We start from the raw sequence: 541,500 nt of genomic DNA, 5'->3' as shown, positions 1-541,500 counted from the left end.
ATTAATTTTATAAAAGTGTGCAGAGTAGTTCAGATTTCACTTTTATATATATCATTTCAAAGGAATTCTGATAATGCCTTTGTGTCTTATGTTCTGAATTTAAATACATTACACACTCCATCATGCATTTAGATTAGATTCCTTTGAAGTTGCTTGCAGTTTTCAGTGACAGTTGTAAAAGATTTATATTAATGGATGAGTCATCTTATTACAGTTGGTTCCACATTGAAATGGGGGGGGAGATTCCCATTTGGCTATATTTTATCATATCAGTCTTATTATCAGTTTATATTACTGTGTTTGGTAAACTGTATGGAGCTAGTTCATTTGGTTTCATTTCTAGAGATGGTTCTCTTGCAATACTGATTAATCCAAGGCATCTATTTTATATTACTGTTACAAAGATTTGCATGTATACCATACATACATACCATAAAATTGTTTTGTAAAAACAGTTTTATAAAATCTCATGTCACTTGCTCCGAAATGGTTTTTTAAAAGTAAACAATTAATAGTTTTTAGTCTGACTCTGCATTTAATAATAATTTTATAGCATAAATTATAATTCCTTCTACAAGGGTGAGTCAAAAAAGTAATGCACTATTCATAAAATATACCTTCTGCTAATTTTAAGACTACAGCACTGTGTGAGTAATTGCACATTGCTTATTAAAAAAAAAAAAAAAAACCCCTTCCCATTTCACTCAACCATTCACTCCCAATGCTTGTCTAGTTCTGCCCAAGTTGTTGACCTCCACTACAACAGATGAAAGTTTGTCCCAACTATCAACCACCTGCTGGCTAAAGGCAAATTTTTGCACATCTATTCTACAATTGTCTTTTCTTCTCAGTTTGAATTTATGTCCCCTCAGGTGAGTAATCTGAGCAAGAGGAAAGATCCCATCAGCATTGAGCTTGCTCAAACCATTCAAGGCCTTATACATACACCCCAATTAGATTACCTCGCAGGTGCCTAGTCTCCAGACGCTGCAATTTGCAGAACTTAAGCATTTCTTGGTAACAGCAACCCTTTGTTCCACTCATCAATCTTGTTTCCCTTCTCTGTACTCATTCCAGGAGTTCTACATCCTTCCTAAAATGAGGCCTCCAGACCTGTATGCAGTACTCAAGGTGTGGCCTGACCACTGCCTTATACAAGGGGACAATCACCACCTTATATTTGCTAGCAGAATTCCTGTATATCATTGACAAGACACCATGAGCTACTCTTGCAGTCTGTCTGCACTGCTCAGAAAACTTCATGTCTGACTGCACAATTACCCCAGGTCTTTTTCACTCTCCACTACCCTGAGTTTAGTACCACCTGGTTGGTACATTACTCTGGGGTTACTGCTACCTATATGCAGTACTTTACATTTGTCAATGTTTAGTTGCCACCTCTCAGCCCATATGTTCAACTTTGCCAGGTCCTGTTTCAGTAGTGTACTGTCATTAACAGCCGTATCAACCTTCATATCATTTGCAAATTTAGACATTAACCCTGATATACCTTCATCACTATCATTGATAAATACAGAAAACAACAATTGGCCCAACACCAAACCCTAGGGGGGGGCTCCACTAATAACATTAGTCCACAAAGAGCAGTGTCCATTGATTAACACTCTGTCTTTTCCCCCTCAACCATCTTTTTATCCATTGTAGCATCTTGCCCTTAATGCCATATTGCTCCAATTTGTACATTAATATTAGATAATAACAACAAATACAATGTAGCCTTGCTATAACATGTGTTGTAGGGCAGTTTTAGTGCCCACAATTTAAGTGCACTATAGCCAAAAATTAAATTTAATCTCCTCTAATTTTTTCCCCCTCTATTCAAGGATGACCTATTAAGCAAGCATTTTTATGTAAGCAAATTTTATTTTGCACTTTTTAAAATTTTTTATTTTGTTATTTTTATAGTTTTACTATATTGCTGTCAGTGGGTGAAATGGATTAAACATTTTAAATGGCAGATTTACTGTTACCTTAGTTTTTTTTAATAATGCTGAATTTTTTTTTAAATTTTGATAATTTAAAATAAAAGTAATAGCAATGCTTTTTATACTTAAAAATAAAATTTTAAAATATCCGGTTTCTTGTGATGATCTCATGCTTCTGAATGACCTTTGTTATTTATTACTGAATGACCTTATTTAATACCCCTGTGCATGCGCAGGTAATAAATAAAAACTCAGCCACAATCTAATGGCTGTAATAGCTAGGTAGTCATACATGAGAGTTAAAAAAAAAAAAGGTAATCCTTGAGTTATGTGATTAAAGTACAGTTGCGCCCCCCCCCCGTATCTGCTGATTCAGTTACCTGCAGTTAACCACGGAAAAAAAAAACTTAACATGTATTACTCGCGTGTCCAATACGATGCTTCCCTTTATTTTTTATAGTGTCGCATATAGTTTGGTCACCAACATTATAATGGTTCTTTAGAGATTTAACAGATGCACTGTTTTCAAACTTTTGAATAATTTCAAGTTTTTGTTAAATTTGAAAGCACAACTCTTGCGTTTGCCCATCATTTTTGCAATTTCTAAACAAAAAAAAAAAAAAAATTCCGACATCCCTGACAAATAGTGAAACAAAATTTGTCCATTTGCAGTGCGACGGAACACAACAATCAACTCGATGCACTAAATCAGACTAAACATTTGGTCTCTTTTTTTTTTTTTTTTTTTTGAGCAGTAGGTGTGAAGACATCGGGGGTTGCAAGATAATAGGTACACTAATCTCCTAATGATGATTTATAATGCCGGTTTTTGCCACTTATTTACGACTTGCAAAATATTTGTTTATACCTATTCTAGTTATTACTTGAATTTTTATGATTTCTGGTTGATTTTTTTAATTTTTTATCTGGAGTCTTGAAGTGTCCTGGTAAATCGAGTCTGCTGTACTTTATTATTACCATATTTAATGTTGGTAATGTCTTACTGTGTGTTTAATTTATCAATTAAACTTTATTATACGTATGTATGCAAGAAAATCACGTTATATATGGGGTCATCAGGTGTTCACTTATCCGCGGTTTCAGCCATCCATGGTAGGTCTTGGAACATATCCCTTGCAGATACGGGGGGTCTTACTGTATTTTAATCATGTAACGCTGATGATGCAAGGACAGGGTGCCTGGTTGCCAAGCTCTGTACACATAATCAAAGTCTTTCCTGATATGGTCACCGTTTTGCAGATTGCACCACGTGTCATGCCCATTTTTTGGAATCCTTCAAGGAGCTCAATGTCTTTTGGACACAGTGTTCCGATTGCAGTCTTACAATTTACTTATACAGTGGCATTATGACCTACATATCTATATAGGCTGTTGTTCAATAAATTATTGACAGGACATCATAAGCTTTCCTGTCTGCTTCTCAGACAATTTCAATCCACCATATCATATAATTCCTGGATCACTTTTTCTCCTCTACTGTTTTTAGCCAAACCTCTCCAAGTATGTAAGTTATTTGCTATTACCCAAATCTAAGACCTTGCATTTTGCTGCATTAAAACATAGTTGCTACTTTTTTGACCATCTTTGAAGCCTGTCCAAGTCATCTTGAAGGAGCACTGCTTGGCATTGATCATTAAATACTCTCCCAATGTTTACATCATCTGCAATTTTGATATTGAAACAACATTTCTCCAAGAACTGATCCTTGAGGAAACCTTGGGGTTTCCTCAAGGATCAGTTCTTCTGACTTCAGTGACAGGGAAAATCTTGGAGGCAATGATTAAAAGTGCAGTCAAGGAATATTTAGATAGAAAAAATTAAATTCTTAAGGACCCACAACATGGTTCTGCTAAGGAAAAATCATGTTTAACTATACTGGTTAGCTATTGACACACTTAAGCTTCTTGGAGAAATGTTTCACAGGTCATAAAGGATCAAGGTTTCCTTTATGACCTGTGATGTTACACCTTAATCGCAACCCTCTACCCTACAATCCATCATAGATTTCAATGTGTTCCAGCTTATACAGCAAACTCTCATGAAAAACTAAGTCAAATGCTTTGCTAATATCCGAATAAGCTGTCAAGACTGTTTTCTGCATCAAGCTTAAGTGTGCCAAAATAGCTAACCAGTATAGTTAAACATGATTTTTCTTTAGCAGAACCATGTTGTGCGTCCTTAAGAATTTAATTTCTATCTAAATATTCCTTGACTGCACTTTTAATCACTGCCTCCAAGATTTTCCCTGTCACTGAAGTCAGACTAACAGATCTGTAGTTACCCACTTTGCTCTTAGAACTGCCTGTATGTATTGGTCATACATTGGCATTTCTCCAGTACAAATAAACCTCTCACTCTCAAGTTCAGTGATGCCATCATATTTAACCTTAATTCCTGGCCACCCCCTTCAAACTCAACCTATTTACAGTACTCCTTCAAAATGACTTGGACAGACTTCAGAAATGGTCAGAAAAGTGGCAGCTATGTTTTAATGCAGCAGAATGCACGGTTTTACATTTAGGTAATAGCAAATAGCTTACACACTTTGTGGGGTTGAATTGAAAACAGTTGAGGAAGAAAGTGACCTTGGAATTATGATATAGGCAGATAAGAAATTTTCTGAGCAACGGTTTTCCTAACCACTGCTCAGAGAATTTCTAGAAAGCTATGTTGTAATGCAGCAAAACTGATATATGATAGCTGGTTACCTTCTCAAAGAAAAATGTTTAGTCCTGTGTGCAATTAAAGTTTCATTGATGCACTTTTCATTGCATCTCTAAGTGTGGCAAGAACATTACTGTTGGATAATTACTGCTGTTTATAAAGATTTAATCATCTCCTTGTGAGAATACACTGCAGAAAAATAATTCAATTGAATGGTCCACACTTTGCAAACCATTGCACTAGGTAGTTCTGCTCTCTGAGGTTGAGTTTGCTTCTGCTAGTGTCTATTGTGAAATTCATAATTTGCAATAAACTGCATTCTTATACCCTCCTTTTGGTTGGGTGGGCCATAATCGGACTTGCTTTATATCCAAAACTGCGATGCGACCAGAAAGAGTATATTAAGGTTGCACTGTAATAATTTGGAGATCTTGAAGTAACTAATATGTAATAAGCAAAATTGGGGCCAAAATCCAAGCCCTGTAGAAAATCAACAGGTGTATGGTGCACCAAATAAGAATTTGTCTCTCTTCTCCATCTCCAATTAAAAATAATTAATTATGCAAAGTGAAAGTGAATATTAAAATTCACATTGATATAATGCTAACAGTTTTTTATGAGATGCACAAAGTATACTCAGCAGAGGGTTGAACATAAAAAAAAAAGTTCAGTGAATTTAATTGTGTAGAATACTTGGTTTAATAACTGCTGTGTGAGACCTCATTTGAAATTTAAATCAGAGTTGTTTCTCTTAATAAAGTTAATGAAGCTAAAGAAGACTGCCACAGATTTCAGTGCTTTAATATTTATATAAAGTTAGATTTTGTAAAAGTAATATCTTTGAAGGTTAATTAATTTTATGTAACACACAGTTATTTGTGTTTTTTATACTTAATGATCGAGACAAAAATTCTACAGAGCTGTGGTCAGAAGTGAAACACTTTAAATCATAGTGATTTAACATTCAATGTTAAATCACTATGATGTACTGATTTAACATAACAAAGAATTTATTATTCTTGCAACTTTATGACCTTAACTGAATCCCATATTAACAATTCTTCTTTAATATAATATGAAAGCATTTTTTTTTTTTTTTTTTTTTTTTGCTGTATAATTCACCATTTTTGATTTTTTTATGTAATGAGTTCTTTAGTGTGCAAATTTTAAAAATCATCTATGGCAGACTACTTGAAAATATGCCACTTTGTTTATTTGTGGAGTTAATCTAGTTCCTTTGAGCATGTCCTATATTTTCAAGGGAACTTCATTTTATGCTTAGGGGTATAATCTTTGTTTTATGCTTATACAGGTAGTTCTTGACTTTACGAGTTAATTCGTTCCTAGCACACGCTCGTAAAGTGGGAATTTATTTCCCATAGACATAATGTTAAAAATAGGGGTTACGTTAACAATAATGAAATTAGTTAACTAATTAGTTTATGTTTAAACAATGATTGATTTATCCAAAGAAATGAAAATGTAGCCTGTAAAATCAAGCAAATTATAATAATAGAGAAATTATTTATGACTTACAAATGTTAAAGAATGTTTGTTCTTCTTCATCATCATCAACAACTAAATGCACACTCGTTGATCACTCATTATTGGCTCGGCACTCATTGGTTTATTGCACAAGGAGTCTTCTTCTTCAGAAATGCTTCAAGAGGCATTTATTTCCAAGATAATCTTCTTTTTTCTTTTTAAATTTCATAGCAAATGCATAAGCATTTTTTTAACGGAACGCACAAATTGCAACTAAGACCAGTTGCATGGAGTAACAAGTTTACAAAGCTTAAAAAAAAAAAAAAAGAATGAAGAGAAGATTCTGAAAATTTATTTACGTTTTTTATACGATTGAAGATTTCGGTAAAAGGGAAACACATTTCACCATAATAACATAAAAAACCACACAATTCCAGTTATCGGTATTTTCACAAATGCAATAACATCGAGTTTAGTATCCGTTTATAATTGATTGCACTAACAGAAAAGCCCAATAAACCGGAAAGTGCAAATTGTTTTTATTGTTTTATGGTCGTGACGTGCAGAAATGTGCTTTAGAAAAATATCACAAAGCTGTTCAAAATTGGTTCTTATAACAGAACATATGATAACGACGAAAATGTAGTGCATTTTAATGATTTGAATTGGTAATTAATACAACTTACACTATAAAAATGAACTTTTAGAGTTATCTAGCGAAAATTTCAACTTCCGAGGTCATGGAACGAATTACCAAAAAATGATGTGTTATTAGGTTCATATTATGATATTTTCACGATACGATAGTATCTCTGGAACAGATTAATATTGTAAAGCAGGATACACTGTATTGTATAGCTATGTGCGTGATTTGAAATGCAATATTTATGAATGTTTTAACATTCATTTTTTGCAATTAGTGTTCATATTTTCGAGTTTTTTGATACATGAAAAAAAAAAAAAACTCATAAAGCGGGAACTACCTGTAACTATGAAATAATTGTGCATTCTTTTGCAGTATCAGCATATGAAGGGGTGGGTTGTTTATTTTTGAGTAGTAAAGATATTGGTTACTGGAAATTTCTGATTATTAATATTTAAAAAATTGAAACGCAAGCAGATACAACTCTTTCATTGTGATTTGAATATAGTGAACTGATAAAAGTGAATTCCATTTCCTCTTTGTCATCCAACAACTTGTTTTTCAGCTAATTATTTAACTTGGCAGTGGTGGTGCAAATCTTATAACACAAATGGTAGCGCAGCACCAGACAGGTCCTTTTTTACTTTTATTTCTAGAAAAACTTTTGGGTGTTTTTGAATAGACCAGGAATTATACCAGTATTTCAGCTTTTCTTGAAAAATTGCAATACATTTTATGGACCTTTATTTTTTAATTTAAAAAATTTTTAAAGTTTTTTTTTAATGACTTGATATTTTCAGAAAATTAGACAAAATCTTAATTCTTTTGAAAATTAAAAGAACATATGAATCAAAAAATATAGACTCAGTACTAAGATTTTGATCCATTTTTTTGGTTAAAAGACCATTAAGTGCACAAAATTTTAAGCCTGTGCATGCTAGAATATTTCTGCTTATATGTAAAAATACTTCGAAAAAATTAAATAACTATAAATGTACATATTAGTTATGATTCTACATTTCAGTTTTCATATTTTTTTCAAAATTTCATTTCAAATTTGGTGCACTTTACAGTGCAACATGTGTTACCTACTTACCCTCCTTCTCATGGATTTGACTTGGCGCATTATAGCTTTAGATGCTAATGCACCAGAAAATCCTAAAACAAACAAACAAACAAAATCCTTCCCATGGAGTAGTGTCCTTTTTGAATGAATAACGTGTTACATTTATGCATTTTTAATATGTGAAAATGGTAAAAAAATATTTAAAAAAACAACTTCTTTTTGACCATAGATGTTTACTAACTTGTAGGAGTGGACAGGCAATTAATCTTGAACATGAAACAAACACAGACTTTAAATGTAGTAAACAGTTCCTACAATACTTTTCGAGCAAATGATAAAGGTCACACAAATGGTGGTAGGGCACCTGACAGGTATTTGGATTTAATTACTCTGCAAAAACAGTAAGCAAAAAAAATTGAGGAACTACTGCAGTAAAAGTTTGAATATATTTTAGGAAGCTAGAAATAAAAAGATGCCTGTCAGGTGCCATGCCACCACTGTCAGGTTAAGAATGTTGTCCACAGTTTACTTATACCTACATTTCATACATATGTACAAGGATTATAAGGTTTATCCAAAGTCTTTATTCTACACTGTAGTCAAGATGAACTTTGGTACTGATTGTTCCCTCTAGCTTTTATGTAGTGACGTCACATTCATCCAGTACTTTATGGTGCTAAAAATCATTATTTTAAACACACACACACACACATATATTTGAGAGAAAATAGATTTTTTTTACGTTGAGTAAAATTTGCACTGGCAGCTAAAAATATATATTAATGCATCTGGGCAGAACCTCATATTAATATTGGACAAATGTTTTTTTTTTATGTGGCTTTCAGAGTATTATAGTTTCACTTTTATCAGAGAGCCATTCATACAAGAGCCACTTTAAGTGAGGTTTCCTTGAGAGAAAAGCATACTTTTTTTTTTTTTTTTTTTTTTTACCAGTGTAGCAAAAGCCTGTGGCTTCCTTGCACTATATGGTGAATACCATTACTATATGTTTACCCTTATGTTACTGTGTACCATTAGATGGGAGATTTGTCTTTATTATAAAAATGTGTGTTCTGTTTAGGAATATAAACAGAATACATATTTTTAATAATGCTTACAATGTTATAAACTAGCAAACTTTAATTGAAAAGAAAAAAAAAATTAAAAAGAAAAATCTCCATTTACAGTAAGGTTCTAAAAGCATTTGTTAAGTCAAGCATACTGTTTGCAATCCAGTCTGTTTGGAAGTTACTAGGACACCCGATAGCATAGAACAGCAATCGTGTCCTCATCATCAGTTTTGAACTTTCTGCTTTTCAAGTTGGTCCTTTGAGGGATTCAAAAAAGTTAATCAGAACAGTAGGGTGATACATTGCTCTCCAGTCTATTTCTATTAAAGTTGTTTTGTTGGCTGTGTATGTGGATGGCAGTTCTTGTGCACAAAAACACCACCCATTCAGTCAACTTTTCAAGTATTTTGGTAATGCAGTTTCCAAGAGCTGAGGTGAATTGTCACTCCAAATCATATTCTGAATGTTAAGTTCTGGGGCAGTGTATGTGATATGTAAGTTAAGCACTAGTTTGCTTGTGTGCTAAATTATAATAATGGACCAAGTTTCATCTTAGATCACAGTGTCCTAAGGAGGTTTAAAAAATGTTCCTCCATTGCAATAGAACTGTAATAGGCTGAGTTTCTTAAGCAAAAGTTTGTCTCAATTTACACTCATTTGTTAAACAGAAAATGATTGAAAATGTTTATTTTGAATGGCTACAATATTCATGTACAGTGGCACCATATCCATTGGTGCTGCTTATTGATGATGATTGGCCTTGTGGAATGTTGATTGATGTGACAGCTGTTGGTGTTACATGCTAATAAAGGTTCATGTTTATAATATTCTTTTAGTCTTTGCTATACTGATGCACACCTGTGCAATAGTGCATACTTATAATGCAAGACAAATTTCTATGGAATTTATACCCTCTATTACAAACTTTATCATGCCACTTCCTTGCTGGTCAGTATATTGCTTAACTGCAAGTTGCCTTGTCATGGTTATGCATAAATAATAGTCAAATGACACATCACAGAGAAGCTAAATTCTAGCTGCCAGTCTCAACTGCCTATGGAGATAATTTATTCCAAAAGTTTAAAATTTTATGGGTTTAAAAGAAAACTTATAATCCAGTCTGAACCTCTTCCCCCATAATTTGAATTCATGGCCCCTAGTTTTAGTATCACATATAAACACGAACATTTTGCTTTTATTAATTTTACTGCCCTTCTCAGAGCTTTACAGATTCCCCCCCCCCCAGGACTTGGGTAACCAAGCGCTGAAGCTTATATATTCAGTCTTTCCTCAAACAGGTGCCATTTTATCAATCTTACTAAATGGCTGCTCTTCTGTGGACTTTTTCAAGAAGCACCGTGTTTTTAGGTGCATTCACCTAAAAACATGACCTTAGTTGCCTTATACAGTGCAATTATGATCTCACTAGCTCTACAAGCAAGTGTTGATAAATCATTGATGGGATACAATAAGCCCTTCTTGATGCCTCTCTACACTGAATATGGAATTTCACATTGGCCCTTACTATAATCCCAAAATCTTCTTCTGCTTCTGTTTTTTATTCAAGTTTATCTATTCCCCATGTGTTATCACATACATGCCTGTTTGTGGTACAAAGTATAACATCATGCAAATTTTTGTGGAGTTTATGCCCTCTATTTCAAACTTTAAAATGCTTCTCCCCCCCCCCCCCCTTGTTGCCTATTATGCTGGTTGACTGTATGTTATCCTGTCATGATTATGCATAAACAAGTAAAATGACTCTGGCAAGGAGAAACTTAAATTCTACCTCTGATGATTATAACTGAACATGGCTGTCATACATTTAAGTACTCTGAAAGAAATGCACAAGAAATTTTGAATCATCCTCTTAATTATGTCATTTCTTTATATATATAACTATTCTACTTGAAAATTAGATCCTTAGTGAAAGTGTTGTCTCTGAGAATTTGCACAAGGATGTTTTCATGTTTTTTTAAGAACACTTCATATTTCAAAATGTAACTCACAGGAGCTGGGTGGCATTCTATAAATGAATTTAAATATAATTCCATCTTTCCCCAATAATACAAAATTACAATAATAAAATTCTATACAATAAAACTGGATAAGAAAGCTTTAAAAGTCTGAGATGATAATCCTTCTTTAGCAAAACAGGGAAGATGAGCCAGAATCAGCTGGAGAAATTTCTCAGTATACACATACTGGTTGACAATGAACATAGATCCTGTTGATTGTTGCATCACTGCACAAATGCATGAAAGTGCAGAGATAATGTAAAATTTGAAGTACCATGCAGAGGACTACATACACAGTTTTCTTTTGTAATGTTACAATCTCTAAAGTAAGCAACTGTAGCCAGGCATGTGTTAATATGGTTGCAATTGCATCCAGAACCAGATCACATGTGGCAAAATGAATATTAATGGAACCTTTAGCCATTGTATTGTAGTGTTTTTGCTTGCATCCAAGCAATTAAATGCCTTGACATGGTTCTGACTAGTGAAATATTTGTCACTGTTGAAGACAGGTTGATCAGGATTCTTGATATATACGTTTACCTGAACTGTATGGCATCATTATTATAATGTGTAATTTAAGTAGCTAATTGATATGTGTTACACTGTTCATTTCATTGTCTGATAATGTTGATAACTGACAAATGAAGCATAGGGTACATAATAAAATATTTTGCTATGACATAGTGCTTGTTATTTTTATTTACAGGCGAACATTTGCTCACTTGTGATCTGCTAATTCCTTTTCCTCCAATTGCTTTTACTCTGTAGTCAATAATAATACATTAGCAATAAATTTGATGATGATAAATGGATGGCACCTAACTGGAACATGACATTTCATTTTGTTCAAGTTGGATATAATTTGTGCTTGCCATTTGAAAAACATTAATATTGTTTATTAAAGATCAAAATGTTTGAACAGTAGTTCTTGTTTTAAATTAACCAGTTTTCTTTGCTCTTCTAACATTTATTTTAACTTTTTTTTTTGCAGCATGAAAACATTTTAGTGCAAATTTTCAGTGGTCAACTTTGTGAGATAATTCTAAGTGTTATATAAAGTTTTTTGTTGACTGTCTTGTGGGGATTTTCCATGCAAAGTACTTTTCTTTCAAATTGTTTAAAATTAATATCACTCTAAAGCCTCAGCTATTTCCATATACTGTTTTTAATATTTCAGTATGGCATTTAGTTGATTGTGAAATTCACACATGTAAACTGATATGTAGCTTTGATTTATTTAGCTAAAAATTTTTTTGTAAATTTTTAGTTCTAGTCACAATTTAAGTTCTAGGTATTTGCCAAATTCTTCAAAAATATAGAAGATAATAATCCTTTATTTTCTTTTATTTTGATACACCTGTATTAAAACTATTTCTACAGTAACTTAATGCACTAATACCTTAAGTCAGTGGTCTCAAACTCAAATTGCATGCGGGCCGAATGCACGATCTGAAAGCAGCTGACGGGCCATACATTAGTTTGTCTCCATCTATATAGCAATATGAACTGTGCAGCTGTGCATCCAGCTAACCAACTAGTGACTGACTCAAGGAAAATATATATCAGAAGTACCAAGTCAATAGAAAAAATCAGAAACACCACAATACTGAAGCGCCACCAACTGTCGGCTGGTGAACTAAGTTTACTGATTGTACCAACGTGGGAAGTTCTCCCACCTTACCCCAGTCACGTGGCCTGGCATACAAGCATACAGTGACAAAGACAAAGCCCCAACCTATTCATTCTATCTCTTTTTCCTTCAATAGCAGTCGCGCACATAAGCTCAGTCCGTATCTCTATGTCTCTAAAATTATAAGCACCGTATTTACAACAAATACTAATTGAAATGTATTCGCGGGCCGTGTAAAATTGCTTCGGGGGCCGGATGCGGCCCGCCAGTTTGAGACCACTGCCTTAAGTACTTTTCATTCTAATTAGCTGAGGTGTTATTGTTGTATGGATTTGGAAAATTGGAAATGTTTATATCAAATGTCATATGTGCCTTTATTGTTATGAATTCTGAAAAGGTTCTAAAATTAGCTGTGAAATCATTTCCTTATTCTTGTGTTTGCTATGTTATTAAAATTTATTTTTAAATGAAGTGAATAACAACTTTCTTTGTATTCTTTTCCAGTTCAGCTGAACATCATGTTCTTGTATAGATTATTCTAGTATTGATTTGGCATTTTGTTCTTTGAAAGTAAAACCATGCTTGTAGTCATTCACTATTAGGCTCAAGTACTGTTATATCCTTTGTCTGTGTTTTTAGCTTTTTATGCTGTATTAAAGAATATATTACATATAAAATTATAAAATAAGCAGGCATAAAGAGGATATTAATCTGATACTTGCTTTACAAGTGCAGCTTACTGTTGGTTTCATAACTGAACCCGTTATAAATTAAATATTTATGATTTTATATTATTTGTCTGAAACTTTTTTGTGTGTAAAATTACTTTTAAGCTTTTTTTTGCAGACAGAAAATTTCTCTGTTATTATTTTCATTTTGCAATTGATTCTTCACTTACATAAATCAAAATATTGCAGAAGAAATCGGTTTTCTTTTGACATATCCCCAATAAAGTGCAATGCCACAACTTAAAAAGAAAAAAAAAAGCCTGTTATATAGACACAGTCTTATATGAATATATTAAATGTACCACAGCCACAACTGTATTTATAATATAAATACAGATGTAGCTGCAATGTATTTAGTCATTCACATATTTCAACTTTCATTTATTAATTATTTATTTATATTTTGTATTTAATTTTATGTTTTATATTGTGTGGTTGGGTTGCCTTTTTTGCATTTAATGTATGTGGCCACAAATAGTGGATATAAAAATTGTAAACATTCAACAAAACTTGGGAAAATTTATAAATAAATTGCTAAAGTAATCATAACATTTCCCTTTTACGATATTATGCAAAATGCATGTTCATATTCAAAATGCAAATCCACTAAAAGTTGTCACAGATACAAGTTTCAGTTGTAATTGCAAAATTTTTTTTTTTTTTTTTTTTTTTTTTTTAATTCAGATTAGTGTACCAGACTGCTATAAAAGGTTAAAATACGTTAATTTAATGCAATGTAAAAAAGAAGCAATTTTTCATGAAGAGTTATTCTTTCCAAAAATAAATTGTCTAAAATACAGAATGCCATCATTCTAAAATTTCTGTTAGTTCATATCAGTACATCACACTTGTTTACTGCTAGAAAGGGATAAATACTTTAAATTAATAATGTGTTAAAAAAAAAAAAAAAAAGTCCTGCAGTTTTTCATAATGTGAGATTATCTAAAAAACAGAATGCCATTATTCTAAAATTTCCTCTTCTTAACCAAATTTTGAGAAATGGATAAATGAGAAAAGGAAAATCAGCAGGTGACAGGAAAAAATTTTCCCATTCCTTGTCATGATTATCATTATTTATATAGATTTTTTATAACTTGTTAAAATACATATGGGGGAACACATCAACCACATTTTATTTATTTATGATTAATTAATTAATTTTATTTCTTATTTGCACTTCAAAGCCACTCTTTTCATTGTGTTAATTTACAGGACCTTTCAAGAGAAGGACCTCTCCCAGTTTCTGTATTAATGTGCAGATAACAAAAACATTTGTAACCTGGTACAATATAAACAAAGTTGATGGAAGGGGGGGGGGGGGGGTTTGTGGTATTGGCTCTGGGCAAGTGGAACTCTTAATAATCCAAATTTCCATTGCATAGGCTAATACTGACCAGGTATAATTAGCGTGTGTATGAATTTTTGCCTAAGGGTTCAGGAGCAAATGGGACTGGAATATCTTTAAGTGCCTTAAATACCATAAACTACCTTAAATACTAAATAACTATATGTGCAAAATTGATAATGAAAATACATTGGGGGGTTGCAGTCCAACATTAAGTTTTCTAGACATTGCAGATAGGCTGCTAGAATAGTTCATGTTGCTCTGTCAATGATATGCAGACACTTTGGGAACCTAGTCGGAGCAAAATTTATCCCCTTGTTTAAAGTAGCCTCATTGTAGGAAGGATGTAGGTCTTTGTTGGAAAGGGTGCAGAAAAGAACAATAAGTTGACGACACAAAAGGGTATTCCTATCAAAAAAAAAGACTGGGTTTATGTAAATTTGTTGTATCTGGAAACTAGGCATCTGTGTGGTGACCTGATTAATGTGTTTAAGCTCTCAATAGGTTGAGTAAACTAATTGCTGATATCAACTTCATCTCAGGTTACAGAACACACACACATAAACAGACATAAATTTAAATTAAAAACATGGTTGCAGAATAGATTGTTGTGAATATGCCTTCAACCAGAAATAACTGACTGACTGACTATTGAAATAAACTTACATGGCTAAAGATAGATTGGATAAATTAAAAAAAAATATATATACAGGGTGATTGGATAAATTAAAAAAAAATATATATACAGGGTGATTCACTACCAGTGCGACAAACTTGCAGGAGGTGTAGGGGGCACAAAGACGAATCGGAATCACATAGCATTGCAGGGTCCGAAATGCCTTCGTCATGCGGTAGAGGACGTTGAACGGGAGGTCACGTGAACAGCGATCCTGCTGGAAGTCAGCATTTGCGAACCGTTTCTGTTGAAGAAACCAAGTAGCAAAAGTCCTCCGGAGTGGATAATCCACGGGCTCCAATGATTGGATGCGTTGCAGATGGTATGAACTCATTTGGTTTGTTGACAGTATCCTCCATACAGTGGATTGGGAAATACCCAATTGTTGGCCTATTGCTTGAGTACTCGTACTCGGATTGCCTTCTGCAAGACGTAGGACATTCTCCTCATTGTCTGGCGTCGTCGTCGTTCGCTCTCCATTCATGGTACTTCTCATGAAACAACCAGTCTCACGTAACCTTCTGTGCACATGTGCAAAAATCGTATGATGAGGAGCACGCCTGTGCGGAAAACGTTCCTGGTACAAGCGCAGAGCGGCGCGCCCGTTACAGTCCGCAGCTCCATACGCGAAGTGCATGTCGGCCAGTTCAACGTTTGAATACTCGTCCATCCTACTGCCTCGGGAACCGGTTCGCAAATGCTGACTTCCAGCGGGATCACTGTTCACGCGACCTCCCGTTCAACGTCCTCTACCGCATGACGAAGGCATTTTGGACCCTGCAATGCTATGTGATTCCGATTCGTCTTTGTGCCCCCTACACCTCCTGCAAGTTTGTCGCACTGGTAGTGAATCACCCTGTATATATATGTTCTTGTTTATATTCCGGCACGACCACCAGGTCAGTGGAATTTACAATAATTCAGTCAATACAAAATGTTAATCATATTTAGCAGTCAGTCACTGGCTTGAACCCCGGTCCACTCAAAGAGCGTGTGCTACGGCACTTCCGCTCCTGACCACTCAGATACGTCTGGTAGTGGGAAACATGTTTTATAAGCCTACTTTCTTGCATCATTTTACTAATATTATATCTGACAGTTGCATAGCATAAAGTTGAAAATCTATCATTTCTAAGCAAAGCATCTTGCTAAAGGTGGGTGGGGAACTTGGTTAAAAATGCCAAAGAATGTGTGAATTCATCTTTTAAAAATGATTGAGTTAGTGCTGTTTATAGATATGAATTAAAGTTACATTTCACATATGAGTTAGCCTACGTGGCTGTGATGGTGTATAGCATATTTTTCAACAAAATGGAAAGCAACTTGATCATCCAGATTTTATGATTTTTCATCCTGAAATGGCGAGGTACACATGTAACCAGATCATATGATGTATTTTAGCAAAGGTGTGGGACAGCATTTCTTTGCGATTGCCACAATGAATACATATAGGTTTTTTTTGAGAGCACCATTTAATTCCTTCTATATGGCAGAGATGTGGAGACGTTTCAGCCTGCAGTTCCCATTTCGTTGTGCAATTGAATCCATTTCACACACAGTTTATTCCAAAGCTGAGTGAAAGTATAGATAACATTATATGATAAATTGAATTTAGTTCTGCTGCTGTGATCTTTGGTCACTTAAGAAAATATGATCTTTATTTTTATTATTTTAAACAACTGTGTATAACCAAATAATAATTCCAGATTTAAACACATCATAAACTATGTTTTATACTAAGAATTAGTTAGAATTTATAAGCAGAGTTCCCCAGGGGTCTGTGTTGGTCCCATTGTTGTTTTCCATATTTATCAATGATATTGATGAAGGTATATCAGGCTAATGTCCAAGTTTGCAGACGATACAAGGGTTGGTAGGGTTATTAATGACAGACAGTAAGGACAGCACGCTACTGCAACAGGATCTAGAAAAGTTGAGCAGATGGGCTGAGAAGTGGCAACTGAAGTTTAACATTGATAAATGCAAAGTACTGCATATGGGTTGCAATAATCCCAGAGTAACATACCAACTTTGTAGCACTACACTCAGGTTAGTGGAGAATTAAAATGACCTAGGGGTAATTGTGCAGTAAAGTATGAAGTTTTCTGAGCAGTGCAGCCAGGCTGCAAGAGTAGCTCATGGGGTTTTGTCAATGATATATAGGAATTTTGCTAGTAGGCATAAGGAGGTGATTATCCCCTTGTATAAGGCAATGGTCAGGCCACACTTTGAGTACTGCATACAGGTCTGGAGGCCTCATTTTAGGAAAGATGTTGAGCTACTAGAACAGAGAAGGGAAACGGGATTAGTGAGTGGAACAAAGGGTTGCTGTTATGAAGATAGGCTTAAGTTCTGCAAATTGCAGCATCTGGAGATTAGGCACACCTGCGAATTGATCTGATTGAGGTGCATAAGGCCTTGAATGGTTTGAGTAAGCTCAGTGTGGATGGAATTCTTCCTCTTGCTCAGACTCTGCACCTGAGGGGGCATAAATTCAAATCGAGGAAAGGCAGTTGTAGAATAGATGTGCAAAAATTTGCCTTTAGTCAGCAGGTGGTTGATTGCTGGAACAAACTTCCTTCTGTCATTGTAGAAGTTGAAAGCTTAAATAAATTCAAGGCTGAATTAGATAAACTTCTGGAATGAATGGATGGGTGAAATAGGAAGGGTTTTTTTTTTTTTTTTTTTTTTTTGGCTGATGCTATAGCTGCTTTCTTGCATCATATTCCTTTACTCATGCTAATTTAAACAAAATGGTTATTGTTATCAGTCAAGACCAAATTGAAACACATTCAAGTTTCTTTAAGAATGTTTACAATATATATTACTCAAATTTCTTTATAATTTAAAATTTGATTACCTGAATTATTTCTTCGTTATACTGTTAATATTAAAGTTGTTTCTGCATTTTTTTTATTTTTTTTAAGTATTGTATATTTATGTCAGCTTACCTGCACATTGCCAGTGTTGTATGGTTATTCAGATTATAAAAAGTAGGATTAAAAAGGTTAAGATGTCATTTTTCTTTAAATATCATATTTACAGATAATTGCAAATGCATCAAATTTTTCAAAATAATGTTAAAAATATTGTGACTATTTATGCAATTTTTCTGTTTATTATGTAAATTAAAAAAAGCTTCCTGGCCTTTTTTGAAAGTGACTTTATTATTTTTGACATAGCTGCCATCACTTCTCTTTTAGTGGAAAATCATTGTCATAAAGAACTTGTTATTGAGTTCTTAAGTTTGAAAAAAAAAAAATAAAATAAATAAAAATCACTTGCAATGCAAGCTGACTAGGGCAGATCTGGTAAGAGTTTTACAGAATGGCTTGAAAGATATTCAGAAATTTTTGTGAAGAGTAGTGAGGAACATTATTATGCACTTTTAAATTCTTCCTTGTCAGTATCAGTTCACTGTCTTCTGATTGCTTCCCTCAAGTGCAAAAAATAAATAAATATTTTTTTTTTTTTTTTTTCATAATTTGTACCAGCAGATTACAATGTTAAATTATTTTCTTCAAAAATAATTTAGCATTTTTTTAGATTTCCTCAAAAAAAAGTAAAATTTTATAGATCTTTGTTCACAAAATGACATGAAATTACCATCAACAACATATAAAAATGAATTTTCACATGTGCAACCAAAATATCAATTATTATTAAAACTTCTAGACAGTATAGGTCTAGAATTTTAATAAGTTTCTCTTATGTGATATTAGTTGTTTTTAAAAAATTCAGTTCTGGAACATTTTGACTCTACTTTATATTTATTTAAATAATATTAGTGATCATTATCTGGTTTCTGAATCAGTTTCTGAACATTTCATTGAAATACTCCTATTGAGTATTTCAATGAAATGTTTTTTTAAATTTCCATGAAATCATAAATTCCCGTGATTTTTTTTCAATTTTTGTTATATTGAATAAATCAGTCTAAAAACATTTTTGAATTTGTTTTCTGTGTTACATTTTGTCTAAAGGTACAGTAGTCAAATCCTTGTTCAAAAAATTCAATGAAACTAGGTATTTGTTTTCTGTCACCCAGTAATACAGAGAGAGAGAGAGAGAGAGAGAGACTGGTAGTGCAAATATCTTTAGGACAGAATGGATAAGCCTATTCCTCTCACCTCCTAGTTTTTGAGGTCAAGGCTTCATCTCTACGAAATAGGATTGTGGTCTTGAGTGCAATAGCAATCTAAGAACCCTTATTTTCAATGGTTGGGTAGATTGGTATCATAATGGGGTTTTTTTTTTCCATCAGTTCAAATAGTTAGCAAAGTGTTGAAGTAGTTGAACCTTGAGATAGAAAAAGCACAGAATTAATCTTTCCATTAAATGATAAACTGTTTTCTAGAATGTGCAATATTCTGATCAACTACACATACGAGGGTGCTTCAATAAAGAATCACCCTCACCCACTTCCACATATTGCAGAGTCATGATATTTTGTGTGCAGCGTCATACATATCTCTGTACTAAAGGTGTAAAATTTCAGCCCTGTGTCTTAATTTGTTTTTATCTTACAGAGCTGAACGTGTGATGAAGTAGCAATCATGGACAAAGTTGAATCCAGAGCTGTAATCCGGTATCTGTTCTTGAAGGGGAAATCTAAAGAAATCCACGAGGAGATGACTGCTGATAAGGATGAAGCCCCATCCTACTGTATTGTGAAGCACTGGCATAGACAGTTTAGTTGTGGTTGGACATCAGTAGAATCTGAGCCCATTCCAGGTCGTCCCCATTCAGTCATTGATGACAGCACGATCAGAAAAGTGGAGTCGTTAATCATGGAAGATTGCCGGATATCTGTGTATGAATTGTCCCAGGAGGTGAAGATTAGTGTGGGCTCTGTTGAAACAGTCTTTCATGACCATCTCCATTTACGGAAATTGAGTGCAAGATGGATTCCCCAATTATTGACTGGTTTCCAGAAGACTGATTGACAACAAAAATCATAAGATTGTTAGCCCTGTGCCAAAAAAAATGAGGAAGACTTTCTCTCGTCTGATCACTCAGGATGAAAGTTGGATACACCATTTCGACCCAGAAAGTAAAAAGCAGTCCATGGAATGACGACATCATGCCCCCCCCCTTCCCGGCCGTCGCCGCCGCAAGAAGAAAAGGGTCCAAGCATCAGCAGGAAAGGTCTTGCTGACAGTGTTTTGGGATGAGAAAGGCGTAATAATGACATTACCTGCTGAAAGGTAGAAAAATTACAGGTGCCTATTATGCCAACTTACTCAAAATTATGGGAGAAAATCAAAACATGTAGGTGTGGCATGCTGCCCAAAGGTGTGAGAATGCTTCAAGACAATGCCCAGTTCACACTTCTGAAATTGCAACAACACAGGCAGCCACTTGTGGATATGAAATACTGCCCCATCCAACCTACTCACCCAATCTTGCACCGTCGGACTTCTTGTTTCCTTCCCTTGAATCATTTCTTTGGGGAACCCACTTTCCTTACGATGAGACACTCATTTCTGCAGCAGAGTCATGGTTCAAAGACCATCCTCACCACTTCTACAAAAACGGTATATGTAGCCTCATCCATCGATTGGAAAAATGTGTAAATCTGCACGGTGGCTATGTAGAGAAGGACTAAAACCTGAGCCAAGAATCAACAGGCTAGCACCTCTGCAGCTAGGTCAAGGCAATTCTTTATTGAACCACCCTCGTAGAAAGCAAGTGAAAAGCATCTGGATAGGTGTGCACAAAAGAAGCAGAAATGAATACTATTAAACAGGTGTGCAGAAAAGGTAAAAAAAAAAAAAAAAAGATATTTCCATTTTTCAGAGCAGCACTTCTAACTAGTACACTGACAATGTATCAAGCCCAGTTACATTATCGAAATTTGAATATCTGTTCAAGAATAATTCATTGCAGAAGAGAAATGTTTCAAAAATAATGGAGTTGGTGAACTTTGGGCACTGTAGAGAAACTACTTTTAGCTCTGCACTATGAAACTGCAGAGCCAAAAGTAGTGTTGAACTTTGTGATATTAAGAAAATGGGTGGGCCTTCACATCTGCAGATGACTCAAACGAATATGGAATTAGTTTGTGAATGTAATGACAAAGTAGCCTCAACCAGAAACTACCTGATTTTAAAAAAAATTCGGCTTTCACCTCTGCAGATGGCTCTTCAAAAGAATTGTGTGCTATGAACCATCAGGCTGCCATGGATCTTGTATTTATAATTATTATATTAGCCATATGGTGCAAGGAAGCCGAGGCTTGCTGCACCAGCCAAAAAAAAATCTGAGTTACTCTGAAAGAGAGAAGTAGAAGGAAATCACCAAGAAAGAGAAGAATGATGATATCCAGTTCAGGACCTTGGGTGTGCCAAGTCCATACGAGATGTGAGCCCCTGAAGTTTTTTGAAAATGTCATCCTGAAAAATTTGAGAGTTGAAACCTATATGCCTTTCGGGTCCCATAGAACTTGAAAGTGCTGGATATGTTAGTATATTCCAGAGTTATCAAATACAGTAAGTGCCGATTATAGTGATCACTGGTTATTAGAAACAGCCACCCAATAGAATCAAATTTCGAAGAACCGATCCAAATCAATAAAATGTGATTCTAGTAAACATGAAAAAAATTTCGTTTACTAGAATCACATTTTCACTTATAAGAATCTATTTTGAACGCCTCTGTGATATTTTTCTAAAGCACATTTCTGAAGGTCACAACCATAAAACTAACAATTTGCAGTTTCCTGTTTATTTAGCTTTTCTATTAGTGCAATAAACTGGTAGTAAACTCGATCTTATTCATTTGCGATAATACCGATAGCTGGAATTCTGTGTTTTCATGTTATTATAGTGAAATGTATTTCCCCTTCGCTGAAATCTGCTTTTCATTTCTATATCTAAACTTCGTCTCACTTGCCGTGTGTTGTTTTAGTTCCAACTTGTGTGCGCCATGCGCTTTGTTATTGATTGACGCTTCTCTTTTTTACTGTGTTTTAAATTTTACTACCCAAAAAGAAATGTCAGTGAACAGAAAGAGTGAATTTGAGTGTAAAAGATAAGTTACGAATTATAGAAACGTACGATAAATTAAACTTAGGCAATATGTCTCAAAGGGAAGCGGAAGTAAAATTAGGAGTTGCTCAGTCATCTTTATCAAAATTGTTAACACTAATATGATTAGTGAAACCAGAAAAAGGAAGCTGGAGGGGAAATGCTAAACAGTAGTTGAAACTCTGTTCATTTGGTTCAAACAGGCCAGCTCATTTAATGCGCCAATCAATCGTAGCATTCTTCAGAATGCTACGATTGATTTTGAGCTAAAAAGCTAATGATTTTGCTCAAAAACTACACAAAGAGTTTAAGGCAACGGACGAATGGCTGACAAGATGGAAGGAAAAGCATGATATTGTTTACAAAAAACTTCACAGAGAAAAACAGGATTCCAATGGTTCTGCAGCTGACAACTGGTTGAAAACCTCTTAGCAAACCGTGTTAAGCACTTATAATCTTGAAGACATTTTTGATACAGATGAAACGGTTGTACTACAGGGCTACTGCAGACCACTGCATGATTTTTAAAAATCCTGCGTCTGCAGGAAAGATCAAGGACAGGATTACAGTTCTTTTAACATGCAACATGACAGGAACAATCAAGATGAAGCTGTTAGTTATCGACAAAAGTAAATCGCCTAGATGTTTTAAAGGAGTAAAACTGCCTGTTGGATTTGCCGACAACACCAGTGCTTGGATGACAGCTTCTTTATTTGAAGATTATCTTCGTAAATGGGATTTGAAAATGGATAAGAAAAAAAAAAATGCTTTGGACAACTGCCCAGCTCATCCAAAGTTGACTTTCAAAAACATTGAATTAGTTTGTCTACCTTCAAATACCACATCACTGATTCAACCTCTCGATCAGGGAATAATAAAAACCTTTTATAGAACGGATATGAAGTGAAGAATCATCCAGCCTATAGATGAAGATTTGGGAACATCCGATATCGCAAAGCAGATAACTGTTCTAGATGCATTTCACATGACAGTGCGTGAAATGAAGTTTCCGAAACCTGCATTAGCAACAGTTAAAAAAATGTGGATTAATTATTCATGATGTACAACTAAGTCGCAATACTGATCACGTTGAAAAGCCTGAAGACATGGGTGAACAGGAGTTTAATGATTAGGTGGACATGGTGATCTACAAGTTAGATTTAACAGATGAAGAAATTGCCCAGTCTGTTACTGATAATTTCGCCAAGGAGGAAGAAAATGAAGATGAACCCGAACGAATTCCAGTTACAAAACGGCAAACTCGTGAAGCTATAGCCGTCCTGAGGAGCGCGTTGGAAGAAATGGTGCAAATGATCGAATGTAAACTGTTATACAATATTTAAAAATCTATAGACTGTTAGTGATAATTTAAAGCAATCTAAAATAAGTGACTATTTTAAATTATAATCATATTATAGTGTTATGTTTAATTAATATTAAGCTATGTACGTAAGTATAAATTTACTTTTATTTTGATAACCTGGAGATAAATTTATTTTGTTCGGAACGTAAATATCGAAATATTCTTCAGATTTTTACGTTTCATTTAATTGGTGAACCTTATGGTTATAGGTGTAAAGTTGTACTTTATATCTTTATTTTTATAGCCTCTGGATAATATTTGTCGATCTTCGCTTATTAGAATCAAAATTCAGTTTGCAAACGTGATCACTATAACTGCGCTTACTGAATATCATCATCAGCCATTTTAAATCCACTGCAGGATGAAGACCTCTCCGGCAACTTTCCAGTTGCTTCTGTTTTGTGCAATGGCCATCCATTTATTGCCCATAAATTCTTGAATTTCATCTGTCCATCTGTGTTGTCTGTCAGGTTTTCTTTTAGCTCCTCTTGAGTACTATTCTGTTATTTTCTTAGTCCATTTATCATCATGTCTTCGAGCTGCATGTCCTGCCCAAGTCCATTTCAGTTGGTCTGTTTTGATAAGAATGTCCACTTGAGTTTGCTACCTAATCCATGTGTTTCTCTTATCCAACAGTGATTCCTAATATAATTCGTTCCATTCCTTGCTGTGTAGTTTTCACCTTTTCTTCCATTCTTTTGGTGAGTGCCCAAGTTTCACTTCCATAAGTCATGTTGGGGAGTATACATTGTTTCATTATTTTATCTTTCAGACAAATTGGAATATTGCTCCTCAGTATGCATCTATATTTCCTGAATGCTATCCATCCGAAATTTATTCTTCTCTTGATTTCCAGCCATTTATCATTATTACAGCTTAATGACTTGTCCAAGATGACATTCTGTATTAATGGTCGATAAATAGCACTTACAGCCATTCCCAGACTTAAGGGTTGAGTTCTGCGGAACTCTACTTAATTCGGAATTTCCCTAAATGTTTATGCAGCATTCGCAAATTCTATTGAAGCAAAAAAGAGGAGACAGAGATAACGTCGGCAAGTTTTACCTTTCAAGCATCGTTGCCAGGATTAACTCTCCAGCTCGATAAGAACGTTGCTGCAGAAGTTGAGGGTTGTGGACATTCAAAAGGGGTTTTTCCCAACGCTACAAAATTTCTCTGAATCGAACACTGGCGACTTCACCACGTAATTTAATGTTTTGGAAACCAGCACGATGCTTGAACCTATTAAACTACCCGTTGCTTGCCAAGAACTGGGCTTGGGGTTCCCGTATTTATACTTAATATCTTCATTAATATTTCTTGCTTTTGCTTGAACAGTCATTGGACTCAGGGGCACTTGTCAAATTTGATTTTCTATCCATATTATTAATAGCTTTTCCATCTTCAAAATCACTGTTGATCTTAAATACGTTGATCCTTTAACATGTTCTTTTATTATTATTATTAGCCTTTGGTGCAAGGAAGCCTGAGGCTTATGCTGCACCAGACATAAAAAAAAAAAAAAAATTCCCACGTTACCCTGAGAGAGAGACAGAAGTAAAAGGGAATCACCAAGAAAGAGAAGAATGGTCATATCTAGGTCAGAACCCTAGGTTTGCCAAGGCCATACTAGATATGAGCACTTGGGGATATTATACGCACACACCGTCCCTTAAAATAATATTCACTGTCGAAGTAGCAAGACCTAATTCCGTGCAATACTGTAGATGACAAACTTTGTCCTGCTTCGTAATTCTTAATTAATCATCTTTATTTCTAAATCAATTTTGTTTTGATTCCTAGCACTGCCAGCACTTGAACTTTCCGTTGGTCCCTTTCCCTTCATCATTGTAATAAGTAAATAGAAATGAAGAGACGATTCTAAAAATTTATTTATGAATTGAAAGATTTCAGTGAAGGGGGGAACACACATTTCACCACAATAACGTAAAAACCCACACAATTCCAGTTATCGGGATTAATGCAAATGCAATAAGATCGAGTTTGCTACCGGTTTATGATTGTGCTAACAGAAAAGCCCAATAAACCGGAAAGTGCAAATTGTTTTTATTGTTTTATGGTAGCAACCTCCAGAAATGTGCTTTAGAAAAATATCACAAAGGCGCTCAAAATTTATTCTTATAACAGAACATGATAACTATGAAAGAGCAGTGCTATTTCCAATAAAAAAAAAAAAAAAAGATCTTTTAGAGGGATCAATAGCTTAGTTATACAGGGTGTCTCAAAAATATTGGTACAAACGTTTAGGGGAGGTAGGTAACATCTAAAGGAATGTGAATTGCATAGGAACCCATAACCGGAAACGTCACGGGAAAGTAGTAGCAGAGGCACAAGAAGTGGCAAACATTTATTTGACATAATATTAACAGTGGAGTACGAGATGGATGCATTTCATGATGTTACAACAGATGTTCGAAGCTTCCACCATTAGACGCGATGCATGCTTGACACCGATGCAGCATAGATTGGCGGACATGGTCGAACACACCTGGAGTTTCTTTGACAGTAGCAGCAGCGCAGACGAGTCTCGCCACGAGATCCATTTCCGTCTCCACAGGCGATTCATACACGATAGATTTGAGGCTCCCCGCCCCCCACAGAAAGAAATCAAGGCACGATAAATCAGGTGAGCGTGGGGGCCAGGCAACGGGTCCACCACGGCCAATCCGTCGACGCCAAAACGCCTGTTCAAATTGTCACGAACACACCTTCCATAATGAGCAGGCGCCCCCTCATGTTGAAACCAAATGTTGCGTCTCACTGCTGGAACATCGTCAAGTAACCCTGGTAGAACTTGTTCAAGAAAGATCCGATAATTAGCGGAGTTCATGCGGGATGGGCCGACTAAGCAGTCACCGACCATACCTGCCCACGCATTTATTGCGAAGCGATGTTGTGCTGCATGGGGGCGCACACCGTGTGGGTTGTCGTGAGCCCACACATGAGCATTGTGCTGATTGAATAAGCTTCCTGAGTGAAATAAGCCTCATCCGTGAAATTCAAGTCTTGAACACTTTCTTGGAGAAACCACTGTGCAAAACCACACGTGCAGGATGATCTTGGGAGAGCAGTAACTGAACCCTTTGGATATGAAAAGGGTGTAAGGAATCGTCGTGCCAGACACACTGTACACTGCAACGAGACACTTCTAAGGCAGAGGCAACGGCACGTGTGCTGGTAGTAGGATTATTCTGGACGGCATTCAACACACTTTCTTCCATTGCGGGAGTTCGCGTCGAACGTGGTCTGCCCGCACTACTTCTGTTACCTTTAAATGACCCATAATTGCACAAATTTTGATGCACACGCGCAAACAAACGGTGGTCCGGTACATGTATGTCTGGGTAGCGTTCTCCATAAATTCGTTGAGCGGCTCGTCCATTGCCCTCTGCTAATCCATACACTAGGTGCATGTCTGCCAGCTCAGTTTGTATATCGATGTACTTTACGTGCGGCGTCTACTGCTTGAATGAGTAAACCAGAAATTTTCTCTCTCGCGAACTGATGAACAGCGCCGTGTACCGACTTACGGTAACGTTTTCGGTTATGGGTTCCTATGCGATTCACATTCCTTTAGATGTTACCTACCTCCCCTAAATGTTTGTACCAATATTTTTGAGACACCCTTATAGCGAAAATTTCAACTTCTAAGGTTTTGATAGGAATTACGAAAAAAAAAAAAAAAAAGTGATATTGGGTTCACATTACGATATTTCCATGATACCTCTATTTATTCCCATGGGATGCAAAATACGTTTCCACGATTTTTGCACTGGCCGGCAAAAACTTACGTAAAGTAATTTCCTTAAGTCGGGGAGTAGCTGTATATAGAATAATCATTCTTAGCCTGTGGCAATATTCAATAATCACCACTCCATTAGTAATGAATAAAATTTATTTATTTTTATATTATGAGGGCCATTGGAAAGTAAAGTATAATATTCCATAACCACAGTGATAAGACTTCCAAGTTTCAACTAGGTTCTCCATATAGATGATTTCTAGTTGCACAACAGTGTTTTTGTGTGGTTTGATGGAAGCATAAGACCACCTCTAATGCTTGGAAATTGATCAATAATGTCACTAAAATCAATGTTCTTCGAGATTCCTTTTCTTAGGTCCAGATGAAATCGTTCTTGTCCCAACAATGTTAGGTAGGAGAGAATTAACTTTTACTTCTGTATTGTATTTTACTGTGCATAATATATGAATTGATATAGCCAAGTCATTCAACCTGGAATAGGCAAATCCCACAGATATTTTTTGTTACTGTGATGCAATCAGCGTGTCAAAAGCAGTTAAGTGTGAAGTTAAAATTTTGATATGCAACACAGGTGGTAAAAGTTGCTATTTGCTGAAGAGTTTCATTTTTACTCATCCATAAAATTTGAAAAACATGCCGGTTGAGTTAGTATTACAATAGCGTGATCCTTAGGCAGGTTGACTTAGTATTGTAATGGCTAGACTCATAAAAATGTTTATTTGCCAAACTTTGAAGTCCATACTTAATCTATTTTTCAAGTGGCAATCGATTAGCACTGCCCACCAACATGGTTGCTCTATTTTGAATCCTTTCTGGAAGCTCTAGGAAGGGCTTTTTTCGAGTGAAGCCTCCAGGCTTAAATCGGAATACAATATCAATGGCATCTTATTTTTCATCCATTTCCCTACTTGCAACGCTAAGTATTTTGGACTAGGAGGCCCAATCTGGAATGCAGGCTGCCAATGGCCTGCCTCTTGATTTGGGGGATTTTTGAAAATCGGGAATGAATATGAACACTTTCCATAAGGATTGAAACTGAACCCTTTCTGGAGCATGCACTTAATTTCTCATTTTTTAAAAATTCTAATTTGACAATTTCATTTACAATTCCCAGAAGAAACTCGCTTCAAAGAACACTCAGTCAATCATTCAGCTGGGTCAAAAGTTTGTTTCCCGCTGGAGGCAGTCCACGATTTCCAATCAATTTAACTTGTAGGTTGAAATCATTCATAACGCAATCGCTTTGGCCTCCTGTTAATGTTGCCTGTAGAACTTTTTTTCATTCTCATAATCATGTTTTGTAACATACCCAACTATCAACTTGAAGCATTCCATAAGTAATGCTTCAAAGTTGCGATTTAAACGAGTTGCTTTAAACTAGTTTTTCCCAGTGATATGTAGTGGTTTTTGCACCCATTTCAATGTTTATGGACGTGCATAAGATAATTTCCGGCCGGACACACGCAAGTACCCACAGGGAGCAAGGAACTGTGATTTTTGTAATATCACTAACTTCGGTTGTACCAGTGGCCTAAAATAGTATGGTTCCTCAATGACACTAGCAAAAACCTTTATACCTCTGTTCAAATGAATTTCATCTTTCCAAAACAAAATTCTTCCATAAGATTTGTGAACACCTCATCTTTAAAATCCAGAGTTAATTCACAAGGTCATCATGCATTTATATCTCCTAAGGTCTCATGCATTTATATTATATCTGGGCAGAACAAACAAGAACGTTTCGTCTCTTCTTGAAACATTTTTCTGCAATGACCGTTTGTTTGGTAATTAATACCCATATAACTTATGTTATTTATTATTGGGCTTTAGAAGCATTGCGGATGAAAGCCATTTGCTCTGTGTATATTGTGTGTTCTGAGGTCGATGTTCTGTTTAATGGACGAAAAACCAGTTTACGGGTGTGAAAACCATGCAAACTTCGCCTGAGACCGACTAATTCAACCAAGTCGTTAAAAAGATTCATAAAAATTCCTCCTGTCGACGGGATTCGAACTCGGTCTTTCCATCCGGTGTGGGGTGATCCTACCACTTATGTTACCCGCGAGGGCACTAATAACATAAAAGTGATCCATGTTAGTACTGATAGCCAAATATGTCACATTTGTATCCATACAAAAGTGTATGGATATTGTACACATGTACAAAATCCATACACTTTTAAATCTCTGGTCTCAACAGTGTTGTTTCACATGACAATGTATACTACGCGGAGATGAGGGAAACGCCTGGTGCCGTTAGACACGAACGCACTTTACACTTACACTTTTTAGTGTAATGGTGAACAGTGGCATTTACACGACGCTCCACTTGATGTAGACGGCGGATGGTGATCGTAGGACGACTCAGCTGGATTGTTTATTATTAGCCATATGGTTCAAGGAAGCCTAAAGCTTATGCTGAACCAGCAAAAAAAAAAAAATTCATTCCCCGAGCTACCCTTAGAGAGAGAGAGAGAGAGAGAGTAAAAAGGAATCATCAAGAAAGAGAAGAATGATGATATCCAGCTCAGAACCCTGGGTGTGCCAAGCCCATACTCACTAGATGTGAGCCCCCGGGGTGTTTCCTCAAGCAAACATAATTCTTAAGGTAACCATAGATGAAGTAATTTATTTGAGGTAAGAGTTTTCTTTTTGATAGTTCATATATATTTTTGTGTTTTTGAGCGTTTTTCTGCATGGTGCGATCGTTATAGTACTAGCGATCTTACTGTCATTGACGCCTCAAGGGCCCAAAATTTTTAACCATATTAGACAGAAAACAAGTTATATCAGGGTTATCTTTAATAGGGAACTTAGATTAGTAATAGATTTAAGATAATTTCCTTTGTTCAAGACGATTTTCCCGCCAAAACTGGGAAATCCCATTACTTGGGTTATAATAGGTCTAATTTTGAACAGACACATCAAATTATTTTTCCCAACGGAAGAAACAATATAATATGGACAGAACGATTGAAAAGACCTAAATATGGACGAAAAAATGCAGAAACAAGGAGACAACCCTGACTTAAATATAGAGGATATCAGAGTTTTAAGGGAAAAAACCTCCAACAATAATGAGCAAATAAATAAAGACACTGAAGCATGTCCCTCAGGCCCCCTTGGTATGAAAAGGGGAGAATCAAACAGAAAATAGAGTTCAAAGATAGCAATGAAAATACAGAGAACACAATAGAAGAGGAAATAAGGTTTGAAAACATTAACCAAATTCAAGACCCAATCAAACAAAGGTGGAGTTAAAACTTCACCTAGACTTTCTAGGTAAAGCAAATAAATAGAATAGCGTCTGTAACAAGACTGCAGATCGTCAACTGCTGGAGTCTTGGAGCAGAGAGTCAGAGTTGAACACAGAAAACAGTTTTAAAAAGTGCAAACTGTGACAGAAGAAAAAAATAATTATAACGAGATCAACACATTAAGTTATGCCCAAGTAGCAAGGGCAAATAAAACAATGGCTACACAGCTGAAGGAGGTTAACAAGACAAAGCAAACATCCAGAAATAAAGAAATAAAAATTGTCATACTAAAAGTGAGAAATGTCTGACTCAGCCCACAAATCCAGTGGCTGTCAAAGAAACAGTGATGACAACTAAAGCTCTATGGACATAAAAATTAACAGTATGAAAGAAATGAAAGTAGGGTGCTACTGGAAGTAGCAAATAAAGAGGATTTAAAAAAGGTGGAGGCAATACCTGAAGTCACAAAATCTGGGCTTAAAACAGAAAAGCCAAAAGGAAAAAAATCCTCGTCTTAATTTTTGATGTACCAAAGGCAACATTAGAAAAAAGACCTAATGATGGATATATACTATAAAAACTTCAGTAGCATAATGACAATAGATGAATTTGCTGCTGAATTCCTCATATTCCATAATCAATCTATGGAATATAATTCCTTATATTCCATAGATTCTCTGTTGTTCAGGAGACATTTACCCATATAAAAGTGTTTTAAATGTCATAAGTATGGTCATACTGCCAGGGACTGCAGTCAAAAAGAATCTGTCTGTGCAGTCACTGGCCACGATTACAAAAAAAAGCTGCAAAAATAAGCCTCAGCAGCCAAAATGTGCTACCTGCAAAGCAGCATGGCTGACTGACTATGCACACAGCATCAGGGATGACAAATTACTATAATTATAATTAGCCATATGGTGCAAGGAAGCCTGAGGCTTTTGCTGTACCAGCCAAAAAAAAAAAAAAAAAAAAAAAAAAAATTCTGAGTTACCCCTGAGAAAGAGAGACTGAAGGGAATCACCAAGAAAGAGAAGAACGATGATATCCAGTTCAGGACCCTGGGTGTGCCAAGCCCATACTCACTAGAAGTGAGCCCCTGGGGGTAAATTCCCCTCCTATAAAAAATGGTAAAACTTATATAATCTAGGACCAATTATGGGCCAGAATGAAAATATAAACGTGACCAGGGCTCTAAATCTCGCCTAATTGAATGCTCAAATAGCAAGAACTGTTTTAGATCAGATCAAGCTCAAATTAGAAGAAAATGACATGGACAACTTTGTACTCCAAGAACCATAGACACATATGAGTAGGGTTCAAGATACCCAAGAAACTATAAAATCATAGAATGCACCTCTGGTGTCCCTTCCAAAAACTGATCTGTATAGGTAAAAACAAGCTACAGCACAATATGAATGTTGTTGACTTGCACAGTAGTAAGCATTCAAGAAATAAGAAATATATTGGGAGCAAATCTCAATTTGTCTGAAATGTAAAATAGTGAACCAATGTATACTCCCCACCATAATTTATGGAAGTGAAACTTGGTCACTCACCAAAAGAATGGAAGAGAAACTGAGAACTACACAGCGAAGAATGGAACGAATTATATTAGGAATCAGACTGTTAGATAAGAAGAGAAACACATGGATTAGGCAGAAAACTCAAGTATAGGACATTCTTATCAAAACTAAAGAACTAAAATGGTCTTGGGCAGGACACATAGCTCGAAGACATGATGGCCGATGGACTAAGAAAATAATAGAATGGTACCCAAAAGGAGCTAGAAGAAAACCTGGAAGTCAACAACGGAGATGGACAGATGAAATTCACGAGTTCGTAGGTAGAAAATGAATGGCCATTGCACAAAACAGAATGAACTGGAAAGTTGCTGGAGAGGCCTTCATCCTGCAGTGGATTGAAAATGGCTGCTGCTGATGATGATCGTGGGTTTAACTAAATTTTTGACGAACTGGAAAGACGTTTCGATGCACTCTGGGCCATTCCGAGCCCTGCTTTACATTAAATTATATTTTCAAGTTTTATTGGTACAAACTCGCATGCAAGCCTGTTATTTGTAATATCACAGCCACCGTAGCGGCTCAGATAGCAGCAGTACGTCTTTGAGTTGACAGTTGTTCCATCGAGGACAGTCAAACTCATTACATTTTTACAAATGTTGACGCGTCTGTGAGTGACCTTTGATTTATGGTTCATAATTCACCAGAAAGTTAATTTGAAGATAAAAAAAAAAAAAATAAATAAATAAAAAAAAAACAGCTTATTTCGAAAGGAAAAAAAAAAATCATACGTTATTACTGAAGTGCCTGGATTCACCTATAACCTTCAAATACCACAAACAGTGAGGTTACGTTTTGATTAACTCCGTTATCTGCTGACAAATGTATGGTATCATTGGCAAGTATAGGTAAAAATGTCGATCGTTTCGTAATATTCCACCTCCTTTTAAAACGTTTTCCTTTAACACTGACCACTTTGGCCAAGGCATCTGAGTTCCCCTTTTATTTAAATTAATTGATTAGTAGCTTGGGCAGTTGGTTTAACTTTTATTAAAGTCAGTTTATGCTTCAAAAATTATAAGTGAGCTGGTAAACTGAGAATTTTATTGTATATGTTACAGAAGAGTTTTAAGATTTAGATCAGAGAGCAGTTTTATTTAAAGAAGCTGAACGACGTGTATGTCATGGCCAGGGATGATTTGGGAAACCCAGATGCGAGAATTTGTTGAAAAGGACTTAGAGCAGTTGTCGGTCAGATTGGGGGGGGGGGGAATTGGAGTTTTGTTACAATTTTGCACTCTTTTTCAGTCTGAGGCTAGGGCGTATACATTCCTCTCTTTTGTCGACGATATAGATTTTATTTATTCATTTTATTGAAATAATGATAATGTATATATCCAGTAAAAATATCTTTAATTATAAATAAAATACTTTGGAGCTTTCAAGGAAGGGTGAATATGCCTCTTTATCAACAAATAGAATGGAAACTTTAGAGATAAAAATTATTTTAACGAACTGTGTGAGGACACGAGGCAGGCCATTAAACTGGTGTTCATTGTTGCTGCATGGATGTGTGTAGTCTCTTGTTTGTTATTTGGTTTTTAGGAGCATTAGCAACTAAGGCCATATTGCTTCGGGGATATGCGGTGGTCATTCTCTGACCTTTCCATATTTGGTGGTCATGGGCTCGAACCCTGGTCTAATCAAGAAGCGTATGCTACGCACTGCTGCACCGGGCAACGGAGGCGCCGTGTAGTCTCATGCCTTTGCAGCAGTTCATGGCTTTCGAATTACACAATATATTAAGTGACTCTAACCAGAGACGGTGGTGAAAGTTTCGGGACTGGTCAATTACTTTGTAGTGCTGCTTGGGATTAAGGTCATAGTGGGTCAACTGGAGTCTTTACGTTGGAAACTAGAGAATTTAAGTTTCTACTAGGCAGCTGCATGCATTTTATCTGGTATTCTAGGAGGATTTTTGAGATCTGGCCCGACATGCATGGAATGTAGGTGGTAGGCACATTGTCCTGAGTTGATGGCGTTCTCGGGTGGACTGTGAGCTCCTGCGCTTGTAATAAGCACTTGTGTTGTGGCTACCCAGTTGTGGCTACCCAACCTATGGGTTGGGTAATAAGCACTTGTGTTGTGGCTACCCAGTTGTGGCTACCCAACCTATGGGTTGGGTAGACACAACTGATCAAGTCTGTCCTCACTCTGGAAATCTTGTTGTGCCTAGTTTCATCTATGCTGGAGTGGCTCCAAGCCCTGGAGAATAGTGCGGGCAGTGCTGTTGAGATAGCTAGGGGCATGGCCGGATCTATAGTTTGTGAACTATCCGCACCACATTGGCTTACGGTATACTGAGATTTCTAGATGTGGGCCCACGCTCTTTATCAGGACATCAAAGAATGGGAGAGATTCGTCTACTTCTAACCCTAGAGTGAACTGGATGAACGCTGACAAGGAATTGAGATATTCTAGCAATGTTGCCTCAGAGCCACGTGGGATGACGGTGAAGATGTCATCGACGTATCTGCACCATGTTGTAATAGGTATTGGTGGTTTCAGGAATATCTGTTCACCCATGGCAGTGTCATGTACCTGCTGGTATAATCCTCAAAGGTAAAGATGCTGCCTGACAAGCACAGGTTGAGGGCGGTACAGATGTCGTCAGTGGACAGTGATGTTCTGTTTGGGCCATTTTCTAGAAACCTCTTGGTGGACTTTATGGCCTGGGATTGATGTAAACAGGGAGACTACATCGAATGACGGCATAACATCGTGTCAGTGGACAGTGATGTTCTGACGACATCGGTATGGCCCTCAACCTGTGCTTGTCAGGCAGCATCTTTACCTTTGCAGATTTCTTATACCAGCAAGTACCTGGCACTGCCATGGGTGCCTCTGTTAGTTCCGTTGTGGCCAACATCGCCATGGAAGAACAGATATTCCTGAACCCACCAGTACCTATTACAAGGTGCAGATATGTCGATGACATCTTCACCATCATCCCACATGGCTCTAAAGCAACATTGCTAAAATATCTCAATTCCTTGTCAGCATTCATCCAGTTCACTCTAGTTAATAGATGGATCTCTCCCATTCTTGGATGTCCTGGTAAAACACGTGGGCCCACATTAGAAACCTCAGTATACCATAAGCCAATGTGGTGCAGACAGTTCACAAACTACAGATCCAGCCATCTCAACAGTACTGCCCACACACTATTCTCCAGGGCTTGGAGCCACTCCAGCACAGATGAAGCTAGATGCAACGAGATTTCCAGAGTGAGGATATATACTTGATCAATTGTGACTACCCAACCCACATATTGGACAAGTGCTTATTACGAGCACAGGGGCTCACAGTCCACCCGAGACCTCCATCAACTCAGGACAACATGCCTACTATCCAGGCATGTCGGGCCGGATCTCAAAAATCCTCCAATACCACATAAAATGCTTGCAGCTGCCTGGTAGAAACTTACGTTCTTTAGTTTCCAATGTAAAGACTGGTCACCCCTCTCTTATGTAGCGGTGTAGTATATCGCATAGCCTGCAAAGATTGCGACGGCTGCTACATAGGAGAGACCTCAAGGCCGCCTTGCAGAACATGACAAACCGATTCGCCTTGCCAAGACTGACTAGTCCGCAATCACGGAACACTTCTAGTCGACCCACCACGACCTCAATCCCAAGCGGCACTACGAAGTAATTGACCAATCCCACACTGGCACCGCCTCTGGTTAGAGTCATTTAATATATTGTGTAATTTGAGAGCCATGAACCGCTGCCCTGGTATGAGACTACACCCCACCTCAGAAACAAAACTACACATATCCATGCAGCAACAATGAACACCAGTTTAATGGTTGAATGGCCTACCTCATTCCCTCGCACGCACAACTCTGTGTCCGTTAAAATAATTTTTATCTGTAAAGTTTCCATTCTATTTGTTGATAAAGAGACATCAGCCTTGAAAGCTCCAAATTATTTATTTATAATAAAAGATATTTTTACTGGATATATACGTTATCATTATTTCGTATCACTATGGATTCCAGTACAACAGGCCCATTTATCCTCATTCATTTTATTATTATTTTTGTTTAATTAGACAGCTGCACATCTTTAAAATGGCAATGTAAATTTATAAATTTTGTCTTAGGAAATATTAGGAGTGCAATATTCTCAAAGTGAAACCTTATTTGTGCCTTAGTAAGTGAAAGCTTATTAACCTTCTTCAGTGTAAATAAAATTTACACTGAAGAAGGTTAATTTGAAGACATTTAAAAAAACAGAACCAAAAAAACCAATAAAACTTGGAAATATAATTTAAATGTAAAGTAAACAGGGCTTTGAATGGCCCGGAGTGCACTGAAACGTCTTTCCAGTTCATGAAAAATTTAGTAAAATCCACAATACAGATAGCCAACTCCCATAGACGACAATGGTAGTACAAAAACGATGTCAGCACTGCCACTGGCCATCAGAGTAAAGATGCTGTTCTGGGAGATCTTTCGGGAAATTGGCCGGCTGTTCAAGATGCATCACCCCCTTCTTTCAAAAATACTTTATGTAATTTATTCATATTTGCAAAATAAATTTTTAGTACATCTAAAGCACAACTGTTAAAAATTAAATAATAATCACCCCCTTCTTTCAAAAATACTTTGTGATCTATTCGTATTTGCAAAATAAATTTTTAGTACATCTAAAGTGCAACTGCTAAAAATTAAATAATTATTCTGGGATGGCCACAGGAGTTTAATCAAATAACATTACTGTACTTTTACTAGAGAATATTCACTCCCTGGTCTCTCCAACATTTTGATTGATGTTACCCCAGAGTAACGTATCAACTCTGTGGTACTACACTGACAGTAGTAGAGAATGAAAACACCCTGGGGATAATTGTGCAGGCAGATATGAAGTTTTCTGAGCAGTGCAGATGGTGTGCAAGATTAGCTCATGGTGTCTTGTCAATGATATACAGGAATTTTTCAAGCAGGGATAAGGAGGTGATTATCCCCTTGTATAAGGCAATGGTCAGGCCACACCTTGAGTACTGTATACAGGTCTGGAGGCCTCATTTTAAGAAGGAAAACAAGATTGGTGAATAGAACAAAGGCTTAAGTTTTGCAAATTACAGTGTCGGAGACTCGGCACCTGTGAGGTGACCTGATTGAGGTGTAAAAGTCTTGAATGGTTTGAGCATGCTGAATACTGATGGGATTCTTGCTCTTGCTCACAATAATGCCTGAGAGGGCATAAATTCAAATTGAGGAAAGACAGTTGTAGGATAGATGTGTGGAAGTTTACCTTTAGCCAGCAGGTGGTCGATTGCTGGAACAAACTTCCATCTATCGTTGTAGAAGTTGATAGCTTAAATAGATTCAAGGCAGAACTGACAAACATTTGGAGCAAGTGGATGGGTGAAATTAGGATTTTTTTTTTTTTTTTTTTTGGCTGATGCTATATAAGTTTGCTTTCTTGCATCATGTGCCTTTACTAATGGTAACTCCTTTCTCAATTTTAAATTTGCTACTGTCTTTGTCTAGTCTAATAAAGGAGGTAGCATTCTCATATATTTTTTTCAAAATCATAATGTATGGGATATTTAAGCCTTATCTTTCCAGTACCCGAAATGTTGCTTTATGCTGTATGGAGTCAAATGCCTTTCATAATCTACAAATGCCAGACATAATGGCATTTTATATTCATTTGCTTTCTCCATTAGCTGTGATATTACATGAAGATGTAATAATCCATAGTGGAGAATCCTGTCCTAAAGCCGGCTTGCTCTTTCAGTTGATTCTCATCAAGTATACTTTATAATCTGTTAGTAATGACCCTTGTGAATAACTTGTAGATGTGGGACAACAAGTTAATTGGTTTATAATTTCCAATTTCTGATTTATCTCCTTTCTTATGCAGCATAATTATGATTGCATTATTCCACTCCTTAGGAGTCATATTTCCAAATGTATTCTCTGAAGAGTCTTGCCAGTTTGTGTCAATGTCCCTTCCTCCTAATTTTAACTACTCTACATTAACCTCATTTTCACCCGGGGCTTTTTGATTCTTCATTTTCCCCAATGCATGTTCTACCTCATCAGGAAGAATATCGGGTATGTTGCTAATTTTTGATCCACCTTCTCCACTGTTGGCATCATTCCCTTGTTCCTTATCTGTCTTCTGCTATTTGAATTATGCCTTCTCTACTATTTATAAGTACACCATCAGTATTTTTCAGATTCAGTATCATTTGTCTTTCTATATTACTACTCATGACTGCTGTTTTAAGTCCTTTGTTTTCCCTTAATGCTTGTTCTACTTTTCTTGTGTTAAATCTTCTTATGTCCTCTCTGAATCTCTTTCTAATGGCTTTGCATAACTCAGTTCACTCAATTTTGTATCTGTCATTGTTTACCTTGCTCTTCATTTGTCGGCTTTGGTTCATCATGACAATTGTTTCTTGATGAATTTTTTCAAGGACTAGGAGTTGTATTCTTCGTCGATATCTTGGTCCTGAAAGGTCTGCAGAAGCTCAAAGTTGTTCCTATGTTCCAGTACATACTGCTTTTTTCCCTCTTCTGTTATCTCAAAGACCTTCCTATTATTTACTTGAGTTAGTTTTTTCCTTTCTTACATCTACATCAAGTGCGCACCTTACCATTCTGTGATCACTTCCAACATTTACCTTGTTTGGAACGGTAACGTCGTTTGCAATATATCTTCTGTTAGTGAGGATGAAGTCAATTTCGTTAGTTGTTAATCCATTTGGGCTCTTCCATGTCAACTTTCTCTTCGTCCTTTACTTGAAATAAGTTCATTACTGGCATTCCTCGAGATTCTGCGAATTCCACAAGTCTTTTACTCCCACCAATTCCAAAAATTCCTATAGTTTCCATTTCTGTGCTGTTTTGTCTCTTTCCAGCCTTAGCATTGAAGTTCCCCATAATGATGGTGTAATGAGTTTTCCATTCATCTAGAAGTCTCTTAATTTCGGTGTACATCTTCAATCTCTTCATCATCATAGAGTATAGCTTCTGCTAATTTTTTTACGACTACAGCACTGCAGTCACATTATGCCAATGTGGTTCATCCCTTTCTTCTAGTGTTAACTTAAGCAAAGAATTATGAAAAGGCAGTTAAACATGGGTAATGCATCTCCATCATTTCTACAACCCAGGTAGTATGCATGTATCGTTTTATTATATCTCATATTGTGAATACCTTCGCAACAAGTTGCCCAGGTATTGCACTACTTCGAATAAGTAACGCTTCTCTGGTAGAGAAGACTACTGTTACTTACTCTCAGATGGCACCGTTTTGAAGCTGGTTGGCTTCATCATCGGTGGGTGGGCAGGTACCCTGTTGCAATAGTGACAACCAAGTTATGAAGTATAACTCCACAATATGAGAGATGCTTGATGGTGTGCATGGTTTAATCTAAATATATTTCTTGACTAAATGTCAATGAGTATGAAAAGGCTGTTTAAGCATCATTACCCATGCTTAAACAGCCTTTTCATACTGTTTGACATTTAGTCAAGAATATATTTAGATTAAGCAAAGAATTATTTGCATTCATAGCCAAAGACCTCTTATAGCCTCCTAATGCCCACAGTGACATAATTGCAGACTAGTTTATATTTACTGTAGCTTTGTGTCCCTTAATGGCATATAACAATCCCATGCATTTTTCTTACCCTGAACAACATGTGTTAGATGGTATAAAAAGCTACTAAGCTTTTTATACCAACGAAGACATTATGCCCTTGATTGTTTACCATTTTGAAACTGTCTAATACCACTGTAGTCTTCTTTAGGAAAGAGATATATATATATATTTGATTCTCCCATAGGGATCACCTGCATGCCTAGTTATACAAAGGGTACTAGGAAAGTTTTGCGATATGACGCAACAATGAATCACAGGAAGCTGCTTGTTGCTGCATGTTGAGACATGTTCATACGTGCATAGCAGCCGCCGCGCCAAGTCGATGGGCTCAGTTATTCATTAGTAGTGAGAGTGTAAAGTGCTTGCGATGGCATCGTGGTCACGAAATGAGATAAGGACAGTTTTGCGGTATAATTTCGTGCGTGGTTTAACCATAGACCAGTGCTTAGAAGAAATGACTCTTGCACTAGATGATGATTGTCCACATCGTACAACGACATTCAGGTGGTATAGAGAATTCCAAAGGGGAAATTTCACTCTGGAGGATTCTGAGAGGCCGGGAAGGCCACGAACGTCAGTTACGGAGGAAAACGTTACTGCTGTGAGGAAAATGCTTGACAAAAACAGGTGAGTGACCTACCAACAGATAGAGGATACTTTGGGCCTATATGCACCAGCAATTCGTTCGATTCTGCAAGATCATTTGCACGTGAAGAAACTTTGTTCTCTCTGGGTGCCGCATCAACTGACTGAAGAGCAGATGACACGACGTGTGACTTGGTGCCGGGAGATGTTAAAAAAGTTTGATAAGGGACAATCTCGGTATGTGAACAACATTGTGACAGGTGACGAGACTTGGCTGTACTATTACGATCTGCCGACCAAGGCTCAAAACAAAGTTTGGGTCTTTGATGATGACGACACACCCGTAATTGTCAGAAAATCCCGATCTGTAAAGAAGAAAATGATAGCTGTATTTTTCAAATCGAGTGGAATTGTGGAACGTGTCGTTTTGGACACGCAGAAGACAGTCACAGCTAAGTGGTATACTGAACAATGCCTGCCTAAAGTCATTGGATCTATGAAGAACCTGCGGCCAAAGTCAAGAATAGACACCTGGTACCTCCATAACGATAATGCTGCAGCTCACCGCGCCAAAGCCTGCACCGAATATTTGACCACGACAGGACTGAAACCTCGAGCATCCTTCCTACAGTCCAGACCTTGCTCCCTGCGAGTTTGCACTGTTCCCGCATGTGAAAATGAAGCTAAAAGGGAGGCGATTTGCCAGTGATGAGGACCTTCTACCGGCTTGGGACAACGAGTGTGCTTTACTCCCTAGTGAAACTTGGCAGAACTGGTTTAAAGATTGGTTTCGGAGGATGGAGAGGTGTATTGAATGTAGAGGAAATTACTTTGAAAAAATTAAATAAACAAAGCTGTATTGCAAAACTTTCCTAGTACCCTTTGTACTTCGTTTTCCAAGCTGTTGCATGTCCCAATAACAGCTGTGCAAAAAATCAATATTATGCCTACTTGCAGTTGCCATTCTATTTTCTGAATCTCTAACCCATGAATGATACCAAGTATTACATTTTGGGGATTTCATAAAAAAAAAAATCCTGAAGAGTAGGCACCTGCAAGGTGATCTGATTGAGGTGTATAAGGCCTGGAATGGGTTCTTCCTCTTGTTCAGATTAAGAACCTGAGGGGGAATAGATTCAAATTGAGGAAAGATAGTTGTAGAATAGATGTGGGAAATTTGCCTTTAGCCAGCGGGTGGTGGAACTGACTTCCATCTTTTGTTATGGAGGTTGATAGCCTAAATAAATTTAAGGCTGAGCTAGACTGGCATTTGGAATGAATGGAGGGGTGAAATTGGTGTTTTTTTTTTTTTTTTTTTTTTTTTTTTGGCTGATGCTGCATAAGCTTGCTTTCTTGCATTGTATGCCAATACTTTGCCCTTGAAAGTATTTAAGACTTTAAGCAAATCCCACATTAATATATTATGATCACTGTCACTAGTGTTTCCTTTATTTGAATATTCTTAATGCATGAAGAATCCTGCTGCTAATCAAATCAAGAGTATGATTTCTCTTGTTGCCTCTCCAGCAGGATGGTGTAGAAAACAGTTATCCAAAAATTCCAGAAGGGCAGTGCTGTTGTGCGAATGACCAACCCACAAGTTTCAGTAAATATTTGGAATATGAAAGTCCTCCGTTATAAGACATTCTGATTTACTAGTCCATTCTATTTGTCTGTGTGGCTGTTATAGTCATCACAGTCATTTGGACTATAACATAGTATACTCCTTTTCCTATTTTAGATTTTTCTGTGCTTATGTCCCACCAAACTGACTCAGCATTACACTAATTCTCACTTTAACTGGGTGCAGCTGAAGTAGGTGACCAATGTATGTTTAAAATTCTATGTGCATCTTAACCAAGAGCATAACTCCTTCCCCTATACTGTCTTCTCTGTACCTATTATACTCATCATTCTAGGTGTATCAGAAACACATCAAAGTGGCAACATGTTTCTGATATACCTAGAAAGTCTGCATTTAATGACTTAACCAGTATTTAAAATTTGTCAAATTTATTTTTCTATACTCCTTGCATTACTTTCAAACATTTGTGTGCCTGTTTTTGTTCTTAGTAACCCTAACACAGGATATATATTTGATTCTCCCATAGGGATCACCTGCATGCCTAGTTATCCTCCACTTCTTGTTTTCCAAGCAGTTGCATGTCCCAATAACAGCTGTGCAAAAAAAAATCAATATTATGTCTACTTGCAGTTGCCATCCTGTCTCCTGAATCTCTAACCCATGAATGACACCAAGTATTACACATTATAATGCTTTTCATTTTGGGATTTCATAAAAAAAAAAAAATCATCCAGCTAAAAATTCCTTATGGCTGGACAGAATGGGGAGGGGGTACTATTTTGGCTAATTATACCATTGACTTCTCCTTTTCTGCTGTATCATTTAAAAGGCATGAACATGAGTTACATCCACAGCACACTCAGGATTTCTAGGTATGCTGAATTTACAGAGCTACTTCTTTGACCTAGAGAAAATTAGTTGTTTCTTTTGTTACCTTAATTGAGGCTCTTTGGTAAGACTTAGCCTACCATCCTCCTGGGCACATCCCTGATTAATCAGTGAGCCTGTATCATACATGTATTATGAACTTTTCACATTTTCTGTATAATTCCCACCCCCCATTTAGCATTCTTTAAAATTATGCAGGTACATTACCAAATCTAATTTAAAAAATAATGATCAGCACTTGCCCCAAGAGAATTTTATTTTAATTCACACTTAAGTCCATATTTTATGGAAGATCACTTAATAAATTTTTGCATTAACCTTTGAAGTGCAGTATTATTTTCACTATCTTCCCCATGCCATCTAGCTTTATCAATCAAAAAAATGATTAGTTGAAATGTGATCCTCAAAAATTATTTATTTTCGGGTTTACACGAGCTAATATGTATAAAACAGCATCAGAAAACAGTTTAAAAGCTCTATTGTAATATTTCTTCCTGGAAAAGATTCACAAAACCTTCCATCTGGATAACTGACAATGTTTTTTTACTTCAGAGACCCTACTTTGAATTTCTTGTCTGTCCTTTTGTGGATAGGCAGAGATGCAATATATAAAATACCTCCAGAAATCTCTTCCTAGTAAATACAGTCTTGAAAAGTTTGATCCTGTCTGTCCATTATTCAGACCATTCTTTCTTTGTATTATTATTATTTTTTTTTTCATTTAGTCCCTTGTTGATAATAATCAAAAAAATTCCTTTAGTTAATTTAGTGAAAACCTAAATCCAGTCACACCATATGGAACAGTTCTCTTTTTGCTCCCTCAATTTCTTCAAACAGGTCTAACAGTTTCTCAATTTTGATCAGAAAGGCCTTTCCAGACCTTGACAGCAAGTCTATATACTTCACTCTAATACAGAGTATAAGTTACATTGCGACTCTATACGGGAAAAAGAAAAAAAAAAAAAAAAACCCCAGTGGTGCATGCCTTTAACAATTGAATATAAACATCTGCATAGTTTTTCAGATCGTTTTTATGAAGTATAAATGGATGGCAGTACATGAAATATTTTAAACTTAGAAATGCCGACAGTCACAATGGACTTGAAAAGGAGATGAAAAATAAAACAAATAAATAAAAAAAAATGACTGCAGTTAACTATTGAATATAAAAATCAGTTTAGTTTTTCAGGTTGTTTTATGAAGCATAAATAGATGGCAGTACAGTAACTGCATCAGCAAACTGGAAAAACATTTCATAATCAGAAAAACCAAAGTCTGTGCAGGTTGAGACATTTGGATTTAAAAAACAAACAAACAAACAAACAAAGAACAATAACACTGATTGCTGTTAACAACTGAATATAAACATAGATTTAGTTTTTTCAGATTCTTTACATGAAGTATAAATAGATGTCAGCACAATAATTGAGCCAGTACAGTGGGACTGATTAATTGATTGGTTTTTATGGAGCATGAGCGACTAAGGTCATGATGTGCCAAGAAGATCTGAACGAAAGAGTACTAAAAAAAAAGATACCCCCACCAAACAAATTCCAACTGGCATGCTGGACATAACATTGAGCCACAAAGGGGTAATGCATTTAAAAAACTAGTAATACTCGCCCCCGACACACACTTTCGGTATATTCAGTGGATTTTAATACAGTGAAAATACACTAAACAGTGCTGTCAGCCTACCTGGAATCAGTAACTGAATCCTTTCATTTTATTTGTGAATACCATAGACCAGAGGTTCCCAACCTTTCTCGGTTCACGGCACCCTTAGTGTCCCAGTAATTTTTTCACAGCACCCCTAAGCCAAAAGAAACACGTAACACAGTGGTTTTCGACCTTTTAATATATACCCATATAATAATTTTATTCTTTATATAGAGGTACTAAATAAGGCATCAATTATAGATCACCAGAAAATTAAAAAGATACGGTACAATGGACACCATACACCTTTTTATAATGAAATAAATGTATAAATTTCAAAAAAAAAAAAAAAAAAAAAATAAATAATAATAATAACAACTTTAAGTAACTTAAACTGAAATTACACGGCACCCTAAGAATGTTTTTGCGGCACCCCGGTTGAAAACCACTGCCACAGACTATCCGAGAATCAAAGGATAGCAAGGTTAAGATCAGTACCACTGCAATGAAAGGATTATTGCTTTTGTTGAGGAATGATGTTATACTAATGAGGGGTAATATTTATTTCAAATGCCAACTTTTCCTTACATGATCTCGCCCCATTCCTCTTGAAAGATTTTCAAAGATGTCTCATATGTCATTTTTTCGTTGCTATACAGAGCTCCATAAAATGAAGAAACAGGGTGAGCAGATGTTTCAATAAATTCTTCATGCCAAAAGATCCAGTGACTCCTCATTTTAGCTTCTGAATCATAGTCATCCACTGAACCAGTAACTGGATTGTAATTTTGTTTCATTTTTCCTTTATATTGTACTGTATGTTTAATTTGTTATTGTTCAATATAATAAAGACATACTGTAGGGTGGTAAAAAAGTTCTGAGAACAGGGTATATATAAAATAAATTAATAAATTACAGAATAAGTTTTTTGATAATTTAATATCTTATAAAGTAATATGAAAAATTTTTTATGTTGGTAGGTGGAAGAAAAATGAATATCCATCAAATCAACCATTGTTCAGTAATCAAATTTTTGATCAAAGAGGTCAGAATTGCTAAAGAAATCCATGAAAAAATGATTAGAGTGTTTGGGGAAGTAGCCACCAGTTATGCTATTGTTGCAAGATGGTTGGCAGAGAATGGGAGTCAGTTGAGGATGATCAAATGAAAGGATTGGCAATCTAAAGCAATCAATTATGAAATGGGGCCAACCAGCAACTAGTTGGCCATCTGAAGCAATCAATTATGAAACAATTGTCATTAAAGAAAAAAAAAAACTAGAAGAATTAAAGTGTCTCAAGCTTGAAAAAGCACTTAAAATTTCCTATGAAAGTATTTTAACAATGATATGAGAATTTGGGAATGTCAAAGTTCATGTAAGATGAGTTCCCAGAAACCTTTCCATTCATTACAATCAGAGAATGGGGTCATCAAAAGAGAATTCAAAATTAATTCATGCTGATCTAGATAGATTTTTATCCTATTTGGTGACTGGTGACAAATCTGGCTAATTTTTATGAATCTGAATCCAAATTATAAAGCCTGCATTGGAAGCACAAAGGGTCCCCAACCCCATAAAAGTTTCAGATCCAGCCATTAGCTGGAAAAGTGCTGGCCTCAATTTTTTTTTTATGGGACACACAAGGACTTTGTATTAATTGATTTCCTTGCACCTACAACCACAACAAAAGAGAATATTATGCTAGTCTTATATTAAAAGACTGCAATTCAGGAAGAAAGACGAGGAAAGTTGGGTCATCAGGTTTTGCTTCAAGTCAGGCTAAATATTCATGAACATGGATTTGAACAATTAACCCTCCCCTGCATCCTCTGTTGGAACCTCCTCTGGGCCTAAGTGACTATTATTTGTTCATAAATCTGAAGTCTCATGGAACTAATTTTTGAGATGATGAAGAATTAAAAGCAGCTGTGAAAGTCTGGTTTGAAGCCCAATCTGAAGAATTAAACCCACTGCAGATTAAATACGTTGAAAAATAAAAGTCTACGATTTTTACCCATCTTTTATACCCCACTGTCAAGACCATTTTGACCACCCTCTCGTATACATACTATACAGGGTGTCTCAAAAATACACAGCATAACTTCAGGAATGAGTTTCTCATACGTAGACAATAAAAATATTTTATATCAACATAGTTCCGGAAATGCTTGGTTTCCGAGTTTTGAAGGTCTGTTCACATCACCTTATAGTAATTGTTCAAAATGTCCACCTTCTGCCTGAATACAGGCCTCATATCGACGTTTCATGGACTCGTGAAGACGATGCCCAATTCCTGGCATGTTTCGTATTGTCTCACAACCTGCCACAATTCGATTGCGGAGAGTTTCCACATTAGTTTCCATAAGTGAGGAGTTGTACCACACTATTGCAAGAACAACTGGCAGAACATTACTCGCACAGGGTAATTTGCTGGTGACAAGGCCTGTACTCGTTGCAGATGGTAAGGATACAGTTGGTGTTCTTGCAACACTCTCCAAATAGGCAAACGTTGAACAGCCAGCTGCATTGCTATTTTGCGTGTGCTGATTCCAGGAGTGGCATGCACAACATCCAAAATCTCCTCCTCTACTTTAGGAGTCGTAGATCTTGATTGTCCTCTGTCGGCAGCAAGAGGTGTAAAGGTCCTGTGTTCACAAAGGTGGCGATGGATACCTTCAAACGTATTCCTGTCTGGACATCTTTGTTCTGGGAACCTTTCATGGTACAAATGACGAGCCTACAGAGCATTGCCGTCTGCCAAACCGTACATAAAGTGCATATCCGCTTGCTCCTGATTTGAGTACATGGTCGGAATGGAAAACCACCAGATTTTGTCAGTATCTTGTGATGAAGGAAATCGCCTGCGGGAGATAAGACATTCCGGTTAATAACTCGGGAACCAAGCATTTCCGGAACTATGTTGATATAAAATATTTTTATTGTCTACATACGAGGAATTCATTTCTGAAGTTATGCCATGTATTTTCGAGACACCCTGTATATTTACTTTTCTTTCGTATTATTTACATATGTATGTGTTGTCTCAAGTCACCATATTTCATCTGGAAAATTTTCACCTAATGAATGTCTTTCAAGGAATGCATCTCTTTTGTAAAATTGGTAATTAGTGTGTTTTGTTATTGGAAGCAGAAATACAATAATTGCAAAACATCTGCGAGATTTATTTCCCTACATTTCACATCTTTGTGCCAACATGTAAGTTTCATCTTGATATAAAACAGCACACTGCATGGATGTAGTAGAATGAAACATGTAATATAAAGATAACTGCTTGAGCACGTTTGCAATTGACAAAGATGGTAAATTTTAGAATTTGAAAATGAGAGAATAAATAGGCAATGATAAAGAAACTTAGATTAAAAAAAAAAAAAATGTATGAAATGTCATACATCCTAAGTTTGACTGTCGGTTTTTCATTGGTGGCAAAAATCAAATGAAAAGTTTAGGAAATCTGCTTACACTATGTACCATTTCGTCAGGTATGGCAGAAACACACAAGCACCCATGCCCTTTGTTTGCAGGCCTGGATATCTCTCGAATGGAGAGGAACTGTCTAGATGTGGGAACTGGTCAGCTATGTTCATTATATACAAGCCATTGAAAAGATAAGCTGTAGAGAAGAGGGAGGAGCAGATATGTTGCTTGGGGCTAACAGACCTGCTTTAGCCTTCAACACTATTGTTACCTGGCACGTGTAGGTGGAAATGTCCTATCGATATGGAATTTCAGAGAAGAGCAGTGGATGTTTCAGAAGGAAGTCAACCGTGCCATTTCTATATATGATGTCTCTTGGACTTTCGGGATGGCCAAGGCCTTTTTGAACTCTCCTTGATGGGCTTCATTATGTGAAGGATTGTGAACTATTATAAGTGTAAGTTGTGGCTTTTACTGACACTGGGATAAGTAATTAAAAATTAATATTAAATGTTATCCCCATCACCATCCAGAATTCCCAATGTGGCATCATGCAGTGATGCCACATTGGGAATTGTGGGGCATCACAACTCTACTAACCAAAGACTCAGAATTGGCTAGACTCACTGGCTCTGCCATGTTGGGAGACAATGCATTCCAGTGTTCAACTGCCCGCAACCCATAGGCAAGCTTCAGATATCTAATCTATTTTTCTTTTATTATTTACATATGTATGTGTTGTCTCAGGTTGGAAGCAGAGATACAATAATTGTGAAACATCCATTGGATTTATTTCTCTACATTTCACATTTTTGTGCCAACATGTAAGCAAGTTTATATTTGTGTCCCCTGGCTTGTGTCTTGCCTACGAGGGAGTACAGATTGCCACCTTCATTCATTTTACTCAACCCCTTCTGTGCCTTTACACTTAGGGCAAATCTTCTCTTAGATGCCTGGCTGTCAAATTGTGCAGACTTAGGTCTATGATTAATAGTATTAGTATCTGTGTAAATAACAATATCACTTTTTGTTCTTAATTTGTTTTTTCTTTTTGTTCATAATTATTCTATATTATCATTAACACTTAGCCCCTAGCAAATACACCATGGTCATACTTCACCTTGCCTTATTATATTTCGTTTTTTTAGGAGCATTAGCAACTAAGGCCATATTGCTCCGGGATATGCGGTGGTCATTCCCTGACCTTTCCGCATCCTCCATATTTGGTGGTGACGGGCTCGAACCCCGGTCTAATCAAGAAGCGTGTGCTACACACTGCTGCTCCTTCCCACCTGGCTACGGAGACGCCCAACGAGGTAGATGAAAAGTTGGTTCTGTGAGTTTGAAGTTGGACAGTAAATAGATGTTGGCTGGTAGCGGCACGTGTTCGGACTGTTTTGAAAGAGACAGCAGGAATTATAGAAGCCAATTCAGAAGAACAGTGCCCATGGAAGTATCTGTAGAAGAGGCATGCAGCAGAAACAGTACGTCTATGAGACAGCGAGTGGAGAGACTCTGTTAGAGATGAATCATTAATTAACCTAACTGCCCTCTTCTGAATGGAATCAAGAAGCCTGAGAGAGGTTTTGGGGACACCACCCCAGATGTGGGAACAATATTCCATGGCAGGGCGGATTTGCGATTTATACAGAGTGAGCAGCTGTTTGGAAGAAAAGTAACGCCGAGAGCGATATTATATAGTATATTTTATCTTACAATTGAGTGACCTAGAATTACAACTTCTTTTGAGGCCAGAGCTTTCCACTCCCATTTGTGTTCATGGGTGTTCTGTTCTTAAAGAGTTGTGCATAAGGGAAGGCTCCAGCATTGAGTTGGACACCTGAATGTGTGATGAGTTCTCTGATGTGAGTTAAGTTTAGCCTGCTTTTCAGACAATTCAAATTTAATTTTATTAACTTTGGCTTTTCTGAAATTTAAAATATTTAATTGTGTGATATTTAAAATTCAATTTTAAATGATCTGATGAGATCATTTAAACTACCTTGAGAAATCAAATGCAGCTATATCAATGTTGGTAGTTGAACTGTGCCTCAGTAGCCTTTTGTGATGCTGTAGCTAATAAAATGCATGTTTATGATGGATTTTCATTATGGGGCATAAATCACACAGCAGATTGTAAATGTGGGTACTGTATGGCATTTTTGCAAAACACTTAGATTTATTGATTAAACAAAAATCATCTTTAACTTTTCAGGTGTATTAACTGAAAATTGTAGGTAGGTGGCTCATACAGTAGCAGAGCTTTTCTGAATGACTGATTCTACACCAACAAGTTAGAGATACAACAAGAGAAAGAAAGCAATATTCTTTATCTGATTGTCAGAGCGACCTGTTATGAATTAGCAATCTCCAGAGAAAGGAGCTCCTAGATGGCATGATCATAATATACATTAATGTGGGATTTACTTAAAGACATAATTATTGTCAAGTGTAAGGGGAAGGCATATTGCTTTCATAAAGGTGAATACAATGGCCTTAGACAGTTTTTAAATTTTTTTCAGTGGAATCAAGTGCAAATTCTAAATGGGAAGCATTCAGGGAGGTAATCTTTGAAGCTATTAAGTTTTTTATACCAATTGAGATATTGTTCTAGGTTTAGATTTAAACAGATGTCATGAACTGATGAAACTACTACAGAAAAGGACACTGCAGAGGATTATTATACATATAAGAGTGTATTGAGAAAAGGAACACAAGGAGTACAAACTAATCTACAATTAGATCACTAAGGGGGTTAGGTTAGCTAGGGCAGATGGGTAGTCTTTAGCTAAGAATGTGAAGAAAAGTAGAATGGAATTCTTTATTTATATTAACACTAAAAGGAAAGGGATGAACTGCATTGGTCCATTAGATATGATTGCTATAACTATGATGATCCTGTATAGGTTTCTGACAAACTAAATAAATATTTTGCATCTATATTCAACAAGTGGAGGAGTTTTTAGGGATAGGAATACCAGAAATAAACAGTCATTATTGGGAACTAAATGATTGTGTGATAACTGAGAAGAAAGTGGAAGACAAATTGGTGAAGGAAAAGTAAATAAAGCATCTGGGACTGATGGGATATGAAAAGAAAAGTTAGTTAATGCATATAATAAATATTTAAAGACAGGTTGACACAGTGAAATATGGAGGGAGGGATACAGATGCAATATCGATGAATTTATTTGGCAATAGAATATAAAAAGATTTTTTTTTTCCCCTGGAGTTAGTGATTCCCGATTGACCATTCAGTGGCCAGTCACACTCTTATGATGTAATCTCTCTTTACTGGGCTTTCTGCTCATTGAGAGGAGTAGTATGTGACTAGGCAACTGGCAGAAGTTCCATAACATAATCACTGTGTAACAGTGTATTAATTGACAGTTATTTCTTAATGGAAATAACCTAAAAAGGAAACAATTCTTTTAACTTCATGATAAGGGAAATGAATATGGGAGCCAAGAGATTTTATCTTAACCTACTTTGAAAAAAAAATACCTGGTGCACTTTCTTAATTTTCAAAGAAAATTTACATTTTCCCCCCGTTTAGTTTAAATATAACAAATGTTACAATTATCTTCACTTTGATAACCAGCAGACAAAAAAAAAAAAAAAACAAGAATCATGTAACAACTCAATAGAAATACAGAATCACTGTTGGGAATGTGTTTAATGACTTGTATATAAGCTTGGCACTTGTGTGTTATAGTAGCACATTTAATGTTCATCTTCATAGTTGTCATATAAGAATGTTAAGCTCCCTACACCATTATGAGATACTACTGATTTTTTAAGCAGGAAGTTCAGGGATTTCTTCAAAAATGTCACAAAATATTTTTGTTTGTGTTTTAAATGTTTTTTTTTTTTTTTTTTTTTGCCACGAGCAGCCACTGTTCTACTTCACTGACCACTGTTTAGGCACATGTTCATAAAAGTGACGAGTCTTGTGAGATGAGGTGGTCTCCTAACCATTTATAATGCTGAAAATGTTTTAAGCATATTCATTTTCTCAGCATGATGGCCAATTCCAATGATAGTGCTCAATTATCTCATTCATTATTAGTTCATCAATCCTCTATTGCTGATACTGTTGATGGTTGCCCAATGGGCAAATTGTCATCCAGAGATTCTTCATTATTCTTGAGCTTATTAACACTTTTGCTGCATGCTTTTCCAATGACCATTTTGAACTGGGATTGAGTCAATCTGGATGGGGGGGGGGAGACAATTTTTAGCTTTCTTCTCACTATGGTTGATTTAGTCAGCCACCAACATTAAGGGTACAGCTCTAAAAGGGTGTTCACAGGCCGGCCACTAGTTAGTATACTGGACCAAACCTATTGGTAACTCTTTAGGAGGCTTCTGGATCAGCTAGTGTGTAATCTCGCTACCTCTACTCTGCCAGATAGTGACTGGAGGGAGTGTGAGTAGTGTGTGTATGCGGGGGCATTGTCGAGGCCACATTATGTCAAGGATCTGGGTATATTCTTACCATGTATAGGCCATATCCAAAAATTTCATTATTTCATACAGCATATCCCACCCACTTTTTCTTACTATTGAATACAACATGAATTGCCAAACTAATAGAATAAGCTTATCTGCGAAAAGATCTAAACCTCCCAAACACTTCCTAATTCATTTCACAAATATACGTGGTCTCAATTCTAATCTCAACGATGTCCATTTCCACTTGCAGTCTGCCAAACCCCATGTACTTTTTCTGACAGAATCTCAGTTATTGGTTGATTCAACTACTGCTTATCTCCGTTGACCAAATTAATCACCGTATGATTCCTTTTGCCTCAAAGGTGGTACTTGTGCATTTGTCCGTTCTGATATTCCCTGTCAGAGACTTGGCAATTTGGAATCTTCTCTGGCTTAAAATCTCTCTACCTCATTGTGTCAAATTCATCTGTTGTCTCTACTGTTCTCCCAACTCCACTAATCACTTGGATCTCTTTGACTTCCTCTCTTTGCAACTTGACTTTCTCCAGTCCAACTTTCCTAACAGTGAGGTAATTTTCCTTGGTGATTTTAACGTTCACAACTCCAGCGGGCTTTCGTTTTCTAGTCACACCGACCCAGCTGGTCGAGATGCTGAGGCTTTTGCAATTACTAATGAAGTTGCACAAATTGTTCATTTACCTACAAGAATACCAGACAATCCTTACCATACAGCCAACATGCTTGATCTTTTTCTCACAAACAACCCTTCTAAGTACACGGTTGAAGTGAAAGGTCCTTTAGGCACCTCAGATCACAACTTGGTGATTGTCTCTTCTCCTATGGAGCCTTTATCTCATGGCTATTCCCAAACTCGTATTGCTTGGCATTACAAGAATGCAAAATGGGAGGACCTGAGAGATTTATTTTCTTCTTTTCCTTGGTCAGATTACTGTTTCAAAACTTCTGATGTCAACATTTGATCAGACCGTGTCAATGAAATTATTCTTAGAGGAATGGAATCCTATATCCCACACTCCACTTTAAAATCTTGTCCTTTATCTGAACCTTGGTTTTCCAATAAATGTGCTAAGGCTGTTCAAGAGAAGAATGATGCATATCGTAATTGGCTTGTTTCTAATTCTTCAGTTTCATTTTCTGCCTACACCAAAGCTCGCAACAATTGTAAAGCAGTTATTAATCAGTCCAAACTAGAGTTTGAACAGGCTAAGAGTAGAAAACTTGTTTCTTGCCCTAATGGTAGCCGAGCATCCTTGTCTCTTGCCAAAGCTATTGGCCGCAACTTTTGCCCACCTCTGTCCAAACCAGATGGTTCTGTTGTCTCTTCAACCAAGGATAAAGCTGACCTGCTATCATCCCATTTTCAACTCATTTATTAATGATCTCGGTGAAACACCTCCCATCATTCCCAACACGCTCTATTCAATGCCTCCTGTGGTCTTCCGTCAAAAGAATGTCAGAAGGATTTTGACGAATCTTGATGCTAAGAAAGCTCTAGGTCCCGATGGTATTTCTCCACTTGTCCTCAAAACCTGTGCTCCTGAACTTACTCCTGTTCTTTGCTGCCTTTTTTTTCACTTTCTTATTCCAAAGGTGTTTTTCCTTCTGCTTGGAAATTTGATCATATCCAGCCAGTTCCTAAAAAGGATGTCAAATCCATCCCATTATCGTCCCATTGCAATTATTTCTACTCTTTCTAAAGTAATGGAGAAATCAATTAACCGCCAACTCAAACTACCTAGAAATCTTCCGTCTGATCAACAATCGCCAGTATGGATTCTGCCAGTGTCGATCCACTGGTGATATTCTGGCTTATGTTACCCATTTATGGACTAATTCAATGGAAAAGTTCAGTGAAACAGCTGTTTGAAGCAGTTGCTCTTGACATCTCAAAGGCTTTTGATTGTGTTTGGCATAAAGGTCTTCCAAACAAGCTTCCATCTTATGGTCTACCAACTGTCTTTTGTAACTGGTTATCCAGTTTTCTCTCTGATCGCTCACTGAGGGTGATGGTAGATGGCTCTGTCTTCTAACTTCTCCACTAATGCCGTTGTCCCCCAAGGTTCAGTTCTTTCCCCACTCTTTTCCTCTTGTATATTAATGACCTTCTTCCATTGACTGGAAATCCTATCCGTAGTTTTGCCGATGATAGCACATTGCATTCCACTTTCCATTTTGAGAAACCTTGCCCTGCTCAATCAGCTTCAACTTCTCGAATATCTGCTACCAATTCCTTAAATGCCGATCTCCAGTGGGGCAAAGACAACTTAGTTGATTTCAATCCTTCTAAAACTGAGTCTTGTCTTATATCTCCAAAAAGGATTCTTCTGCTCCTATGTTTATCTTTGGTGACACTTCAATTTCTAGGCAAGTTAATATATCTCTTTTGGGGATTACCCTGACTTCTAATCTCTCTTGGCACAAGCACATTACAAATATTGCTTCCTCTGCATCTAAAAAACTTGGTTTTCTCTTTTGTTCATGGGGTTACTCTTCTTCCAAACAGCTGTTCATTCTGTACAAATTGCAAATCTGCCCTACTAGGGAATACTGTTCCCACATCTAGGATGGTGTCCCCAAAACCTCTCTCAGGCTTCTTGATTCCGTTAATTAACGATTCATCTCTAACAGTCTCTCTCCACTTGCTGTCTCATAGACGTACTGTTTCTGCTGCATGCCTCTTCTACAGATATTTCCATGGGCACTGTTCTTCTGAATTGGCTTCTATAATTCCTGCTCTTTGTTTCAAAACAGTCCGAATACATGCCAACATCCATTTACTGTCCAACTTCAAACTCACAGAACCAACTTTTCATCTTCCCTGTTTATTCATTCAACTGCCGTAATACAACCCTGGCACACATATCTGACATTAGTCTATTTTGATAAGCAAATATAACCTTTCAAAATTGATGCATTCATCAAGTGCAATAATAATTTCATAATGTAGTGTCATCTACATCAAATGACCTTTGATGTAGATCAAATGACCTACAAGTGGCCTTTACTAAATTATGGCTGTAACCTTGGACAGCACTTTGAGATTAGATAAATGAATATTACTTAACATATATAATTACACTGAAAGGACAGAATTCATGATGTTCCTGGGCAACATGTCGCTGTCACCCCTCTTTCTAGTGGACAAACCCACCACTTGTATACAGGTGCACTGCATTCACATAGATGGTAATTAGATGTCAGTATGGATAAAAGTGAGTTAATTGACTTTGAAAGAGGCATGATAGTGGGTCACTCTATTGTGGAGGTGGTACAGAAATTGCACTATCCTCGTTCAACACAAGAGTGTATTGAGAATACGCCATTTCCAGAATAACATCTCACTGTGGACAGCACTATGGGCAGAGAAAGGTGGTGGATGAACGTGGCTGTCAACGTCTGCCTCACATTGTTTCAACCAACCGGAGAGCAACAGTGGCACAAATCGCTGCCAACTTCAATGAGGGAGGTGCCAGAAACATTCCCACCAATATCAGGCAATCATTAGCCGCAATAGGTTATGGAAGCTGCCAACCCACCAGAGTCCCATTGTTAACACCACGACACAGGACTCTATGCCTCAACTGGGCGAAAGAACCTACGCTGGACCTGGGATAATTGGAGATGGGTTTCCTAGTCTTGACGAATTCTGTTTCCAGTTATTTTGAGCGGATGGGAGGGTGCGTATCTGCCGAAAACCGCATGAAGCTATGCACCTGTCATGTCAACAAGGAACTGTTCAGGCAGGTGGACGTCGGTGGTCTGGGGTATGTTCAACTGGCACATGTTGGGACCTCTGGTATGTTTAGATGCATCTCTGAATGATCCATGTTATGTGTCCATCCTTGCAGACCATCTGCATCCCTTCATGGTCATTGTGCACCCACAGGGCAATGGACTCTTTCAGCAAGACAATGCGCCTCCCCACAGTGGTGACTAAAACATGGTTCGAAGAGCATTCCACAGATTTTACCATCATGGAATGGCCTCCCCATTCACTGGACTCGAACCCTGTGGAGCATCTTTGGGATGCTGTGGAAAGGTTTGTTTGAGCTTTGGATCCTCCATCCAGGAATGCAATGGAATTATGTACAGCAGTGCAGCAAGTGGATGGAAATACCTGTGGAACACTTTTGTGAACTAGTGGACTCAATGCCTTGCCGCATGACTGCCCTTATCTGGGCATAAGTTGGGCCTACCTATTACTAGGTAGGTATCCCATGATTTCTGTCTAATCAGTGTATTATCATTGTTGCTGAAAATAAATGGTGGATAAAGTGCTTCTTTCAACTGCGAAGTGCAAATAGCTCCTAGCACTCCTGGTTGTAAATGTAAAAACTACAATAGTAGTAGAAGGAAATATACATTTGTATTCTTAAAGATCACAATAGTTCCATAGCTACCCTGGGGGGGAGGAAGGAATGAAACCATTAGAGATGAACATGAATATATTTTTTTCCTGAAATAAACAATAATTAGATAATCAGAAAAATGCTGCAGCTGCCATTTTTTTTAAAACACCCTCAAATATTCTTTCATTTATGTGTCATCATAGGGAAACAGAAGTGGTGAAGTGTGGAGAGTCGCATTCAATGTATATACATTAATGAGATAAATTCAAAATAATAAAGTCGCCTTTAGTCATTATTTATAGAAAAATTAGCAATTTAATTATAATAAAACTGTACAGGTGTTATCTTCACATACTGTGTGACAACAGCTAGAGGTTGATATTTAATACTGCTGAGGATAAATGATGATGAATGAAATAAACTATCCTAAAATTATTGCAATAAAAATAATACAAATAAAAATAAATAAACTTTATGTCATTTTCAAATTCAAAAGTTTTTCAATAGTACACTATTTTGGTGTGTAGGAGAAAAAAATCTCTTTCAAAGAATAACATTAGTCTGTTTTGACAACTGAATACAAATAATAATAGCCTATTAAAAATTGCTGTGATTATCAAGTGCAATTATAATTTCAGTGTCACATACATTAAATGACACCCTACAGAAGTGGCTTGGGTATTAAATTTAGGCAGTAATCTTGGACAACATTTTGAAAATGGATGTATATTTAACATAATTTCAAAATAAAGTCAAAATAAATGGTGGATGAAGCTAAGTAATCAAAAATTACTGAGATATTAAATAATAATAGGGTGTCATAATTGTAGCATTGCTTAATGCCATCTTTGCAATTCAGGTTTTCATGACCTATGCAATATCCTAGGATACTCTGCTGTATTTACATTAGTTAATTGGCATAACTTTCATATTGTACACAGGAATAAAAAAAAAAAAAAAACAAATATAGTGGCAATACTCGAACAGATATTTATATCCTGATTATGGGGAAATTTTTATGAACAGTGAAATCGAATTCTGGAGGATCCTGAAATGATGAAACATTAAAAATTAGCTTCAAACATTTTCCTAAAAAAACAAAAATAAAAAATAAATAAATATTCTCTGTGTGGGTGTGTATGTTTACACATACCCACACACAGAGTACTATAAATTTTGCATAAATGAAACAGGAAATAATTGTTTGGTCAAAAATAAACCATCAACATTGTAAACATTTTTTTTTAACTAACACTTATTTAATGAGAAAATCACCATTAAAGATTGATGACATCACATCCAATCTGAGAATCTGCATTCATATGTGGGCAGTAAGTCAGCCACTCACAAAGTGGAAATTATTTACAGATGTGATTACAGTGGTTTCAGACAGTTTTCAAATTAAATGCACCCATGGGATGGACCAACTGATGATGTTACCAAAAGGAAATTCTAAATGGGAAGCATTTGGGGAAGTTCAAGAACCGGTACAAAAGTAATGCTTCCTAATTTTTTGCTTTTAAAAGTGGCACTGCAGATCATTTTGCGTGTGACTAAGTGTAGGGTTACCATCCGTCCTCTTTTAACCAGATTTGTCCGGATTTTTTGTCTAAATGTCCGGATTTTTATATTACATGCCATTTTTTTATGCAAGCTCGACAAAAACTACCAAGTTACGTTCAGAATCTTTTTCGGAATAGGAGACGATTTTTCAATTCGAATTTCCATGTTGACAATTAGGCGGAAGACCCCGACGACGCTCAGTTTAGCGCATTGAGATTGTTACCAACCCATGCCTGCTTCAGAATTTACGCACATATAAATTTTATATAGTCTAGCAATACAATATTTTGGTTTAGAGAGTAGATAATGCGTGAAGATCCGATGGTGTGCTAGAAAAAGATATACAAAATTACAGGAATTCCAGCATGTCAAACAAATATTGACAGTTAGAGGGACTGTTTTCTCTAGAAATTGATTGCAGCATATGAAAACGTGGATTTGAGCTGTGTGCACACCAAATTGATCGAAAGTTGCGTATTGTCCACTAAATTTGTTATACTTATCAACGATCCAATCAAGAGGCAGACACCAGTTTATTTAATACTAAAGTTTACCTTTTTTTAAAATACTGTTTTTCACTTTAATAACAAAAATATTTATTATCCATCTTTATACCTGTAGGTACTTTTCTGCAATTAGGTTAGTTTAGTTGTGAATGTAAAACATAACCTAACCTTAATAAAATTTATGCTTCACTAACTTACAATACAAAATATTTATTATTATTTCAATTATAAAAATTAATATTATAAAGACTACTTCCCCTAAAATGCCTAAAAGGAAGTGCATGTTTACAAAAGAGATGAAAAACAAATTTCCATGATTTGTATCTGGCCGAGAGGAATGGGAAGCTGAATGTAAAGTTTGCAGAATGGGGACATATGTTTCAGTAGCCAATAAAGAGGTTGGTGATTTGAAGCATCACATTGAAACTGAGAAGCACGAGAAAGCAGTTCAAGGTGAGGCCACTCCGGGAAAGGTTACAGATTTTTTTGTCAAAACTGTTGGTAAAATAGAATATGATCTGGCTGCTGCAGAGGGTACCTTTGCTTTTCACACTGTTAAACATCATAATAGTTACAAATCAATGGATTGCACAACTGTCATGTTAAAAAATGTATTTTTTGATTCTGAGATAGCAAAAAGATTTTCTTGCGCTAGAACTAAGACAGAAGCCATTGTAAACTTTGTACTTGCAAATCATTATCTTAATGTTACTGTAAAAACTTTAAAAGAAAATAAAATTGCATACTGTGGGGGTCTCAACTGATGGACGTTATCAAGGTTCTGAAAAAATCTTCCCATTAATTATTCAGTAATTTGATGTAAATGAAGAAGGGTTACAAACAAAATTAATTGAATTACAGAAGATGCCTAATGAGACTGCAGATACCATTTCTACGTATGTTAAAGAAACTCTTGAAAAAAAAAAATGGTTTGTGTGAAAAATGTATTACATTCACTGGGGACAATTGCAATACAATGTTTGGAGGACTGAGAAGAAATGAAGAAGGGAATAATGTCTTTGCAAAATTAAAGAAATTGTTGCATAAGAAGACTTTGACTGGAGTGGGCTGCCCTGCACATATTTTAAACAATTGTCTTCAGAATGCCGCCGAACTTTGGAAAGTTGATGTAGAGAACATTGTTTTTAAAATTTACCAGTATTTTCATAATTATACAGTCCGGACTGAAGAGCTTAAGGAATACTGTGAGTTTGTTGAGATTGAATATAGACAGCTCCTTTCTCACAGCAAGATGAGATGGCTTTTATTATTTCCACAGCTTTACAGGCTTATTTTCTGTCCCAAGAAAAACCTCCCATTGTGATTAAAAGGTTCTTTGAAAATGGATTTAGTGAGATTCATCTTTGGTTCATGCAATCACTTATGAGTGTATTCCATACACACATACAGTGAATTGAAAGGGAAAGTAACTCAGCTGCAGAAGTGCTAGATGTCTTTAGTCTCAGTGAAAGAAATTATCTCGAAACGGATGGATCACAACTTCATGCCATTAAGAGTAAAGGAAATGCTATACAAAAAATATGATGAAGGACTTGTACTTGAATGTGAAAAATTTTCCAGTGATACAAAAAATCTGTATAGAAATTGCATGGAATATTTAGATAAGTGGCTTCACCATATGGAATCCATTTCCTGTTTTATATGAATGAAAATGGATGCAGTACCAAGCTGGAACGATGTAGAATGTTCTATTTCCTACTTGATTGACAAAGGGGTAACAATTGATGATGTTAAGTGTTTTGACCAATTTAACAATTTGAAGAAATTTTTTTAAGGGTCAAATGAATAATAAAGACTTCAAAAACATGCGTATACATGAAAAGTGGCCAAATATTTTAGTAATTCAAAAAATATTGAATTCCATTCAGAACTGTTGAAAATTGCCCAGTTTTTCTTTGCACTTCCTCCTCACAATGCAAATGTAGAGAGAGAGAGAGTATTCTCTCTAATGCAAAGTCAGTGGACAAAAGAAAGGAATAGGTTAAATGTCAATTCTGTAAAAGGTATTTTGTTTTTGCAGTACAATTTCAAAAATATGTCATGCATTGATTTTTATACATATTTGAGAGGCAATCCAGAGCTATTGAAATAAATAATTTCTCAAGACAAATATGAATGTACTAATCCTAAACATCAGTAAATGTGGTTTACATTGTCTTTATTTTATTATTTGCATAATATATTTGTCCTCTTTTTTAATCCAAGATGAACTTTTTGTCCTCTTTTATTTGCAGCAAAACATGTAAATGTCCTCTTTTTATGAGTGCAGAAGATGGTAACCCTAACTAAGTGGTCACTAGAGGTCTCTAGTTTCAACATACTGAGTGGTGCTGTGATTGGTTTTGTGAGTGCGACACATGGATAGTTCAAAATGGTAGATGTATTAGTATTAGTATTAGTAATGGCCGCATGGTGCAAGAAAGCCTATGGCTTATGCTGCACCAGCCAAAAAAAAAAAAAAAAAAAAAAAAAATCCGAACAAAACAATGATAAAAACAAAAAAAAAAAATAAATAATAATAATTAATAAAAAAAAAAGTAAATTAAACCTATCATCCAATGTGCTTCCCTTACCCGAAGGTACTATCCAGATGACCTTTGAATTTCCCCACCCATGAAGGCAACTTATTCCAGTAATTTATAACTCGCTGGCTAAAATAAAACTTCCTGCAGTCCAATCTAAACATTTCTCCCCGTAACTTGAATTTATGTCCCCTAGTTCTAGCATCATTTATAATCTTGAAAATTTCGTCCTCATTCATTTTACTGATGCCTCTCAGAGCCTTAAACACCTCAATCAAATCTCCTCTAAGGTGTCTAGTTTCCAAACTCTGCAACCCACATATTTGAAGTCTTTCTTCATAAGGACGCCCTTTTGCCGATCTCACCAGGCGAGTTACCCGTCTTTGCACCTTTCAAGAAGCTCGATGTCTTTCTTTAGGTGCGGTCTCCATACTTGAACACAGTATTCCAAGTGTGGTCTAACAAAAGCCTTATATAATGGGATTATCACGTCCCTATCTCTACTTGCAAAAGTTCAATAGATCATCGATAGGACACCATGGGCCTTCCTTGCAACCTGTCTACAATGCTCAGAGAATTTCATGTCTGACCATATCGTAACACCCAAGTCCCTTTCCTCCAGTACTGGGTTTAGTTGAACTCAGCCAAATGAATAAGTTATTTTGGGATTACTGTTTCCCAGTTAATACCTTACACTTTTTTGGATTAAAGCATAGCTGCCATTTTTCTGACCATTCCTGAAGTCTATCTAGGTCTCTCTGAAGAAGCTCAGCTTGACAGTGATCATTAACTACTCTACCAATTTTAACATCATCTGCAAATTTAGACATCATGCCCTCTATTCCTTCATGAATGTCGTTTATGAAAATTAAAAACAACAGTGGTCCTAATACTGATCCTTGGGGAACCCCACTTCTTACATCAACCCAATCTGAGGAATAGCCATTTATCACAACCCTCTGCCTCCTGCCCTGAAGCCATCCTGCTATCCATCTAAGGATTTTCCCAGTGATTCCAACCTGTTCCAGCTTATAAAGCAACCGCTCATGTGGGACTGAGTCAAAAGCTTTGCTGAAATCTAAATAAACAATGTCGAAATTATTCCCTAAATCCAGCTCGTGAGTGACCCTTTCGAAATAGCGAACCAGATTTGTTAAACATGATTTTCCCTTTACAAAACCATGCTGAGTATTCTTGAGAATTTCAATTCGATCCAAATGATCCTGAATTCCACCCTTGATCATTGCCTCCATGATTTTCCCTACTACTGAAGTCAGACTGACAGGTTGATAATTTCCAACTTCAGTTTTAGAGCCACCCTTATGTATGGGAGATACATTTGCACTTTTCCAATCCAAGGGAATCTCCCCAGAGTCCAGTGATGCTCGCATAATTAGCCTCAATGGTTCAATGCATTCACTTGCCACCTCCCTTAAGATTATGGGGTATATTCCATCAACTCCAGGAGCCTTACTTGTCTGTAGGCTCGAAAGTTTTTTCATTAAATAATCTTTTGAAATTTCAATATCATTAATTACATATGTTTTAACTTTGCTCCCACAATTTACCATTGCCACAAAAGGTTTTTCATTTGTAAATATCGATGCATAATAACTGTTGAGTTCATCTGCAATGGCAGCTGGTGTTACAGATATAAGTATCAAGCAAAGAGTAGTGATTGAATTTCTTACCAAGGAAGAAGTCTATCAAAATCCATATGCATCTCAAAAATGTTTATGGTGACAATAATACAGATGTGAGTACAGTTAGACATCGGGTAAAACACTTTAAGAGCGGGGAAAGTGACATTGTTGACAAGCCCCGAAGTGGCCGGCCAGTAATGTCAGTGACACAAGACAAGAAAAGAGCTGGATTGATGCACTGATCAAAGAGGACTGTTACATCACAACATGCGAATTGTGCGATGCAGTAGGTATAGGGAAACCTACTGTGATAACCTTCATAAAGGAACTAGACAACAAGGTTTACACCTGGTGGGTCCAAAAAATACCAACACATGAGTAAAAGATGGAAAGTCATCTGTATGGAACTTTTCTAGGGCTACGAGAGTAAAGGAGAGGTTTTTATTTTAATGCATAGTCACGGGAAACAAAACCTGGGTCCACCATTATGACCCTGAAACAAAAAGTCAGTCCATGACTCTTCGTTTCAGGGTCTCTGCTATGGAAAAAGGGGTAGATAAGTGAGACAAGATAGAGAGCGGTTGACAATGGGCACTGCTCTTCTTTGACTAATGTTATTAGTGCAGTCCTCAGGGTTCAGTGCTGAGCCAATTGTTGTTTTCTGTATTTATTAATGACATTGATGAATGCATGTCTAAGTTTACAGGTGATAGTAAGGTTAGCTGGAATGTTAATTACAGTAAACAGTGTATGCTACCGCAACAAGATCTAGACAAAGTAGGTAGATGGGTTGAGAAAAATGCCAAATGAAGTTTAATATTAACAAATGCAAATTAATGCTTATGGGTTTTGGCAATCCTAGATTAATGTATTAACTGTGTGGTAGCACACTCAGAGTAGTGGAGAATGAAAAAAAAAAAACAAAAAACACTTGGTAATTGTGCAGCAAAATATGAAGTTTTCCAAGCAGTGCAGACAGGTTGTCAGGACAGCTCCTGGGGCTTTGTTAATAATATACAGGAATTCTTCCAGAAGGGATAAGGAAGTTATTATTTTGTTGCATAAGGCAATGTTTAGGTGACACTTCGAGTACAAAAAGCAATTATCTGTAATTGTGTTAGATTCTTATGAGTCACTCAACTAAATCTTAAAAGTTTGCAAGTGAGCTGGTATAAATCTGTTTGATCAATGACAATGAGGTTGGGACAATGATTTTGTTTGCAAGGATGCCAACCCATAGAAATATAAATGCTGAAATCACAAGAATGGTTTCAGCTTGTATACCTGCCTAACAATGCATATTGTGGCAGATCCAAATGCTTTTACATGGGAAGCATGCTTTGCCAGTTACGAGGATGTGCTTGCAAAACTGTTGGTGACTTGTTTTTGCAGAACCCACTCACAGTAGGACACATGGCATTCATAATCTGCAGTTCTTTTTCATTTGTAATGCAATGAATGGTGGACACTGCACGCGCACACATATGCTTGGTTTGGTTTTTAATGGTGCATTGGCAGCTGAGGTCGTAATGCGCCACACATATGCACTCACAGACACACACTAGTTGTTGGATCAGATGCCACTGTTTTGAGAACTGTTTCTTTCATGTCAGGCATTCGTGTTGAGCATGGCCTACTCTTGCCCACACCAACTGTAAGCACAATTCTGCACCTGCATTTTGTCAATACCGTCCCAACCTGCGTATGTTGCACTCAATATTGTCAGTCAATCCTCTTGTTTTCAAGCCTGTTAGCATTAGAAGAGGCATATGATGCAAGAAACCAAGCTTATATAGCATCAGCCAAAAAAAAAAAAAAACCCACCTTCCCTTCCCTTCCCAGTTCTTCCTTGAATTTATTTCAGCTATCAACTTCCATGACTGATGGAAGTTTGTTCCAGCAATCAACCACCCGCCAGCTAAAGGCAAATTTCCACACATCTAATCTACAACTTTCTTTCCTCAATTTGAATTTATGGCCCCTCAGGTGCATAATCTGAGGAAGAATCCCACTGAGCTTGCTCAAACCATTCAAGGCCTTATACGTCTCAATCAGATCACCTCGCAGGTGCCTAGTCTCCAGATGCTGCAATATGCAGAACTTAAGCCTTTCCTGGTAAGAGCAACCCTTTTTCCCCCTCACCAATCTCATTGCCCTTTTCTGTACTCGTTCCAGCAGCTCTACATCCTGCCTAAAATGAAGCCTCTGGACCTGTATGCAGTAATCAAGGCATGGCCTGATCATTGCCTTATACAATGAGATAATGAATCGCCTCCTTATTCCAGCTAGCAAAATTCCTGTATATCATTGACAAGACCCCAAGGGTTGCTCTGGCAGCCTGTCTGCACTGCTCAGAAAACTTCATATCATCATCTGTTTCTTCACAAGTTGGAGTTGCTTTTTATGTGAATTATACCTGACACATCTGTGTATGGAAACATTTTCAAACTGCCCTTTCAACAAATTGCTCAGTACAGAACTGACAACATCAGTCTTTAATTGTGAATATCTTGTTAAATAAGAGTCAGATCGAAAAACTGTTCAGAAAGGAGGGAATCATTTCTGATGTCAGTTATGCAGCATTAACAGTACATTCTATGTACACAGACATGCTATATAAGCCAATTCATTATCAGTTCGCAAATGTTATTTGTAGTATAAAATGATGGAAAAATCAATAAAGATTTTAATAAAGTTAAAAACAAGTTACATTAACTTATTTATGACTTTAAGTGAATATTTTTTTACCTGTCAATTATTTTCATTTAGAGTTAATTGCTATTTACAGGCTAAGCCCTATATAATGACCCCCCCCCCAGGAGAATGAGAAATAATGGTTATATTGATTGTTCATAAAATAAGCAACCAAACAAATAAAAGCTTGAAAATTTAAGGTAATTTTACTAATACAATATAGTAAAAAAAGGTAAAGTGCAGCCATTATCAACCCACTGCAGAATGGAAGCCTCCTCAACAATTCATGCTGAAGGAAATGGACCATAATCTGCCATGCTGGTCCAGTGCGTGTTGGCAGATTGACCGTATTCAGCAGTCAGGGACTTGAACCCCGGTCTACTCAAAGAGTGTGTGCTAGTGCACTCCCGCTCCTGACCACTTGGCTACGGAGACCTTATATAGTATACAGTATTAAACAAGAAAATTATGATTGTAAAATTTGCACTGAATTGTACACTGCAGTAAGGTTACAATTAAATTGTCAATTTCACCAATAGGCTACATATGTATGGACACTTAACAAGAGAACTCTTTCATACTTTAAACTAATTTGTCAAAACATGCTGTTTCAATAGAGCATGAAGGAACGCGATAGCAATTATTTCACTTTCGCAGTTAGGCTACGCTTGGGAAAAAAAAAAAAAAAAAAAATTGATGTACAAGTTCTAATCCTTGATAAGCATCTTTCACTGAAACTTCTTTTTCAACTACAGTAGGTTCCACAACTTCATCACTACAAATTTTAGAAAGTAATGGATCCATTTCAGACGTAATGGATTAAGATTAAAAATTCTTAATCCATTACATCTGAAATGGGTTCCTCTTCAATCGTGCATATCCTGAAACATTCAGTGTCCACATCCACTTCTGCATAATCTTTGAAGCTTAAGTTTCCCTGTAAGTTTAGGTGATGATGCACATGCTCAAATATTTCTTCTCTATTATCGGTCTGTTCTTCGCAATTAATAGAGGAAGAAACTTAACACATTTATCATTCAAGCAGTATATCCAGCATGTTTGAAGCATTTGGCAATCACTTTTTCATCAACTTCATCCCATGCTGAAACATTACCTGAGGATGTCAATTTCGCATTGAATTTTTCTTTCAAGAAATAGCACAATTTTATTTAATAGTATTCTTCAGTGGTTTTTCTTAAAAAAACTGGAGTACACCTTGATCAAGTGGTTGAAGAACTCACATCACATTTGGTGGTAGGTACTCGACAGTAATTGCATATAGGTTGTTTACTTGACAATGAGGAGTACTGTTATCCACAAACAGCAAAAGTTTTCTATTCTTCTTACTCATTTTGAAACCTAAGTCTCTGATCCATTCTTCGTAGATTTATGATGTCATCCATGCCTTTTGGTTTGCTCGTTACATAGTTGCAAACCTTTAAAGCATCGAGGCTTCTGAGCTTTCCCAATCATTAAAAGAGGAAACTTCTCTGTTCTCATATTTGCTTCTAGGAAAACAGTAATCTGTTGTTTGGCCTGTTTTCCGCCACTACATTTCTTGCCTTTAAATGTAAGTGTTTTTTCCGGTAGCAGTTTAAAGAAGATTCCAGTTTCATCAGCATTGAAGATGTCATTGTGGCTGTATATCAGAAAAACATTTTTAAACTATTTTCCTTCCATTCCTTTGCAGTGTCAATGTCCATGGCTGACTTTCACCACACACTTTTTTGAAAGACAGGCCATGATGAGTCAAATTTCTGGAACCATCCATCTGAACTTTTAAATTCTTTAATATCCATTTGATGCGCAAATGATTCTGCCTTAATGTTTAAAAGATTACCATCTACGAGAACGTTTTTTGCACACATAATCATTAGCCATTCCAAAAGTACCTTTCCAAGATCAGTATATTTTGCCTTTCGTGCTCAAATTCTACCCAGTGCAGCAGCAGATTTCTATAAACTTTCAATCTTTTTCTGATCTTTCAGAATGGTGAACAAAGTATTCTTAGCAATGCAGAACTGTTTGGAAATGCCAGTCTTAGAATGCACACCATTATCTACAGCTTGCAAAATCCTAATTTTATCTGTGATTGGCAAAGCTATTGGAGCAATACCAATAAACATACACTAGCTAATGAAATGACCTTCTAGCCGATGTTCATTTCGTTACCGCACTGCGAGAAAAGAGCATGGGAAATCTTAAAAAATGATTTTTCATGGTCAGACTGCAGCTATTTCCATATATTTGAAGTCTTCTGTCATTTTTAAACATGAATATTGTAATAAAAAAGTAAAAATTCAGATTAAGAGGTAGAAATTTATGGTCTTTATAGAGAAATTCTTTTATTTTCAAGGTCATTATACTGAATGTAAAATAGCATTGGGTTAATGAAAAATTGGTTGGGATCAACCACATAGGAAGTTATAACGTGATGGGACATTAAAAAGAGTGTTGCTATAAGGAGCTTCGACTGTATTACATTTTCACAATAATTATCTTTATTAATAAAGCATCACATTATGAAACCTCTGCTGGTTCCTATCACATGTACAACTAAACAATGATCTGGATATCAAACTATTCCATGAGAAGGCTACTGATACCACTACTCACATATAACAGCAACATTTATCTATACAGTTTGGTATCCAGTTTTATTGTGTGTAGTTGTATTTGTTCAAGAAACCAGCACTAGTTTCAAATTGTTTTTTCAATATAGTAAATTATCATGCATCTTAAAATAGCAATTGACTTTAAATAAATAAAATAAATGTAAAAAGATAAACTCAAAAAAAGTTTATTCATATAATTTATTTAAGCTAATAAAATTTAGCTGCTTTCTTCTGTGGTGGGTGCTGCATACTCTATCTTCTTAATTTTTCAATCTGAGAAATCATTTTGTTTAATACATTTTGTGCAATTTATGGTGAGTGTTCAACATTAATTCAGTATATAGAATGAAAAAGATTTACCAAGTGGCTCTCAGATGGACTGGCTATGTAGGCATCACCAGGAGGCCAACAGATATGCATTTTAATTTTTTTTTTTTTTTTTTATGTGAACCCCAAACACGAGAGGTATTAGAACCTATAGTACTTAGTACCGTGCTTGGGTTTGAGGTTAAGAAGACGAAAGAAGATATTTGTTGACATTGGACTTGAACTTCTGTAGATTGTAATTTTCAGGAAATACGTATGAAGGAAGGTTGTTCCAGAAAACAGCAGTTGAATGAATAAATGAGGAAGATGAAAAGTTGGTTCTGTGGGTTTGAAGTTGGACAGTAAATGGATGTTGGCTGGTGGCGGCACGTGTTCGGACTGTTTTGAAAGAGAGAGCAGGAATTATAGAAGCCAATTCAGAAGAACAGTGCCCATGGAAGTATCTGTAGAAGAGGCATGCAGCAGAAACAGTGCGTCTATGAGAAAGCGAGTGGAGAGAGATTGTTAGAGATGAATCATTAATTAACCTAACTGCCCTCTTCTGGATGGAATCAAGAAGCCGGAGAGAGGTTTTGGGGGCACCACCCCAGATATGGGAACAATATTCCATGGCAGGGCGAATTTGCGATTTATACGGAGTGGGCAGCTGTTTGGAAGAAAAGTAACGCTGAGAGCGAAAGAGAAAACCAAGTTTTTTAGATGCAGAGGAAGCAATATTTGTAATGTGCTTGTGCCAAGAGAGATTAGAAGTCAGGGTAATCCCCAAAAGAGATATATCATTTTGCCTAGAAATCGGAGTGTCACTAAAGATAAGCATAGGAGTAGAAGAATCCTTTTTGCGAGATATAAGACAAGACTGAGTTTTAGAAGGGTTGAAATCAACTAAGTTGTCTTTGCCCCACTGGAGAATTACCTGAAGATCGGCATTTAAGGAATTGGTAGCAGATTTTCGAGAAGTTGAAACTGATTGAGCAGGACAAGGTTTCTCAAAATGGAAAGTTGAATGCAATGTGCTATCATCGGCAAAACTATGGATAGGATTTCCAGTTAATGGAAGAAGGTCATTGATATACAAGAGGAAAAGAGTGGGGGAAAGAACTGATCCTTGGGGGACACCGGCATTAGTGGAGAAGTCAGAAGACAGAGAGCCATCTACCATCACCCTCAGTGAGCGATCAGAGAGAAAACTGGATAACCAATTACTAAAAACAGTTGACAAACCGTAAGATGGAAGCTTGTTTAGAAGACCTTTATGCCAAACACGATCAAAAGCCTTTGAGATGTCAAAGGCTTTTGACATCTCATTGCAACTACTTGTATTTCACCGAACCTTTCCATTGAATTAGTCCATAAATGGGTAACATAAGCCAGAATATCTCCAGTGGATCGACACTGACGGAATCCATACTGGTGATCGTTGATCAGACGGAAGGTTTCTAGGTAGTTTAAGAGTTGGCGGTTAATTGATTTCTCCATTACTTTAGAAAGAGTAGAAGTAATTGCAATGGGACGATAATTGGATGGGAGGGATTTGTCACCCTTTTTAGGAACTGGCTGGATATGAGCAAATTTCCAAGCAGAAGGAAAAACACCTTTGGAATAAGAAAGTGAAAAAAGGCGGCAAAGAATAGGAGTAAGTTCAGGAGCACAGGTTTTGAGAACAAGTGGAGAAATACCATCAGGACCTGGAGCTTTCTTAGCATCCAGATTCATCAAAATCCTTCTGATATCCTTTTGACGGAAGACCACAGGAGGCATTGAATGGAGCGTGTTGGGAATGGTGGGAGGTGTTTTACCAAGATCATTAATACATGAGCTGGAAGAAAAATGGGATGCTAGAAGGTCAGCTTTATCCTTGGCTGAAGTGGCAACAGAACCATCTGGTTTGGACAGAGGTGGGAGTAAAGATGGGCAAAAGTTGCGGCCAATAGCTTTGGCAAGAGACCAGAATGCTCGGCTACCATTAGGGCAAGAAGCAAGTTTTCTACTCTTAGCCTGTTCAAACTCTAGTTTGGACTGGTTAATAACTGCTTTACAACTGTTGCGAGCTTTGGTGTAGGCAGAAAATGAAACTGAAGAATTAGAAACAAGCCAATTACGATATGCAACATTCTTCTCTTGGACAGCCTTAGCACATTTATTGGAAAACCAAGGTTTAGATAAAGGACGAGATTTTAAAGTGGAGTGTGGGATAAAGGATTCCATTCCTGCAAGAATAATTTCACTGACACGATCTGAGCAAACGTTGACATCAGCAGTTTTGAAACAGTAATCCGACCAAGGAAAAGAAGAAAAGAAGTTTCGCAGGTCATCCCATTTTGCATTCTTGTAATGCCAAACAACACGAGGTTGGGAATACCATGAGATAATGGTTCCATTGCAGAAGAGACAATCACCAAGTTGTGATCTGAAGTGCCTAAAGGACCTCTCACTTCGACTGTGTACTTAGAAGGGTTGTTTGTGAGAAAAAGATCAAGCGTATTGGCTGTATGATTAGGATTGTTCGGTATTCTTGTAGGTAAATGAACAATCTGTGCTAGGTCATTAGTAATTGCAAAAGCCTCAGCATCTCGACCTGCTGGGTCGGTGTGACTAGAAAACGGAAGCCAGCTGGAGTTGTGAACATTAAAATCACCAAGGAAAATTACTTCACTGTTAGGAAAGTTGGACTGGAGAAAGTCAAGTTGCAAAGAGAGGAAGTCAAAGAGCTCCAAGTGATTAGTGGAGTTGGGAGAATGGTAGAGACAACAGATGAATTTGACACAATGAGGTAGAGAGATTTTAAGCCAGAGAAGATCAAAGAGAGGAGATTCCAAATTGCCAAGTCTCTGACAGGGAATATCAGAACGGACATATGCACAAGTACCACCTTTGAGGCGAAAGGAATCATACAGCGAATAATTTGGGCATCTGAGATGAGCAGTAGATGAATCAACCGATAACTGAGATTCTGTCAGAAAAAGTACATGGGGTTTGGCAGACTGCAAGTGGAAATGGACATCATTGAGATTAGAATTGAGACCACGTATATTTGTGAAATTAATTAGGAAGTCCTTGGGAGGTTTAGATCTTTTCGCAGATAAGCTTGCTCTATTAGTTTGACAATTCATGGTGTATTCAATAGTAAGGAAAAGTAAGTGGGACATGCTGTATGAAGTAATGAAATTTTTGGATATGGCGCACATGTGGTAAGAATATACCCAGATCCTTGACATAACGTGGCCTCGACAATGCTCCCCGCATACACACTACTCGGACTCCCTCCAGTCACTATCTGGCAGAGTAGAGGCAGCAAGATTATACACTAGCTGATCCGGAAGCTTCCTAGAGAGTTACCAATAGGTTCAGTCCGATGTACTAACTAGCGGCCGGCCTGCGAACACCGTTTTAGAGCTGTACCCTCGAAATGTAAGGAATATTGGATCTCGCCACGACGTTCATCATAACCTCAAAAGTCATCAATCATACTGCATGATGGAAGAGATAGGGAAAGGTTGACCGGAACTTAGCTCTAGAGACTAAACATGGGTTCCACCATTTCAAGCCTCCAATAAGCAAAGTGGTGGTATTTCACCGGTTGATGAGAGTCATCTACCACCTAGTACTGCCTGGTAACATAGAGGGGTGGCGTTCCTCCATGTGGTGTGGGCGCCACACCTCGACCCCTGCTTATGTTGGTTCACACCTGGGTGGTCACTCACCATGTACTTGTGCATGGAGGTTATACCCAGGATTACTAACAGTCCCACCATCGTGAAGGTGCAAGCAGAGGATCTGGCTGTCACAGACCGTCCGGACTTTGCCGAAATTGGGTCCACTTGACTTGAGTGTCACCTGAATATCAGTTTCATCAGCGTTTTAGACTCCCAGATAGCAAGTATAGCTTGTCTGGCATATCTGAGAGAATGTCTGTGACATCCTCAAGGACTAGATGTTTTCAATGTTTTCAAACTAATTGTTTTTAAATTAAAAACTAAATTTAAGTTTTAAATTTAAATTAAAAATGTTTTTTTAATGTTTTCAAAAGTCATGATAAGAAAATATTATAAATATTAAGAGTATCTTATATAATGAACATTGTCTGTTATTATTATTTGTTTTTTTTTAGGAGCATTAGCAATTAAGGCCATATTGCTCCGGGGATATGCGGTAGTCATTCCCTGACCTTTCTGCATCCTCCGTATTTGGTGGTCACGGGCTCAACCCCTGGTCTAATCAAGAAGCGTGTGCTACGCACTGCTGCTCCTGGCTACGGAGGTGCCTAACATTGTCAGTGTCTGTCACTTTGTAATAAAGTAAGTCAATGAAAAGTGTTATATTGTGATTGTTCAAAAATATGGAAAAATTATAAATATAAATACAATGAAACTATAAAATCTGGATTGACTGAAATTCTCCATTGCTAATTATCAATGAACTGTAGATCCTACTCTTGAATAGCAACAGACAATTCCATTACCTTTAATAAACTTTCCTGTGCTGTAGATTAATTATCATCATATCAAAGTGGTTGCAGTGCACTTTTAGGGTTAAGGTGAAATCTCTATCTACCATACTAGCATTCAAGGAAAATAATTAGAAAAACAGTTAATTTAATATTCCAACAGTATTTTTTGTTGCTGTTTTTGTATTTCCATCAACATAGAGACCAATCGAATTTCACTACCCCCTACCATAAACCAACTGATGTTGCCACTGCATAAAACTATAAATAAAATCACACTGCCAATGGCAGGATAAGCAGAATAAAGCTCCCAGGGTCCTGCACAAGTGAAGGACCTTGGAAAGTTCCAGTTCTGTTCTAGTTCCTCTCTGAACTAGAACAGAGCTGGAATTAGTAAAACAAACCTTTGACAAAAACCATCCCAGACCCATAATCTATAACAAAACTATCACACAGGTATTAAAGAAGAATTTAATTCAAGAACTATTTAATCCAATAAAGGGCAAGAATGTTAAAAAAAAAACTGCACTCGTTATGCACATGCAAGAGAGTAGTCTGTAATTAAGGGATAAAGCAGATCCCAATTCTTTCTCCCCCTGAAAATGAGAGGCAACATCTTTAAGGTGACATGTCACTGTCCAAAATATCACACTGAAAGATGAAAGCCAGATTATAGGAGCATGCCAAACATTGAGCTGGGCTACACGATTTAGTACATTCTATATCACTCATCTGATTAATCCTGACATCGTGGGTGTAGAAAATAACACAGGAAGAAGGTAATGAGTGAAGACTTTCCACATCCATTTCCATCCAATAATATAAATTGAAAATAGGGTAAGGGAAATCCTTCCGGCTAGCTATTTTCTAATTCTATCAGAAGGGATGCCCTCCCACATTTAAGTTACTTCTTCCTATCTTTCCCTTTTCCTCTACTTCTTCCTGCTTCCTTCCTCCATCCTCAACAACAGCTCCGATTACCTTCTACACAGTTTTCAAATTTTTACTTTTGAAAAGCTGGTGATTGGGTTACTGTAAGCAGCTTTTTTGGGACTAAATAGGGGGAAAATGTGAGTTTTTTCAGAAAAAGCTGGAGAAAGCCAAGTTTCTCAGAAAAAGCAGAAGCTTTTTTAATGTCCACAAATTAAATTTCACAGACAAAGTACACCTTTTACATTAAAACAGGACTGTTTACCAATACATTAAAACATTAGCTTTTTAGGATTTTTCTGTCTGTGGATTTCTATTAGACATCAACTGATTACGATTGCTTGAAGAAAGATATTGTTGTAAACTCTGCCCTGTTCAGAAATGTTGAATCAAAATTTTGTTTATAACAACAGCTATGCCTCAAGATTTAGCTCTCAGGCATTTCCAAAGCTTCATTAAAAAGAGGTCAGAATTCAGTTAGATATTTTTACTTAGCTGAATATTCTCTCACAATCAGTACTGCTATAAGAATTGTTAAAATGCAAATCATGATCTGGGATAATTTGTTATACATAAACTCGTGATATTTTGCACCCCTGAGAATTTAGAGGTGCTGAATTTTAAGAACTAACTGAACTTACTGACATCTGGAAATACTTATTAAAACTAAAAGTTAGTGATAATGCTTATTATAACTAAAAGGTAGTGGCAACAGATGTAAATACATGAACTCCTCGATTTGCATAATACTCGCCTTATGCAAAGGCGAGTATTCGACTTTGCATAAGGCGACTTACTTCGACTTTTTAAGTAAGTTTTTGCCGGCCGGTGCAAACTGAAAAAATATATAGAAATGTATTTTGCATCTGTAGGGATAAATGGAGGTATTATGAAAATATCGTAATGTGAACCCAATAACACATTTTTTTTTTTTTTTTGTAATTCGTTCCAAGTCTTTGGAAGTTGAATATTTCGCTATATTACTAAGCTATTTATCTCTCTATAAGTCATATTTATAATGGAAGTTGCACTACACTTTCATCGTTATCATATGTTCCCATTATAAGAATCAATTTTGAACACCTTCGTGATATTTTTCTAAAGCACGTTTCTGGAGGTCATGACCATTAAAACAATAAAAACAATTTGCACTTTCTGGTTTATTTTGATTTTCTGTTAGTGCAATCTATTATAAATGGGTAGTAAACTCGATATTATTGCATTTAGAATAATACCGATAACTGGAATTCTGTGGGTTTTTATATTATTATGATGAAATGTGTTCCCCTTCACTGAAATCTTCAATCATATAAAAAACAAATTTTCAGAAACTTCTCTTCATCACTATTTTCGTATTACAGTGATGAAGGGAAAGCGATCAACGGAAAGTGCAAGTGCTGGCAGTGCTAGGAAATAAACAAAATTGATTTAAAAATGAAGATGAAAATGATTAAGAAGTACGAAGCAGGACAAAGTTTGTCATCTATTGCAAGGGAATTAGGTCTCGCTGCTTCAACAGTGAATACTACTTTAAAGGACAGTGCACGCATAAAAGAACATGTTAAAGCATCAACGCATTTAAGATCAATAGTGATTACAAAACAGCGTTCAGGTGATATATCGAAGATGGAAAAGCTATTAATAATATGGATGGAAAATCAGATTCAGAAGCGAGTGCCCCTGAGTCTAAAGACCATTCAGACAAAAGCAACAAGTATTTATGAAGATATTAAGGATAAATGTGGCAAACCCCAAGCCAAGTTCATGGCAAGCGATGAGTGATTTAATAGGTTCAAGCATCGCGCTGATTTCCACAACATTAAAGTATGCGGTGCAGTCGCCAGTGCTGATTCTGCAGCTGCAGAGTAATTTTGTGATGTGTTGGAAAAAATTATTGATGAAGGTGACTATTCAACACAGCAAATTTTTAATGTTGACGAGACTGCTCTGTACTGGAAAAGACAATGCCAGGTTTCAAGGCTTAAAAAGATAAGGCCATGCTCTTGCTTGGGGCTAATGCAGCAAGAGATTACAGATTAAAACCAGTGCTTGTGTACCATTCTGAAAATCCTCGTGCATTTAAGGGCATCTATAAAGCCACCCTACCCATGCATTTCCGAGAGAGCATGGATAACAATATCTCTCTTTGAGGATTTGTTTAAATGCTGCTTCATTCCCGAGGTTGAAAAATATTGTAAAGACAACAACGTTCCTTTCAACATTTTGCTTCTATTAGATAATGCTTCTGGACATCCTATGCATCTAGATGATTTCAATTTGAACGCGAGAGTCATTTCTATCACCAAACATGACTTCACTCATCCAACCTATGGATTAGGGTGTTATTTCGACTTTAAAAGCATACTATTTATGCACAACGTTTGCTCAGGCATTGTCTGCAGTAGATGGCGAGAAAAAGTTTACGTTAAGAGACTTTTGGAAATCTTACAATATTTACCACGCCATTTTAAACATTAATTTGGCCTGGGCGGAAATTACTAAAAGTTGTTTAAACGGCACATGGAAGAAAATATGCCCACGGCATGTAAAAGGCTTCAAAAGATTTAAAAAAGACGATCATATAAAGAGGTTACAGATAAGATTGTAAAGGTTGCAGAGCTACTTCAGTTGGAGGTTGATGCCAAAGACGTGGAGGAGTTAATAGTTAGTTAGTTAGTTATTTGGTTTTTAGGAGCATTAGCAACTAAGGCCATATTGCTCTGGGATATGCGGTGGTCATTCCCTGACCTTTCCGCATCCTCCGTATTTGGTGATGACGGGCTCGAACCCCGGTCTAATCAAGAAGCATGTGCTACGCACTGCTGCTCCTTCCCACCTAGCTACGGAGGCGCCAGGAGTTAATAGAGGAAGAAGAGAAGGAATTATCTAGCGAAGAACTTATCAACTTGCAGCCAGCGATAGTGAAAGAAGAAAATGCTGACGAAGCTCAAGATGAACCAAATGAGGAGCTGAGATGCTTCATCACCAGAGAGATGGCAATGGCACTTCTTGAAATTGCATCGTCAATGGCGAGGTTTGAGACGATGGATCCTGACAGCGAATGATTCTTAAAAGTTAACAGAGGGGTGAATGATATGCTTGCTTGCTACAAGGAAATCTACGATGAAAAGAAAAACGCCACCGTACAGTCATCCATTAATATGTTCTTTTATAAGGTTGAGTGGCCTACTCCTAAATCTTCACAGCCCTCAACCTCCGTAGCGGTGTACTTATCACCTGAAGACATTGATTATGGCAACGATGCTCGAGAGGTAAAACTTACTGACGTTATGCCTGTCTTCTCTCGTTTTCTGTAATTTTATAATTTTGAAATTTTTTAAATTGCCCGCTTTTGTAATTTTTCCTGTGATTGAGATAAAAAAAAAAATGAACAAATATAATAAATAATTCTATTTACATGTTTGGTGACCATTTCTTTTTTGATTCAATCAATTCAGCGAGCACAGTTGTGAGTGCTGCACAAGTATGGGGGAAATTCTGACTTATGTAAAGTTCTGCAGAACGCAACCCTTACGTAAGTTGGGAGTGGCTGAATAGTTCAAATTCCTAAATTTAAACAAAGGCCAATAAATAAACTCACACAGTGAATGTTGTCATGTACTGTAACTTCAATTTTATCAGACAGGGTATCAATGAAGATGCTTCAGAGAAAAAAAAAGTTTCAAACTAGAGGATAAAAAATATATCGAATGTTCTTCTTAAATAATATTTGCGAGATATGTGGAATCAGACATATTGTTTGTGCATGTCAGTACGTCACTGTTTATGGAAGAGATCAACCATACATTTAATGAAGCATACATTTTAACAGCTATAACAGATCACCTTGCTAAAAGGTTATTTGGTCATTCGCTTAAAAGATGAAACTGCAATAGCCTTTGAAAGTCCCTCATAAGATAGCAGGCGGTTTCTAGTGAGAACAGACAGATTTAGCTATATATTACAACTTTTAAAACTCTGGTTCGCATATCGCATGGCAGCTCACATTGAACAACTTCTTTACAACTGTGTTATTTGGGTGTTGTCACTAGAGATCACCTGCTATACGATGAGGGACAAAACAATCTTCAAAACAGATTGTCTTAGCAGCCTCATCTTTTAAACAAATGCCAATTAATTTTTTTTGTGAGACCATTTCTTTGAAAGTAGTATTAAAATATTTTCTGTTATGTATAAAGATCCAAAAATGCATAGAAGACCCCTGAATGTGGTAGAACATTGCAGATGATTCTAGAGTGTTTTGTAATAATATAAATTGAGGAGTGAGAATTGCAACTTATAAATTCAGAACCTGTCATTCAAAAAGAGTGTTTGGTGTAAGTTTTGTGATAAATATGGCAAGAATTATTAATCTGTATAAAGAAAGTTATTTCATGAGAAGTATTGGCAAAAAACTAGGTGTTTCATTTAAAGGAGCACAAACTACTATTCAATGATTCAAGCAGAACAGGCAGTTTTTTAAGGACAAACCATGATCAGCACAACCATTCCTGATCATGACAACAATAGAAGCACAAGACAGACCGTAACACTGATTTCTAAACACAATTGATAACTTACTGCACCTGAAATCTAAGCTGAGTTCAATAGGAACAGCCAAACTCCTGTGCCTACATTCACTGAAAAACTGTCTTAACAAGCAGAACTCAATGGTTGTGTAGCAATCCAAAAACCCTTATTAAAAGTGTAAAATAAAAAAAAATAAAAAAATGTTGTTTTGGGCTAATAGCCACCAACGTTGGGCAACTGAAGAGTGGAAAAACATACCACAGACAGATGAGTCTAAATTTGAAATTTTTGGATCCACGTGTAGAGTTCGTGTAAGATGGTCAATTGAAATAAAAATGGCGCTGTATTGTTTAGTGCCTACAGTCAAGCATGGTGGTGGTTCAAATATGATCTGGGGTTGCTTCTGTTTTACTGGACTGGATGATGTCATCAGAATTGAAGGAATTTTAAGAAAAGAAAGCTATAAAAACATTCTTGAACAAATACAATATCCTCTGGACTTCAAATCTTTGTGGAAGAAATTTTATATTACAACAAGACAATGACCTGAACACAGCTCTAAGCTGTGCAGGGACTTTCTAGCAACTAAACAGGTTGGGGGGGGGGGGGGTATTGCAAATTATGGTGTGGCCATCCCAATCACCTGACTTAAAACCCAATAGAGCTTTTACATGATCATCTAGACCAGTGCTTCTCAAACTTTTTTGGATCACCATCCCCCTAAAAAAAAGCCCTGGAGAGGGCTTTTTTTTAGACCACCAATATAAAGTGAAGCTAAATAACTGAAATGAATATTTGTCTGTTTGCCTCCAAAAACGTAAATGCAGCCCTGCTGCATGTATGTGTGTGAATTATAAAGAAAACTATTTACTGCACTTTATTCCTTCTTCGTAAAAAATTACAACTACATAAATAAAGTCAGTTATAGTCACTTAAATTAAAGTTAATTACGTAAATAAGTCACGATATTAATGGAAATAGTTAATTATATTTTAATATTTAATGCGATGGATGAGCTTGGTGGAGATTTATTAGCTTATCAATATTAGGTTTAATATCTGTAAGTAGAATTCGTAAATCGCCACGTTTAACAACATCCAGACAATTTCTTTGTTTTGTCAGCAATTGAGATACAGCACTAAACCGGTTTCGACTAGATATGATGTTGGAAAAGAAATAAGTAATTTTTTTACAATTCTCCACAATGCGGGATAATGGTCAGGGATTTTCTTTTGTAACCAAAATTCCTGATATGAATTTTGAAATTTTGGCTTCAGTTCAACTTCATTTTGTAACTCAATCAATTCTTCTTCTATAAAACATTCACCATCATCATTATTTAAAAAAGGATTTATAACCCAATCTGGAATTTTCAAATTAAGAAGATCTTTGAACCTTTCCTGCATATCTCTGCGCAATATTTCTAGATGATTACAAAAAGTTAGTAGAGTTTCATCAGCTATTTTTTCTTTTTTCTCTATTTCCAACAGATTTGGAAATTGATACAATTCACGTCGTCCTACGTTGCGCATAAAAAGCTCTAATTTTGAAATAAATGCTGAAATTTGAGTTTTCGCCTTAATTACATCTTGTCCTTGTAAATGTAAATTCATTGAGCTGAATCTAGTAAATAAATCTGCAAGATAAGCAATATCAGTTTTCATTTTCTTGAGGTCATTACTAAGGAAGTTGTTCCTATCTTCAAAACACTCGACAACAGTATCAAAGAGTTCATAAAATCTTTCAAGACAGATGCCTTTTGGCAGCCACTGAACCTCGGAGTGAAGTATAAATCGTTCAAAATCTTCAATGTTTTGATCACAAAGCTTTCGAAATATACGATCACTCAAAGAATGTGCTTTAATTTTGTTTATAGCAGTAATAACAGTTTGCAGAGAATTGTGCAGTTGATCACCAAGTTTTTTCGCAACTAAATGCTGACTGTGAATGACACAGTGAACAGTAATAATATTTGGCACAGCATTTTTTAAATAAGCCATAAAACCCTTGTAATGGCCAATCATTGATGGTGTTCCATCTGCCCCCCTTCAGGCCTAATGCCCCCCAGGAGGCAATATAGCCCACTTTGAGAACCACTGATCTAGACTATCCAAATCCATGAAGTCTGCCCATCTTCATGAAATTTATGGGAAACCCTGTTGTTATTCCAAGCAATCTTTGTAGATTGCTTGGAATAACGTTTTGGTGAAAAATCAGTACAGTTGTAAATATTAATCTTTCCATATTTTTTTTTTTTTTTTTGCTGTAAATATTTTAATGCTTAATAAAAAATCTTGAAATACTTGAAAGTCAGGGACAGCAACACCTGTCTCACACCTCTTCCTACCCTAACTATTACTTTTTTGTCTCTCCAGTATATTCTATTAATCGTTCTTCTGTTCTTCTAATACATTCAATAATTTACCCAGTTTCCCCAATCAAAAGCCTTCTCTAAATCTATGAAACACAGAAGTACACCTTTGTTCTCTTCCAGATGCCTTTCTGTTAACATTCTTATCACATCTATTTCATCCTTTGTCCCCCTCCACAAGAAACCAATCTATCTTTTCTTCATGTTTTCCTCCTTATCATCTTTTGTTTAATATTCTTAGCATTATCTTTGTGGCAGTCTATACCAAACTTTGGAAATATTGGGCATCCAGTGTCCATGTCCTTCTGCATGAAGATCTAAGACAGGTTCACCTGAGAGAGCACTTATCAATATTCATGTTCATTAATGTAATATTGTTTGTCTTCTTAGCTGGAGCTGAATCAATTTTCAGTTTTATAATGTCTGATGGTGTATATGATGCAGTTGGTGGAATTATGATTGGAGTACTGTTGGCTCCGTCTACTATCATCTGTTCCTTAGAGGTCTGTTTTGAGGATGAGGGGTGTATTGATCATACCCAATCTACAATGGATATGGAGGGAAATGAGACTCCAGTTTGTGTTACCACTGAATGTGATTTTTGATTATTTCTGAAGCAAAACGAATCTGTATGATTTCTTTCGCTTCAAAGCTAATATTTGTGCATATGTTCATTCTGATCTTCCCTATCAGAGACACGATAATTTGGAATCTCCTCTTTCCAAACTTCTCTGGCTTAAAATCTTCTCGTTTTTTAGTCTCATGGATCCAGTTAGCCATGTGTCTAGAACACACATCTATTTCATCAGATGCTGATGCTTTTGCAATTACTAAATGACCTAGCACACATTGCCCATTTATTTACCAGAATACCAGACAATCCTAACTGCACAGCCAACGTGCTCGATCTTTTTCTTACAAACAACCCTTCTAAGTACACGATCTAGGTGAGTGGTCCTCTAGGTACCTCAGATCACAACTTGGTGATGGTCTCTTCTCTAACAGAGCATTTCTCTTGTGGCCATTTACAACCTCATGTTGTTTGTCATTACAAGAATACAAAATGGGATGATTTGCGAGATTTATTTTCTTTGCTGGAATTACTGTTTCAAATCTTCTGATGTCAACAATTGCTCAGATTGTGTTAGTGAAATTATTCTTGTAAGGATGGAATCCTTTATTCCACACTCCACCTTAAAATTTTAACCTTTATCTAAACCTTGGTTTTCCAATAAATGTGCTAAAGGCTGTTGAAGAGAAGAATGTTGCATATTGTAATTGGCTTGTTTCCAAATCTCCAGGTTCATTTTCAGCCTACACCAAACCTCACAACAATTGTAAAGCAGTTATTAATCAGTCCAAACTAGATTTCGAATAGGGTAAGAGTAGAAAACTTGCTTCTTGCCCTAACAGTAGCCGAGCATTCTGGTTTCTTACCATAGCTATTGGCCGCAAGTTTTGCCCATCTCTGCTCCCACCTCTGTCAAAACCAGATGGTTCTATTTTCACTTCGGCTAAGGATTAAGCTGAACTGCTAAAATCCCATTTTTCTTCCAACTCATGTATTAATGATCTTGGTAAAACATATTCCACCATTCCCAACACACTCCATTCAATGCCTCCTGTGGTCTTCAGTCAAAAGGATGTCAGAAGGATTTTGACAAATCTTGATGCTAAGAAAGCTCCAGGTCCTGATGGTATTTCTCTACTTGATCTCAAAACCTGTACTCCTGAACTTACTCCTGTTCTTTGTCACCTTTTTTCACTTTCTTATTCCAGAAGTGTTTTTCCTTTTACTTGGAAATTTGCTCATATCCAGCCAGTTCCTAAAAAGGGTGACAAATCCATCCCATCCAATTACTTCTACTCTCTCTCTAAAGTAGTGGAGAAATCAATTAACTGCCAACTCTTCAAACTGATCAACAATCGACAGTATGGATTCCGTCAGTGTCGATCCACTGGTGATATTCTGGCTTATGTTACCCATTTATGGACAAATTCAATGGAAAAGTTCGGTGAAACACAAGCAGTTGCTCTTGACATCTCAAAGGCTTTCTTCGATCATGTTTGACATAAAGGTCTTCTAAACAAGCTTCCCTCTTATGGTTTGCCAACTGTTTTTTGTAATTGGTTATCTAGTTTTCTCTCTGATCACTCACTGAAGGTGATGATATATGGCTCTCTGTCTTCTAACTTCTGCACTAAAACTGGTGTCCCCTAAGGTTCAGTTCTTTCCCCGACTCTTATACTCTTGTATATTAATGACCTTCTTCCTTTGACTGGAAATCCTATCCATAGTTTTGTCAATGCTATCATTGGCAAAACTATGGATAGGATTTCACTTTCCATTTTGAGAAACCTTGCCCTGCTCAGAGACGTGGTGTCACACAGATATAAGGAATGCAGAACTGGAATTTGGGGAGTACAATGTCTACAGAAAGGATAGGAAGGGAGGAGGGGTTATGCTATTAGTTAAGAAACACATAAAATCCAAGGAAGTGAAGCCAGTCGACATCACTGGACAGTGCAGTGTCGAGTCAGTTTGGTGTGACATAAGCATTGGAAGATCAAAATTGAGAGTAGGAATGTGCTATAGGCCTAATGACTCTGATGAGTATAATAAAAAACTGTACAGAGAAATAGAGTGGGCCAGTAAATCAGAGAGTCTTATAATGGGGGATTTTAATTTCCCAGATATTGACTGGAATTTGGGGGCTGGTCACTCACACACTAGCAAGGCTTTTGTGGATTTATTGGATGATTTTTCTACATCAGCATGTTCGGGAGGCAACTAGAGGGAGTAATACTCTTGATTTGATTATCAGTAGTGGTTCTTCATGCATTAAGAATCTGCAGATAAATGAACCACTAGGTGGCAGTGATCACAGTGTTCTGAAGTGGGAGTTACTCAAAGAGGTAACTACCATTAGGGGTAAAGGGAAGGCGTATTGCTTTCGTAAAGGCGACTACGATGGACTGAGACAGTATTTAAATTCTATACAGTGGGATCAACTGATGATGTTACCAACAGCAAATTCAAAATGGGAAGCATTCAAAGAACTTATCTTGCAAGCTACTAGGCTTTACATACCAACTAAGAAATATTGTTCAAGGTTTAGGCCTAAATGGATGTCAGATGAACTAATGAGGCATATGGCAGAGAAGAAAATGCATGGGATACATACAAATTAACACGTGACACAGAAGCCTATGATAGATACAAGTTGATCTGTAACCAAGTTACAAAGGAGGTTAGGCAGGCGAAGGCAGATTACGAGAGATCCTTGGCAAGGGATGCGAAGAAAAACAGCAAAGAGTTCTTTACTTATGTAAACTCTAGAAGGAAGGGGATGAATCAGATTGGTCCACTTGATATTGATGGGTCAACTGTTGATGATCCTGCTCAGGTAGCTAACAAACTAAATGAATATTTTGCATCGACATTCACACATGAGGAGTTATTCAGCAAGGGGAATGCCAGAGGTGTATTCAACTCTAGCAGTAAGCTAGAGAATCTTGTAATAACTGAGTAAAGTGGAGGAGAAATTGTTGAAGATAAACACAAGAAAGGCACCTGGGGTGGATGGGATCTATCCAGTTATATTAAAGGAGGCAGCAAAGGAAGTAAGCAAACCCTTAGCCATAATTATGAGAGCTTCCTTGGACTCAGGGGAGGTACCAATGGACTGGAGATGTGCAAATGTGACCCCAATTCACAAGGGAGGATCAGAGGCTGACACAAGTAATTATAGACCTGTGAGTTTAACTTCTGTTCCCGGAAAATTAATGGAGGCACTGGTTAAAGAAGCACTGCAGGATCATCTAGACAAGACTTCAGTTATAGCTCAGACACAGCATGGTTTTGTTAAGGGGAAGTCTTGCCTGACCAATTTGATTGGATACTATGATGCATTCACAAAAGAACTGGATGCAGGGAATAACTGATATTATATACTTGGATCTTAGAAAGGCTTTTGATACTGTTGCACATGGAAGACTGCTGCACAAATTGGAGCAGTGTGGCATTGGAGGCAAATTGCTGCTATGGATAAAGGGGTGGTTGAGGGGGAGAAGACAGAGAGTGGTAATCAATGGACACTGCTCATCGTGGACTAATGTTATTAGTGGAGTCCCTCAGGGTTCAGTATTGGGTCCTTTATTGTTCTCTGTATTTATAAATGATATTGATGATGGTATATCAAGCTTAATGTCCAAGTTTGCAGACGATACGAAGGTTGGCAGGGTTGTCAAGGACACAACTGACACTATGCTGCTGCAACAGGATCTGGAAAGGTTGAGCAGATGGGCTGAGAGGTGGCAAATGAAGTTTAACATTGACAAATGTAAAGTACTACATATGGGAAACAGCAACCCCAGAGCAACGTATCAACTCTGTGGTACTACACTGACAGTGGTAGAGAATGAAAGGGACCTGGGGGTGGTTGTGCAGGCAGATATGAAGTTCTCTGAGCAGTGCAGACGGGCTGCAAGAGTAGCTCATGGTGTATTGTCAATGATATATAGGAATTTTTCTAGCAGGGATAAGGAGGTGATTATTCCCTTGTATAAGGCAATGGTCAGGCCAAACCTAGAGTACTGTATACAGGCCTGGAGGCCTCATTTCAAGAAGGATGTAGAGCTGCTGGAACGAGTACAGAGAAGAGCAACAAGATTAGTGAAGACAAGATTAGAGAAGAGCAACAAGATATGCTCTTACGAAGAAAGGCTTAAGTTTTGCGAATTACAGTGTCTGGAGACTAGGCACCAGCGAGGTGATCTGATAGAGGTGTACAAAGCCTTGAATGGTTTGAGCATGCTCAATGCTGATGGGATTCTTCCTCTTGCTCAGAATAATCACCTGAGAGGGCATAAGTTCAAATTGAGGAAAGACAGATGTAGGATAGATGTGCGGAAATTTGCCTTTAGCCAGCGGGTGGTTGGTAGGTGGAACAGACTTCCATCCCTTGTCGTGGAAGTTGATAGCCTGAATAAGTTTAAGGCTCAGCTGGACAGGTATTTCGAACGAACAGAGGGGTGAAGTGGAAGTGGTTATTTTTTATTTATTTATTTTACTTTATTTTTTTTTTTGGCTGATGCTGCATAAGCTTGCTTTCTTGCATCAAATGCCTCTACTAATGCTAATGCTAAAAACGATTCTTCTGCTCCTATGCTTATCTTTGGTGACACTCCGATTTCTAGGCAAAATGATATATCTCTTTTGGGAATTACTCTGACCTAATCTCTCTCTCTTAGCACAAGCACATTACAAATATTCCTTCCTCTGCATATAAAACACTTGGTTTTCTCTTTCGTTCTTGGTGTTACTTTTCTTCCAAACAGCTGTTCACTCTGTACAAATCGCATATCCACTCTACCATGGAATATTGTTCCCACATCTGGGGCAGTGCCCCCAAAACTTCTCTCTCAGGCTTCTAAATTCGATTCAGAAGAGTGTAGTTAGGTTAATTAATCACTCCTCTCTAACAGAGTCTCTCCACTCGCTGTCTCAGAGACGTACTGTTTCTGTTGCATGCCTTTTCTATAGATACTTCCATGAGCATTATTCTTCTGAATTGGCTTCTATAATTCCCGCTCTCTCATTCAAAACAGTCCAAACACATGCCGCCACCAGCCGACATCCATTTACTCTCCAACTTCAAAGTCACAGAACCAACTTTTCATCTTCCTCGTTTATTCATTCAACTGCCGTTTTCTGGAACAACCTTCCTTCATATGCATTTCCTGAAAATTACAGTCTACAGAAGTTCAATGTCAACAAGTATCTTCTTTCGTCTTCTCAACCTCCAACCCAAGCATGGTACTAAGTACTATAGGTTCTAATACCTCTCGTGTCCAAAAGGTACCTGATTATTCTGGTCTCTTGCCAAAGCTATTGGCTGCAACTTCTACCCATCTCTGTCAAAACCAGATGGTTCTATTGCCACTTCAGCCAAAGTTAAAGCTGACCTCCCAGCATCCTATTTTTTCCCAACTCATGTACTGATGACTTTTGTAAACCAGCTCTCATCATTCTCAGTACCTTCCATTCAATGCCTCATGTGGTCTTCTATCAAAAGGATGTCAGAAGGATTTTGATCAATCCCTCAATGCTAAGAAAGCTCCAGATCCTGATGGTATTTCTCCATTTGTTCTCAAACCTGTGCTCCCGACTGTAATCCTGTTTTGTGTAGCCTTTTTTCACTTTTTCTTATGCCAAAGGTGTTTTTATTCCTACTTGGAAATTTACTCATATCCAGCTAGTTTCTAAAAAGAGGGACAAATCCCTCCCATCCAATTATTGTCCCATTGTACTTACTTTTATTCTTTCTAAAGTAATGGAGAAATCAATTAACTGGCAACTCTTAAACAATCTAGAAATTTTCCTTCTGATCAACGATCACCAGTATGGATTCCATCAGTGTTGATCCACTGGTGATATTCTGGCTTATGTTACCCACCTGTGGACAAATTCAACGGAAAAGTTTGGTGAAACTCAAGCAATTGCTCTTGGCATTTCAAAAGCTTATGATAGTGTTTGTCACAAAGATTTTCTAAATAAGCTTCCATCTTATGGTTTATCAACTGTTTTGTTTTGTAATTGGCTGTTCAGTTTTCTCTCTGACCGCTCACTGCGAGTGATGGTGGATGCCTCTCTGTCCTCTAACTTCTTCACTAATGTTGGTGTTCCCCGAGGTTTGGTTCTTTCGCCCACATTTTTCCTCTTGTATATTAATGACCTCCTTCCATTGACCAGAAATCCTATCCATAGTTTTGCTGATGACAGCACACTGCATTCCAGTTTGAGAAACCTTGCATTGCACAAACAGCTTAAACTTCTCGAATATCCACTACCAATTCCTTAATTTCTAATCTCCAGGTAATCCTCTAGTGGGGCAAAAAAAAAAAAAAAAAAGGATAACTGAAGGATTAATTTCAATCCTTCTAAAACTCAGTCCTGTGTTATATCTCGGAAAAAGAATTCTTCTGCTCCTGTGCGCATCTTCAATGACGTTGATTTCTAGGCAAGATCATATATCTCTATTGAGGACTACCCCGACTTCTAATCTCTCTTGGCATAAGCACATTACAAATATTGCTTCCTCTGCATCTAAAAAAAAACAAAAAAAAAACTGGATTTTCTCTTTAGCTCTCTGCGTTACTTTTTCCCCCAAACAGCCACTATGTACAAATTGCAAATCTGTCCTGCCATGGAATTTTGTTCCCACATCTGAAGCTATGCCCCCAAAACCTCTCTCAGGCTTCTAGATTCCATTCAAAAGAGGGTAGTTAAGATAATTAATGACTCATCTCTAATGGTCTCTCTGTCTCATAGACTGTTTCTGCTGCATGCCTTTTCTATAGAAACTTCCATAGGTACCGTTCTTCTGAATTGGCTTCTATAATTCCCACTCCATTGCAGATATCCATTGCAGATTGGGCACAATCTGCAATGGATATGTTTGGGGAAAATGAGACTTCAGTTTGTGTTGCCACTGAATGATATTTTTTGGTTGCTGCTGAAAATGTGATTTTAGGTGCATTGAGCATAATTTTTTTCTTTGCCTCTTCACATGTGACAATTCCACTCTACCCTGTATTACAGAGTTCACAGGAGTTGGAATAGACTGGATGTTGACCTTTTCAATTTGGACAGTGTTATTTCAGCATCACAGTCCATTTGTGAGTGACCAAATTTTTGACACTTGTAGCATCTTATAGGATTCGATATGTATGTTCATATTTGGCAGTTGAGATAGCTAGCTTTGACAATGGATTGTAAGACAGGTGTACCGAATGTCAGGACGATGTTGAATGTGGGAGTAAGATGACCATCTTTCCTGATCATGATGTGTTTGGCGTGTGTAACCTTTTTGATTTTTCAGTTCCTAGACCAGTTCGTGTTCTGCAACATTCATCAGGTCCCACTACGCAATTACCCCCTGGAAATATTTAATGTTGCATGAGGGGTAACCTGCATGGATATTCCACCAAAGGTTGATAGTTTTAGTCAAGTTTCAGAATGTCTGACTTGCAGTTTTGGCCAATAGACCGCCATCTCACCATTTTGGGTGAATACGGCACATTTTCTAAGCATTTCTGTATAAGAAATTGAGATTAGAGTACTCATAGATTTGTCTGATAATGAATGTAAGATAAGAAACAATGGGCATTCTCTGTTGTTGTTGTTGTGTGTCTGTGCACATTCTTTTTGACTGTAATGTGTTATTGTCAGTTTCACATGATGAGCACCTAGGATGCTCAAGTGGAGAATAACTGTAGTCCATAGTTTGCACCTTTTTTGCCTGTTGGGGTTAACTTTCCCTCCCAGGTTTCTGGCCCTGCCACGGGAGGCAGAAGCAGGTGAAAGAATTAGTTGGTTAGTAAAGATAATAATAATATATGTACAAAGAAAAGAAAGGTAAATTTCCTTTCTGTGACTTTAAATAGAAAACTGCTTTAAATGAAAGGCTCTTTAGGAGAAAGATAGTATAAACTTAAAAAGAACTTTAATTGCTTTTCTAGAACACTATATTAATTGCACTTGAATTTTCTTGGCACCAGGGAGCAACATTTCACTGCATGGCATTTACTTTCTATTGGCATAATTATTATGGTCTTAAAATCTTCTGGCTATACCTTTGCTTGTGCATTAGTCTACGTAATTATGTTATTTCTTTTAAGCCCACCTAAATACCCAGGGCATTGCCCAAGCACTGGGCCCACCATCCTAATACTTTTACTGTTCTTAAAACTGCTTCCACTGAGGTGCCCATCTATACCCTTAACTTCTAAATTCTTGGCAAAAGTGTTTCTATCAACCACCTTCTTCACCTATACTGCTTAATTCATGCTATCGCTCCCAGACTCCCTTCCAACTGAAGTTTTTTTGGGGGGGCCTTTCTGGTAAACTCAGATGATGCCAGGTAGTAGGGCCTAGGTGCCCACCAAAGAATCTAATCCCTACTACCTGGCCCGACTCCCCACACCTAGTATGGTAATTAGCTATCTAAACAACCCACTGAATTTGGAAAAAATTAACTGTCATTATGTAAAAAAGAGTATTAACCATATGGTTTCAAGAAAGCCCAGGCTTTTGCTGCACCAGAAAAAAAAAAAAAACACACACACACACAGTAAATAAATAAATAATAAACTGCCTAAGTATTTTCCCCCTTGCATAGGCAATTATCCAACTGACATATGAATTTCTCTAAGCTGTGAGCTTCAACTGTCTATAGATAAAGGTTGTGGCATCCTGTGACAACTCCAGTGCCATTGCAGTTAAACTCGAGAACAATGGTAGCTAACATAATCAAAATGCAATGCTACTATTGCTAGGAAATACTCATGTAGCTTACAGAATCTGAGGGAAAGAAATCAGAGGGCGTTCAGAAGAGTGGTATATAGATCCCATTAGGCCTCATCGAATACTGTCAACCAGGAGTTCAAGGAGGCTCCAGGAATTGACATCAGTACAAGGACAATATGTAGGAAGTTGCGGTGCACAAACCAATCATTTCAGGAAGAAATGTTCGGCCTTGACTTGTTTGGTAGAACATATTGTAAATGTGTCCCAGTAACAGTGGAAAGTTGTGTTATGGAGTAAAGAATCACTGAACATGGTTTTATGATCTGATGGGCATGTTTGGCTTTATTAGATGCCTGGAGAACGTTATTTGCCAGGGTGTGGTATTTCAACTGTGAAGTAAATTATTTGGAGGAGGTATTATCACTGTACAGAGCTGTTTCTTGTGGTTTTGGCTTGGATTATTGGATGTTCCTGGAACAATGAATGCCACATATACTGACATTATACACAATTTCACTCTTCATACATTGTGGCAGTGGTATCAGAAGGGTCCTTTTCTGTTTCAGTCTTAAAATGCACCATGTCACACTGCACAGCCTGCAGTAATTTGATTTGAAGACATGAGACAAGTACTTACTTTTACAAGTACTCTAATTATGCTTAGTTTAAACAAATTACATATGAGATGTTCCAAAAGGAAGATACTGTATTTTATTCTAGCAACCTTCTTTATAGGACAAACCAGACAATACAGAGATATTGTGAATTTTTCACATTGCCTCATATTTATTTAGAAACATGTTAAAATTTGAGAAAAATGGATTGATTATTTTTGCAAACAATGAAAGAACAACATGCATCAATCATGATTTCACAGAAAGCTTCACTTCATCTATCAGCAAAGTTTGCTTGATAGATGCTGCTTCAGAGAACCAAAAAGACGGAAGTCTGAAGAGTCCAGCTTGGACTATGTGGTGAAAGTTCCAGTACTTCCCACTTGAAAATGTTGAGGCCATAATTTTGCATGAGTGGATGGATGGGGTGTTGTGTTTTCACAGAGTAACACCAAGCATTTTCTGTAGTCTACTTTCTCCTTCCTTATGGCCATTCAGAGTTTCTCAAGCATACCGCAATAAATCTGAATTGGCGGTGGATCCCTTGGAGAGAAAATCAATAAGCAAGAAACCATGATCCCATAAGACAGTTGGAATTACAGTCAAAGCTCTATATAACGACCCTTCAGGGGAATGAGAAAAACTGTTGTTATATCAGAAGAATGTTATAGTGATCATTCATAAACTCTCCAACAAAACAAAAGCTTGAATATTTAATGCAAATACAAATTACTAGTACAAATATTTTATTTACATATACATATTTAAATAATTACATATACAAATATTTAAAAGTATATATTACGAATTATTACCAGTACCAGTAAAATGTACTGGTAATTAGTAATATTTTGGAATATGTATTAGAGTATTAAATTAATAGAGGAAGAAGCATGTGAAACGTCACACATTGCATCATTCAAGCCTGCATGTTTAAAGCAGTTGGTGATCAATTTCTCATCAGCTTCATTCCATGCTTAAACACATGAATACATTGCCTGCAGAATGTTGATTTCGCATTGAATTTTTCTTTCAAGAAATAGCACAATTTTACTTAATAGCATTCTTCGGTAGTTTTTCTTAAAAAACTATATTACACCTTTATCAAGTGGTTGAAGAACTGACGTCATATTTGGTGGTAGGTACTCAACAGTACCTACAATACCTTGCATATAGGTTGTTTACTTGACAATGAGAAGTGCAGTTATCCATAAACAGCAAAATTTTTCTATTCTTCTCACTAATTTTGCGATCCAAGTCTCTGATCCACTCTTCATAGATTTGTGATGTCATCCATTGCCTTTTGGTTTGCTCGATACATAGTCAGTAATGTATTCAAACCTTTTAAGCATCGAGGCTTCTGGGCTTTCCTAGGAAGCTTCTCCTAGTCATATGTTTGCTGCTAGGAGAAGTGTAATATGTTGTTTGGCTTTTTTTTCTGCCACTACATTTCTTGCCTTTAGATGTAAGTTTTATCCTGTAGCAATTAAAAAAAAAAAAAAGTCCAGTTTCATCAGTATTGAAGATGTCATTGTGGTCATATGTCAGCAAAACATTTTTTAAACGATTTTCCTTCCATTCCTTTGTAGTGTCAATGTTCATGACTGCACTTTCGCCACACTTTTTTGAAAGACAGGTCATGATGAGCTTAAATTTCTGAAATCATCCATCTGAACTTTTAAATTCTTCAATATCCATTTGATTTGCAAACAATTCAGACTTAGCTATTAAAAGGCTATCATCTACAGGAACCTTTTTTTGCATGCATCATCATTAGCCATTCCAAAATTACCTTTTCAAGATCTGGATACGTTGCCTTTCATGCTAAAATTCTACCTGGTGCATCAGCAGATATCTCTGAACTTTCAATCTTTTTCTGATCTTTCAGAATAATGAACAGAGTACTCTTAGCAATGCAGAACTGTTTGGCGATGTCAGTCTCAAAATGCACACCATTATCTACAGTTTGCAAAATCCTAATTTTCTGTGATTGGCAAAGCTATCTGCTTTCTTGAAGCCATACCAATAAACATACACTGTAACTGGCTTCTAGCCGATGTTCATTTGATTACAGCACTTATGAGAAAAGGGCGTGGGAAATCTAAAAAAATTATTTCTCACAGTCAGGCTGCAATTATTTTCAAGGTCATTATACTGAATGTAAAATCTTAGGTTAATGAGAAATTGGCCGGGACCAACCATGTAGGACATTATAATGTGTTGGGACGTTAAAAAGAGGGTTGCTATAAAGAGTTTAGATTATTATTATTTTGGCTGATGAACACTGTTAAATTTTTTATGGGCTGGATTTCCTGAATACTTTCATTGATTGTAATTTCTCTTTGTTTCTAGGATAACATAATTCATCCACTTTTCATCCCTTGCTACAATTCTGTTCAGGAAGTTTTCAGCCTCTGCAGTTAATGTTTTAAGATTGGAAGCTTATTTCCATGCAGGTGCATTTGTGTGCTAATTAACTTATTTGAGATCCAGCATACACAACTATACACTGAATTCTGCATGGCAGCCACATCCACATCCACATTTTCACTTCTTTGTTTGCAAGGATAAAGCATTCCACTTGTGAAATGGCCAGTTCTACTTCTGTCTATACTAATAGGTACCTAAAGTTTTCTTCATTGTGAAGATTTATTACACAGATTATTCACACAAAAAATGTAAATATTTCTTTTGGAACATTTTTCATAATATAATTCAATATATTCAGAGAACCCTTTTCATAGTAGTTATCAAAAAGGAAAGTTACCTTTGATTGCTTTTTGTGTCCACTTAGCAATAATTTCATGACAACAAAGTTGGTCTTCGCTACTTTCATTAGTGATAAAACCTTTACAAGAATAAAAATAAATAAAATTTGATAATGCAATTTGTAATATGTATTTAAAAAGTTAATGTAATAATTATTTAAAGTAACTATGGACTCATGCTCTCTCTCTCTAGCCAGAAATTTTTAATTTTTATATGACTAAAAACTAAATTTTTAAATCTTCATAAAAAAAAAAGGATTAAGTTCTTATCAAGGGGGATAAGGGTGTATATATATATATAAAATTATTTTTAAAGTTATGTGTAGAATGTAGTAAGTATAAATCTATAATATAACTAATGCTGATAATGAAAATACCGTGTATCCTGGGAGCGATATATGTTGATTAAAGGGGGAAGAACGGAAAAGAAAAATGTAACGTTATAAACAAAGTGCGAATTTTGAAAAAATGTAAATTTTGAAAAGAACGACCAAGGTAGAAATAGCAGATTTTTGAAAAGAACGACCAAGGTAGAAATAGCATTGCAGTATCTTTCATAATTTCTGTGTCTTCTATACTTCTATACTCTTAGAAGACACAGAAATTATGAAAGATACTGCAATGCTATTTCTACCTTGGTCGTTCTTTTCAAAAATCTGCTATTTCTACCTTGGTCGTTCTTTTCAAAATTTACATTTTTTCAAAATTCGCACTTTGTTTATAACGTTACATTTTTCTTTTCCGTTCTTCCCCCTTTAATCAACATATATCGCTCCCAGGATACACGGTATTTTCATTATCAGCATTAGTTATATTACAGATTTATACCTACTACATTCTACACATAACTTTAAAAATAATTTTATATATACATTATGGTTGTAGGGTACCTTTGCTCTTGCAGTGTCCCTGATCTATAATTCATATTATCGATAATTCATTTTATCGCTATTCAAATCCATTTTCTCTACTTAATTTTAATTTTATTATTCATAATTATTATTATTTATATATATATATATATGGAAAGCAGATTGACCTGCACCTATCGTCGATACGAAGAAATTGCATTTACTAGAAAACACGGTAAAGCTCTAAAATATGCCAATCTGTATGTGTGGAAATAAGGGGAATGTACATATAAAAGTAAGACTGTCAACTCTTAAAAATTCTTCAGTAGAAAACTTTTCTTCTTTTTTGAATGTAAGATATAAAAGCCAACAAAATTTATAATATTAAAATAGAAAACATGCCAGTTTGCAATTACAAAATTATATTTTTTCCTTTTTATTTTTGTGTTTGAGGTAACTATTGTCAAAGAAAAAAGAATAGGTAGAATATGATGGTGTGTCTGCCAGAGGCAAAAGTTAATATTGTACATGTTGGCACTAATGGTATTAAGAATAAGAGATCTTAAGATTTACTTAACTGGTATGGGGCAATGTTGAGGAAAAAGTCAAGTTAGGATTAAATTTTAAAGTGTTTGCAATTCTGCCCAGACACAATAAGGTAGAGTATATAGAGAGCCTTTTTTTGTCAATCAATACCTGGGGTCCTGAGCTGGATATCATCATTCTTCTCTTTCTTGGTGATTTCCCTTTTGACATTTTTTTCTCTCTCTCTCTCTCTCTCTCTCTCTCTCTCTCTCTCTCTCTCTCTCTCTCTCTCTCTTTCATGGCAACTTTGGAATTTTTTTTTTTTGGCTGGTGCAGCATAAGCCTCAGACTTCCTTGCACCATATAGCTAATAATAATGTCCTGGGGGGGGGGGGGAGAGAGAGAGAGAGAGAATGGGGCAGCTCGGAGTAAAATTTTTCTCAGTTTGGTCTTTACTGGTTAACAGAAGGGGTGCAAGGATATTTGGTGATGCTATCAAGGCAGTGTTAGGTGGACTGAAAAACTGCTAAACTGGGGGAGATTTGCAGACCAATAGTTTTACAGGAGCCATAAGCAGAGGTGAAACTGACTCTTGCACTGCATAGCAGCCAAGGAAACATGGGGGGGGGTTTACAAAACCAACAGGCTGCCCTCATGGGAAAAGCAATTATATGGGATGTGTTAGGATTACCAGAAGCAAAAAAAGGTACATATACTTGTTTCTACACTTTTTTTTTTTTTAGGAGCATTAACAACTAAGGCCATCTGGATATGTGGTGGTCATTCCCTGACCTTTCCGCATCCTCCGTTTGTACACTAATGTTAGGAGTATAGCAAATAAATTTAAGGAATTTGAAGTATTGGTTAGGTCACCAAATTTGTTAACATTGTAGAGATATCAGAAACATGGTGCCACTCAGATATAGGGAATGTGGAATTTGAATATGGAGGATACAATTACAGAAAGGAGAAGTCGGAGGGAGGAATTATGTTCTTGGTTAAGAAGCACACAGCCTCTAAGGCAGTGCAACTAGTTGATGCAAAGGTACAGCATGCTGAATCAGTTTGGTGTGATACGAGCAGTGTGAAAACAAAAATGAGGGTTTGTTATAAGTCAAATGCAATGAATATAATGAAGAGCATACAGACAAATAGAGCAAGCCAGTACACTAGAATGTCTTTTGATTGGGGAATTTAACTATCCAGATACTGACTGGAACTTGTGGGCTGGTCACTTGCACAGTATCAGAATCTTTCTGGCTTTATTGGATGACTGCTTTTAATACTAGCATGTTAGAAAAGCAACAAGGAAAAGTAATACTTTTGTTCTGATTATCAGTGGTGAATATTTATGCATTAGCCTAGCAGTAATGGCATGGCAACTAACAGGTGCCTTTCAAAAATTACACTCCCACGTTACCCTTTAATTAATGATTAAAAAGCTGAAATTATTTCTGGTTTCCTAAATGTAGTAAAACTTTTATTGCAAAAGTTCATGAATTTTTTCTTATAGTTTTCACAGAGTAATTAAATGTGAATGCCTGTCAGGTTCCACACCACCATTTGTGTTACATTTTGTCATTTGCATGAATGGAAACTGGCCCTTACTTGAAGTACGTTTTTGTTTAATGTTCAAGATTAATTACCTGTGCACCCTCACAAGTTAAGAAAACATCTCTATTCCAAGTTGTTTTTGAAAGATTTTATTATTGTTTCACGTAGTAAAGATGTGGAAACGCAACGTGATATTGATTCAAGATGGATGCTTCTCTACAGGAAGCAAGATAAGTAGGTATCACATGTTGCACATTGTAAGTGATGCCAAATGTGAAAGAAAATTATAGAGTATAATTGTATCTAATAATTAAATTAAATTGTATCTAATATTTAAAAAAAATTTTTTAGAAGTGTTTGTACATATAATAAGAAGAAATATATATGCTTTTTGTTTGTCTGTGAGCTTTACGGCACAAGAGCAACATGGCCACAATGTACCCAACTATGGTAAAGTTTAATGCTTTGTGGGTTGTGTTTTTTCTCTCTCTCCAATTAGGATTGCACTTGAAGTTTAAAGTGTGTTACATAGTTTTATTTCTTTAAGGAAAGTGAAGATTTTGTCCACATGTGGCGTATCTGCTAAAAGATGGGCAATACTCAGAGTATTCTTTGCTGAAAATGAGGCAAAGAGAGAATTTGTCGCTCACTGTTGTAAATTGGGCAATCAGTGAGTATATGCTGGACTGTAAGTTGGATGTTGCAGTTTGTGCAACGTGGTGGGTCAGCAGCCGAAGTAGATGTGTCAAGTGCGTGTGGCCTATCCATAATTGGGCTAATACAACTTCTTCATGTCAGTTCTCACGAATACTGGACTTCCATGGTTTGAGATCTTTTTTTAATGCTGAGTAATTTGTTATTGGCCTGACTCTGCAAAATGTGTTCCCATTGTTCACGACTTTGTTTCTTTATAATGTACTTGTAGTCAGATGCAGGCTTGGGCGATAGGATCAGTAGCAGTTTTGGCAGCTAGGTCAGCCTGTTCATTTCCAGAAATTCCAGCATGACCAGGGATCCAACATAAGAGAACTTATTGTTTCTTCTGGTTTAACTTAGAGTATTCCAGATCTGTCTAAGTAGGGGGTTATCGTTCTTCTGATTCTGTTGTATAGCTTGGATAACACTAATGGAGTCGGTATATTTAACACTGTGCAATATGGCTTTTGAGAGTGCAAAATTTAAGGCTATGTGGATAGCACAAAGTTCTGCAGTATAGCTGCTATATTCAGTAGGGAGTTCTTGGATATAGTTGTGTTGGGAAATACTGCTGCTGCACCAACATGATTGTCAGTTTTAGACCCATCTGTGTAGATTGGTATGTACCAATCTACACAGATGGGTCTAAAACTGGAGTCTAAAATGCTGGATTCTCAGTGAGGTGTGTATTTGCAATATATTCTGTTGGGATAAGGTGTGTTTCCCTCAGGAGGCTGTCAATGGAAATTTGCACAGTGGTATATAGTACGTCCAAGGTGGGACTGTATGAGAGGCAGTGGGCTGTATCTTACTAAGGTCAATTTGCCAGTTGGCCTGCAGCGGGCAAAGATGTTTTTTTTTTTTTTTTTTGTTAGTTGGCGAATTGGCTTCTGTGGCCATGCACCTCCCAAAGTTTTTGCATTTTACTCTGATCCAAGCCCAAGGCGGGATTCAAACTCGCGACCTTTGGGTTTCCAGGCAGGCACTTGACCCGGGCAAAGATGTATCCCAGTTGGTGGATTTACTGATGGATAGGCTCGGTATAGGTTTTCTCATTTAGGAGAGAAAAGTCCGTTCCAAGTAGGATGGTTTGAATGCCCTTTGAGTTTTGCCGCATAGTGTAATAAAAGCATTTGCATAGCTGCAGGGAGGTTTCATGTGCTGGACCGGTGAAGATTGGTGGTGTACCATATAAACACCACATTTGGTATTAGATTGGTTCCCTGTAGACAGAAGGCAATAGGATCATATGATGTGATATAGGATGTGAAAGGAGATCTCGGATGTCAACCAAATTACTACAATAGCCTCTACAATTTCACTGTAAGAAAGTAAGCATTATTTGGGTTTAATAGGGCCCTCAATTTGTTTTCGAGATGCAGAAGGTTTACATTGCTCAAGTTTACCTTTCCCCTTCTTTGGAAAATAAGGTTTCCCTGTATCTATCTCCTCTTCAGTAAACAGTTCTAAAACCTGTTCATCTTGGTTTGAGTCAGGAGTGGTAGATACTGCAGTATTCTGCTGTTGAGTGGCATCTGGTTGTAGTGTGATCGGCATATTTATTGCTTTGCTTTGTTTGCATTTTGTTTGGGGTGTTGGTACTGTGGACAATATTGACCTTGCCCATTCAGCTAGTGATTTTGTTGGTGGTAGGGTTACCTCCGTTTGGGTAGCAATTGATGTGTGATTTTTGGTTATTTTGGCATAAGTTGACTTGTTAGCATTCGGAACTGGTTAGGATATTTTTTTAGCCTTTTGGTAGGTTACATTATGTTCAGTTTTGTACTGCTGTATCTTTTTTTTCATGTTTCCAAAAGGGGACACTCCTTCAAATATGCCGGATGAGCTTCTTTACAGTTAATGCAGTTTGGTGTTGTGGCTGTGCAGTCACTAGTAATGTGTGCAGTGGATCTACATGTGGCACAGGCAGCTGCTCCTCTGCCGACTGTCTGTGAGTGCCTAAACTTCTGGCACTTATAGCAGTGTAATGAATTTGGGATGTAGGGTTTAACTTTGCAGTTAAGGTAACTGGCTTTGATCATTGTTGGTGGTTTAGGATTGTCAAATGTAAGGATTACATACATCATCCCTTTGTGAGAATTCGGCTTACATTGATGACTCCTTCTCGTAATTCTTGTTTGAGTTCTTCATCTGACAAATTGATAAGGTCCACATTCAGCGATGACACCTCTTGACGTGTTCAAGTAGAGTAGAGTAGAGTAGAGATAGCAAGGTTATACACTAGCTGATCTGGAAGCCTCCTAGAGAGTTATCAATAGGTTCGGTCTGGTGTACTAACTAGCGGCCGGACTGCGAACACCGTTTTAGAGCTGCACCCTCGAAATGTAAGTAAGTCTGGATCTCGCCATGATGTCCATCATAACCTCAAAAGACATCAGTCATACTGCATGATGGAAGAGATGGGGAAGGGTTGGGCGGAACTTAGCTCTGGAGACTAAACATGGGTTCCACCACTTCAAGCCTCCAATAAGCAAAGTGGTGGTATTGTACCGGTTGATGAGAGTCATCTACCACCTAATACTGCCTAATAACACAGAGAGGTGGTGAGGGTGCAACACCTCGACCCCTGCTTACGTTGGTACACACGTGGGTGGTCACCCGCACCTAGTCACTCTAGTTAGTTTATTTTTAATTTAGCTAGAGATTTTGTAGGTTATTACTTATAAGTAGAACCCTTGTATCATTTGAATCTTGCTGCCATTGTAATAGTGTTATAGAGTGAGAAGTAAAGGAATTGTAATTTTTAAATTGTGTTATATAGGTAGCTCTAAAGTTTGAATCACGTAGGTGATTCAAACTTTAGAGCTACCTATTATGGTAGTAAATATTATGGTGTTAGTGAATTGATGTGGGATTTACTTAAAGATATAACTATCATCAAGGGAAAAGGGAAGATGCTTTCATAAACGTGACTAGAGTGATCTTAGAGAGTTTTAAATTCTATGTAGTGAAACCAACTGATTATGTTACAACAGCAAATTCTGAATGGGAAGCATCCAATGAATTAATCATAGAAGTCACTAAATGGATGTCACATTAACTAATGAGACTTGTGGCAGAGAAGAAAAATGCATGGATTGCATATAAATTATCAGGTGACCCTGAAGCCTATGGTATATATATAAACTAGTTTGTAATCAAGAAAAAAAAAAAAAAAAAAAAAAAGGTTAGGCAAGCGAAGGCAGATTACAAGAAATCTTTGGCAAAGGATGCAAAAAAAAAAAAAAAAAAAAAACAAACCAGCAAAGACTTCTTTAGTTATGTAAATATTATATGGAAGGGGGATGAATGAATCAAATTGGTTCAAATGATATCGATGTTCCAATGTTGGTGATCTTTCTCAGGTTGCTGACAAATGGAATGAGTATTTTCTATTTACATTCACACATGGGGAATTCTTCAGGGAAGTTGACGACAGAAGTTTATCAACTCTAACACGGAGCTAAATAATTTTGTAATAACTGAGAGGAAAGTGGAAGAGGAATTGTTGAAGTTAAACAAAAGAAAGGTACCCGAGATCTCTCCAATTATATTTAGGGAGACAGCAAAGGAAGTAAGTAAACCATCAGCCATAATTATGAGAACATCCTTGGATTCAGGGGAGGTTTATGTGGACTGGAGATGTGCAAATGTATTAACAATTCACAAAGAGGATCATAAGGTGGAACAAGTAATTAGGACCTGTTTGTTTAACTTCTGTTCCTGGGAAAATAATGGAATAACTTGTAAAAGAAGTTATGCAGGATCAACTGGAACCAACTAATGAAAGACCAGAACGAAAGTATGATGACAGTTATTTGATTTTCGACTTTACATGTGTTTGTTGGAAATATAGATGCTCCTGATGCACAGTGCATTGTATGTAATAAAATATTACGAAATAGTTCTTTGGATCCTGCTAAATTTGTGTTTCGTAACTGTTCCATGAATATGTTGTGAGATGAAAAGTGTTCCGTGACTAAAAAAGTTTGGGAAACGCTGCTTTAGACACATCATGGGTTTGTTAAGGGAGAAATCATGTCTGACCAATTTGATAGGATACTATGATGTGGTAGTAGTAGTAGTATTAGTAGTAGTAGTGGCATGTGATGCAAGAAAGCAAATGTATGAGCTTATGCAGCATCAGCCAAAAAAAAAAAAAATCACACCATTCCCTCCAAATGCCTATCCAGTTCCTCCTTAAATTTATTCAACCTATCAACTTCCACAACGACAGATGGAAGTTTGTTCCAGCAATTAACCACCTAAAGGCAAATTTCCGCACATCTATTCTACATCTGTCTTTTCTTAATTTGAATTTATGCCCCCTTAGGTTCGTAATCTGAACAAGTGGAAGGATCCCATCAGAATTCAGCGTGCTCAACCCATTCAAGGCCTTATATACCTCAATCAGATCACCGCGCAGGTGCCTAGTCTCCAGCCACTGCAATTTGCAGAACTTAAGCCTCTCTTGGTAAGAGGATCCCTTCATTCCCCTCACCAATCTTGTTGCCCTTCTCTGTACACGCTCAAGTAAATCTACATCCTTCCTAAAATGAGGCCTCCAGACCTGTACGCAGTACTCAAGGCGTGGCCTGACCATTGCCTTATACAGAGGGATAATCACCTCCTTTTCCCTGCTAGTAAAATTCCTATATATCATTGACAAAACCCCATGACCTGCCCTGGCAGCCTGTCTGCATTGCTCAGAGAACTACATATCTGCCTGCACAATTACTCCCAGGTCTTTTTCATTTTCTACCACCTTAAGTGTAGTACCACACAGTTGGTATGTTTCTCTGGGGTTACTTCTACCCATATGCAGTACTTTGCATTTGTCAAGGTTAAACTTCAGTTGCCACTTCTTAGCCCATCTGCCCAAATTATCTAGATCCTGTTGCAGTAGCACACTGCCATTACTGTCATTAACAATGCTGCCAACCTTTGTATCATCTGCAAACTTCGACATTAAGCCTGATATACCTTCATCAATATCATTGATAAATATACAAAACAACAGTGGACCTAACACCGAACCCTGTGGGACTCCACTAATAACATTAGTCCAAGAAGAGCAGCACCCATTGATTACCACCCTCTGTCTTCTCGCACTTAACCATCCTTTTATCCATTGTAGCAACTTACCCTTAATACCATTCTGCTCCAATTTGTACAATAGTCTTCCATGCGCAACATTGTCAAAAGCTTTCCTGAAATCCAAATATATGATATCAAAATTATTTTTTGCATCCAGTTCCTTTGTAACCACATCATAATATCCTATCAAATTTGTCAGACAAGACTTTCCCTTAACAAACCCATGCTGTGTCTGAATTATTGCTGCAGTCTTGTCTAGATGATCCTGCAATGCATCTTTAACCAGTGACTCCATTATTTTACCCGGAACAGAAGTTAAACTAACTGGCCTGTAATTACTCGTGTCACCCTTCGATCCCCCTTTGTGAATTGGGGATACATTTGCACATCTCCAGTCCGTGGGAACCTCCCCTGAGTCCAAGGATGCTCTCATAATTATGGCTAAGGGTTTGCTTAGTTGCTTTGCCGCCTCCTTTAATATAACTGGATAGATCCCATCCACCCCAGGTGCTTTTCTTACGTTTAACTTCAACAATTTCTCTTCCACTTTGCTCTCAGTTATTACAAGATCATTAAGCACCCTGCTACAATTTGATAACCTTCTGCCATTTTCAAACAATAATTCCTCACGTGTGAATGTAGATGCAAAATACTCATTCAGTTTGTCACAAAGGAACTGGATGCAAAAAATAATTCTGATATCATATACTTGAATTTCAGGAAAGCTTTTGATACTGTTGCTCGTATAAGACTGCTGCACAAATTGGAGAAGTGTGGCATTAAGGGCAAGTTGTTGCTATGGGTAAAGGGATGGTTGAGTGGAAGAAGACAGAGTGGTAATCAATGGACACTTCTCTTTGTGGACTAATGTTATTAGTGGAGTCCCCACAGGGTTTGGTGTTTGACCCACTGTTTTCTATATTTATCAATGACACTGATGAAGCCATATCAGGCTTTATATCCGCATATGCAGATGATACAAAGGTTGGCAGGGTGGTTAATGACAGGAATGACAGCATGCTACTGCAACAGTATCTAGAAAAGTTACGAAAATGGCAATTGAAGTTTAACATTGACAAATGCAAAGTACTTCATATGGGTATCAATAACCCCAGAGTAACGTACCAACTGTGTGGTACTACATACCAGAGTAATGTACCAAGTGTGGTTTTACATATTCCACTACTCAAAAGACTTGGGGATAATTTTGCAGTCAGATATGAAGTTCTCTGAACCATGCAGACAGGCTGCCAGGACAGTTTGTCAGAGGGGTTTTGTCAATGATATAAAATAATGTTACTAGCAGGGATAAGGATGTGATTATCCCACTGTATAAGGCAATAGTTAGACCACATTTTGAGTACTGCATACAAGTCTGGATGTTGTTGTTTTTTGGTGCAAGGGCAACTTTGGCCATATTGAACTAATCAACGTTATGATTAGTTCAATGCGTGCATGGTGACTGTTATGACATCAGTTAAAAACGGTGATATAATTTTATCAGTTTAATAAAGTGGAAAAATTCTGGCAGATTAGCATCGTTGCCTATGATGTGGTAGAGTGTCAGGGGTTCTTTAAGATTTGGAAGAAAGCTAAATGAGACTTGGCGGCCGGTGGTGTATAAAGAACACTCAACAAGAATATGTTTCATTGTAAAAGGAGAGTTCCACTGTGTGCATTGCGGAGGATCACTACCTAGCCTAGCCGGCTGAGGAAGACGGTATGGCCGCCGTACAGTGAGGATGCTTGTATCATCGCTCGTGCATTTTTGGATTAAATATGTGTCTTAAGTTTAGCCTAGTGTCCATATTGTGTTCTCCCATGAAGATAAACAACAGTGGATACCATTGGTGAGAAACTTTTAGCATTCTACTGGGTATTTAGTTAGATCTCAACGTTATTTATCTGTTTCCTTTGTTGCCAGACTGCACTGGCCACCATGCGGCTGACAGCAGGGAAATAGAGAGCTAGCCAATATAACGTGGCTGGCACGCTGATATCTGGCCCTTGACTGGGTTGGAAACCTTCCCCTTGTGTGACAATATAGGCTTATTGCCTGCAACAACAATTGCGAACAATTTACGAGAAAATTATGCTCAAAAATGTATATTAACGTGTGCATCTGATTCCCCCCCCCTCTTTCTTCCACAAACTGACCATGGATAAGTGTAAACTCTCGACCAGTATGATCTGTGCCAAAACAGACTTCGGAATCGTGATTGGCACCTCTGCAAATCCCCAAAGAAAGTAGTCCCATCTCTGTACCTGGTTTTTTAACTTGTGTCCCCCCCCGCATGTGACAGGAGGGAATCCCCCCAAATTTTGCTGGCCCACCGAGAGCCGTCTAATCTAGCTACGGACTTGTAGTAGGCGACATTCAACTGCCGTTCACGAACCTCTTCACGTGAAACAACGAAACTCTGGATAACCAGAATTGGCCCGCTAATTCGGAACTCACTAGACGTGGAAGGAAAAGCCGACAAAACTAAAGAAGTCATGCATCAGAGTCAAAACGACGATACCATCATCACTGAACAGCAAGAAGAAGTGGATGATCCCTGTTCCAGGGCCCTCCAGACAGGGAAAAGGAAAAATAGGAAGACAATGCCTAAGTTTGAGCGGGGGATGCACTCCCAGACCGAACCAAAGGAAACACAAGAAAACCCTACAAGTCAAATCAAAAGGATGCCAGCGAAGACAAGCAACAAGAGCCACCCCTGGATCCCACCTTGCCGGAGGGCACAGTATACGAAAAATCACTGTTCCTTAAAGCTGCCCTGGAAAAACTGTTCAAGGAACAAACCAACAGGGTAACCACTGGGGTTAGAGCACAAATAGTGAACCTATGGAACAAGTTGGACACACTCTTGACAGAGACATACCTCGAGAGCGAGAGAGTAAATTCAATCTTCATTTTCCCTACCCAACTCTATCTGTATGCAAGTGAATGCCCCACACGCCAAAAATAACCATATCTAAATTATGCTGTTCACCCACCATTTTGGCTTTTCCAATTCTAGCGCAATATCCCCATACAAATTTTTTTTTTTTTTTTTTTTAAGGTCCTAGCCACTGAAATCTCAGGAAACTAGGTGGCAGGACCTGCCAGAGTGCAAATTTGTGGTTACCTGGTCTGCCTCCACGGGACGAAGTGCGGGCAACGTTGGGCCTCAGCTGGGGTCCAGTGGCTAAATGGCCAGAAGAACAACGGTACATAACATAACACACTCACATGATCCACACACACTTTTAAATCTCTGGCCTTTCCAGTGAACTATTACACTCACAATGAAAGCAACGCGGAGATGGGGGAAACCCCTGGTGCCGTTAGACACTTAACACACTTTGCACCTGTGAGGAGATAAAGGTGAAATCGTCAATTACAGAAATTACAATTACAGAAATCGTCCACTGTTCCCTACATATTCTTCGTAAGTTACTTTTGCAGTCAAGATATGAACATAATATTGTGATGATTCTCTGTTGGATGGATGCTTAGCGGCATAGTCCGCACATTCATTTCCTGGTATCCTAGCATGGCCTGGGATCCAGCAGAAAATGACCACTCGCTGGAGTTTTTGGATATGCATCAGTTTGGATTTTATGAATTTTATTAAAGGATGTGTTTGAGAAGAGTTATTCTGTAAAGCTATAATCACACTCTGGGAGTCCGTATATATATCATGCTTTTATGGATGGACAGATGGAGGATATTTTCTATTGCAAGTTTGATGGCGTATAATTCAGCTGTATAGATGCTACATTCATTGGGAAGCGATACAGAGAAGGTTTCATGAGGGAAGACAGCTGTGGCACCAACTCTAATCTAGGATTTTGACCCATCGGTATATATTTTTGTAAAATGCAGATGATTTTGTGTGTGTGGGCAATGTGGAGTTGTTGTATGTTGACATTTGCAAGAGAGTGTTTTCCCCAGTTTAGGAAAGAGCTGTCACAGGATGGTTTAATATAATACCATGCGGGATCCGGACTGTTTGGATCTTGAAGAACTTTGTCAAAATCTATATTCCAAGTTATACAAGTCTGGAGGCCTCATTTTAGGAAGGATGTAGAAGAGCTCGAACAATTACAGAAAATGGCAACAAGATTGGTGAGGGAAAAAAAAAGGGTGCTCTTACGAACAAAGTTTCTGTTCTGCAAATTGCAGCGTCTGGAGACTTGGGACTTGCGAGGTGATCTGATTGAGGTGTTTAATGCTTTGAATGGACTGAGCAAGCTCAATGCTGATGAGATTCTTCCTCCTGCTCAGACAGAACTACACACACACACACATGAAGGTGGAGACATTCAAATTGAGGAAAGACAGTTGCAGAACAGATGTGAGGAAGTTTGCCTTCAGCCAGCTGTTGTTGTTTGTTGGAAGAAATTACCACCTGTTGTTGTGGAAGTTGATAGCAAATAAATTGAAGGAAGAACTAGATAAACTATTGGAGCAAATGAATAGGTGAAATGGGAAGTGTCATTAAAGCTGGCTTTCTTGCATCATTTACCATCACTAATGCTAATCAATGAATACTCACATTGTTTATCTCATTGCTATTAACTCCATCTTTATGTAAATTTGTCAGAGGTCGCCACTGTTCTACTAGTCTAGTTAAACATTCACCCAAAAACGGAAAATGTGTAACAGATGCTTCAAAATCTTTGGTTCAGTGCATTAATTGCAACTGTTTAAACCACCTTTCCTTTTAGCATTTTTTTCTAGATAGTAGTAAATGTCTGTCAAATATTCATCCACTTTTGTAGAAAAGCTTTTCAGCATACAATTTATTATTATTGTTTTATTATTTTTTTTAATATTAAAACTAACATGAAAGGTATTAGAACCTATAGGTACTTAGTACTGTACGTGGGTTGAAGGCTGAGAAGGTAAAAGAAGATATTTGTTGACCTTAGACTTGAATTTCTGTAGACTAATTTTCAGGAAATACGCAAGATGGGAGGTTGTTACAGAAAATGTAAGTTGTAGGGATAAATGAGGAAGAAGAAAAGTTGGTTCTGTGAAGAAGTACAGCAAATGGAAGTTGACTGGTTGTGGCATGTGTTCAGACTTGTTTGGAAGAAAGAGGAGTAATTATAGATGCCAATTCAGAATAGTAGTGCCCATGGAAATATCTACAAAAAAGGCTTTCAGCAGAAACATAACATCTATGAGACAGGCAATGGAGAAACTTTGTTAGAGATGGGTTATTAATCAACCTAACTGCCCTCTTTTGAATGAAATTTAGAAGCTTGAGAGAGGTTATAGGGCATGACAGATGTCAGACATATCACTCACAGTACAACAGATATATCACTAGTAGACTGACACCGACGGAATGCATACTGGCAATTTAGATGAAAGGTTTCAAGACAGTTTTAGGAGCTGGCAGTTAATGGATTTCCCCATTACTTTAAGAAGAGTAGAAGTGAGTGCAGTGGGATGAGAATTGGATGGAAGGGATTTTCAGAAGGGCTCATATCCAGACAAATCTTTTTTTTAGAAACTGGCTGGATATGAGAAAATTTCCAAATGGAAGAGAAACATCAGTGGAATAAGAAAGTTATAAAGGTGACACAGAACTGGAATATAATCTGGAGAATATTCTGGAATATAATCTGGAGAATATTCTGGAATATAATCTGGGTTTTGAGAATAAGTGAAAAAAAAGCATCAGAACCTGGAGCTTTCTTAGCATTAAGAACGTTCAAAATTCTTCTGACTTCCTTCTGATGTTAAGACCACAGGAGGCACTGAGTGCAGTATACTGGAAAAGGCAGGAGGTAGTTTACCAAGGTCATCAATACAATAGTTAGAAGAAAAGTAGGATGCTAACAGGTCGCCTTTATTTTTAGCTGAGATGGCAATAGAACCATTAAGTTTTGGCAGAGGTGGAAATAGAGATGGGCAGAAGTTGTGGCCAATAGTTTTGGCAAGAGACCAGAATGCTCAACTACAATTTGGATAAGAAATAAGTTTTCTATGCTGATTAATAACTGCTTTTCAATCATTGCAAGCTTTGGTGTAGTCAGAAAATGAAACTTGAGATTTGGATGCAAGCCAATTGCGATATGTAACATTCTTCTCTTGAACAGCTTTAATATATTTATTGGAAAAACCAAGGTTTAGTTAAAGGACAAGATTTTAAGGTGGAGTGTGGAATAAAGGATTTCATCCCTACAAAAATAAATCACTGATATATGAAGAAGCACTGCCATCAGAAAATTTAAAACATTAATTAAACCAAATAAAAGAGGGATCTCTATCACTAATGTCAAACAATAGCAGGGTGAGAATGACTAGAAAACTTAAGCTATCTGTAGTTGTGAAAATTAAAATCACCAAGGAAAATTACCCCACTTTATGGAAAGTTGGACTGGAGAAAAAGTTGAGTTTCAAAGAAAGGAAGTTAGAGTTTCAAGTGATTAGTGGAAAAGTGAGATTGACAGAGGCAACAGATGAATTTGACAGAATAAGGTAGAAAGATTTTAAGCCAGAGAAGTTTGAAAACAGGAGCTTCAAATTATTAAGTTTCTGACGGGGAATACTAGAGAAGACATATGCATAAGTACAATCGCTGAGGTGAAAGCAATTGCATAGCAAATAATTAGGACAACTGAGATGAGCAGTGGCAGAATTAACTGATAACTGGGATTCCATCAGAAAAAGTTAGTGGTATTTGGCAGACTCTAAGTGAAAATAAACATCACTAAGGTTGGAATTGAGTAGGCATATATTTATGAAATGAACGAGAAAGTGTTTGGGAGGTTTAGATCTTTTCACGTGTAATTTTGTTCTATTAGTTTGACTAACCATGATCTATTCAGTAGTAAGAAAATGGAGGGGGGGGGGGAGTTATGAAGTAATGAAATTTTTGGTTGGATATGCCCTAGAGATAGCAAGAATATCCAGTGCCGGACAAAAAAATCTGCATTACTTGTGAATTTTGCAAATAGTGTTTTGCACTGCATTGTGGGTTGCAGAAATGTTTGAAATGCATTTGTTAGATGGGATATATATCTCTGTGAATGAAATCCAATAAAAAGACTCCATCCGATATACCTAATTTCCATAAATATCTTCTCAACGAGTAAAATGCTTAATTAATGGAAATATGAGAAATCATGCAAATGGCAGTCATGACAACCTGTTTCTCCTCAAGCCTTGCAACAATCTGGCATAGAGTTAATCAACTTCTGGATATAAGGTTGCCCAATTTTTTGGTACCCTTACAATGCTCTCCTACAGCTAAATCTACTTGTTGGCTTCTTCTGGGCAATTTTAGATGACAATACGTATCAGCAATTTTCAATAGGTTCAAATCTGAACTGTTGCTGAGCCAGTCCAACACTGTAATGCCACCATTTCTGAGGTATGACTGTACCTTAAGGGAGAAAAACGAGGAAATACATCGGTGTGAGACAAGAAGACAAACTCATCATTAGATCAGGAGCACTAGAACGGCAATTATGAAAGCATAGCTGCTTCAAATAGCAATCTTGCAAAGGCATAGCCACTCTCTTACGGCCTGATCCAGGTCTTCTCTTCACATCACATCACCTGTTTCATGCTTTAATTTCAGCACCTGGGATACTGTTGACTGGTGGGAGCCTATTTTATCAGCGATAGCATGCGTAGAGAGCTGTTCTGGGACAGAGCATCAGCTACACTTTTTTTTCTTGGTGTCAGCTGAACATATGGAGCCATGCTTACACCTCTGCAAAAAAGGATACTAATGAGCATGTATATCCTTCCAATGTCATATTTATAGAAATGGCTGATGCAATACCTTGCAATTACTGTCTGATGCAATAGAAGTGTTATCTGAGGCAATACCTTTGCTTTGCGACAAACAAAATGACTGTAATCAAACTACAAACATTCCTTTTTTTCAGGGGTGATGCAGTTTTTTTGCTGCCACGGTATCTAGCTCCTTGACAATGCTCCTGCATACTTGGACTCCCTCCAGTTACTATATGGCACTGTCTCTGTTCTGCCATATAGTAACTGGACTCCCTCCAGTTACTATAGGGCAGAGCAGAGACAGTGAGATTATACACTAAGAGAGTTAGCATTAGCTTTGGTCTGGTGGACTATCTAGCAGTCAGCCTGTGAACACCATTTTATAACTCTACCCTCAAAATGTAAGGAAGATTGGATTTCACCATGATGCCCATCATAACCTCAAAAGACATCAATCATACTGCAAGAGAATGGGAGGCATTACCCATTGCTCCAGGCTTTGCTCTGAGACTAAACGTGGGTTTCACCACTTCAAGCCTCCAACAAGCAAGATGGTGATATTGCACTGGTTGATGAGAGTGTCATCTACCACCTTGTAAATTAATGAGACAAGTACAGCCTATTACCACCAAGCAGTCAATATTCTTTTGTAATATCCTTGCTACCACAAGTTTTTGGGCCCACTCTAACAATGGCATTATCAATGCTAAAGTGCAATACAGTTTTTTAAATCAATCTGTGGCATAATGACAATTTTTAGAGTCATCAATACCTATTCTTTTCCTCTCTGTGTGGTTTCATTAACACTGCCTGCTGTTTTTGTTCTTCCATAACCATATATTTTTGCTATTTCTGAACAATGTACCTGCATGATTTGCACAACTTAGAGAAGATTGTTATTCTAATGATAAGGATTTGGAGTTTTAAAAATAAAATAACCTCTGGAAACCTAGTTTGTTTAATAGTGCACTTTTAAAATTTTCAGATACCAGAATTTTCTTTGAAGTGTAATAAAAGAGGTTCGGTCATAGGAAACTATTAATGCTAATAAACAACGTGAATACACAATTGACTTGTATGACATTATCATCATTGCAAAACGGTTCCTCTATTTTATATTTCTTTCTATGGAGTGCATGTTGTCCTTATGCTTTGCAATCTTGCAGATGCTTGATTATAATGCATTTCTGCTACTTGAAACTGAAAAATCACACCTACATACATAGTATAGAAAGCAAATGTTATATGGAAAGTCTTACACATATCTTCTGGAAGCTTTTGTTTTATATTTTTAGCATCTTACAAAAAGACATTGCAATTTACCTTTGCACCACAAAAATAAGATGAAATGCTGCAATCACATGCAGCATTTCATAATGATTGTATGTTTCATTGTCCTAATCTCTATAGAGATTGGAATGATGGGTTGTCCATTATGCTATATATATATATATATATATATATATATATATATATGTTGCACTTCATGCAACATAGATATAGCATAATTGACAGTCTATTCGTCAATGAAAAATAACCAGTCACATAATTTTCAAAAAAAAAAAAAAAAAAAAAAAGTTAAAATTATATTTAACAGAGTTTTGCTATTTTCATGCAAAAAAAGACAGAAATACTATGTTACAATTCTGTGAAGCATAAGGGCTCAAAACAAGTGAAAAAGATGGATTGTCCATTAGAGAGTTGGCAGCTATGAAAAATACAAAACCTTGAAATTTATATAATAAAACAGCTAATGCTATTTTTATAATTTTAACATTTTTAGAATTATGAAAAGAGGGAAGATTTTCTTGTCCTCTGCAGTGTGATTATAACTAACAAGATTTTAAACTGCCTTTTAAAAGTAATGAGCTTAAATCTCAAAGAAGGATTTGAATCCCATGTGAACAGAAAAAATTTCTGTGGGCTTTTTTTTTTTTTTTTTTAGAGTTGTGCGAGTTGATATAGGACAAGGGTTGTGCTATTTTTTTTATTGGAAACTAGGGTCTTTCATCCAGCAAATGACAAACTGACGTTACAATTTACACACTATGCTTTCAAATTCAAATTGAGGAAAGACTGTTGTAGGATAGATGTTTAGAAGTTTGCCTTTAGCCAGCAGGTGGTTGATTGGTGGAACAAACTTCCATCTGTCATTGTAGAAGTTGATAGCTTAAATAGATTCAAGGCAGAACTTGACAAACATTTGGAGGGAGTGGATGGGTGAAATAGGGTTTTTTTTTTTTTTTTTTTTTTTTGGCTGATGCTATATAAATGACATCATAACAAAAGGCCATTTATTAACAGCCAATATTTATTAAAGATCATTCACTAACCATTTATTTGAAAATTACTACCATTTATAAAAAGTAGCAGGATGAAATCAGGAGGATGGTATTTAGGTGCGTAGCAAATGTAATGATCTCTATGCTCATGGCATTGCCAAGCCAATTAGCATTAGCAAAGGCACATGATGCAAGAAAGCAGGCTTATATAGCATCAGCCCAAAAAAAACAAAAAAAACCCACCCCTTATTTCACCCATCCACTCGCTCCAAATGTTTGTCAAGTTCTGCCTTGAATCTATTTAAGCTATCAACTTCTACAACGACAGATGGAAGTTTGTTCCAGCAATCAACCACCCGCTGGCTAAATGCAAACTTCCACACATCTATCCTACAACCGTCTTTCCTCAATTTGAATTTATGCCCTGTCAGGCGATTATTCTGAGCAAGAGGAAGAATCCCATTAGCAATGAGCAGGCTCAAACCATTCAAGACTTTATGCACCTCAATCAGATCACCTCGCAGGTGCCTAGTCTCCAGACACTGTAAGTTGCAAAACTTAAGCCTTTCTTCGTAAGAGCAACCTTTTGTTCTATTCACTAATCTTGTTGCCCTTCTCTGTACTCGTTCTAACAGCTCTACATCCTTCTTAAAATGAGGCTCCAGACCTGTATACAATACTCAAGATGTGGTCTGACCATTGCCTTATACAAGGGCATAATCATCTCCTTATCCCTGCTATAAAAATTCCTGTATATCATTGACAAGACACCATGAGCTACTCTTGCAGACCGTCTGCACTGCTCAGAAAACTTCATATCTGCATGCACAATTATCCCCAGGTCCTTTTCATTCTCTACCACTGCCAGTGTAGTACCACATAGTTGATACATTGCTCTGGGATTGCTGTTTCCCATATGTAGTACTTTACATTTGTCAATGTTAAACTTCATTTGCCACCTCTCAGCCCATCTGCTCAACTTTTCTAGATCCTGTTGCAGCAGTGTACTGTCATTAGTGTCATTAACAACCCTGCCAACCTTCGTATTATCTGAAAACTTGAACATTAAGCCTGATATACTATGATCAATATCATTTATAAATACAGAAAACAACAATGGACCCAACACTGAACCCTGAGGGACTCCACTAATAACATTAGTCCACGAAGAGCAGTGTCCATTGATTACCACTCTCTGTCTTCTCCCACTCAACCATCCCTTTATCCATAGCAGCAATTTGCCTCCAATGCCACACTGCTCCAATTTGTGGAGCAGTCTTCCATGTACAACAGTATCAAAAGCCTTTCTAAGATCCAAATATATGATATTAAAGTTATTCCCCGCATTCAGTTCCTTTGTGACCACATCATAGTATCCAATCAAATTAGTCATACAAGACTTCCCCTTAACAAACCCATGCTGTGTCCGAGATATAACTGAAGTCTCGTCTAGATGATCCTGCAATGCTTCTTTAACCAGTGCTTCCATTAATTTCCCAGGAACAGAAGTTAAACTAACAGGTCTGTAATTACCTGTGTCTCCCTTTTATCCTCCTTTGTGGATTGGGGTCACATTTGCACATCTCCAGTCTATGGGTACCTCCTTTGAGTCCAGGGAAGCTTTCATAATTATGGCTAAGGGTGATTGGTCATATACTTAAATGCTAGTTCTTTCTACAGATCATTTGCTAAATAATGAGGAACTTACCTCATTTCCTCAACCATCAATGCCAAAACACCAGTAGTGAATTACAGTTGTTAAAAGAGGAAAAGCAAGTATTCAGATGTCCAGCTGCCATTAAACATAAGTTCTTGGCTAGTATATTTATGTGACTGAAAATAAAAATATTTGTTCGAGTAAGGATTTTTAATACATACCTCTTCACTTGGATCAGAAAGATTTTCTAATAGCATTCGCACATGTTGAAAACACTTGCAGGCAGCTAAATACAAATCTTCTGGAACTGGGCGGGGCATATACCTACTCAGCCTGGTCATTTCATGGTATTGAGCATACTGAACCGGTGGTGGTGTCATCACACTACTGAAAGGAGCAAAGCGATGTTCATATCTCACACGTTCACTGTCAAAGTCAACAGAAGGTTGCCGCAGCTTGCCCTCCAAGTTGAAACCAGTTACTGCCTAATAAAAGTTATACAATGAAATCTCTAATAAAAATTAAAAAAAAAAAAAAAAAGCCCAAATAGCTGGACATTTTACTTATGAAGCTTATATGACAAGAAAGTGATATTATATTCTGATTATCATCATAGTTATTAATACCAATCTTTATTTTAATTAAATATGGAATTCAGATGTGATTTCCTTTGCTTAATATTAAAAAAAACTTAGGCATGATTAAAATTTCATTACGTAAGTTTCAATGATTCTCAGCTGATAATTTGCACTGAATATACAAGCTTAAAAGTCTATCTGATCATAATAAAAGCTAAAAATAAAATAAAAATAAGAACATTTTATTCTTAAGACTGACTTAAAAAATATTGTAATTTATTTATTTTATTAATGCCTTGACTTAAATGGTTTGGCAGTTGTGAGCAGGCTGAAATTGAAAATGGTCTACATTTTCTGTGTGTATATATATATATATATATACACACCGATGAGCCAAAACATTATGATACACCTACCAAATATGATGTTGGTCCTTCACGTGCAGCCAAAACAGCTCATACCTGGTGAAGCATGGATGCTACAAGATTTCTAAATATGTCTTGTGGTATCTGGTACTAACACGTAACCAGCAGATCCTTTAACTCTTGTAAGGTCCGTGGTCGGAGTTGCTGTTCCAATACAAACCACAGATCCTTGATGGGATTGACGTCTGGGGAATTTGGAGGCTAGGGCAATACCTGGAAGTCTTCCTCATGTTCCATGAACCAGTCTCGAACAATCCGGGCAGTGTGGCATGGTGACACCGCCAGAGAGGAAGACCGTAGCCATGTGTACCTGGTCAGCAATGATGTTTAGGTGGGAGGTAGACATCAGAGTGCCTGGCATGTGGATGACTGAACCCAGGGTATCCCAGCAGAACATTGCCCAAAGCATGACACTACCACCACGTTTATGTCCCATGCATCCAGGTGGCATCAGGTACCCGGTCGCACATGTAACCAGCAGTCCACATGGTGCAACAGGAAATGTGATTCATCGGGTCATTCTTCCAATCACTCAAGGTCCAGTTTCAATGCTCGTGTGCCCATTTTAGGCACTGCTGCCGGTGAACTGTGGTTAGCATGGGCACTCGGAGCGGCCTGCAACTACGGAGCCCCATTTTTAGCAGGGTTCAATGTACTGTGTGGTGTGACATATCACTCCCATCACCAGCATTCCAATTACCGGCAAGTTGCGCCACTGTTGCCACGTACCATCCGGGAGAGCCTCGCTCACCTCGAGCATCAATGTTGGTTGTCCAACACCTCGCTGGCGGTTTGTGGGTTTTCCCTCCTCGGACCACTTTAGGTAGGTACTAATTACGGCTGACTGTGAGCACCCCACCAGCTGTGCCGTTTCGGATATACTCTGACCCAGTCATCTGGCCATTACAACTTGGCCTTTGTCAAACTCGCTTATGTCTGCTGCCTTTCTCATCTGAAGAACAAGAGTAACACTGATTAACAGAGCTCAGGTGTTTTTTATACCGTGTCCCAATCCGTGCTCACACCGTAGTTCACCTGCAGTTGTTTTGATTTACATAACGACTTGCTGGTCATAATGTTTTGGCTCATCGGTGTATGTAAAATCAAAGAAAACTGCTTCAGAGATCAGCGTTTGAGATGGCAATTTTTTTTTTAATTTAAAAGGATTTTACTGTCACAACCATGTCACCTTCCCTTTTCGATGCTTTGTTAAAAGTAGTGATGAGCATAATTGAAAGATTTCTATAATTGAATGAATCATTCAAATGATACGAGTATAACCAAAATAATCAAATGAATTGTCATAACTGAATGATTTGCTATAACCATAAAAATTGATAATGACCTCTTGATTATGCCCATCACTAGTTAAAATCATAGTAATCCCAGCCAGCTATAATTGGAATTAATAGCTTTTGTATGTTGCATTCAAGACACCAAGAACGAGCAAATAAGAAATCTGTTCTAGCAGTTCAGTTCATAAATTGCAATGATAATAACTAATGTCAAGAAAGTTTATATGAATAATGCCAAGCAATGTGCCAGGTGGAGACAATTAAAATGTGTCTTAGAACAAGTGCCACATGAGTTAAAGACACAAGAGGCAATGTAATTCTAATTGTAATCCTAGCTGGAATTGGGAACATTATGACATTGTGTAATTCCAAAGAATTGAAATAGTTGTCATCATTAAAGGTGACACACTCTCTCTCTCTCTCTCTCTCTCTCTCTCTCTCTCTTCTTATCTCCATGTTTATAACTGCACCTAAAAGCTTTTTTTTTGTGCTGACTTGACTATAAGACTATTGTTTATATGAAGAGCTAGAAGCTCTTTCTGTAGAGCAGAAAATTTTTAATCACTCACAAGGAGTAGAACAAAGACCAATGAGTTTAACTTCATATTACTTGTTAAATATGAGTTGAACCAGAAAAAATTGAAGCAGCACAATATTCAGAATTGCTAAGAGAACAAGTATGTAGTAAATTCAAAAAGCTCCTGGAATTGCATTCTGGTATTTAAATAGTTTGTGGCCATAAGGTTTCGCAAGGCATTGACCTTCATCTTGGTGTGAACACATGCCAAGTGGGAAGTGGCTTGACCACTTCACTTGTGGGTCACAGCTGACCAACTGCAGAATGTCGCAATTTGCGACATTCTTGATGCTAAGAATGCTTGACATTCTTGATTCTTGATGAATGATAATTCTTGATTCTCCTTTAAGTTTGGGAAAAGTGCTACAGAGCTGCTGCAAGCATTATAGAAAGTTTATGGAGATGATGCTTTGAAGAAAACAGCAGTTTACGAGTGGTTCAATTGGCTTAAAATGGAGGAAACACTGGAAGATGAACCTCAACCTTGAGATTCTCATGAACAGTCCTGATACAAGATTTAGAGATGCATTATATGTGTGTGTGCAAAGTTTGTTCCACACTTGCTTCCAGATGAATCAAATTGAATGCAAGAAAGCCATCACAGGTGATTTTCTTAAAAAAATGCACACAAAGCTTCCTAAGAAGAATAGTCACTGGGGATGAGAGTTAGGCATTTGCCTATAATCCTGAGACCAAGGTACACATATGGTACACAAAAATGTCCCCACAGCCTAAGAAGTCTTGTGCAACAAAATCCAACATCTAAGTCATGCTGATCTTTTTTTGATGATGTGGGCATAGTGTACTATTAATTTTTGACCAGGGAGAGAAGCACTACCACTGCTTATTATGTGAGATTTTGACACATGTACGAGAATGCAAGGAAAAGATGACCTCAAAATTGGAAGGATGGCTGGATCCTGCACCATGACAATGTGCCCAATTAAATGGTGAAAACAGTTCAGAAATTTTTTGGCTACGAAAAAAAATCAAAAAAAAAAAAAAAAAAATCAGTCATGCAGTAGCTTCCCTAGTCCCCCGACCTTGCACCATCTGACTTCTGGCTGTTCACTAAATGGGGCTTCAGGGTCATCATTTTGCTACAATGGATGACATGAAGCTCACTCAATAAATTTACACAGTAAAGAAAAATGTATCAACTTTGTATAATCTAAAAATTTCTTACTAACCTTATAAAATCCTCCACAAAGACTCTGAAGAGCTTGATTTAATACTATCTCCCTGCCGTGAGGCCGATTCTTTTTTTTCTTTTTGTTCTTTTTTGCATTTCTTCCCTTTTGTTGCTGTTGTTCTGTCAAAAAACAGGGAACAGTTATTTAATCTTTTTTTTTTTTTGAATTAATGATTATTTTTAAAATTAATCAATTAAAATGATTTAATAATCCTCAAAAGGTTGAAAAATAAATTTGTTTTAAATACATAAACAAATGAAGCACATTCTAGTTATCACAAATAAATTATTTCACTGTAGTTTTTTGTGATTGGGATAAGGATAAAGAACACATAGCTTATCAACATTCATCATTAAGAGGCCTGCACGGCTTTGCAATAAAAGTTACATTGAAACCTTTATACTAGTTGATAGTTAGATAGTATGAATCAGAGCTGTAATACTCAATATGTTCTACGTTGATAATAATATTAGTAAAATAATAAGAGGAGTATACCTCAATATAGTACGTAGAACACTTCCGTATGATACCCTCCAGAAATATTTCTGGAGGGTATCATACGGAAGTGTTCTATGTACTATATTGAGGTATACTCCTCTTATTATTTTACTAATACTAGTTGATAGTATAGTTACCTACACACTAAGTATGTTTACCAATGTACTGGGACATTTGATTAGCACACTGTAGCATGGCCACTTCTTGCTTATCTTAAAAAATTACTTATTTTTGGTATAGAAATTCAATACAGTACTTTATACTGATTTTATGACTTTAATTTTCTCTAAGAGGAGGGCTTCATCACCAGAACCTAATCTAATTGTTGAAAGAGTTACTTTAAGAGAAGGATCATCAACAGTCAACCCCTTATCCCTGCTATCAAAATTCCTGTATATCAATGACAAGATGCCAAGCTACTCTTGCAGTCTTTTTGCACTGTTCAGAAAACTTCATATCTGACTGCACAATTACCCCCAGATCTTTTTCATTCTCCACTACCCTGAGTGTAGTACCAACCAGTTGATAAGGTACTCTGGGGTTACTGCTACCGATATGCAGTACTTTACATTTGTCAATGTTAAACTTCAGTTGCCACCTCTCAGTCCATCTGCTAAACTTTTCCAGATAATGTTGCAGTAGCATACTATCATTACTGTCATTAACAACCCTGCCAATCTTCATATCGTTGGCAAATGTAGACATTAAACCTGATATACCTTCATCAGTACCATTGATAAATACCGAAAACAACAATGGGCCCAACACTGAATCCTTGGGGACTCCACTGATAACCACTGAACCGTTCTTTTATCCATTGTAGCAACATGTCCTTAATGCCATGCTGCTCCAATTTGTACAGTAGTCTTCCACGTGCCACAGTATCAAAAGCTTTCCTAAAATCCAAGTATATGATATCAAAATTATTCTTTGTATCCAATTCCTTTGTCACCACATCATAGTATCCAATCAAATTTGTCAAACAAGACTTCCCCTTAACAAACCCATGCTGTGCCTGAACTATAACTGCAATCTTGTCTAGATGATCCTGCATTGCTTCCTTAACCAGTGACTCCATTATTTTCCCTGGAACAGAAATCAAACTAACTCATCACGCAACACAGCGGCAACCCCCAAGGCAGAATGCGCTGGTCCCACAGGAACTAGTAGTTGTTGGTGACTCTATTGTCAGGGAAACGGGGAACATTCTTTGTAAAAAGGATAGATGGAACAGGACCAGGGTATGTCTGCCAGGGGCAAAGGTTGATGATGCTGTAGAGCAGATATCATCTTTTAAGGGCATAAAAGGTGGTATAGTTGTACACATCGGCACTAATGATATTAAGAGTAGGAGACCGGCAGAATTACATAACAAGTACAGGTCACTGTTGAAAAAAAGCTGTGAATTAGGGTTGAATTTGAAAGTGTCTGCAATTCTGCACAGACACAATAGGAGGGAGTATATGATGAGAGCCTTGTCGATCAATTCGGCTCTGGAAAGATTGTGCAAGGCTCAAAGGGTAGAATTTTTTTCAGTCTGGTCTGTACTTGTTAACAGGAGAGACTGCTTCTACAGGGATGGGATACACTTAAATAGAAAAGGTGCAAGAATATTTGCTGATGCTATCGAGGCAGTGTTAGGTGGGTCGGAAAACTGCTAGCTTGGGGGGATACAAGGACTAATAGATTAACAGTAACCACTGGCAGAGGTGAAAGTGATTCTTGCACTGTTTCTATTGGAATGAGCAACAGCCTGGAAAACAAGATGCAGGATATTTCAGTAACTGCTGGGAGTCATTGCAGTACAAGTAAACACATGGGTTGTGTTAGGGTAGCTAAGAATAGGAACAGGTGCATGTATACTTGCGTGTACACCAATGCTAAGATTTTGGTAAATAAATTTGATGAATTTGAGGTATTACTCACAACATCAAAGGCAGATATTGTTGGGATATCAGAGACGTGATGTCACACAGATATAAGGAATGCAGAACTGGAATTTGGGGAGTACAATGTGACCAGAAAGGATAGACAGGATAGGAAGGGAGGAGGGGTTATGCTATTAGTTAAGAAACACATAAAATCCGAGGAGGTGAAGCCAGTCAACATCGCTGGACAGTGCAATGTCAAGTCAGTTTGGTGTGACATAAGCATTGGGAGATCAAAATTGAGAGTAGGAGTGTGCTATAGACCTAATGACTCTGATGAGTATAATAAGAAACTATACAGGGAAATAGAGTGGGGCAGTAAATCAGAGTGTCTTATAATGGGGGATTTTAATTTCCCAGATATTGACTGGAATTTGTGGGTTGGTCACTCACACACTAGCAAGGCTTTTGTGGATTTATTGGATGATTGTTTTCTACATCAGCATGTTTGGGAGGCAACTAAAGGGAGTAATACTCTTGATCTGATTATCAGCAGTGATTCTTCATGCATTAAGAATCTGCAGATAAAGGAACCACTAGGTGGCAGTGATCACAGCGTGCTTTTTTTTTTTTTTTTTTGGTAGTTGTTAGAGCATCGGCTTCTGTGGCCATAATGCACCTCCCAAGGTTTTTGCAGTACTTTGATCCAAGCCCGAGGCGGGATTCGAATCCACAACCTTTGGGTTGCCAGGCAGGCACTTTACCCACCCAGCTAGCCCGGTCAGCACAGTGTGCTGAAGTAGGATTTACTCAAAGAGGTAACTACCATCAGGGGTAAAGGGAAGGGTTTTTGCTTTCATAAAGGTGACTATGATGGTCTGAGACAGTATTTAAATTCTATACAGTGGGACCAACTGATGATTTTACCAACAGCAAATTCAAAATGGGAAGCATTCAAAACTTATCTTGGAAGCTACTAGGCTTTACATACCAACTAAGAAATATTTTTCAAGTTTTAGGCCTAAATGGATGTCAGATGAACTAATGAGACATATGGCAGAGAAGAAAAATGCATGGGATACATATAATTTAACACGTGACACAGTAGCCTATGATAGATATAAGCTGATCTGTAACCAAGTTACAAAGGAGATTAGGCAGGCGAAGACAGATTACGAGAAATCTTTGGCAAAGAATGCAAAGAAAAACAGCAAAGAGCTCTTTACTTATGTAAACTCTAGAAGGAAGGGGATGAATCAGATTGGTCCACTTGATATCGATGGTTCAACTGTTGATGATCCTGCTCAGGTAGCTAACAAACTAAATGAATATTTTGCATCGACATTCACATATGAGGGGTTATTCAGCGAGGGGAATGCCAGAGGTGTATTCAACTCTGGCAGTAAGCTAAATAATCTTGTAATAACTGAGAGTAAAGTGGAGGAGAAATTGTTGAAGATAAACACAAGAAAGACAACTGGGGTGGAATGGATCTATCCAGTTATATTAAAGGAGGCAGCAAAGGAAGTAAGCAATCCGTTAGCCATAATTATGAGAGCTTCCTTGGACTCAGGGGAGGTACCCATAGACTGGAGATGTGCAAATGTGACCCCAATTCACAAAGGAGGATCAAAGGCTGGCACAAGTAATTATAGACCTGTGAGTTTAACTTCTGTTCCAGGAAAATTAATGGAGGCCCTGGCTAAAGAAGCACTGCAGGATCATCTAGACAAGACTTCAGTTATAGCTCGGACACAGCATGGTTTTATTAAGGGAAAGTCTTGCCTGACCAATTTGATTGGATACTATGATGCAGTCACAAAAGAACTAGATGCAGGGAATAACTTTGATATTATATATTTGGATCTTAGAAAAGCTTTCGATACTGTTGCACATGGAAGACTGCTGCACAAATTGGAGCAGTGTGGCATTGGAGGCAAATTGCTGCTATAGATAAAGGGATGGTTGAGGGGGAGAAGACAGAGTGGTAATCAATGGACACTGCTCATCGTGGACTAATGTTATTAGTGGGGTCCTTCAGGGTTCAGTGTTGGGTCCATTATTGTTTTCTGTATTTATAAATGATATTAATGATGGTATATCAAGCTTAATGTCCAAGTTTGCAGACGATACAAAGGTTGGCAGGGTTTTTAAGGACACTATTGACGCTATGCTGCTGCAACAGGATCTGGAAAGGTTGGGCAGATGGGCTGAGAGGTGGCAAATGAAGTTTAACATTGACAAATGTAACGTACTACATATGGGAAACAGCAACCCCAGAGCAACGTATGAACTCTGTGGTACTACACTGACAGTGGTAGAGAATGAAAAGGAATTGGGGGTAATTGTGCAGGCAGATATGAAGTTCTCTGAGCAGTGCAGACAGGCTGCAAGAGTAGCTCATGGTGTCTTATCAACGATATACAGGAATTTTTCTAGCAAGGATAAGGAAGTGATTATTCCCTTGTATAAGGCAATGGTCAGGCCACACCTTAAGTACTGTAAACAGGTCTGGAGGCCTCATTTCAAGAAGGATGTAGAGCTACTGGAACGAGTACAGAGAAGGGCAACAAGATTAGTGAATGGAACAAAGGGTTGCCTTACGAAGAAAGGCTAAAGTTTTGCAAATTACAATGTCTGGAGACTAGGCACTGGCGAGGTGATCTGATAGAGGTGTATAAAGCCTTGAATGGTTTGAGCATGCTCAATGCCGACGGGATTCTTCCTCTTTCTCAGAATAATCACCTGATTGGGCATAAATTCAGATTGAGGAAAGACAGATGTAGGATAGATGTGTGGAAATTTGCTTTTAGCCAGCGGGTAGTTGGTTGGAGGAACAGACTTCCATCCCTTGTTGTGGAAGTTGATAGCCTAAATAAATTGAAGGCTCAGCTGGACAGGTATTTCGAACAAACGGAGGGGTGAAGTGGAAGTGTTTTTTTTTTTTTTTTTTTTGGCTGATGGTGCATAAGCTTGCGTTCTTGGATCATATGCCTCTACTAATGCTAATAGGTCTGTAATTACTCGTGTCACCCTTTGTGAATTGGGGACAAACTTGCACATCTCCAGTCCATGGGGACCTCCCCAGAGTCCAAGGAAGCTTTCAAAAATATGGCTAAGGGTTTGCTTACTTGCTTGGCTGCCTCCTTTAATATAACTGGATAGATCCCATCCACCCCAGGTGCCTTCCTTATGTTTAACTTCAACAATTTTCCTTCCACTTTGCTCTCAGTTATTACAAAATCATGTAGCTCCCTGTTAAGAGTTTGATAAACTATGGCATTCCCCTCCTTGAATAAATCCTCATGTGTGAATGTAGATGCAAAATTCTCATTAAGTTTATCAGCTATCTGAGCATGATCATCAATAGTCAAACCATCAATCTTAAATTAACCCCATGGGCTCACATTTGGTGAGTATGGGCTTGGCACACCCAGTGTCATGAGCTGGATATCATCATTCTTCTCTTTCTTGGTGATTCCCTTCTACTTTTGACTCTCTCTCTTTCTTTCTTTCTCTCTCTCTCTCTCTCTCTCTCTCTCTCTCTCTCTCTCTCTCTCTCTCTCAGGGTAATATGGGAAATTTATTTTTGGCTGGTGCAGCATAAGCCTCAGGCTTCCTTGCACCATGTAACTAATAATAATAATAATAAAATAAGTGGACCAATGTGATTCATCCCTTTCCTTCTAGAGTTTACGTAAGTAAATAACTCTTTGCTGTTTTTCTTTGCATCCTTTGCGAAAGATTTCTCGTATTCTGCCTTTGCTTGTCTATTCTTCTTTGTGACTTGATTACAGACTAGCTTATATCTGCCATAGTCTTCTGTGTCACCAGATAATTTATATGCATCTCATGCATTTTTCTTTTCTGCCACGAGCGGCATTAATTCATCTAATATCCATTTAAGTCTAAACCATGATTTAAGAAATCATGGTTTAGACTTAATTAAGAAATACCACACCAGTATTTCTTAATTGGTATAAAAAGCCTAGTAGTATCCAAGATTAAATCCTTGATCGCTTCTCACTTAGAATTTGTTGTTGGTAACATCATCAGTTGGTCCCACTGTATAGAATTTAAAAACTTGGAATCCATTGTAGTCACCTTTACAAAAGCAAAAACCCTTTCCCTTACCCCCTGATGGTAGTTACACCTTTAAGTAAATCCCACATCAGTACACTGCGATCACTGCCACCTAGTGGTTCCTTTATCTGCAGATTCTTAATGCATGAAGAATCACTGCTGATAATCAGATCAAGAGTATTACTCTCCCTCTGGTTGCCTCTCGAACATGTTGCTGAAGAAAACAGTCATCTAATAACTCCACAAAATCTTGCTAGTGTGCGAGTGACCATCCACAAGTTCCAGTCGATATCTGGGAAGTTAAAATCTCCCATTATAACACAATGTGATTTACTGGCCCACTCTATTTCTTTGCACAATTGTTCATTATACTCTTCAGATTCATTAGGCCTATAACACATACCAACTCTCATTTTTCCTATCCCAGTGCTTATGTCACCCATAGTGACTTAACATTGTATTGTCCAGAATGTCAATTTGATGTACTTCCTTAGATTTTGCATTTTTTTAACTAACAGCAAAACCCCTTCTCCCTTCCTGTCCATCCTTTCTGTACACATTGTACTGCTTATATCTATGTGGCACGACATCTCTGATTTACCAACAATATCCGCACTTGCATGTAGACACTAGAACCAACACTAGAAGTATATAAATAAATTTGATGAATTTAAAGTACTGGTCAAGACATCTACTTATTCCATGAAGACTTCCAGCAGTCCTTGAATCCCCAGCACCTTGCTTTCCAGGCTGCTGCTCATTCCAGTAGAAGCAGTGCAAGAATCACTTTCACCTCTACCTGTAGCTACTGTTAATATATTAGTTTGTTTCTAAACATTAGAAACTAATGTTTATATCAAATAAGTAATTTCTCAATCAACTTCTTATTTCTTTTACATTATTGTTATTTGGTTTTTAGGAGCATTAGCAACTAAGGCCATATTGCTCCGGGGATATGCGGTGGTCATTCCCTGACCTTTCTGCATCCTCCGTATTTGGTGGTCACGGGCTCGAACCCCGGTCTAATCAAGAAGCGTGTGCTACGCACTGCTGCTCCTGCCCACCTGGCTATGGAGGCGGCTTTCTTTTACGTGCTCGAAACTTTCATGATCTGATTTTTCAATTATACTATCATCTTTATGTATTCTTTTATTTCCAACTCCAATATTCTTTCCTTTTTGAAAAGACTCGCTCAATTTATCCTTCTTTGTCGGATTTTTCACTGACTTTTGCATAACTTTGTCTTTTTAGAGTGCTTTTGTGCACGAGTCTAGAGAACGCCTGTGTGAGACTAGAAAACGATGATGACCTTCCCTTCATAGGAGTTCTTGGTATGCTTTTTCCAGTAAAAACCTCAATTTCAGTTAACTCTTTGATCTGTGAAAATATTTCTTCATTAATTTTGTCCCTTTCATCATCCATTACATGGGATGTGGCTGACAGCAGTTCTTGGTCTTGAACGAGCCCATCAGGATTATGTTCACTTGAATTTCCAGACATGATCAGTAAGTTGTACATATAAAATGAGAACTAATTACAATTAAAATTTACAAATTAAACAAAAAAAAGTAACTATACTATATACAATATTTACAACTATTATATAATATGAAACTGTGCAAGGCCAAAGATTCCACTTTAATCAGTGACTCTACTATTTTCCCTGGAACAGAAGTTATTCATCTCACCTTTTGATTCCCCTTTGTGAATTGGGGATACATTTGCACATCTCCAGTCATTGGGGCCCTTCCCTACATCGAAAGTGGCCCTCATAATTATGGCTAAGGGTTTGCTTACTTCCTTTAATATAACTGGATAGATCCCATCCACCCCAGGTGCCTTTCTTATATTTAACTTCAACAATTTCTCGTCTACTTTGCACTCAGTTATTACAAAATCATTAAGCTCCCTGTTCGAGTTTAATAAGCTTCTGTCGTCCACTTCCCTACAGAATTCCTCGTGTGTGAATGCGGATGCAAAATACTCGTTCAGATTTTCAGCTATCCGAGCAGGATCATCAACACTTGAATCATCGATATCAAGTGAACCAACCCGATTCATCCCCTTCCTTCTAGAGTTTATATAAGTAAAGAAGATTTTACTCTTTTCCTTTGCATTCTTTGCCAAAGATTTCTCGTAATCTGCCTTTGCTTGCCTAACCTCCTTTGTGACTTGGTTACAGACTAGCTTAGATCTACCATAGGCTTTTGTGTCGCCTAATAATTTATATGTATCCCATGCCTTTTTCTTTTCTTCTCTGCCACGAGTCTCATTAGTTCATCTGACATCCATTTAGGCCTAAACCTTGACATTATTTCTTAATTGGTATGAAAGGCCTAGTAGCGTCCAAGATTATAAATCCTTGAAGGCTTCCCATTTAGAATTTGCTGTTGGTAACATCATCAGCTGGTCCAACTGTATAGAAATTAAAAACTCTCTGAGACCACTGTAGCCATCTTTACAAAAGCAGAATTCCTTTCCTTTACCTCTGATGTTGGTTATGCTTTTAAGTAAATCCCACATGAGAACACTGTGATCACTGCCACCTAGTGGTTCCTTTATCTGCAAATTCTTAATGCACAAATAATCACTGATGATAATCAGATCAAGAGTATTACTTAGTCTGGTTGCCTCTCAAACATGTTGGAGAAAACAATCATCCAGTAAATCCACAAAAGTCTTGCTAGCGTGCGAGTGACAATCCACAAGTTGAAGTCAATATCTGGGAAGTTAAAATCCACCATCATAAGACATTCTGATTTACTGGCTCACACTGGTTTAGTTGTTCATAATACTCATCAGCGTCATTAGGCCTATAACCCAATCCTGCCCTCATTTTTGTTTTCCCAATGCTTATTTCTTACGGAACTTTGCACTGTCCACCAATGTCAAATGGATGCACTTCCTTAGATTTTATATGTTTCTTCTCCCTTCCTATCCTTTCTGTACTCATTGTATTCCCCATATTCCAATTCTGCACTGCTTACACCCATGTGACACCATGTCTATGGTATCCCAACAATATTTGCCTTTGATGTCCTGACCAGCACTTCAAATTTATAAAATTTATTTACTGTATTCCTAGCATTGGTGTACATGCAAGTATACCAGCACCTGGTTTTTACCTTTAGTTACCCTAACACAGCCCATGTATTTACTTCTTCCATGATGACTCCCACCAGTCCCTGAAATCCCCCAGTACCTTGTTTTCCAGGGTGCTGCTCATTCCAATAAAGCAGTGCAAGAATCATTTCCACCTCTGCCTGTGGCTACTGTTAATCTGTTACTCAGTGAAACCCCTCAAGCTAGTAGTTTTCCGACCAACCTAACAACGGCTCGATGGCATCAGCAAATATTCTTGCACCTTTCTATTTAAGTGTATTTCATCCCTGTAGAAGCAATTACTCCTATTAACAAGCACAGACCATGGGAAAAATTCTACCCCACAAGCCTTGCACAATCCTCCAGGGCCAAACTGATTGACAAGGCTCTCATCATACACTCCCTCCTATCGTGTCTGGACAGGATTGCAGACACTTTCAAATTTAACCCTAACTCGTGAATTTTTTTTTCAACATTGACCTGTACTTGTTAAGTAAATCTGTTGATCTCTTACACTTAATGTCACTAGTGCCAACGTGTACAACAATATCACCTTTTGTGCCTTTAAAAGATGATATCTGCTCTACAATGTCAACAACTTTTGTCTCTGGCAGATATACCCTGATCCTATTTCACCGCTCCCTTTTGCACAATGTATTTTCCATTTTTCTGACAACCGAGTCACCAAGAATAACTAGTTCCTGTGGAACCAGTGCATTCTGCCCTGAAGACTGCCGCTGTGTTGCCACAAGAGTCAACTCTCGCATTGCTCAACTTCAACTTTTATCAATGCACAATGGCTTTAGGTTGTGACTTCCAGTCTTGTTTGCACAGAGTAACACAGTAATTCTCTCTTTGTTATAACGTAAGATCACTCATTGGTGAAGACAGGATATTAGAGCTGGAAAAGGAATTAGAAAATGTGAATTGGAATATCATCAGTTTGGCTGAAACAAGAAGAAGAAATGAATCACTTATAAGTTTATCAAGTGGAAATCTGCTGTACACCAATGGAAACAGTGAAAGGAGTGAAGGTGGAGTTGGGTTTCTGGTCCATAAAGATTTAAAAAACAACATTTTGAAATTCAAAAGTACATCAACAAGGTGTCAAGACTAATACTCAAGATTTCTAAGAGGTACAAGCTAAAGGTTATAATGATTTATGCACCAACATCAAGCCATAATGATGAAGAGGTTGAAGAAATGTAAACTGAAATTGAGAGTCTTCTAGATGAGCAGAAAACCCACTACACTATTATTATGGGGACTTCAATGCTAAGGTTGGAAAAAGACAAAACAGTGCAGAAAGAGGAACTATAGGAAATTTTGGAATTGGTGAAAGAAATGAAAGAGGTGAAAGACTTGTGGAATTTGCAGAATCTCAAGGACTGTCAGTAATGAACACTTTTTTCAAGAAAAAGGGTGGACATGGAAGAGTCCAAATGGATTAACAACTAATGAAATCGACTTCATCCTCACTAACAGAAGATATATTGTGAATGATGTTACGTCCTGAATAAGGTAAATGTTGGAAGTGATCACAGAATGGTAAGATGTACACTTGATATAGATGTAGGAAAGGAAAGGAAAAACCTGACTCGAGTAAATAATACAAAGGTCTTTGAGATAACACAAGAGGAGAAAAAGCAGTATGTACTGGAACTTAAGAACAAGTTTGAGCTTCTGCAGACTGCTCAGGACCAAGATATCGACGAGGAATATTAGAACTTTCTGAAAGTGATAAAGCCCAAGAGACCTATAGGGAAAAAGAAATCCAAATAAGAAAAAATTAGTCAAGAAACACTTGTTATGATGAACTGAAGGTGAAAAATGAAGAGAAAGATAAACACTGACAAGGAAAAAATTGAGTATACTGAGTTATGCAAAGCCATTAGAAAGAGACTCAGAGAGGACATAAGAAGATTTAAAACAAGAAAAGTAGAACAAGCATTAAAGGAAAACAAAGGATTTAAATCAGCAGCCATGAGCAGTAATACAGAAAGACAAATGATACTGAAACTGAAGAATAGCGATGGTGTACTTATAAACAGCAGAGAAGGCATAATTCAAATAGCAGAAGACTACTATAGAGAATTATACAAGGAGCGAGGGAATGATGCCAGCAGGGGGGAAGATGGATTGCAAAGTAGCAACACATACGACATACCCGATATTCTTCCTGATGAGGTAGAACATGCATTGAAGAAAATGAAGAATCAGAAAGCCCCGGGGGAAGATGAAGTTACTGTAGAGTTGTTAAAATTGGGAGGAAGAGACATAACATAAAAACTAGCAAGGCTCTTCACAAAGTGCATTCGAAAAGGTGTGACGCCTAAGCAGTGGACTAATGCAATCATAGTTTTGCTGCATAAGAAAGGAGATAAATCAGAAATTGGAAATTACAGACCAATTAGCTTGTTATCCCACATCTACAAGTTGTTCACAAGGGTCATTACTAAGAGATTAGAAAGAATACTTGATGAGAATCAACCGAAAGAGCAAGCTGGCTTTAGGACAGGATTCTCAACTATGGATCACCTTCACGTAATATCGCAGCTAATGGAGAAAGCAAATGAACATAAAACACCATTATGCCCGGCATTTGTGGATTATGAAAAGGCATTTGACTCCATACAGCATAAGGCAATGTTTCGGGCACTGGAAAGACAATGCATAGATATCCCACATATTATGATTTTGAAGAAAATATATGAGAGTGCTACCTCCTTTATTAGACTAGCCAAAGACAGTAGGAAATTTAAAATCGTGAAAGGAGTTCGACAAGGAGACACAATATCTCCGAAGCTGTTTACTGCTGCCCTTGAGGAAGCTTTCAGAAGATTAGACTGGTCGCAGAAAGGAGTCAATGTGAACGGAGAATACCTAAACTATTTACGATTTGCAGATGACATTGTGGTAATAAGCCACGATCCCAAAGGATTAGAGGAAAATCTTAATCAGTTTTGCACAGTTAGTAAGGATTTTGGACTAAAGATGAATATGGCTAAAACAAAAGTAATGATGAACAAGTATGCCACAGAAAGGGAAATAATGATTGAAGGAGCAGTAATTGAAAAGGTGGAGTCATATACTTATCTGGGACAAGTTATTAGCTGTAATAATGATAAATGGCTGGAAGTCAAGAGAACAATAAATTTTGGATGGATAGCATTCAGGAAATATAGTCACATACTGAAGAGCAATATCCCAGTTTGTCTGAAACGTAAAATAATGAACCAATGTATACTCCCCACTTATGGAAGTGAAATTGGGCACTCACCAAAAGAATGGAAGAGAAGCTGAGAACTACACAGCGAAGAATGGAACAAATTATATTGGGAATCAGACTGTTAGATAAGAAGAGAAACACATGGATTAGGCAGCAAACTCAAGTAAAGGACATTCTTATCAAAACTAAAGAACTAAAATGGTCTTGGGCAGGACACATAGCTCGAAGACATGATGACAGATGGACTAAGAAAATAACAGAATGGTACCCAAGAGGAGCTAGAAGAAAACCTGGAAGACAAAGGCGGAGATGGATAGATGAAATTCATGAGTTTTTGAGTAGTAAATGGATGGCCAGTGCTCAAAACAGAAGGAACTGGAAAGTTGCTGGAGAGGCCTTCATCCTGCAGTGGATTGAAAATGGCTGATGATGATGATGCCTGCTTTGTTGGATGCTATTTTAACATCCAGTAATTTGTGGGAGAAATTTATAGTACATCACTGTTTTGTCACAATACAACTGTTCATCTGTGAATTCATCATCTTGAATCATATTATGCAGAAATTCAGGATATGCTTCTGCTGCTGTAATGTCACCAAAGGCAGATTTGCCTAGAAGACTTAACTGGGATATCCTATGATGGGCTTTCCTTTTCCAAAGACACCGTTCAGAAGCTTTAGATGTGTCATCATCTTTGGCAAGTAGCTTATGAAAATTAAGTGCTTGTGCTGTAAAAATTACCCCATTTATTGTTATGCCTTTACTAAGCTTATGTAGAAATCACTTGTACAAGCATTGTTCCACATCAGTGTTTTCACCACGTTTTTTTTCTTTGGAGGCCTACTTCATCTACTATGGAGTCTTTGAATGAATGCAATTTTTCTTCCTCTTTCATCCAACTGAAGATCGTCCTTTCTGGAATTCCACTCTAGCAAAATATACTGTATTTTGTTTTGCCATTCTTAACTCTTTAGATAATCTTTAACTTTTCTTCAATTGTACAATTTTTTCTTTTGGTGGCCATTACTTCTATCCTAGTGATTTACTAATTTTGCCATGTATTTCATTTTGATGCCGTAGAATTTATCATGTTTTGAGAAAACTAAATCAAAACAAACTGACCAGCCTATCATAGTGACGTCACATGATTTGTCCATAAATCAGTTCTCAGTTAATGTATATTTTTGTCTAGTTTAACCCTTAACAGTTTTTGCTATCCTAAGTGTAACTTCTAGTAGCAGAAAAAATGTCATGTGCTGTTGTTTACAAAAACTTACTTTATAACTAATGTAATGCACTTGACGAACGGTAGCAGTACTCCCTTCCAGAAGTGGTTGCTTGTTGTTAGCATTTCACTGATATACCCTTTTATTATATCTCTAGTTGAGGGGAGAAACTGGTTGTCTACAGTAATTAGTCTTTGATGAGTCCTGTTGTTTATAAAAAAATTACTCTGCCACTGAACATATCAGAGTGAATATACAGCCAATTTTTAGATAATTGCCCCCTATTGGAATAAAAAGTAGACTATTCTCTGAATAGTCTACTTTTTATTCCAATAAAAAGTAGACTATTCAGTGGTAGATCTTGTAACGAACCAGTTGTCTCAAATTTCTTAATCATCAACTTTTTGGGAGATTTGATGATACCTGCAGTATGAAGAGTGCATTTTTTTCAAGGTTGCACTGTTCTAATAAATGTTATTTTATTTATATATAAAAAAAAATCAAAAAAAGTCAGTAAACAATTAACGAATTGGGATTTCAGTGAATTTTTGACGTATGGTAACAAGATCAGCACAGAAATGCATAGAATTACATGGGGTTTTCTGAAAGAATGTCAAAATTATTTCCAAATATGTCTACCAGGCAGCACTTGATCTGTAATACCACAAAGCACCTCATTATAGTAAATGTTCAATGTGGTGGCCTTCCTTGTCGAGCGCTGCCTGAAGACGAGTAACGACATTATGGACAGCATGAAACAGCATTTCTGGAGGTATTATTGATACCTGCCATTGTATAGAGTCTTTTAGCATTGCCAATGACGTTGGGTGCTCTCTGTAAACCCGTGACTTCAGGTAGCCCCATAACCAAAATTTGCAGTGTCAGGTTTGGAGACCTTGGTGGCCATTCATGCTGAAAGTGACGGCTTATCAAATGCTCTCTCCAAACGCTGAGAGTAACAGTTGTTTCACAGGAGAAGCAATGTGGGGTGGTGCTTCATCCTGCATGAATGTCACAACATTCAAAGCTTGCGTTTCCCCCAGGCTAGGGATAATGCAGTTTCATAACAGATCAGCATAACACTGACCTGTGACAGTGACAGTTTCAAAACCAGAGCCACTGATTTCCTGAAAGAGAAATGCCCCTATAACAAAAGAAGAGGCGAATCCACGCCACACTGCTACTTTTGACTGATGCAACGGAGTTTCCGTGTAAGCTCAAGGGTTTTCCGTCGCCCAAATTCTGCAATTGTGTGTGTGTTTACAGTGCCATTGAGAGTAAAATGGGCTTCATCCATTCACAAAACATTTGACAGCCAGTTGTCACATTCTTCAATTCGCTGAAAGAACCATAACGCAAATGCTTCCCGCTTTGCAAAATCGGGTCGCCTAAGTTCTCGAAGGTGTTGAATTTTATAAGGATATCTACAGAGGACTACTCTTAGTGCTTTCCACACACTCCCATATGGGACGCCAGTTCGACGTGAAACTTCACGAGAGCTTGCATCTCCATGTGATGATGCCATTAGAGTATCCATGTCTTCCACAACTGCAGCCTCATTTGTAGTACATGTTGATGGTCTTCCATTTCATGGACGATCTTGTAACGAACCAGTTGTCTCAAATTTCTTAATCATCATCTTTAGTCCTGCAACAGTCATTGGTCCTTTACCACGTTGCATACCCTTCAGCTGATGGAAAGATCACAAAGCTGCAGTTGCAGATTCAGTGTTAAGGTAATAACATTTCACCAACAGTGCTTTATCCGGTAATGATAACTTGACCGCTTAGCTTCTTTTCTTTCCCAAAAGTTCAGCCCCGAGTGCCAAGCAATTTCCTCTGATATATATAGTGTGCTATTTCTAAGCGACAAAGTTTAATTTTATTTCTAGTGTCGTTTTCTCTTTTGTTTACCTAAAGTGGTTCTGTGCTTCAAGTGTTAAAGTAAAAACCAAGAAAGGAAAACTACCTTTCTTTTTTCAGAGTATATATATTAATTACTAACAAGCTACTAAACTTTACAACCGCTTGGTCACTGGTGGCACTGCTCCTGCCTCCACGTGGCAGGGCTGGTAACCTGGGAGAAGAAAGCCACTCTCCCAGGGCGAAAAGGAGCAAACATGGAATTTGACAATTTCCCTCCAATTGAGCCTTGGTGCTCATGTCCTAAATCAAATGATAATGACCATGACACATCAATGTCGAAAAGACTGAGGACTGACACAGAGCAAAAGGAATGTCCATCTTTCCTTATCTTCCACTCCTTGTCAAACAAATGCATGAGTACACTCTCCCCGTTTCTGATACAGAAATGTTTGGAAAGCACAGCAGGTTCACCTAAAATGGTGAAAAGACTTAGATCGGGTGATTTACTAATTGAAAGTGAGCCGTAAGCAATCAGAGACTCTGCTGAATCTCTCAGCCTTTGGTGGTATTCCCGTGCAAGTTACCCCACATGCAATACTAAATGCCTCCAGAGGGGTCATTCACTGAGTGGGATTTGATCAATGTCACAGAAGATGAATTAGTCCAAGAATTAAAAGAACAAAAAGTCACACATGCTAAGCAGATTATGATCAGAAAAGATGGCCAGCTTGTTCCAACGTGGAACATCATCCTTACGTTTGGCACACCAAATTTACCATCGACTGTTAAAGCCAGCTAGCTCAATTGCCGTATAAGACCCTACATTCATAAGCCCATCAGATGTTATAAGTGTCAAAAGTTTGGACACTCTCAGACCGTCTGTCGAGGGGATGCAGTGTGCCCAAACTGTGGTTCAAAATCCCACGCACAAACAGAATGTGATGCTGAAACACCACATTGTCTAAACTGTCAAGGCCAACACTCCGCCTATTCAAAGTCCTGTGAACTGTGGAAAACAGGAAAAAAGATCCAAAGAAGCAAATTATGCTTACTACACCTACGCAGCAGCAACAAATAAATATCAGTCAGCAGTCACTCAAACTGACGTGTCAGTTCCCCCATCCACGTCTATTGCAGACCGGGCTAGAGAAATACTCTCAACCTCAAGCAATCTACTAAGGAACAGCATGTGATAGATAGTGCCAACAACACACCAATTACAGTACCGCAAACTGCTTTGCAGTCTTTCTCAGAAACCATAAAAACTAAAACAGTAGTCCCAATGCAGAAAAGTCGGCAAAATGTAACAAATATGGATACAAATGAAAACATCAACCCGGATGAGCCAATCTTAGATCTGTACACAGAAGACGATATGGACACAGCACGTCCTATCTTCTCGAAAAAAGAAAGAATAAAATTGGAGAGACAAAAACAGACTGGACTTAAAAAGTAGACTAAATCAAACACAACCGCTAAAAACAAATAATGGATCACATCATCCATTATTTGTTTTTAGGTCTACGTAGTAATATCGATGATATCCATGACCTAATTCAACAGTATAGTCCGGTAAGCATATGTTTGCAAGAAACTAATTTACCTCCGCAAGTAATTCCAAAAATCAAGAACTATACTGTATATCAGCATAATATAAATAACAATACCACCGTGCGTGGAGGTGTGGCCATTCTAGTAAACTCAAGAGTCTCTACTAAATACATTCCTATTCAATCTACCTATCACCAAACAAAGAATATACTTATAATGACCTAGAAGTACTTCTGCTACAGATCCCTCCTCCATTTTGTTTATTTGGAGATTTTAATGCACACCACCCAATCTGGGGCTCCCCACATACAGACAGACGAGGAAAAGTTCTGGAATCGCTGCTTGACAAACACAATCTAACACTGCTGAATACTGGTGCTGATACTTACATTCATTTCTCCAATAGAACAACTACAGCTATAGACTTGACAATCTGCTCTCCAACATTGTATCCACTCATCCGCTGGACAATTCTGGACAATCCGCTAAACAGTGACCATTATCCGATAATTTGTGAAATCCAAACAACTAGAATCCCTCAGGCAAATAATTCCCGCTCAAAATGGAAATTTTCCAAGGCCGATTGGAAGTTATTTGCTTTCAGTATCTCATTCAGTGATGAAATTATCAAATTCCATCGATGATGCCACACAGCACATCATATCTCAGATTCTGAATGCCGCGACCAAGGCCATACCAAAAATCCGTACTGGTTCGTTTTAAACATGCCAATCTTTGGTGGAGTGAAGTGTGCCAACTTGCCAAAAAAGAGAAAAACAGGGCATGGAACCTGTTTCATAAACACACAACTACTGAGAACCTTATAAATTTCAATAAAACTGAAAGCAAAAGCGCAATTTGTAAGGAAAAAGGCAAAAAAAGATTCTTGGATCCAGTTTTTCTCTACTATAATGAAGAACACAAACAGGAGAATAAGCTGGAATAAAATAAAAAAAAAAACTAAATGGCAGATTTCTCCCAGTATCCTCTCCAATACTGAGATGGAATGGACAAGATTTATCATCTCCAGTTGAAATAGCTAATGCTCTGGCAGAAAACTTTGCCAAAATCTCAGATACAGCTGCATATGAACCATCTTTTCAGCAACTTAAAAGAAGGACTGAGCAAAGCAAATTAAATTTCAGTACAAGAATCATCATCATCATCAGCCATTTTCAATCCACTGCAGGATGAAGGCCTCTCCAGAAACTTTCCAGTTCCTTCTGTTTTGAGCACTGGCCATCCATTTACTACTCAAAAACTCATGAATTTCATCTATCCATCTCCGCCTTTGTCTTCCAGGTTTTCTTCTAGCTCCTCTTGGGTACCATTCTGTTATTTTCTTAGTCCATCTGTCATCATGTCTTCGAGCTATGTGTCCTGCCCAAGACCATTTTAGTTCTTTAGTTTTGATAAGAATGTCCTTTACTTGAGTTTTCTGCCTAATCCATGTGTTTTTCTTCTTATCTAACAGTCTGATTCCCAAAATAATTCGTTCCATTCTTCGCTGTGTAGTTCTTAGCTTCTCTTCCATTCTTTTGGTGAGTGCCCAAGTTTCACTTCCATAAGTCATGGTGGGGAGTATACATTGATTCATTATTTTACGTTTCAGACAAATTGGGATATTGCTCTTCAGTATGTGACTATATTTCCTGAATGCTGTCCATCCAAAATTTATTCTTCTCTTAACTTCCAGCCATTTATAATTATTACAGCTAATAACTTGTCCCAGATAAGTATATGACTCCACCTTTTCAATTACTGCTCCTTCAATCATTATTTCCCTTTCCGTGGCATACTTGTTCATCATTACTTTTGTTTTAGCCATATTCATCTTTAGTCCAAAATCCTTACTAACTGTGCATAACTGATTAAGATTTTCCTCTAATTCTTTGGGATCGTGGCTTATGACCACAATGTCATCTGCAAATTGTAAATGGTTTAGGTACTCTCCGTTCACATTGACTCCTTTCTGCGACCAGTCTAATCTTCTGAAGGCTTCCTCAAGGGCAGCAGTAAACAGCTTCGGAGATATTGTGTCTCCTTGTCGAACTCCTTTCTCGATTTTAAATTTGCTACTGTCTTTGTCTAGTCTAATAAAGGATGTAGCACTCTCTAAGGCACCTGGGGTGGATGGGATCTATCCAGTTATATTAAAGGAGGCAGCAAAGGAAGAATGCAAACCCCTAGCCATAATTATGAGAGCTTCTTTGGACTCAGGGGAGGTACCCATAGACTGGAGATGTGCAAATGTAACCCCAATTCACAAAGGAGGATCAAAGGCTGACACAAGTAATTATAGACCTGTTAGTTTAACTTCTGTTCCAGGTAAATTAATGGAGGCACTCGTTAAAGAAGCACTGCAGGATCATCTAGACAAGAATTCAGTTATAGCTCAGACGCAGCATGGTTTTGTTAAGGGCAGGTCTTGCCTGACCAATTTGATTGGATACTATGATGTAGTCACAAAAGAACTGGATGCAGGGAATAACTTTGATATTATATATTTGGATCTTAGGAAGGCTTTTGATACTGTTGCACATGGAAGACTGCTGCACAAATTGGAGCAGTGTGGCATTGGAGGCAAATTGCTGCTATGGATAAGGGGATGGTTGAGTGGCAGAAGACAGAGAGTGGTAATCAATGGACACTGCTCAACGTGGACTAATGTTATTAGTGGAGTTCCTCAAGGTTCAGTGTTGGGTCCATTGTTGTTTTCGGTGTTTATGAATGATATTGATGATGGGATATCAAGTTTAATGTTTAAGTTTGCAGATGATACAAAGGTTGGCAGGGTCGTTAAGGACACTACTGACGCTATGCTGCTGCAACAGGATCTGGAAAGGTTGAACAGATGGGCTGAGAGGTGGCAAATGAAGTTTAACATTGACAAATGTAAAGTACTACATATGGGTAACAGTAACCCCAGAGCAATGTATCAACTCTGCGGTACTACACTGACAGTGGTGGAGAATGAAAAGGACCTGGGGGTAATTGTGCAGGCAGATATGAAGTTCTCTGAGCAGTGCAGACGAGCTGCAAGAGTAGCTCATGGTGTCTTGTCAATGATATACAGGAATATTTCTAGCAGGGATAAGGAGGTGATTATTCCCTTGTATAAGGCAATGGTTAGGCCACATCTTGAGTACTGTATACAGGTCTGGAGGCCTCATTTCAAGAAGGATGTAGAGCTGCTGGAACGGGTACAGAGAAGGGCAACAAGATTAGTAAATGGAACAAAGGGTTGCTCTTACGAAGAAAGGCTTAAGTTTTGCAAATTACAGAGTCTGGAGACTAGGCACCGGCGAGGTGATCTGATAGAGGTGTATAAGGCTTTGAATGGTTTGAGCATGCTCAATACCAATGGGATTCTTCATCTTTCTCAGAATAATCACCTCAGAGGGCATAAATTCAAATTGAGGAAGGACGGATGTCGGATAGATGTGCGGAAATTTGCCTTTGGCCAGCGGGTGGTTGGTTGGTGGAACCGACTTCCATCACTTGTTGTTGAAGTTGATAGCCTAAACAAATTTAAAGCTCAACTGGACAGGTATTTCGAACGAACGGAGGGGTGAAATGGGAGAGGGTTTTTTTTTTTTTTTTTTTGGCTGATGCTGAATAAGCTTGCTTTCTTGCATCATATGCCTCTACTAATGCTAATGCTAATGCTAATATATTTTCTTCAAAATCATAATATATGGAGTATCTATGCCTTGTCTTTCCAGTGCCCAAAACATTGCCTTATGCTGTATGGAGTCAAATGCCTTTTCATAATCCACAAACGCCAGGCATAATGGTGTTTTATATTCATTTGCTTTCTCCATTAGCTGTGATATTACGTGAAGGTGATCCATAGTTGAGAATCCTGTCCTAAAGCCAGCTTGCTCTTTCGGTTGATTCTCATCAAGTATTCTTTCTAATCTGTTAGTAATGACCCTTGTGAACAACTTGTAGATATGGGATAACAAGCTAATTGGTCTATAATTTCCAATTTCTGATTTATCTCCTTTCTTATGCAGCAAAACTATGATTGCATTATTCCACTGCTTAGGCATCACACCTTTTCTAATGCACTTTGTGAAAAGCCTTGCCAGTTTTTGTGTTATGTCTCTTCCTCCCAATTTTAACAACTCTACAGTAACTTCATCTTCTCCCGGGGCTTTCCGATTCTTCATTTTCTTCAATGCATGTTCTACCTCATCAGGAAGAATATCGGGTATGTCGTATGTGTTGCTACTTTGCAATCCATCTTCCCCACTGCTGGTATCATTCCCTCGCTCCTTGTATAATTCTCTATAGTAGTCTTCTGCTATTTGAATTATGCCTTCTCTGCTGTTTATAAGTACACCATCGCTATTCTTCAGTTTCAGTATCATTTGTCTTTCTGTATTACTCATGGCTGCTGATTTAAATCCTTTGTTTTCCCTTAATGCTTGTTCTACTTTTCTTGTGTTAAATCTTCTTATGTCCTCTCTGAGTCTCTTTCTAATGGCTTTGCATAACTCAGTATACTCAATTTTCTCCCTGTCAGTGTTTTTCTTGCTCTTCATTTGTCGTCTTTGGTTCATCATGACAAGTGTTTCTTGACTAATTTTTTCTTCTTTGGATTTCTGTTTCCCTATAGGTTTCTTGGGCTACAAGAATAGCACTCCCATATAATCAACCCTTTACAACGTTGGAGCTACAGGATGCTCTAAACAATTCAAGAAATGGGGCATCAGGACCTGATGGTCTTTATTACCTCATGTTGCAACACCTATACAAAAGGCACTACTAAATTCTCTATTGCTTTTTCTGAATCAGGTCTTCTCCAAAAGCTATTATCCTCGCTCATGGTGTCATTCAACAGTGCTAGCATTTCCAAACCCTGGGAAAGATCAGACGAATCCATGCAACTATAGACTGATATCCCTTACCAGCTGCTTGGGCAAGATATTGGAAAAGATGGTACATAATAGACTTGTATGGTACATAGCATCCCACTCAGTCATCAGTTGTAATCAATACTGCTTCTGCAAAAACCGATCCACATTAGACCTTATGGTGAAAGCTGAGTGTAACATACGGAACGCCTTTATTTGAAAAGAACATCTTGTCATGGTGTGCCTGGATATCGAAAAAGCCTTTGATACCACCTGGCTCTATGGTATTCTGCAAGTTTGTTTGTTTGTTATTTGGTTTTTAGGAGCATTAGCAACTAAGGCCATATTGCTCCGGGAATATGCGGTGGTCATTCCCTGACCTTTCTGCATCCTCTGTATTTGGTGGTGACGGGCTCGAACCCCGGTCTAATCAAGAAGCGTGTGCTACGTACTGCTGCTCCTTCCCACCTGGCTATGGAGGTGCCTATATTCTGAAAGACCTGTATTCCATAGGACTCAGAGGTCGACTCCCAATGATCATAGAGAGTTACCTTAAAAATAGAATTTTTCAAGTGAGTTATCGTAATGCTGTTTCACAAGCTCTTATTCAAAGAGAAGGTGTACCACAGGGATCGGTACTCAGCGCTACCCTCTTTGCTCTTAGGATAAACAATTTAGTGCAGAGCATTTTGGGTAACATAGAAATCTATCTTTATGCTGATGATCTTGCAATATCTTGCCATTTACAGAATGTGTTCCATTGAACGACTTTGAACGACATTGAACGACATTGAACAGAATCCACAGCTATGGAAATCTAGTTTCCGCTCAAACAGACACGAAGAGGTTGTGCTTGCCAAAGCACATATAGGTCATACCCATCTTACACATCAATATTTATTGCGAGGAAATAATCCACCACTGTGCTTCAACACTAACCGTAAAGCATATTCTTATAGAGTGCACTCACTATCAGTATGCCAGAACCACATCATTCTGATCCCTATCTAATTTAAACGAACCTCTTCAAATTAGACATATTATTAGGGACAATTCCAATTTACCTGAGGTTTTCCACTATCTAAAACAGATTAATATATTTATGCTCATATAAACCTTTTTATTAATCCGTACAATGTCTCTCCACAGGAACAGGCGCAATATGGGCAAAGTAGCTCTTGCGCCAATAAAACAAAAAACAAAAAACTAACAACCACCCAAATGTTCACTAAACTGCTTAGCTGTTGTTCTTGTAGTGCCTTTATAGCAGACACTTGCGCAACGTCATTCAGGTACAGTGCCACCTGGTGGACATATTTGGAACTAATTTTGACATTCTTTTGTTAAAAACCTCAAGTAATTCTATGCATTTCTGCACTAATCTCGTTACCATATGTCAAAAATTCACCGAAATACCGATTCTTTGTTTACTGACTTTTGGATCACCCTGTATATTAAATCATTCAATTACATTGTTATATGTAGTTAAAGGAAATCAGAATGGAAACAATTTTGATGTGATGCAAAAATTTGACAAAAGCCTCTGGGATGCAACATGACACCCACTTTGGAAAACTGCTTGTTTAGCTTCATTTCTGATTTTTCAAACTGGTTCTATAATTTGTCCTTTTTTTTGCATCAGGAGGTGGGCCACTAGTGGAAGACACTGTTGGTTGGCTACCCCTGATCCAAACTTACAATTACTAAGCTCTGTTCACTGTAACTTTAATCCTGACAAACAAATATATATCACTTGAGTGTAGCTCTCATTAGTTAGTTTGCTTAAAACACTGTATTACTCAGCAAATGGCTAATGTGAGCATTACTCAATGATGCAGATTTGTGTATGTTAGGAATAAAGCTACAATGAACAGAGTTTAGATGCTCATTTTTAACACATTGTAAATGTTAGTTTCAGTGTTGATTATAATATTAAATCAGATTTATTTTGCTGGAAACAAAATTGATCGTTATTCATCAGCAATTTAGTTTCAAAACTGAACCGAAGTCACCCATGTGTCATATATATCTAGTGTTTTTCTTATACAATTGGTGATGGAGAATGGTTGATAATTTTTTTAGTAACTGATCCTCTCCTGATTTAGGAATAGCTCATGCAAACTGTCTGCAATATGAATGCATTCAGCGTTTTTACAAGAAATCTTGACAGCTGAGGCAAAGTTGAAAAATTCTAATATGAACCAACATATAGCATAACTCTTACAGTACCAATCACAGCAATAAGAAAGATAAGATGCCTCTATTTATTTTTATATTCCTTTACTTTTGGGAAAATCTGCTTCATGGTCACTGCTACTAAATATGAAATCTTTTCAACAACTATTTTGCTTTAGAAGTAGGTGAAATTTAATCACAGACACTACATTTTAATAACTGACTTTTAAAACTGTTGACATACTACTTCAATGGATATATCTGACCTGTATGTGTGCAAAATCTCTAGCTCTCATATTTATATCACTTGAATTGATATACTATCATCACATGCTTTTCTAAGAAAATGTATATCCACTTTTGCATTCATAGTTATGGTATGATTGCAGCCTATTGTTATACAAAATAGGAGAAAGTGATATCTAAATACTTTCATTACAAATAAATAACATGAATTAAAAATCCACTATTGAAAACTAAGTATTAAGAAAATCTGCATAAAAAAAAAAAAAAAAAAAAACCACACACACTAACCTGCTCGTGTCTCTTGCTCAACCAGAAAGCTGTCAGCACGAGTCAAAGCTGAAACCATCCATCCATATAAAAATTCATAAAGGTACCTTATAAAATAAATTTTTTGTAATGCAATACACAACTTCATAAATTTGGCAACCAAAATCCAGCACTTTTTTAAAAATTTAATTTAAAACAGAAATGATAAAATAATCAAAAAATTATTCTGAAATCCAACACTTTTAATTGCTACTGCTTTAAAAATGCAAATTATATATAATTTGTTGTAATCTCTGTGACGTATGGTTCTTATTGGTTGTTTCTAATCAGAATTCAAACTGCACAGAAAATCACATTAGTCTCTTGTGCACTTGTTTATCAATTGTGGCTCAGCTTAGCTCAAGTGGTTGCTGATATAGTAGTAGCATGTGATGCAAGAAAGCATGTGTATGAGCTTATGCAGCATCAGCCAAAAAAAAATCACACCATTCCTTCCAAATGCCTGTCCAGTTCCTCCTTAAATTTATTTAACCTATCAACTTCCACAACGACAGATGGAAGTTTGTTCCAGCAAATAACCACCCGCTGGCTAAAGGCAAATTTCTGCACATCTATTCTACACCTGTCCTTTCTTAATTTGAATTTATGCCCCCTTAGGTTCGTAATCTGAACAAGTGGAAGGATCCCATCAGAATTCAGCGTGTTCAACCCATTCAAGGCCTTATACACCTCAATCAGATCACCACGCAGGTGCCTAGTCTCCAGCCACTGCAATTTGTAGAACTTAAGCCTCTCTTGGTAAGAGGATCCCTTCATTCCCCTCACCAATCTTGTTGCCCTTCTCTGTACACGCTCAAGTAAATCTACATCCTTCCTAAAATGAGGCCTCCAGACCTGTATGCAGTACTCAAGGCGTGGCATGACCATTGCCTTATACATAGGGACAATCACCTCCTTTTCCCTGCTAGCAAAATTCCTATATATCATTGACAAAACCCCATGACCTGCCATGGCAGCCTGTCTGCATTGCTCAGAAAACTTCATATCTGACTGCACAATTACTCCCAGGTCTTTTTTATTTTCTACCACCTTAAGTAAAAGTGTAAAGTGTGTTTAGGGTCAAACGGCACCAGGGGTTTCCCCCATCTCCGCGTTGCTTTCATTGTGAGTGAACCAGTTCGCTGGGAAATGCCAGAGATTTAAAAGTGTATGGATATTGTATATGTGTAATGTCATGTACCGTTGTTCATCTGGTCGTTTAGCCGCTGGACCCCTACTGAGGCCCAACGTTGCCCCACTTTCGCCCCGTGGAGGCAGACCAGGAAACACCAGTAGACTAAGATTTACTCTGGCAGGTCCTGCCGCTTAATTTCCTGAGATTTCGGCGGCTAGGACCTAAAAAAAAAAATATATATATGTATAAAAAAAAAAAAAAAATAATAATAAAATAAAAAGAGGAAATGAAAGTTAAAAAATAAACTAAGATATATATATATATATATATTTTTTTTTTTTTTTTTATTATTTTTATTTTTTTTTATTTTGGTAAATTCTATGGGGAATAACGCTAAATTTTTGAAACGCCGAGTGTATGGGCGAAAAACGTAATTTGGAGATAATTAAATCAATTCCGATGTGTAGGGCATTCGCTTGCGTATGTGCAGGTAGAGTGGGTGGGGAGACTGAAGTCTGGGGGGGAAAAGACAGAAGTATGGAATCGAGAGAGGAGGCAACTCCAAGTCACAGTGGGGCATGCCCATGCCCCACCAGAAGGGAAAGTGGGAATGGTGAGAGGGGGATGAGACAGTAAGACCGTCTTCCCCCCCCACCGGGGATATGGGTATTAAAGATGAAGGAGGCTAGGGTGCCCTCTTCAATTCGCCAAATGGCGTTTGGCAGCTGTGCTGCGTTAAGTCTCTTTTCTTCAATATTGAGCCGGTTTCAGTCCAGTCGCTCATGGGGTAAGCTCCATCCTTGTGTTTTTCACTCACTTGTCTCAAGGTTTTTCTCTGTAGTAACTCTGTTGGATAGTATTTTATGGTCTTGTACAGTTTAACTTGTGGTGATATTTCTTCAGACACGATTTATGGTAATTAGCAGTTTTCTCCTCTCGAAGAGGTCCTGCGCATATTGAGAAAGTGCTCTGTATTCCTCTTCTGTGTCAATGAAGTGGGATTCCAGTCCTTTCGGAAGGTAGTGTATCTTTGTGATCAGGATGCCTCTGAGATCTTCGTATTCTGGGCAGTCGTAGACCAAGTGGTTCCAGTTCTCGATCTCCCCACATGTGCAGTTGGGGTCCTCAACAAGGCAGAACCCGAGCAGCTTCTCCTTAAAGGGACCATGACCAGTAAGGAGCGAAGTCAAATGCTTCCCCGGAAAGTACCAGGCTGGTTGCTTGGGATATATTTTGCTGAGGTTGGGAAGGAATTTTCTTGTGATTTCTCCTTTTGTTGTATCGGTCCATCTTTGTTGCCACTCCCGAAGTAGGTAAGCCTGTAATCGGACTTTTTCTGTTTTTGTACTACTCGCTGGGTCAATTATGAAATCCTGGAAGGTGGCAGCAACCCCCCTGGCATGCAGGAAGAGCAAGCCAGCTTTTACAGTCTCCAAATCGAGGGGGAGCGCTCCAGCAAGCACCTGCAACGCTGGTGTGCTTACTGTTCTGCATGCTCGTGTGGTTGTTAGTAAAATGGTCCTTTGTATCGTATCCAGAGTTCTCCTATTGACTGCAAGCGTCGTTTTGCTGTACCACACTGCAGCAGCATAAGTTATCGCAGGGATGAAGGTTGCCTTATAATACAACATTAGTGCTGTTTTTTTTAATCCCCAGCCTTTTCTCGTAACCCTCGCCACCAGTGCCGAGTAACGTCTTATCTTCGTCCTTATATATTGTAGGTGAGGTTGAAAGGATAAGTTTTTGTCTAGGATAACTCCTAGATATTTCATTTGGTTGGCAAGTTTAATGGTCACACCTTCTATTTTAATTTGGGGTGGGCGCCGTATTTGCAGGGTTCCTTTTAGTAGAATAGATGTGGTTTTCGTCGGTGAAATTTTTAACTGGTTTCTTGTAGCCCAATTTTGTATTTTCTGCAGAGCTTGGTTTGCGGTAGTTTCCAGTTGGGCTCTTGAGTCAGCCTCAATGGTAAGAATAAGGTCGTCTGCAAAGGCCTGGGCTCCGATCAGCCCCAGGTCCAGGTTCAGGAGCTCATCGAGAACCATATTCCAAAGGAGTGGCCCCAAGACAGACCCCTGCGGGCAGCCCCTGTATACAGATCTTGTGACTTTTTGGTAGTTGGCATTTATTTCTACTTTCCTGCAAGATAGGTAGTCCTCCATTACCTTGTATAGGTTGATAGGGACTGCAGCCACCCTTAGTCTGGCTAGGACGCTCGGCCACCAAAGTGAGTCGAACGCCCCAGCAAAATCAATTGAAATGACTAGCAGGTATTTTTTTCTGCATTCCTGTGCCTTCCGAAGCAGGTTTCCAAGTGCATCCACTGTGGAGGAACCCGGCTTAAATCCGAACTGATTCCCAGCCGCCAGGTTTGTCCTCTCATAGTGGTTTTTGATTCGCTTGTGCAGCAGTCTTTCATATAGTTTGCTGACCACTGAGAGCAGTGCAATAGGTCTATATGACTCTGGGCAGTCCGGTTTTTTGTTAGGATTTTTAAGTAACAACTTGGTGTTTGCTGTTTTCCATGCTGTGGGGAATTTGCCTGTTTCCAGGCACCTGTTGTAGAGAGTAAGTAGTAAGTGCGGTGCAAATTCTGCAGTTTTCTTCAAGATCTCTGGTTCGATCATGTCCAGTCCTGGGCATTTGCGATTTCTGATCTTGGTGGCAGCCTCACTGAGCTCTTCCAGGGTGAAGGGGGGTTCAATTGTCGAGGTGTTATAGATTGCGTTCTCCTTGCAAATTTCGTGTTGTTCTTGCATGGTTAATATTGCTGGTTCCTTGAAGATTTTGTCCAGTATGTTGCCCATTGACTGCTCCCAAGTGGTCGTTAGGTTTCCCTCCGGTGTCCTGGTAGTACTAATGACCTCGCCCCTGGGAAGCTTATTGGTTATCACCTTGTAGACTATGCCCCAGGGGTCGGTGTTTCCAGAAGTAGACACTAGGCGCTCCCAAGAACCCTTCTTACTTTTTTTTATGGTGTCTGTGTAACGGTTCCTAGCTTCTCTGTAATGTTGTCTCAAGACCTCCACCTCATCTTCGGGCCAGGTTCTGCGAGCTCTCTGGAAGTCTTTTCTTGTTTTTTGCATTTGTCGTCGTAGTACTGCAATTTCTGGTGTCCACCAGGGTACTGTGCCAGGTTTTGGGGTTTTTTTTTTTATCACTCGATCACTGATGTTTAGTAATAATTTTGTAGTTTCCCTCTGAAGGTCATCCGGGTCGCTCCGGGGGTTTATGTTTTCCAGATTGTGTTTAATTGCCGTGGTGAGCAACTCTCTATATAGTGTCCAGTCTGCATTTGCGACTGCATATCTCATTTGTGGTTGGTTTGTTTGAGTTATTCTTGTTAGTTGTCTTTCAACTGAAAAGGTTATTGCCCGGTGGTCTGAGGTGGTCCATGCTTCCTCCACCCTCCAATTAGTCACATGTCCGGCCATACTCCTGGTGGCCAGGGAGACATCAATTGTGGCCTCCCAGAGGGTGCTCGAAAATGTTGGCAGATGGTGGGGTCGATTTAGAACAGTTAGATAGGATCCTGCAAGGTAGTCTTCTAAGAGTTGTCCATTTCGAGTTCCTCGCCTGTCTGGGGTGAGGCTGTGCCATGCCGGGGAGCGACAGTTGACATCAGCTCCAATGATGACTCTTTGATTTGGTAGGGTGTCCTGTAGGCATCGGAGGTAGTCGATTGCAAAGCCTATATCTTGTCCCGGTCTGCAGTAGAGTGCCACGACATATAGAGATCCTAATGCTGTGCCAAGTTGTGCACATGCAGCCCATGGAGTACACAGCTGTGTGATTTTAGTTGCGCTGATGTTGATGTTTCTTACCAGAACGGCAGCCCATGGGGTGTCATCATCCGTGTGGATCACCTTATAATTGTGTGGGTACCCTGCGACCCGCTTTAGATGTGTATACGGTTCCTGGACTATAATGACATCCAAGTTTTCGTCTTCGGCTTTGGTCCGTAACTGGTCAACCACTGATCTGGCCCGCTGTGCGTTAATTTGGATTATTTTCAGCATATTTGTGTTATAATTTTTAATTCTCGTTCCCATAGTTGATCCTGCTTTGGTATAAGGTCTTGGTTCGTTGGTATGTAGGGCATTTCGGGTCCCTAAGTGAGTGCTTGTGGTCTAATTTCATAGTCTTGCAGTTAAGAGAGAGAGAGAAATTTCTTTCTCTCTCTCTCTCTCTCTCTCTTTTTTTTAATAATATTTAACTTAACTGAATTCTGCATTGGATATTATCTTCAATAAAATTAGTTAAAGTCTCTCCATTTCAATCCTAATTGCCAACCTAGCCCTAGTTGCTTGCAGTGGAATAGCTGTCTTTCCCGCTGCTAAAATTAATTCTTTATTTTTTATAGTTGCTCTCACAGTTAAACTTGCCAGTCCTAAAGTATCGCACACATCCGCTTGTCATTGACTGGAATCGATTCATTTCAAAACGTCTAATTTAATTTTCAAATGCAGTCTTTTTCTTACATTTATAGTCTTCATACTGCGTGCAGATGTTGCTTTTTTATTCTTATCTGCCATTATTAACTCTTCGAAAATGTAACTGCATTGGTTGCATTAATTATGATACAATGTTCGAGTAAACTGTCCGTTACGCACGATGTCTAATACTGTACTGAGTGATGACTAGACTTTGGATAAATGGATATAACACAAATATTAGAAGCAATATACTTGATCATTTTCTAAAATGTTGATCTCGAAACAATGTAACAAGTCACTGTACTGCAATTAAATTAGCCTGCAAGAAAATTTCACTGAGCGTGGGAAACATTTTCATGCTGTTTTTGCTATTTATTTTCAAGCTATCGACTCCATCAAATGAAATGATTTTGTTAAATATGTCAAAAATGCAATCTGTAAAAGAGCTTTATAGTGATTTCTGACAGCGTTATAGTCAGATACGGGTTATAATATAAGAACAGTGTTATAGTGAATCAGCGTAAAGCAAACTGAGTTATAACGAGGGCCTGCTGTACTTATTTGGTGTAGGCCCCAGGTCCCCCACTAGGGCAGGGTAAACCTGGGGGGCCCTAGTCAATCTGGTTAAGTCAAATTTGGGTATCCATCAGGTAGCTGATGCAACTACCCTGTCAGTTTAAAATGTTATCATCTGGGCGTCGTGAGAGATATGGCATTTTGGCTATGTATTGTTGTTTTGCTTTCGGGGCTGTAAGGCCTGTCTGGATGTTTCTAAAGATTCCAAATACTTTATGTATAAAGCTTGTGTAAGCTTTATAGTTATTTTCTTCCATTATAAATAAATGTTCTTGTCCCCTGGGTAGGGGTCCAATTTCTACTATTAATTGAGTTCTTTGTATATCATAAATTATACATCATAGAGAATGTGTGCACAGCCTTCACTTTCGCCACAGGGTCATCAGTCAGCCCAAAGGAAGTTAATTTAGCATTCAGTGAGCTGTGACCCATCAATATAAATGTTGTGAAGAGTCCAGAGGCATACCACTTTGGTGGCTTTGGACTAACCATTGTCACGTGTGGCAGAAACATTTTAGTAAAGAGAACTCTGGTTTTGTGCTCCCAATTTGTTTGCCATAACTCATGGAGCTTTGTGGCTATTTTCTTTCTTTCAGCCTTGATGGTGCTGGCTGTGTCAAGGGCTACCCCCAGAAAATCTGTAGGTATGCCCTTTTTAAGTCTATAATACAAGTCTCTTTTGGCTACTTTCAGGTAATGGGAGAGCTCCGCCAGCACCTGTAGTGCAAGTGTGCTAATTGTGTGACATTGCTCTGGTAATAGTGAGAAATAGTGTCCTTTGTATTGAATCTAATTTATTCCTGTTTCTTACCACGGCCGAGTTGTTGTTATTTGGTTTTTAGGAGCATTAGCAACTAAGGCCATATTGCTCCGGGGATATGCGGTGGTCCTTCCCTGACCTTTCCGCACCCTCCGTATTTGGTGGTCACCGGCTCGAACCCCGGTCTAATCAAGAAGCGTGTGCTGCGCACTGCTGCTCCTGCCCGCCTGGCTATGGAGGCACCCTATGGCTGAGTGGGTTTGCTTCTTTGTTTGGGAATTTTCTAGGCACATTGTGGCCATCTATGGCCATAGTGTGCCAGGCTGAGCGGGCGAACCACGCACCGGCTCCACAGGTGATAACAGGTAGGAACACTGCACGGTATATGATGGCCAGAGTTATTCTTTTGAGCCCTCAGTCTGCTCTTATTGATCCTGGCAATCATGCCTGCATAATTTCTCACTTTCTTTGTCAAGTAAGCCAAACGGGGGTAAAAAGTTAATTTTGATTTGAAGACAACTCCTAGATATTTTAGTTCAGTTACCATTTTGATTGTAGTTGTATTAATTTTGATTTGTAGAAGCCTTCTTATGTCTAAAGTTCCTTTTAGAAGTATTTGTTTAGTTTTGTTAGGCAACATTTTGAGGATGTGCATTTGAGCCCACCCCTGCAGCTGCAAGAGGGCAGCATTTGATCTTTGATTTTTCTACAACCACTCATGTATTACCCTTTACAAGGAGAGCCAAGTCATCCATAAAGACCAGGCTTTCCACCGGGCCCAGATCCAAGGCCAGAAATTCATCCAGAACAATGTTCCAGAAGAAAGAGCCAAGGATTGAACCTTGCGGGCAACCTTTATTCACAGGGAGTCTCAATTCCTGTAACCTTGTGTGTACTGAGACACTTCTGTCATTAAGGTAGCTGTTAATTACCTTAGTGGTTTTTGTGCGGCATTTGTCTGGTGGATTCTCCTAAGGGCACTAGGCCACCATAGTGAGTCAAATGTCACAGCAAAATACTTTTCCTCTGTGTTTTAACTGTGTCAGTAGGTGGTGCATGGCATCCTCCGTGGAGTTTGCCCTGCTTAAAACCATACTGATTGTTAAATCCTGCTTCTGTGTAGTATTGAGATAATCTGTTATATATTAATCTTTCATATATTTTCCCTAGTACAGGGAGTAGGGTTATTGGTCTATATGATTTAGGATCGTAGAGACCAATATGGAGTTTCTCAGGGTTTTAAGAATTAATTTTAAAACAGCCTTTTTCCATATCTTTGGCAATATTCCCTATGTCATACAGTTGTTGGTTTGTGAGTGTTCATGTAGTATTAGTGTGGGGTTGCGTTAGTTGCATTGTTCATCCGGCCTCAGCCTACGAGCTTGTGTTTTCACACAGAAACCTAGTTTACCAACTAGTGCCACGAGGAGGCGAGCTGGGCAGAAGGGAGTATGAAGCACTGGTGGGGCAAACCCTGTGGTAGCCAAGGCTACAGATGGAGAGAGCCCATTAAAAAAAAAAAAAAAAAAACAAGTAAAAGTGAAAAGGTAGTAGTGGGAGATAGGAGGGGTTAAAGTGGTAGAGAGAGAGAGGGAGGCAGTAGTGAAGGTTGAAAGGGGGAGACAGAAGGGGAGCCCCAGGTCAGGATGCCCATCCTGCTCTGAGGGTGAGATGTGATAATTGTGAAGTGATAGGAGTGAAGGATCATATGAAAAGGGATCCCTATGTTGGAGCACCTGTGTGGTGCACTATCTCACACCATGCCAGCTAGGTAGCCACAGAATGGTGTCTGTTTGGATGGGCAGGGGGTCCCTACTGGTCCACATGTCCACCAGTCATCTAAGAGGGGGGAGATGGGGAAGACAAGCAATTTTTTCTACTCGTTATCCTCATTCACTCTCTGCTCTCATTCTGATTTTATAATTTTTTCTTACATTTTATATATATTTTAAAAATAAAGAGAGGAATTGCCTCGATATATGCATGTAGAACATTTCTTCACTAACACGCTCCTTGAATTTAAAAGAATATTAAAATACTGAAATGGCTTCTACCCCTGGAGGCAATTCATTAGCGACCCAATGTACCCGGCATTCGTAGTCCAAGAGCTCCAAACCCGCCGCCAAAATACATCAGACCTCTAACGAACGATGAGTAGGAGAAGACATTGTATCTAAAAATTAAAAATGAATAAATATAACTTCCGAAAATCTTAAAATTCTAAAACCTTATTTACTTTCCTTAAGTGGATGGGACTTTGACCTTAGTCGTGATCACAGGATAGCAAACTTAAAATTAAAATGAATTGTTAAATTTATACATGAGATTATTTGCTGTCATGGAGCATGTGCGTAAACGACCAGAAATCGGAAATAGGGTAGGGGCGTAGTACATTAATCGAATTATGCGTTAATTTAATTGCCATCCTTTCGTCTATTAATAATTTTGTATAGTTATGTTGGACGTTAATAATTTTTGTATCATTAAATAAGAATGTATGGTCCTCGCTAATAGCATGGAAGGCCAATTCAGAAGCCACGGAACGTGAAGCACATACTAAAACCGTGTGTTGTTTTATTCGTGTATGCATAACACAGCGTGTCGATCCCTGATGGGACAAATCACAATCTTTACATGAAATATGATAAACTAAATCATTGGTTTGAAATGTGACAGAAGATCGGATAGAATAATTGTGTAGTATAGCCTGTAATTTCTGCATAGGTTTAGAAATAATTTTGAATTCTGTGTCTTTAAAAAGTTGATTCAATTGTTTATTCGGAGTTTGATATGGTTCAACCTAATTACCGCCTGTTCTTTGATATGTGTAATTACAGACAGGGGGTAGACATGATTTCGAAATCTGTTTGTCAATATTTCTAATTTGGTGTTTAAGGCCAATTCAGATGAATACTTAAATGCAATACGGAATTGATTTAACATGACCGATCTTTTATATGTGAAGGGGTGTTAGCTGTCATAAAAACATGCCCGTATTAGTAGGTTTCCTATATATTTTGAACAGAATGCCATTTGTGTTACGGGTAAGGGTAAAATTTAAAAAATTTTATGATCTATTGTCCATGTTCTTAGTTTCTAAAGTAAACTGTTGTTGTTGTTGTTGTTTGGTTTTTAGGAGCATTAGCAACTAAGGCCACATTGCTCCGGGGATATGCAGTGGTCATTCCCTGACCTTTCCGCATCCTCCGTATTTGGTGGTAGTCCTACATGCATATATTGAGTTAATTTCTCTCTTTGTTTTTAAAACTGATTAATAATAACATAGGACATACTGAGCTTTGCTGCTATTTCATTTACTAATTAATTTTATATATATACAGCCAGGTCTCACATAACGCGAGTTCGATTAATGCATTTTTAAGTTACTGCTCTTTGAAAAAATCATACCACTTTTCACTTTACACAATGCAAATTTCCAATTAATGCAATATTTTTTTTATGTGATAGTCGAAAAAGATTTGAATCGCGGTAAGCTTACCGTGCATCGGACGGGCAATAACCAAGTGTTTGCTCACTGCTCGCCTCAGTGTGTTCCACCAACCATCGGAAGCAGATGTGTTACTTGTTTGTCTCCTGCTAATAAAGTCGCATACAGACTTGTATTTAAAAATTCTAATTTTTAAACGCAAAAAAAAAATTTTTAATTTTAAAATGAGCCAGATGAAAATGTTACTGCAAAGGAGATAACAGTAAAAGAACTAAATGAAATCTTTTGTACTGCAGAGAACCTCAAACAAAAGGTCTGAAGTTCTCAGCGATATTTATTTTGCCAGGGCTTAGAGAAGATTATTGTCAGTTATTGGAAATTGATTCATGAAAAAAAGAAAGCCAATGCTGTTCAAATATTTCCATAACAAATAGTTTCTTCATTGTGCATTTTATGCAATAAACATTTAATTCTATAATTATTTTCATTATCTTTTACATGGTATACAGTTAAAAAGTTATTTAAAAGGCATTTTTAAAATTATTTATGGACAACCTGTATATTTTTTGTTAGGTTTTATATATATATATATATATATATATATAAAACCTAATGACATAGAGTAAATGACATAAAACGGTATCAGGCAAAATGGATCAGCCACGTAGAAAGAATGAACCCAAACCGGATCCCAAAATTAGCCTTTAACTACAAACCTACAGGCAAGAGAGATGTTGGTCGACCAAGACAACGATGGCGAGATCAAGACCACCTCCAAGAGCTAAACGGAACAGGTCTTAAAAGACCTAAGCCGGACCAAGTTCATGATGATGATATATATATATATATATATATATATATATATATATATATATTTTTTTTTTTTTTTTTTCAGGGGGGAATTCAATGGTATATAGTATAACTTAATATACTAAACCTAATAACTAATTTTAAGTAAATATAGATAGAAAGAAATAAGACTAGGGGTTAGTAATTAGATTGAATATTATTTAGTTTATGTTCTTTTGCACTCCCACACACACACACACACTCTCAGTCATCCTTCTGGCATTCATTTCATTTATTCAGCTTCCTTTCTTTCTTTCTGCACAACCCTGGTACTCCAACTTACTATTTTTAAGTTAAAGTGCAGCCCCAGCTGCTGCATATCTTGCAGACCTGGGTGTGTGTGGGCATGAATGGTTTGGTTTGGTTTAAAATTTTAATGGCGCATTAGCAGCAGTCGCTTTTATGCACCAAGAAAAAAGGTAAAAATAGATTCTGGTAGCACGCATGGTTGTGTGCGTGTTCTTAGCATTGAGTTCAATTTGAGTTAGTATGTTTAAACTAAATAACTCGTTATTAACTGTATATTCATTCAGCCAATTACATTCATTCCTCCACTCATTCCCATTTACTATAACACTCATTCACTCTCTCTCGCTCTCTCTCTCTCTCTTGCTCCCTTACTGGGCCACTCTCTTCCACCAAAACTAGCATTTATTCCCTTTTATCACAATCCCTATTTCATCTTATCACTTTTATTCAGTACCCACCACACTCATACAATTCTTTCACTTTCATGCATTCTTTCATTTCACTCACCCTTCTTTTATTCTACATTGCATGCATCCCTCATGCAACCAGCTTACTAATTCAGCCCAGTTGCATTCTTGGCTGCCTGTGCATCTCCCTCTCCTTCATAATTACTTAGTAGGTATCGGGACCCTGTCAGTCTGTCTAATTAGGTTTTCTTTCAGGGTGCTGGATACAGCTACCCTGTCAGATTTATATGTCATAATCTGGGCATGGTGGGAGACATGGGTCTGCAATGTACAAGGATCAGTGAAGGGTGTAATGTATACTTGCTTTGGGATTGGCTACCTTGGTCACTGAACATGTGAAGCAGATTCAAGACTCTTTCTGGCTTTGATGAGCCTAAGATTGGTGAGAGGAACAAAAGGGTTCTCTTACCAAGAGAGGCTTAAATTCTGCAAGTTGCAGCATCTGGAAACTAGGCACCTGCAAAGTGATCTGATTGAGGTGTACAAGGCCTTGAATGGTTTGAGCAGGCTCAATGCCGATGGGATACTTCTGCTTGTTCAGATTTAGAAGCTGAGGAGGCATAGATTCAAATTGAGGAAAGACAGTTGTAGAACAGATGTGCGGAAGTTTGTCTTTAGTCAGCAGGTAGTTGATTGCTGGAACAGACTTCAATCTCTTGTTGTGGAAGTTGATAGCTTAAATAAATTTAAGACAAATAGTTGGAGAGATTGGATGAGTGAAATGGGAAGGTTTTTTTTTTTTTTTTTTTGGCTGATGCTGTATAAGCTTGCTTTCTTGCATCGTATGCCTCAACTAATGCTAATGCTAAATATGCAAATGCTCATATTTTAACAATTTAAACACTGCAAAGGGTTTGGGATGTATGGCCTTACTATGCAGTGTAAATACCCAGCTGTTATTCAATTAGAAAACAGAATTAAATGTAACAATAAGGTTTCTGGGTTGAGGAATCCCCTACCTATGAATATCCTTTTTGCTCCCTGAGTCTTCATTTGAGCACGATTTCCTTCTCAGAAGGAGGTCCACTCTGAGATGACACCTCTTGATGAATTTAATGTTTTGTGTGGTGTTGCCACAAGTGGTATTTTCCTGATGAAGATTGTTGGAGTGGCTTTCATTTCTAGTTTCAATTAGGAGACTGCTGGAGTGAAGTCTCTTAACTGACTTGGAACCTGCTAATCATTCTAAATCCTCCTGTATAAAGAAGAGTAGCATTTTTTCAATAGGTTTCTCCACTGTTGAGTGCATTATCAAGACACTAGGAGTGGGATCTGTCTGCTTCAGTTCTGGGTGTCTTAGCTGAACTATAGCGTGTCCGAAAAGTCTGGAACCAAGGGGATTTACACTACGTATGCTACTCTCATTTACAATATGTGTTCAACGTGTCCACCCTGTCTCTCCAAGCATTTCCTCAGCCGGTGTACCATGTTTGTTTGGATTCTTCTCAGCATATTGGGATTGACAGCAGCAGAAGCCTTGGTAATTCACTTCCTAAGATGACGAAAGGTAAGATAAGAAAGGTATGGATGAAACCTTTCTTTTTTTTAGAATGTCATATATCATGCTCTTGGGCACCCAGATTTCAGCACTGGTCCATCTGATGGATTTCTATGGGCTGGCATGAAACTTAGCAACCACTCCAATTTGAGTGTCTTCACTTACAGAAGGGCAACCACATCACGACTTGTTGGCATCAGATCCAGTCTCTTTAAATTTCTTCACCAATTTCTCAACTGCGCTGTGTGTTATTGGATTCCTTTCAGGATGTTTAGCGTTAAACTCATCCGTCAATTCCCTCTGGGTCCATCCCTAATGACTACTTAGAAGGACTATCTCCACCCTTTCATCCAGTGTTAATGCCATTGGTTCCAGACTTTTTGGACACCCTGTAGTACTATTTGAATCAGCATTTGGATTTTCTGATAGGGACCATACTGGAGTCCCAAAAGAAAGATTTACATTACCAGGATTCATACAAGTTTTTTTATATTTCAGTGCTTGGGCTCACCACCCACTACCTGGTAAGCAACATAAAAATGCAGAGTAGTGGGAATGCTAGTGCTACTCATGCACCATATCACACCTCTGCCAGTGTGAACCCTGCCTCTCAGAACACATTTGACACTTGAAATTGAGGCACTCTATAGATAAGATCATTGTATCCGCACCTGCAAGCATTGAAGATGAAGATGTCAGCTCAGGTAAGTGCAAAACAGCTGAGGACAATGCTCTTCTACAGGTAAACAAAAGGGAATGTTACTAACGTATTTTGTCAAGGAGAAAGAAACTCTAGAATAAATTATAAGCAAACTTGTTGCTACAGATGGATTCACTGTAAATGAAATTACAAAGAGTAACTTCATAAGCCAGGCAATACGAGACAAAGGTTATTCTCTTCCTGTAAATGCTAGTGCTGTAATGGGTATTATATATAAACAATATGATATAATCAAGGCCCAAATTAAAAATGAAATTCCGGAAAAATTAAATAAAGGTTTTAGGTTTAGCATATCTCTTGAGTATTCTTCACTGAAAAATAGACGATACCTAAATATGAATGTCCATACTGACGAAGGTAAATTTTGGAATTTAGGAATGGTAAGACGAGAAAGAGCCAAGAATTCTTGGCTCTTTTTCTGCAGAAGATGCCGTTAAAGCATTCAGGCTGAGTATTAATCAGAGGCACATTATTGCATGTGTCACAGATGGTGTGAGTGTGATGATTAAATTTGGAAAATTAATTAGCTGCTATCATCACTTATGTTATGCACATGGCATACGCCTGGCTGTATGTGATGTGTTTTATAAGAAAATAATCGATTCAAGTAGAAATCAAGCAGAAAATGAGTCAGATGACAATCATGAAAATGAATTAGATTATTTGAATACAGCAATTGAAATTGAGAAGTTAGCTTTTGCTGATAAAATAAATCTAATTCCCAATTTAGATGAAGAAAGTAGCACCAAAAAATTTACAGACATTAATGAAACTATAAAAAAGGTAAGAAAAATTGTAAAAATATTCAGGATATCCCCTCTCAAGAATGAAATTCTTCAAACTATGTGAAAGCAGAACATGGTTGCAAAAATATGCTAATTTTAGATTCAAAAACTCACCGGGACAGTTTACTGGGTATGATTGAGAGAATTTTAGAAAAAAGAGCAGCAGTTTCTAAAGCATTAATTGATATTAAAGAAAAGCAAAGTTAAACTAATGAAGAATTTGATGTCCTGCAAGATACTGTTTCAACCCTACAGCCGGTAAAAATTGGTGAAGAGAAATTATGCAGCTGTGATGCAACTCTGCTAAATGCTGAAGGAGTATTTGCTTTCATTATAAATGAGTTACAACAAAAGTCAGAATTAAACAAGATGAAAAAAGTGTCATAAAACAGATCAATGAGAGAAGGAATATGACTTTGGTCTGCCTGCTTTGGTATTTAAACACTGGGGAAAATTATGTGAATTCTCAGTGACTCCTGGCCTCCCATCATTACCAAAGAAAGAATCAATTATTTGAATTTGCTAAGATGACATTGATTAGACTTTTCAACGAAGACGAATCTCCATCTAGCCCCAACTCTTCACAATCAGTAGATTAAGAAAATCAAGAAATTGCACAACCCATGAGTACCATGCATTACATTGAGAGTCAAGTTAGAAGCAGCGATTCAATCTAAGATAAAACTTATCTTAGATTGTAACCCCAGAGAAACGTACCAACTGTGTGGTACTACACTTAAGGTGGTAGAAAATGAAAAAGACCTGGGAGTAATTGTGCAGTCAGATATGAAGTTTTCTGAGCAGTGCAGACAGGCTGCTAGGGCGGGTCATGGGGTTTTGTCAATGATATATAGGAATTTTGCTAGCAGGGAAAAGGAGGTGATTGTCCCTCTGTATAAGGCAATGGTCAGGCCACGCCTTGCTAAAATGCTCAAGCAAATCTACATCCTTCCTAAAATGAGGCCTCCAGACCTGTACTGCGTACAGGTCTGGAGGCCTCATTTTAGGAAGGATGTAGATTTGCTTGAGCGTGTACAGAGAAGAGCAACACGATTGGTGAGGGGAATGAAGGGATTCTCTTACCAAGAGAGGCTTAAGTTCTGCAAATTGCAGTGGCTGGAGACTAGGCACCTGCGTGGTGATCTGATTGAGGTCTATAAGGCCTTGAATGGGTTGAGCACGCTGAATTCTGATGGGATCCTTCCACTTGTTCAGATTACCAACCTACGGGGACATAAGTTCAAATTAAGAAAGGACAGATGTAGAATAGATGTGCGGAAATTTGCCTTTAGCCAGCGGGTGGTTAATTGCTGGAACAAACTTCCATCTGTCGTTGTAGAAGTTGATAGGTTAAATAAATTTAAGGAGGAACTGGACAGGCATTTGGAGGGAATGGTGTGATTTTTTTTTTTTTGGCTGATGCTGCATAAGCTCCTACACTTGCTTTCTTGCATCATGTGCCACTACTACTACTACTACTACTACTACTTGTGCAATCTTCAACTTTTTCTCAGGATCACAAATAGTGTTTTGGCCTGGTTTTGAAGCAAGAATTGCAATTATTTGAGGCAACTGGGGACAGAGCTTCCAACATTATGCATTTAGTTGAGTCACTAAAAACCATTCCACTTATCTCTGTTGAATCAGAGAGAGAGAGCATTTTCTGCAGTTGGTTTATTTATCACAAAGTTGAGAACTAGCTTTAGTGAAAGGAATATTGATATGTTGTGTTTTTTAAGGAGTTATCAAAATACATAAAAAAAATTCATTTTTGATTGTAAATGTTGAAATTTTAAATAAAAAGGCTTCATGTCTTAAAATAAAGTTAATTTTTTGTTATTTTTTTCACAAAGAAATTTATTTTAGTTGTAAATAAAGTCTTTCTTTGTTTCCTGTAAATTGTTTAATTTTTAAAAATATAACCATAAACAGTTGATTTTTCTAAATTTATACAACCATTCCTGGGATTCCAGTAATCAGTAAAATTTCCTGGGAAATTCTGGGATGGAAAAAAAAAAAAAAAAAAAAAACAAAAAAACCGTATATATGAGACCTACCGTACACTCCACATTTAAGTGAGCTAGAATGTGGGGATCCGTGATTATTTTTCAAAGCCAAAAGGGGTCAGCGAGCAAAAAGGTTTGTGAAACACTACTGTAGCCTGTTTTTAGCTATTTTTATTAGAATATTCACATTTAAAAATGACAGAATGCTAATTTATTGAAGCCAATGACAAGCTTGTAAGCTCACCGTGAGTAAGCAATTATTGTCATTAGTGAAATTAACTTCAGCTAGAAGTTCTTTTCATTATACAGAATGTATAGATTGTGTGCACACATAGACTTAATATGGCACCTGCAAAGAAGATAGCTTTGCCCATCATATGCGGAATTAAGATTTTAAGCTGTAAATAATGGCATGCATTCTAAGACTGACATTACTAAATAATTCAGAATTCCAAAGAGTACAGTTCATCATTCTGAAAGATTGAAAAAGGATTGAAACTTTAAAGAAATTTGATGCACTGGATAGGTTCAGAGCACAAAAGGTGAAGTATCTAGATTTGAAGAGGTACTCTTTCAATGGATAATGATGTATGCAAAAAATGCTCCTGCAGATGAAAGTCTTAAAAACCAAGGCTAAGTCATTTGAGCATTGGATTAATATTGATAACTGTAAGTCTTCTGGTCGACATTCCAGAAATTTAAGATTCATATGCACTGTCTTTCAAAAAAAAAAAAAAAAAAGCACGACAAAAGTGCAGCCATCAATACTGATGTTAAAGGAAAGGAAATGGAAATTGTTTAAAAAGTATTTTATTGACACCCTAAATAACATCTTCAATGCTGACAAAAATGGACCTTTTTTTAAGTTGCTACTGGATAGAATGCTTAACATTTAAAGGTGAGAAATACAATGGTGAACAAAAAGACAAAACATGTCTGGTATAGAAAATATTCCTCTTTTAATCACTGGCTTCAAAGCCCAGAAGACACATTAAATTTGGAGACACAGTCTACTATGTTATTGAGCAAACCAAAAAGTTTGTAGGTCATCAAAAATCTAAGAATAGATCAGAAATTTAGATCACAAGGTGAGCAGGAGGAATATATAAAAATTTTGCAGTGTGCACATGAGTATACCTCTCACTGCAAAGTGAATGGCATACGTGCAATTGTTGAGCTTGCAACCTAATCAGTGCTTCAGTCACTTGATCAAGGGTTAATCTAGTACTTTAAAAAAACTATTAAACAATGCTATTAAATAAAACTGTGCTGTGTCTCAAAAGCAAAACACAATATAAAGTTGTTATGCTGTAGGCAAGTATTGATTGATCTCCAACTTCAAAGATGCAGATGCAAAGATGCTTTAAAGATTCTTGCTTTGAATGATGCAATGAATGAAGCTTTATGTTTCTTCCTCTTATAATCATGAAGGACAGTCCTACAATAGGGAAAAATTTTTTAGGATGTGCATCATTGTCTAAAGTGAGAGGGGAAATATACGTTTTGAAGACACACCACAATCAAGGTGGATGCGAATATTGCATGTTTCAGGATATGCATGAATGAAGAGAGCTTAATAAAGATGTAATTGAGCAAGTTTTGCTGAAGGATTAGAACTTGTATGCAGTTCCCCCCCTTTCAAGAGCAGTCTAACTGTTAAAGTGAATTGACTGCTATCATTCACTTTCATAATTCTTCTTTGTTGTTGTAGTGGGATTTTAGGAGCATCAGAGACTAGGGCCCTATTGCTCAGTGTATACTGTCTGTAAATTGCATTTGTTCTGTGGTAGATTTTCTGTTTGCTGGAGAAAAAACTGACTAACTCAGCCACATTGTGAAAAAGGCCATCATCAACAGGACTTGAACTCATGTCTTTTTCACCTGGCGTGGGGGATAGCAATTCTACGAACTGTGTAATCCACAAAGGCAATTTCTCCTTTAAAACATGCTCTGCCACAGAAAGAGCAAATTTTGAAAGATTATTTTATAATCTGGAACCATATCCACTGTATTTTAGACCATGCGCGCACACGCACGCACAGTAGTTATTGTACTTTAAAAATTAATCTTACCACACCAAACACAATCAATGCAAAATGTATAATTTTCAGTTGGTTGTTTAATAACTGTAGTGTGTATTCTGTTAAATGTAGTGTCTTCTGATAAAATAAGGTTTATGCCATATTTTACTAGAATTAAATTAAATGTATAAACTTTTCTTTGATATTTCGGTAATTTTATGATTTGTTTGTTTTTTGTTTGTTTGTTTCGGGATTTATTGGGCGCATCGGCAACTATGGCCATAGTGCGCCATACATATGGTAACTATGCATGCCATTTCTTCTCAAATAGAGAAAATGGAAAAAAGGAACAAGAAAGTATTTTTTTTTTTTTTTTTTTCTAAAGGAGGTGATATACTTTAATCATCTTGAGAAAGTTATAAATGCTTGAGACATTTGTTTCATTGTTTAAAAGTGAGGTAAGTGTAGGATCTTTTGTTGTGGCTGAAGTGCAAAGTTTCTGGCGTTCTCTTGTATATTTTGTGCATTCAATCAGAATGTATTTCACTGAGAGCATTGTATTACAGTGATGACATTGAGGGGGTATCTCTCCTCTTAAAAGATAACCATGAGTAATATTTGTGTGTCCTATTCGCAGACGAGCCAAAATTACCTCCTGATGTCGGATTGAACTGAAACTGGAAGGCCATCGCTCAAGGTTTGGCTTGATACTTCGAAGCTTATTGTTAGGTTGATTTTCCCATGATAAGGTAATTTTATGAACTACTGATTTCACGTCCTGACAATATTATGACCGCTTTTCTCATTCCTCTGCGGGGTTGCTATAAAGTGGTTTAACTCTGTGTGTGTATTATTTATTATTTTTTTTTAACTAAAAACACTCACCAGAAAATATAGGTATATTCATGAGTGGAATAGAGTTCTAACTCAAATCCTGACAGAACATACTGAATCATGACCCTCAGAGTATGATAAAGCACCCAAGTACCAAAGCAGGCTAAATGAGGACATGGATTATCAGACTTCAGTGAAAGGTTATGAAGATATGCATCAACCTTGTCAGCCTAAAAAATTAAAAGATTGTTAAAAAAAAAGAATAAAAGGTTTATTATCTGATTTTAATGTGGTTCTGATTGAACTTCATGCTTTATGAACTTTTTTATAGCAAAGAAATTAAAACAAATCAAGTGTCACAGGACCACAATCAAACCCATGTTTAGTCTCTAGAGCAAAGTTTCCGGCATCCCCCTCCCCCCATACTTCTCCTTCAATCCATGCACGGTACTAAGTACTATAGGTTTTGATAACTTTCGTGTTTGGGGTTTTCATAAAAAAAAAAAAAAATAAATAAAAAAATAAAATATAAGTATAAATTAGTTTTATTTTAATTACAGCTACTAGAAAACTGTATCTGAATACAATAAATGCAATACAGCCACATCTCTATTTATAATATAAACATATCTATACTTACTGGGGTATGCTGTGGCAGATATGTAAAATGCACAGCTCTGTTATTAACTCCTGTATTGAATATCACTATCACTAAAATAGTTAAAATGATCATACTGAGATTAAATGGAAATTCATGTATTTTTTAATACATCTGCTAGAAAATTCTCATGCATGAATACATTGAATGTAACATAAGATCATCTACTTATAACATATATATAAGTACAGCTGTTATTTATTTATTTTTTTTAAGTTGTGGTCCTATTACACTTGATGTGTAATAATATATATTTAAATAACAAATTTATTTATCATAAAAGATTTCTTTTCAAAATTTCACACAAACTGTCTAGAAACTATCTGGTTTATATCTAGTACGGCCTTTCAACAGAATTCAGTACAGCACTAATTACAATAAATGACTTTTTTTTTTTTCTTTTTAATTCTTATCTTATTATATACAAATTTTTAATCCAAAGGGAATGGGATATAAGCAGTAATACACCTGAACAAAAGAAAGATGTGAAATAATCTATCTTTTTATTATTATTATTTTTTGATTAACACACGTTAATCTTTGTTCCACATCCAAAGGCAGTACTAGACTCCAAACACACTAAGATAATATAACAATCAGGTGCAGTAATTTTCAGAGAGTAAGTTAATAAGCTTTTGACACTTTTTGTAGTTGTTTTGTTTCACTATATTCTAAATTTTATTTCAATTTATATCTTTTTGCAGTGTTCATATAATTGGGTTTAGTATTTAAATCAAGCAAGAATTTCAAAAGTCATATTTGGTTGAACAAACATCAAAATGGTGTTAAAAAAAATGGTGACTGATTAAATTATGTTACAGTTACAAATAATTATTATTTATACTTATTAATCATTACAGATTTTTAAAATTATAATTGTAAACTATAATTTAGTAGTACTTAGAACTGTTATCCAAATGTTAAGTTGCCATCAAAAGTATCAGGTGTTTCTTATTTATTTAAAGGTGTATGCTATGATTAGTTTCACATTCTGATTTATATCATAATTTAAATAACTGATGGATTTATACAAGTAATACTTTAAACTAATTTCTGAAATTTTTTAAGCTTGATTTGTGTAATATTTTATAAATTTATCCTTGAATATTTTTTATCCATAACAATGGTTATTACACAAACATTTAACAATACCATGTCACATGACTCAGAGGTTCGAAATGCTGTTGGAGATTCTCTTGTGAGTCAGAGCTTTGGTGCTTGATCATGCTCTGTTATGCATGAACATCACTCTTGTAAGTGATCATAGTATGACTGATGAATTATTTCTGTATGCTAGATGCTCAGAATGTGGAGGTCTAAGATTAAAAATAGGTGCATTAACAGAAGATACTGGGTCACAAAGAAAACAATTTGATGCTCTAGGGAAAATTTGGGGATTTGGCAATAAATGAAGGGGCTAATATCCTATAGGATGCACTCTTGATCTGGCCCCACATGTGAGTTGCCAAGCATAGACTGTTTTTATTTAACAGGAGGTATTTATTAGGGAACTCAAATGTGAGGGAAATGGAATATATTTTGTAATAAACATAGATGACATAGAACCAGAATATATCTTCCTGGAGGAATAATCGATTGTAATAACTAACCTGTTTGCAGCTCTTAAAGGAACTAATGAGGTTTAAGTTTATACATGTGGGTATTAGTATTAGTAATGGTCGCATGGTGCAAGAAAGCCTATGGCTTATGCTGCACCAGCCAAAAACAAAAAAAAAACCGAATAAAACAATGATTAAAAAAAAAAAACAACTAATAATTAATAAAAGAAAAGGAAATTAAACTTATCATCCTATGCGTTTCCCTCACCCAAAGGTACTATCCAGATGACCTTTGAATTTCCCCAAACTGTCAGCCTCTACCACCCATGTAGGCAACTTTTTCCAGTAATTTATAACTCACTGACTAAAATAAAACTTCCTGCAGTCCAATCTAAACATCTCCCCCTGTAAATTGCATTTATGTTCCCTAGTTCTAGCATCATTTATAATCTTGAAAATTTCGTCCTCATTCATTTTACTGATGCCTCTCAGAGCCTTAAACACCTCAATCAAATCTCCTCTAAGGTGTCTAGTTTCCAAACTCTGCAACCCCACATATTCAAAGTCTTTCTTCATAAGGACGCCTTTTGCCGATCTCACCAGGCGAGTTACCCGTCTTTGCACCCTTTCAAGAAGCTCGATGTCTTTCTTTAGGTACGGTCTCCATACTTGAACACAGTATTCCAAGTGTGGTCTAACAAAAGCCTTATATAATGGGATTATCACGTCCCTATCTCTACTTGCAAAAGTTCAATAGATCATCGATGGGACACCATGGGCCTTCCTTGCAACCTGTTTACAATGCTCAGAGAATTTAATGTCTGACCGTATCGTAACACCCAAGTCCCTTTCCTCCAGTACTGGGTTTAGTTGAACTCCACCAAGTGAATAAGTTATTTTGGGATTACTGTTTCCCAGGTGTAATACCTTACACTTTGTTGGATTAGAGCATAGCTGCCATTTTTCTGACCATTCCTGAAGTCTATCTAGGTCTCTCTGAAGAAGCTCAGCTTGACAGTGATCATTAACTACTCTACCAATTTTAACATCAACTGCAAATTTAGACATCACGTCCTCTATCCCTTCATCAATGTCGTTTATGAAAATTAAAAACAACAGTGGTCCTAATACTGATCCTTGGGAACCGCACTTCTTACATCAACCCAATTGGTACTAACAATATTAAATGCAAACCAAATGAGAACTTGTTTGAAAAGGTTATTTTGAATGTTAACAAGGGCCTACAATTGTGCCTAGACATGATAGAGGGAATTTTATGATGCAAACCTTGTTGTAAACTTCAGGCTTGAAGGAGTCTCAAAGTTTTTTTTGGGGGGGGGGGAAGAAAGGAGGATATGATTTCTATCAGAATGGCCTGCATCAGTCAGCAAAAATAATCCAATTTGAAATAGGGGAATACATTTGAACTGAGCAGGTGAAAGAGCCTTAGCAGATATCACTGAAATCACTGAAGCAGCTTTAATTTTTTCAGGTGCAAGTTTATAAATACTACGGGTCTTGAGGAGTGAGTTTTTTCAAAATTTAGAGTTTGTAAAAATGAAAATTTTTTGTGGAATTGCTTTTAATCATTAATCTGTTCTTATTTTGGCTTGGATGCCCAATATTGAGTGAAATTATTTATAAAATAAAATAAGAATTAAACAAAAATGCAAAAGATTTTCTGTGTACCATTTGTTTCAGTTTTATCAATCTCTGAAACTGAATTCCATGGAATTTCAGCTTCTGAAAGCCAAAATTGAGCAGCAACAACAGCTTTAGTTTTAGTTTTTTTTTTTTTTTTTTTAGTTTTTTTTTTTAGGAACATTAGCAACTAAGGCCATATTGCTCCGGGATATGCGGTGGTCATTCCCTGACCTTTCCGCATCCTCCGTATTTGGTGGTGACGGGCTTGAACCCCGGTCTAATCAAGAAGCGTGTGCTATGCACTGCTGCTCCTTCCCACCTGGCTACGGAGGCGCCGCAACAACAGCTCCTCCTATATGATTTTAAAATCTATTTTTGTGCTACCATCCATTATAAACTGTGTCTATAATTACTTATAATATTCCATATTAAGTATTAATTATGCAAAATGGAACATTTCACCAATTGCAGAGCAGATGAGTTTAAATTATCAAACTCCTTTTCCTTATGCTGACTGCTATTTACATAAGAAAGTGCAGTGAGAGTTTGAAAGGATATTTATGAAAAATGATTGCTTTTCTGTATGCTACATTTGCAATCGTCTATGGTCTAAAAACGACACAAAGTAACCAGCTGCTAAAGATGCACCATTGATATGCACTGCATTTCCCAATGTTGACGTTGACGGGATCCTTGTGTGTAATGGCTGCAGAGGATCACTTAAGAACAACACCATTCCAGTGCTAAGTCGAATGGCTTTGTCTACCTAGAAATTCCATCACATTTACCGAAGTTGTATTTAGTGAAAGAAAGGCTAATTTCTCCTCACTTACTGTTCATTCAAATAAGGTGCCTGAGATATGTATATGGACAATACGGCATTCTGGGCCAAGTGATCAATGTGCCTGCTTCAGTCACGACAATGGTCCATCGCTTGCAAGGGAGACTGACTGAAACAGCACATCGATCATTTGGCCCAGAATGCCGTATTGTCCATATCCGTGTCTCAGGCACCTTATTTGTGATTATAAAATGCAAGAAAATACACAAGTCCAGCTATTTGATTGGGTTGGGTTTGATTGCGTGGCTTCAATATTTGGTCTACATCTATCGATTGCATCAAATCATGATAGGTCAGTTATTCTTTGATGACAGCCACATGGAAATTAATTTGGCTAAAGATGACAAGCGAAGCAGTTCTGATCGAGCAAAGTCTCATCGCCAACAGCAAACATTGTTGTGGAGTGCCAATAAATATCTTAGAATTGCCCCAGAAGAAACTAACATACTGCAGAGCTTACTGTTTGATGAGTATGCAGAGGAACTCTCCTTTCCCAGCATTTATCTTGGCCAATTCAGAACGTTCAGAGAGAATTTGACTCCATTCATGATGGCAATGAGTGATCTCAGATGATATGACTTCCGCAGTGTTACTCCATATCATCTCCTTTACGTACAGCTGTATAGAAAACAATTTGGCCTCCTAAAGACAATTCCAAACTCAACTTACTACTGGGCTCAATGTAACCACGATCTATTCACTATGATTATACAGCTCAGTAAACCTACAATGTTCTTGACTCCGAGTGCCAATGACATCGGTTGGCTGTGCTTGCAGGAGCAATATGGCCTTAGTTGCTAATGCTCCTAAAAACCAAATAACTAACAAATAACATAACAAACTGTGCTTGCTTTAGCTATTGTACAAGTTACAAAATAAGGGGCGTGATATTAGTGAGGATGATGTGAGTGACATGGACTTCGTGCAGAAGGCAACGCTAGTGAACGAAGATGCTGTAACTTGTGTGATATACTTCAAGAAGATACTGCAATCTGTTCATAATGACTTCCACATGAAGTGGAAGTCGTTATAAACAGATTGCAGTCGAAATATTATAGCCCATTTGTTCAATTTTATGTGGTCAACTTTTTCAAGTGCATAGAATTTCAATATTGTGGTAGTCCACACGTGCACATTTTTCTGTTGCTAAATAATGCTCCCAAAGATCCTTTGGGCGAGAACAAAGAAGATGCCATCAATGATGGAAAGATAGTGTCCGTCTCCGCTAGTGAGGCTTCGGGGAGCATCAAGCTTCAAACTCACAAACAAACATTCATGTGTTACAAGAAAATAACTCTGGAGAGTGACAGACGTGGTGATTTGAAGCACCATTCATACCTTGTTGCACAAATAGTGCTTCAAATCGACAAAATTGGGTCGACATGTGATTTCGTGACACATCATTTCAGTGCCGCAAAATCTTCATTTTCGGTTTGTTGAATTGATCGACAAATCGGAAATGACATCAGATGACTTCATTCCCATGCAAAATTGTGATTTCAAATGACATCACTTCCCTCGGTGACCCCTCAAATAAGGTGCCTGAGACATCTTTTGTCCCCTTGGAATTCGCTATCCTGTCATGATATTGCAGCACATCATTTCCATGTCGCAATTTGTCATTTTTGATTTGTCAATTTAAAGGGAAATGACGCCATTTCCGTGTTGCAAAATCGTGACAAATTGGTTTTACTTCAGTCCGAAATTTAGTAGGTGCCGTCAAAGATGTTTTCACATCAAAAACGTACATACTCTGGAAAAGGGTTGAGTTCAGGAATACTGCTAGTTGGGAAGCAGAACACAGGAGCTACAGATATGCAGCTGGTTAGTGTATGGGTCTAAGTTGCACTTGGTGCTTTCCTGGAGAGGCTTCCTGAGACTATGAGTCATGGCGTCAAGGGACTATGGACAATGACTAAGTTATAGAAGATGCAGAAGGATGGAAGCAATGCATGATAGGCTAGTAACAGCACAAAATATTCCAATTATTACAAAGGAAGTGAATAACAAGAAAATAAAAAAAATAAACTGTTTATAAAGTACGAGGTATGATCAAAATTTTCAGGCACTAACTTTGTAGACTGAAATTGCAGTGTTGTAATAAGTTGCAATTCATCAACATGTTTGGACTTATCTAGATATAGGAATGCATGAATTATCTGTTTATCTGCAGGAAGTCTGAATTAGCATGTACTTAAGAAAAGGTATTTTGCTGCATTTTGAAATGAGTGATTTTACTGCAGCAGATCTGCATCAAATTTTGTTTCAAATTAGGGTAAAAGTGCGACAGAAAAGTGCCACAAAATGTTAAAAATGGTTTTTGAAGAAGGTGCTATGTGCTGTCTGAAGACTTCAGTAGTTCATGAAGTTTAATAGGACCATTTGTCTGTTGAAAAATGATCCTCATACTGGCTGCTATTTAACTTCAAAAACCAATGATTCAATCACTCATGTTTGTGATCTGATCAGGAATGTTCAACATTTAGCTACCTGCAAAGTTGCTAGTGAAACTGGTTTTTTTCATGGGACATGTCAATCAATTTTAACACAGGATTAGGGAATGCAACATATTTCAGCAAAGTCTGTGGCTTGCATCCACACTGACGATGAGCAGTAAGTTCTCATATGTCACGATTTTTGTCAATGATATAGAAACAAAGTTCCAGTCTTCTTAATGGAAGGCTCCATCTTCTGCAATATTCAAAAAAAGGAAGACAAAATCTTGATCAAATGTGAAGATCATTCTTATTGTAATTTTTGATAGACAGGGTAATGTTCATTATGAATTTGTCCCACATGGTCAACCATTGAACCTGGAATAATAGAAAATCTCTAAGGTGATTGCATAATGCCACTCAGAGAAAATGGCAAGGAAAGTGGGCTTTGGTGGTTGCATCACAATGATGTCTCTGCATGGTCGGTGCTTTCCAATCAAGAATTTCTTACAAACCACTCTATTACCACTGTTCCCCCCCATTAGCCATATTCACCGGATTTAGCACCCCACATGCTCCCCCGCACAAAGCTTAAAACCTGAACAAAAGGTTAAAGATCTGTAGAGACAGAGGAAATTATTCAGAACATGGCACAGGAACTATTAGCAATTCCAAAAGAAGCCTATTTATGAATTCTTCCAGAATTTGTAAAATCATGGGAATATGTGTATATAGTTCAAGGGGACTACTTCAAATAAGATACATCCGAAAAGCCAGTAAGCTACTTCGTTTCCCATATGTTAGTTAATTTAATTTTTTGATCACACCTCAATTTTAGAAGTACTGTCAATAAAATTTTTGAATTTGAGGATATTGTTAGCTCTACAGATCCTGACATTAGAGTTCACTGAGATTTGGTGTGATCCTGATATGGGGAATATAAGGGAGTAACAAAATGGAATGATCATTATTGATTGTTGTTCTTGGATTTTAGGTGCATCAACAACTTAGGCGCCGACCTGGCTAGCCGGGTGGGTAAAGTGCCTGCCTGGCAACCCAAAGGTCGCGGGTTCGAATCCCGCCTCGGGCTTGGATCAAAGTACTGCAAAAACCTTGGGAGGTGCATTATGGCCACAGATGCCGATGCGCCAACAACTACCAAAAAAAAAAAAAAAAAAAACCCAACTTAGGCCATATTGTGCTGTATATATTTTCTGTGAAGTGCATGTGTTCTGTGGTCGATTTGCCCATAAAAATTCCTCTCATCACTGACAGGATTCAAACTCAGGTCTTTTCAATCTGGTGTTGAGAGGACAGCAATTCTACTAACTGTGCTACTCATGATGGTATGATTAGTTATGCTTCTGATTATAGTGATTCAAAACAATTTCAGGAGAACATGGAGTCTGTGTGATTAGAAAGGTCTGTAGCAAAGTTGAGAGTGGAAGCGTGCTACAGACCGTATGATAGCAATGAGTATGATAAGTCTCTACATGCAACTTGAGTGGACTTGGCTTTGTTATGGGTTATTTCAACTTACCACTAAGTGATCAAAAGGCATAAATACAAACTACTAGAGGAAACTAACAGACTGGACCTCAAGAAGTTTATATTTGGTCGACATCTGATGAACACTGGAATAGAGTATCTTCCTGGGTGGCCGAGAATGATATTTTGGGCAAATGGATCCGTACCTTCTGGAAAGTGGGACAAGTATGATACGAGGATATAGGTTGTATAATTTTTTTTAGGCTGGGAAGCAGCAAAAGCCTATCTTCCTTGCGTCTTTCCAAACTTTCTACGCAGTTGTTGCCAACTTTCGACTTTTGAAGAAGCTGATGATCAGGTATTTGTAGGAAGCAGGTTTTTAGCAAAGAACAGGAGAGGAGTTCTCAAAAAAACTGGAGAAAAGGAAAAAAACTTGAGGAAAGGTTGCCAGCAAGGTCTCAGGGCTTGGTGCTAGGCCAAAGAACAGACAAAGAACTGTGAATGAAGGTACTATTGAGGAGCCTCAAGAGACCTCTTTTTCTGTTGCTGATGAAGTTGTTCCCAGCTTTAGTGAAACTGATGAGCAGAATCAAAGTCAAGGTGCCTTGGTTAGCTTGATGAATGTTAGATTAAGATTACTCAGGATCTTTGATGATGCACTGGACTAGTCAAATCAGAAAAAAGCAAGCAGACATTCTATCCATTTGGGGTGAGACTGTGGTTTTGTTGCTTGAGATGGATATGTGGACATGTGTATATGTAAAGGGCATCACCTGCAACATTTGTTCAACTCCGCCTCGTATCTCTGTGAAGAACAGTATCACTACAAACGGGCCAGATATGTGTGTGACGTAGGTTGTGTGTATTATGTGTGTGTTCTGTTGTTCTGTTCTGGCCTCTTGGCTATCCAGAAGCATCAGTCACCTGGACAGATGATTCTGGGTACTCATCCACACCACGGGAAAGTGGGCCAGTCCCAGTATATCACGTAACGTCTCAAAAGAGACTCTGACCCACCTGGTGTTGCCAGCAGGTGGGCCAGGATCCTCTGGGGACCCATTCCAGAGGGACTTCAGCAAAAAAAAAAAAAAAAACACATTCACCCGTGGTGCAGGTTTTGAGAGAAGAAAAGAAAAAAAAAATAAAATGAATAAAAAAAAAAATAATATATATATATATATATTAAAAAAAAAAAGAAAAAAGGGAAAAAAGAAAAAGAAGAGAAAAAAGAAAAGAGAAAAGATGGAAAAAAAAAGAGAGAGAGGAGAGGAAAGGAAAAATTATAAATAAAAAATAATAATAAAATAGAATAATAATAATATGCCTGAAAAGGTCAATAGGTTGATCTTTGATTGGTGCTTGAGGTTATGTTGCTACTGCATTAGTTGTAAGCATATCTTTCCTTCTGGCAAAGACAACAGCTGCAAAAGCCTGGAGTGCAGACAAGTGATATGGGGTCAGAACAAGTTGGTCAACTTGATTTATGCTGAAGGATGGGACTTCATTTCGCAGCTCATTCCTAATGTCTTCATAGCAGGTACATTAGTGGAGAAGATGTTGCCAATTTTCTTTTGCTCCGCAGAAACAGAGGTCATTGTTTAACAGGCCTAGCTGGTGGAGTTTTTCGTTAAGGGATCCATGCCCAGTAATAAGATACGATGTTTCCAGACTAATTGTAAACCATGAGCTAACCTTCTTCAACATCACAAAGGAGACATCCGGTAGGAAATTTCTGGTTACAGTTCCAACAGTTGAATTGTGCCACCTTGTTTGCCAGACATTTATTAGCTCTTTAAAGCATCGAGCTTTTTCCCTTTTATTGTCATCATTCAGCGATAGGTCTATATCAATGATGGAGGTAGGTATTCCTTTTTTGAGCCTGAAGCATAATCCTCTAAATATTACATATAGGTCTAAAGGCAGAATTCCAGCAATAACCTGCATTGCCGCAGTGGACACCGTTCGGCAGATGCGATGTGTTGCTAGTAGCATAGCTCTCTGGATTGAGTTGAGTTTTAGCTTCATTTTGACGATTACCACACTGTGGAACCAAGCTCTGGCCACGAATGAGACTATGGGAAGGAATACCACTTTATAGTAAAGTAGTAGGGTCCTCCTAGACAGGCCTCACTCATTTCTTGAAATTCTAATGATGGAGGCTGTAAACTTCCTGTTTTTTTCATGAAGGTGTTGTAGGTGAGGTAGGAATGAAAGCCTGTGGTCTATGATCACGACCAAGACCCTGGCCTGCACGACCAGGGGTAGCTGGATACCATTCATTTTGACCTGGGGGGGGGCCTTCTTATGTCAAGTTTGGTTTTGAAAATCATCTTTGTTTTGGTGGGATTAATCTCAAGTTTGTTGGTTGCCACCCAGGAGGTGAGACTATCAAGGACTTTCTGTACTCTCAGTTCAAGGACCGATCTTGAATGACCTGAGATGATGACAGTCAAATCATCGGCAAATGCAATAACTTTAGTATGTTCAAATGATTTGTGTAGCCAGTTTTGAAGCACCATATTCCAGACCCGAGGTCCCAGAACCGACCCCTGTGGACACCCCTGGTAAACAGGCCTATTGATCTGTTGGTATTTAGATTTTACGATGATTGATCGCTCTGAAAAGTAGTTTCGGATTAGCCAATAGAGATTGTGAGGGCATTCTGCCGATCTCAAACGTTCCAGTGCACTTTCCCACCACACGTTGTTGAAGCCCCTCAAAATCAATGAACAAGGCCATTTCGTATTTGTAATTAGACATCTCCAGATGCAGGACCAGGTCTGAGAGGGCCTCCTCACAGGACCTACCTGGGGTAAATCCATATTGTGCAGGCGAGATCAGATTCCGAGAAAGAAACAGATTTGTAATGCGCAGAGCTATTAACCCTTCTAGGATTTTTCCCATGTTGGCCAGAAGTACTATGGGTCTGAAGGATCTCGGCTCTGTAATTGGTTTATTGGGCTTGGCGATGAGACGGAGTAGTGCAGTCTTCCAGATTTATGGGAAACAAGAGTGAGAGAGATATTTGTTGTATAACAGTAGTAGGAGCTCAGGTTTAATTTTATGTAGTGTGATGATAAAAGCATATTCTACCATGTCCAGTCCTGGGCATTTTTTGATGTTAATCTTCTTAAGAACTACTTCAAGTTCCAGTTTTGTGAATGGGTCAGTTTGCACTGACGTTTGGTATTTTTCATTGTCTCTTCTGATTGTACTGTGTTCTGGAAGGTCTTCCAGGGGGTTATCATCAGGAAAGAGTTTGTTGAGAATCGCGTTGATTGAGTCAGCCCAGTTAGAGCATTCCTGCTGACCAGATTTGATTGTTCCAAAGACGTCAGTTGCGAGAGTATTGTCTCGTGCTAACTTGTATAGTAATCCCCATGGATTCGTTTTACCTGATTCATTTACAAAGTTGGACCAGATCTCTTTCTTTCTTTCTTGTGGGTCTGATATTGTTTTCGCGCTCTGTGGACATCTCTCCTTAGACTGGTCAGTTCTGTTGTCCACCAAGCACAGGGTCTGGTGCAAACTCTCTTCTTACTTGCCGACCTATAAGATGCCTTGGTTATGGCGATTTGGATGGTTTCTGCCAGTTCTTCAGGCGAAAGGGCTGTGAGATGGGAGGAGTCTGATTCTGGAAAGTCCTGTTTAATGGATTCTTCAAATGTTGTCCAATCTACCTTTTTCGTGGAGAACGGACAAAGCCAGGCTGTTGTTCATGGAGAGGGACTAGCGGTTGGTTATTAGTAATGTGGAAATATATAACCCTGTGGTCACTAAGCGTCCAGTCTGGGATGGTTGTCCAGTTCTGTTTGTGTGTGTTCGAAGATCATTGGTAGTAATGGTTTCATCAATATTTGACTGTCCTATCGAACTGCAATACGTAGTTAGTTGGTTTGGTAGATTCTGGATGGCTAGATTCCTGGTGAGGATAAGATCGTCCAGCAGCAGTCCTCGGGGATCAGGAACTGGGCTGTGCCAGAAATGGGACTTCGCATTAACGTCACCCTTGATTAGGATGTTCTTTGAGCCTAAAAAGTCTAATGTATGGTCAAGATAGTTAAGAGATTCCCCGAACTGTCCAGAGGGCGGACAGTTCGGGGGATATTAAGTAGAAGGACATTGAGTGGTGCCTGATTTGAATGCAGGTTGCAAACCTTGTGCAGAGCCTATGAACCACCAGGACATCCAGTTTCTCGTTTAGAACAATTATACAAGTTTTTGGGTCTGTATTGGTTGGCTGTATGATTCTTGCTTGGGTTGAGTACCCTGTGATTTTATGGGTATTGCTAGCAGGGATTTTGGTTGCGTATGGCTCCTGAATTGCAATAATATCAACCTTGTTATCTTCAGCTGCTTTTCGGATTTCATCTGCCACCACACGTGATCGTTGTTCATTAATTTGCATGACCCTAAGTGTTTGGGATATTCTGCTTAGATGGTTAGTTGGTTGATTGGTGAGTTGAATATCTGGAGTTTGATGGTCAGCCGACTGGGGACTAGGACAGAGGGTTTCAGCCATCTGTGGTCCTAAGTCGTGCCAGTTCTAGTGCTTTGTGGTATTTCGGGTAGGCTGCATCTCTAACAGAATGATTATGGTCACGTCGTTTTCTTTGCAATTAATGCAGCTGGGCTGCTCATCCTTGCTCGGGCATTCAGCATGCACGTGACCGCTTCAGGCACAGTGACACATGTTGGATGTGTGGGTGCAATGCATTGAAGTATGTCCAAATCCTACACAAAGGAAACATTTTGTCACCACAGTGAAGGGCCTAGATTTATGGAAGCTGCACCCAAGGAAAATCCTGTCAAGGGACATCAGGCTCTGGAACAAGTTTGGTGGCAGTGTGATGACTCTGTGCGTTTCTGATCCCTGTTTAGCTTTGATATTAAACCTAACTTGATTGATAATTTATTAATTATCAATACCTTAATTGATAATTTATATGCATGGGATGCATATAAATTATCAAGCGACTCAGAAGCCTATGGCAGATAGAAGTTAATCTGTAATCAGGTCACAAAGGAGGTTCGGCAGGCGAAGGCAGATTACGAGAAATCCTTGGCAAAAGATGCTAAGAAAAACAGCAAGGATTTCTTTACTTATATAAACTCTAAAAGGAAGGGGATGAATCTGATTGGTCCACTTGACATCGATGGTTCGACTGTTGATGATCCTGCTCAGATAGCAAACAAACTGAATGAGTATTTTGCATCTACATTCACACGTGAGGAATTATTAAGGTTTGAAAATGGCAGAAGGTTATCAAATTGTAGCAGGATACTTAATGATTTTGTAATAACTGAGAGCAAAGTGGAAGAGAAATTGTTGAAGTTAAACGTAAGAAAAGCACCTGGGGTGGATGGGATCTATCCAGTTATATTAAAGGAGGCGGCAAAGCAACTAAGCAAACCCTTAGCCATAATTATGAGAGCATCCTTGGACTCAGGGGAGGTTCCCATGGACTGGAGATGTGCAAATGTATCCCCAATTCACAAAGGGGGATCGAAGGGTGACACGAGTAATTACAGACCAGTTAGTTTAACTTCTGTTCCGGGTAAAATAATGGAGTCGCTGGTTAAAGATGCATTGCAGGATCATCTAGACAGGACTGCAGCAATAATTCAGACACAGCATGGGTTTGTTAAGGGAAAGTCTTGTCTGACAAATTTGATAGGATATTATGATGTGGTTACAAAGGAACTAGATGCAAAAAAAATTTTGATATCATATATTGGATTTCAGGAAAGCTTTTGACACTGTTTAGCATGGAAGACTATTGTACAAATTGGAGCAGAATGGTATTAAGGGTAAGTTGCTACAATGGATAAAAGGATGGTTAAGTGCGAGAAGACAGAGGGTGGTAATCAATGGGTGCTGCTCTTCTTGGATGTTATTAGTGGAGTCCCACAGGATTCGGTGTTAGGTCCACTGTTGTTTTGTATATTTATCAATGATATTGATGAAGGTATATCAGGCTTAATGTCGAAGTTTGTAGATGATACAAAGGTTGGCAGGGTTGTTAATGACAGTAATGGTAGTGTGCTACTGCAACAGGATCTAGATAATTTGGGCAGATGGGCTAAGAAGTGGCAACTGAAGTTTAACCTTGACAAATGCAAAGTACTGCATATGGGTAGAAGTAACCCCAGAGAAACGTACTAACTGTGTGGTACTACACTTAAGGTGGTAGAAAATGAAAAAGACCTGGGAGTAATTGTGCAGGCAGATATGAAGTTTTCTGAGCAATGCAGACAGGCTGCCAGGGCAGGTCATGGGGTTTTGTCAATGATATATAGGAATTTTGCTAGCAGGGAAAAGGAGGTGATTATCCCTCTGTATAAGGCAATGGTCAGGCCACGCCTTGAGTACTGCGTAAAGGTCTGGAGGCTTCATTTTAGGAAGGATGTAGATTTACTTTAGCATTAGCATTAGCATTAGTAGAGGCATATGATGCAAGAAAGCAAGCTTATTCAGCATCAGCCAAAAAAAAAAAAAAAAAAAACCCACTCCCATTTCACCCCTCCGTTCGTTCGAAATACCTGTCCAGTTGAGCTTTAAATTTGTTTAGGCTATCAACTACAACAAGTGATGGAAGTCGGTTCCACCAACCAACCACCCGCTGGCCAAAGGCAAATTTCCGCACATCTATCCGACATCCGTCCTTCCTCAATTTGAATTTATGCCCTCTGAGGTGATTATTCTGAGCAAGATGAAGAATCCCATTGGCATTGAGCATGCTCAAACCATTCAAAGCCTTATACACCTCTATCAGATCACCTTGCAAATTACAGAGTCTCCAGACTCTGTAATTTGCAAAACTTAAGCCTTTCTTCGTAAGAGCAACCCTTTGTTCCATTTACTAATCTTGTTGCCCTTCTCTGTACCCGTTCCAGCAGCTCTACATCCTTCTTGAAATGAGGCCTCCAGACCTGTATACAGTACTCAAGATGTGGCCTAACCATTGCCTTATACAAGGGAATAATCACCTCCTTATCCCTGCTAGAAAAATTCCTGTATATCATTGACAAGACACCATGAGCTACTCTTGCAGCTCGTCTGCACTGCTCAGAGAACTTCATATCTGCCTGCACAATTACCCCCAGGTCCTTTTCATTCTCCACCACTGTCAGTGTAGTACCGCAGAGTTGATACGTTGCTCTGGGGTTACTGTATCCCATATGTAGTACTTTACATTTGTCAATGTTAAACTTTATTTGCCACCTCTCAGCCCATCTGTTCAACCTTTCCAGATCCTGTTGCAGCAGCATAGCGTCAGTAGTGTCCTTAACGACCCTGCCAACCTTTGTATCATCTGCAAACTTGGACATTAAACTTGATATCCCATCATCAATATCATTCATAAACACCGAAAACAACAACGGACCCAACACTTGAGCATGTACAGAGAAGGGCAACAAGATTGGTGAGGGGAATGAAGGGATCCTCTTATCAAGAGAGGCTTAAGTTCTGCAAATTGCAGTGGCTGGAGACTAGGCACCTGCGCAGTGATCTGATTGAGGTGTATAAGGCCTTGAATGGGTTCAGCACGCTGAATTCTGATGGGATCCTTCCACTTGTTCAGATTACGAACCTAAGGGGGCATAAATTCAAATTAAGAAAGGACAGATGTAGAATAGATGTGCGGAAATTTGCCTTTAGCCAGCGGGTGGTTAATTGCTGGAACAAACTTCCATCTGTTGTTGTGGAAGTTGATAGGTTGAATAAATTTAAGGAGGAACTGGACAGGCATTTGGAGGGAATGGTGTGATTTTTTTTTTTTTTTTTTTGGCTGATGCTGCATAAGCTCATCCATTTGCTTTCTTGCATCACATGCCACTACTACTACTACTAACTGTGATTTCACTCCGAACCTCTTCAATGGTGTGTCCTAAATCGACAAGATTCTTGAAGAACAGATCCTCCAACATTTCTTCATTGGTGAGGTCTCTTGGTATACCGTATAAAACAACAGACAGGTTAGCTAGTTTTGGGGGAGTCGATGAAATTCCTGAAGACTGCAGGCTGCTGGCTGCTGAGATTGTCACTAAATCATCTTTGGAGGACGTCTCCAGTAAGACTCCACAGTTCTGGATGGGCCTAAGTGCTTTGACCTTCACAGTCTTAAAATCTGTCTTCAGGGTTTATTGTACTAGATCTTTGATTTCTCCACTGGTCTTGAGTTCACATCCCTTCGAGGATCGTAGGAGAAGAATGTGCTGTGGTTTCGAGTTATCTCCTTTTGTTAATTGCATTTGGTTGATGTTGATGGGTCTAGGCTGTGGGATCGAGTTTTGGGGGTCTTGCAACACTTGCATAAGTTTTAACAGGAACTGGGCAGGGACCAGCATCTTTCTCCAGTTCCGCGTTTTCTTCCTGCAGTAGAGGAAGCTTAGAAAGCGTGTCCAGAACTTTCTCAAGTATTGTCGTCCTTGACTTTAGCTCTTCATTTACTGCCTTGAGCTTCTCATTATCAATAAGGAGGGCAGTTGTGATCGACTCTAGGCTGGCCCATAGCTTTTGTATATAATTTCCTGCGGCTTTGGTGAATCTGTTGTTATCATTGTTAAGAAATGTGATGATATTTTTATGGAGTACTGAAATAATCTGATGGATTGAAGTTGATCCGGTCTCATTCCCTTGCAAATTGGAGCCTGGAGGAGCCGGAATTGCCAGTCTGCAAGTAGCAGGAATTCCTGAGGCAATGGTTTGATCAAGTGAGGATGGTGGTGGAGGGTAAGTTGATGCATTGGAAGCAGATGTTAAAGTTTGTATTTCCATGGGGGGCCGGACATCAGCCTGGGCAATTGAGGACGAGGGAAAGAAAACAGCTGTATGTGGAGCTGGGGGGGGGGGTGAGGAGGCAGCACGGGCAAGTGATTCCAGGATGGAGACTGCTACGGGGGGGGGGGGTTGAGATGCTGAAATCTAGTTCGGAGGAAATTGACTCGTCAGAATTTCTGGATGGCGACCTGTTATGTTCACCAACTGAGGATGGAGAGGAGTGTAGAGGATGGTTCTTAGTTCTTCTCTTACTCTTCTTTTTTTCTGGGTGAAGTTCTGCTGATTGATTTGAGAGGGGGAAAGGTTAGGATCCTCTGTTTCCTCCTCTGGAGAGGAACTAGAATCTTCTCTCGAGCTCAGAGTTGGCACCTGCATTATGTAATGTGTGATGAAAAAAAAAAAAAACAGCAATTTTAGAGACACAGAAAAATTTTGCAGGTCTCCAGAACCCGGTCTACCAAAAAAAAAAAAAAAAAAAAGTCTACTGAAAAGTTAGTTACAACTGCAGCTGGTATGGGTTCAAAGTTCTGCCTCCGGGGGGTGCTGAAGGGACGAATTTGCATGTAGTGTTCTTGGACGTCAGTAGTTCTGTGGCATCAGCAAGTCGTCACGTGTATTTATGCACAGTAAAGAAAAAAAACAAGTTCACTACACAAATTAATTATTCAAATTGGAAGTCAGTAATTAATAGATGCATATATTGCTTGAGATGGATACCATTAAGTCTCCATTTCGACTATACCATTCCCTGGGCCGAAGCCCATCCATGGTTATGGTCATAAAATGGGAATATATTGCTTAGTCTTTACTAAAACATTTATTAATTTAATATAACTCAACACGAAAAATAAAATTTATCTATTATCTTATTGGCCACTTAGCCTCCCATTAGAAAGATTAATTTTAAACATTTCTATTTATCTTAATAATGGGAGTTTCTGTCCATGCCGCTAGGAGGCGGGCCTCTACTATCTCCCCGTATTCTTTTTCTTCTTTTAAAAACTGTAGTTACATATTTGTTAAAATACGAGAACAAACATTTATTCATAAACATAATCCACAGATTACTCCTCTCCAGACTCCCAAGAGACATCTCTAATTCATATTTTAAATTTACATATGTTACACATTCTAAATGATGTGTATTGATGTCTCTGGAATACCACAATGACATAACCCGCTATCCACCAGATCCAACTGATTGAGCCTCATGGCGAGTCCATGTCCAGTCAATAAGAACATTGAGTCCAGTCCAAACTGTTGCCATGGTTTTTTCTTTGTATTTATAATTTCTACCCTTGGAATGAACTCATAGGTCTGCTGTCCTTTATCACATAAATCCCAGTTTTCTTGCCAATTTAATATTATTTCTTGCATTCTTTTCTTTTCTGATTTAATATCTAATTTTGAATAAATCTTAGTATCATCGGGGCAAGATGTTATACCAAGATATGTCCTTTTAATATTCCTTTTTTGTTAGGTACAGCAGACCCGCCAATAGAACCATTGACTGAACAGGGACCCTCCCTGAAACCACCTGCAAGGCCTCTGAGGAGACAGTTCGACACGCTCGAGTTATTCCTAATAGAGCAAATCTTTGTGCTTGGATCAAATATTTTTGAATTATTACCATTGGCACTCTATGCACCCAAGCCCCAGAGGCATACGTTATGATTGGCAGGAATAAGCATTCATATAGTAAATTGATCGCTCTGCCCTTTATCCCCCAATCAACTTGCACCCCCCTCCGGAGCTTAGCATAGAGTGTCCTAATTTTTTCTTTTAGGTACTTAGCATGTTTAGTAAAATATAGACGTTCTTCAATTTTGAGTCCAAGATTTACTCTCACGTTACTCTCACGTAACGAACTGCGTCACCCAGAACCCTCACAGTGGGTGCCCGGTTCATACTCAGTTTCCCTTTTAATAGCATTTGATTTGTCTTTTCAGTGGATATCAATAATTTATGTCGTCTAGACCATTCTTCTAACTTAGATAAGGCCTCATCTGCCCTACTTTCTATTTGTGATCTTGCATTTCCAGAGACAATCATCACCAAATCATCTGCATAGGCAATACATTCTACCTCTGGTATTTCTAAGTTTAGAAATTCATCAAATACCATGTTCCAAGCAAAAGGGCCTATCACTGAGCCCTGAGGACAACCTCGATAAATTTTTCTACTCACTTCACTAAATCTAGTTCTAACAACTACTTGCCTTTCACTAAAGTAATTTCTGAACACAGAATAAATCTTACTTGAGCATTCAGTCCTACTTATCCTATAAAGGATGCCTTCCCACAATAGTCTGTCGAAGGCATCTTTAAAGTCAACAAAAATTCCCAGCACATATCTCATCCCACTGCCTTCCACGATCTGGACCAATTTATAGGCCGCATCTTCGGTCGAAAGACCTTTCTTAAATCCATATTGTTTTCTTGATGCAAGACCTTTATTATTGTAACTAATCATTAGCCGGTTTATACATAACCATTCATATGTTTTTGCCATGACCGAAAGGAGTGCAATGGGACGATATGCACTGGTCTCATTTAACATCTTGTCCATGATGTTAAATGAGCTTGAGATGGATAAGAAGAATTTAGTGGCCAATGTGTCCCAAACCTAAGAATCAGTCTGCAGGATACAGAGGACCTTCGTGGATGTAACTCGGGCTAAGCCAAGATGTGAACACAACACAAGAACATTTATAGCAAAAGCTGTATCTGATAGATACAGTAATAGTGAACAAATGAAGGCTGAGCTACTGAAGACAGTGTTCCCTGTAAAAGGTTTATCCTTATGACCTATCTGAGACAAAAGGGTGGGTGGCTGTTGAGATGCCAGCTGAGCAGGACTTTAATAAGATCAATTTTTGTCCAAAGATGACTGAGTTAGAAATGAAGGTTAACTGCCCTCCAAGATTAAGACTGAAAGTTGTGATATTTGACGTTGATCGCCAGACAAATGAACTTATGAACCAGTTGTGCAAGAGAAATCTAAAGGATTCCGGAATCTCTGAAGATCAGTTTAGTTCAACAGTTCAGGTGGTGGCTCGAAATAAGGAAAGAATCAGACAGATTTTCAATTTTGTGGTGTAGTGTCATTCGCAGAAAGATCTTAATATCCCAGGCAAGAGCATTTATTGACTGGTCCTCACATAGGGTGCAGGACCTTCTGGTCTCCACAGTGTTACCACTGCATGGCCTTTGGCCATGTTGTGAGGTACTATAAAAGTGATGCCTTTCGTGGGCCCCACTGAGTCGGGGAGCATTCCTTTTAGAAGTGCATTAAGTTAACTGATCTTCCAAGGTGTGCAAACTACTAGAGGAAGCTCTCCTCAGTATGCTGCAGTAAGTAGATTGCATCCTGTTTTCAAGTAGGCTGCTCTGGGGTGAGGTGACCCAGCAGTCCCCCCTGGGAGAAGTATCATAGGCTGTTTGCCATGATTGTTGCTGACGTGGTTCCGCACAGGCATTTCTTGGTTAGTACAGCTGGCCTTGGACTACTTGTCCTTGCCCTCTGTGGACATTGTTAGGACTTGACGGCAGTCCATAGTTTATTGTTATATGAGCTGAGTTCTGTTAATTTTGAGAACAGGATAGTAGTGACCTACCTCCTCGTGGTAATGATGGTAACTTGTGGAGGAGGTTTGATGGCCTGTCCTCACTGTGAGGCTAAAGGTCACTCTGATTAAATCTGTTTAGTTGACCTGAAGTGCGGGGCCTCAGCTCTGTTGTTTTTTTTTTATATAAAACACTGACTTGTTATGTTCCTTAAAAGTAGATGAACTCTAGTCACACGTGTGTGAGCATGGTTGGTGGCTAGCTTACTGGCTCGCTTAAATGGGATAGTTAAAAAAAAAAAAAAAAAAAAACCTAACTCTTCATAATGCAGGAAAGTCACAGATAATCAAGTGATGTGTTTGAAAGGGTATTTTGCATTGACCTTTACAAATTAAAGCTCTTCCGTGTCAGTCCACAATCATAAGCAATATGATGATTGTGGACTGTTTAGAAGAAATGTTTTTGGGCCTCAGGCCAAGGCCCACACAATAGATGACATACAAAGAGTACTAGGAAAGTTTTGCAATATGATGCAACAATGAATCACAGGAAGCTGCTTGTTGCTGCATGTTGAGACATGTTCATACGTGCATAGTAGCTGCCGCGCCAAGTCGATGGGCTCAGTTATTCATTAGTAGTGAGAGTGTAAAGTGCTTGCGATGGCATCGTGGTCACGAAATGAGATAAGGACAGTTTTGCGGTATAATTTCGTGCGTGGTTTAACCATAGACCAGTGCTTAGAAGAAATGACTCTTGCACTAGATGATGATTGTCCACATCGTACAACGATATTCAGGTGGTATAGAGAATTCCAAAGGGGAAATTTCACTCTGGAGGATTCTGAGAGGCCGGGAAGGCCACGAACGTCAGTTACGGAGGAAAACGTTACTGCTGTGAGGAAAATGCTTGACGAAAACAGGCGAGTGACCTACCAACAGATAGAGGATACTTTGGGCCTAAATGCACCAGCAATTCGTTCGATTCTGCAAGATCATTTGCACGTGAAGAAACTTTGTTCTCTCTGGGTGCCGCATCAACTGACTGAAGAGCAGATGACACGACGTGTGACTTGGTGCCGGGAGATGTTAAAAAAGTTTGATAAGGGACAATCTCAGTATGTGAACAACATCGTGACAGGTGACGAGACTTGGCTGTACTATTACGATCTGCCGACCAAGGCTCAAAACAAAGTTTGGGTCTTTGATGATGACGACACACCCGTAATTGTCAGAAAATCCCGATCTGTAAAGAAGAAAATGATAGCTGTATTTTTCAAATCGAGTGGAATTGTGGAACGTGTCGTTTTGGACACGCAGAAGACAGTCACAGCTAAGTGGTATACTGAACAATGCCTGCCTAAAGTCATTGGATCTATGAAGAACCTGCGGCCAAAGTCAAGAATGGACACCTGGTACCTCCATCACGAAAATGCTCCAGCTCACCGCGCCAAAGCCTGCACCAAATATTTGACCACGACAGGACTGAAACTTCTCGAGCACCCTCCCTACAGTCCAGACCTTGCTCCCTGCGACTTTGCACTGTTCCCGCATGTGAAAATGAAGCTAAAAGGGAGGCGGTTTTCCAGTGATGAGGACCTTCTACGGGCTTGGGACAATGAGTGTGCTTTACTCCCTAGTGAAACTTGGCAGAACTGGTTTAAAGATTGGTTTCGGAGGATGGAGAGGTGTATTGAATGTAGAGGAAATTACTTTGAAAAAATTAAATAAACAAAGCTGTATTGCAAAACTTTCCTAGTACCCTTTGTATATCCAGTTAATCTAAGGGAAACAGTGAGAGAATGCAGACCATTAAGGTTAATTATACACTAAGAAAGGCCTCAGTAGACGAGTGGTCAAGAGCAAGAGTGCAATAGCACACACTCTTTGAGTAGACTGGGATTCAAGCCCCTGACTGCTAAATACAGACGATCTGCCAACCCGTACTGGATCAGTGTGTTAGATTATGGTCCATTTCCCTCAACATGAATCATTGAGGAGGCTTCTATCCTGCAGTGGGTTGATAACGGCTGTAGTTAATACATTGGCCACAATATTAATAACATCTGCCTAATAGCAAATAGATCATTTGGTCTTCAGAATAGCCTTAATTGAATGCAGTTCATTAAGGTTAATTATATACAAAGTGGCTAAAATATTAGTACTTTACATTTGTCAATGTTAAACTTCAGTTGCCACCTCTCAGCCCATCTGCTCAACTTTTCCAGATCCTGTTGCAGTAGTGTACCATCATTACTGTCATTAACAACCCTGCCAACCTTCGTATTGTCTGCAAACCTAGACATTAATCCTGATATACCGTCATCAATATCATTGATAAATACAGAAAACAACAATGGGCCCAACCCTGGGGGACTCCATTAATAACACGAGTCCATGAAGAGCAATGTCCATTGATTACCACTCTCTGTATTCTCCTACTCAACCATCCTTTTATCCATTGTAGCAACTTGCCCTTAATGCCATACTGCTCCAATTTGTATAGTAGTCTTCCATGTGAAACAGGCTCAAAAGCTTTCCTAAAATCCAAGTATATGACATCAAAATTATTTTTTGCATACAGTTCTTTTGTAACCAAATCATAGTATCCAATCAAATCAAAGTTATTCGCAGATTCATCTGAAATAAATTTAGAGGCTGTTTTTACTGTATAATGTAAAAACATAGCCTTCAATATCTGTAGCTCATTCTGTTGTACTAAGGAAACTTATAAAAGCACATCCCAAATGCTAAATGCAATCATAACAAACATTGCTGGTAGTTGTGGTGATTTCAAAATCACAACACTTTTACTTGGATTGCAGGTAGATTTCCCAAGTTTTGCTCTTTCATCCTTTGCCTGTGGAATAGTTAAGCATCAAATTCATACTTTCTGGCCAGCCTTTGACAACAATATTGTGTTGTCAAAGGCTGGCCAGAAAGCACGAGAAGAATCTATTTCTGGGAAAAGTAATGTTATACACGAATCATTAGCGGAGTTTGTCCTTTTTCCTGTTGCACATAATGCTGGGCATAATGAAAAACTTTGTGAAGGTTTTGGATAAAGAAGTGATGGCTTTAACTATTTAAAGGAAAAACTAACAAAATAAAGTCATGCCACACTACTAGAACGAATATTCGTTGGACAAAAATTAGGAAATTTGTATTGCATGACAACAGTTTCAAACAAAATTAAAATCATATTCAGGTAGTTGTATGGTAGTCTTTAAGTCTTTAATTCATGAGTTTTTAGGATATAAAAAAGAAAATTAAAAACAAGTAGTGTATGATCTCTTTGGTAGCTAAAAAAATATTAGTTGCTGAATCTTCCCCACCTGCCAAATGACTTAAGTGATGTTAATGATGAACAAGGTGAAAGGTTCTACCAAGACACATGAATAATGGAAAAATACTATTGATGAAGACAGAATTCTGCAAAGAGAAGGTGAACCCATATATAAGAGAATAAAATAAATTTTAGCCACTTTTGTTTCTCTTAATATTTCTAATTCAAATCAAAAGGGACTATGAAGTCCAATAAGTCCTATTATTATTATAATAATCTTAAATTATAGGTTAAATTTGTGCTTGTCATTTTAGCAGTTTTTACCAGAGAAAGAGCTTATTTTCATTAGTGCAAAATAAACAGTAGTAAAGAGATTTACCTCATCTTGCAAAACTGCTAATTCTTCTAAGAGATGTGCCAGTTTATCCCTTTGCCGTGCACGATTATGTCCAGTAATCTGTACCAGAGCAGAGAATGGATGCACACAGTGGCTCAAGAAAGCCTCAACATATTCTTTTGCTTGGGTATTGTTTAAGAGTGTGGACCTATAATAAATTTTAATAACAGATAAGTGTATATTATTATAATAATGAAATCAAATTGTTTAAGAAAAGTGGAAAGGCAAGTAAGGGTATGAGGAACCAGTTTATCATGTCTGTTAAGTTTTCTTAGGTCAGTTTGCATATATTTGGAGAAAAAGAATTTTATATCTCTACCTGAGATATGCTAAAAAACAACAGAAGGAAAAAATAATTTAAAGAATTCCTCTGGGCTGTTGCTAATTATATACTGGGTGGCCATGGTCCTGTGGTTAGTATGCTTAACCTGGAGGGGTGGGAAGGAATTCAAGTCTGTACACTGCCACTAAAAACGCATGCCCCATTATGAACTGTGATGGCAGAAAATTTGGATGTCCTTAATTCATTAATGTATACAGTCATAATTAATATGTAAACTCTTCTGGCCTTGGCCACCTCAAGAATAAATAAAAATTTATTTTTTTTATAGTTAAAATATATATGCATATATGTTGATCAAACAATGATTCCTTAAAATTTTTAAGGAATTATCCTATCTCTTCTGCATAGTGCATTCAAATTGCAAAAATTTCAAAAATAAATAAAATGAAAAGTGACAGATGATTTCACTAACTTGTGTGTGATTATCACCTTGCTTATTATTTACTTAGGAAACCCTGATTAATGATAGATTTTATCAAGTTTGGCTTTACCATTAATCAAGGTTTCCTAGTAAATAGTAAGCAATATGATAATCATCACACAAATTTCCATAATTGCCTCTTAGTGGCTTTTCATTTTATTTGTCTGTATTTTTAAAATTTTTGCAGTCTGAAGGCAGTAGCTACAGAAGAGATAAGATAGTTTCACTATGCAAGTGTCTTATCATCAGTGCTTTCCAAATTCATTGGAGTGTTAAAATTAAGAAAATCTGTAAATTCTGTGTTCACACCTCTTGCCTCCATATTTTTTATAAATTCAATGGGTTTAACACAGTCCATTTTTAGAAAGACTTACTCCCTCAAGAGTACTTATACAATAAACAATTCTATTTAGTACCATTCAGTGTTCCAGTTAATATAACATTCTGGTTGATATTTCATTAGTACCTTGACTTTGTGATACATGAAATTTATTTTTTTTTCTATGAGGGTACGGATGGGTGAGATGTTTTTTTCTGACTGATCCTATATAAGGTGCGATGGTTTTTCAACTGAACCTAATGCAGAACCTTAATTGTACTCAAACAGCAAAAATGGACTTACACCACTTGTGACACTATAGTCCAGTATTTAATATCAGTTGGTACTACCAAGTGGACAAACTGGCATAAGAGATAAAGACTTGGCAAGTTTGTAGGTATTCTGTTCAATGCTATTCTATTAATTTTGTATACTTTTTTCATAACTATAGTAGAGACAACTTCATCTCCTCTCTCTGGAATAGGTGATTTCTGATGTGGTTCATTACACTGTTTCAGTACTACTACATTTATTAATATATAGTGTTTAGTGATTTATTTAGTGTCATGCTGGTTGTTCCAGTAGCTTTTCAGTACTTGCCTTACCACTGCCATCATCCAGAATTCATTCTCCCTTCAAGTTTTCTAGGTGTACATGTGTAATCTAATAGGATTTCATTGTCTTGAGTGATGTGCTCCATAACAGAGATAGAGTGGGTATCACAGTAAGTGGGGAAATGAAGGAGAATAAGTAGTAGTAGTAGTAGGTCAATGAAAAGTGATAAGTTAATGGTGGTTACATTAGTGCAAAATAGTGAAGTAATTAATGGTGTGCTTACGGGTCATGGGTGGGGACAAATGAAAAATAAAAGGGAGTTTTGAGATATGATGGATGAAATGTTACAGAAAATACTAAATGAAGGTATTATTATCATTGGGGAGATTTGAATGATCAGGTAAGGTAAGAAAGAGTAAATCACAAAAAGACACAGGTGGACAAATAAATCAAATGGGCAGGCAATTCCAAATGAATATTAACCTCACAAAAACAAACAAATATTTCAGTAAGAAACAGGAATACCTAATAACATTAAGGAATAGTATAAAACCATCACAGACATTACATGTTGTTTAGGAGAGAGATAGAGACAGGTCAGTGAAGGATTGTAAAGTGATTGATCCACCTATGCAGCATAGATTTCTGGTAATGGTTACCTGCCTGAAGAAGATCTGTGAAAAAGTGATGGTGAAAATTAACTGGGGACAGGAAAATACTATTTGGAGGGGATACTGGAAAAGGAAAATTGGACATAAAATAAAAATGTCAAGAAATATAGATACAAACTGCTGAATTGAAGGCTTAAGAAGTAAAGGAGAAGTCCAAATATCAAAGACAAGGAGAGAAATGTCAATAAGAGAAAAAAGATGTTTCAAAGATTGGCAAGGATCAAGGGAGGTGGAGAAGTCTGAGAAGTACAGAAGAGCTAAAAAAGAAATGAAAGTAGTGGGGGAAACAAAACATATGATGACCTATAAATAAGTTGACTATGCAAGTATATAGGTGGGGAAAAGAAGAAGCATATAAATAAACTTGAAAAGACAAGAGAAACAAAATGTAGAAATCTGGAACAATTAGGTGGATTAAGAATGAGAACCAAAGGATACTAGTGAAAATGAAGACAGGAAAAACTGTGGGTCTTGATGTTATACCAGAGAAGTGTGAACATTAGTGGGAGAAAAATGTTGTGGATGTTGTTTGGTGGTTTAACAAAGCACTGGCAACAAAAGGCATAGTGGGTCAAGTTCATGGTTATAAGCTTTTTGATAGGAGTTAAATTATCAACTACTTATTGAGTATTTCTGACTAATTTAGTGTGTTCCAAATAAACTTTTGATTTGATTTTGATATCATGGGCATCATTAATCTGCCCCAGATTGATTGGAAAAAGTGGGAGGGAAACTCACAATGGGGAAAAACCTTTTTAAATAAACTAGATTATTATTTGTACCAGAAAGTTACTAAGGATGAGAATATTCTTGATCTCATCATTAATAATGATTCAGATTACATCACAGGGCTTAAGGGTACAGGAACCATTTTCAGGAAGTGATCATGCAATCGTCAGTTGCAAGACGAAGAAAGATGTTGCAGTAGTTAAAGGTAAAGGCATGGGTTTTAACTTCAGAAGAGGGGACTTTGACAGTTTAAGGCGATAAGTGACATCTGTGAATAGGGCAGATTGCCAAGGGATGGCAAATACATTTGAATTATGGAATACTTTTAAAGAAAAATCACAGAAGCCACGAATGCATACATACCTTTAAGAAAATATTGCAGGAGGAGGATGCCGAAATGGATGGTCAAATAGAACAGAAAAATATATCGTGGGACAGTTACAGAACAATGAAAATTGCTGAAGACTACAACAGGTACAAGTCGATCTGTAATAGTACCACAAATAAGGTTAGGGAGGCCAAAGCTGTGTATGAGAAAGCATTGGCTAAGAGAGCAAAGAATTGGGACAAGGAATTTTCTTTGCTGTATGTGAATACAACAAAGAAGAAAGCTACTCAGATGGGATCCTTGTGCACTGGGTGTGGAAAGGGCTTAGATAACCTAGCTTATGTTGCAGATGAATTGAATAGGTACTTTACATCTATCTTTACTGATGAAAGACCCTTCATGCTGAGAAGAGGCCATGTAAGTGAGATCGAGCCATATGAAATTAGTGATTTTGTAATTACAAATGACTGCTCATTAGAGAAAAACTTTTCAGCATAAAGGCAAGTAAGGCTCCCAGAGTTGATGGTATATACCTGGTAGTTTTGAGGGAGACTGCTGGGGAGTGTATTGAACAATGGTTAATTATGAGGGCATCTTTGGACTTGGGAGGGAGAGGGAGGGAGAGGGAGGGAGAGAGAGAGAGAGAGAGAGAGAGAGAGAGAGAGAGATTCCTTTTGGATTTGAGAAGTGCCATCGCCAGTACATAAAGGTGGTTCTGCGAGTGAAATTAGTAACTACAGACCGGTTAGTCTGACTTTAGTGGTAGGAAAAATCTTAGAGGCAATGATTAAGGGTGCAATCCAGGAACATTTTGCATTGTTATTTTCATATTGTTTATATGAAGGATAAATGGCAGTGCAATAATAACAATAGCACAGCGGGAAAACAAATTTCATAACTGGCAACACTGACTGTCGCAACTGATGCAACGTCAGATGGGAAGCAGAATTTTACGATGTTGTGGCTGCCATGACATTGGACCACAAATGTTCAAAGGTCTTTTCCTTGCTTTTAAAATTTTGTGCAACTGAATAATTTGTGAGAGACTGTTAGTATTTGGCATTGGTATACAAATCTACTCCTTGAATGGATGGTATGCCAAATCCATAATCTGGCTAAAATTACTTCTTGTTTGTTTTGTTGAGGCTGGTAACTCAAGGTTTCAATTCTTTTTTGATTTTCCATAATTTATTGTTGACTTGACCATTTCCATTCTTGCACCTTGCTCAATACCACCTATATAATAATGGACAAGATGTGTAGCTAGCTTATTAGCTTCTTTTGCCACTTTATCCCTGCTGGTTTCTGATTAGCCCTACATGTTCTGGGATTTAACAGAATTGAATATTGTGGGTTTTGCTATGCTATTGCTGAAGAACTGATTGAGTGTGCGGTAATAAGAGTGTTTGGTAATGCTTTTAAGATAACAGAGTCTGAGAATATTGTACAGTTTGGTTATATACTAAATTTGGTTTAAGGTTATAATGCAGCTTGTAGTTCTGCAGTAATATATTGCATTCCTTACAAAAAATCAGGCTGTCTTCCTATTTTGCTTTCAGTTTTAGAGCTAAATGTATACAGAAGGTAGTTCAAAGTTGCTTAGAACAGAACAACTGCAGGAGCATATTCTACAGCTACTAAAAATAAGGGAAAAAATACTATTCATGTCTCAAAAGCTTGTTTTCCAAGATACCACCATAAATTACAAAAAGCATATAAAATAAAATAGGCTTTAAAGAGTAGAAAACATGTACTAACACTATACATGAGTCATACCAATTATCTGTTGTGAGTAACCAATGTGGCGCAGTACATACTAGTCATGTCACAGTGCCTGTTATTTAAGTTTCAGGTACCATGATGATGATGATTACCTAATTTACAGTATGGCACTTATTAAACTGATATTATGGGAGATACTACATATAGTCAGCTGTTGTTTGCAGATTTGTGCAAAAATTTCTAACTAGCTGAGTACTGAATCCTAAGACATTTGCTGCTGTAGGGAGGGAGGGAGGGAGGGGGGGAAGAGAGAGAGAGAGAGAGAGGGGGGGGGAAAACACATATAGACACATTCTTAAAGAAGCACTGCAGGATCATCTTGACAAGAATTCAGTTATAGCTCAGACACAGCATGGTTTTGTTAAGGGAAGGTCTTGCCTGACCAATTTGATTGGATACTATGATGTAGTCACAAAAGAATTGGATGCAGGGAATAACTTTGATATTATATATTTGGATCTTAGAAAGGCTTTTGATACTGTTGAACATGGAAGACTGCTGCACAAATTGGAGCAAGTGGCATTGGTGGCAAATTGTTCCTATGGATAAAGGGATGGTTGAGTGGCAGAAGACAGAGTGGTAATTAATGGACACTGCTCATCGTGGACTAATGTTATTAGTGGAGTCCCTCAGGGTTCAGTGTTGGGTCCATTGTTGTTTTCTGTATTTATAAATAATATTGATGATGGTATATCAAGCTTAATGTCCAAGTTTGCAGACGATACAAAGGTTGGCAGGGTTGTTAAGGACGCTACTGATGCTATGCTGCTGCAACAGGATCTGGAAAGGTTGAGCAGATGGGCTGAGAGGTGGCAAATGAAGTTTAACATTGACAAATGTAAAGTACTACATATGGGAAACAGCAACCCCAGAGCAACTCTGTGGTACTACACTGACAGTGGTAGAGAATGAAAAGGACCTGGAGATAATTGTGCAGGCAGATATGAAGTTCTCTGAGCAGTGCAGACGGGCTGCAAGAGTAGCTCATGGTGTCTTATCAATGATATACAGGAATTTCTCTAGCAGGGATAGGGAGGTGATTATTCCCTTGTATAAGGCAATGGTCAGGCCGCACATTGAGTACTGTATACAGGTCTGGAGGCCTCATTTCAAGAAGGATGTAGAGCTGCTGGAACGAGTACAGAGAAGGGCAACAAGGTTAGTGAACGGAACGAAGGGTTGCTCTTACGAAGAAAGGCTAAAGTTTTGCAAATTACAGTGTCTGGAGACTAGGCACCAGCGAGGTGATCTGATAGAGGTGTATAAAGCCTTGAATGGTTTGAGCATGCTCAATGCTGATGAGATTCTGCGTCTTGCTCAGAATAATCACCTGAGAGGGCATAAATTCAAATTGAGGAAAGACAGATGTAGGATAGATGTGCAGAAATTTGCCTTTAGCCAGCGGGTAGTTGGTTGGTGGAACAGACTTCCATCCCTTGTTGTGGAAGTTGATAGCCTAAATAAATTTAAGGCTCAGCTGGACAGGTATTTCGAACGAACGAAGGGGTGAAGTGGAAGGGTTTTTTTTTTTTTTTTTTTTTTGTCTGATGCTGCATAAGCTTGCTTTCTTGCATCATATGCTTCTACTAATGCTAATGCTAATACTGAAGGAATAACGAGTAAACACCGGCAGAAGGAAATTTGGATGAACTGCAAATGTCAAATATTTCATTCTGCTCAAGTGCCTTCTATCACAAGGTAGAAGGTGTTGTCCCTAAAAACAATTACAATAAAACAAACTTTTTCTTTTTTTTCTTTTAATCAAATGCACATTTTATTAAAAGAAAAAAAAAAAAAAAAAAAAAGACACCGAAGTTATGTTTGAAATGAAAGGTTTTCAAAATTCGTTTTGGAAAAAAACAGAGCACATGTGATTCTCATTTGTTAACACTGACATTAGTTGTACTGTTGCAGTGGAAATTCTACGACAGTTTTCCGATTACTGTTTTCATCTTATTTAATAATAAGAAAGTTCTTTATCAAATTAAATTATGTACATTTGTGATTCCGTACACAGATAACCCAGAACCAACCAATAAATTGTCTCTGCAAGTGAACAAACTTGTATTTTGTTAACTAATGAAACAGTACTAAAATAGAAGTATTATTTACAATAAATATAAGGTTCAGAACTGAGCTTTCTGATTCTTCTAATCATATCATAGTTCATCCCAGTTTGGAAACATTTCTTTTTCAATTTCAATTCATTTTTCTTTCTTTGCTGGAGTAGTCTTTTAATGACGTGTTGTACAAGGGAGGCCCCCTTTCCACCTCACTAATAAACTCCTCTGCGTCAAAAATTGTCTTCCCCAAAGTTTAATAAACAGACCAATTAAGGTCAACTACCCCATGCACGGGGAGAATGTCCCCTCAGGAAATCCAAAAACGCCAAGGCATACGTGCTTGTAACGCATCCGAAGGTGTTTTATGCCAGATTATGTTGTCCCACACAGCATTCGAAGTGCTCGTCTAGTTTGCATGCCTTTACCCTCTGCTTCCTGTAAAACTGGGCATTGGAAGGCATCGCCAACACCGCACTTCAAGCGCTTGTCTAATATATCCCTTTAGTTCTGCAAACTGCAGCTTCTGGAGACTAGGCACCTGCAAGGCAATCTGATTGAGGTGTATAAGGCCTTGAATGATTGAGCAGGATCAATGCTGATGGGATTCTTCCTCTTGCTCAGATTTTACACCTGACAGGGCACAGATGCTGGAACAAACTTCCATCTGTTGTTGTGGAAGTTGATAGATTAAATAAATTCAAGGCAGACAGAACTAGACAAACATTAGGAACGAATGGATCAGTGAAATGGGGTTTTTTTTGCTGATGCTGTATAAGCTTGCTTTCTTGCATCATATGCCTCTACTAATGCTAATATGTGGCTTTATTTGATCATGCCGTTGGTTTCATCCATGTCTGAAACGGGAGCCACGTGCTCTGAGTATATCTTCCATCCTTGTTTAACTTACTGAACAAATGTAGATCAAGAAAGGATGGATTGTTCTTGCAGCTATCGCTGAGCTGTACCTGCTGCCATGAGCATAGTAGCTGTATTTGTCTGTACGCTGTCGTTTGCGGAATTGTGTTTATATTTTAAAAACACACCACGGTAAGAATCTTCACGTGTATTTATTGCCAGAGTTGGGAAGCATTTCAATAATATTAAATACCTTTTATTTTCAGTATCTTGTATTTAAAATGAAAGATAATTTTGAAAAATATTTGATATCTTTTAGAAAAAAAAGTATTTAAGGTACCTAAAGTATTTTAAGTACTTTGAGAGTATTTTAAATACTTAAAAAAGTATCTAAAATACTTTAAATTATTTAGATGCTTTCAAGTATTTAAATACTTTTTAAGTACAGTGGATTCCGGTTATTTGGGCCACCGGTTAATTGGGGCAGCCGTTTATTTGGGGCAAATCTTAAAAAACAGAAACCAATTGAGAAAATAGCCAGGGTTTACTTCACTTAATTGGGACAACATGCCGTTTAATCGGGGCAGGAGACCGCAGCACTGGAGATTACCCTTCGATTGTCTAAGACGGTACCACGTGGTTCGGTCGAAATTCTGGAGGTCACAACCATAAAACAATAAAAACAATTAGCAGTCGCCTGTTTATTGGGCTTTTCTGTTTAGTGAAATCTATCATAAATGGACAGTAAACTCGATCTTACTGAATTTGCGATAATACCGACAGCTGGAATTCTGTGGGTTATTATGGTGAAATGTGTTTACACTTCCATGAAATCTTCAATAATATAAAAAATTTAATTTTCAGATCTACTCTTCATTCCTATTTTTAAAGCTTTGTAACTCGTTACTCGGTTCTCACTTGCCCGTATCGTGTTACTTGCAATTTGTGCGTGCCGTGTTCTTTGTTATTGATTGCTTATGTTTTTACTGTTTTAAATATTAACCCCACCCACAAATAACAGTGAACAGAAATGTCAACTAGTTTGTATGTACATATTACAGTATGTATTAATTATTCCGATTATCACGTATATTCTTCCGATTTTCACGTATTTTTTAATTGGTAAGGTATTAAAGGGTAAATTTCTGCTTAATATATCTTTGCTTTTATAGCCTGTGGATAATATTCCTCCTATTTTTGCTAATTAGAATCGCTGTTTAATAGAATTAAAATTCAATTCACAAACGTGATCACAATGACCGGCGCTTACTGCACATCGTATAGTGAACGGTACTTTACTATGGTGACTCCATCGTAATATGATTTGATCATACAGTGAACCAATTGTAAAAAGGAGGGGGGGGGGGTAAATTGTATTTTTTAACTACTTACGTGAAACTTCGGATAATTGGGGCAGCCACTTAACCGGGCCAAAATGCACTAGTCCCGATGTGTCCCAAATAAGCGGAATCGACTGTATTTAAAATGCTTAACAAATTTTGAATATACTTTTGGAAAAAAGTTTTTGTATTTAGTATTTTAAAAGATATTTTAAAAAAGTATGTTGTATCTCGTATTTAAAATATTTTTAATAATTATCTTTCCCAGTTCTGCTTATAACATGTTAATTCACTAATTAAATTTATTTCTCATTAGACACCTTCCACAAAATGGAAGCTAGCTTATTAAAATGGGTGCAAAGAAACCTCAAATTGATATTTCTGCAAACAACCAAAAAGAACATACTGAGACTTATTTCTCTTGGTACGAGCACATAATTAACCTCATTGCGAACTAAGAACGATGCCGACTCAATTTTGAATTAGAACCTTTCTAAGAAAATTCAAAATTATCAAAAAGACTTTTTAAAATTTGGTTTCACATTTATCATCATCAACGATGAACCATGTGTACTCCTTGAGATATTAGCTAATGATAGCACGAAACTATCACGATTGACAAGACATGTAAAAACTAACCACCCAGTGCATGAAGAGAAGCCTGTATAATTTTTTCAATGAATTTAAAGTAATTCAATAATTAGACCACTATTTTGCAAGTGTCTCTTGAGATTTTCTACCTTATTGCAAAAGAGAAGAAGCCACAATCCACTGGTGAAACCCTAGTTCTGCCTGCTGCAGTAAGAATGATGGAAATCACTCACGATAAAAATTAAGTCAATTCCGTTGTTGGCAAAGACTGTTGAAACATGAATAGAAACCATTGCAGAAGATTTAAAGATGCAGATAACAGAACAAATAACTGTGTGTGGAAAATTTGCTCTGTAGTTGGATAAAAGTACAGATGTAGCTAACATGTCTCAGCTTTTGGTATTTGTTAGATTCTATTTTGATTAGGAAATACAAGAAGAATTGTTTTTTTGTGAGCAATTCAAAGGTGTACTGGAGAAGATATATTCTCAACAGTGGACGATTTATCATTAGCAGAGCCATACGATGCAAGAAAGCAAGCTTATACAGCATCAGCCCCAAAAAAAAAATCTTCCCGCTTCACCTATCCATTCACTACAAAAGTTTGAAGTTTTCCCCAGCAATCAACCACCCGCTGGCTAAAGGCAAAATTTCCACACATCTATTCTACAACTGTCTTTCCTGAATTTGAATTCATGCCCCCTCAGATGTGGAATATGAGCAAAAGTAGAAATCCCATCAGCATTGAGCTTGCTCAAACCATTCAAGGCCTCAATCAGATCACCTTGCAGGCTAGGCACCTGCAAGGTGATCCTGCAGTGTCTCCAGACACTGCAATTACAGAATTTAAACCTTTCTTGCTAAGAGCAACTCTTTGTTTCACTCACCAATCTCATTGCCCTTCTCTGTACTCGTTCCAGCAGCTCCTCATCCTACCTAAAATGATGCTTCCAGAACTGTACACAGTATTCAGGGTGTGACCTGACCATTGCCTTATACAAAGTGATAATCATCTCCTTATCGCTGCTAGAAAAATTCCTCTATATCATTGACAAGATCCCACGAGCTACTCTTGCAGCCTGTCTGCACTGCTCAGAAAACTTCATATCTGACTACACAATTACCCCCAGGTCTTTTTCATACTCCACTACCCTGAGTGTAGTACAGCAAACAGTTGGTATGATACTCTGGGGTTACTGCTACCCATAGGCAGTACTTTGCATTTCACAATGTTAAACTTAAGTTTCCACCTCTCAGCACATCTGCTCAACTTTTCCAGATCCTATTGCAGTAGTATACCATTCTTACTGTCATTGACAATCCTACCCACCTTCACATCATCTGCAAACTAGGACATTAACCTGATATACCTTCATCGATATCATTGATAAATACAGAAAACAACAAGAGAGAGAAGTAGAAAGAAATCACCAAGAAATAGAAGAATGATGATATCCAGCTCAGGACCATGGGTTTGCCAAGCCCATACTCACCAGATGTGAGCCCCTGGGATGTGCCGAGAAGGTTCTAAGGCAGCAGTATCACTAGAAAGTCCTTCAAGGTTTATGAATTAAGTTTTATCTTTAAACTCTCCCTGCTCTGAAAAAGAGAGACAGATATTTGTTCTTCCTCATACTACTGCTGCAGGATTTCATAAACATTAAAAAAGAAAACTAGATAAATAAATGTATTGTAATTTAGTTACATAACCCATAGAAAAAACTGAATCAAAAAACTTAAGTGAACAGCTCACATTGACTTTTTCTGCTAAGCAAAAAATGTATGATTAGTGGCAGTATAAAAACACTGTCAACAAAAAAGTTAGCAATCCTTTTATGTTACTGACTGCCTAGAATATTCTTCATTCTGGAATCCTCAACTTTTATCATGCTGAGGAGTTACCCACACAATGGCGTTGAAATTACTTTGTTCAATAACACGTGAAAACCTTCCATTGTTGAATACATTGCAGACAGCACAATTCTTGCTATCTCCAAATTTCCACAGACCCCTATAACAATAATCTAAACAAACACCAAATCATTAATTATGGTTTATGTTAATTATGGTAGCAATTAACACTGTATTTCATTTTTAAAAAAAAAATGAAATTGATCTTTTCCATATGTATTAGAATATTACCTCTAGGAGTTAACTATATGTATAAAACATTTACCTTGGCATTAAAGCTGGCGGTTTAATAAAAATTCTCACAGCATCTCTTAGTATTTCCACCACAGGAAAGCTGCCCAAAATTTTACTTGGCTCACCCAGATATAGTATCTAAAAAAAAAAAAAAACCCGATTCTATTATTTGATTGTTACCAGGTCTGATGTAAGAACATTATATTTAACAAATCTGCAAAAGATATGTGGAAGTAGCACAGCTTTTGTAGCCTCAGTAAGAACAAGTATTACAAAACTCACCTTTTATTTGGATTTACACTAACTCCATTTCAATATGTTAGCATTAGCAATAGCAAGAAAGCAAGCTTATACAGCATCACCAAAAAAAAAAAAAAAAACATGACACCTTCCATTTCGCGTATTCATTGCCTCCAATAGTTTGTCAAGCTGTTCCTTGAATTTATTTAAACTATCAACTTTCACAACAACAATGGAAGTTTGTTCCAACGATCCATCACCTGTTCATTAAAGGCAAATTTCCACACATCTATTCCACAACGATCCTTCCTCAATTTGAATGTGCCCACTCGTATGTGTATCGTCTGCACAAGAGGAAGAATTCCATCAGCACTGAGTTTTCTTAATCCATTGAAAGTTGTAAACAATTCAATCCAATCATATCACATCGCAGGGGCCTAATCCCCAGACACTTCAATTTGCAGGATTGAAGCCTTTCTTGGAAAGAGAACTTCCTTTGTTGCATTCACCAATCTCGATGCTCTTCTCTGTATTACTTCAAGCAGCTCCAAACCTTCCTAAAATGAGGCCTCCAGACCTGTATGTAGTATTAGCATTAGCATTAGTAGAGGCATTTGATGCAAGAAAGCAAGCTTATGCAGCATCAGCCAAAAAAAAAAAAATAAATAAATAAATAAATAAAAAATAATCACTTCCACTTCACCCCACTGTTCGTTCGAAATACCTGTCCAGCTGAGCCTTAAACTTATTTAGGCTATCAACTTCCACGACAAGGGATGGAAGTCTGTTCCACCAACCAACCACCCACTGGCTAAAGGCAAATTTCCGCACATCTATCCTACACCTGTCTTTCCTCAATTTGAATTTATGCCCTCTCAGGTGATTATTCTGAGCAAGACGCAGAATCTCATCAGCATTGAGCATGCTCAAACCATTCAAGGCTTTATACACCTCTATCAGATCACCTCGCTGGTGCCTAGTCTCCAGACACTGTAGTTTCCAGACACTGTAATTTGCAAAACTTAAGCCTTTCTTCGTAAGAGCACCCCTTTGTTCCATTCACTACTCTTGTTGCCTTTCTCTGTACTCGTTCCAGCAGCTCTACATCCTTCTTGAAATGAGGCCTCCAGGCCTGTATACAGTACTCTAGGTGTGGTCTGACCATTGCCTTATAGAAGGGAATAATCACCTCCTTATTCTTGCTAGAAAAATTCCTATATATCATTGACAATACACCATGAGCTACTCTTGCCGCCCGTCTGCACTGCTCAGAGAACTTTATATCTGCCTGCACAACCACCCCCCAGGTCCCTTTCATTCTCTACCACTGTCAGTGTAGTACCACAGAGTTGATAAGTTGCTCTGGGGTTGCTGTTTCCCATATGTAGTACTTTACATTTGTCAATGTTAAACTTCATTTGCCACCTCTCACCTCTGCTCAACCTTTCCAGATCCTGTTGCAGCAGCAGCATAGTGTCAGTAGTGTCCTTGAAAACCCTGCCAACCTTCGTATCGTCTGCAAACTTGGACAATAAGCTTGATATACCATCATCAATATCATTTATAAATACAGAAAACAATAATGGACCCAATACTGAACCCTGAGGGACTCCACTAATAACATTAGTCCACGATGAGCAGTGTCCATTGATTACTACTCTCTGTCTTCTCCCCCTCAACCACCCCTTTATCCATAGCAGCAATTTGCCTCCAATGCCACACTGCTCCAATTTGTGCAGCAGTCTTCCATGTGCAACAGTATCAAAAGCCTTTCTAAGATCCAAGTATATAATATCAAAGTTATTCCCTGCATCCAGTTCTTTTGTGACTGCATCATAGTATCCAATCAAATTGGTCAGGCAAGACTTCCCCTTAACAAAACCATGCTGTGTCCGAGCTATAACTGAAATCTTGTCTAAATGATCCTGCAGTGCTTCTTTAACCAGTGCCTCCATTAATTTTCCAGGAACAGAAGTTAAACTCACAGGTCTATAATTACTTGTGTCAGCCTTTGATCCTCCTTTGTGAATTGGGGTGACATTTGCATATCTCCAGTCCATGGGTACCTCCCCTGAGTCCAAGGAAGCTCTCATAATTATGGCTAAGGGTTTGCTTACTTCCTTTGCTGCCTCCTTTAATATAACTGGATAGATCCCATCCACCCCAGATGCCTTTCTTGTATTTATCTTCAACAATTTCTCCTCCACTGTACTCTCAGTTATTACAAGATTCTCTAGCTTATTGTCAGAGTTGAATACACCTCTGGCATTCCTCTTGCTGAATAACTTCTCATGTGTGAATGTCGATGTAAAATATTCATTTAGTTTGTTAGCTACCTGAGCAGGATCATCAACAGTTGACCCATCGATATCAAGTGGACCAATCTGATTCATCCCCTTCCTTCTAGAGTTTACATAAGTAAAGAACTCTTTGCTGTTTTTCTTTGCATCCCTTGCCAAAGATATCTCATAATCTGCCTTCGCCTGCCTAACCTCCTTTGTAACTTGGTTACTTTGTAACTTGAGTACATCTAGTACTCAAGATGTGGCCTGACAACTGCCTTATGCAGTGAGATAATCACCTCATCCCTATTAAACTGCATGAGCTGTCCTGGCAGCCTGTCCATATTGCTCAGAGAACTTCATATCTGACTGCACAATTATCCCCAGGTCTTTTTCAATTTCCACTACCCTGATTGTAGTACAGCACAGTTGATATGTTACTCAGATGTCACTGCTCCCCATATGTAGTACTTTGCATTTGTAAATGTTAGCAAACTTCAATTGCCCACCTGCCTAACTTTTCTAGTTCCTGTTGCAGTAGCACCAGAGGCGGACTGGTCATAAGACTGACTGGGGAAATCCCGGTGGGCCGGAGGAGACTGGTGTGATTTTGGCCATAAACACTAGTATGAAGTCATTACAAGTTTTCCCTGGTAGGTATTTTTGACTCAGTCCACCTCTGAGTAGCACACTGCCATTAATCACCCTGCCAACTTGGACTTTAAACCTGACCTGCCTTCATCAATATCATTGAAATATATAGAAAATAAAAATGGGTCCAACATTGAATGCTGGTTCAACCAATAACATTATTCCATGAAGATCAATGGCCATTGATTACCACTCTGTTTTTGTCCACTCAACCATCCCTTGAGCCATGGCAACAATTTGCCCTTAATGCCACACTGCTCCAATTTGTACAGCAGTCTTTTATGTGCAACAGTATCAAAAGCTTTCCTGAAATACAAGTGTATGATATCAAAATTATTTTTTGCATCCAGTTCCTTTGTGACTACATCGTAGTACCGATCAAATTGGTCAAACAAAATTCCCCCTTAACACATGCTGTTTTTGAAGTATAATTGCAGCCTTGTCCAGATGATCTTGTATTACTTCTTTTACCAGTGATTCCCTTATTTTCATTGGAACAGAAGTTAAACTTAATAGGTCTGTAATTGATCGTGTCATTCTTTGATCCCCCTTTATGAATTGTTGATACATTCACACACATCTACATGCTCTCTCATAATTATGGCTAAGGCTTTGCTTACTTCCTTTCCTGCCTCCCTTAATATAACTGGATAGATCCCATTCACTGTAGGAGCCTTTCTTATAATTAGCTTCAACAATTTCTCTTCCAGTTTCAGTTATTACAAAATCATAGAGCTCCCTGTTAGAGCTTGATTAACTTCTGGCATCCCCTTCCCTAAAGAATTCCTCATATGTGAATGTAGATGCAAAACACTCATTCAGTTTGTCAGCAAGCTGAGCAGTCATCAATAGTTAAATCATCGATATCAAGTGGACCAATTTGATTCATCCCCTTCCTTCTGGATTTTTAAATAAGTAAAGATATCCTTGCTGTTTTTTTTGCATCCTTTGGCAAAGATTTCTCGTAATCTGCTTTTGCTTGCTTGATCTCTTTTGTGACTTGATTACAGACCAGTTTATATCTACCATAGGCTTCTGTGTTGCTCAATAATTTATATGCACTCCATACACTTTTTCTTCTCCACCATGAGTTTTATCATTTCATGTGACATCCATTTACGCCTATACCTTAAAGAGTATCTTTTAGTTGGTATGGAAAAACCTAGTAGCATCTATTATTAATTTGTAAAGGTGAATACAATGAGACCACTGTATTCAACTTTAAAAAAGCAGACTTCCCTTCCCTTTACCCTTGAGGCAGTTATATCTTTAAGTAAATCCCAAATCAATACACTGTGATCACTGCCATGTAGTGGTTCTTTTAACTGCATATGGTTATCTTATTCCAGTGGCTAAGAACCCTCTGAGTGCGAACAAAATTTCTTGATATCTAATCTATAGTTACTCCTAATAATTTTAATATTATGCCTATCTTGTAACTAAAAAAAAAAAAAAAAAAAAAAAAATGTTGAGCTTTCTGAAATATATACCATATTCAGGTCACTCTGTAGCTGCTTGGTCACTGGATACCTTTTTTTTAAAAAAAGTTACAATTCTTTTCTAAGATTTGGTCTCCAAATCAGCATATAGTGCTCAAGATGGACTATCATTTAAACCTGCTTTTAAAACTTTTTTTTAATACTAACACACAGTGTACATGCCAAAAATTATTGACGCACCACTCAGAATTTTTTTGAATACTCTATCTCATTTCATCCTTTCTTGGTTATTTTTTTTAAAAGTTGATGGTAAATGTAATGGTATACAGCTTCCTTTGTTTTAAATCATAACTATGTAGACAAGGCTAAAAGAGAAGGAAAAGCAGTACAAAGCATATGCTTAATGAAGGCTATCTGAAATCAACTATGTTAATTAATAGTTTTAAAAGAGAAAGAACATGCCCAGATTGCATTGGCTAACAGAGGCATAACTACCACAGTGCAAGAATTAACAAAGTCATAGGGTCCATGAAGACAGGGAGCAGGACCCCAAGGATCTGTCCTGAAAAAAAAAAATTTTTAATGAATATTATAGAAAGAAAACTATATCAAATACAGCATTTTACTACCATTATATAATACAAGATATGGAAGCTCTCTGCTATTATTATATAATAGTAGACAGCACCATATGTTATTTCTTATGTTTCCATGGTGGCTAGGGCTAATAAGGCAAAAGGTGGTTGATAGGTCATTTAGTAAATTAAAAATAAAATACTACAAAAGGAATTATACAGGGAGAACTGGATTAAATGGTCTTACTACACTAGCTAACTGAAAACACACACACAAAAAAAAAAAAACCTCCAAAACAGCCTTAAGAAATTAATTAGTGATTTCACAAACATAAAGGCAAAAACCAAATTTATAAATTAATCTAATTATGTCATAGATTATCAAATTGCTTATTTTGATGTAACAACTTTTATAATGGCTTCTATAGTTTAGATATGCTGAATATTATTTAAAATGTGCATCATTTTTATGAGTAAGGCACTGGCACTTGATGTTAATAAAAATGATGGGGCGTTCGATGGTCATTCTGTGAGAGTTTGTTTGGATTTCATCGGCACATTAGCAAGTTTGGCTATAATCCAGAAAAACCAGATCATACAAAACATAGTTAAGATTTCAGTGACCTAATCAATTAGGCCACTAGGTCAAATAAGACCTAGTGGCCTAATTGATTAGTTTAAATAAGAGTAAAAATGTTTAATGATTTTAAATAACTAAAAATGGCTTCCGTGTGATCATTGCTGGAAAAAAATCTGACTGGGTGTATAAAGCTCAGTTCAATGACTAAAAGTGGTAAAATATAAAAGAGGTTGGTGTCTATAACGTGCACACGCAGATAAATTATGTCACATGGTTAAAAAGGTGTCATAGTGCTTGCACATAGAGGAGCCACCTGCCCTCAGTAGGAATGAATGTGTAAAATGATTGAGTCCTATGCGAAGATGAGCAAAAACAACTTCCTATACAGTTCCTGTGCAGACTAGTCTGCCAGTGTTTAATTACAGGCTTTATTTAATACAGCTTGTTCATGACATGCCCATGCCAAGACTGTTGCCACTGGGAGAGTAATCTCTGTCTGTTCCACTCTCTCTCTCTCTCCCTCTCTCTCCCTCTCTTTTCTCTCTCTCTCTCTCTCTCTCTCTCTCTCTCTCTCTCTCTCTCCCTCTCTTTTTTAATGAGAACTCCAAGAACAAGATGTATTAGAACCTACAGTACTTAGTGGGTTGAAGGTTGAGAAGATGAAAGAAGATATCTGTTGACATTAGACACGAATTTCTATAGATTGCAATTTTCAGGAAGTACACATGAAAGGAGTTGTACCAGAAAATGGAAGTTGAATGAATAAACAAAAAAGAAATGTTGGTTCTATGAGTTTGAAGTTGGACAGTAAAAGGACGTTGAACTGGTTGTGGCATGTGTTCAAACTGATTCGGAAGAGAGAGAGAGAGAGAGAGAGAGAGAGAATTATAAAAGCCAATTCAGAATAATAGTGCCCATGGAAGTATCTATAAAAAAGGCATGCAACAGAAACGTCTGTGAGACAGAGTGGAGAGACTGTTCAAGATGAGTCATTAATTAATTAACCTAACTGCCCTCCTCTGAATGAAATCTAGAAGGTTGAGAGAGGTTTGGGGCACTGCCCCAGATGTGGGAACAATATTTCATGGAGGGGTACATTTGTGATTTGTACAGAGTGACTGTTTGGGAAAAAAAGTAACACAGAGAGAAAAAGAGAAATCCCGGGTTTTTTTTTATTTTTTTATGTAAACCCTAAACATGAGAGGTATTAGAACCTATAGTACTTAATACCGTGCTTGGGTTGGAGGTTGAGAAGATGAAAGAAGATTTTTGTTGACACTGGACTTGAACTTCTGTAGACTGTAATTTTCAGGAAATACGTATGAAGAAAGGTTGTTCCAGAAAACGGCAGTTGAATGAATAAACGAGGAAGATGAAAAGTTGGTTCTGTGAGTTTGAAGTTGGACAGTAAATGGGTGTTGGCTGGTGGCGGCTCATGTTCAGACTGTTTTGAAAGAGAGAGCAGGAATTATAGAAGCCAATTCAGAAGAATAGTGCCCAAGGAAATATCTGTAGAAGAGGCATGCGACAGAAACAGTACGTCCATGAGACAGCGAGTGGACAGACTCTATTAGAGATGAATCATTAATTAACCTAACTGCCCTCTTCTGAACAGGATCAATAAGCTTGAGAGTGGTTTTGGGAGCACCACCCCAGATGTGGGAACAATATTCCATGGTAGAGCGGATTTGCGATTTGTAAAGAGTGAACAGCTGTTTGGAAGAAAAGTAAAGGCGAGAGCGAAAGAGAAAACCAAGTTTTTCAGATGCAGAGGAAGCAATATTTGTAATGTGCTTGTGCCAAGAGAGATTAGAAGTCAGGGTAATCCTCAAAAGAGATATATCAACTTGCCTAGAAACCGGATCGTCACCAAAGATAAGCATAGGAGCAAGCAGAAGAATCCTTTTTGCGAGATATAAGACAAGACTGAGTTTTATAAGGATTGAAATCAACTAAGTTGTCTTTGCCCCAATGGAGAATTACCTGGAGATCAGCATTTAAGGAATTGGTAGCAGATTTTCGAGAAGTTGAAGCTGATTGGTAAGGGCAGGGCAAGGATTCTCACAATGGAAAATGGAATGCAATGTGCTATCATCGGCAAAACTATGGATAGGATTTCCAGTCAATGGAAGAAGGTCATTAATATACAAGGGGATAAATACAAAGCTTTGGGTAAAATGAAAAATTCAATGCTGAAATACATAATAAATGTTCCAAACCATGCAATAAGTCTACTCTTTCTCAATCTGAAGATTTCAATGATGCCATTCATAGGCCTACTTCTAGAGCTACCGACGAAGGAACAAACTTCGTCGGTAGGAACAAACAAGGTCACAACGCATGAAACATATAGAATTAGAATCAGACCAGGTAGATTCCGTTGTTGTTGTTGTTTGGTTTTTATGAGCATTAACAACTAAGGCCAGATTGCTCCGGGGATATGCGGTGGTCATTCCCTGACCTTTCCACATCCTCCGTATTTGGTGGTCACGGGCTCGAAACCTGATCTAATCAAGAAGCGTGTGCTACGCACTGCTGCTCCTGCCCACCTGGCTACGGAGGTGCCAAGTAGATTCCGTAGACAACTGATGTAATTGCAAATAAGTATGAATCAGAGCCTGTGAATGACAAGTACCCAAAAAGCATCTGTTACTGTTTCACTATCAGATTTCAGTACTGATCCAGCTAAATGGAAAATAAATGCTGATCTCATTCATCACGTTGTCCAAAATGTGCCGTCTCAGAATTTAGAGTGCAATTTGAAATCAACTTCTAAAAATTTTGGCGAAAAAGTAAGATATCCAAGAAAAGAACTGTTTTATAGGAAAATGGGAAATGGCAAGGTCGTTAAAAGAGACTAGCTAATATTCTCAGAATCTACTGGAAAAGTGTATTGTTATGTGTGTATGTTATTTAAAGACAGACTTAATGAGATATGTAATCAATTTTAAACTGGATTCGACGATTGGAAAAATGCATATGCAAATGCAAGAATCACAACGCATGAAAAATGAAAAGAGAATTTCACTTCTATATCTAATATGTTACAGTTCCAAAAGTCTACCCAAATTGACAAAAAATTGCAAATCGAGAAGGAAAAGCAATTAAATACTGGACTGAAGTTTTAAGAAGAGTAGTTGCGGTAGTAAAATTTTTGGCAGAAAGAGGTATAGCTTTTCGTGGTGGTAATGAGCAACACAATAATCCTACCAATGGCAACTTCCTTGGGTGTATTGATCCTCTATCTGAGTTTGATCCTTTTATAAAAGAGCATACAGAAATCCAAGAAGTCAAAATGTTTTGTACCTGTCTTCAACCACATATGAAGAATTTATCAATGTATTAGGGTTGGCATACATCACATCTGAAATTAAAGAGGCCAAATATTATGGCATCAGCATAGATTCAACTCCTGATATAAGTCACACAGATCAATTGTCAGTCATTATTTGTTATGTATCAAAAGAGACGAAGTACTTGAGCGTTTCTTGATGTTTGTTCCCATTAAAAAGCATCATGCAAAATATCTTTTTGACACGGTAGCATCTGTTCTTGATCAACATGGAATAGATGCAGCAAATTACAGATCTCAGTCATATGACAATGTTGTTGTTGTTGTTGTTGTTGTGCTGAGGATATTTTGGCACAAGGGCCTCCTGGGCCATATTGTGCCTGTTCATCATTAACTTATGACTAAATATTTTATATTATAGTTATTAGAGGCGATTATATATTTTATGCATGTCAAGTATTGAAACAGAGCTTTGACAACTGCCAAGTATGTGTTGTAAAGTTAAAGATTCCTGAAAGTTAGCTAGAGAGCGAAAACTGGATTTCAGGATACTTGACTATTGAGGACACTCTATGAGAATACATTTGATTGTTAATTAGGATTGACAGAAGGAACATTGAGCAGGATTCTCTACCATAACAACAGATGAGTTATATATGAATGACCAATTCGGAATCTTGCCAAAATGACTTCTTCTCGTCTGCTTCTCATGAAACTAGAAGTCCATAGTTGAGGTTCTTTTATAATCTGGAATAGTTTGTTATTGACTTGAGTTTGCCACAGTTCAGTCCATTGATTCCAACATGCTGTTCTAATAATGGATCTATAATCAGTGTATGGCACTTTTTGATGGCAGAAATATCCATTATCAGGATGTTTAGCAGCATGATCCGCACTTTCATTACCTGGGATGTCGACATGACCAGGGATCCAACAAAATGTGACCATCTGTTTGGATGTTTGATACTGATATAATTAGAACCGGATCTGTTTCAGAATGGCTTGGTGGGAAGAAATAGTAGATTGAATGGCAGTGACTGCACTTAAGGAGTCTGTGTATATAAGAGCTTGCTTGAATTGCTGCTTGGTTATATTATCTAGGGCCAGTTTTATTGCATATAATTCTGCACTATAGATACTGCATTCTGTAGGAAGAGGCACAGCTCTTCCTACAGAATGAAAAGGTAGAACAAATTGCTGCAGCACCAACATCTGCATCTGTTTTTGAGCCATCAGTATAAATAAGTAATTTCTCTGAGTTTTCTAAGGTGTGGGCTTCATGTAGTTGCTGTAAGTAGTTGTTCGGCAGGGAGCCTTTTCCCCATCTCAGAAAAAAATTATCACAAGGAAGTGTCGATTGAATCCAGGGTTGTTCAGGAAGAGCAAAGTCTTCGAGGATTTGCTGAAAGTTAATATTCCAACTAGACATTAGTTCTTGCAATCTAAGACCTGCAGGGCTGTTTTCATTAGGTTTATTACGGTATAGAATTATATACTGAGGGTCAAACAGGTATTCCCAGCTAGGATGAGATGGAATACTTTTAATTTTTGCAGCATAGCTACATAGCAAAGATTTTCATCTGAGATGCAGTGGGGGTTCATTTGCCTCAATATACAGGCTGTGAACTGGAGATGTTCTGAAGGCTCCCGTGGCTATCCTTAGGGCACTATGTTGAATGGTATTCAGACGTAACAAGGAACTGTTTCTTGCAGAGTCATAGACAGGTGATCCATAATCTAATCAGGACCGAATTAAAGTTTTATAAAGAAGTAAGAGAGAGAGAGAGAGAGTGTTTATCAGTACCCCAGGAGTTAGCAGAGACAGCTCTTAAGATGTTCAATTTCTTTAGAAAGGCCATTCTAAGATTATATGATTGAAGAAACTAAGTTAATTATTTAGATATAAACCCAATAAACGAAAATTGTTGGTAAGAGGAATCGGGTTGTTTTTTAAATATATTTCAAGATCCCGATGTAATTTCCGTATTTTACAGAAATTAATTGCTGTAGATTTATTTTCTGCTAAGGAATAGCCATTCTGTTGTGCCCACGATTCTATTTTGGTGATGGCTGCCTTTCAATAGCATTCATAGTTTGTGACTGACAAGAGATAATGAGGTCATCAGCAAACATGTATGATTCTACTGTTTTTGGTATGTCTCGTGTAATTCTTGTAGTGAATAATGTTGCACCTAGGATGGATCCCTGCGGTACACCCTCTTCTTGTTCGAATAATTTAGATAAACTGTTCATATATCTGACTTGAAATGTTCTGTGGTGAAGAAAGTTTTGTATAAGTTGGGGTAAATGTCCCCTCAAACCAAAAGAACAAAGGTCCTGGAGAACCCCATATCGCCAAGTGGTATCAAAGGCTTTCTCAATATCGAGATTAACCATTGCCAGATGTTGTTTCCTTACAAAAGCATTGCGGATGTTTGCTTCTGCTTTGATCATCACATCTCAGGTTGAGCGATTCTTCTGAAACCCATACTGGTTTCGATTCAGCAGATTATTAGTTTCCAGATATCACGTTAGTCGCTTGTGAACCATTTTTTCTAAGACTTTGTCTAAACAGCTAGAATTGGCCTGTAAAATTGGCCTGTAATTATGTGGCTTGTTATGATCCTTCCCTGGCTTTGGAAATGCTAGTACAATTGAGTGGTGCCAAGAGGGTGGATAAGCATTTTCTAAAAATATTCTGTTGTAGAAATCCAACAGAAAATTTATTGCTTTGTTATTTAGTTTTTTTTAACATTATATAGCATATTCCATCCGGACCAGCAGCGGTACTGGATGTTTTATTCAGAGACTCTAAAAGTTCCATTAAAGTGAATGGCTGATTGTACAGATGTGATGCCAGAGTAGAGAATTGGCTTCTATAATTCCCGCTCTCTCTCTTTCAAAACAATCCGAACACGTGCTGCCACCAGCCAACATCCATTTACTGTCCAACTTCAAACCCACAGAACCAACTTTTCATCTTCCTCATTTATTCATTCAACTGCCGTTTTCTGGAACAACCTTCCTTCATACGTATTTCCTGAAAATTACAATCTACAGAAGTTCAAGTCCAATGTCAACAAATATCTTCTTTCGTCTTCTCAACCTCCAACCCAAGCACGGTACTAAGTACAATAGGTTCTAATACCTCTCGTGTTTGGGGTTTACATAAAAAAAAAAAAAAAGAGTAGAGAAGTTTATTTTATGTTGCTCTGCAGATTCTTTAATTGTTTGAAAGGTTCGCTGTAAGTGGACAATGCTGAAATACTGGCAAATGATTCGGCTAATGCATTTGCTATTTCCGTTGGTGCGGACAATTCTTGCCCTTTCCAGTTTAGAATTGGAGCTGGGAACTGCACATATTTACCATTAAGTGCTTGAATTTTCTTCCAGATGAGTCTGTTATCCGTGCTCTTGTTAATCGTGGAAGTAAAACTTATCCAGGTATCTTTCTTTGCTTTTCTTCTTATTTGTCGGAACTTGGCCTTGAGTCTTTTAAAGTTAATGAGATTAGCAGTTGTGGGAAATTTTTGAAACAGATTCCAAGCTCCATTTTCTGTCTGTTTGGTATGTGTGCATTCCTGATTCCACCAATAACTGCTGTGTTTGTGTTTTCCAGGCAGAGATTTAAGTATTGTAGAATTTGCAGCTTGTAATATCTGTTTGATCATACGGTCGGTGACAATATCTACTGGTTGGGACTGTACTATATCATTATTAAACTAAATTTGGGAGGCATATTCATTCCAGCTTGCCCTACTGAATTTCCAAGTGGGTCACTGCAATGAGGATAAGTTTACTTGTGTTTGAATCTCGCAAAGAATTGGTAGATGATCACTTTTTAGTGGGTAATCAAGAACTTTCCACTCCGTATTGGCATATATGGAGGGAGAACAAATTGATAGGTCAATTGTAGTCATGGATCTGGTAGAAGAATGGATGTAGGTAGATTCGCCAGTGTTTAATAGGGTAAGGTTAAGAGAATCAAGCAGGGATTCTATTATTTTACCCCTTTTGTCAACTGATGGAGATTCCCATAGCGCATGATGAGCATTGGAGTCCCCAAGTAAGCAGAACAGAGTTGGCAGCTGATCTATTAGATTTTCTAATTCATCTGAGGAAAGAGATAATTTAGGAAAGAGATATATAGAAGCTATTGTAAGAGTGATACCCATTACAATGCGCACTGCCACTACTTCAAAATGTGTCTGAAGAGAAATATTTTTGGATGGAATGTTGTTTCTGACAATAATCATGAGCTGGCGTGTCAACACTCCTATCATGTCTGAAGATAGTATTAATTTTTCAGGGTAGGAGACACTTGTGAATTTAAAAGTTTCCTGTAAGGCTATACCAGCTGGTTTGTACCGATTGATAAGATCCTGCAAATCATCTTTTGTATTACAAAAGCCTCTACAATTTCATTGAAGGAACCATTTCCTTTCCAACATTATGTGCTTTTATGGGTTGTTTTCGGATCTGACAGTTTTTTAGTTGCAGCTTGCTTGTATCAATCTATTTTTGTTTTGTCTTTCTTAGAAAAAATGGGATGGGTTACGTCCATCTCATCGGTTGCATGTAGTTCTAATATGCAATCATCTGAGTCATGCTGTTGATCAATGTCCATTCCAATGGAGAGTGGTGATTGTAGTTTCGTAGTTTCTGTCACTTTTGGTTTTATTGTTGAGGAAACATCAGTTGGTATGGTAATTGGAGTATTACTAGCTTGTTCTGTTGTTTGTTGCGAAGGAGACTTTCGAATTAGAGAGTAATGAATGTGCCCAATTAGTAATAGACACATTCGGAGGAACTGATACATCAGTTTGAATTACCACTGACTGGAAATGTTGAGCGGCTGTGGCATACGGTGCTTTGTCTCTGTTTTCATTATTTGTCTTCTCGCCTCTGGTTTTTTAACTTTGTTTTCTACTTTATATTTTTGAATTTTTTCCCTTGCTTCCATAGTTCATATATTTTTGAGAAAGCTGGGTGGTTACCTTTACAATATGGGCCGGTATCTCCTCCTCTTGAGGGGTTGTTTTCAACCTCTTCGGTTGAGAAAAGTCGTTATCCGTGTGGTTTTTCTCTATTCTTGAGCACAATGGCTCTAAAAAGGTGTAAACATTTTGTTATCCATCTTTGCTCATTTCAGCCCTGGGAGAGTGGATTTCTTCTCCCAGGTTACCGGCACTGCCACGGGGAGGCAGGAGCAGTGCCGCTAGAGTGACCAAGTGGTATGCAAGTTAGTATTAGTTTAAAGGAAAAAGAAAGGTGATTTTCCTTTCTGAAACTAGATTACAATTCATAAGACTAAGTTATTTATTAAATGAAGTGTAAAAAACTTTTAAACTAAAGAAGAACTGTGGCTTGGAGTAAGTAAATGCTCTATAAATCACTCGGAAAATCGCTTGATCACTATAACGCTTGGCACCTGGGGCCAGTCATATGACAATGCTGCTAATATGAGTGTGATGTATTCTGGAGTCCAAGCCAGATCACCTCTTTATTCCTTACTTCTAATGGAAGAGCCCTATTATATAGACTTGTATGAATCATTAGGAATGATAACTTAATCAGCATCTCTACTTGGAGACTTACCTTTGTCCAGCTAAAAGGTATAGCTGATTGCACTGAAAACTTATCTTTCTGTTACTCTGCTTCTTCTTGCAGTCACTGAAGACAATCTTTTTCTTAGCTGCAACTCTCCGAGAATGTGCACTATTCCAAGGAATGTCTCTAGATTCTGGAATGTATTGGATACCGCATAGTTGACGTACTCACATAAGGCTACCTACATTTTTCTGGTCTGCTTGAATTCTGTTGGTCTTCATAACTTCTGGCATACCAATAGCAAAGCAAATTCTAATTGGGAAGTAATCAAAGAAGCTACTAGGCTTTTCATACCAACAAAGAAATACTGCTCAAGGTTTAGACATAAATGAATATCAGATGAACTACTGAGAGAAGCAGCAGAGAAGAAAAGTGTATGGATGCATATAAACTATCTGGTGATAGAGAAGCCTATGGTAGATATAAAATTGTATGTAATCAAGTCACAAAGGAGGTTAGGCAAGCGAAAGCAGATTATGAGAGGTCTCTGGCAAAGAATGCAAAGAAAAACAGCAAAGATGTCTTTATTTATGTAAACTCTAGAAGGAAGAGTTGAATCACATTGGGCCACTTGATGTCTATGAGTTAACCATTGATGACCCTGCTCAGGTTGCAGACAAATTGAATAGGTATTTTGTATCTACATTCACACATTCTTCATGGAAGGGGATGCCAGAAGTTTATCAAACTCTAATGAGAAGCTAGATGGCTTTGTGATAACAGAAAGGACGGTGGAGGAGAAATTGTTGAGGATAGACATAAAAAAGGCACATGGGGTGGAGGGAATCTATCCAATTATAATAAGGGAGGCAGCAAAGGAGGTAAGCAAACCATTAGCCATAATTATGAGGGCAGTTTGGCTTCAGGTGAGGCCCCTATGGACTGGAGAAGTGCAAATTCGGAGGGTTGATTCAGCCTTTTGATAATGATTTTGACAGTCCTTCAAAACTACGAAATTCCGTGCCACCACCACCGATTGTGTTCTCTTTGTTTTCCCTGCTCATGGACTATCGCACGGCATCACAATTTCTATTGAAGTAAAGCCCGCTGCAAAACTGCGAAGTCGATCTTGTCCCATTCCTGCTGGTAGACTTTCCACAAACCTTCAACAGTTCTGGGGCGGCAGTTTCCAAGAGCTCTTTTCAAAAGTCCGAAGGCGCAAAAATCCATGGGTACGCCGTCAGGTGATTTAACAGGTATATCTTCACATGGGATTGAACGAATACCTGTCACCACTTCCATTCTCTGCAAAAAAGTACGGGTGTTATGTGACTGTGGCTGGACACCTTATCCTGGTGCACCCAGACCTTTTCAGCATCAGAACCGTACAATGTGGGTATTTCACGTTCAAACAACAGCTGTAAAACTTCAGTCTGGTAATACACTGAGTTGACTTTCACGTTTTTAGCGACTCTACACAACTCAAATTTGCTGTTATAACAAAAACCAGCTACAACCATAAAACCACGGCCAAAACTTTCCTTGCACTGATGCGCCTACGTTGGAAGGCTCACCCTGTGGACGGTAATAAATTGCCCGAATTTTTTTGCAATAGGAAAGGTATACCCACGCTTCATCCAATGTTGCTAGGAATTTCCATCTTTCAGCTGCCAGATATTTTTCGTAGAGTTTTCGAGCATTGACCCGCCACTCTGCAATGTGCCTTGCTCCTAGGTGGTGTACGGGGGCCTTGTGCTTCTTCTCCAGTTGAGAATTTTCATTGATTATGTGACAAATGGTTGACTGGGATGTTACTGCACGTCACACTATAGCTCTTTGGGTTTTTGGATTTTCACTGACAATGGGTGACTGCACTTTTCGTACTACCTCCCTCGTTCTACTTGGAGCAGGTTGCAGTTTCTTCGGTGTTTTCCATCCACTTGCAGCAGTTTTACAGAATTTTCCTTTGCCATTCAAAACCTTATGGATACCGAACTTCGATACATTAAAATTTTTCAACTTGCACCTATCAATAATTTTTGCATAACTGTACCCTTCTTCGGAAAGTGTGGTTATGTAACCTTCCGACCATGGGTCCAATTTCCGAGGCATGTCGACATTAAAACAACTTCTACAACTGATACATCTGTTCATAAGGTTTGGGACTGCGCCAGTGGGAAAAAAAAATTACATTGCTGCCAAACGTCACAAGCAGGATTAATGTCAAAATCGTTATCAAAAGACTGAATCAACCCTCCGTACATCCCCCGTGACAAGGGTACTTACAGACCTGTTAGCTTAACATCTGTTGTAAGGAAAATGGAATCGCTGGTTAAAGAAGTAATGCAGGCCCATTTGGACAGGCATGGAATTATACTGCAACCAGAGCATGGATTTGTCAAGGGGAGAGGTCTATTCTAAGCAACCTGATAGGTTATTATGATGCAGTGACCAATGAACTGGATGCAAAAAATAATTTTGACATCATATATTTGGATTTCAGGAAGACTTTTGATACTGTTGCACATAAAAGACTGCTGTACAAACTGAAGCAATGTATCATTAAGGGCAAGTTACTGCTATGAATGAAGGGATGGTTAAGTGGAAGAAGACAGAGTGGTTATCAATGGGCATTACTCTTCACGGACTAATGTTATTAGTGGAGTTCTCAAGGGTTCAGTGCTGGGTCCATTGTTATCTTCAATATTTATCAATGGTATTGATGAAGATATATCAGGCTGAATGTCTGATATATCTTCATTTTTTGCAGAAGTTTGCAGAAGATACAAAGGTTGTCAGAGTGGTTAATGACAGCCATCAGGGTGAGCTGCTGCCACAAGATCTAGGAAAATTGGGTCGATGGGCTGAAAAATGGCAGCTGAAGTTTAACGTTGACAAATGCAAGGTATGGCACATGGGTAGCAGTAACTCCAGAGTAACTTATCAACTACACTCAGAGAAGTAAAATGAAAAAGACCTTGGGGTTAATTGTGCAGGCAGAACATGAAATTCTCTGAGCACTGCAGACATGCTGCCAGGACAGCTCATGGTGTTTTGTCAATGATATAAAGAAACCTTTTTTAGCAGGGATAAGGAGGTTGTTGGTGCATCAGCAACTGTGGCTATAATGCACTGATTTCTGACTGGTATATCTTTCTTGTTTGTTTGGATTCTGATAAAAGTTCAGACAAGGTGATATTTATCAATCGATTTTAGAAAACAAAAACGTCATCCATATCCTGACGATCTCCTAGAACAATCTGTAGTGTTAATTGATTGCAATTTTTGAAATGTGAAGAGATAGCAGTTTTTCGTTCTCTTAGTGGGCATTCTATGACGATATGCTTTACAGTGAGTGGGCATGAACAATTACTGCATTATGGAGCATGCACAATGCACAATCGTGCTAGTACAGTTTCTTCTTTTCTATTTCCTCTCAGCCTGGACTGCCACTGCTTGGGTTCTCTCTTCATTTCAACAAGTTTATTATTTGTTTCTTTTTCCCATATATGTTTCCACTATTCTTTAGAGGTCTGTTGTATAATGGATTTATAGTCGACATAAGGTGTCCTGAAATTGGGTGAGATCAGATTTGAAGCACTTTTGGCAGCTAAATCTGCCTGTTCATTTCCTGGGATTCCAGAGTGTCCAGGAATCCAACAAAAAATTATGTGGTGACCATGTGTATGAATTTCCATTAACTGAGCCTAGATTTTCTGTATCAGAGGATGACTGCTGGAGCTTTTATATTGTATACAATTCACAGCACTTAACGAATTGATATATATGATGGATTTAGTATATGAGGCTTCTTTTATGTTCTCCAGGGCTAATAGGATACCATAAACTCAGCAGGACTACAGCTGTACGTAACTTCTAAAATGAGTGGAGTGGCCCAGATGTACTTGTCTAATGTTAATATCTGGAAGATTATTTTTTTCCCCATTTCTGAAAATGTCTGTCAATATGTGTCGTGGGTATTTGCCATGGCTGGGTTTCCATGCTAGTATCCTGCAGTACGTTATTCATGTTGAATCCCCAGCTAGTGTTTAGAGCTTGAAGCCTAATGCCAGATGGTTTGTTGAGACTTGGTTTAGTTCGATAGAGGTTTTCCCATTTTGGTCTGAAGAGATATTGCCATATGGAGTGATGTGGAAAGCGGCTGATTTTAGTGGCATAATTTAGGAGGAGAATTTGTCGTCAAAGATGTAGCGGCAGTTCATGGGCTTCCATATATAGACTTAAAATTAAAATTGAAGACATTTAAAAAGCCCCTAGTGCAGGATAAGGAGGTGATTAGCCCTTTGTATAAGGCCACACTTTAGGATGTAGATCTGCTGGAACAGGTACAGAGAAGGGCAACCAGATTGGTGAAGTTTAACAAAAGGGTGCTCTTACAAGGAAAGGCTTCATTTCTGCAAATTGCAGCACCTTGAGACCAGGCACCTGTGGGGAGATCTGATTGAGGTGTTTAAAGTCTTGAATGGTTTCAGTAAGTGTTAATGGTATTCTTCCACTTGCTGAGACTAGATACGAGGAGACAAATTCAAGCTGAGGAAGGATGGTTGCAGGATAGATGAGCAGAAGTTTGCTTTCAGCCAGCGTACAGTTGATTGTTGGAATAGGCTTCCATCTGTCATTGTGAAAGTGGATGAGTTGAATAAATTCAATGGAGAACTAGACAAATTCTTGGAGGGTATGGATGGGTGAAATTTATTCTTTTATCTTTGGCTGATGATAAATGCTTGCTGTTTTGCATCATTTGCCATTACTACTACTACTACTTTCTGAAACATCACTCTGCAAAAGATATCAGGGTACTCTTCTAAGGCAGTTGGACTTCCATACAACTTGTGCGTATCATACTCATGCTTGTCATATTCTTAAGCTACTCTGCAACTGCATTCATCTTGTCCATCTTATGCCAAGTTTTCTTAGCGTAAAGCATCTCACGCGATTTTTCACTAAAACTTTACTCTTTTACCCATCACTATATACTACACTATTGCCTATCTCAACTCCCGTCCTCACATCGCTTCTCTTCTGTTTATTATTTTTTTTTCTCTTCCACTCGAAAATCTGTTCCTTTCTATAACTCCTCTCTCTGCCACATCCAGTCCAATAGAACATTCTTACAATTTATTTATTTTTTTCTTTCCTATTCTCTCATTTGCTATTCCTATTTTCTCCTTACCCCCCTCCCCCCCCCCGCCTCTATCTCTCTCTTGGACCCTTTTCCCACAGAAATGCCAGGTATTTTCTCTCTGTCACCTTCTGGGTGAACTTGTCAATGGCACCTTTCACCTGCCATTTTGATGCATCACCACTGTCCCTCCAAAACTTTAGAACAAAGGTTCCCCACTGGAGACCTCTCTGTCTACCAGATTTGCACTCTCTCATAGTGTAGTAGGGTTTTTCCATCTTTACATTATGAACTGGAACTGCTTGGTCTCTTTCATCTTGTTTTTATTATTTTTCCAATACTGCCTCCCACTTCCTTACTTGAATGCCCCCACTTCCTTACTTGAATGCCCCCACTTCCTCACTTGGCCTAACAGTTATAATTCACATGTTTACATACAGCATGGTTTACTCTCAAAACACTTATTTCCTTTCTCCCTTTAATGTCGTCCCCATTACCTATTCTTTACTGGACGCATTGCCTCAACAACCAGAAATAAAAACACATTATCTTCAGTTTTTCGAAATTACAGGGCTCTGCTAATTGCTTCCTCTCAAACCAAGCCAAATCTTTCTTCTATCATTTCACATATCCTTCTTTCCCAAAGCAATTAAAAATTAAAATATAATACAGTGGATTCCGGTTATTTGGGCCACCGGTTAATCAGGGCAGCCGTTTATTTGGGGCAAATCTTAAAAAACAGAAACCAATCGAGAAAATATCCAGGGTTTACTTCGCTTAATTGGGACAACATACCGTTTAATTGGGGCAGGAGACCGCAGCACTGGAGATTACCCTACGATTGTCTCCGACGGTATCACGTGGTTCGGTCGAAATTCTGGAGGTCACAACCATAAAACAATAAAAACAATCAGCAGTCACCTGTTTATTGGGCTTTTCTGTTTAGTGAAATCTATCATAAGTGGACAATAAACTCGATTTTACTGAATTTGCGATAATACCGACAGCTGGAATTCTGTGGGTTATTATGGTGAAATGTGTTTACACTTCCATGAAATCTTCAATCATATAAAAAAATTAATTTTCAGATCTTCTCTTCATTCCTATTTTTAAAGCTTTGTAACTCGTTACTCCGTTCTCACTTGTGCGTATTGTGTTACTTGCAATTTGTGTGTGCTGTATTCTTTGTTATTGATTGCTTATCTTTTTACTGTTTTAAATTTTAACCCCCACCCACAAATGTCAGTGAACAGAAATGTCTACTAGTTCGTATGTACGTATTACAGTACGTATTAATTATTCCGATTCTCACGTATATTCTTCCGATTTTCACATATCATTTAATTTTTTTAATTGGTAAGGTAATAAAGGGTAAATTTGTGCTTAATATATCTTCGCTTTTATAGCCTGTGGATAATATTCCTCCTATTTTCGCTAATTAGAATCGCTGTTTAATAGAATTAAAATTCAATTCACAAACGTGATCACAATGACCGGCACTTACTGCACATCATATAGTGAAGAGTACTTTACTATGGTGAGTTCGTCATAACGTGATTTGATTGTACAGTGAACCAATTGTAAAGGGGGGGGGGGGGGTACATTGTATTTTTAACTATTTACGTGAAACTTCGGATGATTGGGGCAGCCGCTTAATCGGGCCAAAATGCACTAGTCCCGATGTGTCTCAAATAACCGGAATGGACTGTATATAAATATAATATCAACTTTATGTAAGATTTGAATCAGACAGATGCAGCTGCTTCTTCAGTAATTATATAGAACAGACTTATCATTACATTATAATTTTGTTAAAATTTATTTTTTACATGAAAAATGGAGGACAAAGTCGGTAATGTCAAAAAATAAAAGATAAAATGGAATATATAAAGGAAAGAACAAAAACAGATTTTCTTGAATGGCATTTGAAAGTATTCCTAGCACTTTCACTGCTAGAGAGAAACTTGATATGGTGCGTATAAGCTTTGCTTTCTTCTACCACATTGGCAAATAAATCCAAATCTGCTCTTTTCAACTCAGAATTATCTTTCCATCTTCTTTGCAGGAGAATTCTTGAACATTTATAGTTCTTTTAAGGCATTTGAATATAAACACATCCCCATTTCTCTTAAAATTGGGGGGGAAATAGACATAACCCGATCAAATTCATCAGAAACAAGTACATCTGAAGTCAACTGCACAATTTCATTATTCATAGGGTTAGAACTATCACCAGAATACCAAAACAGTTAAAAATTACGCTGCTAATATATTTTTTTTTTTTCCTGTGATACTCATAACTCAGATGTTATTCAAATTTTTCTCTTGTAATAGCTATGCTACATTATTATCCATTCTTGAGTTTATATTATCACTTGAACTTTTCTCCATATTAACAAGAAGTCCTTTCTGCTTTTCTCTTCATTCTCAGCAATTTTAGAAAATATATAAGTTTAAATAAAATGATAAATACTAATTAAGTATGCAGCAAAAGAGGCAGCATGCTAACTATGCAATGTATATAAGTGGTAGTATCAATTGCCATTTACAACTCAGAAATTTAAAATCTTTAAGATACAAGTTTAATAAACTTTAAATGCCCTAGATAAAGCAAGGGGAAGGAAATATGAACTCAAACATTATCTCTACTTTGAACCCTATCCACAACTTAGAATACTTGTTTTAAGATCTTGTCTTATGTGTTTCTCATTAGCTCTTTATCAGTGGCACAGGCAAACTTTGCTATTGCCAAATGACTGGTCTCCATTCTTGCTAACAAAAAAAACTAGTGAAAATAGTGACTTTTTCACTAAATAGTGAAAACACTCCCAGACTGCTTGAAAGACTTTAATGTACTCCTCCACACCCTGAAACCTAATCCCTACATCCGTACTCACTAAAAGATTAGTGTGTATGTAGGGATAAATTTCACAGTCCCTCTAAGGAATGCAAACCTGTTTCTTGCACTTGTTCTGGAAGGGGAGTGAAATTTAAGAAAAAAAAGTGAGGGGGGGGGTGCAATTATAAAAGTTTGAGGACCTCTAAGTTAAGGATCTTTTTCAATTTTCACCTCAATACATGTGAGCTAGAAGTCTCAGTACTCATTGGCATTTAAAAAACTTTAAATTAAAGTAAAATAAATTGTCTTAGTGACAATGTATTCTACAGAACCACACCTACATTTAAAGCCCACTAACAACATTGTTATATACATAACAGTAGTTCCACTCCTCACAGTCCAGGTGGGAAGGAGCAGCAGTGCGTAGCACACGCTTCTTGATTAGACCGGGGTTCGAGCCCGTCACCACCAAATACGGAGGATGCGGAAAGGTCAGGGAATGACCACCGCATATTCCCGGAGCAATATGGCCTTAGTTGCTAATGCTCCTAAAAAACCAAACAACAACAAAACAACAACTCCTCACAGTGAATAACTTACTTATTTCCAGATTTATTTATAAATTTTAATGATTATTACGTTACATTTAACTGAAAATACTGATGATACTCTTAAGATTCTGTACATTTTTCTGGTTTGCCTCATTAGCCCCTTTCTATTTCATACTGCTTCAAAATGCAGTTCACTGCTTACGGAGTTAACGGTAACTTATTTTGACATAACTGAAGGGGGAAGCAAGGTTCTTTCAAGCCAAAGATCTGGAATGGGCATGTGAACATTTAAAATTTGTGAAATGATGATCTAGATGTCAAACTGATATATGCCATACTGCCTACAATAGCAATGTTTTTTTACCTCTTTGCCTGTTGTATACTTTTATGGCAAAGAATAAACTGATTATATTTTACTAAATGAAAATAAAAATTATTACTGTAAACTTTTAAACCTTTGAAACATACAATAAACAACCATATCTGATTCATTTTAGTCAGACTGTATACATACCAACAAAATTGATCTGGACACTACACATGGGGATGTCTTACTAAACTCTGTTAAGAAATCCTGAAAAAAAAAAATAAAAATAAATAAATAAATAAAATAATAATAATAAATTTAAAAGTAAAATAAGACTAAAATAAAATAAAATATTAACAGTGCACACATTTTAGAAAGCATCTCTGGCACTCAATACCCCATATAAAAGATGTATGCATTTGGTGCAACAATGAAAATATTTATCTTTATTACAGTATTTATTTTCTTTTTTTACTTTGTTGCTAAATAAAGCTTATTTATAGACATATCAAATATTGTTTGAATTATTTTATGTTCTAAGTAAGTACAGGCAGTTCTCACTTTACGAGTTCCCCCCCCCCCAAGTATCAAGTATCAACAAAATCGAAAATATGAACATTAATTGCAAAAAATGAATGTTAAACATTCATAAATATGCAATCCAAACCATGTGCGTAGCTATACATACAGTGTACCCCGTCTTATGATATCAGTCAGTTCCAGAGACACCATTGTATCGTTAAAATATCGTAATATGAACCCAATAACACATTGTTTTTTGGTAATTCGTTTCAAGATCTCGGAAGTTGAAATTTTTGCTGTATAACTAAGCTATTTATTTCTCTAAAATGTCATTTTTAAGGTCACGAGCATGACCTTAAGGCCATATAAAAGGTCGTAAGCATGGTTTGTAAATTGTATCAGTTACCAATTCAAATAATTAAAATGCACTACACTTTTATTGTTATCATATGTTCCGTTATATAATTATCAATTTTAAATGCCTTTGTGATGTTTTATTAAAGCACATTTCTGGAGGTCATGACCATAAAACAATAAAAACAATTTGCACTTTCTGGAAAGGTTTACTGGGCTTTTCTGTTTCTGCAAGTAATCAAAAACGGTAGTAAACTTGTTCTTTTTGCATTTGGAAAAATACCGATAGCTGGAATTGTGGGTTTTTTTTACGTTATTATGGTGAAATGTGTTTCCCCTTCACTGAAATCTTCAATCATATAAAAAACAAATAAATTTTCAGAATCTTCTCTTCATTCCTTTTTTTTTAGGCTTCGTAAACTTGTTACTCCATGCGAATTGTGTTAGTTGCAATTCGTGTGTGACGTTAAAAAATGCTTATGCATGCAATCGTGAAATTTATAAATTAAAAGAGAAGATTATTTTGGAAACAAACGCTTCTTGAAACATTTCTGAAGACGACGACTCCTTATGCAACAAATCAACGAGTGCCGAGCCAATAATGAGTGGTCAACGAGTGTGCGTTTAGTTAATGATGATGAAGAATAAACATTCTTTAACATTTGTAAGTCGTAAATAATTTCTCTATTATTATAATTTGCTTGATTTTACAGGGTATGTTTTCATTTCTTTCGATAAATCAATCATTGTTTAAACATAAACTAATTTGCTAACTAATTTCATTGTTGAGAATGTAACCCCTATTTTTAACCTTATGTCTATGGGAAATAAATTCCCGCTTTACGAGTTTTCGCTTTACGAGCGAGCGCCAGGAACAAATTAACTCATAAAGTCAAGAACTACCTGTACTATAATTGAAATAAATTTTGGTGTTTCTTGTTTGAAATATTAACAATTAAATTCAATTTTTTTGAAGAATGTTAATAAAATATATTAACATTCTTCTTTAAACACGTATATTTAAATGTGCATGCAGGAGCAGAAAGAAAAGCAAAATTTTTTGACTTTAACAAAATTGGTATAAACTTTGTAAGGTTGATCAACTAAGATGTAATAATGTTCTGGCACTCTTTTAAGAGAATATAGTTACAGTAAAATCTCATTAATACAAACTCTGTTTATATGAAGCACATACCATTCCTCTGCGAAAGTAAAGGCTTTTCTATGAAAATATATTGGTTTATTACAAAATTTGATTAATATATATTACAAAGTTTGTTTTCACCTTGTGAGAAATAAATATTGTTATTTTGCATGTTTAATACAAATCTTGGCACAGTTGTTTGATTACACCAGTCAACACGTCAAATGTTACGAAAATGAAAATACCCAATCATGACTAATTTTAGGCTGTTGAAAACAAAAATCATATTAATTTTTAACATACTTTTTTTTTTTGAAAAAAATTATGTTAAAAAACTGGCATAGACTAATAATCAAATATGCCTAAACCTGGAGTTTAGGCTGATGTACACGGGAAACAGATATCATAACTAAACTCACTTCTTTGTATAAATTTTTTTTGATAATTATCAATATTTTGAAATATTATTATTAAAATAAATGGCCATGGAGTTGGGTTGAAAAAAGGTTGATGAAAGCAAGTACTTCTAGTATTGCAACCGTGGTCGATGAAAACGAACTCAATATTGTCACACTTCAAAGTGAGGATGAACAATCGCAGCCTTTTGTTCCCCAAAAATCTAATGTGAAAAAACAAGAACCAACTAATAAAAGACCAAAATGAAAGTATGATGACAGTTATTTGAATTTCGGCTTTACATGTGTTGGAAATAAAGATGCTCCTGAAGCTTAGCACGTTGCATGTAATAAAATATTAGCAAACAGTTCTTTGACTGCCGCTAAACTTATGTTTCGTAAGTGTTCCATAACTATATTGTGAGGTGAAAAGTGTTCCTTGACAAAAAAAAAAATCACATGTCTACCCTGTACGTGGGAAAGACGTTTTATGCATAAACATCTTTTACGACACCTACTAAATTTCAAACAGCTAGAACCTAAATCATGAACAATGTAATTTATTCTCAAGACCGCTACTTACTCTACCGAATCAATGTTTGTAAGAGGCTAGGACAATAGCCTAATTACCTATTTGATTTTAGCCATTTGTTGAACAGTATGATTGCAACAATACAAGTATTTGTATTGTTATTATAATACTATCACGTTACTCTGTCATGCTTTGTCACAAATTATACATGCAGCACTAATGAGATCTGCAAGAAACGGCAGTATCCATGCATAATATGCTATCAAAACTATGACATGGCTCAGGATCTCAACGAATACAAGCATGAGATGGTAACAAGCACATTCCAATTTCTCAATGAGAAAACAGATACTGTCAGAGATAAAATCTAAGCAAGTACAGTCAGTCGACATGGCTGGACAGTGCAGTGTCGAGTCAGTTTGGTGTGACGTAAGCACAGGGAAATTAAAATTGAGAGTAGGAGTGTATTATAGGCCTAATGACTCTGATGAGTATAATAAACAAATGTACAGGGAAATAGAGTGGGCCAGTAAATCAGAGAGTCTTATAAATTGGTGATTTTAATTTCCCAGATATTGACTAGAATTTGTGGGTTGGTCACTCGCACATTAGGAAGGCTTTTGTGGATTTGTTAGATGCTCGTTTTCTACAGCAGCATGTTTGGGAGGCAACTAGAGGGAGTATTACTCTTGATCTGATTATCAGTAGTGATTCGTCATGAATTAAGAACCTCCAGATACAGGAACCACTAGGTGGCAGTGATCACAGTGTGCCGAAGTGGGATTTGCTCAAAGAGGTAACTACCATCAGGGGTAAAGGGAATGGTTTTTGCTTTCGTAAAGGCGACTACGGAGGTCTGAGAAAGTATTCAAATTCTATACGGTGGGACCAACTGATGATGTTAGCACCAGCAAATTCAAAATGGGTCAAAGAATTAATCTTGGAAGCTACTTGGCTTTTCATACCAACTAAGAAATATTGTTCAAGGTTTAGGCCTAAATGGATGTCAGATGAACTAATGAGACGTGGCAGAGAAGAAAAATGCATGGGATACATATAAATTAATGGGTGACATGAAAGCCTATGATAGATATAAGCTGGTCTGTAACCAAGTCACAAAGGAGGTTAGGCAAACAAAGGCAGATTAATGAGAAATCTTTCGCAAAGGATGCAAAGAAAAACAGCAAAGAGTTCTTTACTTATGTAAACTCTAGAAGGATGGGGGATGAATCAGATTGGTTCACTTGATATCGATGGTTCGACTGTTGAGAACACTGCTCAGGTAGCTCAACTAACTGAATGAGTATTTTTTATCTACATTCACACATTAGGAGTTAATTAGGGTGGGGAATGCCATAAGTTTATCAAACTCTGGCAGGGAGCTAAGTGATTTTGTAATAACTGAGAGCAACGTGGAGGAGAAATTGTTGAAGTTAAACATAACAAAGGTACCTGGGGTGGATGGGATCTACCCAGTTATATTAAAGGACCCAGCAAAGGAAGTAAGCAAACCCTTACCCATAATTATGACAGCTTCGTTGGACTCAGTGGATGTCCCTAATTCATAAAGGGGAACAAAGGGTGACACAAGTAATTACACACCTGTTAGTTTAACTTCTGTTCTGGGGAAATTAATGGATGCACTGGTTAAAGAAGCACTACAGGATCACTTAGACAAGACTGCAGTTACAGTTCAGACACAGCATGGGTTTGTTAAGGGAAAGTTTGTCTGACCAATTTGATTAGCTACTAAAATTAGGTAACAAAGGAACTGGATGGAAAAAATAATTTAATTTTGATATCATATACTTGTATTTCAGGAAAGCTTTTGATATTGTTGCACATGGAAGACTGCTATACAAATTGAAGAGATATGGCATTAAGGGTAAGTTGCTACAATGGATAAAGGAATGGTTGAGGGGGAGAAGACAGAGTGGTAATCAATGGACACTGCTCTTTGTGGACAAATGTTATTAGTGGAGTACCCCAGAGTTCGGTGTTGGGCCCATTGTTGTTTTGTATATTTATCAATGATATTGATGAAAGTATATCAGATTTAATGTCCAAGTCTGCAGATGATACAAAGGTTGGCAGGGTTGTTAATGACATTAATGACAGTACGCTACTGCAACATGACCTAGAAAAGTTGAGCAGATGGGCTGAGAGGTGACAACTGAAGTTTAACATTGACAAATGTAAATTACTGCATATGGGTAGCAGTAGCTCCAGAGTAATGTATTAACTGTATATACTCAGGGTGGTAGAGAATGAAAAAGACTTGGGGGTAATTGTGCAGTCAGATATGAAGTTTTCTGAGCAGTGCAGACAGTCTGCAAATATAACTCATGGTGTCTTGTCAATGACATAACAGGAATTTTCATTTTTCTAGCAGGGATAAGGATGTAATTATCCCCTTGAATAAGGCACTGATCAGGCCATATTTTAGGAAGGATGTCGAGCTGCTTGGAAGAGTACAGAGAGGGGAAAAACGAGATTGGTGAATGTAACAAAAGGTTGCTCTTATAAAGAAAGATTTAAGTTCTGCAAATTGCAGTGTTTGGAGACTATGCACACAAGGCGATCTGACTGAGGTGGATAAGGCCTTGAATGGCTTGAGCAAGCTGAATCTTGATGGAATTCTTCCTCTTGCCCAGCTGCCTGAAGGGACATAAATTCAAGTTGAGGAAAGATAGTTGTAGAACAGATGTGCAGTAATTTGCCTTTACGCAGCGGGTGGTTGATCGTTGGAACAAACTTCCATCTGTCGTAGAAGTTGACAGCTTAAAAAAAATTCAAGGCATAACTAGACAAACATTTGGAGTTAATGGATGGGTGAAATCGAAATTTTTTCTTTTTTTTTTGCTGATGCTATATAAGCTTTCTTTCTTGCATCTTATGTCTCTACTAATGCTAATGCTAAAAATGGCAGACAACACTCCACCCCAACAAGGGGATCACACTCACACAGACAGCAGAAACAAAGACAGAGAGCTGGATGAAGACACTCCATGGCAGAGACTACGACAGATAAGATGGCTTCCAACACTTGGTGCACAAATGGAGGGCTCTTCCCCAAGACTGAATGATTCATGCTCACCATTCAAGACCAGGTAATCAACAACAGGAACTATAGGAAATACATCATCAAGGACCCCGGAGTAACAGATGACATGTGTCAATGATGCCACCTGATCCCAGAAACAATCTGGCACATCATCACTGGATGCAGTATGATCACCTTGACACTCAGACACCTCCCAGTGGCCAGGATAATACATCAGAAGCTAGTGCAAAAATACCAGCTGATCAAAGAAAGTTTACTGTATTACACCTCTACTCACAGACTATACTGGGACTGTGCCATCATAACTGTATATCAGTGACAAAATCCCGCGAGCTGTTCTGGCGGCATATCTGCACTGCTCAGAGAATTTCATATCTCAATGTACAATTACCCTCCAGCTCTTTTTCATTTTCCACTACTCTGAGTGTAGCACCACAGAGTTGATAAGTTATTCTGCTATTACTGCTGCCCATATGCATTTGTCAATGTTAAACTTCAACTGCCATTTTTCAGTGCATTGACCCAATTTTCCTAGATCTTGTTGCAGTAATTCCTCCTGATTAATGTCGTTAACCACCCTACCAACCTTTGTGTCTTTGCAATCTTTGACTACAGGTTTAAAGATCATTAAAGACGAGCCACTAGAAATTTTGAACAAAGTTCTGCTACCTCCTATGCAAATAAAGCTAGGTTGAACAAAACAGTTCACTCAAGCCCAGAATAAAGATGGAAATTGTTTCAAGTATGTTTTCACTATACAGTAAACCCCCGCTATTCGCGGTATCTGTATTCGCGGTTTCGCGTATTCGCGATCGCCGATTTAATATAAAATGAAACCTAAAAATGTGAATTTTAAAGCGCCGTGAATATTTTCCACCATAAAAAACATGGGCGTGGTTAAAATTATCTTTCCCGTTCAAAACAGCGCTCGGTGGGTGGGGGGGGGGAGAGGGGTGAAAAAATCGCGAGCGTGGATGTTTCTCGCTAATCCTTGTTCAGTATGTGTTATGCGCTTGTCATGGAAGGTTTCGTCGTTTGCTTTTAATTTATATGTTTATAAATTGAATAAATCTATCAATTTATAAATTGATATGCTTACAAAAATGATAAATCTACCGTTTTGCAGTGTAAAACAGACTTTTTCGAGTGTGTTAACGGAAGAAAGTGACTTTATTGTGGACAAGTTCTTTCTAACCTCTACAAAAATATGGCTACGAATAAAAAGAGAAATGTGAAAATATCAAAGAAGGTGATGACATTAGCGAATAAAATTGAGTTATTAGACAAAATTTCTAATGGTGAAAGTGTCTCCTCAGTGGCAAAACATTATAAAATCAATGAGTCAACGGTACGATCAATCAAGAAATCGGAAGAAAAAATCCGCCGTAGTGTCCGTGAAAATGCGCTAATTGCTTAAAAAATTTGCTCTGTAACTCGTGATGTTAAATTAGGAAAAATGGAAAAAGCTTTAAATCTGTGGATAGAAGACCGAACTCAAAATAAAATTCCGTTAAGTTCACTCATCATTCGTGAAAAGGCAAAACTCCTTTATCAACACTTTGGCGAAACTGGTGATAGTCACTGGCGGGATAAGTTTTTTTGCTAGCAAAGGTGCTGGTTTGAAAGATTTGTTTGAAATTTCTAATAAATATTACATTTAATATTAAATTGTTTCTTATTTTCATTTCGATGACATATGCTTGCATTTCACTATGTACTGTCTATGTACATAGTCATATTATGAAGGTACATATAATACATACATAGACAAAATTTTAAACTAGTTTTTCTTATATATTTCATACTTTGGAACGGAACCCCTTTATTACTATGGGAGCCATAACTCAGTATTCGCGTTTTCGGTATTCGCGACATTTCTCAGGAACGTAACCCCCGGGAATAGCAGGGGTTTACTGTATTTCTATCACTTACATATGAAACAAATCAAAGGAAAAAATTTTTGTTGGACCTCAAATTCACAAGCTACTGCTAACTGTATTTGAAGAAATCATAAAGCAAAATGAAAGAGATTGGACTGGCTTTAAAAATGTTGTGTGGATTTTTTTTGGAAACAGTAAACACCAAGACTATGAGACAGACATGAATGATATACTGGAGAAGTTCAGAAAACTAGGCGACAATAAGAATTTTAATACACTTCTTGCATTTTCATCTCAACCATTTCCCAGAAAATTTAGATAGTTTAAGTAAAGAGCAGGGAAAAAGATCCTATCAGGATAAAAATGAAAAAAAAAAAAAAAAAAAGGGTACAAGCAAACAGAATGGAAGTCAATATGATGGCTGACTATTGATGGATACTAAAAAGAGGAACAGTCACCAAAACTAGGTGGTTGATGAAGTCAAAGAGTTTAACCCAGTGTGATGTATAAGATTCCAGTTTGCAGCCATTTATGCTTGAAAGAAGGATGCAGTCTTTAATATTTCTATATCACCAATACAGAAATATCTAAGAATATCTATATATTGATATTTTTATGTCAAAATAACCTATTTGTAAAATTTGTAAAAATATAAATGAAACCAGTAGCACCTGCTCCAATTTTTTTTATTTATTTTATTTGTAAAATATTTTGACATGATAGAGCAAATTTTGCCAATTTCAAGTAACTTTCAAGATTTCCATTAAAAATATAGTTCAAATTACTTATCAACAGTAAAACATCAGAAAACATTTCTTAAAATGCAGATCGGTATAATGCTCTAATAAGAAAAGGAGTGACCTAATATGAATTGTATTAAAACAGCCAATATTTCAATGGTAATGTAATTTGGAATTCAAAAGTACATCACCAAGGGTGTCAAGACCAATACTCAAGATTTCTAAGAGGTACAAGCTAAAGGATATAATGATTTATGCACCAACATTGAGCAATGATGATGAAGAGGTTGAAGAAATGTACACTGAATTTGAGAGTCTTCTAGATGAGCAGAAAACCCACTACACTATTATTATGGGGGACTTCAATGCTAAGGTTGGAAAAAGACAAAACAGTGCAGAAAGGGGAACTATAGAAAATTTTGGAATTGGTGAAAGAAATGAAAGAGGTGAAAGACTTGTGGAATTTGCAGAATCTCAAGGGTTCTCAGTAATGAACACTTTTTTCAAGAAAAGGGTGAACAGAAAGTGGACATGGAAGAGTCCAAATGGATTAACTACTAATGAAATCGACTTCATCCTCACTAACAGAAGATATATTGTGAATGATGTTAACGTCCTGAATAAGGTAAATGTTGGAAGTGATCACAGAATGGTAAGATGTACACTTGATATAGATGTAGGAAAGGAAAAAACTGACTCGAGTAAATAATACTAAGGTCTTTGAGATAACACAAGAGGAGAAAAAGCAGTATGTACTGGAACTTAAGTTTCAGCTTCTGCAGACTGCTCAGGACCAAGATATCGACGAGGAATACTACAACTTTCTGAAAGTGATAAAGCCCAAAAAACTTATAGGGAAAAAGAAATCCAAAGAAGAAAAAATTAGTCAAGAAACACTTGTCATGATGAACTGAAGAGCAAGAAAAACAATGACAGGGAGAAAATTGAGTATACTGAGTTATGCAAAGCCATTAGAAACAGACTCAGAGAGGACATAAGAAGATTTAACACAAGAAAAGTAGAACAAGCATTAAGGGAAAACAAAGGATTTAAATCAGCAGCCATGAGCAGTAATACAGAAAGACAAATGATACTGAAACTGAAGAATAGCGATGGTGTACTTATAAACAGCAGAGAAGGCATAATTCAAATAGCAGAAGACTACTATAGAGAATTATACAAGGAGCAGGGGAATGATGCCAGCAGTGGGGAAGATGGATTGCAAACTAGCAACACATACGACACACCCGATATTCTACCTGATGAGGTAGAACATGCATTGAAGAAAATGAAGAATCGGAAAGCCCCGGGGGAAGATGAAGTTACTGTAGAGTTGTTAAAATTGGGAGGAAGAGACATAACACAAAAACTGGCAAGGCTCTTCACAAAGTGCATTAGAAAAGGTGTGACGCCTAAGCAGTGGAATAATGCAATCATAGTTTTGCTGCATAAGAAAGGAGATAAATCAGAAATTGGAAATTATAGACCAATTAGCTTGTTATCCCACATCTACAAGTTGTTCACAAGGGTCATTACTAACAGATTAGAAAGAATACTTGATGAGAATCAACCGAAAGAGCAAGCTGGCTTTAGGACAGGATTCTCAACTATGGATCACCTTAACATAATATCACAGCTAATGGAGAAAGCAAATGAATATAAAACACCGTTATGCCTGGCATTTGTGGATTATGAAAAGGCATTTGACTCCATACAGCATAAGGCAATGTTTCGGGCACTGGAAAGACAAGGCATAGATACCCCATATATTATGATTTTGAAGAAAATATATGAGAGTGCTACCTCCTTTATTAGACTAGACAAAGACAGTAGGAAATTTAAAATCGAGAAAGGAGTTCGACAAGGAGACACTATCTCTGAAGCTGTTTACTGCTGCCCTTGAGGAGGCTTTCAGAAGATTAGACTGGTCGCAGAAAGGAGTCAATGTGAACGGAGAGTACCTAAACCATTTACGATTTGCAGATGACATTGTGGTCATAAGTCGCGATCCCAAAGGATTAGAGGAAAATCTTAATCAGTTTTGCACAGTTAGTAAGGATTTTGGACTAAAGATGAATATGGCTAAAACAAAAGTAATGATGAACAAGTATGCCACAGAAAGGGAAATAATGATTGAAGGAGCAGTAATTGAAAAGGTGGAGTCATACTTATCTGGGACAAGTTATTAGCTGTAATAATGATAAATGGCTGGAAGTTAAGAGAACAATAAATTTTGGATGGATAGCATTCAGGAAATATAGTCACATACTGAAGAGCAATATCCCAGTTTGTCTGAAACGTAAAATAATGAACCAATGTATACTCCCCACCATGACTTATGGAAGTGAAACTTGGGCACTCACAAAAAGAATGGAAGAGAAGCTAAGAACTACACAGTGAAGAATGGAACGAATTATATTGGGAATCAGACTGTTAGATAAGAAGAGAAACACATGGATTAGGCAGCAAACTCAAGTAAAGGAAATTCTTATCAAAACTAAAGAACTAAAATGGTCTTGGGCAGGACACATAGCTCGAAGACATGATGACAGATGGACTAAGAAAATAACAGAATGGTATCCAAGAGGAGCTAGAAGAAAACCTGGAAGACAAAGGCGGAGATGGATAGATGAAATTCATGAGTTTGTGGGTAGTAAATGGATGGCAATGCTCAAAACAGAAGGAACTGGAAAGTTGCTGGAGAGGCCTTCATCCTGCAGTGGATTGAAAATGGCTGATGATGATGATGATGATGTAATTAAAATGGACATTCCATTCATTAATAAATTGAATAAAGGAGGGAAGAAGAGAAATCATGGATGGCCTTTGTTCAATCAATAATACAGCTGAAGTGGTCTGTTATAAAAAAAATTAGAAAAGTTAAATAGCCAACTTAAGACAAAAAAAATATTTAGATTTTTACATTAACTGCCAATGTTCGAATTTTGGATAGTTGGAAATTAGGTATTTGTATATAGCAGTTAAGAAGGAAGTTTTTTTTACCCGTATTGGCCAAAAAAAAACCCACAAAAAGCATGAGCTCTTCCCAAAAAGAGGAGCAAAACAGATTTTTTTTGGAAAAGCAAGAGGTTTTTTTTTTTTTTTTAAATTTCCCAACACACTATAAATTAAATTTCACTGACAAAATACACAAATTATATTAAAATACAGCCAGAGGATGGTTTACCAGTACAGTATGTTTTAAACATTAACTTAATCAGGATTTTTCTGCCTGTAGATTTCTGATTGGATTGTCTGTCAGATGTAAAATGACAATGACTGCTTCAAGAAAGATACTGTTGCAAACTTTGCACTTTTCAAAAATGTTGGATCAAAGTTATGTTTATAATAATGATACTGCTGTTTGTTTGTTTGTTTTTTGGTTTTAGGAGCATTAGCAACTAAGGCCATATTGCTCTGGGGATATTCGGTGGTCATTCCCTGACCTTTCCGCATCCTCCGTATTTGGTGGTCACGGGCTCGAACCCCGGTCTAATCAAGAAGCGTGTGCTACGCACTGCTGCTCCTGCCCACCTGGCTACGGAGGCACCTCCAAGGACTGTGGTGTATCAAATATTTCTTCTATTTTCATAATAGCACCTCATAGGTTTTCATGATAGAAGTAATCTGCAAATTATCTATTTATTTACCTTCAATTATATTAAAAGGTACTGGAAACTTCATGGTTTTTTTTTTTTTTTGCTAAATCAATATTTTCAAAAAACATGTTCTCAGATGATAAATTGGTTTTTCAAATAATATTTTAATTAAATTAAACTTAAATAGTATAACTTAATGCTTCCGATAATCCAGTTCAGCAACTTGCTATTTACGAATTTAGTTTAGAGCTAGCAGACTAGACTTCCTAAGCAAACATATTTCGGTGTTAGGAATTCATGATAGAGAGTTGCTGGCATCCAAACTAACCAAGTCCACAATTTACTAAATTTATTCACCATAAGAGTATATTAAGTATTTGAAGTTATAAATACTCTGTGGGATTATATCAGCATACAAATCATCCTGATGGTATATTCTGCAAATTTGTACTATCAAGTAAAGGCTTTTTTTTTAAATTATACGTATAAAACAGCTTACAATGTTTTACTGCATCAATATGTTTTGACATTTAACACGTTCACTGCATTTGTTTCTCACTGGTACTTAAGTAATTGTGAATGACAAGGAAAGTGGCCTTCATTAAGTTATTGACAGGGTAAGGTGATATTTTGATTGGTACTTCTAGACACGACTGGCAATGGAAGATCTGAAAATTTGTAATTTATTTTCTCTGAAAATAAATATTTAATTATATTAGTTTTTAAGGTCTTTCCTTAATCTTTATTGCTGTCTAAATTGAGAGAGGGTATCGTTCCTTGAGATGTAATGGGTTGTATTAATGAATACAGCTGTGATATGCAAAAACTGTTATGGCTGTGTTCATTAACAAAATTAAGAGAAATTCACAATTTTTAAACATTATGATTTTTAAAAGCAGTTTTTAACGATTTTTGGGAAAATAAAAAGACAAATAAAAATGGTGTTTCTGCAAAAAGACAGAGAAGGGGTCAAATTGAGTCAAAAAGAAATTCTCCATCACAAATCTAAAGAACTAGCAGCTATATATTAATATCTGAAATTTAAAGCATGCATTCTTTGGGTCTGTTGGATGGAAGACAGGAAAGGCCTGACATGATCCACTGATTTCTGATTCATACAACTCCTAGTAATAAGATCCAAAAAGAATACATGCTTTAAATTTTAGTTAGTAATGTGAAAATGCTTAAAATTAAATTTTTTATATTAAACGTAATTTAAAGTCAAGTCAAAGTTACAGTTGATGGAAAAAATAAAAAATAAATAAGCAAAGTGTGACAAATCACCAAAATGCACAAAGCAGCAGTAAAGGATGCAAAAGTATATAAGCATGTTAAAATAGATAAGTCTGATAAAGTTTGCATAGATGGAGATGAAAATTACACAAAGTACCAAAGACTAGAAGGGTAAAGATAGTACAAAAAAGTATTGTACATTTGAAAAAGGCAAAAGAATGTTAATATCCTAAAAGTCATGATGAATTAAGAAAATTGTGGGCTGAATTGCAAAGCTAATTTGGAGGTGAAGGAACTGAAAAGTAAAATTATTAATACCAAATGATTAAAAATAATAAACTAAAATATAATAAAAGGTGGTAGAGCTGTCATCAGATATGGGTGGGCAAATTTAGTTATTAGTCGAATATAGAGATGTCAAAAATGCAAAGTGATGACAGCTGAAGTAAATATTGATACATGGTCAGGTAATTCAACAGGGGACTACACCTGACGATGTATCAGAAACTCCGTTTTAATACTTGTCCATTATTGTCGGTGACTCTATTGTCAGCGAGATGGGGAATATAGTACGCAAAGAGGATAGGTGGAACATGACCAGAGTATGTCTGCCAGAGGCAAAAGTTGATGACGTTGTAGAGCAGATATAAATTTTTAAGGGCACAAAAGGTGATATTGTTGTACATGTTGGCACTAATGACCTAAAGAGTAAGAGATCTGCAGATTTACTTAACAAGTACAGGTCAATGCTTAAAAAAAGTCGCGAGTTAGGCTTAAATTTGAAAGTGTCTGCGATTCTGCACAGACACAACAGGAGGGAGTATATGATGAGAGCCTTGTCAATCAATTCAGCCCTGGAGAGATTGTGCAAGGCTCACGGTGTAGAATTTTTTTCAGCGTCGTCTGTCCTTGCTAACAGGAGAGACTGCATCTACAGGGATGGTATACACTTAAATAGAAAGGGTGCAAGAATATTTGCTGATGCTATTGAAGCAGTGTTAGGTGGGTCGGAAAACTGCAAGATTAGGGGGGGATTCACAGACTAAAAGATTAACAGTAGCTGTAGGCAGAAGCGAAAGTGATTCTTGCACTGCTTCTATTGTAATGAGCAGCAGCCTAGAGAGCAAGTTGTGGAGATTTCAAGAGCTGCTGGAAGTCATCATGGAACAAGTAAATACATGGGCTGTGTTAGGGTAACTAAGAGTAAGAACAAGTGCATGTATACTTGCAATGTACACTAATGCTAGAAGTATATAGTAAATAAAATTGAAGAATTTGAAGTACTGATCAAGACATCAAAGGCAGATATTGTTGGAATATCAGAGACATCGTGTCACATAGATATAAGCAGTGCAGAATTGGAATTTGGGAGTACAATGTGTACAGAAAGGATAGACAGGGTCGGAAGGGAGGAGGGGTTATGCTGTTAGTTAAGAAACACAAAATCTAAGTAAGTGCATCCGGTTGACATGGGAGGACAGTGCAATGTTGTGACATAAACACTGGGAAAAATGGAAAATGAGAATAGGAGTATGTTATAGGCCTAATGACACTGATCAGTACAATGAACAGTTGTGAAGAGAAATAGAATGAGCTAGTAAATCAGCATGTCTTGTAATGGGAGATTTTAACTTTCCAGATATTGACTGGAACTCATGGTTTGGTCACTCGCACACTAGCAAGACTTTTGTGGATTTACTGGAGGATTGTTTTCTACAGCAACATGTTCGAGGGGGTAACAGAGGGAGTAATACCCTTGATCTGATTATCAGCAGTGAAGCATGCATTAGGAATTTGCAGATAAAGGAACCACTAGGTGACAGTGATCAGTGTACTGACATGGGATTTATTTAATGATGTAACTATGATCAAGGGTAAAGGGAAGAGTTTTTGTTTTCGTAAAGGTGACTACAGAGGTCTCAGACAGTTTTTAAATTCTATAGAGTGGGATAAACTGATGACGTTATGGTGAATTCTAAATGGAAAGCCTTCAGGGACTTTATCTTGGAGGCATACTAGGCTTTTCATATCAACTAAGAAATACTGTCCAAGGTTCAGGCCTAAATGGATGTCGGATGAATTAATGAGGCTCGTGAAAGAGAAAAAAAAATGCATGGAATACATATAAATTTTCAGGTGACACAGAAGCCTACGAAAGATATAAGCTAGTCTGTAATCAAATCACAAAGGAGGTTAGGCAGACGAGGGCAGATTAAGAGAAATCTTTGGCAAAGGACACAGAGAAAAACAGCAAAGGGTTCTTTACGTATGTAAGCTTTAGATTTTTTTTTTTTTTTTTTTTTTTGGGTAGTTGTTGGCGCATCGGCTTCTGTGGCCATAATGCACCTCCCAAGGTTTTTGCAGTACTTTGATCCAAGCCCGAGGCGGGATTCGAACCCGCGACCTTTGGGTTGCTAGGCAGGCACTTTACTCACCCGGCTAGCCCGGTTGGCTTAAGCTTTAGAAGGAAGGGGATGAATCAGATTGGTCCACTTAACATAGATGGTTCGAGTATTGATGAATCTGCTCAAGTAGCTGATAAACTGAATGAGTATTTTGCATCTACATTCACACATGAAGAGTTATTCAAGGAGGGAAATTCCAGAAGTTTATCAAACTCTAACGGGGAGTTAAGTGATATTGTGATAACTGAGAGCAAAGTGGAGGAGAAATTGTTGAAGTTAAACATAGAATCTATCCAGTTATAATGGAGGCAGCAAGGGAAGTAAGCAAACCTTTAGCCATAATCATGAGAGCATCCTTGGAGTCAGGGGAAGGTCCGCAATGGAATGGAGATGTGCAAATGTATCTGCAATTCACAAATGGGGTTCAAAGAGTGACATAGGTAATTATAGACCTGTTAGTTTAACTTCTGTTTCAGGGAAATAATGGAGTCACTGGTTAAAGAGGTGATACAGTTTCACCTAGACAAGACAGCAGCAATAGATCAGACACAGCATGGGTTTTGTTAATGGGAAGTTTTGTCTGAACAATTTGATTGGATACTACGATGTGCTCACAAAGGAACTGGATGCAAAAAATAATTTTGTCATATACAGTGGATTCCGGTTATTTGGGCCACCAGTTAATCAGGACAGCCATTTATTTGGGGCAAATAATAAAAAACAGAACCCAATCTAGAAAATAGCCAGGGTTTACTTCACTTAATTGGGACAACATGCCGTTTAATCAGGGCAGGAGACTGCAGCACTGGAGATTACCCTACGATTGTCTCCGACCATACCATGTGGTTCGGTCAGATTTCTGGAGGTCACAACCATAAAACAATAAAAACAATTAGCAGTCACCTGTTTATTGGGCTTTTCTGTTAGTGCAATCTATCATAAATGGATAGTAAACTCGATCTTGTTGAATTTGCAATAATACCGACAGCTGGAATTCTGTGGGTTATTATAGTGAAATGTGTTTACACTTCCATGAAATCTTCAATCATATAAAAAAATTAATTTTATTTTCAGAATCTTCTCTTCATTCCTATTTTTAAAACTTCGTAACTTGTTACTCCGTTCTCACTTGCACGTATCATGTTACTTGCGATTTGTGTGTGCCGAGTTCTTTGTTATTGATTGCTTATCTTTTTACTGTTTTAAATTTTAACCCCCACCCACAAATGTCAGTGAACAGAAATGTCAACTAGTTAGTATGTACATATTACAGTATGTATTAATTATTCAGATTATTACGTATATTCTTCTGATTTTCACGTATCATTTAATTTTTTAATTGGCAAGATAATAAAGAGTAAATTTGTGCTTAATATATCTTTACTTTTATAGCCTATGGATAATATTCCTCTTATTTTCGCTAATAGAATCGTATCATGTTACTTGCGATTTGTGTGTGCCATGTTTGTGAATTGAATTTTAATAGAATTAAAATTCAATTCACAAACATGATCACAATGACCGGCGCTTACTACATATCGTATAGTGAACTAACCCCTGGCTTTTTGGCCATGAAGGGCATTAAAGATTATCTCTCTCTCTCTCTCTCTCTCTCTGAACGTTACTTTACTATAGTGAGCCCATCATAATGTGATTTCATTGTAAAGATAACCTAAACAATTGTAAAGCAGGGGTCCACTGTATTTTTAACTATTTACGTGAAACTTCGGATAATTGGGGCAGTTGTTTAATCGGGGTAAAATGCACTAGTCCCGATGTGTCCCAAATAACCGGAATCGACTGTACTTGGATTTCAGGAAAGCTTTTGATACTGTTGCACGCTGTACAAATTGGAGCAGTATGGCATTAAGGGCAAGTTACTGCAATGGATAAAGGGATGGTTGAGTGGGAGACGGCAGAGACTGGTAAGAAATGGACACTGCTCTACGTGGACTAATGTTATTAGCAGAGTCCCCCAGGGTTCGGTGCTGGGCCCATTGTTGATTTGTGTATTTATCAATGATATCGATGAAGGTATAACAGGCTTAATGTCCAAGTTTTCAGATGATACAAAGGTTGGCAGGGTTGTTAATGATAATAAAGACAGTATGCTACTGCAACAGGATCTAGAAAAGTTAGGCAGGTGGGCTGAGAAGTAGCAACTGAAGTTTAACATGGACAAATGCAAAATACTGCATATGGATAGCAGTAATCAATGAGAAACGTACCAACTCTGTGGTACTACACTCAGGGAATGTGGAGAATAAAAAGACCTGAGGGTAATTGTGCAGTCAGATATGAAGTTCCCTGAGCAGTGCAGACGGGCTGCCAGAGCAGGTCATGGAGTTTTGTCAATGATATATAGGAATTTTGCTAGCAGAGACAAGGAGGTGATTATTCCTTTGTATAAGGCAATGGTTAGGCCACACCTTGAGTACTGTATACAGGTCTGGAGTCCTCATTTTAGGAAGGATGTAGAGTTGCTAGAACGAGTACAGAGAAGGGCAACAAGATTGGTGAGAGGAACAAAGGGGGTGCGCTTATGAAGAAATGCTTAAGAGTTCTGCAAATTTGCAGCATCTGGAGACTAGGCACTTGCAAGGTGATCTGATTGAGGTGTAAAAGGCCTTGAATGGTTTGAGCAGGTTCAATGCTGATGGGATACTTCTGCTTGCTCAGACTAAATACCCGATGGGGCATTGATTCAAATTGAAGAAAGACAATTGTAGAATAAATGTGCAGAAGTTTGCCTTTAGCCAACGGGTAGTTAATTGCTGGAACAGACTTCCATTTGTTGTTGAAGTTGATAGCTTAAATAAATTTAAGGTTGAACTAGACAAACATTTGGAGTGACCGGATGGGTGAAATGGGAAGGTTTTTTTTTTTTTTGGCTGATGCTGTATAAGTTTGCTTTCTTGCATCATATGCCTCTGCTAATGCTAATAATAGTAGAAGAAATGTGAAAAAAAAATGCAAAAAGGATAAAATTAGCACATTCTTTTCAGTATGGACAAGGTAATTCCATCGCAGTGTCAATGATATGAAAATTAAGGTAAAAATAATGATAAGGCTAAAAATATATAATTACTGTATTTGACAGCATATAGGACGCACTTTTTTTCTGAAAAAATGCCTTAAAAAATTACCGTGTCCTATATGCAGAAGTGAGCCCTCCCTCATCAGTGTTGGGGCAAGTGGGCAGGTTGTATTTCGCCGTTTGGTCAATATTTTCGTTTCTGAAGTATAACGGGACACCCTAGGTTACTTTTGGACTTGCAGAGCTGTTTGGAATCAGTTCCAAGGAGTTTTGAAAGCCAGAGAACATAGGAAAAGCCTTTGAAGGAATCTTCAAGATCCTTCTCCAGGTTTCTCAATAGTTTGCCGATCCTTTAAAAGGTGGCACGAGCGGCAGGCCAGTTAGTTCTGTGCGGACTTTCGTGATATTGAGTACGGTAGTGTACTTTAATTGTGTGAAGTGACTATAATTACAACAATGAATTGTAATCGTTGTGGGTGACTGAAATAAAATAAAGAATCGGTAACGGTGTTCTGATTAAAAACAACTGACATACAATTAACTGTGTTAATTGTATGTCAGTTGTTTTTAATCAGAACCCCGTTTCGTAACAATATTGTTTAATCTTGGCGTTTGACATTGTTTTAAAGTATTTTACCCTCAGAAAATGGCTGCAGGAGAAAAGAGATTGAATCACACTATTGGATATAAACTAAATGTAATAGATCACACTAAAAAACATGGTAACAGAGCCACGGAAAATTTTTTTGATCCACAGAAAAAAAAGATACGCGTCTGGCAGAAGCAAGAAAAACAACTTCAAGCTTCTAAAAAAAAGTAAATATAGCCTTCATCGTCCCACCCACACATTGGCCAGAACTTGAAGATGTAAAAAAAAAAAAAGTGAAAGGAATTTAGGAAGAAGTGTTTCTACCAATATGATTATGCATAAGGCTCGGATATTAGCAGAAGGATGAGGAATTTTTCTGGAAGAGAAGGTTGGTGTTACCGATTCATGCAAAGGCATGGTTTATCAATGTGTAAAAAAAAAAAATCAATTGCACAAAAATTATCAGCAGATTATGAAGAAAAAGTTCTGGAATTCCATAAATTTGTAATGAAGGCAAGAAACCGAACTTCTTTTGAATTTGGCCAAATAGGAAATATGGACGAGGCCCCACTAACTTTTGATGCACCATCCAACAAAATTGTGAATATCAAAGGGTCTAAAATGTTGTCAATAAAAACTACCGGGCATGAGAAAACACATTACACAGTACTTTCGGCTGCTGTGCTGATGGCACAAAACTACCACCATTTTTAATATTTAAAAGAAAAATTTCACCTAAGGAAAAAATTCCAGGTGTATTTGTTCATGTTCATCCAAAAGGATGGATGGATGGATAAATCTGGAATGAATTTATGGATCCAAAAAAATATGGGCAAGGCATCCTGGTGGTCTCTTAAGGAAACCATCTCTTCTCATTTGGGACCAGTTCAAAGCCCATAGAACTGAAGTCATTAAAAAGAGGGTGAGGGAATTGAATACACAGGTAGTTGTTTCCTTGTGGACTGACAAGCCAATTGCAGCCTTTGGATATGTCCATAAACAAGCCATTTAAGCAAAATATGAGAGAACAGTAAAACAGATGGATGGGAGAACCTGATCATGACCTTACACCAACAGGATTGTTGTTGTTGTTGGGTTTTTAGGAGCATTAGCAACTAAGGCCATATTGCTCCGGTGCGGTGGTCATTCCCTGACCTTTCCGCATGCTTCGTATTTGGTGGTGACGGGCTCGAACCCCGGTCTAATCAAGAAGCATGTACTACGCACTGCTGCTCCTTCCCACCTGGCTACGGAGGCGCCGACTACACCAACAGGAAGAATGAAGAGGCCCATCATTGCACAGCTGTGAGAATGAGTTAAAGAATCTTCACGAAATATAAGTGGTAAAATTATAAAGTCTTTCAAAAAGATTGGAATTAGTAATGCCCTTGATGGCACTGAAGACACTGCATTATTTGAAGATAGTGATACCAATATTAGCGAGGAAGAGTTTTTGGGATTTAAAGACGATGATTTATTTGGTTTTCAAAATGACTGAACTTTCCCTTTGCAGAACACTAATGTTTTTTACCATTCCCTCACTATCTTTTTGTTCATTTTCAATTGTAGTTTGCTTCATATAAAATATTTTCTAATGTAGCTAAGATTCTTTTATTTCTCTTTTAAATTGCTGTACTGGTAAATTAATAATAATAATTAACAATGTATTATTATACAGTATTAGTATTTTTCTTGCTGTTCTGATCACATGTTTAGGATAAGCTTTTTTCTACTATACACATTAGAATAAATATTAAATGCCTAAATACACTAAAACTTTTTTCCCTTAATTTTCCTTTCTAAAATGGGGCGCATCCTATATGCGCATGCGTCTTTTATGCCATCAAACATGGTAAGTGTTTTCAGAGTGGGGAAAAATATGTAGATTTTTCAGTAAATTTGGGAAAATATTTTAGTATTGGAATCTTGTGGAAAATGAGAAGAATTAAAATAAATAGGAACAAGCACATGCTATAGAGAGAGGTATTAAATTGAGGATGAGGAAGGGATAAAGGTGTAGTTAAATAAAGATGAAAATAGCGATAGAATGAGGATAGTTGGAATGTTCGTATTGCACTAATAGCTCTACGAAGGGAAGAAAGGTAAAAAGTATAGAAAAAGTTATTAAAACATACTGGGCTAGCTGAGGTTGTAAAGCCCAACCTTTTCATAAAGACTCTGGTATTGTAAGTGTTAGTATAAAAAGGAGATGAATACCAAATGCTAGTACTGCAGGGAAAAATCAATTCAGCCCATAATTTCTTAATTCATCATAATTTTTAGGATAATAATATTCTTTTGCCTTTTTCAAATATGCAATACTTCTTTTTTCTATATTCCTTACCCTTCTAGTCCTTGGCACTTTGTGTAATTTTCACCTCCATCTATGCAAACTTTATCAGACTTATCTATTTTTACATGCTTATATATATGTATGTATATAAATATAAAATATGTTGTCATATAGCAATTAATATTGAAGACAATACCAAGATAGATTTATAGAAAACATAAGGGATGAAGTAAGGTTAGTATAAAAAAATATTGCAAAGAAAAACAGAAAAGAGTTCTTTACCTATGTAAACTCAAGCAGGAAAGGGATGAATCAGATTGGTCCACTGGATACTGATGGTTCAACAGTTCAGGATCCTGCTCAGGTGGCTAACAAACTAAACGGGTATTTTGTATCTACATTCACACATGAGGAGTTATTAAGGAAGGGGAATGCCGTAGGTGAAGTAAACACTGGCAGTGAGTTAGATGATTTTGTAATAACTGAGAGGAAAGTGGAGGAGAAATTGTTGAGGATAAACATAAAAAAGGCATCCGGGGTGGATGGGATCTATTCAGTTACATTAAAGGAGGTGGCAAAGGAAGTAAGCAAATCCCTAGCCATAATTATGAGAGCTTCTTTGGACTCAGGGGAGATACCCATAGACTGGAGATGTGCAAATGTAACCCCAATTCACAAAGGAGGATCAAAGGCTAACACAAGTAATTATAGACCTGTTAGTTTAACTTCTGTTCCAGGAAAATTAATGGAGGCACTGGTTAAAGAAGCACTGCAGGATCATCTAGACAAGAATTCAGTTATAGCTCAGACAGCATGGTTTTGTTAAGGGAAGGTCTTGCCTGACCAATTTGATTGGATACTATGATGTAGTCACAAAAGAACTGGATGCAGGGAATAACTTTGATATTATATATTTGGATCTTAGAAAGGCTTTTGATACTGTTGCACATGGAAGACTGCTGCACAAATTGGAGCAGTGTGGCACTGGTGGCAAATTGCTGCTATGGATAAAGGGATGGTTGAGTGGCAGAAGACAGAGAGTGGTAATCAATGGACACTGCTCAACGTGGACTAATATTATTAGTGGAGTTCCTCAGGGTTCAGTGTTGGGTCCATTGTTGTTTTCTGTATTTATAAATGATATTGATGATGGTATATCAAGCTTAATGTCCAAGTTTGCAGACGATACAAAGGTTGGCAGGGTTGTTAAGGACACTATTGATGCTATGCTGCTGCAATAGGATCTGGAAAGGTTGAGCAGATGGGCTGAGATTTAAATCTGTGGATAGAACACCGAACTCAAAATAAAATTCCGTTAAGTTCACTCATCATTCGTGAAAAGGCAAAACTCCTTTATCAACACTTTAGCGAAACTGGTGATAGCACTGGCGGGATAAGTTTTTTGCTAGCAAAGACGCTGGTTTGAAAGATTTGTTTGAAATTTCTAATAAATATTACATTTAATATTAAATTGTTTCTTATTTTCATTTCGATGCCATATGCTTGCATTTCACTATGTACTGTCTATGTACAGTCATATTATGAAGGTACATATAATACATACATAGAGAAAATTTTAGACTAATTTTTCTTATATATTTCATACTTTGGAACGGAACTCCTTTATTACTATGGGAGCTATAACTCAGTATTCGCGACATTTCTCAGGAACGTAACCTCCGGGAATTGTGGGGGTTTACTGTATATACAAAAAAAAGGGAAAGAAGAGAATATAAATTAAAATATAAACACAAAACATATTAGTTACAGTTTGTTACAATTCAATAATTTTCTTTCCATATTACTTATTATATATATATATAAAAAATATATATATATATATATATATATAATGATGAGCCAAAACATTATGACCAGCGAGTCGTTATGCAAATCAAAGCAACTGCAAATGAACTACGGTGCGTGAGCGGGTCGAGACACAGTATAAAAAACACCTGATATTGAGCTCTGTTAATCAGTGTTACTCTTGTTCTTCAGATGTGAAAATCAACGAGTTTGACAAAGGCCAAATTGTAATGGCCGGATGACTGGGTCAGGACATATCCGAACCGGCACGGCTGGTGGGATGCTCACGGTTAGCCGTGGTTAGTACCTACCGAAAGTGGTCCGAGGAGGGGTAACCCAAAAACTGCAGCCGAGGTGATGGACGACCACGACTCATTGATGCTCGAGGTGAGTGAAGGCTCTTCCGGATGGTACGTGGCAACAGAAGGGTGACTGTGGCGCAACTTGCTGGGAATTGGAATGCTGGTGAAGGGAGTAATGTGTCACAACATAGTACATTGAACCCTGTTGAAAATGGGGCTGGGTAGCCGCAGGCCAATCCGAATGCCTATGCTAACCACAGTTAACTGGCGACAGTGCCTACAATAGGCACGCGAGCATTGAAATTGGACCTTGAGTAATTGGAAGAATGTCATCTGGTCCGATGAATCATGTTTCCTGTTGAACCATGTGGACGGTCGGATACACATGCGTTGTTTACCTGGGGAAGTGACGGCACCTGGATGCACCGTGGGGCGAAAACAAGCCGGTGTCGGTGGTGTCATGCTTTGGGCGATGTTATGCTGGGATACCCTGGGTCCAGTCATCCATGGGCCGGGCACTCTGATGTCTACCCCCCTACATAAACATCATTGCTGACCAGGTACACCCTTTTATGGGAATGGTCTTCATCTCTGGCAGTACTGTCTTTCAGCAGAATAATGCGCCATGCCACACCGCCCGGATTGTTCGAGACTGGTTCGCAGAACATGAGGAAGACCTCCAGGTATTGCCCTGGCCTCCAAATTCCCCAGACATCAATACCATCGAGCATCTGTGGTTTGTGTTGGAACAGCAACTCCGATCTGCGGCGTCTCAACCATGGACCTTACAGGAGTTAAAGGATCTGCTGGTTACGTGTTGGTACCAGATACTACAAGACACATTTGGAAACCTTGTAGCGTCCATGCCTCACCGGGTACAAGCTGTTTTGGCTGCATGTGGAGGACCAACATCATATTAGGTAGGTGGTCATAATGTTTTGGCTCATCGATGTGTGTGTGTGCACGCACGTGTGTGTGTGTAATTTTTTTTTTGCATATATCAGATTTTAGAGTTATTTCTAAAGTCTTAATTCCTATTGTCTAATGAACTTTTCGTCTAGTACCATAAATTTAATTAAACATCTTTGAAATTTCTAGTGTCAGGATCAGTTCCTAGAACGGGTTATTATAAGCAAAAAGGCCTATGTGCTCTGGATTCATATCCAATAAAGTATTGTGCCACAGAGCAAAACGGAAATAAAAGAAAGAGAAGGTTGCAGGTAAAAATACGTTTAATGCTTACTATGAACAAAAACACAGGTAAAAATACAGGAAAGTTGATGTATCCCGTATCAACTTTGCTGTATTTTTACCTGCTTTTTTTCATAATAAGCATTAAACGTATTTTTACCTGCAAACTGTTCTTTCTTTCTGTTTTTCTCTGTTGCACAATACTTTATTAAATAGGTGTTATTAATCTCCAACTAAGTTTCTCTATTAATCTCCAAATATTTAACCAGAATATTTATCTTCAATTAAGCTTTTATGTTCTTCACACTAATTGGTCATCTTACTATCATTAGCATTAGTAGAGGCATATGATGCAAGAAAGCAAGCTCAGCAAAAAAAAAAAAAAAACCCACTCCCATTTTGCCCCTATGTTCGTTCGAAATACCTGTCCAGCTGAGCCTTAAATTTATTTAGCCTATCAACTTCCACAACAAGGAATGGAAGTCTGTTCCACCAACCAACTACCCGCTGGCTAAAGGCAAATTTCCGCACATCTATCCTACATCTGTCTTTCCTCAATTTGAATTTATGCCCTCTCAGGTGATTATTCTGAGCAAGAGGAAGAATCCCATCGGCACTGAGTATGCTCAAACCATTCAAGGCTTTATACACCTCTATCAGATCACCTCGCCAGTGCCTAGTCTCCAGACACTGTAATTTGCAAAACTTAAGCCTTTCTTCGCAAGAGCAACCTTTTGTTCCATTCACTAATCTTGTTGCCCTTCTCTGTACTCGTTCCAGTAGCTCTACATCCTTCTTGAAATGAGGCCACCAGACCTGTATATAGTTGCAAGGTGTGGCCTGACCATTGCCTTATACAAGGGAATAATCACCTTTTCCCTGCTAGAAAAATTCCTGTATAACATTGACAAGACACCATGAGCTACTCTTGCAGCCCGTCTGCACTGCTCAGAAAACTTCATATCTGCCTGCAAAATTACCCCCAGGTCCTTTTCATTCTCTACCACTGTCAGTGTAGTACCACAGAGTTGATACGTTGCTCTGGGGTTACTGTTTCCCATATATAGAGTACTTTACATTTGTCAAACTTCATTTGCCACCTCTCAACCCATCTGCTCAATCTTTCTATGTTAAGTGGTTAAGTGGTCCAATATGATTCATCCCTTTCCTTCTAGAGTTTACATAAGTAAAGAACTTATGTAAACTCTAGAAGGAAAGAAAAAAAGATGCAAAAAAAAACTTGCTGTTTTTCTTTGCATCCTTTGCCAAAGATTTCTCATAATCTGCCTTCGCCTGACTAACCTCCTTTGTGACTTGATTACAGACTAGTTTATACCTGTCATAGGCTTCTGTATCGCCATACTTTATATGCATCCCATACATTCTTCTTCTCTGCCACTAGCCTCATTAGTTCATCTGACATCCATTTAGGTCTAAAACTTGAACATTATTTCTTAGTTGGAATGAAAAGCCCAGTAGCCTCCAAAATTAAGTCCCTGAAAGCTTCCCATTTAGAATTCAACACTGGTAACATCATCAGTTGATCCTACTGTACAGAATTTAAAAACTGCCTGAGACCTCTGTAGTCACCTTTACAAAAGCAAAAACCTTCCCTTAAGCTTGATGGCAGTAACATCTTTAATTAATTCCCACATCAATACATTGTGATCATTGTCGCCCAGTGGTTCCTTTAGCTGGAGATTCTTAATGAATGCAAGAATCACTACTCCGTAGGTATAACCTTAAATTGCCCTACACGTGTCTCCCGGGCGGTGCTAAGTGAGCAACGGTGCTGGCTGCTGGACCTAGAGCTCTGCTTTTGGATATCCCAGCAATTAGAGGATACATTATATCAATACTTTGAACATGGAACATTATCCTAATCCAAATGGCTCCTTTCAGAACCAAATAACAACAAAGAATATAGGACACACTCTGAATATCCTTCAACTTAATATTGAGGGTATAAGCCGATCAAAAAGTGACTACCTTTTAAAAGTGCTTAACGACTATCATATAGATGTCGTGCTGCTACAAGAAACACATTGTGAAGATCAAAACCAACTTTATTCTAGATGTAAATTACCAGGATACAGCCTTGTTGCGGCTACTTTCCATAAAAGCTTTGGTACCACTACGCATATCCGAAACAATATCGACCAAATAGAAATCTTGGACATAAGCTCTAATGACATTAAATATTTATAAACCGCCATCTCGACCTTGGTGTAAAGAAGCTATCCAGAATGTGCATCATCCATCAGTTATTATGGGAGATTTCAACAGTAGGAGTACTACTTGGGGCTATGCTGACACTAATGCAGATGGCCTTGGTGTGATGGACTGGTCAGAAGCCGAGGACATTTTCTTAATGTATGACGCAAAAGAGAAAGGTTCCTTTCATTCAGGCAGATGGAACAAAGATACCAACCCAGACCTCTGTTTTGTTTCAAGAGACGAGAGTGGAAGACCTTTGCAGTGTAGCAGGAAAGTTTTGAATAATTTTCCTCGTAGTCAGCACAGACCAATTCTTGTAAAAATTGGTACTGAAGTTCCAATAATAAGATCAAAGTCTGTACCTCATTGGAACTTTGGAAAAGCTCACTGGGAAGTCTTCACTAATGAGGTGGATTATAATATTCAATGGATTCCATCAAAAATCGACAATTATAAGCGATTTGTTGGTTTAATATGCTCCATAGCAAAGAAGCATATTCCCAGAGGATTTAGGAAAGAATACATTCCTGGTTGGAACAGAAGATGTGATGAGCTATATGAAGAATACCAACTTGGCAATAGAACAGAAATTGCTGATGAACTATTGCCTTGCTTAGACTCTGCCAGGAAAGAGAAATGGAACATAATGACAGCAGGTATGAATTTCCAACACTGAAGTAGAAAAGCATGGACACTTCTGAGGAAACTCAGAAGTAGTACTCCCAAACATATTAATAAGAGATCAGAAGTATTCCCAGGAAAAGTAGCCCTGAGAACTGTCAACATATCCAAGAGACCAACCGATACCAACAAAGATGAAGTCAAAAAACTTAAGTAGCTAAGAACCAGACTATCCTTGGCTGAACCAACCTCCCAATTCTCAGGAGAATTTACAGTCGCAGAGATTTCAACAGCTCTGAAGGAAATAAAACCAAGCAAAGCAGCCGGAGTGGACGGAATATATCCAGAGTTCCTGAAACACTGTGGTCCAAGAGCTCTGGACCGGCTAGTTAAATTTTTTAATGACATCTTGCGGAATGGTAGGTTCCCGCTTTTGTTTAAGAGAACCAAAATAGTTGCCATCCTGAAGCCTGGGAAAAGTGGATCTTGCCCTGAAGATTATCGCACTTTCAATCGCACTTTTAAGTATATGCTACAAATTAATTGAAAGAATTGTTTACAATAGAATCTCAACTACAACCTTCCAACACATACCAATTGAACAAGCCGGATTCCAACCAGGCCGAAGCTGCTGTGACCAGGTACTGGCACTTACTAGCCACATCGAAAATGGATTTCAAGAAAGAAGAAGACCATTTCAGTCTTTGTGGACTTGACATCAGCTTACGACACAGTATGGCGACAAGGAATGATTCTGAAATTTTTGAAGATTATTCCTTGTAAGACCCTCGCGATTCTACTTAACAATATGTTATGCAACAGAGTGTTTGAAGTACATTTAAACGGCAGAGTGAGCAAGCCTTATATATTAAATGATGGTTTACCACAGGGATCAGTTCTTGCTCCATTATTATTTAATATCCATACTGCAGATCTTCCAGTAACTGCTTCTAGGAAATTAATGTACGCAGATGACCTAGCTCTGACTGCCCAGTCTACTGACTTCAAAACAGCCGAAATTGTACTCACAAAGGATCTTCATAACCTGAATAAATATTTTCATACATGGCGACTTAAACCTAACCTAAATAAAACCGAAGTTAGCTGCTTTCATCTGGATAATCAAAGGGCTAATTATATGCCTCAAGTGGAATATAAAGGCCAACGACTGAAACACAACTCCTGTCCAAAATATCTGGGAATCACAATGGACCGAACACTGATATATAAACAACACCTTTGTAACATTGCAGCAAAGATAAAAACTAGGAATAACATCTTGCACAAACTCAGTGGAACTGGCTGGGGAGCAAATGCAACAGTGCTACGAACATCAGCCCTTGCCTTAGTCTACCCAGTTGCAGAATACTGCTGTCCCATATGGCTTAATAGTGCACACTCTGTAAAAGTTGATACCCAACTGAATGACACAATGGACAATATGAGGCACCATTAAATCGACACTTTTAAAATGGTTACCAGTGTTATCTAACATCCATCCCCCTCATATAAGAAGAGAAACATCTTTGCTGAAAGAATGGCAAAAATGTCACAGGAATCCTATTGCCCATACATCAGGATTGCAAACCCCAGAAGCCGGAGAGATTGAAATCCAGGAACCCCCCTTGGAAGCTAGGTGAGAAACTTATTAAGTCACATTTAATGCTGATCAGACCCTGGCGTGAAGAATGGACCACCTCAAATCCCAACCACCTGGGTTTAGTCAATGATCCATGCAGAGCTGTACCAGGTTTCAACTTACCAAGAAAGGAATGGACATCCCTGAATAGAATCCGAACAAGTCACGGAAGATGCAAGTGGGGAAAAACTGAAAATCCATTCTGTGACTGTGACAATGTGCCCCAGACCATCCAGCATGTCGTCTCAGAGTGCCCAAAGAGGAGATTTGATTTGTTTGTTTGTTTGGTTTGGATTTTATTGGCGCATTAGCAACTAAGGCTATAATGTGCCAGAAGAGATTTGAAGGACCCATCCAAGATCTACATAGTGTTACTGATGATGCTATTAACTGGTTGAATAAACTGGACATTACATTTTAATTCATCAAAATGTTATTTATAATTTTCTCTGTAAATATTGTTTTTAGGCCTATTGTAATTTATTTATATTTTTTGATATTGTCTGTTACAAATGTATCCTCATTTTGCCATACGAAATAAAATAAAATAAAATAAAAAAGAATCACTACTGATAATCAGATCAAGAGTATTACTCCCTCTGGTTGCCTCTCGAACATGTTGCTGTAGAAAACAGTCATCCAAGTAATCCACAAAAGTCTTGCTAGTGCGCGAGTGACCAACCCACAAGTTCCACTCAATATCTGGAAAGTTAAAATCTCCCATTATAAGACATTCTGATTTATTGGCCCACTCTATTTCTCTGCACAATTACTCATTATACTCATCAGGCCTATAACACACACCTACTCTCATTTTTCCTTTCCCAGTGCTTATTTCACACCAAACAGACTCAACACTGCATTGTCCACCAACATCAACTGGATGCACTTCCTTAGATTTTATGTGTTTCTTAACTAACAGCATAACCCCCTCCTCCCTTCCTATACATATTGTACTCCCCAAATTCCAACTCTGCACTGCCTATATCTGTGTGACACCACGTCTCTGATATCCCAACAATATCTGCCTTTGATGCCTTGACTAGCACTTCAAGCTCATCAAATTTATTAACTATACTCCTAGCATTAGTGTACATGCAAATATACATGCACTTGTTCTTACTCTTAGTTACCCTAACACAGCCCATGTATTTACTTGTTCCACTATGACTCCCAGCAGTCCTGGAAATCTCCATTACCTTGCTTTCCAGTCTGCTGCCCAATCTAATAGAAGCAGTGCAAGAATCACTTTTGCCTCTGACTGTGGCCACTGTTAACCTTTTAGTCTGTGTATCCCCACCACGCTAGCAGTTTTCCGACCCACCTAACACTGCTTCAATAGCATCAGCAAATATTCTTGCACCCTTTCTATTTAAATGTATCCCATCCTTGTAGAAGCAGTCTCTCCTGTCAACAAGCACAGACCAGGCTGAAAAAAATTCTACCCCTTGAGCCTTGCACAATCTCTCCAGGGCCGAATTGATTGACAAGGCTGTCATCATATACTCCTTCCTATAGTATCTGGGCAGAATTGCAGACACTTTCACATTCAACCCTAACTCGCGATTTTTTTTTCAACACTGACCTGTACTTGTTGAGTAAATCTGCAGATCTCTTACTCTTAATGTCATTAGTTCCAACGTGTACAACAATATCATCTTTTGTGCCCTGAAAAGATGATATCTGCTCTATAACGTCTTCAACTTTTGCCCCTGGGAGACGTACCCTGGTCCTGTTCCACCTATCCTTCTTACATAGTATATTCCCCATCTCCCTGACAATAGAGTCACCAACAATAACTAGTTCCTTTGGGACCAGCGCATTCTGCCTTGGAGATTGCCTCTGTGTTGCCTGATGCACAGGAGTGAGCTCTGTCGTTGAGCTGGGCAGCTGAGAGCCTGGTGGGCCTCTCATATTAATTTCTTCGAGGGCATTTACCCTACACCTCAAGCTCTCATAGACACCCATCAGAATGCTGAGTTAGTGCCTACTTTCTTGACACTCCAGACACCTAGCACACACACAAAGGCATCCTCCTTGGCTAGATCATGTCCTGTTTTAGTAAGGTCGGCAAACATTTCACATTTCGCACATTTTTTGAGACTGTGATGCGTTGGAGAATCGCTCCCTTTGTTTCTCCCCCGAGCCACAGCACTCTCGCTAGTCTGTGATCTTTGCTTCGCAGCTCTAGTCTGGGTCATGATTTCCGTTTAAATACAATTTAATTAACAATGAAATTTAATAAGATTAATAATATTTTTGATTAATTGATACTACTATAATAAGCTAACAGATTCCTAATGCAGTGCTTCGTATTACGCTATCTAGTTTAACTTTATACCTTATGCTATCAGTTCGAGATATATATACATTAAGCTATTTCTTATCGACTACAATATGGCGGCTAGTTCAACAATACTGGCGCCAACACCGGGAGTCGTAACGTCCAAAAATCGATGGTTAAATTCAAAATAAGAAGCTAATGAACGCTACTAAACCTATTTAATATCTCCGTAAAACACAATGTACTATGTTAAATAACGAAGAATATGTTAAAATTTAAAAAATACTTATCCCTTTACAGCAGCCAAAAATCCACCGTCCAAACTGTTCTGCAATCCCAGCACCATCCTAGGGCTATTATTTCTAGGTAAGGGTAGGAACTTTTTGATACCCCCTCATATTCTCTCATGCTCAGTATTGATATAAGGAATTATTATAATGCCAAGCATGAATTGGGATAATCTGTTGTATTTCAAGATTCCTTGTGCACTTGTCAGTTCCTCAACCATACCACCATACATCAATTCTTTCTTCTTTCATAATAGCATCTGGTAGGTTTTCGCACTGAAACTAATAGGGCTCATATTGAAAAACATTTATTGCTTCAAATACAGTGGATTCCGGTTATTTGGGCCACCGGTTAATCGGGGCAGCTGTTTATTTGGGGCAAATCTTAAAAAACAGAAACCATTACCATTCGAGAAAATAGCCAGGGTTTACTTCGCTTAATTGGGACAGCATGCCGTTTAATTGGGCCAGGAGACCGCAGCACTGGAGATTACCCTACGATTGTCTCCAACGGTACCACGTGGTTAGGTCGAAATTCTGGAGGTCACAACCATAAAACAATAAAAACAATTAGCAGTCACCTGTTTATTGGGCTTTTCTGTTAGTGAAACGGACAGTAAACTCGATCTTACTGAATTTGCGATAATACCGACAGCTGGAATTCTGTGGGTTATTATGGTGAAATGTGTTTACACTTCCATGAAATCTTCAATCATATAGAAAAATTAATATTCAGATCTTCTCTTCATTTGTATTTTTAAAGCTTTGTAACTCGTTACTCAGTTCTCACTTGCGCATATTGTGTTACTTGCAATTTGTGTGCCGTGTTCTTTGTTACTGATTGCTTATCTTTATACAGTTTTAAATTTTAACCCCCACCCACAAATGTCAGTGAACAGAAATGTCAATTAGTTCGTATGTACATATTACAGTACATATTAATTATTCCGATTTTCACGTATTTTTTAATTGGTAAGGTAATAAAGGGTAAATTTGTGCTTAATATATCTTTGTTTTTATAGCCTGTGGATAATATTCCTCCTATTTTTGCTAATTAGAATTAAAATTCAATTCACAAACGTGATCACAATGATCGGCGCTTACTGCACATCGTATAGTGAACAGTACTTTACTATGTTGAGTTCGTCGTAACGTGATTTGATTGTACAGTGAACCGATTGTAAAAAAAAAAAGGGGGGGGGGTACATTGTATTTTTAACTATTTATGTGAAACTTCAGATAATTGGGGCAGTCGCTTAATCGGGCCAAAATGCACTAGTCGCAATGTGTCCCAAATATCTGTAATGGGCTGTATTTCTTTATTTTTAATGATACTAAGAAGTACTGGAAACTTGTCCATAAAAATTTGCAAATTTGAAAATGGGGCCCTGTCAATTGATGAAATTTTGTTGCTACCTTCTGCTAATTTTTCAATGTGAATTTGCAGCAATAATATACTTTCTCACTGAACAACAGAAATGAATCTAATCCTTTTTTTTTAGACTCCACAACCTTAGCTGAAGAAATGCCTATGACTACATCAGAATCATCCATCTGGTTTATTCTGCTATGATAATCAACTTGTAAAATGGAGGTTGAAGATTTAAAAACTGTTGGTATAATTAATTTGCACATAACATTCAACATATGTGGGAGTAATGACCTCAGTACATGGATTTGAAGTATGCGGGATTCTGCATACTCCAAAGTAAGGTTATATATTTTTGAAGTAATCATCTCTGACGTGTACACACTGTTTACACCTTTTACACAAGCTTTGAAAACACTTCTGGAACTGCTTTCAGCTGGTTGGTCACTGCAGCCTGGATGTCCTGTATCATTTTGATATTGATTTTCAAATGTTGCCATAACATTAAAAGAGAAAAGCAAATTCTTTATTCAAGCCAGAAGCTGCACATTAAAAAGCCTATTTAGAATTGCTTTCACCAGACGTTTGTGAGTCTTTTTTTTTTTCATTTCATCAATTTGCCTTCTTTCAAAACCTTTGGATCATGAGCTAGATCTGAACACAAGTCAATGCCACTCACTAGTGATCAACTTGCTATACTTTAACTTTATAACTCTGAAAAGTGCTCTCATGGCTTTTCTCAACTTGTGGCCTCCTCTTTAAATAGACTAGCCAAAGGTTCCCAGTGTTCCACCAGTTAATCTAGTTAATCATTTAATCAGAGACAGCCAACATGTATGCACAGTGTGCCAATTAAATAATGAGATTGACGCTACTACAAAAAAAATAAATAAATAATAATAATAATAACACTAACAGCAAAGTAAGGTTATATATTTTCGAAGTAATCACCTCCGATGTGTACACACTGTTTACATCTTTTATACAAGTTTTGAAAACACTTCTGGAACTCTTCTTCTGGTAACGCTTTCAGCTGGTCGGTCATTGCAGCCTGAATGTCCTCTATTGTCCCATATAGTGTTCCTTTCACGGCTGTTTTCATTTTGGAGAACAAAAAGTAATCTGTAGGAGCCAAATCCGAAGGGGGGAAGGGAGTGTTCAATGACTGGAATTGATTTTTTGCCAATCGATGCAACACGACTCTCAACGAATGTGGTTCAGAATGGGAACAATTTTTCTCTTACCCAGATCTTTTAGAATTTCTCGTACAGATTCCTTATTGCTACCGATCATCTCAGCAAGCAACCTCGTTGAAATTGATGTCTTCAGTCACAATTTTTCTAACCTTTGTGACAATCTCTGGTGTTCGAACAGAGATCAGTCGGCCAGGTGGGGGATCATCCTCTAACGACTCGCGTCTTTTACGAAAACGAGAAAACCATTCAAACACTCTTGGTCGAAACAAACATTCATCAACATAAACCGTTATTAAATTGTTAAACGTCTCTGTAGCACTTTTTCCCAATTTACAATAAAATTTGATAACTGGTCTTTGCTCCATTTTCAATTTTCTGACGACATGCACAAAATTACTATTACTCTTTCCATCATAAATCAAACTACTGAACGGACAAGTTTCAACTCGCACTTGTTGGAAAGAGCACACTCTAGTGGATCTAATCATGTACTATTTTGGCCTCTTATGTTAATACTAAATGCAGAGCACATGCAGTTGCATTATTTAATTGGCACACTGTACATGTATTTCAGAATCTTTTCTACTTCAGTGCCATACTTCAGTAAAAATTGTTTAAATCTGTCTTTCCTTTTAGCACATCTTTCTAGATAGCAGTAAATTTCTACCAAATATTCATCCACTTTTACAGGAAAGCATACAAACCCCTTGTCAGCACTCAAGTATGACAAGACAGTCTATCATCACTATGTACTCAATCTCCTCTTTGAATACACTTGCTACTCCAGATTTTTTAAGTCTGCCACAACAGGTACCTTATCCAGATGGTTTTTAAAGCCAGGCAGCTTTTAAAAACTATCCCACATGCTTCCAGGTTGTTCAGAAGAAGAAGCCTAATGTTGACTGTAGCATCACCTTCCAATGCTGGCAGAGAGGGCAAGCTGCTTTTGATTTGCAATTTTTATTATGAAAGGTCACACAATGGGACATAGCTTAGAATCACTTTGATTACTGCCATCTGTGATAATCAAAATTGGTCCATTTTTTTTAAATCCTTCACTACCTATTCTTTCCCTATCCCTGCAATTTTTCTAACAATGCCTGTTGTTTTTCATCTTTCATAACTATATATTTTTTCTATTTCACTAACATGAAATACATTTTTAAGCAATACATCTGCATGATCAGCAAAATTTGAAGGAATATTATATTCTATAACAAAAGATGCAAATAAACATTTGGTGTATATGGCATCATGGCCCATCTGTATATACGTCTTTATATGTTTTATATATAGTCCTTATATGTTTATTTGTTTGCAAATGCCTGATTACATTGTCCCCCCCCACTTGAAATTCAAAAATCACATTTCCATATACAGTAAACAAAGCAAACACATTACCTTTTATGAATTTTTAATATACAAGGAAAATCTTGCATATATGTCTTCTGAAATTTTTCATTATATTTCTTTGGTGTCTTTCTGAAAGACACTGTTAATTAGCTTTGTGCTACACCAGTACTATGAAAGAACTGCATATAATGAAGAACAAATACTATTATCCCACATATCTATTTTGCAACATACAGGGTGTTCGGAAAGTCACTGTGCACTTATATATTTATTAACAGACGTGTTTCAATATAGAATACAGGAGGTAAATATGAATGACAATTATAAACAATGCTGAAAGTGACCCCCCCCCCCCCTTAACATCAATACAGGCTTGGATCCTTCTTATTTTGTTTCTAAACACCGCTATCAGTTGCTTGCTTGAAATAGACTGAATGAATGCTGTTATCGCTGCTTTCAAGTCATCCAGCATGCACGGACAAGCTCGATACACTGCAGATTTTGCTGCTCCCCATAGATAAAAGTCTGGTGATCTGGTGAGTATGGGGCCACACGTCTGTCAAAATAATGCGGCCTCCAAAACATTCCTTTAATAACTGCATAGATCTGTGAGATGTGTGGGCAGTAGCACCATCCTGTTGAAAACATGAGTAATTGATTTCATCACTTATCATCTGACCGATGAAGGTGTGAAGAATCTCCAAACAATAGCATCACTGTTTATTGTGTTCATTAAGAAAATAGGGCCAACATTCGACGTCTGGAAATCGCAACCCACACACCAACCTTGAAATCATGTAGGGGTGTTTCGTGCAAAGTGTAAGGATTATCGGATGACCACAATCTTGAATTTTGCGAATTAACATAACCCGAGAGATGGAACCATGCTTCGTCGGTGAAAAAGGTCACATCCAACACATTAGCTGTATTCTCTTCGATAAATCGGTTAAACCATCTGCAATAGCATATTCGTTTTTCATGATCAGCTGCTTTCAGTTCATGTACCGCCATTATTTTGTATGGGAAGAGCTTTAATTTCTTTCTGACAACTTTATGAGCAGTTCCAAGACCAATATCATGCTGCTGAGCTAACTTTCATAATGATTTTGATGGACTCTGCAGCATACTGTCAGAAATATCCAACAGTTTCTTCTCCGATAGCTTTTCTGGCCTTCCACAGCGTTTGACATCATCCACTGCTCCTGTTTCCCGAAACTTGTCGACAAGGTTACGACTGTATTGCGATGTGGAACAGGTGTATCTGGGAATTTGTCAGCAAATCGCTGTCGCACCACATCTGTGTATCTACCACCTTCTCGGAATACGTGTTCGATGAGCCATACACGTTCTTCAGTTGTTAAAACCATATTGGGATCAAAATCTGAAATATAAACAAAATATGATTAGAAAACTGCACAGTGACTTTCCGAACATATTGGGATCAAAATCTGAAATATAAACAAAATATGATTAGAAAAGTGCACAGTGACTTTCCGAACACTGTGTAGATTACCACAGTGCCTGATGGATGGCCAATTCATTAACAAAAATAAGCAGAAATTTGCAATTTTTTAAAAATTCTAACAAAATAAAAATACAGAGAAATAGTTTGTTTTTGAATTGAAAAAAATTTGTTTCTGCAAAAAGATGAGAAACTCTTTGTAACCAATTATGTTGCAATAATGGTGAGACAGAGAAAGTGTCACAGTGAATTAAAAAAAACATGGATTTTTTTAAATTCTTAAATCTGGAGAGTTCGTGGCTATGCATGTATAATAATACGTTATCCTTCTGAGCATTAGTCTGCCTTGGCTTTCAGTGGCTTTCCACAATCATGAGGTAAGATTATGTCATTACAGCAGTGTTAATTCTCTGAAACAATATTTGATGTAGTAATGTTTCCTAGTGGTCTATGTTCACTCTAATAAGTCTGTATCCATACGAGTCTACAGACTTAGCAAGTGTTCAGATGATTAATTTCTAAGTTAGATTAGCAGTTACTAATTCCATTTCTTTAAGCCAAAAATTACCACTTTGACTGCTGTTTATCCAAGTTTATCCAAGCTAAATGCTGTTTCCAATATTAGGCTTTTTACTTCTTTTGTTTAAACACTAACATATTGTCTTATCACCATTTCTTATGTCTGTTGTTTACTATTAATTCTGTCTTAACTATTGCAGGCCTGAAAATAAGACATTGTCTTGAAATGTAGGTTAGTCATTAAGACTATGTACTGAAGTTTTCTAAATAAAAATTCTTAATATTCTGTCAACTCAGAAGCACTATGCCATACAGGTACCACTTACTGAAGAAGTGAGTGAAAAGCAATGCTATGCTTTGAAGTTTGATATTTTTTCAAATACATATGTCCTTGTATGTTTAATAGTTTTGTTTTATTTGAGTTAATAGACTTCACTGTTCATAGCTTTTTGTTAATGACATGGTTTTCTTAAACATTAATAAACATTTAGAGATACATTCTTTTAAAATTTGTTAAAACTTTCTATTTATATTAGTAAGTAACATGCTTACTAATCTATTATTATAATGAAGCTGCGTCTTAACAACATACCTTGTTCAGTGAAAAGAAATAAAAAATATCAGTCGAGCAGAGAAAACAACATTAGCTTAAATGTCGCCATTTTGAAATTATAAAGGCTTAGGTTTTGCAAATTACAGCGTCTGGAGACTAGGCACCTGCGAGGTGATCTGATTGAGGTGTATAAAGCCTTGAATGGTTTGAACATGCTCAATGCGGATGGGATTCTTCCTCTTGCTCAGAATAATCGCCTGAGAGGGCATAAATTCAAATTGAGGAAAGACGGTTGTAGGATAGATGTGCGGAAGTTTGCCTTTAGCCAGCGGGTGGTTGATTGCAGGAACAAACTTCCATCTGTCATTGTAGCAGTTGTTAGCTTAAATAGATTCAAGGCAGAACTTGACAAACATTTGAAGCGAGTGGATGGGTGAAATAAGGTTTTTTTTTTGGCTGATGCTATATAAGCAAGCCTTTGCTAATGCTATATTTTAAATTCATGTCATTAGTGTTGTTTCCTAGCAACATGAATTTAAAATTATTTCAAAATATAGAAAAGAATATGAAAATACTTCCTCTTCAAAAATAACAGGATAAAAAGTGCTTCAGTTTCAAATCACAATCCAAATTAAATAATTATTCTATAACAGAAAATATATATTTCTTACTTACTAATGCTGAGTGAAATGTAGCATACTCAATTATACGACAAACTGTTCTTAATCTTAATACCAGAGTTTCTAGATATTCCATAGCTTCTTTCCTTGTTTTAATTTTTGTGTAGCGAGGAAATGTAGGCGGCAACAGTCTTTGATTTACCAAAGGCTCAAATCCAATAATTGTAGGATAATCAGCTGAAACATAAACGAGAATGACATTAATTTTTGCATTTGAGAAAAAAAAAAAAACCACTATGTACATATCTGTAAATGCGTGCAAGCGTGGAGCTCAATATTTATATTGAGTACTACTTGGTCAAATAACAGTGTTCTAATGTTATCACATTTACCATATATTATGACAATGGATCTAGTAAGGGCACAAGACAACCATTCCCCCCCCCCCATCCCAAGGATATTTTTGTGAATTATAGTACTCAGCTATTCTTAATAATTGACAACATAATGCAGTAAGTATATTTCAGCAGGCATATTAAAATTTGAATTAAAATTTATTTTCTAGACAGGAGATGGCCAAGAAAAATGTCTTCATGTATCATACATAAGTGACAGAGATATTTTAGATAGCATATGGTAAAAATGTTGACAACTATCATTCATTATTAACCTCACACAAATATACAAATAGACAGAATAAATGTCATGTACATGAAAGTACGTTCTGAATGTGGTGAATTTATGTTGGTGAAACAAACAGAACCTTGGCAACAAGAATATCAGAACATTTAATGACCAGGATAATGATAATTTTTATTTTGAGGTAATTTCAAACCAGTGTGCTAAAGTTGAAGAGGCCTTGGAACCGAGGATAAGAGTTAATCCACTAATATTTGTCAGTATATCACTGTGGATATTATGGAAAATATATACAGTACATTGTGTGAATTGGGGAGGGGGAATGATATACGGTTGGCCATTAACTGTGATTTAAAGGAAATTAGAAACACTGTTATACCACATCATAGAAGTGAATGACATTGATTTACACTTAATACTTTGGCAACATAGTAACAGTAATAGCCATACAGTGTAAGGAAGCCACAGGTTTTTGTTGCACTTGTTGAAATAAAAAAAAAAAGAGTAGATAAGAAAATACAAATTATTTGCTTCCTTCCACACACAAATAACTATCTAGCTGACATTTATTCAAGCTGTCAGGCTCAATAAGCAACCTGTTCCAGCAATCAACGACTCACTGGTTTAAAGAAAACTTTCTAGAATCTAACCACTTCCTTGGTAATTTGAATTTATGAACCCTGTCATCAGACCTATAGGGGAAGTTAAAACACGATTGTATTATGAAGTTACATTAATGAATTTTAAAAGCATATTGGCAGTCTGATGATTAAGTTAATATAAATTACTTAAATTAAGTTCTCTACAAAATTACAAAAATATTTGTGAGAAATTGGGGAGAGATTTGAATTTAAATTGGAAACTAAGGACTACCTGATGTCATAGAAAGGAGGTGCACACAAAAAAAAAAAAAAAAAAACAATTACAGAAAATTAAGATAAGTTAACTCTGATGTCAGAGGATATGGAAATCAATAGGATTATAAAATAAGAAGGATTAAAAGTGAGGGGCCCATCAAGCTCTCAGCTGCCCACACCAATGCCAGAGCTTGCACTTGGTCATCATGCAACACAGCAGCAGGCCCCAAGGCAGAATGCGCTGGTCCCAAAGGAACTAGTAGTAGTTGGTGACTCTATTGTCAGGGAAACGGGAAACATGCTTTGTAAAAAGGATAGGTGGAACAGGACCAGGGTATGTCTGCCAGGAGCAAATGTGTCCCCAATTCACAAAGGTGGATCGAAGGGTGACACGAGTAATTACAGACCAGTTAGTTTAACTTCTGTTCCGGGTAAAATAATGGAGTCGCTGGTTAAAGATGCATTGCAGGATCATCTAGACAAGACTGCAGCAATAATTCAAACACAGCATGGGTTTGTTAAGGGAAAGTCTTGTCTGACAAATTTGATTGCTTATTATGATGTGGTCACAAAGGAACTGGATGCAAAAAATAATTTTGATATCATATACTTGGATTTCAGGAAACTTTTGACACTGTTGCGCATGGAAGACTACTGTACAAATTGGAGCAGAATGGTATTAAGGGTAAGTTGCTACAATGGATAAAAGGATGGTTAAGTGGGAGAAGACAGAGGGTGGTAATCAATGGGTGCTGCTCTTCGTGGACTAATGTTATTAGTGGAGTCCCACAGGGTTCGGTGTTGGGTCCACTGTTGTTTTGTGTATTTATCAATGATATTGATGAAGGTATATCAGGCTTAATGTCGAAGTTTGCAGATGACACAAAGGTTGGCAGGGTTGTTAATGACAGTAATGGCAGTGTGCTACTGCAACAGGATCTAGATAATTTGGGCAGATGGGCTAAGAAGTGGCAACTGATCAACCTTGACAAATGCAAAGTACTGCATATGGGTAGAAGTAACCCCAGAGAAACATACCAACTGTGTGGTACTACACTTAAGGTGGTAGAAAATGAAAAAGACCTGGGAGTAATTGTGCAGTCAGATATGAAGTTTTCTGAGCAGTGTAGACAGGCTGCTAGGGCGGGTCATGGGGTTTTGTCAATGATATATAGGAATTTTGCTAGCAGGGAAAAGGAGGTGATTGTCCCTCTGTATAAGGCAATGGTCAGGCCACGCCTTGAGTACTGCGTACAGGTCTGGAGGCCTCATTTTAGGAAGGATGTAGATTTGCTTGAGCGTGTACAGAGAAGAGCAACACGATTGGTGAGGGGAATGAAGGGATTCTCTTACCAAGAGAGGCTTAAGTTCTGCAAATTGCAGTGGCTGGAGACTAGGCACCTGCGCGGTGATCTGATTGAGGTCTATAAGGCCTTGAATGGGTTGAGCACGCTGAATTCTGATGGGATCCTTCCACTTGTTCAGATTACGAACCTACGGGGACATAAGTTCAAATTAAGAAAGGACAGATGTAGAATAGATGTGCGGAAATTTGCCTTTAGCCAGCGGGTGGTTAATTGCTGGAACAAACTTCCATCTGTCGTTGTAGAAGTTGATAGGTTAAATAAATTTAAGGAGGAACTGGACAGGCATTTGGAGGGAATGGTGTGATTTTTTTTTTTTTTTTTTTGGCTGATGCTGCATAAGCTCCTACACTTGCTTTCTTGCATCATGTGCCACTACTACTACTACTACTACTACTACTACGTTGTAGAGCGTATATCATCTTTTAAGGGAACAAAAGGTGATATAATAATATCATAATATCATTTGTACACGTTGGCACAAATGATATTAAGAGTAGGAGACCGGCGGAATTACTTAACAAGTACAGGTCACCGTTGAAAAAAAGCCTTGAATTACGGTTGAATTTGAAAGTGTCTGCAATTCTGCGCAGATACGATAGGAGGGAGTATATGATGAGAGCCCTGTCGATCAATTCGGCCCTGGAAAGATTGTGCAAGGCTCAAGGGGTAGAATTTTTTTCAGCCTGGTCTGTACTTGTTAACAGGAGAGACTGCTTCTACAGGGATGGGATACACTTAAATAGAAAGGGTGCAAGAATGTTTGCTGATGCTATCGAGGCAGTGTTAGGTGGGTCGGAAAACTGCTAGATTGGGGGGATACAAGGACTAATAGATTAACAGTAGCCACTGGCAGAGGTGAAAGTGATTCTTGCACTGCTTCTATTGGAATGAGCCGCAGCCTGGAAAATAAGATGCAGGATATTTCAGAGACTGCTGGGAATCATTGGGGTACAAGTAAACACATGGGTTGTGTTAGGGAAGCTAAGAAAAAGAACAGGTGCATGTATACTTGCATGTACACCAATGCTAGGAGTTTAGTAAATAAATTTGATGAATTTGAGGTATTGCTCAAAACATCAAAGGCAGATATTGTGGGGATTTCAGAGACATGGTGTCACACAGATATAAGGAATGCAGAACTGGAATTTGGGGAGTACAATGTCTACAGAAGGGATAGACAGGATAGGAAGAGAGGAGGGCTTATGCTATTAGTTAAGAAATACATAAAATCCAAGGAAGTGAAGCCAGTCGACATTGCTGGACAGAGCAGTGTCGAGTCAGTTTGGTGTGACATAAGCATTGGGAGATCAAAATTGAGAGTAGGAGTGTGCTATAGGCCTAATGACTCTGATGAGTATAATAAGAAATTGTACAGGGAAATAGAGTGGGCCAGAAAATCAGAGAGTCTTATAATGGGGGATTTTAATTTCCCAGATATTGACTGGAATTTGGGGGCTGGTCACTCACACACTAGCAAGGCTTTTGTGGATTTATTGGATGATTGTTTTCTACATCAGCATGTTTGGGAGGCAACTAGAGGGAGTAATACTCTTGATTTGATTATCAGTAGTGATTCTTCATGCATTAAGAATCTGCAGGTAAATGAACCACTAGGTGGCAGTGATCACAGTGTGCTGAAGTGGGATTTACTCAAAGAGGTAACTACCATTAGGGGTAAAGGGAAGGGTTATTGTTTTTGTAAAGGCGACTACGATGGACTGAGACAGTATTTAAATTCTATACAGTGGGACCAACTGATGATGTTACCAACAGCAAATTCAAAATGGGAAGAATTCAAAGAACTTATCTTGGAAGCTACTAGAGGCTTTACATACCAACTAAGAAATATTGTTCAAGGTTTAGGCCTAAGTTGATGTCAGATGAACTAATGAGACATATGGCAGAGAAGAAAAATGCATGGGATACATACAAATTAACACATGACACAGAATCCTATGATAGATACAAGTTGATCTGTAACCAAGTTACAAAGGCAGTTAGGCAGGCGAAGGCAGACTACGAGAAATCTTTGGCAAGTGATGCAAAGAAAAACAGCAAAGAGTTCTTTACTTATGTAAACTCTAGAAGGAAGGGGATGAATCAGATTGGTCCACTTGATATCGATGGGTCAACTGTTGATGATCCTGCTCAGGTAGCTAACAAACTAAATGAATATTTTGCATTGACATTCACACATGAGGAGTTATTCAGCGTGGGGAATGCCAGAGGTGTATTCAACTCTGACAATAAGCTAGAGAATCTTGTAATAACTGAGAGTAAAGTGGAGGAGAAATTGTTGAAGATAAATACAAGAAAGGCATCTGGGGTGGATGGGACCTATCCAGTTATATTAAAGGAGGCAGCAAAGGAAGTAAGCAAACCCTTAGCTATAATTATAAGAGCTTCCTTGGACTCAGGGGAATTACCCATGGACTGGAGATGTGCAAATGTGACCCCAATTCACAAAGGAGGATCAAAGGGCGACACAAGTAATGATAGACCTGTTAGTTCTATCATTACTTGTGTCACAGTAAAGTGAATAATGGAGGCACTGGTTAAAGAAGCACTGCAGGATCATGTAGACAAGACTTCAGTTATAGCTCAGACACAGCATGGTTTTGTTAAGGGTAAGTCTTGCCTGACCAATTTGATTGGATACTATGATGCAGTCACAAAAGAACTGGATGCAGGGAATAACTTTGATATTATATACTTGGATCTTAGAAAGGCTTTTGATACTGTTGCACATGGAAGCCTGCTGCACAAATTGGAGCAGTGTGGCATTGGATGCAAATTGCTGCTATGGATAAAGGGATGGTTCAGGGGGAGAAGACAGAGAGTGGTAATCAATGGACACTGCTCATCGTGGACTAATGTTATTAGTGGAGTCCCTCAGGGTTCAGTATTGGGTCCATTATTGTTTTCTGTATTTATAAATGATATTGATGATGGTATATCAAGCTTATTGTCCACGTTTGCAGACGATACGAAGGTTGGCAGGGTTGTCAAGGACACTACTGATCTGGAAAGGCTGAGCAGATGGGCTGAGAGGTGGCAAATGAAGTTTAACATTGACAAATGTAAATTACTACATATGGGAAACAGCAACCCCAGAGCAATGTATCAACTCTGTGGTACTACACTGACAGTGGTAGAGAATGAAAGGGACCTGGGAGTGGTTGTGCAGGCAGATATGAAGTTTTCTGAGCAGTGCAGACGGGCTGCAAGAGTAGCATATGGTGTATTGTCGATGATATATAGGAATTTTTCTAGCAGGGATAAGGTGGTGATTATTCCCTTGTATAAGGCAATGGTCAGGCCACACCTAGAGTACTGTATACAGGTCGGGAGGCCTCATTTCAAGAAGGATGTAGAGATGCTGGAACGAGTACAGAGAAGGGCGACAAGATTGGTGAATGGAACAAAGGGGTTCTCTTACGAACTCTTACGAAGAAAGGCTTAAGTTTTGCGAATTACAGTGTCTGGAGACTAGGCACCAGCGAGGTGATCTGATAGAGGTGTATAAAGTCTTGAATGGTTTGAGCATGCTCAATGCTGATGGGATTCTTCCTCTTGCTCAGAATAATCACCTGAGAGGGCATAATTGAGGAAAGACAGATGTAGGATAGACGTGAGGAAATTTGCCTTTAGCCAGCGGGTGGTTGGTTGGTGGAACAGACTTCCATCCTTTGTCGTGGAGGTTGATAGCCTGAATAAGTTTAAGGCTCAGCTGGACAGGTATTTCGAACGAACAGAGGGGTGAAGTGGAAGTGGTTATTTTTTATTTATTTATTTATTTTTTTTTTTTTGGCTGATGCTGCATAAGCTTGCTTTCTTGCATCAAATGCCTCTACTAATGCTAATGCTAAAGTTGCAGAAAGGACTATCTGAATTCTGGAGGGAGGGAGAGAGAGAGAGAGAGAGAGAGAGAGAGAGAGAGAGAGAGAGAGAGAGAGAGAGAGAGAGAGAGAGAGAGAGAAAGAGAGAGAGAGAGAGAGAGAGAGAGAGATTTGAAGTAGACCACTAGACTGAGCTAGCTGAACTGGTGGGGTGCAATTGTTTTTTAATTCATGGTCAATCAAGATTACGAATTATGGACTAGCCTCTAATAGGGTTGACTTCAACCAAAGGATAAAGGGATTTGCTAGATGCAAAGAGCCACAGGCTAGGATGGACAATAAGACACTTAATAAATAGCCAGTAAAGGAAAGTGTTTTGGTATCAAGATTATGTGGAAGTAAAACCTAATTCCATGAAAATGAGAGAATTAGAATTAAGGAAGGATTACAACAAACATATGAACTTGGATCAGAAATTACCTAGGAATTAAGATAGGTTGTTTTTCAGAAGATTGAAGCTGTAGTTGTTTCTTTCACCTTTTCTATTATTACTTTTTGGAACATGTAGTAAGGTGGGTTGGAATAGCCTCCTTGTTTCTTATTAATAGCAGATGCTCGAAACTACTGGATAAAGAAGGCTTCTTGAAAGGTTCTCCTTGAGTAACTTGTAGAGCTATGAGGGAGTGTCAAAACTTTTAATTCCACAGAAAAGCCATACATCAGGAGAATCTTCAGAGAACCTTCTTTATCTAGTATTTTTGAGCAAACAACTACAGCTTCGATCTTCAAAAAATTAATCTGTCTTAATTCCTAGGTAATTTCTGATCCAAGTTCACATGTTTCTCTAATCCAATCTTAATTCCTTATTTATAATTTTCTTATTTTCATGGAATTTGGTTTCACCAAATAATCTTGTCATCAAATACTTTCCTTCACCCCCAAGCCTATTTATCAAGTGGGTTACTGTCCACCCTAGCACGCAGCTCCTTTCATCTAGCAAATCTCTTTACCCTTTGGTTAAAATCAACCCTATTAAAGGACAGTCCATAATTCTTAATCCTGACTGACCACACTCTTCTCTCAAATTATTAAAACAGTTGTGCCCTGCCAACTCAGTTATCCTGAATCTAGCAGTCTCTCTCTCTCTCTCTCTCTCTCTCTCTGGAATTCAGATGAGCCTTTCCATAATCTTATTTATTTGATAATCCTTCTTCAGATTTTATTTCCATATTCCTTTCTTCAGGAAATTTCCATATTCCTTTCTATAACACCAGGTGGTCCCTGTGGTTAATTTCTTGCAAATATTCTTTGTAATTTTTGTAAAGAATTTAAGTAATTTGTCTTAACTTAATCATCAGAATGCCAATATTGTATTAAAATTCATTAATGTAACTTCATAAGGCCATCCTGTTGTAACCTTACAATTGTTCCTGTATGGTTTTTTTTTGCACAATTGTTGTGTTCCTAGCCATGTGCCGTGATGGGCTTGCTGTATTTGCAATAAATGAATATTTATTTATTATTAATTTGATTTCTTATACTTTTTAACTTCCCCTATAGGCATGATGATGGGGTTCAGTTGAACTTGTTATAACGGATAAATGGAAGTTATATTTTTGGAAGATTTACATCTTTTTGCTGATAACTTTGTTTTATTAGTTTGATCATTCATTTGTGATACATTCAGCAGATAAAGTATAGGGGAAAAATATGTTGTATGAATTAATGAAATTTTTGGGATCTGGCATACACATAACAAGAATATACCCAGCTCCTTGATATAACATGGCCAGACAAATATAAATACTTGCAAACGGCATATACTTTATCCTTACCTCTAGTCAGGAGATAGTATATAATAATTATAATTCAAAACAAACTTCACATAGTAAAGGACATTTCAATGCTATATGCACTATTTGGGAAAGTGTTTGCTTAGTAGTTTGTCAATGCAGGGCATACAGCCACACAGACTTTGCTGGGTTAAGAAGTTATCAAAACACTACATTCTTTGCCTACTGTAATGCCTTGTAACTATCTCTCCCCACAAAGAGATGGGGGTATTGGTACCTGAGTTTCTCACACTTTTGTCCCAAGTATTTCCATTTATCCTTTATATATGATGCACAACTTCCATCCTCACTTCATTAGGTAGACTTAATTTTATTCTTTCTCTAAATTCACCATTTCAGTTTGTGATAATTTAAGCTAGTAAAGGAGACACATGCCATCTCACTGGCATTTTGGAGTTTTTACCTCTTGAAATTTGTTCTATCAGTCTATTTACTTTATACATAAGGAGACTATTTCTGTAAAATTAGCATTATTGTTGTCACACTTTAAGTTGGCACAGGGAAGCATACTGCCTAAGTTGACATTTTCAAGATTTCCTTCCATTTTTTTGGCATCAACGACAATTTACACAAATCAGACTAATGTCTTTCAGTCATCTCTGGTGTAATAGATGCAGCATCTAGTGTTGTAAATTATTTAAGGTATTCACAGTTCAAAGTCTACTTCCGTATGTGCATAAATGAATTATACATACTAGTGTGGATTTGTTTTTTTAAACTCCAGCATGATCACCTGGTCGGAGAAGTTTACAATAAATCACGAATAACAATTGTTAATCATATTTAGCAGTCACCAAGTTTGAACGACGATCCATTCAAAGAGCGTGCTGCTGCTGTTGCACTCTTTCTCCTGACTACTCGGCTATGTCAGACCTACTGGTATAGCTTCTTATACATACTTACAACAGGATGGATGGGGAAAGGTTTCTTATTTACATAACAGTTTGTTCTGTAATGTAAACAGATTGTAATTCTGCATATTTGTTCTCTTTGCTTTGGGAGCAGTTTTGTTTAGTATTTTTTTCCCCCCTAAGAATATAACTGAGAGAAGACAGAGCAGAGAGTGGTAACCAATGGACACTGCTCTTCGTGGAGTCACCCAGGGTTCAACACCGAAAAAACATTGTTGTTTTCTGTATTTATCAGTGATATTGATGAAAGTATGAGGGTGGTTCAATAAAGAATGGCCCTCACCTACTTTCACATATCGCAGTCATGATATTTTGTGTGTAGCATCATACATTCTGTACTAAAGGTGTAAAATTTCAGGCATGTGTCTTAATTTGTTTTTCTCTTACAGAGCTGAACATGTGACAAAGTAGCATCATGGATAAAGTTGAAGTCGGAGCTGTAATCCAGTATCTGTTCTTCAATGGGAAATCTCCTAAAGAAATCCATGAGGAGATGACTGCTGTACATAAGGATGAAGCCCCATCTTATGGCATTGTGAAGCACTGGCATAAACAGTCGGACATTAATAGAATCTGAGCCCATTCCAGGTCATCCTCATTCAGCCATTGATGACAGTATGATCAGAAAAGTGGAGTCGTTAATCATGGAAGATCGCCAGATATCTGTCCCAGGAGGTGAAGATTAGTGTGGGCTCTGTTGAAACAGTCCTTCATGACCAACTCCATTTACGGAAATTGAGTGCAAGATGGATTCCCAAATTATTGACTGGTTTCCAGAAGGCTGATCGACAACAGAAATCACAAGTGTTGTTAGCCATGTGCCAAAAAAATGAGGAAGACTCTTTCTCTCGTCTAATCACTCAGGATGAAAGTTGGATATACCATTTCAATCCTGAAAGTAAAAAGCAGTCCATGGAATGGCGACATCATGGTTCCCCACCCCCACAAGAAGGCAAAGGTCCAAGCGTCAGCAGAAAAGGTCTTGATACAAAAAGTGTTTTGGGACGAGAAAGGCATAGTAATGACTGATTACCTGCCGAAAGGTAGAACAATTACAGGTGCCTATTATGCCAATTTACTCACAAAATTATGGGAGAAAATCAATGTAGATGTGGCATGTTGTCCAAAGGTGTGAGAATGCTTCAAGACAATGTGCCAGTTCACACTTCTGAAATTGCAACAACATAAGTGGCACTTGTGGATATGAAATACTGCCCATTCCAGCCTACTCACCCAATCTTGCACCATCGCACTTCTTGTTTCCTTCCCTCAAATCATTTCTTTGGGGGACCCACTTTCCTGACAATGAGGCACTCATTTCTGCAACACAGTCATGGTTCAAAGACCAACCGCACCACTTCTACAAAAACGGGAACCGCAGCCTCCTCCATCGATGGGAAAAATGTGTAAATCTGCACGGTGACTATGTAGAGAAGGACTAAAAACTGTGCCAAGAATCAACAGGCTAGCACCTCTGCAGCTAGGTCAGGGTGATTCTTTATTGAACCATACTCGTATATCAGGCTTAATGTTGAAGTGTGCAGATGATACAAAGGTTGGCAGGGTTAATGACAGTATGCTACTGCAACAGGATCTAGAAAAGTTGGGCAGATGTGCTGAAAAGTGGCAGCTGAAGTTTAACATTGACAAATGCAAAGTACTGCATATGGGTAGCAGTAATCCCAGAGAAATGTACCAACTGCGTGGTGTTACACTCAGGGTAGTAGAGAATGAAAGAGAACTGGGGGGGGGGGATGTAGTTGTGCAGTCAGATATGAAGTTTTCTGAGCAGTGCAGGCAGGTTGCCAGAGCAGGTCATGGGGTCTTGTCAATGATATACAGAAATTTTGATAGCAGGGATAAGTAGGTGATTATCCCCTTGTATAAGGCAATGGTCAGGCCACAACTTGAGTACTGGGTACAGGTTTGGAGGCCTCATTTTAGGAAGGATGTAAAGTTGCTAGAACGAGTACAGAGAAGGGCAACAAAGGGGTGCTCTTACCAAGAAAGGTTTAAGTTCTGCAAATTGCAGCGTCTAGAGACTAGGCACTGGCGAGGTGATCTGATTGAGGCGTATAAGGCCTTAAATGGATCGAGCAGGCTCAATGCTGACGGGATTATTCCTCTTGCTCAGATTACAAAGCTGAGGGGGCATAAACTGAAACTGAAGAAAGACAGTTGTCGAACAGATGTGTGGAAATTTGCTTTTAGCCAGTGGATAGTTGATTGCTGGACCAAACTTCCATCTGTTGTTGTGGAAGTTGATAGCTTAAATAAATTCAAGGAAGAAGTGGATAAACTTTTGGAGCAAATGGATGGATGAAATGGAAAATTTTTTCTTTTTTTGGCTGATGCTGTATAAGCTTGCTTTCTTGCATCATATGCCTCTACTAATGCTAATTTCTGATGAAAAGGATGTAATGAAATATCATTACCAAAATAATTCTAAATTATAATTTTTAATTTAAGTAGCAATTACAAGGTTAAGCAATTAAGTAGCAATTAAAAGGCTAAGCAATTAAGTAGCAATTAAAGGCCACAGAAATATATAAATTAAGTGGATTCACAATGATAAAGAACCGTTCACATAAGTCGATTTATGTTTCAGGCTATTAACTTAGTTATTATTGAAGAATATTAACCCAGTGGTGATTTTCCCCACTTTATAACAAACACAGTAGTGCAGCACCTGACATGTGCCCAAATTTCTTTCTTTGTTTTTTTTTTTTTTTTTTTTTGGTGGGGGGGGGAAGTTTTTGATTTTTCTGACTTCTGTTTGCAGTATTCCAATGTTTGACTTCTTTTCAATGGATTAGATTAATTATTATATGCAATTTTTATTTTTGCATTTATGGTCCAGTTTTCAGGAATAAGTGCTTTGCTGGTCAAGAATGAGTCTGCTTACTGGCTGTCGGTGTGGGGGGGGGGATAAATAACTGTTCTACTCCCCTAACTCAGCCCCTGCTGGGTTAGGGGAGGTTATCAAAACAGTGTTCTGCTTCAGTACCTGCTGTAATGCCTTGTAGCAGTCCAATGAAGAGATGGAACATTGGCAGACATATTTCTCATTCTACTTCTTCCTAATTATTTCTATTTTTTCTTTATATGGGACAAAACTTCTATCCTCACTTTATTAATCAAACTATTTTATTCTTACTCTGAATTTTCTATTTCAGTTTGTGAAAATTTTAAGCTAGTAAAGGAGATATACCATCTCACTAGCATTTTAATTTTGCACTTCTGAATTTCTTAATCATACTATATTTAAAGACTAAAAGAATAAAATTAAACTACGTATGTAGTGTAAAGGCATCGTTTTAATTATATCTCATACCGTAGCTACCTTCACAACGAGATAGCAGGTATTGCACTACTTTGAATAAGTAATGCTTCTCTAGTACAGAAGCATTACTGTTACTTATTCTCAGTGGGCACCACCACCAGACGGCACCATTTCAAAGCTTGTTTGGCCTTTCATGGTTAGGTGGGCGGGTACCCTGGTAATGCAAACATGCCATCACAGTTGCGAAGTTAATTCCACAATATGAGAGATGCCAAATGGTGAACAGAATGATACTGTGATGGCATGTTTGCATTACCAGGGTATCCGCCCACCTAACCATGAAAGGCCAACAAGCTTTGAAATGGTGCCGTCTGGTGGTGCCCACTGAGAATAAGTAACAGTAGTCTTTTCTACAAGAGAAGCATTACTTATTCGAAGCAGTGCAATACCTGCTATCTCGCTGTGAAGGTAGCCACAATATGAGATATAATTGAAACAATAATGCCTTCACACTACATACATAGTTTAGTTTTATGGGTTAACTACGGTGGTGTACCCACACTGATATTATATAGTTAATGATTCTATGTACTTTGCATATAGATACAATTAGCATTATTAAGGACAAAATTACTGATATTCTAACCATACCATCACTCATTAATGTTTTCAAGCACTTCTGTTAATTTTTGGTGCTTTTTCTTTACACCAGTCATCCAAGTAGTTTATCAAATTTAAGTACCTGTGTTTTGAAAATCACCCCATTTATTGGTACTCCTTCACTATGCTTCTGTAGAAATCACTTGTATAAGCACTGTTCTCACAAAGTTTTCTTTCTTTGGAGGCCAACTTCATCTTCTATCGAGTCTACGAATGAATGCAATTTTTCTTCCTCTTTTATTCAACTGATCCATCCTACCGCTTTACTAATTTCACTGTGTATTTATTTCTCATGCCCTATAATTTACCATGTTTAGAGAAAACTAAATCAAAACCAAATTGTCATAGTGCCAAAGTGAAGTCATGTGATTTCTCCATAAATAAATTGTCAGTTTCTGTGTGTGTTTTTTTTCTAGTCTAGCTTTAGATTTTACTTAATTACATTAAGTGCAACTTCTGGTTACACTTAAAATACATTGTGTAACTTCTAGTCAAAGAAAAGATTTCACGTGCTGTTGTTTACAGAAATTTACTTTGTAATTAATGTAATGCACTTGACGAATGGTAGCTGTATTCCCCTCCAGAGGTAGTTGTTTGTAATTAGTGTTTCACTGATATACTCTTTTCTTGCATCTCTAGCTGAGGGGAGAAACTATGTCTGCAGTAATTAGTCTCTGACGAGTGTTTGTTATTTACAAAAATTATTCTGCAACTGAATCTGAATATAATAAAGTGAATATACATCGAATTTTTAACTAATTGTTCTTGGATACGAGTACAGTAGATACGAGTATAAATAGTATTCATTTTTTCCATTTTCAATATGAAATTGCTAGTTCTTTGAACATATTACTTTTTTTCATAATTAGCTTTGGGCGACATGATCATACCAGCAGTATATCCGAAAAGCTTAAAATGAAGAGGCTTGGCATATCGAGGTTGCACTGTAATTCAAAGTGCTGCATATGAGTAGCAGTAACCCCAGAGAAATGTACCAACTGTGTGGTACTACACTCGGGTAGTGGAGAATGAAAAAGATCTGGGGGTAATTGTGCAATTAGATATGAAGTTTTCTGTGCAGTGAAGACAGGATGTCAGAGCAGGTAATGGGGATCTTGTCAATGATATACAGGAATTTTACTAGCAGGGATAAGGAGGTGATTATCATTATCCCCTTGTATAAGGCAACGATCAGGCCACACCTCGAGTACTGGACAATGCAATGTTGAGTCTGTTTGGTGTGACATAAGCACTGGGAAATGAAAAATGAGAGTAGGTGTGTGTTATAGTCCTAATGAATCTGATGAGTATAATGAGCAATTGTGCATTAAAATAGAGTGGGCCAGTAAATCAGAATGTCTTATAATGGGAGATTTTAACTTTCCATATATCGACTGGAACTTGTAGCTTGGTCACTCGCTCACTAGCAAGACTTTTGTGGATTTATTGGATGACTGTTTTCTACAGCAACATGTTCGAGAGGCAACCAGAGGGAGTAATATTCTTGATCTGATTATCAGCAGTGATTATTCATGCATTAAGAATTTGCAGATAAAGTAACCACTGGGTGACAGTGATCACAGTGTACTGATGTGGGAATTACTTAAAGATGTAACTACCATCAAAGCTAAAGGGAAGGGCTTTTGCTTTCATAAAGGTAACTAAAGGGGTCTCAGACAGTTTTTAAATTCTGTACAGTGGGATCAACTGATGATGTTACCAATGTTGAATTCTAAATGGGAAGCCTTTGGGGACTTAATTTTGGAGGCTACTAGGCTTTTCATTCCAACTAACAAATACTGTTCAAGGTTTAGGCCTAAATGGATGTCAGATGAACTAATGAGGCTCGAGGTACAGAAGAAAAATGTATGGGATGCATATAAAGTATATACTTGATTACAGACATATAAACTAGTCTGTAATCAAGTCACAAAGGAGGTTAGGCAGGTGAAGGCAGATTACGAGAAATTCTTGGCAAAGGATGCAAAGAAAAACAGCAAAGAGTTCTTTACTTATGTAAAACTCTAGAAGGAAAGGAATGAATCAGATTGGACCACTTAAAATAGATAGGTTGACTATTGATGATCATGCTCAGGTAGCTGATAAACCGAATGAGTATTTTGCATTTACATTCACACATGCAGAGTTATTCAATGGGGGGAGTGCCAGAAGTTTATCAAACTCTAACAGGGAGCTAAGTGATTTTGTAATAACTAAGAGCAAAGTGGAGGAGAAATTGCTGAAGTTAAACATAAGAAAGGCACCTGCAGTGGATGGGGTCTATCCAGTTATATTAAAGGAGGCAGCAAAGGAAGTAAGCAAACCCTTAGCCATAATTATGAGACCTTCTTTGGACTCAGGGAGGTCCCCATGGACTGGAGGTGTGCAAATGTATCACCAATTCACAAAGGGGGTTCAAAAGGTGACACAAGTAACTATAGACCTGTTAGTTTAACTTGTTCCAGGGAAAATAATGGAATCACTAGCTAAAGAAGCATTGCAGGATCATCTAGACAAGACTGCAGTAATAGTTAAGACACAGCATGGGTTTGTTAAAGAGAGGTCTTGTCTGACCAATTTGATTGGATACTATGATGTGGTCACAAAGGAACTGAATGCCAAAAATAATTTTGATATCATATACTTGGATTTCAGGAAAGCTTTTGATACTGTTGCACATGGAAGACTGCTATACAAATATGGCATTAAGGGTAAGTTGCTACAATGGATAAAGGGATGGTTGAATGCAAGAAGACAGAGAGTGTTAATCAATGGACACTGCTCTTCGTGGACAAATGTTATTAGTCGAGTTCCCCAGGGTTCGATGTTGGGCACATTGTCGTTTTGTATAATTATCAATGATATTGATGAAGGTACATCAGGTTTATTGTCCAAGTTTGCAGATGATACAAAGGTTGGCAGGGTTGTTCATGACAGTAAGGACAGTATGCTACTCCAACTGGATCTAGAAAGTTGGGGCAAATGGGCCGAGAAATGAGAACTGAAGTTTAACTTTGACGAATGCAAAGTACTGCATACGGGTAGCAATAACCGAAGAGAAACGTACCAACTGTGTGGTACTACACTCAGGGAAGTGGAAAGTGAAAAAGATCTGGGGGTAATTGTGCAGTCAAATATGAAGTTTTCTGAGCAGTACAGATCGGCTGCCAGGGCAGGTCGTGGAGTCTTGTCAATGATATATAGGAATTTTGCTAGCAGGGACAGGGAGATGATTATCCCATTATACAAGGCAATGGTCAGGCCACACCTAGAGTACTTTATTCAGGTCTGGAGGCCTCATTTTAGGTAGGATGTAGAGTTGCTAGAACGAGTACAAAGAATGGCAACAAGATTGGTTAAGGGAACAAATGGGTGCTCACTCAGGGAAGTGGAAAGTGAAAAAGATCTGGGGGTAATTGTGCAGTCAAATATGAAGTTTGCTGAGCAGTGCAGATCGGCTGCCAGGGCAGGTCGTGGAGTCTTGTCAATGATATATAGGAATTTTGCTAGCAGGGACAGGGAGATGATTATCCCATTATACAAGGCAATGGTCAGGCCACACCTAGAGTACATTATTCAGGTCTGGAGGCCTCATTTTAGGTAGGATATAGAGTTGCTAGAATGAATACAAAGAATGGCAACAAGATATTGGTGACGGGAACAAATGGGTGCTCTTCCCAAGAAAGGCTTAAGTTGTGCAAACTGCAGCACCTGCGAGGTGATCTGACGGAGGTGTATAAGGCCTTGAATGGCTTGAGCAAGCTGAATGCTGATGGGATTCTTCCTCTTGCTCAGATTAAGAACCTGAGGGGGCACAGATTCAATTTGAGGAAAGACAATTGTAGAATAGATGTACGGAAATTTGCCTTTAGCCAGCGGGTAGTTGATTGGTGGAACAGACTTCCATCTTTTGTTGTGGAAGTTCATTAGCCTAAATAAATTTAAGGTTGAGCTGGATAGGCATTTGGAACAAATGGAGGGGTGAAATGGGAGGGCTTTTTTTTTTTTTTTTTTGGGCTGACCCTGCATAAGATTGCTTTCTTGCATCATATGCCTCTACTAATGCTAAATCATTTTAAAAAAGGATGTAGAGTTTGCTGCTAGAACGAGTACAGAGAAGGGCCACAAGGTTGTTGAGAGGAACAAAGTGTGCTCTATAGTGCTCCAATAGAGGCTTAAGTTCTGCAAACTGCAGCATCTGGAGGTGATTTGATTGAGATGTATAAGGCCTTGAATAGTTTGAGCAGGCTCAATGCTAATGGGATACTTCCACTTGCTCAGATTAAAAACCTGAGGGGGCATAGGTTCAAATTGAGGAAAGAAAGTTGTAGAATAGATGTGCAGAAATATGCCTTTAGTCATCAGGTAGTTGATTGGTGGAACAGACTTCCATCTGTTGTTGTGGAAGTTGACAGCTTAAATAAATTCAAGGAAGAAGCAGACAAACTTTGGAGTGATTGGATGGGAAGTTTTTTTTGGCTAATGCTATATAAGCTTGCTTTCTTGCATCATATGTCTCTGCTAATGTAAATGCTAATAATTAATCCAATCCATTAACAAGGGTCAAGCACTGGTACTATCATTTCCTGTTTGGTCAGTGTTAGCAAGAATTTCATTATCTTACTCTCAAACCAAATGAAGAGCATATTTATAGACTGGTTTGTCTATAAAATAATGAATGAAACCAAGGGGTTTTTTTCAGCAGAAAATTTAGCTTCAGGTGGACATAATTATTAATGCTGCTACAATCATTATGAAACAAAAGCACACACTACTGCACTGAAACAAAAATTTATGGCCTTTTAAGTATAATTAAAACAGTAAATTTTTTATAACATTCTCATGGGGTGAATGTGTAATTATTTCTTAATTAAAACATTTTATATCAAAATTAAACTTACCATAGACTTTAGTATCAAAATTTTGGCTTAATCTCTTCTTCAGTGAACTGAATGTAAATTTAGTTTAACCTATGAGTAATAAAGCCAATGTAAGGCATTAAATGTTAAATAAGCTCTTTATTTATTTATTTTTTACTTATTAAGGGGGTTAACAGGATTTGGTCCAGCAATAAAGGTTTTCTGAAATATTCAATTAATACCAAAGGGAGATGGAAGCAAGGTGTGCTTGCACTGCTTAAACATACTTAAGCCAAAGATTAAAATTACCTAATAATTTACCTAAGTAAAATTACCTAAGTGGACAGAAAAATGCACCATTACTCACAACAGAGGCTGAAACAACTGTGATGAACTGTGGATATCGCTTACCATCCAATTTGTTCAGCAATATTACAGAACAACATTCTACCCTATCATGAGCCAGCTTCACATATCTTAAAGTCTGTTGGTTGAACAAACAAAGCAATGTCTTCTTGACATTATTTCAGGAATACAATAAATTTTAACCAAATTTAGTATGCTACGACTTTTGTAGTGCCTATGTTATCAGCAATTTAAGCATGCATATTGTATATCATAATTAGTAACTTGTAGTGTAGTGTCACGGTAGGAACTGTAGCACATTAATTGTTGGAAATAAGTAGCCTGAAGGATCAATTCACATTGGAATATTATTTGTCTTCAGCAAAGGAATTAGAAAGGCAGTAGTATTATATAAAATTATAAAGTGTAGTATGTAATATGTAACATAATTGTGGTAATAATATGCATCATTATAGTCTTACTTCTTAGTTTGAGTGGTAATTTTAATTTTTAATATTTATATAGGAATCGTGCTTCTTAACAAAAGCAGAAAATCAAAAAAAGCTCGAAGTAGTGGAAATGCTTTGGCTCGGGAGAGAACTGTCGATGGTAATTTGTGAACCACAGCTATATTTGTTGCAGCCTTTTTGCAGAGATATCCACTGTGGGACATGTTACTGCCAAGGGAGATGTTTTGTATGCTTTCATTGTAAAGAATATGAGGATCTTAGGTGCTAAGTCAGCATTCTGATGAACTTGAGGAACTGGGTGGGAGCCCTTGAAGAAATTAAAAAGAGGACCCCTTCGAGCACTCAGCCACCCAGCACAATGATGGATAATACACTCAAGCAACAGAAGGCACAAGGAGATCCTCCATGGCAAAGTGTGCTGGACCACAGGAGGTAGCTGTTTTCAGTAACTCAATTGTCAAGAAAATGGGAAAGTGATTTGTAAAACGGATAGGGCCAGAGTAGGAAGAAAGGTGGAATAGGGCCAGGGTATGCCTGCCTGGAGCAAAAGTGGATGATGTTAAGGACAAAGGTAACATTACTAATGATATTAACAGTACGCGATCTGAGAAGTTACTCAGCAAGTACAGGGCAATGTTTAGAAACAGTCATGAGTTAAGACTGAAATTGAAAGTGTCTGCAATTCTGTCCAGACAAGGTAGGAGGGAGTACATGATGAGAACTTTGTCAATAGATTTGGCCCTAGAAAGACTGTGCAAGCCTTGCGATTAAAATTTTTCTCAACATGGTCTGTGCTTCTTAACAGGCATATGCTGAAACAGAAGGGATGCAAGAATACTTGATCTTATCAAAGGAGTGTTTACAATCTTTTTGGTTAATTAACACATTAAATTGTTTTACAAATAGTTTAATTAACTTAGTCACATTCATTAGCTTATTTTTAATACACTATTGTATTGGTGTTTTGGTGTGAATATCGTAACAAGTAACTAGTAGTGCAGCAGAACAGCAGGATTCCACTGTGATAATTAAGTAGCTTCATGGTTCCAATCACTTGTTAGGAATATATTATTTTTGTTTTTAGCTAAGAAATTTTACTTTTTTAGTAACTTAAAACTGTGATCGTAACAGTATATGTAATGTATATATTGAACTTGATAGCGTAAGATGTATCACAGCATTTAGGAATCTATTAGCTTAGTGTAGTAATGTCAATTAAATCAATTAATTTTCATTACTAATCAATTAAATAGTATTCAAATGGAAATCATTCCCCAGACTAGAACAGCAAAACAACAACAACAACAGCTGTGGCTTGAGAAGAATCAAAGGAGCTGATTCTCCTATGAATCATGGCTTAAACAAAATGTGTAACTTAGCATTAGCAAATGATGCAAGAAATAAAGCTTGCAGAGTATCAGCCAGAACACACACACACACACACACACACACACACACACACACACACACACACACACACACACACACACACACACACACACACACACACACACACACACACACACACACACACACACCTCCCATTACACTTATTAATTTCCTCCGATAGTTTGTCTAATTCTTCCTTGAATTTATTTAAGCTATCAACTTCTACAACAACAAATGGAAGTTTGTTCCAGTAATCCACCCACTGACTTCCACATATCTATTCTGCAGCTGTCCTTCAATTTGATTTTGTGTCTCTCCAAGTGTGTGGTCTGAAGAAGAGTAAGAATCCCATCAGCATTGAGCTTGCTTAATCCATTCAGTCTGAAATACCAGATCACCTAACAGGTCTTTAGTCTCAAGATGCTGCAATTTGAAGAACCAAAGCCTTTCTTGCTAAGAGTTCCCTCCTTTGTTCCACTCACCATCCTGTTGCCCTTCTCTGTACTCATTCCAGGAGCTCCACATCCTTCTTAAAATGAGGTCTCCAAACCTGTACACAGTACTCAAGATGTGGCCTGACAACTGCTTTATACAATGGAATAATAACCTCATCTCTGCTAGCAAAATTCCTGTATATCATTAACAAAACCCATGAACTATCCTGGCAGCCTGTTTGCACTACAGACCTTCATATCCGACTGCAAAATTACCCACAGGTCTTTCTCATTTTCCACTACCCTTTCCATTACTCTGGAATTACTGTTACCCATATCTAGTACTTTGCATTTATCAATATGAAACTTCAATTGCCATTTCTCAACCCATCTGCCAAACTTTTCTAGATCCTTACAGTAAAAAGTCTGGAGGCCCTACTTCCAGAAGTACACAGATCTGCTAGAACTGGTGCAGGAAGAGCAACCAGATTGGTGAAGGGCACAAAAGGTGCTCTTACTTAGAAAGGTTCAATTCTGCGAATTGTAGCGTCTGGAGCCTAGTCACTTGCAGGGTGATCTTCTGAGGTGTTTAAGGCCTTGAATGGATTGAGTAAGCTGAATGTGAATGGCATTCTTCTTGCTGAGAATACACACATGAAGGGGCATAAATTTAAGTTAAGGAAGGATGGTTGCAGGATAGATGTGTGGAAGTATGCCTTCACCCAGTGGTTGGTTTATTATTGGAAAAGAGTAACTTGCGTTCGTGAATTAACAAAAATCGCAACTGTTGCCGTAAGTAAAAGCATTACAGGCATTCTGAATGGCCAGCAATCATACTAGGCTAAATGACCCGGTTCTAGTACGATCACTGAAGTTAAACAGTGCTGAGTCTAGTTAGTAATTGGGAGGGAATACCCGGTAAATACATCTTCCTTCCTTTTTTTTTTCTTTTGTTAACCTGTGAAAAACATTCTTCCAATTTTCAGGTATCATTTAATTTTGTTACGGAGTGTCCAGTGTGAAGTGATTTTATTAGTGAACCAATCGTAAAGCGGGGAGGGGGGTCCACTGTAGTGAGCATTGTAAGGTGCACATACAATACAGTGAGTTCATGAATTGATAAAAATCGCCAAGAAAATGCAACACGAAATGATTCATTCCCCCACCATGGTACCACCCTGTACCAAGCATGAGCGATGTATGACCCAATCAGTACCCTTACTGACTGCATCATGCTAATTCCTTTATCATTCTCCACCATATGTGATAAAAAATTTCGAAAGAAAAGAATTTATAATTCAATATGCCAAAGACTACAAGCATATAGAGCATGTATATGTGGCAATGCAACCACCAAAACCATCTCCATTGAGTACAAAGGAGATATCTAAGCTATTTCGACAGTGGAAGAAATTACAGCCTGCAATGGAGTTTAACAAAGAAGCCGGAGACGGTTCATCCACATCTTCAGAGCCTTACATCTCCCTAGAAATGTTGAAAGTGAATTTGGAAGAAGGAGTCATGGAAGTTGATACTGCAAATGAAAACGATGAAGAGTCCTAGAAGCCTAGTTGTAAATGAAAAGCGAAGAAGTCAAAACCAACTGCCAGAAGTACTCCATCAAATAGTTCAATGAGTAGCGGGCATAATACACAGCAGGAACAGCAACAGGATTTTAAGAAACAACAAAGCATCCAAGCAAAATTTAAACATACATTCCTGGATGATGATTTCAGTTCAGTCTGTTTTATATGTGATCAGCTTTGTTTTAAGAATGATGTGAAGATTGTAGCAGCCCGGGATCACGCTCTTCTTCAAACAGCATTTCCAAATGAGGATGTAAGTCAAATGTCGGCCTTTAACAGCTGTCGTGGCTCTCTCAAAAACAAAGTTATTTCGGCTCAATCAAAGCAAAATGGTTTTAAATATCATCCGATTCCACAGCACTTTCTGAAACTAGATTTGGTAACAACGGAACGGCTCATATCTCGAGACTCCCATTCATGCAGATTCATGGCCTGCATCATTTATACGGTCAACACAGGATCCTCGGTCAAGTAATAAATGTTCACCGAAAGAAGTTTCAATTAACTTCTGCTATGTGTGTTGCGCACACACAAAATTATTTTTTTTGTTGACTTGTATAAGCTTGCTTTCTTGCATCATCTGCCACTACTACTACTACTGCAAGCAAATGCATGAGTTGTGTGATGGTTACTGAGAGTGAAAACAGTTGCATGTATACTTGCATGTACACTCATGCCAGGATCACAGTAGTCAAGGAAATGGGCAACACTTTCCTGATAACAGAGACCCCCTCCCGGCATTTTGCAATAAAGATAGGTGGACAAGAACCAGGATGTATTTGCCTGGAGCAACAATTGATGATGTTATCAACAGACTGTTGCATTTTAAGGGTGGAAAAGAGCATTATTATTTATGTGGGGACTAATGATATTAAACAAACATGAACTAATGATTTGTTATATAAATATAGGACCATGCTGGAAAAAATGCTGTGATTATGTCAGAATGCATATGTGCCCAGACACAATAGGTAGGATTATATGCTGAAAATCTTGTGGATTAACTTGACTTGAATGATTCTGCAAGGCTTTTGGTGGGAAATTTTTTTTTTTTATCAGTTTGATCCACACTTGTAGGTAGAAGGAATCTATTTTGTAAGGATGGTATTTATTTAAAGAAAGGTGGTGCATGAGTTTTTGCGAGTACCAACTGAGGACACCTTAATGGTTCAGGGAAACTGCTAGTTAGGAGGATAATATAAATGCATTTATCTGATACGGGTCAAAGTAATGCTTGCACACATCTTAAGAATTCTTGTTTGCTGCTACAACAGCCGATATTGACAAGATGTTCTGAGAGTGGCAACATTTCAAATGAGTGAGGAAATAAAGCTAAGGAAACAAGCCTAAATAACTTCAAGGGGGGGTAAACTATAGAAGAATACTTAGTCTTAATTGTGTCTACGGTAATGTCAGGAGTGTTGTCAATAAATGGTTGAATTCAAACTCCTAATAAGAACAGCTATTGCTGACATAATAGGGCTAACAGAAACCTGGGAAGAGTTGTTCCACTATGGTATGTATGAGGAGGTATTCTATTAAAGGAGTTGAGAACAGGGAAGACAGAAGGGTAGATGGGGTCATGCATCTTACCAAAAGTGGCCTGAGTGCAAATAGAGCTTTCGCAGAGTCAGAAGTTATGCCTGCCAGCACACAATCTGTGTGTTAGTTGGAAGCAAAGGTATACCGAGAGTAATCTACATACCAGAAGATTGTGAAGCGTATGACGAGAATTCTGTACATGCAAATGGAATGGGCAAGCAATTGTGAATGTGTTATTATAAGCAATTTCAATATGCCCCTAACTTACTGAAATAATAGGGAGTGAGTTTAAATAAACTACATTATTATTTGTATTAGCACATTAGAGAAAATACTATGGTAAGAGCATTCTAGACATAATTATTCACAAATCAGATGACATCACAAGGCTTACAGTACAGGAGCACTAGCCTGGTAGTGATCACACAGTCACTATTTGGAAGATGAAAATAGGTATTGCAGTAATTAAAGATATAGACAAGGGTTTTAATTTCAGAAGAGGAGGTCTATGACAGTTTAAGATGCTACGTGGCATCCATGAATTGGATGAATTGCAGAGGATGGTGAATATATTAGAATTATACAACATCTTTAAAGCAATAATCAGGGAGGCCATTAATTCATATAATTATATCATTAAGAAATACAGCAAGAGGAGGATGCACAGATGATGAATATGGAGCTCTACAGTCTAATAGAGCAGAAAAAGATAGCATGGGAATATTAGAAAGTAATTAAATGTACTGAAGCCAACAACAGCTAAATTTTTTTTTTTTTTTTTGCAAACTTACCCCTATTACTACTTTCTGCCTGTGGATCTGGTTGAATTCCCATTATAGTAGTTCTCTGAAGTACAGGCATTAGTTCACTGCATTGTAGAAGATGACGGTCTATTTCCTCAAGACCTGAGCACTAAATTAAAGACATGTTTATTTATTTTAAGTTGAGTATTAAATCATATTATTGATATTTATTTTAAATTTACACTGCCAATGAAAATGTCCTAGAAAGAATCATATTTTTTTAAACTGCTATAATGAGTATATTATTTATTTATTATTATTTTTATTATTCAATTTGAAAATATGTCACTAATCATTCAAGCGAGTATTATGTAGTCTGATTAACACTCCCACACGAAAAATATTCGGCAAATAATGTAAAAATCAATTGCAATAAAGTGTTGTCTGATATACTTTATACACAAATTCATACCACGGGCAGAAGCCTCAATTCCTATATCTGCTATAGTACAGAAACACCAAATCAGCCAGGCCTATAAAATCGTGTCTACTTTCTTTTTTTTTTTTTTTTTTTTTTTTTTTTTTATGTCAACCCCAAACACGAGAGGTGTTAGAACCTATAGTACTTAGTACCGTGCTTGGGTTGGAGGTTGAGAAGACGAAAGAAGATATTTGTTGACATTGGACTTGAACTTCTGTAGATTGTAATTTTCAGGAAATACGTATGAAGGAAGGTTGTTCCAGAAAACGGCAGTTGAATGAATAAACAAGGAAGATGAAAAGTTGGTTCTGTGAGTTTGAAGTTGGACAGTAAATGGATGTTGGCTGGTGGTGGCACTGTTCCGACTGTTTTGAAAGAGAGAGAGAAGGAATTATAGAAGCTAATTCAGAAGAACAGTGCCCATGGAAGTATCTGTAGAAGAGGCATGCAGCAGAAACAGTACGTCTATGAGACAGCGAGTGCAGAGACTCTGTTAGAGATAAGTCATTAATTAACCTAACTGCCCTCTTCTGAATGGAATCAAGAAGCCTGAGAGAGGTTTTGGGGACATCACCCCAGATGTGGGAACAATATTCCATGGCAGGGCGGATTTGCGATTTATACAGAGTGAGCAGCTGTTTGGAAGAAAAGTAACGCTGAGAGCGAAAGAGAAAACCAAGTTTTTTAGATGCAGAAGAAGCAATATTTGTAATGTGCTTGCGCCAAGAGAGATTAGAAGTCAGGGTAATCCCCAAAAGAGATATATCATTTTGCCTAGAAATCGGAGGGTCACTAAAGATAAGCATAGGAGCAGAAGAATCCTTTTTGCAAGATAAGACAAGACTGAGTTTTAGAAGGGTTGAAATCAACTAAGTTGTCTTTGCCCCACTGGAGAATTACCTGAAGATTGGCATTTAAGGAATTGGTAGCAGATTTTCGAGAAGTTGAAGCTGATTGAGCGGGACAAGGTTTCTCAAAATGGAAAGTGGAATGCAATGTGCTATCATCGGCAAAACTAAGGATAGGATTTCTAGTCAATGGAAGAAGGTCATTAATATACAAGAGGAAAAGAGTGGGGGAAAGAACTGAACCTTGGGGACACCGGCATTAGCGGAGAAGTTAGAAGACAGAGAGCCATCTACCATCACCCTCAGTGAGCGATCAGAGAGAAAACTGGATAACCAATGAGTGGGGGAAAGAACTGAACCTTGGGGGACACCGGCATTAGCGGAGAAGTTAGAAGACAGAGAGCCATCTACCATCACCCTCAGTGAGCGATCAGAGAGAAAACTGGATAACCAATTACTAAAAACAGTTGGCAAACCATAAGATGGAAGCTTGTTTAGAAGACCTTTATGCCAAACACGATCGAAAGCCTTTCAGATGTCAAGAGCAACTACTTGTGTTTCACCGAACCTTTCCATTGAATTAGTCCATAAAGGGGTAACATAAGCCAGAATATCACCAGTGGATCGACAATGATGGAATCCATACTGGCGATCGTTGATCAGACAGAAGGTTTCTAGGTAGTTTAAAATTTGGCAGTTAATTGATTTCTCCATTACTTTAGAAAGAGTAGAAGTAATTGCAATGGGATGATAATTGGATGGGAGGGATTTGTCATCCTTTTTAGGAACTGGCTGGATATGAGCAAATTTCCAAGCAGAAGGAAAAACACCTTTAGAATAAGAAAGTGAAAAAAGGCGGCAAAGAATAGGAGTAAATTCAGGAGCACAGGTTTTGAGAACAAGTGGAGAAATGCCATCGAGACCTGGAGCTTTCTTAGCATCAAGTTTCGTCAAAATCCTTTTGACATCCTTTTGACGGAAGACCACAGGAGGCATTGAATGGAGCGTGCTGGGAATAGTGGGAGGTGTTTTACCAAGATCGTTAATGCACGAGTTGAAAGAAAAATGGGACGCTAGCAGGTCAGCTTTATCCTTGGCTGAAGTGACAACAGAACCATCTGGTTTGGACAGAGGTGGGAGCAGAGATGGGCAAAAGTTGCAGCCAATAGCTTTGGCAAGAGACCAGAATGCTCGGCTACCATTAGGGCAAGAAGCAAGTTTTCTACTCTTAGCCTGTTCAAACTCTAGTTTGGACTGGTTAATAACTGCTTTACAATTGTTGCGAGCTTTGGTGTAGGCAGAAAATGAACCTGAAGAATTACAAACAAGCCAATTACGATATGCAACATTCTTCTCTTGAACAGCCTTAGCACATTTATTGGAAAACCAAGGTTTAGATAAAGGACGAGATTTTAAAGTGGAGTGTGAGATAAAGGATTCCATTCCTGCAAGAATAATTTCACTGACACGATCTGAGCAAACATTGACATCAGAAGTTTTGAAACAGTAATCCGACCAAGGAAAAGAAGAAAAGAAGTCTTGCAGGTCATCCCATTTTGCATTCTTGTAATGCCAAACAACACGAATTTGGGAATAGCCATGAGATAAAGGTTCCATTGGAGAAGAGACAATCACCAAGTTGTGATCTGAAGTGCCTAAAGGATCTCTCACTTCGACCGTGTACTTAGAAGGGTTGTTTGTGAGAAAAAGATCAAGCGTATTGGCTGTATGATTAGGATTGTCTGGTATTCTTGTAGGTAAATGAACACTCTGTGCTAGGTCATTAGTAATTGCAAAAGCCTCAGCATCTCGACCTGCTGGGTCGGTGTGACTAGAAAACAGAAGTCAGCTGGAGTTGTGAACATTAAAATCACCAAGGAAAATTACCTCACTGTTAGGAAAGTTGGACTGGAGAAAATCAAATTGCAAAGAGAAGAAGTCAAAGAGCTCCAAGTGATTAGTGGAGTTGTGAGAATGGTAGAGACAACAGATGAATTTGACACAATGAGGTAGAGAGATTTTAAACCAGAGAAGATCAAAGAGAGGAGATTCCAAATTGCCAAGTCTCTGACAGGGAATATCAGAACGGACATATGCACAAGTATTTGAGGTGAAAAGAATCATACAGCGAATAATTTGGGCATCTGAGATGAGCAGTAGTTGAATCAACCAATAACTGAGATTCTGTCAGAAAAAGTACATGGGGTTTGGCAGACTGCAAGTGGAAATGGACATCGTTGAGATTAGAATTGAGACCAGGTATATTTGTGAAATGAATTAGGAAGTGCTTGGGAGGTTTAGATCTTTTCGCAGATAAGCTTGCTCTATTAGTTTGACAATTCATGGTGTATTCAATAGTAAGAAAAAGTGGGTGGGACATGCTGTATGAAGTAATGAAAATTTTTGGATATGGCATACACATGGTAAGAATATACCCAGATCCTTGACATAACGTGGCCTCGACAATGCTCCCTGCATACACACTACTCGGACTCCCTCCAGTTACTATCTGGCAGAGTAGAAGTAGCAAGATTATACACTAGCTGATCCGGAAGCCTCCTAGAGAGTTACCAATAGGTTCGGTCCAGTGTACTAACTAGTGGCCATCCTGTGAACACCGTTTTAGAGCTGTACCCTTGAAATGTAAGGAATATTGGATCTTCCCACGATGTTCATCATAACCTCAAAAGTCATCAATCATACTGCATGATGGAAGAGATGGGGAAGGGTTTGCCAGAACTTAGCTATAGAGACTAAACATGGGTTTCACCACTTCAAGCCTCCAGCCCTCATCAACCGGTGCAATACCACTGGTTGATGAGTCATCTACCACCTAGTACTGCCTGGTAACATAGAGGGGTGGCGTTCCTCCATGTGGTGTGGGCCCCAAACCTCGACCCCTGCTTACGTTGGTTCACACCTGGATGGTCATCCACCATGTACTTGTGCATGGAGGTTATACCCAGGATACCCAGATCTAACAATATTTGTAAAATAATAAGAGAAGTTTACCTCAATATAGTACGTAGAACACTTCCACATGATACTTTTCAGAAATTAAAACAAAAAACTTATATTAGAGTAACAAATAATTTAAAATTTTTTTTAAAATTTTTAAAAATAACTGAAAATCAATTTAACACAATTAACGAAAAAATTGCAAAATGATTTTCTCGTTAATTGCAAACGAATTTTTTCGTTAATTGCGTTAAATTGATTTTTAATTATTTTTGAAAATTTTTCAAATTTTTAAAAATTATTTGTTACTTTAATGTAAGTTTTTCAATTTTTTCGTTTTAATTTCTGGGGAGTATCATATGGAAGTGTTCTACGTACTATATTGAGGTAAACTTCTCTTATTATTTTACAAATATTGATATCAACGTAGAACGTATTGAGCATTACAGCTCTGGTTCATACTGTCTAACAATAGAAACTTTCTGTCGCAGCCATTTTGGTTTTCATTTGTTTGATTGATTTTTGATTTCATTCGTTTCCTTATATCCATGGGCACTAATGATATTAAGAGTAGGAGATTTGAGGACATACAGTAAGTCCCCGACATACATAAGAGATATGTTCCAGGACTTCTTGAGTAAGTTGAGTTTTACGTAACTCGGGAATGGCTAATAAAATATTGCTATTATATCACTGATATGCCAAAATTACAAAATCCACATAACATCCTCACAAGAATGAATCAAAATAGTTATATTTTAAAATTAATTAGTTATATATATTTTTTTCTATATTGTTACATATTTTTAATTAGTTCAATTAAAACCTTTATCTGGAGACAGCGGTGAAGTAGCTGCAGAGACACGAGAAAAGAAAACATAAAAGGAAGAAAAAAACGCATGTCATTGTACTGTAAAAACTGATATGTATTTCGTAGCCTTGGTTATTATAGTTGACTTCATTGTTTTCGATCCCATCACCGCTTCTCATATTCTGTCATTGGCCTTTATTATTGTGTTCACTGCTGACCCTGACAAATCTAAATTCGGCTCAATACTTGCTAATATTTGACCATTTTCATTCATCCTTATTATTTTAATTTTCTGATCCAAATCGATCGCTTTTCTTTTCTTGGAAGATTTACTAGTATCGCTGTCACTTATATTCTCTTAGTTGGAACCACGATAATGGTCAAAATGAAATTTTCTGTATAGAAAATTTCATTTTGACCATTATTCATTACTGCCATTCATCGTTATTAATTCACAGGGTTAAGGCGGAAACACACTATTATCACCTCACACAAGCTTACATTTTACTAAAGCATATTTCTGGAGATCACTACCATAAAACAATAAAAACAATTTGTAGTTTCCGGTTTATTGAGCTTTTCTGTTAATGCAATCTATTATGAACAGGTAGTAAACGCGATCTTATTGCATTTGCGATAATACCGATAGTTGGAATTCTGTGGGTTTTTATGTTATTATGGTGAAATGTGTGTCCCCTTCACACATTTCACCATATGACTGAATGGGTGTCCCCTTCACATATTTCACCATATAACTTTTTTTGTATGACTTATTATTTTTTTTTACTGTTTTAAATTTTACAATCCCAAACAAAAAAAAAAAAAAAAGCAAGTGAAAAAAAATTTACATAACTCTGAAGTTTGGCTTACTTTGTAACTTTATGTAACTTTGGCTTACGTAAGTCGGGGACTTACTGTACTTAACAAATACATAGAAATGGGAAAAGTTGTTGTTTGTTTGTTATTTGGTTTTTAGGAGCATTAGCAACTAAGGCTATATTGCTCCGGGGATATGCGATGGTCATTCCCTGACCTTTCCACATCCTCCGTATTTGGTGGTCACGGGCGGGAAAAGTTGTGAGTTAGGATTAAATCTGAAGGTGTCTGCAATTCTGGGCAGACATGATAGGAGGGGATACATGTTGAAAGCACTGCCAGTCATTCAGCTCTGGAGAGACTGTGTAAGGCTCATGGGGTAGAATTTTTCTCAAATTCTACCCCATGTGGTCTGTGCTTATTAATAGGAGAAAGACTTTTTACAGGGATGGGATACACTTAAATAGAAATAGGTGCAGAGAAGGGAAACAATGGTGAAGAGAGCAAAAGGGTGGTCTTACCAAGACAGGCAGAATCTTTAAACTAGACACCTGCTAGATGATCTGATTGAGGTGTTTAGGGCTTTGAACGGATTGAGCAAGCTCAATGCTGAAGGCATTCTTCCTCTTTGCTCAGACTACACACGTGAGGGAGCATAAATTCAAACTGAAGAAGGATGGTTACAGGATAGATGTGTGGAAATTTGCTTTCAGCCAGTGGGTGGCTGATTGTTGGAACAAATTTCCATCTGTTGTTGTGGAAGTGGGCAGTTTGAATAAATTCAAGGAAGGACTAGACAAATTACTGAGAGGATGGACAGGTGATGCAGGAGTTTTTTTTTTTTTTTTTGACTGATGCTTTCTAAGCTTGCATCATATGCCACTACTAAATACTAAAATACTAATATCCTTCAGTGATCAATGGAACTTGAACCAAGGCTTCTCCCGATGAGAGGTAAAATCATACTGTGACAAAGGACTATGGCGCAAACTGAACTCAACAGGGACAATGACAGGAGGCCACAAATTTTTTCATTTGAATAAGTACTCAAGTTAGATTTTTAAATTAATTAATTTAATTTTTATATTATTCACAGTTGATGTTCATATGTCAAGTAAATTAATAATTCTCACACCATTATGGGAAAATGTGTTCAAACTTCTAAATAACCAACTTATGACCAAACTTTTGGAACAACATATCCACATCACACTCAAAACCAAAGAAATAACACAAATAAAAAATAGTAAAAGAGAACATTTACTAAAATAAAAAAAATAGTCTAAACATAAATAAAATAAGAACTTTCAAAAAAGCCTACCTTTTTTTTGTTGAAGAGCAGCAGGGCTTGGTAGAAAAGCCTACAAAATTTAATTCTTGAGTATATGGCCAAAGCTATTTCATGCTGCAAAAAAAAAAAAAAAAGACAGATCAGAACCACTATAAAAAAAATATATATATATTTTTTTGATAATATATCTATTAATCTAGCAGATGACAATCTATACATCATAATTGTGTTACCTGTCATCAAAGTGCATGACTCTCAAGAAAATGGATGGACGGACGGACGGACAGACAGAGATTATTTATAAGCTCTATATCACTGCACCTTCCAAGAAAATTATTTTCTTTGATTTTGTTTTAATAAACATTCACCAACTGATAAAGCTCAGAGTTAAATTGCAATCAAAATGTAAATGTCATTAGCCCCAACTCCAGAAAGTGCTTCAAATTTATTAATGGTATCGTATTAATTTATATTTCATTTCAGTAAATATTGTTTTTTTTTTTTTTTTTTCCTTTTTCAGTTGTGATGAGTGCCAAAACTCTCTCAACATTTTCAGATATAATTTTAGTCAAAGCACAATTATGCCCAATGGCTAATGGATATTGAGTTGCTCCCACAAAATACTATGGGAATTTGTCCTAATTTTAGTATGCCAAAATCAACCACTTATGCTTGAAAGTTTTTTCTTGAATTTCCGTAGGCTGTAATTTTAGGGGAAACATGCAAAGGAAGGTCATTCCAGAGGGTTGTGAGCTGGATATCGTCATTCTTCTCTTTCTTGGTGATTCTCTTCTAATTCTGACTCTTGTTCTCTCTCTCTCTCTCTCTCTCAGGAATATTTTTTGGCTGGTGCAGCAAAAGTCTCAGGCTTCCTTGCACCATATGGCTAATGATAATAAAGCAGAAAGAATACGTAACAGATGGTTTATTAATTAACCTGACTCACTGACTGCTTTTTGTAATTGTCAAAAATTTGAGAGGTTTTTGAGGCACAACCCCAGATGTGGGGTTTTTTTTTTGGTAGTTGTTGGCGCATCGGCTTCTGTGGCCATAATGCACCTCCCAAGGTTTTTTTTTGCAGTACTTTGATCCAAACCCGAGGCAGGATTCGAACCCGCAACCTTTGGGTTGCCAGGCAGGCACTTTACCCACCCGGCTAGCCCGGTCGGCCCAGATGTGGGGACAATATTCCACAGCAGGACAGATTTGGGATTTGCACAGAGTGAGTAACTATTTAGAAGAAAGTAATGCTGAGAGTGATAACGAAAACCCAGTTTTTAGATGTAGAGGAAGAAATATTTGTGATGTGCTTATGCCAAAAGAGTGGGAGCAGAAGTTAATTAACCTGACTCACATGAAGATAAGTCATCTTGTCTAAATATCTGAGTGCCGTTGAAGATGAGGATAGGAACAGTAGTCTTTTCTACTGTTCCAGGACTGAATTTTAGGATTGAAGTTAACTAGGTTTTCTTCACCCTACTACAGAATTACTTGGAGATCATCATTTAAAGAATTGGTGGTGGATATCTGAGAAGTTGAGGGCACTTATGCAGGACAAGGTTTCTCAGACTGGAAGGTGAAATTTAGTGTTCTATTACCAACAAAACTGTAGATAGGATTTCTAATCAGTATGAGAGGAAAAGAGTGGGAGAAAGAACTGAACATTGGTGAATACCTGCATTAGTGGAGATGTTAGAAGACTGTGTATCGTCTACCATCACCTGCATCGAGCATTCATATAGAAAAGTGAAAACTGGATACCCTATTGTGAAAAAATGGTCAGCAGGCCATAAGATGGCTGTTTTTTTCAGAAGACCTTAATGCTAAACATAATGAAAAGCGTTTGAAATGTCAAGAGCAGCTGCATGAGTTTTATCAAATTTTTCCAATCTGTCCAAAGATGAGTAATATAAGCCAGTGCATCACCAGTGGATCAACACTGACAGAATCTGTACTGGTGGCCACTGATCAGAGGGAAGGATTCAGATAGTTGAAGAGTTGGCAGTTGATGGATTTCTCTGAGCCACAAGCCCAACAACCCACAATAATAAGAAGGGCAAAAGAACTGAATTCTCTCCCTTCTCTCAAAAGCAGAACACCAGCTTTTGAGTGAAGGGAGATAACTGGAAGGAAAGAATTTGTCATCCTTTTTAAAAGAACTGGCTGGATATGAGCAAATTTTGAAGGCAGAATCAAAAATGCAAGTGGGATAAGAAATTGTAAAAAGGCAAAGGACAGAAGTAAGGTTTCGGGAACAAGTGGAGAAATGCCATCGAGTGGAGTGTATTGGGTGTGACAAAAGGCGGTTTACTAAGATCGTTAACAAAAGAGTTAAAAGTACAGTGCTAGTAGAATGCTGAGGATACAAGAGAACCATCAAGTTTTAACAGAGATGGGAGTATTGAAGGACAGAAGTTGCAGCCAATAGATTTGGCAAGGAACCAGAATGCTCGATTAGGGATAAAAAAGGAAGTTTTCAACTCTTAGTTTGCTCAAAATCGAGTTTGGACTGATAAATTTTAAAACTGTTTTATAATTATAAAATAGTTATTAATCAGTGTAGGAAGAAAATGAAGATGGAGATTTGGACACAAGCTAAATGTGATATGATATGAGGGGGCATTTGAAAAGTTCATGGCCTGAGTATGAAGGATCTATTGGAGGAGTCTGGTAAAATGTTACTTTTCAACAGTCTCCTTTGGAGTCTACACATTTTTGCCACCAATGATCTAATGTGTGATTCCAGCTGAGAAGAAAGTTTTCTCTCGGGTCTCAGGAATGCATTCAGTGCAGCAATATTGTCATCATCGGTGGGAAAATGGATGCCAGTCGCCTTTTTTTCAAATTAGGAATTAGTTGAAAGTCTGATGTTGCTAGATCTGCTGAATATGGAGGGATGGTCCAAGATTTAGAAGCTATATTTATGCAGTACAGGTATGGCAATGACAAACTTGTGGGCAGGTGTGATTGGGTTTTCTCTTTTGCTCTGGGCATTACTTTTCTTCCAAACAGCTTTTCAATCTGTACAAATTGCAAATCCATCTTACCATGGAATATCATTCCCACATCTGGGGCATGCCCCAAAACTCTCACAGGCTTCTAGATTCCATTCAAAAGAGGGCAGTTAGATTAATTAACTTATGTCTAACAAAGTCTTCCTGCTCTCTGTCTCACAGACATTCTGTTTCTGCTCAATCCTTTTCTACAGATACTTCTGTAGGCATTGTTCTTCTGAATTGGCTTCTATAATTCCCACTCGCTCTTCCAGAGCAGTCCGAACATATGCCACAACCAGTCAACATCCTTTTATTGTCCAACTTCACAGAGCCAACTTTTTTTCTTCCTCATTTATTCATTCAACTTCTGTTTTCTGGAACAATCTCCCTTCATATGTATTTCCTGAAAATTACAATCTACAAAAATTCAAGTCTAATGTCAACAAGTATCTTCTTTCATCTTCTCAACCTTCAACCCATTGATGGACTAAGCACTACAGGTTATAATAACTCTTGTGTTTTTGGTTTTTTCATTAAAAAAAAATAAATAATAAAAAATCTCCCACTCTTCCAAACATGTGCTACTAGTAGTCAGCATACGGTATCCAACTACAAAACTCAGAGAACCTACTTTTCCTCTTCCTCATTTATATTTTCTTCTGCTCTTATTTGGAACAACCTTCCTTCACATATATTTCTCAAAAATTACAACCTACAGAAATTTAAACCTAATGTCAGCAAGTATCTTTATAGTATCTATAAAAAAAAAAAAAAAATTTGTTTTCACAGCCTTCAACCTATGTATGGTATTAGGCACCATAGGTTCTAATAGCTTTCACGTTTGGTGTTTCACTGAGGGTGGGGGGAGATAGAAGAATAGCAACAAGATTAATCAGTGGCTCAAAACAATACTCTTACAGAAAAGGCTTTAGTTCCGGAAACTAATCATATACATGTAGACCTTACCGAAGGGTTGATGATATCCTTACTCTTTCTCAGAAGCTACAGCTTTTTCAGATGCTACAGTGGCATATAGGGGAAACCCTGGAGACCGCAAATGAAACAAACACACCTTGACCTTACTCTTTCTCAGATAATGCATAAGAAATCATAAATATAAACTGAAGAAGGATGGTTGCAGGATAGATGTGTGAAAATTTGCTTTCACCTGAGAGTAATTGACTGTTCAAAAAATCCAGCTTGTTTTGTGAAAATGGGTTGCTGAACCTCTTCCAGCTCTGTACAAAAAAAAACATGGATTAATGAAGAATTCTGTTACGGCTCTAGACAAAAAAAAAAAAAAAAGAAAAAGAGAAATGAATAAAGGGAAGTGTTTTCGAATTTAAGGGATGCTAAACCAAAAGAAGGGATTTTCACTGGAACTCAAATAAAGAAGCTCATCAAAAATGATGTATCTGAAACGAGCTACAGGATACTGACTAGGAGCTTGGCAATTGTTAAAAGGAACTGTGCATGCATTTCTAGATAGAAGAAAAGAAGATCATTATGAATCTCTGGAGTCAACATTACTGCAATATTATGAAGATATGAGTTGCTAAATATCTTTGAAATTTCATTTTCTTCATTCCCATATCAGTTCCCCCCCCCCCAAATTTCAGAAATGTAAAGTGCAAATGAAACACTTCCATCAGGCCACAACCATGATGGAAAAGTAGCATCAAGCTTGCCGGAATTCTAGTGTTGATATTTGTCAATTTTGTGGGAAATTACTGCCCGCTTTTTAACAGGGAAAGCAAAAAGACTATAAGAAAAACTCTCTGAGTGGCGAACATTTCTATAGAAGTGGAATGTCATACGTAGTACATTATTTATTTGATTTGATTAAAGTATTTTAAAATGAATAAGACTCATTTTTAAGAAAGTATGTATATATATATATTTTTTTTATATGACACTAGAAAATTATTGTTCATTACCTATAGGTAGTTAATGAATTTACGAGTTAATTCGTTCCTAGCACACTCCCCTTGTAAAGCGGAATTTATTTCCCATAGACATAATGTTAAAAACAGGGGTTATGTTGTCAATAATGAAATTTGACCATAGTAATGTTAAATGAAGGTTAACAAAACAATAGTTTATGCTTAAACAATGATTTATTTATTCAAAGAAATGAAAACAGCCTTTAAAATCAAGCAAATTATAGTAATGAAGGAATTATTTATGTCATACAGATGATAAAGAATTTTTATTCTTCATCATTATTGACTAAATGCACACTCAATGGTTCGTTACTTGTTGATGGTTCTTTAACAATCATTCTGGCTGCATGTTTGCTTATGATTTCATATTTTGTTTCCAATGTTATTCCTCGTCGCTTTTTTTTTTTTTTTCTTTTTTTTTATTAACGTCACTCTCCATAGTATTACTTCGTTTTGGCATATAGAGGGGAACAGGTATCCTGTGTGTTATCAGACACTCAGTCTAAAACACTGATGGATCCAATATTTTTCTATTACAGAAGATTTAGGAGAAGTCCGGTTGGCCTGCCTCCCTAAAATCCACTCATGCACACCTTCTCAATGGTAAGCCCTGTTATGTCACTTAGGTGGCAACGAACGTGTAGAGTAGTTCTCTTCAAGATGCCTGGTCAGCGTGAAGAGGAAAAGACCAAACCCTCCAGCATATGACAGCACGACAAAACAAATGGCTCTCAGTCCCCAGTGACTTTCACTCCCCCTCTTACGGCAGCGAGAGGATCAGAGTGGAAGCAGAGGGTGCTAAGAATCTCTGGGTACGACCAGGCTGCCATGCACAGAAATTGAACTTGGCCTGTTACAACGTAAGGTCACTCATCGGTGAAGACAGGATATTAGAGCTGGAAAAGGAATTAGACAATGAGAATTGGGATATCATCGGTTTGGCTGAAACAAGAAGAAGAAATGAATCACTTATAAGTTTATCAAGTGAAAATCTGCTGTACACCAATGGAAACAGTGAGTGGAGTGAATGTGGAGTTGGGTTTCTGGTCCATAAAGATTTAAAAAACAACATTTTGGAATTCAAAAGTACATCACCAAGGGTGTCAAGACTAATACTCAAGATTTTTAAGAGGTACAAGCTAAAGGATATAATAATTTATGCACTAACATCGAGCCATGATGATGAAGAGGTTGAAGAAATGTACACCGAAATTGAGAGTCTTCTAGATGAGCAGAAAACCGACTACACTATTATTATGGGGGACTTCAATGCTAAGGTTGGAAAAAGACAAAACAGCGCAGAAAAGGGAATTATAGGAAATTTTGGAATTGGTGAAAGAAACGAAAGAGGCGAGAGACTTGTGGAATTTGCAGAATCTCAAGGATTGTCAGTAATGAACACTTTTTTCAAGAAAAGGGTGAACAGAAAGTGGACATGGAAGAGTCCAAACGGATTAACGACTAATGAAATCGACTTCATCCACACTAAACAGAAGATATATTGTGAATGATGTTACTATCCTGAATAAGGTAAATGTTGGAAGTGATCACAGAATGGTAAGATGTACACTTGATATAGATGTAGGAAAGGAAAAACCTGACTCGAGTAAATAATACAAAGGTCTTTGAGATAACAGAAGAGGAGAAAAAGCAGTATGTACTGGAACTTAAGAACAAGTTTGAACTTCTGCAGACTACTCAGGACCAAGATATCGACGAGGAATATTAGAACTTTCTGAAAGTGATAAAGCCCAAGAAACCTATAGGGAAAAAGAAATCCAAAGAAGAAAAAATTAGTCAAGAAACACTTGTTATGATGAACCGAAGGCGAAAAATGAAGAGCAAGATAAACACTGACAAGGAAAAAATTGAGTATACTGAGTTATGCAAAGCCATTAGAAAGAGACTCAGAGAGGACATAAGAAGATTTAACATAACAAAAGTAGAACAAGCATTAAGGGAAAACAAAGGATTTAAATCAGCAGCCATGAGCAGTAATACAAAAAGACAAATGATACTGAAACTGAAGAATAGCGATGGTGAACTTATAAACAGCAGAGAAGGCATAATTCAAATAGCAGAAGACTACTATAGAGAATTATACAAGGAGCGAGGGAATGATGCCAGAAGTGGGGAAGATGGATTGCAAATTAGAACACATACGGCATACCCGATATTCTTCCTGATGAGGTAGAACATGCATTGAAGAAAATGAAGAATCAGAAAGCCCCGGGGGAAGATGAAGTTACTGTAGAGTTGTTAAAATTGGGAGGAAGAGACATAACACAAAAACTGGCAAGGCTCTTCACAAAGTGCATTAGAAAAGGTGTGACGCCTAAGCAGTGGAATAATGCAATCATAGTTTTGCTGCATAAGAAAGGAGATAAATCAGAAATTGGAAATTATAGACCAATTAGCTTGTTATCCCACATCTACAAGTTGTTCACAATTGTCATTACTAACAGATTAGAAAGAATACTTGATGAGAATCAACCGAAAGAGCAAGCTAATGGAGAAAGCAAATGAATATAAAACACCATTATGCCTGGCATTTGTGGATTATGAAAAGGCATTTGACTCCATACAGCATAAGGCAATGTTTCGGGCACTGGAAAGACAAGGCATAGATACCCACATATTATGATTTTGAAGAAAATATATGAGAATGCTACCTCCTTTATTAGACTACACAAAGACAGTAATAAATTTAAAATTGAGAAAGGAGTTCAACAAGGAGACACAATATCTCCGAAGTTGTTTACTGCTGCCCTTGAGGAAGCATTCAGAAGATTAGACTGGTCGCAGAAAGGAGTCAATGTGAATGGAGAGTACCTAAACCGTTTACGATTTGCAGATGATTTTGTGGTCATAAGCCACGATCCCAAAGAATTAGAGGAAAATCTTAATCAGTTATGCACAGCTAGTAAGGATTTTGGACTAAAGATGAATGTGGCTAAAACAAAAGTAATGATGAACAAGTATGCCACGGAAAGGGAAATAATGATTGAACGAGCAGTAATTGAAAAGGTGGAGTCATATACTTATCTGGGACAAGTTATTAGCTGTAATAATGATAAATGGCTGGAAGTCAAGAGAAGAATAAATTTTGGATGGATAGCATTCAGGAAATATAGTCACATACTGAAGAGCAATATCCAGTTTGTCTGAAACGTAAAATAATGAACCAATGTATACTCCCCACCATGACTTTTGGAAGTGAAACTTGGGCACTCACCAAAAGAATGGAAGAGAAGCTGAGAACTACACAGCGAAGAATGGAACAAATTATATTGGGAATCAGACTGTTAGATAAGAAGAGAAACACATGGATTAGGCAGCAAACTCAAGTAAAGGACATTCTTATCAAAACTAAAGAACTAAAATGGTCTTGGGCAGGACACATAGCTCGAAGACATGATGACAGATGGACTAAGAAAATAACAGAATGGTATCCAAGAGGAGCTAGAAGAAAACCTGGAAGACAAAGGCGGAGATGGATAGATGAAATTCATGAGTTTGTGGGTAGTAAATGGATGGCCAGTGCTCAAAACAGAAGGAACTGGAAAGTTGCTGGAGAGGCCTTCATCCTGCAGTGGATTGAAAATGGCTGATGATGATGATGATGACAGTATTAATAAGACAGATAAATTTGAAACAAGATAAGATAGCAAAAATGAAGAGCAACACAATCACTCTTTGTAATGTCAGTATGATAACTACTGTATATTATGTGAGTCAGTGAGGTGCTCTCGTCTGCCCGAACAAACAAATGCACACACAGTAGTACTGTGTTCTATAGTAATGCGCATGGTTTGAAATGCCATATTTATGAATGTCTAACATTTATTTACTGCAATTAATGTTCATATTTTCGATTTTGTTGACACTTGAGGGAAAAAAAAAACAAAAAAAAAACAAAAAAAAAACTAGTAAACCTGGGAACTCGTAAAGTGGGAACAGTCTGTACATTACCTTATTACTTTTAGAATCAGAAAGTTTTGCTCTGTAAGTATGCAAAAAAAAAAAAAAAAAAAAAAAAAAAATTATATATATATATCTCCCCCCCCCCCCTTAACTGGTGTTATAACATGGGATGGATAGAGAAAGAAGACAATGTTGTTGTTTTTTTTTTTTTTTTTTTTTGCTTCCTTTCACCATCTGCCACTACTGATATTAAAAAAAGACTGCAGACTACCACCACCACCTATTTTGAAACTGAATACCTATTTCTGAGGTTCCCTTAATATTTGTGCTCTAGAAACTAGAAATATTTCTGAAACTGTTATGGTGTTGAGGTTCATTACCTGTCTTTCTGTGTCAAGATCCTGTTCCTCACCTGGTTTACTACGAGTCATCTGTAAAAGACACATAACAAGAAAATAAATTTTTGGAGTGAAATTGGTTTTGTTAGCAATTATTACTGTATGTTTCATTAGCTGTTCTATATTCCACTGATGAATTCTAAAAATGGATGATTAAAGCTTTTTTAATAAGTACAGTACAATTTATACTTCTGGTTTATCAAAATCAAAACACGTGGTTACACACTTTAAACTTCTTTATACAAAATTAGTATAAAGAAGTTTAGAGTCTACAGTACATAGTTTATTAGTATTGTAGTGGCAAATGATATAAGAAAGTAAGAACACAATATCAGACAAAAAAACAAAACCATTTCCCACCTCATTTAAGAATTTGTCAATTTCTTCCTTAAATTCCACAATATCAAAAGAAAGTTTGTTCCATCACTAGCTGGCTGAAGGAATTCTACATATCTCTGTAACAACCATCCTTCCTCAATTTATATTTATGCCCCTTTATGTTTGCTGTTTGAACAGGAGGAAGAATGTCATTAGCATTTGATTTACACAACCCATTCAATGCCTTCAACACCTCAATCCAATCTCCTCACAGGTGTCTTGTTTCTAGATGCTGCAATTTGCAAAACTAGTCTTTCTTTGTAAAAGTACAACTCTGTTTTCCTCACTAATTTTGTTGCTCTTCTTTGTGCTTGGATATGTTGGAACCAATCCACATCACTTGTAAAATGAGGGAATGAAATGTATATTTGGTACTGAAGATATGGTCCAACCACTGCCTTAAACAACAGTATAATCACCTCCCTATCCCTGCTGGAAATATTTCTGCATATCATTGACAAAATCTCATGAGTTGTCCTAGCAGCCTGTCTGCACTGCTCAGAGAACTACATATGTGACTGCACAATTATCTCCAGGTGTTTTTTGTTCTCCACTACCTTGAGTGTAATACCACATAGTTGCTATGTTATGCAATGTTAAACTTCAACTGCCACTTCTCAGTCAATTTGCCTAATTTTTCTAGATCTTGTTGCAATAGTATTCCCTGATTACTGTCACTAACCATGTTGCCAGCCTCATATGCAAACTTAGACATTATGCAAAGTACTGCATATGTGCAGCAGTAACCACAGAGTAACGTACTAACTGTGTGGTACTACACTCAGGATAGTGAAGAATGAAAAAGACCTGGGGTTATTTGTGCAGTCAGATATGAAGTTTTCTGAGCAGTGCAGACAGGCCACCAGAGTAGCTTATGATATACAGGAATTTTACTAGCACATATAAGAAGGTGATTATCCCCTTGTATAAGGCAATGGTCAGGCCACACCTTGAGTACTGCATACAGGTCCGAAGACCTCAATTAGGAAGGATGTAGAGCTGCTGGAACAAGTATAGAGAAGAGCAACGAGATTGGTGAAGGGAAAAAAGGGTTGCTCTTATAAGGAAGGCTTAAGTTCTGCAAGTTGCAGCACCTGGAGACTAGGCAACTGCAAGGTTATTTGATTGAGATGTATAAGGCCTTGAATGGTTTGAGCAAGCTCAATACTGATGGGATCCATCCTCTTGCTCAGATTATGCACTTGAGGGAGCATAAATTCAAAGTGAGAAAAGACAGTTGTAGAATAGATGTGCGGAAATTTGCCTTTAACCCAGTGGATGGTTGATTGTTAGAACAAACACCCATCTGTTGTGGAAGTTGATAGCTTAAATAAATTCAACAAAGAACTGAACGAACTTTTGGAGCAAATGGATGGGCATAATGGGAAGTTTTTTTTTTTTTTTTTTTTGACTAATGCTATATAAGCTTGCTTTCTTGCATCATATGCCTCTATTAATGCTAATGCTAATATGGCTCCTGAAATATATGGAGGAAAATCCTGATGTCAGCAAATGAATGTATTTGCATAGAACCAGGCTTCTCAATTAAATTACATAAAGGGCCATTAAACTTGACTGTTGAAACTTTGGTGGGCAATCATCAGTCAGTGGGAAAAGTGACACTTCTGGTACCTCATCATATCCTTGTAGTTAGGCACATAGCTTGTGCATGCAATTTGCAAGAGGTGTTTTGTATTTTCATCAGTAAGTAAGCTCCTGTATCTTGACTTGGTGAATGTTAATGAGCTAAAAGCACTTTCAGAAATCCATGTTAATCGAAACATTGTTAGAATTTTCATAGCCACTGTTAGTTGTGATTTCAGGATATTTGTTGTTGGTGTGCAGCTCTATCCAAAATTTTTGTGTAGTGAGTAGACTTAAATAATTCACTAACCCTTGATTTTGTTGTAAATTGGTACATTTCCAATTTAAACTGGGCCTTGTTTATTTTTTAACAATTATTTTTATTTGCTGCATCCATTCAAAATTATTTCTAATGATAGAAGGTTGGCAGAAAATTGTAGCACACTGTTTGCCTTCCAGATTTTTGAATCTATGATAAAACTCACTTTTCAGTTTATTTAAGAATTCTAATATTATATCAATTTCAAACATACGTGTTATCTCATCTTTAAAATTTTTAAGAGTGGGGAAGAAAATAAATTCATTACTTCTTATATCTTGAATGAAATGAATTCATTCTTATATCTTGAACTTCTTATATCCTGAATTTTCTTTTTGAAACTTAAGACAGACTCATAGAGTTCACAATCTTTCCAAAAATGCTAGATTGGAAATATGGTGGGCATGCCTTAAAATGTCAGAAAAATATTGAGTTTTATCACTGTCTACAAAAATACTCAAAATTTCACTTCCTAAATCACATATCCTTTTCAGCATTCTTCCTTTGCTTAACCACCTCACACTGCTGTAAGCAATCAGGTCAGGAAACTTAGCATCAACATGTTTTAAAAACTGTTTTAACTGCCTCTGTGACAGTGCTGATTTTGATCGCAGAAAATTAGCTAATTTTATCATTTCAGTCAGGAGAAAGTGAAAGCCTGCACTCAGTTTTGAAAACAGTGTGGCAGTATGTATAATACAGTGATAGGAAATAAGATTGTTTTTTTTTTCATTAAGCCTGCCAACAAGCCCACTGCTTTCACCTATCATGGCTGCAGCCCCATCTGTTGTAATGGAAAATAAATCTCCAGTTTAAGTTTTTGGAAGTTAATAATTTTAAAACATCATTACAGATTATTTCTCCTATTGTCCATCCATGTAGAGCTATTAATCCCAACAAATCTTTAACAAATACATTATCATTAGAGAAACTCAAAAAAACTGCAAGCTGGGCTGTATCTGTGCAATCCGAAGTACTTAAAGTAGAAAAAGTACTTAAAGTACAAACAAAATACAGTACTTAAAAGTAAATTACAGTACTAGGTGCAGAGACCGTGAAGAAATTACTGGCCAACTCAGCATTCTGATAGGCGTCTATGAGAGTTCGAGGTTAGGGTAAATGCCCTCAAAGGAAATAATATGAAGGGGGGGCCCATCAAGCTCTCAGCTGCCTAACTCAATGCCAGAGTTAACACCGGCATCCCCCTTACCCCATACTTCTCCTCCAACCCATGCACGCTACTAAGTACTATAGGTTTTGATACCTTTCGTGTTTGGAGTTTTCATAAAAAAAAAAAAAAAAAAAAAAAATCAGGCAACACAGCGGCAATCTCCAATGCAGAATGCACTGGTCCCACAGGAGCTAATTATTGTCGGTGACTCTATTGACAGAGAGAGATGGGGAATATATTATGTAAAAAGGACAGGTGGAACAGGACCAGGGTATGTCTGCCAGGGGCAAAGGTTGATGACATTGTACAGCAGATATCATCTTTTAAGGGCACAAAAGGTGATATTGTTGTACACTAATGAGACTAATGACCTTAAGAGTAAGAGATCTACAGATTTACTTAACAAGTACAGATCAATGTAGTAAAAATATCGTTAGTTAGGGTTAAATTTGAGAGTGTCTGCAATTCTACCTAGACACGATAGGATGACGAGATCCTTGTCAACCAATTTGGCCTTGGAGAGATTGTGCAAGACTCGTGAGGTACAATTTTTTTCAGCGCGGTCTGTGCTTGCTAACAGGAGATACTGCTTCTACAGGGATGGGATACACTTAAATAGAAAGGGTGCAAGAATATTCACAGACTAAAAGATTAAAGGGGAGATTCATAAACTAAAAGATTAACAGTAGCCGCAGGCAGAGACAAAAGTGATTCTTGCACTGCTTCTATTGTAATGAGCAACAGCCTAGAGAGCAGGTAGCTGGGAATTTCAAGAGCTGCTAGGAGTCATCATGGAACAAGTAAATACGTGGGCTGTGTTAGGGCAAGTAAGAGTAAGAACAAGTGCATGTATACTTGCGGTGCCTCCGTAGCCAGATGGGAAGGAGTAGCAGTGCGTAGCACACGCTTCTTGATTAGACCGGGGTTTGAGCCCGTCACCACCAAATACAGAGGATGCGGAAAGGTCAGGGAATGACCACCGCATATCCCGGAGCAATATGGCCTTAGTTGCTAATGCTCCTAAAAACCAAATAACAACAACAACAATGTATACTTGCATGTACACTAATGCTAGAAATATGTAACTACCATCAAGGGTAAAAGGAAGGGTTTTTGTTTTCATAAAGGTGACTACAGAGGTCTCAGACAGTTTTTAAATTGTATAGAGCGGGATAAACGGATGATGTTACCAATGGCGAGTTCTAAATGGGAAGCCTTCAGGGTATCTTGGAAGCTACTAGGCTTTTCATACCAACTAAGAAATACTGTTCAAGAAATAAACCTAAATAAATGACAGATGAATTAATGAGGCTCATGGCAGAGAAGAAAAATGTGTACAAAGGGGGTTCTCAAACTATGACACAAATAATTATAGAACTGTTAGTTAAACTTCTGTTCAGTGGAAAATATTGGAGTCACTGGTTAAAGAAGTGATGCAGAATCACCTAGACAAGACTGCAGTTATAGTTCAGACACAGCATGGGTTTGTTAAGGGGAAGTCTTGTCTAACAAATTTCATTGGATACTTAATGCCTTCAACAAAGGAACTGGATGCAAAAAATTATGTTGATATCATATACTTGGATTTCAGGAACTCTTTTGATACTGTTACACATGGAAGACTGCTGTACAAATTGGAGTGGTAGGGCATTTAGGGAAAGTTGCTGCAATGGATAAAGGGATGGTTGAGTGGGAGAAGACGGAAAGTGGTAATAAATGAACACTGCTCTACGTGGACTAATGTTATTAGTGGAATCCTCCAGGGTTCGGTGCTGGGCCCATTGTTGTTTTGTGCATTTATCAATGATATTGATGAAGGTGTATCAGGCTTAATGTCCAAGTTTGCAGATGATACAAAGGTTGGCAGGGTTGTTAATGACACTAAAGACTATGTTACTGCAACAGGATCTAGAAAGGTTAGGAAGATGGGCTGAGAAGTGGCAACTAAAGTTTAATATTGACAAATGCAAAGTACTGCATATGGGTAGCAGCAACCCAAGAGAAATGTACCAACTGTGCGGTACTACTCTCAGGGAGGTGGAGAATGAAAAAGATGTTGTTGTTATTTGGGAGCATTAGCAACTAAGGCCATATTGCTCTGGGAATATGCGGTGGTCATTCCCTGACCTTTCCGCGTCCTCCGTTTTTTGGTGGTGACGGGCTCGAACCCCGGTCTAATCAAGAAGCGTGTGCTACGCACTGCTGCTCCTTCCCACCTGGCTACGGAGGCGCCTAAAATGAAAAAGAACTGGGGGTAATTGTGCAGTCAGATATGAAGTTCTCTGAGCAGTGCAGATGGACTGCCAGAGCAGGTCATGAAGTTTTGTCAAAGATATATAAGAATTTTGCTAGCAAAGACAAGGAGGTGATTATCCCTTTGTATATGCAATGGTCAGGCCACACCTTGAGTACAGCATACAGGTCTGGAGGCCTCATATTTAGGAATGATGTAGAATTGCTAGAACAAGTACAGAGAAGGCAACAGGATTGGTGAAAGGAACAAAGAGGTGCACTTACGAAGAAAGGTTTAAGTTCTGCAAGTTGCAGCATCTGGAGACTAGGCACCTGTGAGGCGATCTGATTGAGGTGTATAAGGGCTTGAATGGTTTGAGCAGGCTCAATGATGATGGGATACTTCCGCTTGCTCAGACTAAGAACCTGGAAGGACAGTTGTAGAATAGATGTGTGGAAGTTTGCCTTTAGCCGGCGGGTAGTTGACTGCTGGAAAAGATTTCTATCTGATGTTGTGGAAGTTGATAACTTAAATAAATTTTAAGCTGAACTAGACAAATACGTGGGGTGACCGGATGGGCGAAATGGGAAGGGCTTTTTTTTGGTTGGTGCTGTATAAGCTTGCCTTCTTGCATCATAGGCACCAACACCACATGGAGGAATGCCACCCCTCTATGTTACCAGGCAGTACTAGGTGGGAGACGACTCTCATCAACTGGTGAAATACCACCACTTTGCTTATTGGAGGCTTGAAGTGGTGGAACCCATGTTTAGTCTCTAGAGCTAATTTCCGGTCAACCCTTCCCTATCTCTTCCATCATGCAGTATGATTGATGACTTTTGAGGTTATGATGAACGTCGTGGCGAGATCCAATATTCCTTACATTTCGAGGGCACAGCTCTAAAACGGTGTTCGCAGTCGGGCCGCTAGTTAGCACACCGGACCGAACCTATTGGTAACGCCATATCCAAAAATTTCATTACTTCATACAGCATGTCCCACCCACTTTTTCTTACTATTGAATACACCATGAATTGTCAAACTAATAGAGCAAGCTTATCTGCGAAAAGATCTAAACCTCCCAAGTACTTCCTAATTCATTTCACAAATATACGTGGTCTCAATTCTAATCTCAACGATGTCCATTTCCATTTGCAGTCTGCCAAACCCAATGTACTTTTTCTGACAGAATCTCAGTTATCGGTTGATTCCACTACTGCTCATCTCAGATGCCCAAATTATTCGCTGTATGATTCCTTTCGCCTCAAAGGTGGTACTTGTGCATATGTCTGTTCTGATATTCCCTCTCAGAGACTTGGCAATTTGGAATCTCCTCTCTTTGATCTTCTCTGGTTTAAAATCTCTCTACCTCATTGTGTCAAATTCATCTGTTGTCTCTACCGTTCTCCCAACTCCACTAATCACTTGGAGCTCTTTGACTTCCTCTCTTTGCAACTTGACTTTCTCCAGTCCAACTTTCCTGACAGTGAGGTAATTTTCCTTGGTGATTTTAATGTTCCAAACTACAGCTGGCTTCCGTTTTCTAGTCACACCGACCCAGCAGGCCGAGATGCTGAGGCTTTTGCGATTACTAATGACCTAGCACAGATTGTTCATTTACCTACAAGAATACCAGACAATCCTAATCATACAGCCAATACGCTTGATCTTTTTCCCACCTCCCTAGCCAGGTGGGAAGGAGCAGCAGTGCGTAGCCACGCTTCCTGATTAGACCGGGGTTCGAGCCCGTCACCACCAAATAGGAAGATGCGGAAAGGTCAGAGAATGACCACCGCATATCCTGGAGCAATATGGCCTTAGTTGCTAATGCTCCTAAAAAAAAAAAAAAAAAAAAACCAAACCTTGATCTTTTTCTCACAAACAACCCTTCTAAGTACACGGTCGAAGTGAGAGGTCCTTTAGCACTTCAGATCACAACTTGGTGATTGTCTCTTCTCCAATGGAACCTTTATCTCATGGCTATTCCCAACCTCGTGTTGTTTGGCATTACAAGAATGCAAAATGGGATGACCTGAGACTTCTTTTCTTCTTTTCCTTGGTCGGATTACTGTTTCAAAACTTCTGATGTCAACATTTGCTCAGATCGTGTCAGTGAAATTATTCTTGCAGGAATGGAATCCTTTATCCCACACTCCACTTTAAAATCTCGTCCTTTATCTAAACCTTGGTTTTCCAATAAATGTGCTAAGGCTGTTCAAGAGAAGAATGATGCATATCGTAATTGGCTTGTTTCTAATTCTTCAGTTTCATTTTCTGCCTACACCAAAGCTCACAACAATTGTAAAGCAGTTATTAATCAGTCCAAACTAGAGTTTGAACAGGCTAAGAGTAGAAAACTTGCATCTTGCCCTAATGGTAGACGAGCATTCAGGTCTCTTGCCAAAGCTATTGGCCGCAACTTTTGCCCATCTCTGCTCCCACCTCTGTCCAAACCAGATGGTTCTCTTGTCACTTCAGCCAAGGATAAAGCTGACCTGCTAGCATCCCATTTTTCTTCCAGCTCATGTATTAACGATCTTGGTAAAACACCTCCCACCATTCCCAACACGCTCCATTCAATGCCTCCTGTGGTCTTCCGTCAAAAGGATATCAGAAGGATTTTGAAGAATCTTGATGCTAAGAAAGCTCCAGGTCCTGATGGTATTTCTCCACTAGTTCTCAAAACCTGTGCTCCTGAACTTACTCCTATTCTTTGCCGCCTTTTTTCACTTTCTTATTCCAAAGGTGTTTTTCCTTCTGCTTGGAAATTTGCTCATATCCAGCCAGTTCCTAAAAAGGGTGACAAATCCCTCCCATCCAATTATTGTCCCATTGCAATTACTTCTACTTTTTCTAATGTAATGGAGAAATCAATTAACTGCCAATTCTTAAACTACTTAGAAACCTTCCGTCTGATCAACGATCGCCAGTATGGATTCCGTCAGTGTCGATCCACTAGTGATATTCTGGCTTATGTTACTCATTTATGGACTAATTCAATGGAAAGGTTCGGTGAAACACAAGTAGTTGCGCTCTTGTCATCTCAAAGGCTTTTGATCGTGTTTGGCACAAAGGTCTTCTAAACAAGCTTCCATCTTATGGTTTGCCAACTGTTTTTAGTAATTGGTTATCCAGTTTTCTCTCTGATCGCTCACTGAGGGTGATGGTAGATGCCTCTCTGTCTTCTAACTTCTCCACTAATGCCGGTGTCCCCCAAGGTTCAGTTCTTTCCCCCACTCTTTTCCTCTTGTATATTAATGACCTTCTTCCATTGACTGGAAATCCTATCCGTAGTTTTGCCGATGATAGCACATTGCATTCCACTTTCCATTTTGAGAAACCTTGTCCTGCTCAATCAGCTTCAACTTCTCGAAAATCTGCTACCAATTCCTTAAATGCCGATCTTCAGGTAATTCTCCAGTGGGGCAAAGACAACTTAGTTGATTTCAACCCTTCTAAAATTCAGTCTTGTCTTATATCTCGCAAAAAGGATTCTTCTGCTCCTATGCTTATCTTTAGTGACACTCCGATTTCTAGGCAAAATGATATATCTCTTTTGGGGTTTACCCTGACTTCTAATCTCTCTTGGCACAAGCACATTACAAATATTGCTTCCTCTGCATCTAAAAAACTTGGTTTTCTCTTTCGCTCTCAGCATTACTTTTCTTCCAAACAGCTGCTCACTCTGTATAAATCGCAAATCCGCCCTGCCATGGAATATTGTTCCCACATCTGGGGTTGTGCCCCCAAAACCTCTCTCAGGCTTCTTGATTCCATTCAGAAGAGGGTAGTTAGGTTAATTAATGATTCATCTCTAACAGAGTCTCTCCACTCGCTGTCTCATAGACGTACTGTTTCTGCTGCATGCCTCTTCTACAGATACTTCCATGGGCACTGTTCTTCTGAATTAGCTTCTATAATTCCTGCTCTCTCTTTCAAAACAGTCCGAACACGTTCCTCCACCAGCCAACATCCATTTACTGTCCAACTTCAAACCCACAGAACCAACTTTTCATTTTCCTCATTTATTCATTCAACTGCCGTTTTCTGGAACAACCTTCCTTCATACGTATTTCCTGAAAATTACAATCTACAGAAGTTCAAGTCCAATGTCAACAAATATCTTCTTTCGTCTTCTCAACCTCCAACCCAAGCACGGTACTAAGTACTATAGGTTCTAATACCTCTCGTGTTTGGGGTTCACATAAAAAAAAAAAAAAAAACTAATGCTAAAGTACAGAGAATGGCAAAAAGATTGGTGAGAGGAACAATAGGGTGCTCTTACCAAGAGGGGATGTGGCATGTGGAGACTAGGCACCTGCAAGGTGATCTGATTGAGTTGTATAAGGCCTTGAATGGTTTGAGCAAGTTGAATGCTGATGGGATACTTTGACTTGCTCAGATTAAGAACCTGAGTGTGCATAGATTGAAATTGAGGAAAGATGCAGAATAGATGTGTGGAAGTTTGCATTTAACCAGCGGATAGTTGATTGCTGGAACAGACTTCCATCGGTTGTTTTTGTGGAAGTTGGTAGCTTAAATAAATCTAAGGCTAAACTAGACAAACATTTGGAGTGACCGAATGGGTGAAATGGGATGGGTTTTTTTTTTTTTAACTGATGCTATATAAGCTTGCTTTCTTGTATCCTATTTCTCAACTAATGCTAAATTTCGAGAAATGTAAAAAATTATATGACTAGCATAGCTTTTAAGAAATAGAACTTACTCCTGATTGTTTAGCTAAAAAATGATAAATAGTAAGAATGAATAGCAAGAAGGAAGAAATTAAGACTAAAATTTGAAATAGTTAAGAACTCTGAATCACCTTGGGTATAGCGCACCTCCTTCTTCTGATGGCTCATCGTTGAAAACTTAAAACCATAACAAAATCATTAAAAAATGTGCAAGAGCCACAAATCCTAACAGCGACCCTTATGTAAAAATCACTTTTTCTGCAAGTACACAACAAGGTAAAAAAAAAATTTACGAATTAAAAAATAGAAAACTGAAACCTCCTTGGGTTAATCAAAAAAATTCCTTAAAAATGTATGAACATCATTCTTTGGTCAATGTGATCTTCCTGAACTAAAAATTGGATATAACTACTTATTATAACTTCATATCTCTTCTCCACTGACTATATGTCTGTGTACGAATATAGGAATCTCTCTCCTTGTTTTTCCTTAATGTTACCCAGATTTCGTCTGAAAAAATCCCACATCCCAGGTAAGAGTTCAAACAATATAGCTTGATTGATATTCTGCATCCCACTTTTTCATAATTTTCAATCAACTTGTCAACTAGTTCAATCAACTAGTTCTTTGGAATTTTCAGTCTTAATGCTACCAAAAAAAAAAAAAAACCATTCTCTACAAGGCAAAATGCCAAGCATTTGTGTAGCCTCAGCCCCTTTGTCTTCCAGTCTTATGAAAATAACAGTTGCATAACTGTGCAGACCAACAGAATAAACATGCCACCTTTCACTTTGCACCACACAATTCTGGAAACATGAAATGCAATGATTGAAGGTGCCACCTTGAGGATTCAATACTTTAATGGATCACTGACCAATCCCAGCTAGATATGGAGTGGTGGAAGCAAGACTGATTCTTGCCACCAAGGGATACTGTTTACTACGATGTATGCACCAAGCCGCAACTATTCTGACAAAACAGAAAACCATTCTCTTATTCTGTGTTGCTGATCTACTGCCCTGCTGTCCTAGAAGCAGAGAAAGCAAGGGAATTTAGAGAAAACCACCTTGCAAACCCAGAAGGAACCCCAGTATCTTGAAGTCCCCACACACACATCCAATTTATACTTCTTCTTCTCTAACTAGTATGCAACAAAAAGTGACAAGTGCATATTCCTATTTTTAAAGCAACATGGCTTTCAAACTTTTACTTGAACTCTACAAAAAGATGTCGACCTAATTGTGATTAATTTTTTCAAAAAGACCATTCAAATTATAAAACCAGACAGATACACTCCAACAGTGCAAAAATGTGTGCAATTGGCATGTCTTTTTCTGTGTGTGGAAGTCAAGCAGCTGGGACTCATCAAATTCCCCTCTTTTACACGAGATGTCAGGGGCTTTGCATTGGATTTGGTTAAATTCAACCTCTTTCAGATTAGAAAAATGTGGCCCTTTAATTAAACAGACTGAGGTATAACTCCAATTATCTTGTTTGCCAGGTTCTGCATCCAATTCTGAACTCTCCTTTAGAATTAGATGAAGGGGGTTTGAGGTCTTTATTGTGTTGCACCAGAGCAACAGGGGACAGTATGATGAGATATACTACAGTATTGGTATGAACTCAACTAATACATATAAATGTCAAAAACATAAACCTTTTACTGCCACCAAAATGTTAGCACTAGAGAAAAGTCATTAAACTGTTAGATTCAGTACATAAAATACAAATAAGAAACACTTAAATATAAACAAAAAATTTTTGTTACATAATGTAATTAGGTTGTTTTACTGAATATTACATTACACTGAGAGGTCACTTTAGGTGCACCAACCCCAATAGTGAGTAGCTTCCCCTTTAGCCATCAAAATGACCTGGATTTGTTGTGGCATGGACTCAATGAGGTGTTAAAGCATGATACAGGGATGCTGGTTCACACTGACTCAATTTCTTTTCACAGTTACTGCACATGGGATGGTTAAAGATATCTACTCCAAAGAGCATGTTCAGCTTCATCCCAGAGGTGCTCAACTAGACTGAGATCTGATGACTGAGAAGGCCAGTGTAACTGAATTCACACTCATGTTCTTGTAACCAGTACTGTAAAATTCTGGCATTGTGACATGGTGCATTATCCTGATGGAATTTGCAGATGGATACACTGCAGCTATGAAGTTTTTCCAACTAGGGAGTTGCCTAGTTGGAAAAATTTCTCGATAGCCTATCACATACAAATGTTGCTCTACTTGTATTAAAGGGCCCAATGCTTGTCCCAAAAATGCTTCCCACATCATTACACCACCACATTAAAATTATAAGTGAAGTCAACAAGTTAGTTAACGTTCATAGCGTGTTAATTTCAGGTGCATTAGAAAATAGTAATAATTGTTAATTTATAAGAAAAAAACAAGCTAAAAGAAACAAATTTATGTGCAAATCAAGAAAATTACTTCTGCATATCTGCCACATTGCTCAGTAATTCCTCCAACCAGAGAATGGTAACAAACATAATATCCAGTGTTTCAGCTACAATATATGATATGTGGATAGCTTATGTGCTATGTATGAAAAAAATAAATAGCTGCTGGATTTGGGAAGGAATGACAAACTGCTCTGGAAGATCCAAATATAACATTTTTGTGAAAACCCATCTCCTGAGAGTCAAGTTACTACATGTAACTTGACTTTCTGGGACTTTACTTCCTTCAAGAGGCTTCCTGGTACAAGATTATTCACATGTTGGAGACACTGTGAACGCTAAGTTTTTATTTATATTTAGTCATTTTATCGACTTAATTGTTATATTAAATTATTTTCTATAAGTAGCTTTATAGTCTTAGTCAAGCCCCTTGGTTTATTTTGAATTTAGATAACTATTTTCAAAATTATTACCTTGTGTCCATAGATTTTACCATTCATAACTTGATGCCATTGTTATATGATACGAAATAGCATAATGCATATCCCGAACTTGTTAGCATGAGGTTTAACATAAAACTAGATAGCGAAATACACAGCACTGTGGTAGAAATCTGTTAGCCTAGTATAGTATTATCAGTTAATCAGTAAAATTTATTAATCTTATTAAATTTCATTGTTAATTAAATTTTACTTAAATGGAATCATGACCCAGCAGACTAGAGCAGCAAAGCAACCAGCACAAAGTAGCGGTAGTACTGTGGCTCGGGGGAACCGAAGGAGCGATTCTCCAACGCATCACAGTCTAAAGAAATGTACAAAATGTGAGATGTTTGTGGAACTTTCTAGAACAGGACATGATCTAGCCTTTGTGTGTGTGTTTGTGTGTGTGTGTGTGTGTGCACACGCGCGCATGTGCTAGCTGCAGAGACTGTGAAAAAATTAGGGGCCAACTCAGTGTTCTAATGGGAGTCTATGAGAGTTTGAGGTGTAGGGTAGATGCCCTTGAAGGAATTAATATGAAGGGCCCATCAAGCTCTTAACTGCCCAACTCAATGCCAGACTCACTCCTGTGCATCAAGCAACAAAGTGGCAATCTCCAAGGCAGAATGCGCTGATCCCACAAGACCTAGTAATTGTCGGTAACTCTATTGTCAGGCAGACTGGGAATATATTATGCAAAAAAGATAGGTGGAACAGGACCAGGGTATGTCTGCCAGGGGCAAAAGTTGATGATGCTGTAGAGCAGACATCATCTTTTAAGGGCACAAAAAGGTTATACTGTTGTACACATTGGCACTAATGACCTTAAGAGTAAGAGATCTGCAGATTCACTTAACAAGTACAGGTCAATGTTGAAAAAAAAAGTCAGGGTTAAATTTGAAAGCGCCTGCAATTCTGCCCAGACACGATAGGAGGGAGTATATGATGAGAGCCTTATCAATCAATTCGGCCCTGGAGAGATTGTGCAAGGCTCGGGGAGTAGAATTTTTTTCAGCGTGGTCTGTGCTTGCTAACAGCAGATACTGCTTCTACAGGGATGGGATACACTTAAATAGAAAGGGTGCAAGAATATTTGCTGATGCTATCGAGGCAGTGTTAGGTGTGTCAGAAAACTGCTAGCTTGTGGGAAATCACTGACTAAAAGATTAACAGTAGTCGCAGGCAGAGGTGAAAGTGATCCTAGCACTGCTTCTATTGTAATGAGCAGTAGCCTAGAGAGCAAGTTAGCATTAGCAAAGGCATATGATGCAAGAAAGTAAGCTTCTTCAGCATCAGCTAAAGAAAAAAAAAAAAATTCTAATTTCACTGATCCATTCACTCCAAATGTTTGTCTAGTTCTGCGTTAAATTTATTTAAGCTGTCATCTTCCATAACGACAGATGAAAGTTGGTTCCAGCAGTCAACCACCTGCTGGCTAAAGGCAAACTTCTGCACGTCTATTCTACAACTATATTTCCTCAATTTGAATTTATATCCCCTCAGGCAATTAATCTGGGCAAGAGGTAGAATCCAATCAGCATTGAGCATGCTCAAACCATTCAAGGCCTTATACACTTCAAACAGATCACCTCGCAGGTGCCTAGTCTACAGCCATTGTAATTTGCAAAACTTAAGCCTTTCTTCATAACAGGAACCCTTTGTTCCATTCACTAATCTTGTTGCCCTTTTCTGTACTTGTTCCAGCAGCTCTACATCCTTACTAAAATGAAGCCTGTTTTACTTTGACCAGTATACAGTACTCAAGGTGTGGCTTGACCATTACCTTATACAAAGTTGTTGGGGATTTCAAGAGCTGCTGGTAGTCATCATGGAACAAGAAAATACATTGGCTGTGTTAGGGTAACTAAGAGTAAGAACAGGTGCATGTACACCAATGCTAGAAGTATAGTAAAAAATTTGATGAATTTAAAGTGCTGATCAAGACATCAAAGGCAAATATTGTTGGGATATCAGAGACATGGTGTCACACAGATATAAGCAGTGTAGAGTCGGAATTTGGGGAGTACAATGTGTACAGAAAGGACAGACAGGGTAGGAAGGGAGGAGGAGGTTATGCTGTTAGGAAGTGCATTCAGTTGACATGGGTGGACAGTGCAATACTGAGTCAGTTTGGTGTGACATAAACAGTGGGAAAGGGAAAATGAAAGTAGGAGTGTGTTAGAAGACTAATGACTCTGATGAGTACAATGAACAATTGTGCAGAGAAACAGAGTGGGCCAGTAAATCAGAATGTCTCGTAATGGGGAATTTTAACTTTCCAGATATTGACTGTAACTTGTGGGTTGCTCACTCGCATGCTAGCAAGACGTCTGTTGATTTATTGGAGGATTTTTTTCTATAGCAACACATTAGAGGGCCAACCAGAGGGAGTAATTCTCTTGATCTCATTATCAGCATTAATTATTCATGCATTAAGAATTTGCAGATAAAGGAATCACAAGGTGTCAGTGATCACAGTCTACCTATGTGGGATTTACTTAAAGATGTAACTGCCATCGATGGTAAAGGAAGAGTTTTTGTTTTCGTAAAGGTGACTACAGTGGTCTCAGACAGTTTTTAAAATTTTATACAGTGGGATCAATTGATGATGTTAAAAACAGCAAATTCTAAATGGGAAGCCTTCAAGGAATTAACCTTGAACGCTACTAGGCTTTTCATACCAACTAAGAAATATTGTTCAAGATTTAGATATAAATGGATGACAGATGAACTAATGATGCTCGTGGCCAAGAAGAAAAATGCGTGGGATGCATATAAATTATCACGTGACACAGAAGCCTATGGCAAATATAAGCTAGTCAGTAATCAAGTCACAAAGGAGGTTAGGCAAGTGAAGGCTGTTTATGAGAAATCCTTGGCAAATGATGCAAAGAAAAACAACAAAGACTTCATTACTTATGTAAACTCTAGAAGGAACGGGATGAATCAGATTGGTCCACTTGACGTTGGTGGTTCGACTGTTGATGATCCTGCTCAGATAGCTGACAAACTGAATGAGTATTTTGCCTGTACATTCACACATGAGGAATTCTGTAAGGAAGGGGAGGACAGAAGTTTATTAACCCTAACAGGAAGCTAAATAATTTTGTAATAACAGAGAGCAAAGTGGAGGAGAAATTGTTGAAGTTAAACATAAAAAAGGCACCTGGGGCAGATGGAATCTACCCAGTTATATTGAAGGAGGCAGCGAGGAAAGTAAGCAAACCGTTAGCCATAATTATGAGAGCAACCTTAAATTCAGGGGAGTTCCCCAATGCATTGGAGATGTGCAAATGTATCCCCAATTCACAAAGTGGGGGGTTCTCAAACGGTGACACAAATAATTATAGAACTGTTAGTTAAACTTCTGTTCCGTGGAAAATAATGGAGTCACTAGTTAAAGAAGTGATGCAGAATCACCTAGACAAGACTGCAGTTACAGTTCAGACAGAGCATGGGTTTGTTAAGAGGAAGTCTGGTTTGACAAATTTCATTGGATATTTAAAATGTCTTCAACAAAGGAACTAGATTCAAAAAATTATTGTAATATCATATACTTGGATTTCAGGAACGCTTTTGATACTGTTACACATGGAAGACTGCTGTACAAATTGGAGTGGTATGGCATTTTGGGAAAGTTGCTGCAATGGATAAAGGGATGGTTGAGTGGGAGAAGACGGAAAGTGGTAATAAATGGACACTGCTCTATGTGGACTAATGTTATTACTGGAGTCTACCAGGATTTGGTCCTGTGCCCATTGTTATTTTGTTTATTTATCAATGATATCGATGAAGATATATCAGGCTTAATGTTCAAATTTGTAGATGATACAAAGGTTGGCTGGGTTGTTAATGACAGTAAAGACAGTATGCTACTGCAACAGGATCTGGAAAAGTTGGGCAGATGGGCTGAGAAGTGGCAACTGAAGTTTAACATTGACAAATGCAAAGTACTGCATATGGGTAGCAGCAACCCAGGGAGGTGGAGAATGAAAAAGAACTGGGGGTAATTGTGCAGTCAGATATGAAGTTCTCTGAGCAGTGCAGATGGGCTGCCAGAGCAGATCATGAAGTTTTGCCAATGATATATAAGAATTTTGCTAGCAGAAACAAGGAGGTGATTATCCCTTTGTATAAGGCAATGGTCAGGCCACACCTTGAGTACGGCGTACAGGTCTGGAGGCCTCATTTTAGGAAGGATGTAGAGCTGCTAGAACAAGTACAGAGAAGTGCAACAAGATTGGTGAGAGGGACAAAGGGACACTCTTACCAAGAGGCTTGGATTCCGGAAGTTGCACATATGGAGACTAGGCACCTGTGAGGTGATTGAGGCTTGGTGAGGCAATCAGATCACCTCACAGGTGGCTAGTCTCCAGATGCTGCAACTTCCAGAACCCAAGCCTTTTGGTAAGAGTGCCCCTTTGTTCCTCTCACCAATCTTGTTGAGGTGTATAAGGCCTTGAATGGTTTGAGCAGGCTCAATGCTGATGGGATACTTCTGCTTGCTCAGATTAAGAACCTGTGGGGACATAGATTCAAATTGAGGAAAGACAGTTGTAGGTTAGATGTGCGGAAATTTGCCTTTAACCAGCAGGTAGTTGATTGCAGGAACAGACTTCCATCTGATGTTGTGGAAGTTGATAGCTTAAATAAATTTAAGGCTGAACTAGACAAATATTTTGAGTGACTGGATGGGTAAAAATGAGAAGGTTTTTTTTTTTTTTTTTTTTGGCTGATGCCATATATGCTTGCTTTCTTGCATCGTATGCCTCAACTAATGCTAATGTGGACAAATGGATGGATGGACAAAGAAACTGTCAGATTTCTATTAGTCTGATTTCAATAAAATTTGGGAGGTCTCTAAAAATCATTTTAAAAGGCCCAAATATAAAATTTTCATGAAAATCCATTCATAAGAAGTTCAGTTATCATATCAGGATGCAAAAAACAGAAATAATAATTTCCAGATATCTACTGGTCCAATTTTAATGAAATTTGGAATGGCTCAACTTTCATGAAATTTTGAAGAAAACAGATTTTCATGAAATGAAAATCTGTTCACTGGGAGTCAAATTGTTACATGTAGATGGATGGATGAACATGGTGACAACAATAGGCACATTATTCATATATGCTAACACATCTAAACTCCCCCCTCCAACCAACAAATAATTTTTTCCTCACCTTGACCCTCCGCTGCATTTCCTCCTCTACCTCTCGCATCATTCCTGCAGCACGGATATCTGTGACATCATTAGCAAGTTTATATCCATAGACAACTGGCTGAAAATCTTCCTAAATCAAATTAACAAGATACATATTTTAAAGATTAAGGATGTGTCCAAATCATTTTCAACATGTAAAGAACTAATATTGAAAACAACAGAAAAATGAAATTTTATAGCACTGAGTAGATGAAATGATTCAGAATGTAGTAATTTTGGTATTAAAAGCTTATTTCTGCTACACTTTTAATAGTCAACTTCTTTAATATTCAATTTTAATTTGTCATGTCATCAAACTACTTATCTGGTTGTCTTTGTAATGACATTACAGGTAACTCTCATATAACACGGTAGTTTGGTTCCGACACAATTTCATGTAATGTGAAACAGTGTTATAAGGGACTAAGAACTGGTACAAAAAGGGGAGTTATGTTCCAAAAGCTAACAAAAATATCCATTTTTTTTTTTTAAAATAACTATTGGAAACTTAATTTTTATAGTAGTAATAACTTAATATTTTAATGTTATTTTTATAATAGTAATAACTTAATATTTTAATGTTATTTTTATAATAGTAATAACAGAGCAAACGACTTACCTTACAAACGTGATACTTATCTGTCAGATAATGTGTGTTAATTTAATTTTTTTCCTCTTCATCACTGCTAAGTACAATCTCTTTTGCAGCATCTAGATTTCGTGTACCTTCTGTTCTCTCTGTCACAATGAAAGTCAGGACTGCACGCTTTGAAGTCACAATTTTTTATGGTCTCAAACAAGCACAAATTCAATAGCACAGAATCTAAACCAGGGATCTCCCAACAAAATACAGTGGAGCCCCGCTTTAAAGATATAAAGCACAAAGTTAACTTTATTGCCAATTAATAAATTTAAATTTAAAATTAATAAATTTAAACCAATTAATAAAGTTAAATGAAACATGAAAATAGGAAGAATATTTTCCAATTAGCAAAATAAAAATAAATTTACACTTACGTACATAGCTTAATATGTACATAATAATTAATTGATATTTCTGTTCACTGACTTTTTTTTTTTGTTGTAAAATTTAAAAAAGTAAAAAAAGATAAGCAATTAATAACAAACAACACGGCATGCACAAGTTGCAACAAACTCAATATACACAAGTGAGATACGGAGTAATGAGTTTCTGAAAATTTGTGCTTGTTATATGATTGAATATTTCATGGAAGGGGAAACACATTTCACCATAATAACTTGAAAACCCACAGAATTCCAGCTGTTGGTACTATAGCAAATGCAAGAAGATCGAGTTTACTACCTGTTTATAATTGATTACACTAAAAGGAAAGCCCAATAAACCAGAAAGTGCAAATTGTTTTTATTGTTTTATGGTGATGACCTCCAGAAATGTGCTTTAGAAATATATCACGAAGGCGATAACGACTAGCGAGTCAACAGCAGGGATTCACAAAAAGGAAAATGTTGAAAATTACATCTAATACAACAGCAGGATTCTCCCAACACGAAAGCTCAAAAATACCGTGTTATGTGAGATTTCCAGCAATTCTCAAACAGTGTTAGAGCAAAATCTTGTTGTAGAAGTACAGTGCTATGAGAGGATTGCCGCAATTTATCAATTGTGTTAGAGCGAAACCATGTTCACAAATATTCACAAATTTTCGAATTTACTACCAGAGTTTTTCGGTAGAAAATAGATTAAATAGAATATCACACTATTATGCATGTTTTACTTTGACAGAAAAACCGTCCTTAGAAATTCATGAATATACTATAAAAATGCTCATAAATTTATACATAAAGTGAATATTTCTTTAACTAGTTTCATAATAATTATTTTCATTTCCATGAACCAGTTAGCTGAAAATAATAAAACAGAGAAACTACAGTTGATAATATTAAGCAGAAATAACACATTCAAGATGGCAGCATGTTTTGTGATAATGCCTCATTTCTACTGCACTTTTTTGAATAGTAAACTTACCTTAAAATACACAATTTTCACTTTGTCATCAGAAACAATGGGTGAAACAACTGAATTCACTATTTTGAATAACAAGTTTTTTCTTTTTTTTTTTTGTTGTTTTATTATTATTAGCCATATGGTGCAAGGAAGCCTGAGGCTTATGCTGCACCAGACAATAAAAATTCCTGAGTTATCCTGTGAGAGAGAGAGAGAGAGAGAGAGAGAGAGAGAGAGAGAGAGAGAGAGAGAGAGAGAGAGAGAGAGAGAGAGAGAGAGAGAAATCAGAAATAGAAAGGAATCAGCAAGAAAGAGAAGAATGATGATATCCAGCTCAGGACCCTGGGTGTGCCAAGCCCATGCTCACCAGATGTGAGCCCTTGTTGTTAGTTGTTGGTGCATCGGCTTCTGTGGCCATAATGCACCTCCCAAGGTTTTTGTATTTTCTACTCTGATCCAAGCCGGAGGGGGGGATTCAAACCCGCGACCTTTGGGTTGCTAGGCAGGCACTTTACCCACCCAGCTATGAATAACAAGTGTCCCTTGTGATACAATGAGTGATGTCAATGTGATGTCAGGAGATCATAAAAAAAGTTATTTCATTTTCTGGTTGAAACTCACTTTAAATCAGAAGTATAAGTTTAGAAATGACATGCTATGCTAGGAAAAATTATTAAAACAATTACTATCACAGTTAGTGGAATGTCATCACAGGCTTTATTATTTATGCAACATTATTGATTGAATTTTTATGTTTTCCTTTTCTTTGTTCCCCCCCTCCTACACTTTGAGCTCAGGTCCCTGGAGCAGCTGCGCCACAGATTGACACAATATTTGATAAACTATTAAATTCCATATCATGTACATTTTAATAATTTCATGAGTCCCGCAGAGACTTAAGGAGGTAATTGCTGGATGCTACATTGAGAATGAGTCCAGAAAATAGGCTTCCATATTTAATTGTCAAAATAATAGAGCAAGCTTATCTGCGAAAAGATCTAAACCTCCCAAGGACTTCCTAATTCATTTCACAAATATACGTGGTCTCAATTCCAATCTCAACGATGTCCATTTCCACTTGCAGTCTTCCAAACCCCATGTACTTTTTCTGACTGAACCTCAGTTATCAGTTGATTCAACTACTGCTCATCTCAGATGTCCAAATTATTTGCTGTATGATTCCTTTCGCCTCAAAGGTGGTACTTGTGCACATGTCTGTTCTGATATTCCCTGTCAGAGACTTGGCAATTTGGAATCTCCTCTCTTTGATCTTCTCTGGCTTAAAATCTCTCTACCTCATTGTGTCAAATTCATCTGTTGTCTCTACCGTTCTCCCAACTCCACTAATCACTTGGAGCTCTTTGACTTCCTCTCTTTGCAACTTGACATTCTCCAGTCCAACTTTCCTAACAGTGAGGTAATTTTCCTTGGTGATTTTAACGTTCACAACTCCAGCTGGCTTCCGTTTTCTAGTTACACCGACCCAGCAGGTCGAGATGCTGAGGCTTTTGCAATTACTAATGACCTAGCACAGATTGTTCATTTACCTACAAGAATACCGGACAATCCTAATCATACAGCCAATACGCTTGATCTTTTTCTCACAAACAACCCTTCTAAGTACACGGTCGAAGTGAGAGGTCCTTTAGGCACTTCAGATCACAACTTGGTGATTGTCTCTTCTCCAATGGAACCTTTATCTCATGGCTATTCCCAACCTCGTATTGTTTGGCATTACAAGAATGCAAAATGGGATGATCTGCGAGACTTCTTTTCTTCTTTTCCTTGGTCTGATTACTGTTTCAAAACTTCTGATATCAACGTTTGCTCAGATCGTGTCAGTGAAATTATTCTTGCAGGAATGGAATCCTTTATCCCACACTCCACTTTAAAATCTCGTCCTTTATCTAAACCTTGGTTCTCCAACAAATGTGCTAAGGCTGTCCAAGAGAAGAATGTTGCATATCGTAACTGGCTTGTTTCTAATTCTTCAGTTTCATTTTCTGCCTACACCAAAGCTCGCAACAATTGTAAAGCAGTTATTAATCAGTCCAAACTAGAGTTTGAACAGGCTAAGAGTAGAAAACTTGCTTCTTGCCCTAATGGTAGCCGAGCATTCTGGTCTCTTGCCAAAGCTATTGGCCACAACTTTTGCCCATGTCTGCGTTCTGTGGTCTTCCGTCAAAAGGATATCAGAAGGATTTTGATGAATCTTGATGCTAAGAAAGCTCCAGGTCCTGATGGTATTTCTCCACTTGTTCTCAAAACCTGTGCCCCTGAACTTACTGCTATTCTTTGCCGCCTTTTTTCACTTTCTTATTCCAAAGGTGTTTTTCTTTCTGCTTGGAAATTTGCTCATATCCACCCAGTTCCTAAAAAGGGTGACAAATCCCTCCCATCCAATTATCGTCCCATTGCAATTACTTCTACTCTTTCTAAAGTAATGGAGAAATCAATTAACCGGCAACTCTTAAACTACCTAGAAACCTTCCGTCTGATCAACGATCGCCAGTATGGATTCCGTCAGTGTCGATCCACTGGTGATATTCTGACTTATGTTAACCATTTATGGACTAATTCAATGGAAAGGTTCGGTGAAACACAAGTAGTTGCTCTTGACATCTCAAAGGCTTTTGATCGTGTTTGGCATAAAAGTCTTCTAAACAAGCTTCCATCTTATGGTTTGCCAACTGTTTTTAGTAATTGGTTATCCAGTTTTCTCTCTGATCTCTCACTGAGGGTGATGGTAGATGGCTCTCTGTCTTCTAACTTCTCCACTAATGCCGGTGTCCCCCAAGGTTCAGTTCTTTCCCCCACTCTTTTCCTTTTGTATATCAATGACCTTCTTCCATTGACTGGAAATCCTATCCATAGTTTTGCCGATGATAGCACATTGCATTCAACTTTCCATTTTGAGAAACCTTGTCCTGCTCAATCAGCTTCAAGTTCTCGAACATCTGCTGCCAATTCCTTAAATGCCGATCTTCAGGTAATTCTCCAGTGGGGCAAAGACAACTTAGTTGATTTCAACCCTTCTAAAACTCAGTCTTGTCTTATATCTCGCAAAAAGGATTCTTCTGCTCCTATGCTTATCTTTAGTGACACTCCGATTTCTAGGCAAAATGATATATCTCTTTTGGGGATTACCCTGACTTCTAATCTCTCTTGGCACAAGCACATTACAAATATTGCTTCCTCTGCATCTAAAAAACTTGGTTTTCTCTTTCGCTCTCGGCGTTACTTTTCTTCCAAACAGCTGCTCACTCTGTATAAATCGTAAATCCGCCCTGCCATGGAATATTGTTCCCACATCTGGGGTGGTGCCCCCAAAACCTCTCTCAGGCTTCTTGATTCCATTCAGAAGAGGGCAGTTAGGTTAATTAATGATTCATCTCTAACAGAGTCTCTCCACTCACTTTCTCATAGACGTACTGTTTCTGCTGCATGCCTCTTCTACAGATACTTCCATGGGCACTGTTCTTCTGAATTGGCTTCTATGATTCCCGCTCTCTCTTTCAAAACAGTCCGAACACGTGCCGCCACCAGCCAACATCCATTTACTGTCCAGCTTCAAACCCACAGAACCAACTGTCCAGCTTCCTCATTTATTCATTCAACTGCCGTTTTCTGGAACAACCTTCCTTCATACGTATTTCCTGAAAATTACAATCTACAGAAGTTCAAGTCCAATGTCAACAAATATCTTCTTTCGTCTTTTCAACCTCCAACCCAAGCACGGTACTAAGTACTATAGGTTCCAATACCTCTCGTGTTTGGGGTTCTCATAAAAAAAAAAAAAAAAAAAAATTGAAATACCACTGGATACAATGTCACTACAGAGTAGAAAGCTCATGGACAAGAGCAACCTGTTACAAACAAGCTGCCCCAAAAAAATGTGACCAGGAATAGGTAAGAAAATTCTAGAAAGGATAAAAGAGAAATTGAAATGCCAGTATAATGACACATATGAATGAGTTTAAATAACTTTATGGAAATCTGACTTAATGGAAAAGACATAAGAGACTGTTGTTACAAACACTGCTGGTTGTTGCAAGACAGTCATGAATTGCTGAAATGAAAAAAAGGAGTAGTAGGGTTTGAATATTTATCAAAAATTCTAATTAATAAATCTTCCAAAGTTAACTCTTATGCATTTGAGGCTTTGTTTTCTGTGTAAGCTTTTGTCAAAAATCTCGTTGTAAATTTAATAACTGTTTATTTTCCCCTTGGACTGCATTAAAAAGCACAGCAGGATTTTCTTGCTTAGATAACTAAAAACCTTAACCTTAAAATCTTTATACTAAGGGGTAAAGGTTAAGTTTAATTTAATCTCTCATCTTCTACCAAAGTGAACTACTTTTAATTACAAAGAATTTTAAGGCTTTTAATCTAAATCAAACTGTTAATTTTCCCATTAGAAATGAGTCAATTCTTGACATAATATTCACTAGCAATTTTAACTGCACTTTTACTTCATGGAACACCCCAGTTACCTCTGATCATATTCCTACATTTCTTTCTTTTACTATTATCAAGCTGCAAAAATCATTTCCATACAACACATGGATGGTTCTAACCCAATTAATGCAAAGTTCTTTCTCTATCCTAAATTCCCTAATATTTCAGTAGCTTTAGCATTTCTCAGTTTATTTACAGTCTGCTGTCCCACTGATCCCCCCCCCCCCAGTACTTATTATCATACATAGATTAAAGATTGAGAAGACAGAAGATACTTGTTGACATTAAATGCTTGAATTTCTTGGAAAATTAATATAAATTAAGTCTTGGAAAATAAAGAAATTGTGCTTGAGCCATAGAGACTCCAAATGTCCGAGAGATCTCTGCCAACTGAAATGTTGATATATATGAATATTTATTACATCAAATCATGTTGATATATTTCTTGTGTTCATACTTTATGTGTATTTGTATCACTGTTACAAATGTATAATCATTAATCAATGGGCATCACCTTACAACTCTTTCTGTATTTGTGAATTACAAAATCTTTTTAATCTAGATGTATGGTGGGCTAATTCACAAGGTAGCCATATATATATCCAGATGAAACAACTGGCAACCCATGTATGATGGGTATATTGTATTTTTTAGATGTTATAAAATGCATTTATTTTATAACATTTTATAACATGACAAAAAAACTGCATCACTTGTGAATTTTGCAAATAATGTGTTTTGCACTGCAATTGTGGGTTGCAGAAATGTTTAAAATGCATTTGTTAGATGGGATATATATCTATGAATGAAATCCAACAAAAAGACTCCACCTGATATACCTAATTGCCATAAATATCTTCCCAAATGGTAAAATGCGTAATTAATGGAAAATGAGAAATCATGCAAATGGCAATCATGACAACCAAACAAACATTTTATTGCATTTACGTGTACAAACTGAAAATAAGTCCTTGGTATTTTGTTGTTCCTCCTTGAGCTGCAATTCCAGCCCTGCAATGATCTGGCATAGAGTTAATCAACTTCTGGTATACGGGTGCTCAATTTCGTAGCACCACACTCTTACAGCCGAATCCTGCAGCCGAATCTTACTTATTGGCTTCTTCTGAGCAAATTTAGTTGACATTATGCACCAGAAATTTTCAATAGGGTTCAAATCTGACTGTTGCTGGGCCAGTCAAGCATTTCTGAGGTATGACTGCACCTTAAGGGAGAAAAACAAGGGTAAACATCGGTGCAAGTATGTTTTAAGCCTTGTGAGACAAGAAGACAAACTCATCATTAAATCTAAATAGCATAAAACTTAGCAATTTTGCTGTGTGGCAAGGTGCTGAGTCCTGTTGAAAAATGCAGCTTTGGACGTCTGTGTGGTGATCCCTAATAACTGGTTTCAAGCATTCCTCCAAGTAGAAATGTAGGTTTCTGCATTCACCGTTCTGTTAATAAACTTAATTCGCCCCACCCCCTTTGCTTGTTATGCATCGCTAGACCATCTGACCAGTGGGAAATTTTACAGTAGATGTTATGCCTCCGATTTTCATCTTCCGACATATCGCTTCCCATCCAAGCCATGCAGGTTGAATTCCGATTCATCAGAAAAGATGATGGTATCCCACTGCTCTTTTGTCTGTGAAATGTGTTTTAGTCCAAGCAAGTCACTTCTTCCTCATTTGTTGGGTCAACAAAGGCTTCTTCCTGGGCCAATAGGCATGCAGACCACATTCCAAAAGCTGTCTTTGGATGGTTCGTGCACTTGTTTCAACACCAGAGGCCATCTCAAAGTCCAGTTTTAGATCAGGAGCACAAGCAGGGCAATTACAAAGGCATAGCTGTTTCAAATATCTATCTTGGGAAGGTGTAGTCACTCTCTTACAGCCTGATCCAGGTCTTCTCTTCACATCAATGGTTTCACGTTTTAATTTCAGCATCCGAGATACTATTGACTGGTGGCAGCCTACTTTTTCAGCGATAGCGTGCGTAGAAAGCTCTTCCTGGGACAGAGCAACAGTTACACTTTTTTTTCTTGGTGTGTCAACTGAATATATGGAGCAATGCTTACATCTCCACAAAACAGGTTAATAATGAATGTGTATATCCTTCCAACACCGTATTTATAGAAACGGCTGATGCAATACCTTGCAATTACTGTCTGATGCAATACTTTTGCTTTGCGACAAACAAAATGACTGTAATCAAACTATCTTAAAAATTTCACTACAAATGTTACTTTTTTTAAGTTGATGCAGTTTTTTTGTCCACCACTGTATATATACCTAGTCAATCTTCCCTATAATGAGAGCCTTGTCAATCAATTCTGACCTGGAGAGATTGTGCAAAGCTCATGGAGTAGTCTGTGCATGGTCTGTGCTTGTTAACAGGACAGCCTGCTTCTACAGGAATGAGATACAATTAAATAGAAGGGGTGCAAGAATATTTGCTGCTGCTATCAAAGAAGTGTTAGGAGGGTTGGGAAACTGCTAACTTAGAGGTATTCACTGACTAAAAGATTAACAGCAGCCACAGACAGAGATGCCAGTGTTTCTTGCACTGATTCAATTAGATTGCATGGCGAGGTTCTGGGGTTTTCAGGGACTGGCAGGGGCCATCATGAAGCAAATAAATACATGGGCTGTGTTAGGGTAACTAAAAATAAGAACAGGTGCATGTATACTTGCATGTACACCAATGATAGGAGTATAGTAAACAAATTTGATGAATTTGAAGTGCTGGTCAAGACATCAAAGGCAGATATTGTAGGGATATCACAGATGTGGTGTCACAGATAACAGTGCAGAATTGGAATTTAGGGAGTACAATGTGTACAGAAAAGATAGACAGGATAACAAGGGAGGAGGGGGTTATGCTGTAAATTAAGAAACACACGAAATCTAAGGAAGTGCATACAGCTGACATAAATGGTCAGTATGATGTAAGCACTGGGAAAGAAAAAATGCTAGTAGGAGTGTGTTATAGGCCTAATGACTCTGATGAGTTCAACAAACAACTGTACAGAGAAATAGATTGGGCCAGTAAATCAGATTGTCTAATAATGGGGGGTTTTAACTTCTAAGATAATGACTGGAACTTGTGGTTTGGCCAGTCACACATTAGAAGAATTTTTTTGTGGATTTGTTAGATGATTGTTTTCCACAGAAACAGGTTAGAGATGCAACGAGAGAGAGAGAGAGAGAGAGAGAGAGAGAGAGAGAGAGAGAGAGAGAGAGAGAGAGAGAGAGAGAGAGAGAGAGAGAGAGAGAGAGAGAGACTACTGATCTGGTTATCAGCAGTGATTATTTGTGCATTAAGAATTTGCAGTTAAAGGAACCACTGGGTGGCAGCGATCACAGTGTTTTGATGTGCAATTTACTTACAGATATTACTATCATCAGGGAAGGGTTTTTGCTTCCGTAAAGTCGGGATCACTGGTGACATCACCAGCAGCAAATTATAAATGGGGAGCATTCAAGGAAGTGATCATGGAAGCTACTAGGCATTTTCATACTGATTAAGAAATGCTGTTCAAGGCTTAGGCCTAAATGGATGTCAGATGAACTAATGAGACTAGTGGCAGATAAGAAAAATGCATGCGATGCATATAAATTATGAGGCGACACAGAATCCTATGAAGGTTATAAGCCAGTCTGTAATCAAGTCACAAAGGAAGTTAGGCAAGAGTTGTTGTTGTTTTGGTTTTTAGGACCATTAGCAACTAAGGCCATATTGCTCCGGGGATATGCGGTGGTCATTCCCTGACCTTTCCACATCCTCCGTATTTGAAGGGAGGTCATGGGCTTGAACCCCGGTCTAATCAAGAAGCGTGTGTTACGCACTGCTGCTCCTGCCCACCTGGCTATGGAGGCGCCGTTAGGCAAGAGAAGGCAGATTACGAGAAATCTTTGGCAAAGGATGCTAAGAAAAACAGCAAGGACTTCTTTAGTTATATAAACTCTAGAAGGAAGGGGATAAATCAGATTGGTCCACCTGATATCGATGGTTTGATTGTTGATGATCCTGCTCAGATAACTGATAATCTGAATGAGTATTTTCGAAACATATATTCACACGTGAGGAGTTATTAAGAGAGGAAAATGCCAGAAGTTCACCAAACTGTAACAGGGTGCTTAATGATTTTGTAATAACTGAGAGCAAAGTTGAGGAAAAATTGTTGAAGGTAAACATAAGAAAGGCAACTGGGGTGGATGGGATCTATCCAGTTATATTAAAGGATGCGGAAAAGGAAGTAATCAATCCCTTAACCATAATTATGAGAGCATCCTTGGACTCGGGGAAGTCCCAACGGACTGGAGATCTACAAATGTATTCCCAATTCATAAAGGGTATTTAAGGGTGACACGAGTAATTACAGACCAGTGAGTTTAACTTCTGTTCAGGGGAAATAATGGAGCCACTGGTTGACTCCATCGATGCATTGCAGGATCATCTAGACAAGACTGCAGTAATAATTCAGACACAGCATGGATTTGTTAAGGGAAAGTTTTGTCTGACAAATTTGATTGAATACTATGATGTGGTTACAAACGAAATGATATCAAAAAATAATTTTGATATCATATACTTGGATTCCAGGAAAGCTTTTGACACTTTTTTTTTATGAAAACCCCAAACATGAGAGGTATTAGAACCTATAGTACTTAGTACCGTGATTGGGTTGGAGGTTGAGAAGATGAAAGAACATATTTGTTGACATTAGACTTGAACTTCTGTAAACTGCAATTTTCAGGAAATACGTATGAAGGAAGGCTGTTCCAGAAAACAGCAGTTGAATGAATAAATGAGGAAGATGAAAAGTTGGTTCTGTGAGTTTGTAGTTGGACAGTAAATGGATGTTGGCTGGTGGTGGCACGTGTTCAGACTGTTTTGAAAGAGAGAGAGCACGAATTATAGAAGCCAATTCAGAAGAAAAGTGCCCATGGAAGTATCTGTAGAAAAGGCATGCAGCAGAAACAGTACGTCTAGGAGACAGCGAGTGGAGAGAGACTGTTAGAGATGAGTCATTAATTAACCTAACTGCCCTCTTCTGAATGGAAACTAGAAGCCTGAGAGAGGTTTGGGGGCACCACCCCAGATGTGAGAACAATATTCCATGGTAGGATGGATTTGCGATTTGTACAGAGTGAATAGCTGTTTGGAAGAAAAGTAATGCTGAGAGCGAAAGAGAAAACCAAGTTTTTTAGATGCAGAGGAAGCAATATTTGTAATGTGCTTGTGCCAAGAGAGATTAGAAGTCAGGGTAATTCCCAAAAGAGATATATCATTTTGCCTAGAAATCGGAGTGTCACTAAAAATAAGCATAGTAGCAGAAGAATCCTTTTTGCGAGATATAAGACAAGACTGAGTTTTAGAAGGGTTGAAATCAACTAAGTTGCCTTTGCCCCACTGGAGAATTACCTGAAGATCGGCATTTAAGGAATTGGTAGCAGATTTTTGAGAAGTTGAAGCTGATTGAGCAGGACAAGGTTTCTCAATTGGAAAGTGGAATGCAATGTGCTATCATTGGCAAAACTATGGATAAGATTTCCAGTCAATGGAAGAAGGTCATTAATATACAAGAGGAAAAGAGTGGCTAAAAGAACTGAACCTTGGGGGACACCAGCATTAGTGGAAAAGTTAGAAGACAGAGAGCCATCTACCATCACCCTCAATGAGCGATCAGAGAGAAAATGAGATAACCAATTACAAAAAACAGTTGGCAGATGGAAGCTTGTTTAGAAGACCTTTATGCCAAACACGATTGAAAGCCATTGAGATTTCAAGAGCAACTGCTTGTGTTTCACCGAACTTTTCCATTGAATTTGTCCATAAATGGGTAACATAAGCCAGAATATCACTAGTGGATCGACACTGACGGAATCCATACTGGAGATCGTTGATCACACGGAAGGTTTCTAGGTTTTTAAGAGTTGGCAGTTAATTGATTTCTCCATTAGTTTAGAAAGAGTAGAAGTAATTGCAATGGGACAATAATTGGATGGGAGGGATCTGTCACCCTTTTTAGGAACTGGGTGGATATGAGCAAATTTCCAAGCAGAAAGAAAAACACCTTTGGAATAAGAAAGTGAAAAAAGCCGGCAAAGAACAGGAGTAAGTTCTGGAGCAGAGGGTTTTGAGAACAAGTGGAGAAAACCATCAGGAGTATCTGGAGCTTTCTTAGCACCAAGATTCGTCAAAATCCTTCTGACATCCTTTTGACGGAAGACCACAGGAGGTACTGAATGGAACGTGTTGGGAATGTTGGGAGGTGTTTTACCGAGATCATTAATACATGAGTTGGAATGAAAATGGGATGCTAGCAGGTCAGCTTTACCCTTAGCTGAAGTGACAACTGAACCATCTGGTTTTGACAGAGGTGGGAGCAGAGATGGGCAAAAGTTGCGGCCAACAGCTTTGGCAAGAGACCAGGATTATTGGCTAAGAGTTTTCTACTCTTAGCCTGGTCAGAATCTAGTTTATGCTGATTAATAACTGCTTTACAATTGTTGCGAGCTTTGGTGTATGCAGAAAATGAAACTGAAGAATTGGAAATAAGTCAATTACGATATGCAACATTCTTCTCTTTAACAGCCTTAGCACATTTATTGGAAAACCAAGGTTTAGATAAAGGACGAGATTTTAAAGTGGAGTGCGGAAAAAAAGGATTCCATTCCTGCAAGAATAATTTCACTGACACGATCTGAGCAAACTTTGACATCAGAAGTTTTGAAACAGTAATGCGACCAAGGAAAAGAAGAAAAGAAATCATGCAGGTCATCCCATTTTGCATTCTTGTAATGCCAAACAACAAGAGGTTGGGAATAGTCATGAGATAAAGACTCCATTGGAGAAGAGACAATCACCAAGTTCTGATCTGAGGTGCCTAAAGGACCACACACTTTGACCGTGTACTTAGAAGGGTTGTTTGTGAGAAAAAGATCAAGTGTGTTGGCTGTATGGTTAGGACTGTCCTGTATTTTTGTAGGTAAATGAACAATCTGTGCAAAGTCATTAGTAATTGCAAAAGCCTCAGCATCTCAACCAGCTGAGTCGGTGTGACTAGAAAACAGAAGCTAGCTGGAGTTGTGAACATTAAAATCACCAAGGAAAATTACCTCACTGTTAGGAAAGTTTGACTAGGGAAAGTGAAGTTGCAAAGAGAGGAAGTCAAAGAGCTCCAAGTGATTAGTGGAGTTGGGAGAATGGTAGAGACAACAGATGAATTTGAGAGTGACGCAGAGAAATTTTAAGCCAGAGAAGATCGAAAAGAGGAGATTACAATTTACTAAGTCTCTGATAAGGAGTATCGGAATGGACATATGCACAAGTACCACCGTTGAGGCGAAATTATACAGCGAATAATTTGGGCAACTGAGATGAGCAGTAGTTGAATCAACCGGTAACTGAGATTCTGTCAGAAAAGGTACATGGGGTTTGGCAGACTGCAAGTGGAAATGGACACTGTTGAGATCAGAACTTAGACCACGTATATTTTCAAAATGAATTAGGAAGTGTTTGGGAGGTTTAGATCTTTTCACAGATAAGTTCGCTCTATTAGTTTGACAATTCATGTTGTATTCAATAGTGAGAAAAAATGTGGGGGGGGGGGACATGCTGTATGAAGTAATGAAATTTTTGGATATGGCATACACATGCTAAGAATATACCCAGATCATTGACATAACGTGGCCTCGACAATGCCCTCGACATATACACTACTCGGACTCCCTCCAGTCACTATCTGGCAGAGTAGAGGTAGCAAGATTATACACTAGCTCAGGGGTGGCCAAAAAGTTGATTGTGGCTTTAATTTCAGTTGATCATGACGAATTTTAAATATATATATAAAATAGATTAGTCAAAATCTAAATGTTATTATTATGCACTCCACTGCATACGCTTATTAAAATCCATTGAACCACATGCCTACGCTTGTCGCTGTGCAGCTGCTAGTCTTGTTTGTGTAGTGAAAATTTGCACAGTTCTGTTGTGGAGAGCATAGTGTATGCGTCAAATTCTTATTTAGCTTACTTAATATTAATAACTGGACAGTATTTATACGTTAATTTAATACCCTTTGATTTAAAATGAATACTACGAAAAAGAGTAAAAAGTATCATTTTCATCAAAGAGTAAAACTTATCATTTAATGATAAAAGATACATGTTGTTTGATTTGCAATGCTTCCGTGGCTATACCCAAAAAAGGAAATTTAGAAAGCCACTTCGACGCACTCCATGGTAAATACCAATCAGATTTTCTGCCTAATAGTCACCTTAGAAAAAATAAATTAAAATACAGGCAGTTCTCGCTTTACGAGTTTTTTTTCCTAAGTATCAACAAAATCGAAAATAGGAACAATAATTGCAAAAAATGAATGTTAAACATTCATAAATACCGCATTCCAAACCACGTGTGTAGTTATACAATATGGTGTACTTCACTTTACAATATTAATCAGTTCCAGAGACACCGTCGTATTTAAAATATCGTAATGTGAACCCAATAGCACATTGTTTTTTTGGTAATTCGTTTCAAGATATCAGAAGTTGAAATTTTCGCTGTATAACAAAGCTATTTATATCTCTAAAATATCATTTTTAAGGTCACGAGCATGACCTTAAGGCCATATAAAAGGTTGTGAGCGTGGTTTGTAAATTGTATTAGTTACCAATTCAAATCAAATGCAGTACACTTTCATCATTATCATATGTTCCGTTATAAGAATCAATTTTAAACGCCTTTGTGATATTTTTCTAAAGCACATTTCTGGAGGTCACGACCATAAAACAATAAAAACAATTTGCACTTTCCGGTTTATTGGGCTTTTCTGTTACTGCAAGAAATTATAAACTGGTAGTAAACCCGATCTTCATGCATTTGCGAAAATACCGATAGCTGAAATTGTGTGGTTTTTGTATATTATTATGTTGAAATGTCTTTCCCCTTTACTGAAATCTTCAATCGTATAAAAAACAAATAAATTTTCGGAATCTTCTCTTCATTCCTTTTTTCTTTTAAAGCTTCGTAAACTTGTTATTCCTCGCGAATTGTGTTAGTTGCAATTTGTATGTGCCGTTAAAAAATGCTTATGCATGCAATCGTGAAATTTATAATTAAGAGATTATCTTGGAAACAAAGGCCTCTTAAAACATTTCTGAAGAAGACGACTCCTTGTGCAACAAACCAACGCATGCCAAGCCAATAATGAGTGATCAACGAGTGTGCATTTAGTCAATGATGAAGAATAAACATTCTTTAACATTTGTAAGTCGTAAATAATTTCTCTATTATTATAATTTGCTTGATTTTTACAGGCTACGTTTTCATTTCTTAAGATAAATCAATCATTGTTTAAACATAAACTAATTAGTTTCATTGTTGAGAACGTAACCCCTATTTTTAACATTATGTCTATGGGAAACAAATTCCCACTTTATGTGTTTTTGCTTTACGCGCGTGCTAGGAACGAATTAACTCCTAAAGTCGAGAACTACCTGTAACTTAAATCAAGATTATTTGCACAACAAAATTTATTCATGACACCTAATCTACAATCTACAGCAGTAACTGTAGCATCATTTAAAGTGAGTCATCTTCTTGCAAAAAATGCAATCCATTTTCTGATGGTTAATTCATCAAAGACACATTTTGAGAAATAACAGATTCTCTTTTTGAAAATTTTAAGAACAAAAATGAAATTAAAAGTGCCCTTCAAGATCTGCAATTATCTCGAAATACCGTGATGCACGCATCGAAATAATGAGTAAAAATGTGAGAGAACAATTGCATGCTCATATTCCTAATTGTGTGTCCTTTTCATTACAACTGGATAAATCTACAGACGTCAGCGATACAGCTCAATTGCTTGTTTTTGTTGGTATGTTTTTCGATGATTCTGCCACTAGAGAAGAACTGCTGGGTATGGTTTCGTTAAAAGAAAGAACTAGAGGTTTTGATATATTTAATGCATTCAAAAGTTTTATGAAAAAATTAAATTACCACTATTTAAGCTCGTATCAATAACAATAGATGGAACTAAAGCAATTACAGGGAATCTTAATGGATTCATCGCATTGTGCCAAAAGGATGAATTTCCAGATTTTTAGAGTTCCCACTGTATCATCCACCAACAAGTGTTAGCCAGAAAAAGATTAAATACTAAAAGTGTTATGGACATGGTTTTCAAAATCGTGAATTCCATCAGAGGACAATCTCTTCAAAGGAGACATTTCAAAATGCAACTCGATGAAAATCAACCAGATATGATATTACACACAGATGTGAGGTGGCTGAGTCAGAGTAATTTCTACAGAGATTTCGAAATTTGCTGAATGAAATTTAAAAATTTGTTGATCAAAGGGGAGATGATTATCAGTAGTTACAAGATACGGAGTGGTTGTGTGATCTGGCTTTTTTGGCAGATTTTACCAGTAAATTAAGTGATCTGAATTTGGATTTACAAGGAAAAAATAAAAATGTGGGTGACATGATTAGTAGTATTTCTGCATATAAATATCAATTTTTGGCAATGGCTATGGATTTAAAAGAAAAAAAAAATTGATCATTTTGCAAATATGCAAGACCAATTTGCAAAAATATCCTGTTTTTGAATTTAATAATGAGAAATATGTTACTGAAATTGAGAAAGTTGTGGATGATTTTGAAACCAGCTTCAGCGATTTTAAAACAATTGAAAACGTTCAATATATTTCTTATCCAGAAATTGCAGAAAAAAAATCACCGAGATTTTTCACATGGAGAAAATATTACTTGAAAATAAAATTATTACATTGAAAAACGATATCTTCCTAAAAGCCAGGTCATCAGAAAAAGGCTTTTGTAAATATGTTTGCTGAGAAAAGTACCCAAATGTAAAAAAAAAAACCGAACATTTAAATTCCTGGTTTGGTTCCACATATCTGTGTGGATCAGCCTTTTCATATTTGAAACAAACAAAGACGAAGAATCGCTCTACTCTTATGGACTTGCATACAGAAGATTCTTTATAGTTGGCCTTATCGTAGTATATCCCCGATTTTGAAAGCTTGGCAGATGACATTAAGACAAACTTCATATAAATTAAAAATTTAAATAGGTATGAATTTAAAACAAGAATTCTGAAATGTATTTAATTTTAAAATTTATAAACAACATTTTTCAATATGTGTTGATTAACTTTTTTAACCATTGTGCAGTGATATTCTTGAGATGGTAGATCGCAGCACATTTTGAAGAAAAAAAGTAGATCGCATCACAAATTAAGTTGGCCACCCCTGCACTAGCTGATCCGGAAGCCTCCTAAAGAGGGAGCCTCTGTAGGCAGGAGCAGCAGTGCGTAGCACATGCTTCTTGATTAGACCGGGGTTCGAGACCGTGACCACCAAATACGGAGAATGTGGAAAGGTCAGGGAATGACCACCGCATATCCCCTGGAGCAATATGGCCTTAGTTGCTAATGCTCCTAAAAACCAAATAACAAACAACAAACAAATCTCCTAAAGTTACCAATAGGTTCAGTCCAGTGTACTAACTAGCGGCCGGCCTGCAAACACCGTTTTAGAGTACCCTCGGAATATAAGGAAGATTGGATCTTGCCATGATGTCCATCATAACCTCAAAAGTCATCAGTCATACTGCATGATGGAAGAGATGGGGAAGGGTTGACCAGAACTTAGCTCTGGAGACTAAACATGAGTTCCACCACAGGTGGAACCCATGTTTAGAGGTATTGCACCGGTTGATGAGAGTTATCAACCACCTAGTATTGCCTGGTAACACAGAGGGGCGGCATTCCTCCATTAGATGTGGGTGCCACACCTAGACTCCTGCTTATGTTGGTTCACACCTGGGTGGTCACCCACAGTGTGCTTGTGCATGGGGGTTATACCCAGGGTTACTAACAGTCCCATCATCGTGAAGGTGCAAGCAGAGGATTTGCATGTCACAGACTGTCCAGACTTCGCCGAAATTGGGTCCACTTGACTTGAATGTCACACGAATATCAGTTCCATCAGCATTTTAGATTCCCAGGTAGCAAGTACAGCTTGTCTGGCATATCTGAGAGAATGTCTGCGACAACCTCAAGGACCGGTTGTGCAGGGAAGACCACTGTACAAATTGGAGCAGTATGGTATTAAGGGTAAGTTGCTACAATGGATAAAAGGGTGGTTGAGTGGGAGAAGACAGAGTGGTAATCAATGGATGCTGCTCCTCTTGGACTAATGTAATTAGTGGAGTCCCCCAGGGTTTGGTGTTGGGCATACTGTTGTTTTGTATATTTATCAATGACATTGATGAAGGTATATCAGGCTTAATATCGAAGTTTGCAGATAATACAAAGGTTGGCAAGGTTGTTAATGACAGTAATGGCAATGTGCTACTGCAACAGGATCTAGAAAATTTAGGCAGATGGGCTGAGAAGTAGCAACTGAAGTTTAACGTTGACAAATGCATAGTACTGCATATGGGTACAAGTAACCCTAGAAAAACGTATCAACTGTGCGGTACTACACTTAGGGTGGTAGAAAACGAAAAAGGCCTGGGAGTAATTGCGCATTCAGATAGGAAATTTTCTGAGCAGTGCAAACAAGGCAGCCAGAGCAGATCATGGGGTATTGTCAATGATATCCGGGAATTTTGCTAGTAGGGAAAAGGAGGTGATTATCCATTTGTATAAGGCAATGGTACTGTGTACAGGTCTGGAGGCCTCATTTTAGGAAGGATGTAGAGTTGCTTGAGCAAGTATAGAGAAGAGCAACAAGATTAGTGATGGGAACGAAAGGGTGGTCTTATGAAGACAGACTTAAGTTCTGCCTTTCAGCATTGCAGCGTTTGGAGACTAGGCACCTGTGAGGTGATCTGATGGAGGTATATAAAGCCTTGAATGGGTTGAGCAGGCTCAATTCTGATGGGATTCTTCCTCTTGCTCAGATTACAAACCTGAGAGGGCTTAAATTCAAATTGAGGAAAGACAGTTATAGAACAGATGTGCGGAAATTTGCCTTTAGTCAGCGGGTAGTTGATTGCTGTAATAAACTTCCATTTGTCGTTGTGGAAGTTGATAGCTCAAATAAATTCAAGGAGAAACTGGACAAACATTTAGACGGAATGGATGTGTGAAATGTTTTTTTTTTTTTTCCCTTCTTTGGGCTAATGCTACATAAGCTTGTTTTCTTGCATCAAATGTCTTGATTATTACTACTACTACTACTACTAAAACGAATTCAATAAATCCAGCAAGAAAATTTGTCATAGAGAAATTTCATTATACAGAGAATATCTTTTTTATTGGAAATTGTTATCTAATTAGAAAACGAAACGATCAAACCTACATTTATTTTTAATGTATTTTTTTCGAAAACATACTTATTTAACGTTTTCACACAATTTTTGCGGGGTAGTATTATAAATTTAAAAAAAAAAAAAAAAGTCTTATTCTCAAAGAAAACCACATTTATTCAGAGAATTAAAAACATTATCAGGAACATTTTCACAAAACTGTAGACCCCAGATGAACCGTTTTAAAAGCATGAATCATTTCGTTCGCGAGTTGGCTTTTCTATGGTCTGTTCTGATGCATCTTCAGTGTCATCATTAATTTCTTTGTGATCCTGGTTGCATCTAACATTCTTCAGCGGTATTTCATCTTCATTTGGATGTTCTGTTGTAGCCAGATCTTGATCTATATTTACATAACCATTCAGTGTTATATGATTTTTGATGGTTTCCCAGATGATTCTAATAATGTCCAAAGAATTTTTCAATTGTGAAAGTGGCAGTTAATTTTGTTTGTCCAGTTGTCGCTCAGCTTCTGTATTCAATGCAAATCCTGCTTTCAGAAAACAATTTTGAATAGTGTATTTACTGACCTCGTTTGTCCAAACTTTTGCCAGTTCAGAGATGCAATCTCTAAGATTTATTGTAGCTTCCAAGTTTCTATTTTCTTGTAATGCATTGATAATCTTAATTAATATTCTCTTTTGATAAAGTAATTTAAGATTTTTAATAATGCCCTGGTCCATTGGCTGGAGTTTTGACGTTATGTCTGGTGTAAAAACAACAACTTCACACTTTTAAGTTTGGCAGGCAGAAATACTGGCAGAATGTGCCAGACAGTTAGCATTAGCATTATCATTAGCAAGGGCACATGATGCAAGAAAGCAAACTTACATAGATCAGCCAAAAAAAAAAAAAAAAAAACGCTCCCATTTCACCCCTCCATTCGTTCCAAATACCTGTCCAGCTCAGCCTTAAATTTATTTAGACTATCAACTTCCACAACAAAAGATGGAAGTCTGTTCCACCTATCAACTACCCGCTGACTAAAGGCAAACTTCCACACAATCTATCCTCAATTTGAATTTATGCCCTCTCAGGTGATTATTCTGAGCAAGAGGAAGAATCCCATCAGCATTGAGCATGCTCAAAGCTTTATACACCTCAATCAGATCACCTTGCAGGTGCCTAGTCTTCAGACACTGCAATTTGCAAAACTTAAGCCTTTCTTTGTAAGAGCAACCCTTTGTTCCATTCACTAATCTTGTTGCCCTTCTCTGTACTCGTTCCAACAGCCCTACATCCTTCTTAAAATGAGGCCTCCAGACCTGTATACAGTACTCAAGGTGTGGTCTGACCATTGCCTTATACAAGGGGATAATCATCTCCTTATCCCTGCTAGAAAAATTCCTGTATATCATTGACAAGATACCATGAGCTACTCTTGCAGATTGTCTGCACTGCTCAGAAAACTTCATATCTGCCTGCACAATTACCCCAGGTCCTTTTCACTCTCTGCCACTGTCAGTGTAGTACCACACAGTTGATACGTTACTCTGGGGTTACTGCTTCCTATATGCAGTATTTTACATTTGTCAATGTTAAAACTTCAGTTTCCACCTCAGCCCATCTGCTAAACTTTTCTAAATCCTGTTGCAGCAGTGTACTGTCATTCGTGTCATTAACAACCCTACGAACCTTCGCATCATCTGCAAACTTGGACATTAAGCCTGATATACCATCATCAATATCATTAATGAATACAGAAAACAACAATGGACCCAACACTGAACCCTGAGGGACTCCACTAATAACATTGATTACCACCCTGTCTTCTCCCACTCAACTATTCCTTTATCAATAGCAGCAATTTGCCTCCAATGCCGCACTGCTCCAATTTGTGCAGCAGTATCAAAAGCCTTTCTAAGATCCAAATATATGATATCAAAGTTATTCCCTGCATCCAGTTGATTTGTGACCGCATCATAGTATCCAATCAAATTGGTCAGACAAGATTTCCCCTTAACAAACCCATGCTGTGTCCTAGCTATATCTGAAGTCTTGTCTAGATGATCCTGCAATGCTTCTTTAACCAGTGCTTCCATTAATTTCCCTGGAACAGAAGTTAAACTAATGGATCTGTAATTATCCGTGTCTCCCTTTGATCCTCCTTTGTGGACTGGAGTTGCATTTGCACATTTCCAGTCCATGGGTAGCTCCCCTGAATCCAAGGAAGCTCTCATAATTAGTTGTCAGTAATCAACATGATTTTTCTTGCTCTTTTGCTATACGCTTGTCTAGTTTTAATATCCATCCTTCGAAAATATCACTTGTCATCCATGCTTTTTTTTTTTTTTTATTAAAGGCTTAGTCAACTTCCAATGATTTTGTGCCTCTAAAACATCTTGGGTTTTTTGATTTTGATCTGATGACTAAAAGTCAATTTTTCACTTCCTGTTATATTGGCTCTGAATAGCACAGTGAATATTTCTTTGCTTTGTTTTCAGCCAAAACATTTATCGTTTTTGAAAGTAAGTATTCTATTCAGAAACATTTAAAGAATAAACCCATTTCATCAGCATTAAAAACATCCTTAGGTTCATATTCTTCCAAAATTTTCTTTAAGGTGTTGTTCTTCCAACTGTTGGAATATTCTTCACTTACATCAACACTTTCTCCACAAATAGCCTTTTCCACAATTCTGTGGCACTTCTTAAATTATGTATGTCCAGGAGACTGCAAATTTCAGAGCTTACTGCTTAATTATTGGAGCTGACATTGCTATATGCTTTTCATGTGTCATTGCACATATTTTAGAACAGCTTTATCAATATCCTCATATACACACAACTTAATGTGCTTCTTGTCTGCTCCTCCTTCATTTAAAATTGATTCTAGATTTTTTAAAATCGTGGTTAAACTGCTTGCAGGTATACTATATTTCTCTCCAATATATTTTTTTACTTAAAATCTGGTCAATATCATGAAGAATCTTGACTTTATCATTAATACTTAAACACTTTCTCTTTGACATTGTTTCTGCACCGGTAAAAATTACTCAGTTGCTAGAGGCTATAGCTCACTGCTGATACATACACCGTGTAGCCACAGCAAAGTTCGCTGCATTTGCCATATAGTGAATTGTTAGCACCACCTACTCAATGACGCTCGCATGTCAATTCAACAGCATCACGTGACCTTTCCTAGCAATCACTTTGAAGAAATATGCGACTTTGTGAATTTCTTTTATTCTGCTTTCATTCATATATACATGAAAGAAAATTTATTGTTAATGTATACTGTATGTCAATTTAAGAAAAAAAAATAAAAAAAATAAAAAAAACCAAGATCATATAGTCTATGTGACTGATGACAAATTGTTCTAAAAGAACAAAATTTAAAATATTTCATGAAACCATCTACTGGGAGTCCAGTTAGATGAAAACTATCATATGTATAATGACTGACAGGAAGGTCACATGGTACGGCTGAGGTGAGAAGCGAATGTCACTCAGTATGTGTTACTAAAAACAACTACTGAAGCATTCTATGTATTGCTGCCACAGAGTGCTAAAGGCACCCCCACAGTGAATTTTGTTTTCCCCCTTAGCCAACATCAATTTACAAACTACCCGATTTATTGCAAGGTTTATGACCACTTTTCAGAAAACCCATTTCGTTTTATCCGTGTAATAAAAATGAAACAAAGATCCTCCTATGGACATCAATGGCCACAAACAAAGTGTAGAAAGCAAAACAGATATAAAGAAAAAAAAAAGTATTTTAGAATACTCAGGCAAGCTAGGAGAGTAATGTCCCAAACCTCTTAGAGGGGGCTCTGACTAAGTAAGTGTTAGCAGAAAAAGATACTAATACCATATGCCTATTATATAGAAAGTAATGTAAGGATGTTTTGAGAGGAGAGAGAGAGAAAAAAAAAAAAATGTTTAACCATCAGATAAGTAAGATGATTAAGATTAGAAATTAACCGCAAATAGTAGCAGAAAATTCCAGTTGGTAAATCCTGGGAAAATCCAAAAGATAAAGCATGAAAGGTGTAGTATTGGAAAAATCAAACAGTAATAGAACTATAAAGGTTGTTGGAGAATGTTTGAAAATGGCTGCAAAAATATGTGACATCTATAGTTGTTTTTAGCCTATTACGTATGCACTACTTAAACAAGTGGAGCTTTCTAAAAGGCATAATGTAAAGACTAGTGCAGTTTAAAGTGCCAAGGGAGAAAAAAAGTGTATAATTGACAGGAGAGTAAGATGATTAAGAAGGTTAGAAACTGTTTGCAGAAATTTCAGTTGGAAAATTCTAAGAAAATCCAAGAGATAAAGCATGAAAGGCATAGTCCTGGAGATATAAAATGGTAACAGAACTATACATGCTGTTAAACACATACAAAATGATTAATATTGCCAAACAATTATAATTACCAGAATTGAAAGGAAAAAAATGAAAAACTGAAATGCAAAAAATGAAAAACTGAAAACTAAAAACTAAAATGCAAAAAAACTTTGCATTTCACTTCAGGATTTTATAATCTAATTTTTTAGATACAATATTAGTTCTAATTCACCAACCTACCCTTCCTTTAGATTTGACTTTTTCTGCACACACTGATTTATTTCAGTTTTATTATATTGCTAATTTAATCGCAAACACTGCATTGGGACTACCCTCCCTAGTTTTATGAAAGAATTTTACTGCTTTTACTCTGTCAATTTAAAAAAAAAAAATTTTTTTTTTTTAATACTGTTATTTTCACTTCCTTTTAATATATATTTTTTTTTTATGTAGCTATACGTAGGTATAGAAACACAGTTTATTGATACGTAATCAGGTATAGTCCCTCCGAAGAAGTACCTGCATTAGGTATCAATCTTTTATAGCAGGGGTGGCCAACGAGTCGATCACGAATTTAATTTCGGTCGATCACGACGAATTTTAAATATACAGTCATCCCTCGATTTGTGCAATGAAATTTTTGAGATGGTAGATCGCGGCACATTTTGAAGGAAAAAAGTAGATTGCATCGCAAATTAAGTTGGCCACTCCTGTTTTATAGCATGCATCAAAAATTTTATATTTTATTTTACTGTCCTTTTTTCCCATATTTTTAGATTTCTTAAAAAAAAATCCACCTCTTTATTTGATGCTTGCTATTTCTCTGAAATTATTTATTTTTCCTTTATAGCTTCATTCTAACTAATTGGCTTACTAATTCAGCCTGTAATTTCTTATGATTCAATATATCATTTAGGTTTTTTCACATTCTTTCCTTTGTCATCTACCTTTAATGCTTCTCTTTCTTTCTATCCTTCCTCTACTGGTTTTGGTAACTTGTGCTTTTTACACCTCCATCTGTCAGCCCTTTCTCTCACTTAATTATTATAATTATATACTTTTTGTATCCTTTGTTGCTGCTTAGTGCACTTAGGTGAATTTGCCATATAAACTTTTATAATATAATTGAACACTTACCACAGTCTCCATATTGTGTGAAGTAACAAAAATTCCATGGATTTGTCTAATGTTTGAAATGCGGTGATTCCGTAACTACTATTGGTCTTGTGGTTCTCTGTCGAGGTGGGGCATAATGGTCAGTCTATTTTATTTTCATTTTTGTTGGTCCATTGCTGTAGTTAGTTTCCATCTACAATATTAGTGACATTTCATATAATTTGGACTTGGGGCCATCAAGGGGGTGCCACTAAATTTTATTTAACATGCTTATCTAAAATATTTTTGTTACTTGGTTTTGTATTTTGGCTTTTATAAATTACTTTAGGAGCATTCCTTCTACAATACCCTTTATCTTGATTACCTCTCCCCCTTTGTTTAGTTTCATTATGTACCGCTCTACTGGTTTGTCACGCTACTGGCATATGTTTTATTTTTACCTTTTTTATTTACCCTTATTTTAGTTTATTATAAGCAGCATGTAGTAGGCTATGATGCTTGCAATACTTATTTTCTTTTTCTTTTCATCATTATTAGTTAAAGTTTACAATATATATACAGACACTCCCCGACATAAGCACTTGCAAATTTGATTGAATTTGATTGAAGCAAAAAAGAAATGTTTGACGAACATGTAAATAGAATTATTTATTCAATTTTTTTATCTCATGCGCAGAAAAAATTACAAAAGTGTAAAAAAATTTTAAAAATTTAAAAATTACAAAAAGAGAGATGAGACAGGCATAACGTCAGCAAGTTTTACCTTTTTAGCATTGTTGCCAGAATTAACTCTCCAGCTGATAAGCACGCTGCTGTGAAAGTTCAGGGCTGTGGAGATTTAGAAGAGGTTTTTCCAACACATCACAAAATTTCTCTGCAGCTGCAGAATCAGCACTGGCGACTTCACCACATACTTTAATGTTTTGGAAAGCAGCACAATGCTTGAACCTATTAAACCACCCATTGCTTGCCATGAACTTGGCTTGGGTTTCACTGTACTTATCCTTAACATCTTCATAAATACTTCTTGCTTTTGCTTGAATGGCCATTGGACTCAAGGGGCACTTGCTTCTGAATCTGATTTTGCATCCATATTATTAATAGCTTTTTCATCTTTGATATAGCACCTGAACGCTGTTTTGTGATCACTGTTGTTCTTAAATGCATCGATCCTTTAACATGTTCTTTTATACATGCACTGTCCCTTAAAATAGTATTCACTGTTGAAAGCAGCGAGACCTAATTCCATGCAATAGACAACAAACTTTGTCCTGCTTCGTACTTCTTAATTAATCATCTTCATTTCTAAATCAATTTTGCTTTGTTTCCTAGCACTGCCAGCACTTGCACTTTCTGTTGGTCCTTTTCCCTTCACCATTGTAATAAGTAAATAGGAATGAAGAGAAGATTCCGAAAATTTATTTATGTTTTTCATATGATTGAAGATTTCAGTGAAGGGGAACTCATTACCCATAATACTGTAATGTAAAAACCCAGAGAATTCCGGTTATCGGTATCATCGCAAATGCAATAAGATCGAGTTTATTACCCATTTATAATAGACTGTGCTAACAGAAAAGCCCAATAAACCGGAAAGTGCAAATTGTTTTTATTGTTTTATGGTAGTGACCACCAGAAATGTGTTTTAAAAAATATCACAAAGGCGTTCAAAACTGATTCTTATAATGGAACTTATGATAACGATGAAAGTGTAGTGCAATTTCCATTATAAAAATGATCTTTCAGAGATATAAATAGCTTAGTTATACAGCGAAAATTTCAACTTCCAAGGTCTTGGAACGAATTACCAAAAAAACCGATGTGTTATTGGGTTCAACATTAAGATATTTTCATGATACCACCATTTATTCCTACGGGATGCAAAATACGTTTCCACGATTTTTTAAAGTTTGTACTAGTCTGAAAAAACTTACATAAAGTCGAATTTCCGTAAGTCGAGTATTACATAATCCAGGGAGTGGCTGTATATACAGGGTGTTTCAAAAATGATGGTCAATAATTTAAAGGTGAAAAGTACAAACTAAAATAAGCAAAAAAAGTCCTAGTGAACATCAGGCCACAAATGAACATTTTCTGTTAAGATCTGCCACTGACTATGGGAGCACTCGTTTAGCAAAAAGTAGCAATTTGTCTCCAATGCCGCACTGCTCTAATTTGTGCAGCAGTCTTCCATGTGCAACAGTATCAAAAGCCTTTCTAAGATCGAAATATATGATATCAAAGTTATTCCCTGAATCCAGTTGTTTGTGACCACATCATAGTATCCAAACAAATTGGTCAGACAAGACTTCTCCTTAAAAAACCCATGTTGTGTCCGAGCTATAACTGAAGTCTTGTCTAGATGATCCTGCAGTGCGTCTTTAACCAGTGCCTCCATTAATTTCCCTGGAAAAGAAGTTAAACTAACAGGTCTATAATTACTTGTGTCACCCTTTGATACTCCTTTGTGAATTGGGGGTCACATTTGAACATCTCCAGTCCATGGGTACCTCCCCTGAGTCCAAGGAAGCTCTCATGATTATGGCTAAGGGATTGCTTACTTCCTTTGCTGCCTCCTTTAATATAACTGGATAGATCCCATCCACCCCAGGTGCCTTTCTTGTGTTTATCTTCAACAATTTCTCCTCCACTTTCCTCTCAGTTATTACAAAATCATCTGGCTCACTGCCAGAGTTTAGTTCACTTCTGGCATTCCCCTCCCTGAATAACTCCTCATGTGTGAATGTAGATGCAAAATACTCATTAGTTTCTTAGCCACCTGAGCAGGATCATCAACAGTTGAACCATCGATATCCAGTAGAACAATCTTATTCATCTCCTTCCCTCTAGAGTTTACATGGGTAAAGAACTCTTTGTTTTTCTTTGCATCCTTTGCTAAAGATTTCTCATAATCTGCCTTTGCTTGCTTTTATTTCTAAAAGCTTTTCTTTTATATTTATCGTAGGCTTCCATGTCATCCACTAATTTATATGTACCCCATGCAGTTTTCTTCTCTGCCACATGTCTCATTAGTTCATCTGACATCCATTTAGGCCTAAACATTGAACAATATTTCTTAGTTGGTATGTAAAGCCTAGTAGCTTCTAAGATTAATTCTTTGAATGCCTCCCATTTTGAATTTGCTGTTGGTAACATCATCAGTTGGTCGCACCATATAGAATTTAAATACTGTCTCAGACCTCCGTAGTTGCCTTTATGAAAGCAAAAACCCTTCCCTTTACCCTTGATAGTAGTTACCTCTTTGAGTAAATCCCACTTCAGCACACTGTAATCACTGCCACCTAGTGGTTCCTTCATCTGCAGATTCTTCATGCATGAAGAATCACTACTGATCAAGAGTATTACTCCCTCTAGTTGCCTCCCGAACATGCTGATGTAGAAAACAATCATCCAATAAATCCACAAAATCCTTGCTAGTATGTGAGTGACCAACCCACAAATTCCAGTCAATATCCGGGAAATTAAAAATCCCCCATTATAAGACACACTGATATACTGGCCCACTATTTCCCTGTACAGTTTTTTATTATATTCATTAGAGTCATTAGGCCTATAACACACTCCTACTCTCAATTTTGATTTCCCAGTGCTTCTGTCACACCAAACTGACTCGACACTGCACTGTCCAGCAATTCCAACTGGCTGTACCTCCTTGGATTTTATGTGTTTCTTAACTAACAGCATAACCCCCTCCTCCCTTCCTATCCTGTCTATCCTTCCTGTACACATTGTACTCCCTAAATTCCAGTTCTGCATTCCTTATATCTGTGTGACACCACATCTCTGATATCCCAACAACATCAGCCATTGATGTTTTGACCAACACCTCAAATTCATTTACCAAACTCCTAGCATTGGTGTACATGCAAGTATACATGCACCTGTTCCTATTCTTAGCTACCCATGGCTTTACTTGTGGTACAAGTAAACCCATGTGTTTACTTGTAAGATAAAAACCACAACTGGTTTTTATCCCAGCAGTCTCTGAAATCCCCTGAATCTTTTCCAGGCTGCTGCTCATTCTAATAGAAGCAGTGCAAGAATCACTTTCACCTCTGCCAGCGGCTACTGTTAATCTATTAGTCCATGTATTCCCCCAATCTAGCTGTTTTCCGACCCACCTAACACTGCCTCAATAGCACCAGCAAATATTCTTGCACCCTTTTTATTTAAGTGTATTCTCTCCCTGTAGAAGCAGTCTCTCCTGTTAACAAGCACAGACCAGGCTGAGAAAAATTCTACCTCTTGAGCCTTGCTCAATCTCTCCAGGGCTGAATTGATCGACAAGGCTCTCATCATATACTCCCTCCTATCATGTCTGGGCAGAATTGCAGACACTTTCAAATTCAACCCTAATTCACGGCTTTTTTTTTTTTCAACAGTGACCTGTACTTGTTTAAACATCATAACTTTTAAGCAAGTCTGATTAAATATAATTTTTTTTAAAATATAATTATAAAGAATTGATAATTATAAAAAATAGAGAAACATTTTTAATATTTATATATCAATAAATCAATTACATATTCTACACAGAGTTATGTGTTTTTATCTTACTTTACTGAAAATGAGTTAAAAACAGCCTGCTCTATAGGGATTTTGGGAAGGAATGTTACAGAAGCTTAAAAAAAAAGAGAAAAAAAACATACCTCTTCGAACACACCAGCCTTATTAGCAAATTCTCTTATGACATCAACTAGCTTTAATGTGCAGATGCTGAAAGCTTTTATAATTCTATCTTCGATTTGCTGTGGCTTATGTAAATACAGGTTGGTGAAAACAGTTTGTGCCAGGGAATGACCCTCTAACCACGTGACCTTTAGAGGAGAATAAGTTAGTTAGCAGTCACTAGAGATGAACTTCTAAAAACTAAAATTAGAACTTTTGATAACTGTGTTAGGTAATACTGCTAATGATTATTTATTTATAATAGCTGCTCAAAAAAAGCATACATAAATATCTGTCACCTTTAAATTAAAATCACAGGAACTCCCCGACTTACGTAAGGGTTCAATTCCGTGGAACGCAAGCCTTACGTAAAATCCACGGAATGTCGGATTTTACGTAAGTCGGAATTTTCCCCATGCTTGTGCAGCACTTGTAACTGTGCTCGCTGAATTGATTGAATTAAAAAAGAAATGTTCGATGAACATGTAAATAGAATTATTTATTGTATTTATTCAATCTTTTATCTCATGCGTAGGCAGAAAAAATTAGAAAAGCATGCAATTTAAAAAAATTTCAAAATTATAAAATTACAAAAAAAAGAGGAGACAGGCATAACGTCAGAAAGTTTTACCCCTCGAGCATCCGTGGCAGAATCGACGTCTTCAAGTGATAAGTACGCCGCTGCAAAGGTTAAGGGCTGTGCAGATTTAGAAGGGGTCGGCTGCTCAACCTTACGAAAGAACATATTAATGGATGACTGTATGGTGGCTTTTTTTCTTTTCATCGTAGATTTCTTTGTAGCAAGCAAGCATATCATTCACCCCTCTGTTAACTTTTAAGAATCTTTCACCGCCAGGATCCATCTTCTCAAACCTCGCCATTGCCGATGAAATTTCACGAAATGCCACTGCCACCTCTCTCTCTCTCTGGTGATGGAGTGTCTCGGCTCCTCATTTGGTTCATCTTGAGCTTCGTCAGCATTTTCTTCTTTCACTATCGCTGCTTGCAAGTCAATAAGTTTTTCGTTAAATAATCCCTTCTCTTATTCCTCTATTAACTCCTCCACGTCTTTGGCATCAACCTCCAACTGAAGTAGCTCTGCAACCTTTACAGTCTTATCTGTAACCTCTTCATATGATTTGTCTTTTTCAAATCTTTCGAAGCCTTTTACGTGCCGTGAGCATATTTTCTTCCATGCACCATTTAAACAACTTTTAGTAATTTTTGCCCAGGCCTTATTAATGTTTAAGATGGTGTGGAAAATATTGTAAGATTTCCAGAAGTCTCTTAAGGTAAAATTTTTCTCATCGTCTACCGCAGACATTGCATGAGCAAATGTGCATAAATAGTATGCTTTTAAATTCAAAATAACACCCTGATTCCTAGTTTGGATGAGCGAAGTCATGTTTGGTGGTAGAAATGATTCTCACGTTCGAATTGAAATCATCTAGATGCATAGGATGTCCAGGAGCATTATCTAATAGAAGCAAAATCTTGGAAGGAATGTCGTTGTCTTTACAATATTTTTCAACCTTGGGAATGAAGCAGCATTTCAACCAATCATCAAAGAGAGATACTGCTATCCATGCTCTCTGGTTCGATCAGAAATGCACGGGTAGGGTGGCTTTATCAATGCCCTTAAATGCACAAGGATTTCCAGAATGTGCAGTGGTTTTAATCTGTAATCTCCCGCTGCATTAGCCCCAAGCAAGAGCGTGGCCCCATCTATTGATGCCTTGAAACCTGGCATTGTCTTTTCCTCTTTGGCAATGTATGTTCGATCTGGCATTTTTTTCAAATATAGAGCATCTCGTCAACATTAAAAATTTGCTGCGTTGAATAGCTGCTTTCATCAATAATTTTTTCCAATACATCACAAAATTTCTCTGCAGCTGCAGGATCGGCACTGGCAACTTCATCGCATACTTTAACGTTGTGGAAACCAGCATGATGCTTGAACCTATTAAACCACCCATTGCTTGCCACGAACTTGGGTTGGGGTTCACCGTTATAATGATTCGCTACAATGCTGTTCTTATATTATAACTCGTATCTGACTATAACGTTCTTTTATAGATTGCATTTTTGGCATATTTAACGAAATTGTTTTATTTTATGGTGTTGACAGCTTGAAAATGAATAGCAAAACAGCATTAAAACCTTTCCCACGCTCAGTGAAATTTTTTTGCACGCTAATTTAATTGCAGTACAGTGACTTGTTACGTAGTTCCGAGATCAACATTTTAAAAAATGATCAAGTATATTGCTTGTGATATTTGCGTAATATGCATTTATCCGAAGTCTAGTCATCACTCAGTACAGTATTAGACATTGTGCATAATGGACAGTTTACTCGAACATTGTATCGTAATTAATGCAACCAAGGCAGTTACATTTTCGAAGAGTTAATAATGGCCGATAAGAATGAAAAAGCAACAACTTCTGGGAATAGTACGAAGACTATAAATGTAAGAAAAAGACTAAACTTGAAAATTAAATTAGAAATTTTGAAGCAAATCGATTCCGATCAAAGACAAGCGGATGTGTGCCATAATTTAGGACTTGCAAGTTTAACTGTAAGAACAACTATAAAAAAATAAAGAATTAATTTTAGCAGCGGGAAAGATAGCTGTTCCACTGCAAGCAACTAGGGCTAGGCTGGCTATTAGGATTGAAATGGAGAGACTTTTAACTAATTTTATTGAAGATGATATCCAATGCAGAATTCAGTTAAGTTAAATATTATAAAAAAAAAAAAAAAAAGAGAGAGAGAGAGAGAGAGAGATTAGCATATATGATGATCTAAAGAAAATTCATCTAAAAAAAAAAAAAAAAAAAACGTAGAACCATTTAAAACTAGTAAGGACTTTTTGAATAGATTTAAAATCCAGGGAGAAGCCATAAGTGCAGAACATAAAAAAGATCTTACTCATTATACCAATCTATCCTAGCTTGTATAATAGACTCTCATGTTGGATAAAAATCAAATGATTTCCTAAAGTTCAAATAAACAATGTCAAAATTATTTCCTACATTCAACTCACAAATGCCACTTTCAAAATAACTAACCAGATTTAGTTAAATAAGATTTTCATTTTATATAAAACTGTGCGGTGTTTTCCTCAGAATAATATTTATATCTAGATGTCTTGTGGATACATTCTTAATCACAGCCTCCATGATTTCTTCTATAACTAAAGTTTGACTCACTGCAATGTAGCTACTTTACTCTTTAAACCTTAATGTACTGGTGATATCTTGACACTTCTCCCATCCAAAGGAATCTCCCTTAAGTTCAATGACACCCACCTAATTAATCTTAATGATTCCATACGCTCTTTCACCACCTCCTTCAAAATAACTGGGTATATGGTATCAATGTCAAGGGACCTTACTTGCCTTTGGGTTCAAAAGTTTTTGTACAGCCCTAATTTCATAGTGCTCAGCTTCACTAGCACAATTTCCTCCTTCCTTGCTGCAAAGGGACTTTCATTGTTAAAGACAGTACCTGCTGAATTCACCAGCAACATCAGCTGGGTTATAAGCAACTTTTGCATTTGCATTATGCAAGTGCATCTGATTCATTCGTTTCCTCTTTCTATTCACATATGTGAAAAACTTCTTGTGCCTGAACTCTATTCTATGAGAGATCACTGTCTAAGAGATATCCTTCACCAGCCCATCCTTTCCTATGGTATTATTAAAGTACATTTGGTACTTTTCATCACTCTAACTTTCCCATGACATCTTTTTCTTTTCTATTAAACTAAAAAACTCCATATTCAACTACCTAGGTATCCTTCTCATACAACATTTTCTTACTTGTTCACGTGCACTTATAGCTGCTTCTTTAAAGATATTTCATGATTTCCCAATATATTAGTCCTCCCTGTGCCATCCGCCTGTTTGATAGAGGCCACATAGCACTTTAAATTTCATATTCCCCTTTCCTGATATTAAAACCCATGCCTTTACCTGTAACTACTGTGATCTCTCTCTCTCTCTTTTCCATAATACTGAAAAAACAACATATGTTCAAACATATTCTGTTTTCACAAAATAAGTTTTAAAGATTTTTTTTTTTTTATTAACAACAAGAAATCAATAATAAAAAATAATATTTTGATTTTTACACTTAAATAATAAATAACATAATAAAATAAATACAGTAAAAGTGTTATATTTAATATAAAAGATTTATGCTGAGATTTTAATGTCCTATTTCAACTTCTGCAAACTTTTCAACAACAATCAAATTAAAAATTATTTTATAATAATTTTCAATAGCCATTGGCTATTTTTCTTTGATTTTCTATAGAAATTCAAATCTAATGTCAATCTTCCATTGCAAATTAGAGGGGAAGAGGTTCAGACTGGATTGTAAGAAATTTCTTTTGGCCAGTAAGCTGTTAATTACACTACCCAACATGATTTTTACCTCAGGCAAATCAATGGTTGTTTCTGGTCAAGTTATGTATAGAATTTAAAATCGATCATAAAAATTTCCTATCGCATATCAGTTTTAAGATATAGATAGATAACTGGATTCTGTACAAAGATATCATTACTGTTTGAAATACAATTTTTAAACTTATTAACTTTTGATAGGTTTTGTTTATTGTGCTAAAAGTTAAGCAAGTACATCATTACTGTTCTTGCAATATAGTATATTTTGATTTTGATCCACTTTTCCAGACAAGTTAGTATTTTTATTAATTTCATTACACCATTTACTGTTCAATATACAGTGTATGATAAACTACACTACAAGAATTCATCTTCTGTTCAAATTTACCAGTTGCTTTTACTGTTTTTAGGTTAATGCATTGTTAAAATGGAGAAGACAAAGCACAGAACTTGCATCAATCACTCAGACAACTTCTGCTATGTTTGTGGACACTTAACCCCAAAAACTCAGAGGAAGGAAATATACAATGTCACAAAAGTTGCATATTCGTTGTACTTCGGCTGCAAGATCGGTGACCAAGAAAAAAATTGGGCTCTACATATCTGTTGTATTACTTGTACAATGAACTTAAGGCTGTAGTTATATGGCAAGCTACCTTTTGCCATCCTTATGGTGCGGCACGAGCCCAAGAATCATTTTGATGACTGCTATTTCTGAATGACAAAAATAAAAGGTATTTCCAAAACGCGCAAGCACTGCATCAAATATCCAAATATCCCATCAGCAATTAGGCCAATGCCACATGGTAAAGAACTGCCAGTACCTGTGCCACCAAAATCTTGGGGTATTGAAAGTAGTGATGAAGGTACAGAAGAAATCATTTTACCAGATGTCGCAGAACCATGTACTTCACATGATTTGGACTACGAGCCAGAAAAAGAAAAGGCCCCACACTACATTGAAAAAGAAGAATTAAGCGACTTGATCAGAAACTTGGGCTTACCCAAAGAGAAGGCTGAATTACTCGGATCCAGACTACAACAGTGGCACTTACTCGCCAAAGGTACAAACATTACAATAAAGCGTTTTCAGCGAAATGACGAGTTTTCAAGATATTTTGCAATGGAAAACAACATGTGTCTGCAAAGACATTGTTGGTCTTATGCATGAACTGAACATTGATCACAATACCTCTGAATGGCATTTGTTCATTGATGTGTCAAAGCTAAGTTTGAAAGCAGTATTGCTTCATAATGGAAATAATTTACCATCAATTTCTCTTGTTCATGCTGTTGGCCTTAAAGAAACTTACGATAGTATGTCCCAGATTCTTGCTACTATACGTTACAATGACTATGGTTTCTGTGGTGATCTCAAAGTGATTGGACTGCTTGTTGGGTTGCAAGGTGGTTTCACTAAATACTGTTGTTTCCTGTGTTTGTGGGATAGTCGTGCAACAGCCAAACACTACATCGCACAACACTGGGACAAGAGAGATGAATATATTCCTGGCAAAAACAATGTAAAGTGTTCCATTGGTTGATCCACAAAAGATTTTTCTTTCCCCCTTTACACATCAAGCTTGGGCTGATTAAGAATTTCACTAAGGCACTGGATAAAGAAAGCCGAGGATTTGCATATTTACTGAAAATGTTTCCAAATTTATCTCATGCAAAGCTGAAGGAAGGAATTTTCATAGGTCTTCAAATAAGAAAGCTCCTAAAAGATGAAGAATTTCAGAGAAACCTGAATGACATTGAACTGGCTGCATGGAGATCTTTCAAGGCTGTGGTACAGATTCCTTGGAAAGAGAAAAGAAGAGAACTATGAGCAACTGGTGACAAACTTGCTGAAATGTTACAAGAACATGGGGTGCCGAATGTCATTGAAAATGCATTTCCTTCATTCCCACCTGGATTTCTTTCCTGAAAACTTAGCAGATGTCAGTGATGAACAAGGAGAGTGCTTCCACCAGGACGTATCTGCAAAGGAAAAAGATATCAAGGTCGTTGGGATTCTGCCATGATGGGAGATTACTGTTGGTTCCTTAAATGGGAAAGCAATCTGGAGTATAAAAGGAAATCATTGAGACTCCTAAATACGGTTGATCTGCCAACCTGAACTGGACCAGCGTGGCAGATTAGGGTCCATTTCCCTCAGCATGAATTGTTGAGGAGGCTTCCATCCTGCAGTGGGTTGATAATGGCTGCAGTTTACTTTTTTTTTACCTTTATATCTTTTGATGTAGATGTGACAAAAGTAAAAGATTGATATTTTCATAATTAGGACATTAATTTTGTTCAGAATAACCAACTTTCATCCCAGAGATATGACGAAAAAAATTTTTTGTCAGGTAGTGTTATTGGAATAAATAACCCCTGTAGTGAGTACTCAAACCATTTTCTAGGTCTTCAACCCTTGCAGATACTAGGCACTAGTATCATGCAAGGGTTGAACTATCTTGTTTATCTTACCATAAACAATATTATTTCTTTTTTTGAATCTGCCAAGCCACCCATTATTGCAAACAAAATCCACATAGCTGAGCCAATTTTGCAGCTCTTCTTCTTCTTCTTCTTCTTTGGTCCTTAGCTGGCAGCTGGGGGAGGCGGTTGGCCACGCAACCAGTATGCTGCTGTAGGTGCCGCAGGGTTTCGGACTTGCTCTGTGATGTTCTTCCATACCTTACGATCCATGGCTTCAGTCCTGGCCTGGTTAAGGTCGAGACGTCGGCTCTTCAAGTCATCTTCCACTTGCTTGGCCCACGTTTTCCTAGGCGCGGTCCGTTGGATGCTCCATTGGGTGGGTCGTTGTCTCCAAAGGAGTGTGGATGGTATTCTGTTCGTGCCCATTCTACATACGTGGCCAAACCATCTGAGCCTTCGCTTCTGGATTTGGTCGGCAATGGTTGGTTGCTGTTGGCATCTGGCGCGGATGGTATCATTAGTGATGCGGTCGCGAAGAGAGATGCCCAAGATCTGCTGCAGGCATCGCATTTGGAATACCTCAAGTTTGTTCAAATCTAACTTGAGACAAATCCATGTTTCCGATCCGTAAAGAAGAATGGGCAGGATCAAAGTCCGGAAGAGTAGGATTTTAGTCTTTGTGGAAATGTTGGTCCTCTTCCACAGACACCATTTGAGCGAGGCGAACGCAGTGGCCGCCTGTCCAATTCTGCTGTGAATTTCCATGGTGGATGCAACTTTCTTCTCCTGGACCAGCGACCCAAGGTATTTAAAGTCCTGCACTTGCTCGATCTGGACGCCTTCGAGATAGATGGTGGCTTGCGACCCATCTGTTGTCAGGGCCTTTGTCTTACCAGCATTGATCTTCAAACCGTATGGCCGGGCAATGCGGGCAATGTCGTAGAGGATTTCCGTGGCTTCAGCGTCGTTACCGGCAAGGATAGCACTATCATCAGCAAACATCAGGTCAGTCACATAGTGATCCTTGTCATATTGTATGCCCTGTCTGTTTCTGAATGCTTGCCTCATAATGGCGTCGACCACGATGTTGAAAAGCAACGGGGAGGCTACATCCCCTTGGCGGACTCCAGTTTGGATGGTAAATTCCTCAGATAAATCGTTCTGGATGTGCACCTGGCTGGTTAAACCGTTGTATGCAGTTTGGAGGAGTGTGATGACTTTTCGAGGTACATGTTCAACCTCTAGTAGTTTCCATAAGGCAGGCCGGTGGACACAGTCGAAAGCAGACTTAAAGTCAATGAAAACAATGACGGTTCGCTGTCCACACCGGATCCTCTCCTCCATCAGCTGACGAATGGCAAAGATTTGATCACAGCATCCTCGCCCGGGTCTAAATCCTGCCTGTTCTTCTCGACTGGTTTGCTCGCGATGTTTTTGCAGTCTTGACTGGATAATCTTCATAAAGACCTTTCCAATGATGGAAAGGAGGCTGATGCCACGGTAGTTCTTGCAGTCCCGGTTATCACCTTTCTTGTGGATTGGTACGATAATGGCTTTCCTCCATGTTAACGGAATTTGTTCAGTGCACCAGATGGTTTTGAGGAGTGAGTGTAGTCGGCGAAGCAGTACATCTCCCCCGGCTTTGATCGCTTCTGTGGTGACTTGGTCCACTCCTGGTGCCTTGCCATTCTTCAGGGATTGTATGGCTGCTTTCACTTCTTCTACTGTAGGCTCAACATCGACCATGGAGACCTCAGGGGGGTCGATCGAGAGTGCTGTTGCTGGCGGTCCCTGAGGTGGGTCGTGATTATACAGAGCTTTGAAGAATTCACTCCACCGTTGCAGGCGTTCGGATGGTGATCGCACGAAGGTCCCATCAGCATTCTTGATGTTGTCACTAGTCAATTTAGTCTTTCCACTCAGACATCTGAAGGTGCAGTAGAGAGTGCGGTACTCGTTTTTGGATGCCGCCACTTCAAGATCGTCTGCCACTTGGTTCCAGTATGCTTCTCTTTCTGCTGTCATTCTTTGTCGGACTTCTCGGTTTAGCTGCCGGTACCGTTCAAAGTCGACCAACTTTGCCTGTTTCCGTTTGTCCACGAGGTCGAGGCACTCATCTGATATCCATGGTTGCGTTCGACGTCGGGCAGGTGGACATAGGGGCTTGGCACATTCCAGGATGGCATCAGAGATCTGCTTTTCTTCTTCATTTATATCCTCGGGCACGGCCAGCATCTCGAAGCGGTTGGATAGGGCGATCTGATATGCCTGTTTGTTGGCAGCATTCATTAGCTGCCTCCAGTCCAGCTTGGCTGACCGAGATGATCTTTTTGCATGCCGTAATTTGAGCTGCACCTTAGCCCGGATGAGGTAATGATCAGATCCGCAATCAGGTCCCCTCATGGCACGAACATCCATGAGTGATGAGCGAAATCTGGCATTGATCAAAATGTAGTCCAGGATTGCTGAGTCCTTGCCAGATGGATTTCGCCATGTAAGTTGATGTTTTTGAGGGTGCTGGAAATGGCTGTTTCCAATGATCAGGTTGTTAGATGCGGCAAAGGACAACAAACGTAGTCCGTTGTCATTGATCTTCCCATGGCCAAACTTGCCCATTGTTGTTTCCCAACCAGATCTGTCCACGCCAATATGGGCATTAAAGTCCCCTGCGAGGATGATCACTTCTGTCTGCGGAATTGAATCCAGCGTATGTTGGAGCTGGTTGTAGAAGTCATTCTTGGTCGGGTCCAGGCTAGTCTCAGTTGGCGCATAGGCGGAGATAATATGGGTCTTGATGGTGCCCTTGACAGTAAGGACTGCCAGGCGGTCCGATATTGGTTGGAAAGCGATCACACTACTGGTGGCCTGAGCATCGACCATAAAGCCCACTCCTGCTTCTCGTTTCTCGCCACCAGAGTAGAATAGCATAACCGCTTCGTTAGGTGCTGGTGGTTGGATGATCATCGTTCCAGACCCGGTGAGCCTTAATTCAGATAATGCTGCGATTGATATCTTGCACCTAAGTAGTTCTTGGGCAATGATTTCCTTTTGTCCAACGTGGTGCCCCGTTCGAACATTCCATTCGCCAATGTTAATTGTCTTTTTCGGCGTAGTAAGCTTATTGCTGTGGCCAGTGATCCACTTCACACCAGCACCTTGGGTCCCCAGTGCTGGCGCATTGGCTACCCCGTATGCGGTAACATTGTTATAACAGCTTGTTCTGTGGCCAGTGGTCCACTTCACACCAGTACTCTGGGTCCCCAGTGCTGGCGCATCGGCTACCCCGGATTGCAGCTCTTATTCAGTAGGGGGCCACTAATAGGAATACAATTTATTTTCAATGTAAACCAAATCAAAAGAGCCTTATCCGATCACTTTTATCACATTTATGCAATTTTTTTGCAATGCTTTTTTTGAAAGCACTAGTAATTCTTTCTTGATTTTTCCAAATGGTTGACACATTGATGAGTTCAGTCTTAACTTTTCGCAAATGGATGCCTTGCTTGATCCATTCTCTGTCACAAATAATTTTCACTTTCTCACTGATTGTCAATTTTTCTTTTCTCCCCTGCCATTTCAAAGTAAAAAAGAACTGAATTTAACAGCACAACAAAACCTAAACCAAAGAAGCAAATTTATTTTTTAAAAATTCCAAGTGTCTCTTCCAAGTTTTAAAAAGACATGTTTACACGCAAAGATTTGAAATTGCACCTAGAATTCTTCATTTCATCTGAATCTAAAAGCTGAATGTTTCTCACCGATACAGAAAAATTTCATCGGTTAATTTCTCTTCCTAGATCTGAAAATCCATAACAATAGAGAAGAGATACAGTACAAAAGAGGATTAAAAGACTGGGGAAAGAAAGCAAAATGCTAAATGCAGTAGTACACCCACAGCATTCGACATGCTCTATTCAAATGAGGTAGTGTGTAGCAGAATTATCCCAACCCCGCAGGCCTTCAGCACCCCATCACACAGGGCATTCAGGGATTTCCGCTATGCCACTGGACTATGCTCTTTCTGGTAGTGTACTGCATTAAAGAGTTTCTGAGAATCGTTAAGATAGTTATACGTAAATTGCTATCAGCAGGGATGTGGAAAGCGATAAGGTGGGAAATGTCATAAACGGACAAAACAATAATAGATCTTAGTCCCTCAAAGGGCAGTTCGGCCACTGCTTGTTGTAATGGCTTAAAGATTTGCTTGTTATACCTGTGAAGTTCTGAACTACTGTGATTGCTTTAACCATGCTCATTACAAATGAGTTTGACTGTACCTCGCAAACTGAAGGTGTTAAGAAAAAGCAGGATACTCATTTCAAATCAGTGTTAAAAAATATATACTAACCTCACCAATATTTGTAATGAAAAAATTTTTCATTGTTATTAAGTCCATTATATTGCACCTCTGTCAAGAATCTTGCTAATGCTTAGAAAGATACAGACCAACAAAAATCACAAAGGACTCAATATTAAGTCTTACTCTTGTATAATTAAGTGGCATGCATGTGTATATACATACATACTTACAGTTAGATACAACACTTTGTAATATGCTACAGTGGTAATTAGCCTATATTCAGGCAATTTTCTAATAATAAGTTAGAACATCAAAGAAACTTAAAATCACATAGAAATAAAATTAAAAACTATCTTCCTTACCATCTCTTGATTAAATGCTACTTAGCAATAATCAATTACTGGTAAGCTGTTTAAATGGTGCAATCATTAAAAACATTAAGCAACAATGACTTTTTTAAGTGTCACTGTGAGTTGGCACCAAGGACTAGTCAAGCCCTAAACTAGTTTTAATGATTGATTTTTCATTTCCTCTATAACTAAGTTAATATTTGTTGTTCATTTCAGTTTTCATTTCCTCCACAAATAAGTTAAACATTTGTTGTTAGTTATAGGAAATTTCTAATTAATTAAATATCCAAGTAATAACAAAAAAACAGGCAATTTTTATAAAGCTCTTACCAAGCATGCCAGTGTAGCATCTATAATTCCAATTTGTTCCTCTGTTGTGAGGTCCTGAATTTTAAGCTTATCTGCCTTCAAGTAATAATGAAATGCATTCATTTATTTACTTGTAAATGAAAAGTATACAATATGAAAATTTATGAGGAATAATAACTAAAAGCTAGTAACTTGAAAAAAAGATTATAAAATTTATTTAAAAAAAGTCAACAATCCTTTTTTAAATATAAAACTACATATGCTTTTACTATGGTGGAACTAACATGAAACCTCAAACGCACAAGTAAATCATTGACTCAATTCAAAAGAGTCCTCAGATTTTTAAGAGAACCACAAAAAAAAAAAAAAAATATATATATATATATATATATATAGGAAGGAAAATCATTTTGAATATTTTCGTTAGAAGGAAGGAAAATCGTTTTGAATATTTTCGTTAGAAGAAAGGAAGGAAAATCGTTTCGAATATTTCTGTTAGATTCATTTTAATAGTGTTAAATTAATTTTTAATTGTCTTAAATTGATTTGAATTGTGTTAAATTGGTTTTTAATTATTTATATTTTACTCTAATGTAAGTTGCCGATTTTTTTGGTTTTAATTTCTGGAGAGTATCATACGGAAGTATTCTACGTACTATATTGAGGTAAACTCCTCTTATTATTTTACAAATATTAATATCAACGTAGAATGTATTGAGTATTACAGCACTGATTCGTACTATCTAATATATATATATATATATAAAATATTGAGGATAATAATAGAAAATAATAGAAAAGGTAAATCAATCAAATAATACCATTCAGGGATTTAGGAAAACGCTGAGGATTTAAAAAAAAAAAAAAAAAAATTTTATCGCTTTTTACCCACAATCCAGATGACTTCAACTGGGGCCAACCACCCAGACTGAAGGCAAAAAACGACAAGAAGTTCTCTGTTTCTGTAATGATCAATATATGCCAAGTAATTTAAATCTGAACCAAATATAGTGATTAAAAATGGTTAGGAAATTTTAGAATCAAAAGTAAGAAATATAAGTAAATTATAAATAAATTATAAATGTAAGCATATATTAATCATCGTTGACCCAACAGAGAACGTAATTTAATGATTACAATAAGATTAAATATATAATACATATTACATATCTACTGTATCCAGGACATAATATAGTAACGATAATAGTCGTCAAGATAATATGTGATGGATACAGTAAAAATAAATAAAAATAATTAACCAATCAACTTAATCATTAACTTTTTTATTACTAATATAAATATATATATATACTTTTTTTTTTTTTGAATATGCTCCTGGTTCAGAGAACTTACCTTCCTTCTCTTTTATGGTGGGATTCCTTTCACAGAGTGCAGTGATTTCTCTCTCTTCTTAGTTGAACTCTGCATTCTGCTGTATAGCTCTTCCAGTACTGTCTTATTTCGGGATTTTGGGAACAGTTCTCTGTTAATACTGAAGGAAATTACCACAGCAGTAGTAGAAACCAGGGCACTATCAGACTGGCTTGTTATTCAACTTCCAGATTAACTAGCACAGGAACATGCCCGGTGGAACGCTTCATTATATAGCTGAATACTACAGGAACTGGACCCGAACTGAACCCAGAACTACCACTGCAAGTCTGCAACCCCTCCAAACAACAACCACAAACCCCTCTTTTGGCATAAGCACCTTATTTCCTTCTCATTTATTTATTCAGTTGATTGCAAGTTACAATTGCCCCTTGTACTTTTATGTACAAGCTTACGTGCAAACCCCTCTGGAGTTGGCACGCATTCATGTATCTCTCCCTATCTAATTTAAACCTGACCCAATCTTGTGTTATTCTTTAAACTCACTCTTCTTCCTTTGGTGGGAAAAACAGAATATTTTCCCCACACAACGAAATGCTTTCATCTTTTAACTCTAGATCACCTGTTCACAATACCTTTTAACTGCTCCATACAGACACCCTTTCCCAAAATGCACTAAGTGTCGCATCCTCAAGTAACAGTGTAATAGAGGGATTAAACTATTGTTCAGAGGCTTTTAACCCTTCCGCACCTGACATACCATTGTTCACCATATTCCTTGACTGCTCTACTAAGCCTACTCCCACTAATGGAAATATTTCTGTAATGATGTTTTCGTTATTCCTTAATTGCTTTACTTCCAACACACACGATACTTACTAGCATTAGCATACGATGCAAGAAAGCAAACTTATGCAGCATCAGGCAAAAAAAAAAATCCTCCCATTTAACCCCTCCATTCATTCCAAATGCCTGTCCAGCTCAGGCTTAAATTTATTTAGGCTATCAACTTCCACAAAAGATGGAAGCCTGTTCCACCAATCAACCACCTGCTGGCTAAAGGCAAACTTCAGCACATCCATTCTACTAAGAGAAATATATTTGTAAGATATTATGTCTTACAGTTTTCAGGTTTCCATTGCATTTGTATTGTGTATAACAATCCCTCTGTAACAATTCTGTGATATTAATGATTTATAACCTTTATGTGAATAAATCATAAAAAATTATTTTTTTAAATTAGTACCAAAAAACCGATATTTTTGTATCAATACCGGGATTTCAAATCCAAAAAAAAAATGATGGGGATCTCAGTATTGTAAGCCCTAGTGCAGACAGGCTGCCAGAGTAGGTTATGGAGTTTTGTCAATGATATACAGGAATTTTGCAAACAGGGGATAAGGAGGTGATTATTCCCCTGTATAAGGCAATAGTCAGGCCACTGCCTGGAAGCCTCATTTTAGGAAGGATGTAGAGTTCCTAGAATCAGTACAGAGAAGGGCAACGAGACTGTTGAGGGGAATGAAGGGGTGCTCTTATGAAGAAAGGCTTACGTTCTGCAAACTGCAGTGTCTGGAGACTAGGCACTTGTGAAGCGATCTGATTGAGGTGTATAAGGCCTTGAATGGATTGAACAAGCTCAATGTTGATAGGATTCTTTCTACTTGCTCAGATTACAAACCTGAGGGGGCATAAATTGAAATTGACGAATAGATGGGTCAAATTTTGCCTTTAGCCAGCAGGTAGTTGATTGCTGGGGCTTAGAGGGGAACAGGTATCCTGTGTGTTATCAGACACTCAGCCTAAAACACTGATGGATCCAATATCTCTCTATTACAGAAGATTTAGGAGAAGTCCGGTTGGCCTGCCTCCCTAAAATCCACTCATGCACACCTTCTCGATGGTAAGCCCTGTTATGTCACTTAGGTGGCAACGAACGTGTAGAATGGTTCTCTTCAAGACGCCTGGTCAGCGTGAAGAGGAAAAGACCAAACCCTCCAGCATGAGAGCACAACAATACAAATGGCCCTCAGTCCCCAGCAGCTTTCACTCTCCCTCTTACGGCAGCAAGAGGATTAGAGTGGAAGCAGAGGGTGCTAAGAATCTCTGGGTACGACCAGGCTGCCATGCACGGAAACTGAACTTGGCCTGTTATAACGTACGATCACTCATCGGTGAAGACAGGATATTAGAGCTGGAAAAGGAATTAGAAAATGTGAATTGGAATATCATTGGTTTGGCTGAAACAAGAAGAAGAAATGAATCACTTATAAGTTTATCAAGTGGAAATCTGCTGTACACCAATGGAAACAGTGAAAGGAGTGAAGGTGGAGTTGGGTTTCTGGTCCATAAAGATTTTAAAAACAACATTTTGGAATTCAAAAGTACATCACCAAGGGTGTCAAGGCTAATACTCAAGATTTCTAAGAGGTACAAGCTAAAGATTATAATGATTTATGCACCAACATTGAGCCATGATGATGAAGAGGTTGAAGAAATGTACACCGAAATTGAGAGTCTTCTAGATGAGCAGAAAACCCACTACACTATTATTATGGGGGACTTCAATGCTAAGGTTGGAAAAAGACAAAACAGCGCAGAAAGAGGAACTATAGGAAACTTTGGAATTGGTGAAAGAAATAAAAGAGAAGAAAGACTTGTGGAATTTGCAGAATCTCAAGGATTGTCAGTAATGAACACTTTTTTCAAGAAAAGAGCGAACAGAAAGTGGACATGGAAGAGTCCAAATGGATTAACAACTAATGAAATCGACTTCATCCTCACTAACAGAAGATATATTGTGAATGATGTTACCGTCCTGAATAAGGTAAATGTTGGAAGTGATCACAGAATGGTAAGATGTACACTTGATATAGATGTAGGAAAGGAAAGGAAAAAACTGACTCGAGTAAATAATACAAAGGTCTTTGAGATAACAGAGGAGGAGAAAAAGCAGTATGTACTGGTACTTAAGAACAAGTTTGAGCTTCTGCAGACTGCTCAGGACCAAGATATCGACGAGGAATATTACAACTTTCTGAAAGTGATAAAGCCCAAGAAACCTATAGGGAAACAGAAATCCAAAGAAGAAAAAATTAGTCAAGAAACACTTGTCATGATGAACCGAAGACGACAAATGAAGGCTATCAACTTCCACAAGTTGATAGCCTTCATTTGGACAAGAAAAACACTGACAGGGAGAAAATTGAGTATACTGAGTTATGCAAAGCCATTAGAAAGAGACTCAGAGAGGACATAAGAAGATTTAACACAAGAAAAGTAGAACAAGCATTAAGGGAAAACAAAGGATTTAAATCAGCAGCCTTGAGCAGTAATACAGAAAGACAAATGATACTGAAACTGAAGAATAGCGATGGTGTACTTATAAACAGCAGAGAAGGCATAATTCAAATAGCAGAAGACTACTATAGAGAATTATACAAGGAGCGAGGGAATGACACCAGCAGTGGGGAAGATGGATTGCAAAGTAGCAACACATACGACATACCCGATATTCTTCCTGATGAGGTAGAACATGCATTGAAGAAAATGAAGAATCGGAAAGCCCCGGGGGAAGATGAAGTTACTGTAGAGTTGTTAAAATTGGGAGGACGAGACATAACACAAAAACTGGCAAGGCTCTTCACAAAGTGCATTAGAAAAGGTGTGACGCCTAAGCAGTGGAACAATGCAATCATATTACTGTTATTTTGAAGCTGCACAGCTTCAAAACGATCGTCTTGGTGGTGGTACCGCTGAAAATAAATAACAGTAGTCTTCTCTAATAGAGAAACATTATTTATTTGAAGTAGAAGTAGTAGTAGTAGTGGCATGTGATGCAAGAAAGCAAGTGTATGAGCTTATGCAGCATCAGCCAAAAAAAAAAAAAAAAAAAAAAAAATCACATCATTCCCTCCTTTCCAGTTCCTTCTTAAATTTATTTAAACTATCAACTTCCACAACGACAGATGGAAGTTTGTTCCAGCAATTAACCACCTGCTGGCTAAAGGCAAATTTCCACACATCTATTCTACATCTGTCTTTTCTTAATTTGAATTTATGCCCCCTTAGATTCGTAATCTGAACAAGTGGAAGGATCCCATCAGAATTCAGCGTGCTCAATCCATTCAAGGCCTTATACACCTCAATCAGATCACCGCACAGGTGCCTAGTCTCCAGCAACTGCAATTTGCAGAACTTAAGCCTCTCTTGGTAAGAAGATCCCTTCATTCCCCTCACCAATCTTGTTGCCCTTCTCTGTACACGTTCAAGCAAATCTACATCCTTCCTAAAATGAGGCCTCCAGACCTGTACGCAGTACTCAAGGCGTGGCCTGACCATTGCCTTATACAGAGGGACAATCACCTCCTTTTCCCTGCTAGCAAAATTCCTATATATCATTGACAAATCCCCAAGACCTGCTCTGGCAGCCTGTCTGCACTGCTCAGAGAACTTCATATCTGACTACATAATTACCCCTGGGTCTTTTTCATTTTCTACCACCTTAAGTGTAGTACCACACAATTGGTACGTTTCTCTGGGGTTACTTCTACCCATATGCAGTACTTTGCATTTGTCAAGGTTAAACTTCAGTTACCACTTGCCGACTGGGCTAGCCAGGTGGATAAAGTGCCTTCCTGGCAACCCAAAGGCTGCGGGTTCGAATCCCGCCTCAGGCTTGGATCAGAGTAAAATGCAAAAACCTTGGGAGGTGCATTATGGCCACAGAAGCTGATGCACTAAAAAAAAAAAAAAAGTTGCCACTTCTTAGCCCATCTGCCCAAATTATCTAGATCCTGTTGCAGTAGCACACTGCCATTACTGTCATTAACAACCCTGCCAACCTTTGTATCATCTGCAAACTTCAACACTAAGCCTGATATACCTTCATCAATATCATTGATAAATATAAAAAACAACAGAGGACCCAACACTGAACCCTGTGGGACTCCACTAATAACGTTAGTCCACGAAGAGGAGCACCCATTAATTACCACCCTCTGTCTTCTCCCACTATTGCCCCACTATCCAGGCACATCTTGCTATGGTGTTGCAATGCTACAATATTGTTTGTATGGAGCTCCCTGACAAGAAGCTGCAATCAGTGGTTTCCAAAGTTAAATCTGCCATTTCCTTGCTGCAACTTGTGGATTCCATTTATCGGATCACATGCCCAGATTTCAGGGGGGGGGCTATTTGTCAGGCCAACTTCACCCCCTCTGCTGTTGCAAAATCATTATTGGCATGAGCAGCATGTTAATTGCAACCCAAATTTCAATGTTGAAATTTTTTTTTTAACAATGCATATGATTCTCGTCATCACTCCTGGATGAAAGTGCTCCATGCAGATGTGGCAGGTTCTAACATTAATCGAAATTGCAGAACTTGCATACATCCTATTATAGAAGCAGTTATTTTACAGCATGATGAAAGATGGTGAGCTTATAATATAGCAAATGACCTACTTCTACAGAATCTGAAGGTTCATGTTTTGTTCTCCCCCTTTTCTCCGTTAACGAACTGCATTGGTTTATTAAAATGAATGTGCATGTGTGTGTGGTGTGTTTCTGAAGAATATATTGATATATGTTATCTACTTGTCATATAAGTTGATAAAGGGGAACGTGGTTGCAAAGCCTCTTAATATATATTTTGTTTTGGTTCTTACTACTTTTAGCATTTATCTGTATATATATATATTCTTATTTCTATTCTTAATAAGTTTCCATTTTATTTTTACTGAATTTTTAATAAAGTTCTATTTTATACTTTAACGTTTTGTCAATAGCAACAAGATTTGTTTCAGTACAACTTAGTGTATTAAGTGGCAAAAGTTAAAATTTTCCAAAATCTTGTTTCCAGAAGCTAAAAATTTTTCACCATCAACTCACTGTAACCTTGAACCAGTCATTCCTAAAGCACATAAGCTCTGTCACTGGCACAACAAAAGTGTCCCCAGTTATGACAGAAAAACACAACAGAGAGAGGTGTAATTTTCTCAATCTAGAAATATTAATGTGTTATTTAATCTTGTATGTACTATACATATTAAATACCATAATAACTGATAGCATTAGCAAGGGCACATGATGCAAGAAAGCATCAGCCAAAAAAACACACACACACACACCCTTTTCATTTTAACCATCCACTCGCTCCAAATATTTGTCTAGTTCTGCCTTGAATCTGTTTAAGCTATCGACTTCTATAATAACAGATGGAAGTTTATTCCAACAATCAATCACCCGCTGGCTAAATGCAAACTTCCACACATCTTTGGTGTGGGCGCCACACCAAAGTAATGGAGAAATCAATTAACCGCCAACTCTTAAACTACCTAGAAACCTTCCGTCTGATCAACGATCGCCAGTATGGATTCCGTCAGTGTCGATCCACTGGTGATATTCTGGCTTATGTTACCCATTTATGGACTAATTCAATGGAAAGGTACGGTGAAACACAAGTAGTTGCTCTTGACATCTCAAAGGCTTTTGTTCGTGTTTGGCATAAAGGTCTTCTAAACAAGCTTCCATCTTATGGTTTCCCAACTGTTTTTAGTAATTGGTTATCCAGTTTTCTCTCTGATCGCTCACTGAGGGTGATGGTAGATGGCTCTCTGTCTTCTAACTTCTCCACTAATGCCGGTGTCCCCCAAGGTTCAGTTCTTTCCCCCACTCTTTTCCTCTTGTATATCAATGACCTTCTTCCATTGACTGGAAATCCTATCCATAGTTTTGCCGATGATAGCACATTGCATTCAACTTTTCATTTTGAGAAACCTTGTCCTGCTCAATCAGCTTCAACTTCTCGAAAATCTGCTACTAATTCCTTAAGTGCCGATCTTCAGGTAATTCTCCAGTGGGGCAAAGACAACTTAGTTGATTTCAACCCTTCTAAAACTCAGTCTTGTCTTATATCTCGCAAAAAGGATTCTTCTGCTCCTATGCTTATCTTTAGTGACACTCCGATTTCTAGGCAAAATATATCTCTTTTGGGGATTACCCTGACTTCTAATCTCTCTTGGCACAAGCACATTACAAATATTGCTTCCTCTGCATCTAAAAAACTTGGTTTTCTCTTTCGCTCTCGGCGTTACTTTTCTTCCAAACAGCTGTTCACTCTGTACAAATCGCAAATCCGCCCTGCCATGGAATATTGTTCCCACATCTGGGGTGGTGCCCCCAAAACCTCTCTCAGGCTTCTTGATTCCATTCAGAAGAGGGCAGTTAGGTTAATTAATGATTCATCTCTCACAGAGTCTCTCCACTCGCTTTCTCATAGACGTACTGTTTCTGCTGCATGTCTCTTCTACAGATACTTCCATGGACACTGTTCTTCTGAATTGGCTTCTATAATTCCCGCTCTCTCTCTTTCAAAACAGTCCGAACACGTGCCGCCACCAGCCAACATCCATTTACTGTCCAACTTCAAACCCACAGAACCAACTTTTCATCTTCCTCATTTATTCATTCAACTGCCGTTTTTTGGAACAACCTTCCTTCATACGTATTTCCTGAAAATTACAATCTACAGAAGTTCAAGTCCAATGTCAACAAATATCTTCTTTCGTCTTCTCAACCTCCAACCCAAGCACGGTACTAAGTACTATAGGTTCTAATACCTCTCGTGTTTGGGGTTCACATAAAAAAAAAAAAAAAAAAATCTATCCTACAACTGTCTTTCCTCAATTTGAATTTATGCCCTCTCGGGCAATTATTCTGAGTAAGAGGAAGAATCCCATCAGCAATGAGAATGCTCAAACAATTCAAGGCTTTATACACCTCAATCAGATCACCTCGCAGGTGCCTAGTCCCAGACACTGTAATTCGCAAAACTTAAGCCTTTCCTCGTAAGAGCAACCCTTTGTTCCATTCACTAATCTAGTTGCTCTTCTCTGTACTCGTTCCAACAGCTCTACATCTTTCTTAAAATGAGGCCTCCAGACCTGCATACAGTACTCGTTATGTATGTATGTCAAGGTGTGGCCTGACTATTGCCTTATACAAAGGGATAATCACCTCCTTGTCTCTGCTACATCTGCCTGTACAATTACCCTCAGGCCCTTTTCACTCTCTACTACTGTCAGTGTAGTACCACACAGTTGATACGTTACTCTGGGGTTACTGCTTCCCATATGCAGTAGTTTATTTTTGTCAATGTTAAACTTCAGTTGCCACCTCTCAGCCCATCTGCTAAACTTTTCTAGATCCTATTGCAGCAGCGTACTGTCATTAACAACCCTGCTGACCTTTGTATCGTCTGCAACTAGGACATTAAGCCTGATATACCGTCATCAATATCATTAATGAATACAGAAAACAACAATGGACCCAACACTGAACCCTGAGGGACTCCACTAATAACATTAGTCCATGAAGGGCAGTGTCCATTGATTACCACCCTGTCTTCTCCCACTCAACCATCCCTTTATCCAAAGTAGCAATTTGTCTCCAATGCCACACTGCTCCAATTTGCGCAGCAGTCTTCCATATGCAACAGTATCAAAAGCCTTTCTAAGATCCAAATATATGATATCAAAATTATTTTTGACATTCAGTTCCTTTGTGACCACATCATAGTATCCAATCAAATTGGTCAGACAAGACCTCCCTTTAACAAACCCATGCTGTGTCTTAACTATTACTGCAGTCTTGTCTAGATGATCCGACAATGCTTCTTTAACCATTAATTTCCCTGGAACAGAAGTTAAAGTAGCAGGTCTGTAATTACCTGTGTCTCCCTTTAATCCTCCTTTGTGGATTGGGGTCACATTTGCACATCTCCAGTCCATGAGTACCTTCTCTGAGTCCAAGAAAGCTTTCATGATTATGGCTAAGGGTTTGCTTACTTCCTTTAATATAACTGGATAGATTCCATCCATCCCAGGTTCCTTTCTTATGTTTATCTTCAACAATTTCTCCTCAACTTTATTCTCAGTTATTACAAGATTATCTAGCTTACTGCCAGAGTTTAATACACCTCTGGCATTCCTCTCCCTGAATAACTCCTCATGTGTAAATGTAGATGCAAAATGTTCATTTAGTTTGTTAGCTACCTGAGCAGGATCATTAAACGTTGAACCATCGATATCATGTGGACCAACCTGATTCATCCATCAGAATAATCGCCTGAGAGGGCATAAATTCAAATTGAGAAAAGACGGTTGTAGGATAGATGTGTGGAAGTTTGCCTTTAGCCAGCGGGTGGTTGATTGCTGGAACAAACTTCCATCTGTCGTTGTAGAAGTTGATAGCTTAAGTAGATTCAAGGCAGAACTTACAAACATTTGGACCGAGTGGATGGGTGAAATAAGGGTGTTTTTTTTTTTTTTTTTTTGGCTGACTATATAAGCTTGCTTTCTTGCATCATGTGCCTTTGATAATGCTAATCCCCTTTTCTTGCTAGAGTTTACATAAGTAAAGAACCCTTTGCTGTTTTTCTTTGCATCTTTTGCCCGACTAACCTCCTTTGTGACTTGGTTACAGACCAGCTTATATCTATCGTAGGCTTCAGTGTCACCTGTTAATTTATATGCATCCCATGCATTTTTCTTCTCTGCCACATGTCTAATTAGTTCATCTGACATCCATTTAGGCCTAAATCTTGAACGATATTTCTTAGTTGGTATGAAAAGCTTCCAAGATTAATTCTTTGAATGCTTCCCATTTTGAACAGGAATTGGGAACTGACAAAGCACAAACTGATGAATAACATAATGAAGAAATACAAATTAATAACTTAAACAAAGGACATGCAGTTCTATAACATGTGGGAAGTTCCAAATGTTTTTTATCTGAATATGTACAATACAGCCTGCAATTCTGAAAACTGGGTAAAAATGTTTCAGACAGCTTTTGTACTTCTAGAAATCTTGGAATCAACTACAAATTGATGTTAACTCAAAATAGCAGTAGCAGTAATGGCAAATGATACAAGAAAGCAAGCTTATACAGCATCAGCCAAAAAAAAAAACCACCTACACAGTTCACCCATCCATACCCTCCAAGAATTTGTCTAGTTTTTCCTTGATTATTCAACCCCAATTTATTCATCCACTTCCACAACAACCAATGGAAGCCTGTTCCAACAATCAACCAGCCACTGGCTGAAGGCAAACTTATCATACAAAAAATATAAAACTGTGAAAGAAACTAAGAAAAGAAATGCTTCTTAATCTTTAAATTAAGTCAGCCCAGGTGGTATTGGTATTAGCAAATGATGTAAGAATGCAAGCCCATACTTCATCAGCAGAAAAAAAAAAAAAAAAGAAACCATACACTTCCCATATCACCTGTCCATCCCCCTCCAACAACTGTCAGTTTGTCTAGTTCTCCCCCCAAAATAATTTAAACCAACCACATCCACACCACATAGAAGCTCCCTCCAACAATAAACCGCCACTGCCTTACACACATCTGTCCTGCAACCATCCTTCCTCAATTCCAAATTATAATGTACCATGCATGCAGTCTGAGCAAAAAGAAAGATTCCATCATCATTCAACTTACTCAATCCATTCAAAGCCTTAACCACCTCAATCAGAGCTACTTACAGGTAGCTAGTCTCCAGACACTGCAATTTGCAGAACTGAAGCTTTCCTAGTAAGAGCACCCTTTTGCTACCTTCACTAATCTTGTCACTCTTTTCAGTGCCTATTCCAACAAATCCACATCCCTCCCAAAATGAGGGCCCAAGACCTGCATGCAACATTCAAAACATGGCCTGATCACCGCCTTATACAATGTAATAATCACCTCCCCACTCCTGCCGGCAAAACCGTTATATATCTTTGAAAAAACCCCACTAGCTATCCCGGCAGCCCATCTGCACCGGTCAGAGAACCCTTCATCTGACCGCCACAACCATCCCAGGTCTCTTTCATTTACCACTAAACAAAGTGTAGTAAAGAATGAAAAAGACCTGAGGGAATTTTTCTATTGATAACAACTCTCTTCTCCCACTCAACCATCTCTTAACCCATAACAGTAATTTTCCCTTAATGCCATACTGCTCCAATTTGCACAGCAGTCTTTTATGTGCAACAAAATTCAAGTATCAAAATTATTTTTTTGCATTCAGTTTGTTTATCACTGCATCTGAGTATCCAATCAAATTGGTCAGACAAGTTCTCCCCTTAACAAATCCATGCTGCGACTGAAGTGCATTCCTGTGGACCTAGATGGTCCTGCATTATTTCTTTAACCAGAGACTCCATTATTTTCCCTGGAACAGAAGTAAAGCTAACAGTTCTGTAATTGCTCATGTCACCCTTTAATCCCTGTTTGTGAATTGGGGATACATTCGCACATCCAGTTCAAAGGGAGCTCTCCTGAATCCAAAGGTTCACTCATAATTATAGCTAAAGGTTTGCTTACCTTGTTTGTTGCCTCCCTTAATATAATTGGATAGATCCCATCCATTCCAGGCACCTTTTATGTTAAACTTCAATTTCTCTTCCATTTTCCTCTCTGTTATCATAAAATTGTTTAGCCACTCTTAGAGTTTGATAAACTTCTAACATTTCCCCCCCTCTCTAAAGAATTTCTCATGTGTGAATGTAGATGGAAAATACCATTCGAGCAGCTGACAATCCTGCTCAGGTTACTAGCCTGTCAGCAACCCGAGCAGGATCATCAACAGTTAAACCATGGATATCAAGTGGACCAATATGTTTCAGCCCATTCCTTCTACTGTTAATATATGTAAAGAAGTCTTTGCTGCTTTCCTTGGCATTCTTTGCCAGAGCCTTCTGATAACCTGCCTTGGCTTGCATAAATCACATATGAAAATGCATCACATATTCCAAAAAACTTTGATAAACTAACATAACTTGAGATACTTTAATATTACATCACCAAAAATATATTCACAAATGACCGTGTTCTAAGCAGTTATGTCTGAGCTACTAAAAATATGCCCAGCTGCATTACAAAATCTAACCCATCTGTTGATAGGTTAACATAATTCAGATCAATAGGAATTGTTTATTTTTAAGCAATAAAAAATTATTCATAAATTAGAAATTTAAATATTTCTGTTATATAAAAAATAATGTTTTCAATTCACCTGCAAAAATTATTTCATGAGGTTTTGGCCTAAAATTTTTACACAGACCAAAAGTAAATAATTAGTAAATAATTTTCACTTAAAAACAGATTAACAAATACAGCAATTCCCCGTTTAGCACTGATAATTGGTACCAAAACTATTCTGTGTTATGTGAAACCGTGCTGATTGAGATATAATTATAATGGGTTTTAATTGAATGTTTACCCGAGAAATTGTCTATAAGCAAATTATAATAAATCTATAACAGTTTGTGCTTGATAGCCAATTAATAGGATTTGAAATAAAAAATATTGCAAAAATTTTATTAATGAAAAGGTAACATCATGAGAGATGAGGAAAAAGCTTTATTGTTTATTTAGGTATTTCAATAATAAATCTGGTGAAGTCATCTTTTCTTTTTCTTGGCGTACAAGTCTTTGTGGCATCGAATCCCATCTTGTAAAATTTTCCGTATCTTCATGCTACGTTCAACATCCAGATCTTCATTCATAATCACCTCGCAGGCCATGTCAACTCCCTGAAAATCTTTCTTTCTCCAATTCTTCTGTTGAAAATTCTTTTGGTGCCATTCCAGTGTTATCCACTTCAGAATTGTTTTCCTCTTCTTCATATGCAGTTTGCTCATCAAGTTCAAGGAGAGAGTTGCATCATCTAAGTCATTTGCATGTGAGTCAGTGCAGTCACGTACATTGGCAGTGTCCAAAATTTTGAATCCCAACTCTTTTCCGATCTTCATAGTATTTTCTGATCTTCACAAAATATTTCAAAAACTTTTCCTACTGCAAGGGTTGCGGGTCGCACTCTCCTACTCTTGAGGGGCTGTTTATCTTTGGAGGATATAAATTTACAACCCTGAGAACACGTCACAATCAGTTAATACTTGGAAAACCTTGGCACAGCTTACAAAAATTTCACCAAAAATGCTAGTGTGCTCTCTTCAAATTGTAAATTGTTGCATCGGAATTTGAACCTAAGAACCATAGGTAGAAGTCTGATTACGTTTATCACAAGAAAACCAAGGCCAGAATCAATTGCTAAAATTAAGAGAATTAGTTCATATATCTTGAATAAATCAGTATGTCATACATTACTGGCTAGATTATGCAAAATTGGCATATTTTGGTAAAATGTAATTTCCTCTATATTTAATAACTGTAACATGATGTGAAACTATCATGGTGATTTTCAAAACCTACACATAAAAATTGGTTAAAAATAGCATTTAAGTTCTTGTAGGTAAATAAAAAAAAAGTTGGCAAGTATTATAGGATTCAAACAAGAATTCAAAAATGTCACCAGTTTACAAATTTAGCATGCATTAATAGAGTATGTTAGGTGTATACCACCAAAATTGCAATAAAATACAAAGGTCATTAAAAAATGTTTTTTTTTCACTCAAATATCTCCCCTTGAGCTCAAAATATATATCAATTTTAAAGAAAAAAAGTGAAATACTTGTACTGTTCACAAAACTGCAATATTTTCGAACAATACCCAGCGAATGGATTACAGCTAACAGACTGTTCAAAAAGTATTGTTATAAAATATTTCCTTGGCATGCATTTGATGTATCACAAAGGGAGAAATTCTGTTTTAGTACGCAAGCCGAATAAATTCACCATCCACGGTAATATGCTGTTCTGAGCTGCAATAAAAGATATATCCCACTGAAAAATAAATTTACTCCCTATCTCTTCTTTTCTTTTACTGTGGGATTTCACACAATTAAGCTGGTGACTGCTAAATGCAGTGCTGTTTCTTGTATTTTCTCTCTCTCTCTCTCTCTCTCTCTCTCTCTCGGGATCTCCTCTGACCAATGTGGTGATCCCGGAGTATAAAAAGAAAATTTGTTTGTCGGAATGCTGCCCACCAATGGTGCCAATTATCAACTCTTTTACTGTCCTTCTAATTTACATTGTGTTCAGATAATCTTTGGGAAAATTCGAAAGTGCTACATCAATTAGGAGCAAAAATCGTTTCCCCAAACATAATGAATTATTTTAGGTACAATAAAGGACTACTGCCAATGATTTTACTGGAAGGAAGTATACACAATAAAACATTTGTACAAAGCGAAAACATGCAGTCACTTGAAAGAAAGTAACCGTAGTCATTTGCATTCGAGGACAACCTATAGAGTGATGTTTGAAATTTATAATGCAGTTCACTCGATAATATTTCCAGAGGAATTATTGCAAAAATATTATTCCCTAAAACAATTACAGTAAAGCAAAGTGTTTTTTTTTTTTTTTTATCAAATGTGCACTGGACCAAAATCGGACTTATTAGAACTTCAGCATCCTAGGATGAAGCTGACTTATTAGAACTTCAGCATCTGTGATGAAACGACCTGCAACACCAATATTGTTGACTACAGTAATTACATAAAGCAACAAAGCAAAACATTGTAACAGAGCTATAATACAAAATAGAATGAAGCTGACTTTTATTAGAACTTCGGCATCTGTGATGAAATGTCCTGCACACTGATATTGTTGGCTACAGAAATTACGTAAAGCAACAAAGCAAAACATTGCAACAGAGCTATAATGCAAAATATTGTTAGAATGTAAAAATGCGAAATATTATTCCTTAAAACAATTACAGTAAAGCAAAGTGTTTTTTTTATCAAATGTGCACCGGACCAAAATCTTGGACTTATTAGAACTTCAGCATCCTAGGATGAAGCTGACTTATTAGAACTTTAGCATCTGCTGTGAAACTGAATGCAATAAAGATATAGACTTATTAGAACTTCAGCATCTGTGATGAAAGTTACAGTTCTGGACCTTTGACAATCTCCTGACCTTCTCCCCACCAAAAGAGTATTTTTATTTCTTTCTCTTTGTCTTTCTTTCCCTAGGGTTGGAATAGAAATTGCAGACTCCCTCCCTTAAGGAGTTTTTTCCCCAAGTGAATGAATAGAACTAAAAATTTCAGGAAAATGAACCCTGTTTTCCTTCATTTGGTAAACAGCTACTCTGTCAGCGCAAGAGAATTGACAAAAGTTAAATTACATTTGCAGCTCAGAATGAAACTGAAGCATCCAAACATATGACACTTTATGGTGAATATTTCTGGGGTGTGTGAGATAATGAAAATAGAATTTTTCCCTTGAAATTTTTTGATGGCATCAAATGCATATCAAGGAAATATTGAAGTATTCAGTAACAATTACTTACAATTTCCCAATCCGTTACTCGTAGCTTATTTTTTTTTTTCGTTTGCACACTACGTGAGATGCATGCGAGGTTCCTTCGACATAAGTTTTCGAAGTTTATAATGCAGCTACCAAAAGAAATATTTTCTTGAAATTTTGTTAGAAGATCAAATATACATCCAGGAAACTGCTGTTCTGATGTATTCTTTTATAAACAATTACATTACAGCGAACTTTTTTTTTTTTATCAAATGCACATTGTAGTGATCAGTTTTACACCAGTTTTTCTGTTTCCGTTGTGGCTTCTGATAGATGAATTTCCTTGATTTTCAGTGAGTAGATACAATATATATTGAAGAAAGGAATGCAGTCTTTTTTCTTTTTCAAAACAAATTGTTGCAATTCTTTTTTTTTTTTTTTTTTCGAAGTTTATAGCGCAGCTATCAATAGAAATATTTTCTGGAAATTTCATTAGAAGATAAAATATACATTCAGAAAACGCCCTGCACACCAACATTGTTGGCTACAACAATTACGTAAAGCAATAAAGCAAAATATTGTTAGAAAGTAAAAATGCAAAATATTGTTCCCTAAAACAATTACAGTACAGCAAAGTGTTTTTTTTTTTTTTTTTTTTTTTTATCAAATGAGCATTGTGTGTTATCAAGTTTTATGACAGTTTTTTTTTTTTTTTCCCCGTTTCCACTGTGGCTTCCAATAGATGAATTTCCTTGATTTTTTGTTAGCAGATACAATACATATTGAAGAAAGGAAATATATTTTTGTTTTTCAAAAACAATTTGTTGCAATTCTTTTGTACAACAATTACGTAAAGCAATAAAGCAAAATATTGTAACAGAGCTATAATGCAAAATATTTTTTGCAAGTAATGATGCTCAGCTGTTTGTTTTCCAAGAAAGTTGCTTACATTTTTATTTTCTCCTTAGATCACCTTGGTAATGCTAATGACCATTCAATTATGGTTCCGTGTGTGTTGATTCGTTTTAGCCAGCGGTGGCGCAATGATGCACAAAATTCAAACGAATGCAGTGATGCATTATATAATCAAAGAGAATGGCCGCTGTTTTTTTGCGATCATAATTACATAAAATATGTGATCGTACATTTTTGCTGTTTTCGAGTGAATTAATAGTTTTTGCTGCAATTTAAAGGTAGGAAATCAAAGAATATACTTCTGTTTATGTATATTGAGAGTTTCAATTTTGTAAACTGAGTAGAAATTATGGAAGTGATTAGTTTTTTTCAGGGGGAGCGGACTATGACTGGGTTAAATACCTCTTTGGTCATACTGATTCTGCTTCTAATTTCGATGCCTTGGTCATTATTATTTGTAAAGATCTTCCCTAGATATTTAAGGCTACTCACTTGTTAGATGGGAAGTTGCTGAAGCATATTTTGATTCTAGGCAAGGTGTTTTTGCTTATGATCATAGTTTTGGTATTAATTTAAGCCTATCTGTTCACTGGCTGTTTCAACTTTGTTTAGGAGTATTTATAGCTTTTCCTCTGATGTTGCAATGAGGGCAGTATCATCTCTGTATCGCAGGCTACTGATAGCTGAACCACTGACAGTAATTCCTTCTTTAGGCTCTTGTATTAGATTATTATTATTATTAGCCATATGGTGCAAGGAAGCCTGAGGCTCATTCTGCACCAACCAAAAAAAATTTCTTTCTGAGTTACCCTGAGAGAGAGAGTAAGAAGTAGAAGGGAATCGCCAAGGAAGAGAAGAATGATATCCAGATGAGGACCCTGGGTGCACCAAGCCCATACTCACCAGATATGAGCCCCTTGACAAATAGTAATGTTCGAATGGTTAATTGAAAGAAAAAAAAAAAAAAAAAAAAATGAATAAAAGCCTTGATAGCAAACTAAACATTTGTTTTGGTCGTATATATATAGTTTGCTAGAAGGCCACATAAACATTCTATATGATAATAGTGAATAAGAGTGTGACTGAGTGACATGTTCAAGTAACAGATGATAAACTGATTGGAGCATGGACATAACAGACTACATTACAGGTTTAAATGATCGACTGACTGATCATATTGCTCAGTATTTAATGGAAAGCAGTTTGCTGACATTATTCTGGTAGTTTACAGCGATTTTTCATGGTCTCTTTGCCTTCACCAAAAAACGTTATATCAAATGGGTCTGATTCTCAATTGTTATGAAGCAGTGGGTATTCAAAATGTATCATATGTGCAACTGCATGCATTTAATTCAACATCTTGAATGTGTGGCCAAGAGGTGTTTGTCTGCCATTGGTTTTTTGCACATCCCCGTTTGCATTGCTACATTTTGTTCATTGAGGTTCATTTTGCTCATGACAGCTTCAATAACACTAGAAACTCCTTTTTTTTGGATTAAGAGAATTCGCACAGAACTGGGAAAAGTAATTTCCAATTTGTTTTTCTGTAAATGTGTGGTGTGGGGTAGTTGGTGGCTAGCTGTTTGGGTCATACAGTGGCGGACAAAAAATCTGCATCACTTGTGAATTTTTGCAAATAATGTGTTTTTTTGCTGCATTGTGGGTTGCAGAAATGTTAGAAATGCATGTTAGATAGGATATATATCTCTGTGAATGAAATCCAATAAAAAGACTCCACCTGATATACTTAATTGCCATAAATATCTTCCCAAATGCGTAATTAATGGAAATATGAGAAATCATGCAGATGGCAATCATGTGAAACAAACATACATTTTATTGCATTTATGTGTACAAACTGAAATGACAAGTTAACGTATATGTACTGTAAATCAGCAAAATAAGTCCTCAGTATTTTGTTGTTCCTCCTCGAGCTGCAATTACAGCTTTGCAACAATCTGGCATAGAGTTAATCAACTTCTGGATATATGGTTGACCAATTTTGTGGTACCACACCCTTACAATGCTCTCCTGCAGCTGAATCTTACTTGTTGGATTATTCTGAGCTATTTTAGACGACATTATGTACCAGCAATTTTCAATAGGGTTCAGATCTCAACTGTTGCCGGGCCAGTCCAACACTATCTAATGCCAGCATTTCTGAGATATGACTGCACCTTAAGGGAGGAAAAACATTGGTGTATGTATGTTTTAAGCCTTGTGAGACAAGAAGACAAACTCATCATTAAATCTAAATAGCATAAAACATAGCAATTTTACTGTGTGGCAAGGTGCTGAGTCCTGTTGAAAAATGCAGTTTTGGGTGTCTGTGTGGTGATCCCTAATAACGGGTTTCAGACACTCATCCAAGATAGCAGTGTAGGTTTCTGCATTCACCATTCCATTAATAAATGTAATTTGCCCCACCCCTTTGCTTGTTATGCATCTCTAGACCATCTGACTGGCTGGGAACTTTACAGTGTTGGTATTATGCAGTCAGGATGGTATGCCTCCGATTTTCGTCTTCTGACATATCGCTTCCCATCAGAGCCATGCAGGTTGAATTTTGATTCATCAGAAAAGATGACGGTGTCCCATTACTGTTTTGTCCATGAAACATGCATTTTAGCCCAAGCAAGTCGCTTCTTTTATTTGTTTTCAACAAAGTTGTCTTCTTCTCAGGCCAATAGGCATGCAGACCACATTCTGAAAGTTGTCTTTGGATAGTTCGTGCACTTGTTTCAACACTAGAGGCCATCTCAAAGTCCAATTTCAGATCAGGAGCACTAGCATGGTGCTTATGAAAGCATAGCCGTTTCAAATATCGATCTTGGGAAGGTGTAGTCGCTCTCTTACGGCTGATCCAGGTGTTCTCCTCACATCACCAGTTTCATGCTTTAATTTCAGCACCTGGATACTTGTTGACTGGTGGCAGCCTATTTTATCAGCGATAGCATGCATAGAAAGCCCTTTCTGGGACAGAGCAACAGCTACACTTTTTTTCTTGATGCCAATTGAACCTATATTATCCCCATGGGCTCACATCTGGTGAGTGTGGGCTTGGTACACTCAGGGTCCTGAGCTGGATATCATCATTCTTCTCTTGGTGTTTCCCTTCTACTTCAGATTCTCTCTCAGGGTAACTCAAATTTTTTTTTTTTTTTTGCTGGTACAGCATAAGCCTCAGGCTTCCTTACACCATATGGCTAATAATCAAAAAAATAATAATATGGAGCCATGTTTACACCTCTGCAAAACAGGATACTAATATGCATGTATACCCTTTCAATGCAGTATTTATAGAAACAGCTGATACAATACCTTGAAATTACTGTCTGATGCAATACCTTTGCTTTGCGACAAACAAAATGACTGTGATCAAACAATATCTTATACGTTTCACTACAAATGTTACTTTTTTTAAGGTGATGCAGATTTTTGTCCGCCACTGTTTATCTTCCAGCAGCATCTGCCAGGCAATATTTACTCTGGAGTTTGCAAAACTTCCCTCCACAAACACTATTGCAGATGTTTTTGACTTGTGGCTAATTTTTCATTATGAATTTGTCCTGTATGATCAAACAGTGAATTAGATTACTATAAGCATTTATACAACAATTGGAAAAATGGAGTATAGGGAATCATGTTGCTTGTGTCGTGACAATGCTTCTATGCTCTCAGCACTTTCCATTCAAGAATTTGTGGCATACTATGACTCTGATCCCCCCCCATCTGTTATACTGACTCGATTTGGCTCTTTAAAGTTGGATGGGATATTAAAATCTCCTCCCCCTCCAAACCTTAAAGTCTATTACCATTAGTAGTAGCAAATGATGCAAGAAAGCAACCTTAACAGCATTAGCAAAAAAAAAACAACACCTTTCCACATCGCCTTCCATCCCCTCCAATTTGTCTACTTCTGCCTTTAATTTATTTGTACCACTCACTTTTTTGTCATAGTGCAGGGTATAAACTTTATTCAACGTATCTCTCTCAGTGTATAATCCTCAACTCACTCCAATGGATCAATGCCTTATCGTGGCAGGAGTGTTTGCACATGCTGGTGAATCTGAAAACTGTGCCATTGGAAGTGTAATACTCCTAGCAGGGTCAGCCATGATGGATTGATCAAAGCTAAGACAGACTAAATCGTTCCAAAATCTGCCAACATGTACCTAATCAGCATGGCAGATTATGGTCCCTTCCCTCATTCTCCTGAGGCCTTCAAGCTACTACCTATGGTGGTGGGAAGACCAGCTCAATGGCAAAGGATATTTAAGAATCACTGAGCTCAATCAGGCTGCCTTTGGACTTTATACATTGGAACACTTAACATTTGGCCCATGAATGCAGACTCACACCTAGAAGAACTATTACAAAAGGTGAAAAACATCATTTAGGACATCATCGGTTTATGTGAGATTTGAAGAAAAGGTGAAGATTGGCTAAACTAGGAGATGGGCTTTGTCTGTACTTTGGAACAAATAATGGACAGTGTGGTGAATTGGGTTCCTGACCAACGAAAGACTAACAGATTCAACCATAAAAGTAGAAAATATTACTGAAAGAATTGTTTTCTGTGCTATTAAGTGGCTATTCTCTTCAAATTATTCAAGCTTATGCTCCTACAAGTAGGAGCATAAGCTTGAAACCAACTCCACAATAAGAGAGTTGCCAAAGGGTGTACATAGTAATATTACTAGTAAGAAATAAATGTACAAGGCACTGGCAATATTACTATGTACACCTTTTGACATCTCTCATAGTGTGGAGTTATACTTCATAACTGGGTTGGCAGAAATAAATGCACAAGGCACTGGCAATATTACTATGTACACCTTTTGACATCTCTCATAGTGTGGAGTTATACTTCATAACTGGGTTGGCATGATTGCAACACCACGGTATCTACCCTTCCACCGATGATAGGCCAACATGCCTTGAAGCGGTGCTCTGTGGGCGGTGGTATCCACTGAGAATAAGTAACAATAGTCTTCTCCATAGGTAGTGCAATACATGGTAACTCGTGAAGGTAGTCACAATATGAGATACAATTAAATTGAAGCCGTTCACACTACTACTGTAGTCTGCTATTACAAAAGAAGAATTGTTTATTTACACTGATAGTTCTGTAGTAAATTGCAAGTTCGTAGCATATTATGCCTTGTGCATTTAGTTCTTACTTGTAAATTTTTAATATATTAATCAATACAGTCAATCTTGGTTATAATGAGATTCAAGGGACCGAAGATTATTGATTGTTATCACCGTTACTTGTATCTTTTTTGTGGTTATATGTTGCTTTTGCTGTTACTCAACTACATTTATCACATGCACACTCACATTTATATAAATTTTATTTGTGAAAAAGGGAATAAAACAACAATGAATAATTTAGCTCATGATTACCTGATTAACAATTTATTTGATATTTTTATGCACTATAAATTCAAAATAAAAAAAAATTTCATTATTAAAAAATCTTGAGATAATACCTACATTGTTTTTATTTTTTAAATAAGTCTTCCAGTGTTGTTTGTTTCAAATTTCTTTTAAGGTGAAATTTATGAGCAATGTCTTTCATTTTACTGAGATAGCATTAGCATTAGTAGAGGCATTTGATGCAAGAAAGCAAGCTTATGCAGCATCAGCCAAAAAAATAAAAAATAAATAAATAAATAAATAAAAAATAACCACTTCCACTTCACCCCTCTGTTCGTTCGAAATACCTGTCCAGCTGAGCCTTAAACTTATTTAGGCTATCAACTTCCACGACAAGGGATGGAAGTCTATTCCACCAAATTCATAACATAGATATTCGGAATCTATGTTATTGGTTTCATAAAACAAAAAAAGAAAAGTTTTTGAAGCAGTTTGTGCCTCTGTACTCAACACTACATTGACTGTCACCACCACCTTTTTCCTATCTTTTTTTCTTATAACTTCAAGAATGTCCTCATCTGTTGGTGTGTTGGCAGTCACAAGGTTTTTGTCCATATGTGCTTACCCAGTATCCAATTTATGTTTTTGCAACCACATTGTTAACGGAATATTGTCATAATTTTCTTCAGTGTCTTCATCAACTTCCATGGTCCACGGTCCTGCCTTATTAAAAGTTTTTGATTGTCTGTGATTTTACCCTCTCCAATGCCTTGCTCATGAATCAGATGGCATCAAGAGCTAAAATTTGAATTTTTTTCCTTTCTTTCAATGGATTCTATAGTTTTCAATACCAAAAGTTTTCTAAAATGACATTTAAAGCATCTAACACATTGATCCATAGGTTGGAGAGCAGAAATTGAGTGTGGTAGTAAAAAAACAAGTTTGATGTTGGTTAGATTGAGAAGAATGAAATGTGATGGGAAATTGTCTAAAATCATAAAACTTTTCCTATCTTTTTTTTACGCTGTTTTCCCAGTTATGCACTTCTTCAAAAATGGATGGTGTCATCCAGACTTTTTTTTGTTAGCTTGGTATATTACTGGAAGATTTTTAATGTTTTTAAAACAACTTGGATTCTTTGATTTGCGTGTTACTAAGGGGTTTCTTTTTTCAATTCTACTCGTATTTGAAGAAATCAGAACAGTCAGTTGCTCTTTGGATAAATTTTCCACCTGTGCACTTTTCGCTTTTAAACTTGTGGGTCATGTAGAGGGGCAATCTATAAAACATCGGCTTCATCAACATTAAAAATGTCACTTTCGCAGAAACCTTTTCTTGTATCTGGTTATACATTTTTAATCCAGTCATTACTCACTTTGTCGTTAACATCACCAGATTTGCCACGTATCTTACCATAATCACCCTAGGGGCTCAACATCTGGTGAGTGTGGGCCTGGCACAGTCAGGGTCCTGAGTTGGATATCATCATGCTTCTCTTTCTTGGTGATTCTTTTCTACTTTAGACTCTCTCTCTCTCTCTCTCTCTCTCTCTCTCTCTCTCTCAGGGTAAGTCGGGAATTTTTTTTTTTTTTTGGCTGGTGCACCATATGGCTAATAATAATAATAATAATCTATAATGCAAAGGAGAAAACATGCAACCTTGCCTCACTCCTTTCTGAATTTGTAGCCAGTCTGTGTTTTCTCCCTCTACAGTGATTGCCGCTTCTTGCTCAAGGTATAATAGCAATAGTATCCTTAGTTCCTGGGATCAATGTTTAGTTTGTTCAAGAGCCGGAATTGGATATCATGTCTCAAGCAATTGAATGCTTTGTTAAAGTCAATGAAGCAGGCAAATATGTTCTGCTGGTGTTCAACTGCTCTTTCTGCCAGGTATGTTCAGAGCAAATACTGCTCTTGTGCCAATCTCCTTTTTAAAACCCATCTGGTCTTTTCCTGCTGGATCTATAACTAGAAATAGGGGGCATAAATTCAAATTACAAGGCAAGAGGTTTAGACTAGATTGTGTAACTGCCAACTTTTGACTTTCAAAAAGCTAGAGATTAGGCATTTGTAAGCAGGAGGTGTAAATAGTTTTTGGGCCAAAATAGGAGACTGTTTGCAAAAAAGTAGGAGTGTTTTTTAAAATTCCACACTGCATTAGAAATTAAATTTCACTAACAACATACACATTTTACAGTTACAGAATTGTTTACCAATACAATATGCATTTAAACATTAGTTTACCTAATATTTTATATCTGTGGATCTATTTTTGAAAACTTCATTAGATATCAACTGATTTTGATAAATTTCAAAATTCAAAATTTATCCTCTTCAGAAATGTTAAGTCAAAGTTTTGTTAATAACTATGAACCTGCTGTCTAGACTTGGATGTCAGGAATCCAAAGAGAGAGAGAGAGAGAGATCAAACTCCTCTCACACTAAGCATTGCTATGAACAATTGTTAAAATGCTAAGCACGATTTGGGATAATCTGTTAGATTTCAAACTTCCTTATGCACTTCACAGTTCCTCAACCCAGGATCACTGAACATCAATTCTTGCTTCCTTCATAATAGTTTCAGCGTGAGAATCTATTAGATGCTAACATAATTGATGCTGCAAAATATCTATTGCTTCATCTATCTTTTTTTTATCTTTAACAATGCCAAGAAGTACTGGAAACATCCACAAAATATTTCAAATTTGAAAATGACGCACTGCGAACTGATGAAATTTGTGCATCATGTTGTCACATGCACCGATAAAGTACTTTCTCACAGAACAAAAGAAGAGAATCTTTTCTTGTTTTGGGCTCTCCACTATCTTGGCAGCAGAAATGGCTATGACTACATAAGAAACACCCACTGGTTTAGTCTGCTATAGTAATTGATTTCAAAAATGGAAGTGGCAGATTTGAAAGGTGTTAAATAAAATAAATTTGCTCACAAAATTCTTCAACATATCTAGGAGTAATCATCTCAGTATGTACATGTGAGTTATGCTGCATTGAAGAGCTATATTCAGATTTTCAAACACTAGCATAACGGAATATTCCGTAGTTTTTGTATGTCTAATAACTGTTGTTTTTTCATATTGAGTTGGGGGGTAAATTTTGAATTAATAATGGCATTTGTTTGATGTATAATTCGCCATTTTTTGGGGTGGTTTTCGAGTTTTGTTTGTAGTTCTATGATGCAATCTTTGATGGGATAATGGCAGTCCCTTATGGCAAAGTTAAACCCATGTTCCAGTCCTGCAAGTTCGGTGGTAGTGAAAGTTTTTGATGAAATATTAATGGTGGAATTTTACTAAAACACTAGCATAACATAAAAAATGAAAAAAAAAAAAAAGCAAATTGCTTTATTCACGCCACAAGAGAGAATCATGAAGAATAGACTTTCTGCATGAGTGACCTGCTTGGCTTGATTAAGTTTGCTTTTACCAGAAGTTTGCAATTCAGAAGTTCTTTTTCTTGAGTTCATCAATTTGCCATCTTTCAAAAATTTTGGATCATGAACTGGATACGCCTGTGTCACTCATAGTGATAGCTTGTTATACTTCTCAAAGAGGTAGCTCTAAAAAAGTGCTCATATTGCTTTTCTCATCACTTCTAACCTTTTATTTAAACAGACTTAACAGAAGTAGCCAGTGTTCTACCAGTTCAGTTACACATTTAGCCAAAGACAGCCAATACATACATGGGCGAAGGTAAAGAAAGCCAACACGAGAAACGTCGGACAACTTACACAGAAAATTAGTTTCCCGATATGGCACTCTAGCACTGCTCACTCGGTAAACAGAAGGTAGGTGTTATCGGTTTGGAGCAAAATCAAGAACGATACATTGAATGACAGGTAGGCATGGCAAATGATGTGCTGATTGGTGTGCGAGCACAAAACAAGATAACATCGGGTTAGTATCATTTTAGTAGCACTAATGGTGACTTGCCCTAATGAACGCTTTCCATAATGGTGAAAAAAGGTCAGGTTACCTCCACTTGAATCCCACAGGAGCTTGAACCTCTCCAGAAATGGAATGGGTACATAAACTTTTTTCTTTAGAATCATGTGGACTAGCGCATAAATTGTTTATTAACAAATTATTTTTTTATTACTGTACTTTTATTTTTAAAGACACTCGTGCAGATATACATGTATCATAACGTCAATCAACACCTCAACAGCTATTCACTATATATATATATATATATATACAGTGAATATACAGAGTGTCTCAAAAATATTGGTACAAACGTTTAGGGGAGGTAGATAACATCTAAAGGAATGTGAATAGCATAGGAACCCATAACCGGAAAAATCACTGTAAGTCGGTAGATGGCGCTGTTCATCAGTTTGCACAAGAGAAAATTTCTGGTTTACTCATTCAAGCAGTAGTCGCCGCACGAAGAGCATGCATCGATATATGAACTGTGAGCTGGCAGACATGCACCTAGTGTATGGATTAGCAGAGGGCAATGGACGAGCCGCTAAACGAATTTATGGAGAACGCTTCCCAGACAGACATGTACCGGGCCACTGTTTGTTTGCATGTGTGAATCAAAATTTGTGCAATTATGGGTCATTTAGAGGTAACAGGAGTAATGCGGGCAGACCACGTTCGACACAAACTCCCACCATGAAGAAAAGTGTGTTGAATGCCGTCCAGAATAATCCTACTACCAGCACACGTGCCGCTGCCTCAGGAGTGTCTCGTTGCAGTGTACAGCGTGTCTGGCACGACGATTCCTTACCCCTTTCATCTCCAAAGGGTTCAGTTACTGCTCCCCCAAGATCATCCTGCAAATGTGGCTTTTGCGCAGTGGTTTCTCCAAGAAAGAGTTCAAGACTTGAATTTTCCAGCCTATGTTTTGTTCACGGATGAGGTTTATTTCACTCAGGAAGGCTTATTCAATAAGCACAATGCTCATGTGTGGGCTCACGACAATCCACACGGTGTGCACCCCCATGAGGCACAACGTCGCTTCGCAATAAATGTGTGGGCAGGTATGGTCGGTGACTGCTTAGTCGGCTCTTACATGTTACTATCCCATATGAACTCCGCTAAATATCGGATCTTTCTTGAACAAGTTCTACCAGGGTTACTTGATGATGTTCCAGCAAATGTGAGATGCAACATTTGGTTTCAACATGACGGGGCGCCTGCCCATTATGGAAGGTGTGTTCGTGACCATTTGAACAGGCATTTTGGGCGTCGATGGATTGGCCGTGGTGGACCCATTGCCTGGCCCCCCACGCTCACCTGATTTATCGAGCCTTGAATTTTTCTGTGGGGGGCCCTCAAATCTATCGTGTATGAATCGCCTGTGGAGACAGAAATGGATCTCGTTGCGAAACTCATCTGCGCTGCTGCTACTGTCAAAGAAACTCCAGGTGTGTTCAACCATGTCCGCCAATCCATGCTGCGTCGGTGTCACGCATGCATCGCGTTTCATGGTGGAACCTTCGAGCATCTGTTTAACATCATGAAATGCATCCATCTCGTACTCCATTGTTAATATTATGTCAAATAAATGTTTGCCACTAATTACTGTCTTGTGTCATTTCTGCTTCTTGTGCCTCTGCTACTACTTTCCAGTGACGTTTCCGGGTCCCTATGCGATTCACATTCCTTTAGATGTTACCTAGCTCCCCTAAACGTTTGTACCATTGAGACACCCAGTATATACCTTTTCCTTTTTTCGTAACCAAACCTAAATCAACAGTATAGTAAAAACACTCCTGAACTCCAAAAATCTGCTTTTATTAATGAGAAAAAAACATAATGAAGAACATAAAAATGAACAGAACAAAACTTTTATTAATTTAGTTTTCATCAAAAAATCTACTGCTTTATTTTCCTTACAAATTTCTTCCATCTTTAAAAGATTCATCGCTACTATTACCTGTTTACCGTTTCATTACAAAACTATTATGCACCGTTCTTTACTCATAAATACACTTTATAATGCCGACCAATGACTACAGAGTAGCTTGTCCTGTCGCACCCACCACCAATCATTTCATCGTTTGCCACGCCTACCTGTCAATCAATATATGCTTCTCGATTTTGGTTCCAGACCGATAACACCTGTCTGTTTACCGAGCGAGCAGCGCTAGAGTCCGGTGCCAGGAAACTAATTTTCCGTGCAAGTTATCTGACATTTCTCATCGTTCTCGTGCTGGCTTTTTTTACCTTAGCCCGTACATGCACATGATTCAAAATCTTTTTTTTACTTCAGTAGATGCACCAGTTGAAAGTGTTTAAATCTATCATTCCTTTTGGCAATGTACATCAACTAAGTATTTATCCAGCTTCACAAGAAGGCATGAAGTTCCCTTTTAAATGCACAAAGGATACGAAGGACTTAGATCAGCACCCATGGGCAGTAATACAGAAAGACAAATGATACTGAAACTGAAGAATAGCAATGGTGTACTTATAAATAGCAGAGAAGGCATAATTCAAATAGCAGAATACTACTATAGAGAATTATACAGGGAGCGATGGAATGACGCCAGCAGTGGGGAAGTTGGATCGCAAATTAGTAACACATACGATACCCGATATCCTTCCTGATGAGGTAGAACATGCATTGAAGAAAATGAAGAATCAGAAAGCCCCGGGAGAAGATGGTTACTGTAAAGTTGTTAAAACTGGGAGGAAGAGACATGGCACAAAAACTGGCAAGACTCTTCACAAAATGCATTAGAAAAGGTGTGATGCCTAAGGAGTGGAATAATAAAACCATAGTTTTGCTGCACAAGGAGATAAATCAGAAATTGGAAATCATACACCAATTAGCTTGTTATCCCACATCTACAAGTTGTTCACAAGGGTCATTGCCAACAGATTAGAAAGAATACTTGATGAGAATGAACCAAAAGAGCAAGCTGGTTTTAGGACAGGATTCTCAACTATGGATCACCTCCATGTAATGTCACAGCTAATGGAGAAAGCATATGAATATAAACACCATTATACCTGGCATTTGTGGATTATGAAAAGGCATTTGACTCCATACATAATGCAATGTTTCAGGCACTGGAAAGATAAGGCATAGATACCCCGCATATCATGATTTTGAAGAAAATATATGAGAATGCTACCTCCTTTATTAGACTAGACAAAGACAATAACAAATTTAAAATTGAGAAAGGAGTCCGACAAGGAGACAAAATAGCTCCAAAGTTGTTTACTGCTGCCCTTGAGGAAGCTTTCAGAAGATTAAACTGGTCGCAGAAAGGAGTCAACGTGAATGGAGAGTACCTAAACCATTTACGATTTGCAGATGACATTGTGGTCATAAGCCACGATTCCAAAGAATTAGAGGAAAATCTTAATCAGTTATGCACAGTTAGTAAGGATTTTGGACTAAAGATGAATATGGCTAAAACAAAAGTAATGATGAACAAGTAACCATAGAAAGGGATATAATGATTAAAGGAGCAGTAATTGAAAAGGTGGAGTCGTATACTTATCTGGGACAAGTCATCAGCTGTAATAATGATAATTGGCTGGAAGTCAAGAGAAGAATAAATTTTGGATGGATAGCATTCAGGAAATATAGTCACATACTGAGGAGCAATATCCTAATTTGTCTGAAATGTAAAATAATGAACCAATGTATACTACCCACCATGACTTATGGATGTGAAACTTGGGCACTCACCAAAAGAATGGAAGAGAAGCTGAAAATGACACAGCAAAGAATGGAACGAATTATATTGGGAATCTGACTGTTAGATAAGAAGAGAAACATATGGATTAAGCAGCAAACTCAAGTAAAGGACATTCTTATCAAAACTAAAGTACTAAAATGGTCTCGGGCAGGACACACAGCTCGAAGACATGATGACAGACGGACTAAGAGAATAACAGAATGGTACCAAAGAGGAGCTAGAAGAAAACATGGAAGACAACGACGGAGATGGCCAGATGAAATTCATGAGTTTGTGGGTAGTAAATGGATGGCCATTGCACAAAACAGAAGGAACTGGAAAGTTGCTGGAGAGTCCTTCATCCTGTAGTGGATTGATAATGGCTGATGATGATGATGATGGTTTAATATTATCACCACAAAGTGCTTGTTCTCCTCTTTTAACACATTCACTGCCAAAATGCAAACTTGCATCAAAACGAACTGCAAGTTTTGTGCCTTAATGCAAATATGAGTCCACTGAATTGTGGTCAAAAATAAGTGCTGTAAAAGGAAAAGTGCATGAAATGAACAACTGAGGAATACTGGCACACTGATTGAACCATGGGCTATTACATTACAGCTGGGATTTTGTATTAGTGTTAATCGCACTGTCTTGTCTAGACCACTGATGTCCAACCTACGGCCCGCAAATAATTTTTATAAGGCCGGCGTGGAAAGTAAACTAAAACAGCATCGATCTCCACTGTGTGTACAGGCATGAAAGCGTCCAGCTCGACTGTATTAAACATGTACATGTGGTTCAGTGCAGTCACATGTATGCTAAATACAGTGATGTATTTTGATATAGCTTGTTCATTGCATTAAATTAATTATTAATTTGAATTGAATTTAAAAAAAATCATTCTTAAAAATGTTCCAAAAGGGGAAAAATCAATTTGAAGTGTCGTGTTTTTGATCCGAGGTGGACTGAAGATCATTTCTTCATTGATTACCATGAAAAAGCAGTGTGTTTGGTGTGTCAGAAGACTGTGTGAGTTTTTAAAGGATATAACACTGATTCCAATCATAAATCTTATGATCAAAATAAAGGAGTGCTGCGAAAAGAAGTGTTCAAAGTTACAAAACAAATTAAGAAAACAACAAAGCATACTGAAAACGTATCAGTCAAGAAATTTATCTGCTGTACGTGCCAGTTATCAAGTTGCACATTTGATCGCTTTTGAAATTAAACCGTTCAATGATGGTGAATTTGTTAAGCGTTGTTTGTTAAAAGTTGTGGAATAAATTTGTCTGGAGAAACGAACAATGATACAAAACATTAGCTCGATAAACAATGATAAAAAAAGACATTGGAAAGAATTTGTTCAAACAACTTTTGGAAAATATAAAACGAATAAAATATTTTACTGTGGCACTAGGTGACAGTACTGATGTAAATGACACAGCCCAACTCCTCATCTTCATACGTCGAATCAATGATAATTTTGTACCAGTTGAAGATTTAGCTGATCTAAAGAGAGTATGCGTGGAACAATTACAGGTGAAAATCTTTGCCAATCTATCGAAAAGTTAGGATTAAATATTAAAAACCTGGTAGGAGTCGCAACTGGCGGTGCAAAAAATATGATTGATAAAAACATTGGGCTTATGGGTAGAATAACCAAGAAAATGATAGATATCGAAGCTGAAACTCCGATTGGAATTTGCATTGTGCACCAAGAAGCTCTTTATGGGATGTTTTGGATCTCCAACACATTATGAATGTGGTTATTTCAACTGTAAATTTTACAAGATCACATGGCCTTAATGTGGCTGTTGAAACATCACCGAATGTTTCAACACAGAAAAAGGGAAACCAATAAAACAACTATCAAATATGGAGTGGCTGTTTGATCTTGCAATTCATACATACATTTCTAGTCATTTAAATGCTCTTAATTTAAAACTACAAGGGAAATGAAAATTGGTCTGATTTGTTTGGTATCATCAAATCATTTCAGAATAAGTTGCTATTATTTAAATTCCAGTTGAACAAGGCAATTTAGTTCACTTTGAACTGAGCTAAAGGAGAAACATTTCCAAAGAATCGTTGCCTTTCGTTATTATAATTACTTTTTGTCAAGTTTGAAAGTCTATTTTCTGATATAAAATCCGATGAAAAAGTTTTTGTTTGAGAACCCATTTACTTCTATGGCTGAAAACTACAATCTCCAAGCCAAAATATGATTCAAAAAATATATAGATGCAAAAATAAACTATTTGAATTCTACAAGGCTTTCCCATCTGAAGATTTTCCACTAATAAAAAAAAAAAATGCCATAAAAATGGCTTTGTTCGGATCAACGTATGTTTGAAAGCAGATTTTTTTCACTCTTAAAATCAAATAAATGTTTAAAAAGAAACAGAATAATAGATGAGCATTTTTTTTTTTTTTTTTTTTTTTATGAAAACTCCAAACACGAGAGGTATTAGACCCTATAGTTCCATGCTTGGATTGGAGTTTGAGAAGACAAAAGAAGGTACAGTCTGTCCTCGTATAGCACGATAGTTGCGTTCCTAGAAACCCTCGTGCAATGCAAAATCGTGCAATATAAACAACAGGCCCTATGGGAAAAGTGGGGTTAGGTGCCGACCACCCAAGATTGAACACACATTTGGAACCAAAACATTACCAAACACAATAAATAATCGGGTAATTTTAATCGTTATAAAATACTTACGTATTTCATAACGATTAAAATGATACGTAATAAAAATAATATTATATTATAATAAAGTATTTTTAGTATTTTTACGGATAAAATACGTATTTTATTCGTAAAAAAATTATTATATTAAATAAAATAGTCGTAATAAAATACTTACGTATTTTATAATACGTAAGTCGTAATAAAATATTGCTAATGCTTTTGCTTCTATCGTAAGCAAACTTGTTTTTTGTTTGATTTTCTATCCAAACAGATGACAGCCGTTCCATCTCTTCCAATTCTTGTGTCTTAATCTAATGGATTTTAATTACACTTTGAGTTGTTCCCGCTATGAAAGTTGTTTTTATTTTCTCTGCATTCTTTGTAATTCTCGGCGTTGCCTCATTTAGGTCTGTAGCACGTGCAATATCACATGGTCTTTCATTTCGCTCAAAGCGTTTCACAATTTCATATTTTTTCTCTATCGACAGACGAGGACTGGCCATAAGTCTTACGGGGGAAACCGCGGTGGGCCAGAGGCCGGTGTGATTTTGGCCATAAACCGTATTATGAGGCCACTACAAATTTTCCCGGGTAAAAATTTTTGACTCAGTCCGCCTCTGTTTATCGATATTGCTTCTTTTTTTTTTCTCTCTGAATCTGCAGTGTCTTAGCCAGGACACTTCCTTTTCACACCTTTTAAGTATTTTACTAATTTTTAGGGAATAAAGCAAAATTACAAGGTGAGGAGGCACGCTTGATATACATAAACAAAGCTGCGCGCGTGTAGCAACTGAATAAACAACACCGTAAAGGCCGAGATACACTATTAACACCTCACATTTTACTAAAGCACATTTCTGGGGGTTACTACCATAAAACAATAAAAACAATTTCCATTTGCGTTTCTGCTAGTGCAGTCTGTTATAAACTGGTAGTAAACTCCATCTAATTGCATTTGCTATTATATCGATAGCTGGAATTGTGTTGGTTTTTACGTTATTATGGTGAAATATGTTTCCCCTTCACTGATATAAAACACATAAATACATTTTCAGAATCTTCTTCATTCCTATCGTGTTGCGTTCAGTTGGGGTGATTCCGCGTTCGACTGCCATTTCTTGTAAACACAAAGGTGAATCGTGTATAAGCGAATTCGGTTCGTGTTATATAAGATAACGTTCCCCTATTTATAAATCGTGTATGATCGAATTCGTGTAATGCAAACACGTGTTATACGAGGACCGACTGTATTTGTTGACATTAGACTTGAATTTCTGTAGACTGTAATTTTCAGGAAATACGTATAAAGGAAGGTTGTCCCAGAAACAACAGTTGAATGAATAAACGATGAATGTGAAAAGTTGGTTCTATGAGTTTGAAGTTGGACGGTAAATGGATGTTGGCTGGTGGTGGTGGCGGCACGTGTTTGGATTGTTTTGAAAGAGAGAGCAGGAATTATAGAAGCAAATTCAGAAGAACAGTGCCCATGGAAGTATCTGTAGAAAAGGCAATGCAGCAGAAACAGTACATATATGAGACAGCAGGTGGAGATACTCTGTTAGAGATGAGTCATTAATTATCCTAACTGCCCTCTTCTGAATGGAATCTAGAAGCCTGAGAGAGATTGTGTGCACTGCCCCAGATGTGGAAACAATATTCCATGGTAAGGTGGATTTGCGATTTGTACAGAGTGAACAACTGTTTGGAAGAAAAGTAATGCAGAGAGCGAAAGAGAAAACCAAATTTTTTAGATGCAGAGGAAGCAATATTTGTAATGTTCTTGTGCCAAGAGGAATTAGAAGTCAGGGTAATTCCCAAAAGATATATCGTCTTGCTTAGAAATCAGTGTCACCAAAGATAAGCATAGGAGCAGAAGAATCCTTTTTGCGAGATATAAGACAGGACTGAGTTTTAGAAGGATTGAAATCAACTAAGTTGTCTTTGCCTCACTGGAGAATTACCTGGAGATCGGCATTTAAGGAATTGATTGTGGATATTCGAGAAGTTGAAGCTGATTGAGCAGGGCAAGGTTTCTCAAACTGGAAAGTGGAATGCAATGTGCTATCATCAGCAAAACTATGGATAGGATTTCTGATCAATGAAAGAAGATTATTAATATACAAGAGGAAAAGAATGGAGGGAAAGAACTGAACCTTGGGGGACACCAGCATTAGTAGTGAAGTTAGAAGACAGAGAGCCATCTACCATCACCCACCATGAGCAGTCAGAGAGAAAACTGGCTAACCAATTACAAAGAACAGTTGGCAAACCATAAGATGGAAGCCTATTTAGAAGACCTTTATGCCAAACATGATCGAAAGCCTTTGAGATGTCAAGAGCAACTGCTTGTGTTTCCCCAAAATTTTCCATTGAATTTGTCCATAAATTGGTAACCTAGGCCAGAATATCACCACTGTGGATCGACACTGACTGAATCCATGCTGACGATCATTGATCAGACGGAAGGTTTCTAGATAGTTTAAGAGTTGACAGTTAAGTGATTTTTCCATTACTTTAGAAAGAGTAGAAGTAATTGGATGGGAGGGATTTGTCACCCTTTTTAGGAACTGGCTGGATATGAGCAAATTTCCAAGCAGAAGGAAAAACACCTTGGAATAAGAAAGTGAATAAGGTGGCATAGAACAGAAGTAAGTTCAGGAGCACATGTTTTGAGAAAAAGTGGAGAAATACCATCAGGACATAATCTTCATTATGTATTGAGATTGGCATCACAAATTTGCAACCAAATTTTGAACAATTATTTAAAAATATCCAGCCTCAATCATCTCATTAAATTTAAAGTTTTGTCCAGTAAATGTTATTTTGTATTGCACTTAATAAAATTTTCAAATATTTCAATTTTAGGTATATCATTATATTTATTTATTCACCTTAATATTGAAAAGCAGTGATCCTTTTCAGGTTGTACATTTTCTAAAATGAGCATTTGAAAGCAAAAGTAAAGTATTTTTTTTTAAAACAAAAGTGAAGTATTTCAAACAGAAACAAAAGTAAAGTATTTAAAAAAAAAAGGAAAAAAAGTCAGTCATATTTTTATAATTTTAATGAAATATAAAAAATAAATCACTGACATCGATTTGTTGCACATAAAAGTGCTGGGAATTTGCATTTTTTATATATAGTTTGAAAAGAAAAAACGGTAACATGAAAATAGAAACTTCCTTTTACGAGTAACAAGATATAGAAAATGTGACAATTTTTTCTTGAATTTGTCACCCTTTTTAGGAACAGATCTAACTTTGAATACGGCTCCCATATGGGAAAAGGTTGGACACCACTGGTCTAGACAGTGCTATAAAAGATGTAAATTTGGCTCACAGTTTCACATGTTCTTTGCTTATGTTGGAGTTATTTCATCTGGTTTAGTATTTTCCAAAAGATTGTTTTTTTTTGACACATTTTCCACAAGAAGAAAAGTTAATTTTTTGAAGATTATGCTTGCTGAATTTTCTTTAGTTTGTGAAAAACAAAAGACCATCCTTAGTGTATGTCTACTGATAAAATTGTGTAAAAAGTGTTTTCCTATAAAATTTTACCCAGGCTGTAGAGCCATTGAAAATGGCTCTACAGCCTGGAACATTGGGACTGAAAAGAAACAGATATAGACAGTATGTTGAAGTTGATTACATGGAATCAGCTTTTTATATGTCATCTGATACAAAAACAGAATTTTATTCAACTGATGGATTCTGAATCTCGTTCAAATGCATCTGTTGATGTCAGAATGCTAAAAACTGGCATTATTTGGAGTGATGATTCTTCACAGATGAAATCCATTTACTATAATGCACTGCCTACTTGTTCCGGTGCCCCAGAGAAGCAACACAAGACACAAAAATGGAGGACCCTTGCAATTACAAGTGGCAGTGAATGGGTTAATACCCTTGTTATTCCATGTTTTAGGCCTACTATAGCAGGCACATTAGCAACACTAAGTACCAGAAAGTTTCTTGAAGGAATGTTTTCAAATTGAGGGCAAGCATCTCTCAATGTAACTATACATTTGGTGTGTACGAGATCATTGACACCACTACCTAATATCTTGTGGCCACAAGATATTAGGTAGTGTTACTAATGCAAATATACGCAGTGTATATTTACTTAAATATAAATTTTTTTTATTTTAATAGATGGAAACCACAATCATTCCCTAACCATGTTATTTATATTTTTGTCAAAAATTTGATGACAGCTCAATGATATTCATATTTTCATTCATATTTTCTTTTGGATTGGCTACTCTAAATCTCTTCTGTTTTGAACTAACTTGCACAAATAAGATACAGACAATTATGTGAACAGGACAAAACTAGTTTTTTTTTTTTTATATAAATAAAGTCACATGGTCAAAGTTTTTTTTATTGCAACATCACTATTAACATCTAATGCATTTTATTCAAAAATTCATTCTTAAAATTATGATACAATTAACATAAAGAGGCAATCACAGAGCATCTCAAATGAATGAACAAAGGTAGATAGCTATTTAAAAAAAAAAAGCAAGCTTTATTTAATCTTTAGCACACTAGCATGTGTGTGAGATCATTCTGACCTCCCCCCCTATTTTGGTTCCTTCCTTCTAAAACCACTCTGTTCCCCAAATGTAACCAATAATTTTAAAAAGTTTTTTTTTTTTTTTGTTGAGTTCTATATTAAAATTTCAATAACTCTCCCCTGAAACAGTTCAAAATGAACACATACACATTCCATGAGTACTGACACAACTGGTGGCATCCAAAACTATCATATGGTGAAGATATGCTGAAATATAAATGTAATGAAATCATTAGAAGTGGGAGGGAAAAAAAAGTTCATATATTACCTTCAGAGCTTGTTCAAAATTCATTACTTTTTTACAGCCACGATTGCACATCATGCCTGCATCCATTTTTGGATCCATCATTTCAATTGCAGACATTGCTTCAAACAGCCCAAACCTCAAAACAAAAAATATAATGGAAACAAAATTAATAGAGAACAAGGTAAAAAAAAAAAAATTTACAATATTTGGCAGTGTAGTAAGCAAATAAATTTATCGTACTCATGGCTGCTTCAAGGTATGTGTGCTAAAGATGTAATACAGTACATACAGGTAGCATAAGCACTGGGGTGCCTAAGCAGATCATAAATTTCTCATCAACTAGTGCCACTAACAGTGCCTAATTACAGTCATTATTCATATTAGAACTTAGTTCTACTATGAACTTTAATTCTAATGTTTGATATTTTTATTCCAGCAGCAGCAGGTATACTTGGTGCACAGCATTTGCCAAGGTGCCCAAAGTACGGTCATCAAATTCGATCTACATCCGATTATGTTTTAATCGGAGAGGTAAATGTGCCATTGCTTGTTTGGCACATGCCAGACTCTAATTTTCTTAGAGTCTTGGTTTTTCTCATTCTACATCACCATGCACTGAAAATGAGGCAATGTGTTTTTTCTTTTAGTTAACAGGGTTGCTGTCATTAAAGACTATTTGTTAATATTATGTAATACAGTAGTACCAGAATAAATTATAAAATGCACCATTTTAAACTATTTCTTGGCTATTCTCCCAAATAGTTTAGTGGTGCATGCAATGCAATAGTGCACCTGCTCTGGTGATTGTTTTGATACTCCTGCAATGGAGACAAAAGGTTACATCTCAAACTTTTATCTCCATTTTACAAACAATATATTCTGGGAAGGGGAGACATAAAATCATGAAATTATACTTTTATAAATAAAATTCCAAGAAAAGAAACTTAAAACCATATTATATAATTCAAACCTGCTAACTTTTTATAACTCAAAAAATTAAAGCTTTTTAAGAGATCTGCCTTTTGCAGGAACACTGTGGAACTGTGTTCTGGCACTAACTGAATGGAATTGCCAAACTTTTCACAAAATTTAATAAGTGCATATCACATGCATGTTGTCATGATATGTGATAAACTGTATTTTAGAGTTCTCTGCTCTTTATTAATTTCATTTTCCCCCCCCATTCAATTATACAGTATTGGCCAATGCAGAGGCATGCAATGATGGCTTAGGTGAATCAATTACAATTGTATAATCACATAGCTCAACAAATTCAAAGTAACCTAATCTTTCACAAAAAAAAAAAAAAAAATCCTTAAAAAATGAAACAATTACATATTTAAACTAAATTAATCTTTTAAAAACAGCCACAATATACATAAACTACCTGACAATCAATAAGAATGATCCATCGAAAAAGCCAACATTACCAAAAAAAAAAGCATTGGAATAAAGATATTAGCAGTTGGTTGGCTGAGTACTTTATGGATCAACATCTTAAGTCATAGTGCACCCAAACTAATGGTCTTAGACAAGTTAATGTAGGTCTGCATATGGCAGTTTTTTTGTTTACTAAATATGAGGGGTGATCATTTAATTTGCAGACTGGTGCAAGATCTTATCTTAATTGTCATCATATGAATCTTCTGTGGATTTCTCCTTCTCGAAATAACTTTACGACATATTTTCAGCACCATAGTATCCACACATTAAATGCTTCTTGCAAGCCATTTTTCGAAAGACTGCAAAGTGATTCCATTGTGGCTCTGCGAGCAGATGTGAAACGCTTGCCTTTCAGAGCTTTCTTCAGAATTGGAAATAGGAAGAATCCAAATGGGGCTAAGTCTGATGAATAAGGGGTATGTGGGAGAACCTCAAAACCTATGGCAGTGATCACTGCCTGCACAATATTAGCCGTATGGGACCGGGCACTGTCGTGATGGAAAAACCACTTCACACTGGAAAGTTTGGTTACACCGGAATATGGCCATCCTACGAAGACACTCATCACCATGCACTTCATTCATCTCTTTAACTGTTTTCAATACATTTAAGCCCCATCTGATACAAGAAGAAATCACATCACTGTTCAAGCTGTATGTCTGATGTGATACTTGCTTCAAAATGATCATCAGTGACATGTGGCTAAAGAAATTCTTTATGAGGAAAATGGAAGATAAATTGTTGAAGTTAAACATAAAAAAGGCACCTGTGGTGGATGGGTTATGTCCAATTATGTTAAGGCGTGCAAAGGCGGTAAGCAAACAATTAGCCATAATTATTAGAGTATCTTTGGATACTCTAATAATTATGGCTAATTTGCACTTCTCCGGTCCACAGGGTGTTGCCCTGTGGACCGGAGAAGTGAAAAAATATCCCAATTCACAAAGCGGTATCAAAGGGTGATATGAGTAATTACAGAACTGTTAGCTTAACTTCTATTCCAGTGAAAATAATGGAGTTACTGGTTAAAGAAGCAACGCAGGACCATATAGACAGGAGTGCAGACACAGTATGGGTTTGCTAAGTAGAGATCTTCTCTGAACAATTTTATTGGGTACTATGATGCAGTGACAAAGTAATTGGATACAAAAAAATAATTCTGATATCTTATAATTGAATTTCAGGAAAACTTTTGATACTGCTCCACAAGAAAGACTGCTATACGAATTGGAAGTGTGGCATTAAGGGCAAGTTACTGGTTTGGATAAAGAGATGGTTGAGTGGGAGAAGAGAGAGGATAGTTAGAAATGGACACTGCTCTTTGTGGAATAATGTTAGTGAAGCTCCACAGGGTTTGGTGCTGGGTCCCTTATTGTTTATATTATTTATTAATTAAGATAAATAAAAAACAGAGCTATGATGCTCAATGAGTTCTACATTTGTATAAAGAGGAATTTACCTCAATGCTTTATTGTAGAATACTTCAACATGACACTCCTAAATTCAATCGAATATAAAACTATTTTTTAATGGTTTCCTTGCCTCAAAGGAAAGGAAATGGTCCGACATATCTACGATCGATAGCTAAGGTCCCCCAACTAGACCACCAACACACAACCTTGAGTGCCCGAAGACAATTATGTCTAACAATAAAATCATTAAAATGATTGTGGTGTATAAAAGTTAAAATAAGTTAATACAATTTTGAACAAAATTGCTTTAAATTATTTTAACTTTCATACACTGCAATCATTTTAATGATTTTATTATTAGACAATGTCTACTGGCACTCAAGGTTGTGTGTTGGGAGACCTTAGTTATCGATCATGGATATGTCGGACCTAAGAGAATTTATCTTCCATTTTTCTTGAGAGAGAAATGGATGATAAATTTTTGAAGTTAAACATAAAAAAGGCACCTGTGGTGGACGAGATCTGTCCAATTATGTTATAAAGGAGGTAAGCAAACAATTAGCCATAATTATTAGATGATCTTTGGATTCAGGGCAGTAGACTGTAGACTGGAGATGTGCAAAAATATCCCCAATTCACAAAGGGGTGACATGAGTAATTACAGAACCGTTCATATGTATTTGAGGGAAGGAAGCCATTAAAAAATAGTTTTATGTTCGATTGAATTCAGTAGAGCATTGTGTTGAAGTATTCTACAAAAAAGCATTGAAGTAAATTTCTCTTTATTTCTATATACCTCTCTCTCTATACATTAAAAGGTTTTCCTCATAGTGATATTTATTCGAGCCAATGGGAGAAGAGGGCGAGGCAATTACATCACTACAAATGCAATTAATTATTGACAACTGCCTCCATAACATTCACTAACCTCGTGCACGTGCTTCCCTGTCTAACATTTGTTGTTCCATTGTAATGTTTTTTGTATATTAATTAATATTGTATACAGTATTTGTAAATACTGAAATTTAGTGTTTTGTATATATTTTAAATTCAGTCAGTCCTCGTATAGCACAATAGTTGTGTTCCTAGAAACCCTCGTGCAATGCAAAATCGTGCAATATAAACAACAGGCCCTATGGGAAAAATAGGGTTAGGTGCCGACCACCCAAGATTGAACACACATTTGTAACCAAAAGATTACCAAACACAATAAATAATCGTAATAAAATATTGCTAATGCTTTTGCTTCTATCATAAGCAAACTTGTTTTTTGTTTGATTTTCTATCCAAACAGTTGACATCCATTGCATCTCTTCCAATTCTTTGTGTCTTAATCTAATGGATTTTAATTACACTTTGAGTTGTTCCTGCTATGAAAGTTGTTTTTATTTTCTCTGCAGTCTTTGTAATTCTCGGCGTTGCCTCATTTAGGTCTGTAGCACGTGCAATATCACATGGTCTTTCATTTCGCTCAAAGCGTTTCACATTTTTTCGCTATCGACAGTGGCGGACTGGCCATAAGCCTTACCGGGGAAACCCCGGTGGGCCGAAGGCCGGTGTGATTTTGGCCATAAACCATAGTATGAGGCCACTATAAATTTTCCCGGGTAAGAATTTTTGACCCAGTCCGCCTCTGTTTATCGATATTGCTTTTTTTTTTTTTTTTTCTCTCTGAATCTGCAGTGTCTTCACCAGGACGTTTCCTTTTCACACCTTTTAAGTATTTTATTCATTTTTAGGGAATAAAGCACAATTACAAAATGAGGAGGCACACTTGATACACATAAACAAAGCTGCGCGCGTGTAGCAACTGAATAAACAACACTGTAAAGGCAGAGATACACTATTAACACCTCACATTTTACTTAAGCACATTTCTAGGGGTTACTACCATAAAACAATTTCCAGTTGCGTTTCTGCTAGTGTAATCTGTTATAAACTGGTAGTAAACTCGATCTAATTGCATTTGCGATTATACCGATAGCTGGAATTGTGTTGGTTTTTACGTTATTATGGTGAAATGTGTTTCCCCTTCACTGATATAAAACACATAAACACATTTTCAGAATCTTCTCTTCATTCCTATCGTGTTGCGTTCAGTTGGGGTGATTCCACGTTCGACTGCCATTTCTTGTAAACACAATGGTGAATCGTGCATAAGCGAATTCGGTTCATGTTATATAAGATATCGTTCCCCTATTTATAAATCGTGTATGATCGAATTCGTGTAATGTAAACACTTGTTATACAAGGACTGACTGTATTTGTATACTTTGTAAATATTTAAGTGAAATATTTTAGTCCTGCTCTTTTGGATGCAACAATATTCCTCATGCATTATGGAACCCGAAGCAAAAGGCCTTTTCCTAAGTGACTTATTAAACGCAGGAAATAATTACATAGTGATATTTACATGACCTTGAAAATGCCATGCACTTCAAATGCACAGGTAAATAATTACATAGGTCATTTCCTGATTAGATGTCAATCACAGTGACAGTGTTTTTTTTATCTGGTGGCACCAGGGGTCTTCTCCAACTCAGCGTTTTTTCTGTGTAGAATACAATATTCCACATAATGTCAAGGGGTGTGTTTTGTGAAGTATTTTTTGTGTATTGTGTATTTTGTGTATTGAAGTATTGTGTTTTGTGAAGTGTGGGTTGTGTTGTTCCTCTGGCCACTTAGCCTGGGAGACTGTGGAGCGCCACTAACAACCCCAGTTTCTGTCACTGCCACAGGGTCGCAAGTCCAGGACACATTAGAAGAGAAGAAAGCTTTGGCGGGGTGAACCCTGGGGTAGCCCAAGGACAGCCCCCCCCAAAAAAAAAAAGATTATTGGAAAGGAGATAATGGGGAGATAGGATAAAAGGAGTTGACAACAGAGGGGGCAGTGTTGAGGCACTCACCTGATTTAAAAAGGGGGACTGTAAGGGGACCCCTGGTACAGGATTGTCCATCCTGGTCCAGAGGGTGGGAGTTGAAATTGGGTGGTGGGGTGAGCCACCAGGGCCACACAAGATGGGGGGGAAGGGGACTGGGGGAAGGAGATAACCATCCCAGGTGGTAGGAATAAAAGAACATAGGGAAAGAGATTCCTATAGTGGAGCATGCCTTTTGCAGCTCCATCCCACACTGGCCTGGGTCTTACCCTAATGGCCAGTGTCAGCATCCCACACCATGCCAGCTAGGAAAAGCTACAATATGGTGTCAGCTTGGATAACCATGAGGCCCCTGAGAGCCTGCATAGCCATCAGTCTGTCCAGCGAAGAGGTTAAGATGGAACATGCAATTAATAATAACTTTCATTCACTCAACATTCACGCAATTTTACTTTTTATAGTTTTTTCTTACACTTTCTATTTTCTTTAAATTCCTACTATTAGTTCACACTCTCCCTATATATATTTATATATCTTGTTCAAATTTTCAATTGTTAATAAAATACTTTTTATTCATCCACTCAAGTTCAAATAAATTTTTTTAAACTTGTAGTGGATGACACTTGATGTTAATACAGTTTTTTCAAATATTAATTCATTAATTAAATTAAATTAATTAATTTTAGTTTTATATGGGAGAAAAAAATTTCTCTTATATAAGATATTTAGCAGGACATAAATTTAGGAATAAAATTGAAAGTAGCTCAATCGGTAAAATGCAAGGATTTCAGTATTTTTCACGTGAAGGTGAAGAATGCAAGTTCAATTCTTGCAAAAATCAATAATTTTTTGATAAATTTTTGTTATTCATCCACTCAAGTTCAAATACATTTTTTTAAACTTGTAGTGGATGACACTTGATGTTAATAGTTTTTTCAAATATTAATTCATTAATTAAATTTAATTAATTAATTTTAGTTTTATATGGGAGAAAAAAATTTCTCTTATATAAGATATTTAGCAGGATATAAATTTAGGAATAAATACCGTCAGTGGCGAAGCGTGTAGATCGCTGGAAAAAAATTTCTTTTTCAGATTCTTTTTTCATTCTGGGTTCTAGTCTGAGTCAAGGAGGGAACAAAATGGAAAATGAAACATGTGAATAAAAATAATAGTCCAACACCATATATAGAAAGGAAAATGGAAAATTGCAAGGAAATTCGCTTTCTATTTTGCCACTTAATATTGTGATTCTGTCATATGTATATACATATTTATATTAATTGTAATTATTTAATAAAAAGTAACTAGAATAAAATTTTTCTTTGTTGAATTAAGTAGGAATTGACTTTAAAATTTTTTTTTTTATATTACTTGTTTATATATTAGATTAGGTATTGATCAGTGCGTTTCGACAGGTGTGTCTTTTACGTAGAAAAGATTTGACTTACTCTGTCATAACTCTACATATTATGTAGAAAAGCGTGTGTGGGGTTGGCAAGCAAGGGGCGAAGCCCCCTAGTTATTTATTAATAAAGTTGATGAAGTATTTTACTTATTGTCTAAGTTTATAGATGATAACAATGGCTGCAGATTAGTTGACAGTAATCAAGGTAAACTACTGCAACTTGGTCTTTGAGGCTGTTACAGACATTCTCTCAAGGTATGCCAAGCTGGGCTTGCTAACTGAGAGTCCAAAACACTGATGGAACTGATATTTGGGTGACACTCAAGTCAAGTGGACCTAATTTCAGCAAAGGCGGGTCGGTCTGTGACAGTCAAATCGTCTGCTGCCACCTCCACGATGGTGGGATTAGTAACACTGAGTATAACCGTGTACAAATCCTGAAATACAGCACCAGCATACTGGAAGTGACCAACAAGGTGCGAACCAATGGAAGGAGGAGTTGAGGTGTGGTGCCCACACTACACGGAGGAATGCCGCTCCTCTGTATTACCAGGTAATACTAGGTGGTAGATGACTCACATCAACTGGTGCAATACCACCACTTTGTTTACTGGAGGTGAAACGAATGTTTAGTCTACAGAGCAAAGCTCCAGCAACCTCCTCATCTCTGCCATCATGCAGAATGACTAATGCCTTTTGAGGTTATGATGGACATCATGTCAAGATCCAATCTTCCTTACATTTCGAGAGTACAGCTCTAAAATGTTCTTCGCAGGCTGGCTGCTAGACAGTCCACCGGACCGAACCCACTGGTTCGGTCTGGTGGACTGAAGGTGGCATCCGGATCAGGTAGTGTATAATCTTGCTGCTCCTACTCTGCCAGATAGTGACTGGAGGGAGTCCGAGTAGTGTGTGAAGGAGGCATTGTCGCGGCCACATTATGTCAAGGAGCTGGGTGTATTCTTGCCATGTGTATACCACATCCAAGAATTTCATTATTTCACACAGCATGTCGTTCCCACTCCAAATTTTCTTACTACTGAATGCATTATGAATTGTCAAACTAACAGAACAAACTTAGCTAAGAAAAGATCTAAACTTCCCAAATACTATCTCATTCATTTCACAAATAGACATGGTCTTACCACCACTTAGTCTGCCAAACCCCATGTACCCATTCTGACAGAATCCGGTTTATCAGATGATTCAACCACTCCCCATCTTGGTTGTCCAAATTATTCCCTACATGATTCCTTTAGCTTCAAAATGGTACTTTTATGCATATGTCCACTCTGATATTCCCTGTCAGAGACCTAGTTAAAATCTCTTCTTTGGCTTAAAATCTCGGCCCACATTCTGTCAAATTCATCTGTTTCCTGTATCATTCTCCCAACTCCACTAATCATGCGGAACTCTTGAAATTCCTCTCTTTGAAACTTGAATTTCTTCAGTCCAACTTTCCTCACAGTGAGATAATTTTCCTTGGTGATTTTAATGATCACAACTTCAGATAGCTTCCATTTTCCAGTCACACAGAGCCAGCTGGTCAAAATGCAGAGGCTTTTGCAATTACTAATGACCTCACACAAATTGTTCATTGACCTACCAGAATGCAATCCTAACCACGCAACCAACATTCTTGATCTTTTTCTCACAAACAACCCTTCTAAGTACACAGTCAATGAGAGTGGTTCTCTAGGCACCTCAGATCATAATTTGCTGATGGTCTCTTCACATCAGACAGTGGAGCCTTTCGCTTGTTGCCATTTTCAACCTTGTGTTGTTTGGCATTACAAGAATGCAAAATGAGATGACCTGCAAGATTTCTTCTCTTCTTTTCCTTGGTCAGATTATTGCTTCAAATCTTCTGATGTCAACGTTTGTTCAGATCATGTCTGTGAAATTATTTTTGTAGGTATGAAATCCTTTATTCCACAATCCACCTTAAAATCTCATCCTTTATCTAAACCTTGGTTTTCCAATAAATGTGCTAAGGCTGTTCAAAATAAGAATGTTGTATATTGCAATTGGCTTGTATCCAAATCTCCAAGTTCATTTTCTGCTACACCAAAGCTCGCAACAATTGTAATTCGGTTATTAATCAGCTGAAACTAGATTTTGAACACAGTAAAAATAGAAAACTTGCTTCTTGCACAAATGGTAGTTGAGCATTCTGGTCTCTTGCCAAGCCATCGACTGCAACTTCTGTCCATCTCTATTCCCACCTCTGTCAAAACCAGATTATTCTACTGCCACCTCAGCTGACTTGTTACATCCTACTTTTCTTCCAACTCTTGTATTGATGACTTTTGTAATCCATCTCCTACCATTCTCAGTATAGTCCTATCAATTCCTCCTGTGGTCATCTGTCAAAACAATGCCAGAAGAATTTTCAACAATCTTCATGCTAAGAAAGCTCCGGGTCGTGATGGTATTTCTCCACTTTTCTCAAAACCTATGCTCCTGAACTTAGTGCTGTTCTGTGTCACCCATTGCACTTATTGCTATTCTTTCTAAAATAATGGAAAACTCAATTAACTGCCAACTCTTAAACAACCTAAAAACCTTGCATCTGATCAATGATCACCAGTATGGATTCCATCAGTGTTGATCCACTGGTGATATTCTGGATTGTTACCCATCTATGGACAAATTCAATGGAAAAGTTTGGTGAAACTCAAGCAATTAGTCTTAACACATCAAAGGTAACTGATCGTGTTTGGCATAAAGGTCTTCTAAATAAGCTCCCATCTTACGGTTCAGCAACAGACTGTCAAGAAAGCCTGTCTGCACTGCTCAGAGACGTGTTCACGGGCTTTGTCAATGGTATACTGGAATTTTGTTAGCAGGGATAAGGAGGTGATTACCCCAATGTATAAGGCAATGGTCAGGTCACATCTTGAGTACAGTCAGTCCTCGTATAACACGTGTTTACACTACACGAATTCGATCATACACGATTTATAAATAAGAGAACAATATCTTATATAACACGAACCGAATTCGCTTATGCACGATTCGCCTTTGTGTTTACAAGAAATGGCAGTCGAACGCAGAATCACCCCAACTGAACGCAACATGATAGGAACGAAGAGAAGATTCTGAAAATGTATTTATGTGTTTTATATCAGTGAAGGGGAAACACATTTCACCATAATAACGTAAAATTCCAGGTATCGGTATTATCGCAAAAGCCATTAGATCGAGTTTACTAGCAGTTTATAACAGATTCCACTAGCAGGAACGCAACTGGAAATTGTTTTTATTGTTTTATGGTAGTAACCCCTAGAAATGTGCTTTAGTAAAATGTGAAGTGTTAATAGTGTATCTCTGCCTTTACGGTGTTGTTTATTCAGTTGCTACACGCACGCAGCTTTCTTTATGTGTATCAAGCGTTCCTCCTCGTTTTGTAATTGTGCTTTATTCCCTAAAAATGAGTAAAATACTTAAAAGGTGTGAAAAGGAAGCGTCGTGGTGAAGACACTGCAGATTCAGAGATAAAAAGAAAAGCAATATCGATAGGCAGAGGTGGACTGGGTCAAAAATTCTTACCCGGGAAAATTTGTAGTGGCCTAATACTAGCGTTTATGGCCAAAATCATAGCGGCCTCCGGTCCACCAGGGTTTCCCCGGTAAGGCTTATGGCCAGTCCGCCTCTGTCGATAGAGAAAAAATATGAAATTGTGAAATGCTTTGAGCGAAATGAAAGACCATGTGATATTGCATGTGCTACAGCCCTAAATGAGGCAACGCCGAGAATTACAAAGAATACAGAGAAAATAAAAACAACTTTCATAGCAGGAAAAACAAAGTGTAATTAAAATCCATTAGATTAAGACACAAAGAATTGGAGGAGATGGAACGGCGAACATCTGTTTCGATAGAAAATCAAACAAAAAACAAGTTTGCTTACGATAGAAGCAAAAGCATTAGCAATATTTTATTACATAATAAAATACGTAAGTATTTTATTATGATTATATGATTACAAATGTGTGTTCAGTCTTTGGTGGTCGGCACCTAACCCTATTTTTCCCATAGGGCCTGTTGTTTATATTGCACGATTTTGCATTGCACGAGGGTTTCTAGGAACACAACTATCGCGCTATACGAGGACTGACTGTACTGCATACAGTTCTGGAGCCCTCATTTTAGAAAGGATGAAGAGGTGTTCGAACGATTACAGAAAGAAATAAGATTGGTGAAGGGAACATAGGGGTGCTCTTACCAAGAAAGGCTTCTGTTCTGCAAATTGCATTATATGGAAATCAGGTGCCTGTGATGCAATCTGATTGAAGTCTTTAAGACTGGATTGTGTAAGCTCAATGGTTGCAGAATAGATGTGTGAAAGTTTGCCTTCAGTTCATGGGTGGTTGACTATAGAAACTAGTTTCCATCTATTGTTGTGAAAGTGGATAGCCTGAATAAACTGAAAAACTAAACAAACTAGTGGAGGGGATGGATAGGTGAATTTTTTCCCCCCTTATATCCTATAAGCTTGTTTTCTTCATTATTTTCCACTATTAATACTAATAACCCTCCAGAAAACTGCTGGCTTCTATCGGAATGAGCAGCAGCCTGGAAAGCAAGGTACTGGGATTTCAAGGAATGCTGGGCGTCATCATGGAACACATAAATACATGGGCTGTGTTAGGGTAACTAAGAGTAAGAACAGGCATATGTATACTTGCACATACACCAATGACAGGATATAGTAAATGAATTGGATTAATTTGAAGTGCTGGTCAAGGCATCAAAAGCAGATATTGTTGGGATATCAGAGATGTGGTGTCACACAGATATAAGGAATGTAAAATTGGAATTTCAGTAGTACAGTGTGTACAGAAAGGATAGGAAGGAAGGAGGGAGGGGTTATGCAGTTAGTTAGGAAACACAAAATCTAAGGCAGTGCACTCAGTTGACATGGGAGGACAGTGCAATGTTGAGTCAGACTGGTATGACATAAGCACTGGGAAAGCAAAAATGAGGGTAGGTGTGTGTTATGGGCCTAATAACTCTGATGAGTATAATGAACAACTGTACAGAGAAATAAAGTGTGCCAGTAAATCAGAAAGTCTTATAATAGAGAAAGTTTTAACTTTCCAGATATCAACTGGTACTTGTGGGTTGGTCACTTGCACACTAACAAGACTTTTTGTACATTTATTGGATGATTGTTTTCTACAGCAGCATGTTCAATAGGCATCAAGAGGGAGTAATACTCTTGATCTTATTATCAGCAGTGATTATTCATGCATTAAGAATTTGTAAATAAATGAACCACTTGGTGATAGTGATGACAGTGGTGACTTGGTGACAGTGTACTGATGTGGGATTTACTGAAAGATGTAACTACCATTAGGGGTAAAGGGAAAGGTTTTTCCTTTCGAAAAGGTGAATACAATGGTCTCAGACAGTTTTTAAATTCTGTACTGTGGGACCAACTAACAATATTACCAACAGCAAATTCTAAATGGGAAGCATTCAAGGAATTAATCATAGAAGCTACTAGGCTTTTCATACCAACTAAGAAATACTGTTTAAAGTTTAGATCTAATTGGATGTCAGATGAACTATTGAGACTCATGGCAGAGAAGAAAAATGCATTTGATGCATATAAATTAACAGGCAACAGAAGCCTACTGTAGATATAAGCTAGTCTGTAATCAAGTCACAAAAGAAGTTAGGCAAGCAAAGGCAGATTACAAGAAATCTTTGGCAAAGGATGGAAAGAAAAACAGCCGACTTCTTTATTTATATAAATTCTAGAAGGAAGGGGATGAATCGGGTTGGTCCACTTTATATCGATGGTTCAAGTGTTGATAATCCTGCTCAGATAGCTGACAATCTGAATGAGTATTTTGCATCTGCATTCAAAGATGAGGAATTCTGTAGGGAAGTGGAGGACAGAAGCTTATTAAACGCTCTAAACGCTAATTAAACTGAGAGAGAAGTGGAGGAGAAATAGTTGAACTTAAACTTAGGAAAGGCACCTGGGGTGGATGGAATCTACCCAGTTATATTAAAGGAGGTAACAAGGAAAGTAAGCAAACCACTAGTCATAATTATGAGAGCATCACTGGACACAGGGGAGGCCCCCCCACAGATTGGAGATATGTAAATGTATCCCCAATTCACAAAGGGGATATCAAAGGGTGGCACGAGTAATTGCGGATCTGCCAGTTTAACTTTTGTTCCAGGGAAAATAATGGAGTCACTGGTTAAAGTAGCATTGTAGGATCATCTTCACAAGACTGCAGTTAGAGTAGAGATACAGCATGGGTTTGTTAAGGGGGAAGTCTTGTCTGACCAATTTCATTGGATACTATTATGTGGTTACATAGGAAATGGATGCAAAAAATAATTGTGATATCATATATTAGGATTTCAGGAAAGCATTTGATACTGCTGGACATGGAAGACTACTGGACAAATTGGAGCAGTATGGCATTAAGGGCAAGTTGCTGCTATGGATAAAGGGATGGTTGAGTGGGAGAAGACAGAGTGGTAATCAATGGACACTGCTCTTTGTGGACTAATGTTATTAGTAGTCTCCCAGGATTCGGTGTTGTGCCCATTGTTGTTTCCTATATTTATCAATGCTATAGATAAAGTTATATCAGGCTTAATGTCCAAGTTTGCAAATGATGCGAGGTTGGCAGGGTTGTTAATGACAGTAATGACAGTATGCTACTGCAACAGGATCTAGAAAAGTTGGGTAGATGGGCTGAGGGGTAGCAACTGAAGTTTAACGTTGACAAATGCAAAGTACTACATATGGGTAGTAGTAACCCCATCTCTACTCAGTGTAGTGGAGAATGTAACATCTGGGGATAATTGTTCAGTCTTATAAGAAGTTTTCTGAACAATGCAGACAGGCTGCCAGAGCAGCTCATGTGGTCTTGTCAATGATATACAAGAATTTTGCTAGCAGCAATAAGGAGGTGATTATCCCCTTGTATAAGGCAATGGTGAGGCCACATCTTGAGTACTGCATACAGGTCTGGAGGCCTCATTTTAGGAAAAATGTAGAGCTGCCAGAACAAGTACAGAGAATGGCAATGAGATTGGTGAGGTGAACAAAGTGTTGCTTTTACCAAGAAAGGTTTAAGTTCTGCAAATTGAAGCATTTGTAAACTAGATCTGATTGTGGGGTATAAGGCCTTGAATGGTTTGAGCAGGCTCAAATCTAATGGAATTCTTTCTCTTGAAAGAATTTATAACCCCCCCCTCAGGTGAGGATTACACATCTGAGGGGACATAAATTCAAATTGAGGAAAGGCAGTTGTAGAATAGATGTGCAAAAATTTGCCTTAAGCCAGCAGGTGGTGGAATGCTGGAACAAACTTCCATCTATCGTTGTGGAAGTTGATAGCTTAAATAAATTCAAGGAAGAATTGGACAAACCTTTGGAGCAAATGGATGGGTGAAATGAGAAGTTTTTTTTTTTTTTTTTTGGTTGATGCTGTATAAACTAGCTTTCTGGCATTGTATGCCTCTACTAATGCTAGCACCACAGTGGATCTCACGTAAAAAAGTTTATTTGTCCTAAATTTCATTTTGAGCCTTTAGAAACAAAATAACTGCATGCACATGTTGACATAGTTGTTTCAAGCTCCCCTTTTTTTTTGGGTGGGGGGAGGTAATTGCTTGTTCTGGAGTAAGAACACTCATTAACTGACTTTAACTTTATTGGGTGTGAGGGAGGGAGGAGCAGCAATGACCAAAAGACATAATGGTCTCTTACAAAGGGTGTTATTCTTACTTTGCTATAGAGTTATTTTCATTCTATAGTGAACACAAACGACACATCTCCTTTCTGATCTCCATATGATACCACAAAGTAAAGAAGCTTAATTGTAGAATAAAATGTACGAACATTCAATAGTGCAGTCCTTTTCAGAAAGCCACAATTGTTATAAGCTTCTTTTGATAAATAAATTGTATGATATGTTAATTCTAAGCAGAGATGAATGGTGATTCTTAGAATATCCCTTTCAGAATTCAGAACCTGAGTTTTGAAAGGATATTAGACCAACATTTGCAACATAAAGCTTTAACTAAGAAAAAAGTAAACATTCCCATTACATTACAGGGGAAAAAAAAAAAAAAATCTTTTTTCTGCCTAACAAGTACTACTACTACCTTTCTTACATGATTAACATATTCCAGGGCACACTTTGCATTATGCCTTTAGCAGTTTTTGCCATTTTACATGTGATGTTTTCATAGCTTTGAAAAGGATGTCTTGTGTTGTTGTTGTTTATAAAGCAAAAATTTATAACTGAATACATTGCAACAGGTAGCTCATTTTCATTTCCCCTCTCAGAGGAAAAATGTTCACTTTCTGTGAGTTTCTCTTGTGCACTTACCATGTAAGAGATGTATACTGCATTTTTTTTTTTTTTTTTTTTTTTAATTGCATCTCTAATTGAGTAAACGAAAAGCTGAACGTCTACATAATTACACTGGTATAAGCCTTGTTATTTATAAAATTTAACTGTCTAATTTGGAGAATATGTTTCACAAGGGACTACAGTAACTCAATGGAAGCCACTGCATTAACAGTTGTCCCTTCGTGAGGTAAGGAGTTTGCTGTTGTTAGTGTTGATTATGCAATTTGTGTGTTTGCCATAAACTAAGTGCATTATTTTTTATATTCCTCTTCTGGGATGTGATCACACTAGTGTTATGGTATACCTGAAAGTAATATAGCAAGGCACAGTACATCAGAGTTGTACTGTATTTACCTCTGATCAAAATTAATTAAAGCATCACATATTGGCTTGAAAATTTTTTAAATGGTCTAAGGAGATGATATGCTGCATAGAGGAATAGAAGATGAATGCTTCTTCCTCTTATGCTGATTGTAGAAATTAAATAGAGACATCACTTTGTGGCATTTTTTTTTTTGGCTGTTGCCATATAAGCTTGCATCATTTGCCACTATTAATACTAATAACATGTGTGGAAGGTGATCCATTTACAACAGAAGAAACTTTCCCATTAATCCTCAACAGTACGTTATCATGTCTTCGAGAAAAGGCTGCAGATGGGGCAGGAGAACAAGCAGGATGGCAGATAAAATTCAGCAATTTATGTTTTTATTGAATGTAGTTATTCCTTCAGTAAGTAAAAAAGACATGTCATTTATGAAATAAGCATAGCAGCCGTTAAAAGTTTCATGAAAAAGCATGTTCTAATAGACAGATGGGGGAGTAATGCTAGAGTGACGTCACATAATTCAATAAATATTGGATTTCAGAATTCCAAAAACAGAGTCCCATATCATATATTCTCTTCACATTCATAAATTGGCACCTCCGTAGCCAGGTGGACAGGAGCAGCAGTGTGTGTAGCACACGCTTCTTGATTAGACCGGGGTTCGAGCCCGTGACCACCAAATACGGAGGATGTGGAAAGGTCAGGGAATGACCACCGCATATCCCCGGAGCAATATGGCCTTAGTTGCTAATGCTCCTAAAAACCAAATAACAACAACATCCATAAATGAAAAAATAACAAACAAGAGAACTTTTTTCCATTCTTTGACATTTCCATTATCTACCTAACAAGCCATTATTGTAAAAATAACATAGGGTCTCAGATTGTGCATAGCTGTGAGAGAACTAAAGTTACTTGGGAATGCACTCAATGTTGCTAGAGAGGTATTTTACCATGAGTTTACATAATATTGTTCTAGTAATTGAAACAAAAGGCACTACTCCTAAGGGATAAGTATACTGCTATTTATTTGAAATAAAAGCCATTACTCACATGGGCTACCTGGTGCCTCATCAGTGAGTAAGCAGGCATCTCAAGTATCAATCAAAGATCCAGTGATAAGGTACAAAGATAAAATTCCTCCACAATATGAGACTGATGCATTCCATAGCAAACTTAGCTTGCTCACACCTATACACAAACTGAGGCTACTGCCCTACCTGTATAATAAAATTCTATAGCCCTTGATGTACAAATCCTACACCCAAAATTACATAAATTATGAACCTAACTAAACTAATTTTAAACTAAATTAATTTACAAAAATGTGACTTCATTCATCTTAATCAGATATTTGGCAGAACCATTTAAATTCATTTCTAAGTTCTGAGGTGGCTGAAGGATTGAGGTTGGAAATTTCTATCCCAATCAACAACAATGTTACAATAACAAACAAGATAGCCCTATATAATGATTATATAGGGCTAATTAATTATTAGTTAGTGATTATTGAATGGTAATAATCATTAGCTTTAACAAGAACTACTAGTACACTGATATGTCCAAATGTAAATTCTATCAAAGCAATAAAAGGTTTAACACCTCCAAAACAAGTGAAAGTGGTAAATGCCATTCTTTTAATTACCATAACCAATAATTTTGTTGTATTAAAGTACAAATTTATACTATAAAATACTAGAGTTAAAAAAATAATAATAATAAACACTTCTATAGCTTCCACACTGGTAACCATTCTAACTCATTAATATAATGGAACCAAATTTGAAGGCTGACTTCTGTTTAATGGGGATTCCAAAACCCAGACCAGCCATAAATAAGTCTGGAAGATAGAGATTTCTTCACACTGAGATCTGATTCTGAGGTGGTGGTGGTGGGGGGGGGGAGCCTCCTCATTCAGATGTGTGTAAAAAAGTGGATCCATACTGGAAAATGTGTATAAGCATAGATGTAAAAAGACTACATTAAAATGTAGTGTAAATTTTTTTTTGCTTTGTGTAATTCTTTTATGTAAGTCTTACACAATTAAAATCAGTGGTTCCTATTTTCTGAATTCATATACAGTGGATTCCGATTATTTGGGCCACCAGTTAATCGGGGCAGCCGTTTATTTGGGGCAAATCTTAAAAAATGGAACCCAATCGAGAAAATAGCCAAGGTTTACTTCGCTTAATTGGGACAACATGCCGTTTAATCGGGGCAGTAGATCGCAGCACTGGAGATTACCCTACGATTGTCTCCGACTGCACCATGTGGTTCGGTTGGATTTCTGGAGGTCACAACCATATAACAATTAGCTGTTTGTTGTTTGGTTTTTAGGAGCATTAACAACTAAGGCCATATTGCTCCGGGATATGTGGTGGTCATTCCCTGACCTTTCTGCATCCTTCGTATTTGGTGGTGACGGGCTCGAACCCAGGTTTAATCAAGAAGCGTGTGCTATGCACTGCTGCTCCTTCCCACCTGGCTATGGAGGCGTCGTAAAACAATTAGCAGTCACATGTTTAATGGGCCATTCTGTTAGTGCAATCTATCATAAACGGATAGTAAACTTATCTTATTGAATTTGCGATAATACCGAAAGCTGGAATTGTGGGTTATTATGGTGAAATGTGTTTTACACTTCTACTCCGTTCTCACTTGCGCATATCGTGTTAGTTGAAATTTGTGTGTGCTGTGTTCTTTGTTATTGATTGCTTATCTTTTTACTGTTTTAAATTTTAGCCCTCACCCACAAATGTCAGTGAACAGAAATGTCAACTAGTTAATATGTACATATTACAGTACTATATAGTATCGATGTAAATACACCATTAGTTAACCCATATATTTGAACTACGTATGTAGCGTAGAGGGCATCGTTTTAATTGTATCTCATATAATGTGGTTGCCTTCACAACGAGATAGCTACTATTGCATTACTTCAAATAAATAACGCTTCTCTAGTAGAGAGAAGTTATTTATTTTCAGCGGTACCACCACCCAGACGATCGTTTCGAAGCTATGCGGCTTCATCATCAGTGCGCAGGCAGGTACCCAGGCAATACAACAAGCCATCACAGTTGAAGTTATATCCACATTATGAGAGATGCCAAAAGGGTGTGGTGGTAATGTATTTGGAAAATTAAATGCACAGGGCATAATCCTTATGGGTTTTGATAATTAACTATATAGTATCGGTGTAAATACACCATAGTTAACCCATATATTTGAACTACGTATGTAGCGTAGAGGGCATCGTTTTAATTGTATCTCATAATGTGGTTGCCTTCACAACGAGATAGCTACTATTGGCATTACTACTAATGTTATTAGTGGAGTCCCACAGGGTTCGGTGTTAGGTCCACTGTTGTTTTGTATATTTATCAATGATATTGATGAAGGTATATCAGGCTTAATGTCGAAGTTTGCAGATGATACAAAGGTTGGCAGGGTTGTTAATGACAGTAATGGCAGTGTGCTACTGCAACAGGATCTAGATAATTTGGGTATATGGGCTAAGAAGTGGCAACTGAAGTTTAACCTTGACAAATGCAAAGTACTACATATGGGTAGAAGTAACCCCAGAGAAACGTACCAACTGTGTGGTACTACACTTAAGGTGGTAGAAAATGAAAAAGACCTGGGAGTAATTGTGCAGGCAGATATGAAGTTTTCTGAGCAATGCAGACAGGCTGCCAGGGCAGGTCATGGGGTTTTGTAAATGATATATAGGAATTTTGCTAGCAGGGAAAAGGAGGTGATTATCCCTCTGTATAAGGCAATGGTCAGGCCACGCCTTGAGTACTGCGTACAGGTCTGGAGGCCTCATTTTAGGAAGGATGTAGATTTACTTGAGCGTGTACAGAGAAGGGCAACAAGATTGGTGAGGGGAATGAAGGGATCCTCTTACCAAGAGAGGCTTAAGTTCTGCAAACTGCAGTGGCTGGAGACTAGGCACCTGCACGGCGATCTGATTGAGGTATATAAGGCCTTGAATGGGTTGAGCACGCTGAATTCTGATGGGATCCTTCCACTTGTTCAGATTACGAACCTAAGGGGGCATAAATTCAAATTAAGAAAAGACAGATGTAGAATAGATGTGCGAAAATTTGCCTTTAGCCAGCGGGTGGTTAATTGCTGGAACAAACTTCCATCTGTTGTTGTGGAAGTTGATAGGTTGAATAAATTTAAGGAGGAACTGGACAGGCATTTGGAGGGAATGGTGTGATTTTTTTTTTTTTTGGCTGATGCTGCATAAGCTCATACATTTGCTTTCTTGCATCACATGCCACTACTACTACTACTTCTACTTCAAATAAATAATTTTTCTCTATTAGAGAAGACTACTGTTATTTATTTTCAGCGGTACCACCACCCAGACGATCGTTTTGAAGCTGTGCAGCTTCGAAATAACAGTAATAAATAACAGTTTAATTATTTATTTTCAGCGGTACCACCACCCAGACGATTGTTTCGAAGCTGTGCAGCTTCGAAATAACAGTAATAAATAACAGTAGTCTTCTCTACTAGAGAAGCGTTATTTATTTGAAGTAATGCAATAGTAGCTATCTCGTTGTGAAGGCAACCACATTATGAGATACAATTAAAACGATGCCCTCTACGCTACATACGTAGTTCAAATATATGGGTTAACTATTGTGTATTTACACCGATACTATATAGTTAATTATCAAAACCCATAAGGATTATGCCCTGTGCATTTAATTTTCCAAATATATTACAGTACGTATTAATTATTCCGATTATCACGTATATTCTTCCGATTTTCACGTATCATTTAATTTTTTAATTGGTAAGGTAATAAAAGGGTAAATTTGTGCCTAATATTTCTTTACTTTTATAGTCTGTGGATAATATTCCTCCTATTTTTGCTAATTAGAATTTCTGTTTAATAGAATTATAATTCAATTCACAAACGTGATCACAATGACCGGTGCTTACTACACATCGTATAGTGAATAGTACTTTACTATGGTGACTCCATCGTAACGTGATTTGATTGTACAGTGAACCAATTGTAAAGCGGGGGTCCATTGCATTTTTAACTTTTTTACATGAAACTTTGGATAATTGGGGCAGCCGCTTAATTGGGCCAAAATGCACTAGTCCCGATGTGTCCCAAATAACCGGAATCGACTGTACTAGCAAAAACCTTAGCTTACATTCAGCAAACATAAGTAGATAAATAGAATTTTATTACCAATTAAAATTAAGACCTTTATTACATATACACAATACAAAACACTGTCTTAAATAGTATATAATTTAAAAAATTAATAATACAAAGCAATTACTTACATTTCATCATGGAGAAGTTCTCCCAATTTAAGTTCTGCAATTACAGTTAAAAATTTGTTTCAGTTCATGGAATGAAAAGCACACCGATTTTAAATACAGCATAAACAGAAAGCAATGATTTCAAGAATTACATCAGCATGCTACACAGTAATTAAATGAAATTAATTAACTTCATTCATTCAAACAAACCAACGATGGGAGAAAAAAAAAAAGAAAAAAAGAACAATAAAAAAAATAATTCTGACATCATATACTTATATTTCGGAAAAGATTTCAATACTGTTCCACATAAACAACTGCTATACAAATAGGTGCAGAAGTTAGAAGACAGAGCCATCTTTAAACACCTGCAGTAAGCAGTTAGAGAGAAAACTGGAAACACAATTACAAAAAAACTTCATGAACCATATGATGGTGGCTTATTTAGAAGACTTTCATGCCAAACAGGATCAAATAATTTTGGTGTTAAGACTAACTGCTTGAATTTCACCAAACTTTTACACTGAATTTGTCCATAGATGGGTAACATAAGCCAGTAAATCACCAGTGGATAGCCTTGTCCATGCCTTGTTAGTTGTTGGCACATCAGCTTCTATGGCCATAATGCACCTCCCAAAGTTTTTTTGCATTTTACTGTGATCCAAGCCCAAGGCAGCAATCGAACCCGCGACCTTTGGGTTGCCAGGCAGGCACTTTACCTACCTGGCTAGCCCGGTCGGCACCAGTGGATAGACACTGATGGAATTCATATTAGCATTAGTAGAAGCATATGATGCAAGAAAGCAAGCTTATATACAGCATCAGCAAAAAAAAAACAAAAAAAACCATCCCATTTCACCCATCCATTCGCTCCAAATGTTTGTCAAGTTCTGCCTTGAATTGATTTAAGCTGCCAACTTCTACGATATATGGAAGCTTGTTCCAGCAATCAACCACCCGTTAGCTAAAGGTAAACTTCCGCACATCTATCCTACAACTGTCTTTCTTCAGTTTGAATCTATGCCCCCTCAGGTTTGTAATCTGAACAAGAGGAAGAATCCCATCAGCAATGTGCGTGCTCAAACCATTCAAGGCCTTGTACACTTCGCAGGTGTCTAAGTCTTCAGGCACAGTAATTTGCAAAACTTAAGCCTTTCTTCATAAGAGCAACCCTTTGTTCCATTCATTAATCTTGTTGCCCTTCCTACTCGTTTTAGCAACTCTACATCCTTTCAAAAATGAAGCCTCCAGACCTGTATGCAGTACTCAAGGTGTGGCCTGACCACTGCCTTATAAAAAGGGATAATCACCTCTTTATCCCTGCTAGTAAAATTTGTGTATATCATTGACAAGATCCCATGACCTGCTCTGGCAGCCTGTCTGCACTGTTCAGAAAACTTCAATTCTGAACAATTACCCTCAGATCTTTTCCATTCTCCACTACTGAGTGTAGCACCACACAGATGGTATATTTCTCTGGGGTTACTGCTATCCATATGCACTACTTTGCATGTGTCAATGTTAAACTTCAGTTGCCACTTCTCAGCCCATCTGCCCAACTTTTCTAGATCATGTTGCAGTAGCATACTGTCATTAACAACCCTGCCAACTTTTGTGTCATCTGCAAACTTCAATATTAAGCCTGATATACCTTCATCAATATCATTGATAAATATACAAAACAACAATGGGCCCAACACTGAACCCTGGTTGACTCCACTAATAACATTGGTCCACTGATTACCACTCTGTCTTCTCCCACTCAACCATCCTTTTATCCATTGTAGCAGTAACCTATCCAGCTGACCTTTGAATTTCCTCAAACTATTAGCCTCAACCACCAAAGTAGGTAACTTATTTTGGTAATTTATAATTCTCTGGCTAAAAAAAAAAGTCCTGTAATCCAGTCTAAACATCCCCCCCCCCGTAACTTGAATTTATGGCCCCTAGTTCTAGAATCATTTATAACTGTGAAAATTTGTCCTCGTTCATTTAACTTTTGTCTCTCAGAGCTTTAAACACCTCAATCAAGTCTCCTCTAAGGTGTCTAGTTTCCAAGCTGTGCAACCCACATATTCAAAGGCTTTCTTCATATGGACACCCTTTTGCTGATCTCGCCAGGCAAGTTACCAGTCCCCAGACCTTTTCAAGAATTGATGTCCTTTTTTTTAGGTGCGGTCACCGTACTTGAACACAGTATTCCAAGTGTGGTCTGACAATAGCCTTATATTATATAGGGTATATGTCATCAATATATATAATGGGATTATGATGTCCTTATTCTACTAGCAAATGTTTGATAAATCATCGATAGGACATCATATGCCTTCCTTGCAACCTGTCTACAATGATTGGAGAACTTCATGTCTGACTGTATCATAACTCCCAAACGAAAAGGAAATACATAACCTATGCATTTCCCTATTCCCATAGATAACTATCCAGCTGACCTTTGAATTTTCCAAACTGTCAGTTTCAACTACCCATGTAGATAACTCATTCCAGTAATGGTAGGTAACTTATTTCTAGGATGGTCAGAAAAATGGCATAGCTGCCACTTTTCTGACCATCCCTGAAGTCTATATAGGTCACCCAGAAGAAGCTCTGCTCTTGCTGAAATCTAAATAAACAATGTCAAAATTATTCCCTAAATCCAGCTCATGAGTGACCCTGTTAAATAGTAACCAGATTTGTTAAACATGATTTTCTCTTTACAAAATTATCCTTTAGAATTCCATTTCTAACTAAATTCCACCCTTGATCATTGCCTCCATGATTTTCCCTACTACTGAAGTTAGACTGGCTGGTCGGTAATTTCCCACTACACTCTTAGAACTACTGCCCTTTATGTATTGATGATACGTTGGCATTTTTCCAATCCAACGGAATCTCTCCTGAGTCCAGTGATGCTCTCATAATTAGCCTTAATGTTTAAAATTATAGGGTATATGTCATCAACCCCAAGGAGCCATACTCACCTGTAGACTCAAAAGTTTTTCATTAAATAATCATATGAAATATCAATATCATTAATTAGATATTTTTCAACCTCACTCCCAGAATTTCTCACTGACATAAACGGTTTTTCTTCTGTAGATATCGATGCAAAGTAACTGCTGAGTTCATCAGCAACATCAGCTATAGCAAGAAGAATTATTTATCTATGGAGATATTGGGCAGTAGATCCTGCCTGAGGTTAGATATAGAGTAGGGGTGGCCAACTTAATTTGTGATGCGATATATTTTAGTTCTTCAAAATGTGCCACAATCTACTATCTCAAGAATTTCATTGCACATGGTTAAAAAAATTAATCAACAAATATTGAAAATTGCTGTTTATAAATTTTAAAATTAAATACAATTCAGAATTCTCATTTTAAATTAACATATTTAAATTTTTAATTTATGTGAAGTTTGAGTCTTCATGTCATCTGCCAAGCTTTCAAAATCAGGGGTATACAGCAATAAGGCCAACAATAAAGAATCTTCTGTATGCAAGTCCGTAAGAGAACAGCGATTCTTCGTCTTTGTTTGTTTCAAATACGAAAAGGCCGATTCACATAGATATGTGGAACCAAAACAGGAATTTAAAAGTTCACTGCATTTTTTTACATTTGGGTACTTCTCTCAGCAAACATATTTTCAAAAGTCTTTTTCTGATGATCTGGCTTTTAGGAAGATATCATTTCGCAATGCAATAATTTCATTTTCAAGTAATATTTTCTCCATGGGAAAAATCTCAGTGATTTTTCTGAAATTTGTTTCATATCTAAGTCAACATTAAATGGATAAGAAATATATTGAACAATGTCTTCAATTGTTTTAAAATCACCAAATCTGTTTTCAAAATCATCCACAACTTTCTCAATTTCAGAAACATATTTGTCACTATTAAATTCAAAAACAGGATTTAATATCGGGTGAGTATGGGCTTGGCACACCCAGGGTCCTAAGCTGGATATCATCATTCTTCTCTTTCTTGGTGATTTCCTTTTATCTCTCTCTCTCTCTCTCTCTCTCTCTCTCTCTCAAAGTAACTCAGAAAATTTTTTTGGCTGGTGCAGCATAAGCCTCATGCATCCTTGCACCATATGGCTAATAATGATAATAATAAAAAATAATATTTTTGCAAATGATCTTGCATATTTACAAAATGAGAGAATTTTTTTTCTTTGAGATCCTTAGCCATTAGCAAAAATTTATATTTATATGCAGAAATACTACTAATCATGTCACCCACATTTTTATTTTTTCTTTGTAATTCCAAATGCAGATCATTTTAATTTACTGGTAAAATCTGCCCAAAAAAGCCAGATCACACAACCACTCTGTATCTCGCAGATGCTGATAATCATATCCCCTTTGATCAACAATTTTTTTTTAATTTCATTCAGCAAATTTTGAAATCTCTGTAGAAACTTACTCTGACTCAGCCACCTCACATCTGTGTGTAATATCAGATCTGGTTCATTTTCATCGAGTTGCATTTTGAAATGTCTCAGAAGAAATTGTCCTCTGATGGAATTCACGATTTCGAAAGCTATGTCCATAACGCCTTTAGTATCTAATTTTTTTTTTTTTTTTTTTGCTGGCTAACGCTTGTGGTGGATGATAGTGGTAACTGAAAAAATCTGGGAATTCATCATCCTTTTGGCACAATGCGATGAATCCGTTAAGATGCCCCTCGTTGCTTTAGCTCCATCTGTTGTTATTGATACAAGCTTAAATGGTGGTAATTTAATTTTTTCCAATAAAATTTTTGAATGCGTTAAATATATCAAGACCTCTAGTTCTTTCTTTTAACAAAACCATACCCAGCAGTTCTTCTCTAGTGGCAGAATCACCGAAAACCATACGAATGAAAACGAGCAATTGAGCTGCATCACCAACTTCTGTAGATTCATCCAGTTGTAAAGAAAAGGACACACAATTAGCAATATGAGCACTCAGTTGTTCGCTCACATTTTTACTCATTTTTTCGATGAGTCGGATCACAGTATTTTGAGATAATTGCAGACCTTGAAGAGCACTTTTTAATAGCGCATCCATTATAATCTAGGATTGAAGAAGGGTGGGATGTATATTTCCCCTTCATTTTCCGGATTTTATCCCAGACTACCTAAGAGTTGGTAGACTGGTTAATAGATGATGTAAAACGGATCCACGATTCCTTTTGACTCTGACGACGGATGTAGCGTGCTTTGGCTCGTGCTTTAATTGTTCTTAAAATTTTCAAAAAGAGAATGTTATTTCTAAAAATGAGTCTTTGATGAGTTGACCATCAGAAAATGGTTTGCATTTTTTTGCAAGATGACTCACTTTAAATGATGCTGCAGTTACTGCTTTAGATTGTAAATTAGGTGTCATGAAGAAATTTTGTTGTGCAAATAATCTGATTTTAAGTTCTTTTAATTTATTTTTTCTAAGGTCACTATTAGGCGGAAAATTGATTGGTATTTATCATGGAGTGCATTGAAGAGCCTTCCTAAATTTCCTTTTTTGGGTATAGCCATGGAAACATTGCAAATCAAACAGCATTTTTCTTTTATCATTACAAAAAAATATTCTAGTTCGCACCCTTGATGAATTGATATGTTTTACTTTTTTTTCATAGTATTCATTTTAAATCAAAGGGTATTAAAGTAAGGGTGTTAGTAAGCTAAATAAGAATTCGACACATACATTATGCTCTCCACAATGTAACTGCGTGGATTTTCACTAGACAAGCCTAGCGGATGCGTGACGACAAGAGTAGTCACATGGTTCAACAGGATTTGTAATAAGCGTATGCAGTGGGGTGCATAATAATAATTAGATTTTGACTAATCTAATTTTTATATACATTTAAAATTCGTCGTGACATGACCGACCAAAATTAAAGCCGCAATCAACTTGCTGGCCACCCCAGATATAGAGTATGGTAAAGCAGAACTTAAAAGGAAGAAAAGAATTAAAATTTAAATAATGGAAAAATGGCAAGTGCACTTGGACTAGGGTTGCCAGATTTCTACGACTGGATTAAAGGACACTCAAAAATAATTAAAACTACCACTCTCCAACTCCCACTCCTCCCACCCCAAAAAAGGAAAATTGAATGATTTTTTAGTTAATAATTAACCATATTGTTTAAATTTTTTAGATTTTGGTTTAAAAATTATAGTTTTCATATTGACTATAAATATTTGCAAATTTTAGTTTAATTTAGAATTTAAAATATTTAACGGTAAACATGGCTTTCTATGGAGAAGGATATGGATTGATATATAAGGATAACGAATGATATGGATGACATAAAAAGCATGAATTGATCCAAATATTTTAATGCAAGTTTAGTGCATTAATTGACATCAAGCTAAAGTAATTTTAGGTAGGTGAAAAAAAGCCAAAAAAAAAAAAAAAACGTATTGGGTTAATAGCTAAAAATCATTCACACTGAACACAATTTGTACTACTTCGAGCAAAGAACTTCGGCATCATTTTTAATTTTCTCAGAAAAATGTAAACAATTATCTTTAAAACTGAAGTAGATCATTAGTTCACTTTTTATGAGTGAAACTGAACATCTATTTCGCCCATCCCTCCACTTCAAGTTCATTACACTAAAAATCCTTTCTGAATTTGCCAAAGGACCATATTCTTTGTTGAAGTACTGAATTGACAAAGGAAAGATAATATAATTTTAAGTATTTTTCACCAACCGTATGTTAAAATGACAAAATAAAACAAAAGCCAAAATTTTGATAACTTTATAATTAATCTTACAATAAATTACTATTTACAGTAGATATAAAACAATTAAAATTCATAAAATACAATAAAATACCAGGTTAAAAGCGATAAAATATCTGAAGCTTTCGAAGGCTCCGCCTTCTTTCTCAACAGTAGTACTGTTGAGAAAGAAGGCGGAGCCTTTGGCACTGAAAAAAAAAAAATAAGAAATGGCCTTAAATATTTGAAAGCTTAAAATCAACACTTTTCAAAATTAAATGCCATTGATTCGAAGTACTCGAACAAGTTTTAAATTTTTCAGAGAGTGACACAGTTTCTTAATTTGTTTTCAGCACTGAAACCTCATCGAATAAATCATTCATATCCAACTTTAGTTTTTCTATTAATTTAAAATATTCTGCTACTTCAACAAATGAGTCATAGTTAGGACAACCATTTTTAAAGCTTAATTTGCTGAGTTTCAAAAAAAGGGGTATTTTCATCAAAATTAAATTTCTTTCCTAAATATTTCAACGCACCATTATAAAATGCTTTGAAATCATTTATTACTGTGCTTAAAACTACAGGGTCTAATTTCCGAAAATGCTGATGAACTTGATACCCAAATTACCGAAAGCATATTTAGCTAAATTATGAATGTAAGCATGGCAGTTTGCTATAATTATGTCTTCATTTAATTTCTTAATATTTTGGAATAGGGATTTATTACTTCCAAAATTACAATTTGCATTGTCTGCACTGAAACTAGGTACCCTTTAACAATCTAATCCTAAATTACTCATTGAATTTTTTTAGGCACTCAAACATTCCATCTGCACTTTCACAGCATTTTCAAAAAAATCAACTAAGTAGTTTGTAGGACCATATTCTTTGTTGAAGTATTGAACTGACAAAGGAAAGATAATATAATTTTAAGTATTTTTCACCAACCGTATGTTGAAATGACAAAATAAAACGAAAGCCAAAATTTTGATAACTTTATAATTAAGCTTACAATAAATTACTATTTACAGTAGATATAAAACAATTAAAATTCATAAAATACAATAAAATACCAGGTTAAAAGACCTGTAAAACAAATAAAATATCATAAAATACAATAAAATATACCAGGTTAAAAGCGATAAAATATCTGAAGCTTTCGAAGGCTCCGCCTTCTTTCTCAACAGTAGTAATGTTGTACTGTTGAGAAAGAAGACGGAGCCTTCGAAAGCTTCAGATATTTTATCAGATATTTTAGATATCTGATAAAATATCTAAAATAATGTTGTACTGTTGAGAAAGAAGACGGAGCCTTCGAAAGCTTCAGATATTTTATGTTGAGAAAGAAGGCTCCGCCTTCTTTCTCAACAGTAGTAATGTTGTACTGTTGAGAAAGAAGACGGAGCCTTCGAAAGCTTCAGATATTTTATCGCTTTTAACCTGGTATATTTTATTGTATTTTATGATATTTTATTTGTTTTACAGATCTTTTAACCTGGTATTTTATTGTATTTTATGAATTTTAATTGTTTTATATCTACTGTAAATAGTAATTTATTGTAAGCTTAATTATAAAGTTATCAAAATTTTTGCTTTCGTTTTATTTTGTCATTTCAACATACGGTTGGTTAAAAATACTTAAAATTATATTATGAATATACCCAACCCCAGAGGCCTATTTGGAGAATTGACAAAGGAAACATTTTCATATTCTATTAGAAGCATCAATCTGTAAACAAAAAAAAAAATAATGGTGGATCATGATGTTTTAAATCATCCAAAACAATATGCAATGCTTTTTTACCTAAAACATTACAAACAATGGCAGCAGATTTAGTTCTTCCACATAATATTTTTGTTGCAATTTTTGAATCATTGTAAAGTTTAGAGTTCAATTTCACACTACAATCTAATGAGTTATAAGAATGGTGATGCTTAATTGAATGATAAATATGAGTTATTTCAGCTGCAGTAACCTCCACCTTTGTATTTTTTTTCACAAGAAACCTATGAAGATTTGAAGAATTTGCCATTTTTTAGCTTGTAAGTCTTTATGCTGAGTAGCTGCTAAGATGCCCATATAACAAACTAAATACATTACTGCATAGGAGACATCTCGCCTCATGAGGATCATTTGTTGAAATTAGCCATTCGTATTCTCGCTCCCAATTTTTGTTATAAGAACAAAGCCTCTTCTTTTTGGGGGAAATTCCATTTTTGATGGCTAAAAAATAAAATATGTTTGCATATAACATGAAATATGTAGGTGCCTATAACCGTATAAATGAAATAGATAAATGTTTCTTCGTAAAGTTATAGGAAAAACAGTTTAAACAAAGCCATTGAACTCCATATTATAAAAAGTGATTTTTCCGATACCTACAATTTTATTAATTATCTACCAGTTGCATGATTTTCGTCAAAATTAGATCATGGCCACACAGGTGCAAGTTTTTATGCTTTGTCAAAAAAATATAATTTCATCAAGAAGTATGAAGTTAAGTGCATGGTGTTTGTGAAACTACATATATGAGCCAGAGAGGCTAGAATAGGTTAAGATTATTGCTTTATAACCTTTGATTAATTTCTCAGTGGTGGATTTTGCATTTGAGGGAGTTTTTAACATATCCCCTGTTAAAGCTTTGAAATGAAATTGTAATTTTTTGTCAGTTTGGGGGTCCTGTGGGGTCCGAAGCGACTCCTATGCCTGTGCAGAAATCTGCCACTGCCATTACTAGGAACAATCATTGAAAAATAAAAAAAAAAAAGATAAATTGCATCCTCTCATTTTAATAAAGGACAAGGACAGTTTGGCTAAAATAAAGGATTGTCCTATGAAATAAAGGACGTCTGGCAACCTTAACTAGGACTGTTCTGATAAGGGCTGGGTCACCTACAGTAGCGTATCCAAGTAGAATCGTAAAGGGGGGGCATGGCGACAAGGTCCATTTATTATCGAAAAGGGGGAAAGGTGACTAGGCTTTTGAGTTTTTTTTTAAAATGCCTTCTGCATTCTTTTTCTTTAGTTTCAAATTTTTGGTTAACGGGGGGGGGGGGGGGGTGCATATGCCCACCCCTGAATATGCCCCTGGTTACCTATGCCTTTTTGCTTAAAATGATATAATAAGCAGTAGGAGTTAGGTCTAAGTTGTGGGAAATATGGGTTGAGGAGAACCCCAATTGTGTTTGTAAAAATACAGAAGACACTGATCATATAATGAGGCTTCATCCATTGTATAATATTTGGGATTTTGATATAAATTGTGGCACTGATGGGAGTTTCATGAGTTCTTTTGTTGTGAAAAGTTACAAGAGGTTTCTGGACTTCTCAAGTGGCATTTGCTTCATAAGGAAGGAAAGTCTTGGTGTTCTTATGTAGATATTGTAAATATGTAATATGAGTTGAAGTTATTTTATGTTGAATTTAGTTTTATCTCTTTATTGTATATATTGTAAATAGAGTTGCAGTTATATTTTAATTTATTTATTTGTAAATAATGTAAATAGAGTTTTATGTGACACAGTCAATTTTTATTGTCAAATGATCTGAGTAGTGAGTTAGAGTTTTGTCATATGTTGTAGCGATGTACTAATCAGAGAAAATGGATGTAGCAGAAATAAGATCTAGATAGTGGATTGCTGCCTCCTCAGGACAGGGGTGGCAACACTTCCACAAAGCTTAACTGCATTAGGTGGTGGGGTGGCTAAGGCACAAATGGATTAAGAATGAATGACAACGTTGTTAAGTGCAGATGGGCTGTTGTCCAGGAAGCACATGAGATGAGATGAGACGAGATGCGCCTTCTTCCCTTTCAGACCCTTGCAAGTCTCCTTCCTGGAAAAATATTCAGAAAGACCCTTCATCTATAATACGGCCTTTATATTGCAACCACCCTCACCATCTTTTCAATATCATCATCATCAGCAAGTTAAATGGTTTTTTGCTCCATTTTATTTTTCATATAAAAAATATTCAGTGTTGTTTTCATATACTTTTTCTTATAATAACTGAGCATGGCTATAACTTACATTATACTTGAAATGTGCACTATTAGTTGGAAACATAAGATATGACAACACATAACTGAAGATTTCAAACCAATTGATACATAAATTAAGGCTTTCTCAACTGATAGATCCAAAAATGAAAAATTCTGGGAAAGCAAAGCAATGAATTTTGTCTATAAATGCAACTTCTAAAAGGATGGATCACAATTCTGTATTTTTATTTATTTTTTATTTTATTTTTAGTTTCGATAAGATACTTTATGAAAATGTTAAGAAATGCTGCATTAATGGACACATCACTTGAACTATCCTGAAACAAACTTGAAGAAATCATAACTATGTACATCTGAAAAAAAGTTATTTTTAATTTTAAGTTTTTTTAGGGGAAAGGATCCTTTGGGTTAAACTAAGGTTCCCATTTGGCTATTTTTGTGCCTTTATTCACTAACTTAGCTTTCTTAGTTTACAATATCAAACAAAAATATCAATAAACTAATAATAAAATACCACTGAAATATATATCACAATGACAGTCCAGGAAACTAAAATGTTACCAAATACTCTCACAAAAATAACTTGAATTCTTTTATGTTTTTTTACCTTTTATTTCTGTGAAGCTTACAATTTCCACACTCATTACGAATTTTGCTATTGAAATACACTGTTTTCTAATGAATTTTTTCTTATTTGTTCGTTACAGCTATGATCCCTATATATCTATGCTCATTATAATCAAGTTTTACTGCAGTTCCAGTTTTCTAAAATTTAAGGAATTAAAATTGAATGAAATTCACACTGAATAATGAATGACACTGATATCAAACAAATATTCACAATTTATATAAAGATAATCACCCTCAGTGGCTTTAAAAAACTCTTCTGTAACATCCATCCAGTTAAAAGTAAAGCACTTTTCTTCAGAAAGAGATGTAACAGCTGAATGATCTGCATTTTCAGAGGATCTTAAAAATATTTAAACAATTACAGGTAATCACAGGTCACATAATATGAACATAAGAAAATAGTGTGCAATCAGCTATATTTTCACTACATTATAACCAAGTTAATTGTCTTAAACTGTTATCTACTCAAACTATTGTCTACAAAAGTTTTATACAATACAAGCAGGTTACATATTATTTTAAAAATAATATGTAACCTAAAATAGTGTGCAATTTATATAAAATTAGAGAAATTATTTTAACCATATGCAATGGCAATTCCATTTGAGGTAACTGCATTTTCACATTTAGCATTATTTATTTAATAGTTAAAATCAATTAAGAACTAATAAAAATAAATGAGGAAAAGGAATGAAATTCATGTAAGAAGCTTTCAGGATGAGGAACTTGTTTATCAACTTTGCCATAATGTACAGCATACAACAGCCTTAAATAATAGATGTTTTAATTAATGTGCAAAACAATGTGAAATGTCACATAATATGAACATAAGAAAATAGTGTGCAAATGGTGAACATTACGTGGGAAGAGTGAAAAAGTGCATCTGCTTTGTTAAAAACAAATTAATGAATAGTGGATTTGCCTATTTTGCAATGTTATTAAATTAAATATATTGATAACTTTAGGTTAACTCGTGGATAATGCAGTCATTTCTAAAGTGAGCATTACCCCAATCTCTTTCAAGTAATAGTGTTTCTAGAATAATGAGAGAAAAACAATGCATGGCTGTGGCAGAAACTGGTTATGGTGGATGATGTTTAATCCACCATAACCAGTTTCTGCCACAGTCATGCACCCTTCCTACCTTTTGAACTGAAAGAGACTTTTTTCAAAAGAAATCAAACTTTGAAGATGTGAATGAGAATGATATCATTATTTGTTTCATTCCTACTAAGAATTAAGCAACGTGGAACCCAACTAGTTACACAAGATACATTGACATATTCTACTAAAGAAACTCAAACAAATTCAACTCCTATTTAATTCCACTTCGAACTTTATCAAACTTGAACCACTGCTGCAATCAATTTATTCCAATGATCTATGACAATGCCTGAAAATAAACTTCATGAGATCCACTCTTCTGTTACTCCCCAAAATTTTGTATTTGTGCCCTCTGATTCTTCTGTCAGTGAAAATATACCTCTCTCATTCATTTCATGATTTCCTTCAGGGCATAATACATCTCTATCAGGTACACTGTAAGATGATTAGTTTGCAAAACACTGCGGTCAACACATTCTAAGGCATTCCTATGGATTTTGATAATCGACATCCCTATTACCCTAGTACCATTACCAATCTGGATGCTATTCTCTGAAACTTTTCTAAAAGCTGTATTTCTTCTTCAAGTGGCCTCCCGATCTGAACATAATATTCTAAATGCTGTCTCACCAATATGTTATACAAAAGAACAATGACATCTGTTTTCCTACTTGCAAAGGTTCCATATATTATAAACAAAACACATCTTCCTAGGTGCCAGTTTACACCCTGTGGAACATTTCATGATTGACTGAAACCCAATCCAAGTCTTTTTCATTGTGGGTGCCATTTTTAACTCCACTTCCATCCAGCTTGAAAAGTGACTAGCATATTCTGTTCCCTAGGTGCAAAACCTTATATTTAGACACATTAAACTTCAGCTGTCATTTTGCAGACATCTGTACAATTGATCTAAGTCATTTTGAAGTAAAATTGCTGGTTCTGGGCATTGACCAGACATCCTACTTTTAAATCAGCAAACTTTGATGGCAAAATGACCCAGTTTTACCCATTAACCATACTTCCTAACTTTAAATTATCAGCAAACTTAGCATTAGTAGAGGCATATGATGCAAGAAAGCAAGCTTATATAGCATTAGCCAAAAAAAAAAAAAAAAAAAAAATCCTTCCCATTCCACCAATCCATTCACTCGAAATGTTTGTCTAGTTCTGCCATAAACTTATTTAAGTTGTCGACCTCCACTACAACAGATGGAAGCTTCTAATAGAAAGATTATGAAAATGTTTCCTTTGTCAATTCAGTACTTCAACAAGGAATATGGTCCTACAAACTACTTAGTTGATTTTTTTGAAAATGCTGTGAAAGTGCAGATGGAATGTTTGAGTGCCTAAAAAATTCAATGAGTAATTTAGGATTGGATTGGCAAAGGGTATCTAGTTTCAGTGCAGACAATGCAAATTGTAATTTTGGGAGTAATAAATCCCTATTCCAAAATATTAAGAAATTAAATGAAGACATAATTAAAGCAAACTGGCATGCTCACATTATTCATAATTTAGCTAAATATGCTTTCCGTAATTTGGGTATCAAGTTCATCAGCATTTTCGGAAATTAGACCCTGTAGTTTTAAGCACAGTAATAAATGATTTCAAAACATTTTATAATGCTGCATTGAAATATTTAGGAAATTTAATTTTAATGAAAATAGCCCCCTTTTTTTTGAAACTCAGCAAATTAAGCTTTAAAAATGGTTGTCCTAACTATGACTATTTGTTGAAGTAGCAGAATATTTTGAATTAATAGAAAAACTAAAGTTGGATATGAATAATTTATTTGACGAGGTTTCAGTGCTGAAAACAAATTATGAAACTGTGTCATTCTCTGAAAATTTTAAAACTTGTTTGAGTCAATGGCATTTAAATTTGAAAAGTGTTGATTTTAAGCTTTCAAATATTTTCAAGACAGTTTCTTAGTTTTTTTCAGTGCCGGGAACTTTGACAAATTCAGAAAGGATTTTTAGTGTAATGACCTTGAAGTGGAGGGATGGGCGAAACAGATGTTCAGTTCAACTCATAAAAAGCGAACTAATGATCTACTTCAATTTTAAAGATAATTGTTTACATTTTTCTCAGAAAATTAAAAATGGTGCCGAAGTTCTTAAGGCTGCTCCAAGTAGTACAAAACATGTTCAATGTGAATGATTTCTAACTATTAAACCAGTACGTTTTTTTTTTTTTTTTGCTTTTTTTCACCTACCTAAAATTACTTTAGCTTCATGCCAATTAATGCACTAAACTTGCATTAATTACCCCCCCCCAAAGGTGTTTTTCACTTTCCACTTCCCTGAGTGTAGTACCACACAGTTGGTATGTTTCTCTTTGGTTATTACTACCCATATGCAGTACTTTGCATTTGCAAAGTACTACATATGGGTAGTACTTTACAAGAATGCATTGACATTACACATTGACAGTACTTTACAAGAATGCAAAATGGGATGACCTGCGAGACTTCTTTTCTTCTTTTCCTTGGTCGGATTACTGTTTCAAAACTTCTGTTGTCAACGTTTGCTCAGATCGTGTCAGTGATATTATTCTTGCAGGAATGGAATCCTTTATCCCACTTTAAAATCTCGTCCTTTATCTAAACCTTGGTTTTCCAATAAATGTGCTAAGGCTGTTCAAGAGAAGAATGTTGCATATCATAATTGGCTTGTTTCTAATTCTTCAGTTTCATTTTCTGCCTACATCAAAGCTTGCAACAATTGTAAAGCAGTTATTAATCAGTCCAAACTACAGTTTGAACAGGCTAAGAGTAGAAAACTTGCTTCTTGCCCTAATGGTAGCCGAGCATTCTGGTCCCTTTCCAAAGCTATTGGCCGCAACTTTTTCCCATCTCTGCTCCCAACTCTGTCCAAACCAGATGGTTCTGTTGTCACTTCAGCCAAGGATAAAGCTGACCTGCTAGCATCCCATTTTTCTTCCAACTCATATATTAACGATTTTGGTAAAACACCTCCCACCATTCCCAACATGCTCCATTCAATGCCTCCTGTGGTCTTCCGTCAAAAGGGTGTCAGAAGGATTTTGACGAATCTTGATGCTAAGAAAGCTCCAGGTCCCGATAGTATTTCTCCACTTGTTCTCAAAACCTGTGCTCCTGAACTTATTCCTATTCTTTGCCGCCTTTTTTCACTTTCTTATTCCAAAGGTGTTTTTCCTTCTGCTTGGAAATTTGCTCATATCCAGCCAGTTGCGTAAAAAGGGTGACAAATCCCTCCCACCAATTATTGTCCCATTGCAATTACTTCTACTCTTTCTAAAGTAATGGAAAAATCAATTAACCACCAACTCTTAAACTATCTAGAAACCTTCCTTTTGATCAACGATCGCCAGTATGGATTCCATCAGTGTCGATCCACTGGTGATGTTTTGGCTTATGTTACCCATTTATCGAATAATTCAATGGAAATGTTCGGTGAAACACAAGTAGTTGCTCTTGACATCTCGAAGGCTTTTGATCGTGTTTGGCATAAAGGTCTTCTAAACAAGCTTCCATCTTATGGTTTGCCAACTGTTTTTAGTAATTGGTTATCCAGTTTTCTCTCTGATCGCTCACTGAGGGTGATGGTAGATGGATTCCATCAGTGTCGATCCACTGGTGATGTTTTGGCTTATGTTACCCATTTATCGAATAATTCAATGGAAATGTTCTGTGAAACACAAGTAGTTGCTCTTGACATCTCAAAAGCTTTTGATCGTGTTTGGCATAAAGGTCTTCTAAACAAGCTTCCATCTTATGGTTTGCCAACTGTTTTTAGTAATTGGTTATCCAGTTTTCTCTCTGATCGCTCACTGAGAGTGATGGTAGATGGCTCTCTGTCTTCTAACTTCTCCACTAATGCCGGTGTCTCCCAAGGTTCAGTTCTTTCCCCCACTCTTTTCCTCTTGTATATTAATGACCTTCTTCCATTGAGTGGAAATCCTATCCATAGTTTTGCCAATGATAGCACATTGCATTCCACTTTCCATTTTGAGAAACCTTGCCCTGTTCAATCAGCTTCAACTTCTCGAAAATCTGCTACCAATTCCTTAAATGCTGATCTCTTGGTCGCCATTTAACATTCTCCCACAATTATATTTCCGTTGACCAGCAAATCTTGCTTTGTCAATTTGAATGGTGTTAAGCTCTGTTCTAACCATCCTCGCGCATTGTGAGAAACAGTGGCTCCACACACTTCTCTGCGCATGTTATACCAGTCAGTTATAGTATTGTAAGACTTTAGAGTAATTGCCGTGCCCATTGGTATTTCCAGTACAAAAAAGAACACCAGTTCTAAAATTTCACACAAACTCAGACTGCAGTGCAATTTGTTGTTCATGTCCGTATAATGGAAGAATGCATTGCATTTCTAGACATAACGTGAAGTTTGGCACCCTTTACGCGGACAACAAAGAGTAGGCCTATATTCTTCACCTCTGTCACATTTTCTTTTTTCTCGCTTGACGCTACCACATCGATGACAAGCCCTATGGTACATCCAAAAGATGATGTATGTCTTGGGGTACGTCCAAAAGATGATGTTCAAACAGAAATGCAACCGCAGTGTCTTCTGTCAAGATGACACTTCTGTAGAAATCTTTCAACATAATTTTGTGTTTTTATCACATTCATATATCATATTTTTAGCATCTACTATAGCATCCAGTAGACCACATGCTATAGTGCTGGTAGACTGTATGCTATAATGCCGGTAGTGTATTCTCACTCTAGCATCTGGTAGATTGCACGCTATAGTAGTACCCAAGGTAAGACCATAACGCTGATTTATAAATGCAATCGACGACTTACTGTACCTGAAATCCGAGCTGAGTTCAATAGGAACAGAGAAACTCCCGTGTCAACATCCACTGAAAACTTCATCTTAAACAAGTAGGGCTTTATGGCTGTGTAGTGGTTGATAACTCCTTATTAAAACCAGAAAAATTGAAAGAAATGGTTGGCTCAGGCGAAGAGCCATCAACATAGGACAACTGAAGAGTGGAAAAACATACTGTGAATGGATGAATCCAAATGTGAAAGTTTTGGACCCAAATGTAATTTCTGTGTAAAATGTCAACTGAAGAAAAAAGGTGCCACACTGTTTAGTGCCTACAGTCAAGCACCGTGGTAGTTCCATCATTAGTATTACTAGAAGCATACAATGCAAGAAAGCAAGCTTATGCAGCATCAGACAAAAAAAACCGCTCCCATTTCACCCCTCCGTTCGTTCCAAATACCTGTCCAGCTGAGCCTTAAATTTATTTAGGCTATCAACTTCCACAACAAAAGATGGAAGTCTTGTTCCACCTATCAACTACTTGCTGGCTAAAGGCAAATTTCCACACATCTATCCTACAACTGTCTTTCCTCAATTTGAATTTATGCCCTCTCAGGTGATTATTCTGAGCAAGAGGAAGAATCCCATCAGCATTGAGCATGCTCAAACCATTCAAGGTTTTATACATCTCAATCAGATCACCTCGCAGGTATCTAGTCTTCAGCCACTGTAATCTGCAAAACTTAAGCCTTTCTTCATAAGAGCAACCCTTCATTCCATTCACTAATCTTGTTGCCCTTCTCTGTACTCTTTCCAAAAGCTCTATATCCTTCTTAAAATGAGGCCTCCAGACCTGTATACAGTACTCAAGGTTTGGCCTGACCATTGCCTTATACAAGGGGATAATCACCTCCTTATCCCTGCTAGAAAAATTCCTGTATATCATTGACAAGACTCCATGAGCTACACTTGCAGACCATCTGCACTGCTAAGAAAACTTCATATCTGCCTGCACAATTAACCCCAGGTCCTTTTCATTTTCTACCACTGTCAGTGTAGTACCACAGAGTTGATACGTCACTCTGGGGTTACTGTTCCCGTATGCAGTACTTTACATTTGTCAATGTTAAACTTCATTTGCCACCTCTCAGCACATCTGCTCAACTTTTCTAGATCCTGGTTCAGCAGCGTACTGTCATTAGTGTCCTTAACAACCCTGCCAACCTTTGTATCATCTGCAAACTTGGACATTAAGTCTGATATACCATCATCAATATCATTTATATATACAGAAAACAGCAATGGACCCAACACTGAACCCTGAGGGACTCCACTAATAACATTAGTCCACGAAGAGCAGTGTCCATTGATTACCACTCTGTCTTCACCAACTCAACCATCCCTTTATCCATAGTAGCAATTTGCCTCCAATGCCACACTGCTCCAATTTGTGCAGCAGTCTTCCAATGTGCAATAGTATCAAAAGCCTTTCTAAGATTCAAATATAAGATATCAAAGTTATTCCCTGCATTCAGTTCCTTTTGTGACCACATCATAGAATCCAATCAAATTGGTCAGACAAGACTTCCCCTTAACAAAACCATGCTGTGTATGAGCTATAACTGAAGTCTTGTCTAGATGATCCCACAGTGCTTTTTTAACCAGTGCCACCATTAATTTCCCTGGAACAGAAGTTAAAGTAACAGGTCTATAATTACTTGTCGCCCTTTGATCCTCCTTTGTGAACTGGGGTCACATTTGCACATCTGCAGTCCATGGTACCTCCCCTGAGTCCAAGGAAGCTCTCATAATTATGGCTAAGGGTTTGCTTACTTCCTTTGCTGCCTCCTTTAATATAACTGGATAGATCCCATCCACCCCGGGTGCTTTTTTTATGTTTATCTTCAACAATTTCTCCTCTACTTTCCTCTCAGTTATAACAAAATCATCTATCTCACTGCCAGAGTTTAATTCACCACTGGCATTCCCATCCCTGAATAACTCCTCATGTGTGAATGTAGATGCAAAATATTTGTTTAGTTTGTTAGCCACCTGAGCAGGATCATCAACAGATGAACGATCAATATCCAGTGGACCAATCTGATTCATCCCTTTTCTTCTAGAGTTTATATAGGTAAATAACTCTTTGGTTTTGGTTTTCTTTGCCAAAGATTTTTCATAATCTGCCTTTGCCTGCCTAATCTCCTTTGTGACTTGGTTACAGACCAGCTTATATCTATCATAGGCTTTCATGTCATCCATTAATTTTTAAGTATCCCATGCATTTTTCTTCTCTGCCACATGTCTCATTAGTTCATCTGACATCCATTTAGGCCTAAATCTTGAACAATATTTCTTAGTTGGTATGTCAAGATTTAATTCTTTGAATGCCTCCCATTTTGAATTTGCTGTTGGTAACATCAGTTGGTCCCACCGTATAGAATTTAAATACTGTTTCAGACCACCGTAGTCACCTTTATGAAAGCAAAAAGCCTTCCTGATGGTAGTTACCTCTTTGAGTAATTCCCACTTCAGCACTCTGTGATCACTGCCACCTAGTGGTTCCTTTATCTGCAGATTCTTAATGCATGAAGAAACACTACTGATAATCAGATCAAGAGTATTACTCCCTCTAGTTGCTTTCCTAACATGCTGATGTAGAAAACAATCACCCAATAAATCCACAAAAGCCTTGTTAGTGTGTGAGTGACCAACCCACAAATTGCAGTCAATATCTGGGAAATTAAAATCCCCCTTTATAAGACTCTCTGATTTACTGGCTCACTATTTCCCTGTACAGTTTTTTATTACACTCATCAGAGCCATTAGACCTATAACACTCCTACTCTCAATTTTGATCTCCCAGTGCTTATGTCACACCAAACTGACTTTGACACTGCACTGTCAATTGATATCGACTGGCTGCACTTCCTTAGATTTTATGTGTTTCTTAACTAATAGCATAACCCCTCCTCCCTTCCTATCCTGTCTATCCTTCCTGTACACATTGTACTCCCCAAATTCCAGTTCTGCATTCCTTATATCTGTGTGACACATCTCTGATATCCCAACAATATCTGCCTTTGATGTTTTGACCAACACCTCAAATTCATCAAATTTATTTACCAAACTCCTAGCATTGGTGTATATGCAAGTATAGAGTGTAGAGTGTATTTAGTGTCAAGCCGCACCAGGGGTTTCCCCCATCTCCGTGTTGCTTTCATTGTAGGTGTGCCAGTTCACTGGAAAGGCCAGAGATTTAAAAGTGTGTGGATATTGTATATGTATAGTGCTATGTACCGCTGTTCTTCTGGCCATTTAGCCGCTGGACCCCTGCTGAGGCCCAACGTTGTCCACACTCAGCCCCGTGGAGGCAGGCCAGGTATATCAGCATTATAATTAATTACTCTGGCAGGTCCTGCCACCTAATTTCCTGAGATTTCAGTGGCCAGGACCTAAAAAAAAAAAAAATTTGATCTTTCGCATGGGGTGGGGGGGGTAAGAGTGCTAGGATTTGAAAGGCCGAAACTATTGGCAAACAGTAATTTGGACATGATTAAATTTGACGTGTAGGGCAATCGCTTGTGTACAGATAGAGTAGGGGAGGGAGACTGAAGACTGGGGGGGAGAGACAGAAATATGGAGTCAATAGGGAAGGCGAGCCCAATAGGTGTCAGTGGGGCATGCCCATACCCCACCAGAAGGAAAAATGGGGGTGGCGAGGAAGGGAGGTCGTTGTTGTTATTTGGTGTTTTAGGAGCATTAGCAACTAAGGCCATATTGCTCCGGGATATGCGGTGGTCATTCCCTGACCTTTCCGTATTTGGTGGTGACGGGCTCGAACCCCGGTCTAATCAAGAAGCGTGTGCTACGCACTGCTGCTCCTTCCCACCTGGCTACGGAGGCGCCAGGAAGGGAGGAGACAAGAGGACAGGCACCTTCCCCCCTGCCAGGGAAGTGGAGTGGAAAGAAAGCCAGGAAAGAGTGCCAAGCTCGGTCGCCAATTGGCGCACTGGCAGCAAATCTGCTGTTCAAGGTGGGGAAAAAGATATGGGTCCAACGAAGCAGTCGGAACCAGTTCCCCAATGCCATTCATTGGCTATGTGTCCATCCAGGTAGGTTGAGGTCAGTCACATTTATGAGTTATATACACGACCAGGGTAGTCTAGTGGAGTGTCTCTTTTGCATCCAGGATGGGTCTGGTCCATTGATCCTGTTTCCATCATCAGGAAGGGTGGTCTAGTGCTGCTTATAGTCCGGTGTTGTGGAAGTTTAATGTCTGCTACAAGGCATACTGTGCCCTTAGTTCCTGATCGCAGAACAGGTTCTTCTTCTGGCAAAGAGTTCCTGTGCAAATCTGGTGAGGTATACGTGCACCTGTTCCTATTCATAGCTACCCTAACACAACCCATGTGAGCCGACCAGGCTAGCCGGGTGGGTAAAGTGCCTGCCTGGCAACCCAAAGGTCACGGGTTCGAATCCCACCTCGGGCTTGGATCAAAGTACTGCAAAAACCTTGGGAGGTGCATTATGGCCACAGAAGCCGATGTGCCAACAACTACAAAAAAAAAAAAAAAAAACAACCCATGTGTTTACTTGTACCACAATGACTCCCAGCAGTCTCTGAAATACCCTGCATCTTGTTTTCCAGGCTGCTGCTGCTGATTCCAATAGAAGCAGTGCAAGAATCACTTTCACCTCTGCCAGCAGCTACTGTTAATCTATTAGTCCGTGTATCCCTCCAATCTATCAGTTTTCCGACCCTCCTAACACTGCCTCGATAGCAGCAGCAAATATTCTTGCAAATCATGATTTTGCTTCTGATTTTCTGGAGTGGGTGACATCAGAATTGAAGGAATTTTAAGAAAAGAAGACTATAAAAACATTCTTGAACATAATTCAATATCCTTTGGACTTCGAGTTTGTGGAATAAATTTAATATTACAACACAACAGTGCCCCGAGGCAACAGCTGTAAGCTGTGCAAGGAGTTTCTAGCAACTAAACAATGGGGCAGGGGACTGCAAATTATGGTCTGGTCACCCAAATGGCCTGACTTAAACCCAGTAGAGCTTTTATGGGATCATCTAGACCAGTGGTATCCAACCTTTTCCTGTACATTGGCCATATTCAAAGTTTGATTTGTTTCGTGGGCTGCATGTAAAAGGAAGTTTCTATTTTCATGTTAACGTTTTTCATTTTCAGGCTATATATAAAAAATGCAAATCCCAAAAAGATACTTAAAAAAGAAAAAGAGCATACTTGAGAAGAGTAATAAATATTATACAATTAAACTGAATGGTTATATTAGAGAATGTAAAAACACTTATGTGCAACAAATCTATGTCAGTGATTTATTTTTTTCATTTTATTAAAATTATAAAAATATATTACTTTTGCTTTTAAATGCTCACTTTAGAAAATTTACAACCTGAAAAAGATCACTACTTTTCAATGTTAAGGTGAATAAATAAATATAATGATACACCTAAAATTGAAAACTTTATTAAGCACAATACAAAATAACATTTATTGAAAAAACTTAACATTTAATGAGAAAATTTTGGTTGATATGATAATTTACAAAATTTAAAATGCTGTTTTAGTTCACTTTCCGTATAAAAATTATTCCTGGACCACAGGTTGGACATCACTGATCTCGACTATCAAGTCCATGAAGTCGATCTTCATGGACTTGATATCCATCTTCACAAAATTTATGGGAAACCTGGCAGATTGCTTGGAATAATGTTAAATCACGACACTATTATACAATTAATCACCAGAATGCCACGTCTTTGTAAGGAAGTGATAAAATCTTGTGGAGGATATTTTGATAAAAATAACAGTATAGTTGTTAATATTAATCATTTCCATATTTTTTTGCAGCTAAATTCTCAATGCTTAATAAAAAATCATAAAATACTTTGTATGTGTGGTTTTTTGTTATATTAAACCTTACAGTCATAGCTAATTCAAAAAAATTAAAGAAAACTGGTGTCATACGCTGTGATTCCAAACTTTTAGGTGGGAGTGTATAATTCGCTGGGAGTTAATGTATTCAGGTTTACTTTTTGAATTTCATGTTTCATTACTAATGTGCTTCCATACTGAGGCATTGCTTACATGGGCTAATTATGTTATGCACTTCAATATGAAGTGCATTACTAAAAAGACAACAGATGAGTTATGTAAAGTACCCATGTACACATATAGCATTAATAAGAGCAATATCACATTGCGTCCTATGCCTGAAGGTTTATATTTTGTATCATAACGGAGTACTATGTACACCTATCACTTTCTTTATAAATTCCTAAACATAAAATTTACCTAAATTTTTTGTTTATGGGGCACCAGATCATGTTCCCACAGAGTTCAAATGGGAGAGGAGTACTAAAAATATCGAAAGATTTGATTGAATAGTGTGGTAGAGAGCCTAAATTCTATTGCACCCATATGGGATACTGAGAGAAATGAATTACAAACTACAACTGAATTCTCCATTCATCATCATCATCCATTTTCAATCCACTGCAGGATGAAGGCCTCTCCAGCAAAATTTTTTTATCAGATCCAGAATCAGTTGAAGAAATAAGTGCTCCTGTAATCACTGATACTGAAATAACATTAACTTGGAAAGCACCACTTGGAGAGAAAGATGGTTACGAAATTCAATATCAGAATAATCATGGATATCTAGTCAAAAATTTAACTTCCAGGGAAAGAATTAAATATTCCAGACTGAAACCGTATCACAATTATACTTTTCTTATTGCTGTAGTCAGTGGCTATGACACAGTCACAATTCTCCATAGTCATCCATTTTCTAAAACCATTCAGACCTTGGAATCAGGTATGTTTTGATACGATGTAGCAATTAAATTGCCATACTACTTCTATCTTTATACCACTCACTTATTATGTTTGTTTTTAGTCCACCTAAAGAGCAGATAAGTAAAATTTGTAATGTCAAATTTTGTGTTTTTAAATGGGTTTTAATTTAACATACATTAATTTATTCACAAGACTTAAATAGATGTAGAGTTTAAATTAGACAAACATATCTCCAAACAAATTCAACTTTTTTATTCACAAGACTCAAATAGATGCAGAGTTTAAATTAGACAAACTTATATCTCCAAGCAAATTCAACTTTTTTCTGTTTTCTTGTGAAAGAAAATGTTACTTTATGCAGCTTGTATGGCTACCATGTTCATTGCCAAGATGAAATGAATTTAGCTTAGAAATGGATTTTTGCATCAACTTTCAGAAAACCAGCGCAATATCAAAATTATTGGTTGGCACGTGCACAGGAGGATTTTGTGATCTCATTACTTATAGACAGAGTATTCTTCCATTGCATTAACTAGAGAGAAGTATAAGAGGAGTTGTAGGTGGTAAAACAACTCTTGAATCATGATTATCCATCAAATATTGTTGATAAATACATTAGACTTGTTGTTGTAGCATCTGGATCTCATTCAGACAGAGAAGGAACCTTCAGTCACTATAATTATATAATGAAAGATAAGACTTTTACATTATATAATGATGGTTAAACTATCCAAAATTACTGTTCTAATAAAGAACTTGGCTCAGAACTTTTAAAGAAATATTTCATTATCTCTTCCCAGAAATCTTCATTATTAAAATAGTGAAGGAAAAAGGACATGAAAACGAAGAAAATTTAAAAGAAAACTTAGTGAAACTTAATAACTCTCCTCGTGTATCTCCATATTGACAAATTTGACAAATGTATCATTGACAAATGTAAAGTACTACATATGGGAAACAGTAACCCCAGATCAACTCTATGGTACTACGCTGACAGTGGTAGAGAATGAAAAGGACCTGGGGGTAATTGTGCAGGCATATATGAAGTTCTCTGAGCAGTGCAGACGAGCTGCAAGAGTAGCTCATGGTGTCTTGTCAATGATATACAGGAATTTTTCTAGCAGGGATAGGGATGTGATTATTCCCTTGTATAAGGCATTGGTCAGGCCACACATTGAGTACTGTATACAGGTCTGGAGGCCTCGTTTCAAGAAGGATGTAGAGCTGCTGGAACGAGTACAGAGAAGGGCAACAAGATTAGTGAATGGGACAAAGGGGTGCTCTTACGAAGAAAGGCTTAAATTTTGCAAATTACAGAGTCTGGAGGGAGACTAGGCATCGGCGAGGTGATCTGATAGAGGTGTATAAGGCTTTGAATGGCTTGAGCATGCTCAATGCCGATGGGATTCTTCCTCTTGCTCAGAATAATCACCTGAGAGGGCATAAATTCAAATTGAGGAAGGACGGATGTCGGATAGATGTGCGGAAATTTGCCTTTAGCCAGTGGGCAGTTGGTTTGTGGAATAGACTTCCATCACTTGTTGTTGAAGTTGATAGCCTAAACAAATTTAAGGCTCAGCTGGACAGGTATTTTGAACGAACGGAGGGGTGAAATGGGAGTAGTGGTTGCGTTTTTTTTTTTTTTTTGGGCTGATGCTGAATAAGCTTGCTTTCTTGCATCATATGCCTCTACTAATGCTAATGCTAACTTTCCAGTTCCTTCTGTTTTGTGCAATGCCATCCATTTACTAACCACAAACTCATGAATTTCATCTGTCCATCTCCGTTGTTGTCTTCCAGGTTTTCTCTTAACTCCTCTTGGATATCATTCTGTTATTTTCTTAGTCCATCTGTCATCATGTCTTTGAACTATGTGTCCTGCCCAAGACCATTTTAGTTCTTTAGTTTTGATAAGAATGTCCTTTACTTGAGTTTGCTGCCTAATCCATGTGTTTCTCTTCTTACCTAACAGTCTGATTCCCAATATAATTCGTTCCATTCTTCACTGTGTAGTTCTCAACTTCTCTTCCATTCTTTTGGTGAGTGCCCAAGTTTCACTTCCATAAGTCATGGTGGGGAGTATACATTGGTTCATTATTTTACGTTTCAGATAAATTGGGATATTGCTCCTCAGTATATGACTATATTTCCTGAGTGCTATCCATCCAAAATTTATTCTTCTCTTGACTTCCATCCATTTATCATTATTACAGATAATGACTTGTCCCAGATAAGTATATGACTCCACCTTTTCAATTACTGCTCCTTCAATCATTATTTCCCTTTCTGTGGCATATTGTTCATCATTACTATTGTTTTAGCCATATTCATCTTTAGTCCAAAATCCTTACTAACTGTGCATAACTGATTAAGAGTTTCCTCTAATTCTTTGGGATCGTGGCTTATGACCACAATGTCATCTGCAAATCGTAAATGGTTTAGGTACTCTCCATTTACATTGACTCCTTTCTGCGACCAGTCTAATCTTCTGAATGCTTCCTCAAGGGCAGCAGTAAACAACTTCGGAGATATTGTGTCTCCTTGTTGAACTCCTTTCTCAATTTTAAATTTATTACTGTCTTTGTGTAGTCTAATAAAGGAGGTAGCATTCTCATATATTTTCTTCAAAATCATAATATATGGGGTATCTATGCCTTGTCTTTCCAGTGACCAAAACATTGCCTTATGCTGTATGGAGTCAAATGCCTTTTCATAATCCACAAATGCCAAGCATAATTGTATTTTATATTCATTTGCCTTCTCCATTAGCTGTGACATTATATGAAGGTGATCCATAGTTGAGAATCCTGTCCTAAAGCCAGCTTGCTCGTTCGGTTGATTCTCATCAATTCTCCATTAGTTGAAATCAATTCTTTGTGAAGGAATTCTTAGTTTGCTCTTTGGTGGAAAGGTTCACATTGTTAATGTAATAGAATGTTACAAAATTAACTTTTAAAAGAGAGAAAAAATATTTGAATTAAAAAGGAGACAGTGATAACAGTATATTACATATTTTACTGTAATACAGATATTACAGATTTTATAAAGATTTTGCTGTAATACATCTCTACACAAGATGCAAAAAGATGACCACAAAAAAACAGGTGGTCAACTTATATGATAAATATGAAATTCAGAACAACTTTAATGCAAAAAAAAGTGGACTTATACATCAGAGCATATGGCACCTATAACAAAAACAATTTGTGCTACAAGCCATGCACACGGTTGAGTACAAATAGAAAATATCAGAGGTTTATTATACCATTTATATTGTAATATCCAGTGATTTAAACCATCCTTAATTAGGAATGGCTATGGTCATAATGGAAATGCCAGTAGGAATTTAATGGATTTATAATGCAATTCTGAATAAAGTAATTGCAGCAAAACGAAAGGTAGTATATTTTAATGCTAAGTAAACAGAGTGGTTTACTAAAATGAAAGAGCTAAAAAAATATTTGAACTAACATGCACACCACACACACACTTAAGTCAACAGAAATTCTATAAGCAGGTCAATATCATTCACTAACTTCTCTATGTTGTATTCATGCTAAATTATCCCTTTTATCAATTAACTGTTGATCTAAGAAATACAATGATTACGTCAGCAGCCAGCCTCACAAATTATCTGGGTAAAAGGCATATGAAGTGAGGAATATATGATATGAAGAGAGGAGCTAGTAAATGACCTTCAACAGCCTATAGAATTTCTCCTCACTATAATGGACGGTAACACAGAGAACTGCATATTACCTTTCTATTTATACCTGAAATTTTCTGGATGAGGTTTTTCAGTAACAGGCTATACTTCTGTAATTAATGAGGGTCAATATAATAAAACACAGTGATTTTTTTTATTGCAATGGAGAACTAAGTACAGTGGGGTAAGCTAGGACGAACATAATTGGTTCTAAACCTTGTTCGTTATAGCATCTGTTCGTTCTAGCATACATTGAAAATATGTATTTAGGGGTAATCCATTCCAGGCCCGTAGTCTAGAGCAAAGTTACCATCCAATAAATAATTTAAACAGGAAAAATATAATACAAAATGAAAAATATAAGTGTAAAAACAATATAAAATTAATTTATTTAACTTTTATATACTGTACATAAAATTTTAGAAGCATAAACAATATTTCCCCAGTGAAAATATAAACAAACTTTCCCTAATAAAAATCATAAAAAATCATATAGAGGTGGAAGGAGAGGAGTCATCATTCCTACTCATCTTGGGTGACTGTCCTGTGGAAGGTTCATCCTTTTTGAAGAATGCATCCAGGCTTGACTACTTTATCCTAGATTTTTGGACCCTCCAAAAGTGGGCCATCAAGGTGTCATTAAAATGATTAAGGCCCATTTCCACAGTGGCAATATCTGGGTGATAATCTTTTATAAGTTTGGATAGTTTATTCCAGCAAGAGAACACACACCTCTTTAAGGTCCTCAGCTGGAATGCTGTGACTTTTTTTCTTGTCCTCGTCCTTCTTGTCCCCAAAAGCTTGCCTCTTCACTGTGAAGCTCTGCTAGCTCCTCAAATGATAGCTCCCTGTGGTCTTCCACCAATTTCTCCACATCCTCATCATTGATCTCCAGGCCCACAGAACTGCCCAGAATTTCCTGCACAGCAGGCTCTTCCTCCAACTGTTGAATGCCTTCGAAATCCCTTGGAGCCACAGTGTCAGGCCACAATGGCCTCCAAGCCGAATTCAAGCACCTAACAGAAATTTCCTTCCAAGCAACCACAATTAGAAAAACAGCATCCGCTATATTGAAGTGACCCTTCCAAAAGTCCTTCAGAGTCACATCACTGGAAGAAGTGGCCTCAAAACATTTCCTGAACAGTGCCTTAGTGTAGAGTTTTTTTTTTTAATTTGCGATCACCTGCAGGTCCATAGGCTAGAGGAGAGGCATTGTATTAGGTGGCAAGAAGTGAACCTTGATAAAACTGAACTCATCTGGTAATTCTTCCATCAAATTAGGAGGGTGACCTGGAGCACTGTCCATGACCAAATGAACCTTCAATGGAAGATCCTTCTCGCTAAGGTAGTCACGGACAGTGGGGGCCAAACACCTCAGTCACCCAGTCGGAGAAAAGACTCCTGGTCATCCAAGCCTTGTGGAATGCCACAAAACTCCAAGGCGGTTTTTCCTGATGTTTTTAAAAGCTCTGGGGTCATACAAATGGTACACGAGCAGTGGTTTGACCTTGCAGTCCCTCGAAGCATTGGTACAAAAGAGCAATGTAAGCCAGTCTTTCACTGGCTTAAGGCCTGGCAAGGCGGTCCCCTCCTTCGTGATACATGTTCTGTGTGGCATTCTCTTCCAGAAAAGGCCAGTTTCGTCGCAGTTAAATGCAGGTGTTTAAAAAACACCCGCGAGGATCGAGGCACTGAAGAAGAGGAAAGCTTTCGGGGACAAAGAAAAAAGTCACAGCATTCCAGCTGAGGACCTTTCTGAGAAAGAAAGGTCCTCAGCTTGCATCGATCCTTAAATTATTTTCTTAAATTTCTCACGATATTGCTCAGCAGCGTCCCTATCTACACTGGCAGTCTCACCATGCCTCACAACACTGTGTAATCCAGTCCTTTTCCTAAATCCGGTAAACCACCCCTTGGTGTCAAAAAACTCCTTCACAGAACTTGTACTTGGAGCCTTAGCACCGAGTTCCTCAAACAAATGTTTGGCCTTTTCACAAATAATCACCTCACTGACACTATCACCTGCCATTTGTTTTTCATTAATTCACACTAAGAGAAAAGAGTTTCCATCTTTTCCGTGATATTACAACGTGAACTGCTTAACCTAGAGATTCCCTTTGCAACCTGTGCAATTTGTATTTCTTTCTTGTTTTTTAAAATTGTACTGATTGTTGATTTAGCCATACCATATTCAGCACTTAGATCTCCTACACTTTTTTTCCACTTTCTCGCTTGGAAATTATTTCTTTCTTAATCTCTGAGAAAGCTAATGCTTTCTCACTCTATTTTGCCGGCTCATGGCTAAAATTATATAGTAGAATAATATATTTTCACTTGTAAAGGGCAAATAAGCAGATAACTGAACCTTACAAACGATAACAAAGATGATAACTGAACCTTACAAACGATAACAAAGATGATAACTGAAGCTCTAATCAAAACGGAAAATTAGAGCAGGAAGCGCTCAAATTAACACATCATGCACACACGCGCGTGCTACATCAGCCTATAGTATTCCTCCGCGTTCGCTGTAGCATCCTGATTTTATTAATAAAACTTTTCGTTGTAGCATTCGTTCATTGTAGCATACCTGACTGTACTTATTCTTTATGCTTATACCTATTCTTTATTAGCATTAGTAGAGGCATATAATGCAAGAAAGCAAGCTTATACAGCATCAGACCAAAAAAAAAATATCCTTCCCATTTCACCCAGCCAAAAGTTTGTCTAGTTCTGCCTTAATTTATTTAAGCTGTCAACTTTCACAACAACAGATAGAAGTTGTTTCAGCAATCAACCACCTGCTGACTAAACGCAAATTATCTCACATATATTCTACTACTGTCATTTCCTCAATTTGAATTTCTATTCTACAACTGTCTTTCCTCAATTTGAATTTATGCCACCACAAGATGGGATCCTTCCTCTTGCTCAGTAATCTGGGCAAGAGGAAGAATCCCATCAGCATTGAGCTTACTCAAACCATTCAAAGCCTTATACACCTCAATCAGTTCACCTCGCAAGTGCCTGCCACCAGACATTGCAATTTACAGAATTTAAGCCTTCCTTGGTAAGAGCAACCCTTTGTTCCACTCATCAATCTCGCAGCCCTTCTCTGTACTCATTCCAGCAGCTCTACATCCTTCCTAAAACGAGGCCTCCAGACCTGTATGCAGTATTCAAGGTGTGGCCTGACCACTGCCTTATAGAAGGGGTTAATCACCTCCTTATCCCTGCACAATTAGCAAAATTCCTGTATATCATTGACAAGACCCCATAAGCTACTCTTGCATCTGTCTGCACTACTCAAAAAACTTCATATTTGACTGCACAATTACCTCTAGGTCTTTTTCTTTCTCCTCTACCCTCAGTGTAGTACCACATAGTTGGTGTGGTACTACACTGAGATACTGCTACCCATATGCAGTACTTTGCATTTGTCAAAGTTAAACTTCAGTTGCCACTTCTCAGCCCATCTGCACATTATTTTCCCGGGAACAGAAGTTAAGCTAAAGGCCTGTAATTACTCATGTCATCTTTTGATCCCCCTCTGTTTACTTGAGATACATTTGTACATCTTTAGTCCATGGGGACCTCCTCTGAGTTGAAGGATGCTCTCATAATCATAGCTAAGGGTTTGCTTACTTCCTTTGCTGCCTCCTTCAATATAACTAGATAGATCCCATCCACCGCAGGTGCCTTTTTTATGTTTAACTTCGACAATTTCTCCTCCACTTTGCTCTCAGTTATTATAAAATCATTTAGCTCTGTTAGTTCGATAAGCTTCTGGCCTACATTTGCCTATATAACTCCTCATGTGTGAATGTAGATGCAAATACTAATTCAGTTTGTCAGCTACCTGAGCAGCATCATCAACAATCGAACCATCAATATCAAGTGGACCAATCTGATTTATCCCTCTTCTTTCTATAGTTTACATAAGTAAAGAAGTCTTTGCTGTTTTTCTTTGCATCCTTTGCCAAACATTTCTTGTAACCTGCTTTTGCTTGCCTAACCTTCTTTGTGAATTGATTACAGTCTAGCTTATATCTACCATAGGCTTCTGTGTCTCCTAATAATTTATATGCTTCCCATGCCCGAGAGGAAATTCCAATAACCGAGAGGAAAGTGGAGGAGAGATTGTTGAGGATAAACATAAAAAAGGCACCTGGGGTGGATGGGATCTATCCAGTTATATTAAAGGAGGCAGCAAAGGAAGTATGCAAACCCCTAGCCATAATTATGAGAACTTCTTTGGACTCAGGGGAGGTACCCATAGACTGGAGATGTGCAAATGTAACCCCAATTCACAAAGGAGGATCAAAGGCTGACACAAGTAATTATAGACCTGTTAGTTTAACTTCTGTTCCAGGTAAATTAATGGAGGCACTGGTTAAAGAAGCACTGCAGGATCATCTAGACAAGAATTCAGTTATAGCTCAGACGCAGCATGGTTTTGTTAAGGGCAGGTCTTGCCTGACCAATTTGATTGGATACTATGATGTAGTCACAAAAGAACTGGATGCAGGGAATAACTTTGATATTATATATTTGGATCTCAGAAAGGCTTTTGATACTGTTGCACATGGAAGACTGCTGCACAAATTGGAGCAGTGTGGCATTGGAGGCAAATTGCTGCTATGGATAAGGGGATGGTTGAGTGGCAGAAGACAGAGAGTGGTAATCAATGGACACTGCTCAACGTGGACTAATGTTATTAGTGGAGTTCCTCAAGGTTCAGTGTTGGGTCCATTGTTGTTTTCGGTGTTTATGAATGATATTGATGATGGGATATCAAGTTTAATGTCTAAGTTTGCAGATGATACAAAGGTTGGCAGGGTCGTTAAGGACACTACTGACGCTATGCTGCTGCAACAGGATCTGGAAAGGTTGAACAGATGGGCTGAGAGGTGGCAAATGAAGTTTAACATTGACAAATGTAAAGTACTACATATGGGTAACAGTAACCCCAGAGCAATGTATCAACTCTGCGGTACTACACTGACAGTGGTGGAGAATGAAAAGGACCTGGGGGTAATTGTGCAGGCAGATATGAAGTTCTCTGAGCAGTGCAGACGAGCTGCAAGAGTAGCTCATGGTGTCTTGTCAATAATATACAGGAATTTTTCTAGCAGGGATAAGGAGGTGATTATTCCCTTGTATAAGGCAATGGTTAGGCCACATCTTGAGTACTGTATACAGGTCTGGAGGCCTCATTTCAAGAAGGATGTAGAGCTGCTGGAACGGGTACAGAGAAGGGCAACAAGATTAGTAAATGGAACAAAGGGTTGCTCTTACGAAGAAAGGCTTAAGTTTTGCAAATTACAGAGTCTGGAGACTAGGCACCGGCGAGGTGATCTGATAGAGGTGTATAAGGCTTTGAATGGTTTGAGCATGCTCAATGCCAATGGGATTCTTCATCTTTCTCAGAATAATCACCTCAGAGGGCATAAATTCAAATTGAGGAAGGACGGATGTCGGATAGATGTGCGGAAATTTGCCTTTGGCCAGCGGGTGGTTGGTTGGTGGAACCGACTTCCATCACTTGTTGTTGAAGTTGATAGCCTAAACAAATTTAAAGCTCAACTGGACAGGTATTTCGACCGAACGGAGGGGTGAAATGGGAGAGGGTTTTTTTTTTTTTTTTTGGCTGATGCTGAATAAGCTTGCTTTCTTGCATCATATGCCTCTACTAATGCTAATGCTAATGCATTTTTCTTCTCTGACATGAGTTTCACATTAGTTCATCTGACATCCATTTAGGCCTAAACCTTGAAGAGTATTTCTTAGTTGGAACAAAAAACCTAGTAGCTCCAAGATTACTTCCTTGAATGCTTCCCATTTAGAATTTGCTGTTGGTAATGTGATCAGTTGGTCCCACTGTACAGAATTTAAAAATTGTCTGAGACCACTGTAGTCACCTCTGTGAAAGCAAAAAGCCTTTCCTTTAACCCCAGATAGTAGTTACATCTTTGAGTAAATCGCATATCAGTACAATGTCACTGCCATTTAGTGGTTCCTTTATCTGCAGATTCTTAATGCATGAATAATCACTGCTGATAATCAGATCAAGCGTATTACTCCCTCGGTTTCACTGTGTTTACAAACCATCTTGCCACTAATGACTGCTATTTGAAGTGTTTTAGATAAATACAAAGTAGATTTTTAAAAAAAAAAAGTTCCCAGAAAATTTTATTACTTCTTTTAATGAGTGAAAGTCAATACGTCCCACCTGCATCTTCCAGCAACAGTTTTATGCCTAGAAAAATAAAAATAAACCTGCATGAAGTTAGATCTTGTAAACAAGTTATCTGTCCTAATATTAGAATCTCACAAATGGTTTTTAATCAAAATGGAATTTTAAAAGGTAGTAGTTAAAAAAAGATTTGAACTCACACAGAAGCAGTCATGGTAGAAGGCAAACACCATGTACTACACTTTCTCAACATAGTCACCAGACAAAACGATGCATTTTTGCCACCTCCCAATAAACTTCCAGTTTTGCAGATGTCCTCTGAATGTCGTTCAAACTATGACTCAGCAGAAGAAACACCACATCATCAGTGGCAGTGTTTCCATGAAGAAAATACTTAAGGGCAGGAAGAGGAAAGAAATCAGAGGGTGCAAGGCAGGAGGAATAAACAGGATGCAGCAATATTTGAAACCCACATTCATGGGCATACCTCACTACAGCATACAAAGAATGTTCAGGGGAATTATTGCGCCGCATTCACACACCTTTTGGCAGCTTTCCTTGTCTTTTTTTTTTTTATTTTATAGCACACACAGTTTGATAAGGAGGTCGGAATAATACTTCACCATCACAGTACAGCCCTTTTGAAAGTAATGTTAGTATTAATACCATGCTGATCCCAAAAAACTGACAGCATCAACTTGCCAGCACTCGGTTGCACCTTTGCCTTTTTGAGAGTGGTGATTCTGCACATTTCCATTGTTTTGACATTTGTTTAGTTTTGGGATTATAGTGATGAATCCAAGTTTCATCCATGGTGACTAGTCGTGAAAAATGCCTCTTTCTTTTCCTGGCACATTGTGCCATTTCCTTCTTCTAGTAAGGGGTCAAAGTCTGGAAACCCATCTAGCAGACACTTTACTCATATGCAACTGTTAACGGATAATGTTCTTCACACACCATACAGTTCTTTGAATCCTGGAAAATCACCATATCAGTTCTTTGAAGCTAATATGGTGATTTTCCAGGATTAAACCTCAATTTTTGCAACACTCTTATAGCAGTAGCTGGGCATCCTAGGATTTCATCATGCACTGAGGTTCTTCCACATTTGAACTGTTTATACTAATGTGGAACAACGCTGTAACTTGGGCAGTCTTCTCCATAAACAGAGCCCGTTTCTTCATGGATTGCTTTGGCTGTGGAGAAAGAGGAACCAAATCACTAATCTGTATTCCACTTTATCCATTAGGCCACTTCATTTGGTTCTGCAAAGAAAAAAAAAATTAATTATCACATCAAAACCAAAATTTGTAAGGTCGCTATTGAGATTTCCAGGTATCATACACAAAAAAAATTATCTTTCATCAATTGGCATTTAGAGTAAGAATTGTGACCCGGATCATTCGTTACAATTCTTACTCTAAATGGCAGTTCTAGTCTATGGAATGGGCACATCAGTCATCTTCACTGAAGAAAAAATTTTGAATTGCCAGATCACAAAAAAATTATGGCAAGTGTTTTAGGTCAGAGAAGTCCAATTTTGGTTGATTTTTTTGAGAAAAGCCATATAATAATAAGGAAAGATATTGCCAAACAGCTGATAAGCTTAAAGGGGCTATAAAAAAAAAAAAAAAAAAAAAAGGCTCAAACAGGACACGATTACACCATGATAATGGCAGACTAAACACTTCCCATGATAACTCAGATAAAAATTGCAGACATGGTGTGGTGAGTTCTGCTTGACCCTAAATTTACACACATTAAATTAGAAGATTCACGAAACCACGATTACAAGTGGTGGGGGAGATGGAAAGAAACGAGTGTATCCACACATTCGAGTGAACTATTAAATCGAAGCCTGGTTTTTTGCGATAGTTAAAAAATTCAATAGGAAAGTATTTCCTGTAAAATTTTACCTGTGCTAAATATTTTAACCACAAAATTATTTTACCAGAAAATCACTTCAACCGCATGAATAAAACGAAAACAATCCGTTTATCTGTAGGAAACCAACTCAACCAATGTATTCAAGAATTATATATAATAAAATAAGGGCTCACTAATATAATTCATTGGCTTATTACAATTACCTTAACATAGCTTCGTTTTTTCTAATATTATCAGTTTCGTCTACCAACTTCGAATACACCGGGTGAGCCATGTTAACTAAACTTCGAATTACAATTTACCGATAGGATAATTTTGCATTTCTACATGCTATAACTACATACTAAAAACCGATGGGAATAAAAAAATTTGAAAATATGCATATATTTTAACGATTTATTAATGATTTTAACAAAAAAAAAAAAAAAAAAACACACACACACACAAGAAGAGTGAAAGAATAGTAAACAGACCTTTAATTAATAGCGGTACTTCTTTTATATAAAGAGAAAAATATTAAAAATAATATATTTTAAAGGTCAGTACTCACACAGTTATAAGGAATTTCAGTATATATTTTTAAGGTTGCTGTTGTTGTTATTGAGTTTTAGGAGCATCGGCGACTAAGGAAAAGTTGCCCCATGTATATTGTCTCTAAATTGCGTGTGTATTCTGCAGTCGATTTTTTGTTTGCAGGACGAAAAACCCCAGTTTCCGAGAGAAAAAGCCATGCTTCCCTCGCCTGAGACCGACTAACTCAGCCACGTTGCGTAAAAGACCCATAAAAATTCCTTCCCTCATCGACGAGATTCGAACTTAGGTCTTTTCCAACCGGTGTGAGGAAGATGGCCATTCTATCAACTGTGCCACACATGAGGACTTTTAGGGTTACTGGCAAACACTCCATGTGGCAAATTTATTAGGCCCTCGTGAGTGTTTTTTCACTGTTAAACTTCAATTGCCACTTCTCAGCCAATCTGTCTAATTTTTCTAGATCTTACTAGATCTTTTAGCCTTAGCAAACCTTGACTGTTGGGCTCATATCTGGTGAATATGGGTTTGGCACACCCAGGATCCTGAGATAGCTCTTTCTTGGTGATTCTCTTCTACTTTTGACTCTCTCTCTCTCTCTCTCTCTCTCTCTCTCTCTCTCTCTCTCTCTCTCTCTCTCTCTCTTTCTCCCTCTCTCTTTCTCTCTCTCTCTCTCTCTCTTTTTACCCACTTCCCCAGGGTAAAAAAAAAACAGCGAATAGCGTACTAGAGAATTACCATCGTCACAAAGAACCTGTTAGCTCCTGCAATCTTGGAAAAAATCAAGCGGGACGGGAGCGATGAACTACAAAGGATAAAGAATATGGAACCAGAGGAGGAAGAACATATTGCCACCGAACCAGGGGAGGAAGAGCAAGAGGAAATACAACACACAGCAGCTGAAGTGGAAATAGACAAGGTCATGATATCCAGAATAGAGGACGAGTGGAAGAAGGCCCTAACAGAATTCGAAAGAATGGACCCCACAAAGACACACTTGATACCGAAACAGAGGACAAATAGAACCTTGTGGAGAGTCACAGACCAACTGAATCGGCACATAATACTGCATTGCCTTGACAACAATGGTGCAACACTGGAGGCCATCCACACAGCAATGTGTTGTGCTGCGGTAGCAGCCACAAGGATTAATGGAAGAGAAGCGAGAGACCAGCAGCAGAAGAACCGAAAACAGAAGGAACCACCAGCTTGGGAAAGAAGACTTCAGCAGAAGGTAGAAGAATTAACAGTCAAGATAGGCCAATTGATCCAGTATCAACGGGGCAATAGGAGTAAGAAGTTAATAGGAAAAGTGAAGAGCATACTCAAGAGAGACAGAGAGACAGACTTAACAGAGACAGCGTCCACAGCAAACATGAGACAAAAATTCAGAGAATAGGAGAGTACTTGGACACATTGAAGACGAACACATTTAAGCAGAACACACTGAAACAGAACAGCGTAGTCTCTGGCACACAGCAAGAGACTACGCCGATACAAAGAGAGCTCCCACAGGAAAATAAACAACCGAATCTTCGATGAGGACCAAAGAGGCTTCTACAGGAATCACGGGGAAGACGGGAACGCACCACTCGAGAAGAAGACGATTGAGGAGTTCTGGGGAAACGTATGGAGCAAGGAAGTGAGACATAACAGCCGATCCCCCGGATAGAAGTAGAACGCAAGAAAACCAAGGGCGTACAAGAAATGGCAATGTGGGAGATCCGGGAAGAAGAAGTAATACAGACAATCAAGAACTCTCAGAACTGTCGAACTCCAGGAACATGAAGCCTAAACACGAAAATACAAGAAATCCGGCGAAATATAGACCAATCACCTACTTCCCAACAATGTACAAGATCCTGACCACCTGCATAACCAGGAAGATATCAGACCACTTGGAGACCCAGAACATAATGGCCGAACAGCAGAAAGGAGGCAAGCGGCTGAGCAAAGGATGTGAAGAGCAATTAACCATAGATGCTGCGGTTATGGAGCAAGCCTACAAGAAGCACCGCAACATGTACACAGCCTACATCGATTACCGCAAGGCCTTCGACTCCGTGCCTCATAGCTGGCTAATAGAGGCGCTGAACATCTACAAAGTCAATCCGATAGTGACAAATTTCCTAGGAGAAACGAGGGAGAAATGGAGTACCACCTTTATGGTAGAAAACATCACAACTAGGCCAATCCCCGTCAGGAGAGAAACCTTTCAGGAAGATGCCCTGAGACCATTGTGGTTCTGTCTAGCACTTAACCCACAATCTCCATGCTACACAGTAGCAAGTACGGATATAACCTCAAAGAAGGAAGGAAGAACCTGTACACCCTCACGCACTTGATGTACATGGATGACATCAAGCTCTACGCGGCAACCGAGAAGCACCTCCACCAACAACTCCAGATCACCGAAGAATTCAGCAATGATATTAGGATGGAATTTGGTCTAGACAAATGCAAGACCCACGGATTGCGCCAGGGAAAATTAGTTAACCGAAACTACCAGCTGCAAAGTGGTAAAGAGATCGAAGCTATGGTAGAGGGAGTGGCCTACAAATACTTGGGGATGATGCAGGCTCAGCAGTTACAGCACAAGGAAATTAAGGCCTGCCCGACTGAAAAATATCATCAGAGACTCAGAAGCCTGCTGAAAGCAAAGCTGAATGGAGGAAACACAGTTAAAGAGATAGAAAAATGGGCAGAGAAGACACTTCATGGCTGACACTACAATGATCTCCATCAAGATCACATAGATAAAATTGCTTCCAATGCATGGCAAACGAGCGGGACGCTCTTCCCCAAGACTGAAGGGTTCATGCTCGCCCGTCCAAGACCAGGTAATCAACATCAGGAACTAGATAAAATACATCGCAAAGCAGCCCGGAATGTCAGATGACACATGTCGGCGATGCCACCTGGCCTAAGAAACGATCCAACACATCACCGCGGGATGCAAGGTGATCACCCAGACTGAGTACACTCATAGACACGACCAGGTACCAGGATAATACATCAGAACTAGCAAGGAAATACCAGTTGGTCGAAGAAAGTGTACCGTACTACAATTACGAACCCCAGGCTGAAGTAGAGACCCCAACCCATAAGTTGTACTGGGACCGCGCCATAATAACGGATTGGACAATCTCGCACAACAGACCGGACGTTATCCTTGTGGACAAGAAGGAAAAGGCTACCTATGTGATTGACATAGCCATACTCAACAATGGCAACTTGCAGAAAACCCATGGGGAATAAATCAAGAAGTACGCGAACCTAAGACAGGAGATCAAAGAGATGTGGCATATGCAACAAGTAACGACCATCCCGATCATCGTGTCAACCACAGGTATGGTGCCAAAGACCCTACATAACAGCCTAACAGCAATAAGTCTCCCAGCGAACACCTACATTTTTTTTCCATTTATTTGTACACAGAAATTATTACATTTATATATAAAAGTAATAAAATATATATACAATTTTACATACATTAACATTCTCGTTATACATATATAAAATACTATATTATATATGACCTCCTGTTGCATAGCATTGGTGTATCCCAGAATCAAGGGTGGCTCCTAGGCAAAAGCTCATCTCCACCTAGTTCATCTGTACAGCCGTAGAACCTCTACAAAGTTGGCTTAAAAACATGTGTGCTGTATTATAACACCGCCGATACAAGGCAGCTGCTACCTGGTGCCCTTCTGTAGTCCCGGATTTACATTGTCTGTTTGTGCCGAATGCACAAGTTAGAACCCACCTGAGGTAGTGCAATATCGGTTGGTGCCTCTCTCGCTTCCTGAACTTGGAGTGAGCGAATAATTAAATAAAATGAAAAGTGAATCACTAGTGGAGAAAATTCTACAAATTATCCTCAGTCCACCAAGAAACAGTCATTATTATATAAACAGATATATACAATACTTGTTTTAAATGTGCTCAGTCTCAGAATTCCTGAGAATCCGGAAAACAATATACTGTATAAATAGTTAACATACAATAGACTATGTTTAACTACAGAAATACTCTTCAGAGAAAGACCACCTCCACATTCAATTAACAGCACTATCTTTTCTTTCCGCTAATACTTCCAAACCTGCTGACATCTTGCGAATAGCAATTGACCTAAATCACCACTGATTAACATAAATCAACTCAATAACAATTGACAAAAATCAACACAATAACAATTCACGTAAATTTTCCGTTTCCACATTAATCATTTGTCTTTTTGTGAAGTCCAGACATTAAATCCACTGTAGGTTGAGAGTACAATGGACAGTTCAAAAGTACGTGAATCCGATAGAGACTCAATTATATGTCCTCAGTTGGTGGACAGTAAACAGACGCAATATAAAAACTTATGAAAGGTGTGATCATTAAACAGGTCACAGTGTCCGTACACAGACCTGTGATGTTGGTAACCACCGGATCATTATTTAAAACAACTATTGCACTTTTTGGAGGTTTTTCAAGGGAATGAATAATTCTTGCGAGGTTGGAAAACCCATAACTTTATGGGCCCCACCTCCTGCTTGCAAAGAATGGACGGGTTCCTGTTTGCAAATAATGTCAAAAGTTATTTTCAAATGCCGATATTCTAATCTCACCCATTTCCACTCTTGAGTGCTGACCATTTATCTGAAGAACTTTTACACCCTCATATATAACGTCACCCAATAATTCTTATCAGCCACTCTGTCACTGAATTTGAACCATTAACCATTATCACTCATGTTTTGTTCTACTGTCCGTAAGCTGTACCGCTTTCAAATATTCTGGACACAACATCCCTTACAGAATGATCATAATCTCTACCACATCTCTTACAGTTGATACATTTTGGAGAATCTTCTTTATGGAGACACTCTCCATAGACATGACCACCCTCCTCACAGTGTCCACAAGAAACTGCCTTATCGGAACAAAATTGAGCCAAGTGGCCATTCCCAAAAAAAACGGAAACATTTGCTTACAATCGTAAACCTATGGAACCTGTGTGATGTTAATCCAAGATAGATTCTATCACTCTCCAGAATATACTTCCTCATACGAGGACTAAATCCGATCACCCAATTAACCACTTTTGTACCTGATCCAGAACTAAATCTGAAAGTCACCCCGTATTTAACTTCATCCTGCGAGAATCCAAAATCTTTTAAGTTTTTTCAAGTATATCTACCTTAACATAATCACAAGGGACACCATATATTAACACTGTTGGATCTGATAACCGAGGTTTCTCCATTGTAACACTTATCTTTTTCAAGGCAGGAGCAGAAGAGATCCTATTAGCATCCATTGAATTTGTGGTCTCCACAAGGATCCCCTTATTCTTAAGGAGACAAATGCCTTTTACTTTCATCTCTATGTGGTCACGCCTAATGACTTCAGTCACTTTCTGCTTTATGTCCTGACTCGAACTCAAGGAAGAATCCTCAGTGGGCCTGAGAATAACCAGATTCTGAGGATTAGGCACCCTTCTAGGAACTGATAAGGATCTATCCCGACTAGCACTGTCAGTCCCCTCTTTGGATCTTGATTTATTCTTGATGTTCACAGAATCAATTAACTTGAGATCCTGCCGCACTATCTCTGCATAAGACTTCTTATGAAGTGCAATCTGGCAATCTAAAATTTGATTTATCTGACAAGCAGTCTCCTCCAGATCTCTAGCTCCTACCTTGAGGGGCTGATTGTCCACGATCAAAGCTGTTGTCACCGCCTCCAAGTCAGCCCAGAGACCAAAAATTCTATTGGACGCTGGTTTTGTTATTTTATTTGACTCTTTAGGCATTATTTCTCCTAAAGCCTTTCTTATCTTAGCCAATGACACATACACCTCAGAGGCATTTAATGATCCTCCCAAGTTTAAGCCATCTATAAAAGAAATCCTATGGTCCTCCCTACTACAAACAGTAATTATATTATCCCCTACACCACTTGGGGAATCAAAAACTCCATAACCCTCACCATTCTCGGCTGCACTTGCTTGAAATACTTTAACGAGAGATGGGTGGTTCATATTTTCTTCATCATTCACGGTAATAATTTTTTCCATATTTGCTTTCCAAGTTTCGGTTTGTCTTTTCCCCTTATTATAATAGTGTTAGGGGTCTTTGATTTCCTTTTACATTTATTCCTTACTGGTGTCCGAAAAGATTCTTTCTCGATAGACACTTGTCTTGTTGCAAAATCCAGAGAGGAAGAATATGCTTCAGAAGAAGATGAATATGCTTCAAATTTCTGGGACCAAGTAATATCTGTCTTCTTCTGACATTATGTTATTTAGAAAAGTAATCTAGACAACAAAAGCCAATTAATTGCCACTATCAATTTATGTCTATATAGACACTTGTTCCCACCCGGGATGAAATCTGCATTAGAGTTGGAGATTTCCCTAAAGCGGGTTTTCAGACCCTAAAGGACAGGGAGCGCCACAAAATTATGCACCAAATAAGTAATTTCACAAAGTTTCCTTTCTTCAAATATGAGATCCTCAACCCCAAAATTAAGAGTCCTATAACCACTTCAAGGTTCTTTTAAAGTAGCCCAAAACTAGTCCCATGTTAGCCTATGGGACTTTACCAAAACGTAAAGTCCCATAGGTAAAGTCTCATAGACAGTAAAATATGAATTCTAAGTAATAAAATACTAATATGCCCACAGTATATGATCACATATAGATATTTAATGGCTTCTCCCTAAAGGTGGCTAACCCAAGCCAGTAAATATCCAAGGCAACAAGGTATCAAGTCTCCATTTTGTGTAATGTTATTTCAACGGGACAATATAAAGTCTGTGGGAATTTTCACAAGGGAAAATCCACTATTATAAGCCTCTGAGGCTATGGTCTATATATGTATCGCTATTAGAGACAAATTTTCAAACACCAATATCTTGTATGATTCTTCAGCACCTGCAATAAAATTTTATCTTAGGACTCACCAATGTTATCTCTATCCATGTCATATATTTAATAAACGTAACAACTCTTTAAACCACACTTATACATCAAAAAATGGGAGCACAATGCCATATGCACTTAACACAACCATCACTACGCCACCTATCCAGCGAACACCTACAAGGAACTCCAGAAAGTCGCAATCTTGAACACATGTAGGATAGTCAGAAAGTTCCTCGACCAATAGTAACACCAGACATAACAACAGCCACCCTGTTTACTTGGTAGTAATACCCCTCACGAGGTGGAAAATCCAGTCAGGGAGAAATAATATGAGCAATAATAATAATAATAATAATAATAATAATAATAATAATTAACTACCCTACCAAAATCTGTATCATCTTCAAAACTTAGACATTAAGCCTGATAATACTTCATTATCTTTAATAAATACTGGAAACAACAATGTGCTTAGCAATTAAACCTGGGAGATGGCACTAATAATATGACTTCAAGAAGAGCAGTGCCCATTGATAATTACTCTCTGTCTCCTCTCACTCAACCATCCATCGCGGTACCATAATCTTAATGCTACAGTGTAGAATTTGTAGAGCCCACTCTCTTGTGCAACAGTATCAAACGCTTTCTTGAAACCTAGCTAGGTGATATAAAAGTTATGTTTTGCATCGGTTTCTTTGTTAGTGCACCACACTAACTAGCCGCATTGGTCAGACAAGGTCGACCCTTAAAGAAATCCAAATTGAGATTGCTCTGAATTCCGGTCTAGATGGTCCTGTATATTACTTTTTTTTAATGTGACTCCATTATTTTCCTTTAAATAGAAGTCACACTTACTCCGTAATTATTCACTTCACCTCCAATCCCCTATTGTGAAATGGGGGACGATTTGTAATCTCCAATCAATAAGAACCTCCTCTCATTCCAAGGATGCTGTCAAAATTATGGCAAAAGTTTGCTTACCACTTTTACTATCTTCTTGAATATAATTGGATATATTTCATCAGCCCCAGATGCGTTATTTACTCTTAGCTTCAATTATTTTCCACTTTCTTCTCAGTCATCACAAAATCATTAACTCCCATTTATAAAATGTATACTTCTGGTGAGTATTCCCATCCCTAACAACTTCTTCCAATGTGGACGTAGATCAAAATTATTTATTTAGTTCATAAACAACCAGAATATGATCATCAATAGTTATGCTATTCATATTTAATGATGAATGTTTTTCTTTCCTTTTAGTGTTAACATAAGCAACGGCTTCTTTTCTAGCTTTACCTGCATTCTAAGCCAAAGAGTTCTATATTTGTTCGGCCTTAGCTTGCCTAACCCCATAGACACTATATTACAGATTAATAAGCACTTGCTACCAATCTTAGCGGTCGGAATGCTCTTTCTTCTGACGTTGCTGTTTGTGAGAGTGTTTTTGTCCTGTAGTACCTGGGTACACTTCTTTTTCCAATAGATGTGCGTTTTTCTTGCTTTTTTTTGGACTTATTATTATTATTATTGTTGTTGTTGTTTTTTGTTAGCCATATGGTGCATGGAAGCCTGAGGCTTTTGCTGCACCAGCCAAAAATTTTTTTTTTAATCCTGGGGAGGAGGGAAAGATAGATAGATAGATAGAGAGAGAGAGAGAGAGAGAGAAAGAGAGAAAAGGGGAATCACCAAGAGAGAGAGAGAGAGAGAGAAAAGGGGAATCACCAAGAAAGAGAAGAATGGTGATATCCAGCTCAGGACCCTGGGTGTGTCAAGTTCATATTCACCAGATGATGTGAGCACCGCAACTATCTCCAATTTAATCCTTTACACTGTATCAGATAAGGATCTAATCTGAAATGATACTCTGTCATTTCAAGTAATACTCTCGGGAGGGATGGATCAGAAGAATAATGAATGGTTTATCGTCATGTTCGCACGCCTTGCCTAACATTTGTTGACAGTCAACAAAGAATATTGGCGAGAAATTTTGCAACAGGAACCAGCTCCTTTCTTTTAAACTACTGCCTTTCATGAATTGTGAATAGTGGCAAATAATGCAAGAAATAATGCAAGGGCACTGGAAAGACAAGGCATAGATACTCTGTATATTATGATTTTGAAGAAAATATATGAGAACGCTACCTCCTTTATTAGACTAGACAAAGACAGTAGCAAATTTAAAATTGAGAAAGGAGTCCGACAAGGAGACACAATAGCTCCAAAGTTGTTTACTGCTTTCTTAAAGTTCCCTTGAGGAAGCTTTCAGAAGATTAGACTGGTTGCAGAAATGAGTCAATGTGAACGGAGAGTGCCTGAACCATTTACGATTTGCAGATGACATTGTGGTCAAAAGCCATGATCCCAAAGAATTAGAGGAAAATCTTAATCAGTTATGCAGAGTTAGTAAGGATTTTGGACTAAAGATGAATTTGGACTAAAACAAAAGTAATCATGAACAAGTATGCCATAGAAAGGGATATAATGATTGAAAAGTTGGAGTCATATACTTATCTGGGACAAGTCATTAGCTGTAATAATGATAAATAGCTGGAAGTCAAGAGAAGAATAAATTTTGGATGGATAGCATTCAGGAAATACAATTACATATATAGCTCACAGTTTAACTGAGGAGCAATATCCCAATTTGTCTGAAACGTTAAATAATGAACCAATGTATACTACCCACCATAACTTATGGAAGTGAAACTTGGGCACTCACCAAAAGAAAGAATGGAAGAGAAGCTGAAAACGACACAGCGAAGAATGGAACGAATTACATTGGGAATCAGACTGTTAGATAAGAAGAGAAACACATGGATTAGGCAGCAAACTCAAGTAAAGGACATTCTTATCAAAACTAAAGAACTAAAATGGTCTTGGGCAGGACACATAGCTCGAAGACATGATGACAGATGGACTAATAGAATAACAAAATGGTACCCAAGAGGAGCTAGAAGAAAACCTGGAAGACAATAGCGGAGTTGGACAGATGAAATTCATGAGTTTATGGGTAGTAAATGGATGGCCATTGCACAAAACAGGGAACTGGAAAGTTGCTGGAGAGTCCTTCATCCTGTAGTGGATTGATAATGGCTGATGCTGAATTAATGAATGAATGCAAGAAGTCAAGCATCAGCCAAAAAAAAAGCTTCTGACATCACCTCTTCGTTCCCTCCAATAACTTCTCGACTTCTTAGTTGAATTTATTCCAACTATCCCCCCCCCCAACAACAGATGAAAATTTGTAACAACAATCGACCAACTGCAGGCTGAAGACAAACTTCTGCAAAACTATCCCGCAACCATCCTTCCTCAATTAAAAGTATATCCCATCACGGGTGTAAGAGCAAGAAGAAGAATGCCATCAGCATTGAGCTGGCTGAATTCATTCAAAGCATTAAACAACTAAATCAGATGACCTCGAAATTACCCAGTCTCCAGGAGCTGTAAATTGCAGAACTGAAACCTTTCTTGTTAAGATCACCCTTTTTTTTTCGTTCAGTCATCTCGTTGCCCTTCCCTCTACCTGTTCCTGCAAATCTACATTCTGACTAAAATGAAGCCACCATGAATGCAGTACTCAAGATGCAGCCCAAACATTGCCTTGCATATTGGATAATCCTAGCAAAATTACTCTATATCATTGAAAAATCCATGTACTGTCCTGGCAGCCTCTGTACACTGTTCAGAGAAGTTCATAGCTGACTGCACATTACCCCGAGATCATTTTAATTTTCCACTCTCCTGACTGTCTTATCACACAGTTGGTCTGGGCGGGTAGCACAATGGTATCGTCACCTTTCTCCCCACACCGGGAAGGAAAGGCTCGGTTTCGAAGCCCGTCGATGATGCGAGGAACTTTTATGGGCTTGTTTCATTCTGTTTTGTGGACTAAGACGTTTTGTCCGTCTCAGGCGTAGATAGAATGGTTTTCCATGAAGGCATGTATCGATACATGCCTTCATGGTCATCGTGCACCCATACAGCAATGGACTGTTCTAGCAGGACAATACTCCACCCCACAGAGCCGTGGTGACTAGGACATGGTTTGAAGAGTATTCCTCAAATTTTACCTCCATGTAACGGCGTCCCCGTTCCAAAGAGATATTCCACAGCGTCCCAAAGAGATATCTTTGGGATGCTGTGGAAAGGTCCGTTCGAACTTTGGATCCTCCACCCAGGAATGCGACGGAATTTTGGACAGCGGTGCAGTAAGCATGTATGGAAATACCTGTGTAACATTTTCGTGAACTAGTAGATTCAATGCTTTGCCTTGTGACTGCCCTTATTTGGGCGAAAGGTGGTCCTACCCGTTAAAAGATAGGTATCCCATGACTTCTATCCACTCAGTGTAAGATTAGATGCATGTATGCAGGTGCCTTGTATTTAGATGCATATGAGATATGGCGCCACTCAGGCATAAGGGGTGCAGAATTTGAATGTGGGGAGTACAATGTGTACAGTAAGGACAAACAGGATAGGAGGGGGAGAGGAATATGCTTTTCGTTAAAAAACAAATCAATTCTAAGAGAACGCACCCAGACGACATGGGTAGTTATTGCAATGAGTCAGTTTGTTGTGACATAAGCACTGGGAAAAAGAAAGTCAGAGAAGGTTAAGAGTGTGTTAATAGGCCTAATGATTGTGATAAGTATAACAAAAACTTGTACAGAATAAATGAGTGGCTAGGTAAATCAGAACGTCTTATAATGGGGGATTTTAACTTTCTGGATATTGACTGGAACTTGTGGGTTGGTTATTCATACACTATCAAGAATTTTTTAGATTTATTGGACGACTGTTATCCAGAGCAGCAAATTGATGAGGCAGCTTAAGGGATAACGTAAACTTGGGAGCGTGGAAGTATTATTGTTGCGTGAGTTCGCTTCGAATGTTCTTATCGATACACCAATTATCGATAAGAACATTCATAATAACCGGTGCATAGTGTTACTACTGCATTAGATATATTTGTTTAATGTAGAATTTTTTAATTATATTGAATTTAAACGAAAATCATGCCTCAGACCAGAGCAATAAAGCAAAGTACTCAAGCTAGTTGGAGTGCTGTAGCTCTGGGGAGAACTGAGGGGGACAGTTGTCCTCCGAATCACGGCCTTATGAAATGTAACATGGTATTGTTTGAATTAAGGAACGTGAGGATATTGGTATCCAACTCAGTGTTGTTATGTACCTTTATGAAAGTTGAAAAACAGGGTGAATGCCCTCGAAAGAATTAAATAGGGCGTCTATCTAGCTCTCAACTACCCACATGAATGCTTACACGTGATCATCAGGCAACACAGCGGCAACCTCCAGGCAAAGTGCGTTGGTCCCACAGGAGCTAATTGTTGTTGATGACTTTATTGTCAGGGGAAACTGGAAATATATTGTGCAAAAAGGATAGGTGGACTTGGAACAGGGTATGTCTGCCAGGAGAAAAAGTTGAGAGAGAGAGTCGAAGGGAACCCCCAAGAAAGAGAAGAATGATGATATCCAGCTCAGGCCCTTAGGTGTGCCAAGCCCATACTCACCAGATGTGAGCCCTTGGTGTTGTTGTAGAGCAGATATCATCATTTAAGGGCACAAAAGGTGATATTATTGTACACGTTGGCACAAAGGACATTAGGAGCAGAAGATCAGCAGACCTTAACAAGTAGGGGGCAATGTTGATGGAAAGTCGAGAGTTAGGGTTAAATTTGAAAGTTTCTGCGATCTGCCCACACAATAGGAGGGATTATGTGATTAAACCCTTGCGAATCAGCCCTCGTGGGTAACACAGTTGATAGAATTTCCACACCGTGTGGAAAAGACCTGAGTTCGACTCGTGTCGATGATGTGAGGAACTTTTATGGACTTCTTTCACAACATGGCGGAGTTAATCGGTCTCATGCAAAGACAGCATGATTTTTTCTCCCAGAACCCCTGGTGTTTTGTCCAGCAAATATAAAATAGCCCATAGAACACATTAAATGTACAGAGAGTATATACGGAGCAATATGGCCTTAGTTGCTGATGCTCCTAAAACACTATTACAACAAGAACAACAACAACAACCTTGTGAATAAATTAGGCCCTGAACAGATTTCGTAAGGCTCATTGGGTAGAATTTTTCTCACCGTGGTCTATGCTTGTTAACGCGAGAGACTGCCTCTACAGGGATGGGATACACTTAAATACACTGGTGTACAAAATTTGACCAGTCAGGTTTTCACCTGTAGCCTCTCATAGGAGTGGCCTGGATATGGGAAAAGCATACCAAAAGAACTTCGTGAGGTACAGAAATGATGAAGGAAACAACAACGGAAACAAAATGATACAGAGGGACTTTATTCAAATGGCAACACAGCACTGGCTGCCGTGATACAGATGCATCACTGCCAAAGATGGAACAAAGATAATAGGTGGTCCTCAGTAGGAGATATGGCTACCCCTAATGTTGATGCAGGCTTTGCACTGCCTGTCCATACTTAGAACAATGTTGTTGATAAGCTCTTGCGGTAACATCGTCCATTCCATACCCCCCCCAGAAAATGTCCACCAGCTGGTGAACATTTTCTTGTGGGGTATGGACGTGCCGCTTGGTGTCTCCCCAGAGCGTTCCATATGTGTTCGATGGGATTTAGATCGATGGAACGAGCAGGACAATATTCGAACAATGTCCTGACTTCCCAAAAGCATATCACAGCTGCAGTGTGATGGGGTGTGGCGTTATCATCCATAAACACGAACTCGGGGCCAATGGCACCTCGGAACAGACGCACATGGGGAAAAATTGCCTCAGTACAGTAGCTTGCGCCGGTTACAGTACTGCCTTCCAGTATCTAGAGTTGTGTACGTCCATCCAAAATAACGCCTCCTCAGACGAGAACACCTGGACCGCCAGATTAGCTGACGTCCAGAATCGCTGCTGAGACTGAATCTACTCTCATCAGTAAAGAGTACCTTAAGTAAAGATTTTGTGGTTGTAACCTTTAGAAATAGCGTTGGTACAACGTTTTGTACCCCAGTGTAGAAAGGGTCCACGATTATTTGTTAATGGTATCAAGGAAGTGTCAGGTGGGTCGGAAAACTGCTAGCGTGGGGGGGTACTCAATCTAATAGATTAATTATAGCTGCAGGCAGTGGTGAAAGTGATTTGCACTGCTTCTATTGGAACGAGTATCAGCCTTGAAAGTAAGGTGCTGGGAATTTTGTGATGACTACTTTTGTATTTTAATTTTTCGTCGTCATGAAAAAGTAAAATACATGGTCAGTGTTGGTAATTAAGAGTAAGAACAGGTACATGTATACTTGCATGTACACCCGTGCTACGAGTATAGTAAATAAATTTGGTGAATTTGAAGTGCTGGTGAACACATCAAATGCAGACATGGTAAAGATATCAGAGCCGTGTTGTCACTTAGATAAGTAAGTAATTGTAAGTGTTTTTAGGGTCAAGCGGCGCCAGGGGTTCCTCCCCATCTCCGCGTAGTTTACGTTGCGGTGTATTACAGTACACTGTAAATGCCAGAGATTTAAAAGTGTATGGATCTTGGATCGTGTAATGTCGTGTACCGTTGTTCTTCTGGCCATTTAGCCGCTGGACCCCTGTTGGGATCCAACGTTGCCCCACTTACGCCCCGTGGAGGCAGGCCAGGAACTCCGTAGACTTAGTTTACTCTGGCAGGTCCTGCCGCTTAGTTTCCTGAGATTTCGGCGGCTAGGACTCAAAAAAAAAAAACTTTGGGTGGCACATTCCAATGGTCATCAAGAAAACAAAAAGTGATTTTTATTATTTGCATTGACGTGGGGGTATTATCGCTTTAATTTTTTTAGGCCGAATGCTGGGCGTATGGCGGTTTGATGTATTAATTTTGATATGTGGGATTTTCGCTAGCGTGAAGATAGAGGGGAGGGAGGCAGAAGACTGGGGGAAGGCAGAAGTATGGAGCCAATAGAGAAGGCGGCCCCAGTTTCAGTGGGGCATGCCCATCCTCACCAGAGAGGAAACAGGGGATGGCGAGAAGGGGGGGGACCATGTGGCCGTCCCCTCCTCCCGGGGAGTTAGGAATTATAGGTGAAGAGGGCTAGAGTGCCCTCTTCAGGTCTCCAATATGGCCTTTGTCTCACGTCCGTTTCTCTTCATTGTCACTCATGAGGCAAGCCGCATCCTTGTGTTCCTCTTTCTTTGGTTCAGCATCCTTCTCTGATTGTGTGATAGCTTTTTTGTTTTTTTTTTACTTCCCAATCAGGTGGCTTATTGGAGGCTTGAAGTGGTGAAACCCATGTTTAGTCTCTAGAGCAAAGTTTCCGGCATCCCCCTCTCCCCATACTTCTCCTTCAACCCATGTACGGTACTAAGTACTATAGTACTTAGTACCGTACATGGGTTGAAGGTACTGAAACATGAAAGGTACTAAGTACTATAGTTTCGGGTTCTCATAAAAAAAAAAAAAAAAAAAAAACCTGGTCTGCTTCCACGGGGCGAAGTGCGGGCAACGTCGAGCCTCAGCAGGGGTCTGGTGGATAAATGGCCAGAGGAACAACGCTACACGTAAACAGTACTCATATACTGTTTCAGACGTAGATAGCAAGGTTTTTTCCCTCAGAAACTGGGGTTTTTTCGTCCAGCAAAACAGGCAAATCGACCAGAGAACACACGCAATTTACAGACACGAATACGGGTTAATGTAATCATTTACGGGTAATCCTAATATAGTAATTTGATTTTTTAATACTCATATACTTTTAAATATCTGGCGTTTACAGTGTTCTATATCACAAGACAATGTATACCACACGGAGATGGAGAAAACCCCTGATGCCGTTTGACCCTAAACACACTTTACACATCATCTGCACACATCACGCCTTCTATGTCTGCGCGGGTAGCACACATCGGATGGAAAAGGCCCGGGTTCGAATACCGTCGATGACGGGAGTAAGTTTAATGGGCTTTTTTCACTTCGTGGCTGTGTTAGTCAGTCTCAGGCCTAGATAGCAAGGTTTTTTTCACAAGAAACTGGGGTTTTCCTTCCAGCAGAACAGGCAATGCGACCTGAAAGCGCACGCAATTTACAGACAGAAATACGAATTGATGTATTGAATTACGGGTAACCCTAATATAATATATATAAAAAAAAAAAAAAAAAAATCACGTCCTCTATCCCTTCATCGATGTTATTTTAGAAAATCAAAAACAACAGTGGTCCCAATACTGATCCTTGGGGAACCCCCACTTCTTACATTAACTCAATCTGGGGAATAATCATTTGTCACAACCCTCTGCCTCATGCCCTGAAGCCATCCTGCTATCCTCTGAGGATTTTCCCTGTGATTCGAACCTGTTCCAGCTACGATGTGGTCACAAAGGAACTGGATGCAAAAAATAATTTTGATATCATATACTTCGATTTCAGGGAAGCTTTTGGTACTCTTGCACAAAAAAAGACTGCCCTACAAATTGGACCATTGTGGCATTAAAAAAAAGTCGCTGCTGTGGATAAAGGGATGGCTGATTGGGAGAAGACAGAGAGCGTTATTAATGGAGACTGCTCTTCATGGACTAATGATATTAGTGGAGTCCCCAGGGTTCGATGTTGGGCTCATTGTTGCTTTCTGTATTTATCAGTTTGCAATGGTTGGCAGGGTAAATGACACTAATGACAGTATTCTACTGCAACAGGATCTAGAAAAGTAGGCAGATGGGTTGAGAAATAGCAATTGAATTTAACGTTGATAAATGCAACGCACTGCATATGGGTATCAATAACCCCAGAGTAGCATACCAACCGTATGGTACTACACTCAGGATAATGGAAAATGAAAAAGACCTGGGTGTATTTGTACACTCAGATATGAAGTTCTCTGAGCAATGCATATAGGCCTAGGACAGCTCGTGGGGTTTTGTCAATGATGTACAGGAAGTTGGCTAGCGGGGATAAGGAGGTGATTATTCCATTGTATAACGCAATGGTCAGACCACATCTTGAATACTGCATACAGGTCTGGAGGCCTCATTTTAGGAAGGATGTTGAATTGAATGCTCAAAGAGCAAGGGCCGTTGTAGATCATATGAAACTCAAATTAGAAGAAAATAATATAGATATCTTGGTACTCCAGGAACCCTACACACATGGGTAGGGTTCAAAGATACCCAAGAGGCTATAAAATAATAGAATACACCTCAGGTGTCCCTTCTACAGAAATAGTAGTTAAAAATACTGACCTTACAGTCACAAAGGTGGGTCACCTCTGCTCCCCAGTGGGAGTGTGTGCCCATATCATCAGTGCTGTATGACAGCTTTACATTATTTCACTATGTTCCAGACCAGGTGAAGATATAAATCCAACTATTGAATACCTACAAGTAGTCACAAACTTGCTACCTACTGCAAATATCATAGTGTGTGCTGATGTCAACTGCCGGTCAGCCTTATGGCATAGCCGTACGGAAGACAGAGCAGGCACACACAACGGCCAGATACTTTCAGACTATATAGCCACCTCACCCTTTCAAGTGCTAAACCAACCAATAACCTCCCAACTTTTAGCAGTACCATGTGGGAGAGTGACATTGATGTTACTCTTGTCACCAATTCAATAGCTTATAAAATCACAGACTGGTGTGTCCAGCCAGCCTGGACCACATCAGATCACAGAGCCATTTCCTTCAAAGTAAACAGGCAATTACAAACAACTCAACACTCCCTGTTGGATATCAAAATGTATAACCTTAAAAAGGCAAACTGGCCGATTTTTGCAGAACATACAGCAACTGAGCTGCAAAAACAGGAAAATGAGCGGTCTAGATCAGGCAACTGTAGCCCGGACGAGAAACACTGACTATGACAAACATTTTAACAAAAACAGCAACCCTGTCTATCCCACGGAAAAAACCGAGGAAGCAGACAGTTCCCTGGTGGTGCCCCGAACTGACTATACTCAGAAGTAGGGTACACCAGGCGAGGAGACATTTTCAACGAGCCAGAACATCTTGGCCACAAAATGAGGTGGATGCACTGAGAGATTCTTATAGAACTCTCAGGAATCAGCCCTCATAAGAGACAAGAAAAAGGAATGCTGGAGGCACTTGGTGGGAACTACTGGAAACAATAACCCTTGGGGAGTTGTCTACAGAATAGTGACCAACAAGCTGCCAAGAGGAGATGTCTTAGAAACTATTGTCAAACCAGATGGAACCCCAACCCTGTGTTGGGTGGATTCTGTAAATAACATCCTAGACAGTATCATTCAGCCTGAAACTGGGAATCATTCCCCCACCCGCTAGACATTATAAAAGAAAACACTGAATATGACAATGCCAATATTGAACCTCTGTTCACTATACAAGACTTAGAAATAGCACTATCTAAAACCAAAAACAAAATAATGCCCAGGTTTTGACCTCTTAGAGGTTGAGATTATCAAAAAATTAGTGGAAATTGCACCAGATAAATTAATAGCACTATATAATAACTGTATGACAGAAGGTATATTCCCAAAAATATGGAAAAAAGATTAATTCTCAAAAACCCTGAAAAACTCCCTACTGATCCCAAATCATATAGACCAATAGCCCTACACCCTGTACTAGGGAAAATATACGAAAGACTAATATACAGCCGATTAGCTTAATATTACACAGAAGCAGGTTTGCATTCCAACAATCAGTAGGGTTTTAAGCAGGGAAATTCTACGGAGGATGCCATGCACCACCTACTGACAACAGTTAAAAACACAGAAGAGAAATATATGCTGGCAATCTCCGTTGACTTTGCTGGGGCATTTGACTCACTCTGGTGACTTATTGTCCTTAGGAGACTTCGCCAGGCAAATGCCCCACAAAACCTCTATAAGGTAATAAACAGCTACCTTACAGACAGAAGTGTCTCAGTACACACAAGGTTCCAGGAATTGACACGCCCTGTGAATAAAGGCTGCCCACAGGGGTTCAATCCTTGGCCCTTTCTTTTGGAACATTATTTGGGACGAATTTCTGGCCTTGGATCTGGGCCCCGTGGAAAGCCTGGCCTTTGCAGATGACATGATTTTCCTTGTAAAAGGTAACTCACGAGTGGTTGTAGAGCAAAGATCAAATGCTGCCTTCTTGGAGCTGCAGGAGTGGGCACAAATGCACATGCTCAAAATATCGCCTGAAAAAACCAAATAAATACTACTAAAAGGCAATTTGAACATAAGGAGACGTCCACAAATCAAAATTAACACAACCACTATAAAAATGGTAACAGAACTACAATATCTTGGAGCGGTCTTTGATTCAAAATTAACTTTTTACACCAATTTGATCTACTTGGCGAAGAAAGCTAGAAATTATGCAGGTATGATTGCCAGGATCAGTCGAGCAGACCGGGGACTCAAAAGAAAGTCCCTGGAAATCATATACCGTGCAATGTTCCTACCTGTTATCACCTATGGAGCCAGTGCGTGGTTCATCCGCTCGGCCATAGTAATAAATAGGAATAAATTAGAATCGATACAAAGGACAATACTACTCACTATTACCAGAGCATATCGCACAGTAAGCACATCTGCATTACAGTTGCTGGCCGGAACTCTCCCACTTTACCTGGGTGTAGCCAAAACTTCCAGGTAAAAACTTTCTGGGGATAGCCCTTGATACAACCATCACCGTCAATGATGAAAGAAAAAGAATAGCCACAAAGCTCCATGAGCTATGGCAAACAAAGTGGGAGCAGGAAACCAGAGGTCTGGTTAACAAACGGTTTCTGCACACGTCCTCTACCCACCTCCCTGCCTACACACCTCCCTGCCTACCCCCATACTTAGTCTGGTGGGGCTCGTCTCCACCGACTTCTTTGGGGATGCCTAGGCCTGACGTAGCCTAGTGGTCAGGAGCGAGAGTGCATAGCACGCGTTCCTTGAGTGGACCGGGGTTCAAGCACGTGACTACTAAATACAACAAATCTTTGTATTGACGATTTATTGTAAACTCTACTGACTTGGTTGTCGTACCGGAGTATAAACAGAAAATTTATTTATTACTCTATCGTCCCTATTCTTCTATCTGTTTTCCCCCAGTCTTCTCCCCCCTCACTAAATCGACCGAGTACACCCTTAACAATGCCGCCAAATTCTAATCAACGTCTAAATTCTACCGGTTTCGTGTAAATCTCTAAGACAACTAACACTATTAGCTTTTATTTAGCGTATAGCCTCACATGTCTAAATTTAATAACATCAAAATTTTGCCCGACCTATTAGGCCTTTAACACATCTCTTTAGCGTTCAACCCCAACCAACGATTTCCTAACAGCAATCCCATTAAGCATTAATGTCAAACGCATATATATATATATATATATATATGCGTTTATATATATATATATATATATATATATATATATATATATATATATATATATATATATATATATATATATATGTACAAATTTGTATATATATATATATATATATATTTTTTTTTTTTTTATAGGTCCTAGCCACTGAAATTCCAGGAAACTAGGTGGCAGGACCTGCCAGAGCAATTTGTTGTGATACTGGCTAGCTTCCACGTGGCAAGGTATGGGCAACGTCGGGCCCAACTAGGGGCCTGGCGGCCAATAAGCCGGACACACAACGGGCACAACATATCCAATAAGCCGGACAAACAATGGGTACAACATATCACACTGCACAGACATGGCCCACACACTTTCAAGTCTCTGGCTTGACAGTGTACTGTCCTCGATACAGCGAAACACACGCGGAGATGGGAGAAATCCCAGGTGCCGTCTGACACGAACATACCTTATACCTTAAGGAAGGATGTACAGCTGTTGGACGATTACAGAGAAGGGCAACGGTTTTTGGAAAGGGAACAAATGGGGGGGGGGAGGCTGTTACCAAGATCTTCAGTTCTGCAAATCGCAGCGTCTGGAATACAGAGGTTGGACTCATTTTAATTCTTAATTGTAATAACCATATGTGAAAACTCGACTCTGAGTGGTAATTTTCATGAATTTTATTTTTGGACCTTTCAAAAAGATTTGTCAAGCTAATTCAAATTTCATTTAAAGTGGACCAATTTATATCAGGAAATTATTATTATTATTATTATTATTATTGCTCTTATATTATTTATCCCTGATTGGGGGTTCCATCTCGTGACGGGTATTGCTACCAAGTACATGGGTGATTGTTGTTATGTCTGGTGTTACTGTTGGTCGAGGAACTTCCGGCTATCCTACAGATGTTCAAGATTGCGAATTTTTGGAGTTCCTTGTAGATGTTCACTGGGAGACCTATTGCTGCAAGGCTGTTATTGATACTAAGATCAAACCGCCAATAGATTTGCATAGCGGTGGTCCTTATACAGCGAAAAATAATAAAACAGAAAGCCTAGTACAACCGCCGATGCAATAGATTTGCATAAGGACCACCGCTATGCAAATCTATTGCATCGGCGGTTTGATCTTAGTATCAATCCGTCGTTGCATGGATTTGTTTAGCGTTCGAAATGCAGTGATTCCCAGACTATTATTGGTCTCGTGGTCCTCTTTCGAGATGGGGGCATAATGGTCAGTCTATTTTATTTCATTTTATTAATTATTTGGTCATGTAATGTTGTTAGTCCACATTTGTTTCCACCTTAGTGAGATTTCACGTAATTCGGAAACGGGTGCCTACTAGGGGGCGCCGCTAAATTTCTTTTAATTGGCTTAATTTGAGCCTAGTGGTCAGGCGCGCGGGTACATGAGTACACGTGCCTTGAATGACCGGGGTTCAAGCTCGTGACTGCTGAATACGGTGCTGCTTGTTGCATTCTGTCTATCTTGTGAACTCCTCTGACCGTTTGGTCGTCCCGGAGTATAAACAGAATTTATTTATTTTATTTTTTTATTTCTAAATTGTTTTAGGAACGTTGCTTCAAGACTACCCTCTCCTTTATCCTCCCCCCCATATATTTTTCTGTTATTGTTATTTTATTTGGTTCAGTTCATTTTCACTCTACTGGTTTGCAATGCTACTGGCAATTCTATTTTAATTTAGCATATATATATGTATATATATATATATGTGCACTAATCATTAAAAACTCTGCCAATCTTTATGTCATCTCCAAATTTTGACATTACGCCTTCTATCCATTTGTCAATGTCATTTATGAAAATGAGAAACAACCGTGGTCCAAGAACCGAACCTTAAGGGGGACCCCACTCCTGACGTTACCCCAATCTGAAGAATATTCATTAATCACAATCCTTTCTGCCTTCTGCCCTACAGCTACCTAGCAATCCATCTTAGAATCTAAACAGTAATCGCAACCTGTTCAAGTTTATATAGTAACCTCTCATTAGTGACTGAGTCAAAGGTTTTGTTAAAATCCAAATAAACTACCGTATATCAACTTCATTCCCTAAATCCAGCTCACGAGTAACTGTGTAAAAATAGCCTACCAAGTAAGTTAAGCATGATTTTCCCGTAACAAAGCCATGCTGTGTGTTCTTCAGAATGCATGCATATCTAAATGTCCCTGGACTGCACTTTTAATAACTGTCTCTAAGATTTTTCCTTTCACTGAAGTCAGACTAACCGGTCTGTAGTTACCAACTTCACTCATAGAACCGCTTTTATGTATTGGCGATGCATTTTCACTTCTCTAATTCAAAGGAATCTCTCCTGCGTCCTAAGATGCCCTCATAATTAACCTCATAGTTCAATACACTCCTTCGGGCTCTGTTCTGGGATCAGCTGTTTGGAATATGATTCTGAATGAATGTATCTTGCGAAACTTCCCCCGTACCACACAGCTGTCACATGCAGATGACCTGGTTATCGTTGTGGAGGGCCTTACTTGTATGTCTAATGAGACCAGAGCCTTGAATGCTTTGTCGTTTGGAAATGAAGAGAATAAGCTGGAAATCTTTACAGGTAAAAGTAGAGCCTTACTTCTCAAAGGACATCTGGACATCAACAGACCACCAACAGTTATAACGAACCAACTATTCGTTATAAAGGACAGGCACTCAAGAATCAACTTTTATTCAAATATTTAGGTGTAACCCTAGATGATCGCAGAACTTTCATACCACATCTAAAGTCCATGAAAGAGAACGCCAAAAATTACATCAGTATGCTTGCTCGCTTCACCCGCAAAGACTGGCGTCTTAAGGGAAGTGCACTTCACCTTCTTTATTCAGCTGTCTTTGTTACCGATCGTAACATTCGGCGCTGCCGTATGATTCCATCCTTTGCCCATCATCAGCACTATAAATCTAATCCTGCAGAACTGGGTTCGCAACCTGTAATCGGTTAATGTTATTAAATTTCTCGGTTGATGTTATTAAAAATGACTAGGGCATACGTAAACAGCAGCTCTACAGGTATTGACAAGCTGTATTTCTCCCTTGACCTCCAAGCGGCCTTCACCGGACTTTCCATGCTATTACGAAGAACAAAAAAGCTGAATTCCTTGGGATAAAAACTCTTATCGATGCAGATCCAAAACAAGAACTCTGGAGTACTTGGAAAGAATTTGTCTCACCCTGGCAAATCCGTTTTGATGATTCCACCAAAGGCTACCAAGCTATTTCTGCCTAGTGTCTCCCACCTCAAAAACAACGAATTGCCTGGTTCTTCCCTAATGTACATACTACCTTTCTTCTTACAGGACATGGGTCAATCAAAAAGCGGCTTCAGAACTTCGGGCTTATAAATGACGCCCATTATGAATGCGGAGAACTGGAGAACTGGCACCACCTAATGCACTCGCGTAACATCTACCTTGACCTACATAATCAACTGTTACTAGATCTAAATTTAACCACATCCGAAGACGTATGCTGTTAATGATGAGTCGTACCTGTCGCCCTGTCTCGACAGCTGCGCTCCATGTTTTAAACTGTTGCCTACCTCTGGATCTTCAAATCGCTTATCGAGGTTTTTGCTATTACCTTAGACATGCTATTCCAATTGACTTTTTAGACTTCACTGTTAATATCCACTGCGATCCTAAAACTAAAAAAAACTCGTTGCTGGAACCAGCAACGAGTTTTTTTAGTCAGGCAATGGTCAGGCAACGGTCAGGCCACACCTAGAGTACTGTATAAGTGTATCTAGAGTACTGTATAAGTGCATCTAGAGTACTGTACAATGGAATAATCACCTCCTTATCCCTGCTGGAAAAATTCCTGTATATCATTGACAATACTCCATGAGCTACTCTTGCAGCCCGTCTGCACTGCTCAGAGAACTTCGTATCTGCCTGCACAACCACCCCCAAGTCCCTTTCATTCTCTACCACTGTCAGTGTAGTACCACAGAGTTGATACGTTGCTCTGGGGTTGCTGTTTCCCATGTGTAGTACTTTACATTTATCAATGTTAAACTTCATTTGCCACCTCTCAGCCCATCTGCTCAACCTTTCCAGATCCTGTTGCAGCAGCATAGTGTCAGTAGTGTCCTTGACAACCCTGCCAACCTTCGTATCGTCTGCAAACTTGGACATTAAGCTTGATATACCATCATCAATATCATTTACAAATACAGAAAACAATAATGGACCCAACACTGAGCCCTGAGGGACTCCACTAATAACATTAGTCCACGATGAGCAGTGTCCATTGATTACCACTCTCTGTCTTCTCTCCCTCAACCACCCCTTTATCCATAGCAGCAATTTGCCTCCAATGTCACACTGCTCCAATTTTTGTAGCAGTCTTCCATGTGCAACAGTATCAAAAGCCTTTCTAAGATCCAAGTATATAATATCAAAGTTATTCCCTGCATCCAGTTCTTTTGTGACTGCATCATAGTATCCAATCAAGTTGGTCAGGCAAGACTTCCTCTTAACAAAACCATGCTGTGTCTGAGCTATAACTGAAGTCTTGTCTAAATGATCCTGCAGTGCTTCTTTAACCAGTGCCTCCATTAATTTTCCTGGAACAGAAGTTAAGCTCACATGTCTATAATTACTTGTGTCAGCCTTTGATCCTCCTTTGTGTATTGGGGTCACATATGCACATTTCCAGTCTATGGGTACCTCCCCTGAGTCCAAGGAAGCTGTCATAATTATGGCTAAGGGTTTGCTTACTTCCTTTGCTGCCTCCTTTAATATAACTGGATAGATCCCATCCACCCCGGGTGCTTTTCTTGTGTTTATCTTCAACAGTTTCTCCTCCACTTTACTCCCAGTTATTTCAAGATTCTGTAGCTTACTGCTAGAGGTGAATACACCTCTGGCATTCCCCTTGCTGAATAACTCCTCATGTGTGAATGTCGATGCAAAATATTCATTTAGTTAGTTAGCTACCTGAGCGGGATCATCAACAGTTGACCCATCAATATCAAGTGGACCAATCTGATTCATCCCCTTCCTTCTAGAGTTTACATAAGTAAAGAACTCTTTGCTGTTTTTCTTTGCATCCCTTGCCAAGGATTTCTCGTAATCTGCCTTCGCCTGCCTAACCTCCTTTGTAACTTGGTTGCATATCAACTTGTATCTATCATAGGCTTCTGTGTCATGTGTTAATTTGTAAGTATCCCATGCATTTTTCTTCTCTGCCATATGTCTCATTAGTTCATCTGACATCCATTTTGGCCTAAACCTTGAACAATATTTCTTAGTTGGTATGTAAAGCCTAGTAGCTTCCAAGACAAGTTCTTTGAATGCTTTCCATTTTGAATTTGCTGTTGGTAACATCATCAGTTGGTCCCACTGTATAGAATTTAAATACTGTCTCAGTCCATCGTAGTCGCCTTTACGAAAGCAATAACCCTTCCCTTTACCCCTAATGGTAGTTACCTCTTTGAGTAAATCCCACTTCAGCACACTGTGATCACTGCCACCTAGTGGTTCATTTATCTGCAGATTCTTAATGCATGAAGAATCACTGCTGATAATCAAATCAAGAGTATTACTCCCTCTAGTTGCCTCCCGAACATGCTGATGTAGAAAACAATCAGCCAATAAATCCACAAAAGCCCTGCTAGTGCGTGAGTAACCAGCCCCCAAATTCCAGTCAATATCTGGGAAATTAAAATCTCCCATTATAAGACTCTCTGATTTACTGGCCCACTCTATTTCCCTGTACAGTTCCTTATTATACTCATCAGAGTCATTAGGCCTATAGCACACTCCTACTCTCAATGTTGATCTCCCAATGTTTATGTCACACCAAACTGACTCAACACTGCACTGTCCAGCGATGTCGACTGGCTTCACTTCCTTGGTTTTTATGTGTTTCTTAACTAATAGCATAACCCCTCTCCCCCTTCCTATCCTGTCTATCCTTTCTGTAGACGTTGTACTCCCCAAATTGCAGTTCTGCATCCCTTATATCTGTGTGACACCACGTCTCTGATATCCCAACAATATTTCCTTTTGATGTTTTGAGCAATACCTCAAATTCATCAAATTTATTTACTAAACTCCTAGCATTGGTGTACACACAAGTATACCTGCACCTGTTTCTATTCTTAGCTACCCTAACACAACCCATGTGTTTACTTGTACCGCAATGGCTCCCAGCAGTCTCTGAAATACCATGCATCTTGTTTTTCAGGCTTCTGCTCATTCTAATAGAAGCAGTGCAAGAATCTCTTTCACCTCTGCCAGTGGCTACTGTCAATCTATTGGTCTTTGTCTCCCCCCAAGCTAGCAGTTTTCCGACCCACCTAACACCGCCTCGATAGCATCAGCAAATATTCTTGCACCCTTTCTATTTAAGTGTATCCCATCCCTGTAGAAGCAATCTCTCCTGTTAACAAGTACAGTCCAGGCTGAAAAAAATTCTACCCCTTGAGCCTTGCACAATCTTTCCAGGGCCGAATTGATCGACAAGGCTCTCATCATATACTCCCTCCTATCGTGTCTGGGCATAATTGCAGACACTTTCAAATTCAACCCTAATTCTCGGCTTTTGTTCAGCAGTGACCTGTACTTGTTAAGTAACTGGACATCCTCATCGTAGGAATGACGGCACTGATCTGAAAGCACCATCATACTCACTTCTTCCAGCTAACCAGGGAATACCCTGATGGGATTTGAAGCCTCATCTGCTCTTCTGCATCACCGTGATCATTCCATCAGACAAGTCACCAGCACCAGTGAATCAATCTTGCATAGTCAAATTCAAGAAATACCCCAACTTCCTAGATGACTCCTCGCAGCAGGCAGAACTTCTCACGCTTTTCACTTTCTCTTTTCTTCCCCAACCCAGTCCCTTCACTAGGGACTTCCCCAACTTGCACTAAGCATTTTCCTCAACTCTGTTTTCGCCTTGGGGTGCCTTCATCTTTTCTGTAAAATGCCCCCTTCTGCTGCCTTCATCTTTTCTGTAAAATGCCTCCTTCTGCTGGCTCCCTTCACTCTCGCTATTGCAAGAGGGCAGGCATCCCGACATGCGTTGTTTTACTTCCCTGGTCCGGCTCCACGTGCCGTAGACGGATGTTGGGAGGAAGGTTCTTTCCTGGTGATCGTGCCTCCCGGTAACTAAGAGACCAGTGGAATAACACACTACTCACATGACCCACACCGATTGGCTTTGCAAAGTTGGGCATCGTCACAGAATACTTAAAGCGGATTTGTGGGAAACCACAGAAACCGTTTAACAAACGCACTATATCCACTGTCTCTTTCGCTCTCCCTCAAAACTCATGCCATCAACTCCTGGAGCCTTACTTGCCTTTGTGCTGAATAGTTTTTCTAATAAGCAATCATCTGTAATTACGACATCACTAATTTCATATGGCTCAGCCTCATTCGCACAGCCTTTTCTCAGCATGAAGGGCCTTTCGTCAGTAAAGACAGATGCAAAGCACATGTTCAATTCATCCGCAACATCAGTTGGGTTGTCAGAAACTTTCACACACTCAGTGCACAATGGTCCAATCTAATTCGCTTTTTTCTTCCTTATATTCACATACATGAAAAATTCCATGTCCCCATTCTTTGCTCTCTTAACCAGTGCTTTTTCATACGCAGCCTTGGCCTCCCTGACCTTTTTTGTAGTACTATTACAAATCAACCTGTAGGCTTCAGTACTTTTCATCACTCTTTAACTGTCCCATGCTATCTTTTTCTGCTCTTTTTGACCAGCCAGCTCCGGAGTCATACATTTTGCCGTCTTCCTCCTGGATAAATATTTTCTTAAAGGTATGTATGCGTTCATGGCTTCTGTGATTTTTGTTTTAAAAGTATTCCATAATTAAAATGTATTCACCATCCCTCAGCTATACGCCCAGTTCATAGATACCATATAGCGCCTTAAACTCTCAAGGTCCTTTCTTCTGAAGTTAAAACCAGTGCCTTTACCTTTAACTACTGCAACATCTTTCTTCATCTTCCAGCTGACGACTGCATGATCGCTTCCTGACGGTGGTTCTTGTATTTTAAGCCCTGTGATGTCATTTGAATCGTTAGTAATGATGAGGTGAAGAATATTGTCACTTCTAGTACTTTCTCTAACATCCTCATCACTAATTTAAAATAAACTAATAATCATCTAGTTTATTTTAAAATGTTGTTCCCCAGTGTCAGTTTCCCTTCTACTTATTTAAATCAATCTGGGGCACATTAAAGTCATCCATAACAAGACATTGACGTTTTCTTTCCCATTCCATCTGCATTTAAAGACTCTAGTCATTTCCTTCACAATCTGGTCTGTAGATTACTCTCACTCTCATTGTTCCTTTGCTTCCAACTATCTCACACTACACAGCTTCTTTGTTGGCAGACATAACTTCAGACTGCAAAAGCTTTTTTCGCGCTCAAGCTTACTTTTATAATAAGCATGACCCCTCCATCCTTTCTATCTTGCTTATCTTTCCTAAATGCATTGTACATACCGTAGTGGAACTCCTCATCACTAATTTCCGGGTGGCACCACGTTTCTGTCACCCCTATTATATCACCATTAGTTGTCCTAACCAAGAGTTCAAGTTCAGCCATTTTATTGACAACGCTCTTGCCATTACTGCAGACACAGTTGAGACGAAGTAATCTTCTACAGTTTACTACCCTGACACGCCCCTTGAAGTTATTAAGGTTTGTATCCCAAGCTATATCTTCCCTCTCATTTTAAACATTGCTACTCTGAGAACATCTTATCAACATTGGTTGTTGTGGCAACAAACAATAATTCATGAGGTGAGTGCAAGCATTACTTTGACAAATATCATCAGATACACGCGGATCTAAATTATCCTTCTCGCCCTAACTAGCAGTTCCCCTGAACCCTTAGTTTATCCTCAAGGATACTGGCAAAAATCATTGCACCACCTTTGTTGAAATTAATACCATCTCATCTCTACAAACAGATTCGTACTACTTACAAATACGGGCCACGCTAATAAAAAAATTTCCCCCTATTTTTATCCCCGTTTGACCTACTTGACGAAGAAAGTGAGAAATTATGCAGGTATGATTGCCAGGATCAGTCGATCAGACTGGGAGCTCAAAAGAAAGACCTTGGCAATCATATACCGCGCAATGTTCTACCTGTTTTCACCTATGGAGCCGGTGCGTGGTCCACCCGCTTGGTCATAGTAAGAAACAGGAATAAATTAGGATCGATACAAAGGACAATACTTCTCACCATTACCAGAGCATGTGGCACAGTGAGAACACCTGCGCTACAGTTGCAGGCCAGAGTTCTCTGACTTTACCTGGAAATAGCCAAAAGAGGTTTGTACTATATACTTAAAAAGGGCATACCCACAGAATTTCTGGGGATAGCCCTTGATACAGCCAGCACCTTTAATGCTGAAAGAAAAAGAATAGCCACAAAACTCCATGAGCTATGGCAAACAAAATGGGAGCAGGAAACCAGAGGTCTAGTTACCAAAAGGTTTCTGCCACTGACGGCAATGGTCAGCCGAAAGCTGCCTAAGTGGTAGGCCCCTGGACTTTTTACAACATTCATATTGGAAGGTCACGGCTCCCTAAAGGCAAAACTAACCTGCTTAGGGCTGACTGATGAGCTTAATTGCACCTGTGGTGGAGTGAAGACGGGGCACACATTCTATATGAATGTATAATATATGACATCCCCAGAACACAGTTAATAGCACAGATTGGCCCCTTCCAAGGAAAGAACATCTATTCATTATAGAAGAGGAAAATTATAAAGCCTTTACATCTTTCACACAGAAAGCATTCGAAATGCGCAGAACTATCCAAAGAATGGCAATTCAGTTCCCTAGCAATTAAACAACAATGAATAGTTAAAATTGCGCACGTCTTCCACCATGCCCAGACGATGACCTAATAACTGTCAGGACAGCAGTATTCTGCGCCCTGACATGTCAAAACCGGATTGACCTGGGTACCCCCTAGGACTACCGTGCCATGCGTAGGAAGCTGGAGCTCCACACAAAATAAGTAACCATTTGGGGGAGGGAGATGTACAGGCAGCCAGGGAAGCAGATTAGCTGAAAAATATTAGTAAGCTGGTAGCAAGGAGATGCAATGTAGAATGAAAGAAGAATGAAAGACAGAATGAATAGGCTGGTCACTGAGTGAAAGAGTGAATTAGGAATTATGGTAAAAGGGAATAAATGTCAGTTTTGGTGAAAGAAAGACGGAACGGGCACGAGAGAAAGAGAGTGAATGAGTTATGGTGAATGGGAATGAGTAGAAGAGCAAATGTAATTGGCTGAAAGAATACAAAGTTAATAACTTACATTACTTTATACAGGGTGTCTCAAAAATATTGGTACAAACGTTTAGGGGAGGTAGGTAACATCTAAAGGAATCTGAATGGCATAACCGGACACGTCACGGTAAGTCGGTAGACGGCGCTGGTCACCAGTTCGCGAGAGGGAAAATTTCTGGTTTACTCATTCAAGCAGTAGTCGCCGCACGAAGAGCATGCATCGATATACGAACTGTGAGCTGGTAGACATGCACCTAGTGTATGGATTAGCAGAGGGCAATGGACGAGCCGCTCAACGAATTTATGGAGAAGGCTTCCCAGACAGACATGTACCGGACCACTGTTTGTTTGCGCGTGTGAATCAAAATTTGTGCGATTATGGGTCATTTAGAGGTAACAGTAGTGCGGGCAGACCACGTTCGACGCGAACTCCCGCCATGGAAGAAAGTGTGTTGAATGCCGTCCAGAATAATCCTACTACCAGCACACATGCCGTTATCTCTGCCTTAGGAGTGTCTCGTTGCAGTGTACAGCGTGTCTGGCACGACGATTCCTTACACCCCTTTCATCTCCAAAGGGTTCAGTTACTGCTCCCCCAAAATCATCCTGCACGTGTGGCTTTTGTGCAATGGTTTCTCCAAGAAAGTGTTCAAGGCTTAAATTTTCCAGCCTATGTTTTGTTCACGGATGGTGCTTATTTCACTCGGGAAATCTTATTCAATTAGCACAATACTCATGTGTGGGCTCACGACAACCCACATGGTGTGAACCCCCATGCGGCACAACGTCGCTTCGCAATAAATGTGTGGGCAGGTATGGTCGGCGACTGTTTAGTTGGCCCACACCTGTTACCATCCCGCATGAACTCCGCTAAATATCGGATCTTTCTTGAACAAGTTTTACCAGGGTTACTTGACGATGTTCCAGCAAATGTGAGACGCAACATTTGGTTTCAACATGACGGGGCGCCTGCCCATTATGGAAGGTGTGTTCGTGACCATATGAACAGGCGTTTTGGGCGTCGATGGATTGACCGTGGTGCACCCGTTGCCTTGCCCCCACGCTCACCTGATTTATCGAGACTTGATTTCTTTCTGTGGGGGGGGGCCTCAAATCTATCGTGTATGAATCGCCTGTGGGGACGGAAATGGATCTCGTGGCGAGACTCGTCTGCGCTGCTGCCACTGTCAAAGAAACTCCAGGTGAGTTCGACCATGTCTGCCAATCCATGCTGCGTCGGAGTCACGCATGCATCGCGTCTCATGGTGGAACCTTCGAGCATCTGTTGTAAGTCCATCTCGTACTCCATTATTAATATTATATCAAATAAATGTTTGCGACTAATTACTGTCTTGTGTCATTTCTGCTTCTTGTGCCGCTGCTACTACTTTCCCGTGACGTTTCCGGTTATGGGTTCCTACGCAATTCACATTCCTTTATATGTTACCTACCTCCCCTAAACGTTTGTACCAATATTTTTGAGACACCCTGTATATACTAACAACACAAACACTATCACTACATTCTCCCTTGGCCTGCAAAAGAATTTGCCGCTAGGTCTGCACCACAACTGAAGAATAACAGTAAGTTGAGGCGCCCAGAGAGTGCAGTGCAGTGCAGAAAGCAAGAGTCGAACGAGAGTGTAAGTGTTTAAAAAAAAGAACACAAACTATAAATGTTAAAGTTAAGTCCACACTAACCCTAGTTTTAATCTTTTATATTCTTTCTTATTTAGCTTAATTATTAAGCATTAGTATTTAAATTACATTACACACCATTGCATCCCCCCCCCCGGTGTGTGAGAAAGATGAATGAGTGAGCGAAAAAAAAAAATATATATATATATAACCTAACAGGAAAAAAACAATTATTTTTAGGCCACCCGAATAATTAAATTCATCTGCTATGCTGGGTGTCTTATGTCTGTAAATTGCGTGTGTTCTATGGTCGATTTGTCGGACGAAAACCCCCAGTTTCTGGGGAGAAAATCCTTGCTATCTATGCCTGAGACCGACTAATCAGCCACGGAGTGAAAAAAGCCCATTAAAGTTCCTGGCGTCATCGATGGGATTCGAACCCGGGCCTTTTCCACCCGATGGGGGAGGACGGTGACGCCACCACTGCGCTACCGCGCAGACGACATGAAATAGAAGAAAAAAAAAAGTATAAAAATAGAATGCAACTAGAGTGAGGATGTGGATTATGAATGAAATAAATGTGTCTTCCCCCCCCCCCTACGCCTGGTGGGTTCCCCACTGCCAGCTAACATATCCTACCCCCAGAGCGTGATGGGCAATTTAGCCTTCTTACCTGATTCGACAAGACATGGACCTGACAACCATCACCGATGAAGACATACTGTAACTTTGCTGCCAACACGCCATTTAGTGATCTGAACTGGGTGCTCTGACCCGGTTCCCTTTAAAACCCCATCCCCAGGCAGGGGAGAGAGGAGACGGGTTTCTGTCTGCTCCCCTCCCTACCTTCCCCATACTTCGCCTGGTGGGGCTCGTCCTCACTGACCTCTTTGGGAATGCCTACTCTATCGTCCCCATCCTTCTACCTGTTTCTCTCCAGTCTTCCCCTCACTCTAACTAAACCGACTGATTACGCCCCTTACAATGCCGCCAAAATCTAATCAGCACCAAAAAATTCAACCGCTTTCTTATAAATCTCTTTCGGCCTTTCGAAATTCTAGTGTCACCCCCTTTTTTATATATATATAGGCCTTGCCACTGAAATTCTCGGAAAATAGGTGGCGGGACCTGCCAGAGTACTTAAATAATCTACTGGGTGCCTGACCTGCCTCCTCGTCGCAAAGTGTGGGCAACGGTGGGTCCCAATAGGGGGCCCAACGGCTAAATGGTCAGAGAAACAACAGAACATAAAACTACACAACAAAATCTCTGGCTTCCACAGAGTTCTGTGTTACTTACAAAGAAAACAACGCGGAGATGGGGAAGCCCCCCAGTGCCGTCAGACAACTAACACACTTTACACATTCTGACCTAACTCGCGGCATTTCTTCAGTAATCCTATATTTCTCCGATGGTCAGGTTGTGTAAGTTTAATATCGTTAGTCCTCACATGAATAATAATTCTCTTTACCTCCATTAAAATCTGACTATCTGTTGGTAACGTCATCAATTGTTGCTCCTGACAAACACTTTGGATCTAGGCCACCTATCTTTATTTCAAAAAATGCTACCCTTGTATTATTACATAAAAACGAAGGTTGTGAAAGTTTGTCAGAAGGCATTTTACTGAAGCTATTCAGTTTCTTAAGGGCTTCCGGGCAATACGTTAAATCAGTTGAAAGCATCAAACAATCTGCATCTTCAGAAGGAGTATAAAGTTATGGATAGATAGTTTCAGCTCATGGATTAACCTAGCCGTGAGATGTAGTCTTGAACGAACTGATCAAAGTCATGGTGGTGAATATAGCGTTCGTTCAGCGACGCTTCAGATATGCAGGTGTCCCATTACATTCATAGAAGACATGCTGCTAGATACAGTTATGATGGATGCGATCAACCTGATCTCATTAATTCTAGCTAAAAGCTTGAGAAGGTTCCCAGAAAAGTGCTCCGAACGATCTGCAGGAAGGTTGTATTTATTCACAGCTTAGCTCAATAGGTAATACTCATCTGCAAACAAAGGTTTTTTAATAGTGGGAAATGCAGAGCCTCAGATATAAGCTCCATATATACATAATCGTTTGAATAACGTAGATTAGGTAAATGTAAATTTTCCGTCTGCTAGATTCTATTATGAAATTTTTGTAATGTTCCTCTAGCCCTGTTGACCTTCTTGCCCACATAGGGCCAGAAGAGTAGACAGAGGAGTTCACACGACAGAGAATGAGAAAACATTACCGTATTTAGTAGTTACGTGACTCGAACTGTACCTCAATGCTGAGTACTGAGCTACTTCGTGTTTTATCCCGCATAAGTAGCAAAATACAAATGCGAAGCGTAACAGAGAGACATAAAAAACAATTTATTTGAGTCACCCGGAAAGTTATTTCATCTACTCGTGTGCATATTGAGTCAGTAAATTGCGTGTGTTCTCTGGTCGATTTGCCTGCTTTGCTGGACGAAAAACCCTGGGTTCCGGGGAAAAAACCTTGCTGTCTACGCCTGAGACCGATTCGGCCGCGGAGTGAAAAATGTTCATCAAAGATCCTTGCGTCATCGATGGGATTCTAATCCACAGTCTTTAATCCACCCGGTGTGGGAAGGATAGTGACGATACCACTGTGGTAGCTACACGCACAGACTAACAAAGAGGCATAGGCGCACCCACGGGTGGGGTGAGGAGTATAGAGTCCCCAAGAACATTTTGTTTTATGTTATATAATCGTACTGTCACGTGTTAATGCTTGTAAAGTTTCAATGTGGAACGTACGAATCTCACCAAACAAGTCCTCGTGGGTAGAACAGTTGGTAAATTCGCCGTCCTCCCCCCCCCCATACGGGGTGGAAAAGACTCAATTTCGAGTCCTGTCGATGACGTGAGAAATTATGGGACTTTTTCACAACGTGGCCGAGTTAGTCGGTCTCAGGCGAGCGTAGCATGGTTTTTCTCCCGGAAACTTGCATTTTTCGTCCATCAAACAGAAATTCGACCACAGAAGGCACGTAATTTACAGACAATTATATACGGAGCAATATGGCTTTAGTCGCCGATGCTCTTAAAATCTGATAACAACAACAACAACAACTCATCAAAAACTTCTGCAATGCACCACTGCAAACAGGAAACAAAAAATGGCGTAATGTACAAATTTTACGTAGATAATAATTCCCATACACTGCGCTAATCAACAAAAAGCAGGACTTTCTTCAAAAATGGGCAGTAGGATGGCAACTACCAAAGGCTGTTCACTAGTTGTAGAATTTCACATGTTTCTTTTGTTCTCACTTTTCTGTTTCATAATTTTCTTCGCAATCACCGAAAAAATTCTTTAGTATCTGTTACAGAACGAACGTTAACTGTCCATGGGTTGCATGAAATTCGGCTGGGAAGGGGTGAGGGGTTGGATTAAACTCAGTTTAGTTGCCTTTGACTGTCGACCGCTGGTGTGCCGCGCGCACACGCTTGCGGCAGCACTATTCGCAAAGTAGCTAGTGTAAACTAACAAAATGCCATAACGTTTTTGTTGCTTAAATTTGGATTATAAAAACAAACCTTGCGTCACTTGGGCATGGGCACCGAAAAATAGTCCCACTCCCCACCCCTTTATAGTTGAGTTCTGTGTCGCTTATAAGAAAATTTTAAACGGTAACGATAGGAGAGAAGGTCGGGCAGGAAAAGTACAACGAAACTTCTACTAATTAGATTTGAAATAACACTAAGTTTTTAATGTTTGTTTATACTTTTATTTAAAGTAATCAGTGCTTAAATGAACAAATGCCAATGGGAATAATATAGATGGGAGAAGCCGTTGCGCAGAATTATTGAAAAATGTTATGGCATCGTAAATATTGGAACGGAAAAAGACCTTTTAAAATGTGGGCTTTTCTGAGAAATAGGGAAGGTTGACACCCTATCCGCGTCGTAGGAACCACGTGGCTGTTTTATGGTGAGTGCACTCAGCTGTCTGTTTTAAATTATACGCTTATAATGCTCTGAAAATCTGTTAAAATTGCATTATGTTTTAGCTGTTACGTGAAGTGCAGAGAAAAATAAATATCGCCTTATTTATCGATAATTTTATTTCTGAGCTTATCTGGAAAGATCGAGGGGGGGACAGAAGGGGTGATTGTTTATATTTTCGTATCTTTTTCATATCTTGCACGTGAAGTAGGACCGGCGTTTAGCGTAGCCTTAAGTATAGTGTTTGGAATAATCCCGATATGGACCTCTGGAGTTCGCCTGTCAATATCTTGATCTCCATCAGTCTGAAACAGCCAGGACGCTGACAAGTGTACCGCTCGTGACTGATTAGAAACACTCGCTGCTTGCGCTGCTCCATTATTTGGCCTCTGTCTGTTTTGGCGGACACAAAATTAATGGCAGTGACAAGGCGGCGGCTCCATCTATGAATAATATCGGAGATTTTTGGGTCCATACCGAGCATCCGGAGCACACTATGACACGAAGCGAGCCTAGAAAGCTTCTCGGCGATGATGGAAAAGGAGGCTGCAGAGCGCTGAATATCGCGACGATCGAGCTCCATCAGATAACGGACAGCGTGGAGAAGCCACACGTTGTTTTCGCCGTTACATCGACAATCGCATTAGCAGCCCACGGACAGCGAGACACACATGTAAACTTTCACACGCCACACTGGCCCACGCCGAAGCTCCCCGAAGCTCTAGGCGAACGCTACGCTGGTAATAATCGCCGTCAAATCGAGGAAAGGCTTCCATTTGCTGTGAAAGTTGTTGTAAATGTGTCTGTCGGCGGTGACTGTGGTCATCAGTCTCCAGCCTTCAAGTTCGCCCCTCTGATGCTAGGCACGGTTATATCAGAAAGAAGCGGCTTAGATGTACGCTAAATCATCCCACTGACTGCACCGCACAAATGGTGGGACTTGTGAAGGAAACTACTGACAATATAACTAACCTATTTCGACATTTTCTTATCTTTTTATATTTTCTTGGCCATACAGTGCACGGTTTAAAAAGGAAACAAATCCAATTTAGTATGTACTAGTTAGACAATACACAGATGACAAGCATTCCGCGTTTTTGTAAAACAATTGCATTTGAAGAAAATTGAAGTCACACGCGCAATAACTGTAGTCAAGGCAGGATTCAAAGCTTTAATAATCATATTGCAGTTAAAAAAAATAATATTATTTTGATCATAAGGGGTCTATAGACACTTTAGCCCCTACCCGGCTGTCACATAAAGGTGAGTTTTGCAGCTATTTATTAGAATGAAACGGAGGAGGTGACTGAAAAAAAAGGTACCTGCAAAATTCGAACCAAGGAATTTGGTTAGAATTGCTACTCTTTCAATTATTTTGTGTGTTCATTTGACGATCAGAGCGCCATATTTACTATTTATTCATAACTAGCTTCTCTTTATCCAACACAAGATTTTTCTAATGTAATTCAATGCATAAATCACGATTTTAACGTTAAGGAAAGTTTGAGTTCTTACTTGTGGAGATTTAAATTAGAAATGTATATATATACATTTTTTTTCGTTATATTTTATTGCTGTCTTTTAATTAGTTCATATCATTATCTGTGCGCATCGCCAATTTTTTTTCTTTCCTTCTTATTTCTAGAATATCCCATTCTCACTTAGAAAACTCTGAGTGTGGAAAATTACATTAAATGACTTATACAGTTCACTCGGACGCTGGTGAATGAGTTAACATACTCATCTCAGTCTTTTAATGAAGTTCAGATATCAAAATGAAGATTTATTAAATTACTGTGGGGACTGTTATTCATTTTACCGCTTGAAATTATAGCGGCATTGCGGGTACAATTAATAATGCAATTGTATAACAGGGATGGCCAAAGAGTGGCTTTTAGGGCTTGAAGTTTATCTCTCACGGGAAATATGAGTTAGAATAAATTATGCAAGCCCTTGTGAGTTTTTTTTTTTATTATTTTGCTGGTTTGTTCACTGTGTTAAAAACACTTACGTTCAATTTCATAAGAGAAGGGAGGAATTTTTATCAGCTTTTCCTCGTCGTGGAAGAATTAGAAGGGCTTGGGTGGCGAGTGTCTTTTCTTTTCTAAACCTGGAAACTTTTTTCATCCAGCAAAACATGCAAACCGATCAAATAAGGCAAAATTTGCAGACACTGTATACTGACGCCCCATGGAATTAGTTACTTCGTTGCTAATTCTAAACAACCAACTAAAAATGATACCTCAAAAGAATGCTTTGAATGTTAAGAGAAAATGGAAACATGGAAAAAAAGTTGAACTCATAATTCATAAAGGAAATACTTTCAAGAATTAAGAACTGGAAAAATGAATCAAAAGTCTCACAAATAGACTAAAAACTAAACACCTTTACGCCTTCTTATAATTAGCGTAGATTGTCTACTAGTGCCATTAAGAAAAGAAATGTGAGTATTTTTTCCCTCTTCTTTCTTTTATTGTTTTTCAGTGTTTTTCATTCTGAAGCTTTCTATCAAAATAATTTCATAATATGCTACCTTTGTTTATTTGTTTGGTTCCTATATTACAGGAGGACCTATAATGTCGCCCCAAATTGTTAATATTGGCTAAGAGAATTTATTTTCATATTTCAAATTGTTTTATCTACCAGTACAGATTTCCAAACCAATAGTACAACGTTCCTCAAAGAAATATGGCCCATTGAGAGCGATGCACTAAAACCACACCACACCCTTACTTTTAATGCTGGCAGAGCATACTTGATATAAGCATGAGTAAAGGTGTTACTATGCGTTCGGGATTCACTATTTCTATGGAATCTGTCTGGATTTTAATTAGTAGGAGCGCTTTGGTCGTGGTGTATTATACGTCAACAACTCGATACTAAAATTTTCATTTAGCATAGAGTACGATCGGAGGATAGCACATTTTAATGAATAACTTATGTAAAATCGCTCTCTTTCTCTCCATGACCACGATCTTTATCTCTTTATTCACTCTTTCAGTAGGGCTTTAATAGTCTCTATTTTTTCCGAATTTAACTTTTATTTTTAAGTTGTGCTTACCTTTTTGTTTTCAGCAATTTCTAAATTTAGTCGGTGATGCCATGTGTGCAGAATAGAAAAGGCTGTAAAGTCCAAATTTTATCGATTACGAGAGAGAGAGAGAGAAAAATAGAAAGTGGAGAAATCTTTGGTGAGTCAGTCGAAGGGAATGCAGTTCTTTGCTAGAAACACCATTTTTATATTTCCGAAACTAATAAGCTGACTGTTTGCGCTTTAGGTTTTTTCGTTTTCAGCCTAACGCTTCACTGATGAGATGACAAGAATTAATGAAACAGCTGTATGGAGAATGGCTTTTGTTTCACAATGTTGTTAATAGTTATCTTGTCATAGCCCGTTTAAACAGTGTTCGTATATTGATTAGCGGGCCTCATACTTAAGTAATTCCAACATACAATTTTTTATGCAAGATTCGCAACGATAAGACTTTGAGTATTCCATGTATAGTTTACCGATATTTATTTAAAATACATAATCCCATCATCACAGTTAGTGTACTGAACAGTTGCTTTCTTCATGCCCTCTAGGGTAGCACAATTAATTTGATCACCGTCCTCCCTACATCGGGTGGGAAAGGCCAGAAGTGGAATACCGTTCATGATATGAGGAATAATTTTATCAGCTTTTTTCAAAGTGGCTGAGGTGGACAGCCTCAAGTGAAGATTGCGTGGTTTTTTAAAATTTTTTTTGGGTTTTTTTTATATCTGTGAATTACGTGGCAAATCGACCACGCAATGTTCGATTTGTCACGTAATTCACAGAGACGTAATATACTGACGTAATGTATTGTTACTCGTATGTGCATATGCATCTCTCTCTCTCTCTCTCTCTCTCTCTATGAAATCCAATTGTACAGACATAAAACGAAGTCTGGTGGTAGAAATTCTAGGTGCTTTAGAAGTAAATTAAAGCTAATCTCGCCAATTATTTGCATTTGTTCCATTCAAAGTAGTTCCTTTGAGTAAATCCATATGAAGCCATTTTCTTTGGCTACGATTGGAATCATTTCTGGAATTAATTTACTCATATTGATTTTAATTCCTCAACGTAAGCTGCTCAACCTCTTCCAAAGACCCAAAGTGTGGCCCTTTCACCGAAGTCTTTATGAAAACTTTGGTGAATAAAAATAAATCAGATGGAACCGAATCGAGGGAGTAGGCAAGGTGGTCTAATTGCGCCCCATCAGAAAATTGCCTCAACGATAACGCAGTATGGGCCGGACCCTTCATTTCTAGATTGAGCATTACTATCTGACGAACACGCTCTTGTTATCCCTCCACAATTGTTCTGCTATCATTTCAATAGTCATTTTACGATCGGTCCGAACAAGTGAGACAGATATTTGCGCCACTCGAAAACTCGTCCCTTCGATATTGCAGACTCCCTGTAGACTTCAAAGATTCCTAACTTTTGGTGGAAATTTTCCTCAATTTACTTCAGATTTCGGGTTCAAGCTAGTTCTCTATTTTTTCAGTCGTTTTTTTTGAAGTACAAACTACTTTAATTTAATATTGTGGGACACAATAAACTTAACGACCGCCGTAACGATAGATGAAGAATCATGATGGAACATGCACTGCAGCTTTGTCGTATGTAGGGATAGCAGCGCTATACCGTGGCCATTCCTGGAATTTCTTAATCATATGCATGTACGTATATATGATCTAAGGTGCTGATGTTTTGCAAAATCAATAAGAGCTCTCTCAAGTCACTAATTTATGGAAATTTCCTTTTATTTGACTATTATACATAAGAAAAGTAAATGCAATGTATTTACTTTTATTGATAAATATATTGATTATATGGGATTATTTACGTATATCTTGAGTTACCATTAAGATAAGAACATAAACTACTTTAAATCTCCCTTTCTTTGTTCGCAAAATTCACAGGCATATCATCAGGTTACCATCATAGTTATTTCAGTGGCCACAGGGGTCTCCGCTTTCTTTATTATCAATCAAACAAATATTCTTGATCAAACAATTAGTGCTTTTAAATATTTCGGAACTGTAATCGATTTATTGTCAGATGATCAAAACCTCTATTCTTGTGTTTGTATTAATGTTGAAATATGGTTTGAGAGTAACTTTATTATTGCCTTGATATCAAGGTAGTCGCTTGAAATAACGAAGATAAGTTACGTTCTTCGAGGTACTCCCAGTATAGTTGGAACTCAATCGCCTTCACACTATATTGCGGTTGATCGCTATATTTTCAACCTATAAAACCTTGTCACACTTACAGTTTTATAAATTTGACAGCCCTCGCTATATCAGGGAAAGTGTTCTTGATGGAATCCACCTAGGAAATATTGGAGAGTACAAATGGCTCGATATCTTCTATTAGTTCCATTTCGGTAATCGTACGGATTAGACAGCAAAAGTCGCTCATGCAGTGTCAGTAGTTAAAGATAGACTCATTAATAAAAATCTCCGCCAACTTCGGAAAACTTTAAACCGCGTTTCTTACAGAGATGGGAGGGGGAAGGAAGAGGAAGAAACACCACTGTTCCCTGAAAGGGCGTAACATAATTTGTGCGTTCATCTCTCCATCTGATACGAACCACCACCCGCCAGTAACGCTGATCTGTTGCTCTGCTGCTAAATTTCAGCCATATAGATGGTTTCAATATTCTGAATGCTGATAGGCGTGCAAAGTGGGCTCGCAACTTCCTGGCTAATATTTCACCGCGCTGATTCGAGAACGCTTAGCAGCTCCGACACACACACCTGCACTTTGTAATCGAACTTTGGAAATTTGATTTTACGGAAGTATTTTTAACTTGGATTTTATAATGGCATATGGTGTTGTTGTTGTTGCATCTATTGATCGGTTCATCCTCTCTCTCTGTCTCTCACTCTCCTCTACCGCCCTCCGAAGTCCAGTGTTTCGCCTCTCTCTCTTTCTCTCTCTCACGTGTGCCTTGGCACTGCCGCCAACACTGTATCTTCCGTTACGGTTATCTAAACGGGAATCTCTCTCGAATTGAAAAGCGCGAGCACCTGCGGAGTGCAAAACGAGATTGTTATCTGCACTCTTTGTTCGGGTATATTCTATAGTAAAGGTGGTTAAAGAGAGGAAGCTTTCTAACACTTGGAGGAAAGGAATGCGTCGCAAAAAAAGTAGAAGAAAAAGAAACTATTGTGTGCGATTTTTGTTTAAGGCCAACTGGATAGGTGATGATAACAATGAGACGATGAGCCTTTAAAATACTGTATACGGCAGTCTCTACATTCACCATCTGCTTGGACAAATACATGTGGCCAGAAGTGCACCTGGAAGTAAGAGGAGCTGCTAAACATGGATCCTCGCAGTAGCACAGTGGTTATAGTCACCTTGCTCCCACACCGGAGAAAAAGGTCTCGGTTTGAATTTCGTTAGTGATGCGAGGAATTTAATTTTTACGAACTTTTCTTCTTTTTCGTAAGTGGCCGAGTTATTCGACCTCTGGAGAGAGAGAGAGAGAGAGAGAGAGAGAGAGAGAGAGAGAGAGAGAGAGAGAGAGAGAGAGAGAGCGAGAGAGAGAGAGAGAGAGAGAGCGTGCCGCAACAGATGCGTTTGAATTGATTGTGATTCGAGCGTTTAAGTTGACCTATATAAGCTAAATACGGTTATTGATAATATTCTTGTCAAACTGGTCTACTTGTAAACTCATCTGACTTATATGGCCTTTCTGGAGTATAAACAGAACTTTTTGTATTACAGAAAATTTCTTTTTCACTTGAAGAATAAGGTTTAAGCTTTAAATATAACCGTATAATATAACTAAGTACTCATCATTTCGAAACAAAGCAATTTCTATTCGAAAACTATCTGACCCTGTAAACAAAGTAACAAAGTCAAGCACAGCCTTTTATAAACGCAAATCCGGTACCCATACAAAAAGATTATTTTCAGACCTCCGCTTTTCGCGATTATTACTCACACACTATCGATTTCAAGATTGCCATCTTTGTGAAATGCCGCAAAGACACCGTTTGATTGTTTCTTTAAGGTGGAGATAGATAGATAGGAAGAATGGAGGCAGGACGAAGTAAAACCGGTGTAGCCAGGCGGCTGATGTGGCTCACATTGTATTTTAAGAAGACCGCGGAACCAGTTCCGAAACAAGGCGCTGTCTCTCGAAGAGTCCAAGACCGTTCTTGTATCGCCTACACGCAAGATGACACTATCTGGCTCTAATTAAGAGTTGTAAGATAGACTTCACAGAAAATCTTTCTAAACAGCATGCTGGATTTGCAGAAGAATCAAATTTTATTTTAAGGGATTATATCCAGGCATACTATCATAGAGGGCTTTATGAGAGGGGTTTTGTGCACAATGACCAACTGTCTATGTTCGTTTGACCCATATACACAAAAGAGTCCGTTTGAATTACTGCCTAAAATATGTAGGCTGAACCCAGGAGCAGTGGGCGAAACTGCTCCTCATTGATGAATCAGGATAAAGCCTTCAACTAGATTCTCCATACGCCTTCATCTGGAGCGAACGAAGAACTGGATTCAATCCCGCTAACATCACAAAAAAACTCATTTTAAGGTTTAAGTTAAGAAACACATTTGGCGGTTTAATGGTACGGATCGGAATCATTATCGATGTCCATATAGATTTCCTATATTCCCTTGAGAACTCATGCCTACAAGGTATTAAGACGAAATTCTTAATTGTTATGTTTGCCCTTTTGCAAAAGAAATTGTCCAAGATTTCTTTAACGGATGTATATGCCCTCATAAAGAACACGCATGTCCATTTAAGACACCGCCAATTCCTTCAGTGGAACAGAATAGTCCATATCGAATGATCAGCAAGATCCCCAGACCTCAGTATAACCAAGCATACCTGGCATTCTCTAAGCAGGAGAGGTTACCAGGCCCACTGATAGATCTCACTGAGCTTGCATCGGCTTTCACTCACGAAATTGATATTCCAGCGCCAATTAATACTCTTTTTTTCAGAATTAGGAGTTGGTATATCCCCTTCATTTTCTTACCCAGATATTATTCGCATCATTAGGATGCGTTTCTACATAAAATAACTGAGTAATTTTAGATCGAAATTTATCCATCCTGTGCGTTATTAAAACACATTAAGGCGAATATCTCTCTGCCCTTTAGTCATAATTCAGTAAAACGTTTTTCATATAATTATATTTTTATGTTCGTTCCTTAACTTTTGAGCAGCAGTGTGTATTTAATTTCTTGAAATAGTCATCGTATTCACCCACTTATATTTATATAACGAATCTTCAAATATGAAACAAGTTTTTTCCAGTGAATGATCATTAATCATAACTCCAATGAAGTCAAAGTTGGTATCTTACTTTCCAGCAAAGTACTGTATGGCATTCCTCGTCATTAAGATAATCTATTCAGTTGATTTTTAGGAATCATATTTATGACATTTATTGCATTTACACTCAAAAATATTTAAAGCCTTCTGGGATGTAAAACAATAACAGTCAGTTACACAATAAAAGGACAATTATGCTTCACCAAAGGTTTTTATGTCAAAATGGAGCAGAGCTGTTCATGGCAGTTTTGGTAACCAATTAAAAAAAAACGGGGAATATAATTTTATGTATTGAAGTGGGTGGACTGCCTTCGCTATACTGAAGCTCGCTTCTCACCAAATGATATGGTATCCCTCGTCTTGTCCATATGCCCTTACTACAAGAATAGGTGAAGCGTTTGAAGCATTTGTTAACCTGACTTTGTAGAGTCATGACCACGTGAACGTTTGGGAACTGACAGAATGAAGGATTTCCGTTTCCTTAAGATGCCTCCATCCATAATCTGAAATCGCAATAGGCTATGATGCTCTTGGTCACAGTGCTCCATTTCATATGGTACTAAATGTGGTTATTATCGTATCTGCGAGAGTGTGTGTGTTCACCGGTATGTAAGCGCTGTGCGCTTTGAAAAACCTGAATAACTGCTCATTAGTGAGAGTCCCTGCTTCCCCTTTCTAAAGCAAGCTAACTACGGACCCGACTGAAGAAGCCTTCAAAAATATCTCCAGTCTCTTATGGGATTATTGGCAGAAGGATGTGAACGTCAACATGAAGGCAACAATGGGGCATTCCATTTTCCACATGGAGAGAAATTTAGGGGTAAGGAATTTCCCGATGCGATTGCAGGTTTGTTCTAATTTGCTATTCCGACGTGGACAATTTTGTATGGTGTGCATGAGATTATAAGCATAGAAAGTCAGATTCTTTTCTTTTTTTTTTTTTTTTTTTGTCGTTAGCCGGGGGCAAACGTAGGCTGCATCAAGACGATTAGAAAATATGGTTACGTATCCTCAAGTAGCTTCCTGGCCTAACTGTCGACAAAACAATTTTATAGTTAATATAGTACATTGAGTGACCAGTTTATTAGGTGCACTACCTTTTTTATGAAATGCAGCGCTCCTTCAGCATTAGTATTACATATCCATGCCATGCGCTAATGGGGCGGTGGTGAAGATGTAAAACAGATTCATAGGAATGCTGCATGTACGCAATTCAGTACGAAAATGGGGAATAAAGTGACTCTAAACATGGCAAGATAGTCAGAACCGGACGCGCCGGTATGAGTATCTCGGAAACTACAACCCTGAGGGGGTTTACGCGTACGACTGCGTCTCGGGTGTACAATACAATAAACAAATAATATCCAGCCAAGGGGGATTCTACAGTCAGAAATCATTCATGCGAGAGGCCAACTGAGATGGATAAGACGTGCAGAGTGCATAAAGGCTATGGTAGTCAAACTGAAACCAGTACAAGAGTGGGACCCAAAGAGGCATTTCAGAATGCGCAACTCGTTACACTTGTCATGGAACGGGGTATTGCAGCTAACAGCCGCACTCCTCTCAGCAAATACGGTTACAGTGGGCACAGAATCACCAAAACTGGACAATTGAGGATGGAAAAACATTGTCTGGTCTTACGAATCCTGCTTCCTGCTATTTCATGCTGGTGGGAGGAGCGGAATATGGAGAAAACAACACCTCCACAGAACCATCCTGCCAACACCAATAAAGCAGGATGGTGGTAGTGACATCGTGTGGGAGTGTTTCCGTGGTGCACATTGGGCCATTGCTAGCAGTGGATAAACATTTGAATGCTTCAATCTGGAAATGGTTTTTGGGCGTGCCCCTTCATGAATGCAGTGTATCCATCTATAAGTAATAAATATCATTTAATTCCAATAATGGAAACGCCGATACAGCCGGCAGGTTAGACGGAGAGTATACATAGATAACAGCAATATATAATATGCACAATACAATATATTTCTTGTTTATACACTGCCTAATCAAATATGACCACCTAGTTAATAGTGGATATGCCCTTCTCTTTTCTTGCAACCAGTACTGCCGCCACACGGCGAGGCATCGACTCTATAAAGCCTCTGAACGTTGCAGAAGGTATATTGTACTATATCGCCAGATTGCATTCCTTAGGTCTGCGATAGCGCGTAGAGGAGGCTCCAAATACCGAATCTGTCGATCCACCTGATCTTCGGGATGTTCTATGAGATTCATATCCGACAAATTCGGCGGCCAAGGTAGCATATGGAAGTCGCTTTCATGTTTGGTGAACGACTTTCAAACAAGACCGGTAACGTGGCAGAGTGCGTTATCCTGCTGGAACACACTTGTGCCATCTGGGAGAAAAGTCACCAAGGGGTGGGGTGCACCTGATCAACCACAATGGATAGGTAGTTTGTAGCATTCAGAGTGCAGTCTAGGGGTATGAGTGCTCCAAAAGATTCCCAGGGGAAACAATTTCCATACCAAAACACTGGCACCACCTGCCTATTTCCATTGGACCAGGACATCGGAGTGATTCCTTTTCGCATTTCGCCGTACCTCCATCTACCATCCACGCAGCATAGCAGGAAATCTGATTCATCAGAAAAAGAACATTTTTTTTCAGTTGACAATGATGTCGTTCAGATACAAACTCTGTCTACTATCCGTCTACTCTTGGAACACCTAAGTACAGCATTCTGCGAAGCCCACAAGCTTCGCAGTTTCCGAAATACTGTCACCTTCAGCAGCTACCCGACAATCATTCCTCTTTCGAAGTCTGTCTGATTGCGTCCCTTGTCCATCTAGATCATGTACTTCGAATGGATCGCATGCCACGAACCTGCAACGGTATGCATACGAGTCGCATTTATCGGTTCTCGCTACGACACGTGGGGCACCAGGAGGGGAGGAACGGCCCATTGTTAAAACACAAGATGGAGATCATAACGTTTTGACTGGGCAGTTTATATTATAGTACGTCGCTGAACCCTTATTCTGATTCAGTAATATACTTAATAAAACATGTTGACCGCTTTTGATAACGACAGCCACACCAGCTCTGTAAATAGGAAAAAAAAAAAGTAAATAAAACCCATAGTTTCAGCTAAAATAGGCCGGTAACTGCGAAAGCTTTATTGTTATAAAAAATGTAACAGCAGTACTTGATAGTTTCTAAAAATGTTTTCTTCAAATAAAAATATTTTTTATACTATAAATTATTTATGGGCGGCCGCGTGCCCGTATATTTTTTTGTTTGCTAGTCGTGTCAATGATTCGCCATCTCTCTTGAATCTATCAAGAACGTCTGTCGCTAAACAGCTAATGTTCATTACGAAAAATTCTTTATGGCAAAAAAATATATAAAACAGCTATGTACGTATGAAAAATAAAGAAACAAGAACAATAAAGAAACTATTCAAGACTGCAACTTCCATTGTAGGAAAAATAAAGCTGCACAGCCTTGTTCAGAAAGTGCAGTGGGAAGGCAAATAGTAGTATAATAAACTTCTCTTGGTAACAGCATGCTGATTGATGATATTTCAAGGTCTTTGACCATAGGCTATACTTTTTTAAAAACTAGTAATGGGCCCATTAAACTAAATGATCCAAACTGAGGAACGACTAATTTCCATTATTTTAATGGAATATAGGGTGTCCGCTAATTCTAGAGTTCCAATGCCTTGTAGTCATAAGTGCAATGGATTTTTATTAGAGGGTGAGAGAGGGTGGTTAAACCATCATCGCTCTTTTTAAAGATAATTTGTTCCTTTGGGTAAAACTGTTAAGGTGAAGAGCGTAATGTATCGTGTGTAATGGAACCGAAAGTACTCTTGTATTGAATAGATGCTGAATAATTAAAATCGCCCGTATTTTATATTCAGAACATGAAAACAAACTTTTTCTTGATCTGTGCAGTTACAACTGCCCTTGTATTTACGAATGAACCTATAGTTAAATGCTGTCTGGTTAGCCGAGAAGTTGCAATAAATATTTTTGTTTTAAATTAAACTTGCAAGCAAAGTTTGTTGAGAATGCCATTGTTAATAACAGTGGTGCTATTATAAAATGTAATATGTATTTTATCTGCCTAGGCCTATTGGATTAATGGATAGATAGATACATATCCCATAAAATAACATACATAAAATATTACATTTTCATATTTTGGGTCCTTTACATTAAAAAAAAAAAGTCACCTTTCATAAGTGTTCCACAATAATAACTATTATATGTTATGTACAAATTTGATGCCATAGCACTGTGCATTGTTTTCAAGTAGCAATCACTTCAGTTCGTGGGTATAGCTATATTCAGTGTCAAAACCAGACAGATATCACTGGTTAGTCTTTCTTCTCGGTTGACGTCAAATGCAGGGATGTTCGTGCTGGTACGTCTGTGCTATTATTTGTTTCCTATAAACTCTGTCATTGCAAAATTTCTCTTAAGTAACATTTAGCTTATTAAATACGTACAATGTATTTAATAGAAACGTCCTGTTGAGGCACTCCATGTTTGTGAAGGAACTCCACAGAGGTAGGGATGAGTCAACTTGTCTCCTCATTTCTCTCCACTGGCTATGAATGATGCCTTCAAGAGATGGAGCATATATATATATATATATATTATCTTTGTAATCATTTCAGGTAGCACTGTGATGTTCTTATAAGTGATCCTTACTCCCCAGTGGATTATATTAAGATTGAGCGGCCCTAGAAATTTCCTTTCCACTCTGTTCATTACCTCTTCAGCAAATACCCACGATTCATGAACTGACTGACGTAACTGACCGGAGCAGATGTGCAAATGGTCAACGCATCGGGAAACACCAAACTGGACGTTCGGTATGCAGAGAGCAGGATTTCTGGCACCACTAAGCGCTTTCCCGATCCCCCACATCGCGACATGTATTTTAGCTTTGATCTTTGGCAAGGTGCTGTTTAAATGTTAGATATCTTGATCCCATTTAAGACCCAGGTCTCTATGGGAATTAGCTTTTACGATAGTCATGCCATTAATGCGTATGGTCACATATTTTTTTTCCGATGTGTGAACGACATTTGTGTAGTTTTCCCAGGGTTAATACTCAGTCCAGTAGACTGCAGTAATCTTCAAGGTCTCTGAAACCTTTGATGGCTTGTCTCTAACTTGTACAACAGCTTTTGCGTCTTTAGATCCAATGAAGTATTTAATAGTCCGCATATGCCGAAAACTGAGGATGTTTTGTCAAAAATGGCTAAAGCGGTGCTGCAAATAGTAGCGGAGACAGTACTTCCTCTTCCCACCTCCACCACCACGTCCTCTGTTCGTATAGTGGCTGCAATTGTGGTTGAGATTTTGGATTCCAATTTTCTTCATTTTAAAATGGCCAGAAGGTTGAAGTGCAGTTTCCCTTTAATCTTAAAATAGCCACGCAAAATAGTAATTAGGTGTCGCTATGGATACCCTAATATAATCGGCATTGAAATCAACAACAGGACATCCAGCTGAGCCCTATCGTCCAATGTTCTCTGAATTTTGAAAAGCATGTCTAGCAGGCTGGTATTAGTATTAGTATTAGCAATGCCACATGGTGCAAGGAAGCCTATGGCCTATGCTGCACCAGCCAAAAAAAAAAAAAAAAAAAAAAAATATATATATATATATATATATATAATAAAAATAACAATAATAATAAAATAACAAAAAAATAAAATATAATGATAAGAATAAAATAATAATAATAAGGAAAATAAAATAATAATTATTAATAAATAAGAGAAAAAGAAATGGACAACCTAAGCGTTTCCCTCCTCCCGTAGGTAATTATCCAGCTGGTTTGAATTTTCCCAAACTGTCAGCTCTACCACCCATGTAGGCCACTTATTCTAGTAATTTATAGCTCTCTGGCTAAAATAAAAACTTCCTGCGATCCAGTCTAAACATCTCATCCCGTAACTTGAAATTATGGCCCCTTATTCTAGAATCATTTATAACCGTGAAAATTTCGCCCTCATTCATTTTGCTTATGCCTCTCAGAGCCTTAAACACAATCAAGTCTCCTCTAAGGTGCCTAGTTTCCAAGCTCTGAAACCCACATATTTGAAGTCTTTCCTCATATGGACGCCCTTTTGCCAATCTCACTAGGCGAGGTATCCTTTCAAGAAGCACAATGTCTTTCTTTCAGTGTAGTCTCCATACCTGAACACAGTATTCCAAGTGTGGTCTAACAATAGCCTTATACAATGGGATTATGACGTCCTTATCTCTACTAGCAATTGTTCGATACATCATCGATAGGACACCATGGGCCTTTCTTGCAACCGGTCTACAATGCTCAAAGTCTGACCGTATCGTAACACCAAAGTCCCTTTCCTCCACTACCGGCCTTATTCAACTCCGCCAAGTGTATGTTATTTTGGGGTTACTGTTCCTCAGGTGCAATACTGCAATACCTTACACTTTGCTGGATTAAAACGTAGCTGCCATTTTTCTGACCATCGTTGAATTCTATCTAGGTTATTCTGAAGAAGCTCTGCTTGATGGCGATCATTAACTACTCTACCAATTTTTACATCATCTGCAAATTTAGACATCACGCCCTCTATCCCTTCATTAGTCATTTATGAAAATCAAAAACAACAGTGGTCCTAACACTGATCCTTGGGGAACCCCACTTCTTACATCAACATCAACCAATGTGAGGAATAACCATTTATCAAAATCCTCTATCTCCTGCCCCGAAGTCATCCAGCTATCCATCTAAGGTTATTCCGTGTGATTCCAACTTGTTCCAGCTTATAAAGTAACCGCTCGTGTGGGACTGAGTGAAATGCTTTGCTGAAATCCGAATAAACAATGTCAAAATTATTCCCAAAGTCCAGCTCTTGAGTGACCCTGTCAAAATAACTAACCAGATTAGTTAAACATGATTTTTCCTTTTCAAAACCATGCTGAGTATCCTTTAGAATTCCATTTCTAAATGATTCTGAATTCCATCTTTGATCATTGTCTAAATGATTTTCCCTACTACTGAAGTTAGACTAACTGGCCGGTAATTTCCCACTTCACTCTTAGAACCGCCCTTATGTATTGGAGACACATTGTCACTTTTCCAATCCAACGGAATCACTCCCGAGTCCAGTGATGCTCGCATAATTAGCCTCAATGGTTCAATGCACTCACTTGCCGCCTTCCTTAAAATTATAGGGATATGCAACCAATTCCAGGAACCTTACTGGCCTGTAGGCTCAAAAGTTTTTTTTTTTTTTATTTTTTTTTATTTTTTACTAAATAAACATGTGAAATTTCAACATCATTAATTACATTTTTTTCAACTTCACTCCCAGAATTTCACACTGACGTAAAGGGTTTTTCTTCTGTAAATATCGATGCAAAGTAACCGTTGAGTTCATCTGCAACTTCAGTTGGGGTATCTAATACTATACCACGTCCATTACATAAGGGTCCAATCTGGTTTGTTCTTATCTTCTTTGCATTTATATATGTGAAGAATTCCTTATCCCCTTCTCTTTGCTCTCTTTGCCAGCGAGTCCTCATAATGTGCCTTTGCCAGCCTAATCTTTTCTGTGGCACTATTACAGATCAATTTTTAGCTGTTATACGCTTCTGTACTTTTTATTGTTCTGTAACTTTTCCATGCTGTCTTTTTCTACTCAAGTAATCTGGCAACTTCATTATTCATCCAACTTGGAATCCTCCTCGTGGAGTATTTTTTTAGTGGTATATAAGCATTCAAGGCTTCTTTGATTAATATTTTAAAGGTATAGGATAGTTCAATTGTATTCTCTCTCTGTGAGATATCTACCCAGTTAATAGAGGCCGTGTAGCACCTTAAGCAGTCGTAATTTCCTTTCCTGAAGTTATAACCCATTCCTTTGCCTTTAACTACTGCTACCTCTCTCTTCATCGTCCACCCTAGAGCTCCGTGATCACTTCCTGCTACTTGTTCCTGTACTGTCAGCCCTATTATGTCATCTGGTTCATGAGTGATTTTGAGGTCTAGAGTATTCTTTGCCCTAGTACTTTCCTTGACATGTTGATACAAATAGCAATTATCTAGTTGATTTAAAAATTTTTCCCCCATGTGGAGTTTCCTTCTCATTTGCTCCAATCAATTAGAGGCAAATTAAAATCACCCATAATAAGACATTGACGCTTACTTGCCCATTCCATTTGCATGTAGAGGCTCTCATCATAATCTTCACAATCACCTGGCCTGTAAATTACTCCCACTCTCATTATATCTTTGCTTCCAACTATCTCACACCATATACAGATTCTATATTAGCATGCGAAACGTCTGAATCCGGGAAGGCTTTCGTCGCGCTCAGGCTGCATTTGATAAGAAGCACGACCCCACCACCCCTTCTACCTTCCCTATCTTTCCTAAATACATTATACATACCGTACTGAAACTCGTCCTCCCCTATCTCCGGGTGGCACCAGGTTTCCGTAAGCCCTATTATGTCAGCGTTACTTGTCCTAACCAGCAGTTCGAATTCACTCATTTTATTGACGACACTTTTGACATTACTGTACAAACAATTAAGATTTAGCGTTCTTGTATAGTTAACTACCCTGACACACCCCTTAAAGTTATTTGAGCTCGCTTCTCTGGTATTAGCTGCCCGCTCGTTTGAAACGTTTCTGCCCTCAGAACACCTTACTAATATGTTCTGTTGCGGTAACAAACAAGAACTCTTGAGGTGTGTGTGTGTGTGCAAGCGTTAATTTGACCAATACTATCACATAACGCGTATCTATATTCCCCCCCAAACTAGCAGTTTCTCTTAACCTTTAAAGTATCCTCAATAATACTGGCAAAAATTTGGCACAACATTTGTTTAAATGTATCCTGTCTCTACAAAACAGATTCCTTCTACCTACAATTGCGGGCCAAGCTGATAGAAATTTCCCCCAAAAAGCTTTGCAGAGTCGATCAAGTCGAGTTGATCCACAAGAACGTCGATTATCCGAACTAATTGGGACCAAGGCTAGTTCGGTTAATCAAATAGTTGGGATAATCAAACATACACGTCCATTACATTACACGAGAACACCCAGTTTATACGAAACAAAGTGTAATTTGGCCAATAATTAAATTATTGTGCGCAAGGTTATTACTACTGTATTTTGAAATACGAAGTATTATAAAAAAAATTTATTTAGGAAATGATTTGTAAATAATAACCAAAATGTTTTGAAGAAATAATATATATTACTGTATTTATATTTTGAACTTTCCTAATTGTTTTACCTGGTTTCAACTATAATTCACACTTTTTTTTTTCATAAACAGAAATAAACAAACACAAGAAATTGCACACAAATAAGAGTATAATGAATCTTGGGAAGATTTATTTTTTAAAATATGTAATCTTGAAATTTTCGAGATTGTCGTTTTTTCGTGGCGAGGTCTCTCATATAATAATAGATGTATCTCTCTTGATTTTTTAAGGAGTCCTTATGTGCTGTAATGAAATAACTAGATCGTATGTATAGCTTTGCTTAATTTTTTAATCTCCCCCCCCCCCAATATAGCTATCTCAAGACGAATTTCGAAAGTCGCTCGTGCGCGACTATTAGCTTCTATTTTTCTTCATTTAATTAGGCAACCATAGAATGGAAGGTGCACTTTCCTTTCTTAAAAATAATTTTTATAGCCCACAACTTAGTTTTAAACCCATAATCCCTGTAAGTTATTAGAATCCTATAACCACTATGTATGTGGTAAAACTCTCCACCAGCTAAGCGGATTACTATGAGGTGAGTGCTGAAAATTAAGCTAAGCTATACATACGATCTAGATGTATCTCTTTAATAGAAGTATCTCCGTACAACTGAGTTCAGATTTGCTCACACCATGCTATTGCAGTTTCTAGCGCAATAAAGGCCTCCGCATGAGTGGGCTTCCTCCCCGCTTCGTCTTCTTCGTCATTAGGATCCCCGTGGTTAAAGTCAGCACGTTCTTCATCCTGGAGTACTGGACTAATGCAACAATTTCTTGAAGAAGAAGAAGCACTCTTTATTGCATACAAAAAGCATCTTCTTCGGTTAAAAAAACATCTTCGGTTAAAATACAAAAACTAGGATCATCAGCATCGTTGTTTAACCGTGGCTCTGCATCATCTTGCCCACATTCAGAAAATCCGGGAATCCTTTTTTTAGAGCCATCTTCATTGTCTAACTTTGAAGCAAGCTTAAAAATTTAATTTTTTCTGCTCTTTATGTGATATGGTTGCTTTACCAACATTAAAAATCTTAGCAAGAGATACACCGGTTTCGCTCTTTTCCAGTCTATTAATAATTGTTATCTTGTTCTCTAATGACATCACATTGCGCTTTGTTTTGTCTGTAGACGCCATTATTAACACAAAGGGGCAGCAGTATTAAAATTAAAAAACAAAATGACAGTATTTCACTTTGAAACAGCCACGAACAAAAACTCAAACATTGAGTGATTTGAAACAAAACTCTTGCAATAACTTCACACTGCACTGCACTAATAAGGAATAAAAAGAAGGAACCTTGGCACACTTTGGTGGGGACGTCCAATAATGATGATCCTTGGGATGTGGTATACAGGGTTGTCACTAACAAATTTCCATGAGGTGATGTATGTAGTGAACTCCACAGTTCACTACATACATCACCTCTGGCAGATGGAACCCCAACTCACAATTGGAAGGACTCTATCAACAATATATTAGTCTTCCAGACTGAGGACAGGACCGGGTGCTAAGCCAGGCTCAGAGTGACATTATAGCCGGTAATGTAAAATACAGTAATACGTCCTTAGAACCACCTTAGATGAACTGCAATTAGCACTACTAAAAGCAAAAAACAAACGTCCTAGACACGACCTAATAGAAACTGTTAAAAAAGTGGCAGAAAATTCCCTTGAAAGTCTATTACAGCTATTGTCTGATAAAAGGAAAATTTCCAAAAAAATGGAAGCTGGCAATAATCAGACTTATTCTAAAAAATCTACAGAAAAATCCCGTAGAACCAAAATCTTACAGACCTATTGCCCTATTACCAGTCTTGGGAAAAAACATGGAATGCTTACTCCTCCATAGAATTAACAGGTATTATGATGAAGCAAACTTCAACTCTGAAAAACAATTTGGCTTCAAACAGGGGTATTCAACAGAAGATACCATGCACTATATCTTATCAACTGTTAATAATTGTGATCAAAAATACCTGCTAGCAATATCTATAGATTTTGCTGGTGCATTTTGACTCACTATGGTGGCCAAGTGTCCTTAGGAGACTCCGCCAGACAAATGTGCCACAAAATCTCTACCAATGTGTCAACAGCTATTTTGACAACAGAAGTGAAGCAGTAAGCACAAAATTTCAAGATATTATACGCCCTGTAACAACCTTTTGTTACAGGGAGTATAATATCTTGCCCCCAGGGTTCTGTGCTGGGTTCATTCTTTTCGATCATAGTACTAGATGAATTCCTGGCACAAGATCTGGGAGCCAATGACAAGGTTGCCTTTGCTGATGACCTTGTCCTATTTGGTTAAAGAGTAATACAAGAGTGGTAGTGGAGTAAAGTGCCCAATTCTGCCTTAAGACAGCTGTAAAACTGGGCACTGACCCCACATGCTAAAATTTTTCTGCGGAAAAGAACTAAATGTGTACTACTAAAAGGAACACTAAATATACGCAGACCACCAGTGATCAAAATGGGTACTATCTCAATACATATGGTCCAAGAATTAAAGTACTTAGGCATAAATTTGGATTCTAAACTAACCTTCTATCGTCATTAGAGGATTCTAAATTTGGATTCTAAACTAACCTTCTATATGGCCAAAAAAGTGCAGAACTATGCTGGAATGATTGAATCAGCCGAGCCGATTGGGGCCCCCAGCACAGGACTCTGGCACTCATCTACCGTGCAGTATTTTTATCTCTAATCTCCTATGGAGTTGGTATATGGTTCCATCGCACAACCATAGTAAGAAACCACAGTATTAAAAGAACAATTCTATTAACAATAACCAGAGCATGTTGTACAGTGAGTATCCAGCTTTACAAATTTTGGCCGGCACTCTACCACTACTACATCTGGAAATAGCAAAAAAAGGGCTATATTATAAACTGAAAAATGGAATTCCTAGAATTCCATTTTTCAGGAATTTCCATTCCTAGGAATTCCTAGATTTGTGGTGAATGTGAGGGATTGATTGTTAAATAATTAAATTGAATTGCTAAAATTCTTAATTAAATAACTGAAATAATTAAAGTTTTCACTTGATTGATTGAAAAATGATCTCTCAGCTGAACAATAACAGTAAGCTGAGAGTCACTGTGTATCCTTGTGTGAATGAGCAAGTCTAAATGCTAGGAAGTGAGTAGATGTATGGCTGTGAGTAAATGATTTGAAAGACTAAGTATTGTTGTGAATGTGAATGATTGATTTTTGTGGTGGATGTGAGTGACTGAATGCTGTGATGAAGGTGAGTGCTGAATTTTCTGGTGAAAGTGAGTGACTAGTTGGGTAAATGTGGAAGACTGAGCAGTTGTGGTGATTGTGAAAGACTAGATGTTGTGGGAAATGTAAATTACTGAGTATGTCTGAATTAGAATGTATGAGAATTGTGGTGAATGGGAAACTGAGTTGAGTGAGTGAACAAATGAATGTGTGTTTGAATAAATAAAATGTGTGCATTACTGAATGAATGTTGAAGTGCAAATGAACGGAATGAAAGAACACAAGTAATAATATATGACACAAAAAGGAACTTTTATCCAATTATATTAAGGTCACATAAATGTGTGAATGTCTATTTTGACCAAATACTTTAATTAGTTATCGTCTCATATAGGCTAGATTAAATGACGTTGGTTATTGATATATTATATTTGTCATATTGACTGCATACCCCCACATCCTCTGGTGCAAAAGAGAAGATGGATGAAATGAACTAAAAAAAATGTAAAAGGGTAAAAATATATAAAATGTAAAGAAAAATTACAAAACCTCAAGTGTAAAAAAAAATTATAATATTTTAAATGTAAGAAAAAAGTATAAAATAGAAAATGTAAGAAAACACTATAAAAAGTAAAATTGTGTAAATGTTGAGTGAATGAAAGTTATTATTAATTGAATGTTCTATCTTAGCCTCTTCACCGGGCAGACGAATGGCTATGCAGGCTCTCAGGGGCCTCATGGTTATCCAAGCTGACACCATGCTGCAATTTTTTCTAGCTGGCATGGTGTGGGATGCTGATACTGGCCATTAGGGTAACCCCCAGGCCAGTGTGGGACAGAGCTGCCAAAAGCAAGCTCCACCACCAGGATCTCTATCCCTATGTTCTTTTATTTCTACCACCTGGGTTGGTTGAGTCTCCTTCCCCAATCATCTTCCCCCGAGTGGCCTTACCCCTTTCGCCTGGTGGCTCACCCCACCAGGCGAAAGGGGTAAGGCGAGGATGGTTGTTCCTGTACCAGGGGTTCACTTACTGTCTCCCCTGTCGGATACCTCTACTATTGTCCTCTCTGTTCTCTACCCCTATTATCCCGCCCTCTTCCTATCTTCCCATTATCTCCTTTCCAATATTTTTTTTTTTTTTGGCTCTCCTTGGATGCCTAGGCTACTCCAGGGTTCGCTCCGCCAGAGCTTTCTCCTCTCCTAATGTGTCCTGGCCCGCCTCCCCGGGGCGGTGACGGAAACTGGGGGTGTAGTGGCTCTCCACATTCTCCAGGTTAAGTGGCCAGAGAAAAAACACAACCCACACTAATACCTCACAAAACACACACACACACACACACACACACACACACACACACACACACACACACACACACACACACACACACACACACACACACCCTGACCTTATGCAGTGTATTAAATTCTACACAGAGTAAAAACGACGAGCTGGGGGAGATCCGCCAGACAAAAAACACTATGTCACTATGTTCCATGGCCCCAAACAACCTAAATCCGCGTTGTCCAAGAGGCACGGTTTGGTTAACTAAGGTGGGAGCTACTTCATGTTTTCGAATGAGACAGTTGTTATTTAGTCTGCATTCATAGCAGCTGGGTTTAGATTTAGAGCTACACAACTCAAATCGATGTGTTTATATAAATTGCGCCCGTCGAAACAGACGCTGTTTATCTGCTTATGGAATGAATCGCTAGACCGCTATGTTACGACATCGTTATAATCATTATGCGTTCGCGTGCGTGGTAGCGCTGTGGTTATAATCAACATCTTCTTCACTTGGAGTGGAAAAGGCTCACGTTCGAATCCCGTCAATGACGCGAGGAACTTTTATGAGCTTTTTTCCCTCCGTGGCTGAGCTACTCGTTCTCAGGCGTGGATAGAAAGTTGCTCTCCCTACCCCCCCATAGAAATTTTAGCAAAAGGGAATAGTATCAAATCAATTTCAATTTTTTAGGTTCATCATAAATGAACACACGTTTAACTCTTGACAGCCAATCACTCTGTTAGAGATGTCTTGTGTTCAGAGAGGTGTTTTTTTTTATGTCATTGATTCGGGATGGTTCCTAGGCATATGCCCATCTCCCCCTTGTTAGCCTGTGAGTGATGGCGCAGAACCTCTGCGAAACGGGCCTGAAAAAAGCGTTGATGTATATGTGTGTTAGTATTGTGTGTTCTGTTGTTAGTGTCAGGCCTCTTCGCCATCAGAGAGCATAGTGGCATAGTGTTTTGTGGAAGGCGCCACCGGTGGTTTCCCACATCTGCACCATGGTACTTTGTGAAGAATTTACAGAATCTCTGTAAAAGCCAGGAAAAAGTGGGTGTCTGGTTTGTGACAGAGTTGTGCTGTGGTCTGTTGTTCTGTCTCTGGCTGCTTAGCCGCAAGGCCCCTAAGGGAACCCCACGTTGCCCGCCACCACCACTGGGAGGTGAGCCAGACTGCCCATTATACTCTGGCTGGCCTCCGCCAGGGTTGCCTGAGCTTCCTGACGGAGACAAAAAAAATAATAATAATAAATAAATAAATAAAATAAAAAATAAAAATAAAGTAACAGATTAAATAAAATAAAAAATAAAAATAAAGTAACAGATTAAATAAAATAAAAAATAAAAATAAAGTAACAGATTAAATAAAATAAAAAAATTAAAAATTAAAAATAAAATAAAATAAATAAAAATAATAAAATAAAATAAGTAAAAAAGTAATAGATAAAAAAAATAATAATAATAAAAATAAATAAATAAATAAAAATAATAAAAAAAATAATAAATAAATAAAAATAATAAAATAAAATAAGTAAAAAAAAAAGAGAGAGAGAGAGAGAGAGAGAGAGAGAGAGAGAGGGGCATAGAAGAAGAGAGGATTGAAGGGGGAATGAATTTGGGTGGGTTGACATGGGGAGAATAAATCCTAAATCCACCTTAATTTAGCCCGAAGTATAGGAAAGAGTGTGGGTTTAAAAGTCACAGGGGACAGGTGCCCCTGTGTAATTGCTAATGGCACAGTGCCTGTAGATCCCGCACTGAGGTCAGCGCCAGCAATCCCGCACCTAGATCGGTGCCAGCAGTATATCCTACCCATTTCGGGTTTGCGATGACTTTTAAATCCCTCACTCCGAGGAGTGCCAGCATCCCGCACCTTGGATGGTGCCTGCAATAGATCCTACCCTATTAGGGTTTGCATGATTATGTCTGCGTTTTTCCGGGGGAATGGAGAGTTATCCCACGCCGGTCCGGTTTAGTTCTTGGGCTCTAAGTTCTGCAATCTTAGCTCGCCTAAGTGCAAATGTTTCTTGCGCGTAGGTGGTTAATGCCTTATAGGTATCTTCCTCGAGTAGCAGAGTGGATTCTTGATTGCGGGGGTTTCTCTGTATTGTGGTGAGGAATTTAAGCCTAATGTTGTCGTAGCTGGGGCACTCATACATGAGGTGCCCCCAGGAGTCCTCTTCGCCGCAGTGGCAACGTGGATCATTCTCGATTCCCATGGCGGTCAGTTTTTGTTGGAAGGATCCATGGCCGGTGATCATAAAGGTCACATGGAGGCCAGGCGAAAACCAGGGTGGAGGTTCTGGGTGAGTTGAACTTATGGATGGAAGGAATCGTTTTGTGATGGTCCTATTGTTGTAGTGTCCCAGTCATGTTGCCATATCTCTTGTAGATGTTGGGTTATCCGTTGTCTTTCCTGCCTGGTGCCGTTTGTGGTGTCAAGTTGAAAATTTAGCAGTTGGGTTGGAACTTCCTTAAGTGATAAAAAAGCCCTCTTTTAACCACTTCTAAGTATAGTGGCTGACATCCAGTTAATACCTGCAGACAGGGGTGCTGACGGTGCGGCACGCCCTGCAAATTGAAAGGAGCATGAATCTCTGGACTGAATCCAGCTTACGTTTATTTCTTGCTAGGATGGTTTTTCGGTACCAGATGGAGGCACCATAACACACAATTGGCACGTATGCCGCTTGGCAGAGTAAGAGCTTTGTGCTTCAGCCCCCAGTCTGCCCTGCTGACCCGCCTTATCATAGCACTGTACCTTTGAATTTTGTTGGCTAGATACTTTAGGTGGTGGTGGAAGGTAAGCTCCGAGTCTAAGAAGATACCTAGGAGCTTGACTTCAGTGTGCAGCCGTATGGGCATAAAGTTTAATTTTATTGTAGGTGGTCTTGTGATTTGTAGCCTGCCTTTAAGGAGTATGGACTTTGTTTTCTCTCCTGAAATGGTAAGGTTGTGCAGGGCTGCCCAGTTCTGAAGTTTTACCAGTGCTCCATTTGCCATTTTCTCCAGGTTCGTCCTGGTGTTAGCACATAGCAAAAGGACAAGATCATCCGCGAAGGCCAAGGACTCAACACCTCCCAGGTCCATGCCCAGGAATCATCCAGGACAATAGAGCAGAGGAAAGGGCCAAGCACAGAGCCCTGCGGACAGCCTCGATCGATGTACCTAGTCACTGTCTGGAATCTGTTGGTAACTTGGACTTTTCTACCAGCCGACACCTGGGTAACTGCTGCCTAATGCCATCCCTTGGCACGGGGAGCCGGGTCCGGGTCTACTATTTACTGTCAGTGCTCAGCGCACTAAAATCCCGCACCCGCCGGATGTAGTGCAATACCGGTGGGCGCTAAATACTAGAGAGAGATGTGGAAACAGTGAGACAAAGAACTGTTTCCATCCAGTCCCAATGATAATAACAGTGACGAGGCTGAAGAGTCTATACTCTTGACCGCAAAATTAAAAATCACTCAATTAAATACCCATAGATCTAAGACAGTAACTGATGAAATTCGAAGGCTTGGAGATATCGTTTCTCCAGACATTGTTTACAGTATCACTATCGCGGTAAAACCAAAGGTTATCCTTTATCCACCAGAAGAATAAAATCCCCTCATGAAGATCCTAAAACAGCTATTATTGTATTCAATAGAAATCTAGACATTCTCACCGTAACTTCTCTCTGCTCACAGTTTGCTACATGTATACAAGCTACTAATGAAATTATGTCCTTCTACTTGAATTCTTTATGCTGTCCGCCATCTTCGGATATTAATCCATTCTTGGAGCACCTAGAAACTGCTTTTTTTAACTTTTACCAGAATCAGTTATTATCCTAATGGATGCAAATTACAAAATCTTCACTGTGACATAGCGCAACTACCGATCACAGCCGTCGGTTATTAGAAGATTTAATTTTTGCTCATCAATTGCATGTTCTTAATCTTCCAAATAAACCTTCTACCTTTTGTAGCAGCCTGGGGCAGTCTAACGTCGATGTCACTCTGGCAACTAGCAATATCTCTTCTCTAATTTCTGAGTGGGATGTACGTACAGATTCGACAATTTACGATCATCGACTTAATGTATTTTGATCTATGTTCTTCTAAAGCTATTGCAGCTCCACTCAATGATCTAATCATATTTCCCTACAAAATATAATTTGGGAAAGCTTTGATAAATCAATCTTTAAAGATCTTTCGTCTGATTCTACAGACTCTGTGGACCATCTTGATGATAATCAATTGGCAAATTTTGTTAAAAACGCTATCTTTACAGCTATCACAAAATCTATCAAAAGATTTCCGTACAAAAAGTACCCCGTGATGGACAAATGAACTAACGATTCAACGTTGCAAGGTTCATCAAGCTAGGTGATGAACCTTTATCAAAGGGCAAACCGTAATAGACAGCCTTTACTTGTGGTCAATAGTTACATTTAAATTATAAAATAATAAGATCAAATCTTGACAGGATTTTGTACATACAACTGGAAACCAAGATCCGTGGGGTTTTATCTATAAAACCAGTAGAAATAAATTAATTCCTGGTGATATCTTGAATATAGTAATCTCAAATAATACTGCAACTCTGAACTGGAGGCAAACTGCCAATAAAATACTTGAGCGACTTTTTCCCAATGATAATATAACTACCATTCTGGAATTAAGAAAGAAAATGAGCAATATGATTCTCCCATTTCTACCCCTTTATTTTCTATGGAAGAGTTTAAAAATGCTATTTCTTCCATGAGATACATGTGCCCAGATACTGATCTACTGGAAAGCATTTTCATAAAAAGATTCTTCTCTACTAGGACAAACCAACTTTTGAAATTCTTCAACAAGTGTCTTGAAGCTGAGAATTTCCCTGTTATTTGAAAGTCTGCTCTCATTAAAATAATCTCAAAACCAGATAAACTACCAAGTGATCCTAAATCATACATGGCTGTCGCTTTATTATCCCACTTAGGCAAGTTATTAGAAAAACTCATGGCATACAGATGTAATCAACTTCTTTTGGAAAATAATGTATCTTCCTCTCTTCAGTATGGATTTACGCTTGGTTGTAGTTGTGAAGAAGCGATTTTTGAATTGAAAAAGTTAATTGATAACTCTTCTTGCAAATATGCACTGGCAGTTTTTCGATTTCGAAGGCACCTTCGACGATGTTTGGTGGGAGAGTGTCCTACAGTGCCTTAGAATCGCATGTTGTTCTAGACATCTCTTCCTTCTGTTCAAAAGTTACTTTTCTGAACCTACTGTCTACATCAAAACCAAACATCAGTCGGTATCTCAAGTTGTTTCTGGAGGGTGTCCCGAGGTCCATTCTTGGTCCCTTGTGTGGAACCTCGATAATTGGCTGTTTTCTACCTCTAACACGGCCGATGTGCCTTTGCCAACGATCTCTCCACCTTGGTACATGGTAACTCTAAGTCCCAATTGGAATAACGCGATAGTTTTGTACTAGATAACTTACTGGATTGGACTCTGAAAAATAAATTAAAGATGTCACCATCTAAAACCAAGGCGATGATATTTCAGAAAAAACTAGACCATAATAGACCTTCGGTTGTCAAGTTTAATGGAGTATCTTTGCCACTCATAAGCATCTTGGTATAATTTTTAATGAAAAATTGTCATTCTTGTCACACATCCAGAATCGTTCCAAAAAAATTTAAACCTTTTCCGGAAAGTTTTAAACCCAATCCTGCCGAGAGATTTTATTCAAAATCTCTTGGCAGGATTAGGGTTTAAAAAAGGGAACCCTCAGAATTCTATACTACACGGTTTATTCCAATCGTTACATGTGTAGCCAGCATATAGTTTCACAGAACCAAACTTATTACAGTTCAAATCAGACAGTGTCCAAAGAACTTTTTTGCTAGCTCTCCTGAGAACTTGTAGAACAGTTTCAATTGCATCTTTGCAAGCTATCGCAGGCTTATTACCTCTGGATAGCCGATCGGGCTAGCCGGGTGGGTAAAGTGCCTACCTGACAACCCAAAGGTCGCGGGTTCGATTCTCGCCTCGGGCTTGGATCAAAGTACTGCAAAAATCTTGTGAGGTGCATTATGGCCACAGAAGCCGATGCGCCAACAACTACCAAAAAAAAAAAAAAATTACCTCTGGATCATGCGTACAAAGGCTCTGCTTACTATATTCGTAACGGTTATCCTCTAACTTTTTTGATTTGACCTATGATCCCACTGCCGATCCAAAGAATGAAAAAGCGAAATGTTGGACGGAGCTACATAAAAGATGGCAAGTGAGATGGAATTCCTCGACCAAAAGAGCAGTGACCAAATGTTTTATACCTGATATTAAATTCACTACCTGGAAATTAATCAGCTTTGGTTCTACCCAAGCCTTCTTACATCATACATTTTAACTGGCCATGGTTCTTTGAAGGCTCATCTTTTTCAATTCGGTCTAGCTACGTCTGATACCTGTTTCTGTGGCTCCTCTGAAGCTTGGAGTCATATCTTATTATTCCGTCCTGTTTACTAAGATTTAAGACAAACATTATCTACTACAGTACAGTACATCATTTTTTTCCTGGAAATGAAAGATATCTTATTGAAAATCAAAATACCTTCTCAGCTCTACAGGAGTTTGCTACTTGAGCTTTTAACAGACGATGCGGATTACTGAATTGGCTTCTATACTCAACAGAACTACTTTTACGACCCTTCTCTGTTGAAGTTCAGCTTTATTTACTTGGGGTTCATTATTTCCTTAGGGCAGGGTTAACCTTTATTATCTTTCTCTCTCTCTCTGTAGTTTTTTTTTATATATATATATTATTTTGTTCCTTAATTATTTTATTTCTTTCTTTAATAATAATAATAATTATTATTATTTTAACATTTTATCTATTTAATTTTATTTTTATTTTTATTATTATTATTATATTTAATTTTCTGTTTTAAACAAATTTTTGCCTTTTATTCTAAAATTGTTAATTATGCTAGTCTCCTTGAGAACAGTTTTTTTTTTTTTTTATGCTAGCCCCTTCGGGGGCAGGATTCGCTGGTCTCCAGTTTAGTAGAGATGGAATTTTCACCTTCTCGTACCCAGATTTGGGCTTCCTGGGTGCGAGAACCGTTGGCATCCGCTGATATTACACTTTCTCCAGTGGATGTGGGATTCTTTGTGGTCTTCACTACCCTACTTGCGCTTCTTACTATGGGTGCTGACAATAATAAATTATTTTAGTACGTTTATAGTTGGACCCGCCTCCTCGTGGCGTGGACGGGTACTGGGAAGCATCCTTCCTGGTGATTGCTGTTTCCTGGTAACTAAGTGGTCAGAAACAACTGAGAAAAACACACACACACACACATTACGGAAACAGCACTACACTCATTTCTGGCCATTGTACGGAGTTTTGTATATCATCACAGAGAACCATGGCAGAGATGAACTAATGTTTAGGGCCGCCTTACATAAGACAAAACACATGTCATGTCACATGATACAACAATATCATCATTATGTCATGTCATATGATATAATAATATTATCATTATAAAATGATGATGATGACGAGTATTATCCATTAAATACCTTATGATGCACTTATTGCTTTATATAAACTCCATTTCCTATATACGCTGGTTTAAAACAATCAATCCGTGATATTAAAGACAGATTTTATAGGCGAATGGAAGGAGAGAAGAGTTTCCCATTATATTTGGTGATACGAGTATTTAGTACAATGGAGCCAAAATTTATTTATATATCGGGTAATATTTAATTAAACTACCTTATTTTGAAGGCCTTATGAAGAATGGCTATTAAGAAGGAGTGCATTGTAAAGTTTGACAACCAGACATCTAAGGGGAGATCTGATCGAGGTGTACAATATAAACAGTGAAGGGCTTGAATAAAATGAATGAAGGTCTGCTCTCACGAAGGTGAGAAAAGAACCACAAATATAAAAATCTCAAGGAATGATGGAAGACTGAATCTCATGACGTTTACTATAGTATGCGGGTCGTTGAACACCGGAATAAGTTGCCTTCCAAAGTGGCAGAGGCAACGAGTCCGGCTAAGTTCAAAGCAGAATTGGATGGTTATCCTGTGGGAATGGGAACGATATGAGTATTCTGTTTCATTATTATTATTTTTTATGACTTATTCTCCTTATGGGATTTTTCAAACCCGTGATGGGTACTGGTACCAAGTGCATGGAGTGGTTAGTTGTGTCTGGTTACTGTTATTATTATTACTGTTGGTTGAGGAATCTAACAGGTGTTCAGGATTGTGACTTTCTGGAGTTCCATGTGAGTATTCTCCACGAGGCCTATTGCTGCTAGGTTCTTATACGAATTCTTTGGCACCATGCCAGTTATTGACATGGTGATTGGGACAGTTATTACTTGTTCCACATGTCTTTAACTTCTTGTCTTAGGTCTGTGTACTTCCTGATCTTTTCCTCGTAGATTTTCTGGAAATTGCTGGTGTTGGGCACCGCTATGTCGATCAGGAAGGTAGTCATTTCCATCTTGTCAATGAGAGTTATGTCTAGTCTGTTGTATGTGATCGTCTTGTCCGTTAATATGGCGCGATCCCAGTATAGTTGGTGAATAGAGGTATCTAGTACGGGTTAGTCTTGTAATACGGTATACTTTTTTGACTAACCGGTATTTTTACGCTAGCTTCTGATATATAGTATATTCTGGCGACGTGGTCTATCTGTGAATATGCTATATTTGGGTGATCACCCTGCATCCCACAGTGACATGTTGGATTGTTTCTGAGGCCAGGTGGCATCGTTGACATGTCATCTGTCACTCCGAGGGCCTTATGATCTATATCCTGCAGTTTCATGTTAATTAACTCATCTTGGATGACGTGCATGAATCCTTCATTCTCGGAGAAGAGCCTCCCGCTTGTGAGCCATGCGTTCGAAGCCATCTTATCTATGTGGTCTTGATGAAGGTCATTGTAGAGTTTGCCATGGAGGGCCTTCTTCGCCCAACTTTCTGTTTTTGTTTCTTCTGTCCACGTGAGTGGGGTCACCTTGTTGAGGTTGAGCTGTGTGTGTGTGTGTGTGTGTGTGTGTGTGCGTGCTGTTTATCTGTCTTCCTTATAGCATGGTAGATTGGCGCTGTGTTTTCTTGGAAATAATCCCTCAGGTTCTTAATCGCCTTCTTCTGTTGTTCAATGAGGTCTGTCAAACCCCTTCCTCCTTCGCGAGATATGGTCAGGCTCTCGATGACTGACTTCGAGCGATTTTATAATCTCCTCCAGCTCAGTGATGGTGCAATCTATGATCCCGAAGCAGTATGTTAGTACTGGGACAGCGTAGATGTTTATAGCTTTGACCATGTTCCCGTCATTCAGCTTTGATTTTAGCAGTTGTTATGGAGGTTTGATGGCGCATAAGCTACTTTGGCCATAATGTGATTTTAGCAGTCTTCTTAGTCTCTCATGGTATTTCTTAGTGAGGCGGACCTTGACCTCTTTGTGTTCTAGCCGCTGAGCCTGCGTCATCCCCAGATATTTGTAAATCTCTCCCTCTGACATGGCTTAAATCTCCTCACCGGTCTTCGGCTGGCAGTTTTGGCTGACTGGATTTCCCTGATGCAATCCTAGCATTTATCTAGGATGTCATGTATCACAATGATATCAGGATATAAGATATCAGGTATATCAAGATAATCAGTGCTGAACTCTTCGGTGATCTGGAGTAGCTGTTTCTCTGTTTCTGCATAGAGTTTGATGTTATCCTCGTACATCAGGTGAAAGAGGGGTGTACAGGTTCCTCTTCCCTTCATTTAGGGTATTATATTCATACTTGCTGTTGTTGAGTATGGTGGGATGATTGCTAGACAGAACCACAGTGGGCTCAGGGCAACTCCCTGGAACATTCCTCTTCTGATGGCGATCGGTCTGATCATGATGTTCTAGACTTTAATGGTGGTCTTCTATTTTTCCATGATTGCTTCCAGGAAGTGTGTTAGTAAAGGTTATTATTATTTTATTTTTGGCTGATGCGCAAAAATTCAGCTTCCTTACATCGTTCTGCCTTATGCAATATGATACAGAAGCTTTTTAAGCAAAAAGGCAGTTTATCTATGCTACTTCACAACATTGATTACAAAATGTTACTCAACTCTGAAGCCTGCAGGAGTCAGATATCCGATGAAATGAAGGGATAACAGGAGCGTGCCTTCAACCCAGTAACTGCAACTGAAAGCCAAATGCGCTGTTCTGCAATGCTTTTTATTAATTAATAAGTATAATTCCCATTCATTGTTAATGTTTGTATGAAATCTGCTATGTATTCGATTATTTTATTTTATTACCTTTGTATCGTATTATCTGCCCCTAGCCATGTGCTGTGATGGGCTTGCTGTACTTGCAATAAATTTATATTTATTTATTTACTTACTTTAGAGGAAGATGACCAGTTAGTGAGAGTGTTGTCGATGAGATTGCTGTTGGGATAACTGAGAGCGCAGCAACTAATTCGTATTCGTTCGCTACTGGCAGAACAGTTGCCACTAGGTGAATCTTTCATAAAAAAAAAACTGTCCGCATGATCATGCAAAGCGTGCTACCCTGGTATCTATATACACTGCATGTGGCACAGTAGTTGACTCCAAATGCTCCAGAGAGTTGTTTAGATTTTTTTCTGCAGTCACTGGCTAGGATGAAGGTGCATAGTACAAATAATTGGCCTTGGAGCATTCTTTAGAACGATGACACGCACTTAAACCTGAACGATAATGTCAGCACCCAAAATTGTTCAATATGGGGAACATCACATCCTCTTGGATGAAATTTCACTGCCTTTTCCATGTGTTACTGTTTGCGCGATTTCACTGCTACGTTCGTATACAGACGTTATTCTTTGAGTTGGTTCAACCACATGCTTCTGTAACGTGTGGTCTGGCTGGTGTAGGAAACTGCAACTAATGAACTCCTACCGAGAGAGAGAGATTGATTGATTCCTTATACAGTAATATCATTTGATTGGACAGTAGGTCTGAAAGAGATATGGAACATTTAGCATTTCAATTATGGCAGTAGACTAAATGGAAGATGTCTTAGTTGTTGCAGAACTCTTAAATACACAGTATTTAAGAGTTCTGAATTAAGAAGGCTGACGATTGGCTGCTCTGTGCTGTCAATTTATGGCTAGTATCCATTCGAACATTCTGTATTCTGTTGAGCACAATGATAGAGGATGATGGGTGGGGGGAACTGAGATTTAGATTTTAGTGCTCTAAATCAGGGCAGACGGATAATTGCAAAACTCTAAAATATCAGTTTGAAACTTCTATAGAAATATTAGTTGGCGATTTTTACTAAAGTTATTATTAATGGTTATGTGCGTATAAGTAACTAGGGCTGTAACTAGGGCTATAAAAAAATAAAGTAACTAGGGCTATAAAAAAATAACTGCCAAAGTAACTAGGGCTATAAAAAAATCAGTATATTGTCTCTATAACTGCGTGTATTCTTCGGTCGGATGGACAAAAATCCCGAATTTCCAGCAGGCGAAAAGCCATGCGCTCCTCTTCTGAGATTATTATTATATTAGGGTCCCCTGTAAATGATTACAGTCTGCGCGGGTAGCACAGTGGTATCGTCACCGTCCTCCCACACCGGATGGAAAAGGCCCGAGTTCGAATCCCGTCGATGACGCGAGGAACTTTAATGGGCTTTTTTCACTCCGTGGCTGAGTTAGTCTGTCTCAAGCATAGATAGCAAAATTTTTCTCCCCAGAAACTGGGGTTTTTTCGTCCAGCAAACAGGCAAATCGACCATAGAATACACGGAATTTACAGACACAAATACGGGTTATATTCAGTTACGGACAATCCTAAAATAATAATTTGATTTGTAAATGATTACAGCTATTCATATTTATTTTGTCTGTAAATTGCGTGTGTTCTCTGGTCGATTTGCCTATTTGCTGGACGAAAAATCTCCGGTTTCTGGGGAGGAAACCTTGCTATCTACCTCTGAGACCGACTAACTCAGCCACGGAGTGAAAAAAGCCCATTAAAGTTCCTTGTGTCATCGACGAGATTCGAACCAGGGCCTTTTCCACCCGGTGTAGGGAGGACGGTGACGATACTACTGTGCTACCGCGCAGACTCTCTCCTGAGATTGACTAAGTTGGCAACGTTGTGAAAAAATCTCATAAAAATTCCTCGCGTTATTCACAGGATTCGAACTCTCTGGCCGTTTCCATCCGCTGTGAGAGGATGGTGATTATAAGCAGCATCTATCCAAGAGGACAGCTATAAGTTTGTCAATCTGATAAATGTGTTTATCTGAAGATGTTCGGTATATCTTATGAAGTTCTGAAATTTCTTTAAATATATTTCGAAATAGCTTCAGTTACAAATAGAAGAATTATAATAATTATTGCATATTTTTCTGTTTTGATATAGTTGTATATAGCGCGCGCGCACGCACACACACACACACACACACACACACACACACACACACACACACACACACACACACACACACACACGCGCGCGCGCGCGCGCACGCACGCACACACACACTGGCTTTCGAACCTCAGAAACTACTTTTGCAGACGAATGAGACATCATCATATTACTTGTAAGTCGATGGGTGGACCTTCAACGCCTTTAGGTGGCGTTTTCTTATTATCACACCAATCTGTCTTTGTAATGGTAGTTATCGATAGTATGCTTCCATGGGTCTTAATAGCTTGGGAGCTTTTTTTCAGTTTTGTTTAGATTAATGGACGCTAAAGAATAAACACGAGTTTGCTTTTTAATACACTGCCCTGTCAAAATATCAGAGAATGTATTAACAGCACATGTCTACCTTTAACAGTGATGACAGCGAAAGTCTTGTATGACGTGAATCCGACCATGGATGCATAGGTGGTGTCGGTGTTGTTATTCTATTGCCTTTGAGAATGAACTTTAGATCTGTTGGCTTCTGAGGCTTATCTTGGATGCATCAATGTGCAGAGGATTCCACAGATTCTTGATGGCATTCATAGGTCTGTGCGGATCATGGCAGATGCTTCGTATCGCTGGGAATCTCAGCACACTGTTCCTACAGAATTTGCACGCTCTCGTCTTGGAAAAGTCTGTTGCTATCCATATACAATGTCAACATTATGGGATGAGCTGGGTCTATAAGAAAGCCAAGTGAGAGGGGGAGGGGGCCTCCGAAATAATGAGAAGACCATGCCATACCACGAAAACAGACCCATACGGGACCACAACACCAGTGATCTTCACAGAGTCCAGTGGTGTTCCCATGGCTGAATTTGGGATGCATAGTTTCATGAGCTTCCTAAATACCATATGTCTGCCTGTGAGAAACAATGCGAAGCCTGTTGGATCACATGTCTATGCGGTTAGCACAGTGGTTATAATCATTGTCTCCCCACACCTGGTGGATAAAGGCCGGGTTCGAATTCTGTCAATGACATGAGGAACCCCCCCCCCCAGAAACTCAAGTTTTCTGACCTGCAAAACAGGCAAATCGACCAGAAAATTTATAAATACGTATTACACATGGACAGGTGAGTTGGTTGCAACAGATTTCTTTTTCTTTTTTTCTTTTTTTTTGTCACATTATATGTTTTCAGTGGTTCGCCGATCATTTCCGCCATTACCGATACATACGGGTTCATCCGTTAAATTCACACACAAAAAGGGTCTGCACCGACATATAGTAGCGTAGGCACAATAAAATTCTGCGTTGCTCTCCTGCCTCTGCGTGCTTTGCTTGTGGAAATAGTTTTTTGTTGCCCTATGTTAAAGGTTTGGTGATTGTCTGCAGTGATGCCTTCCGATTTTTGCATACATGACGTGACATGGACTACCTTCTTTGCTGGACATTTCTTTTAGTTCCTAGTTTTATTCAATAGTGGCTATCGATTGCAGACCACAAATACTATTCACATCGATATGTGGATAAACTCTGCTGTTTCTCACAACAATTTTTCTTTTAATGATGCTGAATGAGCACCAATGATCGTGCCTCTCTGAGATCTTGATGTCGCTTGCCTTTCCTGTTTCACCCCTTTAAAAGTCGACACCTTGATTTTTATGCAACATCACATTCAGTTATTATCTTAAATAATTTAAAATTAATATAATTAAATTTGTTTATTTAATTTCCTTTAAATTCCACTTAGAAGTGCGAGCACAAAAGATTACTAGCAGCTATAGATACTTACGAAATGGACGGGTAATATTTAAGAATGAACCTGATTTTAGATGATTGGTGAAAATTTTTAAATTGAGCCAAAACTGGTGATATTTTATTTATTTTTGTAAGGAATTTTTTTAATTTATCGGCTTAAAGCTGAGTGATTTTGTGGAGTAGGTGAGCTTAATTTTAACGTCTGGTTTTTCCCACGTAGGTTTATGCTGAAACTTAATATTTGGCCTACCGAATGTAATAGTATAAAAGATTCGCGGCTTGCTGGCATTATAGTACCATTAAAATTATTTAAATTGTTAAGAATGTCAGACATGTTACGTTAATAGATTCTAGTACATCTCAAAAAATGCAGTGTGTTCCTCGTAACAGCAAGCACTTAGACATTCGCGAAAGATAAAAGTTATAAATGTCCTTGCAGACTCACAGATGCTATGTTCTGTTCAGATAACGAATGCCAATAGCTGTATTGCTCGTAATATGCCAACTGTTATGCACGAAGCGAGTTTCATCGTAAGTTTAATTATCATACTTTATTCTGGTTTTGTCTACTTCAGTTTTGTGGTAAGTGATTATTTATTTTCTGCAGTAAAAGTTACAATTTTGCTTTGATTCTTCGAATTCGAACAGATTTATCTCTAAAAACGATTCGAAAACGTCAGTTATAAGTTAAACCGCAAGAATTTAGCTATATTCCGCTAAATTGAAGGGACTTGCATCTTAATATTAATTTACCAGAGAATTTACATGAAATTGTATGTCCACCAGTACGATATTCAGATCCAACACCGTCTTTAAGAAGAAAGTTGTCAGCCTGCCATCGACTCACACTAAGTGGGGAAACGGCTTCATTTCACCCCAAGTCCTCAGCATCGATTTCACGGTGTCAGCTTAAGAGCAGCGACAGATTCGTAAACTTGTTACTTCAGATGGATGGTCAGGGATGCTCAAGAGCACGCGGATTGAGAGGGAAAGACAAGTGCTCCAGAAGATTAACGGTACTTATCACTCAAAAATGACAAGTCTGTTGCTGGCTTTTCTAAGTTCTGTTATTGATGACTCCACTAAACCTACTATCTGGTAATGGACTGGTCATAATACAGAAGCGTCACAAATGCACCATTTACTGACGACTAGTGTTCATTTAGAAATTTTCGCTGGTGGAGTGCAGTGATCCCTAAACATACAGTTCCGGAATTAATATTCCTTCTGATAACATTCATGATCAAGTAGTAAACAAAGACTTTTCTTCCATTTTGCTTAATGAATAAAAAAATTTAATAATTTTTATCTCTTTGTCTTTCGTTGGTTCCTGTTTACCACCCTTTTGTTCTTCCCGTAACTTCAGGTGTTATCTTTCATAATTTATTTATATCATTCTCATTTTCTCCCTTCTTCCCGTCCACATATTTTATATTATTTACTCCCATCATACAAAACAGGAAAATCCCTTTAATCTAAAATGCAATAGAGTATAACAATAATACTAAATATTTAAGCATACAATACAGCAAAATATAAAGCCTATTTTAACCATAAAATCTATTGTTATACCATAAATTATAGCAAATAAACCAACAAAACTGAAATCTAAAAAAAATACTATTATTATTATGCATGTTAATATTATTCACGTCCCTGGTTCTTTGGTTCAGTAAATGATACTTTTACCAAGAACGTATTCCTTTTCCAGTCCTGTATTTCTTTCTTTCTTATAAAGAAACCAAAAAAAAAAAAAAAAGTGATTGGACACAGTTCGAGTTGCAAACTGTGACTTCAAGGCCCTCAAATATTTAATAGGAACTGAATAATTAATGAAATTTTAAAAAGGCAGCCGAGTCATAAGTAATACAATTGTTCACTCATAATTTGCTATGGATTCGAAACTCTCGAAGGACTTTTATTTATTTTTTAAAAATTATGATGAAATACATTCAGATATGTATATTTCTGAATATTACATTTATATTTTTTACATATTGGCAAAAAATAGCCCCGTGATACCTGAGAGTTAAAAAAGTTTAAAAACATATGTGTGCAAATTTAAGTTTTCTCTTCTTATTTTATTCAAAGTATTTGTGATTATATGCTAGTGTGCGATAATTATCCCTCACAAGTGAATGCCTGCAGAGAAGGAATTTTGACAAAGGTGATAAACAATAATTTCTCAGTTCTCAATCCGTGAAATTAGGTTTAAATCTCTTTAGAAACACTTTACTTTACTTCTCCTCATTAATCAGAGTACGCATTGTAGCGTTAATAGTGCTAAATATATCTTTGTGTGTTTCTGTTTAGAAAAATGGCCTGATTTTTGTCTGAGGAATTTTAAAATATGTATAATAATGGAGAAAATAGCCTTGTCTAATTTTTTTTAATGCGCACCGGCCATGAACTGGTTGTTTCAATTGTTTTAGTGATATAATGTTACTTTAATCATAATTTTAATTATTTTAGTCCAAAAAGACCTTCCGTTGAATATATAACTTTTTTTTTTTTTTTTTTGGTTCGCAATCTATCCAATAGATGGCAGGACACTATTTGTTATAGTATTTTCCAAATGGTTGCTGGCGAAAGAAGACAAACGGTTAACATTAATGATGAGAAGACATAATATTAATTTGGCCGAAGGCCTGCAAGTACTTAAGGAACGAGCGACATTAAAGAACATTAAAATATAATTACAGAATAACGCGGGTCACTTACGAGAGAGGTAGGTAGGCCTCTTTAGCAGCATGTAATGCATTTTACAAAGGTCGAGTACTTTGACGATCTCGAATCAAAGTAAGATAATTACAAGCAGCTACTTAGGAAGTTAATACGCGAAAATATTAGAATAACTGTTCTGTAATCAATATGAAGTTTAATAGAAAAGGTAAGCTTTTCGGAGAGTATGCAAAATTTATAAAGTATGAAGATTGATTCAGATTATTAAATAGAGCGTTTGTACAATTCTGTGATAAGAGTTCCAAAACATGTCACTTAAGCATTGTATCTCAACTGTGGTCACGACTCTGGCGGTCGTGACCACAGGTTGCCACTCACCCATATTCAGAAAATATGGGCGGGTGGCAAAATATGATAGCGCACAAGGTGCACGCTGAAAATATAATTAAATATAAGTAAAAACGGTTCTTCTTTTGTAAATTATAATTTGGATACAGAACATTGAGAAATTAAATAAAATATAACGTGCGTTAATGTACAAGTATTTTAAAATATTTATGTTGCTTTGGATATTAAAAATTCAGAGAAATCTGTAAGTAAAACTTCTACAATTATGGAGCCTATCTATATATATATATTTGTTTTTAAATTTAGGTCAGTCACGATATAAAAGATGTTAAGAAATGTCCACTTAGAGTACACCCCAAATGAAGTCAACAGACTGAGATTAAAGACTGAAATATATTCACCAAATGCAGTCATTGAAATCGTTGTTCATAATCTGCATTTATTCCATTAATACACAACTTCAATTTACAATTTCTTTAAACACTTCAGTTTTATTTTTCTTCTTCTCGTAACAAATCATTATTGATATTCCTCTGTATCATTTCATTTAGTTCCTAATACTCTGTAAGAATTCATTGCTATATTATTTATAATACAGTGAAGCCCAGCTATCCTGCATCCATCCATGTGGAAAATTCATGAAACAAGCAAATTTTAAAAATCATATGTTAAGAAAAGGACAGATGCACCACTTGCCTGTCCATTAGCAAAGAGATAATTAAACATTACAAAATTAAATTAAATTAAAAAATGTTTAAAAAGGTAACAGTTCAACAACAAATATTAAAAATTAATTTGAAAAAAAAATTATAAAGTTGGAAAATACTGTATTTATTGTTTATATTATATATAAAAAGTGGGACTGCAGTCCATCCTCCACCCCAGCTGCCGCCATTAAATTATCAAAACTTGCGCAAATGCATTCATATCATCATATCATTGGGATATTGTTGGGATATCAGAGACGTGATGTCACACAGTTATAAGGAATGCAGAATTGGAATTTGGGGAGATCAATGTGTACAGAAAGGATAGACAGGAAAGGAAGGGTTATGCTATTAGTTAAGAAACATAAAATCTAAGGAAACGCATCCAATTGACATGGGTTAACAGTGCAATGTTGATCAAGTTTGGTGTGACATAAACACTGGGAAAGAAAAATTGAGAGTAGGAGTGTGTTATAGGCCAAATGATTCTGGTGAGTACAGCGAACAACTGTACAGAGAAATAGAGTGGGCCAGTAAATCAGAATGTCTTATAATGGGGAATTTTAACTTCCCAGATATAGAATGGAACTTGTGGGTTGTTCACTCGCACACTAACAAGACTTTTTGTGGATTTATTGGATGATTGTTTTCTACAACAGCATGTTCGAGAGGCATCAGGAGGGAGTAATACTCTTGATCTGATTATCAGCAGTGAATTATTCATGCATTAAGAATCTGAAGATAAATAAACCACTTGGTGGCAGTGATCATAGTGTACTGTTATGGGATTTATTTAAGATATAATAACCATCAGGGGTAAAGGGAAAGGTTTTTCCTTTCGAAAAGGTGAATACAGCGGTCTCAGACAGTTTATAAATTCTGTACTGTGGGACCAACTGACGATATTACCAACAACAAATTCTAAATGGGAAGCATTCAAGGAAATGATCATAGAAGCTACTAGGCTTTTCATACCAACTAAGAAATACTGTTCAAAATTTAGGCCTAATTGGATGTCAGATGAACTATTGAGACTCGTGGCAGAGAAGAAAAATGCATGGGTTGCATATAAATTAACAGGCAACACAAGTCTACTGTAGATATAAGCTAGTCTGTAATCAAGTCGCAAAGGAAGTTAGGCAAGCGAAGGCAGATTACGAGAAATCTTTGGCAAAGGATGCAAACAAAAAGAACAAAGAATTCTTTACTTATGTAAACTCTAAAAGGAAGGGGATGAATCAGATTGGTCCACTTAGCATTGATGGTTCGATTGTTGATGATTCTACTCAGGTAGCTGATAAACTAAATGAATATTTTGCATCTACATTCACACATGAGGAATTCTGTAGGGAACTGAAGGCCAGAAGCTTATCAAACTCTAACAGGGCACTAAATGATTTTTTAACAACAGAGAGCAAAGTGGAGGAGAAACTGTTGAAGTTAAACATAAGAAAGGCACCTGGGGTGGATGGGATCTCTCCAGTTATATTAAAGGATACAGCAAAGGAAGTAAGCAAACCCTCAGCCATGATTATGAGAGCACTTGGACTCAGTAGAGGGTCTCATGGACTGGAGATGTGCAAATATATCCCCTATTCATAAAGTGGATTAAAAGGTGACACAAGTAATTACAGACCTGTTAATTTAACTTCTGCTCTGGGGAAAACAATGGAGTCACTGGTTAAAGAAGTAATGAAGAAACATCTGTACATCACTGTAGTTAGTGTTGAGACACAGCATGAGTTTGTTAAGGGGAAGTCTTGTCTGTCCAATTTGATTGGATACTATGATGTGGCCACAAAGGAGCTGGATGTAAAAAAATAATTTTGATATCATATACTTGGATTTTTTGGAAAGCTTTTGCACATGGAAGATTACTGTACAAATTGTAGCAGTAATGTATTAAGGGTAAGTTTCTACAATGAATAAAAGGGTGGTTGAGCGGGAGAAGACAGAGTGGTAATCAATGGACGCTGCTCTTCGTGGTCTAATGTTATTAGTGCAGTCCCACAGGGTTCGGTGTTGGGCCCACTGTTGTTTTGTTTATTTATCAATGATATTGATGAAAGTATATCACTCTTAGTGTCGAAGTTTTCAGATGATACAAAGGTTGGCAGAGTTGTTAATGACAGTAATGGCAGTGTGCTACTGCAACAGAATCTAGAAAATTTGGGTAGATCGGCTAAGAAGTGGTAATTGAAGTTTAACATTGAAAAATGCAAAGTACTGCATATGGGTAGAAGTAGCCCTAGAAGAATGTACCAACTGTATGGTACTACACTTAGTGTGGTAGAAAATGAAAAACACCTGGGAGTGATTGTGAAGTCAGATATGAAGTTTTCTGAGCAATGCAGACATGCTGCCAGGGCAGGTCATGGGGTATTGTCAATGATATACAGGAATTTTGCTAGCAGGGTAAAGGAGGTAATTATTCCTTTGTATAAGGCAATGGTCAGGCCACATTTTGAGTACTGCGTTCAGGTCTGAAGGCCTCATTTTGGGAAGGATGCTGAGTTGCTTGAGCGAGTACCGAGAAGGGCAACAAGATTTGTGACGGGTGCGAAGGGTCCTCTTTCCAAGAAAGGCTTAAGTTCTGCAAATTGTAGCGTCTGGAGACTAGGCACCTGCTAGGTGATATGATTGAGGTGTATAAGTCCTTGAATCGGTTGAGCAGGCTCAATTCTGATGGGATACTTCTGCTTGCTGAGATTAAGAACCTGAGGGGGTATAGATTCAGATTGAGGAAAGATGGTTGTAGATAGGGTGACCAACCGTCCCGAATTTTGCAGGAGATCCCGATTTTCGGCTCTCTATAGAGGGGTCCCGAAAGAACCCTAGGCGCGACACCATTTGTCCCGATTTATCACATATTTATATTAAAAAATAATAGAAGGCTATGTTCTGTTGATTGTTTGATGTTGACCTAATAATGAATAAACATTTTACTTACCTACCTACGTGTATCTAATTTATTCAACATTCCTCAAGATATACCTATATATATATAATAAACAAGAAGGGACATGTATGCGTTAATATTAAAAGATATTTTGTAATCTGATGTACCAATGAAAAAAATCCCGATTTTTTTTCGTTGTGTCCCGATTTTTTAAAGTCGATATCCCGAAATTGGCTGATCAAGAGTTGGGCAACCTAGTTGTAGAATAGATGTGCAGAAATTTTCCTTTAGCCAGGATGTGGTTGATTGCTGGAACAAACTTCCATCTGTCGTTGTGGAAGTTGATAGCTTAAAGAAATTCAAGGCAGAACTAAAAAAAAATCTTTAGAGTGACTGGCTGGGTAAAATGGGAAGGTTTTTTTTGGCTGATGCTGTATAAGCTTGCTTTCTTGCTTCATATGCTAATGCTAATATCTGTAACCAATCCATCCCTTACGGCATCCAAATAAGCTTAGAATTTTGATGAAAATCGTAGTAGTGTTATGTTAACCTTAAAAAAGAAACTGAATATTTGCAGACGATTATAAAAGGCGAAAATAATTTATCACTTAAAAGCGCAATCAGCGATAAATTTTCTGTGATAAGACACGTGAAAAGATATATTTTAAAATTAAACTAAAGGAAATAATAATACAGTGTATTCATTGGTGTGACTGACTCGCATTACGGCATTTCATTGTGCAATGTAGGTACTTATAAGAGTAATTCCGGTTGGATTGACATTACTTTTATATTGTAGGCACTTATGCGTATAACAGCAAGGCTCACATAACAGGCAAATACATGCAAGAAGCACTTTCCAATCCCCATTGATTCCGATGAAGTGGGCTTATACTGTTTTCCCTCTTTGTAACAAGAGGAGCTTCCTTTTCTGGGCAGTTCCTTCTCTAGGCTCATTTTCTCGTTAATTTATATGCCGAGTTTCGTCAGGGAAAATTGAGAATATTCTCATTTTGGAGAATATTCTTGAAAAATGTTCTCATCAGAGAGAACACATATCATTAGTCACCAGATTAAGACTTTCTGGGTTCTAATCTCGTCGGAGACTGGAGGAAGAACTCTTAAAGGCTTCCTTCAGTCGAGTCGGTTTGAGATAGACGGAATAGGGCTCTCTCTGTAAGTTTGTCTGGGTTTCTCAGTCGTGAAAATTGGACTCAGGAATACACGCTTTTAGGGCATCATACATGATTAACCACGCGAACTGAGCAGTATGACGAAAGTAGTTCGATTCGTAGATCTTGTTCTTGTATAAGATATATTTATGCTTTTATTGAACCTTTTCTTGAAATAAATATTCTTTTGGAAAAATGTTCCAATTTCATGAGTGAAAAATGGAATCTTAAAACTTATTTTTAAGTCAGTGTAGATATTGCTACTGGATACTATAAATTTCAATATGGAAGTGTTGTTTATATGAAATTATGCAATATAGAAGCAAATCTTTTTGATAGTATAGAGTTCTTATGAGGGATTAATGTCATGACTGAAAAAAGCATTTTTTTGTTTCTTTATTTAAAACTTTGTAAGTTCAGTATAACAAAGAGATGTAGTTACTGCTCTTATCACGGCGCCACGCCACGATATTTAGCGTCTAAATGTAAACAAGGAAAGCCATCCCCCAAAACGTGGAAAGGTCCCGGTGACATTTTATTCCTCCTCCTCCTCCATTATGAAGAGGCCTGTATTCATTTTTTCGCCTGTGAAAAACTTGCGCTTTATAATTATAGTTATTATACTACTTCTTAATAACATTACGAGTAATATCATACATTACTTGTATGATAGTGTGCTTACTCTGAGTGATAAAAATAAAGAACCAGAATAGTTTTTATAATGATATGAGTCATCAGTATAATGTAATCTGTAGCATGTATTAAACTTGTTTTACACCTAGAATACAAATTTGGCTTGCAATCAAAAATTACAGAAAAAATCATTTTAATTAAAATATTATTAATTAAATAATAATTTTAATTTAATTATTAATTATTATGAAGTTTAAAATTTTATAAGAAGTCTGTCACATCTGCTTGTATTGAAAGCAGCTAGATATAAGTGAAACGCGAACCAGCTGAATGTATGTGATACGTGTGTGTGTTATGGATGTTTAATGGCGCATAAGGCGTGTACACTGGCTATAGTGTGCCTGAGAATGTGATGCACACTGCCGGACCAAAATATTAGAAAACTTCCCCAATTTGTATTGAAATCGGCGAATCACGAGATATAGTCACATGTCAATTTGAAGTTTTAAAGGGAGATGGGAAAAGCTTCGAGAAAATAATACGCTTGATATAACGAGTGAAGTCGGTTATGACTTCCAGTAAGAGCTAGTGTATGATAAATTGGGGTTACAATGAAAGAACTATGGAAATTATGATTTTTAATGGCTAACAATATTCAGAATTTATAAGAGTGGTTAGCGGAATGTGTGTGTGTGACTTTTTCAGGCTTTTTCTCCGGTTAGCCCTTGATGTGTATCAGGGGCTGACCGGAGCGGTGATGGAGTTGCTGCCCTGTTTGTCACTTCAAACTTCTTACTACACTCTGGTGCGAGTTCGACGCCATCCTTCGGATCTGTCCTGGTCTCCCTGATGCCCAATGTGGACATAAATACTGCATATACTGTGGTGACTGCAAACATTGGTGATGACTTCATCAGTTGGCTCATCAGCCATCATCATGCCTCTACTAAAAGTCTCTGTGGGAATTTCAGTCAGCCACCACCTCTTGCACACCTCAAAGGTAGCTGGAAAACTTACTTAGCATCTTGGAGATGGACGAAATCAATGCTAAACCGACAAGAGGCTCCAAATCTTCTGAATTTAATCTTTGCTTCCACCAAATGCCGATATGAAGAGAGAAGTTAAATAGCTTATTGGCATAATTGTTTGACTCAGGTCAAACCAATTATGTTACCAATGTACCTTTTAGATGTTAACTTTCACATCTG

General features: G+C 37.8%; 1 protein-coding gene across 3 annotated transcripts; it reads right to left on the bottom strand.

Moving 5' to 3' along the window:
- Nucleotides 1-57,861: 57,861 nt before the first annotated feature.
- Naa35 (N-alpha-acetyltransferase 35) lies at nt 57,862-459,204 on the bottom strand. Of its 3 annotated transcripts, XM_090368451.1 has the most exons (20): nt 459,131-459,204; nt 434,650-434,756; nt 423,097-423,130; nt 401,934-402,048; nt 363,923-363,997; nt 352,090-352,257; nt 322,198-322,308; nt 303,716-303,766; nt 294,503-294,586; nt 287,316-287,436; nt 262,546-262,727; nt 223,492-223,551; nt 199,867-199,973; nt 187,676-187,841; nt 163,090-163,268; nt 143,236-143,321; nt 118,240-118,361; nt 114,396-114,659; nt 93,768-93,848; nt 57,862-57,958 (listed from the first exon to the last, which is right to left on the bottom strand). In XM_090368451.1, exons 1-20 carry the CDS (start codon nt 459,199-459,201, stop codon nt 57,902-57,904), a joined length of 2,241 nt encoding a protein of 746 aa, XP_090224577.1. In that variant the 5' UTR covers nt 459,202-459,204; the 3' UTR covers nt 57,862-57,901. The 3 variants fall into 3 exon arrangements, with proteins under 3 accessions (XP_090224577.1, XP_090224580.1, XP_090224578.1); XM_090368454.1 differs by lacking the exon at nt 352,090-352,257; XM_090368452.1 differs by lacking the exon at nt 363,923-363,997.
- Nucleotides 459,205-541,500: the final 82,296 nt, after the last annotated feature.

The sequence above is a fragment of the Mastigoproctus giganteus genome, chromosome 2 (assembly GCF_048544385.1).
Source record: "Mastigoproctus giganteus isolate SK-2022 chromosome 2, ASM4854438v1, whole genome shotgun sequence".
Taxonomy (NCBI): Eukaryota; Metazoa; Arthropoda; class Arachnida; order Uropygi; family Thelyphonidae; genus Mastigoproctus; species Mastigoproctus giganteus.
Note: the sequence above shows the minus strand (reverse complement) of the source record. Positions and strands in the feature narration are given on the sequence as shown.

Excerpts from the sequence above, each read along its gene's own strand:
- Naa35 (XM_090368451.1), bottom strand. The coding sequence starts at position 459,201 with ATGGCTCACCCGGTGTATTCGAAGTTGGTAGACGAAACTGATAATATT. Across the intron at positions 352,258-363,922 it reads ATGCTACACTGGCATGCTTG|GTCACGTGGTTAGAGGGTCA; the intron begins GTAAGAGCTTTA and ends TCTCCTCTAAAG. Across the intron at positions 287,437-294,502 it reads TGCTCTTCAACAAAAAAAAG|TGCTCAGGTCTTGAGGAAAT; the intron begins GTAGGCTTTTTT and ends TCTTTAATTTAG.